Source organism: Tenrec ecaudatus, chromosome 17 (assembly GCF_050624435.1).
Source record: "Tenrec ecaudatus isolate mTenEca1 chromosome 17, mTenEca1.hap1, whole genome shotgun sequence".
Lineage (NCBI taxonomy): Eukaryota > Metazoa > Chordata > Mammalia > Afrosoricida > Tenrecidae > Tenrec > Tenrec ecaudatus.
Genome location: NC_134546.1, coordinates 49,228,112 through 49,777,099, shown reverse-complemented (window position 1 = coordinate 49,777,099; position 548,988 = coordinate 49,228,112). Strand labels below are relative to the sequence as shown.

The 548,988-nt window shown below is 40.9% G+C and overlaps 5 protein-coding genes, 2 non-coding genes and 2 pseudogenes across 13 annotated transcripts; 4 read left to right on the top strand and 5 right to left on the bottom strand.

Moving 5' to 3' along the window:
* Nucleotides 1-1,339: 1,339 nt before the first annotated feature.
* On the bottom strand, nt 1,340-30,005 carry NIPA2 (NIPA magnesium transporter 2). Of its 4 annotated transcripts, none has more exons than XM_075535399.1 (6): nt 29,600-30,005; nt 19,345-19,575; nt 17,434-17,490; nt 6,259-6,349; nt 4,898-5,058; nt 1,340-2,768 (listed from the first exon to the last, which is right to left on the bottom strand). In XM_075535399.1, the coding sequence occupies exons 2-6, from the start codon at nt 19,481-19,483 to the stop codon at nt 2,134-2,136; spliced, it is 1,083 nt and encodes a 360-aa protein (XP_075391514.1). In that variant the 5' UTR covers nt 19,484-19,575; nt 29,600-30,005; the 3' UTR covers nt 1,340-2,133. The 4 variants fall into 4 exon arrangements, with proteins under 4 accessions (XP_075391514.1, XP_075391516.1, XP_075391517.1 ...); XM_075535401.1 differs by having other exon boundaries at nt 29,812-30,005; XM_075535402.1 differs by lacking the exon at nt 29,600-30,005 and adding an exon at nt 7,046-7,118 and having other exon boundaries at nt 19,345-19,484.
* On the bottom strand, nt 22,384-22,524 carry LOC142431290 (U4 spliceosomal RNA). Its single transcript, XR_012780817.1, has one exon. It is a non-coding gene; the product is annotated as a U4 spliceosomal RNA (small nuclear RNA).
* Nucleotides 30,006-39,709: 9,704 nt separating the features above from the next.
* NIPA1 (NIPA magnesium transporter 1) lies at nt 39,710-103,697 on the bottom strand. Its single transcript, XM_075535394.1, has 5 exons — nt 103,488-103,697; nt 89,947-89,994; nt 88,362-88,452; nt 47,429-47,589; nt 39,710-40,644 (listed from the first exon to the last, which is right to left on the bottom strand). The coding sequence occupies exons 1-5, from the start codon at nt 103,645-103,647 to the stop codon at nt 40,133-40,135; spliced, it is 972 nt and encodes a 323-aa protein (XP_075391509.1). The 5' UTR covers nt 103,648-103,697; the 3' UTR covers nt 39,710-40,132.
* Nucleotides 55,331-55,653, top strand: LOC142430981 (mitochondrial import inner membrane translocase subunit Tim9-like). The gene is made up of 2 exons (XM_075536036.1): nt 55,331-55,517; nt 55,601-55,653. Exons 1-2 carry the CDS (start codon nt 55,331-55,333, stop codon nt 55,651-55,653), a joined length of 240 nt encoding a protein of 79 aa, XP_075392151.1.
* LOC142430980 (large ribosomal subunit protein uL15 pseudogene) lies at nt 73,884-74,603 on the top strand (annotated as a pseudogene).
* A 16,653-nt stretch (nt 103,698-120,350) lies between the features above and the next one.
* Nucleotides 120,351-364,942, top strand: HERC2 (HECT and RLD domain containing E3 ubiquitin protein ligase 2). Of its 4 annotated transcripts, none has more exons than XM_075535640.1 (94): nt 120,351-120,487; nt 120,652-120,864; nt 121,073-121,175; nt 133,994-134,108; nt 139,990-140,127; nt 156,176-156,395; nt 161,692-161,792; nt 162,260-162,416; nt 163,510-163,620; nt 164,152-164,323; nt 166,017-166,190; nt 167,113-167,301; nt 167,481-167,632; nt 169,266-169,423; nt 169,516-169,629; nt 174,308-174,559; nt 178,971-179,164; nt 182,127-182,327; nt 183,529-183,757; nt 183,842-183,960; nt 199,745-199,923; nt 203,272-203,456; nt 208,561-208,716; nt 209,371-209,556; nt 213,845-214,015; nt 218,289-218,392; nt 218,976-219,126; nt 221,300-221,514; nt 221,832-221,964; nt 222,066-222,193; nt 222,283-222,478; nt 224,745-224,878; nt 225,794-225,967; nt 226,047-226,183; nt 226,295-226,446; nt 227,810-228,001; nt 229,925-230,112; nt 231,394-231,586; nt 232,994-233,176; nt 236,273-236,454; nt 236,923-237,070; nt 237,157-237,353; nt 237,584-237,814; nt 239,476-239,614; nt 241,033-241,176; nt 244,047-244,189; nt 245,615-245,882; nt 246,086-246,222; nt 246,741-246,839; nt 247,248-247,416; nt 247,519-247,644; nt 254,052-254,160; nt 254,274-254,413; nt 268,259-268,449; nt 269,079-269,184; nt 269,272-269,363; nt 272,389-272,564; nt 280,615-280,726; nt 285,719-285,800; nt 285,893-286,036; nt 287,649-287,739; nt 288,351-288,528; nt 288,693-288,774; nt 288,869-289,040; nt 289,830-289,974; nt 291,097-291,322; nt 299,164-299,335; nt 300,103-300,292; nt 301,465-301,605; nt 308,651-308,842; nt 311,731-311,884; nt 325,399-325,506; nt 326,837-326,968; nt 327,399-327,557; nt 327,640-327,758; nt 329,880-330,005; nt 330,413-330,568; nt 330,891-331,006; nt 331,105-331,303; nt 336,362-336,576; nt 341,127-341,304; nt 343,245-343,406; nt 345,536-345,627; nt 345,825-345,964; nt 347,241-347,428; nt 348,152-348,349; nt 356,849-356,932; nt 358,830-358,971; nt 359,132-359,326; nt 360,549-360,661; nt 361,453-361,643; nt 362,148-362,253; nt 362,664-362,876; nt 363,971-364,942. In XM_075535640.1, the coding sequence occupies exons 3-94, from the start codon at nt 121,104-121,106 to the stop codon at nt 364,241-364,243; spliced, it is 14,508 nt and encodes a 4,835-aa protein (XP_075391755.1). In that variant the 5' UTR covers nt 120,351-120,487; nt 120,652-120,864; nt 121,073-121,103; the 3' UTR covers nt 364,244-364,942. The 4 variants fall into 4 exon arrangements, with proteins under 4 accessions (XP_075391755.1, XP_075391756.1, XP_075391752.1 ...); XM_075535641.1 differs by having other exon boundaries at nt 183,836-183,960; nt 327,640-327,746; XM_075535637.1 differs by having other exon boundaries at nt 183,836-183,960.
* On the bottom strand, nt 215,848-217,882 carry LOC142430979 (RNA-binding motif, single-stranded-interacting protein 1-like; annotated as a pseudogene).
* LOC142431126 (U6 spliceosomal RNA) lies at nt 363,043-363,149 on the bottom strand. Its single transcript, XR_012780693.1, has one exon. It is a non-coding gene; the product is annotated as a U6 spliceosomal RNA (small nuclear RNA).
* Nucleotides 364,943-394,048: 29,106 nt separating the features above from the next.
* OCA2 (OCA2 melanosomal transmembrane protein) lies at nt 394,049-548,599 on the top strand. The gene is made up of 23 exons (XM_075535554.1): nt 394,049-394,060; nt 395,702-395,907; nt 410,401-410,469; nt 444,382-444,406; nt 446,842-446,914; nt 449,441-449,601; nt 451,442-451,524; nt 452,678-452,831; nt 474,990-475,061; nt 475,813-475,878; nt 478,198-478,254; nt 482,463-482,587; nt 484,842-484,980; nt 497,979-498,111; nt 513,518-513,665; nt 515,353-515,410; nt 517,407-517,515; nt 523,915-524,042; nt 526,671-526,730; nt 527,346-527,450; nt 534,566-534,659; nt 541,399-541,492; nt 548,515-548,599. Exons 1-23 carry the CDS (start codon nt 394,049-394,051, stop codon nt 548,597-548,599), a joined length of 2,256 nt encoding a protein of 751 aa, XP_075391669.1.
* The last annotated feature ends 389 nt before the right edge of the window (nt 548,600-548,988 follow it).

Sequence of the window (548,988 nt, the reverse complement as noted above, 5' to 3'; positions counted from 1 at the left end):
TGCCCTAATCATTTTCAATGCATTTTTTTTCTACTTGAGCCCTTGGTGTCTGCTTTTTCCATGCCACCAACCCCACCCTCGTGACCCCATGATAATTTATAAATTATTCCTTCCCCCTACCCTCATGGTATGGCTATTCCCATTATTGTTCCTCAGGGATTTATCTGCCCTGGATTCTGTATGTCAAGAGCTCTTAACTGTACCCGCAGTTTAGCCGGATTTGTAAGGTAGAACTGGGGACCTGATAGTGTATGTGGGGGAACCCATGGGGGGGGGGGGTGGCAAGCATTAAAGAATTACAGGAATGTTGTATGGCAAAACCAGTCCATCATCTGCCACAAATAAGGCCTTTTTTGTTGCACACTGGATCTCTTCAGAACCTTTACATTGAAAGCTTGATTAACAGTCTGACCTGGTGGAACCAACTCCAAGTGCACTATCCCTCTCACAGCAAAACCAAACAAGCATTGTATTGATAATTGATTTCACTTGATGGGTGAGATGCTGATGGAGTCTTCCACTAGCCTGACTGATGTCTGCTTTTGGGGACTTAATAGCACCATGTCTCCTCACCAGTAATGACCTTGGAAAAAAGTCTGGTCACATCAGAGCTGTTCTTTCAAAGCACAGCATATTACCATCGTCTGCCTTTTTTTCCTGGTCAGTCAATCCGAGGTATTAATTTTGCAGCAACCCTTCTCATTCCCAGATCTTCCATTAAAATTTGCAGATAACTTCCCCATCTCAATGGTCTCTCATCAGTTTTTGAGCACAAGTGCATGAATTTTGCCCATTTTGACATTTTTGTCCATTGAAGTTCACGAACATACAGAATGAGGTTTGTCATCAATCGACATTTCACCTTTTTTGAAACGAGAAAGTCACTCGTACACCTGAGTTTTTCCCATAGCACTGTCCTTGCAAGCTGTGTTCAACATCACAACAGTTTCTGCAGCATTTTTCCCAAGCAGGAAACAAAATTTCACAGCTGAACACTGTTCTCCTAAATCAGTCATCACAAAAAACATAAAGCTAAACTGCTTTTACAAAAAAATTCAGTGTGAGAACCTTCCCAGGCAACGCCACTGGGTGCACTAACTCAGAGTGAATTGCCCATGTACTACGGAAGCTCTGCACAGCTGAGCTTTTATCAGTTTTGGGGGGAGTAACCCCCTAATATGCTTGACATTTTCCATATACGCTTTAAAAGACTAAAATATATAGTGGTACAAAGAAACCAACAAAAAACAAAAGTGAAATTTTGGTGCAAAGAAACCATGGTTGTTTTTTTTAACAAACAAACACTGCTTGTTCTCAGCATGTAGACGTACAAAAGAACTTTGTTTCAATTTCTTTTTATTATAAACTAAATTTAAGAAATATGTAGTTTTAGTCTTCTGACTTCATTTCCCAGAGCTGTTAAAAGGCATAAATGACATAAAACTCATTATGAAAATACACAGAAAAGAATGTAAAACAATAAACTTTCAGGCAACACAATCCAGCTCCAACCGACATAAGACACAGCTGGTGTAAGACACAGCTGGTGTAACCAAATGTACATGGGAAATCTCATACAACAACCTTATAAAGATTTTATTTGAGGTGATTTCCTACATTTCTGTGGTCTAGTGTTCCCTCTGTTAGTAATAGAATTCCTTTATACTAACAGTTCAAAATTAAAGAATTCATCCAACAGTAGTTTTTATAAGTAATGTAAGCCAGAGGGTAATGCATTGGAATAACACCTTATAAATCAAAAAGCCTAAAATGGTCAGGACTTGAGGGATGGGTTTGACAGATGTACAATTCAGACTGTTATCACCAATGAAAAAATAAAGCATTTTTATACTCTTGAAATAGTCATTAGTGTATTCAATTTTTGGTAAAGGAATCAAAGTTTAAAATGTCTCTACAATAATACAATGTTAATAGAAATAGAAATTGGCTATGTAATGAGGTCATTATAGTGAGCTACCAATATTACCTAGCTAAGTAATTTCCAAATCAGTGAAATCTTAAAAAAAGATTGTCTTTAGAGAACATTATTTGAGGACAGTACTTTTTCAGACACATTCTGATACTTAAATTTGTTTTATAACAGAATTATAATTTTTTTTAATGATATATTTCCTAAAATGCTGACAGGCTCCCATTTCTTCGGGAAATATTTTCACCAGTGTGTTGTTCAATTACACAGGACAAGGTTTCTTCACTATTATTAAGAATTTCATACATACTAGAGAGACTGCCATTCATTGCTTTTTCATCTTTCCGAAAAGACACAGGCAGACTTGCCAGACTAAAACTGACATCTTTAAAGGCATGCAACAAGAATATTCCCACAATGATTGTAAAGAAGCCACTCAGAGTACCAATGACATCATCAACAGGCATATCTTGCCACTCCTTGAAGAGGATAGCTGAACACATTAAAACGGATGTTGTGAAGAACACGTAATATATTGGTGTCACGATGGAAGTGTTGAATATATCCAGGGCCCTATTTAAATAATTGATCTGAGTGCTCACACAGACGGTCAGGCTGAGCAGCAGAATCCAGGTGAGAGGATGCTGCAGCACGGGCTTTCCCGCAAACAGTTCTTTGATGGCGATGCCCAAGCCTTTCACGCAGGAGACAGAAAACGCTCCAATCACAGAACAGATCGCTATATACACAAGGATGTTTGTCTGTCCGTGGCGAGGTCCCACCACAAAGATTAATATCAAGGACACAATGACTATAAGTGTTGCAAAGACCACAAAACCTAAAGGAAACAAAGAAAAGTTATTTTAGTCAAAAGTTTTAAGTTCTAAAGAAAGAGTGTTGACACTGAAAAAATCGGCTTTCCTTATATTTATTTACCCTGGAAAGAAGCACACCCATATACTGTAAAATTAAAAGATGCTTTCATGTTCACAAATTGTGATACCACAATGTTCTCAGTGGTATCCTATGTGTCATGCCTGTATGGGATTAAATTGATTTGTGCTGATTTCTGTTGGGGCTACTTTGCAGCTCACCACCTCTCGCTCACTGGAATGCTCAGTTCCTACAGCAAGGGGACATGTGCAATCAAGCTAGGCTGGGGCTAACTTGTCCTAATATTGGAGGAGAACTATTCATGAATTTATAGGTACTTTTTAACAAAAAAACAAGGAGCTGTGGGGAGCACTGGAGAGAGAATTGGACTGCTAATTGCAAGGTAAGTGGTTCAAACCCACCAGCTGCTCTACAGGATAATGATGTTTTCGGTGCCGCCTAGAAATCCTACGAGTTGGAATCAACTTGATGGTGGTGTGGTTAACATAAAACCATTTAAGAAAGGGTGTTTGATTTAATCAGATCCCTTTTCTACAGAGATGACCATGTGGATATTTTCCTTTGCTCTACTGATGTAATGCATTACATTGATTTTTCTCATGTGAATCCATCTCTGTATTAGTGGAATAAATCCCACCTGGTCATGGTAGATGACTCTGATAAAATCCAACACTTTTTCACTGAAGAAAACTGGATAGAAATTACATGTCCTAGATTCAAGATTTATAAGAAAAGCCAACAGTCAAAATTATACACTGGAGAAAGACTGGGAGCTTTCTGGGAAGACAAGTGTGTGCCTGTTTTCGCCATTTCTGTTTAATATTGTATTAGAAGTCCTAGCAGGGCAAAAAGACAACTAAAAGAAGTAAAAGGCTAAAAAAAAAGTAACAGGCATCCAGTCTGGGATAGAAGTAGTAAAATCTTAGTTTGCAGGAGATATAATGTTACATATAAAAAAATCCCAGAGAGTCCACTGAAGTATTTTTCTAAAGCTAACAGATGGATGTACAAGAGGTGCAGGGTATACGGTTAACAAAAACCAATTGATTCTCTATATACCAGCAATGAGAAACCTGAGAGGGAAGTTAGGACAACATTTAATTTACAATAGTACATGAGAGGATAAAATACCTAAGAATAAACCAAACTAGGACACGAAGGACTTCTATAATGAGCATTATTATTTTTTAAATAAAAGAATAAAGCTAATTTGCCATCAGGGTGATTCTGACTCATGGCATCCTGATAGAGGACTTCTTTGGCTGTCAATCTTCACAGGGGCAGATAGCCTATCTTTCTCTATGGAGCAACTAGTGGTTTTGAACCATCAACCCTGTCATTAGCATTCCAATGTTTTACTCCACAGATCCACTACGGCTCCTCTGAAAAACATTACCAAAAAATACCAAATCCACTGCTATTGAGTAGATTCCAACTAAGAGCAACCCTGCACAGGGTTTCCATGGCTTTATAGGAACAGAACGCCCCATCCTTGGAGTGGCTGGTAGCTTCAAATGACCTGGTTCCCAGCCCAATGGGCACCATGAAAGAAGTTAGAATAGATAAATGTTCCCTATTTATGGACTGGAAGACATAATATTAAAAAGATGTCAATATTAAACAAAACAATCTACAGATTAAATGAAATCTCAATCAAAATTCCAACAGACTTCACAGAAACAGATAAATCAATGTGTAAAGTTGATATGGAAAGGTAATAGGCCCCAAATAGCTAAAGCAATGATGGCAGAATAACTAAGTGGGGTTCCTGCGTCTTTGTTTTAAGTTATCCTATAAAAAAAACCCCAAAAACTCAGTGCCATTGAATTGTGATTTGTAGCAACCTCTAAAGGTACAGTCATCAAGTCATTCTGGTACCGCTGGTGTATCAGGCACAGACCAACTGGAGAAAATGAGTTCAAAAGCCAACCCACGCACCCATGCTTGACTGAACTGTGACAGGAGTCCATCCCATGGGGAAAGAAGAGCCTCTTGAAGAAATGGTGCTAGAAAGGCAGATTTCCACAAGCAGAAAAAAAGGATCCATGATAGAGGAAGCTTTAGTTTTCTCACCTGGGTCCCCCAGCTTGTGAGACATTTCATTTAGGGTCTCTATCTCTTCTTCTTTTGGAGCATGAATGACCATAACTGTAGATCCTAAAATACTCAGCAGACACCCAATTTTCCCATGAAGATTAAGTCTTTCATTTAGAAAATATGATGAAAGAATAGCACTAAAATGATTTAAAAAAAAGCGAAGAGATATCAAAACACAACTAATTTTCCCATTTTAAAACATTAACATAACTTGTCCTTTAAAACACTGACAGTGCAAGGTTCTGGTTTTCAGCCATGGCAAAGAAAATGCACGTACAGCTGTAAAAGTTTCTAGGGAAACACCTGCTTCATTATACACAAAATCAATTCTTTTTATCATCTACAAAGTCAATATATGAAAGAATCCATACTTTATACAATCTTAGACTTTTATTAGGAACTTGTATTTAAACCAAGGCTGAATAGTGATGTCAACATTATCACTGGTGGATGCAGCCTTCGTATTTGTTCCTTTACTCCTACAGAGTTTGCCAACTAGTCATCAAATCACAGTATCTTAAGGGACATTTTTTCTGTATCTAAAAAGAAAATAAAGATGTTATTTTTGTATACAAAATCACTGACAACAGTGTTTCATTTACTGCAATTCATATTTAAAAGTCAAATAGAAAAAGCAAATAGAAAATAGAAATATATTTTATATTATCCAATAAAGCTGGAGGTGGAAGAGAAGTTTGAATAGAGTTCTTTTTGTTTGTTTCAAATTTTGATTAATGTATATAAAGTAAAAATGCCGTACTAAATGGGAATGTAGAGGGAGAAAATACAGTATGAGCCTATAAACACAATGATACAAAATACAGAAAGAAGGCATGCCCCGTAGTTATATATAATACCCTTTCCAAAAACATTAAAAATATCCATCAATTTTAGGAATAGCAACTAAACAAACTTCTATTGTATTTAGATGTTTGGGCCAATCATTAACAAAAATAAAACAAATCTTATCCAAACAAACACAAAAGGCCAGACCTTCAGAAGCACACATGACTCCCAGGCTATTCTTCACCAATCACCACCTCACCTGTCAAACAGTACATGTTGTGACAAGTGCAACTCAGCACTTTAAAAACTTAAAATCGAACTAGAACCAAGCATAAACAAGATAAAGCATAGGAGCATGTTCTTCCACATCAGTAGACTGCAGTGTGCACAAAGGCTACTGTTTTAAAAACATACAGTGCTTTTACACAGTGTAAAAAGAACTCAACGGTGTTTAAAAGCAAATTATGTTAGAAATGTGATAGACGGCACTATAAAGTTTACAGGTTAAAATACTCTCCACCATTCTGGCATATGACACATAGTGTCCTTACCTTACGAGGACGCTGAGAGCCCCTAAAGGAGTCACTAATGTGGCTGGTGCAAACGCATACGCAGCGAAGTTGGCCACCTCACCAGCTCCCACTAGGAGACGAGAAACAAAAGAAAAACTCTCAAGTAGGAATATGCATGCTCAATTGAAAATATCTGTGTTTTATGCAGTTTTATATTATTTCAAGAGTAACTAGCAATTTATTTTCACCCACATATTTAAAAGGCCGACCTATAAATTATTAGAAAACATTAAAATCCATTAGAACAAATGTTTAATTTTAACTGAAGTAATCCAATTTATGCTTATGTTTAGGTTTTTAAATATTATTTCATACTTCTATGCTTTGTCAATAAACCCTTGTGAATGAAAATAAGACAAAGCTGAGACATGTCTTTTCCACTCTTTTTTTCTTAAGTCCCAATTTAGGTGTGAGGAAAAAAAAGACCCAATGTAATGTTCCAAATGCACCCCAGATTACCTACTGTGGATCATGCCCTGTTCTAGGACCGGGGAAAAGGCGGGAGGCAAAACAAACTGCTCTCGTTATGCTTGAGGCTGGCTGCCAGATGTTTCTTCCACAGAGAGGGCTTAAACACTTAACTATTGCCCCACTGTTGTTGTTAGGTGCCATGGAGTCTGCTCCTATCCATAAGGACCCCATGCACAACAGAATGAAACACTGCAAGGGCCTCCGCCATCCTCACAAAGGCTCCTGTGCCTGAGCAACCGCTGTGTGCGTCCATCCCGTTGAGGGATTCCTCTTCATAGCCGCCCCTCCACTTTACCAAGCATGACGTCCTTCTCCAGGGACTGGCCTCTCTTGACATGGTCCAAGTTCTTGAGGTGATGTCTCGCCACCTATGGAGGATTTTGGCTGTACTTCTTCCGAGACAGGTTTGTTTGTTCTTTCGGCAGCCCATGGTGCTGTCTGGTGACCCTTATGAATATTTTCTCATCACGTCTGATGCAGTGCCAAACCTTGCCCCCGAGTCTGAAGTCTATTTTCAAAATTCCTCGGGGATGTTGTTGCTGTGCTCCCTTTGCTGCTCTGACGCGCCCCCTTCATGTTGTGCCCTGGTGTGTGGGGTCAGACCGGGCACAACACATTCTTCCTTATGGATCAGTTTCACCACAAGTTTCATTGTTCGGATCACATTAAAGTGTTGCCTCTAGTAATTTTCTATTTAATTATTTTAGCTATTCCCTTTGTGTCCTTCTATAGTTATGGGATTTTTTTCCTAAAAAATTTTGCCATTATCTTTCTAAATTTACTTTTATCTTAGGTACCTAATCTTATTGTCAATTACATATATTTAAAACTACACACTTTAAACTTAAATACTTCAAGTTATGATATGTTGCACTTTGCATCAACATATTTTCTAATTTCTATTCAAACTACTTACAACCAAGGGTTATATAAAAGTCTATTTCTTCATTTCCACACATGGATTTTCACATGACCTTCTAGCACACTCATAGTAATCAAGAATAAATACTTGTTAAATCCTATGAAAACCACTAGGCTGGTTTTCATACACTACACAGTTACAGAGTCCTGGTGCCACGGTGGTTCAATGCTCCCTTGCTGACTGGCAGGTTGGCAGTTTGAGCCCACCGTCCGCCCTGTGGAGAAATGTGGCGGCCTGTCTCATACAGCTGACAGCCTCGGACCCCCAGAGGGCACGTACGTCACTGAGCACTAGCATCGACTCGACAGCAACAGGTTCAGGTGTGGGTTGGGGCTTGTCAAGGAGCTGAGGTGGTAAGTGTGGTTAAGAGTTTATAGCAAAGTAGGAAATACGTTTATTTTCACATGAAGTGAGATGTAAACATGTTTGCAATTTAATGGTTTTAGCAAAAAAATAAGGCATTGATTTGAAAAGATAACGAATAATAGCACATTTAAGGGAAATGGTAGTTGCACATGTAGAAAATTGGTTGGGTACTCATGTACGATCTCTGTCATTATAATTAATTTCCTTTCCCCACCCCACTTTTTCAAAGAATATTTGAAATATTTCATTATTAACATTAAGAATTAAAAATAAAAACATTTTACATGATATTGTATTTAAAGCCAGATATATCATTAACATGAGATGCATGCCCCAGTAAAAAGTACAAATTATCAGACTAGAATTCAAAAAGAAACCAGGCTTTCTATAAGCAATAATATAAACTATAAAACCATAAGGCATTTGAAATAAAAGCATGGAAGTACTATTATCATAAAAACAATGTATCACCACTGCCATTATTATTTGGTGAACTTTACTTCAAAGCAAAAAATCAATAAAGATTAGTTCATAAACAAAGGCTCAATTTATCTGTAAGCAATGACTATAAATAAAGCTATAACTTTATTAAGGAATATGACCTTAGAATGTAAAAATCCTAAATTCACACAATAAAATTAGATAAATGCTAGCTAAAACAATAAAATTACATAAATGCTGGATAAAAGATAAACACATAAAATAAATGCTAAGGATACAGAAAATTTAAATAGCAAATCGAGTATGACAGATAAATGTCACTGAAGTGAACATTAGCTTTACTATGTATTGGGTGTTTCTACATCTTGGCCAGTTATATTTCAAGGCGTTTCGGTGCAGTGTTTCGCCTTTTCATGTAGGACAGTCCCCTCATCCTTTCTGTCAAAGGTACTGACTTAAAAAACAAACCAAAAAGCCTTGGAGAAAGTTAAAATTCTACTTTCTTATATGTTATCTGTCCCACTTATTCTATAAATTCTTTCTTGCTTAAGTTTTTTTCCCATTCTTTTCTTCAACTAACTAGGACATTATTCTTTTATACCCAATATAAACCACATATTCTTAATCTGTCATATATAATGTTAATATTGATCTATAATTCCCTTATATATTTACAATTTTCTTGGTTTCTTCCCATCCTCCATCTCCGAACCTTCTTTGTGAATACTGTACATACTCGAGGATAAGCTGACCCAATTATCAGCCAAGGCACCTAATTTTACCACAAAAACTGCATTAAAAATGTGCTGAAAAACTCGGCTTATACACAAGTATATGTGGTAAATTTATTTCCACTTACAGAATACCCTTCAATCTGTTTTACCTGGGGGTGGAGGGTCAGCAAGACGTTACACCTTGCTGGGGTACCACTGACCCATGTATAAGCCGAACCCCAGTTTTTCAGCACTCAGCTTTTACACGAGTATATACAGTATTACAAGGAAATTAGCCTGAGGCAGTTATGGAGTTGTAACTGAAGGTCAGATGTGGCTGGATAAGTAAAACTCACTCTACTGACATCAGGTCAGGATCCTGTTTGTTTTTGTTGTTGTTTCTGAAGCTGTACACCCTTATGGAAGGAGAGATGCTCGTCTTTCTCCATGGAGCGGCTGATGGGTTTGCCAAACAATACTGAAGACGAATTAAATTGGGAGGCCTCACACTGCTCAACTATGAGACAACCACAGTTCAGATAGGAACCACGGTAGTCAAAATAGCCTGCTACAGACAAACGGAACAGAACTAAGAACTCAGAAGTAAACTTAGTTATTTATGAATAACTGATCTTTGAAAAAGTGAACTTCCATTTGCAGTAAAATGGAATAGAATTAATATCTTTCACTATATACAAAAATTAGCTCAATATAGATTAAAAATCTACATGTAAAATCCAGAGTTGTAAGGATCATCAATGAAAACATAAGGACACACTTAGGGGTCCTAATACATGGCACATGTATACTATCAAACATAACTAAAAACACTAAACTAGATTAGGACCTTCTAAAAAGTAGACAAATATACAGTTAAAGAGTTCACCACAATAATGTAAAGAGAAGCCACAGAGTGGGAAAACCTTTTGACAATGATATATTTGGCTGAATAATCTCCAAAGTTTATTAATGGCAACAAATGTAAATACTACTATATATAATACATAATTATATCTAGTTATGAAATAATAATAATGTATGAGTAGATACAGAGACACTCATGGATCAAATGGTACTATACTTCAATGTATATATGTGGCAGAGGATATATCTACATAAGTATTTAAATGTGCTAAAAGTTAAATAAACTTCTTAGTCACATGGGCACACCTTGAAGGAATGCCTTATTCTGCAAGGGATCACACTAGAGGAATCTCCGGGTAGAACTGGAGAAAAATATAAAATAAAACTCAAAATTATAAAGCACATCAGGCTTGCGGATCAAGGAATGAATCGTTGGTCCTGGGAGTTCAAGATAGACTCCAGGAACACTAAGGCCAATTGGCATAACAGTCAACAAAGACAATGTTTTACATCCTACTTTTGGGAGCAGCAACAGGGGTCTTACAAGCTTTGGAATGACCCATATAAGGGGTAAGTGCTGGTCTCTTCTTTTTGGGAGCCAGAACGAGTGAAGAAATCAAAGACAGAAGGAAACAATTAGTCCATATGACCCGTGGAGCACTTGAACACCAGCCTCCATGGCCCTGAGAGCAGAAAAACTAGAAGATATCAAACTACCATGCTGACCACTCTGAAAGGGTGGGACAAAATTCAAACTCGTAAGACTGGGCTTACTGACCTGACACTTGCAGAACCCCTGAAAATATGGCCTGGATATGCCTTATGTACCTATCCAGCAAGAACTCAAGCTCAACTTTCAGTCAAAATATACACAGGTTTACAAGTGAACAGTAACTTAAGGAAGGTATATACTCATCAGAACAATCAACCAGGGGGAGGCATATTAAGAAGAATAAAGAATAATGGTAACCACAGGGAGGAAGCGAGAAATGTTCTATTGTTGAGGTTGTAACCAATATCTAAAACAACATGTGTATAAATTGCTGAATGGAAAACCAATTTGCTGTCTTTCACCATAGTTATAAAAAATTTTTTTAAACACCTATATACATTTACCATTTATCTAGAAGGTTCTTTGCTTCACCATACTTTACTTATGGTATTCAAATTTTCAGCAATGGTCTCATAAGAACAAGTACTAGGCATGGTCATGTCACAGATCTAATTTTCTAATATTAGGGCTACAATCAAGTGAGAGTTCAATCCATTCATTTAACTATGGTTTCTCTGTTTCCTGGTTCATTTTGAGATGCCTTTCTCATTTTACTGTAGCATACAGCAGATCATGCCCCCATGAGACTTAATGTCATTCTATTGTCAGTAACATAATTATACTAGATGGTAAAACACTATTGTGAGAGTACAGTGGAACAGCAAGGGAATGGAGTGGCAAGGTCCCCAGGGAATGCTGAAAGTGGACTTTGGGCCAGGGCGTGGTGCCCCAACAGACTGGACTGGAAAACGCTCCTAAGGGCCAGCAAACGACCCTTGAACGAACTACAAGCCTTTTCTTTGTGAAGTGTTTTGTTTTGTTCTTTGTCAGTAGTTTGTTTTTGTTGTTTTGTTGTCTGGTTGTATACTGTTGCTTTGTTTTCCTCTGTCTTGTTTTCGTGCATGTTAGTGTCTCCACAGGTCTGTCTGAATAGGACAGGCTGGATGAACTATCTGGAGGAAAAACAATGGGACAGACAGTTCTGGGGGGACAGACAGTTCCAGGTGGGGGAGGGGGAGGAGGGTAAGGAAGTGGTGTTAACACAGGGACAAGGGAACAACATGGGACCCAAAATGGTAGTGAGGAGGGAGTGGCAGGCCTGATGGGGAACAATCAAGGGTAAGGTTGCGTAGAGAAGAGGTATAGCTGTAGCCCATGTGGGGACGGAGCATGGTAGTGGGGCAGGAGGAAATTCAAGGGAGATGGAGGAAGGAGCTGGGAGTCAAGGGGCATTTATGGAGGTCTAGACAAAGACATGTACATGCAAACATATATATGAGGATGGGGAAATAGATCTAAGTGTCTACATTTATAGGTTTAATATTAAGGTGGCTGAAGGACCTTGGGCCTCTACTCAAGCACTCCCTCAATGCATGAATACTTTCGTTTATTAAATTGGCACTCTATGATGCTCACTCTCCCGACACAACTGCTGATGCCAAAGTGGGTGAACCAGTAAATGTGGTGAAGAAAACTGATGGCGCCCGGCTATCAAAAGAGATAGTGACTGGGGTCTTAAAGGCTTGAAGATAAACAAGCGGCCATCTAGCTCAGAAGCAACAAAGCCCACATGGAAGAACACACCAGCCTGGGTGATCAAGTGGTCCCAAAGGGATCAGTTACCAGGCATCAAAGAACAAAAAATCATATCATTGACTGCACACCTCCATGATAGGATCGCTGAAGACAAATGGGTGCACAAGCAAATGTGGCGAAGAAAGCTGATGGTGGCCGGCTATCAAAAGAGATAGTGTCTGGGGTCTTAAAGGCTTGAAGATAAACAAGCGGCCATCTAGCTCAGAAGCAACAAAGCCCACATGGAAGAAGCACACCAGCCAGTGCGATCACGAGGTGCCAAAGGGACCAGGTATAAGGCATCATGCAAAAAAAAAAAAAAAAAAAAGAATATATGTATGTGTATATATATGTGTGTGTGTATATATATACATATATGTATATATATATTGAATGAAGGGGGAAGTGCAGAGTGGAGACCCAAGGCCCAAGTGTCGGCCACTGGAGATCCCCTCATAGAGGGGTTTAGGAGAGGAGATGGGTCAGTCAGGGTGCGAGGTAGTACCAATGAAGAACACAGCTTTCCCCCAGATCCTGGATGCTTCCTCCCCCCAACTACCATGATCCGAATTCTACCTTGCAGGGCTGGATAGGGCAGAGGCTGTACACTGGTACATATGAGGGATGGAGGTACAGAGAATCCAGGGTGGATGATACCTTCAGGACCAAGGGTGTGAGGGACGATGCTGGGAGACTGGAGGGTGAGTGGGTTGGAAAGGGGAAACTGATTACAAGGATCCACATGTGACCTCCTCCCTGGGAGACGAACGACAGAGAAGGGGGGGAAGGGAGACTCCAGATAGGGCAAGATATGACAAAATAATGATGTATAAATTACCAAGGGCACATGAGGAAAGGGGTGCGGGAGGGAGGGGGAAAAAAAAGAGGACCTGATGCAAAGGGCTTGAGTGGAGAGCAAATGCTTTGAGAATGATTGGGGCAGGGAATGTATGGATGTGCTTTATACAATTGATGTATGTATATGTATGGATTGTGATAAGAGTTGTATGAGTCCCTAATAAAATGTAAAAAAAAGAAAAGAAAATGATTAGGGCAAAGAATGTGCGGATGTGCTTTATACAATTGATGGATGTATATGTATGGACTGTGATAAGAGTTGTATGAGCCCCTAATAAAACGTTTAAAAACAAAAAACACTATTGTGCAAAGGATTTTATACATGTGCAGAACTTCTAAGTTGAGGAATCACCTAAGTCCACACAGAAGCACACCACCTTGTGTGATTCAAGGACTGTAAACAGAGGCGGGCAGGGTCTAGTTCCTTGATTCTAAACACAGTTTATGGACTGCTATGGATGACACTGGAAGCCCCAGATCCGTTTTTAGGGTCCCTATGTTGACTGAGTGCTTAGTGAACCCCACTGTCCACAGAATCTGGACAGCCGACTATCGGGACAGGAGCTTTGGTAAAGTGCTTCTTAGAAGTTGGACTTAGACTGGAATGTAACAACTTGTCAGCAGATCTCCCTGTCAATCTGTCCTAAATTTTTTCCAAATAGTTTTATTGACATATAATTCACAAATTATACAATTCGATAGTTAAATCACATCAAGAAAAGTTGTACAATCATCACCACAATCAGTTTTAAACCATTTTCTTCAACCTTGTGCTCCTTGCTATTAGCTCCCCATTCTGCTGGCATCCCACCCCCACCTCCCATGCTATTTCCCCTAGGGAGCATTAATCCAGTTACTGCTTCTATAGACTGTAACTGTTCACCTGTCCTGGATTTCATATGCAGAAACATATTTTAAAAAACAACAAGGTAAAAGATAAAAACCTCACTGGAAAAGAAAGCAGAACATATTAAAACTAGAACAAATTTAAATGGATCATAAATTAGATAAAATGTTAAGGTGCAATTTTAACTGCATCTGCAACCATCCACTTTCCAGGGCAGTCTACATATCAACAGGGCTGTTCACATCACTGGTTCATGGTCAGAGAAGATTCTCCAGGGGCTTATTCCATGTGTTTACTTTTTTTTTCTTCAATTCAAATAGCTTTAAAATGGGTCAAAGAGGAGATCAAATGCTATTTCATTCAGACCTAAGTACATCTGCCATAACTGACTTTAGAATGCTGTGTTAACAAGGCGATTCACCCCTCACCTGTGACTGCACAGGGTTGACTGGCGGCTAAATCCATGGACTCTGGGTGTCCACTGTCAGCACAGCCTTCTGCAAACTAGGTATTTACAATGTAAGCTCTGACGCCATTCCCTCCCTCCTTTCCGTTTGGATGATATTATTTACAATCCTAGGATCACACAAGCTAAAGTGCTTTTTCCATGTGGACTTAGTGGACATCTCACTTAGATAGCTGCTTGTTTGAAAAGAAGCCTTTAAAACCTCAGACACTATTGTGATAGCCAAGTGCCAACTAGTTTCTTTACCACTTCACTATAGCATTCATATCTTCGGTGATTTCTTCATGAGGTCAAGCATCATGCAGGGCCATGTCTTAAGAATTGGCAAGAACTAATTAAGGGCTAGAATTAAGTGCAAGCCCAAAATCCATTCATGCATCTCAGGCTCACTTTAGAGATTATTAGCATTTTATGTTAGAGAACGTTATCAGTCTTCCCCCTGGGCATCACTTCCATGGCCATCGAGTCAATGTTGACTTACAGAAAACTGATCGGGCACGATAGAACTGCCCCTGTGAGTCTATGAGCTGCAAATCTTCACAGGAGTAGAAAGCCTCCTTACCATGCAGAACGTGCTGGTGGTTTCAAGCTGCCGACCTTGCAGTTAGCAGCCCAATATGTAATCATTACAGGATAGTGTCATTTAGTTTAGCCAATGGTATAGAATTTAAAACTGTTGAGAAAAGGAAATCCTACCAAGTAAAGGCCAGGTATGAACTGTAATACATGAATTGTTGACTTGTACAGATCCAACTCTTAAGTAACTGGTCAATAATTAAACAAACAATGGAGGTTGGTGATAGGGAAAATCTTCCAATATTCATTCACAAAGCAGAGCCATGCCTGAAAGATCAACATGTCACAATGAAGCAAGGAAGACATTAAAATCGTGTGTGGCAGTTCTAGGCCACCACTCATTGGGCAACCAGAAAGCAAAAGATTCAAGCCAAAATCCAACATCCACCAGTTCTGTGTCCCTGGGCTCATAAAGTCATCTGCTTCTTACTCTGGGGAGTTCAGTTTTTAAGTCCAATAGGTAAACATGGATTTAGGGTAAAGACCAGTTCATTTAGTGGGGATTACCTACCCCTCAGGTCCTTCTGGTGTGGCCTATGAAGGATGCTGTACATCTCAGAAGGATGGAGTCTACAGTTCTGATAGTCTATAGAGCACAGAATAGGTCACTAACAGAACTACAAACAGAAACAGAATAGAAACTACAAAAGTATCAAACCAGGAACCTATCAGGTTATTCTCCCTTTGGGTTCCATGTAAATGTTAAGTGCTTTTTTCTCTCTTTGGGAGGGTGCTGCTCCTCGTTTTCCTACCAAGAGAAATCATTGCCTTCTCTGAGACATATATGCCTCCTCCTCCATCCTGACCTGAAGTTCCAGTGAAGCTTCCTAATCACTCTGGTGGGAATGTGACCTTAACACAATTCTGTGTGGCAGCAACTGAATATCATCTCTCTCTCCCCAGACTTTGAAAAAATGACCCCAGATGAGGTGGCCTTCTCTATGAGAGTGGTTTTTAAGATGCACACTTAGAAGGGGTAAGATATGTTTCATAGACAATAGGCAGACTCTACTTCATTACTTAAGGGCCTGGATTAAAAGAATCCATGCCCTGGGAACAGTGACGTTGGTGTTTATATGCTAAAACTTTAATCGCCTCTGCTTTTTCTTAGATTGAGGTCTTTCGCTGTTTTATATGACCATTGTTGCTAGGATCCTTTGGGCAGGGGGATAGAGGCGGCATTCTTTGTACTTATTTTGTATGTTTTTCTGTATATTGTAGCCTGGATGGGTAGCCTTATGAAGAGAGTAACTGAAGTAATACTCACCTGGGGCACAAAAAAGGAGAATAGAGGAAAGAGGGGTCAACACCAATGAGTCCAAGGAGGAAGAAAATGGTACAAACTTTATTGTGGTGATGATTGTACAACCCTCCGAATATGATGGAACTACTGAATTGTATGTGTTCATTATAGTTCGAAAATACTAATTTTAAAAAATAGACTCAAAAAAGAAATATTCACTTACCAATACCTATATAGCAAGCTCTCTTTCTTTCAGCTCTTACACTCAAATACCGGTTTTTCAGATGCCTCTCTTTGGTCCCTACCTAAGAATTAAGTTAGCTATGCTTTCATTTCATACCTCCCTTTGTCCTTAGCATTCATCAATAATATAATACATTTCAAATGGAAGCCCCTATCAGTAGGGAGGTAGGAACTTTTCAGTTATGTTTGACTTGCTTTTTCCACTAGTACCTAGGGCAATTTCCGGTATATAAGAGGTGATCAATAAATAAATGTTTGAATGAAAAGTCAAAAATAAAAGCCTGTTAACTTTTTTGATTGTTCTTAACTTAGAAATTTGGGTCCGCAGTCTGCCTCACTTCTCTTTCAGTTTACCATAGAACATTTATATAACTGCATGATCCTGAATATTTGTGAAAACTCAGTAGCTTTAAGGATGTCTTCGATGCAGCCTTTAAAAGGAGATGATCAAAATAAGCCTGAAGAGCTTTACCAATTACACAGCCCCCTGCAATCTGGGATGGGACTCAGTGGAGGGAGCACGGAGAACAAGATGTTTTCTAGGACCTTTCACTTTCAAATTCCCTTCTGAAACTAAGAAAAGTCGAGAAAACATGCATCAGACATATTTTAATTAAAGTAAGTCTTTTAATAAGATATGCTATAAAGCAACCGAATGAATTTGTAAGCTTATATTTTAAATATTTTAGTGTTCTTTAATTTTAGTCAATTATCAGTTTTAAATTGTAGACTGTTCTTATATATCAAATATTCTAGTGTATAGCTATAAGATGTTCTCAAAATATTTTAATACATACTTGATAAGAGTCCAGCCCACCACAACCATTCCTTAAGATATGCATGGCCGCCTTGACCTGTGAATGAAGAAATACTTTGTTTTGAAGGATTATATGACTCATATAAATTATAACAACGATTAGTACTGATAATTCGTACAGTCTCTTTTGTTGCCCCTTTACGTAAAGGTTTCTGTATACATGGATAAATAAGTTCTTAAACAATTTTTATGGCTATCTTAGGTAAAGTGTATATGAGAACAAAAATGTTAAAAATGTCAGAACTATACATAAGTGAAGGAATTAAACCAATAATTATATTCGGGTTGTTTACTGTAAACTCAACTGCCATTAGTAAAGTGAAATCCCATGACATAATAGTCCCAACTTCTAATGAATTAGTCTGAATTTAAGTAACCTCACTTATGATAGTCACCTTGGATAGTCCTGTGGTGGTCAGGCACAGATTGAGCACTGCTCAGCCTGGGGCCACCATGGTAATCATCCCAGGCTTGTCTTTCACTCAGACTAATAAGTCACGTCACTGATTCTGAACACCAAGCTTATGAACATTGCTTATATACCCATCTCTACAGACACAGATGTGTGTCAAATTGACACATGAATGAAACCACACATTTTCTTTAAAAAACAACTTATTTTATTTACATCAACATAACTATATACTATTAACATAGGTGGAACTATGTGATACTATATATTGGTATGAAATTCATAATATTGAACAGTATACAACCTTGGAGATATTCAGTTCAACATATCCCAAGTGTAACCTGGGTTGGTCAGCATGATAATCTCCACTGAACTATTTGTCTTTACATTTGATGTTTACTTTTGAAGAACTTTTTGACTACATTTATATTTATTACTGAAGTAATGCTTTCATGAATGAAATATATTTACTGGGATTAACACTGAGTTTATGTTTGCATCAAATTGATGCACATTCAGAGATAAGTATTTTGAGCTTAGAGGGCTTAGAATTAATTTAGATATATTTTTCTCATTAAATGGATAAAAGTCAGAAAAATGGTAGGCGGCAAATGAAAACCATTTTTGTAATTTTCATCAAGGAAATGAAAATGCATCAAAAACAATGAGATTGAGGAAACTAGTAGATGTCAATATTTTTTCCTTTGTCCACTATAAACCAATAAATGATACTGATTTAAGATCGCTGAATTAGGTTTGTCAACAGAGGTAGCACAGAAGAAAGTGATATTTTCATTGTCAAAGTTATGTCTTCTCCGGTTTGAAACAGATCTAAAAGTGAAGCACAGGCAGGATGAATCACAGTCGTGATGCAATACTGGGACAGTAGAAGCTGTCAAAAAGAGGCAAATTATGGAGTAAAAGTGGGGTTCAATTATGTCCAGTCTTCCCAAAGAACATTCTGATTTTGTCAGTAATTTTTGGATAAAAAACCTACACCACCTGGAGGTTTACTTCTGAACCTTAAGTCAGGGAAGCTCTTTCTTTCCTGATACACTGAAATTATCTAAGAAATCTAAGAGAAAAGGCAGAATTCCCCTTAAAGTTGTTCAACTATCACAAATCCTTGTCTTAATTTTTTAAATTTTTTTGTATTTTCCTTCTCTGCAGGCCTATCAAAATCTAAAGAAAAGGCTAGATGCTAATTAGACATTGGTCCCTATTCCCACTTTGGTTAAAAAAAAAACCAACAACAAGCGGAACTAAAGGAGTGGGTACCTGGCTTATTTTAACGTCTCAATTTTTTAGTTTCCTAGCGAAAAAAACTGATCTAATTTCTGTAGAATCAGGAGTTCTTCCACAGTTCAAAGTTTTGAGCATACTCACTAGGAATAAAGTCAAGGGTGACTTCAGTTAACAAATCTCAGTATATACTCATATACTGATGTCTTATCAGACGCCACGTAAGACACAACTTACCTGCTCTCATAGAGCCTTTTTTGGCAAGCCGCAGGAGGCCCTTTTTCTTCAAAATGAAACTCCCTCCAATGAAAATGCTGGAGCTCATAGCCAATCCCAGACCAATATAAAAGTCATATTTTCCACGCCCTTGGTTCATGTCGTTTGCTACTTAAGAAGTTCCTGTGAACTACATTGATCACACCACAGAGAAATTGCTGATTCTGGAGCAGGAAGGGGCAGTCTTCAATTCTAAGCAAAAAAAATTAGAATGCGGTTTTTACAGAATGATCTGAAGAAGTCTCATGTAAGTCGGAATGGCACTCCTCTTATCTCCTCAGAGAAACATTTTATTGCTATTACTGATGACACACATACTCACTAAATTTAATGCCAATCTATTCCTTCATATGGCAATACTTAATGTGATAAAATTGTTAGAAATGATTTATAAACTCAAGTTTACTATAGAAAAAAATATCTAGTCCTAGATAACTGTCCACAGTAATAAAACTTTGCTGATTAAATTTTTACAGAAAAATCCAACCATAACAATATACAAATCTAACTTAAATATATAAATTTCACAATTGTGCTTTTTGAATCGATAGAAACTAAACATTAGTTTACTCTTAAGTTTTCATTACTTATTAGAAATATATATGGATTTAAGAATATGAAAATATACTCATTAAGGAGAATAGAAAAATGGCAAGAAGTTCTAGTGGCACAGTGGATCAAGCATCTGACTGCAAAGTACAAGGTTGACAGCCAGTTCAAACCCTGCAGGCGCCCCAAGAGAGGGAAATGTCTACTCCCACAAAGATTTACAGTCTCAGAATGGATAAGGAACAATTCTACTATGTCCTATAGAGTCACTTTAATTAGAATCAACTCAATGCCAGTGGGTTTATTGAGAAGGCAGATTTCAGTTATTTTGTTAGTACAGCCTGACAAAAGTGCCGATGAATGCTTACCAGAGGTGTGGGGCGTGGCACTAGAGCAGAGCACTCTGCAGGACGGCAGCACCAGAAGGCTCAATGAGTAAGGCAGTACGACTAGAACGGGAAGTACAGGACCACAGGAGCCTACAAAAACCTTTCTATCGGAAACCCATGGGGAAAAAATCTTTCTAAATACCCAGTTCATAAGCTCTGAGAAATGTAGCAAGCAGAGAAAACACAGTATGTAAGCTGATGATGATTAATAACTAACTGCCTACAATTTCCTGGTTTTAGGATCTTTAGTCCTCAAACTAATTTGTAATTCAGTTATGATCACTTTGACTTCATTAACCTAATTTTCCTTTCTCCGAGTGATGAGACCTTGCCCCATTAACAATGTCTTTGATCCGCCCTGCCTCTTACTTTATCCAACCCTACATATTCTGTATGTGTTTATGTTCATTCACTGACTGCCCGAAGACCGCTTTTGACCTTCAAGGGAGACATAAAACAAGGGCTAGGAAAAACTATGCTCGTAAACACAGCATCACCGGACTGTGTAGATACCACTCCAGGCATTAAAGTGGCAGCATTTTAATTTGTATGTTGTGTAGAAGATTGTGGTTCCCACATATTTCTTTTTCCTTTCTTTAAATTTTTGTGGTTGATAATGTATTTAGTAAAACAAATATTTCAACAGTTTTTACTTATACAATTCACATTAATTACATTCTTCAAGTTGTCCACCCATTCACAACTTTCCTTCCTGAGTTGTTCGTCCCAAATCAACTTAAAGTTCCTATCTAAGCTTTCAATTTATAGGTAGTTCTTTAAAAAGAACTATGCTCAATGCAGACCTTTTTACTACTTAACTAATTTTTTTCTTGTGAATTAGGTGCGGGCTTACACTTCACAGCATTTTTGTATTTAACAATTTAAACAACTTATCAGACCTTCCAAGAACTTGCTCACCTTTTTCTTTTTCTTCTCTTGTAGCCTTATCACTTTCTCTTTCAACTTAGCTAACAACATTCTACAATGTAGTCCTTGCTTTCCCTTCTCTCCTACCCCTACGTTAAAAATCTGGTTTTTTGTTATCAAAAATTTTTATCTTGAATTTGTCTTTTATAACAATGGCCTCACACAATTTTTTCCTGTCATTTTTATTTATTAAATACTTTTATTAGTGGTCTTACATCTCTTATCACAATCCATACATTCATCCATTGTGTCAAGCACATTTGCACATACGCTGTCATCATTTACAAAGCATTTTCTTTCTACTTGAGCCCTTGCTATCAGCTCATTTCCCCCTCCCTCACCCGCCCTTGATAAGTTATAGTTATTTTCATCTTATTACCATCCTCTGTCACCCTTCACCCACTTTTCCCTTGTGCATCCCCCTGGGAAGGGGTTATATGTTGATCCTTGTGGTCAATGCCCCTTTCTCCCTCCAACTTCTCCTAATCTTCCCGGTATCTCTATTCTCATTGTTGGTCCTGAGGGGTTTATCTATCCTGGATTCCCTGTGTAGTGGGCCCTTTTCTGTAGCAGTGTGCATGTTCTGGTCCGATTCAATTTGTAAGGTAAAACTGAGGTCATGATAGTGGGGGGAAGGAAGCCTTAAAAAACTAGAGGTAACTTGTGTGTTTCATCAATGCTATACTGCACCCTGAATGGCTCATCTCTACCTTACCTTATGACCCTTCTGTGAGGGGATGTCCAATTGTCTACAGATGGGCTTTGGGTCTACACTCCACGCCCCCCCTAATCCCCCACAGCCTCACACAATATTTGCCCCTTTGTAATTAACTAACTTCACAGAGCCTAATGTCCTCCAAATTCATCTATGTCATGATGTGTTTTACAGCTTCATCACCATTCTTTAATGATGTGTAACATTCCATTGAGCGTGTGTACCAACATCTGTTTATAGATGGCCTACTGGTTGGCATTTAGCTTGTTTCTATCTTTTTGCAATTATGAGCAGTGCTCACAAAAATACCTATTTGTGCTACTTCTGTAGGGTATATAACAAGTAAGGGATTGCTGGGACATAATAGTATTTCTATTCCCAGTTGTTTAGGATATGGTCATACCAGTTTGTTTGTTTTTTTCTCTGTAGAGACTGTCAAAAATTGCCAATGCCGACTATATTTCAAGTCGTCACGGCGGGGTATTGGGAAAAGTTTTCAATTAGCAATAATCGCGCCTTGGATAAACCTCACTGGCTACGATATTGCCACTGCGCAAAGCTACAGTCATACCAGTTTTGTGAGCAAGTTAAGAGCAATTGAAAGCTCAGTTTTGACAGACATATAATCCCATATCAGTCACCACATAATCTGATGCCTAATGTGAAGTATAAAACATAAATGAACAATTCTGCATCATCAGAGAAGTCTCAACTCCACATTGCTTAGCAGTGGCCATTTTGCTAAGTGTGCACGCATTAAAAAAGTCAGTAGAGTGTCCTGGGTGAAGGGCAGGGAAAAAGGGAGACAGGATTATCTCAAGGGCTTTCATTTCAAGTACATTCTGCTCGTGAGGTCCTCACAGGATGGCACTGTCACCCTATGGTCACAGGTTTACAATCCCAACAGACTATAAAGGCTCCAATCTCAACACAACCCCCTTGTTTTTGTTTTGTTTTGCCTTGACTCTGCTTGGTGATGTGGAGGATGAAGGAAAAAGACGACCCAATTGTGAGGATGGACAAGTCTAGGCAGTTATACAGTCACTATTACTTGGAACTGACCTGGTGGCACCTAGCAATAACAAAAGCAATTTGAAAATTCAGAAGCCCTGGTGGCTCTGTAAGTCGTGTTGGGCTGCTAACCATAAAAGGTTGATTGTTCAAAACCATCAACTGCTCTGTTGGGTAAAAATGAAGCAGTCTGCTTCCATAAAAAGTTAGTCTCGGAAACCGTGTGGAGTAATTCTACTCTATTCATAGAGCTCTTTAAAACCCTTTTTTCTTTTCCATTTTATCTACTTATTATGGGAAGTTTCAAAGACAAAAGTATAAAGAGCTCTTTTCTTTTTTTTAACTGATTTTCTAATGTTCCCAGTTGGATCAATCACACATATAGAGCTTTCTAGAGTATAAAGAAGTCAGGCCAGATCTTTCCTTCACTTCATCTACTTCATTTCCCGACAAAGATTATTGGCTCTCATCAAATGACCTTCCTTCCAATCTCGTGGACTGTTAAAACAGTAGCTTCCCCTTAGGGAATTCAGATGATTAAGCACTGAGTCACTAAACAAAAGGTTCAAAGGAAGGACTGGCCGGCTGCTTCTGAACGCTGCCAGCTTTCTGATCCCTATGGAGAACTTCTACTCTGCACACGCGGAGATCACCCTTTCTTTCCGATCCCTATGGAGAACTTCTACTCTGCACACGCGGAGATCACCCTTTCTTTCCGATCCCTATGGAGAACTTCTACTCTGCACACGTGGAGATCACCCTTTCTTTCCGACCCCTATGGAGAACTTCTACTCTGCCTCAAAGGCAAGTAACCACTGCCTCTACTGAGAGCCCACTCTCAGCTCAAGGTCAGGCACATGTCAGGCTGTTACAAAAGCATTTTCAACCACTCCCAAATCCCATTATCTTTTACTCTATTTTTTCTACATATTTTTGAAGCCTTCTTAAACATCAAAATGTAACTATCAATTTATCCAAGCTTATCCTAAAATAAACTACTGAGTATCCAGGAAAAAAATTCCACACAAAAAGCACTCATTTCAAAAACTTTTGGAAATGGACAGAGGTGATACTATATGAATTGTACACTTAAAAATGGTTAAAATGGCAAACATCTGCTACGTGCCTTTTACTACAACAGAATCTTAAAAACAAAGCAAACACCCAGAGATGAGGAGGAGGGTAGGTGGGAAGGTACTTATTTATACTGGTAAACTTGATTCATAAAAGCCTTTTAAAATTAGATTGGATTTTTTTGTTTCAATTTGGTCCTATTTGTTCACTGGTGGAACTATATACCAGTTGTGGGGTATATGAGTGTGGCGGGGGAGGACGACAAGCAACATACACTTTGTAAGGCTTTAAATAATAAAGCAGTTTACAGGTACTAAGCTAAGTAAATGAATTATCTCATTCGACCTTTAACCTAGGATATCAACCTGAGGGCCCTAAAGAAATGCATTGATTCCTTATTCTGAAACCTAGTAATGTTCTGCTTCCATTTGGTGACCCAAACTAGTGGCAGTTCAGAAAGCTGTCACAAACATATTTTTTACTCTTTAATTAGCCATAAAGCAGGACCAGGCTTAAAGACAACTAAACAAGTAAACTTGCTAAATTTCACTTCAATTAGGTTCCCAAAGCAGACATTATGAGCTGCAGTAAGCAATTTATCCTTTTTTACTTTGTCGAAACAGTGGAAAGCCCACCCCAACTCCTATTGTTGCTTATGGGAGACAATCTGTTCAATAAACAGACTCCCTACATCCTACGTGCCAGACAATAAAGTTACAAAGATGACCAAAAGGTCCTTCCCTCAAGGATTCAACAGATAGATTCTAAAATTAACGTATTTAAATTTTAAACTCTTAAGATTTCCATTGTTTATTTTATAAACATTTATAACTTAATTTACTAATATTTACAAATACCTATGTGGACTACAGGATGAAATAAATATATCTCAAAGAAAATAAGATGAGATTAATTCACCTACGTCTACAATGTGGAGAACATGTAATATAACTAAATGGATTGGCCTTCTGAAGTCTACAGGGAAATCGTAAGTTAACTCTGGCTTTGTAAAATGGCTTAGAGTAAGAAACACAACCACCAAAGTTCGTAAACTTTAAAAATCATACATTAATTGTATGTATATTTGTCAAAGAGGGTAACTAACTTGTCACACGGCTGGTATCACCTCATTCTCAGCCTTCTGCCCTCCCTACTTCGTCAAGCACCAGCTCACTCCAGTCTCTCAGTCTCTGTTCAATCTACTCCTTGGTGTGTTCAGCAACCATCAGCAACCTAATCATGCCTGAGTGTCATGCGTGCCACGAGTGTCAGATGGACTTCACTTCTAAATACAGCCTCACATGTGCTCAAACTAAACCCTGCATCTCTGCTTCTCTCTACCCAAATGGACACAGATGAAGTCAATGCTAACTTACCATACACTGTATGTGTCATTCTCCTGCTTAAAATTTAGAGTGGCGGCCCATTCTAAACACAGCCCAAAGTAAAAATTTTGTAACCCGGTAATTAAAATCTTTCCTTATGTGGTCCAACTTGTCTCTTAAATGTTACTTTCCAATAATCATATACTTTATTATACAAAAGGCCAACACACTAATCTATTTCTACTTTCCCCCTTCCATGTTTCTGTTCACACTATGTGTTTCAACTGAAAAGTGCCCCGTTCAAAAGGCGCCTTCTCAATGAGCCTCAGCTGAAACCTACACCCCTCAGATGTACCTGTGGCTCTCTTGGGATACTTATATTTCAGCCTGTATGACAGCTATTTATGTACATAACTCATAAACCCTTCATTGAGCTCCCTGTAGACAAGTGTTTATCTGAGTTACACAATCCAAAGACATTACTGGGCATTTACTATATTCTAGAACAGGGGATAAAACAGTGCATAAAGGACAAGATCCCTGCCTGGTGAGATTTACCTTCCATTAGAGGTAGTGCGTGGCAAGGCAAAGCAAAACAAGTGAGATCTTCATATGGCATTAGGGGTTCCTAAAGTTCATGTTTCACTATATTTCAATTGCCCTTTTCAAAACCTTTCTGAAGTCTTCTCAGCTATTGGAAGATGGTCAACACTACTATAAAATGTGAAGTATGTAAAGGGGTTTTGGGGAAGGAGGACTTTAGTCTTTTTTAATTACAGTGCTTAACAGACCTCACTGAGGAGGTAACACAGACTAAAGGCTTAAAAGACTTGGGAGAAAAGCAGTCTTAAAAGAGAAAAAGCAAGTGCCAAGGCTTTGAGTTGTGAGTTCATCTGCAGTTTTTCTGGAAAAAGTCACTGTGGCAGACAGTGCTTCAGTAAAGGTCAGTAGGATGCTACTGAAGGGTAAGATGGTGGGACCATAAGCAGCCCATTGGCTCCATAAAAATCTAAAGAACTTGAAACAATTCATTTATTTTACCAAATTCTAATGTATTTTAATCTAGGGCTCTTGTAAAAAAAATGATATAGCTGTTCTACTTCAAGCTTATTTACACAAATACAATTAGGCACGCACAAATGCTTACGGCTGGGTATGAGAATGAGGTTCTACAACAGGCAAGTCTATCCTGTTCAATTATCAAAACATAGACCAATCAAAAATCCCCATCTTGATGTTTATTATCTTCTAATGAAAAGGGAAAAAATGTCATAAAGTCAAATGTTTTTAATACAAGTGAACTATGTTTTATACTGTGTATCTTAAAAACAAGTCTAACTCATTCTTAATACTAGGTGCCTACCTAGGGACTGCTGAGTGGTTTGCATGCACTCTTTCTAAGGTACACAATAATAAAATGTCACTGCAGCACTGTACAGAGAGCAAACCAAGAGGTTACAGCGTGTAAGTAAACTGTGAACACCAGGACTGCAAAAGGCTACGGATGAAAGAAGCTCAAAATCCACGTGCAGGGTCCACAAGTAAATCAAGCCTCCTGTGAATTCCCTCTGACCAGTTGAGGGGCGTAAAGAGCCTTGTTATCAGACAGAGCATTTGAAAGTTGATTATGGTGCCACAGTTAGATTAAAATATAATTATCTTAGTTGATGTCCATCTTGACCCAATAAAAAGTTGTTTCAGTTAAAAAAAAAAAAAGTGAAGAGGCAAAACAAGTAGAGGAAGCCTCCAGTGAGTCCCCTCTGACCAGACTAGGAAGTGAATAGTCTTGCTATCATGCTGGAAGGCAGATTACTGAAGATTCAGTTAGGTTCAAATTTGGTACTTTATCGTTTGAGTTCCCTTTGACCCATTTTAAATTTGTTTTACTTTGTAATATTTTCTGCTTTTCTGATTTTTTGTTTTGTTGGTCATTTTTTTTGTTATTGTATGTTTTTCTGTATATAAAATCCAGGATAGGTAAGCCTATTGAAACAGTAACTAGATTAACAGTTTCTTGGGGTATGGCAAGGAAGATTGGAGGGAAATGGAGAGCTAATAACAATGAGTACAAGAAAAAAGAAAATGTTCTAAAATTACGTGTGGTAATGATTGCACAGCTCTTCTTGATGTGAATAAACTACTGAACTGTATGGTATGTGGATTATATAACAATAAAACTGTTTGTAAAAAGAGCACGTACTAATAACACCTCAGAATCCTGTTCTAAAAAAATAACACAACTATTGGAAAACTTAAACTTCCAAACCTAATTTTGGATTCTTTATTTCCACATGCAATTATCAAGTGTTTATTACTCCAGTCACAAGCATTGAGCACTTATTTAAATGAAAGTCCCAATGCTAGGTTCTCTGAAGGATATAGTAATGAATGACAGTTATGACAACATTTAATCCTTACATTTAGAAAGTGCTTCACTCTTCATAGAGAACTCCAGCATAGATTGTTGCTGTAATCCTCATATACCGAGCAAAACAACTGCCATCGAGCTAACTTTGATTCTTAGAAAACCTGGAGGACAGAGTATACCTGCCCCATAAGGTTTCTAAAGCTACGGTAGTTTTAAAAACAAAACATTTTATTGTGAATTTGGTGAAGGTTTTCATGGCACAAGTTTTTTCATGTAACAGTTCATACAGTGTTGCACAAGGATTGCAATCCTCACAATGTAACATCACTTAAACCACTTCCTGTGCTTTCTATTTTTATTGCTCCCTCTTTCTGACCCCTTTCTGCCTTTTGAATTTTGTCCTCCGGCAAATGCTGCCCTTTCGATGTCAATGGATTGTTATTCTACAGAGTATGTGCAATCTTACTTACAGATTTCTGTATTGTTTGGCTGAACATGAACCAGAAGGGTGAATTCATTTCCAGACCGAAAGAGTGACTAAGGCCTGTAATCCACAAAACTAGTAAACCTGGTTTGGTTTTTTTTTAAAATGATTTTGAGCTTTGTTCTACATTTTTCTCCCACTCTATCCAGATTCCTTTATTGTGATCCCTTTCGGATTAAGATTCCTTTGTTTATAAATTTAAAACTTTTAACTTACATGTAAGTTTAGTAAGGTCTTATGAAAACAAGCCTGGAGGGAAGGAGGGGAATAAAAAAAAAAGCCTGGAAGAATATGACTTATTCATTCCTATCTTCTTCAAAACTACCCCTTTTCCCATCTAAAAAGTTTTTAAACCCTGGCAGAACAGCTCCAGCCTGAAATAAGAAATGCAAAAATAGGCAAAAAGGCTGAGTTACTGGCTATCACACTCATTATTTTTACAAACTGTCTGAAACCTAACCAAATGTAGCATGTGCACAATACTACGTTAATAGCTGACAAGAATAAAACAACGATCTGTTCTCATATTCTATTTTTTAAAAGACATATAAGACGTCTAGAAACACAGCAATATATAGTCCCTTATTAAATGAAATAAAAACCTAGAAAAAGCATGAATGAAATCAAAACCAAAGGCAAGTATATGAAGGTAAGCCACAAGGTATAGAATTCATACATACACAAGTTTATTTCTAAGAAAATGTGGTTAAACAAGTCTCTTCATTTAGTGTGTCTACTAACAAGTGCTTTCAGTAATAACATGTCCTAGCTCCGAAAACAGAATTTTGTGTGCCAAGAGAAAACACAATTGAGGTCAAGGCTAACACCAAAATTTTAACAAAACTCAGTGGGCAGCTATTTGAATCAGTGAAGCTTTGCAACCAGTTTAAAGAATGCTTCCTCTTGTGGCTGCCCAAACTGCCATTTTGATATGGTGTCCATGAAAGGCAGCAGAAGTCTTCAGGGAAGGGTTAAAAGATGGTAACTCACCTTTCAGGTGTGTATAAACATAGAAGAGGCTACGTCAAAAAATAATATCTTCATATTTTGATAGTTTTGCTCAGTAAAGGTGTTATGATGTTGTAGCAATGCTTTTTTAAAATTACCCTGCTATATTTAGATGTGTGTAGTTGTATGGAGACAGATACAAGGATTCGGTGGTTTTATGAAAGTTGGAAAATTAAATAATTAGTTCAAAACTTTGCCTTGTAGCAGCCTGACATGGCTTGTTGACCTGTCAGATAATACCTACACCGTAGCTGGCACCGTTTTCTGAAAGCCCTCGCGAGAAGAGGTGGCTGTTCAATGCACTAAGTATGTGGCACGGGCATGGCCCACGCCGGGTTATTGGGAATCTGAGAGAATTTAACTCACGGCGGGGTTCCTCGGAACACGCGCAGCTCATTGTTCCCGAGGAAGGAAACAAAGCCAGTCGCTCCTGAGGGACCCTCCACCGGCCCTAGGCAGGCGGGCCGGCCCACAGGTTGGCCCTCCGAGCTCGCCCGAGGAGAGGTGCGTCTTCGCCGCGTGGGCAGGCGGGCCCCGCACTGCCACTCGCGATCAGGCCGGGTCACCGCGGGCCGCACCTCCGCACAGAGCCCCTGGGTCGCCTACTCCTCCGCTCGCCGAGCTGCCGTCGTCCTCGCCACCCACTAGGAAGTGCAGGCATCCCCCGTGAGTGAGCGCTGCGAGAGACCTGCCCGGAAGTGCCGCTGGTCCTGCCACTGCGGAACCAAGGACCTAACCCAGCCCCGAAGAGCCTGGACGCGGCTAAGTGACGCCAGGAGCGGCGCGATGTGCGCAGGCGCAATCAGCCCGGAGAACCTGGACGCGGTAAAATGACGCCGACGGCGACGCGACGTGCGCAGGCGCAGTCAGCCCCGGAGAACCTGGACGCGGCTAAGTGACGCCAGCGGCGGCGCGACGTACGCAGGCGCAGTGGGCGCGCGGAAGGCCGACCGTGTGACCCGGCGTCCGCCAGCGGGAAGAACGGCGCGGTCGTTTGCTTCCTGCTTCCGGAAAGATTTACAGTTCTAGACCAACAGAACTTTGTACAGTGATAGCTGACCAAGTCCTAGCCTAAACTACCATGAGGAAGCAGCTTCGGTGAGCCTGCTGGAAGATGAGGCCAAGTGAGTCCGAAATGTGAACCTAACTACTCCAGTCAAGCCACAGACATGAGAACCTGGTCAAGTAGCAGATCTGCCCAGTGAACTAGATAACTGACCCATGAGTGAACCCAGCTGAAATCAGCCAAGTTCAGTCCAGATCAGTAGAACTGCCTAAGTGACCCATAGATGTATGAGAAAGGACAAATGGCTGTTATCTTAAGCTACTCATTTTAGGGTTGTTTATTTGGCAGTAATTGATAAAGAAGCCAACAGAGACCCTTGGAAGCAGAGAACAGTTGAAAGCAGTGGTTCGTTCATATGAACAGGAACACTTAGAAAAGGAAGCTTACTAATTTAGCCTAAAATGAATTTGCTTTCTGCTCATTTCCGCCAGTGTTCTAACCATTCCAGCTAAGCCTAGCCATATCTAATCAGCTTTCTCTTATCACTGTACCCACAGACTCCTCTAAATTCATTATCCAGTTCTCTCACCTGACAACTCATATCACATAGTGTGTCATCTTTGCATGTTACTATACCGTGCTAGTAAGATCCAGGCTCCTTAAACACCCAAATCACTTTAGTTATTTAAGTGCAAATTTTGTACAATATATGTGCTCAAGCCTGATCATGACATATTTATAAACTTTTAGAAATTTAAAATGGTACAACTATTGGAAAACAATTTGGTAATTGCTTAAAAATATATACCAACCATACTATCCAGACAATCTACCTCAGTAAAATTTCGTTTCTTGTAATAAATTTCATTTCTTGAAAGCAAAAGACTTGTAAACATTCAACAACAGCTTTATTGTAATAATAAAACATTAGAAACCCAAATGTTATCAACAGGTGAATGGATTTTAGAAACTATGGTATATTCATACAGAAAATATTACTCCACAATAAAAAGGAAGGATATATAGATGTCATTATATAGGTGCCATAGGGTTAGTCCCAACTCTTAGTGACCCATTGTAAAACAGAACAAAACACTGGCTGATCTTGCGCCATTCTCACAATTGTTAAGTCTGAGCCCATTGTTGCAGCCACTGTGTCATCAAGGATCTTCCTCTACCAAACATATCCTTGTCCAGAGACTGGTCTCTCAGGAGAACATGTCCAAAGTACGCGAGATGAAGTCTTGCTATCCTTGCATCCAAGGAGTATCTTTGCCAGCACCACAGTTCAATTGCATCAGTTCTTCTTCAGACTACCCTATTCAATCGCCAACTTTTACATGCATATTAGGTGATTAAAAATCCCATGATGTGAATCAAGAGCACCTTAGTCCTCAAAGTGACATCCTTGCTGTTCAACACTTTAAATAGGACTATTCAGCAGATTTGCCCGATGCAGTCTGTCTTTTGATTTCTTGACTATTGCTTCCATGAGCATGATTGTGGGTCCGACAAAAATGAAGTCACTGGCAACTTTGAGCTTGTCTTTCTCATGATGTCTATAGGCCAGTGGCAAGGATCATGGTTTTCTTTGCATTGCGTTGCAATCCATATTGAAGGCAGCAGTCATTAATCATCAGCAAGTCTTTCAAGTCCTCACTCTCAGCAAGCTAAGTTGTGGAACCTACATATCACATTGTTCCTGAGCCTCCCTCCAGACCTGATGCCATGTTCTTCATGCAGCCCAGCTTCGCTGACTCTGCCCAGCATCTAGATTGATGAGGTATCGGGAAACAACCCTGATGTACACATCTCCTGATTTTAAATTATGTGCTATTCTCTTGCTCTGTTCACACAGCTGCCTCTTGGTCTATGTACAGTTTCTGCGTGAGTACAATGAAGTGTTCTGGAATTCCCAGTCTTCTCTATGTTACATATAGTTTGTTATGGTCCACACAGTAAAATCCTTTGCATAGTCAATAAAACATGGATAAGCATCTGATGATTAAATTTTATGTCAAATTGATGGACCTGTGTGGAGTGTGGAGGTATATCAATCTCAATCAGGACATAGTCTTTAATAAAAGATGCTATGGATGGCTTGCTGTCCTGTCTTTAAGGACTTTCCTGCGTGATTAGGTCTTATGTTTCACATCTAGGAACTGTTGGTGCCTACCATGTTCCTGGGCCTTGGATCCCCAGAACTATGCATTCCCTGCCCTGTGTTCTAACTTCCCACTTCATCTGCTACACACAGCTGCATATGGCTAAGGGCCTCCAGCTAGCATGTGAGCCATGGATTTGAGTTGAATGGGGCTATCTTGCTATAAGAAATTCATTTTTTATATAAAGTTCTTTATTACACATATGAGTGTCACTCGTTTTGTTTCTCTATAAAACTCAGCCTAGCACATCTCTGGTATTATTTGGGTTCAGCCAAGAGCCATGTAATGTCAGCAATGATATCCCTTGTTCCACATTCTATTTTGAATTCAGCCTAAATTTGGGTGCAGTGCTGCAACCAGTTTATAATTAGCTCTATCAAAATTTGCTTCCATGTGATATTAATGATATTGTTTGATAATGTCCTCATTTTTTGAATGACCACACATATGGGCCTCTTCCAGTCACTTGTGATATAGATGAGTACTTCAGTGTTTCAACAGCTTGCTTAAACATTGGACTTGGTATTCTGTCAATTCCTGGAGCCTTATTTTTTGCTAATGCCTTTAGTGTAGATTGGACGTCTTTCTTTGGTCCATTGGTTCTTGATCATGTTTCCTCTTGAAATGGTGAAATGTCACCCAAATCTTTTTTGTACAGTGGTGTTGTGTATTCCTTCCATCTTCTTTTGATGTTTCCTGCATCATTCAATATTTTTTCCCATGGAACTCTTCATAGCAAACCTATAGAGCAGGGGATTTTCCAAATGGAGCCAAATTAGTCACAAGCTTCCTTGTAAGAAGGGCAGAAGTTTCAGAGTCAGAGAATGAGACTTGAGGATGGAAGACTGGTTAGAGAGATGCGACATCATCACCTTTGAAGTTGGAGGAAAGGACCTACCAACTAAGAATAAGGACAGCCTCATGGTGCTGAAAATGACAGGGAGAGACTCCTCTAGAGCCTGCAAAAGGAATGTCATCCTATCAGCCCTTTTTGATTGTAATCAAGTGACCTTCAGACTTTTAAGTGAATAATTGTATTGTGTTAAACCACCACGTCTGTGATAATTTGCCATAGCAATTATAGAAAACTATTAAAGTGATTAAGTAAATCAAATTAAAGGGAAGGAGCAGATCATGAGATTTCAAACAGCTTCACTGATTTATCGTGTCTGTTTCCTGACTGGTAGCTCTACTATCCTGTTTACCAAGGTCTAGTTCCAATACCAATTCCTTCAAATTTCTTGAGCTAGAATTAATTTCTCTCTTCTCTAAACTGAAAATATAGACCAAGGTAACTAAATATTTTATTTCTATTTTTTCTTGGCTTCAGGTCTCACCTCTACAACTCAAACCTTTGAGATTATTGTGTGAGGTTCAAAATATACAATTAAATGTGATGGATATTCCAGCAAATATGCTGACAACACTAACAACATGGGGTAGGGAGTTGTGCTCAACAGAGAACAGAGCAGAAGTTCCTTTAAGGGCAGGGTATTTAGGTATACAGCTAACACTCAACAGTCACTGTCCTTGGCCAGCAGGTAAGCAAACAATCTGGTGGTATCCAACCAGGGAATTTTTTGTAAACAATTTTACATTGTGGCAAAAATGTGTATGGTAAAGGTTATCTATATAAATATTTTGTGGTTTCTGAAAATGTTTGTTTCTGATTTCTGTGTATATACTTAATCAAACTGAGGAATTAAGTCTATCTGGATATAGCTCAGGAAAAATATTTTTGCTCAAATGAACACAATCCTCAGTTAATAAAAAGATTACCAGAACACTAAGAAAATAAAGAGGAGCCCTGGTAGTGTAGTGGTTATGTGTTGGGCTGCTCACTTTGAGGCCAGAAGATCTAAACCACCAGAAGCACCTTGGGAAAAAGATGAGACTCTACTCCTATGAACAGGCTGTCTTGGAAATCCACAGGAGGTAATTATACCCTGCCTCTAGGCTCACTATGCATTCACATAGACTCAATTGTAGTGAGTGAGTGAGAAAGAAAATAGAGCATTAGAAAGTGTTATGAACCTCTAGTTTCCCAGGGGTTTAAAATATTTATATAAGATATTATATATATCATACAACTAAAAATCATGTAAAGAGTTATATTAAATGAATCAGAAAATTAAACACAATCATTTCATTGTATCAGGAGGTAATCATATGCTAGAGAAGAAAGACTATGCTTTCTCCAGACAACATAGATGTGCCCATAAGATATAAACATATAGTTTTCTATATCACTATGGAAATGTACAAAGAAAACTGGAAATTTTTATTGCTGGATTGGATAGGGAACCTGAAACTATAAAATCATGTCAAGTAGGGGGGTAAAGAGGTGAGCAACATGTTCAGCTAGTAATGTTATTTTATTTAAAAATACATACAGATTAATAAATATTACTGGAAAACTTAATATCCTCTTTATTCACGTAAGGCAATTACAACATGCTATAACTACTTCTATAAAGCAAAATATAAGTAACTCTTACCCATTAACAAATATGTATGTATGCTAATAGGAAGCTCCCCTGATACATTTACATGAACAATCTTTTATGCAGTTAATCAATGTTTAAATTTTTTTATCTAGTTTTCTTCTTCTTTCATGATTACAGTCAACCCTTAGTATCTACAGGGGATTAGTTCAGGACCCTCAGGGATATCAATGTCTGTAGATGCTCAAGTCCCATATATAAAATGGTGTAGTGTTTGCATATAATCTACATACATTCTCCCATATACTTACATCATTTCTAGCTTACGTATAATATCCAGTACAATGTAAAAGCTATGTAAATAGCATTTTGTGCTCCCTCTTAGCCAATGAGGAATTTATTTGACCACTTAATTGCTTTTTTCCCCTGAATATTTTTAATTGAGGTTGTTTGTGTCCACTGATATGGAAGCCAAGGATACAAAGGGCTGTCGTCATACTCCATTTAACAAGAAAATAATACCCATCATTTAAAAAGACAAAAGCTCAGAAGTGCTACTGAAAAGCAGTACCTTTTAACTTTTCCAAAATGCCAAAAATATTGGGGGGGTGGCATCAAATTATTTTATTCTGACAAATAAAAGAGATATTCTGAACTTTTCAATTCAATATGATCCTTTGGCACTAGTGGTTTGGCACTTTCTGACATTAATATGCTGTCTGATAGTTCATCGAGATCAATCTGCTTGAAAACAGGAAGTTCAGCATCATTCATTGTAAATTCAATACAACAAAATAGATCCATTTCCCAGGTTATTATAGTTTCTGAATAAGTCAGGTCAGATGTCACACCATCAAATTGACCTTTCGATGTAGATTTTTAAAATCCTTATTTAATTTCCATAACTTACAATAGAATATATAAAATCTTTTTAAAGCAAAAAGGAAAACTTAACACTTTGCAGTGCTCTCTTTGTTTCCTCACACACAGTATTGTGAGTTCCGGGCACCATCCTTGGTGGATCTGTCAGTTCACACCATGTCAGCTCCAAAGACATTCTGAACTCGGAGATGACCAAAACAGTGGCCAAAATGCTAACATTCAAAACAATCAACACGGAGAATCTACTGTTTTGGAGGTAGAAAAACTGAGGCACAGAAAGGTTAAGTGATAGCTGTATTTGCGCAATTCAGGGGAAAATAACAAATCCTGTATTTGGTTCATGCTCAATCCTAGACTATGCTTCTTTCCCACACTGGGTACATTTGAAATCGATTTTTACTTATACAATCATTGTTCCACTGAATATCAACTTTTTATAGGAAGCATACTTTGGATTTAACAAAGTTAATTTTCTTAAAATAGAATTTTTGTTGCACTTAATAGCATGTGAGTAACATGCATAAAAAGAAATGAATATTGATATTAGGCCAAATTCTCATTCCTGTTCTTAAATTTCTTAATCACTTTAAACGACAATGGAGGGAAGAGAATCTGCGTTGACATAAAAACCATAATTTATAAGGTAAAAGATTCCTGTTTGCATCGAGTTATTCTGACTCACAGTGACCCTGTAAAAAATGTAAAACTTTATGGAAGCAGACTACCTCCCACCTCCTCCCACCCACAGAGCAGCTGGTGGGTTCAAACTACCAACCATTCAGTTAGAAACCAAGTGCTTTGACTTCTGTGCTACCAGAGTCCCTAAGGTAAAGGATACATAAAGCAAAACTTGCTGCTGTTGAGGCAGAATAGAACTGCCCGAAAGGGTTTTTAAGGCTAACAACCAGATCCCTTGCCATCAAGGCAATTCCAGTGGCTCTATGTAGGGCTTCTGACACAATGAAACTTTACAGCAGCATTTTTCTCCCCAAAGGAGGCTGGTTGCTTTGAACCACCAACTTTGGGGTTGGTAATCCAAAGACTAACCCATAATGCCACAAAGGACAACCCCTTAAAATTCGTCATCAGTACAATTGTAATGTGGAAATAAGTAATACAGAAAATTGAGGTATTTTATATGAATAAACTCTTCTGATATGACTGGTATGCAGATTGATCTTTTCCCAATTCAAGCTAACATACCTCTAGCTATGGATATGAGGAAAGCATACTAAAATTAACATGGACATTTCCTTGGGAGGAAGATCAATATTAAGGAGTTAATGTTACAGTGTTTGTCCCTGAGATAGCCAGCTTGATGTATGCACATTGAAGACGACTCCCTCAGATCACTGAAGTTAGTCGGAGATTAACTACACGAACTACATACTACAGTGAAGCCTGTGCTTACCAAACCATGTTTTAGTCGATTGAAGAGCTCGTCCACACTTAGGAAGCACTACATCTTCAGTGATTTCCAGGAGTCAAGGAACAAAAAAGAAAATGGAAGCAGAATACTGCTCACTTCTATCAGAAACACATATGAAACCAATGAGAAAAACCCAAGATGAATACATTGCTGCTGGAATGTATTTCTGGAAATAAAAATGAGTATAACAAGTTACGTTGACAGTAGGCATTGAAAGAGTATTTCTTATTGCTATACAGAGCACGATTTCACTAACATTTTATATAAAAAAGACCACCATAATTGCAATCTAAGTGATAAACGACAACACTCTAGTGGGCCTTCCTACAAGGAGCCCTCTCCCAGAGACGGAGGGTCACGCATGATAACAGTATGTCCCAGGTGATCTCTCAAATAGGCCCAAGAGTATAGTACAGTGACAAGGGCCCCTGGTTCTTAAATAGGCCCAACGCTTGAACTGCTCAGGAAGCAATTTTTTTAATGCAAAGATTCAGATGAGGAAACAAGATGTTGCTCAAGTTAGAAGAGAGAAATGCACATTTACGGTAAATATTTAGGGTAAATCTGCAAATTGCAATACATTGCATTATAGTGTTAGAGGAAGATTATACAGTAGATATTTTGTTCTTAGGTTTACAGAGATTGGTTTTTTAAATATATTGCAAATGTTTCACTAGTATTTATTTTAAAAGACCAGTAGGAGACCCACTCCTATTCTAGACCCGTTCCCAAAGGCCTCACTTGGAAGAGTTTTAGTATTGTATATCCTATAATCCTTCATCTTTTTATCTTATGTTCCCAAATAAATTATTAAAACATGAATTTATAAATAACCTTAAAATCAGAAATCACTCGAGCTACTTTAAGTTTGATTTTCTGAATCATAGCAACCCTATAGGCCAGGGGAGAACTGCTCCTGTGGATTTCCAAGAAGGCAACTGTTTGTGGGACTAGAAAACCCTGTCTTTTCCCCAGAGAGCAAGCAGCCGGTGGTTTCAAACTGCTGACCTCGCAGATCATATCCCTATCGGTAAGCACTATGCCACCATGTAACAGATGATACAAGCTTTGTTCCTCTGGACGAATAGATCTGATGCAATGTGCTGAACAGGTTAAGCCTATAGAAGTCTAACTGTTGGGACCAGTCACCCTTAATAAGAGCTACTAATACTTTGAGATTTTTTTTACTCTAAAAAAAATCATAGAGAAGATCATCCAGAGAAATATCACCCCTTATTATCCAGGGCATAATTGTACATTAAAATATGATCATTTACACTGATCAATGCATTAACATTAAACCACATGTAAATTCTATCAAAATTAAAATGATAAGTTCCATAAGGAGACACGCATGCTTTCTTCTGTTGCCTGAATAACCGTATGTCTTCTCTGAATACCTCAAAATTACCTAGAAAAATGCCGTTATTCCTAAATGCACATTGTTACTGCTGCACTGCATTTGTAGAAAGTTCAGTTCAATAAATAAAAATCTACTGATGCTTCTAAAATATTAATAATTAAGAGCAGGACTTCAGTAACTAATAAAGATGTTTAGGCATTTATTAACTTTCAGTTAACACAAGATTTAAAATTCTTAAAAAATAATTTCGCGGTTAACATTAGTCACAAATGACTGACAACCTGGGACCCACGGTTATTATTCCATGTCGTTCTCATTTATAAAGGTATTTTTTGCTCTATGTTAAACTATTCTCATTTAGTTTCGTTTCTTTCTTCAACGGATTAGAGAATTATTTCTTAGGTCTTTACTTTAGAAATGTTTTTTCACCTCCCCTAAAAATACATTCTTTTCCTTTGCAAGTAATTTAGTAAGGTTTTATTCAATTTTATGTTCTACTTAATTGTAATCTAATTTACCCAATTTTCACTTTCTCATAGTTGCCCATTTGCATAACATAAGACACAAAGTCCATGAAATAGTTGCATTGCTTTGTGCAACCAATAGAAAAATGATCTCTTTGATCAAAATACTGGCATGATAAGTGGTTATTTAGGAAGTTTAATGAGAGCTTGGATAAAAAAAAACTGTGAGATGATCTGAAATCTCAAACAAAGAAATAGCTAAAGCAATTGTTTTCATTTATGCTAGAAACTCTTTGGAAAAACCACTGTCAAAGAAGTTATGTGTGTTCTGATTTGTAGAAACTAGACAAAGCCTACACATGTCCTTTAACTAGTTTCTGTATTGACTTGTTCTCCTGAAAGAGAAGTCAATATATGTGCTACTTAACAGTTATTCTCTCATTAACAGCCTTATTCTCAAGTTAAAATTTTACTTCTTCCGAGGGGTCAGAACCCTAATCAAAAGCCTCAATTTTCGCTGAAACAGAATGTGGCAAAAACAAAACAAAGCCTCACTGCTGATTCTAACTCATCGTGACCTGCAAGACAGCATAGACCTGCCCTTTTGGGTTTCCAAGACTTTCAATCTCACAGCACTTTTCTTACACAGAGTAACTGGTGGATTTGAACAGCTGACTAGATAACTAAGGCAGTACCTAAATGTTGTACATGCTTAATGCAAAATAACACACCAACCAAAGAGTTTATTCCACAGTCAAATTCAAAACACTGCTCATTTCCAAAGTACTTTAAGTAAGAAGATCTGCTCCTTTATGAAAAAAAAAAACTAATCAAAAGACACCATCTTTATTTTCTGTTTAAATTGTTTTAAAAAGAAAGAGTGTTCAGGAAAGCTTCCAGGTTAGTGACAGTGAAAATGAGATTCCTCTCTTCAGTGCGAAGACACTCGGGCAACCTTGGCAATTTCAGCCTCCAGAGGGTCGGGACTCGACTGCAAGGGGTTGTAAGGGGTGGTCGCGTGTCTGCCAGGTCATCCATTACAGGCAATTCTAATACCAGTCATTTAGATTTCTTCCACTTCACATTGCATTGAAACCAGAAACTAGATCCATTCTTGCTCCTCAAACCACCCAACACTGTTCCATCCTAGTCGGTTTTCATGTTAGATTTGTTCATCTCCCCAATGTTGAAATTGAACTCCTTGAAGACCTGTATAAGGACAATCCCGACAGAGACCGTCGTAAACCCACAGGCCATACCCAAGAAGTCCACCAGGCCCACGTTGCTCCACTCCCGGAATAGAATGGCCGAGGCCAGCAGGACCAGCGTGGTGAACACAACGTAGTAGATGGCCCCAAACACGGAGGAATCAAAGCACTCCAGTGCCTTGTTGATGTACCTGAACTGGATGATGATGCTGCAGCCCAGCACAGCCAGGAGCACCAGGCACAGGCAGAGGGCTCGCTGACTAGATGGGTTGTTGTAGAAGATGTCTTGGGCTGCCAGCCCAATTCCCTTCGTGGAAGGCACGGTGAAACTCCCCAGCAAGGAACAAATGCTGATATAGACCATGATGTTGGTGGGCCCATGGGCTGGTGCGATCCAGAAGATGAGGAGCAGCAGCATGAGGAGCACGATGCACAGGTAGCCCACAAACACTGGAACACAGATGGAAGATGGTGACCCTGGGCAACAATCCAGACTCTGTGGCCCGGGGACTCCCACCAGTCTTTCTAGGGTGACTGCATACGAGAGGGCGGGGTCTGGGCTCAGGGCAAGCAGGTACCATAGTATTCTGGGTTCAGTTTCTCAGATTTGCTGGTTTCATTCTATAAAAATTACTTACACAAAATATTCAAACCTCTTAAATATTTACATATAAGTAAGTTCTCTACTTGTTATGTACCATCAAGTTGACCTCCCACCAGTGAGCACATATAATATGGCAGAAATGTCCCATCGGGCTTCCTAGGCTAGACTCTTTGTCGAAGCAGACTGCCCCATCTTTCCTCTGGCAGAGCTGAAAGCACTAACCAAAGGGGTTAGTAGCCAAGGCCTTAGCCCCTATACCCCCTAGGGGACCTGACATTCTCTATTAATAAAAATAAAAGTCAACAGAGGTACTCTAAGGTTTTTTTTAAAAAGCCATTCACAAAAAAAGGAAAACGAGCTGATTCCAGGAACCCAAGTGGAAGGTGAATTTTGAGAATGACGAGTGCAACAAATGTATAAGGGTGCTTTACTCAATTGATGTATGTATGGATTGTGATAAGAGTTGTATGAGCCCCTAATAAAAAGATTTATTAAAAAATTAAAAGCCATTCACAGATTTTTTTTTTTTAGTTTAGAAAGTCCATTTCAAAAGCTTTTACTGAATAACTAGCATAGACTGGCAGGGCAGGAGGATAATTGGGAAAGCTGGGGAGGGGAGCAGTGTCTGTGACTGTGTGACTGTGGTAATAATTGGGGGCTGCATACACTGAGCAGAGGCAAGAACGGGTGCGTTATGTAGAATCCCACCAAAGGAAAAATCATTCTTTTCTAACAACTTGTAAATGTCTCTTTGGACTTTTAAGTGAAAAAAAAAAAAGTTGTTAGTACTCAGAACCTAGAACCTATGACTTTAGCCATGTTACCAGGAGAGTACAGTCGCTGGAAAAAGACATTAAGGTTGGTAAAGTAGCGGGGTAGTGAAAAAGAGGAAGACCCTCAATGAGATGGATTGACACTGTGGCAGCAACAATGGGCTCCAACCTGGGAATAATTGGGGATGGACTAGACTGTGCAGCGTTTTCTTCTAGGTTACACGGAGTCCCTAAGAGTTGGAGCCAACTGCATGGCACCTAACAATAATACCAATAGAACCTATTTTATGTATTAAGAAAGTAATTTCTCAGAAGAGTAACTTCCATGAAAAGTAATTGGGATTATTCTTTCTTTAATCAGAATTTCATCAAGAAAAAAATTCTTCATTTTGGAGGATCAAACTGCTGTGTGTTTGAATCAGTAACCTCAGGCCCATCAGTCTGCCAGATTTCCGTCCATTCCTTGTGTGGGGTCAGGTCTGCCTGCTTCAAGATGTGTCTTCGTGTAGTTGTGTTTGAACATTTATGGAAAGGGGCTTCAAAAAGTTCATGGACAAAAAGAATTAAAAGACAACAAAATTGTCCATGAACTTTAAAAATGTCCCTTGTATACTGAGAGGCATGTTTTGTTTATAAAGTGCATTCCTGCTGTTTCTCTTTCATATTACATTTAGGGCATTAAAATGGTTGCTTTGAAACTGTGTAGGAGGATGTATTTCCCACAAGGCCTGGCAAACTCAATGGGGTGCAGTTATGTAAACTGGCAAGGAGGCCATGGGGCAGGGGATGGGGGCGGGTGTTGTAGAGAGGTACTCTAGAGATTCTGATGCTGGGCACCTGGTGGTGTGGAGGGTACACATCCAGGAAGTCTTTCCTGGGGAAGGGGTTACGGAATGACAGTTGAAAGATGTCTGGGAGCCCAACCTACAAACTTGAGAGAAGGCAATAGAGGACATAAAGGTCAGGACACACGGACGATAAGTATGGGAGAAGAGCTGAGATTGAGAAGCAGTTTGTATGGAAGGAAGTATGCAGTTGGTCAGCGGGACAGTGAGAACTGGGGATACCAGTTCAAAAATCCAGAGCCAAAAAAACCTGTTTTCAAGGAGCAACCTTAATTTCTTATTTTTTTCATAAGTAAAAGCAGCCAGATACCCATCAAGTTGTGCGACTCTTACTTTACACCAGTATTTCTCAACCTTTTCTTTTTCCAATATTCTTCTCCTCCTGAACCATTTTAGCCACTATTTCCTAACCACCCACTCTTATACAATGCTGACATTAAAGATTTACTGTATATCTGCTTAAAAAACCAAGATTGTTTACTCTCAACACCAACTTTTGCTCTCTTGGAATGACATTTTCCCTACTGATAAACAGTTCATAAGAATTCATTCTATGAAGATAAACAAGCGGCCATCTAGCTCAGAAGCAACAAAGTCCACATGGAAGAACACACCAGCCTGGGTGATCGAGTGGTCCCAAAGGGATCAGTTACCAGGCATCAAAGAACAAAAAATCATATCATTGACTGCACACCTCCATGATAGGATCGCTGAAGACAAATGGGTGCATAAGCAAATGTGGTGAAGAAAGCTGATGGTGCCCGGCTATCAAAAGAGATAGTGTCTGGGGTCTTAAAGGCTTGAAGGTGAACAAGCGGCCATCTAGCTCAGAAGCAAATAAGCCCACATGGAAGAAGCACACCGGCCAGTGCGATCACGAGGTGCCCAAGGGACCAGGTATAAGGCATCATGCAAAAAATATATATATAAGTGTGTGTATGTATGTGTATATATGTGTATATGTATATATGTATGTATATATATGTATATATATATATATCATATTGAATGAAGGGGGAAGTGCAGAGTGGAGACCCAAGGCCCAAGTGTCGACCAATGGAGATCCCCTCATAGAGGGGTTTAGGAGAGGAGATGGGTTAATTAGGGTGTGAGGTAGTATCGATGAAGAACACAGCTTTCCCCCGGATCCTGGATGCTTCCTCCCCCCAACTACCATGATCCGAATTCTACCTTGCAGGGCTGGATAGGACAGAGTCTGTACACTGGTACATATGAGGGCTGGAGACACAGGGAATCCAGGGTGGATGATACCTTCAGGACCAAGGGTGTGAGGGGCGATGCTGGGAGGGTGGAGGGTGAGTGGGTTGGAAAGGGGGAACTGATTACAAGGATCCACATGTGACCTCTTCCCTGGGAGAGGGACAGCAGAGAAGGGGGGAAGGGAGACTCCGGATAGGGCAAGATATGACAAAACAACGATGTATAAATTACCAAGGGCACATGAGGGAGGGGGGAGTGGGGAGGGAGGGGGGAAAAAAAGAAGACCTGATGCAAAGGGCTTAAGTGGAGAGCAAATGCCTTGAGAATGATTGGGGCAGGGAATGTATGGATGTGCTTTATACAATTGATGTATGTATATGTATGAACTGTGAAAAGAATTGTATCAGTCCAAATAAATTGTTAAAATAAAAAATTTAAAAAATCATAAAGTGAAAAAAAAAGAATTCATTCTAGTGCTTTCAACTTTTTAAAAAATAAGGGGGAAACCCATTTTTAATCTAATAGAAAAAGTGACCATAATAATACACTCTTCCATTCTGGGAAGGAAATGTTTACATTTTTCATGTTAAAAAGCAGCTTTTGCTGCTACTATATCTACAAGGAATGCCTCTGGTGTTATTCCAATGATACATGTCTGTATATAAATAATACGTTAGTGCAGCTAGTTTTGCCATAGTTAAAGAGTGTTATGGACCTTTCTTTGTGGCTTATGTCTACCCCTAATTGTTTCCTTAACAACCGTGATTTAATCACTTAAGTTCTTTAATATGTATAAGTGAATCTCCCATGTATTTTAATCTAAAATGCTTTCCTATATATGAATGAGCCCCTTATCTTAACAATATTTCAAATACTGTACCATTGGCTAGATTAATGATACTGTTATTAGAATTACCAAAACCCCCCATAGAGGTTACTTCTATAATCTCTCAAATAGCTGACAATACTGCTACTAAAGTAGAACATGGATATATGTAAACTTTAGATATATAAATGGATTTTGAGCTTGCACTTAACTGTAAACCCAAACCTAAGAACAATTACTTCTCATGATGCAGTCCTGCTTGTTGATTACCCTGATCATCTTCATGGGCTCATGGAAGATGTGAGTGTAATAGCAAAGGGTGGTAAAGAAAGCAGGCAGTGCCTGATGAACTGAAAGAACAGCATCTGCGGTCTTAAAGCTTGTCTCAAAACAAGCAGTCATCTAACTGAGCTGTCAGTTAAGTTCACATGAAGCACACCAGCCTCTGTGATTCAAGCACTGTAAATAATAAAATCGAAGATCAGAGGAGGGAATTGTAGTAGAGCTTAAATCCTGAGCATCTGGTTTACAGAAGGCTATGAAGGACAGTGAAAGCCCAAAATCCACTTGCAGAATTCCTACGGGGATTCAGCTGCCATTGACTTTCTTTGGACCATTGTCCAGGGATGGGACTAGCTTTGCCCTCAGACTGAGGACATCAGAAGTGAATTAATGTGGACATAGTTACCAGTAAGTTGAAATTTTACATAATGTATTTTCCTTTTGACATATTATTAATTTGTTTGTTTTAATGTTTTATTATTTTCTGCTTTCTTTTGTACTGAGTTTTTTTCTGTGTTTTATTTTATTATTATTGTTGGAGGCCACTTTGGGTACTATTCTGTTTATATGAAATCCAGGATAGAGGCAATAACTACACTAGTATTTTTTTAGGGTTATGGCAGAGGGGACTAGGGTAAATAGAGAGCTAATAACAATTAGTAGAAAATGAAGGAAATATGTTTGTGGTAATGATTAAATGACTGTTATTAATATATTCAAATTATTGAATGGTGTGGTGCATGAATTTTATGTCAATTATACTTTTTTAATAGGATTGAATATATTGATTGGAAGCCACCCTCATTCACCAAAAAAGTGTTTGGCTCTACATTTAACAATTTTCAGTGCTTCATATTGGTGAAATCACACTCTATCTGTCCTTCCGTGCCTGGTTATTTCATGCAGTGTGTTTTTAAAGGTTTATTATGTTGTCAGATTATCAGGACTTCATTTCTCTTTATGACCTATGTCCATTTAGTACTAAGGTTTTTATTCCTAGAGATGGAACAGATGGCAGTGGGTATTGATGATGGTTGAGCAACATAACTGGGGTACCTGCTTTCATTAAATTGTCAAATAACATGTTGAACTGGCAAAAACTGTGTAATTTAGTGGTTCTCAACCTTCCTAATGCCGCGATCCTTTAATACAGTTCCTCATGTTGTGGTGACCCCCAACCATAAAATTATTTTCGTCGCTACTTTATCATTGTAATTTTGCTACTGCTATGAATCGGGCAACCCCTGTGAAAGGGTCATGCGACACCCCCAAAAGGGGTTGCGACCCACAGGTTGAGAACTGCTGGTGTAATCTATACTTTTTATGACAAAATGAAACAAAAAGGAAGCATTTGTTAAGTTCTTCTAAACCTTAAAGTATAATCATATCTAGTTCTCTGATCTTTATTCATGTCTTTATACTTTTTCAGTTCTCACAGTATTGGAGATATTTGGGCTTTTATGGGAGCAAGTAAATATAACTTTTTGAATAAAAAGTTATGAGGAAATATATGCTTGGGTAGTTTCACTATGAATGCTTTCTAAAGTCAATCACTGTTTCTTGTCTGCTACAAAATAATGGTCAATTTTTGTGTAATGGAAATACCTTCTTTGGATACCAATAAGCATATAGTTGTATGCCAGTACCCATCTATGATTGTTGGTGGTCTGTTATTGTCTGTCCTTAAGGGAGATTCCCACTCACAGAACTCCATATGAGAGAGTAGATCTACCTCCTAGAGTGCTCTAGGCAGGGATCTTTCCAGAAGCAGGTCATCAGATCTTGTCTCCCGCATCTTTTCACCTGAGAAGCTATTGCTGAGTTCCAACTGGGAGCCGTTTGGTTAGCAGTCCAATTTAATTCTTGCACCTTGTTGGTGCTCTACAGTGTTTTAAAGGGAGCCTATGCTTTAAGTCCATTGTAAGTATGGAGATATTATTTTTCATTGTATGTGCCAAGTAAATTAATATAGGTAAATATATATATATCCATCACCCTATGGAGAATAAAAAGATAAGTGAAATTCAGTCTATGATCTCAAAGAGGTTCAAATGCGAGCGAAACACTGTGTGTAGACACACAAATATCACAGAGGGTAGCAATGAAGCCAAGAGGTGGACCTAAGTCCATAAAGGCAGGCCCCCGGGAAACCACTACAGACAGACTCTGCCACAGATAGAGTGTGGACAACTAAGCAGGCAACCGTAAAGGGCAGCAAGGACAAGGCTGGCAGAAGAGGGTACAGTCACACGTAGGCCAGTCAGCTTGTTCACAAACTGGCCCTATCTGCAGTGCACATGTTCCCAGCCTGGATGGATGGCGCTTGCAGGGGGGTTGGGGTTCCCTGTGGGGCAGACCACTTTCTGACTGGGAAAGAAGCTCAGGCTAGAAAGGGCCCCAAATGAGCCAGGATGGTAGAAAGGTTGAGAATGTGAATAAGCGAACATGGGGACCTTTGAAGAATCCAGAGCCTCAAGAGGCTGTAGACGCTGTAGTAGAGAGGAACCTACGCAGGGAGGAAGGTTTGGGAGGAAAGATGACAGCTTTCTACTGGCTCCTGAGGCACCTTAAGAGAGCGCCCAGAAGGTGCAGCATCAGCCATGTATGATGAACAGAGGTGTGATCATAGACCCAGGGAGAGATCAAATGGTACTTCTGGTACCTGTTGCTACAAAGGAGTTACCTGGATTGGTCAGTTTCTCCTCCAGCTCCGCCTGAGTTGTCACACTCTCAGACTTGGGGGAATGAATAATCAGCACAACCGAGCCAGCGCAGCTTAGCAGACACCCCAACTTTCCCAAAATGTTGAGCTTTTCCTTCAGAAGATAAGAAGCTAAAATGGACCTTAAACGATAAAAAGAAATGGTTACATTTATCTTAAGTGATTAAAAAAGACATTTTTTACTTACTGTAAATAAGTCATATATTTTTTTAATTTTTATGAATAAAAAATTTGAGAAATGCTTAAGAGGTGATTTCAACACAAATAGGATTCCACATCAAATTCCTTGCATGACAGTACAGTTAATAACACTCTTAACTCATACAATTCCGCACTTATGAAATATAAGCAAATAGAAAAAGATTTATAATTGGCAAAAAATAAAAGTATTGGGAATATTGGATACAAAGATTAAGATAATTACATGGAATGTATGATCAGAACACTGCCAAAAATGCACTAAAAGGAGAAAATATGCTGATAGTAATTGCACTGTGTTGGTAGGATTATGGGGAATTATTTCTTTCTTCTCTAAACCTGAATCATTAAAATTATTATCATGTTATATTTTCTCTCTCAATTTTATTGTGTATTTTTTGTTGAGAATATGCGCAACAAAATCAATTCAACAATTTCTATGTGTGTAATTTAGTGACATTAAACATATTTTCCAAGTTGTGATAGCGTTCTCAATTTTCTGCTCTTGAGTTGTTCGTCACCCCTCCCTAAGATTCCTACCTAATCTTTTGACCGGCTGTTTTCAATTTTATCTCCTATGGTATCTAAAAATGCATAATGTTCAAGACTGATCGCATCTACTAGCTATGTTAAACTATTCTCTCACATTAACATGAAGATATTTTTGGTTTAGGGTTTAAAGATTATCTTTGCAACCTCTTAAGAGTCCATTCACATTCCATTGCCCCAGAAATTTGGGAGTTCCTGAGAATTTGAAATTCGGTCAAAATTTCCCCCCCTTTTGATTAGATCCTTCTATAGACTCTTTGACCGAAATGCTCAGAAATAAGAGGTGGGCACCATTTAGTTCTTCTGATGTCCTGACAAAGGAGGCAGTTGTGCGTTGAGGCAATTAGCCACATACTCCACATCCTCCTCTGATTCCCGATGCTCTTCCTTCCTCTGTAGCTCCAGTTCAACAGAGAGCAACGTTGGACCTTGACTAAGTATTTGCAAGCTATGAGCACCTCAGGCTCTACTGAAGGACTAGGAGGCAGAAGGGAAGCATTAACCACATGAATAGGCCAATTAACTTGGATGTCCTAGGACACCTTGTCCATACACCTCCAAACTAATCTCAGGAGGTTTGGGGTTAGGCAAACATATCCTCAACAGCTACTCTTTTTGTTACTGTAACTTTATCAGTTCAACCTTTACCCCCCTTTCCCCACTCTCCCATTCCTTATTACTGCTACTTAAGATTGGACCCTATACCTTTGTTCTTTCTTCTCTTTCTAATATTTGTTATTTTGTTCAAGATATTATCTTCAACTATAGTGTAGGATGTATCAAGATTTAACTCCTGCTGACTGGTAGTATTCCATTGTACGTATTTTGTTTGTACATTTAGTTTATCCATTCATCTATTGTTATTTCCACTTTTTAGCTATCGTTAATAGTATGACAGTGTGCAGGTCTCTTTTTGAATCTCTGCTTTAAAGTCGTTTGGCAAGCCTAGAGGTGAACCTGCTGGCCATGTAGTAGTTCTGTTTTTAATTTTGTTGGAGAAACCACCACCCTGTTTTCCACAAGGGTAGCACCATTGTGAACTCCCACCAGCACGAGTGTCAATTTCACCACATCTTCACCAATATTTGTTATTCCTGCTTCTTTTTTTATCTTAGTCATCTTGATGGAGTATATTGGTATCTTGTGGGAATTTTCTGCATCTCCACTCTGGTTAACAAAACTGAGCACTGAATTATTTCATACTACTGACAGGCTATGCAAAAAACTTTGCCCCACGTAACAGGTGTATGCTCCTACTAGGCTGGCCAGCCTAGGGAGTAGCAGTCTCCCAGTCTTATGGGTGGCATAAAAACTGTGAGCCATGTCCAACCAAGTTGATCAGAGAGTCCCTAGAACAGGGGTTCTCCACCTTCCTCATGCCACGATCCTTTAATACAGTTCCTCATGTTGTGGTGACCCCCAAACATAAAATTACTTTCATTGCTACTTCATAACTGTAATTTTGCTACTATTATGAGTCATAGTGTAATTATCTGAGATGCAGGATGCATTTTTCATTGTTATAAATTGAACATAATTAAAGCATAGTGATTAATCACAAAACAATATGGAATTATTATTGTGAAATATTTATTTCTAATTACAAATAAATGAAATTTCATCTTGAAGCATGGTGTAGCATGGGTAACAGTCTTACTATAACAACTGTAAACTACATTGCTACATTTTGTGACAGTATGTGTAAAAAGCCAGTGGCAGCCAAGGTTGAGGTAGCTTCTTTTTCACCAGATTAGAAATTCTCAGGGCAGTCTTTGCAAGAGCACAATGAAGATCATCTTCCACAGTCTACTTCTGTATTTAGACTTGATAACCTACAGAGTGGAAAATCCTGTTTCACAAAGATATGTTGTTGGAAATGGAAGAAGGCGCAACACAGTCTCAGAGAGATATGACTTCAAACACTTGATCCAGAATTTTGTAAGTGGCAGTGCAGAGAAATCAGTTCTCACTGTTAATAAGTTCAATGAACTCCTCTTGTGCTGTCTCAGGAACATCTTCAACTTTGTGCATGGGCTTCTGGCCAGTGCAAGTGGGGGGTCAGGTAGATTTGGAAAGTATGATGACATTTCGTCTGCAAGCATGTGCAAGTGTTCTTTCACAGAAATTATCATCGTAATCCTTTTGTCTGGTTCAATGTCATGTTCCTCAAAGAAAGCAGATAGGTAAACAACATGTAAATTTTATTTTCTTTTTTTTTGTTTTTTTTTTTTTTGTTTGTTTTTCTATTTTCTTCTTTTACATTTTATTAGGGACTCATACAACTCTTACCACAATCCATACATATACATACATCAATTGTATAAAGCACATCCATACATTCCCTGCCCCAATCATTCTCAAGGCATTTGCTCTCCACTTAAGCCCCTTGCATCAGGTCCTCTTTTTTTTCCCCCCCTCCCTCCCCATTCCCCCCTCCCTCATATGCCCTTGGTAATTTATACATCATTGTTTTGTCATATCTTGTCCTATCCGGAGTCTCCCTTCCCCCCTTCTCTGCTGTCCCTCTCCCAGGGAAGAGGTCACATGTGGATCCTTGTAATCAGTTCCCCCTTTCCAACCCACTCACCCTCCACTCTCCCAGCATCGTCCCCCACACCCCTGGTCCCGAAGGCATCATCCACTCTGGATTCCCTGTACCTCCAACCCTCATATGCACCAGTGTACAGCCTCCGTCCTATCCAGCCCTGCAAGGTAGAATTCGGATCATGGTAGTTGGGGGGAGGAAGCATCCAGGATCCGGGGGAAAGCTGTGTTCTTCATCAATACTACCTCACACCCTAATTAACCCATCTCCTCTCCTAAACCCCTCTATGAGGGGATCTCCATTGGTCGACACTTGGGCCATGGGTCTCCACTCTGCACTTCCCCCTTCATTTAATATATCTATATATACATATATATACATACATATATACATATACACATATATACACATGCATACACACACTTATATCTTTTTTTTTTTTGGCATGGTGCCTTATACCTGGTCCCTTGGGCACCTCGTGATCGCACTGGCCGGTGCGCTTCTTCCATGTGGGCTTATTTGCTTCTGAGCTAGATGGCCGCTTGTTCACCTTCAAGCCTTTAAGACCCCAGACACTATCTCTTTTGATAGCCGGGCACCATCAGCTTTCTTCACCACATTTGCTTATGCACCCATTTGTCTTCAGCGATCCTATCATGGAGGTGTGCAGTCAAAGGTAAATTTTATTTTCATCGATTTTTTTTCCAAAGCTGAAGTTTCATTTAGAATGATCAGATCTTTTCAGAAAAATCAAGGCATGATATCCTTGCAGTGATAAATTTATCCTTGCAGTGATAAATTTAACTGATTCAAAAAGGCAAAGATGTCAACCAAGTAAACTATTTTCCAAAGTTCACTTTTATCTCTGAAAAGTGTTTCGAACTGCGGTCTTGCTTTCTGATTAAAAAACGTTTGAGTTCATCACGAAGATCAAAAACACGTTTTAAAACTTTTCCTCTCGACAACCATCTCCCTTCAGTGTGAAATAGCAGAGCATTATTCGGTGCATCCAACTTGTTGCAGTTGTGAAAATAGTCGACTGTTTAAAGTACTCACCTTCACAAAATTGAAAAAACTTATGACGCTTTTCATTACTTCTTGTAACTCTTGTGGCAGCGTCTTCATTGCTTATATTTGCTGATGAATCATACAGTGAATTCTGATGACTTTTGCTGACTTATTCAGTACCAAATATTGAAATCCAGATCAATATCCTGGCATAGCTGGAGCACCATCTGTGCAAATACCACCAACTTTTCCCAAGAGATCTTATGCTCTTTCAGAAATGAACCAACTGTGTCAAATATATCACACGCAGTAGTTGTCGTTTCAAAAGTTTGCAAAAAAGAAACTCATCTTTAAAGTCGCCATCATTAATAGACCTCACGTAAACCAGTCACTGTGAACAGTTTGCAATGTCTGCAGATTCATCAAGCTGGATGCTAAATATTGGAAGTGGAGCATATTTAATTTTCTGGATTACTTTATCAAGAATATCAGCGGTCATGTCATCTCTTCTTCTGCGGACAGCGTCATTAGATAAGGAAATTGCACTCAATTTCATAACAAATTCGTCTCTGATCGTAACTCAAACAATGTCTTTGACTGCTGGCAACAGTGAATCCTCAGCAATGGTGTGAGGTTTCAGAGCTCGGGCGATTCTGAGCGCCACCAAATATGAAACTTCAATGGCTGTGATGTTTTGTTTGCGGTACTTGCCACCAGTGTCAAGTCTGGCTTCCTTGAGTCCACCAGCTTTGCTTCTAAAATAGTTGGTATCCTTGCTGGAAAAGCTAGGATGCTTGGTATCAAAATGGCATTTTAATTTGTTTGGCTTCATAGATTCAGCCAATAGAACTTCACAGCAAATAACGCATTACGGTTTCTCAATTCCTGCTGTAATTATTGAGGTAAAACAACACTGTAAAAATCCTCGCTATATTTTCTTTTCTTAACGTTGTTCTCTACATGATTCATTGTCATGGGATGTTTTGCTAATGAAAATATATAACAATAGCTTTAATAATACAAAAGATGATACATGGCACAGTTCAGTCAATACAGTTCATTGAAGTTTCCTATGATTTACCATTCTGTTTTGTTTTTTTTACATACCTGTTACTATCACAAGGGGGGCAGTATTCACATCAACCAGAGCTGAATATAAAAAGGCCCATCAGCATCCAGATTAAGTTCCCATGGTACAGATACTTTTTGGACTAGTTGATGATTTTACAGTGCATGATTTTACATTTACCCAGTAATTGCAATTCACAAAGTCATTTACCTCCAATACTGCTGCTTTCAACACAGCAGCTACTTTTAACAGAATAGCTGCTTTCTACACAGCAGCTGCTCTCTACACATGTGTGACTGGTCTGCATAAGTACATTATGGTGCCAACCCTGTCACATACACCTATATTTGTAGGGGGTGTCTGTGATGGGGTTGGAGTGATGATGTCATCACACCGGTACTCATATGTGGGCGGACCTGCCTGGAGATGGATAGAGGAGCGTTGTCTCCGTTCCTAAGACTTTGGAATGATTTGTTTTCCAAAGGTCTTAAGCACCCCTTGTGAAAGGGTCATTGGACCCTCAAAGGGGCCATAACCCACAGGCTGAGAACCACTGTCCTAGTACCAACTCTGTAAACTTTTCTAAAATGCAATCGTGTTTGTATCACATCATGTTCCCTTTCCCACTTCCACCGACCCACCTTTGACTGTGATGATCTACTGCCAGTTGTGAGTTGGTGGTGATTTCCTTTGTTTTCTGTAGTCAATATAAGTTAGCTCCATGGCTTTGAATTCTTTGGTTACCATATGGCCTCAGGTTGATCACCTCTCTCATTTAGATGGTTTCTTTTTGTCTGTGTCTTATCTTTGTCCTGTTCTAGACTTCATAAGAGAGGTCTCTTTCCTTGGCTCCAGACCACTCCTCCCCATCCCACCCCACCCCAACAGAAGGGTCTCCCAGACCAAAGCCGTGACCATGTGGGCTCAGGAGGCCAGGACTACTGGCCAGCGGTCGCTTTCTGCCCTTGCTTCACCCCTGACCCCTGCCTATTTATTTAAGTCCCCATGGTGCCCTTCTCTAACCCCCAAAAGCCAGCTGTACAGAACCTCCCATACAGAGCAATTTGCTGAGGGGGCTGGCAGAGCCGGGGATCAGCACCTGACCTCTCATTTCCAGAGGGCACCCCCCAGCCGAGCTCTGAACACTGTCGCTACTGCCCGCCAGAATGGACTCCTGGCTGCTCCCTGGACCCCTGCTCCCTTCAGCTCCAGCCTCTCAGGTTAGACTCACGAGGGTCCTGGGGTACCACCACCTCTTCCCCTAATGCTTGGAGGCAGCTGCAGCTCCCCCAGCAAGAAAATAAAAATCGGCACTTTTGAAAAAAAAGAAAAGAGAGAGAGGTCTCTTTAAAATATATTTGAACTTGGAGTCTTTCCCCCCCTAGAACCTGGGTTAGTTGTAATGTCTCTTCTTTCATTTAAAATTTTTGTTTATTTTCATATTTTCTTGGCCATTCTATCTAAAGTTTGTCAATTTTATGGATTTTCTTTCAAATAATCAACTTCTAATTTTATTGATTAAATAATAGAAATTAAAAAAAAATAATAGAAATTTAGGTGAAGGGAGACAAGAGATGGTGTAAGATACAAAATAACAATAATAATATATAATTAATCAAGGATTCATGAGGGACGGCAGGGGTAGGAGGGAGGGGAAAAAAGAGGAGTTGAAAGAAATGTTTTGGAAATGATGATGGCAACATATGTACAAGTGTGCTTAATGCAGTTGAATTATGGATTGTTATAAGATTTGTAAGAGCTTCTAATAAAATGATTAATTAAAATTTTTAACATTTATTTCTGTTCTGATCTTTGTCATTTCCATTCTATGAAATGGTTCATACTTAGTTTGCTCTCCTCTGTCTGGTTTTTGGAGTTATCAAGTTAGGTTATTAATTTGAGATTTTTCCCTTTTTTCCCCCTGCTTCCCTATGAGTACTGGCTTTGCTGTAGCCCATGTTATGATGTGCTTTCATTTTCATTTGACTCTAAGAAATTTATTTTCCTTAGCTAATTGCTAGTTCAATAGTATGTTGCTTATTTTCCATGTTTGTATTTTCCAGATTTCTTTCCTGTTATTGATACTTCTTTCACTCCACAGTGATCAGAGAAGTTACTTTGCATAATCTCTTTTTAAAATTTTTTGCATAATCTATATTAAAAATGTATCATGACTTGTTTCATGAACAAGTGAATGGTCTATTTTGAAGAATGATTCATGAGCACAAGAGTGAGTCTCTATTGTGGTGTTCTCAGGTGGAGTACTCTGCTCTTAAGTCTAGTTGATTTATAGTCTCATTCAGTTCCCCTGTTTCCTTATTGATAGTATTATCTAGATAATTTATCCAATACTGGTGCTCCCGTTTCCTGTGACCCTCTGCCCATAAACTCTACTGGCAGTGAAGCGCCTCCAGACTCTACTGGTATCATCGGATGAAGGAACCTGTGCGTAAGAACCCACGCTTGCTGGGGGAACTCAAGGGAGGGTTGAACAATGGTTATTCCAGAGCAGAAACGAGAATCAGGCATCAGAAAAGGAGACTCTAACACACCCAAGAAGGTGGCTGCACAAATACAGATAAAACAGTTTAAGGAATGTCTTGGAACCTACAATAAACTTAAAGAAACCTGCTTTTTGGACTGTGTTAAAGAATTCACAACAAGAGAAGTAAAACTTCAAGAGATTACATGTTCAGAGCATTGCTTACCGAAATATTTTTAAATGGCGCTAAGAATACCATGAGATGGCAGGAATAGCATATTCAGCAGAATGAAACTCTAGCAGCCAAAGCAGGACTCCTTGGCCAACCCTGCTAGAGGTGGCTGGACTGGGGATGTGATGTTGCCCTGGAATGAGGATTCATTTGATAGAGTGCCTCAAGGGAACAGTCACCATGCCAAACTGGCTGGCAAATGGGAACCACTGGAGAATCAACTGTTATGCACCAGGAATAATCAAATGCAAGGTCTTGTTGAATGGAAATATTAAGATGCAACACTTGGGGCCTTAGGATTCCGCAGCTTGGTCAATTGAGTAAAAAATAAAATAAACTATTGTTTCTTTTTTAAAATTATCCAATGCTAAAAGTGGTATACATGAAGTCTCCAAGTATTATTCTGTTACTTTCTCTTTCTCCTATCAATATTTATATATTTAGGTGACCTCATTTTGGAATTGGGAGGACGGAACTTTCTATTCCCACAAAGTCATCGAGGGAGTTCTACCCTGTCCTATAGGGTTGCCATGAGTCAGCATCAACTAGATGGCAGTGAGTTTGCTTTGGGGGCAATTGTTGGAATCAGAGCCCTAATAGTTTAGTGGTTAATCATTGGGCTACTAACCACAGGGTCAGTAGTTCAAAACTACCAGCCCAAACTACTACTACTCCTTGGGGGAGTCAGAACTTACTGGATGGCATTGGCTGAATAATGGATACATACAAAGTGGTACCACTCCCAAATCTGAAATCCCCTCCCAAAAGCTATATATTTACTTAAAAACATTTTCTTTTACAAAACAACCTTATCACCATCAAATTACTCTCCATTGCACTTAATACATTTGTCAAATCTGGAATTCCATTCTTGGAAACATTTTTCAAACTCATCTGTCAATAGATGGCTGAAAGCAGCTCCATCGTTTTTTCCTTCACCTCTTCTACATTGTCAAATCACTGTCCTTTCAGATCCCCCTGTATTCGCAGACACAAAAGAAGTTGCATGGAACCAGGTCAAGTGAGTAAGGTGTGTGAGGCAAGAGAAACATGCGGTTTTTGCCACAAACTGGTGCACTGAGATGGCTACGTGAGCAGGTGCATTGTCATGGTGGCAAAACCAGCCCCTGTCTGCCACAAATCAGGCCCTTTTTTGTCCCACACTGTTAAGGAATCTTTCCAGAACCTGCAAATAAAAAGCTTAACAGTCTGACTTTGTGGAACCAACTCCACATGCACTATCCCCCTCACATCACATCTGGTTTTTATGAGGGTACCCCCTTGTATATTTGATTATTATTATTATTATGTCTTAATTAATTGAACCTCTTATCACTATTAATACTCATCTTTATCTATTATAAAAATTTTATCTTAAAGTCTACTGTAAGATAAAATATTAAGATTGACATTCAACTTTCCCTAGGTTATTACTTGAATGGAATATTTTTTCTATCCTTTTATTTACAACCTATTTGTATCTTTGGGATTGATGCGTGCCTCTTGTAAACAGCATATACAAGGATCATGTATTTTTATCCATTCTGCTTTTTTTTATCCCTCCAGATTTTGATTGGAGCATTTAATAAGTTTTCAGTCATTGTAATTACTGAATAATAAGCGACTATTTCTGCCATTTTGTTATGTATTGCTGTGAGTCTTAAGCCTTCTTCGTTCTTTACTAATGGTTCTTTTTATTGTTGGTTTATTGCACGGAACTTTTTGGCTCACTTTATCGGTTTTTAAATTTGTAAAATATGTTGTCTTGGTGGTTCTCATGAAGATAACACTTAACAGCTTATAGTTGTAACATTCTAGGATAAGTTGGTAACTTCAGTAACATACAATGCATTTTACATGTATTGCATTCCTTCCCTCTTTCCTGTGTTGTTGTCATTACTAGGTACATCTTTACATGTAGGCCCCATAATATAATTTTATTCTTGCCTTTGACATGTTTGTTATTAAAAATTATGAAAGGCAAAATTGAAAAGCAGGAGGGAATAAAACATTTTGAATTGTCAAGGATAAACACCTTATCACTAGCACTTAGACTTCTCCACGCATTTTTCCTTATTGTTACTGTTGTTACGTGCCGTCAAATTCATTCTGACTCTGAGTGACCCATGTACAGCATAATGAAGCACTGTCTGGCCTTATGCCATCCTCACAATTGTCGCTGTGTTTAAGCCCATTGTCACAGCCACGATATCAATACATCTCATTGAGAGCCTGCCTCCTTTTTCTGTGCCTACACTTTATCAAGCATGATGTCTTTCTCCAGAGACAAGTCCAGTGCTGGAATTCAAACAATTTAACAACCAGTTTGCTGCTCTAAGACCTGTTTTAAGTATTAAATATATATATCAAAAGGTAATTTATTATTTATGCATTTATTCTTAAAGAAGAGCAATAAAAAAGGTACACAAAACTAAATTATAAGAAAGAGTTAAAATTTTTAAATCATTTTATTGGGGTTCATACAACTCCTATCATAATCCATACATACATCCATTGTGTCAAGCACATTTGTACGTTTGTTGCCATCATCATTCTCAAAACATCTCTCTACTTGAACTATCTTAATGAAAAAATATTAATACTTTACCAAAAAAACCATAAAACTGTTATTTAAGGTGTTGCCAAAAGAAAAAGAGAGAGAGAGATCTTTCCATGTTACTTCTTGATTGTGGTCCTCACTTGAAATTTTCTTCACTTTTCTCCAAGCATTGCCAGCTGTGTGGTTTGTACATAACCATCTTTTCACTGCAGGAAAGGATCCCATTCCTTTAGAGGTAGACCAGTTAGAAAACAGTCACAGTGGCTGATATATTAGAAACAGGTAATTCCTCTTCTCTGAACATATTATATTCATCTTTGAAAAACCCCTTTCGGAGGGAAACGATTACAAGGATTTACATATAACCTCCTCCCTGGGGGACGGAAAAAAGAAAAGCGGGTGAAGGGAAACGTCCAATAGTGCAAGATATGACAAATTATAATTTATAAATTATCAAGGGTTCATAAGGGAGGGGAATCAGGGAGGGAGGGGAAAAATGAGGAGCTGATGCCAGGGCCTTGGGTGGAGAGCAAATGTTTTGAGAATGATGAGGGCAATGAATGCACAAATGTGCTTTACACAATTGATATATGTATGGATTGTGATAAGAGTTGTATGCGCCCCTAATAAAATGAAAATGAAAACCCCCTTTCCACTGCTTCTAAACTAAGAGCAATGGTTCTGACAATATTTTTAGCTCTTTGAACACTTTCAGGAATTCCATAATTCACACATAATATGCCGTGGAAATTTGGGGTGTGACACAAAGCTGAAACGAATGACAGTGTGTCACCCTCTGGTTGTTTGGCACTTTGTCTCTTTATGTTACATGTTTGTTTACTGAGGTAAGTAATAATACTTCATTAAAAGTACAATGTGTTTTATAAAATTAATAAGTGTCACAAGCATTGTTCCAACTAATTTTTTTCTATGGATGGAATGAACAATAGTACAGTTGCTTGGGATACACTGCTGCACAGATGAATGTACCTGGTTTTAAACCATGGAGTATTCCCTTGTGATGGCCCCACCGCTGCCTCTCAATCCCTGGAAACTCTGGGTAGCACAGGCTGCTGACTACAAGGTCAGGAGTCTGAAGCCACTAGCTGGCTTCTTTATTCCCAAAAGAGTTGTCCTTGAACACCCACAGTGGCAGTTCTGTTTTTCATGGATCCGTATTTACTTATTTTAACATCAGTTTCTATTTATTTGTAATGGGCATAAACTGAAATTCAATCATTTAACATAGGATAAAAATAACAGTGGCAATAAAAGGACAATATGACTTATTCAGAAGCATTGCATTTTAAAAATTTATCTTATGCTGGTCCCAATAACCTGGTGTATTTTCCTCCTAAGAAATTTCTTTCCAATGGAACAATCATCTTCAGGGTAAAAATGTTCATCAGGATCTACTTCTAGCGGGCATATTTTATTAATTTTTATACCCACATTCCTAGGTAGTCTATGATTGACAAGTCATTTATCAGAATCTTCCATATGGCCTTGAGTTTTATTTACAGCTAAGAACTTGCATAAGGCACAGATTGCACTCAGCTATTCTCAGCGAATGTCACATAATCCTCATTATACTGAAATCCTTTTTTCCAGTTTTGGGGAAACAATATGTTAAGCACACAATATATTAATTTAAACACATGCAGAATATTTCTTAGACAAACATACTCAAGGTTCATGTAGTCAAGACAAATCCCTTTGTGTTTTCAAAGCACAATGAAATATATCTTCCTGCTTTTTAATGGGTGGGGCAGGTTGGTATTCACATGATATATTTTTCCATCCTTTGATTGTTTTGTCTATTTTTGTCTTTGTATTTAAGGCGTGTTTCTTATAGGCAGCATATAAATCAAAAGATGGAAAAAATATATCAAGTGAGTGCCAACCCTATCCCCCACCCCCCCCAAAAAAGCAGGAATAGCAATAGTATTCGCTGACAAAATCAACTTCAAGGCAAAAGAAGGGCATTACATAATGATTAAAGGAACAACAGAACAAGAGTACACACCATAGTAAATATTTAGTTATCCGAGGAAAGGCCCTTGAAATGCACAAGTATTTGTAGAACTAGTTAGAACTCTATAGTCCACTTATAGAACTAAATAGAAATAGGCAATACAACAATGACAGTAGAAAACTAAGACACTACTCTCCAGAAAGAACAGATCGTTGGGAAAGAAACTCAGTAAAGATACCAAAGAACTAAACAACACAATCAAATTGACCTCTAGTTAGATACAGAGCATTCTGTCCAATGACAACATAGTATAAATTCTCTCCAGTGCAGACACGTTCTCTAGAATAGACTATGTGCTAGGACACAAACTAGGCCTTAGAACATTAAAAAATATTAAGATCTACTTTCTCAGACCAAAATGCTATAAATTAGAACACAACACTAGGAAGTGTGTTGGAGTGAAATGTCTGAATATGGCTCATCTACTCAAGTCTATGTAACGTCGCCCAACAGACTGAATGGGACTGGGCAGGTGTCACACTACTGGAGGTCCGTGTTCATTGTCACTCCCTGCCTCTAAGGATGAGCCATATTTGAAGGAACAGCAGAGAAATCCCAGGGCCATGTTGGAAGATCATTCCCAAGACCTTTGTGTGAAGTGACCATGGATGCCAAGCCCTGAGAATGCAGCTCACTCACAGGAGCAGCACTGAGACTACAGAGGCACTCTGGTTCAAGATGATGGAACGATGGGACAGAGTGACAGATGGACTGGTTTCCTGGACCATAAAAACCAAGGCTGAGGGGCCACATGGTTGAGATACAGGGCAGAAGAGACACTTGGCTACCATGTGGCTGAGAGGCTGAGAACTGGAGAGAAACAGTTGACTGCTGGCTGAGGAAACCAAGGGCTGACACTTACTATCCTGACTTGTGGTAACCTATTTGAGCCAGGGCCGGACCGGGTAGCCCCACCACCTCCTCTCCAGCTCCTCAGGAAGATGAACCTTCACAGCCCCCATTCCCAGCCTCTTGGGAGGGTGGATGACCTATTGAACTACGCAACTCATGCCCCAATACCCTAAAAAGCTTTTCTCTCCAGGCCAGGTTTGTGTAGCCCCTTCCCCAGCACCCTAGGAAGCAATTTATCTTCCCAGGCCAGTTCATATATAGCCCCTTTCCCAGCACTCCAGAGAGCAGTTTGAGAACAACAAGATGACTTCCCATGGGTCGCATCCTGACTCAAGGGCCTGCAGCTGCAAGCAATAAAAATTCTCCCTTCTGTCAACGTATACTTCCTTAGCTCGAGCCCTATATATCTCCCACAGCCTCACCGACAAGCTGAGACTTCCCGGACCTAACTCGGGTTGTGGAACTCGTCCGGGGGTTTTCCCTCGCCTTAATAAAGCCTCCCTATACTTCTCATTCCTGATGGAGCCTCATCTCCTTCTGCGCCTCCGTCTCCAACCTCTCTCTATTGCCTTCCCTAATCACTCACACTCACACACTGCCATCAAGCCTTCCCGAATAAGCAACCTTCATAGTGAATATTGTCTGGGACTTCTGTGTGGCCACTGCACCAGATTATCCAACCCAGTGTACGCGTGGAGTGGCAAGAGAAGAACAGTGAGTGTCTGAACAGGTAGCAAAGAATCAAGTGTGAAAGCAAATCTCACTCTTGCCTTGTGTCAACAGGGAAGCTAGAAGAGGTTAGATATGGCAACTTCTCTTGCCATTTATTGCAGGAAGAGCAAGAACAGAAAATCAAATTCATGGAAACCGAAGACACACTGATTAAACAATACTGAGTAACTGATGAAATCATGAACAAAAATTTTAAATTCCTTGAGACAAGTGAGAATGAAATCACAACATACCCAAACCTTTGGAACACAGCAAAAGCGGCATTCAGAGGGCAATTCATAACAGTAAACACACATATAAAAAAAGAACATAGAACCAAAATCAACACCTTCCCTCAGCATCATCAACAACTAGAACAAGAGTAATGAAATAAAATTTAAATGACCAAGAGAAAAGAGGTCATAAAGAGGAAAGCAGAAATAAGTTGGAAAAGAGAAAAACAATAGGAAAAATCAATATGACAAAAAGAGTATTTGAAAGAATTAGCAAAATTGGCAAACTGAAGAAAGAGAAGATGCAAGAATAAGAGATTAAAGGGGTGACATCAAAACAGAACCCCCCCAACATAAAATATTACAACCAAAAACTTTACTGAGGTATAACATCTCACTGCCCCCCACCACCAGGTAACGGGGCGAGCGCCTGTTATCTCGTGGGTGATTGCCATTCCTCCTCTGTTCATTCAAAGCCCGCTGACACTGCAGGGCTTTGAATATTTGTTTACTCACATTTAACCAATCAGAGCTGCCCTATGACGTGGACGGCTCCAATTCGCAGAAGCACCAGTAGTGATTCACTAACGCATGCAGCTGAACTGGTAAGGATGTGTCTGTGGCTGTGCTCTGTCTCTCCCCTCTGGTCTCTGTGTTAATTCACATCCTGCATTTCCTACCCTAGGCTTATACTCGAGTCAATCAGTTTTTCTGGTTTCCCAGGTAATAATTAGGTACCTCGGCTTATACTCTGTCGGCTTATATTCGAGTATATACGGTAGTCTCTTTAAGAAATGGTGCTGCTAAAAATTGGATCTTCATCTGCAGAAGAATAAAACAGACCCATACCTCATCCAATATACAAAAATGAACTCAAGATGGATCAAAGACATAAATGTAAATCCTAGAGCTATAAAGACCCAAATTCTAAAACCAAACTCACTGCCATCGTGTCAATTCTGACTCATAGGAGCAGGGTAGAACTATCCCTGTGGGTTTCCAAGCCACTCTAAGGAAGTAGAAAGCCAAGTAAGTCTTTCTCCTCTGGAGTGACTAGTGGTTTTGAGCTGCTTGCCTTCTGGTTAGTAGTCTAATCCATAATCAATACACCTCCAGGGGGTCCTACCTAGAAAGACCAACAATGAGAAGATAGAGCCACATTACAGGGCCCTGGTGCAGAGCAAAGACACATTATCAAATACAGTGAAAGAGACACACACAGTAGAAGACAAAATAGATGAGTGGGACCTACTAAAAATAAGACACTGTGTGCAACAAAAGACTTCGTTGAGAGTAAAAAGAGAACCCACAGAATAGGGGAGGACATCATGACAATGGCTTAAAATCTAATGAAAAGTTAGTAAGAAAAAGATGAATAACACAATGGGAAAAGGATATGGACAGTTCATCAAACATGACATCAAATGACTACCAATCATGTGGGAAAAAATGCTCAAGATCACTAGCCTTTTGAGAGTTGCAAATCAAAACAACAATGGGACACCACCTTACACCAACATTGACAGCCATTAAAAAAGAAGAAGAAGCAGCAGAAATGAGAACAAGGAGAGACAGAGCAGAGACCCCAAACCCATCTGTAGACAATGGGACATCCCCTCACAAAAGGGTCACAAGGAAGGGATGAGTCAACCAGGGCACAGTATAGCTCCAATGAAACACACAATATTCCTCTGGTTCCTTGAGGTTTCCTCACCCCCCTCTTTCATGACCCCAGTCCAGCCTTTCACTTTGAGCTAGACCAGAGCATGTACAATGTCACAGATAAGAGCTCCGGACACATGGAATCCAAGTGAGATAAACCCCTCAGGGACAGAAATGGGAGTAGCGGTACCAAGGAGAAGGTCAAGGGAGGAAGGGAGGAAGGGAGAACCAATCACAATCAATCATCAAGCCACAACCACATACCTCTTCACCCCTAGGGGGAGGAACAACAGAAACCATAGGGGAAGGGAGACAGCAGTCAGTGTAAGATATGAAAATAATAATAATTTATCATTTATCAAGGGATCACGAGGGTGGGAGGAGGGAGGGAGGGATAAAAGAGGAGCTGATACCAAGGACTCAAATAGGTAGAAAATAATGATGGCAACATATAGACAAATATGTTTGATACGATTGATGTATGGATTATTATAAGAGCGGTAGGAGTCCCCAATATAATGATCTTTAAAAATAATTTTTAATAAAAAACAGAAAACAACAAATGCTAGGGAGGATGTGGAGAGATTAGAACCCTCATACACTGCTAGTGTGACTATAATATGCACAGCCACTGTGGAAAGTGACATTGTGTCACCTCAAACAACTGAGAATAGAAATTCCATACATCTCAGCAATTCCTTTGCTGGGTATACACCCTAGAGAAGCAAGAGTCATGGCATGAACAGACATATGTACACCCAGGTTCATTACACTATTGTTCACAATAGAAAGAAGATGGATACAATTTAAATGCCCATCAACAGGAAAACGGGTAAAGAAACTGTGATACATATACACAATGGAATATTATGCATCACTAAAAAAAACAATGATGAAATCACAAAGCACCTCATGGCATGGATGGACCTGGAATATATCATGTTGAGTGAAATTAGTTTATTACAAATAGATAAATATTATATGAGACCACGATTGGTGGGAAAAAACAAAACAAGACAAAAATTTCATACCAAAGGGAACAGAATTTAGAGGTTATCACAGTCATCCAAAATGGTTGAATCAGTGCATTGACGGACAGGCAAGATTCAGAAGAGGATATGGAACAAGGGATATCACTGTTGGATCAAAGCAGAGAATACCAGAAAGGTGTTACTAGGAAAGACCGGTCTTTAGAGGAACTAATGCTTGATAATGCACAGCAGTAGTGAAAACGAGGAAGGCCATCCAGCAGATGGATGGAGACAGTGCCTGAAACAATGGGCTCAAGCACAGGAACAATTGTGAGGCCGGCACAGAACCAGGCAGTGCTTCATTCTGTTGTGCATAGGGTCTCAATGGGTCAGAACTGACTCGATAGCACCGAACAACAACAACAGGAGGGCAAGGGCAATATGGGAAAGGCAAATAAAACAACAGGCTAGAAGGTTGACAGGTATTAACTTAGGTGAAGGAGAAGATAATTTATAAGAGAGAAAAAAAGAATTCAAAGGAAAGGTGTCGGGTAAGGTAATGGGAGGACTGATAAGTAGTTTTAATTGTTGAATTCAAAATCGATGATCTGAAAGGTAAACCTCCAGCTAATTCACATTTTTCAAAATGTTTTCCACAAAGAACACATGGCCGGATATTAAAGTGAGGTACTAAAATAGTCTCCGTTTAGCTGTCCATAAAAGTGGAAACACTGAGGGGTGAGAAGTTCACAGAGCACGAATTAAGCTTGGAATAAGCCTGGGACAATGGGTGAGTTCTGTAATGTTGGAATGGGGCCACATAAGCAGAAGAAAAGAGAGGAATGAGCCAGGACCATAATGCTGAACTGTGGAATTCCACCATTAAAACTCCCATTATAAAACGCAAAATTTACACAGTACTGTGTCACTTGTCTTATTTTAACTTTCAAATAACAACTTTACTATAAATATTATAACTGGATGGGGCTCAAAGACAATATTTGACAAGGATATGTTATACAGGTAAGCTAAGTGCAATATCAGCAGTTCAAATTCACCAGTCATTTCTCAGAAGAAAGGTGAGACTATTTGTTCCCATAGGGTTTTCCAAAAGCTCAAAATCAAACTCACTGTCATCACGTCTATTCAAATTCCTAGTGACTCTATTGGCCAGAGTAGAACTGCGCCTCTGAGTTTCTGAGGCTGCACGTCTCTGCAGGAACAGGAAAAGCCTCAGCATTCTCCAAAGGAGCTGCTGGTGGGTTCAAACTACTGACCATATGGTTAACAGTCCCCAAAGCCACGAGGGCTCTGGCTCTGAATCCTATATAAGGTGAGGTGAAAGTCATTCAGGCTATCCATCTAGGCAAGGCTGCTCCAGGATTGGCGGGAATCATCATATTTTCAACTCATACACCGAAGTCACTCTCACTGCCCTTGAGTCCATGTTGACTCATATTGACCCTATAGAACAGGGGAGAATTTCCCCTGTGAGTTCTGAGACGGTAACGGTTTAAGGGACTTTCCGTCACAGTCCAACTCATAACCACTATGTCACCAGCGCTCCTGACACACCAAATATCCCCCCAAAAGAAATTTCTCATCTGCTGATACTGTCTCTCATCTAGAATTGGCCATGTCGTCCCTTCTTTTGAAGGAGTCCTGGTGGTGTAGTGATTACACATTGGGCTATAATCTGCACGGTCGGCAGTTTGAAGCCACCAGCAGCGCCGTGGGAGAAATACTGGGCTTTCTACTCTTGTAACCAGTTATAGCCTCGGAAACCCATAGGAGGTGTCACTACGAGTCAGTATTGACTTGGTGGCAGTGAATTTGGCTTGGGTTTTTGGTTCCTTCTTTTGCTTATCAATAGTGGATCCTGCAGCCCTTAGATGAGACACACAATCTCGCTCAGACGGACGGATTTCATCAGGAAGTAGCCAATTACCTAGGTTCAAAGGTCTTGCTCATGCTGATGAGCAATTCTTTTGCTCTTGATTATGCTCGTCTCAGGCTGCAGCCTGCTGCTTTCCGAGCTGAGATGAAAGGAGACATGCAAAAGCTCCACGACTTCCCAGAAGGTAACAAAGTACGGCTTTCAGGCACACTCTGGCCTTCTGCCTGTTTTTGTAACAAGAGGATATATTATTAGAAAATTGCTTTAAAAAATGGAAGGGATGTGAAAGTCTTTCAAAGAATTGCTATCTTCCTTTTCTAGACAGTTTCTTATGATGTAGTGAATGAATACAAAAACATCAAAAAAAGTCTTTCCATGTGCCATCCAAAAAACCTCCTTGCATTCTAACACTGCGGCACAATGGACTCCCTTGTGTGGCTTCACAGGCTCGGAGTTCACAATCCAAGTAGGAGGGCTGATGGGGCTGCCATGGCGCCAAGAAAGTCCTGCCTTGAAATAGACACATTTTCCAATATTTGGGTTTTGGAGTCTCTTGATCAAAAAAGAAGTGGAAGGTAAGCATGTCTTTGAGAAATGAGGCATTGCTCTCAGAACCTCCTAGACCTGTAAAGAGCTGTCCTTGGGCAAAGGGCTGTCACACTGAGAACATCGACAGCAAGAGCCAAGTGGCAAGGTCAAGGCAGAGCAGCGTATGTGGCATGATGTCCAAAAGCAGAAATGGCCAAACCCAGCACAGGGATGGCTGATACTGCAACTCTGTTCCTAGAGCCGTGTGAGGCACAGCGCTTGGTGACAACTGATGCCAGACTTAACCCAAAGGTCTCAACCAACAACCTTGGGAACAGCCCTGGACCAGCCTGAACTCTAGACTACGCAACACAACAGCTTTGAGGGTACCTGTGATAACTGAGTGGGAGGGTTGGTGGCATAGTGATTATTCATTAAGTTGCTGACCACAGGTCAGTAGTTCGAACCCACCAGCTGCTCCACAGGAGGAAGACTTGGCTTTCTGCTTCTTTAAAGAGTGACAGTCTCAGAAAACACAGGGCAGTCCTACTGTCTCATAGGGTCGGTATGAGTCGGAATTGAGTTTGAGTTTCTTGAGATGAAAACTGAGCCATAACATGGCCCTCACATCAAGTGACATTTGCTTTTAGAAAGGGTACACAGGCTCCCTTAGCAGATCCATTTCTTGTGATGTAAAGTGAGGTCAATACAGTTGAGTCTACATTCTCTATGAACAGTTTTCTGAATTCAGAGTGGAACTGGATCATCATAAATCTGCTCCTGTTGCTTACTGATTGTTTTCTGTGAGCAAGAATAACACATTTCACTATGCCGACACTGTGTGTGTCTTATAAGTACAACTCAAACGAACCAGACAAATATACCACCACTCACGGAGTGAAATCCACATTTTAGGAGTTTTATGACTGCTTTGAGTTTTTCAACAACCCATTTGCGCGATACACATTTTCCTTGGTTCCTTTTAGATGCACGAATTTTTCGCTTGTACGTACTGCTTTATGTTGTGTTTGTATCCTCATCAGTTTTGCACTGCGCATTTCTTACTTGAGAATAAATTATGCATTAAGAAATGCATTATTTACTTGAGAGCAATTGTTACAGTTCTTGAGATGTGAAGTTCAATGCATGCAGGGTGGTGTTTTTTTTTTCACTTAATAAACCATCCAGAAGATTTCCATGTTATCATCTGCTTGATTTTAATGTTTGCTATTTTGTTTATATGCTATGGAGCTATTTTTAACTGAATTCTTTTGTCTGATATTTCTTTGTTTCCTTGATATTTTGACATTGAGATTTCTACATATAGCTATTACAGATATTTGCCCCCTAATTATGCTCTAAGGTTAAGTTCTTTTTTTTTTAAGATGAAGTTCTTTAGAACAAAACTTTTGGATTCAATATCAAGAATATTTGGAAATTTTAATGTATCTACTGCCATTTTGCCTTTTGGAAGATTTTAACAGTATCAAGTGAATATTCTTTCTTAACAGCTTTATTGAGATATGATTCATATACCATAAAATTCACCATTTAAAGGATACATTTATTGGCTTCTATTTTATTCAAAGAGTTGTACATTTGCTCTACAACCAATTTTAGGACATTTACATTATTTAATTTTTAGAATAAATTCCTTGCCACTCCTTACCTATCACCTACCAATCTCCCTACTCTCCACTCTATCCCTGGTCCCTGGTAACCACTAATTACTTTGTCTCTATAGATTTGCCTACTATGGACATTTCCTATAAATAGAATAGTACATTGTGTACTTTGTGATTGGCTCCTTTCACTTAGAATAATGCTTTCAATGTTCATCAATGTTGCAGCATGTGTCAATAATTTGTAAAATAAGATTCCATTATATGAATGTACATTTTATTTATCAGTTCATCTTTGATGAACACTTGGGCTGTTTCCATGTTCTACTATGAACATTATGCACCATGTGGATATATGTTTTAATTTCTGTCCCATATATAGCTAGGGTTGCCATGAGTCACAATTGACTAAACGGCCATGGGTTTTGGGTTTCTATGTCTAGGAATATAATTGGTAGTTATGTTCAACTGTTTTAGAAATAGGCTGTTTCCCACAATTCCTGGCCCATCGTAGATTCCTATGAGTATACCAAGTGCTGGGAGTCTTACTGAAATTTCTCTGATAGTAATGCTATTGTGAAGCCCTTGGGTGGTACAAACAATGCACTCCGCTGTTAACCTAGAGGTGGAAGAAAAAAAGTCTTGTTTATCTACTTCCAAAAATTCAGTCTTTTAAAATTCTATGGAGCGCAGTTCTATTCGTTACATATAGGGTGGTTACTGTGAATTGGAATTGACTCATTAATGGGTGGTGTGATTGTTTATTGTCCACTTGTTTATATTTCTTGTAGAACAGTCTATTCAAATATCTTGCTAATTTTTCATGGAATGGTTTGGTTTTTTATTATTAAAAACTTTCATATTAGACACAAGTCTCATATCAGATTTATGATCGAAAAATTTTCTCCCATTCTCTTAACTTTTATAATGGCATTCTCTTTAAGCACAAAAAACTTTAATTTTGATAACTTATCTATTTTTAATTTGGCCAGGAGTCCTTTGCATAGCATATCTGAGAAGCTGATACACAGATTGTGGTTCCACAAATTTGTAGGTATTTCCTTCTAAGTGTTTTACACTTTTAGTCCTTGTATCTAGCTCTCTGATACATACTGAGCTCATTTCATATAGGGTATGAAGGGTTCAACTTCATTTTTATATGGATATCCAGTTGTCTTGATACCATACACTGAAATTATTATTCTTTCCGCCACTCTTGGCACTATTGGCCAGAACAAACTGAATACAATTGTGAGAGTTTATTTCTGGAAACATTATCTTGACTTGAGATATCTCTCAATCACACACCTTTTTGCTACCTGCTCAGATCTATTGTTGAATTCCTTTCTTACATTTTCCACTTTACCTCGTCAGTTATTTTTAAAACTTACCTCTATTTTTTCCTGCTATTAATCACACGCGCCTCTGATCAGTAGGCATAGAGTATTTCTGCCACCTTGAAGTACGTCTCTTTTATAGTATATATGGATGGGTCCTGATTTTTATTAAAGTATATTTCATTTATTTTGAAAGTAATTTCTGATAAGGAGGAAAGTACCTCCGCCATTTTGATGTGTGTCTCGGTGTGTCTTATACCTTTTATGTCCCCCATATCCTCCAATACTGCCTCCTGTATTTATTTATTTATTTATTTACTTGTGGAGGGAGCCTTTATTTGCACAATTACAACATGCGACATCCATTGGAAGAGGGGGCATCTGGAGCACCCAAGTCCACCCTCAAGGGACTCAGCTGCGCCCCTGTGAGCAAGGCCATTGGATTGGCCTGCCTCTGCAGATGGCAGGGCCGCTGGAGGCTGCGGAGTCCCTCTCCAGCAGGTAGACCAGGAAGCAGGCGTCGGTAGGGACTCTTGGGGTCAAGGGGATGACCCAGTTCCACCATCTCAAAGGCCAGAAAGCTGAAGGTATGGAACAAGGAGTCTCTTTCATCTCTGTTCTTGTGGAGGCAAGTGAAGACGTGGTCCACGCGAGCTGCTCCCCTGCAACCTGGAGGAGCACTGCGAGACTGTCTTTGCTCCCGTCGCCCAGGGAACCACCTGGCAGGCATCTCGGTGCAGCTGCCGCAGCTCAACACAGCCCTCCAGGTGACTATCCGCTGGCCCACCTGGTATCTACATGGGTGGGTGAGGGGCATCAGGAACGCCACGGAGGCGCTGGACCCAGGTTACCAACAGCAATTGAGGGGGAGCCTGGAACCCCCACTGCAGCAGCCGCAGACTAAGGAGCAGCCTGGGTAGCTGGGTGGGATCGTGGCGGTGGGTTATCCCTTCTTGTCTAGACTCTTCTCTCAATGGCTGTTGGGGATCCGCTGGCTGCAGGTAGGATTTCAGCACAGGGCCGCTGGGGTTCGAATCCTGGAAAACCTCCTCTGCTCGCCTTTCGCCTGCCTTCTTCATTTAGATGAATTTTTATACGCAATTATCTTGAGTTTTTTGTCTCTTTTTCTGTCATTATTTTTATGTGGTCTTTGTAGAGTTACATATAACATTCTAACACGATCACACCCTAACACCTTAAATCGATACCAAATTAACTTCAATAACAAAAAATCTTCCTATACCACTCATCCACATTTATGTTAACGCAAAGTATATCTTTATAAATGACTAACCTACCAAGATACACTTATAATTCTGTTTATATATTTGCTATTTTAAATATCAGGCAAATAAGCTACAGCTGCAAATGAAAAATTCCTTTCAAACTGGCCATCAAAGTTACCTTTCGAAGACACCGTGTTTGCTTCATTATGCCTTCAAGACATTATTGCGTCTTTTCCTTTCAATCTGAAAAATTAGTATTTTAATAGAATTATTCTAGTCATAATGAATGTTGCAGTTTTTTAAAATCTGTGAATTTCTGATTTTCACCACCCTTCTGTAGGGCAACTTTGTTGGATGTAGAATTCTTGGTGAGCAGTTCTTTTCTTTCAACACTTTCAATGTACCATTCTATTGATTTCTTGCCTCCAAGGTTTCTGAGATGAAACTGGAACATAATATTATTTTAGGATCTTATGTATATTGACAATTCACTTCTCTTGCACTGCTTTTAGGATTTGCTCTAAAGTTTGGTTTTCAAGAGTTTGATTCTAATGCATCTCATTGTGGTTCTTTTTGTGTTTCTTGAAATTCTTACAACTGTAGAATCGAGCCCTACATTCAATGTGGAATATTTTCTACCATTATTTAATTCAATTATTCTTTTTAAAAAATCATTTTATTGGGGGCTCGTACAACTCATCACAATCCATACATCCATCCAGTGTGTCAAGCACATTTGTTGCCATCACCATTTTCAAAACATTTGCTTTCTACTTGAGCCCTTGGTATCAGCTCATTTTTCCCCTCCCTTCCACTCCTCCTTCCCCATAAACCCTTGATAATTTATAAACTATTATCACTTTGTCATATCTTACGCCATCTGACATCTCCTTTCACCCACTTCTCCGCTGTCCTCCCCCCAGGGAGGAGGTTATATGTAGATCCTTGTAATCTGTTCCCCTTCTCCCTCACCTTCCCTCTGCCCTCCCGGTTCAATTATTCTTTATTTCCCTTTTACTGTATCTTATTTTTCTGAAATTCCTAGGCTGCATCCTTTGGTTCTCACAACTCAATTAGGTTTTAATCTGTTTTCTTTGTTCTTTTCTTTTATGGCTATTTGGACGTGATAGTTTCATTGACTTTATATTCTACTTCACTCATTCTTTCTTAGGCCACATTAAATCTTCTGTTGCCTTTCCCTGTTGAAGTTTTCATTTCAGTTGCATTTTTCAGCTCAAATGCTCTATGTTTGTGCAAAAAAAAACAAACTTCCATATTTATTTGACAACTGCCCCCTCCAGATGGAAAGGAGTTTTGTAAATTTTCTGTACTGTGTTTTCAAAAAATAGGTAAAAACAAAAAACAAATTGCATAGCAGCATTTACAGAGTGCCTAACTCTATTTTTAAAGATTGTCCCCCCAAAATTCATGAACACCAAGGACTGTTCATAAGATCATCACTCAGAAGTACTTTTTAATTATTGTTTTTGGTTAAGGTAAAAACAAAGTACCTAAATCTCCTACTTCTCGGATACTGCTGCTCTTACTAATGAAATCTGCAGAGAACTCTGTGAAGTAACTTTATAAGTTAATTTCGAAAAGCACGTACTCTAAGTCTATTGTATTTGTAGTCGGTCAGTAGCCTGACAAATAACACACCAAAAGAAAAAGGTGTGTGGGGATTTTGCGTTTCTCCTTTGAGGAGAAACTTCGGCTCCTAAAGGGACAAAATTGCTGCAATCAAACAACCCTTGGCTCAAAGCTGAGAACCCCAGAAAGATGCTTCCGGGGAGACCACTCTGCAGGACACCATGCGTGGGAGAGGAGCAGTGAAAAGGGAGACCCCATGGACTGACATAACGGCTGCAAGAAGGGGCTCAAGTGCAGGAACTGTAGGAAAAGGCAGGACTGAGCCGTGTTTTCTTCCTTGTGCACAGGGCGTTATGGTTCGAAACGGACTCCATGGCACTCTGCAACAACAAATGGCTTCAATTAAGTGTCAGCCGGGCTCCACAGTGTCAAAAAAGGTTTACTCCACTTATTCTGTGCGGTTCAATTTTTGTTTCGGTGTAAGGAGTAACCTCCCGAACTTTAACACTCCAGCATATTTGTATGATGCTATCTGTTCTAATCATTTCTTAGCGAGTCTTTAAAATTTTTCTATATGCAAGATCATAGTGTATTTTCTTTCCAACTTGGAAGCCGTTTCATGCCTAATTACTTTCAGTGTCATGAGGAACAGAAGCAGCCACACCAAGCATTTTGTCCTATTCCTGATCTTAGGGGGTAAAGCATTCAATCTTTCACTATTATGTTTGAGGTTAACTTTATTTCTTCAATTACTCAGTGTTTTTTAAGGAAAATTTTGTTCAATTTCTATGTAATTGATTTTTTATGGTAGATGGCTCTATGGTTGATTCCTAATTTTATAGTACTGTAATCTGAAAAAAAGTGGTTTATACAACAGTGACTAAAGGCAAATCTTTAGACAATAGAAGATGGTGTGACTTCAAATGGAGCTGACTTTCCCTGCAATAGAAATGACAAACCTTCATAATGTTTCCCAATACATTTCCCCAAAGAAATCTGTTTTTTGCTATTCTTTCTACCTTAGAAACTACAGTTTGTCTTCTTTGATTCTTGTTGCTGTACTTGCCCAGGCATTTTTTAAAGGGGCCTTTGAGGGTAAGATGATCGCAATGAATGAAAATAAAAATGATTTAGCGAGGTGAGGAGGCGATGATGTCAAGAGGCTCACACAGAAAAAGAATGTTTGGAAACTGTGGTAGCTAATGTATAATTCTGCTGGGTGTGATTGAATGATGGAATGTATCTCAATTAATAAATCAGAACCTCAATAAAAATTTTAGTTGTTGCAAAAACATGATATAGCTTAGGATAAGCTAACTGCCTTCAGAATAGTTCAGGGGCCACTCTTCCGTCTCGGCCACCTACGTGCATTCCAGACTGAGGAAGACCCGAAAATTTAGGGGCCACATGAGCCAAGGACACGGCCACGACCACACGGGGAAGCACCCAGGAGGCCGGGGAAATGCTGGTGGCTTCCATCATCACAGGATCAACTTGGACAAATCCCATCCAGGTGACTTGGGGAAAGTCAGTGTGCAGCATTACCCCTTGAAGAGGAACCAGAATTTCTCCCCAACTGTCAACCTCCATAAATCATGGACCTTGGTCAGTGAGCAGACCAGGGTCAATGCTGCCAAAAATAAGACTGGAGCTGCTCCCAGCATGGATGCGGTGCCGTTGGGCTACTACACAGTTCTGGGGAAGGGAAACTTCCACAGCAGCTTGTCATTGTGAAGGCCACCTTCTTCAGCAAAAGAGTTGAGGAGAAGATTATGGGGGTTGGAGGGGGTGGGGGGGGCCTTGGAGTGTGGGGGGGGGCTTTGTCCTGATGGCTTGAAGCTACCTGGAGGCTTAATTAAAAGTTACAAATGGCTTTTTAAAAAGAAACAGAATAGTTTAGGGATGACATTTTCTTCTAACTATTGGACTATTTTTTTTTAATGATTTGGAGAGCGAAGTATTTCCAGAAATTCCCTATGAGTGATATAATTTCTTGCTCTCACCGATTTTATTAATAAAGTGGCCTATTCTGGCTAGGTCATATTTTTAAATTTCTTTCAGGGTAAAATGGAGCTACTCTAATTTTGAAAGTCAGATTTTAGTATATTTTCCGTGTTCCTAATTTTTAGAAATTATTGTTAACATTTGCACCTGGAAAACAATTTTGTAAAATCACCAAAATAATTACGTGCCTTGTTTTATAAGTAGTGGTTGTTAGTGTTATAGTACCACCACCACCTCCTTTCTAGACGAAGATGCAAACTAATGGTTAGAACATGCTGAAATTTGTTCCCAAATACAGTAACTCAAATGATAGTAACCTAAAAGTACTCCTGAAGAAGAAAAACCTTTCTTGTACATTTTAAACATCTGTAAACTGGAAATCAGAAAATCATTCACTATGAAAGTGGGAGATCTGACTTATATAAATAGCTCTTTTGTCATGTGTATTAATAAGGATCCTTAGTGGGACTTGTCATAAATTTGGTATGCACAGAATCTTAGAAAAATATTGTCTAGCCTGAAAAAAAACTTTTTAAATGCCTACTTGATTTACAGCTACAAAAAGAATGTCAAAGAATTATATTTGGAAAATACTTAACGTACTTACCATAAATTTAAAATTCAGGTGGGAAAACATATGAAAGACCGCTGCTTTATAATTATAACTTTGGGCCAATGTCTAATTGAAAACATTTACCTATATAAAATGTATGTTTGAAATGTCTATCTATATATATATATACATACATAAAGACTCTAAAAAGCATTTGAGTGAAATATTTGGTTCCCTTTAAAGTTTCTATAATTACCTTTAAAATCCTTATAGCTATATTTGATTTTCTGTGTTCTTATGGTACATATATTGGTCCCTTGAGTGTTCAGATTTTGTTCCCCGTGTCTCACTTTGCCACCAGCTATATTTGTGCCATTTTTAGAGTACCTGTTGCAGACCTGTTAGGTCTGCAGTTGAAGTTGCCATGTAGCTAGTTGTGCTTTCTGTTTCCAGCTGCTAATTTCCTAGAAAAAGTAGTAGCTCTCTGGTAACATCACAGAATTTCAGTGGAACCAAATTTTGCCATTAAAAAACCAGCATCATATTGAAGTTGTACACTGAGAAATCAATGAAAATAATTTTTTTTTACCTTCAAAAAATGACTTACAGTGTGTTGATGTTTTAAATTTTATTGGTGCTTGTTTTATGGGCTAACCTCTATCTGGAAGTACATTCCATGTACACTAGAAAAATGTATACTGTACTGTTGTGTAAAGAGTTCTCTGTATGTCTAACAGACAAGTTGCTTAATCATGTAGGTTAGTTATTTCCTGTGTCTGTATTTCCTTTCTGGTGGATCTGTCTGCTTGAGTACATGCTTATTATGGCTATGGCTTCTTGTTCAATTGTGGCTCTCATCATTGTTACATAAAGATCCTCTTTGTCTCTCTTGCTGGCTTTTAATCTGCTGACTCGTATAACAAATATTAATATTGCTACTCCAGCTTTCTTTTGACCTCCATCTGTTTGATATATTTTTCTACCTTTCGGTTTTTAGTCATTTTTACTTTACTAAAGTGAGTTCTTGTAAGCAGCAAAATAATGGCTTGTGTTTTCGTATCCATTCTGTCTCTTCATCAATTCATTTACATTCAGTGTTGGTACTGATAGGTATGGATTTATTGCTGTCATTTATTATATTTTTCATGTTTCTCGATTCTATGTTCATAATTTACTGTATGACTTTCCTTTTGCTTAGGGATTTTCGTTTCAATATTTTTCTTTGATTTTTTTGTTTTTACCTTACTGTTGAATGGCATAGAGTTTTCTTCTGTTATTTTATTGGTTTTAATATTTTTTGAAGTTTGATTGTTATTTATAGTTCTTGTTCCATGTTTAAGACAGTTTGTTGTCTTCTGCAAATAACTCAGTATCTTCTCCCAGCATCTATCAACAATCTTTTTTGGTGGTCTTCAGTGTGGAAATGTTATCTGTGGTTCTTTACTTTGCTGCATATGGTTTTCACTTTATGTATCACAAAAACATAAGGATTTCTCAATACAAATGTCTTGCACAAAGATGTAATGTTGCTGGTCTGTAGTTTAGTCCAAAGAACTCTCTTTGGTATTTTTTTGTAAGGTTGGCCTTGGTTTTTATAAATTCCTTTAGTTTTCCTTGACTGAAAATTACATTCTATGACATATTTAAGTGATAATGTTGCTGAATATAGGGTTCTTGTCAGTATTTCTTTCAAGACCATGAAAACCTTGATCCCTTACTTTCTTCCTTGCGTGATTTCTACGGAAAAGTGTCCGTTTATTCTATTGTGTTCACCTTTATATGTATTCTCTTTTCCCCCAGGTTGTTCTTAGGATTCTTTCCTTTTTAATGTTAGAGAATTTGAGTGTGAATTGTCATGGTGACTTTCTTTGGGGATCAATTCTGTTTGAAGTTTTCTGAGCTTCTGGGATAGATATTTCTTTTTCGGTCATAATCTCAGGGAAATGATTTTTTTTATACTAATTCAGCTATTTTCTCCATAGTTAATTTTTCTTCTTTCTGTACTGGGATGTTTATCAAACATAAGTTGTTTGTTGTTTTTTTATTATAGTGCCAATACACTTCTTAGATTTCCTTCAGCTTTTTTGTTTTTTCTTTTTCACACTTTGATCTAGTATTTTGATCTTGAGATATTTGTCTTTGCTATCACTGATTTGCATTTCCATTGTTTCAATTCAAATGTCTTGTTCTTTCAAAGTGTTAGACCATTCTAATACCTTATTGTTGGCATTTGAATTCCTATTTGCTGGTTTTTCTAGGTGTCATTAAGTCCATTCAGACCCTTAGCGTCCTTATGCACAATAAAAAACCACTATCCAGTCCTGGTAGACTCTCACAATCTTTCCCATGCCTGAGCCCATTTTTGCAGCCACTGTGTCAATTTATCTTGTTGAGAGCTTTCGTTCCTCTTTACACTACCCCAACTTTACCAAATACAACGTCCTTCTCCAGGAATGGGTCTCTCCTGACAACAATATCTACATGTGGGAGACAAATGTTTGCCATCTCTCCCTCTAAGGAGTACTCTGGTCACGTCTTCCAAAAGAGATGAGTTTATTTTTTGAGCAGTTCATGATAGTTATAATATTCTTCTCCAGCAGAACAACTCAAATGTATCAATTCTTCAGTCTTCTTTATTCAATGTCCAACCTTCACATGCATATAAAGCAACTGAAATAACCATGGTTTGGGTCAAGCACACCTTAGTCCTCAGAGTAACCTCCTTGCTTTTCAGTACGCTAGAGGTCATGTGGAACAGATTTACCTAATGCAACATGTCTTTTGATTGATCTCTTGACTGTTGCTTCCATGACCACTGATAGTGGATCCAAGCAAGGCAAAATCCTTGACAACTTTAAATTTGTCTTCATTTATCACGATGTTGCCTATTGTCCCAGTTGTGAGGTATTTGATCTTCTCCGGATTGAGTTGTCATCCACACTGAAGGCTGCAATCTTGGATCTTCATCAGCAAGAGCTTCAAGGCCTTCTCACTTCCAGCAAGCAAGGGGTGTCATCTGCATATGGCAGGTTGCTATTAAGCCTTCATCCTATCTGGATGCTGCATTCCCCCACCTTTTTTTTTTTAACATAATCTAGTTTCTCTGATTATTTGCTTAACCTCCAGATCAAGTAAGTATGGTGAGAGGATACAACCATGTTATGCACCTTTCCTGATTTCAAACCACGCAGTATTGCCTTCTTCTGTTTGGACAACTGCCTCTTGATCCACGTACAGGTTTCAAATGAACACAATAGAGTTTTCTGGGATTCCCATTCTCCTTTAGACTATCCGAAATTTTTTGTGATCCACACAGCTGAGTGCCTTTGTATCGCCAATAAACCACAAGTTATCATCTTTCTGGCATTCTCTGCTGTAAGCCAAGGTCCTTCTGACATCAGCAGTGATATGCCTTGTTCCACGTCCTCTTTGAAGCTGACCCTTACCTCGGACAGTTCACTGTCAATGTAATGTCGCAACCAATGTTGGATGATCTTCAGCAAAATCTTACTTGTCTCTGCTATGGCTCTATAGTCTGAGCATTCTGTTGGGTCGTCTTTGTTTGGAAAGGGTACAAATATGGATCACTTCCAGCTAGGTGGTAAAGTAGCTGTTTCCCAAATTGCCTGGCACAGATGAGTATTCAATTCCTGGAGCCTTTTGCTAATGCTTTCAGTGCAGCTTGAACTTGTTCCTTCAGCACCTTCGGTTCTTGCTCAGATGCTACCTCCTGTAATGGAGTAATCTCAGTCAGTTATTTTTCATACTCACTCGTGTAGGCTTTCCATCTTCTCTTCACGCTCCCTGCATCATTCAATATTTAGACCATAGACTCTTTCAATATTTCAACTCAAGCCTTGAATTTTTTCTTGAGTTCTTTCAGTTTAAGATCTCCTGAGCATGTTCTTCCTTTTTGGTTTCTAACTCTAGGTCTTTGCACCATTCATTACAATATTTTGCTTTGTCTTCTTGACCTGCCCTTTGAAATTTTCTTCTCAGCTCTTTGACTTCGCCATTTCTTCCATGTGGTTTAGCTACTACACAATTAAGAGCTAATTTCAGAGTCTCTTCTGACATCCATTTTGATCCTTTCTTTCCTGTCTTTTTAATGACCTTTACTTTCTCCATGAATGAGGTTCTTGATGTCATCCCTTCTGTCACTAGTGTGCAATGTGACACATCTGTTGGGATGGACTCCAGGTCACACACTCATTCTCACAAATTGCTTCAGTTTTATCCGGAACTTCCATAGGAGCAATTGATGGCCTGTTGCACAGTCAGCCCTGGACTGGTTGTAGCTGTTGTGCTGAGCTTCTTTGAAGGCTCTTCCCCAAGATGCAATCAATTTCATTTCTGTGTATTCCATCTGAGGAAGACCGTGTATGTAGTCACATTTTGTGTTGGTGGGAAAAAAAAGTATTTGCTATAAACAAGTCATTGTTCTTACAAAATTCAATCCTGAGAACTGCAGCATAATTTTACCACCAAGGTTATATTTTCCTTCCTGTTTTGTCCCAACATTTACATGCATGCTTAATTCATTTCTGAGTGAAGATGTTGGCAGAATTCTTCATCTCTACTTTTTGGTTGGTACATACATTTGAATTGTTGATTGGTAGGATTTTTCTTGAAGTGAATAGATTTAATCCTGTCACAGATTAATTTAATCCTGTCAGATTGTATTTCATGACTGATTTTGCAATGTCCTTTTGGACAATGAGTGCTTTATCATTCTTGTTGATTGTGTTTTTCCACCAGAGTAAATCATGATTTTCTGATTCAAAATGACCAGTATCAGTCCATTTCAGCCCACTCATGTCTCCAACATCGATCTTTATGTGTTCCATTTCATTTGTGACCACTTCCAATTTTCCTAGGTTCATACTTCATTATAAGTTCTAATCATTAGCAGATCTATCTGTTTTTTCTTGCCTTGAGCCATACCCCATCAGCAAATGAAGATCCTAAAGGTTCCCCTCATCCAGTCTTTACCCTACTCACATAACCATGGTCAAGTCCACTCCAAGAAAGCAGCTCCTCCTCAGTCACATTGCAAGTGCCTTCCAAGCCACGGACCTCATCCTCTGGCACCGTCTCTGACAATGTTCTGTTTCCACCCAATGTCTGCTTTCAGTATCTGACAATACTTCAAAACTATGCATGAGTGGCTACTTTCTCCAAAGAGGGTAACCCATTCCTTCTTCATTGTCTGTTCTTTGTAAGCTCCACTTAAACCTGTTCCCTTGGGGTGACCCTGTTGGCGTTGGAAATACCAGTGACATAGCTTCCGGCTTCACAGCAACATACAAGCCACCGCAGTATGACAAACTGATAGAAAATTGGTGAATTTCTATTTCTAATTCTAAACTAGAATTATTCCTAGTTTTCCATATATTTTACCAGATTGGTCTTTTAGTGTTTCCCTGAATTCTTCTATCTTCTTTTCTGTTTGTCCTCCCCATCCCCCCCGTGGATTTCTGATTTTTTCCTCCATCCTTTGAAAGCCGTTAAAGAACATTCCTAAACTCCCTCATTGGGTGATCTATAGCTCTATGCTCTCCTCATACTTTCTATCAGTATCTGTATGTATTCCACTTATTTGAGCTACGTTATCTTGTTTTTCTATTTGCACGTGGATTTACTGCTGACTCCAAGACATGGTGCTGTTTTTATATCTGTCTCTGGATGAACAGCAACCCTTTCACGCCTCTCGTAGATTTGGAATAGACATGACTGGCCACCTTGTTCTGCACCAGGCTATTTTGAGCAGGGATCAATGGCAGGAAACAACAATGCCCCTGCCAAGATCCTGTTTCCAAGGTCAGCTCCTGAGTTTTCAGGAAGTGTAAATCAATGATCAATACAATCGACCTGAAGGAGGGAAAAAAAGAGAAAATGCAAGACACTGCCTGTTCACTCAACCCAGCTGTATTCACTGCCTCTGTACAGAGCAGAACCTAGGGTTTCTTTTATATTAGTCTCCTCTGGACATGAGATGACAGACCAGCAGGCAACAGCTCTTTAAATCCTGGGCCCATAGAGAGATGAAGGGCACACTCTACTGTACTGATTTTCTCCCACCACAGGCTCACTGAATTCTGCACTCCCCCAGACCTGGCTCATCCCACTGGTATTCTAGGGAAGTATTGCAATAGTCTAGTCCCAAGAGTTGACTCAGACATTGAGAGCTTCTCTTATCTGCCCAGAATGCAGGTAGTGTACTGTGGCCCTCTGAACCCTAGGGTGAGGGAACCTGTGAATCTTCCTGAGTTCCCCATAACCCAGCAAAGACTTGACTCTCCCCATTAAGTGTTTTGGGAACACAGCTAGTGTCCACGGTGGTGTGAGTTAGGGGCAGGTGCGGAAATGGTGTGGCAGCTCACATTTTCCCCTCTTCTCCACTGAGTTTCAGAGTCCCTGGGGAAAGGGCAGCTTCATAGGTGAGTCTGTGACTTTTGGGGGGATTCTTTGTAGTGATTCTTCCCTCTGAAATACCAGGGTGTAATTGGTATAATTTTTGTTCTGGGGAAGTCCAGAACTCATGTTCTTGAGTCTCCTTTGCTTTTTTAAAAAAGCTTTCTTTGAAGAGGGTTTCACAGAGACTCTGAGTATGTGGCCACTTTGGAACAGAATGCTTTCTATTTTTTAATATAGAACTTTATAACTAAAATTTTCCACTGAGCAATGTTTCAGATTCATCTCATAAAGCTTCAATGTGTTGTATTTTCACTTTTATTCAAAGCATTTTCTATTTCTTTGTGATTTCTTTATTTAGCAGCCAACAGTCTAACTTTTCTATAAATATGAATTTCCTATGTTCCTCTCTGTTATTAATTTCAAATTCCAATCCACTGTAATCTGAAGACAAACTTTGTATGATTCTGGTCCTTTCTCATTTGTTCTTGTTTTTCAATTCAATACTCATTCTAAGAATGCACAGGTCTATTCTGGAGAATATTCCATATGCACCTGGTAAGATAGTTAATGTTTATTGTGCCAACCTGGCCGATAAACACATGTGGGATTAATTGAAGGGCAGAGATAAATGGCTCGGTGAGCCTTGCCTTCCTGGTTCTCTAGTCTCTTGCTCTCTGATGGTCGAACCTGTGTGCGGCTGCCTTAGCTGGCAAGGCTCACTTCCTGTGAGACACCCTGAGGAGAAGCCACATGGACTTATCCTGATGCAGCTCTGGATGTTGGAGAAGCCGCATGGAGAACCCTGCCAGCCCTGAGATACTTACACAACCACTTGATTCAAAGACTTTCTACCCACTGGCCTGACCTCCTGCAATCGGCGTCATTGTGTGTGTTTTGTGAGTTTGAGGAGTGTTTGGACTAAACTGAAGCAGGTCATGGCCCTGCACTTGGTTCCCTGCACGTCTCTAAGGTCAGCAGCAGATGGCCCAAGATAAGATAACCAGTGAAACCAGATGCTCTGGGTTCAAAGAAAGTAACAAGAAGTCAACAAGTAATTCTAGGAGTTTCCAGACCTTATATGCTAATTGCCATACATACATTCCTCACTACCCCTTTGAAAACCTGAGCCCCCAGCTGCTGAGCACCACTTCCCTGACCTGTTGGCCTAGGTCATGGAACCTCATCTGGAAGCTCCCCCTAATAAAGCTATTTCTGTTTCTGCTCTCTCTTGTCCTGTCAGTTATGTCTGTCTGTCTCCCTGTACCTGTTTCGCCTTTACGAGGAGGACTTTGTAGATCAGTGTCAGACACAGGGGCTATGTTGTACTTATGGGCTTGAACTGGACTGAGTTGGGCTGCTTTCTGAATGTACACTTACCCTATATATGAAACTCTTTCTTATACATATATGAATTTCTGTGGCTTTGTTTCTCTAGTTTATCCAGACTAACAAACCTGGGAACAACATGTTTTCTGCTATTGTTGGTAGAATATTGTGTAGCTGTTTGTTCTACTTAATTGGATTATAGTTGAAAGAAACAATTTCACTCTGTTGTAACACTAATGTAAACACAATTCTACTTATCCTGATTCTGCCCACATGATCTAGGTCAGATTTCACAAGTTCAAGGGCACACCCTACAATTACCAAATCTGGTGAAGATATCAGATGCCAGCCACAAACTTGGGATCCAGAACACCTTCCCATCTGATGTACTGGCATAAATTCAGAGTTTCTTACTATCCCATCAGGATGTTAGACCTAAGTTCAGGAGTGTCCTTGACCGTTCCCTTATAATCTGCTGGGTTCTATTACTCCCTTGTGCTCAATAATTTGCTACAATGACGCTCAGAACTCAGGTAATTTCTAAATTTAGGATTACAATTATCGAATAGCAAATGATACATGGGAATAGATATAAGATGAAGAAGTCTGGGAAAGTTCCTAATGCAAACTTCCATGTTCCCAAAATATGTTACCTGTGGGAAACTGACGACCTGGAAAAAAAAAAGTGTACGTGGTCTGATCCTGACACTCCTGACCACAGGGCTGACTCACTAGCACTTGTGTGAGGCACACCTCCCAAGACAATGAATAGTGTCCAAATAAGTACCCCTCATTAAAGTGCTAATCTAAAGCTGTGTCCTACAGGTGCCTGGTTTCTCACTTAATCAGTTAGAGCAGTGGTTCTCCACCTTCCCAATGCCATGACCCTTTAATACCCCCAACCATAAAATTATTTTCATTGCTACTTCATAACTATAATTTTGCTGCTGTTATGTATCAGGTGACCCCTGTGAAAGGGTCATTCGACTCCCAAAGGGGTCACGACCCGCAGATTGAGAACCACTGAGTTAGAGGATGCTTACCTTTATGAGCAGTCAGCTTCCTTTGTCCCTTCTTCTCTAAGGAGTGATTCACACCTTTTGTCTCTTAAATACCTTATAAGTTCTATAAAGTGTTCCCCTAGAGAGCTCAGGATCTCCAAGGTTAACACAAGGCCAGTTCATTGTGTATGTATTAACAAGGGGCTTTAAGGCCTCATGACTATAAAATTCTATTGTTGAATAAACTTGAGACTTCTCTGAACAATAGAGAAGGGTCCCCAGTGCTCCACTTTCTTCACCAGGGCCCCTTCAAATGTGGGGCTGGACCCCACAGTTACCTTCCTTCCTTCATAGTTAATCCCAGTGTTATATAGAAATGTCTATCATTAACCAGGAGGCTTTTCAAACTTCATTGCCGCAAGTTCTTACATTGAAGTTCTATTAAGTAGACGTCATATACTTGATAGAACTCAACCTCTAAGCCCATGAAATCAGGTTAGCATCACATGGAAGGGCTCCTGGTCACCCACCACATGTACATAAACCCTCAGGTCTGAAGTCCTTGTGCATACCAAGATTCCCATCATTGGGATATATCAAGGTTTTGGAGGTTACCTTTCAGGAATCAGGGGCAAAGACAAAATTATTTGGATAAAGATAATTGAGAACCCAACAATAATGTTCTAGTATTATATTTCTATTATCTGCTGACTAGTTGGTGTCTCCATTAATGAAGCCTCTGACTACAATTGTTGAATTATTTATTCCCTTCTGCATCCTGTTAGTTCTTGCTTCAGCTTTGTTTTTCATACACATTTGTTTACAATTGTTATATTTCCCTGATTCACACTTTGTCATTACTAAAATGCTTCCCTTTGTCTCTAGTAATATTTTTTGTTTTAAAAGTGTTTGTGTTATTTTTAGCTTTTCTCTGTGATTTGAGTGAAGAATCATAGAATGAATTAGATTTCCATTCAGTAATTTATATATATATTTTGTTTCATTACATTGATTGCAATTCCCACAATGTAACAGTATTATTCCTACTTCTATCTGTTTATCACTTCCTTTTTTTCTATTCTAATGGTTTTATTGACATATAAAAGGAGCCCTGGCAGTGTAGTGATTTTGAGTTGAACTGCTAACTACAAAGTCGGCAGTTCTAAACCACTAGCTGCTCCAAAGGAGAAAGTAGAGGCTCTCTACTTCCAGAAAGAGTTATAGTCTTAGAAACCCACAGTGGCAGTTTGACCCTGTCCAATAAGGGTGCTATGATTGGAAATTGAAGCAATGGCAGTGAGTTTGGTTTGGTTTTTATTGACATATGCAAGTCAATGGCTTAACTGTGTTTTTCAAAGTTGTACAAACATTACCACCATCAATTTTAGAATATTTTTGTATTCCTGTATTCATTTATTATTAGCTTTATTCCCCCCAACTTCTCTGCCATAACTCTAAAAAAACATTAACCCAGTAACTGTCTCTATAGAGTTACCTATTTTGGAATTCATATACAGAAAAACATACAAATGAAAACAACCAAAGTGTTCCAGTGGCCATACAATAATACTATAAAAGAAAAAAAACTTAATTGAAAAGAAAGCAAAAAATGACAATCAATTTAAAGTGGGTCAATAGGGAGAACAAATGATAAGGTGTTACATTTTGACCTAACTCCATTTGCATTAATCCCTTTTTCTAATGCGCTTTGTTTGACAGTAAACCTATTCACGTGCCTGGCCCGTGGTCAGAGGGAAGTCACTGGAGGCTTCATCCATGTGGAGATCCTGCAGATGGATTTTGGGCTTTCACTGTCCTCCTTAGCCTTCTGAAAACGGAGTGCTCAGAATTTAAGCTCCAATACCCTTCTCTCCTCTGGTCTTGGGTTTTATTATTCACAATCCTTGGGTTACACCGGCTAGCACGTTTCTTCCATGTGGACCTGGCTAACATCACACTCAGATGGTTGCTTGCTTGAAGACAAGCCTTTAAGACCTTAGATGCTGTTCTTTCTGATAACCAGAACCATCTGATTTCTCTATCACACACCCATATCTTCAGCGTCTCTTCATGAGGATGGCAATCAAGTAGGTCCACGTTATAAGCACTAATTGCTCTTAGATTGGGCTAGAATCACGAGCGAGCTGAAAATCCCCTTATATATCTATGGCTTGCATATGTCCTTGGTTCACTTTAGAGACATCTTCATCATTTTATTGGTCACATTATAAATCATTTCCATAAGGCATATGGTAATTCTGTTGCTATTCTTATTAATTTTATCAATGATATAAAAGTTTAAATACTGTTGAGAAAAGGAAAGTATGCATCTATAAGACAGCTTTTTTAGTTTAAAATACATAAATTATTGACTTGTACAGCTTTAAAACTTATTTGGCTAAAACTGATGCAAACAATGAGAGTTGGAGATAGGGCAGAGCACATTCCTTAAGGCAGAACTATGCTTCCTGGACTGGCATGCTATAAAAAAACAAAGACAGTATGAAAATAGAAAATATATGGTAGTCCTGAGATGTCATTTATTAGGTATCCTCAAAGCAAGAAAACTGATGGACTTGTTCAATCTGTTGATATTTAATATTGTTGATATATCTGAATTTACATCCATCATTAATTTTGTTTTCTACGTGCTGTGTTTCTTTCATTGGCTTTTAAATCTTGTTAATAACTTTTTTGCCATTGGGCAAATATTTTCTTTTTCTTTGGGCAAATATTTTCTTGTTTAACATTTTAATTCCTTTAGTGATTTTTTTTCTACCATAGTTTTTGTGTCATTTTCTTCCAGTGGTTGCTCTACGGCTTACCATATACAGCTTCACTTCCCAGAATCAACTTTGGATCCATACTAACTCAATTCTAGTGATTTATAGAAATGTTACTCCTTTCTACCTATCTCGTTTTATGCCTTATTGTGCTATTATACATATCACATCTCTATTATAAACTAAACAGTGCACTGCTATGATTATCACTTTCTATAATTTTCTGTCTATATAATAAGTTGAGGAAAAAAGGAGAGGAAGTTTATATTTATAGAATTTTTATACTTATTGCATTATTTGCCACTCTTTCTAAAGTTCTTACTATATTTTAATATATTATTGTTCACATGCAATTTGTTACGTCTGGTTGCTTAGAGAGGCATTTTATTGAGAATGAGTTGACATTATTTTAATAAATATTCTTTCCTGTGAGTGAATTGACCATTTTTGCCCTTTGACATTTTATATTTTTCTTTTAATCAATTTGAAAAAATTCTTTGTACCTTATACCTTTAATAATTGTCATATATGCACAAAATTAGCCTTTGTAACTTGTATTGCTAAAAACTTTAGAAATTCTTATCTTTTTAAAAAGTTTCTCAATAGATAAAGCAAACTAAACTTGTTCTTGGGTCAATTCCTGCTCATAGTAACCTTACAGGGCAGAGTGGAAAGGCTCCCTGGGGTTTCCCAGGTATAACTCATTACAGAAGTGGACTGACCCATCTTTCTCCCACACAGTGGCTAATGGGTTTGAAGACAAAAATCATTTGTGCATTTAACCCAAAGATAAATATATTTTAAATTTCATGGGTGAAAATCTTCAAGTCTCACTGCTCCCCTTCCCCCTTTGCTCTATCCTTCACTGACACTCTTCTAACCCGGCACCCTGCAGCCTTCATGTCTCTACTCCCGCAGCCCCAGGCCATGAGGAAACTTCCACCTGGATCCAAGCCCTAACCTTTTACAAGAAAGACCTGAAGTTCCTCTCACTCTTGTTTCCCTGCAAACCAAACCAGAGCCCTACCCCTGGGAAACGCATGTGCTGTTTACTGTGCGATTCTCTATTTCACACCCCCTTGGTGCCCGCGGGTCATTTGTCCCGGTTAGCATAACTTTCTAGGGCAAGATGGAGTTTCAAGGAACCCAAACAAAATATCAATTAGCAAGTTCTTATGAATGATACTTCAGAATAACTTTCCAAGGGGCCAGGAAGACTAGATCTAATGTCTAGAAAGTCTTACAAAGAGAAGACCACACGAGTAACTCATTGGTGAGTAAATTATGATTTGAAATACACTAAATTGAATTCCTTAAGGGTTAATAATGCACAGACCTACATTTGAAAGGATTAAATTAAGTGATGTGGACTGAAAACGGAAAAGCTTTATATTCCGCTACAATTTCACTTTTATTGTTATTTTATTTTAAATAACAAATATTTTAAAAATTCAATGTATGAACTATACAGCAAATACCAAAACACAAAATCCCAGCTCTCACCCAAACGGTACTCCAAGGGCCCCTAGAGGCGTCACCAGGACCGTGGGGACCGCCGTGTAAGCCAAGAAGTTCCCAATCTGGCCAACAGCCACTGTTAAGAAAATCACAGTCATAAATTCAGCTTTCAGTATTGGTCCTAGGATTTAGTTTTGTTAAGTCTCTGCTTTTACAATTCTAATTCTTCACCACTAATTGTGAGGAAATAAGTCATGGGCATCACTGACATGCTTAAAGGTTGAGAAGATGGCACAAGGCAATAGGCCCAGTAGTCTCACGAGCCAAAGCAGCAGAGTAGCTTCCAGCTCCCTGTGGAAATCCCCAGTCTAACCAACCGTGCTGCAACATAGGAGTATATTGCGACTTTCTCTTTACAGAGCTTTGGATTTGGGATCAGTTATGCAAAGCTTCCCATATACCTTCACAAAGGGTTTCCTCCATCTAGAGAGGGATCCATTTCGGGATACGAGTCGCAGTGACATTAGTAAAACGGGACACCAGTGGCACACCACTGATAAAACTCATGTCCTGGCGAAATAGCCACACGGCAGCCTAAAACTGTATACCCTAGCTTGGCGTGCATTCTTTCCAAAAATCAGGACTTTTAAAAAACGCCGCGGGATGCAGGAAAAATTGTCAAAAATCGGGACTGTCCCACCAAAAGCGGGATGCCTGGTCACCTTATGCTACACAGCCAATGAAAGTATTTCTTCCTGCACTGGACTGTACCCGGAACTTCAAAGAGTGGAGAACTTAAAGACAAGCACTTCCATGAAATAATTTAACTTTTACTAAGACATTTTATTGCCAAAAAATCATTTTGTGGTATTAAAAAGCTCATGATATTTCTGAAATTTAACATCCTTTTCTTTTAGATCTTTAAAGGTGAGTAGGTATTTTTATGCTGGTTTGTTCTCTTGGGTTCAGCTGAGCTGATTCTGCCTCACAGCGACCCTACGTCACCAGAAGAACATAACTTGCAGGCTCTGTGTTGTCCTCACAACTGTTGTGATAGTGGATTCCACACTTGCAGTCCCTGTGTTAACCCACCTCATCGAAGGTCTTCCTCTTCCTTTTACATTTACTTCAGCTGAATCAAGGAACTATCCTTTATAAAATCATTTTGCTGAGCAAAACTAAGTAGTTTGGAATGTCACCAAGTAACAAAGCACCCAACTTCAAACAAGAATGCCACACCTATTTCTTTCTGCTCCTTTGAAGAAACTCTTTGAATATTTTCATCCCGGGACAGTAGTATCTAGACTAAAATCAGAGCTTATTCCGGGCAGTAAGAGCCTCTGCATCCTCCATCTACTACATCTCACCCTCTTTGTCCTCATCCTAAATTATTCTATTCCATTCTTTTCTAACTAAGAGAAGGCCGTTTCAAGGAGACAGAGCTAAGAGAGTTTCTCGGTAGGAGGAGGTAAGAGGGAGCAACAGGGGTGACATATCCGACCCGGGGAAGCTGTAGAATCATTCCACCTTTCAAAGACTCAGGCAAGTTCATCCTCCCACCTCCCGTACTGCGCAGACAGAATGACCATCATAAGAAAGCAACAAACTCCTCAACCTACAGGGTACTTACTTGCAATTGTACCAGCCCACCACACAATGTCTGTTAAATATGAAGTACCTATGAGAGAGCGAGAAGAAAATTAGACAGACTGTTAGCAAGTACAAAGTAAGATATTTACAAACTATAAGCTTTAAAGAGGATTTTTACACAAAAACTAAAATTGAGAGACTAATGAAGGGTCTACTGTTTATTTACACTATGAGGAATCTTTAATTCAGTCTAAATAGCACCAGAAGAAGCCATGAACAGTGATCAAGGTCTTTTTTGCAACTAACCAAGCCAGCCAAACAAACACCTAAAATCATTGATAAATTAATTTTCTTTAGCTCAATATCTCCTTCAGAGAAACAACTCTTTAAACGTCAAATGAGAGTTGGTCTTTAAGGTCCAACTGCCATGCATGCACTGGATCAACTTATAGGATAGGCTCAGTGCACGAGGTTCAATAACTTAGTTTCAGAGATTATTCCCCTTTCACAATTTAGAAGCCCTCTGACATGCCTGCCTTCTTTTTCAACTACTTGGATGCAAAAAGATTACATTCACCCGATGCTTTCCGCTATATTCTCTCAGGGTATCCTCTACCCTCCCTGGGCAGGAGGCAAACAGAGATACCAGGAGCGGCCCAAGCTTTCCTATCACACTGGTCCCTCTTATAAAACCTCACGAATGTAGCACAATGTACAGCCTGTTTAAAGAAAGAACAGAGAGACGGGTATTATAATACATGCTTAAAAATAAAATGAGGCAAATAAATATATGTAGAGAAATTCTAAAGTTAGATTTTTCTTCTTTGGTAAAAGCACATAAAAATGGATGTAAGAAACAATCATCAATGGATATTAAAACAACTGAATGGAAGCTTCTTGAAAAATACGATTGCTGCCTAACTGAACAAAGTCCTGCCATACACTATTTATGAATTATTAAGGGGTAAACCTGGCAGATAGAGCCTTAACCAAGGAGTCAAAGTTAACATCATCAGCAATGACACAAACTGAAATCATGCGCCTCCTGAGAGAATACATGATGTGATACCTGCAATACTAACCAAAATACAACCCACTGCCAATGAGTCGGTTCCAACTCACAGTGACCCCACACAGAGTTTCCCAGGCTGCAAATCTTTACGGGATCCGTTAGCAACAAGCTTCTCCCATAGGAAGACTAGTTAGTACCTGTGAACCACCAACCCATCGGTTAACAGCCTGACACTTACCCAAGAGCACCACCAGGGCACACAGACAAACCCCAGGTGTAAAATATGATCTAACTGGTTGGTACTCTTCCGAAAGAGCGAGATCATGAAAGACAAAGAAAGGCTAAAGAACTACTCTATAGTAAAGGAATTTAAAGAGACACGATGCCTAACTGAAACACAAGACATAAGATTGGAAAAAATATTGCTATGAAGGACAGTAGTGGGGCAAGTGATAAAATTTGAATATGGACTGTCATAAATAAAAGATGAACAAAATCTATTCCAACTCGTAGCGACTTTATAGGACAGGATTAAATTGCCCCTGTGGATTTCCAAAACGATAGCTTTTTCCTGGAGTGGAAAGCCTCATCTTTCTCCTGAAGGGTGGCTTCCACTGTTGAACCTCGCAGGTAGCAGTCCAACGCACACCCACTACCCCACCAGGGCTCGTTAGCGTGCAACTTACAGAAGTCTGTTAACGTGATACGAACAGCCCAAAGGGCGTGGATGGAAGCAACACTTTAATTGGCAAAGGAAATGACTTCAGGAACAGATAAAGGGAACAAGAAATAGCAAGTGTGGTTAATTTTAAAACACTATACATATACACATACTCCAGTATTCTCTCAGTTGCACTGAGACATAAAACTAGTAGAGTAATAATTATTATAATGTTGTTTGGCTTATAAAATAAATATAGCAAATACAAGAATAGCAAGAGATGATAATGTTGCTATATAAAATTAATGTACTTTTTGCTCAATGGAATTAAGTTAAAGTTTGAAAGCTATGTGGGAGTTAAAATGAATATGGTTAATCCTAGAGCACCATTCAGAAAATAAGCTAAAATATACCGTGGAAAAGCATTAAAAGGATTAGCATATTACAATAGAAAATATTACCCTAATGGCAAAGAAAGTAGCTACCAAGGAGTAGAGAACTCTGTTCTTCTGGGTAGACTACAGAAACAAATTCATAGACAGTCATATGTGCATAAGAGAAAGCTTTATGTACAAGGGGAATTGTATATTAAGAAAACAACCCAGCCCAGTCCAGAGCGAGTCCATAAGTCTGAAATTAACCCATATGTCCGGTACCAATCTATAAATTCCTTTTCAGACTCATGCAACAAAAGCAACGGTGCCAAATGGGTGGAAAGTCTTGTGGATCCAGTAATGGTGGAAGCATCTTAGCACTGGTGTGGGTCTCCATGTGGACGCTCAGCTGCAAGGCTCTGGCTGCCATCAGTGTAGCTCTAAGTGACTTGTCAACAGCAATGTCTCGCAGGGAATGAGTTTGTGTGCCGGCTCCAGGAAGCTATTTATCTCCTTAGCACCTCCAAATGAGGTGATGAAGCTGCGACTTGATTGGCAGGCTAAACTCCACCCCTTCACTCTTAATAGTCTCAAGTTGACAACAGATCATGTAACTACCACAAGAACAAAACAAAAAACACCTGAGACATTGAAAAGAAAAAAGACGGAGTACCCCCACCAAAAAAACCCAAACATTTTGTTTAGTTTGGTTTTGTTGGTCTATCTATCTATCTATCTATTAACAAAACAACTTTATCATTCAAAATACTCTCCATTAGACTTAATACATTTGTCAAATCTATTATGTTCTTGGAAACAGTTTTCACACTCATCTGTTTCAATGGCTGACAGCACGCCCCTCATTTTTTCCCTTCACTTCTGCTGCATCATCACATCATTGTCCTTCATTTGAGGAAACAAAAAGACGTCACATGAAGTGAGGTCAGGTGGGTCAGGTGCATGGGGCAAGAGAAGCATGCTGGTTTTTGCAAAAAACTGGCTCAATAGGATGGCTGCATGAGCAGGAGCATATCATGGTGGTAAAACCAGTCCCGTCAGCAACAAATCTGGCCTTTTTGTCACACACTGTTACACTATCTTTTCAGAACCTCTAAATAGAAAGCTTGATTAACATCTAACCTGATGAAACGGACTACAAATGCACTACAAGTCAACATTTTTGTCCATTTAGGAAGTTGACAGATGTCCAGAACGAAGTTTGTCATCAATCAACATTTCACTTTTTTTGAAATAAGAAAACCACTTGTACACCTGAGTTTTTCTAGTAGCGTTGTCCTTGTCAGCTGTGTTCAACATCACAACAATTTCTGCAATATTTTTCCTGAGCAGGAAACAAAATTTCACAGCCACGTGCCGTTCCCTTAAGTCGGCCATCACAAAAAAAACGAGGTTTGAGCAAATCTGCTTAAAAAAAAAAATCACTGCGACCAGAATGAACCTTCCCAGGTGACGCTACTGGATACACTAACTCAGAGCCAGATGCTCAATGCTCGCCTACCAGGGAAAAAATGCATACTATGAAAGCTCTGCTCCACCCAGTGCAATTCCGGGTTTTCAGGGGGGGGTGACGTACCCCCTCATATATTCAAATATATAAATGATAATGTTAAAGGAAACAATTCAATCCAAAGGCAGAGACTATTAGGCAATAAAAGAAGTAGCGCTCCCTAGAGGAAGTTCAGGAGCCCTGATGGAAAAAGGGTTATGCACTGAGCTAACTCCAAGGTTAGCCGTTGGAAACCATAGTCCCTCTGAGGGGACTATAAGGCTTCCTACTCCCCTGCAGAGTTGCAGTCACTGCCTTGTCCTGTAGGGTTGCTATGAGTCAGAAGCAACTAGCAGGTAGTCAAGTACAGGAAGGGCAATTTACAACCAAAGACATTAACAGATTTAAAGTAAAGAGGGAAAGAAATCATGCCAACAGCAATCTAAAGAAAGCTGGAATCTATTAAAATCAGATAATATAAAACTTAAAAAAGTTACTACAGCTAAAGATGGATCAAGGGCCAGCTGTTCTAACAGAACAAGAGAACTCCTGCGTGGCTTGAAATAAGGACAGGTGCTCTCCGGGGTTGCATCCTATCACCATATTTATTCAGTTGGCATGCTCAGCAAATTATCAGAGAAGTGATATGAGGAACGTGGCATCAGGATTGAAGGAAGGCCTACCGTGTAAAATGTAGACGACACAACCTGCTCACTGAAAGTAAGGAGGACTTGAAGCACTTGCTGATGAAGATTAGGACTGCAGCCTTCAGCACGGAAGACAACTTAATGTCAAGAAAGAAAAACTCTAGCGACTGGACCAATCCCATGATAAATACAGAAAAGTGTCAAGTTCTCACAGATTTCATCTTGCATGAAGTCACAATCAATGCTCATGGAAGCAGCAGCCAAGAGATAGATGACCCATTGCACTGGCCAAGTCTTCTGTAAAGGGTTGAAGAGCAAGAATGTTACTTTGACGACTGAGGTGGGCCTGACCCAAACCATGGCATTTTCAATCGTCTCATGAGCATGTGAAAGGTGGACACTGTTGTGCATGGAGTCGCTGTGTGTGGGAACCAACTCGGTGGCACCTAATGACAACACAAGTGTCCACAAATGAAGCGAGCCTTCCGACTATATCTTCTCTCCTCTCCAGTCACTCTTTATTTCTTGTGAAAAAATTGTATCTAACAAAAAAATGCCACTTTCGCCATTGTAAAATGTACAATTCAGTGACATGAATTACATTTACGATATTGTCCAAATATAACCAGGCCAGTATGCATTTTCAAATGTTTTTTCATTCCCCTAAACAGAAACTCAGAATCCTGCAAGAACAAGGTGACCATTTCAGTCTCGCATTATCTGATAACCACTGATAAACGTTTGTTTCTTTATCTATTTTTAGATACTTCATATAAGTGGGACCATCCTTCTATGACATATTCATCCTCTTGTGTCTTATACAGCTCAGCCTACTTTCAAGGTTTATTCACATGGTACCATGTATAAAATGTTCATTTCTCTTTAGGATGGAATATTCCACTGTTGGGATCTATCACACTTTGTTAATCCACTATTCTGTTGATAAAAAGCTTGAGATGTTTCCAACCTCTAGCAAACCGCTGCACTGAACATTGGGACACAAGTATCTGACTCCCTGGTTTTCTTAGGTCTATACATAAGCATTCCTAGGCAGATACCCCAAATAACAGAAATCAGTATTTCTGGGATAGCTAATCTAATCAGTATATGTTTAAATTCTGAGGAACTACCAAGCAATCTTCCATAGAAGTTGTACAGCTTTACAGTCCCATCATCAGTTAATGACTGTTTTTAATTTCTCCATACCTGGGCGTGGGTTGTGCAGGGGCAGGCAATGCAATTGTTTTTTATATTTTGCTTTGTTTTTAACCAATTCATTTTTTAGAGTACTGTTACACAGTCAGATTGTCCGTTTCTTTTCTGTCAGTCTCATTAGTTTATACCTTTCTAGGAATTTATCATTTCATCTAGGTTATCTAATATTTTATTTGTGGCATTCCCTTATACTCTTGTGGAATACTGCTAGCAGTAGCTCCTTTGTCATTATTTATTTTAGTAACTGAGCTCTCTTTTTTTCTAGAGCTTTGTCAGTTTCATTAAGGATCAATCTTTGGTTTTATTTCCCCTATTGCAATAATTTTTTCTTTCTGATGTATTTTCACTCTAAACCAAATAAAGCCACTATAATCCAATCAATCTGAACTCTAGGGTTTGCTGTTTCCTTCTTTCTGCTTATTTTGGATAAGTTTTCATCTTTTTTTCTTACCTCAAGTTGGGACCTTTGGGTGTTGAGTTGAGGGTTTTTTTAATATAAGCATTTATAACTGTAAGTCCTCTCTCTGAACACTGCATTAGCTGCATCCCTTGAGTTTTAGTAGTTTGCTGTTTTCATGTACTTGAAATGGTTTTCTAATTTCTATTGTGATCTCTTGTTGGAGCCATTGGTTACTTGTTAATGAATTGTTGTGGTGGTTAATGCAATGTCATGCTTAGTGCTTAAGTCAGAGCTTAATTCTGAGCACTAGGATTCCAGAAAGCTAAGCTCACAGAAGTCCTACACACAGAAACAGCCTCCAGTAAGCTTTCTATTGGCTGTAAATATGAAGAGCGAGGTCCTCAAGCAGAGTGTTTGTAAGTGGATTACTACCGCTCCCTAGCCATTACAGAGTCAGCCTAGTGCTCAAGGACTTGCTTGGGTGTGCCCTTGGTGGAAAATGAAGTACTAGGATTACATAGGCCTAGTGGGCTACACATTTGGCTGCTAGTCACAAGATTGGAGGTTCAAACCCACCAGCTATTTCTTGAGAGAAAGCTGAGGTTTTCTGCTCCTGTAAAGATTTATAGCCTTGGAAACCCATAGGGACAATTCTACACTATCCTACAGGGTTAACTGGAAGGCAATACAGTGAGGGTTGCATAGTCATGAGGCAGACCCTGACTACTTTGGTCAGAGTCCTGAACCAATCTTGTAAACTTTTAAAATCTACAATAATATATGTACCCCGATTATGATCCCCAGTCCCACCTACAGCCGTGATGAATTGATATGGCACCAATCATGATCTTGTGAGAGGTTCCTTGCAGCCTATCTGGCTGAGAATCCTTGGACCGAATCCAGGATGCGCTCATGTTGATAGTCTCCCTTATTTGGATGATTTACCTTCCTCTTGTCTTGGTCTTATTTAAGATTTAATAAATCGATCTCTATCAATTATATTTTAATTTGGGTTCTTATTTTCCTCTAGAAGTCCTGGTGGTGATGTCAGGTAAGCATTGGGCTATTAACCAAAAGGACAATGGTGGAAACCCACCAGTCACTCCATGGGAGAAAGGTAAGGCTACCTGTTCCCGTAAAGATTCATACCTAAGAAACACTATAGGATCTCTCGGAATCGACTCGACTGCAGTGAGTTGTTGGTGTGTTTTCCCTAGAACACAACTTAGCTAGACCACAATTCCCAGTGTTTTGTTTGGCTGTTCTCTTATCCTGTTTCGTGATCTGATGTAATTACCCTCTATTGTTTGTGTTATAAAACCAAACCTCTACCCATTAATAAATGTGGACTGCATCTTCAGTGTCACAGGAGAGCGTGACTCAACTCCTACCCTTACTCAAATAAAGCAGTACTCTGATGTAATGGGAGTTTCCTTGGGATTGTGACCTACAGCCTATGGATTAAGTGGCAAGGTTCTTCTGTGCTCTAGATGCTACACCCAGTTTGTCACCATCCAACCTTGGGACTTGACCTATCATCCTGTTGTCTGACCTGACAGAGGTTTCTTTTCCCCTTTCTTCATCAAAAAGACTTGAGGCCCATCCACCCAGAGGATATGTGAGAAAATTAAAGAACTGCTGTTTATTTTCAGATACAAAAGGGCACTGTGGTTATGCTTAATCAAGCTGTAGGAGGGTAAGTCATAAAGTACTGCTACAAAACCATAGCCACGTGTATTAAATAAAAATATCAAAATGTGGCGCTCTTCTTTCTCTACATAAGCTCCTCCGAGGTCTATCTCGCTCTGAAGGCAGTGAGTGTCTCCATCTCTCTATCCTTCCCAGAATAATGCTGTCCTCTTCAGTTTATATCAAGCCAATATTGCAGTTTTAGCGTCCTCACGGAAATCATAACATGTACCCTTGAATTCTGGGAATAAAAAGAACTCTGAAGGGACAAGATCAGACCTATAAGGTGACTAGGGTAAGAAATTCTCATGGGACACCCTTGGCGTATTGTAGAATGAGCAGGCGCAATGTTGTAATGGCGGGAAAGTTCCTTGAGACAACTTCCCGTCTTTTTTCTCATTTTCTGAAAACATCTTCCTAGTAAGCCCCCATGATGTTCCTGGTGTCCTTTGAGAAGATGTATATAGATTATCCCTCTGGAGTCCAAAGAAACAGTCTCCAATAACCTAGCAGATCTCTCTAGGTTTGAATGTAACTCACCCATCAGATCTCCTTGGAAACTACTGTTCTGATTAGACCTTTCTTTTGAAGGCACTCTATCTCTTGATAACCTTAAAAATTTGGATTACTTCACTCGAAACCAACAAGCCTCTTACTGAGAGAACTTGTCCGCAGCCATCTACTAATCATAGAGACATGCTTAAATATATTTTGCTTGGAAGGAATCTGTGTATGTATGAACTTGGACTCTAGTAGTAATACTTTTTTATTTACCCCCCACTACTCACTGAAATACACAGATGAGATCATATTTTGCCTAGACTATGTTTCAAAACAGCCACTGGCATCAAGAGGGTGGGGATGGTACCAGGACATGGGAAACAAGAGTAACAAAGAACAGGTGCTTGCTATAGCTGCATGGTAGGCACATAGGAATATGTTACACTATTTCCTCTGCTTTGTTTTAAAATTTCCCATAATAAAAAGTTTTAAAGTATTATATATATATATATATATATGACTACTTGGTGGATGATGCTTATTTTATTATATATTACATATATACATGGATATATGTGTGTGTACATAAAATTTCTTGAAAAATATGTTTTAAAGTACTGAAAAGGAGAGGAGATACTGACAGTGAGGAAATGGCATGGAGGTCACATCTGACCACTTCTAGATTCAGTAGGAAAAAGAATCCAGCTCGACACCAGCCCAAGACCCACAGCCTGAGTCCGAGGTCAGACATGCCTCCAGCCTGCAGCCTCTTTTTACCCTATTCTGGCACCACCTGTTTCTCCATCGCACTCTACTTCTTTCCTTTATCTGGGTTTGATAATCCATTGCAATGGTCACACAGAACTCTCCAGTAACACAATTATGGTTGTTTATTAGGGAAGTTAACCGGTTACTACAAATCAAGATAAAATAAATAAATAAAACATTGTCTCTCCTTTCCCTCTCGCTCCAGGCAACTTCTTTTATACTTGATTTCTTCAGTTTCCTTACAACCTGAGAGTCTCGGAGAAACTCAACTCGCGGTGGGAATTGTTTAAAGTCTGGCAAGTACAGAAAGCTATGAATAGAAAGAGTCATTCATCTGCCCATGTGAAGATCAGTAGCACTGCAGTAGCTCTTCTCAGGCAGCAGCCGCATCTCTCTCTAGGCCCCAGCCTCTCAATCACTTGGCCTTGGCTTCTGCCTTCATGGGCCCGGGAGCCCATCCTGCTGGTTCACTGCCTCATGGTCTCAGAGGCACTGCTGCTCTCCTCTCTCTGTGGCTCCTCTGCTGATCCCACCACGTCAGCTAGAGGCCCCGCGAGTGATTCACTGTGGCTTTCCTTTCTTGATAGTCACGGGCATCTCTCTTCCTGCTTCTTAAAGGGCTTTCTTCTTCCTTGAGTAATGGCGTAACTGGCCTCTTAGTATTTCACACACCCTATTTGAATGGTCTTATCCAATCACGCAAGCCAACCATACAAATAAGGTGTCTGGAATTCTAAGTACTAACAGAGGCCAGTTTTGCCATTTCTCAAGGAATAAGAGGGCCATTTCAGAAGCATATCGTAGGAGTCCTGGCGGCACAGTGGTGATGCATTGGGCTGAAATCCGCACGGTCGGTAGTTCGGAACCACCAGCATCTTGGACTCAGAAACACTGGGCTTTCTCCACCCATAAACAGTCACAGTCCTGGAGACCTATGGGGTCGCTATTCATGGACTCGATGGCAGTGAGCTAGAGTGCGATGAGGAATTTGTACGGCAGCTTTCTGGCCAACCGACTGAAACGTGCCCATTCCCAAAAATAGGTGACCCAAGGGAATTTGAAATTATCACACAAAATAAACAACAACAAAAAGACCCTAGATAAGTATCAAACAAAATAAACAAAAACTGTTTGCTTGTCCAATCATTTATTTGATGAATTAATAGAACAATGGATACACGAGCCATAATCTTATTTTATACTTATTTGGCAAATACTTACGTCCACTTCACCACAGATAAAGGAAGGAAGAGAGAAAATGGGAAATGGAGGGAAAGAGAGATGCTCACACATTCCAATTGTTTCAGCTACCCTAGAGCAGAATGAGGCTTTGTAAGTGAAGGGACTATTGTGAGTGGCCGCTGCAGTCCCTCAGAAAAGTCAGCCCTCATCTGAAGCTGACGGCTACTGCCAGATACCTCAAGTCAGAAATGCCACATTTGGCCCACACAGCCATGATAAACACATGCGTCTGGGACACCATGAATCTTCTGTAAATAGCAGCCCTTTTACTCTGGTAGCATAGTGGTTAAGCACCTGACTGCTACCTGAAAGGTCGGTAGTTCGGACACATGGTTGCTACAGAAATCTGAATCCTTAAAAATCCTATTTTTGAAGTTAGCAGCCCAGTGTTCTACCAACAGCCCCACCTGGACTTCTTAGTAATCTTACAGAGTTGTTGATCAAAACTGCAGTGACCTATCACTTCACTCCATTAGAACGGCAATAATGAAAAGAAAAACAAAAAATAGAAGACAAGTATTGACAAGGTTATAGAGAAATGAGAACCTCCACTACTGTATGTAAAATTGTACAGCTACTTGGGGAAAGTTTGGCAGATCCTCCAAAAATTGACCATAGAATTACCCTTTGATCCAGTAATTCCACTCCGGTTAGCAGTGGCTTGGGTCTTAAAAGCTTGCAAGTGATTATGATACTATATTATTGGCCTCTTCCCTAGATCAGAAAAGTGAGAAGAAAATCAGAGACTCATGGAACCACGTACCACAGAGCCTCCACTAGCCCGGAACCAGAACTAGTTGGTGCCCTGGTACACTATCAACCACACTGATCAGGATCACGATCACAGGACTTCAAAATGCAGAACAAAAGTCACGATCATAAAAAGACCAGATTTACTGGTCTGATTAAAACTGGTGTATCTCCAACCCACCCACTCACCCCAAGACTCACCCCTTCAAACCTGGAACTGAACACATTGCTCAAGATTACCTTGCTGTCTGAAATGAACAACCACACCTCTAAAGAGCAAGGCATGCAGGACCAAAGGGGCAGTGTCTGACCCAAAACAAAGTTCAGATGGCAAGTATAGGGCAGAAAAAGGGCGAATGGAAACAGGGACCCTAGGGAGGAAAGAGGAATAGATTAGACTGTTATACTGAGGGGATTACAATTAAGGCTATGAAACAAAATGTGTTCAAATTAAATGGAAACTAATGTGCTCTGTAAACTTTCACCCAAACCACAAAAAAAATCCCAATGATGGCCAAAGATCTGTCTTCCATCACCATATGTTATTTAGGCCAGCTTACATCAAGTGGCAGTGGGTGGGAATTTTAGCACTACATTTTCATTTAAGTTAAAGACCTAGAATGTTATATAAATAACAGCATCAATATTTCTTTTTTTAAAGTTGATCTGCGTTTCGTTTTCTTATTCATCAGTTCAGTTTCCTCGAATACATAGGCTGGATGGAAACACATTTAGTTTTACTCAATATATTTTTAGTTAACTCAACTCTGCATTCACGTTTCCTTAGCGTTACGCTGATTAGTTTATCTTACTCTGTCCCAGGACCTCTTCCAGGACACAGTGAACATTGTCATCATGTCTCCTTCGGCTTTCTAGGGCTATGACCACTTGCTTGGGGTGATCCTGACGGTTCTGAAGAGTAATGGTGAGGGATTTGGTAGAAGGCCTCTCAGTTCAGGATTGTGTCATGACTACACTGAAGTTCTGAATTTGGGGGAGGAAGACTCCAATGCTATTCTCATATCAAGGGAACATAAGCAGTTTACTTTTCAGTCATAGCAAACTGCCCCTGAAAGTCAATGACACAGGAATTACCTGAGGGAGGTACCCCTCCTAGATGTATGTTTCTTACCCTAAAGACACTGGGAAGTCACATCGGTTTTATTAGATACATATACACCAAGTCTTGTAATGGGAAATTCTTGAATGCAGATCCATGACTGTACACTTTCACTCAGAATTATAGGACCCTGTTTATCTCTTTGGGGATAGCACTTCTGGCTCAAGATTCAGAGCATTCCAAGAATTTCACCTGTGTCCTGGAATCTGAATTTACTTCCTTTTACAGCTCATAAAGCTAGCAGTTACCCAGTTCCCAAAAGGGTTCTTAATACAATTCCTGTAAGAAGATAGCTAATAAATCAAATACTTCCTCAGTCCCCCTAGAACTGGCCTCTCTTTTCAGGTTGAGCGCACACTACATCAGGAGTTCAGTAAACTTCTGTCCCGGGACTCTGCACAATGATCCTGGCAGAAAAAAACTCCACAATGTCCCTGACTTTCCGTATCACTCAGGTGTAATGTTAGCAACCCAGGGGAATATTAGTGTGCCCATTTTTGTTTAGGTTTTCAATTAGCTAGAGTTTTGTTCAAACGGAAGATCAATTGCATTCAGATGGCTCAAATTAAACTAGAGATGCTCTAAGTAGAACGTCCAGGAACCTAAGACATTGGAAAAACACAAACCTTTTGCTGTAACCTGAGAGAGTCACGGGCCTCCTTAAATGTTGATTCCAGTTCTGGATCTGGCCCAGTCAGCTCAAAGTACTGTTGTTAAATTACATAAACTATGTTCTAGTGTGGTCACTCAGGGGCGCATGAAAAAATCAGCAGGGCTGTGTATCCATGCAAAGGCAGGATGCCCATCAGTCTCACGCGGTATGTTCAGGCCATTTTGGAGGGATCATAAAACTCGGATCAAAAGAACACAGTTTGCTCTCCTACAAGACTGCAAAAGGGCTGGAAAGATGGGGAAATTAGGAACTCACCTAACCAGTCCATGGCCCACCCACCAGTTGATTCTGAATCAGAGTGACCTTATAGTTGAAAACAGAACTAAGAACCACTCCTTAGCATTTCTGATTTCTCATCTAGCTTCCTGGGAGTCTGATGCTTAAAAGACACGAAGACCTTGCGGCTAGCAATGTTAACTCAGTGTGCTCCCAGGGCTGCTTGGAAATGAAGTGAGAAGAATCCAGTTGGGAGGGAGGAGAGAAACCCTATACAATCAAACAAGGCTCTGGGAAGAGAGAGACGGTGGCAGGAACGCAGCTACCACTGCTCAGAGGGCACCCCGTGATTCCTAGACTGCCTCTGAAGCAAAAGGTGTGGGGCCACCGTGTAGGTTGTGGGCCCCAAAGGAACAACTCTGCGGCTGATGGATGGCTGGCCACCCTAGGGCACGGACCACCGGGGCTGCACACAGGCGGCCAGGGCAGCCAGGTGCTGCTCCTGCCCAGAGTGACACAGCATCCGAGGGAATCTGGTCACCAACGGGCCTGGGGAAATGCGGCCTGGTGTAGACACCTCCCTGCGCGAATCGAATGCAGCGTGGAGGGCGTGAGGATCGGATCCGAACCCCAGGCCGGCAGAGCAGCTTCACCGCCCTGCCCACCGCGGGCTCCGCGCGACAGCACAAGCGCACTAAGCCCCGTCTGCCCCGCAGAGCCCGCTTCCGTGCCCCGGGGCGAGCGCGGGAGGGGTCGGGGGCGTTGGGGGACACGGGGGGGGGGCATGCTCAGAGGACCAGCCCTACCTCGCCGCTTGGCGCGCACGATGCCCTTCTTCTGCAGCACGAACGTGGACCCGTTCACCAAGCTGGACACGACGGCCACGCCCAGGCCCAGAGAGACGGCGGCGGTGCTGGGGCTCCGCGCCCCCGGCCCGGCCGCGGCCGCGGTCTCCGTGGTCCCCATGGCGCTCGTTCCCCCCGCACCGCGCCAGCGCCTGCGCGCACGCCGGCCCGCACCCACCCCGCCCCCGCTGCTCTCCCCGCGCTGCGCGCGCAGGGCCAGGACCTGGTGCGGGGCCCGGGGTGCCGGCCAGGACCTGGTGCGGGGCATGGGCGCGGGCAGGACTGGGGGCTCAGTGGGGCGGGGACGAGGGGTGCCGGGTCGCGCCAGGCCTGGTTGGGCGCACGGGGACATGTCGGGGGCTCTGCGGGGGCCCTGGTGGACTTGACCGAGGTTGCGCTGAGAGGTAGCCAGCCAGGCCCCCGGACGACCACCGAGGCAGGAATCCTGGACGTGGGGATTTATCTCAGATTTGAATCATCCAAGTAGAGACTATCCAAAGTGTAGAAAACGAAAACACACACACTACCGTGGAGTCCAGGGGTCCTCAAAATACGGCCCGCGGGCCACATGTGGCCCGCCGAAGACATTAATCCAGTCCACCGGGTGTTTTATAGGAAAGTCCTGGCCCTCCAACCGTCTGAGGGACAGTGAACCGGCCCCCAGTTTAAAAAGCTTGAGGACCCCTGATGGAGTCGCTGAGAAAGAACCAATGGATTTTGGAGATTGTAACTCATTACCGGAGTACAGAGATCCCTGTCCCGAGTCTAGAAAAAAAAGCAAATCATTTGGAAGGCTCTCAGATTCTGAGGCTGGGCTGGGATTCTGGAGCAAAAGGTCTTGAGCGACGGGTTTGATTTGAGGAAGGTAGACAAGGACATTGAGGCTGCTGGGCTAAGTGGAAACCAAGGGAGAGGCCTGGATGGGATGGGGATAGGGGTAGATGCGTGAGGAAGGTAAGAAGGTCACCTGGAGGCTTAGATAAAAGGCCAAGAAGGAATGGTCAACTTGCCCTCCTGAAGGAGCCAAGCAAAGGTGAAGGAGGAGTGAGGATGAGTCTTTGGTGTGTGTGTAAAGGAAGAGGAGGAGTCTCAGGATTAAATAAAAATATAAGCTTACCAATTAAGTTTAAATTTCAGATAACTTTTTTAAAAAATCTATAAATAAGTCTCATGAAATTCTGGGAACTGGAGGAGCTCCAATCACCAGGTGGAACTGCTGCCCTACAAGGCATCTGGCCTGACACTGAAGGCCACTGGCTAAGCCAGGTGCTTGTGGGAGGTGTAGCGCTCAAATAGGAACCCAGACTAGGAGGATATGGGAATTGTTTCCTCAGGCTGTCTGTCCCCCATTAAGTTCACTGTCTTCACACTCGGAGCTGTGAGCTGGTGGTCAGAGCATCTAATGTCCTCATTTAAACATTTTTTAATCTGTTACGAATTAGGTGACTGTTTATAGAGAAGATCACAGTATTAAATTCAATATACATTCTGTGGATCTGTTTCTCTAAAGTACCTAGACTAACACATTATGTTACCAGTGAGGCCCCGGGTTCGATCCCCAGCATCTCCACTAGACTTCCTACGAGACATCCCTGAGGAGAAGCCACATGGACCTACCCCGATGCAGCCCTAGGTGCTGGAGCAGCCATGTGGAGACCCCTGCCAGTGCTGAGATGTTTACACATTTACTGACTCGGCTTTCCTCCGGCAGTTGGCATCATTGTGTCTGTTTTGTGAGATGGAGGAGGACTTTGTGAATTGGTGTTGGACATAGGGGTTAATGTTGGACTTGTGGTCTTGGGCAGCACTGGGTTGGGATGTTTTCTTGAAGCACACTTAATCTTTATATAAAACTCTCTCTTATACATGAGTTTCTGTGGATATTTTTCTCTAAATTACCTAGACTAACACACTAGACATGTTCCTAAAATTTCAATACAGAAGCATATACACAAAAAAGATGTGCAAGAGAGTTTGTAGCTCTATTTTACTTATTAGCCACAGCCTGGCTATAATCTAAATATGATGTGGTTGTCATGACTTTTGTTGAGGTAGCATGGAATAATACACAAATATGCACAATGGTGTATTGGACAGGGTTCTCTAGAGAGACAAACCAGATTGCTAGTAATTATATATAAATATATTTATAAAGATAGATATATAATTCAAGAAATAAACCATTAAATAATATACAGATAGATAATACAAGAAATTAAGAGTTAAATTATAAAGCAGTGAGACACTAGCAGTCCTTCAAGTTTTGAGAGCTGCCAGTTGCCAGTCCCCTTCTGTAGAGAGAGCTGGGCTATATATACCCAGGCAGCAAACAGCAAGGCAGGTCCCCAACTGTCATCAACTGTCAGTCCCCAGCTCCAGAGATGAACATTCCAATCGTGTGGGCTTAAAGGGACCTCAACTTACAGTGACAGAGTCCACAGGCTAGGCATCCCACAGGTAGTGTACCCCTTTAAACTGAGGCACAGAACAACCAAGGTGAGGCTCACCGAGCCATTTATCCCTCTGCCCTTCAGTTAATCCTACTTGTGTTTATCGGCCAGGCTGGCACAATAAACTATAGCAATGGGAATTTGTAATCCTCCCTTGTATTGCTTCTTGAAGTGAATCTGTCACCACTCCCTCACATAGCAATGAAGAAAAGCTGTAGTCTCATATTTGTGACTATCATTTCTATGTTAGGAAATTAGAAACCAATACTCCAACCTCAAACTATATATTTATTCAAATAAACTTTGATAATATGATGGATTGGAAAAAGGCAAATCACTTATTTTTAATTTCCCATATTTTACCAATTATCAGCTTTAGGTAATTATTCCTGGATATAGTAATTATAATGAAAATATTAGAATTTATCATTTTTCAGTATTTTCAAAATTGAAGTCTCCCATAATAAAATGTGACTAAGAATTGAAACACACACCCAAACCAACCAAAGAAAAATAGCAAATTTGGGAGAGGAGGAGATGAAATTATCATTATTTGCAGGCAACATGATTCTGTGCACTGAAAATCCCAAAAGCTTCATAGCCGCAGTACTGACAGCGATTGAGGAATACGGAAGAGTGGCAGATACCAGATTAACAAACAGAAGTCGATTGGTTTGCTGTATACATTGGACAAGACCATGGAAGAGGAGATCAAGAAGGCAATACCAGTTATTGAAAAAACAAAACAAAAGTCTTATACAAGACCCTACTACAGGAAACCAAAAGCGACCTCCACAAATGGAGGAATATCCTACGCTCATGGATTGGAAGACTCAATATAATAAACATGTCTATCCTACCCAGGGCACTTTATAAGTTTAATACTGTTCCAATTCAAATACCAACAACCTTCTTCAAAGAATTGGAAAAACTCACCACCAATTTCATATGGAGAGAGAAGTCCAGAGTTAGCAGAGAACTCCTCAAGAAGGACAAAGTCAGAGGGCTCACTTTACCTGAGTTTCACACCTACTACACAGCCACAGTGGTCAAAACAGTGTGGTACCAGCATAATAACAAATAAACAGACCAATGGAAAAGAATAGAAATCCCGGAAAAAAAAACATCAGCATACAGACAACTGATCTTTGACAAGGGCCCCAAAAGCATCAAGTGGGATGGCGACACCCTATTTAATAAGTGGTGCTGGAAACACAGGAAATCCACATGTAGAAAAACGAAACAAGATGTCTACCTCACCCCATGCACAAGAACAAACTCAAGCTGAGTCACAGACCTAGAAGTGAAACCCCAAATCATCAGGACCATTAGCGAAGGAATCAGGACAAACCTAAGAACCTTGGCCCAGGGACTACAAAGGCTAACTGCAATAGGGCAGGGTACACATGCAGGGGAATCTGAAGTTGACAAATGGGATTTACTAAGGATAAAGCCCTGTGGGCATCAAAAGACTTTACCAAAAGGGTAACAAGGCAACCCACAGATTGGAAGAGGATTTTTGGCAATGACACAACAGATAAAGGGCTTATTATAAAAATCTATAATACCCTCCTTGCCTGCAAAAAGAGGAAAACAGTTAACCCTTTGAAGAAGTGGGCAAAAGAACTGAAAAGTAGTTTCACCAAGGAAGAGACTCATATGGCCAATAAACATATGAGAAAATGTTCCCAATCATTGGCCATCAGAGATATGCAAATCAAAACAACCATGAGATACCATCTAACACCTTTGAGGCTAGCCCAAATCAGAAAACCAGAGAGCAACAATTGTTGGAGGGGATGTGATGAGATAGGAACTCTCCTACATTGCTGGTGGTTTTGTAAATATTTACAACACTATGGAAAGCAACCTGGCAATACTTGAAAAAGATGGAAATTGATCTACCTTATGACCCAGCCATACCTCTACTGAGCATATACTCAGAAGAGGTAAGAAATAAACCACGAGCAGTTATATGCGCTCCAATGTTTACTGCAGCTCAATTCACAATTGCAAAGAGTTGGAAACAACCAAAATTTCCATCAGTAGATGAGTGGATCAGTAAACGCTGGCACATACACACAATGGAGTACTATGCATCACTAAAAAGCACTGATGAGAACATGAAACACGTCTTTTCATGGGAAGAGTTGGAGGAAATTATGTTAAGTAAAGTCAGCCAATCACAAAAGGAGAAGTACAGCATGAGTCCCCTGAGGTAAGTGTAATCAGCCCCTTAGGTATAGAACAGAAGGCACCTATAGCCTAACAGTTGGGTTGAGATACAGGGAGTCGGGAGGATGTTGGACCAAACCCAGGGAGGTACATGTTGGTCCAAACAAAAATGGGAAAAGGAGGGAAGTGGAAGGGAGAATAGGGGGTGGGGGCTGTTAAAGTGAAATGATAATGGAGGGAGCAGGGCATTAATCTACCCAGGGGGAGAGTACTGGTCTTGTCTTCACAGAACCTGGAAGGGGCATGCAAACCCTACCATGAAGCACCAAACCATGAGGACAGCGTGGCCACATGTCAGGAAGCATGAAAAGAGAGAGCTACAGGGCTGGCCCCAGCCAGAGCCAAACTGACCCCTCCTTGGAAGTGGGTGTGGCTGGGGAGAGGGGCCAGTCACACCCACATGGAGGCAAACTGGAAGGAAGAGGAGAGAGCCGGCCTGGACCCCATGGAGCCACACCAGGCCCTGAAGATGAGTCCCTGCAGGGAGCTAATGGGACACAGAGGGGACTGGGCAACAGACAACAGCGTGTGTCATGCTGTCCTCTTACTGGCACAGCCTGCCACAGAGGACATTTCTGGGGTCACATGGTGGGGAGGCAGTATGGTCTGAACCCCACAAAAGGGAGCGAACCAAGAAGGGAGCACAGCAGACCAGCAGCTGGAGTGAGGCAGAGCTATGAAGGCCCTGAGGAGCCCCAAGGGGCACTCTAGGCCAGGAGGGGCAGCTCCTGGACAGTCTTGAAGGCCAGTGAACAGACCCAGGATTTTTGTACACTTCTCTCTTTTTAATTTTTATTTTATCTTATTTATTATTTTTTAAATCAATTGGGGGTATGTCAAAATCGGTGAACCTACCAGCCATGTTTCCCCAAAAATAAGACACAGTTTTATATTTATTTTTTCCTCAAGAAGACACACTATGGCTTATTTTCAGGAGATGTCTTAGTTTTATTAAGTGTAGTACCACAATCTACATTTATTCAAATATAGTTAAGTCGTCTTCTTCTGGAACATCGACCCAGAGTGCTGAGTCACATGGCAGCCACAGCTTTCCTTCTCCCCCCTAAAGCAGAGCGTCCTGCTCCTCACTTCACCAGGGAGACCTTGACTCTCACTGTCCATGTCTCCCTCTAGGCCTCAACTTGCAGCAGCACAGAAGGACCAGGACCTGACAGGGGGCTGACCTTGTGGATGAGGCTGCCGCACCTCTCCAGCCACCTCCGAGATAGCAGCTGTCGCCGTGGGGCAGAAGAGAAGGACTGGGTGTCCTCATGACGGCTAAACCCTGTACGCCGCAGAGGCACGCCTATAACTGTCTTATTTTCGGGGGAAGGCTTATATTGCGCAAATGCTTATAAATCCTGCTATTGCTTATTTTATGGGTATGTCTTATTTTTGTTGAGGCATGGTATGTAGGATAGGCACGGGAGGCATACATACCCCAGGCACGAGCAGCGGGATCAATGGTCCTGGGGAGACCTGGGAGGTGGGAAAAGGGATGGTGAGCAGGCTGCACCATGGACAGGAGGAACAACTGGGGTGTTGGGGTCAATAACAAGGAAGAGACAGGGATTTGAGGAGGGTGTGTGTCTGGACAACTGCCAACTAGCCAAGAGGAGGTACCAAGAAATAAGGGGAAAGTGGCAGTGGGGCAGGAGGAAGGTAAAAGGAAACAGATGATGGACCAAGAAAGCAACGCAGTGGATAGAGGTATAAATATAGCAGTGTACATATGTAAATACATTAATCCACAAAAATAGAGGTATTGGCCCATGTACATATATTCATACGGCAATACATTGAGGTACGGGATGGACTTGGGGCCTCTGCTCATACCTCCCTCAATACAAGAACACTTTGTTCTAACCAATCAGCAGTCTGAGATGTTCACCATCCTGACACAATTGCTGAAGACAAAATGGGTGCATAAGAAAATGTGGTGAAGAAGGTGGATGATTCCCAGCTATTAAAAAATATAGTATCTGGGGTCTTAAAGGCTTGAAGTTACACAAGCCGCCATTCAGCAGTGAAGCCACACATCCACATGGACAAAGCATAACGCCAGTGCAATCATGAGGAGTCATAGGGACTGGGTAATAGGCATCAGCAGACACATAACAAACAAAAACATATTGTTGAGAACTGAAGGGGACTGGAGCAGAGATTCAAAGCCCATCTGTAGACAATGGAACAATCTCCCCACAGAGGGACAACAGGGAAGAGATGAGTCAACCAGGGTGCAGTAAAGCATTGATTCAACACACTATATTCCTCTGGTTCCCTGAGGCTTCCTCAACCCCCACTACCATGACCCCAGTGCTGCTTCTCAATTCAGACTAGATCGGATCATGTACACAGGTATATATAAGAGACGGGAGCTCATGACACACAGAGTCCAGGAACAGGAGTGGGAATAGTGATACCAGAAGGGTAGGGAGAAGGGGGAGAGGAAGGAGGAAGGGAGAAAGAGGGAACCAATCACAGTGATGGACACATAACCATGCACCCCTCTACAGGGGGAAGAACAACAGAAACCATGGGGGAAGGGAGGCATCGGTCGGTGTGAGACATGAAAATAATAACAATGTATAATCTGTCAGAGGGTTATGAGGTGACAGGAGCTGATACCAAGGGCTCAATAGGAAGTAAATGTTTAGAAAAGAATGAAGGTGACAATGTGATAAGAGTTGTAGGAGCCCCCAATAAAATGATTTAAAAAAAAATATGTACTATAAGGGGGTGATATATGGACACTCGGCAGGCTATTTATTTCTCTGCTTGGGGGACCGGATTAGAAGATTACATGACCTGAGAAGCCTGCCTTCTTCTTGGTGTTTGTTTTCTTAGTAGTGAATTCATACAATATTTGTGATTGAATAACTTCACTCAGCATAATAGTTTCCAGGTTCATCCATGCCATAAAATGATTCATGGTTTCATCACCATTTATTTTAGGAAGGCAAAGTATTCCATATTGTATTCCAAAATACATTCCAAAGTATTGTCAATGTCTCTTTGATGTCTTTTTGGGCACTTTCTTCATTGGTATATAGGCATCTGATTGGTTTATGATTGCTAATCTTGTATTCTGCTATTTCCCCAAATCCATTAATTGCTCGGACTTTTTGTGGACTTCTGTGTGTTCTCTCTGAAGGAGCCCTGCTGGTGTAGTGGTTATGTGTTGGGCTACAATCCACATGGTCAGCAGTTCGAAACCACTGGAGTTCCGTGGGAAAAAGCCAGAGCGTTCTACTCCTGTAAACAGTTACAGTCTCAGACACTCACAGGGGGTCCTATGAGTCAGCATTGCTTCAATGGCAGTGAATTTCATTTTTTGATTTGGAGTTCTCTCCATATAAACAATATCTTCAAATGGCAAGAGGTTCCATTATTGGTGCCCAGTTGTATTCCCTTGATTCCTTTCTGTTGTCGAATGGTTCTGGCTAAGATGGAAAGCACAGTATTGAATAAAGTGGTGATAATAAGCACCCTTTTCTAGTTTCTGTCTTCAGGGGAAATATTGTCAGTTTTTCCAAATTGAGGGTGATATTGGCCATTGGATTTTCATATATGGCTTGTATTAAGTTGAGGATTTTCCCTTCTATTCCTATTTTGATTGTTTTTATTAGAAATTGATGTTGGACATTGTGAAACACCTTTGCTACGTCTATTGATATGATCATGCAGTTCTTCTTTGTCTTATTTATGTGGTGCATTTCATTAATTGTTTTTAAAATGTTCAACTATCCTTGTATCCCTGCATCCCTAGTATGAATCCCACTTGGTCATGAAGGATTAAATATGTATGTGACATATTTAATACATATGTAATTGAATTCCATTGGCTAGAATTTTCATGAGAATTTTTGCTTCTATGTTCATGAGAAATTTTCTGTCTTGGTGGGCTCTTTCCCTTATTTTGGTTTCAGTGTTACGCTGATTTCAGAGAGTTATTTTGGGAGTTTGCTGTCCCTTTCTATATTCTGGAATAGTCTGGGTAGAATTGGTGACAACTCTTCCCTGAATACTTTGTAGAATTGCTCAATGAAGCTATCTGGTCCTGGGTTTTCTTGGTTAGACGTTTCTTGATGACCATCTCTATTTCCTCTTTTGTGTGTCTGTTCAGGCACATGGTGTATTTCTAGGTACTTGTCCATTTCTTCTACATTATTAAACTTGCTTGATTACAGTCTTTCTTTGTACTGTGTTATTATTCTTTTTATTTCATTTGGACCTGTTGTGATGTCACCCTTTTAACTTCTATTTCTTGATATTTGCATCTTCTCTTTACTTTGTTAAGATTGCCGGTGGTTTGTCAATTTTGTAATCCTTTCAAAAAACCAGCTTCTTGCTTGCTGATTTTCTCCATTGTTTTTCAGTTCACTTATTTCTGCTCTAATCTTATGATTTCTTTTCTGTTGTTGGAAGGTTGATGCTGTTGTCCTTGTTCAAGCTGTCGGAGGTATGATGTAAAGGTGTTGATTTTTGATTTCCCCCTTTTCCCCTCCATGTATGTGTTGATTACTATAAATTGCCCTCTGGGAACTGCTTTTGCTGTGTCCAAAGAAATTTTCTTTTATAACAGTGGTCTCATCCAGTATTTGTCTTTATGAGATTTACTAGATTCACTAAGTATAATATTTGCCAAATCCATCCATGTCATGAGGTGTTTGACCATTTTATCTTTATCCGTTAGGGATGCATAGTATTCCATTGTGTATATGTAGCAAGGTTTATTTATCCATTCCTCCATTGATGGGCATTTGGTTGTCTCCATTGTTTTGCTATTGGGAATAATAGTGTAATAAACATGGATGTACAGATATCTGTACTTTGCCTATTTTGGGGGCTGGGGTAGAGATATTTTTGTCATATGGTATTTCTATTACCATTTAAGAAAATGCCATACCACTTGCCACAGTGGTTGCACATTTTTTTACAATCTCACCAAAAGTGTATGAGCATCCCAACCTCTCCATATCCACCCCAGCATTTGTTATTTTCTCTTTTTAAAACTATGTTATCATGAGCCCTAAAAAAACCCCAAAAAACTATGTTATCAGGGCTGGTGTCTTGTTATTTTAATTTAATTTTCTCATATAACTAGTGCTCATAGGAATTTATTCATTTGTTTGTTTCCCACCATCTTTAATAATCTGTCTATTCATGTCTACTACCCATTTTTAAATTGAATAGTTTGTTTTTCATTAAGGTGTTGTAGTTTTCTATAGATTTTAGAGGTTAGCTCTTTTGTGATGTTTCCTTGTCAAAAAATTTCACAGTGTAGGCTCTGCTTTTACTTTTTTCCATTAAGTCTTTTGGTGCATATATATGAGTTTCTTTTGAGGAAGTACAGTCATCTATTTTGTCTTCTATTGTATGGATATTTTAAATTATTCTTGGTAGTGTATTTATACTTGTATTAGGGCCTTTAAGCTTGTTCCTATTTTATTATTAATGATTCATACAGTTTCAGGGCTTATATTCAGGTGCTTAATCCATCTTGATTTCAATTTTGTAAATGGTGTGAGGTATGGGTCCTACTTTATTTTTCTGCCAATGGAGATTCAATTTTGCCGGTACCTGTTGAAGATATTCTCTCTTCCCTCATTTAATATGTTTCAGCCTTTTTATAAAAATTGGGTATATTTCAGGGTTCTCTATACTGCTCCATTGGTCTTCATGTCTGTGATTGTACCAATGCCAAGCTGTTTTGGCTATTTTGATTATGTAATAGGATTTGAAATCAGGGAGTAAGCATCTTCCTAGTTTGTTCTTCTTATTTTGAATAAGAAATCAATATTTTATTTAACTGAACAATGATGATTAAAGTGTTATTTTCACATTTTGGAGGAACAGAAATATAACCAGGCTTTGAAATGGTATTTAAATCAATGACCACCTCCCTCCCCAAAGTATTAAATAATTTGGTACAGCCATTCAGACAAATGTAACATTTAATAATTATCCCTGTAAGCAAATTGTCTATTTGTTGTAATTCCAGGAAAAAATGCAGATAATTGAGTAGTGTTTCAGGAAAAAAATACCAGTTGATTTTAAAAATATATCTCATAATCTTTCAAACACACACACTCACACACACACAGACAGAAGCATAAGTAATACTTAACTTCTTAGAACAAGCTCAGGAATCTAACTTATATTAGTCTTTCAACTTGAAATAAGATAACTTAAAAATAAATAAAACTACAAAATCTGGGCATGGCTCTTCAACCCATGCAGTTGGAATTAAGGGTACACTGAGATTCTGAGGATGTGCCCTCCCTCCCTTCATACTCCACATCCCTTCTCTCAGACAAGGTCAACATGTCCCCTTTGTCACCCCTTCCCCAGATCAAATGCCTGTTTAAGAGAAAAGGAGTTTCTCTTAGGCAAATTGGTGGAGAGATGTATCATATACTTGTGGTTTACAAAATATACACCTGTTAATTAGTGCTCTCCATCAGATCTTATTTATTCTGTGTAAACACTTCCTCATATAACTTTCTATTTTCAATAATTTTATCGGCATACAAGTCAATAGTTCAATCACATCATGAAGAGTTGTACAATCATCACCACAATCTGCTTCTGTATGTTTTCTTTTTTTCTTGTATTCATCATTATTGGCTCATTTCCCCCAACTTTCCCTTGTGTACCCCCAAGGAACCATTCATCCAGTTACTGTATCTATAGATTCACCTACCCTCCATTTCATATGCAGAAAAACATGAAAACAAAACAAAACTAACAACAACAAAATAAAACAGATAAAAGCCTCAAGTGAAAAGAAAGCAGAAAATATTAAATACTGAACGATAGGGTGGCAGGTCTGGGGAAGGGGCGGCAGGCGCCATGTCGGGTCGCAAAGGTGGCAAGAAGGCCCTGAAACAACCCAAGATGCAGACCAAGGAGGTGGACGAGGAAGAGAAGGCTTTCAAGCAGAAACAGAAGGAAGAACGAAAGAAACCGGAGGAGTTCAAGGCGAAGGCCGCGGGGAAGGGCACCCTGGCCATGGGTGGAATGAGGAAATCTGGCCAAAAGTCCTGTGTAAACATCTGGAGTCCCTGCTAGAACATTTGTTGCCACCTGTAGTTGGACCGAAGTGTTGTCTTGGAGACTGCTGTACATTTAAGAAGCTTTTGTAAAAAAGAAGAAAAACCATACAATGTTTAGTTCTTCTCACTCAGCCATTTCTATCTCAGCTGTGAGGTCAGAGTGAACCCAGTCCCGAACCTGCCAGTGCTGCTCTTCAGTCTTTGTTGTGCCCAGAATTCTGGACCATCTGGAATTCAAGCAATTCATTGGAAATAAAAACAAAAAACCTCACAGTTAAACGGGTCATGAGAGAGATCAAACGATGCCAAATTTTAACCTAATTGCAGCTGCAACAATCCAATGCATTCTGCATGACACCAAGGTTCACTTCTCTAATACATGGTCAGAGGGGATGCCTCAGGGGCTTAATCCATGTGTATTTACCCTTCACTTTTTCAAAAAACTGAAATAGGTTTAAAATGAGTCAAAAGGGAGATAAATGATATACATTTTAACCTAAGCACACCTACCATAATCAGCTTTACAATGCTCTCTGTCTGATAACAGGTGAATTCACATCTATCCACCATGATCAGAGGGGATTCACCAGAAGCTTATTCCATGTGTGAACACTGCAAATGGATTTTGGGCTTCCCCTTTCATCCAGAGCCTTCTGCAAACCAGGTGTTCACAAGCTCTCATAACATCCCTTCCTTTGGATTTGGCTTTTATTATTTACAATTCTTGGATCACACTGGCTGGTGTGCATCTTCCGGGTTGACTTAATTGACATGTCCTTTTTACTTGTGCTTTGCTTTATGAGGATTGTCTTTTCTTGTCCTACAAAGTCGGTGATTAGTTTTTCCATTTCTTTGAAGAGTGATTCTGGGATCTGGACGGGAATTCCATTATATTCATAGATTGCTCCAGGTAATGTTGACGTTGTAGCAGTATGAATCTTCTTTTCCACAAAGATGGAACATTTTTACACTTATGCAGATATATTTTAGTTTCTTAAATATTTTGCAGTTTCATTTGTACACATATTTTGTTTTTCTGGTTAAGTTTATTCCTAAATTGTGAATCTTTTGGGTAGTGATCACAAATTACATTGTTTTCTGAATTTCCTTTTAAGAGTTTTTTCCTTAGTATTCAGGAATCTAATTGATTTTTCAATGTTTATCCTGTATCCTGCCACGTGGTCAAATTATTTAATCAGTTACAGCAACTTTCTTATAAATAATTTGAAGGTTTCTAGACATAGTATCCTATCATCTGCAAACCAGTTCTTCTTTTCCAACCTGGATACCTTTGGTTTCTTTCTTTTTTTTTAAACGTTTTTTTAAAAACATTTTATTAGGGGCTCATACAACTCTTATCACAATCCATACATATACATACATCAATTGTATAAAGCACATCTGTACATTCTTTGCCATAATCATTTTATTTTTTTCCCCTTTTCTTTTTTTGCATTTTATTAGGGGCTCATACACCTTTGGTTTCTTTTTGATGTCTAATAGCTCTGGCTAATACTTTCTGGATTATATTAACAGTGATAATAAAGGACATCCTTGACTGGTTCTTATTTACAGGTCAAGGCCCTGAGAGAAGAAAACTCTGGATGGCTGGTGTACTATGGATTAGCACCAGTTATGGATTAGCACCAGCCCAGGAGTTCATGGGGTCACAGGAAATTGGTGAGAGGATGGAAAGGTCATTGTAGTTGGATTAAATCTAGATTTTGAGAGTCACAATACAACCTTGAGTATATTCCACCTGAATTACAGACCATTTGAAGAACAGATTTGACACAATCACTAAGGGCTGAAAACGAGACAATTTGTCGGGTGACTTCAAGAGCATCATATATGGGAAAACTGTCCAAGGCTGGGTTCTCTGGAGAAACAAAGCTAGTGAAGAGTATATAATGAAAAACTCACTGCCACTGAGTTGAAGCTGACTTATAACCATGTAAGACAGGGCCAAACTACTTCTGGGAGTTTCTGAGAGTGACCTCTCTCTAGGGGAGCAGAAAGCCCTGTCTTTCTCCTGCAAAATGACTGGTGGTTTCAAATAATTGACCTATGGTTAGCAGCTCAACACATAATCGTTAGTGAAATGATATGTCTATAAAAAGTCAACTACCATTGAGTTGATTCCAACTTTATAGCAACCTTACATAGTGTTTTCAAGGTTGTAATTCTTTTTTTGGGGGGGGGGGGCTGAGTACAGTATACTTTATTGATCACCTTTTTCAGGGGGTCTGGATGGAAACTTAAAATGATGGGATATTCTGTGTGTTGGGGAATCAAATTGGGGCAAAGACTCCCAGCAGCTGAGGGACTCGCTCTTCCTCTAGTGCTGGTGCTGTCTGTCCATGGGGCACGTATTCCTTGGAAGCAATGTGGACCCTGAAGTCCACCATTTCGTCTCTGTAGCCCTACTCATTGTTATACCAGAAAATGAGCTTGACAAAGTGGTCGTTGAGGGCCATGCCAGCTCTAGTATCAAAGGTGGACGAGTGGGTGTCACTGTTGAAGTCACAGGAGACAACCTGGTCCTCAGTGTAGCCCAGGATGCCCTTTAGGGAACCATCTGACACCTGCTTCACTACTTCTTTCTTTTTTTAAAAAAAATCATTATATTGGGGGCTCGTACAACTCATTAATGCCTAGGATATAAATCTTTAAGTGTCTTATTTCATTTTTGACAACTCCCAATTTTTCTTGATTCATATATTCCAAGTTATGAAGGGATGTTTGTAGTTCTTTCTCTCATTTTGAGCCATGCTATATCAGGAAAAGAAGACCCCCAAAACTTTACATTAATTACGTTGACTATACTTTGAGTTATCAACTTTTCCCTAGTCTAATTTTGTGTGACTTCAAAATGAGGAGCTAATTTTCCATCACTGTGTTCACTGCTATACGATGGCTAAACATTTTTCTCCAGCAATAGGTCTTCAGGCCCTTCCTGGGTGTCTCAATCTGTCCATTATAGATGACCCACTTATGAAATACTGTTTATATAGCTTCCAGCATCACAGGACATGCAAACTACCTCATTAGGACAAACTAAGATGAAAACTGGAAGCAACATACTTGAAGTACATGAGTAATGAATAACATCAGTATTTTTGTCAAATGATAGATGTTCATTAGTTAAACAACTCAATAAATTAATAAAAGGCCAAACATAAAAAATATCACCCCTAATTCCATCAATTCCAAGTAATTATTATTACCATTAAAAATTCAACCCCAACTAATGGAAATGGAGTTAAGTTGAACATTTTATCATTTGTTATCCCTTTTGACCCATTTTAAATTTGCTCTAGCTTAACAATTTGTGCTGTCTTTTCAATTGAGATTTTTGTTTTATTTTGCTGGATTTCTTGGTTTGTTTTTCTTGATATGAAATCCAGGACAGGTAAATCTATAGAGACAAACTACAGAGATAGTAACCGGATTAATAGTTTCTTAGGGGTAATGGCAGAGAAGTTTGGGGAGAAACCGGTAGTTAGAGTATAGAAGACAGAAATGTTCTGAAATTGAGTGCTGTGATGATTGCACAACTCTTTTTAATATGCTTAAACTACTGAGTTGCATGTTATGTATATGTTGTATGTTTATATATGTTGTATGTTACAGTATGTCGATAAAACTGTTACAAAAATTTTAAAATCTCTTGATATTTCCCAAATGATTATATGTGAAAATATATGGGCAGACATATATATGCTTATATATTTAATAGTTCCCCCCTCCAACTTCCCTGCCCTGCCCCTAGTATCGTGGACTTCATATATAGAAAATCATACAAAACAAAAACAAGAAATAACAGAAAACCAACAATGACAAAAACAACAACAAACCAGGAAAATCTTAAAAGAAAACAGAAAATATGAAAAACTAAAACAACTTTAAAATGTCAAAACTGAGATCAAATGATAAAAACAGTTACATTTTAACCTAACTACATCTGCTATCATCAACTTTGCACTGTGGTCTGAGGAGATGAAGGGATTCTCTGGAGGCTTAATCCACGTGGGGGATTCTGCAAATGAATTTTGGGTGTCCACTGTCATCCATAGCCTTCTGTAAACTAGGTGTTCACAATTTAAGCTCTGAGATCACTCACGTGCTTGGATTTTATTATTTACAATCCTTGGATCACACAGGCTTGTGTGCTTTTCCATGGGACTCAGTTGACATACTTAAATGGTTGTTTGTTGTAAGACAAGTCTTTGGGATTCCAGATGCCGTTCTTTCTGATAGCTGGGCACCATCTGATTTCTTCCCCCTTTGTTACAGCACTTATATCCTCAGGGATCTATTATGAGGGCGAGTAGGGCCATGTCTTAAGAACTAATTGCTCTTAGATTGGGGCTAGAAAGAAGTACGAACCCAAGACCGATTTAGATATCTAGGATTTATAGATGTCTCTGATCATTTCAGAGACATCATCATTTTATTGGATAACATTAAAAATCGTTAAAAATGAGGGAGGGAGAGCGGGAAAATGAGCTGATGCCAGGTGCTTAGGTGGAGAGCAAATGTTTTGAGAATGATGAGGGCCATCAATGTACTAATGTGCTTTACACAATTGAAGTATGGATTGTGAGAAGAGTTGTATGAGCCCCTAATAAAATGATTTAAAAAAAAGAAGAAAAATTAACAAAAAATCATACTCCTAGGGCATGAGGTAATTCAAGTGACAATGTAATTCATTTCTCCTCGGGAGAAAGACTGGGTTTTCTACTCCCATAAACAGTTCCAGGCCCACGAACCCACCCGGACTCGCTGAGTCAGCACTGACCGATGGTTTGGCTCTCCGCATCAGCGCACACCTGGCCGGCGGCCCACGGACTGACTCGCTCTAGCGGACCGGAGGTCCAGGCATCCGCGCATGCGCGCGTACACCGGTCCCTGAGTGGGGCGCAGTCTCCGTTCGCGCGTTTGGGTGACGGCGGAAGTCCCGCCTCCTGGCGCCGGTAGTTGGCTGGGCTGCAGAGGTGGAACGACCCGGAGAGCCGGAGGAGCGTCGGGAGAGCCGGAAGAGGGGAACCGGAACTGCCTCGCTGCGATTGGCTGGGTGACTGGGGCGGGGCGTCGCGTCGTGGGTCGCACCGCGCCTCGAGCGGCGCCGGGATCGCGGACGCCGGCCAGCAGCCCGGCAGCTCGGAGGCCGCGCTCGCAGCCCGCGGTCGGCAGGCGGGAGGCCGCGGCGCGCCAGGTCTCCAGGCCCCGGGTGGCCGCGGCGGCGGCGGCGGCGGGCAGGGGTGGAGGGCGGCTGGCGGTCGATGGGCGTTAGCTTGGCTGCAGGACTCGGTCCTGCGCAGACCGTTCTCGCGCGTCTTCTCCTGTTTGTCCATTTCTAATAAATAATTTTCTTTCCAGACGTGAATCTTGGTTATTTTATTTCACGTATTTGCCGATCCTGGCTTAAAGCAGCCGATACTCGAAGGTGTAAATGGTCATTGAGATGAGGTGTTCCCCGTCGCCTATGGATACTTTTGGATTAAGGGAAGGGGAATGACATTGTCATTTGCTCTCCTGTGACCATCGGCCCTGAAAGACTCCGCGTTGTACTGAAGAAGTCCGGAGAATTCAGTGTGTAACTCTTACCTATCCTGGAATTAGGTAGTTTTTCTGTCTTCCTCCCTTTCCATTCTTTTTATTTCCTTCCTCTTTCACTCCCCCACCCTCACTTCTTCCCCATCGTCACCTGTTTTTGTCTCCGTTTTACTACAGGAAACCTCGCGGGAGGGCCTCTTGAAATGAAGAAAAACTGTTTTCAGCCCTTCTGTTTTACTTGCAGGTCTGACAGTTGGGAAGATACTGGAGGGAAGATGCCCTCTGATTCTTTCTGCTTGGTTGCCCAGGCAAGACTCGACTCCAAATGGTTGAAAACAGACATACAGGTGCGCTTTTGACTTGCATGTTTCTTGGTGTGTTCCTGCTTCCATCTTTAAAGTTCTGGTTAAGGCTTTCTTAAGGATACACGTAATGGAATGTAAATGGGATCTTATGTTAGAGAAGCAGACTTATTTCTTAAAACAGGAAATCTTTTATTATATCCATTTTCTTTGTTTTAAACGTTTTATTAGGGGCACATACAACTCTTAATCACAATCCATACATACATCAATTGTGTAAAGCACATCTGTACATTTATTGCCCTCATCATTTTCAAAGCATTTGCTCTCCAATTAAATGCTTTTTCACGGCTAATTTTGTAGAGTGATTATGGCTCTATTTTAATGACAGTTATTTATACATGCCAGTAACTTCAACTGTAGTTTTGCAAAAAAAAATTTCCATATAGCATAGTATTGTTCTAAAAGATGTCTGCATTATTCTTAAGCATTTCTAGTGATTGTTTAGTAATTGTTTTTGAGATGTTAAAAAAAACTAGGAGGAAAAAAAATTGAAAAAACGATACTCAGTAATTTATTATGCCCTCAGGCACTGACTCATTTTATGAGACCTTTTGTTTTTCTTTGCTTCTGGAGATGGAAGGGTTCTTTCCGTTGAACTCTTAGTTTTGGATATGTGACTAGCCTCAGTAATAAAGAGTGCTCAGCGTTTCACATCAGTAACACAAGGGAACAGAATGTTAGCTTTAGAAACTACTGTTCTGATGAATAAAGTAATTGTAACCCTGTGTAAATAATTAAAAACAATATCAGTAATATGTCTATAAATTTAGCCCGAATTTTGCCTGGAAAAGGTTTGGAAAAACTTTTTAGAACTCTATCATTAGAAGAAAGAGATATCTGAAATATTTTTTGGTGTTATTTTCTAAGTCTTGAAGTTAATCATTTTAAGTATTTTTACCTTAAATTTTTTTTTTGTTAATTGGGTGAAGGCTACAAAACTGATCAGTTTTCCATATAATCCATATACATCCTGTTTCATGTCATTGAGTGCAAGCCTAACCAAGTGGTAGTCACTTATCTCGAGTTCTCCTTGTGTTCTGTTTACATTCCTGCTCCTTTCTTATTTAACCATTTGGAATTTTGTCTTTGGGTAAATATTGTCTCTTGGTCTCAATTGGTTGATTAATCTACAGTACACATGTCTCTCTAATCTCCTCTTCCTCTTGTAGACCTCTCTGTTGTTTGGCTGAAAACTGAGCCATGAGGGTGTTTGTGTTTCCAGGCCTGAAGGGTGGGTGACTAAGGGCTGTAATCTTGAGGGCTCCACCAATCTGTTGAACAGTAAGCCTGGTCTTTTTGAGTGTTGTTCAACGTTTTCCTCCCATTCTGTTTAGGATCTCTTAAGGTTATTTATTTCAGAGCCATTGGTGGTGATCATTGGCAACATTTAGTTCTTCTGGGCCATGGAGATTATGGCTGTGGCGTCCATTGGTCCAGTTGTTTCTATAGGTCTGCTATTTTCATCAGTCTTTCCAAGTGGGAGGGATCAACAGTTGCACCTTTCATGGCTGCTTATGAGCTATTAAGTCCCCAGTTAGTAGTCATGGAAATAGGATATAGAGCATAGGTTCCCAAACTTTATTTTGCCCTACTGCCCTCTTTTTAGAAAAAAAAAAAAATCTTTGACTTATTTACCCCTGGCAATCAAGAATTTTTGTGTTGTCACCATATTCTAGGATAAAATGCAGTTGTCGCTTTTGCAGTGCCCTCTGGTTTGTTCCAGCACCTCGCAGGCGGTGGTAGTTCCCCAGAGAAACACTGATGTAGAGCATTGCTTTTGTAGACCCTGTTAGGCCTTGGTGTCCCCTGAGACCTGAGTTCCCAGGCCTAGCAGCTCTTTACCCTAAAGTGTCTAGAAGTTTTCATAGCTTCATCTCTATGCTCTTTATAGCATTTATAGACATATTTGTACTTCTGTCCTCTGTCTAACATTTTCATGAGTATGTTCTGATTCCGTCTTACACTCATTCAGCAGGTGTGTGTGCCCATGGACATCCCATAAAAAACTCACTGCTTATAGTCGATGCCTGTGAGTTTCCGAGATTGTAAATCTTTACGGGAGTAGACAGGCTCGTCTTTCTCCCAATACACATCCCATAAATTATTGTTATTGGGGGATTCTGGGGGGTATACGACAGTATTTACCTCTGTTGCCTTAAACTCTTGCACTCCTTCCCAGTTTCTTCCTCTGTCTCCTTCATTTTTTGCTGACCTCCTCTTACTGTATACTGACTCCCTTCACCCATGCTATTACACGCCTACTCTCTAACCAGCAGTTTTCCTTCCTGGAGGGCTCCCAACTCTTGGCAGCCATCCAAGAATGATTCTTTTTTTTTTTCCTTTTAAAGAATGATTCTTTATGTCTTTTTATAATACTCATACACTGTCTTTTTGTAATTGACTAGTTTCAGTCAGCTTAATGTCCTCTAGGTTCAGCCATGTTACGAGATTTTTCCTCATATTCATTATTATTTAATGTTGCGTAGTATTCCATGTGTGTACGTATCACAATTCACCCGTTCTTCCACTGGTGGACATTTAGGTTCTCATCAGTTTGTTGTGCACAGTGCTATGATGAACCTGTGTGTGTGTGTGCATTTTTGTAGCGCAGCTCTTAATTCTTTAGGATCTGCCAGATTGAAGGGTTGCTAAGCCATAGGGTATTTCCGTTCCCAGCTTTTAAGGCTCTGCCCCTGTTTCCCATAGTAGTTGTGCCATTTACACTCCACCAGCAGTGTGAGTGCCGTCTTTCTACACCCTCACCAGCACTTTTTAAATTTCAACTTTGTTATTAAACTGTGATGAGGTGATATCTTGTTGATTTGCATCTCCCTAGTGGCTAATTATCACAAACATTTCATGTATTTGTTGGGTGCCACAATGTCTTCTTTGTGAATTATTTGTTTTTATGTCCTTTGCTTGTTTTTCATTTTTGGTTATTTGAATTTTTCTTGTTGAGATACTAACGTTTTCAATAACTTTTAGAGATTCTTCTTCTCTCTATGTCATTACCCAAGTATTTCCCCCCAGGCTGCGAGTTATCTTTTTACTCTTGGTGAAATGTCCCCCTCCCCCCCAGCGTGAAAGCAGTTACTGTTTTATTACCTGACCAGATTACAGAAGTAATCAAGGTAGACACCTTAGTTCATCCTTCTAATAAGCTTGTTGTCCGCATGTCCACCTTCTATGAAACGGGTAGTCTTTTTCTTCATTTCACCTCATGCAGAAGATAATTTGAAGGCCACAAGAAGTTACTTGCTTCTTTGAAGTGTTTTCCAACAGTATAGATTTCATGAATCAGATCCTCCATGGAGCTGATGCCATATTTCTCAGGAGATTGTGCAAAGTGTTATGTGTCAGGACAATTTGCTTCTTAATGATTTTGCTATAACCAGGCTTGTAGATCAGTTCTTTTACTGATGTCAGGATTGGGGACCCCCATGCAGTGTATGGTTCCATAGTTCTCGTCATGTTAATCCAAGCCTTGTTAAGCCTAACAATGATGCCATTGAAGGAAGATCTGTTGAAGGCAAAGAAGCTGCAACATTTTTTGAACCATGGGCTTACACCAATTGACACCTGTGATCTTGAGCATATATGCCAGCGTGAGTTCTCTATGTATGTGGAAGTTACCGGCCTTTCTTGTCATCCCAGCCATTCGAATTCCAGTTCTGGATACCTGCCTGTATTCCTTGTGGCAGTGCTGTGCTTTTCATAGTAAGTTTCCTTTGTGCCGTTTGAAACATCTTTTGGACAAACTTCTTTCTTAGGTGCTTGATTTTCAGTTCTGCGAAATTCTTCTTTTTCTTACACGTCTCTGGAACAGCAGGAGCCTTCTTTTTCTCTCTGCGACACCCTCCGTGATTTCAGCCCCATAAAACAAACAAACAGAATCTCCCAGAGAGCTTTGCGAAATCTTTTGATGCACAAAATGTCTCGTTTTAAGGAGGTCCCAATCTTGTAGTTTGTCTTGCGCTGTTTGTATGTTTTTTATTATGCTTGATAGTATACTTATGTCATATATTAGGGTACCTAAGTTTGTCCCTGTATTTTCGTTGATGAACTATATAATTCATTTTATATTTAGGTCTTTATCTTTAGTTAGTTTTTGAATTTAGTGTGAGGATTCGGGTTTTGTTTGTAATTTTTTTGGCAAAGGCATATTTAATTTTGTCAGCACCATTTGTTAAGGAGAAATTGTTTCCTCATTTATTGCATTTCTTCCCTTTAAAGTAATCTACATTTATATAATACCCTTCATGCTCTTCATGATTGTCCATTAAAAGCCACATAGTATTATTAGGAAATTGTAAAAAATCCTAGTAGTGAAGTGTAATTGCCTCTCAAACTTTTCTTTTAAACAAGTGTTGAGTATTTGTAGATATGAGACCCTATTATTTAGAACTTACTATGTTGTGCAGAATGAGGTTGTTATTAATGATGTTACATTAGATAGGACAGAGCTCCAGAACTTTAAGAATTGGCAGAATGAGTTCTCAGCAGTAGTCATGGAAGTCAAGCTGTGCAATTGCCTTGGGTACAAGATCTACCCTGGATGTGGAAGGTTTCCAGTTTCTTAATACAAAATACGAATCAGTATTTCTTTTGAAGGGGAAACCTCATCAAATAAAATGGACTATCCTCTACAGAAGGAAGCAAAAAAGGTTAATATAGAAGAAATTCAAAAGAAAAGAGCCGATGGCTCATCAAATCCAGAGGGCCATTACTGGTGCATCTCTTGCTGATAAAATGGCCAAGAGGAGTTAGAAGCCAAAAGTTAGAAAGACCCAATGAAAATTCTCTGTTGGGGCTCCCAGAGAAGCAGACACCTGAAAAGAAAGCAACGCTTGCTGTTGCTACTAAGGCTCTCCCAAAGGAAGCGTCTAAGTAAACGGTGGGGATGCCGGTTTCTGCTCCTTGGGTAGGAGGGAAATGCTACATTGGCAGGTGAGACTTTTCAATAAAGATACAATGCTTAGGAAAAAAATTGGCAAAGGAGAGATCAGTGATTTCTTATTTCTTTAAACTTTAAATCCAGGAAAACTGGTTTTAGAATTTTTTTTATATTAATATTTATGTGCTTTGAGAAACAAAGTAAATAACTACTTACTGAAGGTTTTTCAGCAATCATAATTGATAAACTTCTAAACACGAGTTTTAGCACTTTGATCTAAAACCATTTCAGTGCTGAATTGAGTGGCTACAAGGAATGAGGCAGCTACATATAAAGAAAAGGACAATATGTACCTTAGAGAGTTGGTCATTTCCCTTTTGATTGTCCAGGATAAATCCAGAGGTTGGTCCTTAATCTTTCAAATCTTCAAAGGGCTTTCTAATATCCTAGGAACAAATGAAGAGATCTTAAATATACTATACTTTTGTTGTGGTTGTTGGGAATATACATAATAGAATATACATCGGTTCAACAGTTTATATATGCACAGTGACATTGATTACATTATTCAAGTTGTGTAACCATTCTCACCTCTTCAGTTGAAATTTTCCTCCCTTCTTAACATAAATATAATTTTTCTGTTTAATAATTCAAGTTGCTGTTGTCAGTTTGATTTTGTATAGATAGATCTTAAGAGAGTACCATTCTGAAAAACATCATTTTACTAGTGAAGCTATAATATTGTTTGATTTTAAGAATACTTAAGATGATGTTTTTGTATTAAGGTTTAAAGATTATATCAGAGCAATAATCTTGAGAGTTTATACAGCCTCTGTGGCTTCAGAAAGTCTGTCTTCCATGAGAATTTGAAACTTTGTTTTGTACTTTCTATCTTCAATCAGGATTTTTCTATAGAATCTTTGATCAGAGTAATGGTAGGTTAGTACTATTCAATTCTTCTGGAGTCATGACCAAGGGGGCAATTAGCCACATACTCCATTTCCTCCTGTTTCTGAGCTGACCATGGTATTTTTAATCATCCCATTTGCATGTGAAGGCAGGACAGTGAATAAGGAATACAGAAGAAGAATTGATGCATTTCAATTATAGTGTTGCAAAGAACATTGAATATATAATGAACTGCCAGATGACCAAACAAATCTGTCTTGGGAAAACTGAGAATGATGAGACTTCATCTGAAATCTTAAGTTATCAGGAGGGACCACTCCCTTGAAAAGGGCATATTGTTTGTCAAATTGGAGGGTCTTAGAGAAAAGTGGAAGCTCCTCAGTGCGATGTACACATTGACTACAATGATAGGATCAAGCATGTTTCTGTTTACGTGGGCCGCTGTAAGCTGGAATCAAGCCATGGCACCTAACAATAACATGACTGGCTTGCTAAAAGAAGGTGGGAAGAATACGCAGAGACACTTTACCAAAAAATAGTTAATCAGCATTTGACCATTTCAAGAAATAGCATATGATCAAGAGCTGATAATACTAAAGAACGAAATCCAAGCTGCACTGATGGCATTGGTGAAAAACAAGTTTGCAAGATATGATGGAGCACCAAGAGCAATATTTCAACAAAACCTTGAAGCACGTGTTTCAGTCAACTGACTGAAACATCTACATTTATACCCATTCAAAAGAAACTGACCCAACAGAATGTGGAATTATTAAACCATATCATAAATATTATATGTAAGTAAAATTTTGCTGAAGATCATTCAACAACAGTTGCAGCAGTACATTGACAGAACCGCTAGAGATTCAGATGGATTCAGAAGAGGACATGGAAGAAGGCTTAGCATTGATGATGTCAGATGGATCTTTGCTCAAAGCAGAGAATACCAAAAAGATGCTTGCTTAAGCAATGAAGCCTGAAGATTTGATACATTTGAATTATGGTGCTGGTGAAGAATACAGAAAGTACCATCGATAGCTAAAAGAACAACCATTTCTGATTTGGAAGAAGTACAGCCAGAATTTTGCTTAGAAGTGAGCATGGTGAGACTTCATCTCATGTACTTTCGACCTGTTCTGCGGGGAGACCGGTCCCTGGAAAAGGGCACTGTGGTTGGCAAAGTAGAGGGGCCGTGGAAAGAGGAAAGCTGTTGCTGAGATGGAACAACACAGTGGTTGTAACATCCATCGCAACTGTGAGGGTGGTGCCCGAGTGGGTGGTACATTTTGTTCCGTTGTCCCTGAGGTCACTGTGCTTCAAAACTGATTCTTACCAACCTAACAAGAAAACTAGGTCTTTAAACCTCCCAACTAAGACAAAATTCCCATGAGCTGCTTGTACATCATCTGTGTTATACTGCGCCGATTGGCTCGTCTCCTCCCCGCGACCCTTCCGTAAGGGGATGTACCCACTTTGTCTTCAACGATCTTGTTGGGAAGGTGAGCAACATGGAATGCCAGGTTAGCAGGACAAAGTGTTCTTGTGTTGAGGGACATCTACTTTAATACTAACCCTGTAAATATATGTACATAAATCTATTTACCCATCATCATATATAAATATATTTACATGTGTACATGACTGTTTAGACCTGTAAATGCCCTTTGCCTCCTAGTTCTTTCCTCTATTTCCTTTTACTTTCCTCTTGTCCCATTATCATGTTGAGCATTCATTTGGGTTTCAGTAATTCTTCTTGGTTATATTGCCTTTGATCAAGCCCTAACAGGCCTCTTACACCCTCCTTGTCATCAATTTTAGGTCTCTTGTTCCCTTGTCCCTGGGTTTGGTCACACCCACTTCCTGTTTTCTCCTCTAGATTGTTTATCCAGCCTATCTTCTCTAGATAGACATGCAGAGTTAATATGCACAAAAATAGGACTGAGCAAAACAAAGCAACAAGGGGAAACAAACCGAACAACAACAACAAACCAAGGACAAAAAAAGAAAAGCCTATAAATAGTTCTGGGTCTGTTGACCTTTAGGGGTTTTTCCAGTTGAGTTTAATGGGATGCCATGCCCTGGCCACAAAGTCTGTTTTTGGTATTCCCTGGGGACTTCGTTGCCCTGCTCCCCGTGCTATTGTTTTGCATGCCCTTAGTATTTTGCCTTGGTTTGGTGGGGTCAGATCAGGCACAATTCCTGCATTCTGTCTCCAGTGTTGTCCCCTGTAGTGCAATGGGTCAATGAGGGACGTTGTGTCTTGTGGTGGGGCTGACCCTATGGTCCTCTCTGTGCATTGGCTGCTCTGAGCAGGAATATTGTTCTTGGGGCTTGTTGGGCCAGGATGTGCTCCACTCTCTCGTTTCTCCCTTTATTTGCTCCTGTGTGCTCTGGTCAGACATGTCCCTCTCCCTGAACTGTAGCTTCAGTGATGTCCTCTGAAGTAAATTCTTTGGGGGGTGGGGGGGAGTCTTCACATAGTTGGGATTGGGCCTGGCCCCTCAGACGGCTCTATTGGTTCCTTGCTTCACGCCGGTATATTGCATTCACGTCTTGTAGTATCAGGTTGAAATCTGGTCCCTTTGTCCCTGTGGAGATATAAACAGTACTCTCCCCTTGGGCGGGTTAGTGCCCTGTCCCCTGCTACCCATGTCTTTTTTCTTTTTCCCTCCTTTCTATTCCTGGATTTGGTCTGGCCCTTGCCCAGACCTCACCCCAGGAATGTATGTGTACGGGAGCTTTTTCCCTATGCCATGTTTGCATTTTTAAGCTTACCTCAGGGGACTCATGTTGTACTTGTCCTTTTGTGCTTGGCTTACTTCGCTTAGCATAATTTCCACCAGTTCATTTTTTCCACCACCACTTCTTGAAGAAGGCATCTGCTTTCCATTGGATATTTTGGAGGCCCTTATCAAAGATCAATTGTCTGTAGGCTGATTTTATTTCTGGGTCTTCAGCTCTTTTCCATTGTTCTGATTATCTGTCATTATACCAATACCATGCAGTATTGACAACTGACTGTGTAATATGTGCTAGTCAGGTAAAGCAAGGTAAAGCAAGCCCTTCCACTGTGTCCTTGATGAGTTCTCTGCTAATTCTGGGCTTCTTCCCTCTCCATGTAAAGTTGGCAATCAGCTTTTCCATTTCTTTGAAGAAGATGAAGGTCATTGTATTGGGATTGCATTAAACTTATATAGTGCCTTGGGCAGACCTGACATCTTGACTATTTTGAGTCTTCTAATCCTCGAGCATGGGATACTATTCCATTTGTTGAGGTTGCTCTTGGGTTTTTGTAAGAGTGGTCTGTAGTTTTCCCCATAGAGATCTTTCGTTCTTTCAGTCAGGTATATCCCTAGATATTTCAATTTGTGTTAGGCTATTGTGAAGGGTACCACCTTTTTGATCTCCTCTTCTGTGATCTTATCCAATGTGTATAACAGTCCTATGGACTTCTGTTTGTTGATCTTGTATCCTGCCCCTCTGCCAAACTCCTCTATTGCTTACAGTACTCCCTTTGTGGAACTTTTGGGATTTGCCATATATAAAATTATACCATCTGCGAATAACGATAGTTTCACCTCTTCCTTCCCCAAATACCTTTGATGTCTTTTATTTGCATTATGCTGTTAGCTAAAACCTCCAGTACAATATTAATTGTGAGTCCAAGGGGCATCCAGGTCTGGTCCCCTTTGTGCCGCATACAGATTGAATCACTATGGTGAGAGCATGCAACCCTAGTGCCCACCTTTCTTGATGTTAAACTATGCAGTAGGCCCTTGTTTTGAGATTTTGTACAACTGCCTCTTGATCCACATACAAGTTGTGCATGAGCACAATTAAATGTTCTGGAATTTTCAGTATTCTCAAGGCTACCCATAGTTTATTATGATCCATACAGTTGAATGCCTTGACATTGTCAGTAAAACACAAGTAAACATCTTTATGATATTCTCTGATTTCAGCCATGAGTCATCTATAATCAGTAATGATAATCCTTGTTCCATGACCTTTATGTCCGTCTTGAACCTCTGGAAGCTCCCTTTGAATATACTGAAAGATTGTTCTACAATTTGCGAATTCTTTTGGAACATCTTTCTCTGATACACATGTTTGGGTATAAATATGGATCTCTTCCAGGCAGTTAGCCAAGAAGCTGTCTTCCAAATTTCCTGGCATAGGTGTGCGACTTGAAACATTTTAGTTGGGTGATACTCTCAATGCACCGTGGACTTCTTCCTTCCTTACCACGGGCTCTTGATCATATCCTGCCTCTGGAATACGTGGACGTCGACTAGTTCTTTTTGGAATATATCGTCAGTCTTCTTTCCATCTTCTTTAGATGCTTTCTGTATCATTCAGTATTTTGCCCATGGAGATTTTCAGTATTTTAACTGTAGTTTCAGTTTTTTTTCTTGAGTTCTTGGAATTTAGTATCTACTTAGTATATTCCTGCTTCTTGGTTTTCTCACGGTAGGCCTTTGCACATTTTACTTTGACTTCTTTGACTTCACCATTTATTCCGTTTGCAAGACTTCCCCTTCCATTAAAGCGAGTTTCAGAGTTTCCTCTCACTTCCACATTGATCTTTCTTTTCTGGCTCTTTAGAGACCTCTTGCTGTCTTTATGTGCGATGTTCTCTAGGTGGGACTATCTCACAGCTCTTCAGGCCTTCAGTTATTGGATTGGTGTTCATTGCATCAACTCTGCTCTTGAGATGTTTTTGAAATTCAGGTGGAATATCCTCAAGGTTGTGTTTTGACTCCTGTGGACTGTACATTTTCTTCAGGGATCGATTCAACCCCAGCTTACATACAGAGCTTGATGGTCTGTCCCACAGTTGGCCCCTGGCCTGGTTTCAGCTGCTGATATTGAGCTTCTTTCTTGCTCCTATCTTCCCACAGATGGAGTCAGTTCAATTTCTGTCTGTTCTATCTGGAGAAACCTTTGCATCTTTTGTGTTATTAGGAAAACGTATTTCTAATGAAGTCATTCCTCTTTGTTTCCAACTTTTGCATTCCAATTGTCAATAGTTATTAATACATCTTGATTGCCTATTTGATCAATTTCATACTGAAAACATTGCTAGAGTTCTTCAATCTCTTCATCACTACTTTAGTGGTTGGTGCATAAATTGGAAAAATTGTTTTCACTCAGTTTCTTTGTATGCCGATAGATATTATCCTATCACAGACAGCATGGAATTTCAAGATAGATCCTGAAATGCCCTTTTTGACAATGAATGCAACACCATTTCTCCTGAGTCTGTCATTCCTATCATAGTAAAACATGACCTCCCAATTCACAAGGACAAATGAACGCCCTCTCCCTGCAGGCATCTCAGCGTGCCAGTTTTGGGCAAAAAACAGCATGCTTCCCTTGCCCCATGCACCTGACTCACCTGACCTCCCTCTGTGTGACTTCTTTTTGTTTCCACAAATGAAGAGGAACCTGAAAGGACAGCGATTTGATGTAGAAGAGGTGAAGAAAAAAATGAGGGAGGTGCTATCAGCCCCATCCAAGCAGATGTGTTTAAAAATGTTTCCAAGAATGGAATCACAGATTTAACAAAATGTTTAATTGTAATGGAGAATACTTTGAAAGGTGATAAGGTTGTTTTGTAAAATAAATTAAATACATAGCTTTGAGGAAAAAATTCCAGGGTTTTGGGGGTGTACCTCCGCATATGTACATTTCAAATTTAAAAAAATTTAAAAGTGTCTTAAATATCTTTATCACTTTGTACTTAAAATCTTTGTATCTAGTAATTTTTGGCTTTCGCATGCAAAGTATATTAAGTAATTATATTAATACTGTAATTATTAAGACCAATGAATAAAGATGATTATTTTTACTTCCTTAGGGCATTTCCCATGAAATAATTCCTTGAAATATTTTTCTCTTTGATATGTCTTTAGGATAATTTCTTGTTTCTAATAGATTTAGATAAAAGGTTTAAGTTTTTGAAAATGAAGGCCATTTATGTGCTTAGAAGTAAAAATTGAAATTCTGTACAGAGACTTACCTTCATTCTTCTCTAGTATCTTTCATTTGTTTCCCCTCTTGTATCTGTTATATTGGCATTTCTATTCATTTTGGTTTATTTTTTTGTGTGTACCCTATATACTCCAGTATAACCCGAACCGAATATCTGCTGAGGCACCTAATTTTACCACAAAAACTACATTAAAAATGTGCTGAAAAACTCAGCTTATACTCGAGTTTATACGATATCTTCTTTTTTTTTACATCTTACACAAAATTTGGTATAATATATGCACTATTCCTTACTATACTTTATTCACTTACATGTATTTCTGGGTGTTTTTTCTATTAAATGATGAATGATTGAATAAGAGGAGATGTGAGTTTCAAAAATAGATCATTCTTCATAAAGAAGGGATAAGTCAGGAAGGGTGCAAAAACCACAACATTCCTCTGGTTCTTCAATGGTTTCTCTTCCTCACTATCAAGACTCCAGTCCTACCTTGCAAACCCTCTTAGACCAGAGCATGTACACTGGTACAGATAAGAGCTCTCGACACACAGAATCCAGGCCTGATAAACCCCTTGGGAACAGAAATGGAAGTATCATGAGGGTAGGGGGAGAAGGGGTGACGAAGGGGGAGAAAAAGGGGAACCCAATTGCAATGATTGATGTATAACCACCCCGCTTCCAGGGGGCCAAACAGCAGAAAAGTGGATACAGGGAAACAGTGAATGGTATAAGATATGAAAATAATAATAATTTATAATTTATCAAGGCTTCATGAGGGTGAGGATGGGGGAGGGAGGAAAAAGAGCTGATTCTAAGGGCTCAAGTAGAAAGAAAATGTTTTGAAAATGATGATGGCAACATATGTATAAATGTGCTTGATACAATTGATGTATGGATTGTTATAAAAGCTGCAATAGCCCCCAGTAAAATGATTTATTTAAAAAATGTGTATTCTTTAAAAAAGTCAATGTGTGTGATTATTTTGCAATTTCTTATTGCTAGCTTGCATTCACAAGAGATGGGCTCTGTGGTCTATGGAACGAGATGGTTAAAGATGGAGAAATTGTATATAATGGAACTGAGGTGACACTGAATGGAGAGCTCACTCCCAGAAAAGGTAAGGGCCTTCAGTTAGTGGTTTTCAACTTGCAAAAGTTTCATTAAAGAACAAACAAACAATTGGAGTGTTTTATTGAAACAGGAATGCTTGATCGTAATTATTAACTAAAATTCTAGGTAATATTATACACTAGATTTGTTCTTTGTGACTTGAAACCCTTTTGATTGCAAAACCATTTCTCTGTAATTGTAATGTCCTTTTAAAATCTTATTTGAAGCTTCTAGGACCTCTATTTAATGTTTTTTTTAAGTTTTGAAATATGTCCTACCTTGACTAAATATAAATATTTGTTATTATATAGTAAAACTCGGTGGACAATCATTTCTGAGGTTTCTCTTTCTTTGAGCGTATAAAACACTTTTGAAAGCCTTTGTCTTATGTACTGAACTGGTTTTTGTTTTGTTGTTTCTTATCCTCTTAAGTATCAGTGAGTATGTGTGGCACTGTGTTATCAATTCTCTGACTTCCCTAAGGATAAGAACCAGGATCAGCAAGAAGATAGATACTTCCTGTGAGGTGAAGGTCAGGCATATTGGATCTTTTCATCCTATCTGATAGCCTTTTCCTTGTAGTGCCCTGCTCTGTGGGGTGTGAGAATTCATTGCCGTGGCTGCACAGAGCAACACCATACTCACTGTTACCTTGATTCAGGCAAGTAAAGGCCCACAGTTTTGAATCACAATCAACTTGGAGATGACAGGAACAACTTAGAATCTGGAAGCACATATGGGAGGTCTGGGTGGCTCTCCTGAAGTAGAGCACATACCCCTCTCATCCAGTGCCAGACAGCTCTCTTAGCTGCCTGTCGCCTTGAAAAGGGGGAGTCCTGCTGTCTGGACTCTTCTGGGGCCCTTTAGGATAGACAGGCCTCCTTTCCCTCCATTTTCGGGTTTTTAGCTTTCCGCACTGTCAGAGCTGTGGGAAGTCGCCCTGAGGACTGCTCGCATTGCCTTTGGCCGTGTGCTGTTGCTGGCCAGCCCAGGTCATGGAGGCTGTGGCAACTGCTCACCTCCCTTGGCTGCGTTCTTTTTGGCAGCTCTGTGAAACGGGCCCCTTCTGAGCTGTCCTCGCCAGCTGTGCAACAAGGTTTGAAGGGGCGTCTTTCTTCAGTGTTACAGCCCTTTGCAAGTGTGTCAGCCGTCTTAGGAAGCTCCCGACCTCATCCCTCTCTGCTTTGTGGAAAAATTCCATTTCCACGAAATTTTGGAAAGCCCTCTTAAATAGGTGGATTTGTCATTTTCAAGACCTGGACCTCTGAGTAGGTCCTACCTAGGTGGACTATAAATATCTCAATTTGCACAGTAAAAAGCCAAAATCCCTCATTGAAGTGCATACAATAGATCAATCACAGAGCACAATGTAATCCAAAGGTAGACAGAAAAACCATCAAATCAAGTTGCTTACAGTTTATCCAGCAAATGTAACTCCTCAGAGTTTAGGGAAAAAATTTTGTTAAGCAGCTATTCAAAAGAATCCAAAAAGCTGCTTACAGGGAATCATTTTACCACAGCATGTTATTTAGGTGTGTAATTATGAAAATTCAGTGAAATCCTCTGATATTTTTATTATAGCTAATTTTATATGATATGTCTGCATTTTATTGTTAAAAATAAATTATTTACAGATACATTTTAATGTATACAGTTTTTAAGACTATGGGTTGGGTTTAGTATTATTAATTTCTTTCTAAATATTGCCATCACTGCATCCCCAAAATTCTTTCACTTTTTGATTTTTTTATTGTAGTGTTAACATATTTGTATTTTTTTCAGTTTTAAAATGTTATTTCTAGCTTTATTCCAATTTGATTGGGAAAGATATTTTGTATAATTTTAGTTTTTTGAAAAACTTACTGGGATTTGCCTTGCGTCCTTAGATTGGTTTATTCTGGAAAATGTTTGCATGTGTACAACTGCATAAGAATATAAGTTGTGCTATTGTTGGATAGAGTGTTCTCTAGCTTTCTGATAGTTGTAGTAATTTAGTAGTTTTGTGTAAGTCTTCTAATCCTTTCATTGATCTAATTATTGTATCCTCCAACAAAACGTTGACTGTACATTTATACCTACATCTGGCATTATTCATTGAGCACTACGCTACATGGCAGACATTGTTATAGACAGGATATCTCAGTGAACAAACCCAAAGTAAAGAAAAGAAATCCTGCCTCAGATTAGGTTTATCTTTCTAATTAGGCCGGAAAACAATTTCCTGAGATCTTGCTATGATGGATATGCTTCAAATTTAAGGTTAAGGTTCTTAGCTCTTTCTCTTAACTGTGTAAGGAGTTTCATTACATTTGTTCATAGGAAATTTAAAATTGTCAGTGACTAAAAGTCACAATTTTTCTTTTTAGGTGTATAATTTTTTTAATTTAAATTTTATTTTATTGAGGGCTCTTACAGCTCTTATCATAATCCATATGTATATCCATTATGTCAAACACATCTTTACATATGTTGTCATCATCTTTTTCAAAACATTTTCCTTCTACTTGAGCCCCTGGCATTAGCTCCTCATTTTTCTCCCTCCCCCAACCTGCCTCCCTCCCTCATGCCCCCTTGATAATTTATAAATTACTCTTTTTTTGTTTTACATGTCTTACACTGACTGCTGTCTCATTTCACCCACTTTTCTGCTGTCTGTCCTCCTGGGATGGAGGCCATATGTCGATCATTGTGATTGGTTCCTTCTTACTCCCTCTCACCCCCCTTACCCTCCTGGCATCACTGCTCCCCTTATTGGTTCTGAGGGTTTATCTGTTCTGGATTCCCTATATTTCGAGCTCTTATCTGTACCAGAATACATGTTCTGGTTTGCCAGATTGGTAAGATAGAATTGGGGTCATGGTAGTTGGGTGGGGGGTGAAGCATTAAAGCATTAAAGAACTAGAGCCCTGGTTCTCAGCCTTCCTAGTGCTGTGGCCCTTTCATACAGTTCCTCATGTTGTGGTGACCCAACCATAAAATGATTTTCGTTGCTATTGCATAGCTTTAACTTTGCTACTGTTATGAATTGAGCGACCCCTGTGAAATGGTCATTTGACCCACACGGGTCCCAACCTACAGGTTGATTACTGCTTGAACTAGAAGGTTGGTTGAGTGTTTCCTTGTTGCTATACTGCACCCTGACTGGTTCTTTTCTTCCTTGTGGCTCTTCTGACATGTAGGTGTCCAATTAACTACTGATTGGCATTGGGTCTGCACTCTGCTCTCCCCCTCATTCCCACTGATATGTTTTGTTTTGGGTCTTTGATGCCTTATACCTGATCCCGTCTATACCTCATGATCACACAAGCAGGTGTGATTCTTTCATGTGGACTTTGTTGCTTCTCAGCTAGATGGTCGTTTGTTTATCTTCAAGCCTTTAAGACCCCAGACACTGTATCTTTGGCACCATCAGCTTTCTTCACCACGCTTGCTTATGTACCCATTTTGTGTTCAGCGATGTGTCAGGGAAGGTGAACATCACAGAGTGCCATGTTAGTATAACAAAGTGTTCTTGTGTTGAGGGAGTACTTGAGTGGAGGCCCATTGTCCATCTGCTGCCATAATATTTTATGGATAAATACACATACTCAGATCTATTCCCCTATCATTATATATAAATGTATTTGCATATATACATGCCTGTATCTAGACCTCTATAAATGTCCTTTGCATCCCAGTTCTTTCCTCTATTTCACTTTTCTCCTGTCCCACTATCATGCTTGACCTTCATTTGGGTTTTGGTAATTCTTCTTGCCCTTGATCAAGCCCCCCCAAGTATTTTATGCCCTACTTTGCCATCAATTTTAGATCACTTATTCTTCCCTTGTCCCTGGGTTTGTTGGCACCTCCTCCTTACCCTCCCTCTCCGACAGGCCCACTGTTCTCTCCTCTGAATTGTTCATCCTCCTATCCTGTCCAGATAGACGTGTATAGACAATAATACATGCAAAAACAAAGCAGAGCAAAACATAACCAAAAAAGGAGATAAAAATAAATCAACAACAGCTAATACAACAAAACAAATAAATAAATCAAGAGAAAAAGAAAGCCCAACAGTACAAACTGAAAAGCCCTCACACAGTTCCAGGTCTGTCCATTGACCTTTATGAGTGTTTTCCAGTCGAGTCTGCTGGGCTGCCACACCCTGGCCCCCAAGTCCACCTCTGGCATTCCTTGGGGACATGGTTGCTTTGCTCCCCTTGCTGGTCCGCTGTACAGCCTTAGTGTTCACCTCGGTGCGGTGGGGTCAGATCAGGAACATCTCCCACAGTCCCCAGTGCTTTTCCCCCCTCAGTGCTATGTGTCAGTGAGGGACATGTCAACCTGCCTAGTGATGGTGTCGGCCCTTGATCCTCTGTGTGCACTGGCTGCTCTGAGCCAGAATATTGCCCTCAGGGACTGGTGGGCCGGGGTGTGTTCCACTCTCTCCTTCCCTCTTCAGACACACCCCAATTCCTGAGCTGAAGTTTCAGTGTTGTTCTCTGAAGTGCATTCCTCTGGTGTGGGGGGTGGGGTGTGCTCACGTGAATGGAATTGGGGGCTGGCCCCGCTGACCTTTGTTCCCCGGTTCATGCCTGTATGTTGCATTCACCTCTTGGTGAGCCAGGTTGACGTCTGGTCCCTCTCTCCCTCCTGAGGAGATACAGACAGCATCCTCCCCTTGGATGGGTTAGTACCCTGTTCCCCTGTCACCTCTGTCTCTGTTATTTTTTCTCTTTTTCTCCCTCCTCATATATTCCTGGGTTGGATTTGACACCTGTATTAGTACCTGGACCTCACCCTGGCCATGTATGTATTTAGTAGCTTCTGCCCATATGTCCCTTTTTGCATATTTTGTTTTGTTTTGCTTACCTCGTGCTGTACTTGCCCTTTTGTGCTTGGCTTACTTTGTTTAGCATTATTTCTTCCAGTTCTTTTCATGCAGCAGTGTGTTTCATGTGTTCATCACTGCTTTTTAGGGATGTGTAGTACTCCATTGTATGTATGACTAGTTTTTTAATCCAGTCGTCAGTTGATGGGGTTTCCTGGATCATATGGTAGTTCAATTTCCATCTGTTTTAGATATTGCCAAATCGATTTCCATAGTGGCTGTACATACCTACAGGTTCACCAGCAGTGGCAAAGTCATAAGTGTTGTTTCTTTTTTGTCCCCATGTTCCTGAGTTATACTTTGTATTCGTGTTAGTAGCAGTGCCCCGTGTAACAGGGATTCTCATTTGTTAGTGGAGTATATTACCAGGGATGGCGTGGCATTAAATAGAGTTAAAATTTTTTTAAAAATTATTACTGTGTATTTCCTTTCTCTGGCTTTATATAAGCTAGGTGTCCTCAAACTACGGCCCCGGGCCACATGCGGCCCACCGGGTGTTTTTGCCCTATTTTGTTTTTCACTTCAAAATAAGATATGTGCAGTGTGCATAGGAAGTTGTTCATAGTTTTTTTTTTTTTAAACTATAGTCCGGCCCTCCAACGGGTCTGAGGGACAGTGAACTAACTGGCCCCCTGTTTACAAAGTTTGAGGACCCCTGCCTGATATGAGCATTAGGAAGCACCAGTAAAGGAAATCTTGTATAATCCAACTAATTAAGTTTAAAGCCTAAGGTTTTGAGTTGTGAACCATATTAGGAAGTCTGTAGAATATTATTTTGAAAGACGTGTTTCAAAGGAGAATTTCAGTGATAGGTTGATTTCCCTGTGAAAAAGGTCCCATCATGCCTGTCTATGTAAATTACAATGTACATATCATAGCTATGGTTCGTATACTCATGTCTTTATAATTGCACATTCAATTGCATAGTATATTGGTTTCTGGGATGGACATTTGCCAAGAGAATGAGTGAATGCTGTGTCTGGGAAAGTATTTACAGATCTAATTTTCAATTCTCTAGATGATGGTGCTGATAGCCAAAGTGGGACAAAGAAAGAAGACCTGAATGGTAAAGAGAAAAGAGATGAAGAAGAGACTTCTGTGCCCGCCTATGAGGCCAAAACCATTCTTGAGAGCTGGGTCTGGGGCAAGCAGCCAGGTACTGTGCCAGCCTGACATGTCCTTAGTCTGTAAAGCTCGATCTGGACATTCCTTAATTGTAATGCATTTCTCTCTATATGCAAGTAAAATTCCTCTGTTCACTCTTTGATACTAAGTGTAATTCAGTTTTTTATATGGATGCATTTTTGTTTCAGATCATTTTAATGTCGGGGGAATAAGTGAATGTTTTCTTATGAAATGGACAAATTTAAAGTGGAAATCTTGCAAGACTACCTACCCTAATTCTAGTTTTCTCTCAAGACTTAACTGCTATTATAAATTTGGTGTGTGTATTTGCCAGGGGAAACCAGCCCCTAATACATCATTACGGGTCCAATAGGCGCAATTGTACAGTGATAATAAGTAAAGATCATAGTAAAGTTACAGAGAGCATGAGAGATAGAAGAGAAGTATTGAAATAAATGGAGTCAGGCACAATTCATGGTAGCATGCTCACCTCAGCCCCACTTGATGGTCCACATGGAGGGAGCGAGAGATCTTTAAGACTATCCCAGGCTTTTATCTTCTCTGGGGACATGCAAGCCCCCTAATTACAGGTGAGGACATTCGTCACAGGAAGAGGTTGTGCTATAGGTAATACACTAATGAGAGGAGGTGGTTTAGGGAAATACATGCAATAGGAAGAGGAGGGATTGGGGGTATACATGTGACAAGATGGGAGGATCCTAGATTCATGTTGGCAGCCTAACCTTGGTCACCCTTGGGCGGGCTTGACCTCTCTGGGGTCTCCTACAAGGAAACAGTCAACTACTATCCTTATCAGAAGGCAGTGGGCCCTATTTGTTGTGGGGTAAACAGTGGAGTCTGCTTGCTCTAGATGGCTGATAGCTCTTAGGAAGAACAACCCCTGACCTACTTCTGATGACCTTCAAGTGTATGGTCATTCGCAAACAGTTATGTTTGCCATATATTTGGGGGAGACAGCTTGGGAGAAACCCTTCTGTATCCCACATGTATTCAGACTTTTTTTCTTGCTAGAAATAGCACCTGTTTCTTAAGATTATTGTAGTCAATGAATTCTCACAGGAAAGTGCTTTCAGAATTGCCTGGCATGTTCAAAGTGCTAGTGTTAGCAGTTTTCTAGATACTTTCGGAATTGTATCATCTACTGGTTAGTTGCTAAGAAGTGTCATTTTCATAGATTACTGTTAGAAGTTTTATTAATGTAAATTTTTTTAGAAACAATTTATAATGGCCAAGGAATGCAGCCTACAATAATAGTGAGCCTCACAAAGATTACTTTTAGTCTGTCAAAGTTCCATAAAATTCACTACTTAATGAGATGGCTGTTACCTTGTGGAGGTTTTGTCTCTGTAATGTGTGACTCTTAGAGTCAGACTGTGAGTTTTGTTAGGTCATGTCTTTTTATTCTTTATATTGATAATTTGTATCTTCTATTTATTTGATCATTATAGCTGGAAAATTATCCATATAATTGATTTTTCAACCCTCTTTTAGAGCCAGTTTTGGGATTGTTTTCTTTTTTTCTCATTTTTGTTGCTTCTTTATTTTTTCTTTGTCTTTTATTATTTCTTTTCTACTGCTCACCTTAGATTTTATTTGCTGTTCTGTTTCTGATTCTATAAGACAAGCTTAGAGCATTGATATTTAGATCTTCTTTTCTAATACAAGTCTTCAAAGTTATAAATTATCCTTTAAACACTGTTTTACTTATTTTTATAACTTTTTATTGTGGATTAGGTGGGGGTATATTTATCAGATCATCATTTTTGCATTAAACAATTTAAACCTCTTACTGGCTTACCCTGTCCCTGCCCCACCCTTTCTCTTCAATTTCCCATGTGATAGGATGTTCTCTAGGGTCTCTCAGTTGTCATTGACTAGAGGGCAGTTAGTTTTCAAGTCTGTTTATCCTTTATCCTATTATTTCCCCTTCCCTCCTTTATCTCCCACCCCTTGTTGTCATGAGTGTGTTTCTTTTGATATGAAAACCTTTGATTTTTAAAAATATAGTAGTGGTCTCTTAACACATTGAAGACGATTTTTTTTTTTTACTAACTTACCCAAGTGGCCAGGTATTTTTTCAGCTGGTTTTTTTTTTTTTGCATTAAACTATAAATGGGTTTAAATCTCATCAACTTTTTATCATTTATTTATAGCTTTCAGTTTTTGAATATAAAAGTCTTACATTATGAAACAATATTTTGCAATGTATGCAGAATGTTATTTCTTTTATGAACTATAATCCTCATGAAATTATAAACTTGTAAAAATAATCAACCTAGTCCATATTACTTTGAAAAATTAGAAGAATTAGGGTTAAGAATTTTCATGTCTTTTTGTGTAACGGGAGACCACTTGAGGGATTTAGGCGATGCTTTACATTCACTGAGGTTTGATCATGGTAAGTGCACAACTCCTTGCAAAACAATTCAAACAAATAGTAACTGTTCGATTTAACCAAAATACACTAAAATGCTAAATAAACAAAAAGAACATGAAGACAATCGAGTTTGATACATTTACTACTGATGCAAATATAAGGTTTATTGGGGCGCAAAACAGAACCAAAGATCCAATTGGCAAAGTTTTAGAAGCAGGCTTCATTGGGGACAAGTGGACGGGTTCAGCAGCCCACAGTAAAGTGGAGTGCTTGAGGTGTTTTTTATACCCCGTCTGTTGAAGCTTCTGGATTGTTGACATAAGGTGCGGTTTTGCTCACTGGGGCTTACGTGACTGTTTGCTCGTTGTACAAGGTCAGCCTGTTCTGGTTCTAGAAACAATGAAATGGGTGGTCTGTGCTTTTAGAGGGTACAGTTGTTCGCAGAACTAGCCCATTTCTGGGAAACTCAGTCTGGGGGAAGGGTGTCCATGCTTTTACCAGACAGTAAATACCTAAGTAGACGAAGTAGTTAAAATATATCCAAGCACATGGCATCTGAAGACAACGTCTAGAAATCATGAGTTATCTCATGTTCTGTCCGTAACAGATGGCACGCAAAGCACGAGTAAACTGGATTCGTCCGCAATGTGTTAAAATATTTGTCCACTTGTGATCGACTAACTTCACTTAGCATATGTCCATCTGATCCATTCATGTCATGAAGTGTTTCACATCATTATTCTTTGGTGATGCATCGTATTCCCTTGTGTGTATGTACCCGTTTATCCTGTCTTCCCTTGATGGCCTTTCAAGTTGTTTCCATCTTCTTGCTACTGTGAGCCTTGCTGGGATAAACGTGAGTGCGCAGACGGCTGTTTGTCCTGTGTTCCTTTTTCTTGTAGGATATATGCTGAGGATAGACGAGGATATCTTAGTCCTATGGTGTTTCTGTTCCTGATAGTTTGAGGAAGCACGCTTTCCAGAGTGGATGTACTGGTTTACAAGGAGAATTCACTGTTGTTTTAGTTGTCTAGTTCTGATGTGCAGGAAATACCTTTTAACAACAGATGTATTTTATCCCCGTTTAGGAGGGTAACCACTCCCACACCATTTGAGTAGATTCAGACCTATGGTGACCTTAATTGAGTTTCTGAGGACGCAGATCTTTATGTGTGAAGATAGCCTCATCTTTGCCCTTTGGAACACCTAGTGCTTTTGAACTTCCAGTCTAATGCTTATCAGATAGCCCCAGCAGAGGCTACAAAGTTGAATTAAGAGAATTGGCTTGAGGGTGGTCCTTGTCTCTGTTTCTATAGCAAGGTACTTGTTTTTACAGCTTCTGCTTTCTGGCTTCTTGGAGATCCCCAAGTGTGTTGGCATTTGTTTTATTCCACCTCTATCTTAACACATGTCTATTTGGTGTCTCAAAAACATTGGTTTATGACAGCTCTACAGTAATCTTGCCAAACTTCTGAGAACCATGGCCCAGACAAATTGACATTGAATGCAACCTTAACCATCACAGTACTGCTGACATCAAACGTTCAAAATGGACAAATCTGTAGAAATCGAAATAGATCCCAGAACTGGGAGTTGGGGGAGAACTTGGAAGGGCAATCCAGAGAAACTGCTTATGTGGCATTTGTCACCGGCTTGTTGTTCCTGGGGGACTAGCACGATGCTTCGTCTCATTTGTAAGGAGGCAGCATTAAGCAGTGCTCACACACTCATATCCACACTGCAGCGAAGACGCAAGTCAAAGTTTTATTGAAGCATAGAGTCACTCCAAAAATAAAGGAAGCCGTGCTTCTCTCGAGGTGACATGGGGACCTTAAGTATAAACAAGATACGCCACTGGAGCAAAGAGTTCCCCATAGGAACTGAGAATGGATCTTATTTACCGGAATATTTCTCGTTTGTAAAGGCATAATCAAAGGGGATGGAGTCCCAGCTCTTTAGATGGTCAGACTGCCTTCTAATTAGTTACTCAGTTTGTCCTTGGGTCTCTGGCAGTTTCTGTCAGATTCATTTCAGCTCTTGCTCAGAGTCAGCATGTTTGATATTTATCTCAAATTACAGTTCTGTGTCAGGATGCTTCAGATGTTCATCAGAGCCTGGTTTCAAGGTTACAGTGTTTACCAAGCTTGTTCTCACAGATCCTTTGTGTATTCCCCTAGCAGGTAGAAAGTCCTTGCTCTGTCCTTGTTATGTATGACGTGTTTCTTTTTCTTTTTTAAACGTTTTATTAGGGGCTCATACAACTCTTATCACAGTCCATACATACACATACATCAATTGTATAAAGCACTTCTGTACATTCTTTGCCCTAATCATTTTCTTTTCTTTCTTTTTTTTTTCCCTTTTCTTTTATTACATATTATTAGGGACTCATACAACTCTTATCACAATCCATACATATACATACATCAATTGCATAAAGCACATCCATACATTCCCTGCCCCAATCATTCTCAAAGCATTTGCTCTCCACTTAAGCCCTTTGCATCAGGTCCTCTTTTTTTTTTCCCCCTCCCTCCCCGCTCCCCCCTCCCTCATGTGCCCTTTGCAATTCATACATCGTTATTTTGTCATATCTTGCTCTATCCGGAGTCTCCCTTCCCCCCCTTCTCTGCCATCCCTCTCCCAGGGAGGAGGTGTATGACGTTTCTTTTTGGAAAAATGGGAATGTTATAACGTGGATGTGTAAGGTCTCTCTCCGGGACTAGATTTCAGCCTCGGTCCTTGGCTCCACACGAGAAAGATTTTACGCCGAAGCCGGGCTCGTGATCCAAGTGAATTTAATGAAAGTTCAAAGAAGCATCAGGTTTTACGCGGCACCCATAGGATTCCTTTGACCATGCGGCCTGCAGAGACTGCTAGGTCACGCAAGGATCTCCCCCCTCCCACGAAGACGACCAGACCACCCAAGCAAGACAAGACCAAGAGACCAAGAGCCTCTTCCTTCCGGTCCCTGCCTTTTCAAGGGTTCCCGGGGGAGGTGTGGTGAACGACCCCAGGTCGATCACATTGGCTGAATTGCAATCACCTGGCCCAGGTAGGCTGATCCAGGTGTAACGCCCATCCCAGCCCACCGGCTGGAAAATCCAGCTTTGTCCTTTGCTGACTCTCCTAGGCATGCGTAAATGGACTTCCCAATTCCCTAGGCTAAGCTGCCTAACAGATGGTTGCACCCTCTGGGACTGTACAACAAACAAGTCACTCTACAGTTTAAGTGTGTGACTTACATGGTACACCAAGTATGTCTCAGAGGCGTTTCCTGCTTTTTTTCTTGACGGAGGTTTTTCCCTGTGGTTTATTTTAATCTTGTTATGGGTCTTTTCTTTCTTTTTCAGCGTATTTGCTGTGTTAATTTTTTACTCGTTATGTTTCCTATTATATGAAGCTTAGGGTGGGACAGATGTGTGAACCTCACAACTGTTGGTAGTGGCTTCTTGGATTTACAGGGGTGCTGGTGACATAGGCTGAAGGAAATGGGGAGCAAATAATGAGTCCCGGAAGGTGGAGGAAGTTCTGGAACTGATTGTGGTGATATATGCACAACTCTTTAAGTATGACTGGACTATGGAAGTGTCTGATATGTGAATTACATATCAAAAGGTTGGAGGAAATAAAGCAAAAACAAACAAAAAACTAATAATCTTACTTACAATTTGTCTGACCATGTTAAAGAAATAGTGTTTTGTGCATTTTCCCCCTGTTCTAACCAGGATCATCTGTTAGGCCCTTGGTTTGATTGGTTTATGGTTGTAGGTAGCCAGGCACTATCTTGTTGTAGTTTCAGGGTAAGTAAGTTATGACTGGGTAGGTCTTTAGTCTTGCAGACTTGTTTTCATCTGTGATTTTAGTTACTTTCATACTCTTTAATTGCTGACATCAGGAGGCCAGTCCTTTTATCTTAGATGGCTGCTCACAGGCCTTTATATCTCAGATATTCCTCATGTCAATAGAATGTAGAACATGAACTTTGTAAGCTATATTTTTTGATTGCGTTAAAGCCTTTTTGTTGTCAAATTATAAGTTTTCTATATACTTTCAGTATTAGACCCTTATTTGTTATATTCCTGATGATAATTTCCTAGCTTATAGGTTGCCTCATTTCTTCTTTTGATAAAGTCTTTTGATGAATATATTATTTAAATTTTAAGAAGTTTCAGATGCAAATTTTATTTTCTGGTGCATTGAGCACTACCCTTGCTTGTTCATTTTGCGTGGATACAGAAATATCCACATGTTTGATTGTAACTGATCCATGAGCTGTGGCCAATGTGGTTGGATGATCAAGGCCTTGGATAGAATGTGATTAGGAAATTGGTGATAAGGAAGTTTTGGAAATATGTAGAGAAACCTCTCTGAATGGACCAAAAAGTGAAGTTCCTCACCAAAGGGTGACGTTGGCAGAGGAGACTTTTAACAAGCAAGTGGATCGGATGAAACATTTTATAGCAACTCCTCATCCATCCATTGCAGTCGTTGCTTAATGGACTCCAGAACATGGTGATGCTGGGGGCAGGCATGGAGGTTATGCATGGGTTTAGCAACATTGACTTCCTCTTAAGGCCTGTTTGGCTACCACCACTGTTAAGTGCCCAGTGTGCTCGCCACCGAGAACAACACTAAGTCTGTGATGGGGAACCATTCTTCCCAGTAAACAGCCAGCAACTTGGTGACAGGTTGATTATATGTGACCACTTCCATCATAGAAAAGAGGGTGTTTTTAAAAAAAAATCATTTTATTGGGGGCTCGTACAAATCTTATCACAATCCATTCATCTATCCATTGTTTCAAGCACTTTTGTACATTTGTTACCCTCATCATTCTCAAAACATTTGCTTTCTACTTGAGCCCTTGGTATCAGCTCCTCATTTTCCCTCTCCCTCCCCCCTCCCCATGAACCCTTGATAATTTATAAATTATTATTATTTGATCAGAAAAGAGGGTTTTCTTATTGGAATATTCATTTATGCTGGTTATGAATTTTCTTCTCTGCATGAAAAACTTCTGCCCAAACTACCATACAGGATGCCTATTGACTTGTCATTGTATTCCATGCAATATTGCCTTGGATTAAGAGATTCATTCAAGGCAAATGGAATATTTCCATGGGCCTGTGCGTATAGAAATCACGAGTTTTACCATGTTTTTCGTTGTACTGATGAAGTGAAATTGATAGAACTGTACAGTGGCCTTCAGAAGACCCAACCAGGATGTTAGCTAAGTGGAACTAACCCTCAAGGAAGGATTGGGGTAATATTTTATGCATGCTCTAAGCCAGATACTATAGTTTCTATTATAATCAGGATTTACAAATCTAAAAACCAAGGAGTAGATATGGAAGTGACACCATTCACTATTACGTCTAGTGACCCACTTGGAAATTTTTGCTTTTTGTTGCTGCAACTGTGTACTTTGCAAATTTGTTGGTTTTGGGAGAAATACTCTCACCTGGAGACAAAATAGTGATGCATTGAACTGGATGTTAAGAATGTCACCTGCTCACCTTGGGCTCCTCATATCTCTGGGGAAAAAAGAGAGTTAATGTATTAGCTAGTGTGATTGATTGAGCCTGATTGCCAAGAGGAAATTGCATTGATGCTACATAATCTTGGTTAAAAAAAAAGAATTCCTGGAATGCAGGAGCTTCTGTAGGATATCTTTTAGTACTACTGTGCCTTGTGACTAAATTCAGTGGAAAATTCAGCATTCCATTTCTGACATGACTGCTTTCACAATGAAAGTGGGTCATCAGGTCCCTGACCAGCTGATGTGCCTGCTGAGACCAAAGGGAATACGGAATGCATGGAGGAAGAAGCCAGTTTTAATGACCACCGTGACCATGCGACTGTCAGCAGTAACAGGGAAGATGATTGTTATGAACATGTTTTCCTTGTATGTACTCATTAAATTTTTTTGTTTTTTGCTACTTACAAAATATAAGATGTAAATGAAGCTAGAATGTTTTTGGTTGTGCCTGTGTGTGTATTGGGCCGGTTGTCTATAGAAACATATCCAGTGACACTAATTATATGTGTAAGAAATAGCTTTATATTAAATAAGTAGTTTTTTTTTTAATCAAGAAGGCATTGCAACCTAGTCCAACTCAAGTCCTTAAATCCGATGCAAGCCAGGACCATGTTCAGATTTCCATAGCTGCAGACGGATTGGTGATGCAGAAAGGTGAACCATGAAATAGGAAGCTCACAGGCTATTCAGTGCAGAGTCTCACGGAGCCAAAGTCAGTGGAAACACGGCAGGGTGCTGACAGCTCTCAGGGTTGGGTGTCCCAGGTGGGGCAAAGTCCCAGCAAGCAGGAAGGTGAAGGATCAGAGAGAGTCATTTCCCAGTGTTTCTCACTCACTATACAAAGAGGCTTAGGACATGAAGGAAGTATCATCAGGGTGTGACCCAATAGGTTGGGCCCTACCCCTACCTTATCCAGGAGTGTCTGGTTGACACAGTCCGCAACCATCACAGTGTGTTTGTTGAATTGTGTTAGGTGCCAGTTTGACTTTATAATAGTCTTCATTTAGAGATTATATAGGATTTTGGGAGGTGTGTACATGTACAAAATTGACAAGCAGTTGACTGTCATTGTTAAAATTGAGCGTCCACTTCTTAACCATGATTCTCAGTGATTTGGCTGTTTTGATGTAGTCATTCCCTATGTTTAGAACTGATACACCCCCTCCCAGGGGGACGGACAACAGAGAATCCGGTTCAGACAGCAGTAGGTGTAAGACATGATACAGTTTAGTGGCTTTGTGAGGAGATCTGCTCTCCAGTTGAAAGGGAGATGTCTTGCGTAGCTCTGCTCCTTTTCACACTAGGACTTTTCAGCCTTTAGTCCGTGGGAATATGCTGGTCCCTTAAATCTGCCTCAGGTGAGTTTGAGGAAAAGCCCAGTTCATTTAGTGGGGTTTCACGTGGAATCTTTCTGGTGTGGTTTCTGAAGGAGGTTGAAAGGACACTGTCTGAAGTCCTAGTAATCTATAGGGCTCGGCCAGGGCCACGAGGGCCTGAATAGAATCTGTGTCAATGTTGTCCAGTTAGGAACATAGTGTGGGGTGTGTTCTCCCCTGGGCTTCGATGTAGGTATTACTAAGCATTTTGTCTTGATGGGAGGTTGCTCTTTCCATTTTGCTCACTATCCGAAATGTAATTGCTTTCTTGAGATGTACATGCTCCCTTCCACCTCGACTTGGATTCCAGCCCCTCCCACGTCATGGGGCGATTCACGGATTTAACACCTTAATGGGTGCATAGTATTCTATTGTGTGTATGTATCAGGGTCCCTTTAGCCATTCGTTTACCGATGGGAATTTGGGTTGTTTACAGCTTCTTACTACTGCGGACTTTGCTGCTGTAAACACGAGAGAAGCATGTCTGTTCCTGTTCTTTTTCCTGCTTCCTTGAGGTTTATGCCCAACCAGAGGTATTGCTGGGTCATGTGGTCTTTCTAGTCTCTGTAGGTTCAGTGTAGCTTTCCATAATGGTTATACATGTTTGCAAGACCACTCGTGGTCTGTATGACAGTTCCAATCTCTCCACATCCTCTCCGGCATTTGTTGTTTGCTTTGCATTTTGCTATTGTGTGGGTGTAAGGTGCTATCTCATCGATGTCTTCATGAACATCGCCCAAATGTAGCTTTTTCTTATGTGTTAACCATTTGAGTGTCTTTTCTGGTGTTGTTCTCTCTTCATATCTTTTGCTTACCTTTTAATTGGATCTCTTGTTTCTTGTTGAAATGTTGCAGAATTTATTTATTTTTTAAATAAATCTTTTTATTGGGGCTCATACAACTCTTACCACAATCTATAATACATCAATTGAGCAAAGCACCCTTATACATTCATTGCCCTCGTCATTCTCTAAATTCGCCTTCCACTTGGGTTCCTGGAATCAGCTCGGTTTCCCTTTTTCCCCCTCTCCCTCCCTCCCCACTCCCCCCTTCAGGGGGGGGGCTCCCTAATAGTTTATAAATAATTATCTTACACTGCGCGGCATCTCCCCTCACCCACCTTCCCATTGCCCATCTCCCAGAGAGGAGGTTACACATAGTTCTCCGAGATCGTTTCTCCCTTTCTACACCCCTTCCCTCCTGGTGTCGCCACTCCCACCACTGATGTTGAGGGGTTCGTCCGTCCTAGATTTCCTGTGTTTCCAGATCCCTATTGTACCACTGTACATCCTCTGGTCTAACCAGGTCCGCAAGGTAGAATTGGGGTCATGATAATTGGGAGGGGAGGAAGCGTTCAAGAACTAGAGGAAGGTTTTGAGTTTCATTGTTGCTACACTGAACCCTGAGTGACTCATCTCCTCCCCACTACGCCTCTGTAGGGATGTCCAGCTGTCTACAGATGGGCATTGGGTCCCCATCACACCCCCCCCCTCATTCACGGTGATGTGATTCCCCCCCACCCCCTGCCTTTGTTGTTTGAGACCTGGTCTCCTCTGCCCTTCACGGTCACCCATGTTGGTGTGCTGCTTCCGTGTGGGCTTTGTTGCTTCTGGGAGAAATGTTGCAGAATTTTATATATTTTAGTGATTAATCCCTTTTCTGTTGTGTCATTGCTAAGGAATTTTTTCCTAGTTTGTGGGCTCTTGTTTTATTCTTTTGATATGTATAAGTGTTTTATTTTTACTAGGTCCCAGTCATCTGTGTTTTTCTTCTGTGTGTGATACCTTCATCATGCCTAGTAGTCTGTCTGTGCCCTGCAATATGCCCTTAAATGTGTCCCAATTTTCTCGTTGATGATCATTATAGCTTTGAGGTTTACATTTAGGCCTGCAATCCATCTTGAAATCTTTTTCTTTTCCGTTTTTCATGGGTGAAGTGTGGATCTTATTTCATTCTTCTGCAGATGTAGATCTAATTTTTCAGCATCCATTGTTGAAGATTTGTCCGTTACTCATTTAATGTTTTTTGGTCTTTTCTTGACCATTGTCTGTAGGTGGATGGTTTTATTTCTTGATTTTCTACACTGTTCCATTGGTCTGCGTATCTGCCATGGTACCAGATTGGGCTATGCTGTGTGATAGGCTTTGCAGTCAGGTGGTGCTGGGCTCTACCTATGTTCTTCTAAAGTTCTTTGCTTAGTCTGGGTTTCTTCCTTCCTCATATCACATTGGACATTAGCTTTTTCCATTTCTTAAAAGAAGGCAGTGGGGATTTGGAGTGTAATTTCATTGTATTTATAGATTGCTTTAGGTAGTGTTGACATTTTCACTATTTTGAGTCTACTTGTTCATGAACATGGGATAGTTTTTGTATAGATCTCTTGGTTTCTTGTAGTAATGTTCTGTAGTTTTCTTTGTATAGGTATTTTGTTATGTTTTTCTAAGTAGTTCATTGTTTGTGTGGCTATTGTAAATGGGATTGTTTTCTTCGTGTCTTTTTTGGAATCTGGTGGTAATCGGGAATCCAATTGAATTCTGTTTGTTAATCTTGTTACCTGCCACTGTACCCAATTCCTAAATTGTCACCAACTATATTTTTTCATTTTTATTGGCACATAATCCAATTCCTAAATTGTCACCAACTATATTTTTTGATTTTAATTGGCACCAACTATATTCCTAAATTGTCACCAATTATAAATTGTCACCAACTATATTTTTTCATTTTTATTGGCACATAATTCACGTCATACAATTCAACCGTTCAATCATGTGAAGACTTGTACAATCATTACCACAATCAATTTCAGAACATTTTCTCCCCCCCATGACTAAGTCACCTTTAAAATGAGCTGTTTAATCACATTCAGTTCTAGTGCCCCTTCTCCATCCCACCTTCACTATTGACTCCCCAAATCTCACCCTCTACCCCCCCAACATACATCTCCTAAAATCCTTGCATCAGTTTTTATCGCTATGCATCCACTCCTCTGTCCTTTATAAACTGTTAAACCCAACATAAACAATAAGGAACAAAAACTAAATGAAGTGGTAAGGATAAACAATAGTAATATCAAGATAAAAATACCACAGTGATATTTTAAGCAATACCAGGCAAGAGATTCTTGCACCTAGAACTCCAGCAGTCTTTGTATGGAGTCCTTGGGGTTCTCTAAATATAGAATTGTGTTATCTGCAGATGAGAGGTTCACTCTTCTTTCGCTGTTTGTGTTCCTTTGATTCTTTCTGATATCTGATGGTTCTGGCTAAAACTTGTAACAGTGTTGAATAAGAGTGGTGATAAGGGCCATCTTTGTCTAGTTCCCATTCTCAGGGGGAATGTTTTGAGGTTTTCCCCATTTAGCATGGTCCATGTGTGAGCCCTGCAAATGAAGTTGGGCTTTCATAGCTTTCTGCAAGCCAGGTGGAACTGTCGTGTTTTGATGATTTCTGTCTCACTTAGAATTTAAGGCAGTGAACCATGAGTGAGGACCATTTGTTCTATTCTATTACCCAAAGCACAATTTTACTTTATTTTTTAATTTAAAGACTTTTATTGGCGTATAATTCACATGTCAGACAATTCAATAGTTCAGTCATATTAAGAAGAGTTGTACAATCATCGTCATCATCAGTTTTACAACATCTTCTTCGTCCTTGTACTCCTTCTTATTAGCTCCCCGTTTCCCCACAGCCTCCCCTGCCCCAATCCCAAGGAACCATTCATGCAACTACTGTCTCTGTAGAGCTCCCTATCCTGGATTTCACATACAGAAAATAATTAAAAACCCCTAACAACAATAAAAAAATAAAATAGATAAAAACCTCAACAAAAAGAAAGCAGAAAATATTAAAAACTGGAACAAATTTAAAATGGATTAAAAGGTAGCTCAAATGACAGGGTGTTAAATTTTAACCTAACTGCATCTGCAATAACCTACTTTCCAATGTATTCTGTATAATAGCCAGCAAACTTGTAATGGAACAATATGTCTTCAATCTGATTAAACACTTTAAACAAAAATATTAAATATTGTTATAGATCTTTGTTCATTGGAATGGGAATGCGATAACCCTACAAACTTAAGTGAAAGTTAAAATGCATTATGCAGTTTTGAGTATATATAGACATAGAGGCTATTTGGAAGGACACCTTCCAAAATATTATTAATGTTTATTTCTGGGTTATATATTGTTCATATTTTCTTAAGTTTTTCATATCTGCTTTTGAACATTTAAAATTAAATACTTATTATTTATGTTATTTTAGACACCAAAGATGCCGTTATACTCATTGTATTATATAAAATAAGTATGAAGAAATAGTATTAATTTTCAGCTTTGTCTTAAGAATCTCATTTTTCTTTTTTTTTTTAAAATCATTTTATTAGGGGAATATACGGCCCTTATTACAAATCAATTGTGTACAGCACATTTGTACATTCATTTCCCTCATCATTCTCAAAACATTTGCTCTCCACTTAAGGCCCTGGCATCAGCTTCTCATTTTCCCCCTCCCTCTTCGCTCCCCCCTCCCTGATGAACACTTGATAATTTATAAATTATTATTATTTTGTTATATCTTACACTGTCTGATGTCTTCCTTCACTTACTTTTCTGTTTTCTGTCCCCCAGGTAGGAGGTTACATGTAGATCCTTGTAATCGGTTCCCCCTTTCCACCCCACCCTCCCTCCATCCTCCTGGTATCGCCTCTCTCACCACTGGTCCTGAAGGGATCATCCATTTTTGTTACCCACCATGAAGTCACCCCCAACTCATCACAACCTTCATTTGTGATTAAAGTAACGATGGGTCATTGTTTGTCTTACCCAGTATTGTTACAGTAGAATACCACAAGTGTATGGCTTTAACAAACAACTTTATTCTCACAGCTTCGGAAGCTAGAAGACTGAATTCAGGGCACTGGGTTTAGGGAAGGTTTTCTCTTACTGTGAGCTCTGGGAAAAGATATTTGACTTGTCTTAGCATTTGTGGGCCTGGTATTCCTTGAAGATCTCCTTACGTCTTGGGTGTCAATCTCCCCTGGATCTTAGAAGTTGTTAATGCAAGGACTGTTGGTCCAAAGGAGACACTCTGCTCCCGGGTCTTCTTTTTTGATGTTGAGGACGTGTCTCTCTCTCTCTTTTTTAAAACATTTTATTAGGGACTCATACAACTCTTATCACAATCCATGCATATACATACATCAATTGTAAAAAGCACATCTGTACGTTCTTTGCCCTAATCATTTTCAAAGCATTTGCTCTCCACTTAAGCCCTTTGCATCAGGTCCTCTTTTTTCCCCTCCCTCCCCACTTCCCCGTTCCTCATTATTTTGTCATATCTTTCCCTATCTGGCGTCTCCCTTCACCCCCTTCTGTGTTGTTCATCCCCAGGGAGGAGGTCACATGTAGATCCTTGTAATTGGTTCCCTCTTTCCAACCCACTCACCCTCTACCCTCCCAGTATCACCCCTCACACTCCTGGTCCTGAAGGTATCATCCACCCTGGATTCCCTGTGCCTCCAGCTCCTATCTGCACCAGTGTACAACCTCTGCTCTATCCAGACTTGCAAGGTAGAATTCAGATCATGGTAGTTGGGGGTGAGGATGCATTTAGAATCTGGGGGAAAGCTGTGTTCTTCCTCGGTGCTACATCGCACCCTGACTGACTCATCTCCTCCCCTAGGCCCCTCTGTAAGGGGCTCTCCAGTGGCCGACAAATGGGCTTTGGGCCTCCACTCTGCACTTCCCCCCTCATTCACTACGTGTCTCTCTCTTTGCTTCGCTCTCCTTTGCCTTTTGTAAGATAAAAGTGAAAGTGTTGCACACCATCTTGCTCTCCCTACACTGACTGATTGATTATATTATAGGAGGTGAACACATTATTATATATCTGCCAACTTATATCAGTACATGAACATAATGGCCAAACCACTGAGAATCATGCCCAGTTGATTTGATGTAGTTTATAGTGCTACAGGACATGAAGATCTATAATTTAACAGCTATTCCTGTGAGCAATCCTGAAAGTGAGTTACAGGGTGTGCTATTTGTAGCATTTGGTAAAGAATAGATTACTCCCATTCTTTATGTATTTTTTGGTTTGTTTTTCCATTTCAAGTTTTAAAACAAGCAAAACTATAGTTATTGAAAGTTAAGAAAATGGTGATCTAGAGCCACCATTTATTGGGCACCCTCAAATAAGAAATCGGGACCAAAATCTAACTGTCTTCAAATCCATAATCTTGGGATATCAGTTATCTACTGTGGGTTTATAACATGAAAATGATGGCTAGAGTTTTCTGTCTGTCTAGAAAATGGGCTTTGCGTCTGTTTGCAGACTCTGATGCTTGCAGAGAAGCGTGCAACCTGGTAGCTCGGAGTAGTCTGTTCTGCCATACTACTCTAGCACTTGGGAAGTTCTGTGTCTCAGTTTCCTCATCCAAAAAATGGAGACATAATACCATTCCTGTGATGGTGAATGTGAGGATTACTGAGCTGATAATGTAAAAAGCATAAAATGGGTTTTGACTCATACTAAGCATTTACTTTTTGTTTTTTTTTAAAAAAATCATTTTATTATTGGGGGCTTGTACAATTCTTATCACAATCCGTACAACGTTTACTTTATTTTGAGTCCTTGGATCAGCTCTTCTTTTACCCTCCCTCTCCCTCACCCCTCGAGATCCTTTGATAAATTATAAATTATTATTATTATTTCTTGCTAGTTATTGTTTTTTTTTCCCCCTGTTGCCTTTTAGATGTGAGTGAACTGAAGGAATGTCTTACTGTGCTGGTCAAAGAACAGCAAACTCTGGCTTTTCAATCAGCTACCACTACCCTCTCCGCCCTGAGACTCAAGCAGAGGCTGGTGGTCTTAGAACGCTACTTCATTGCCTTGAATAGAACTGTTTTTCAGGAGAATGTCAAGGTTAAATGGAAAAGCAACAATATTTCTTTGCCTCCAGTGGACAAAAAAAGGTAATGATATAATGCAGGCAAAAGCCATAATGCCAATAAATATAAAATTCAGTGCAGTCAGCTTGTTTCAGGTACTTGAAGTACACATAGCCTTTAGTAGAACTGTTAAATAAGGTTTTCACTGTGATTCTTTTTTCTCCTGAATTGATTTATCTTTTCTTTGCCCTTTCATGTATATGCTTTGTAATTTAGAGAGAATGGCTTTGCCAATTTGTGTATAAATAACAGGCCACACTATAATCTTTGTTTTACAAAGCATTTTATGCAATTAACTATGAAAATTAGCCAGACATTTAGATGAATGTTTCTGGTGTGATCTGAGCTCTATATTATTTTTGTTCTACTTTGTTTTGATCGTGGATAGGAGCGAGGTCATGATACTAATAATTATAATTAGTAGGCTAGCTGCCTCATTTTTCCTTCATATTGAATTCTCTTATGGTAAGACAGTGTTTTTAAACAATTTTTGGTATGGTGGCATAAATCAGCAGGTTTTCTCTGCATAACGAGCTGAAGTTCCCTCAAAGTTCCCTCAAAGTTCCCTGGGTTTCCTAAAACGTTAGCTGTGTACCAAACTTTAGTCCTTAGAAGGGTAGGCTGATCGATTGCTAAGTGGAACTTTTAATTTCTGTATTTAAATTAGTATCTTTTACTGTTGGTGGAGCACATGGAAAGTACAGGAGATAGAAAGAAGCAAGAAACAAAACCAGATCTAGCATCTAGCCATGCAAAGATGAGAACTGTTAAATATAGTTTATTGTCTTGGTCTTTAGTTCCAATCTAGCTAATGCCACATAATATATTTCTGATTCATACTTTTAAAAAGCAAACCGCATGGGCAATAAAGACTTCATTGTTTAACAGCCAGTGGACATGGCTGTGTCTTTGCTCTTTGCCCGGCGGCTGTCATGGACAATAAAGGAGAATCTGTAGAAGTGGGCAATAGATTCTAAGATGCAGAGTCCCTCAGAGTCCTATCGAAATTTTTATGTATTTTTTTGCGATGGAATTACCATAAAGTTTATCTTTCATTTAATGGAAGAATTTACTAATATTTAAAAACCCACTTTGTTATTAAGAGATTATCATAAATTCATATGGAGTCGTAAGAAATACTAGAGAGAGAGTTCATAAGACAAACATTCCCCTTTGTGACAACACCTTGCATAATGATAGTATACAACGTTGGTACAATCTAGCCTTTTCCAGATTTCTCCAGTTGTAATTTGTGTGTGTCCACATATCTGTGCAGTTTTATTATGTATGCAGACTGGTCACCATCACAGCCAGCACACAGAACTAAGAACCACACAGAACTAAGAACCATTACTCTGCCCTTTTTTTTGGCTTCATCATTTTCTTTTCTTTAAAATCATTCTATTGGGGGCTCATACAATTCTTATCACAATCCATCCATCCATCCTTTGTGTCGAGCACATTTGTACATTTGTTGCCGTCATCATTCCCAAAACATTTGCCTTCTACTTGAGACCTTAATATTTGCTCCTCATTTTTCCCCTTCCCTCCACACTCCCCTCTCCCTCATGAACCCTTCATGATTCATAAATCACTATTATTTTGTCGTATGTTACACTGTCTGACGTCTCCCCTCGCCCACTTCTCTGTTGTCCATCCCCCAGGGAGGAAGTTTTATGTAGATTGTTGTAATCGGATCCCCCTCTCCACCCCACATTCCTTCTACCCTCCAGGCATCGCCACTCTCACCACTGGTCCTGAAGGGGTCATCTATCCTGGATTCCCTGTGTTTCCACTTGCTATCTGTACCAATGTGCATTCTCTGGTTTAGCCAGATTTGTAAGGTAGAATTGGGATCATGATAGTTAGGGGGAGGAAGCATTTAAGAACTAGAGGAACGTTATATGTTTCATCGTTGCTACTCTGCATCCTGACTGGCTCATCTCCTCCCCACAACCCTTCAGTAAGGGGGTGGGGGTGCCCAGTTGCCTACTGATGGTCTTTGAGTCTCCACTCTGCACTCACCCTCATTTACAATGATATGTTTTTTTTTGTTCTTTGATGCTTGATACGTGATCCCTTCTGTACCTCGTGGTCATACAGGCTGGTGTGCTTCTCTGTGGGCTTTGTTGCTTTTGAGATAGGTGGCCGCTTGTTTATCTTCAAGCCTTTAAGATGCCAGATGCTCTATCTTTTGATAGGCGGGCACCATCAGCTTTCTTCACCACATTTGGTTATGCACCCGCTTTGTCTTCAGCAATTATATTGGGGAGGTGAGCACACAATGATATGATTTTTTGTTTTTTGATGCCAGATAACTGATCCCTTCTACACCTCGTGGTCAGACAGGCTGGTGTGTTTCTTCCATGTGGACTTTGATGCTTCTCAGATAGATGGCCGCTTGTTTATCTGCAAGCCTTTAAAACCCCTTTAAGACGCTATATCTTTTGATAGCCAGGCTCCATCAACTTTCTTCATCACATTTGCTTATGCACATGTTTGTCTTCAGCTATCGGGTCGGGAAGGTGTGCATCATGGAATGCCAATTTAATAGAACAACGTTTTCTTGTATCGAGTAAGTACTTGAGTGGAGGTCCAATGTCCATCTGCTGCCTTAATACTAAACCTATAAATATATGCATGTAGATATATTTCCCCACCATCTTATATAAATATATTTACATATATACATGCCTGTATTTAGACCTAGTTCTTTCCTCTGTTTTCTTTTACTTTTCTCTTGTCCCACTATCATGCTCAGCCTTCATTTGAGTTTCAGTAATTTCTCAAGCTTACATTGCCCTTGCTGAATCCCTACCAGGCCTATCACACCCTCCTTGCCACTAATTTTGTATCAATTGTTGCTTCCCTGTCCCTTGGTTTGTCAACGCCATCTTCTTACTCCCGCCTCCCTCTCTCCCATGACCCCCGAAACCATTGATCCGGTTGTTTTCTCTTCCAGACTGTTCATCCAACCTATATTATCTTGATAGATTTGTAGAGATAATAATATGCACCAAATAAGAAGGCATAGCAAGACAGGTGACAAATGAGAATACAGCGATAACAACAAAAACAAAAACCAATGACCCATAAAAGAATAAATTAAGAGAAAAAAAATTTAAAAAGCAAGAAAAACCTGTAAATAGATAAAGGTCTAATTTTTAATCTCTAGGTGTGTCCTTCAGTCAGGTCCAATGGGTGCCACGCTCTTGCCCCAGGGCCTATCCTTTGTACTCCCTCGGGGGGGGGGGGGCTCTGTGCTCTGCTCCCCCCAGCCCCCCAGTCGCTCTACCGCACGCCTTTAGTGGTTTGCCTCAGTGTCGCGGGGTCAGTCTGGGCCAGTTCCGACACTGAGTCTCCAGTGTTGTCTCCCAGAGGGCCCTGGGTCAGCGAGGGACGGCGTGTCTCATAGTGGATCAGCCATATGGTCTACTCCGTGCATTGGCTGTTGAGAGCGAGGATATTGTCCTGCAGGCCTGGTGGGCCAGGATGTGCTCCGCTCTCCCCTCTCCCCATTCATTTGCTCCCGTGTGCTCAGATCAGACATGTCCATTACCCCTAGCTGCAGCTTCAGTGCTTGCCTCTAAAGTAAATTCTTCTGGGGGAGAGTATATAAATTTTTAATCAGGGAGCACTGAGTGCATTTTTTCCCCCTGAAATAAAAATAAGTTTGGCAACCTGCGATTTGGACAGGGCTTTTTCTTGCTTCAACCCCTGTACTTTGGAGAGCACTCCTTCAGTTTAGTAGATCTTATGTCTCACAGGCTTAATGGAAGGGCTCTTTCCTGAGACAAAGAAGGTCTCCTTAATGCTGGGAGCCAGAGCTTCGAGTGTCTCTTGGGGGAGCTTTCTCAGGACACCCAGTGCAGAGAGAATGAATGAACTCTGCAAACGAACTTCCTCTGTTTAAGTTTGATGCCCTGCATCTTTTTTTTTGTTTCACCCCCACAATCAACCATGCAAGGTCAAAAGGGCTGCATTTATCTTGGGATCTCTAGCTCAGAAGGCAGGAAGGGATAGGAAAAGAAAGTTTAAAGGAAACGGTAAACAGGGAGCAAGTGGAAACCCTACTGTTACATTGTGGGGATTAAAAGCAGTGTCACAAAAGACTATGAATTGATGAGTTACAAACCAATTAACTCTGTAAACTCTCACTCAAATCACAATTTAGGATAAAACAAGGAAATTTAATTCTTTGAAGTTTGTCTCCTAACCATCAAGAAGCAGCCCCTTGTGGCAATTTTTAGTGTCTCTTCTAGAACTCTTGCATACACTGTGATGTGTTTACAGAAATGTGTGTAGTAGCTGCCTTTGTAGGGACTCCGTGGCCTTCATTTTTAATTTCACTTGACATTATATTTTGGGGAGGTTATCTCATATTATTACCTATTTACATAGCACTTTTCCTTGAGATCATAGAAATGTAAATTATAATACATTTGTCAAATATAGTTAAAATAAGTTGCTTGTCTAGCAGGATTAAATTTATATATTTTAAACATTCTCATTTGTTCATTTTGTCAGGATGATTTTTATGGTTTCATTTCTTTAACTTTTGAAAATACACAAAATGAAACCAAGTCCTATTAAGTAGTATATATGTGCTAAAACTTGAAAAGACACGCGAGGCTGATCAAACACTTGATTAAGATGACCTTGCGTGGTGAGAGGGAAAGAATGGGATAAGCAGGTGGGCCTTGACCCTCCTTTCCTGCAGCTGGAGGATGTGCACATCTAGGACAGCAGTGCTCCACCTTCCTCATGCCGCGGCCCTTTCAGACAGCTCCTCATGTGGTGGTGACCCCCAGCCAGAACATGATTTTCGTTGCTTCTTCATTACTGTAATTTTGCTACTGGGCAAGCCCTGTGAAAGGGTCGTTTGACCCCCAAAGGGGTCCCTACCCACAGGTTGAGAACTGCTGATCTAGGATCTGAATGACTGGCGGCAGTATCCTCAGTGACTTCCAACTGTGTCTTCATAAGGTTCACCTGCCTCTTTCCACAGACAGTACAGTATCTCCTTCTCCTTTATGTTTTTATCTGTGTATTGCCGTCATCATCCACCCTACCCTGAGTAGAATGTCACCTCTCAGAGTTTATTCGAGGAGTATTTTCTCATTTAAAATTCCCTATAAATGTTACCTTTACAAGGGAAAAAACTTCATTTATGAAAGACATTTACTATGAACTTGTAAAAACATTTCAAACTTCCAGCAGCATTTGGCATAAATTCTTCCATATTGTATATCTCTTTTCATACTTGCATATTCCTTTGATTGACCAGTTCTCCCGATCCTCCTGCTTGTATTGTCCACAGCTCCCGACCCACAGGCAAAGGGGTTGAAGGACTTGCAAGAGTTGGATCCCGAGCGGCCCTTTCTTTTGCATTTGCCTTCTTACGCAGAGCCTGGAGGTCAGGTAACTTGAGTTCCCAGCAGGGTCCTGTTTCTTTAATGCATCAGGAAATTGTGAGCTCCTCTCAGTTCTGTAGCCCCACCCCACACTCTGTGCCGTATCCCCCCCCCAAAAAAAAAATCAACTAAGAGAAGCTTCAGGGCCATTTTGGCCTTTTAATGTGTGCTGCTTTAGTGAAGTGTAAGTGCAAACACCCATCCCTCAGTCAAGCAGCACAGTGGTGGGGCCTTCGGCACTGACTGACTTTCTAGAAGAATACGAGTTCGTACTGCACATGTAAGAGCCACACCATAAAGAGTTGAGTTTGGAGCGGTTTTATTCAGTCTCAGTCCTTGGAGTGAATCATGGAGAGGAAAAGCGAGGAAGGGAAAATGTGACAGTGGTGTGTGTCCTGTTGAGTGAGGCTGTGGGAGCGGGGCTGGGTGTTCATGCTACTGAGTGGTACCTGGTCTCTGGATGTGTTTGCTCAGGAGAGGACGCAGACCTGTGCAGTGAGCTGTTGCAGGAGTCCCTGGACGCCCTGAGAGCGCTTCCGGAGGCCTCTCTCTTTGATGAGGGCACAGTGTCCTCCGTGTGGCTAGAGGTCGTGGAAAGAGCGACTAGATTCCTCCGCTCCGTCGTGACAGGGTAGGTTCTTGTCAAGCCAAGACATGTGGAGGAGGATTTCCTAATTTGTGTTTGAAGCACATCCTCATTTAGAAGATTCCATATCTTGGTGGTTAGCTTTTCAAAGCAATTTAATAAAACATTCTGATTTGACCCAGAAAGCCATCATATCCAATGAGATGGAAAAACAATGAAACTTTCTATAATTTTTTCAGATGTTTTCTGATTTGGTCAATCAATCATTTAAAACATGTTTGTACTTATTGTGTGCCTGCTGATAAAAATGAAAATGCCACCATTCTGATATATTTAAGGGAAAATGTGTACTTCTACCTTGAATGGTGCTCATTTTTCTTTCTTTTTAAATAAAGAAAAGTGCATGCTGAATACAGTTTTAAAGGCCTGGCTACCTGTAGACAATTGTGGCTCATGTGTACTCACCTGACTGGAGGTCACTGTGGCTTCTTCCACAGCTGGTGGTCTTTGTGCTAGCTTATCTGAGGACCTCTTCTGGGAAGGCTACTTAGAGTAGATGTGTAAGGCTGATAAATAGGCTTATAAATGAATTTGGAAAATTTAGCTATAATGGTGATGTTAGGAGATTCTTCCTCTTTTATCTGAGGTCAGTAATGTTTGTTTTTATTATGTAATGAAAAACGTTAATTTTTTTCTTTGATCAGAGACAAAAATAAGCACAGATATTTTATCTATACATTTTCACGTACTTTGAGAAATTGGTTTTTCTTCTGTGCTAGAGAATCCTGTTGGTACTCTAAAAGCCGTATACTTTATTGAAACTAGAAAAAAATATTTAAATATTTTTCTAATTATGCCTTGACTAAGATATGAATTATTTTGTGCTTTTGTAACGGCGTATATCTTAAGTAAATTACATCTTATGTGAACTAGTACCATTTAAAATATTTGTTTACAAATTAATTATATATTTTTAAGTCTGAGTAATTTCGAGTAGCAAGTTTCAGAAACGTGATTCTGAATATTAAAAGTGATTATATTTTCTGTGGAAAGAGACTATAACTTAATATTTAAGTTTTATTTTAAGCATGATGTCTTTCTCTGATGCTGCTTGGTCTTGCATCTACTCCTGTTTCAGGGATGTCCATGGAGCACCTGGCACCAAAGGACCAGGGAGCATCCCCCTGCAGGACCAGCACTTGGCCCTGGCCATCCTCTTGGAGCTGGCTGTGCAGAGGGGCACTCTGAGGTGAGAATCCCACAGCACACCAGTCCTTTCAAGAGGGCCGCTGTGTCCATAGAGCCATGATACTGTACAAACTTGCATTTAATTGTCAGTGACTATAGCAGATGCATGGTGGTCTCTATTTAAAGGCGTACTCTTAATACCAGGTACAATTAGATTTTCTACACTTCCCTTTTTTATGCCTAGTGTTAAGGTATTTTAGAAATTGTTCTTTTGTCCTTACAATTTTCTAAAATAATTTTATTCTGTTTGTTTAAGGCATTACAAATTTCTTATAGAAAGATCTTTTTGAACTTCCTATTAGACACTTTGGTAATTTTTGTGTTTTTGATAAACAACAAGCTGAATTCTTGGACTAGAATCTTGGTTCTGTGTCAGTGATTTTTATTATGGGTATTGTTTCCATGGCATTATTTTAGCTTCCTTTAAGTCTTGTGTATCTCCTTGATCTTGTGCAGCTGTTTGCTCTTATTTTTCATGGACTTGGACAAAATGTTAATCTGTTTTTACTAGAGAATATGTTTTCTCTTTTAGCCAAATGTTATCAGCCATCATGTTGTTGCTTCAGTTGTGGGAGAGCGGGGCCCAGGAAACTGACAATGAGAGGTCTGCACAGGGCACCAGTGCCCCTCTGCTGCCCTTGCTGCAGCGGTTCCAGGGCATCCTCGGCAGTAAGGACGTGTTGCATCCAGAGGCTGATGTTCATGTAAGCATCCTAGGGTGTTCTAGATCCAAGTGGTTTGCGTCATTTTAAAAAGTAAGGAGAATTCTGTAAAATAGAGCAGGGTCCATGTTGTGGCAGTGATTGACTCTTGGGGTGTCTGCACATGGTCAAGTAAGACAGGCGTGGCAGGCTGGTATAGTTCATCCAGTGCTCTAGAACATTCCATGAGCAGATGAGGGGTGGCCAGGGCCACAGGGTTCTGCATTTTGTTTTTGGGAGGTATGTGTTTGTAGAAGGAGTTACTAGTAGATTTAAAGAGTCCTGTTTGCTGCATGTTGACTGTGCATGTCTTGCTTCTGCAGTTGAGCAGCATGGCTCTCACGTGCATGGCTTTTACAGCTTGGGTGATTCTCGGTATAGTGCACACGCTATCTGGGCATGGTGAGCTTTTGATACTGCGGAAGCTGTAAAAGGCATGCTCACTTCCCTGCCGGAATTGTTAGTGGAGGAATACAGATTGGTGTGTATTTCAAGTAAAAAAGGCGAGGTTTAAGTAGCCCATCATTCATACTTGCAGCAAATAAGTAGCACACGGTGGTCATGCATTGAGAAGGGCTATTAGCACATTGAGGATCAGCAATTGTGATACGGCTCAAAAGAGTGATCTAACATGAAATGTTACTGTTACTCTTTCATTTGGGAATATGCATAGGAGAACCAGTTTGGTCTTCAGCCCCATTTCCCAATCATGTTGTGGGTGGGGAAGACCTCGCCCTGGTGAGCACCAGCATTACCTGTTAGCACAGAATCAAGTCCGAAGCACACACACTTTGAATATGGATCAGAAAAGAGTGTTTAAAGTGGCTGCTGAGAAAGCCTATGCTCCTCATGGGCTGGCCCTGTTGCCAGAGAGACTTGGCTGAGCCTGCAGCTGCCCTAGCGGACCCTAAAGCCGCGTTAGCTCACTCTCATGGGTGGCTTCAATCCTAAGACTGCTTCTCTTTGGGAGTAGATGCGTAGTTGTTCTGTGACTGCTGGGTCCCACACTGTCTTCACGATTGTTAGGCTTGAGCCCATGTTGCAGCCACTGTCATTTCTTCTTGCTGAAGGTCTTCCTCTGTTTTTCCTGACATTCTACTTTACCAAGTGTGATGTCTCTTTTCCAGGGACGAATCCCTCCTTATTGTATGTACAAAGTACATGAGACAAAGTGTTGTACATTCTGGTGTTCAGTTATTTAGGTCTTTTTCTGGAAGGATGTAGCCTTTCTATCATAATTTTTCAGCCTAATTTATCATGTTGGAAAATTGAACTATGAATTAGTTTGCAAATCACACTAGATTTTTCTCAAGAGTAGGCAATATTTAAGTTAAAATGAGTTTTGCCTTTAGTTTTCAAAGTCAAGTTGGGGTGCTGTTTGTTTCATTTCAAGGCTTATTTACAATGATCCTGGGAGGAGGCAGGATGGTTGGGCTGTGGAGTCTGTTCCTAGCATTCATCTAAGGTGTATAACTGTACTGTATAAATTTATAGCCAGCATTTGTCATTTAATAGCTAAAAGGAACATTGAATTACTTATCTTGCAATTCCACTGTTTTATGAACTTTTTGAAGGTGTCCCCTCTCCCCCCTCCCCTCCCCTCCCCTCCCCTCCCATTTAAAGAGTGGTTACAGGCTAGTGGTTTCCCTGGAATGTTTTTCTGTCATTTCTTAAGATGTTTGCCTCTCTGACCCAGCTCTTGTCTGGCCCTCTGAGCCCCAATGAGAGTTTCCTGAGGTACCTTACCCTGCCACAAGAGAACGAGCTGGCCATTGACTTAAGGCAGACGGCGGTCGTCGTCACAGCCCACCTGGACCGCCTGGCAACGCCCTGCATGCCTCCTCTGTGTAGCTCGCCAACGTCTCACAAGGTATTGACTGTGCTAGTCTTTTCTATATGGCTTGTAATTAGAAGTCCACAGGAATCTCATTCTGTACTTGGATGATTCTTGCTTTCTGGGCTATTTTGGATTGGAGCTGACCTATATAAATTTTTTAAAAACTATGCATAGTTGTCAGACTGAATGACTGCTCCGCACCCTTGACACGTTGGAGCTCCCCTGCTGTCCAGTGTGTGGATTTTTTTTCATTGTACATTGGAGATCTTACTGTATCAATGGAGAGAGCATCTCTATTCCCCCCACCCCCAGTAGTTTAATAGTCTTTATGTGGCTGTATCATAAGTTTCGTTTTTAATTAACCTATTGCTGTTCACAAAGGTGGTTACCAGTGTTTTGCCACTGAAGTTGTCTTACAGTACAACGACTAATCTGATACGGACACATGCTCCCCTCCCTGTGCGCGCGCAGACGTGTGTGCACACAGGTAGTGAAGTTCACAGCAAGGTGGGTGGGCAAATGTGAATACATTTGATGAAAACCGTCAAGTTATATGATACAGCTGTCCTCACTGGTCACATCCATAGGGGACACTTCTCCCTCCTACTCCTCGCATCATGGGAGCTCACTTAGGCTTCTGCAGTGTTGCCTTTCACGGTGAACCTGGTTCAGTTTTTGTTTTAATATGTTGAAGATCCACACGAACTAGTTTTTACTGGGCTCTCTTAAAATGAAGTGCTGTGGAAAAAGAACCTATCAGTCTCTTTGTCTACATGTGAATTGGACCCTTTGTTTTAATTCGGAATGCTATGAGTTATTTGTTGGATTGAATCACAGCTCCAGTATTGACTTGCTTTGTTACTGCTTTGTAGTATTTTATTGTTATTATTAGAATGAGTTCATTTTGACTAAAAAATATTTTTCATGCTGCTATAAAGTATTTATTATCTTACAGGGATCATTGCAAGAGGTCATTGGTTGGGGATTAATAGGATGGAAATACTATGCCAATGTGATTGGTCCTATTCAGTGTGATGGCCTTGCCAGTCTGGGGGTCACACAGATTGCCTGTGCAGAGAAGCGCTTCCTCATCTTGTCTCGGAGTGGCCGTGTGTACACGCAGGCCTACAACAGTGACACACTGGTAGGTGCTTTCACCTGGGCTCACTGTTCTGTAAGGGGGGGCAGACCTTCCTTCCTGCAAAAATGGCAAGGCCGTAATGGGTGTGGTGTATTAAAATGAGCTTTAGCAAGTGAAGAGATTTACGCTGTTTTTATAACTTATGTACTGATGATTTATTTTCCTCCCCCCCCCCCTTCTAGGCCCCACAGCTGGTCCAGGGTCTTGCCTCTAGAAACATTGTAAAAATTGCTGCGCATTCTGATGGTCATCATTACCTGGCCTTGGCAGCCACTGGAGAAGTTTACTCCTGGGGCTGCGGAGACGGGGGGCGACTAGGTCACGGGGACACTGTGTATGTATGGTGTTATTACTTTAACTGGCACGATTGTTTGTTTTGTACCTAAAGTAGAGTGGCAAAATAAAAGAGTGGCTGGGTTTTTTGAAGCGACTTTGGCTTATATACTGGGTTATGTCTGCCCCTGGCGATGCTTGGGGAGCTTTCCACAGTACAGAGTAAAAGAAATTAGCCTCATGTTCTACGCCAACTTCTCCAGCCATAGTGATCTACTCCTGTTTTTCCTATTTACACAGCAGCCCCCGCGATGGAGTATTCCAAAGTGAATTTCACTCTGCCGTTTCATTAGAATATGTCCCAACATTCTATAACAGATAAGGTCCCCTGATTGTGAACCATAATATTATTTCAAATACTAAAATGATCAGTTTAAGGAACATTATTTTATCTGGTGGAAGCTCTTTTGCTACTCTAAGAGACCAGTCTAAATGGCTGGAGTTACAAACTTTTGGGGGAATTGAGATGAGCTGAAGAAAATGGAGAAAGCTACCGATGTGGCGTTGTTAAGATATGCGAGTACGCTGAGTCCATGTTCACTTATTGTCTAGACAGGGAGTCACAAGCAGAGTCTACCATGTCTTTGAAGAGGCTGGAGTGGACTCGTACCAATGTGATCAATAAGAAAAACATCTGATCATAAACAGAACATTTTGTATATTTTGGAAGTTTCTTCAGCCAATCAAACTTTCTCCCCAAATTCTTCCTGTGTCATACAAAAAACCCCCAAACTCAGTGACTCATAGTGACCGTGTAGGACAGGCAGAACTGCCTCTGTGAGTTTCCAGGAGTGCCACTCTGCCGCCCTGTGGAGGAGCTGTTGGTTCCAGACACTGACCTGGTGGTTAGCAGCCCAGTGGGGGACCATTGTGCCTCTACTGCTCTCTTACAGGTCACAGGGAAGGTCAAAATTGGGCATGATTTAGTAGCCCTTGCTTGCTTTATTTTTTTCCCTATTTATTTAGTTACATGTAAAACCTTTTACCAGTGTTATGGAGGTTTATATGTTAATAAAGTTAGTTTAATGCATGTTGGCAAAAACGCATACTGTTCTGTGACTACCACCATTAAACTATTGAACATTTCCATCGCATCTAAAGTTTAATTTAATTCCTTTTCAGTCAGTCTCTTCTCTGCATTCATACCCCTGACAATCATTGATATGTTCTCACTTTAATGTTGCCTTTTCCAGAATCGAAAATAAATGGCATCTAAGATCCTATAGTATCATGTATTTGTTTCTGATTGCTCAGTTAGCACAGTGCCTTTGAGCGTCAGCCATGCTGTTGCGTGTGTCTGTAGCTCCCTCCTTTTTTTAACTGAGTAGTGTTCCATTATGTAGCTGTACCACTATTGTGCCTGAGTTTCCCAAAGGACTATTGTGACAGAGTTGCTGTGAACTTTGATGCACATATTATTAACAGTTACTTTGAAATCCTGCATCAGATACCTGTGTAACAAAGTTTTTTTTCTTGAATACCTGTGGTTTTTGAATGGTACATTGCCTTATTCATAAGACAGTTTAAAGTAAAAATCTAGACACTGATTACTTCTGATAGTAAAATTTCTTTGTCATCAACGATAGAAATGCCTTAGAAGGGCATTCACATGGGCCTTTTTTTCCTCTCCACAGGCCACTGGAGGAGCCAAAGGTGATCTCTGCTTTTTCTGGGAAGCAGGCTGGGAAGCACGTGGTGCACATTGCTTGTGGAAGCACGTACAGCGCAGCTATCACTGCTGAGGGAGAGCTCTACACGTGGGGCCGGGGGAACTACGGCCGACTGGGCCATGGTATGTTTGCTTGGCGAGGATGGAGTGTGTGCTGGGAAGTGATCTATTTCTCCTGAGGGTCGTGTAGTAATAACAGTCCTCTCTGTCTGAAGGCTCCAGTGAGGACGAAGTCATTCCAGTGCTGGTGGCTGGGCTGAAAGGACTGAAGGTGATTGATGTGGCGTGTGGAAGTGGGGATGCTCAGACCCTGGCTGTGACTGAGAATGGTACGTAGGACACAAGCTGCCCCGGGCAGGCTCTTGATGCCTTGATGATGTCAAATGAAATGTTTTAGGACAGTGATCCCTCAAGATGTCATCCTGCTGAAGAGGTCATTGACTCTACATGGGGGTGAGCCCTGGCGTCCTTTGTGAAGGGGCTTCTCAAAGAAGTGATATGGTGTAAGCGTGCCTACAGCCAGGTAGCTAGTTAGTGGTTACCACCCTGCCTATTGGAGCATTTTCCCACCAAAAATAAAACTTAAAATAGAATGTGTGACATTCTTTGGTTATTTTTACATTTCCTATGTTCAGATGCCTTGATTTCCTGTAGTAGATCCTGCAAAGTCCTGGATATTATGTAGTATGTGGTGTCATTTGCTTGTTTTAAGTTTTAGTTTTGTGTTTGATTCATTATTCAGATTGTACTGCGTTTCCTGAGGATACATTTATCAGGTTTGTGATTAGAATCCTATTTAAGAAAAAAAAATGTTTTTTTTGAATATTACAGAGTTTTGCCCATTGACATTGTGGGAGTCTGCCCTCAGCATCTTGGGGTTCTCTCTCTGGGCATCTTGGTAGGGGAATCTGTACTCTGAATCAAGGGTCGAATATTGATTCGCATTTTGTGTGTGAGTGTGTCCTCTTGCATTTGGGATGTGTAAGTGTGGTCAAGGGGGGGTCAGTCATCGTAATTGAGGGGGGTGTTCTTTGGTATTGTGAGGGGAAGGTGTTTGTTGACTTTTTATAGGGATGTATGGTGGTGTGGTGCGTTTTCTTCTATTCATCATCGCAGGGTGTATCCATCCCCATTGTGAAAGTCTGTCCTCAGCATTGTAGGGACAATGTTTCAGCATTCTGGGTGTCCGTTTAACACCATTGTGGGTGTGTTGATGTTGGTATCCTTAGGGGTCAGTCAGCACCATGGTGGGAACCTCTATTAGCAAAGTGGGGTCTGGTGTCTGTCTGTAGGCATTGTGGGATCACATACAGGCTTCTTCTTTTCACCAAGTAAAAAGAAGATGTTTTGAAAATAATGATGGCAAAATATGAACAAATGTACTTGACACAATAGATGTTGTGAAAAGAATTGTAAGAGTCCTCAATAAAATGATTAAAAAAAAACTTTAAAGGAATTCAAAGATAGAAACAAAGAAAGAACGGAGACCATGCAGCCTCACACGATTGTTTCTTTGACGTATGTGCTGAGGGAAGTGTACCTGTCTCAAGTACTATTGTTTCAGACTAATAGTACCAAGTGGTGGCGGTGGTTAGTTGGTCAGAACCTATGGCGCCTCTCTGCACAGCAGGAAGAAACTACACAGTCCCATGCTGTTCGCACAATTATTCCTGTGCTCCAGACCATTGGTACAGTCAGTGTGGCACTCCATCTTCTTGAGGGCCTTCCTCTTTATACTGCCTCTCTACTGTACGAAACGTGATGTCATTTGCTCTACTGTACCAGACATGATGTCATTTGCTCTACTGTACCAAACGTGATGTCATTTGCCAGAGACTGGTTTCTCTGAACAATACGTGCAAAGGAAGTAAGATGAAGTCTTGCCATCTTTGTTTCTAAGGAGCATTCTGGCTTATTTCTTTCAGGACAGGTGTCTGTCTTTTTAGCAGTCCATGGTACTTTCAGCATTCTTCTCCAGCACCACAAGTCAAGCGCATCAGTTCTTCTGCCTGCCTTTTTCAGTGTCCCACTTTCACATGCATATGAGGCCAGGGGAAATACCATGGCTTGGGTCAGCCACACCTTAGTCCTCAAAGTAATATCCTTACATTTCAAGCTCTAATGAAGTAGCAGCAGATTTACCTAATGCAAAGCAGCTTTTGATCTCTTGATTGCTGCTTCCCTGAGCATTGTTATGGATCCCAGTATGGCCAGATTCTTGACAACTTCAACCTTTTCTTCATCTATCATATTAACGATTGGTCCAGTTTTGAGGATTTTAGTCTTTTTTACATCGCGTTTCAATCCATACTGAAGGCTCTAATCCTTGATCTTAATAAAGCAAGTACTTCATGTCCTCCTTACGTTCAGCAGGCAATGTTGTGTCATCTGCATATTGATGATTGTTAATAAGCCTTTCTCCAATTCTGATGCCACATTCTTCTCATACAGATTTAATTAGTACAAGGGGGTACCCCAAAAAAACTGATGCTCACTTGTTTTTTTGATGTGAGGGGGATAGTCTAATTGGAGTTTGTTCCACCAGGTCCGACTGCTAATCAAGCTTTCTATTTAGAGGTTCTGAATAGATTGTGGAACAGTGTATGACAAAAAAGGCCTGATTTATGGCAGAAAGGGGACTTGTTTTTCCACTCTGACAGTGCACCTACTCCTGTAGTCATCTCTGTGCGCCAGTCTTTTGCAAAAAAACAGCATGCTTCTCCTGCCTCATGCACCTCACTCATCTGACCTCGCTCCATCCAACAGTTTTTTGTTTACATGAATGAAGAGGGACCTGAAAGGATAGTGATTTGACGATGTAGAAGAGGTGGGGGGAAAAAAAACCACAAAACGAGGGAGGTACTTCAGCCCCATCCAAACAGATGCATTTGAAAAATGTTTTTAAGAATGGGATTGCGAAAGAAAAAAAAAAGAATGAGATAGCAGTTTTGACAAATGTATTCTATGTAATGGAGGGTGTCAAGGTAATAAGGAGTTGTTTTGTAAAGAAAATTGAATACATAGCTTTGGGGGAGGCATGGATTCAGTTTTTTTGGAGTTTTTGGGGTACCCCCTCGTACGGTGAGGAAGCAATACTGCACACACCTGATTTAAACCATGCAGCATCCCCTCATTCTGGTATATACGACATGTTCCTTAGGAGCACGATGAAATGTTCTGGAATTCCCAATTCTCTCAAACCATTCATTGTTTATTATGATCCCTACAGTCAAATGTATTGGGATTGTCAATAAAAAAAACCCAGGTAAACGTCTTTCTGGTATTCTTTGCTTTCAGCCAAGATCCATCTGACATCAGCAATGCTATCCCTTGTTCCACATCTTCTGAATACGGCCTTAACCTCTGGCAGTTCCCTGTCAGTGTATTGCTGTAATTGTTGGGTGATCTTCAGCAAAATTTTACTAGCCTGGACTATCACTGATGTAGTTCTATAGTTTGAGCATTCTCTTGGGTCACTTTTCTTTGGAATTATACAAATGTGCATCTCTTCAAGTCAATTGGCCAAGTAGCTTTCCTGTCCAAATGACTTGCCATTACTGCTGGCTCTCATTGATTTGGACGCCCCATCTGAGCATCTGTGTCCAAGGCTTTTTATAAGTCAGTTGGTACTTTTTTGTCTATTTATGGGGACACTCTCAGTTACTGACGGAGACCAGGCAAAAGTCATGTTTCTTGCCTATAACTGTGCGGGGAGGGTTTGGAAGGGGAGTAGCATGCCTAGAGAGATTGTATTTTTAAAAATGACCTAAAGTGGATCAGTTATCAGGCATCAAAGAACAAAAAATCACATCGTTGTGTACTTACCTTCCTGATAAAATTGCTGAAGAAGACAAATGGGTGCATAAGCAAATATGGTGAAGAAAGCTGATGGTGCCCGGCTATCAAAGGACATAGTGTCTGGGGGTTCTTAAAGGTTTGAAGGTAAACAAGCGGCCATCTAGCTCAGAAGCAACAAAGCCCACAGGGAAGAAGTACACAAGCCTGTGTGATCACAAGATGTCGAAGGGATCACGTATCAGGCATCAAAAGACAAAAAGTCAAATCATTGTGAATGAGGGGGAGTGTAGACTGGGGACCCAAAACCCATCTGTAGGCAACTGGACATCCCCTTATAGAAGGGTGGCGGGGAGGAGGCGAGCCAGTCAGGGTGCAGTGTAGCAGCGATGAAAGATACAACTTTCCTCAAGTTCCTAAATGATTCCTCCCCTCCCACTATCATGATCCCAATTCTACCTTACAAATCTGGCTAGACCAGAGGATGTACACTGGTACAGAGAGGAACTGGAAACACAGGGAATCCAGGACAGATGATCCCTTCAGGACCAGTGGTGAGAGTGGCGATACCGGGAGGGTAAGATGGAGGGTATGGTGGTAAGGGGGAACCGATTACAAGGATCTATATATAACCTCCTCCTCGGCAGAAAAGTGGGTGAAGGGAGACGCCAGACAACGTAAGACATGACAATATAATAATAATTTATAAATTAACATGGATTCATGAGGGAGCAAGGAGTGAGGAGAGGGAAAAAAAGCTGATACCAAGGGCTCAAGCGAAAGCATATGTTTTGAGAATGTTCATGGCAACAAATGTACAAATGTGCTTGACACAATGGATGTCTATGTATGGATTGTGATAAGAGTTGTACAAGCCCCCATAAAATGATTTTGAAAAAAAGATGACCTAAAGTAACAACCCCCAGGGGCAGTTAACAATTTGAGAAATTCCCAACAGTCAGTTTCCAAAGGATGAGGGCAAAAAGCACACATGAGAACTCATTGCACCACATTCAGTTTTATAATTACTAGAAAAATGCAGATTCTACAGTTCTCTCTTGAATCCCACCTAGTATGATAGTCTGCATAGAAAGTAGATCTGTTTGGCCTAAGTTTGTGTACTTTATTGAATGTAATGGATTATTTTCAATTATGTAAAAAATTCCATTAAATGTGCTGGTTTGTAAATAAAATCCATTTGTATGCGTTTAGGTCAAGTGTGGTCTTGGGGAGATGGCGACTATGGGAAATTGGGCAGAGGTGGCAGTGATGGTTGTAAAACGCCAAAGCTGATTGAAAAACTCCAAGACCTGGATGTTGTCAAAGTCCGTTGTGGAAGCCAGTTTTCTATTGCTTTGACAAAAGATGGCCAAGTCTACTCCTGGGGGAAAGGTGACAACCAGAGACTTGGGCATGGAACAGAGGAACATGTTCGTTATCCAAAACTATTGGAAGGCTTGCAAGGTGAGTAGGAAATATATTCTGCTCTTTTTTACACCCCTTAAGGCAATTTCTATAGTCATCTAGTCTAGTTGGCAGATTTTGATTTTCTTTAGTGGATATCTTATGAATGGACTTATATTAAAATTTTTCATTCATACTGTGCTAGGTATAGATAATAACTGAAAATTGATTTTTATGTATTTTTAAATGTACTACAATAATTCCTAACTTAAATAAAAATTCATTCTATTTGACTAGTGTTTTACAGTTCTCTTTTTGTGAAAGGCATTCATTTATCAGTGAAATGGATGTGGTGACATCAATTATTGTTTCGGTAGCCATATACTGTTATACTTGTGGACATTACTAAGACCGCAGTTGTTCATGGTGGGATTAGAATATTGTGGGAGATAGCATTGGCTTTGATGTGTGAATTGACATTGTGGTATTCAGTATGCATTAAGTTCAAGCAAAGACATAAATGAGTGAATTCATATGCTTCCTGCAGCGATGAGCTACCCATTATGCGTAAGACAGGGTGAGAACATCTGTGGGAGAAGAGACTGGAGCTATGCTTCGGATGAAGGCTCTCACTTGTTTTTGTGGCATTCTTATTGTGGATGATAAGTTGTAGCACATAGTAGTCATCAAAACTATGGTAGTTGGACTGTAGGACTTAGTAATTTTTTAGGTGGTTGTAGATATTTTCAAACAAGTTGACCTGGTCCTATGATAATTTGTGAAGAGCCCATTGAGTACAAAGAAAGCAGATGTTACTAATCGATACACCTGACGGGGCTTTCCTGGGTCTAGTGTTAGTGGTGGAGAAATGTCTGTTAACTGAGATAGTCAGTGTTGTAGATTTGAAGGCTGTGCTCTGTCCTAACTGCTCCACTCTGCGGTGGCTGCTCACAAGCAGGCATGGATAATAAGTACGCAGACAGGTGGGCAGAGTTCCTCAGACTCACTGCTCTGGAGGCATTCAGATTCATAGTGAATCTATAGGACGGAGTAGCACTGCCCTGTGGGTTTCCACATTGTAAATCATCACAGGGGTTGAAACCTGACCTTTCTGCCTTGAAGCAGTTGATGGTTTTGAACTGTTGCCCTTGGGGAAACCCAGTACACCACCAGGACTAGGTTCCAGTAAAGCTTTACACATAGAAATGGACCTCACTCTGCATTTGGCTGAGGACTATGGTTTGCTGAATACTTGCTCACATCCAAACCACCCTCGTTCCCTTGACCTCTAGTTCTTGGTTTATCCATCTGTGAGGAGTGCAGGCGGTGCAGTGGTTGAACTGCATTATTGAAACCACTCTTTATGGCTTTCCACTGCCACAAGCAGTCACCCTCTTGGCAGCCCACAGGGCTAGTTCTGCCTTGTCCGAGGGGCACTGGCACTATGAACTGCAATCGGCTCAACGGCAGGGAGCTTTTTTTGTGTCTATATATGTATGCTTTTAGCCTTTTATTGTGAATCAGATGAGGGTTTACATTTCAGGTAATCTTTTTTTAATTGATAATTTTTTATTCAGGTAATCATTTTTGTATTCATCAATTTAAACAACTCATCAAACCTCCAGTAGTTTGCTTTGTTCTCTTGTAAAATATTATCTCCCTTCTTTTAAGCTAAAGCTATCCACCCTTTAGCCCAGCAGTTCTCAAACTGGGTCACGACCCCTTTAGGGGTTGAATGACCCTTTCACTGGGGTCGCCTAAGACCATCCGAAAACACATATTTCTCATGGTCCTAGGAACCGATTCACCGCTCCTCTGTCCATCTGTAGGTGGGTCCTCCCTCATGCAGATACGCCCACATACGAGTACCCGGCGTGAAGACTGTTACCCATGCTACACCATGCTTCAAGACAACATTTAATTTATTTGTTATTAGAAATGAATATTTCACAATATATAACTACATATTGTTTTGTGATGAATCACTGTGCTTTAACTATGTTAATGTTTTCACAATGAAAATACATCCTGCCTAACAGTAGCAAATGTACTGTTATGAAATAGCAACAAAAATAATTTTATGGTTGGGAATCACCACAACATGAGGAACAGTATGAAAGGGCCGCGGCATTAGGAAGGTTGAGAATCACTGGTTTAACCTATTGCTTTTCCTCTCTCTTTTTCAGTCCTATCTCTGGTCTCCTACCTCTCTTAACCATCAAACTATTTCTTTTGACATGTAAAACCTTTATCTTTTTAAAAATTTCTTTAATAGCAAAGATATCATACAGTATGTATTTTTAGTGATTGATTGACTTCACCTAGCATAATATCCCAGTACATTTTTTAATTTTTGTTTTATCAAGGGGATCAAGAAGTGGGTGTCTAAAGTGGGACTTACATGCCTCCAACTCATGGCATCTGGTTTGGGTTTTATGTTGACATGCTCTTTTCTCATCTTATGTTTTTTAACGACTCAATATTGTAACTGCTAATTGTTGCATATGCTCAAAGGATGATGGTTAGGTTCCAAGCTTCTAAGTTGTGCAGGAATAGCATTTGCCTAGTATGGTAGGAAACTATTTTAAATTTATTTGCCTTCTTGTTTATGTTTTTCTCCATTAGACTAGCTCCCTAAGTTGCATTTACAGATGTACCTTACCTTGATAGCATTTCAAGTATTGTTGATACTTAAAAAAACACTCTTAGGGGCGAATCAATCCATTTACCTGCACTGCTAACAGCAAAGTCAATGGCTCAAAGGGTCCTCAAATGTTTTAAACAGGGGCCCAGTTCACTGTCCCTCAGACCCGTTGGAGGGCGGGAGTATAGTTTCAAAAAAAAAAAAAAACTATGAACAAATTCCTGTGCACACTGCACATGTCTTATTTTGAAGTAAAAAACAAAACGGGGCAAAAACACTCGGCGGCCTGGATAAATATCCTCGGTGGGCCGCATGTGGCCCGCGGGCCGCAGTCTGAGGACCCTGGTTAAACCCACCAGCTTCTCTGCAAGAGAAAGTGGAGACTGTCTCCTCCTGTAAAGACTTGAAGCTTTGTGAACCCTGGGTAGAGTTGAAGTTAATGTAATGGCAGTGGGTTTGATTTTAGGTTTAGTTTTTTAATTGAATTCTTTTAATATATTTTATGATAAATACTTTTTTTATGATAAATATTTTTTATGATATATACTGAGAAATAGTTTTATGTTGATGGTATTATTCCATATTACGGCAGTGATTTTTTTAGCCAAATAAGTTTTTTATGAATATTTTGGAGAAATACCACTTGGTGATGTTAAACCTAAAATATAATTTGCAAATATATACCTCAACCTCAAGTTGATGCCACTCATGGTGCCCCTACAGGGCAGGGTTTCTAAGGCTGTATGCTTTACAGGAGTAGAAAACCCCATCCTTCTTCTGAGGACTTGCGACTTTGAGCTACTGGCCTGGTGGATTGCAGTCTACTGTGGACCCACTCCCCTACCAGGGCTCCTCTAGCAAACAACTCACTGCAGGTTTGCAGAACATGCAGTGCTTGCTAACATTGTTTACATTGAAAAATATGTCATCTTTTTATTTTCTGACTGATGAAAAAGAATAAAAAAAAAGCGAATTGAGAGATTACTTTTCATGGTAATACTTTGGAGTAACAGAATGTGATCTCAGTTAAATATAAATATCCCTGTATCATTATTAATGAGAATCTACATAAGGAGGAGATAAAAATGTACAGCTAGTTCTTATGCCTTGATTATTTTAAGTCTTAGCACATTGTACTAGGTACAATATAATTGGATTAAAGAAAGTTTTACTGGCATGCAATTCACATGCACACAATTAAATCATTCGATCATTTTAAGAAGAGTTGTGCAATCCCCACCACCACAACTGATTTCAGAACATTTTCTTCTCATCCTCATTATTGTTAGCTCCCCATTGCCATCCAGTCTCCCCTGCTGTGTCCCTAGGTAATTATTAATCCAGTTACTGTCTATAGAGTTACCTATACTGAGTTTCAGTACAGAAAATTATACAAGGCATACAAAAGAAAACATAAACAGGAAGTAAACTAAAAAACCAACAATGACCAAAAAAAAATAGAAAAACATCAATTGAAAAAGAGGAGAAAGTATTAAAATTGAAACAACCTTAAGATGCTTCACCCCACCCCCAGCTAGTCCTGGGGTTGGGGCTCGGCTCAAGGGGAGTCCTCTGGGGCGTGGGGTACAGTGAATGGTGTGACCTTGCCTGGGCGTGCCTACACAGTAGGGTGTGAAAAGAAAAGGTGGCTCAAGAGGGAGACCATTTGATGCACTGGAGCAGACGAGTTTGGCTTGATTTACATCAACCAGTTGTCCTTTAGATGTTGACATTAACTAGCGACTGGCAGAATGACTTTGCGAGAATGTTTTATTGTAACAGGAGAGATAGGATTGCAACTGACCATGCATCATTCTTTCTTTTCAGGGAAAAAAGTAGTAGACGTGGCTGCAGGCTCCACACACTGCCTTGCTCTGACCGAGGACAGCGAGGTCCACAGCTGGGGAAGCAACGACCAGTGCCAGCACTTCGACACTTTGCGTGTAACTAAGCCGGAGCCCGCTGCGCTGCCCGGCCTGGATACGAAGCACATGGTGGGGATTGCATGTGGGCCTGCCCAGGTACTGGAAACAGTTTGCTTTGGTAGTTTTTAACATAATGATTTCTACTTGTTTGTCATTAATGTATAGAAATACAATTGATTTATTGCATGTTGACTTTATCCTACAGTCATATTAAAATTACTTATTACTTTTAGAAGCTTCATTACTGATTCTTTGAGATTCCTTCTTGTTCGGCTAGGTTGACTGGAGAAACAACTCCAGTAACACTCATCTGTGTGTGCTTTACTTCTTCCAACAAAGATTTCTTAGTTCTTTGGACAGATGGAGGTATACTCAATATTTGTTGTCAACACTGTAATTCAGATGCATCAATTCTTCTATGACCTTTCATATTCATTGTTACGTAGTACTTGCATGTGAAGTAATTGAAAATACCATCACTTTATTCTTAAAAAGATCCTTTGTAACAGATTGCAGTATGCCATTTAATTTCTTGACAGCTGCTTCCACGCATGGCGATTGTGAATCTTCAAGTCGAATGAATTTCCTAAAACTCCCGTTATTTCTGTTTACTATGATGCTCATTACTGGTCTGTTGGTGAGGATGCTTGTTTCCTTTGGATTGCGATATAATCTATACTGAAGGCTATGTTCTTTGATTTTCAGCAGTCGATGCCTAAAATCCGCCCCTCTTGAGAATCATTGTTATGTTATCGGCATGTCATAGGTGAAAGGCTACAGCCTTGGCACACACCCTTCCTGATGTTAAATCACTCAGTATCTTCTTGTTCTGTTCTGCCTAATGACTGCCTCTTGCTCTAGATACAGGTTTCCCATGAGCATAATTAAGTGTCCTGAAATTTCCAGTCTTTGCCATGATATCCTTAGCTTCTTATGATCCACACTGCCACATGCCTTTTTATGTCAATCAAAGACAAGTACACATCTCTCTGGTATTCTCTGCTTTCAGCCATGCTCCATCTGTTAAGTCATCAGTAGTATACTTTCTTTCACGTCCTCTTCTTAATCTGGCTTGAGTTTTTGGCCCCTCCCTGCTTTTTTTGCAACTATCTTTGAATTACTTTTACCAACACTTTATGTACATGTGATATTAATGATATTTTACTTGATACCTTCTGCACTGTGTTCAATCACCTTTCGTTGAAATGGGCCCATCTATGGATTGCTTTCATTCAGTCTGCCAAGTATTCTGAATGTTGTGGCATAGCTACACGAGTGCCGTCAGCACTGCACTGGTAGGTTGAAGCATTTCTAGTGGCTTTTGTAAATTCCCAGAGCCTTATTCGTGAATGCCGTCCATTCAGTGTGGATTTCTTCCCTCAGCATCACCAGTTCTTGTTCATGTGCTACCTCTGGAGATGGTTGAATGTGGACCAGTTCTTTTTGTTACTCTTGGTATTCTTTCCATCTTCTTTTGAAGCTGCTCGCGTTGTTCAGTACAGGGAACTCAGGTGGCACAATTTTTACGCATAGAGCTGCCATCTACAAGATCAGTTTGAAACCACCAGGAAGATGGGGCTTTCTACTCAAATAAAGAGTTGCAGTCTGCAGCTACTTATCCATTTTTTCCAGCACCATAAGTTAAAGAGGGCATCCGCTTCCCATGTGATATTTTTGGGGTCCTTATTGAAGATCAGTTGTCTGTATGCTGATGATTTTATGTCTGAGTTTCAGTCCTTTTCAATTGGTCTGAATATCCTTCCTTATACCAATACCATGCTGTTTTGACCACTGGCTATATAGTAGGTGCTAAAGTTGGGTAAAGCAAGCCCTCCGCCTTTGTCCTTCTTCTTGAGGAGTTCTCTGCTAATTCTCGGTTTCTTCCCTCTCCATATGAAGTTGGTAATCTGTTTTTCTAACTCTTTGAAGAAAGATGCCGGGATTTGGTTCGGGATAGCATCGAACTTATATAGTACCTTGGGTAGAACTGACATCTTTACAAATGAGCATGGCTAATTTACAAAGTTTTAAGACCCTGCTGCTGCTCACCCATAGTAAGATGTAGAATACTGTCTTTGTGAACTGTAGGATGTTATTTGACCCTGATGTCTCTTGCTACTGTGGTCCTGAGCCCTTACTCTCAGTGATTTATGCCTTCAAGGTGTTTGGTTATGTCTAAGAAGTTTTCATACCTTTGCACCCACCTCGTTCTTTTTTTATTTCTGAATACTATATCATGGTGTGAATGTACCAGTTTCTCTAACCATTCATTGAAGGACATCTGGATTGTTTGTAGATACTGACAATTATGAGTAAAGTAGCTATGAATATTTTCATATTAAGTTTTTATAGAAACATTAATTTTGATGGAGTAAATGCCAAGGAGTTCACTTGCTGTGCATTGTGGCAACTAATGTATTTAGTTTTTGTTTCTTTTACTTGCCAACTTTTTTTTATGACCATACCATTCTACATGCTCACTAGCAATGTGTGGGTGATTCAGTTCCCTTGCCAACATTTGGTGGTATGTCACCAGCTTTGATTTTAGTCATTCTTGTAAATATGTGCTTATAGCAATGAGGTTTTCATTTGTAGTTCTCTGTAGTTAATGGTTGGAGCCCTCGTAGTGTACTGATTATCCGTTAGGCTTCAATCTGAATGGTTGGCAGTTCAAAACCAGCAGCAGCTCCAAGGGAGGAAGACAGCTTTCTACTCTTGTAAAAAGTTATACTCTCAAAACTGTAGTAGGGTTACTGTGAATCAGCATTGACCTGATGGCACTGAGTTTGCTTTCTGGTTTATAGTTAATGGGAGTAAAATGGGGGGGATTTTGAGAGTGATAACACAATAAAGAACTTGTTTCTGGGAGGTATTTGAATGTGAGCAGATACTGTAAATAGGTTGTGACCTAGCCAAAAATTACATACGTATTTGGGAAATTCTGTGGGACGAATGAGCCATAATTCAAGGCACTTTCATCATAACATTCTCAGTGTTCTGTGGGACAGATGCAAATGGAATTTCGTGGGTTCACTGTAGATGTCTGTCCTTTCCGTAGAGCTTTGCGTGGTCATCATGTTCTGAGTGGTCCATTGGCCTCCGTGTCCCATTCGTGGTGGACATCTGCTCAATGACGTTTGAGCAGCTGGATCTCCTGCTGCGTCAAGTGAGTGAGGGGATGGACGGCACTGCCGACTGGCCCCCGCCCCAAGAGAAAGAGTGCATGGCTGTCGCAGTGCTGAATCTTCTCCGACTTCAGGTAGTGATGGCTCCCTCCTCTTCCTTTCGTGTCCGGGGACATTCACCGGTCAGGCCGGCAGCTGCGCCGGAAACACGACTTCAAATTAGCTTGACAACCACTTGGTTTGGGGATCCCTATGTGGTGCAAATGGTGACTGTACTTGGCTGCCAGATCTGTTTTATGTCCTCATTGTGCACTGATTAAACCAGTTTCTACCGGCAGCAGTGCCTCAACACAATCACCTCCACTTGATGCACGTGATGCTTTTTAAGTCAATGAAAATGTTTCACACCTGTCCTTGCACTCAAGCCTAGGTTCTCAGTTGGCTGATCATTCAATCACTGGGGAGATGGTAAAACTATGTATTCATGCCCCCCTCCCCCCAAATTCTGATTTATTAGGTTGCAAATGGAGCCCAGGCTTATCTATTTTTGCCAGATCCTCAGGCGATTCCAGTGATAGCCAGTTTGAGAACCTAGGTATTTTAAAATAAGGCTAAATAAGAACCATATACATGTGTTCTAACAGACATATAAATTCTTAAAGGTATCCCCTCTGGTAACCATACTACTTAGGTCTCTGTGAATTTGTTTATTCTCAGTATTCCATGGGAACTTCTATTTTACAGAGTAAGCACAGAGACGGGGACTCTTGTGGCTGCTAACCACATGGTCAGCAGTTTAAACCCCCCACCCATTCTGCAAGAAAAAGCTGAAGCTCTCTGCTCCTAAAAACATTTGCAGCCTCTGAAACCCACATGAATCTTTGTTACTCTTTCCATAGGCTTGCTGTGAATCAGTTGATGGCAGCACACTAGGCCTGGAAGCACAGAGACATTACATGCTTCCAAGTTAATGCTCCCTGTACATTAGAATGAGTTAGAGATGTAAACTGCAGTTCAGGTTCTTCCTGTGGTTGTTTGGAAGCTTTTATTGCCATACCGTTGCTTGTTGTGTAGCTCCTCCGCCACTACACCATGGCAGCTCCTTGGAATGCCCCAGGGGCCTGCAGCAGCAGCTATCTCTACTTTATCGTGAATTGTGGGCTAGCTATAGTTCACAGAGGTCTTGATTGCCAGGGAAGTGCTGAGTTCTTTTTTCTGAAAAGTAGATGGTAGGCCCAATAAGTTTGGGAACTGATGTTTTATTCAATCTTTAAGGTTTTAAAATGCACTCAGAATTAATAGTTTCTAAGTGAAAATTGTTTTTCTCTTTTTCAGTTGCATGCTGCCATTAGTCACCAGGTTGACCCAGAATTCCTTGGCCTAGGACTGGGCAGTGTTCTCCTTAACAGCCTGAAGCAGACTGTGGTGACCTTGGCTAGCAGCGCAGGCGTCCTGACCACAGTGCAAGCGGCGGCCCAGGCGGTGCTACAGAGTGGGTGGTCGGTGTTGTTGCCTACGGCTGAGGAGCGAGCCCGGGCGCTCTCAGCACTGTTGCCCTGTGCAGGTGAATGTGAGGAGGAGTGGGTGTGTACTTGTGGGGGTCGTGCTTAATTAAAATTGTCATAACATTTTCCATGGTCAGTTTCAGGTAATGAAGTAAACGTAAGTCCAGGTCGTCGATTCATGATTGATCTCCTGGTGGGCAGCTTAATGGCTGACGGCGGGTTGGAATCTGCTCTAAATGCAGCCATTACAGCCGAGGTCCAGGTATGTTCTTGGGAATGCTTGTTGCCTGTCTGCTCCCGTTTACATAGCAGTGAGTCGAGATTTCCAACCGTATTTCGAACACTTATAAGTGAACAAGTAAAAGGTTTGCCAGATTAAAAAAAAAAGCTAAAACGAAACTTTAATATTTAAGTATAGTTTTACATTACGAGTTTTAGTTGTTTAAAAAAATTATTGATAGAATTTACCTACTTTAAGTGTCTATTTCAGTGAATCTGAAAATACCTGGTTTGTTAGATGGGACATTTCAGTCACCCCTCAGAGTTCCCATTGCTTAGTTGTTGTTAGAGGCTCTCCCTATTGCCCAAAGCTGTAAATGCATTTTTCCTGTTTTAGAATTTAATGTAAATGGAATCACACACGCACATACTCTTTTTATGCCTGCTTTTCTGTTTCATCAATGTATTATTGCTTTGTTTTTATTGCTAAGAAATGTCTTCTTTGTGATTATAGAATAAGTATTGGTTCTCATTTTGATGGACATAGAGGTTCTTTCTCCTTTGTGGCCATTTAAAGCTGCTATGACTACTCAGTGTATAATTCCTTTATTAAATGTCTGCTTTTCTCTTGCCTAAATCCTGATGAGTGCCCGTATGGAATTGCGCTCAACTTTGTGTATAAGTTTATTTACATCTTTTCACTCATTGACCATCCTCTCTTCAGTATTGTGCTGGGGTCGTTTTGTTCTATTGCTTTGTGGAACTCTGTCACGGAAAGGGGTTCTTTAAACAAAACAAAAACACCTAATGTTATCATTTAGGTGTTGATTGATTATGGGTGTGTGTGTGTTTGATCCTTTTACTGCTATACATTTTAAATTCCTTTTTGTTGATATGTAAGGTATTGAGTAGAAGAGCTCCACCCACACTGTCATATAAGCACTACACGCTAGCTGCTTGTGTACGAGAGCAAGTATAATATCTATTATTAGGCACAAAATTCTAGAAATGGAATTTCTTGGTTGAAAGTGCACATTTTAAGTGTTCTGATATGTGTTGATTTGTCATCCTTAAGAAAGGTTGTGCTGAATGGATTTGAGGGGTTAGTTCAGAATGGCTAGCTAGGCAGATACAGCACCTAGATACTCTAGAGCAGTGGTTCTCAACCTTCCCAGTGTTGTGGCCCTTTCACACACTTGCTCATGTTGTGGTAACCCCTCAGCCATAACACTATTTTTGTTGCTACTTCATCACTGTAATTTTGCTTCTGTAATGAATCAGTCGAGCCCCATGAAAGGGTTGTTCTAACCCAAAGGGGTCATGACCCACAGACTGAGAACCACTGCTCTACAACAAGAAAGCAAGTAAAGTGTACATGGATGCCAATCTTAGAACCTCGTGTTTCAGGGAAAGGATAAAGCAGTAGACGATATACTTACTGTGACTCACTCAGTGGCCAGTGACACCCCAGTTACCCAATTACCAGTGCTGTGCCGCTTTTGCACCCCTCATTTTCTGTTAGTTTTCTCCTTCCCCTACTGTAAGTTTTTTCTTTTTATGATTTTTTTTCTGTCCCCGCTGTGCTTTTTTTGGTCCCACGAGGTGTTTCCCTTGCTTCTGCCATCTCTTGGTTAGTAGTGCCTGCTGGCGGTGCGTGTCCCTGCAGACTGCCATTTCTGTCATTGTTGCTTTGGGTTGGCATTTAGCCTTTCTTCTCCTCTTCTCTTATCATAATTTGTCACTCTATTCCCCTTCTAGATTTTTATTTTCCTCATCTCATTTTATCTTGCTCCCAGTTTTGTTGCTGCATAGATTGTCTGTTCCCGCAGCCTCCAGGGTTAGGAGTGCTGCCTCTGGTGGTGGCAGGTGACCACACAGACCAGGCAACCTGTTCCTGACACGTCTGTGGTCACCAGTAATTTTTCCAGAGTGTGGTGTTTCCCCTGCTGCTGTGTTTGGTAGCTAGTACTTGTGTCAGCTCTGTGCTACCTTTTCCCTCTTTTCTTCTTATTCCCCCACCTCTTCCTTTTGGTCTCCCCCCCTTTTTAAATCCATACCTCCTTTGAGCCCACATTGTGACCACACTCCTTTGTGGTCAGCAGCTCGCATTCCTGCACCTCCGTGGCATCCTCTGTACAGCGAGTGCCATATGGTTTGCTACTGTGTTTGTGTCTACATGGGCACCAGTACTGAGCCCCTATTTTCTCCTCAGTTTACTTTTACATTTGAGGAGTCCTGGTGTAATGGTTATGTGTTGGGCTGCTAACCGCAAGGTCAGCACTTTGAAACTACCAGCCACTCTCCAGGAGAAAGACGGGGCCTTATAACCCATGAAAAGTTACAGTCTCTCACACTGATAGGGGAGTTCAACCCTGCCCTATAGGGTTGCTGTGAGCAGATGGAAACTCAATGCTTTGTTTTTTTAGTTAATTTTATTTTTAGCTTTTTCTTTTCCTCTGTCACCCCATTTCTCTTTTCTTCTTTTTCTCTGACTTTATACCTCTTCCGCCCTGTCCATCACTTTGGAGCTAGCCACTCTACTCAATCATTCTGACCAAACCTGCCACCCTTCCCACAGACCAGGTGCCACCATCACTCCACATCACCGCTTGATGAAAATCTGAGGCCAATACCTAAGCAGCTTACTGTCAGCTATTCCAAATGACCGGCCATTAGAGAATGTGCTTATCCTCTTGTGTGCTACCTAGGTGCCTGTGGTGAACACTTAAGAGCTGCTAAATTAGCTTTCAGAGGGGCGTGTTATGTAGTTTCCTTGCCCAGGTATGTTCAAGAAAAAGAAAAAAAAATATAAAGAAAAACATCAGGATAAAGCAAAGAAACATATAATTAACAAGTTGATAGCCCCACAAATCTAGGACACAATAGATTTTTAATTACGTAAAAAACAGAATAAAATGGGCCAAACTAATGACTACATAAAGGTCCAGAACTCATTTCAGAAGGAAAAAATATGACACTGGAACTACCTAATGAGGAATGAATACAAATTATGCTTAAATTCCTCCAACACATTAAAAAATTATCAAAGAAAATAAAGACAAAATTCAGGTTAAGAATTAAAAGAACAAATTAACAAAATAAATGAAATGTTGGAAATCATACAAAAACAGCATGTAGTAATCCCGATTATCAGAATTTTATATTCATAATCACATATATGATTATGAATATATATATATATATATATATATATATATATATATATATATATATATATATGAGAGAGAGAGCATGCAAGAAAGAAAGAGATGAGCTGCTCCCTTGCTCCCTACATCTGCGGGGCCCTAAGCCTCACTCTAACCAATGGAGGAACTTTCTCCTCCATGCCTTGGAGGTGAAATCATAACCCGGAGGGCAAACCTGGGAGATGGGGAATTAACATCAGAGAGGCTAAAGCTCGCACTCCTAGGGTTCAGAAAGACACAGTTCGCACGTTGGTTGGCTCCCAGCCAGCTCAAGTTAGATGTTCGCTCCCTTCCCTACATTGGGTCAGAAGTGTGCTCACAGTGGGCAGGCTGAAAATTTTAGACATTGTTTTCTCCCACTTTCTTGGAGATTTGATCTTAGAAAGTGGCTGTTGTTTCCCTCATTGACCTCTGGCAAGTCCAAAAGCTGAATTCCGGACTGGGTCCATGACAGATTAGTAGCCATCTTGTGTTCATCACCAAACTTGTCTTAGAATGCACTATTGCCACACGAACTAGCTACCTTAGACTCCTCAACAGCCACAACTAGTGCACTGGTAATGTCATGCACTAAAGCACCACCTGGTAAACAGGGACACATGTAAAAACAGCACCATGTGAGAAACAACAGGCCATTTCAATGCGAATGAGGAAACAAGAAACGGTGGCACAAATGAGTAGCCAAAATATGGGTTTGTTAATTTCCAAACTAGAAAAAGGCCTTAAAATATCCCCTGATGGAGTCCAAAAGAACGATCTTCATCTGTTTTCAATGAATGGAGGAAAAATTTTAAGAGTTACAGGAAAAACAAAAGAATAACAACAGGGTCAGTCGAATAACAACTCATGAAAACAATATAAAAAAGAAAAAAAGGGAAAATTAGGAATACTCCACCAACTTCAAATAGAAATCCAGAAGTTAAACACTAAGATATTTGCAAAACAGTAGATTTGAGCAACTTTGGCTCAAATCATTGAGCTCAAAGACAGAAAATGCATAAACAAAATGAACTCAGAGAACAAAAATGTGTACTTGGAACAAAACTCACCAGCATTACACAAACACACAAAACCACAAACTACAATAAAGTGCCAGCAATCATTACCCTGAATATAAATGGTCTGAGTGCAGTAGTCAAGAGAGAGAGTAACGAAATGGCTAAGAAAACCTAGCTCATCATCATTCTGTTAGCAAGAAGCACACCATAAACACAAAGACAAAACTAAAAACTCAAAGGGTAAAAATTATCAAGCAATTGGCATCCAGAAAGAAACAGGAGTGGCAATAGTAATTTCTGATAAATAGACACTAGAGTGAAAAGCTAAAGAAGAAAAATGAAGAATATTGTATACTAATTAAAGGGGGAATCCAGCAACAGGACATAACCATGATAAATACCTATCCAACCAATAGAAGAGCCCTAAAATATACAAGTAAAACTGTTAACAGTATTCATAAGGAAAAAGACAACCCCAGTAGGAGACACTTTCAATGAAGGGCAGAACTACTGAAAAGAAACCAAAGATCTAAACATACTCAACCAACATGACCACATAGATGTATACAGAACACTCACCCAACAACACTGTGATATGAGTTCTTAAATTGTTTAAAAACACCAAAATACTCCGCACCATCTTCTGAGGTCCCAATAGTATAAAATTGGAAACAAAACCCAGGAAAATCAAGGGCAAGAAATCATACATGGGAATGGAATAAAATGCTTATTAAAAATGAAATTGAGAAAATCCTTGAATCAAATGAGAATGAAAACAAAACAATCAAATTTTGGGGGATATAACAAAAAAAGTGCTTAGACAATAATTTAAAGTAAAAACTGTATTAGAGAAAAGTAGAAAAAAAAAAGAAAAGTAGAAAGATATTAACTAAACAACACCAACAATTAGAAAAATAGCTGCCAAAACCTATTGTCAGCAGAAGAAGGGAAATGAAAGATACCAGCAGAAATACATGAAATAGGAAATGCAAAAATAATGAGAGAACAAATAAAATTTTAAAATTGCTTAGGAAATGAGTGATCAATCAATCATAGCAAATTTAACAAGGGAAAATGAAAAATGCAAATATCTGTCAAAGGGTTTAGGTATCAGGCATCAAAGAAAAAAAATCACAAACCTTCCTGATATGATTGCTGAAGATAAAATGGGTACATGAGCAATTGTGGTGAAGAAAGCTGATGGTTCCCAGCTATCAAAAGATATAGCGTCTGGGGTCTTAAATGCTTGAAGGTAAACAGGCATCCAGCTAGCTCAGAAGCAACAAAGCCCAACCCACATGGAAGAAGCACACCAGCCTGTGTGACCATGAGGTGTCGAAGGTATCAGGTATCAGGCATCAGAGAACAAAAAATAATGTCATTTTGAAAGAGGGAGAATGTAGATTGGGGACCCAAAACCCATCTGTAGGCAACTGGACATCCCCTTACGGAAGGGTAGCAGGGAGTAGATGAGCCAGTCAGGGTTTACTGTAGCAACGATGAAACATACAACTTTCCTTTAGTTCTTAAAAGCTTCCTCCCCACCCACTATCATGATCCCAATTCTACCTTACAAATCCAGCTAGTCCAGAGAATGTACACTGGTACAGATAGTTACCTCAAACGGAATCCAGGGCAGATGATCCTTCAGGACCAGTGGTTAGAATGGCGATACGGGGAGGGTGGGGTGGGAAGGGGGAATAGATTGCAAGGATCTACATATAACCTCCTCCCTGGGGGGTGGACAACAGTAAAGAGGGTGAAGTGAGGCATTGGGCAGTATAAGATATGACAAAATAATAATTTATAAATCAAGGGCTCATGAGGGAGAGGAGGGCAGGGAGGGGAAAATGAGCTGGTACCAAGGGCTCAAGTAGAAAGCAAATGTTTTGGGAATGATGAGGGCAACAAATGTACAAATGTGCTTGATATACAATGGCTGTATGTATGGATTAAGATGAGTTGTATGAGCCACCAATAAAATGATTTTAAAAAATACAAATATCACAAGACATAAAATGGCATTGCCAAAACTGGTCCAACAGAAAATATTGAGTATAAAGAATAAGGATTTGTATTAGGTAGAACTTTCTAGAGAAACAAAACCAAATATACTCGTATATATAAGAAATAACTATCAAAAAATAACTATATCAAGAAAAATTTATATAACAGAAGCGGCCCAACCCAGTCCAATTCAAGTCCGTTGTTCAGAAGCTAGCTGGAGCCCCTTTGCAGACTCTTGAAGCAGCCAGCCAATGAAGCAGGAAGGCATTGTGGGGAGCTGGGTGATCACAGGTGTTGAGTGCAGAGCTGTATGGACCCAAGGCCAGCAGGAACATGGCAGTGTGCTGTAGCTTACAGTGTATGTTAACACCAGTGGGAAAATGTCGGGGTGGAGTCCAACCTCAGTCATGTCACAGCCTGATGGTGCCTCTTTGGCCTTTTCATCAGAGAGACAGTGGTAAATTATCTTTTTTTGCCTCTTTGCCTTCCTTCTCAGTGGGACTCTTGTGTTTACCTGTTGGGGTGCCCTCTTGTGGGCTGCCAGACTTGACAGCTGTTGTCCTGCTCTCTTCCATCACTCTTAGATCCACATGACTGCACCCACCAGCCTGTGATCTCTCTGCTTCCCACGTCACCTTTCTGTGTCATTAGCATGCAGCTAGATGAGTTTGAAGAGAGTGGTACTTTATTTGTCCTGGACTGGGATGCCTTCTGGATAGAAAAATTATTACTTGATATAAAGTTCTATTTTATAGAAACACGAGTGTCACTGGATTTGTTTCTCTAGACAACCCAGCTTAATACAGCCAGCAATGCCAACCCGGACTCAGGATCCAGGCAAGCAAGAGGCAAAGAAGGCCAAGAGAAAGGGAAGTTGTTAGCATCTCTTATAAATCTGCCCTACTTCTAAGAAGACATCCTTAGGCTGTGTCCTGATAGAGAGGTTGAACTCTCATCACATGCCTGAATGTACCCTAGCAAGTTAAAAAAAAAAAGAAGAAGAAATAGCCAGTTTTCTGGAACGAAAACTACTTATCCAAACTGATATAATCTGAGGTAGAAAATTTGGAATAGACTCACCACAAGAGAAGAACACAAACAGTTTTTTTTCATAGCAAAAATAATAGTTCTGATCCAGGGGGCTTCACTGGCAAACTCTAACAAATATTTAGAGAAGAACTGATACCATTTCTACTCAAACTATTCTAGTACATAGAAAAGGATGGACTACTCCCAAATTTATTTTGTGAAGCTTGTATAACCCTGGTACCAAAGGCATAGAAACCACTTTCAATTGAAATTGTAGACCATTATTCCTTTCAATTGGTTGATGTAAAAATTCTCAGCAAAATTCTAGTCAATAGACTCCTATACCATTTTAAAAACATAATGTATTTTGAACAAGATGGATTTATACCAGGTATGCAAGGATGGTTCCACAGTAGTAATTCAATCAGTTACCCATCACATAAAAGAAAGGAACAGAACTATGGATTAATTGATTCAGAAAAGATAATTTGATAAAATCCAACACTCATTCTTGTTGAGAACATTTAGTAAACTAGGAAAGAAGTGATATTCATTCTGCAACATAATTAAAGGCTTATATACCAAACCAGTGGCTAAAATTATCCTCACTGGAGAGAGACCAAAAACATCCCCTTTTTATGTGAGAACTGGACAAGGATGCCTTCTGTTACCCAACTCACTTAACTCAGTGCCATGGAGTCAATTCCAATTCACAGTGACTGTATAGGACAGGGTTTCATAGTGACCATAGAAGGCAGTGTAGAAGTGCCTCTGGGTATCTGAGACTGTAACTCCTTTTTAAAAAAAATCATTTTATTGGGGGCTCGTTCAACTCTTATCACAACAGACATATACATCCAATGTGTCAAGCACATTTGTACATTTGTTAGCATCACCATTCTCAAAACATTTTCTTTCTACTTGAGCCCTTGGTATCAGCTCCTCATTTTCCCCCTCCCTCCCCAATCTCCCTCTCTCATGAACCCTTGATTATTTATCAGTTGTTATTCTTTTGTCTTGTGTTACACTGTCCGATGTCTCCCTTCACCCACTTTTCTGTTGTCTGTTCTCCAGGGAGGAGGTTATATGTAGATCATTGTGATCGGTTCCCCATATCTTCCCCACCTTCCCCTTCTTGGTATCGCTAATCTCATGATTGGTCCAGAGGGGTTTATCTCCTGCATTCCCTGTGTTTCCAGCTCTTATCTTTGACTGTAATTGTGAACAGATAGGAAATGCCATCCCTCTCATGGAATGGCCGGTACAGTTGAACTAATGACTTTGTGGTCGGCAGCCCATCGCATAGCCGCTGTGCCACTAAGACTGCCATCGAATCGCTTCCAATTTATAGGACCTCAGTAGGGCAGGGGAGAACTTCTGAGGTGGATTTCTGAAACTGTAATTATATATTGGAGTTAAGCTTTGTCTTTCTCCCATGGAACATCTTGGTGGTTTTGAACTCCTGACCTGGCTCTCTGCAGCCCAACACTTAACCATTCAGCCACTAAATGAAGAATAAAGCAGGAGTGTAACCACTTTGATCTTCATTCTTACTATACAGCTATGGTACTCAAAACAGGCTGGTCCTGGTAAATGACAGTCACTTAGACTGCTGGAAAAGAATTACAACCCAGAAACTAAACTCCCCTCCAGGCATGAACAGCATATCTTTGACTAAAGGCCGAATCCAATTATATGTGTAAGGATAGCCTCTTTAACAAATGGTTCTGCCAAAGCTAAATGTTCATTTGCATATTTTTATCTTATTGTATATATTTAAAAAAATCTAAATGTAAAACTTGCAACTATGGTATAACAAAAGTAAAACTAGGAGAAATCTTAGGACCCCTAATCCATGGCATAAATACACTATGAAACAGAAGTAAAACTGTACAAAATGTAAAAACACACTAGATTACTGGGACCTCCTAAAAAGTAAATGCTCATGTACATCAAAATACCACCAAAAATTTAAAAGAACTTACAATCTAGGAAAACTTTTTTTGGTAATGACATTGGAGAAGGTTCTAATCTCTACAATTTCTAGCAAAGTTTTGTTCTAGTTAGGGAACCAAAAAGGCTCAGCAATAAAAAGAGATCCAATTAAAAGATGTGCAGGAGAAATGAACAGATACTTTACCATAGAAAATACCTAGGCCTCCAGCCTGCCCACTTACCACATGAGGACAAGCCATTTCTCCCCACCATTAACAGCAAAGTGAAATGGACAAAAGCATGCCAGCAAGCAACGTATGTTTGTGAGGGTATGGAAAGATCTGGAACTGTCATATCCCACTGGTGGGAATGTAAAATGGTGAAACTATTGTGGAAAATTCCTTGACACTTCTTAAAAAAAATTGGAAATAAAAATATCATGTGATTTAGCAATCCCACTACTAGGTATACTAGGGAAATACAAACCATGATACAAACAGATCAGATGCACTCCTGTGCTCATTGCCCCTTTTTCATAATAACAAAAAGATGGAAACCAGTAAACGCCCATCAATGGATGAGTGTATAAGCAAACCAAATGGAATGCTGTGCAGCTTTAAAGAATAACAATGAATCTATGAAACCGTTCATAGCATGGATGAACCTGAAAGACACTATGTTGTGTGACATTAGTCAATCGCAGAATGGCAAATATTGTGAGGCAACTGTAAAAACTTCAAATCTTTACATGTAGAAACAAATGTTCTTTAAAAGTTACTAAGAATGAGAGGGGAAGGAAGATTAAGTTTAGGAATCAGTGTTCCTGAGCGTGAGTGAAGGGAAAGGCAGTGTCCAGTAAGGTGGAGACCTGAATAACATGATCAAGTCACAGGAAGACACTGGGAGTCACATTAGATTTGCAAGCAACCATTGTCTGTAGTAGTACTATTTTGATGGGAGTAAAAAGTATTGCTCCAAGACTAGAAACCTTTATTAAACAATAATATCGAAATGTGAAGCTATTGTGTTTTTTTTACATATCCTCGCATCTTTGTCTGTATACTTCTTAAGACAGTTTTTCCTTCTGTCTAATCTTTCCTGAAGAATTCTGCTCCTCTTTGATTTATGCTATTTGAAAACAACAGTTTTAGCATCCTCAAGGGACAGAAGTCTCATTTCTTTAAATATCCTTTGTGCTTAGAGAACAAAAATAAGTGTGAAGGGGTAAGAAGAACAGAGCTGTAGGGCCAAAGGGTTAAGGTTTCCCAATGGCATTCTGGTAAGACAGCCCTTAAACCTTCGAAGAAAAAGAAAAATGCATTGTCTTGATGGACAAAAATACTTCTGTGAAATTTTACTTCCTTTGTCTCATGAATACACTGTAGGGAATTTGGGTCCAGAGGATGTGCTCCATTCTTTGCTCTGGTTGGTAAGGAGAGCCCTTCTGGTTTCCTGAGGGCTCATTTTACGCATGTCAGGATGACACCCCAGGAAGTCCTGTTGTCATTTATTCACAGATGAATCCTGTCAGTATCTTGCCCCTACCTTCTTACCTAACCCATGCAGGGAAAGGCCACTTGGTGAGAGTTAGGGACTTTGGCTAGAAGAGCCACATTCAATCATTCACTGCCCCTGCAGGCCACCCCATGGCTCGTCTAGCCATTGTGCCTTTCTTAATAACGGATTGACTTCCCTCCTCTTTTTCCTTTTTGTGAACCACATGTGTGAGCGTTGTTAAGCTAGCCACTTCGTGTCTTTATTTTCCCCTATTTTAAATGTGCGATTTCTAAGTTGCCTGTCCACAACATACCGTACCACTGAGGCTGATATGATGATGAGTCTTCATGTGTGGTTGGACCTTTGGGCATCTGCTTGCATAAGCAAAGTTAGTCCACAGCAGGCCAGTCATCAGAACTGCAGCCATGGACGCCAGCACAGCGGCCGGCATCTTTCTCTTCATCTGGTTGGGTTCTGCTCCTCTCCGTTGCTGCCATGGAAGCTAGGTTGGTGGGGACCAGCTGCAACGTTGGGCGTTGACCCATACTCCCTGCACTTCACACTAGGTGACCTTTCAGAACACAGCTTTTTACGCTTTAGGACTTGCCTCTTCTCTCTCAACTTTAGCCTCTCTGAACCGCATCACCAGACACCAATGGAACGTGTCCAAATCAGCCCATCTTTCTTTGCTGAAATTTCCCCTACTTTCACCTCGTAAGTGGCTCCAGGTGGTTGCCATAATGAACACACCAAACTCACCAGCTTCCTTGAACTTTTAGTCCTAGAAGGCAGCTTTTTCTGCTGTGCACAGAAGTGAGAGGGGACTTAAAAAAGTTTGTGAGAAGGGACCAGATATAAGGCATCATGCAAAAAAAAAAAAAGATATAAGTGTGTGTATGTATGTGTATTTATGTGTATATGTATATATGTATGTGTATATATATATTATATTAAATGAAGGGGGAAGTTCAGAGTGGAGACCCAAGGCCCAAGTGTCAGCCAATGGAGATCCCCTCATAGAGGGGCTTAGGCGAGGAGATGGGTTAATTAGGGTGTGAGGTGGTATCGATGAAGAACACAGCTTTCCCCCAGATCCTGGATGCTTCCTCCCCCCAACTACCATGATCCGAATTCTACCTCGCAGGGCTGGATAGGACAGAGGCTGTACACTGGTACATATGAGGGTTGGAGATACAGGGAATCCAGGGTGGATGATACCTCCAGGACCAAGGGCGTGAGGGACAATGCTGGGAGAGTGGAGGGTGAGTGGGTTGGAAAGGGGGAACTGATTACAAGGAGCCACATGTGACCTCTTCCCTGGGAGAGGGACAGCAGAGAAGGGGGGAAGGGAGACCCCGAATAGGGCAAGATATGACAAAATAACGAGGTATAAATTACCAAGGGCATATGAGGGAGGGGGGAAAAGGGAGGGAGGGGGGGAAAAAAGGAGGACCTGATGCAAGGGGCTTAGGTGAAGAGCAAATGCCTTGAGAGTGATTGGGACAGGGAGTCTATGGGTGTGCTTTGTACAATTGATGTATGTATATGTATGGATTGTGGTAGGAGTTGTTGGAGTCCCTAATAAAATGTAAAAGAAGAAAAAAAAATACATTAGATGGATCAAAAAAAAAATTAAGCACACATTTATGTTTAAAAAAAAAAGATAAACAATAAAGGTCTAAGAAAGAAAATATAAGCTATAAAAAAAAAGTTTGTGAGAAAATGGAATTAAAAGATTATATAATTTTTTCTATGAATTTTTGAAGTCCACTCTCATATTTCCACATATACATATATATATGCTATACAAACACATCCTTCTATATGTACCTGTATATGAGCTTTTATACCTTTTGGTGGTTTTTGCTGTCAATTCAAAATAATATATGCTGTAGCACAGTGATTACCAACAGGTCCTTTTTGCTTGCCTAAGATTTGACTGTGTTTACCTCCATCAGACTATTTACACTTAACAGTCATTTGGTGTTCTTTTTCATAAACAAAAATAACAACTTACCTAGGGAGGGACTTCTCTTCCCCAACCTCCATTCATGGCAACCACTGATGAACAATAGGTTTTATATATTTTTTAAAGTTCTTGTTGCTTTATTAAAATGAAAATATTTGTTTTGTGTACAACCAACTTGGTTTCATCAAATTAAAAAAAATCATTTTATTGGGGTTCATACAACTCTTATCAGTCCATACATACATCAGTTGAGTAAAGCACCCTAATACATTCGTTGTGTCAAATGTTTTAAGATGTTTGGGGAAAGCTTTTTTTTTCTAATTGCTGAGTAGTATTTCATTTCATATATGCACTACATTTTATTTATCAATTCTTTGATGGGTACTTAGAAAGTGTCCTCTTTTTATTACTGTAAATAGTGTTACAGTGAACATAGGTGTATCTGGTTTTGGCCTTCCAGTAGTTTTCCAAGGGTGTATATGACTGGCCTTGGAATGCTGGGTTATTATATTGCAGTTCCACTTGTAAATTTTTGAGATACCAGACTGTTTCCGACAAGGACAGTTTTGCTTTCCCACCAGTATTGTGTGAGAGTTTAATCTCTCTATTACCACCTCAAACCCTTCGCGTATTTTTTGTGTGCATATTTTCATCTTTGCCATTCTAGTAGCAAGGAAATGGTATATCATTGTGGTTTTGATTTGCATTTCTCCGGTGGCTACTTGTTTTGCATTTTCTTTTCTGTTGTTAAATTGTAGGTGTTCTCTATATATTTAGGTATGTAGACCACTGTCAGTGTTACAATTTTTGACCACTTCCCATCTATTAAATACTTATTCCTTTGATAAAATCTTTCAGTGACCACAGTAGTTAACTTTCACGGGGCCCCGTTACCTATTTTGTTTTCTGCTGCTTGTACGTTCATTATGTTGTTGCTTCTGCTAGGTGCTGTCACGTTGGGTCTGGCTCACAGCGATCCTTTGTCCCATAGAACAACACAGGTGGGCCCTGTTTGTGCCGCCCTTACAGTTGCTCCTGTGTTGGACCTCATGTGGCAGCCCCCGTGTTAGTCCATTTTCGATGGCCTTGCCCTTTTTCTCTGCGGCTCTACCTTACTTCACTTACATTGCTTCCTAATAACATGTCTGAAGCAGATGAGAGTGTCTTGCCATCCTTGTGCAGAAGAGCATTCTGGTTGTACTTCTTCCAAGATAGATCTACTTGTTCTTTTTGTTGTTTGTGGCACTTTCATTATTCTTTACCAGAACCGAAGTCAAATGCATGGATTCTTCTGTCTTTCAAATTCATTGTCCAACTTTCACGTGCGTCTGAGGCAATTGAGCACACCGTGGCTTGGGTCAGTTGGGCTGTAGTCCTCAAAGTAACATCCTTGCTTTTCAGTATTCAAAGGAGTACTGTGCATCAGACATAACCAATGAAACGTGTCATTTGATTTCTTGACTGCTGTTTCCACGAGCATTGATTGTGGATCCACGGTAGACAAACTCTTTGACTACTTCTCAAAGAAGACAGAATCCTTGACTACATCAATATTTTCTCCATTTATCATGATGTACTGGTCCAGTTGTGAGGATTAGGTTTTCTGTACATTGAATTGTAATACATACGGAAGGCTGCACTTTGTTCTTCATCAGCGAATGCCTCAAGTCCTCCTTCCAGCAAGCAGGGCTGTGTCACCTGCATATTGCACATTGTTAGTAAGCCTTTCAGCAATCTTAATGCCACATTTTTCTGCATATAAGCCAGCTTCTCTGATGTTTTGCTCAGCATGCAAATTAAGTAAGTATGGTGAAAGACTATAGCCCTAACACTTACTTTCCTCATTTTAAACTGTGCCCTTGTTCTGTTCACACAATTGCCTCTTGATCCATGAGCACATTAGGTGTTCTGGAATTCCCCTTCTTCTCTCAGATATCCATAGTTTGTTATGATCCACATAGTCCAATGCCTTCACATTGTCAGTGATACAGAAGTAAACATCTTTCTAGTATTCTTTGCTTTCAGCCAACATCCATCGGAATCAGCAGTGATATCCCTTGTTCCAGTTTCTCTTCTGAATCCAGCTTGAATCGCTGGAAAGTTCCTGTCAGTGTACAACTGCAACCATTGTTGGATGATCTTCAACAAAATTTTCCTTTTTTATGTGTTATTAGTGATATTGTATAATTTGGGAGTTATGGGGGGGTTACCCTTTTTTGGAATGTACACAGATATGTATCTCTTCTAGTCAGTTTGCCAAGTAGCTGTCTTCCAAATCCCTTGGCATAGATAAGTGAGTGCTTCCAGTGAGTGCTTCATCAGCTTATTGAAGCATTTCTTTTTTTTTTTAAAACGTTTTATTAGGGGCTCATACAACTATATCACAATGCATACATACATCAATTGTGTAAAGTATTAAAACATTTCTATTGGTATTCCATCAATTCCTAGAGCCACTGTTTCTTCCTTATGCGTTCAGTGCTCCTTTGACTTCTTTCTTCAGTACCACTGGTTCTTCTTCCTCATGTGCTACTTCTTGAGATGGTGGAGTGTTGACTAAATCTTGGTTGTTATAGTGATTCTGAGTTTTCTTTCCATCTTCTTTTGATGCTTCCTGCGTCATTCAATATTGAGATTTTTCTTGAGATTTTTTCAATTTAAGATTGCTGACTGTTCTTTTTGGTTTTATAAGTCTATGTCTTTGCACATTTTAATATAGTATTTTCTTTGTCTTGTGGGAGCCCTGGTTGGATAGTGGTTATATTTTGGGTTATGTATTTGATAGCACTGGGTGAAGGAGTTTGAATTGCAACCTTGAGATTAATTTGAGCTCAACCTTTTTAGGTGAGTGCGAAGTTTGTGCCACCTAGGCACTGTTTCATTGTACATATATTAATTGACATTTTAAGAAAGAATTATCCTATCACCTCAGTTTATTTACTTATTCAACCATTTATATCATCATCTAGTCATTGATATTTTATTCTTTGGGTTATAATATAATACTGTTACTATTTGGTAATCAAAATAACTGACCAGTAGCGTTTCTGACACAGTGTCAGCAGATGTAATTTGAGGGATAGATGCAAGGATATTAAGGCAATGAGACTGAGGATTTATCTAAGAGTTGGGTTCATAGCTTCCTAGAAAGATAATTGCTAATCAATTTGTTTCAATGTGTTATAGGACATTGAAGCCAAAAAGGAAGCTCAGAAGGAAAAAGAAATTGATGAACAAGAAGCGAATGCCTCCTCATTCCATAGAAGTAGGACGCCGTTGGATAAAGACCTTATTAATACAGGGATCTACGAATCTTGTGGAAAACAGTGCTTGCCTCTCGTTCAGCTCATTCAACAGCTTCTTAGGTAAATCGTAGCTGTTATTAATATTTATGAATTAAATTGTAAAAGTTGATAGTTCAGCAATTGGGAAACTTTAAGTACATTGGGACTTAAATATGTGAATCTCTTTTATCAACTGTACATTTTATGAATATAAATACAAGTTCAGTTAATTGTTACAGTTGAAATGTGCTCTAAGCACAGTGACTTCTGAAGATTTAGTAGGAAAAAATTAATGAAATATTTCCAAATTTCTTTAATTTTTTAAAAGAATTTCTATTTTTTTTGTGACATCATCACTGTGATGTAGGAGTATTCATTTCTCTATTTCAGAAAAATAACATTTTCTTTCCCCATTAGTTTTGTTGGCACATAATTCACATATCATACATTTGAATGGTTCAGTCATTCAGTCACATTAAGGTAGTTGTACAATCGCTACCACGTCTAAGAGCCTCCCGCCTCCCTCCATGGTTATATTGCCTTTAAACTGTGCTGTGCAATCATGCTCAGTTTTAGTGTGCTCTCCCCTCTCCCACCTTCATTGTTCACTCCTGAAATTCCCTTTCCCTCCCTATCGCCACCCCGACCCCTGAATTCCCTATCACACCTTGTCTCAGTTATTACCATTATACATCCATTCCTCCCAGCTGAGAAACCTAGCAGAAAACAATGAAAGACAAATCGCACTAAGGTGGTAAGATAAGATCAGATTAGTATAAAGGAAAAAAAATACAAATGATGCATAAGACCCCCATCAACGTTCAAAAAGTTAGGGAAGGAATTTCTGTCATAGGACAATTAAGAGATACTTGCACCCAATATGAATTTAGGTCGTGACTATAGGGAGGGCAACTGGCCTGGTACCGAGCTCAATCCAGCATAATCAAGATCACAATGGTCTTTGCCAGAGAGTAAGGCTGTTCGGAACTTTCGCCTGTGGGTAGAGTGGATCTGCCAGTGACTTGGTCTGACTAGATACTCTGTAGATGGGTTTTGGGCTCCCACGGCCCTCCACAGCCTTCTACAAATTGGGTGTTCATAGTTTTAGCTCTGATACTTTTCTCTTAACTATTCAAATTTTGTAATTGTCACCTTTGGATGACAAGCTGGTATCCTTCTTCTGTGTGGACTTAGTTGACTTCTTGCTTAGATGGCTGCTTGTTTGAAGACTTGGCTTACCCCACACACTATTCCAATCGATAGCTGGGCATCATCTTTTTTCACCACACTTTGCTGTGGTACTATTGTCTACGGTGATTATTTCATGAAGGTGAGTATCGAGAAGGCCCATGATGTAAGAAGTAAATGTTCTTAAGTTGGAGCTAGGATTTAGTGCGAGCCCAGAACTTACTTTTTATTTTTTAAATTTGCTGTAACTTGGGAATTAATACATATGTCATTTCATTCCATAGTTCAACCATGTCAAACATAATTGTAAAATTTCTTCCATAAGCAGCCTCTAGACATACTTTTCCTTCCTGGGCTTTTTTTTTATGTATTATCATATTACTTTGAAAATATTGGTACGAATGATATAAAGTATTAAAATTTATTTTCGGTCAATCTTTTTGCCTTTTGTAATATGACCTAATAGTTTTGACTTCTCTGTGACTCATGCATGTTGTACTTTTGTTGGTAGCACTCCCTGTCTTGTCTTTTTGGCCCACTTTTATCCCTCATCCTAACGTAAGGTGATTTTAGTTTTTGGTTTTTGATTCCTGTGGTGTTTAAGGTCAAGTTGGTTCTATGGCAAGTTTAAAATAAGCACATAACTATTTTAAAAAATACAGAAGAAACACGTAAGCATGGAAATATTACCTTATAGAACACTATTAGACTGCTTATGATCTGATCCAAGCTGTTTTCAGAGACTAGGTCATGTGTCTCTCCATATGAGGAGATAAGTGTTAACATTTTAATTTCTTATTTATGTGTTAGTGATCAAAAGATTCTTGATCTGTTGCGTTAACTGATCAGTTGTTTTTTAAAAATCCCAAAGATTTAAATGAGTTTGGAGACATTTTATGTACTTTACATACTATTATGTACTTTATGTATGGTAAAACTTAAATTAACTAAATTCCTCTGTGCTAAAAATACATTGTGGAACAGATTTGAGAGGAACTCTTTAGTCTTATGCTGGCAGAGAGCCATCAAATTCCATTTGGATATGAAAATACAGAGCTATGTAATGTCTACACTTAGTGAATCTTATCAGAATTATACATTTTGGGTATAGATGTAAATTTTATTCTATGGAGATAAAATTGTCATTGTGTTTTATGACTATATTTTTCCAGAAGTAGAAGCAGAAAGCATATCTTTGCTTTGTTGTAGTGTAAGGAGACCTGGTACTTTAGTGATTTTGCATTGGGCTGCTCAATGCAAGGTTAGCAGTTGGAAGCTGTCAACTGCTCTGAGTGAGAAAGGGCTTTCTACTCCGATAAAGAATTACAGTCTTGGAAACCCTGAGGGACTGACTACCTTGTTCTGTAAGGTTGCCATAATCGAAATGGACTGGATGCCAGTGAGTTGTTGTTTTTCCTGGAGTGACTGATTTTGCCTGGTCCGGTTTGTGTCTCCTGGGTCAAGTGCCACTGTGTGACAGTCAGCGGTAGCCTTGGCAATGACTCTCTTCTCTTTCCACCTCTAATAATTCACTCCTCAGTTTTGTTCTTCATACCAGTCACCAGGCCTTGTCCACCTTGGGATTAAACTACTGTGTAGGCAAGGTTTATCATACCGGCTTTTCTTTTATTCCTTCTACTCAAGTAGACCGTTGTCCTCTTCAAACAGGTCGATAATGGAACTCAAGCAGCTTGCTGCTTCCTCCCGGGTCATGGTGACACCCCCCCACCCCCTCTCGCCACTTTTATCTTTTTGAACTTGTATCCTATGTTTTGATGGGACGAGAAATATACACTAATTTTCTAACTATGGTATCCAGGACTTACTCTTTTACTTCTACATCTACTGATTGCTACTCTTGTAGGTGTGGAGACAGATTTGTAAGGTAGATGCAGGTATGTGACTGGTAGGCTTATATTTGAAGTGTAGCTTTGTACAAAATCATGTTTTTCCTTTCGTAAGTTCACTTTTTGGTTCAGTTTGTGTAGCTCTGTTGGAGCACATTTTGGAAAGCAGGGAGGCAGCAGTTCTCGTTCGAGTCGTAACAGCTCTTCAGAGCAGTGCTGACTGAGGTAGCGCCGGTGCAGACATGTGTGATACACATCTGGGTAGGGAATTGAGCCATAGCCATTGTCGGTATGAGCAGTGTTTCTATCTAAGTTTTAATACTTTTAAAAAAACACCTCTCTCTCTGTAATAGAGATGACTTGTTAAATTTTTTAACTTTATTTTTGCTCACAGAAACATTGCATCTCAAACTGTGGCCAGATTGAAGGATGCTGCTCGCAGGCTCTCATCTTGTCTGGACTTCGAGCAGCCTACTCGTGGAAGATCAGCCTCCTTGGACTTGTTACTTCGCTTTCAACGGTTACTTATCAGTAAACTTTACCCAGGAGAGAGTTTCGGTCAGATCGCAGATATTTCCAGTAAGTTGCTTAAAATGTGGAAATGTCCTTAGTTTTAGTGCATTTTTTGTAATGTCAAGTTTTGCTGGCATATACTTCACATATCATACAATATAATTGTTGAGTCATTTAGGAAGATTTGTGCAGTCATCACCAGTCAAATTCTGAACATTTTCTTCTCATAGTCATTGTTATGAACTTCCCATTTCTTCTTATCCTCTGCAGCCATTCCCGTAGGAAATTATCAATCTAGTCTATATATCCGTCTAACCTGGATTTCATGTACAGAAAATTAAAACAGACAGGAAGCAAACAAATATAAAAACCAACAACAGTGATGAGAAAATATAGAAAACCTCTATCAAAAAGGAGAAAATATTAAAAAAATGAAACAACTTTAAAATGGGTCAAAAGGGAGATCAAATGTACTACATTTTAACCTAATTCCATCTGTCATAATCCATTTTCTAATGTTCTCTGTCTGATTGCAAGACTTTTCACTTCCTTGGGCTGTAATCAGAGGGTACTCACTGGAGGCAAGTAGATTGTGGGCTTCCGCTGTCATGCACAGCCCTCTGCGAACCGGTGATCATGATTTAAGCTCTGATATCATTCCCGGCCTTGGATTTGGATTTTAATCCTTCCGTCACATAGGCTGGTATGTGCTGCATCCATGTTGACTTTGTTGAAGCCTCTCTTAGATCACTGCTTGTTTGAAGACAACCTTGATTACCCAGGTATGACTGTTTCTGGTACCTGAGCACCATCTGACTTTGTTACCACACTTTTTTATCCGTCTCATGTCTTCAGTGATCTCTTCATGTGGGTGAGCATCAAACAGAGCCGTGCCGAGAGGGAGAATGAATTATTTATAGATTGGACCTAAGTGCGGGCACAGAATCCATTCATATATCAATAGCTTATATGTCTCCTGTTCACTTTTGAGACATCATTATCATTTTATGATAGAGAATATTGTACGTCACCCCTTTGAGGCATAAAGTAATTCTATTGGTAGTGTATTCAATTTAGCCATGGTCTAGAGTTTTCAATGAAAATTAAAGGAAATTATCCAAGATAGGCCAGCTTCAGACCCCAATGCATGGATTGTTGACTTGAACAGGTTAAACTCTTAAGTGACTGGACACTATTTCCAGAAACAATGGGTATTGGTTGTTTAAAATTTTACTCACAAAGACAGAAGCAGGCTAACACCAGACTAATGCATGTCATAAGAAAGCCAGGAGGGCATTGAAATCATAAATATATGGTAGTCTTGGATCCCCGTTCATTGGGCATCCTCAAAGCATGAGACCCACACCAAAGTCCAGTGCTTGCCAATTCAATAACGGTGGGATAGCAGCCACCTGCTTTTTCTGACATTAGGGGTTTTAGTACAAGGGAGTGTGTAGGTTCCTTAAATTTGCTGCAGGTGGTTTGAGGGAAAGCCTAGTTCACTTAGGGTCCACATGGGATCCTTTTGTTGTGCTCTCTGATGGCTATTGTATACCCTGAAAAGAGTCCAAAGGCCCAGTAGTCTATAGCCCAGGGCCTGGGTCAGGAAGAGCTGGATAGAATCTGGTTCACAGTGTCCAATTAGGGACATAGTATCAAGCTTATTACTCACCTTGGGGTCTATCTAAGTAGTGTGAAGCACCACCACCCCAGCCCGTTTAGAGGTTGCTCCTCATGGTTTACCTACCCCGACCCACAGGAATGTAAATATAATTTCCTTCTCTGAGACATACTTGTCCCCATTCCCCAATTTTGACTTGAATTTCCAGTAAGGATTGATTATCACTCTTGTTAGGAGTGTCTACTGATTTGGGGTAACCTTAGCACAATGTTGTGTGGCAGACTTTTCCTCCATTTTGAACAACTGACCCTAGCTGATAGGAGATCTCCTTTGTTGCAGTGGCTTTGAGATGTAATGTAATGGGGTGCTGTGTGGTTCATGGGCAGGCATCAAGCCCTCTACATCATTGCTTAGAAAACTATTAGAATGTTACACGACCCGAGGGCAGAAGCCTGCCTTGCTTTTTGTGTTTATCCTTATAGAAGTTGACTCGTACACTATTTGTGCTTTTGTGATAGACCAGCTCATGCAGCATGATGCTTTCCAGGCCCCATCTATGTCATGAGGGGTTTCATGCTTTCTTCACGGTTTTTTAGGGATGTGTAGTATTTTATTGTGTGTATGTACTAAAGTTTATCCATTCTTCTATTGCCAGCTTTTTGCTATTGTGAACTGGACTACAATGAACATAGGAGAGCATGTGACTGTTCATGTTCTGTCTCTTATTTGTTTGAAATATATACCCAGACAACGATTTGCTTGATCACTGTATCTTATTGCTAATTCTTTTAGTTTGTGCTGCATTGCTTTCCACAAGGATTGCATAAGCTCACAAGCCTACCAGCAGCCTGAAGAATGCCAAACTCTTGGTGCTTTCTCTAGCATTTGTTGTTCTGTTATTTTTTGCATTTGGCTATTTTTGTGGGTGTAGAGTGATATTTCATGTAATTTTGATTTGCATTTCCCAGATTAATGATCATAAGAATTTCCTTATACATTTATTGGTCATTCCAGTGTTGTCCATTGCAAATAGTTTGTTCATGTCCTTTGCCTACTTTTTATAATTTGATACTAGTGTTTTCTTTTTTTAATTGAGCTGTCATGAGTGTAAGGCGATATCTCATGGTTATTTAGATTTGCATTTCTGAATGGCTAGTGATAGTGAACATTTTCTCATGTGTTAGTCTTTGAATGTCATTTTCATATCTTTCCCTTACTTTTAAATTGGATTATTTTTTTTATTAACGAGGTTTTGCAGAATTCTATATATGTGTCATTAAACCATTTTTTGTTGTGCCTTTCCTAAAAAATTTCCCCCTCCCCAAATTGTTGACTTTTATTTTACTATTTTGATGAAGTATTTTGATGTGCATAAGTGTTTTATTTTTCGTAGGTCCCAGTCATCTCGTTTGTCTTCCACTGTATGTGGTTCCTTTATTATGTTTGGTACTCTGCATGTGTCCTGCAATAGGGCCCTTTTTTTGATGATCCATATAACTCTGGCCTTTACCTTTAGGTCTGTCATGCATCTTTAGTTTGTTTTTGTACGTGGGGTGAGATGTGAGTCCTGTTTCATTCTTCTGCAGACAGCAGTTTTTCCAGTACCATTTGTTTTTCATGTAGTGTTTTTTGTCTTTTGTAAAAAATTACTTGTCTGTGTTTTACTGAGTTTTCGTACCTGTTCCATTGGTCTATGTATCATTGTGCCAATACAAACATTTGTTGATTACTGTGGCTGTGTAGTAGGTTTTGAGATTGGTAATACAAGACCTCCTACTTTGTTCTCTTTTTTTTGAGCAGTTGTTTGTATATCTTGGGCCTCTTTCCTTTATAAGAAATTAGTTATTTTAATTTCTTTAAATAATTAAGTTGGGATTCAGATCAGAATTGAGATATTTGTAGATAGCTTTAAATAGTATTGATATTTTCACAATAATTAAGACTTTCTAACCAGAAGCACACCAATCTGTGCGATCACAAGGTGCCAAAGGGATCAGTTATCAGGCATCAAAGAACAAATAATCATAATGTGTGCTCACCTCCATGATACGATCTGGGCATCATCAGGACAAAAAAGTCCCCGTCTCTCTTCGAGTGGAGTCTCTGGCAGTTGCGAGGAATCCTTGGGGTCTTTATCCGGTGGCCGCACACTCTCCTCTCCCTTTTAGTTGTCTTGTTTTAGGTATGTTCTGGCGCCCTTTCTGTGTTCCCAGATGCATAGGTCTTATATTTCTTTGTGCATTTTCCTCAGGGGACTTAAAAGACTTCATTTTGCATTCTATTTGCCTGATTGCTTACTTTTATATTTGACTCAGTAAAGTTTTTCATTTTATTCCCTAGAGATTTAAATTTTCGACATCAGATAGAGCATCCTTTACATTTGTTTTATTTTTATAGAACATTTATCACATTTTATGTAGAGTGCTGGAGATAGATATAATGTAGGAGGTACACAGTGATGCACTTTATATTTCATATGGAAAGTCATTTGAGTGCAGTGGGAAGATTTGCTCTGGGAAGAAGACTGGGTTTCATTTATAAAACTATGATTTGTTAGTTGTTTGAATAAGTAAATCTCCTGTGGTCACATGTGTTTTATCTACCAAATGGACAACATACTTTATTGTGCCTGTGAAGATTGAGATTGGATATATGATTCCAACACTGTATATACCACATGGTTACTGGTGTTTCTCACATGTTTTTAAGGTTATTTCTGTTTACACACATGTAGGTTTGTCTGCCAAGAGTAGAAAGAAAGACTTGGTGCCTATATACATTTTTGTAGGTATTTATTTTTTATAGGCGTATATTTTTAATATAATTTTATTATTTTCTAAAAAAAAAGGGCACTTGATAAATGTTCAGGTTTAATAGGTGAATCTGTAGTCTGTGGAGGAGGTAGACATTAGACAGTTAAGGAGCCAAACATGACGGAAAGGTTGTCAAGGACTAACCGTATATACTCATTTTTAAGCCGAGTACTCCAGCACATTGTACATGCAGTGTTTGTGGTAAAATTAGGTGCCTTGGCAGATGTTCGGGTTGGCTTATACGCAAGTATATTCAGTAACTAGGAAGAGAGGTGAGTGATTTGATAAGAACTGAGAAATGCCTGGTTTTGTTTCTTGGAAGTAGTTTACAAAGTTTAAACTTGAACTTTGAAACAATTGTTTGTGGATTAGATATAAAGATTCAAGGTATATTAAATTATGACTATATTTATTTACTCATTTTCTAGGTTGCATGTAGTGCAGTGTATAAAATTTGATGTAGTCAAATTGACTCTTTGCTGTTAGGTGATATAAAAAGAACCAAGGACTAAGAGTTAATATGCTGCTGTTTTACAGGTAAAAAGATCTGTGGAGGAAAGGACAGTTTATTTATAAAACTAATAAAGAAAACGAACATTCCTCCCGAGTTGATTTCAACTCATGGCAACCTTATAGGCTAGGAACAGACAGCTTCACTTTTTTGTTGAGAATAAGTTGGGCTGTACCACTGATCTTGCAGTTCTGTGACAATGAGATCTTCTAAATCTTTTTTAAGGTCCTGAGCTAATGGGTGTTGGTTCCTTGCTGAAAAAGTACACAGCCCTTCTGTGCACACACATTGGAGATATACTGCCCGTGGCAGCTAACATCGGTTCTACTAGTTGGCAGCACTTTGCAGAAGTGGCTTGCATCTTGGAAGGGGACTTCACTGGTATTGTACCTATTTTATCTATCCTGAGCACAAGTATTTATTTTAGCAGAGTGATGAAAGTTAAAATGTGTTTTTTTCACATAATACTGTATGTGTATACTCTTTAAATTTAAAAATTTTTCTTGTTTTGCTGCCCTGTGTCCTTTTATTTATTGTTACTAACAATTAGCTATTAAGCCACCTACTTACTGTTAAAACCTTATCACCAGAAATATAACTGGTGATTTAGGTTTGTAGAACCAATGTTAGTACTTCATTATGAAGTGGATGATAGTTGTCTGATTTTATTTTAGTCATATAAAAATTAGTTGCCCCTTTCCGAAGCTTAGTAAATTCTAATAATAGTATTTATATAGGTTCATTTTGTGACATCACAGCACATGACTGAGTGACTTTTTATGATCCCATATATAATGATAAACGTTTTGAATAAACAACTCAGAGGTAATTGTTCTGTGCTGAAACAGTATTTAAACAACAGTATTTTTGTAAACCAAGGAAGGGCTCTTTTTCAAAATAGCTATAAAACTGTGATCATGGACACAATTTTCCTTATTTTCTGATTAATTAGAAGTTAACGATAAAGAGTGCATTTATAAATAACCACATATTGTAAGTGATAATGCTTCTCATCATTTTTCATTTTCTATATAGGTGTGCTCCTCCCAGAACTAGTCGTGTCTGTAACACTTTTACTCAGTAAGAATGCTGGTCTCATGCAAGAGGCTGGAGCTATTCCTCTCTTGGGCGGCCTCTTAGACCATCTGGACCGATTCAACCACTTAGCACCAGGAAAGGAAAGAGACGACCATGAAGATTTAGCCTGGCCTGCCATAATGGGTATAGCATTTTAATATTGCTTTCTAAATTTAACCTCTTCTTGACTTTCCAGGTGTAAGACAACAACGAAAAACCAATTTTCCATTTTCATTGATGGGTGTGGAAAAAAGATGATAAAAAGTAAAAAAAAACCCCTGGAAATTAAAGATAATCCAATTTAGAAGTTGTTAGGTGCCTTTAGTTCAGCTTCACTCATAGCAAGCCTTTGTATAACTAAATGAAGCACTGCTCAGTCTGGCATCAGCTTCCAATTGTTAGGTTTGAGCCCATTGTTGAAGCCATTAAGTCAATCCATTTTATTGAAGGTCTTCCTCAGTACCTCTGTACTTCGCCAAGCACGAGGTCCTTTCCCAGGGACTGGCCTCTCCTGATATGTCCAAATGACACGAGGTGAAGTCTTGCTACCCTTACTTTTTAGAAGCATTCTGGCGAGAGATGTTCTGGTTCTGCACGGTGCTTTGCATATTCTTTGCTAACACGGCTAAGCCCGTGTATCAGTTCTGTTTTATTTATCCTCGTTTGTTGTCCAGCTTTCCCACGCATGTGAGGGTTTTGAGAATACCATGATTGGGTCAGGTGCACCCTGCTTCTCAGAATGACACTTTTGCTCTTTAATAATTTAAACAGAGTTGCCCATTGCAGTACATTGCTTGGTGTCTTGATTGGTACTTTCTTTAACATTGGTTGTGGGCCAAGTATAATGAAATCCTTCACAACTTTGATCATTTCTCCGTTTTACATGCTGTCTGTTGGTTCACTTGTGAGGCTTTTTTTTTTTTTTTTTTACACATTAGGTTGTAATCCATTTTGAAGTCTACATTCTTTGGCTTTTAATCGGGTGCTTCAAGATTGTGTCATTTGTACGTTACAGGTTGTTAATGAACCTTCCTTCAATTCTGACTGCATTCTTCTAAATAGAATCCGGTCTCTTGTATTATTTGCTCAGCATACATAAGTATGGTAAAAGTATATATACCTCACTGACACGCACCTTTTCTGATGTTGAGCCTTGTGGTATTTCTGGTTCCGTTTGCACAACTGCCTCTCCATGTGTACGTAGGTTCCACACGAGCACAGTGAAGTGTTCTGCAATCCCCACTCTTCGCAGTGTTATCCATGGTTTGCTGTGATCCCCACAGTCAAATGTCTTTACATAGCCAATAAAGCGCAAGTAAACATCTTTCTGGTACTCTCTGTTTTCACCCAAGTTCCATGTGACACTAGCAATCATGTTCCGCATTCCATGTTGTCTTGTGAATTCAGCTTGAATTGCTGGCAACTCCTTTATTGATGCATTACTGCAACTGTTTTTGAATGATCTTCAGCAAAATTTTACTTGCATATGATATAATGATATTGCTTGCTAATATCAGAATTCCGTTGGCTCACTTTTCTTTGGTATAAATATGGGTTTCTTTCAGTTAGTTGGCCAGGTAGCTGTCTTCCACATGTGTGGCATAGATGAGTGAGTGCTTCTCGTGCCTCATTAGTTTGTTGAATATCATTAGCTATTTCATCAATTCCTGGAGCCTTCATTTTAGATAATGGCTTCAGTTTGGGTTTGACTTCTTCCTTAAATACAATTTATTCTTTTAAAAATAGTTTTATTAGCATATAGTTCCCAAATTATACACTTTAATTGTTCAGTCACATTAAGAAGAGTTACATAATAATCATTATGGCAGTCAATTTCAGAGCATTTTTTTCTCATACTCAGGTTGGTAGGTCCTCTATTCCCCGACTTCCCCTGCCATGTCCCTATGTAATTATGAACCCAGTTGTTGTTTCTATATAGATTAACCTAACCTGCATGTCTTATACAAAAATCATACCAAAAAATAAATAAACAAGCAAAAACCCAACTTCAATGACAAAACAAAACCAAGAAAAATTTTAATGAAAAAAGCAGAAAACCTTAAAACTGAAACAACTTCAAAATGTAGATAAAATGATATAATATTGCATTTTAACCTAACTACCTCTGCCATAATTGCTTTTAACATGTTCTCTGATAACAAGGCTTTTCAAATCCCGGACTTATGGTCTGAGGGTCCACTGGAGGTTTACTGCGAGTGTGGAGCCCTGCAAGTGGATTTGGGGCTTCCGCAGTTACCTGTAGCCATCGCCTCTGCACGCTGGCTGTTGAGAATTTAAACTCGGAGACTGTTCCGTCCTTTGGGTTTGGATTTGATTAGTTATAATCCCTGCCTTCTTCCATGTGGACTCTTGACTCCTCATTAGCCTTTAAGACCCCAGATGCTATTCTTTCTGATAACCAGGTGTAGTATCAGTTTCTTTACCACACTTTACTCTAGCACCCATATCTCCAGTGATCTTTTTATGAGAGCAAGCATTGAATAGGACCATGTTGTAAAAAATAATTATTCTTAGATTGGGCTTGAATTAAGTGTAAACCCTAAATCCATTCATATAGCTGTAGTTTTTATATGCCATTGAGTAGTATTGATTCCTGATCCTATATGTTGATCATTTCTCTTTGGTACAAAGACTCTGTTTTCTTCCCATCTTCATTTGTTGCTTTTTATTACTCAAAATGTTCCCATAAGATTGCAACTTGAACTTGATTTTTTTTCTTTATTTCTCTAAGCTTGAGAAATGCTAATCCTCTCTCCCTTTTGATTGGTCTTACGAATTCTATCATGTGATCTCCAGCTTTGTTTCTTTCACAAGGCCCTATTTTCCTACCATTGACCTCACGCAGATCTTTGCACATTTCATTATAATACTGAACTTTGTCTCCTTAAACTGCCCTTTGAAATTTTCTGTTCTGCCCTTACTTCATCGTTTCTTCCATTTGCTTTAGCTGTTCTTATATTCAAGACAAAGTTCCAGAGTCTCTTCTGAACCCACTTTTTACCTCGGCCTTGCTTCAGTGTTTGAATTGTGAATGAATATTTTTATCAAATATTTTCTGAATCTCGATTAGCTTAAAGTCTTTTAAATTTATCTGAAAATTATTTTTTTTCCTGTTAAATAGACTGACCATTTCTGAAATAAAACTTTCTTAGTATATTGGTTATAATAATATGTCTTGGAGATTTTGGTTTATTGTTTATTATATAAGTAAGATTTGCTTGTTTTTTACTTTTATTGCCCCACAAGTTATTGATAATTACTATTCCCCTACTCAAAAAAAAGTTATGTATCAGGAAGAGGCCAGTTTTCATGCAATTCTTTTTAATTTGTTTACAATTTTAATTATCTTAAAATATTAGCCAGGGAAGAAACTAAGTGATGAATATGAGTCAGTTATGGAAGAAACTATTTGCGTTTAATATGAAAGCAATCCATAATCAGGCTTAAGTACCAAATATTGTGATATTGTCTATGAGTGAGCTGGAGAATTTTCTTTTCTTAGAAAAATGTTTGTACGATTGGCAGACTTTGCCGTCATGATCTGAGCCATCTTTGTGAATGTTTGCTTTCTTTGGCAGCAGCAGCGCCTTGTCAAATGGGATACCAACTCTCTTGAAAAAAAAATTCAAACCTTCAGAGAAGTCTCGGGGGTGCAAAGTCCATTCATATATCTTTCACGAGGGTTCTGTGCTTCTTTAATATTTTGCCGTGTTTGCTGTCTTTTTGTACATGTATACCTCATAATCTACTGTCTGCCAAACACTACAACTTCTTTCTACTGCAAACAAGCACATTTTGTATTCTTGCCACACAGAATAGAGTAGCCTTCAGTTGTAAGGGCGCGCTGGTGGCACAGTGGTCATGCAGTAGGCTGTTCCCTGCAAGACGTGCAGCTTGAACGCTTCCTGGGAGAAAGACAAGGCTTTCTTCTCCCACAAGGAAGCACAGAGGAGCAGCTCCACCTGGTTTCCTCGGATCACTCTGAGTAGGAATCAGTGACAGTGAGTTTTAGTCCGGTATAGTTGGATAGCCCCGTGAATTAGCACATGCATGGACCACGCGACCCAGATCAAGAACTGTTTGGTTGCCACCTTCAGATGCCTTCAGTGCCCCTCCAGCTATTGTTCCCCCAGAGCCTGCTCCTAGAAAAGACAGTTCCGATTTCTTCACACTGAAATTTGTGTTTCTGACGTAGCATCAAAATAGGCATTTATGCTGTTCAAGTGGGTTTATTCTTTATTAATTTGTCACTTTGGCTTGAAATGTGGTTTGTTATGCAAAGATGCCAGTCTTTCACCGCGATTGTGGATTTATTTCTTCTTGTAGTACTTTCATATAGTTTAGTTTTCTTCTTGCTTATTCTATGTAAAGCTGTGTTTTTACTGATTGATGTTGTTTTCTGTCTGTACAGAGTCATTTTTTACAGGTCAGAATTGTAAAAATAATGAAGAGGTGACCCTAATCCGCAAGGCTGATTTGGAAAACCACAATAAAGATGGAGGCTTCTGGACAGTCATCAGTGGGAAAGTTTATGACATCAAGGATTTTCAGACTCAGTCATTAACAGGAAATAGCATTCTTGGTAAGACCCTGTTTTTTCCTCTGCACGTGTCACTTTAAGCATTTGTTTTATAAATGCTCTCTTTAATACTGCATACCTTCCTGCACATTTTAGTATGTCTGTGACTTTGGTGACTGTATTTTAGGTGTATTTGAAGAAGTTTTTATTGTTTAGACTTTTTGTTGATACAAGTAGTTCTTAGTTGGCTCTAGAGGGGTGAAAGGCCATCATATCAAGGTGGCCCTTTGTTTTGTGTTAATCAGCCTTAAAAAAAAAGGGGGCTGAAATAGTGGCAACTTTTATTGACTACCTGTTAAAAGTACTATACGGCTGTTCTACCAAGCATAATAGGCCAGCTCATTTGGTCAAAGCATTCTGTGTGGCTAGTTGAACTAAGTGTACTGAAGTAGCTGGAGCATCAAAAGATTTAAGGCGAATTGCAATTCATAGACAAGGGTAACACATTTCACCCTATGTTGAAAGAAAAAACATGGACAGCTAAGGAAAAAGACACTGCTGGCAATACTGAATTACAATAATTCTCACACTGCCAACACAAAACAGCATTGGTGAAGTTAGATTACATAAAAAAATCCATTTCAAAATAAACCAATATTAACAAGCCCATAAAAATCTTGTTATATATTTGGATGATTTCATTGTCTTTGTGCCTGCACAGAAAATTGAAGTTCTTTTTGGTATCATAACATTTGATAAAAATCTTTTAAAAATCATTTTATTGGGGGCTCATACAACGCCTATCACAATCCATACATCCATCCATTGTATCGAGCACATTTGTACCTATGTTGCCATCATTATTCTCAGAACATATGCTTTCTACTTGAGCCCTTGGCATCAGTTCCTCATTTTCCCCCTCCCTCCCTGCTCCCTCCTCCTTCATGAACCCTTGATAATTTATAAATCATTATTATTTTGTCCTCTCTTACACTGTCCTATGTCTCCCTTCACCCACTTTTCTGTTGTCCGTCCCCCAGGGAGAAGTTTATATGTAGATCCCTGTAATAGGTTCCCCCTTTCAACCCCACCCTCCCTCTACCCTCCCGGTATCGCCACTCACACCACTGGTCCTGAGGGATCATCTGTCCTGGATTCCCTGTGTTTCCAGTTCCTATTTGTACCAGTGTACATCCTCTGGTCTAGCCAGATTTGTAAGGTAGAATTGGGATCATTATAGTGGGTGGGAAGGAAGCATTTAGGAACTAGAGGAAAGCTGAATGTTTCTTCGTTGCTACATTGTACCCTGACTGGCTCATTTCCTCCCCGCGACCCTTCCATAAGGGGATGTCCAGTTTTCTACAGATGGGCTTTGGGGCCCCAGTCTACACTCCTCCTCATTCACAATGATAAGACTTTTTGTTCTGATGATGCCTGATACCTGATCCCTTTTACACTTTCTGATCGCATAAGCTGGTGTGCTTCTTCCACTTGGGCTTGATTTCTTCTGAGCTAGATGGCCGCTTGTTTACCTTCAAGCCTTTAAGACCCCAGATGCTATATCTTTTGATAACTGGGCACTGTCAGCTTTTGGTTGTTCTTTACTAAGACAAAACCTGTTAAGGGGAATAGCTACTAGCTGAATCTAAGGGTTTCATGCACCTTATAAAACTTAGCGCACGGGGAGTTTTAGTTGATTTCATTATAAATAATGAAAAGCTGTCCATTTCGTAAAACACAATTGATTAAGAAAATCCTTGATCATTCCATCTTCACACTTTTTTTCATGTAAGAATGCTTTCTGCATATCCCACAATTACATATTGGGTTGAAAGATATATGTATAATGGTCATTAGTCATCTCTGTAGCCACCTGCTGCTGACCACTTGCCTCCTCAGCAGGGACAGCTGGTGTGTCTATGTGTGCATGCTGCGGCAAGTAGGAGCCTTGCATAGCTGATGATGTAGGCATGAATGTTGTGGTGCTGCCTCGCGGCACATGACTCAATTGCTGGGCCAGAGATGTACAGATTACAATTGCAGATTACAGATGTATGCTGTAGTAATAGGGTGTACTTCATTGAGGGGCTTAGCATGATACTAGGGCGCTGTATTTGTTCAGATTCTGCCTCTTCTGCTCTGGGTCCACAAACATGCAACAAAGCTATATGAGCAGAAACTTCTGGTGGTGTCTTAGTGAAGTTTCCATCAAAATGACCAATAGCAGCGTCACATTTTTCTGTCACCGCTACTTGTACCACTGGAAGCATGCAGTACATTTGAAGAAATTACTCACCGGAATGGTGTGAACATGTTTTCGTGTTCTTTCTCATCAATTAGAAACATACAGGTTGGTAAGAAAGATCTTGTTCCTGTTGCTTTATCATTGGAGCTTCGACTCCATTACCCTTCAGGACAGGCATAGCTTTCTGGGCTGCTGCAGGACTGTCGCAGTCAACAAACCATAACCTTTGCATTTGTTTGTGGTTTTATCCAAAATTCCCTTTGTGTAAACTGTTTTTCCCTACAGCTGACACAACTTCACTAGGCCCTGGTCTGGGGTGTTGGAAGGCAGTCTTCATATAGAAAAGTTCCTTTTCAGGGTTTTCTGTTCCTGTAAAGAGTCACAGTCTCAGAAACTCACAAGGGCAGTTTTTCCCTGTCCTGTAGGGTCACTGTGCGTTGCCATTGACTTGACAGCAGTGAGTTTATTTTACTCAACTGATCCCATCCCGAGTTGCTGCTACTGTTACTGTTGTTATTACCGCTGTTGGTGCTGAGGCTCAGAGGGGCTGTGGAGGGCGCCGGGACTAGAGACTGCTGCTTGTGGTAGGCGGCTGCTGCTGCTGGGGAAGATCATGTCTGCTGACTCCTGGGCAGCCTCCCTAAGAGGGCGAGGGCACGCTGAGGGGACCCTCTAGGCCAGTGACTCCCTTTTGTGGCAGACTTCTCCTCTGCCCTGGACTTGCTGACTTCCCTCAAAGTGCAGTGGTCTAGGGTGTGAACCGTTAGCTGCTCTGCATACGATGCAGAAGCGTTTGTGCTCTGAACCGGCAGTGCCGCCTCCTCTTTAGGCAGCAGCAAAGGAGCCTATACTGACTCCTGCCTCCCTGCCTGCCCTCAGGGGTGCCACACCTATTGGCCTTCTGCCTACACTTCCTGGGGCACAGGCTCCTTCCAGAACTGAGGATGAAGTCCTGGCCTCAGTTCTACAAGACCAGTGGAGGGATTCGAATACTGTGTATACTCGTGTATAAGCCGAGTCTTTTCAGCACATTTTAAATGCCGTTTTTGTGGCAAAATTAGGTGCCTTGGCTGAAATTTGGGTTGGCTTATACTCGAGTATATACAGTAATTTAACAACTGGTTTACTGCCCCAGTGACCGTTTTAAGTATAAAAAATGATGTTTCAAAGGTAATTTATTATTTCATACACTTCATACTTAAATAATAACAATAAGAGGTATACAAAATTAGATTGTAAGTTTTCAGGAATTGCATAAATATGGAAAATTTTAAGAACATTTTCCATGAAATCTTAATAGAAATTTGATAATTAATAATGTTAAATATGAACAATTGCTCTTCACCTATTTTCCATGGAACTTGTACTTCATCAATATTCCAATAATATGGCTCCAAAAATTGAGAAATTGTAATTTATTCCTATCTTGAGATTGGCTACAACTTAATAAGTTCATACCAACGTTTTTTATCGTATGGACCCTTACCTGTCTGTTGGCTCACAGTGTCGTAGCTTCCTATTGATTTTACCAATCTGGGCACACCAGTGCCCTCATTATTACCTTGTGGGAATTTGGCGTGCAACACAAACTGAAATGACTGACGGGGGTCACCCTTTGATTCTTTGGCACCTTTTCTCTTTGTATATACTTGTTTAATGCAAGGGAATAAAAATGTATATGCCATCAAAAGTATAATCAGTTTTATGAAATGAATAAACGTAAGCATAATTCTGTCTAAATTTTTATGCATATGGACAGAGTAATCTTTCTACGGGAGTTAGAATGCACTTTTACACAGATGGAAATGAAAACAGAGTCAAGAATGTGAACTTGTGATTTCCCCAAGGCAGCTGCCCAGCTTAGAGAAAACCCTGATTATAAGTGCCATTTAAAAACTGGTTTGCCAGACTCAACAAAAAATTAGGTGTTGGTTCTGCCTAACTAGTGCAAACTGGCTGAATCCCACCACTGCACAAGACCCTGCAACACTTCTCCGGCATAGTGGTTGAGCTGTTTTTGTAATAAAAATATTTAGGCAAATTGTGTTGAAACCATATTGCTTTGTAATTATTACTTTTTTCTTTTCCCAGCTCAGTTTGCAGGAGAAGACCCAGTGGTTGCTCTGGAAGCTGCTTTGCAGTTTGAAGACACACGTGAATCAATGCACGCATTCTGCGTGGGCCAGTACTTGGAGGTGAGGTGGTGTGCAGGATTGGCTTCTGTCTGGTGGGTAGGATGGCTTTGCCTTAAAGGATGGATAATAAAAGAGCCCGGTGACATTCTGGTAAGAATTAGACTACCAAGCGCAAGGTTTGTGGTTCAAATCTGCCAACTACTTCTTGGAAGATAGATGGGGCTATCTGTTCTCCTTGATGAGAAGGTTTGCTTAAGGATGTAAATTACTGCATTTCTTGGTTTTGTTTCTTTAAGTTTCTAATGAATTTCAGCATATTTTAATTAAAGTTAAAATATTAAGGCCTATAATTTCTGAAATCTTTTTTTATATCATTTTATCAGTGGCTTGTACAACTCTTATCACAATCCAAACATACTTCCATTGTGTCAGGCACATTTGTACATTTGTTGCCATCATCATTCTCAAAACGTTTGCTTTCTATTTGAGCCCTTGTTATCAGCTTCTCATTTTTCCGTCTCTCTCCCCACTCCCCCATCCCTCATGAACCCTTGACAATTTATAAATTATTATTTTGTCATATCTTGGGTTTTTGTTTCTTAACCCTATTTTATCAACTGATAATGAAATTTGTTTTCCCTAGCCTGACCAAGAAATCGTTACCATCCCAGACCTGGGAAGTCTGTCTTCACCGCTTATAGACACAGAGAGGAATCTGGGCCTTCTTCTCGGGTTACACGCATCCTATTTAGCAGTGAGCACACCGCTCTCTCCTGTTGAGCTCGAATGCGCCAGTAAGAGCATTTTTATTTTCTGTGAACTGATGAGCAGATTTTGGTTGAGCTGTAAGTTGATTAAGAGTCAGAGAAAATAAGTGTTCCCCAGCTGGAATGAGAAGATGTAACAAAGTAAACCGATCTTATTATCATGGTGCGTGGTGAGAGAGAGCTTCCTGGTGCGTTGGCGTCCTATGACCTTCCTATGTGAGAGTTTACTGGGGGCCCATCTTGTCACCTAGTACTTAGACATTGCACATGATGTGGGCTCTCTGTTCTTTTGGGGAGAAACACTGAGAATTGGGTTTCTGCCAGATTTGGAGACAGATATTGTAGATATGACAATATTTATAACCACCTGAGGTAATTTATATTTTTTCCCTGGCTCATAAAGTGGGTTGATTGTGTATGTTTCTCCATTTTTCTGCCCTTTATTCATCTAAGAAGCACCTGCTGAACAGTTGTTTGTGTGCAGGCCTCCAGGCAAGGCTTTAGGTGTGTAACGATGGCTAAAGCCTGCTTCTGCCTTGAGGCTCCTCTCTGTGTGGTGGATCGAGACCATATCAGCAGATAAGGGTACAGTTTGATTTAGGTTCACATAGAGACATTGGTACATTGTTCTTGGGAGAAAACAGCTTCATAGGGAGCATAGGAATTGACTGAGATTTGAAATGAAATGAGATTCCCTGCAAGCTGGTGTGGGCGCATCTGGGTAGAAACACAGAGTGTGAGGGCGTCGTCGAGTAGAGCAGGGTTTCAAACTGTATATTATGGTGCGTGTGTTGTGTCAGGTACAGAATGGAGCAGGTAAGAGTGGTCGGACTCTTGAGTGTGTGTGTCTGCTCCCTGCAGATTTCTCCAGTTGCGGCAGAACTATCCTCGTCTTTAAAGATGTGAGGCACAGTGAGGAGAACTGTCTTCATTTAGTTGGGAGGTTGAGGAGACAAATTCAGGAAATAGTGTTAGGATGCGGACAGTGAGCACCCACTGAGTGGTGGCTTGGCCCTTTCCCTGGAGACACCACTGCGTAAACTGTGCTTATTCGATGAGGGGAGGCCCCAGGTGTTTAAGTAGAGACGGCGAAGGGAGGGGAGGACACGGAGTAAGGGCAGAGGTGCGGGTAAGGTTGGGGTGTAGAATCATGATTAGATTTGACTTGTGAAAATTAATAATGGTAGTTTACAGGACACAAATTGAAATTATCTGGGGACATCCCAGTCTAATTGCTTGAGTTTTAGGAAAGTATTTTGATAACACAGTCATTAAGAAAAACCTCATGGTTCACATTGATTTCTTAATTTGGGGGGAATTTTCCATTAGTTATTACAAACAGTTGAAGTTTGCATTCCCATTGAGTCTGATGGGTACATGTTCCTGTCTGACCTGATTTATCCTGCTTTCAGCATTTGTTGGATCGTCGTATCTCTGATGAGCCACCCCTTAGTATTGTTATCCTTACTTTGCACACGCCCTGGGTGGATGTATCGTGCCTTTATGCTACTTCCCTTCGTAATCCCCCAAGTGTCCCTCCTCTGCTGGATGCGCTCTTCGCTTGTATCTTGTTCTGTAGTTTTGCTGGGTTTTCATGTCCGCAGGTATCATTTTTACATACCCTTTAAAGCCTTCTGATCTTTCTCCTTCACATTTTCTTACCACCTTTAGTATTTGATTGCATACAGTCATTTCAGTAGAGATTTACTGAATAGTTATGTAAATGGTGCTGGGTGCCAGCCTCCTTGTTAGAATTCAGAGGCCCCATCCTCACGTGGTGTATATGAAACCAGGACAGCCTCATGCAAGGTTAGAGTCAGTGTTGGACTGAAGGCACAGCAAAACCTATGAAAGTTGTAAGTTAGGTAAAGCAGAAATCTGTCAGAGAAGGAGAACTTAAATATTTGCTACTAAAATGAGCGATAAAAAGTGGTGAGTGCACCCTGTCAAAAATAGAATATTTATAAGGCCTGAAAAACAAGGTAGTGCTCTTGACTCTGGCCCTCAAAGTCCTAAGGCATTTTTAATAACCAGAAAGTATTACCTGACTTCACTTAATGTACGTCAACAGAGGTAATTATATTTGCTACAACTCTCATGTAAATGATGCTGTTCATCTCTTCAGAGTATTCATTCAGCATCTTTTTCTTTAATATTTACACGTGATGAGTGCAGTCATTCTCTGTCCTGTGTTGTCCAGAGTGGCTCCAGTCCTCCATCTTCTCTGGAGGCCTGCAGACAAGCCAGATCCACTACAGCTACAATGAGGAGAAGGATGAGGACCATTGCAGCTCCCCGGGTGGCACTCCTGCCAGAAAGTCCCGACTCTGTGCCCACCGATGGGCCCTGGGGGACCACACCCAGGCCTTCCTGCAAGCCATCGCTGACAACAACATGCAGGACCACACTGTTAAGGTAAGCTTGCTTCTGAGGATCAGTCACAGAAATATTTTAACTTCCGACAGAATCCAGCACTGAGTCACCCTACTGCATGTCCTTGTGTGAACCTTCAGACTTAGCATGTATATAACACCACTTGTCTTTTGTCAACTTATTCCATACCTGGTTTCAGCTGTCACTTGCAAGCTTGCTTTTGAGACGGCTACTTTGATGCATTTTCTAGGAAGCATGAGAAATTGCTGATTACAAGTACATCAGAAGCTGTGGCATGTCGAGGGCTACTGTGCGCCTATGAAGATGATTCTGAACTGCCCTCTTGCTCTCTGTTGCAGGACTTTCTGTGTCAGGTAGAAAGATACTGTAAGCAGTGCCACTTGACCACACCGATCACCTTTCCTCCTGAGCATCCCGTGGAAGAAGTTGGCCGCTTGCTGCTCTGTTGCCTCTTAAAACATGAGGATTTAGGTATGCAGTCAGGTGTCAATGTATATTATCTGTGATGTAGTGTCTCTCACTCACATGTGCTATGCATTTATTCTTTCTCTTTTAATGTGTTTTACATACAGGTCACGTGGCATTATCTTTAGTTCACACAGGTACACTTAGCATTGAACAAGTAAAACACAGAACACTGCCTAAATCAGTGGTAGATGTGTGTAGAGTTGTCTACCAAGCGAAATGCTCACTAATAAAGGTAAATAGATTTTAATTTTCTTTTTTCCATGTTTTGCAGACACTGTTAAACTATCCGTTATTAAGTTGTCTTTTCATTTAATTCTGCAGACACACCAAGAACAGGGCCGTTCATACAAGGAGGTCTGTGCACCTGTCATTGAACGTTTGAGATTCCTTTTTAATGAACTGAGGCCTGCAGTTTGTAATGACCTTTCTGTGATATCTAAGTTTAAGCTGCTAAGTTCTTTGCCCCGTTGGAGGAGGATAGCTCAGAAGATAATTAGAGAACGAAGGAAAAAAAGAGGTAAGCTCATGAAAGTTAGGAAAATACTGTCCATTTCCCTTGTAGTTGTCTGTGTTTTCAGAATTAAGCCATTCACTGCTATTTGTAATTTGTGGCATTGTCATATACTTGTTATATGTGTTTATTTTCAAATATAAAAATTTGATATTTTTCAAGATATTAGATGATGAAATTTTGGAATAGAATGTTTCATGTTCTAATACATAGTAAGTTGCTACTGAAAATGATCTGTACTGCAAATTTTACTAAATTAGGACATTTTTAGTGTCTATTAATTGATCCGAGAGTAATAATTTTATCTTTATAGTAATTAATCTTAAAATTAATTTTTTTCCTTGTTAGTACTGAGTATTCTGATACACAGGGAGTTTTTCTAGAAGGGAATTTAAAGAGTTATTGATAGTTTTAAGGAAACACCTTACAAGGGGTAGAGAAAGAAAAATGTTTTTTATTAATGCCCATACTTGGTTAGGAATACATCAAACAATTTGCACGTTGGGTGGTTTTAAACCTGTCTTGAGACATTTCTTATTATACTCTTAAGAAATATGAATTATTCACAGATCATCTTTTTAGACAATGCTAATCATTGAGTTTTTTTGATGGTCATTTTGAACAATAATGGCATGAAACCCCAACATGTTCGAGAACCCATACGAAATGGATTTTTTCTGTACAAAGTCTTAAGCCACAACACTTTGTCTAAATCCTAGAAATGCTCTGGATCAGAAAGACATGGCCTGAGCACCTCTGCGATCCCTTTAGCCCAGGGAGCCAGAAACCCGTAGCAGAAGGCAGGATTAGGAGACAGGCCTGTCTCAATTCTGAGAGAGAATAATCTCCCTTTACCACTTGGCTATTTCACACCCATGGCTTCTGAACCCTCATTGCCGCCTCTTCAAGTTTCTTTTTATGGGCTTTTATATTTTTATTATGATGGAACTTAAGTTATAAACTATTAATAATTAATATACCCATGTTGTGTTGGTGTCCCAAGACCAACTGTAGGCTCATTGAATTACTATAAGGACTCAGAGCACACAGGAGGGCTGTTACAGTCATAGACACGATTTAAATTGACAAGGGCTAACGATGCATAGGAGAAGCCCAGGAGAAACCAGAGCACAGGCTTCCAGGTATCCTCTAAATCTGGAGTCACATAGGGGCTTAGGTTTCCATCATCTGTATTGTGAGAGTCCATGAGCAATATTGGGAAATTTACCAACACCTTGCTATCCTGGGTTTTACTGAGCATCATTCATCTAGGAAGGCAGTCTCCATGTGACTAACTTCAGCTAACTAACTCAGACTGTAGCTCTTCTCTCCCCTACCCCTACCAAAATAAAAACCAGTAAACAAAAAACTCAGGCATTCACCAGGACTCATAATGTTTGATAAACTTAAAATTGGTGCAGCATGGTCTAAGAACTTAAAGCGTACAAAAACACTTTTACCAGGGGCTTAGCGGTTATTTTAACCATAGACTAGTTTTATAGGGATGCCTTTCTTTGTGATATGCAGCATTGAGAAACTCAAGCCTGCTGAGCTAACTGTATTCTGCACAGGTGTATTATATGTTGCATATACTTTCAACATATTCCGAGTAGAACTTGACTCGAAGCCTTGAAAGAGACAAAAATGTACAAGAAATATGTATTATCACTTTTCAAATTCAATAAAACTTTCCTATTTAAAGAGGATTACATTGAAAAAAGATATACGGTTGATTTTGTTGGTAGAGCTATGGGGAAAGATAGATTGGCCAAGTATGGTTTATGGTCCAAATCAGATCCTGACAGCCTTTGTGTACTGTTCATGAGCTGGAAATAGCTTCTACATTTTTGAGTGGTTATATAAAAATTATTTGAAATTTCAATTGCAATAAAGTTTTTTTGTTTTATTTTTAGCACAGCCATTTCTATTTGTTTCCAATGTAGTTCGTGGCTACTTTCATGCTACTTTAGCAGACTGAGTACTTGCGCAAAAGCCAAAAACCCACACAGCCCACCTAGCCCTTTAAGACAATGTTTACAGATCCTAAAATCGGCAGTTTTGGCTTTTCCCTGTTGCAGTCTTCCTAACTTACTGTCTTTCTGTCCCTCGAGCTCAGCTAGATTTCAGATCATGTGAAACTCTGTGATGTATTTTACTTTTGTAATTGACATTGTAATTTTGATATAGCAATATTCTGTAATACAAATGGTAAATTTTCATAATTAAAATTATACTTGAGATTAATTTTAAACTATTGACTTTTAAAACATAGTTCCTAAAAAAGCAGAATCTATTGGTGATGAAGAAAAAATTGGAAATGAAGAGAGTGATTTAGAAGAAGCTTGCATTTTGCCTCATAGTCCTCTGAGTATGGATAAAAGACCCATTACAATGAAATCGCCCAAGGTAAAGTATCTTTTGGATTTTTGAAACTGTTTGTATATAAACATATTACACAGCAACATAATCTACAAGGCTCGTTGCTTTGTCATTTAGCTTCTGTAGGATCGTGAATGTAGTGAAAGTGTCTGTATCTATGCCCCAGTGATGCTCAGTAACCTTAATTTATGGTACTGAGATCAGACTCGTGAGGAACCCTGGTGGTATAGTGGTTATGTATTGGGCTGCTAACCACAAGGTCAGCAGTTTGAAAGCACCACCCACTCCTCGGGAGAAAGCTAAGAGTTTCGATACCTCTGAAGAAATAGTCTCAGAAATCAACAGGGCCAGTTTTACCCTGTCTTTACAGGGTTGCTATGAGTCAAAATCAACTCAATGGCATTGAGTTTGAGTTTTCTGGTCAGACACATATATGAAGAGATGTTTTATTTTTAGGAGTCTATTATATCATTATTCACCAGTCTTTTGTTGACTATATTTTTTGCTTTAGAAACTGTACCAGTCTCTCAGTCTACCGCTATGAATGATAATTTACCGTAAGCTTGATAATTTAAACTTGTGTGCCAGTTAACACATTGCAAATCCAAAGTACAGAGGCGTCAGAATCAAACAAACATTGCTGTGGAGTTGATTCTGACTCACCTTGTGGTACGTAGTAGCAGCGCCCCTTGGGTTTCCAAGCTGTAAGTACTTATGGAAGGAGACTGCCACACCTTTCTCTTGTGAATTCACTGTTGGGTTTGAACTGTCAACCTTTTGATTAGTAGTTGGTTACTATACATTCATTAATATGCACATTTGTGACATAGAAATATAATTTGGCCATGGCAGTAAATATATAATATCTTGCCATTTAAGACTTGTTGGCATGCTTTCTGTTTTACTGAGGTAAACAGTGTTTAAGTTCTTCTCCTTTGTTAGGATAAATGGCAACCCCTGCTGAGCACAGTGACAGGCGTCCACAAGTACAAATGGCTGAAGCAGAATGTCCAGGGTCTCTACCCACAGTCCTCCCTTCTTAGTACAATAGCTGAATTTGCTCTTAAAGAAGAACCAGTGGATGTGGAAAAAATGAGGAAGTGCTTGCTAAAACAGGTACCCTTTGTTGAGAGCGTGTTTCTGTGGCTAATATGATAATACTCAGCACTTAGGAATATGTGTTGCTATTTTGCAGCTGGAGAGAGCGGAGGTTCGTCTGGAAGGGATAGATACAATTTTAAAACTGGCGACCAAAAATTTCTTACTTCCATCTGTGCAATATGCGATGTTTTGTGGATGGCAAAGACTTATTCCCGAAGGAATCAATATAGGGTAAATGTTATTAACATATATTTTCCTGAGGAAAACTCAGCAAACGTTGTTCCATTAAAGTTCAAAATGTGACAGTGTTCTAAGTAGCAATTATTTATCTTTGTTTCCAAGGGAACCCCTTACAGATTGTTTAAAGGATGTTGATCTGATTCCACCTTTTAACCGAATGCTGCTGGAGGTCACTTTTGGCAAGCTGTATGCTTGGGCTGTTCATAATATTCGAAATGTTTTGATGGATGCAAGTGTCAAGTTTAAAGAGCTTGGTGAGTTTTAAAACTATATCTGGTTATTCAAATACTGTTTTCAAACTGACCTTCATATTAACATTATTTCATAGTGTGCCTCTTATACGCTATGGAGACTGTGTTTATGAAGACATTAATAACATCGCAGTAGGTATGTCCGCTGCACAAGCCTTCTATAAGGTGCTGAAAAGCAAGGATGTTACTTTGAAGACTAGGGTGCACCTCAACCAAATGGGGGTAGTCACCTCAGTTGTTTGTGAAAATTGGATATTGAATAAGAAAAACAGAAATAATTGACACATTTAAATTATGGTGCTGGTGAAGAATATTGGAAGTATCAAGGTCTGCCAACAGAACTAAACAAATCGATCTTAGAAGAAGTACAACCAGAGTGCTCCTTGGAGGCAAAGAGGGTGAAGTTCCTTCTTTGGATATGGTAACAGTAGACACCAGTCCTTGGAAAAGGACCACATGCTTGTTAAGTGGAGGGGCAGCAGAAGAGAGGCAGCCTCCTGACAAGAAGAAGTGACGCAGACTGCTGCAGCAGTGCACACCAACAGAACAACCGTGGGACGGTGCAGGCCTGGCCATGAATTGCTCTGTTATGCGTTTGGTCACTATGACTTAGAACTGACTCAGTGGTACCTAACGACATGAGAATAATAATCAGAGCTACTTTTTGTTCTCTCAAGCTCCAAACAAAATTTGGCAGAAGACATAATCTTAAAAATATTATAGACTAATAAAGTTTTACAAGTTTGGCTTATTTTCATGTGTCTAAATGATATTGATGAGCCCTAGGTCGCACAGTGGACTATGCATAGGGCTACTAGCCACTTAATACACAGTTCAAAACCACCATTCGCTCTGTGGGAAAAAGATAAGGCTTTCTACTCCTGAAGAAAAGAGTTAAGGTCTCAGAAACTCACAGGGGACTGCTCTACTCTGTACTATGAGGTTTCTATGTGTTGGAATTGATTTTGTAGTCATGAGTTTGATTGTTTTTAATTTTTTAAATTTATACTATAAACTCTAAAATGCCTGTATCCTTTGTTAATACTTCTGGAGGTAGACATCTACAGAAAAATCTTATGTTTGGTTTTGTGGAAGGAATTTAAACATACACTTGAAATTAATTGAAAAAAGAATTAAGTATATTTAGAGGATTCTTAAAGCAGTGTGGTGAATTTTATAGACAGATGGACATAGACAGGTGCAATGAATGTGACAGGATCATTATATATTAATGCCAAGCTGCCTGACACTAGCCCTTATCCTGTGGACTGTATTGAAAAATGATATTTTAGAAATTAATTCTTTCTGCGTCATATGCTATTAAATTCACATGCAAGGAATTGACGTGGGTATTCATGCTTATTAGGTATCCAGCCAGTTCCCCTGCAAACCATTACCAATGAAAACCCATCAGGACCAAGCCTGGGGACGATCCCACAAGCTCGCTTTCTCCTGGTGATGCTTAGCATGCTGACACTGCAGCATGGGGCAAACAACCTGAACCTCTTGCTGAACTCGGGAATGCTTGCCCTCACTCAGACTGCACTACGACTGATAGGTAGGTTGACACTGTTTTTTTAATAAAGAAAATATGAGTTTGAAAATGACAGGTTTGAAAATAACAAAATTTGCCTCCGTCTGTCTTTTTTAAAAAAAGTTGTGGTCCTCTACATATAATCCACAATTTATCATTTGAACACGCACAGTTCATTGACACTGAGTAGAATCACAATAGTACTTGCAATCATCACCATGATCTATTTCCAGAACTTTTTTATTACCCTTTTACTTACTCATTAAGCCGCCATTACCAGGAGCCCTGTTGGCATAGCGGGCTATGTGCTGGACACGAGTCATGGGGTAATTTCTGGGTTATATGGTAATTTTGTGTTTAACTTGCTGAGGATCTGACAAATTAGTTTCTATGAGTCTGAATTGACTGGATGACGCCAAACACCCCTCCCCCTTACAAGAACTGCTGATCAAGACCCTCACTCAGATGTCTGGTGACGAAGCTTAAGAAAGGCTGCATTGTTTTTACCCCCTCCCCCTTTAAAATTTTACTGCAACCCTGGTTTTACCAATACCCATCGACTCCCAAATATACACACACGAGGAGAGAGAAACAAAAACTTAATACCTTTTTGGCAAGTGAAAGCATTCCTTTAGGGAGATCTGGATCTTACTCCCACCTGGAAGAGCGAACAGAAGCCAAAGGTGTACTGTACTTTACGTCCTCTCACTCTGATCCTGCTCCGCTCCTGAGTCCGCTTAAAGCAGCCAGAGATTTCAACAAGTCGATTTGTTTTTTTGCGGGGGGGTATGATTTATCATATTCAAATTCATCAGTAAATTTTACTCTTCTGACCACACCTCAGCTGCACTTTTATGTTATAGATGTTTCCATAGCAACCCAGGTGTCAAACAATTGTCAAACTGTGCCATTTTAACCTGTCTTTCCCAGACAGTGCTATTACCTGTTTCAGTTTGCCAGGGTTGTCTGGTCTAGTTCATTGCTGCCTGCTTCAGCTGGGTAAGACGCTCGTGCAGTTCTGTGATTCTCTAGGGAGACTCATACGGCTCTCATCCAGTCATATTTCTGCTGGTTGTTTATGACAGTCAGGGTGGCAGAGGAAAGCCAGCAAGGCTGCATATGCTTTACAACGATGCTCAGTGACTTGAGACAGTGTGTGAAATGTCTGCCAGGGAAGCTTATCAGAAGAGGGAGGGTGGGTTAGAAAGAGGGAACTGATTACAAGGATCTACATGTGACCTCCTCCCTGGGGGACGGACAGCAGAAACGTGGGTGAAGGGAGACGTCGGACAGGGCAAGATATGACAAAATAATAGTTTATAAATTATCAAGGGCTCATGAGGGAGGGGGGAGCGAGGACAGAGGGGACAAAATGAGGACCTGATGCCAGGGGCTTAAGTGGAAAGCAAATATTTTGAGAATGATGAGGGCAGTGAATGTACAGATGTGCTTTACACAATATTGATGTATATATGGATTGTGATAAGAGTTATGTGAGCCCCTAATAAAATGATTTTTAAAAATCCATGAAACACACACACACAAACCCTCAGGAAAAAAAAAAAAGAGTCACTCTCCCAGGATGTTTATAGGAGATGCTTTTCTGCCTGACAAGTATCAAAACTATGTAGTACCATAATTAAAGTCTATAAGTTTTCATTGTTAAGCATTTAGGTGGTTCTTTTTTTTTCCTATGGTAAAAAAAGGTTGAGTATCTTTTACTTCTAAAGAGTTTTTCCAATTATGCTTGTATTTAATTTGTTTTTTCTTTTTAAAAAATCCTAGAGCTAATCAGTACAGTTTTAATGATTTTCATTTTATAAATAAAGGATACATTATAGATTTTTAAAATATAATCTTTATCAGTACCCGTCGATTGTGTGTGTGTTTTAAGATTAGGAAATCCAAAAAAATTATGGCTCGACTACTGTTTTGATTCTGTAATAGGGCCTAGTTTTGATAATGTAGAAGACGACATGAATGCTTCATCCCGAGGAGCATCAGCCACTGTCCTGGAAGAAACAAGAAAGGAGCCGACTCCTGTACAGCTTCCTGTGTCCGGTCCAGAGCTGGCGGCCATGATGAAGATTGGAACCAGGGTCATGAGAGGCGTGGACTGGAAGTGGGGAGATCAGGTATGCCGAGGTTTCGTTACTACACTAGTCACAGGTTAATCACATCTTAAGATATTCTGCTATATATGTTATTAGTGTGAATATTGGAAATAAAATGTCCCATAACTCAGGAAACACGCAGTTGATAGATAACATATGATGCACGAGTTGGTGATATTTGAGCACAGAGAAATGTGGCTTACTTTGTACACAGAAGTGAAGTTTCTTTTTGGTGCACTGTTGCCAGTAGCTCACGTCTACCGCAGCAACAGTGACGTGAGCAGTGAAAAGGAAAAGGCACTCCTTTAGTACAGGCTCTAAGGCAGAGAGCGCCACCGCAGCCCATGGGTCCACACTGCGGGCGGTGTCACACACATGCTGGTGGCTGGGCAGTCAATTTTCATCCCTTTGTGCAGGTCTCTTCCAAATCTTTGTCAGTTCCTCGTAGATCAGTGGTTCTCAACCTTCCTAACGCTGTGATCCTTTCACAGTTCCTCATGATGTGGTGACCCCCAACCATAACATTATTTTCATTACTACTTCATCACTGTCATTTTGCTAATGTTATGAATTGGACGACCCCTGTGAATGGGTCGTTTGATCCCCAATGCGGTCGAAACCTAAAGGTTGAGAACCGCTGTCCTAGAGAGGGGAAGATGATTCCCAGGTGTGGCTGTGCTTAGGTGTGGTTCAACATTCCTGCCATGTCTAGGTTTCTAACCACAGTTTTAAGCATGAGCATATCCAGTATTCTCTTAGAATTGAAAGATGGCTTTTTTGTTTGTTTGTAAAAGAAAGGTAGCAAAGACTTTGAGTCTTTAAGTGGTACAAACTACTAGTTCAAATAATAATAGCCCAAAGATTGCCAGTTGAAATCACCAATAGTACCTTAGCAGACGTGGTGATCTGCTGCTAGGAGACCTGAGACTTGAAAGTTCTCTGGGATGCAGCTCAACGCTGATGCACATGGGTAACATTACCATGTGTCGGAGTCAACGTCATAGCCACTAAAATCCCCCAAATTTTTACCATTTTTTAAAATAGAAAAGTATGTATGTCAGTACAGAAGAATACAGCATGGGGAAGCTATTTTCATGGCATTTAATATGAAGTGATGATCCTAGGTGTATATTTTTTAATACTGAGTTTGGAATTAGTCATGTTAATAGTTCAAGCCTGTCACTGTTCTGCAGTGGTGTACCCCCTATCCAGAGTTGGTGGCCAATTGGACACCGTGTGATGCTGGAGAAGATTGAACAACAGAGGTACTGTCTCTACTGATCTTTATTTTGGCTTTCCTAGGATGGACCTCCTCCTGGCCTGGGTCGTGTGATTGGTGAGTTGGGAGAAGATGGCTGGATAAGAGTCCAGTGGGACACAGGCAGCACCAATTCATACAGAATGGGGAAGGAAGGAAAGTATGACCTCAAGTTAGCAGAACTACCAGCTTCTGCCCAGCCGTCAGCAGATGATTCGGACACCGAGGATGACTCTGGTGGGTGGCTCAAGGTGACCTGGACACACTGTTTCCAAATACCGAGGAGCTATCATTTTCACCTGGAATGGCAAAGAAAGATACCAGGGCTCCCCCTCAGACAGGGATTTTGTCAATCTGGGCCTGTCTTTTGATCTGTGCTTTAATTTAAGTCAGTTCACAATAGCCCGAAACAGGTGTACACACTCGCCTTGGAAACCAGTGATCTAACTGGAATAGACCTTTGGTATCTGAGATGACTCTGGTAAGACCAGGTGATGCAGACGCTTGCTCTTCCTCCTCTGTAGTGTCTGTCATTAGCTGGGAGCCTGGATCTTTAGTAGCAGTGGTACTTGCTGAATTTGGCATCACACTGTGGATGCTTGCTTGTCAGCTTTGTTCACCCACACTAGTCCCCCCTTTCTTACGCTTTCCTGTTGTCCCAGACTCAGAAGGCATCACAGAGTGACAAAGTGTGAATTAATTAAAGTAGAGCTGAGAATGTGTGAGTCACTCTGGAAAGGACACATAAAGGTGAAAGAAGAGGTCCTTATGACCTTACCCTGGGAATGGAATAACAGGCTGAGTTCCTCTGGCTCTCTGGAAGTTTCTTGATGCACATGATTGTCAAATAGCATGTTTGGCTCCAGATGGAATTTTTTTTAAATGAGTTGAGTCCCTTTGTACAGGATTTTACCACAGAATGCCAGTGTGTACTTAGTGCTGCCTCAGCACCCGAGACCCACAAGGAATCATTCTGAGAATTGTGTCCCTTTATGTTTAAACAGGGCCGATATTCGCCCTATCAGGCGGTCAAAATAATGTGTGTAGAGTGTGCAATTTGAATAGTGTCCAGTGGTAGGTTTAACAGCATCATCACAATATGTACAGCCTAAATCAATTCTTGTCACTCTTCCTCTCCTCTGTTGGGAGAAGGAGAGTAGAGCTAGCTTTCCGCTTGGTCCCGGGGCTCCTGGGGAAATTCAGAGCTTTGCAGAGTGGCCGTGAGAGTGGGGGCCCTTGTTGCAGCGTCTCCCCATCTGAGAGCCAGCCGGCCTCCGGTCTGAGACCCTGGGCCCTCATTCTCATGAGTGTGTTAAGTTTTGTCCTCCACCAGACTACAAGGTGAGTTCATCCAAAATCAGCTTTTGACATGTGATTAATCTTGTGCATTGACTTTCTGAAGGAATACATTCCTGAAATCATTTTACTTTTGATAATTTTCTTTAAAAAACTCCAACGTAGTTTACAAGGAAGGTGGGGACTGATGAATAGGCAGGCATTTAGGGTTCTTTGATTCTACTCTTGGAAAGATGTGCTTCCCTCTCCAGTGTAATACAGAATAAAGAATGTAGTGTCCAATCCATACAAATAGGTGTTTGACCACTCTCCGATTTACTTCAAAATATTTCTTCTTTTGATTTTCAGAAGTTGAGCAGACAGAAAGGAACATGCATCCTACTTCGATGATGCTTACAAGCACTATTAATTTGCTACAGACTCTTTGTCTCTCCGCTGGAGTCCATGCTGAAGTCATGCAAAGTGAGGCCACTAAGACTCTTTGTGGACTGCTCCGCATGCTAGTGGAAAGTGGGACCACAGACAAGACAGGCACGTAATGAGTCATTATTTGTGAAATTATGATTTTGTTGTGTGAGTGGATATGTTAGTGTGTGTGTTGGTGGGGGTTAACTTTCATCTATATGTATCTGAGTGTGCCAAAGAGTGTGTGGCTGCTCATGATCTTATTTAAGTGTGAGTTTGCGTGAGTGTGATAGCATACATGAATGTGCCAGTGTAATGCATGTGGCATCGTGTGTGTGAGTGTGTTGTGTGTGAATGAGTATGGTATGTGTATACTGGAGTGAGAAATGTTTGAATGTGAATCTGTTGTATGTTGTGCATGCCTCTGTGAATGACTGTGTCAGTCAGTCAGTGTGGTTATTGTACTCAGAGGAGGGAGTCATTGCAATCGCTTGGAACAGGAGCAGGGCTGAGGCAGGTGGGAATGTATAACGCACTGGCAGTTCCACACCTCAGCTGACGGGTGAGGTGACCATGAGTGGAAGCGGGGAAGCTGGTCCGCATGGTCCTCTGGTGTTTCATAGCCATGCAGAATGGATGATCAAATTGTATAGGCAGCTATAGCCCTATTTTGTTAATGCAGACTTTCAAAACTGGAGTTGGACGTTTATTGTTGAGATATATACAAAGGGGTACTGTACTAGGCAAAACTTTGTAGTTTGCATTTTTTCCACCAGGTGAACATCAAGCAACTCACTCTGAGTTAATGCACCCAGTGGTGTCACCTGGGAAGGTTCTTGCTAGTCACAGTGAATTTTTTGGTAAAAGAAGTTACGCTTGAACCTTGCTTTTTTAAAAATTATTTTTTTTATTGGCTTCTCTTTATTCGGAGGGGAGTAGCATAGTGAAAATCAAAGACTCAAGGACATAGTCCAAGGAACGAATGGACTGCCTGAACGGAAGCTCCCATTGCCCGGAGAGCAGAAGACATCGATGGTGCTCACACCCAGGATCCACAGATACTGCTCGGTCCCACAGAAGGTCTGGGAAGGGGCGGCTCCGGATAACCAACCAGACCGGGAGACCAAAGGGCAGCAGGACACCAAAAGCCCGGCTCAGAAGGCAAGAAGGGACAGGAAGGGACAAATGAAACCAGGGAAGAAGCAGAGAGAGTGCCGCTGTGTGGAGGAAAGCACAGTGGATTTAGTTCCATGAGTAAATAGATTCAATGGAAGCGGATGGGAAGTTTGCTCCGGAACTTTCACCCGAACCACAAGAAGAAAGGAGGGAAGGAGACGTGGAGGGAAGGAGAAAGAGGAGCGAACCTCGCTTGTTGTGATGATTGATTTAAAAGAACAGCGTGCAGATGTGAAATTTTGCTTCCTGCTCGGGAAAAATGCTGCAGAAACTGTTGTGATGTTGAGCACACCTTTCAAGGAGAGCGCTGTGTGACAAATTCAAGTGTATCAGTGCTTTTCTCATTGCAAACAAGGTGAAATGTCGATTGGTGACAACCCTCGTTCTAGACCGTCCATCAGCTTCCTGCATGGAAGACAATGTTGACGACATTTGTGCGCTGGTGCTTGAACACTGGAGACGGACCAGTTAAGGCAGCGGGAGTGTCTGGGCTGTCTTGGAGCTCAGTTCAGTGAATTTTAATGGAAGATTTGGGAATGGAAAGGGTTGCTCTGAAATTTGTGACTTGGAAAAAAGAGTGCTGAATGAAAACATGCTGTTTTTTGATAAGCGACCCAGACTTTTTTTAAGTGACAGGACATGGTGCTATTCTTCTTTTTTTTTCCAAACTGATACAAAACATTTATTCCAATTTAGTTATTTTATGGTTTTCCCCATCATAACAGCCTTGTGATAGCCACATCTTTTACATCTATAAATAATGTTATCAAAATAATCTCAATCTTTGAAATCTCACAAAAATTTTATATTTTACAATCCACCCTGAATATCAAGGCTGCAAGAATAACACAACATTTCATATATCCAAATATTTTACAACTGTACCCAAAAAGAAAAAAGGAGAAGAAAACCACATTTACTTGGTTAATGGGCTAAAGTACCTGAGCAGCCAAAAATGAAATATCCAAATTACTAGCATTAAATGTAATTACAACTTTAATAGTCACTTTGTCATTGACAGTGATTACTGGAGCACAGTGCTGAGAGCCCCAGGGGCAGACCAGTAGCAGCACGGTGCTGTTCTTATGATCCTGAAAGCAAACATCTATTGAGCCAGTGGAAGACGCCATCATCACCTCACCCCAAAAAGCCTGTGCAGTGAAATCAAAGATCAAGACAATCCTCGTTTGTTTTTTTGATGTGAGGGGGATAGGGAGTTTGGCGTTCATTCCACCAGGTCAGACAGATAATAAAGCTTTCTATTTAGAGGTTCTGAAAAGATTGTGTAGTAGTGTGTGGCAAAAAAGGCCTGCTTGTGCAGAGGGTGGGCTGGTTTTGCCACCTTGACAATGCATTGTTCATGTAGCCATCTCAGTGCGCCAGTTTTTGGCAAAAGCCAGCATGCCTCTCTTTCCCCACGCACTGTTCTCACCAGACCTCTCTCTGCACAGCTTCTTTTTGTTTCCTCGAATGAAGGGAAACATGAAGGGACAGCGATTTGATGACACAGAAGAGATGAAGAACAAAACGAGGGAGGTGCTGTAAGCCATCCAAACAGAGGAGTGTGAAAAATATTTCCAAGAATGAAATTACAAATTTAACAAATGTATTAAATATAGTGGAGAGTACTTTAAAGGTGATAAGGTAGTTTTGTAAAAAAAAATTAAATATATAGCTTGGGATCCAGGGGGCCTAGGTTTGTTTTTTTTTGGGGGGGAGTCAGTGCCCCATGTAGATCATAGAAAAGTCTTGAAATGCATGGTCTTTTTAAATATGATAAATGTACCAAAAAAGTAACTGCTATTTGAACTTGAATAAGTTATTTTCCTATTGCCTGGAGACTTTAATTTGATGAAATGTATACACTACTTTGAGTCAGTACATGCACTTTAAATGTGTTTAAAACATTCTTTGATCTAGCAACTTTTCCGACTTTTAGTTAGCTTATTGTTGAAAATAAAATAGTAAGTATACGAAGAGTGAAGAGCTTGCTGATTGTTTGTTTTCAGATACTCGGTGCTGAGTGCTTTGTTTTTCTTTTCACAGCTCTACCAAACAACCAGGTTTGTAGGGAGCAGCACAGGAGCTGGTGCACGCTTGGGTTTGTGCGGAGTATTGCTCTCACACCGCAGATGTGTGGTGCCCTGAGCTGCCCTTCCTGGATCACCTTGCTGATGCAGATTGTAGAAGGGCACACGCCTTTCACAGCTACCTCACTGCAGAGGCAGGTAATTGCACTCCAGGGGCCCTCTTGCTGTGTGGCTGTGGGGAACACTGTCAGAACAGTAGACCTGCTGCAGCTAGGTACCTGGCTCAGTAACACGCCTCAGGAAGAAGAGAAGGAGGGGAGTTCAAAGTAGATCTTTTAGAGACATTGCTGGGCATTGGGTAAGTGATAAATTTTACCCTCTGCTTTCATCCACTTCACTGGAGTTGTGGTGTGATTGTCTGAAAAGGATTAATTTTTAACTAATTAAATGAACACCTGAATCTCTTATTGCATAGCTTGGTTTTCTAACCACTGATTATCCATATCAATTGTCAACTTGGGTATAATTATTTGGTTGTAAAATAATAACCACATTTTTCACATGATTAATTGCATTGTTGTAACAAAATATAACACCAAGAATAAAACACATAATCCCTTCATCTATCTAATTTATTTCTTATAATTTTTTATTGTGTTTAATTAGATCTTAGCTGTACATTTACTGCAAGCAGTACTTCCATCGTGGGACAAGATCGAGAGGTCCAGGGACATGAAATGTCTTGTGGAAAAGCTGTTTGGTTTCTTGGGCAGTTTGCTTACTACCTGCTCTTCAGATATTCCCTTGCTCAGAGGTTGGTTGGCTCCTCTCCTGCTTGGTGTCCTTTTCACCGGTCGGTCAGTGAGTTGTACAGCTCCTTCTGTGTGTGTTTGTTTGAAGAATCCACTCTGAGGAGGAGGCGAGCTCGCCCACAGGCCTCCCTGACGGCCACCCACAGCAGCACCCTGGCGGAAGAAGTGGTGGTGCTGCTCCGGACGCTGCACTCTCTGAGTCAGTGGAATGGACTCATAAACAAGTACATCAACTCTCAGCTCCGCTCCATCACCTTCGGCGTGGCAGGGAAGCACTCAGAAGGGGTAGTTTCTGCGTTTTAAAATAAGCGCATTTTTCTTGATGGACTATTCCTTTCACCTTTAGCTTATCTTTCTAAATGCTGTATTTTATTTCTAGTGTTAAATGTGTCTTACAGAAATAGCTGTTAGAGAAGCGAGTTTAAAATAATTGAGCCTAGCTGTAAGTACTTCTTTAAAGATTAGGCAGCTTCGCCAGTGTCCTCCTCCAGCTTGATGTCTGCTGTGTGCTCTAGGCTCTGCTGGAGGACCGGCTCCTCAACCCTGACAACCCTGAGGTGGGCAGCCTCATGGCTGTGCTGGCTGTGATAGGTGGCATCGACAGTCGCCTGCGCCTTGGGGGCCAGGTCACCCATGACGAGTTTGGAGAAGGCACTGTCACTCGTATCACCCCGAAGGGCAGAATCACTGTGCAGTTCTCAGAGATGCGGGCACGTCGTGTGTGCCCACTGAGCCAGCTAAAGGCGGTAGGTGGTCTATGTCTATTAGCTTCAGGTGATAAAGTAAATAGGCTTCATGCTAGAGCTGCATTCTCTGTCAGCATGTGAGAAGAATCTGATTCTTGTACATCTTGTTTCCCTTCTAAGAAGCTCTGATTTTAGGAAGACCATTCCATGATTTCCTGTGATCCTTTTTTGTTCATACTGTAAATGAACTGATAGCACACACATTTACTGAATCCATACGCCTTACTTTAACTGGGAGACTTCAAAAGGGCATATGCAACTTTAATGTGTAATTTTGCCTGCCTACTGCCCCTTGGGTTTCTTAAGTTTTAAATATTTAAGAAAGCAGAAAGTCTTACCCTTTTCCCAAGGAGAAGATGGGGGTTTTGAACTGCTGACCTTGTCGTTAGAAGGCCAACACATAACTCACTGTGCCACCAGGATTCCGTTATAAGCCCCCAAATGAAACTCACTATCATCAAGATGATTCCAGCGCATAGTGACCCTGCTGTATCCTATGGGGCCACTGTGAGTCAGAATTGACTCGATGGCAGTGAGCGTGAGAATTGGAATCAGATCACTTTACAGATAATCTTAGATATTACTAGTTTAATAACTTCAAGATGTGAATTTATGAAATTTATTTTCTTACTGAGCAGCTCAACTTTAAAAAAAACTGTAAAAATGATTCTTTTAAAAATTCGCTTTTCTTAATTGGCTACATGTTGGGCTGCTAACCAGAAGGTCACCAGTTCAAAACGGCCAGCTGCTCTGCACAGGGGCCATTGTATTGTGTCCTATAGGGTCACTCTGAGTTGACTCAATGGTATGAGCTTTCACCCCCCACTCCCCCAATGTAGAGAGTGTTTCTTAATTGTACTGTGTTAGATGACTTATGTAGAAAAGGCTGTTGTCACTTTGAAACCTTGAATTAGCAGTACCTAAGGAAAATCAGTGAGTTACCTGATTTTGATGTCACTCAAAGTGCAGTCTGTTGGGTTACACGTTGGGCTAAGCCCAGGGACAATAATTCCATACTACTAACCCGTCTTCGAGAGCAAGATGAGGTAGCCACAGTCTAGGAAACCCACACTGGCCCTTCTACTGTATCCTATGGGGCCACTGTGAGTCAGAATTGACTCGATGGCAGTGAGCGTGAGAAATGGAATCAGATCACTTTACAAAGAATCTTAGATAGTACCAGAAATCTTTACAATTGTAAAGTATTTGAAGCGTACAGGAAGTACCTAAGAATAACTGGCACTCTGTTAGAGTAATTATTAAGTTAGTGAAAAACAATGGTCGTATATACTATACATAGAATTCTGCAAGGTGCCTTCTCTCCCTGCTGTGGAGTCAGTTTTGCCTCCTAGAGAGAGACCCTGTAGGACAGAGTAGAACTTCCAAGTCTCCAGTTTCTGAGACTGACTGCTGGACAAGAGTAGAAAGCCCCATCTTTTTCCCTTGGAGCAGCTGGTGATGAGGCTGCCGGCTCCAGTGAATATGCCTTAGATGTCATCTTTAAGTTAATTTCAAATGTGAAAAAAACTGTAGATACACAACTATGTGGAATTTCAGAATCCACTCTTATAGTTTTATAATTTTTGAATTATTTCATTTGTTAATTTTATTGGCAACATTTTAACATTTTTATGTAACTATCCTGTGTCTTCTCTCCTCAGCTCCCAGCTATGGCATTCAGTGTGACCAATCTGCCATTCACGGAGCCCATGCTCTTGGTCTGGGCTCAGCTTGTGAACCTTGCAGGAAGCAAATTGGAAAAGCACAAAATAAAGAAATCACCTAAACAGGCCTTTGCAGGTCAGTATGTAGTGAAAACCTTTGATGCAACAGCTGCAGTCTTAGTGAGTGCTGCTTGTAAATGCTCGTCATTTTATCAGAGCAGGTTCACACCGTTGCCCAAGTCTTTGGCTCAGACGGATTTGCTTTCTGTTGAGTTAGGTTTGGAATGTAACCCTGTGCTTGGGTCTCGTAAAGAATCACAGGACTCAGCGTCTGGTGCCATCTTCAGAGTGACTCTGGAGAGCTCTTCCTCAGCATTCTCGTCTCAGTGCCAGGCTTCTTCTGAGCAGCTTTAAGGAGGTGCCTGTGCTCTTTTCTCTCTTTCCCCTTCCCCTTCAGCCCAGGCCCTGACCCCAGTCGCTGCTGGTGCTGTGCTCACGACCTTCTGACTGCCGGACTGCAGTCCAGTAATTGCTGGGGCCTTATGAGGCTGAGATGGCCACCCCTGGATGTCTTGCTCCCCTGGGTCATCAGCATTGTTCCCTTGATTTGGACTTTGCCTAAGCATTGTCCTTGAATGTGCTTTGAGAATTTCTTCTCTCGGGCAATTTTTATTTATTGATATTTTAATAAATCATTTTATTGGGGACTCTTAGAGCTCTATACATTATACCAGCCATACACCAGTTATATCAAGCACATTTGTACATATGTTGTCTCTGGCAATGTTTAGACCTTAGAAATCCTAATGGTTTCATCTTTAACATTTGGCTTCTTGTACCCATTCTTCTTGAATTTTGTCATTCCCACTCATGAAGGCCGTTAAAGCTTTTTGGATGGTGACTGTCAACCCTGACTCTCCAATTCACTTCTCTCATTGCGCTTTAGACATACATCTGTCTTCTGTGCATCTCTGACCGGAAAGCTTACATGCATGTAAACTGTAGCGTGTCTCAAATTCCCCTGTCTTCTTCACTGACCAGCTAGGACTTCCAGTTTCCTGATGTGGTGAATAAACTTGTCTGCTGTTAGTGACAGTATATCTCCACCCACCTTAAACCTTCAGGCGTTTTCCCATTGCCATGCTCCCCTCTCAGTGCAGCCTTCATGGCCTCAGACTGTGCCTGTCTCGGCTCTGCTCCCTTTGTAGAATTTAGGTCTTTCCTGCTGTCTGCTGTCTGGTTGGATGGCTTCCTTAGTCTGTCCCTCTTCTGTTCATAGTTATTAGCATCCTATTTGACTCTGTAGCTTATAGGAGATGGCCATGATTTTCATAACTTAAACGAGCTGTATGTTTTGAGTAACTCAGAAAATTCAATAGTCTTGGAAGAAAGGTTAAATTGTGTGTGACTTGGGCATTTTGTTAAAATTTTATTTTTGGGGAATCTATGATTAAATCAATAACATGCAGCACAGTGCAGTGAGCCCTGAGCAGCGTGGCATCCTCAGGTTAGACAGCAGCACTCTTAGCATTTATGGACTCTATTCTTCTGTAGGACAAGTGGACCTGGACCTGTTACGATGCCAGCAGCTGAAACTATACATACTGAAAGCAGGCCGAGCGCTACTTTGCCACCAAGATAAATTGCGGCAAATCTTGTCCCAACCCGCTGTTCAGGATATGGGAACTGTTCAATCAGGTATCATTTTAAAATGCTTACTGTATTTTTTTACAGTAGAGAGAAAAACAAAGCTTTCCACTCCTATGAGCTCAGTGTTGGAAACCCTTGGGGACAATTCTACCCTGTCTGAAAGGTTGCTTTGAATTGAAATCAACTCGATGGCAGTGAGTTATAGATGTGTAAGTAAGTCAGAAACTCCAATACAAAAGAGGCAAAAGACTTGAACAAGCAGTTGGTAAAAGGGGAAATGTTGATGTTTATAAATTTATAAATTTAAACAGCATGCTGTTTAAATGGGGTCTGTGAGTTGGCTGCTTTGATGGCACCCAGAAGCATGCTAGAAGTGGTGGGATTGAAATTGGTGTACCTGCCTTTGGGGTGCTTGAGGAAGCATGTTTTTATCTTGGGGAACTTATCATAGAAACTATATGAAGACCCATGTGTACAACTGCTCATGGTAGCGTTTTGTTGGTATTGTTTTTATGTAGAAAACCGGGGACAACCTAGGTGTTCACTATTTTATGGTACACCTAAGCAGTGGGATACCATGGAGCCAATTAAGGTGAAATATGAAATGACAAAATAAATAAGTAACCAAAGCATGTTGCTCAGTATATTTGTTTTGCAGTGTGCAGGTATTCATCTGTTTTTCAAAATATTGATAGTTTATCTAAGCTAATTGACTTTAATTTCTTTGTATTTTTCTAAATTGCATCAGTTTTGCATAATGAGCTCAAATAAACAGATAGCCGTGAAATGCTGATGATCTGATACTGAACCACATTATGTTAAGCATTGTGGTGAATGTAAAGAGAACAAAATAATCCTTGTTTGTGGTCATTATTCACTCGGGTCAGAGGAATAGAGAAAATGAGTACTGGCTTTGTGTCCAGATTATGGCGGAGCTACTTGGCCGGTGAGGTATATGAACACAGTTCTGTTATGAGCTGCCCTGAGGAGACAGAGCTGGGAACATGAAAGAGCAGCTGTTAGGGTAGATACGAAGGATGAGAGGGTGTCTCATTCCTGAGGGCAGAAGCCACGGGGCATAAGGAAGCAGCAAGTCTGTGGGAGAATGATAGAGCATTCTGCTATTCCCTATGGTCATTCAAGACTTGTAACTTAAAAGCTTGAGTTACTGCTTGCGGGGCCATGGAGGCTGTAGGTTATAACAGTGTGGATTAGGCTGGGTCAGCTTGGGAAACCATGGCCGGAGAAGTACATGACAAGGATTGAGGTTCAGGATCAATTTCTAATGTGATTTATGAATTTTGAAACCAAGATAACATAGATGGGGGATTTTCTTTTGTGTCGAGTGGTGAGAGAAGTTCCAATAGACAGGCGTTGTGGTAGCTTGTAGAGTACCGTGTGTACTTGTGTAAAGCCGTGTTTTTCAGCACAAAAACTGTGCTGAAGGACTGGGGTTCGGCTTATACACAGGCCCGTGGTACCCCAGCGAAGTGTAACATCACGTGGGTGATTGCCGTTCCTCTGCTGTTCATTCAAAGCCCCGCTGACACTGCAGGGCTTTGAATGTTTGTTTACTCACATCTAACCAATCAGAGCCGCCCTATGACGTGGACGGCTCCAATTCGCAGAAGCACCCGTAGTGATTCACTTAGGCTGGCAGCTGAACTGGTAAGGATGTGTCTGTGGCTGCGCTCCGTCTCTCCCCTCTGGTCTCTGGGTTAATCCACATCCTGCATTTCCCACTCGAGGCTTATACTCGAGTCAATCAGTTTTTCTGGTTTCCCAGGTAATAATTAGGTACCTTGGCTTATACTCGGGTTGGCTTATATTCGAGTATATATGGTATTTTATGATAATTTTACAGGAATCTGTGAAAACCTATAGATGGTTGATGCTTCAACCTTGTGTTGCTAGAAAGAGTAATGAGTACTTTACTTGACAAAAACAAAAATTCCAGTGTTTTGTTTGATTTGTTTATTAATTTTAAGAGGAGAAAATGTGAATTTAATTTTAAACAGGTTGAGTTTAAGGTAAACTGATTGTAACTGTAGATTCATTCAGTATTAAAGGTGCTAGAGACCTCAAAGATTATGCATACTTGTAGAGTATTAGGAATTTCCCTAGATGCCCAGAGAACTGTTAATGTTTGCTGTGGTGACCGCGACGAGTCATTATTGGATAGCCCAATCAGGATGACTGTCCTGTGCAGGATAGCCACACCCACTTCTGCAGCTGTGTTGACAAATATGGAAGCCATTTGTGGTATCAATAAAGTTTTATGGTAACAGCCACATACATTCATTTATATTTTATCTTTTGGCTATTCCTGTTCTAAAGTAGTAGAAGCTGTGTGGCTCTTAGGCAAAAAATGCTTACTATTTGGTAAAAAAAGTTTGTTGATCCCTGGCCTAGAGAATTAGGTAGAATTGTCACCAAATATTAATGTGCTTTGAAGCACTCAGAATCTCATGTGAATTGTGTGAAATGGGCTGAGGGTGTAGTAGATGGAAAGACCAGCAGACAGCAACCGTTCACATTGAAACAAGCAGACACCTGACCAGGTGACTTGTCTTTGAATTGGTGTCACTTTAAAAATCTCTGAACAATAGTTAGCTAGGACTATCATATGGGGATGTGTCGATAGAAGGAGTTACTAATGCTAAGAATAGATACCAAAAAGTGGAAGAATGAACTTTTGTTGACATTCAGGTACAGGTGACTTGAAGAACAGAGAACAGAAAGCAAGAAATGGAAGGCTGATTCTTACTTGCTGTTTGAGTCTCAAGAGTTTTTGATATCTAGGCACTTTATTTGGAGATACTACACCTGATTACCAGTGTTTCCTAAGCATACTCCTGTGGTAAAGAAGCATTTTAGGCTGAACATGTACAGTTTTGCATGTTTTGTTGTACTTCCAGATGATGGAGCGGCTCTATCTCCTGACACTGGGGACTTGTCTCCTGAAGGGCCCCCGCCGCCCACAACCCTCCTGCAGCAGTTACTGTCGGCAGCCACCCAGCCATCCCCAGTAAAGGCCATATTTGATGAACAGGAACTAGAGGTGCACTTGTACAAAGTTGATGGTTTTAACTAATTCTTGACATGGCAATTAAAAATGTACTTAAATGGCATATGTATTCTGAATTTTAAGTGTTGTACCAAAATAATTCTTGTGTTTAGGTAGGATTTAATCATGCTCATGCTTGATGAATAAACATTATATTACTCGTTAGAAAATCAGAGAGTGTTTTATGTTTAATCTTATTTGGATTTTCTGTGAATTATTTCAAAAGTTAACGTTTCAACATATGTTAAACCATTTTCATGAAGGAATCTTTTCCACACAATATTGTTCTTGAAAGAGCCTCTTTAGATCTAAGATTATCATTGTTTTGCAAATGTTTTATTCATTTAGAGCACTCCTTTGAACATGCTGAAGCATATTTTGTCTTGCACTTAGGGCCTGTTTTAGCTGGTGCACTTCCATGCATTAAGCTGTGCTGCATGGTACAATTTGGACTGCAGGGAGTATTGGATGCGGCAAAAAGTGACATAGTGGTGTGGTTTGTTGGGCTGCTAACCGCAAGGTTAGCAGTTTGAACCCATCAGCCACTGTTTGGGAGAAAATGTGGCTTTCTGCTCCCTTAAAAGATTTACAGCCTCCTAATCCTTATAAAGGGTTGTTATGAATTAGAATGCATCAAACTGCAATGGATTAGGTTTTATTTTTAGGTTTAATATGCTGGTACTTTCCTAGTGTGCAATTTAGAGGTTTTTTAAAAAGTCCCTTTTGATAACATAGTCTTCAAGACAACCCAACTAATTACTATAAATTTGATTTCAACTCATAACAACCCTGGAGGCCAGAACAGAACCACCCCTTTGGGTTTTTGAGGGTGTAAATCTTTATGGGAGCAGAGAACCTCAGCTTTCTCCTGTAGAGCAGCTGGTGGATTCGGATTACTGATCTTGCAGTTAACAGCCCAACACGTAACCTACTTCACCACCAGGGCTCCTTTCTTGTGTCTGTTTAGATATATAAAATACATGAAAAAATGTGCATAAATATTAAAAAATAAACAAGATTACATGATCCGTTTGATACACTAAAAGAACCCTAGTGGAGTTCTTCAAAGACTAAGACTCAGGGGAGTAGAGGATTCCAGGAAATCTCACAGCCGCCTTAAGACCATAAGGGCTTCAGGGGTTTGTAAGGGTGGGTTTGCTGCACTTTGAGTGCTCTGGAAGATGGCAGGCTGACCTTTGATTTCTGAGAGCTTGTAATGTCAGTGAAATGGCTTGAACTCAAACTACTTTAGTCTTTTCTCTGCATTAAACTTTTGAAGCTTGTCTTATATAACTTGCCTTACCAATTGAGTTTAAACTATATATATAAGTCTGTGTTTTCTATGCTGTTCTACTGTAGCGCATAGTAGGTGACCATGCATTTCGTAAGTTAACTGGCCGCCTTTTACACACCCTGTAGGCAGCAGCTTTGGCTGTGTGCCAGTGTTTAGCTGTGGAGGCTGCTCATCCTTCAAGCCCCATATGTGAGGACTGCAGCTCTAGTGAGGCCACAACACCTGTCACGATGCAGCACACGCGTCCCATCAGAGTGAGGAAACGCAAGCAGTCGCCCATCCCAGCTCTCCCCATCATTGTTCAGCTCATGGAAATGGGATTTCCTAGAAGAAACATTGAGTTTGCTCTGAAGTCGCTCACTGGAACTTCTGGAAATACTTCAGGGTTGCCTGGTATTGTGCTTTCTTTATTGATGTCACATTTAATGGGTTTGCTGTTAATTACTTTAGGTTGGTACTATTATTTTGCTATTATCATTATTAATTCTAATTTGCTATTATTTACTTTAGGTTGGTCTTACAGTAATGTAAGAAAGCCTGCCCACCCTATTCATCCTTACTGTATCAATGACGCACCTGTGTGCATTTACTTCTAGGTGTTGAGGCCTTGGTTGGGTGGCTGCTGGACCACTCTGACATCCAGATCACAGATCTCTCAGATGCAGAAACAGTGTCTGACGACTACTCAGATGAGGAGATAGTGGAGGACGTGGATGATGTAGCTTTCCCTGTGGTCAGTGTCTTCCCAGCTTACTAGCTGCACATCTGTTGTCTCCTTTCTTGGCTTTTGCATTGACTCTTGTGCTCTCAGTGGCTTGAAAGAAGTAGCCCTATCTACTGGGCACTCTTCATCATCTTTTCTAATATGAATGTGGGTACATAACAAATAGCCCTTCGTTTCACTTCTGAAGGGATTATACCTTAAGTACATTTAGTTTCAAAATAGAGATGCTGGCTCAAAGAACAATTTCAGATGGCCTTAAGAAAATTTATTTTTAAATTCTACATTGACTTCTGATTAAAGTTCTATTGAGTAAGTTACTTCATCGAATTAGAGTTCAAAAACACTTTGGAAATTGTTTATTCTTGTCACTTATAAGATTCATTTTTGTATTCTGTTACTGTTGTTAATTCTTTCTCAATGAAAACATAAAGTAGTCTATAATTTTTTTCATATAATTGATTGCACATGCTTTTTCCTTTTTAAGTAGGCTTTTCAAGTTTACCATTTTTAAAATGTGTCTTTTGTAGTCCACTGGTGCTGTTGTAACTGAGAGCCAGACTTACAAAAGACGAGCAGATTTCTTAAGTAATGATGATTACGCTGTGTATGTGAGAGAAAATATTCAGGTGAGTAACTACATTTAGGAAATACATATTGGTGCTGAATAACAGTGAAATGAGAACAGGGTGTAGAGTGGTCAGACTGGAGTATTTTTTCTTTTGTTTACTGAGTATATTTCAACTATTGTAATCATAATTTCTTTTGATGATCAAACTGTCATTTTGGGTGAACTCATTAGCCCTTGAAAACTCTCTTGCTTTATGACACCAATCGATACATGCTTCTTTATTTTCTTCCCTGGCCACAGAGCCAGCTACTTCTAGGACCACTGGCTTAGTATAAAATAACATTAAAAGCTCATTCTGGAGCTAGAGGAAATCTTTTCTAAAGAATAGACTAGTATTATTTGTAATTGTTCATTTTATCTACATACATACACAGGACTGACTTTTTAATTTAAATTTTTAATTTAGGTAGGAATGATGGTTAGATGCTGTCGAACATATGAAGAAGTATGTGAAGGTGATGTTGGCAAAGTTATCAAGCTAGATAGAGATGGATTACATGACCTCAATGTGCAGTGTGATTGGCAGCAGAAAGGAGGCACCTACTGGGTTAGGTATATTCATGTTGAACTTATAGGTAAGTATATATTTTTTTAAGTTCTCCTACTTTTTATTAATTAAAGACATACTTCCTAGAAATTATTGATCATTGTTGTATATTTATTGTTTAAATCTCTAGGCTATCCTCCACCAAGTTCTCCTTCTCACATCAAGATCGGTGATAAAGTGCGGGTCAGAACTTCAGTCACCACACCAAAATATAAATGGGGATCTGTAACTCACCAAAGCATGGGAGTTGTGAAAGGTAGTATTATCTAAGGGAAATTTTTTTTTCAAATATTACCTTTTCACGGATTAAATTAAAATTGCTTTGCATATAGGAACAAGAAAAACACAGGTGCAAAGAAAGTTCTATAATACAGGTATTTTTGTTCTTTTTTTTTTTAACAATTTATTAGGGGCTCTAAAAAGAAAGAAAAAAAACAAACAAAAAAACCAATTTATTGGGGCTCATACAACTCTTATCACAGTTCATACATATACATACATCAATTGTATAAAGCACATCTGTACATTCTTTGTCCTAATCATTTTTTTCTCCTCTTTTCTTTTTTTACATTTTGTTAGGGACTCATACAACTCTTATCACCATCCATACATATACATACATCAATTGTATAAAGCACATCCATACATTCCCTGCCCCAATCATTCTCAAGGCATTTGCTCTCCACTTAAGCCCTTTGCATCAGGTCCTTTTTTTTTTCCCCCTCCCTCCCCTCTCCCCCACTCCCTCATGTGCCCTTGGTAATTTATACATCGTTATTTTGTCATATCTTGCCCTATCCGAGGTCTCCCTTCCCCCCCTTCTCTGCTGTCCCTCTCCCATGGAGGAGGTCACATGTGGATCCTTGTAATCAGTTCCCCATTTCCAACCCACTCACCCTCCACTCTCCCAGCATCACCCCTCACACTCTTGGTCCTGAAGGTATCATCCACCCTGGATTCCCTGTGCCTCCAGCCCTCATATGTACCAGTGTACAGCCTCTGCCCTATCCAGCCCTGCAAGGTAGAATTCGGATCATGGTAGTTGGGGGGAGGAAGCATCCAGGATCTGGGGGAAAGCTGTGTTCTTCATTGGTACTACCTTGCACCCTAATTAACCCATCTACTCTCCTAAACCCCTCTATGAGGGGATCTCCATTGGCCGACACTTGGTCCTTGGGTCTCCACTCTGCACTTCCCCCTTCATTTAATATAGTATATATATATATATATATACACACACACATATATACACATACATACACACACATAGCTTTTTTTTTTTTTTTTTGCATGATGCCTTATACCTGGTCCCTTGGCACCTCGTGATCGCACTGGCCAGTGTGCTTCTTCCATGTGGGCTTTTCTGCTTCTGAGCTAGAAGGCTGCTTGTTCACCTTCAAGCCTTTAAGACCCCAGACACTATCTCTTTTAATAGCCGGGCACCATCAGCTTTCTTCACCACATTTGCTTATGCACCCATTTGTCTTCAGCGATCCTATCATGGAGGTGTGCAGTCAATGATATGATTTTTTGTTCTTTGATGCCTGGTAACTGATCCCTTCGGGACCACTCGATCACACAGGGTGGTGTTTTCTTCCTTGTGGACTTTGTTGCTTCTGAGCTAGATGGCCGCTTGTTTATCTTCAAGCCTTTAAGACCCCAGTCACTATCTTTTTTGATAGCCGGGCACCATCAGCTTTCTTCACCACATTTACTTGTTTACCCACTTTTGGTTCAGCCATTGTGTCGGGAGAGTGAGCATCATAGAGTTCCAATTTAATAAAAGAAAGTATTCATGCATTGAGGGAGTGTTTGAGTAGAGGCCCAAGGTCCTTCTGCCACCTTAATACTTGACCTATAAATATAGACATAGATCTATTTCCCCATCCTCCTATATATATTTACATGTACATGTCTTTGTCTAGGCATCCATAAATGACCTTTGACTCCTAGCTCCTTCCTCCATCTCCCTTGACTTTCCTCCTGCCCTACTACGTCGCCACCTGGGCTAGAGTATACCTCTTCCCTAAGCAACCTTACCCTTGATCTTTTTCCACCAGGTATTTTTGTTTGTTTGCTTGTCAATATCTTTTAGGCAAAGGCCACCAGGAATACACGTATTGTTGAGCAAGGTCAAGTTTAGTAGCTCATGGCTATGCAGGAGGAGACATAGCCTGGGAAATTTGGGCATTTCCAAGAGAGTATATGAGAAAAAACCATTTGGGCTTCTGCTAGCTGATTTTATGGAAGGTTTAAGGAAGTAGGTGGGGCCAATTCTAAAACTGGGTATATTAATAACTTATCTAGAAGTAAAAATGGCTGGTGACTAATGTTAACGATTGTTATAATTGGTAAAGAAGCAGAGATTATTCAGGGGCACCAGGAGAACTTTGTGGTTAGAACTAGGTTTGAACTTTATCAGACATATGTAAGAAGTGGTCTTGATTTTGTCTTAATCTCTCACAGTCGCCACATAGCCTTATTTCTCGTATTCTTTGAATTTTTCTATAAAATGATCTATTTTAACAATATAGAGGTATAACTGAGTGTGAGATCAGCTCATTTTGTCAGGAATGGCTTCTCTAGTTTTCTTGCTATATAAAAATATGATGTAAGTAGGAACTGGAAGTGTCATTTCCAAGCACTGGAAATTGAAAAATTTTCCTCAGGCTATTCTTTAAAATATATTTTTAAGTTTATTTATTTATTATTATTTTTAAACGTTTTATTAGGCGCTCATACAACTCTTATCACAATCCATATATATATATACATCAATTGTGTAAAGCATATCTGTACATTTTTTGCCCTAATCATTTTCAAAGCATTTGCTCTCCACTTAATCCCTTTGCATCAGGTCCTCTTTTTTCCCCCTCCCTCCCAACCCTCTCCTCCCTCATGAGCCCTTGATAATTTGTAAATTATTATTTTTTCATATCTTGCCCCGTCCGACGTCTCCCTTCACTCCCTTTTCTGTTGTCCATCCCCCAGGAAGGAGGTCACATGTAGATCCTTGTAATCGGTTCCCTCTTCCAACCCCATCTCCCTCTACCCTCCCATTATTGCCACTCACACCCCTGGTCCTGAAGGGATCGTCCGCCCTGGATTCCCTGTGCCTCAGGCTATTCTTAATGCAATATTATTGGGAGTTCAAATATAAACACACTTTAGAAGGTATAAGTCCACTGAAAAAGTCACATGAATATATATATATATATATATATAATGATAGTGAAATAAACCTATGTAAATATATTTATAGGTTTAGTATTAAGGAAGCAGACAGACATTGGGCTTCTACTCAAGTACTCCCTCAATGCAAGAACATTTTGTTCTCATAACCTGGCATGCTCACCTTCCCAACATGATCGCTTAAGACAAAATGGGTGCATAAACAATTGTGGTTAAGAAAGCTTATGGTGCCTGGCTATCAAAAGATATAGCATCTGAGATCTTAAAGGCTTGACGATAAACAAGTGGCCATTTAGCTGAGAAACAACAAAGCCTACACGAAAGCAGCACACCAGCCTCTGTGATCATAAGTTGTTGATGGGATCAGTTATTAGGCATCAAAGACCCAGAACAAAAAATCATATCATTGTGAATTAGGGGTGTGTGTGGAGTGGAGACCCAAAGCCCATCTGTAGAGAATTGGACATCCCCTTACAGAGGGTCACAAGGAAGAGACAAGCCGGTCATGGTGCAGTATAGTACTGTTGAAACATACAACTTTCCTCTAGTTCTTTAATGCTTCCTCCCCTCCACTATCGTGAACCCAGTTCTACCTTACAAATCCGGCTAGACTAGAGAGCATGTACACAGGTACAGATAAGAGCTGGAAACACAGGGAATCCAGATAAGAGCTGGAAACACGGAATCCAGCACAGAAAAAAAAAAAATCCTCCAGACCAATACTGAAAGTAGTGATACCAGGAGGGTAAGGGAAAGGTGGGGGGAACCAATCACAATGATCTGCATATAACACCCCCCCCCCAGGGGGATGGACAACAGAAAAATGGGAGAAGGGAGACATCAGTTAGTGTAAGACATGAAATAAAATTTTTAAATAAATTACGAAGGGTTCATTAGGGAGGAAAGGGAGGGGAAGGAGGGAAAAATGGGCTGATACCAATGGGTCAAGTAGAAAGAAAATGATGATGGCAACAAATGTACAAATGTGCTTGACACAATGCATGAATGTATGGATTGTGATAAGAGTTGTGTGAGCCCCCAATAAAATGATTTTTTTAAAAAGCAAAAAACACAGGTCACATGAGTAATTATTAAATATGTATTTAATAATTTTCTGTAATGAGATCCGTTTTCGATCTGCTGGAAAGCTCCTATTTCCAACAACTTAGAGAAGAGCCGTGACAACATTTCCCAAAAAGCTGCGGGAAATTAACGTTTCCAAGTTGCATAGAAGCAATTAACTTACTTAAAAAGTTTTATTTTATGTTAACATTTCGTTTAAGAGAGTCTTAAAATCTTTACATCAAAATGAAGACAAATTAAAAAAAATAGTTTGATTTAGAAATTAATGTTTTGACAGATAGATCTTATCAAAGGGTAAAAGAAATCTTAACCTTGACCTTATTATTAATGTGCTTTTTATTCCTTGAGATACTGAATGTACTTATTAAGTGGAGTTTTTGACTTGGTGTAAATTTTGTGGACACTTTCAAACATGCAAGGGAAAGTGAAATCACGTTGTTCAAAAATCGTAGAGAACTCTGTTGAACAAAATTATCAAAATGTGAAGCTGTTGATTTTGACAATACCTTCGTATCTAAGATGACAAGATTATGAAGGTGGTATTTCCATCTCGCTAACATTTTCTAAAGGAACCCTTGTGGCCTAGTGGCTTGCACTCACTGAAGGCCAGCAGTTCAGACCTAGCAGGTGCTCCGAAAGGTGAGACTTTCTCGCACCTGTTAAAGTGGTTGCCCCGGAAACCCAGATGTGCATTTTTATTTTTAAATAGGGTCACTCTAAGGCACAGTCAGCTCATTGCCGGTGAATTTGGTGTTAAATCTTCACCTGAAAAATTCTGTACTCTGATTTCCATCCTGGTGGTGTTGCCATCCTTAAGGGCCTCAAATCATGTTCCTTTTAAATGCTCTTTGAGCGAGGGGAACACAAAGAAACCTGAAGGGGTCAGATCAGGGCTGGGAGTAGATAGGGCAAGGTTTCGCAGTAGACTCCATATAGTCCACCCTTCCGCTCCTCAGAGAATGAGCAGGTGCATGGTTATCGTGGGCAGAGAAGCACGTTGGCACGACTGGGAAGGAGTACCCAAAATAACAACTGGAGAAAAGTTCTGCTCGCCTGAGCTCTTGTAGTACACATCTTTCCTGCTCGTTGATCATCGAGCAACTCGCTCTGAGTTAGTGCACCCAGTGGTGTTGCCTGGAAAGCTTCCTTCTGGTTACAGCCGACTTTTTCGTGAAAGCAGTTTTGCTTGAACCTCGATTTTTGTGATGGCAAATTTAAGAGAGCAGCATGAGGCTATGAAATTTTGTTTCCTGCTCGGGAAGAATGCTGCAGGAACTGTTGTGATGTTGAACACACTTTACAAGGACAGTGGCATGGGAAAAACTCAAGTTCTCTTGTTTCAAAAAACTCAAAGTTTTCTTATTTCAAAAAAGGTGAAATGTTGATTGACATACCTTGTTGTTGACATCTGTCACCTTCCTGAACAGACGAAAATATCAAGCCATAGTGCATTTGGAGTTTATTCTACCAGGTCAAACCTTTAATCAAGCTTATTTTCTATTTAGAAGTTCTCAAAAGATAGTCTAACTGTGCAACAAAAAAGGCCTGATTTGTGGCAGACAGGGGCCTAGTTTTGCCACCATGATGACAATGCATCTGCTCAAGCAGCCATCTCAGTGCACCAGTTTTTGGCAAAACACAGCATGCCTCTCTTGCCCCACACAGCTTACTTACCTGACCTCCCTCTGTGTAAGACTTCTTTTTGTTTCCGTAAATGAAGAGGGACATGAAAGGACAGCAAATTGACAACCTAGAAGAGGTGAAGAACAAAACAAGAGGTGCTATTAGCCTTCAAAACAGACGACTTTGAGAAATGTTTCCAAGGTGGAATTGGAGAGCTAACAAATGTATTAAGTGTAATGGAGAGTACTTAGAATGTGATAAGCTTGTTTTGTAAAAAAAAAAAATGGATTTTGAGTTGGCATTGGTTCAATGGTAGTGATTGCTTGATGAATGAGACTAAGACAAATATTACTTAGAAAACTTGTTTGTGGCAATCAGATGATCACAGAGACACACTTAAATGCATTTTCTGTGGAATAAATTGGTACATGTATGAACTCAAGTTGCAGTGCTTTTTGGCTTACCTTAGTATATCTATAGAAGTAGAGAAAATACTAAAATGAGCCTCCATTTCCACATCACCCAACTTCAGTATTTGTCAACTCAAGGCTAAAACTGTTTATCATCCCTTCTTTTAATTAAAAAGAAAAACCCTGAGACCATCCTCTTTCAACCATTACTATTTGTAGCACACAGGGTTAAAAGCTGAGTCTGCTCTATACAATGAACTCAATATAGTAGGATGTGTCTAGGTATTGTTTAAATTTAACTTTAGGATGCTATTACTGGTCTACAGTACATTACGCAATTTCTCTTTGCCTCTAGCTTTCAGTGCCAATGGGAAAGATGTCATTGTTGACTTTCCCCAGCAGTCCCACTGGACCGGGTTGCTATCAGAAATGGAGTTGGTGCCTAGTGTCCATCCTGGTGTTACGTAAGTTTTGGCTTTAAGATTGCTAGCTCGGTTTTAGTGGGGAATTGCTCTTTTTAATTAAGTGTAATAAATGACTGTTGTTGTTTTAACTCAATGGATGTTTTAATTATTAGATGTGATGGATGTCAGATGTTTCCTATCAATGGACCTAGATTCAAATGCAGAAACTGTGATGACTTTGATTTTTGTGAAACATGTTTCAAGACCAAAAAACACAACATCAGACATACATTTGGCAGAATAAATGAACCAGGTATGTAGTATAATATCGTTATACTCTAGCCTGTGAAATATTATTAATGAGATCATTTGTGGACACAAACCTAAATTTTGTTTTGTTGGATTAGGGTTAATATTTATATAGTAAGTGCAGTATAGTGAAACAGAAATGAGAGGTCCTTATCCACTGTGGTTTGTAATCTTTTTTTAATTGGAAAACTTTTGTAGGATTCCTTTTATTTTTATAGATATTAGAACTGGAGTGCTAGAAGGGGTTGTCAAAAACTCTTTGGAGCATTTCATCATCTTGTGATTCTGCCTTTTCCACAATCTTTTTGAAGCCCCATCCAATATAATTTTTCAAAATTTTATGTGCCATGTCAAAATAGAACATATACATAAGAATGTATTTAATAATATTCATGGGGAAAATTATTAATATCACCTGTTATATGATTAATTTTTTGTTTCAGGATTGAGTGTGATGGAACAGGGGCACAAATTTTTAGAATTGTCTTTTTTTGAAATTGCAGAATACAACATATCTAAGATACACATGAATACACAAGTATACTGCTCCTGGTTACATTGTAACCTCTTGGAAAACCAGCACTCATGTGTAGGAACAGGACACGGACAGCTCCTCAGAAGCCTTCTCATTAGTCTTTCCACACACTATTCTTTCCCTAGCTCACAAAGGTTCCTACTGTCCTGAACTTAGAACAGTTGTCTTCTTGTCTTTACTACCTTGCTCAGTCTTTAATTTGGCATAGTTTATTGAAAAAGTTTTATATATGGATGCATATAGTATCTTTTCTTTTGTATCTGTCCAAGTTGCTTAAAATTTGGCTTACGAAATTCCTTTGTTTTTTGTAGCTGTAGTTACTTCATTTAGTGTTGTAAGGCATATTATATTATAGTTATGCAGTTGTGTATAACTGATATCACCATATTTAATTGGTAGACATTTGGTTAGTTTTGAACTTTTTCTGGCAGTGTATCCTCTTACTCCATTCGTTTTTAGGGTATGTACTTATATCTTCAACTTCAGCAGATGTTATCAATTTATTTTCCAAGGTGGTTTCATCTATTAGAGTGTATTTCAGAGGTGTCATGTTATTGGAGGTCACCCTCTTGAAGTTGTGTTATGTTTTCCCATTTCTCGATATATGAAACCCAGGATTTGTGAATCTATAGAAACAGCAAGTGGAATAAAGGTTGGGGTGGGGGTGGGAGGTGGGGCTGGTGGTTAAGGGATGACGATGTCAAAGTCTGTGTAGAAAAATAACGTTTGGAACCTGATTTTGGAAGCAGTTGTACAATTCTGCTTGATGTGATTAAACTATGGAATGATACATAAATTAGAATAAACATTTTGAAAAAGGTAGAAGAGCCCAAGTCAGGCACAGTCTGAAGCCATGAAAGCGACACTGAGAGCTGAGTAAGGCATATGTCTACTAACCATCTGAGTGTCATTTTTGTGAACTATGTTGATGTCTTTTGCCCACTTTTTAATGGAATCATTTGTTTGTCTCTTATTGAAGTGCTGTAGAGTTCTATGGATTTTGGTAATTAGATGCTTGTCTGTTGTGTCATTACAAAAACTTCTTTCCAATCTGTGGATTCTCATTTTAATGTTTTGATGAATTCCTTAATGTGCATAAATGTTTTATTTTTAGTAGGTCCCAATTTATTTTGCCTTCCCTCTGTGTAAGCTTCTTTTATTATACTTGATAGCCCTGCAAAAGGGTCCTTAAGTGTGTCCCAGTTTTCTCATTGATAATTCTTATAGCTCTAGGGTTTAAATTTAGGTCTTTCATCCATCTTCAGTTCATTTTTTTGCATGGGGGAGAGATATGGGACCTGTTTCATTCTTCTGCAGATGGAGATCCAATTTTTCCAATACTATTTGTAGAAGGAGCTTTCCCTATTCCATTTCTCCCAAGTTGTCTCCCTCAAATATTTGCCAAACTTAGCTGCTTGCGAATGACTATGTACTTGGAGGTCATCAGGAGTAGATCAGGGGTCATTCTCCCTAAGAGCTATCAGCCATCTTGAGCAAGCTGTCACCACTGTTTATCCCACAACAAGAAGGGCCCACTCCCTTCTGATAAGGATAATAGTTGTCTCTTTCTTGTAGGAGACCCCAGAGAGGTCTAACCTGCCCAAGGATGACCAAGATTAGGCTGCCATCATGAATCTAGGGTCTGCCCATCTTGTCACATGTATACTCCTAGATCTTCCCTTTCCTATAGACATACCCCTAGCTCATCCCCTTCCTGTCACACTTAATGCCTATCATACATCCCCTTCCTACGATGTGTATGTCTATTGTACTGCCCCTTTCTGTGATGTGTAGTTACCTGTAATGATGCTTCCTGAAGGAGATATAACCTTGGGTTAGCTATAAAGTTGAGGCTCCCTCCTGCTCTCAGACCCGGGGGCTCTCCTGCTCTTGCTCCCGACTTTCTCTCCTGCTCTCGTGGCTGGGCTCCCACAATGAGGGCCACCAAGCGGGGCTGAGGTGAGCATACTACCATGAATTGTGTCTGACTCCATTATTTTAATCTCTCCTCTACCTCTCATGCGCTCTATGACTTTACTATAATCTTTACTTATTATCACTGTAATTGCTCCTACCAGACCTGTGATGATTTGTGGGGGAACCTCTTCACCCCACATTCCATTTGACAGATTTTGATCCTTTATTGAAGATCAGTTGCTGTTGGTGGATGCATTTACTTCTGAGTCTTCTATTTTATTCCATTAGTCTGTGTATCTGTGATTATACCAATACCAGGCTGCTTTAACTAATGTGGCTTTGTGGTAGGTTTTGAAGTCACGTATTGTGAGGTCTCCTATCTGATTTTTCTTTTTAAGATGTTTTTTTTACTTATTCTGGGTCTCTTCTCTCTCCATATGAAGTTGGTAATTAGTTTTTTTCCCCATTCTTTAAAGGATGAGGTTGAGCTTTGGATCAGAATGACATTTTCAACTTAATGAGACTGCCCATGAACATGGGATATTCTCCCATTTATTTATGTCCTTTTTGATTTCTTGTAATGTTCTATAATTTTATTTGTACTGGTATTTTCTTTCTTTGGTTAGGTTTATTCCTAAGTATTTCATTTTTTGTTGTTGTTGGGCTATTGTAAATGGTATTGTGTTCTTAATGTGTTTTCAGGTGTCTTTCCTGGTATATAGAAATCCAGTTGACTTTCTGCTTGTTAATCTTTTATTCTGCTATTTTGCTGAGTCCCTTGGTTGTTTCCAACAATTTTTTTGTGAAATCTTTTCTTTCCTTTTTTATAGAATCATATCATTTGCAAATAGGAGTGTTTCCCTTCTTTGCCCAATTTCATTCCCTTGATTAAAAAAATTTTTTTTTTTTTAGTTCTCTGAAGGTTCAGGTTAAGACTTCCATTAAGAAGTTGAATAAGAGTGGTGGTAGACTGTATCATTGCCGGGTTCCCATGGTAGAGAAAATGTTTCCAGTTTTTTCCTACTTAGTGTGATATTTACTGTTGGGTTTTCATATATGGTCTTTGTTATGTAGAGGAATTTCCCTTCTATTCCTTTTTATTAAGCATTTGTATTGGAAATGGGTGTTGGATATAGTCAGACTTCTTTTCTGCCATCTACTGATACGATGTAGTTCTTGTTTTTTGTCTTGTTTATGTGGTAGATTGCAATGGTTGTGTTTTCTAATGTTGAACCATCCTTGCATCCCCAGTCTGAATCCTGCTTGGTCATAGTGAATGTTTTAGACGTTGTTGGGTTCTTCAGGTCAGAATTTTGTGGAGGCTTTTAGCACCTTGGTCTGTAGTTTATAGCATTGTGATCTGAGGAAATGGATGGGAGAATCTGAGTTTGTTTTGAGGTTTTATGGCTTGTCTTGTGTCCTGGCATGTGATTTGTTCTTTGGAATGTTCGCTGTGCATAGGAGAAGAAAGTCTACTGTGTTTTTGTTGTTTGGAGAGTTATGCATATGTCTAGAAGGTCAAGTTGATTGTGTTGTTTCACAAATTGAATCTCTCTGCTGATGATCTGATTACCTTAGTGGTGTATTGTAGTCTCCTACCATTGTTGCCAAGCTATAATTACCTTTTAAATTCTGTGTGTGTTTGGATAATATATTTCAAGTGTCTTTTATAGGGTGCATATACATTTATTATGGTTATATCTTCTTGGGCTATTGTTTTGTTCTGCTTTTCAATTGTAGCAGGAAAAAATATACATGACAAAACATCTCCAGTTCCACAACCTTTCCATGTATCAGTCATTGCTATTGATTATATTCATTGTGTTGTACAACTATTATTGATATCCATTTCCCAATTATTCCACCACCACTAACATAAACTCAAAGCTCCCTAAGCAAAACTTCACCCATAGTAACATAGGTCAAGTTTTTTTTTTAAGTAGTTTTCTTAATATACGATTCACATATGGGGGTACCTCCCCCAAATGGAAAAAAGGTCTGCTGGGTGGAGCTTTCATAGTACGCATGTTTCCTGCTAGGTGAGCATCAAGCAGCTGACTCTGAGTTAGGGCACCCAGTGGGTATCGCCTGGGAGGGTTCTTTTCTGGTCACAGGGAATTTTTACATAAAAGTAGTTTTGCTCAAGCCTTATTTTTTTCTGATGGCTGATTTAAGAGAATAGCATGTGCCTATGAAATTTTGTTTCCTACTCAGGAAAAATGTCACAGAAACTATTGTGATGTTGAACACAGCTTACAAGGACAATGCTGTGGAGAAAATGCAAGTGTATGAGTGATTTTCTCATTTCAAAAACTGAACTGTCAGTTGATGACAAACCTCATTCTGGATGTCTGTCAATTTTGTGAACAGACAAAAATATTGTCTCGTAGTGCCTTCGGATTTTCTATTTAAAGGTTCTGAAAAGATAGCCTAACAGTGTGCAACTAACAAGGCCCGATTTGTGGCAGACAGGGCACTGATTTTGCCACCAGAGCAATGCATCTGCTCATGCAGCCATCTCAGTGTGCCATTTGTTTTTGGCTAAAAACAGCGTGCTTCTCTTGCCCCACACACCTTGCTCACCTGGCTTCTCTCCGTGTGCCTCTTTGGTTTCTGCACTTTAAGAGGGACATGAAAGCACAGCGATGATGCAGAGGCGGTGAGGAAAATAACGAGGGAGGTGCTGTCAGCTGTCCAAACATATGCGTCTGAAAAGTGCTTCTAAGAATAGAATCACAGATTTGACAAATGTATTAAGTGTAATGGAGAGCACTTTATTTATTTTTTTTTGAAAGACTAGTTTTATTATGTACAAAAACCAGCCATGCGCAAGCTAGCCCAGCTTGGTGGCGAGTTCTTTGGCCTTGGCCTTTTGTAGCTTGGCGATTTGGGCCACTGACTTGGGGCCCAGCACATTGCCACCCCAGTGGCGGCGGATCTTGTCAAACCTGTCATTATAGTTGGTCCTGATGGCCTCCACCAGCTTAGCCAAGGCTCCTTTGTCTTCCGAGTTCACCTGTGTGAAGGCGACGGTGGTGCAGGTCTTCCTGTGCACCAGACGCCCCAGCCGGGCCTTGCTCATAGTTAAATCGCTTTTAAAGAGTTGTGTGTACATCATCACAATCATTTCCAATGCTCCCTCCCTTCTCCTGCATTTATTGTTTGCTTCTCAAATCTCCTCACCCTTCCCACATCGCTCTCCTCAACCCCAACATCCCCAATCAACCATTACATCAGTTTATTGTCTGTATGCATCTAGTCTTTCTGTGCTTCACAAACTGGGAAACACAACAGAAGTAACAAAACAAAATAAAACATGAAGAAAATAATAATAATTAAAAGATTAAAATAAAGAGTCAGAAAGAAAGACCACCAGCAATATTTAAGAAGTCAGAGAAGAAATTTCTCTCATGGAACAAGTGAGAAATATTTGAGCCAAGAGCAAATTCAGGCTGGGTCAAGAGGGAGCACAGCTGACCAAGTATCATATTATACCATGGTTTGAGCCACCATAATCTAGTTTACAATAATCTCTCTCTTAAAGCTGCAGGAGCCCTGTACCTGTAGCTAAAGGGAATCTGCCAGAGGCTTAGTCTGACTCGATACTCTGCAGATGGATTTTGGGCTCCCACTGTCCTCCATAGCCTTCTACAAATTGAGTGTTCACAATTTAAGATCTGGTACTTTTTCCTTTTTCATATTTGGATTTTGTTACCGTCATCTTTGGATCACACAGCCTGTTGTGCTTCTTCGATGTGTATTTAGTTGACACCTCACTTAGATGGCTGCCTGTTTGAATACAAGCCTTTACGACCCCAGACACTCTTGCAATTGATAGCCGGGCACCCTCTGCTTTCTTCACCACACTTTCTCTAGCACCCTTATCTTTAGTGATCTCTTCATGAAGGTGCATATCTAGTAGGACTTTGTTATAAGAGCTAACTCTTCTTGGATTGGGGCTAGAATTAAGTGAGCTGGACCATTCTTTCTTTTATTGCTGTTGTTTGCCTTGACGTCTGTTTCTTCAAAGATTAATATTGCCATACCCAGTTTTTTTGTTGTTGCCATTCCTTTGATATTATTTTCTCTTTAGTTCATGTTAGTCTTTGTGTCAGAAGTGTGTTTCCTATAAATCGCATATTAATAGCTCTTAGTCTCTTGCCTGGTATATTTGTCCATTAACATTTAGTGAGATTATTGATATGTATAAGCTTGTTGCTTAATTTTGATGAGTATGCTTGTGATTAATTTCCTTTTTTCTTCATATATTTTGGTGTGGTTTTAGATACTGCTTGATTGTGTTTGTGGGGAATTGTCTTGTGTGTCCTAGGAGACTGTATAGTGGTTACATAGGCTGCTAGTGGCAGATCAGCAGTTTGGATCTACCAGCCTCTCATTTACCAAGAGTGTCAGATTCTCTTCTTGGCTTGTCATTGATTTTTATTAGATTTAAAGTATTTACTTCGAGAGCCGTGATGGGGTCGTGGTTGTATGTTGGGCTGTGATCCCCAAGGTCAGGAGTTTAAAACCACCAGCTGCTCCTTGGGATAAAGTGGGACTTTCTACTCCTGTAAAGAGTTACAGTCTCAGAAACTTAAAGGCACACCTACCCTTTTCTCTCAGGTTGCTGTGAGTAGGCATGCACTTGATGACTGTGAGCTTGGTTGGCTTTTTCGTTCCACTGTCTTACAACCTAGTGGCAGTGTGGGATAAAAGTTGGGCTACTCACTGCAATGTTGGCTGTTTGAAACTATCAGCTAATTTGTGGGAGAGAGATGAGGTTTTCCGTTCCTTGAAGATGTATATAGCCTTGGGAAAGCCACAGGGACGGTTTGGCTGTGTTCTAAACGAGCCCCGGTGGCATCATGCGGCAAGATCAGCCGTTAGAAACCACTAGCCACTTGTTGAGAAGAACATGTTTTCTTCTCCTGCTGAAAGTTAGTCTCAGAAAACCCACAGTGGCAGTGCCGTCAGCTTTATAGCCGTGAATATGGTCTGTGCTTTACTTTATGTATTTTCTGGCATGCATTTTTCCAGCCGAAAAGTCAATCATAACTTTGTGTGCAACTAGAGAAACAAATCGCAGAAACTCATATGCGTATAAGAGAGAGGTTTATATAAAGGGTAATTGTACATTAAAAAAGCATCCCAACCCAGTTCAGTCCAAGTCCATAAGTACAATATTAGCCCATATGTGTGATTCCAATCTATAAAGTCATCTTCAGACTCATGAAACGCATGCAGTGATGCCGAATGCAGGATGATCACAGGTCAGAGGGTAGAAAGTCCTGGATCCAGTGGCGTTGGAAGCATCTCAGAGCTGGTAGGGGTCTCCACATGGCCTCTCCAGGTCCAGGGTTCTGGCTGCAACAGGGTAGGTCCATGTGACTTCTCCTCAGGGATGTCTGGCAAGGAGTCAGCTTTGTCAGTAGAGAGTCTCCAAGGAAGTGAAGGGGTGAGAGCGAGTCTCTCCTGCCTCCAAGGAGGAAAAAAAATAAAGGATTTCCCAGAATTCTCAGGAGAAGGCCAGGCCCACACAGAGGCCTCATTCATTGCCTATAATCCAATTGATAGGCCAGACTCCACCCCTTCACTCATCATCCTCTCAAATTGACACCAGGTTATATAAGTATCACACTGTCATTGAGAATTCCTTGCATGTGACCTTGCTCTGCTCCTGTTGCTAATCTGTTATGTTCCCTTCTTGGTTCGTCCTGCTTTGGAGAGTTCAGACTGGACTCCCTTCCCCCTGTGTGTTCCCAGTTACTGTCCTCTTGCAGTATGCTCTAGAGAAGGCTCATCATACTTCGAGCTGTGGTCAGCCCTACAGTCCTCTCTGTTCCATAGCAGCGCCATGCAGGGATATCCTCCTCAGGGCTTGGGGTGCTGATATGGGGTCTAGAAACTCACTTGCTTGATTTCCTTCTTGGTTTGTTTCTATGTGGGGTGGGCTTGGCAGGCTGGCCCCTCTCCCAACCTATAGGTGTAGTGGTGTCCTCTGCAGCACATATTGCTAGGGAGGGGTCGGTTTCTCTCTGATTGGGTCGTGCCCTGTAACCCTCTGTTCATGCGTTGATCCTTGTGGTTACGTTGCCCTCAAGGTTTGGTGTGCCATGTGGGGGTCTGCATGGACACTCCCGATTGTGTGGAGATATAACCAGTACTCTCCCCCAGGGTGGGTTATTGCCTTGTCCCCCTTTGCCATCGTCTCCCTCCACGCCCTTTCTCCCTCATCCTTTCCCCTTCTTTATGTTGGAATGACATGTACATCCTTGGGTTTGGCTGGCCCACCACCTGACTGCCTATACTTATAGTGTGAGATCAGTGGTTTTTCTTCTATACCTACTGTGCTGATTGTACTTACCTCAGTGGACTCATGTTGTACTTGTCCTTTTGTCATCGGCTAACATTACTTAGCATAATTTCCTGCAACTCTTTAAGCGAGGCGATGTGCTTCATGTGAGTATCTGTTTTTTAGTGATGTGTAGAACTCCATTGTGCGCATGTGCCAGTGTTTTCTAATCCACTCGTCTATTGATGGAAATTTAGGTTGTTTCCAGTTCTTTGTGATTGTGAATTGCGTAGCAGTAAACATTGGGACACAGATGATTGGTCATGGTCTACTTCTTACCTCTTCTGGGTATATGCCCAGGAGAAGGATAGCTGGTTCATAAGTCGGCTCAGTTTCCATGCTTTAAATATCACCAGATGGCTTTCCACAGAGGCTGTACATATCTACACAACTACCAGCAGTGGAGGAGAGTGCCTATCTCACCACATCCCCTCCAGCATTTGTTGCTGTCAGATTTTCTGATTTGGGCTCTCCTCAAGGATGTTAGATGGTGTCTCATGGTTGTTTTGATTTGCATTTCTCTGATAGCTAATCATCAGAAGCATTTTCTCATATGTCTATTGGCCATTGGAGTCTCGTCCCTAGTGAAACTTCTGTTCAAGCCTTTTGCCCACTGCTTCTTTTTGCTGCCTAGGAGGGGATTGTAGAGTTTAGTAATAAGCCCTTTGTGTGTTGTGCCATTGCTAAGAATCCTCTCCCAGTCTGGGTTCTCTTGTTACTCTCTTGGTGAAGTCTTTCGACGCACACAGGCGTTTTATCCTTGGTTTATCCCACTTGTCGATTTCAGGTTCCCCTGTGTGTGCACCCTTCCCCTATTGCAGTTAGCCTATGCATTCCCTGAGCCAAGGTGCTTGTCTTCCTTCCTTGATGGTCCCGATTCCATCTTCTCTTGATGCTTTCTGTGTCAAGAATATTTAATATTGCAACTCAAGGTTTGATTTTTTCCTTCAGTTCTTTTAAGATACGTTGAGCATGTTTTTCCTTTTTGGCTTTTCAGTTCTATGTCTTCATACATTTCACTATGTTTGTCTTTGTCTTTTCGAACTGCCCTTTAAAATTTTCTTTTCAGCTCTCTGACCTCTTCCTTGATTTCATTTGTTTTAGTTCCTCTGTGAGTCAGAGTCTCTTCTGGCATCCACTTTAATATTTTCTTTCTTTCTTGTCGTTTTAATGACCTTTTACTTTTTTCATGAATGATGATCTTAATGTCTTCCCACAGCTACTGACAGGACTTCTGTCATTAATGTTCACTGCCTCAAACCTGTTCTCCACATGTTATTGAAAAACCGAAGGTTGTATTTTGACACTTGTGGACTTGTTTCAGTTTTCTTCAGCCTTATCCTGAACTTCCTTATTTGTAGTTCATGGTCTGTTCTGTAGTCAATCCCTGGCCTGCTTTTTGCTGCTGATATTGAGCTTCTCCATAATCCCTTCCTACATGTGTAGTCAGTTTGATTCGTCTGTATTTCAGCTGGAGAAGGCAGTGTATAGTGGCTTTCTGTGAGGTTGAGAAATGGTATTTGCTATGAATAACCTATGCACCTGTGCTTAGCTTGAACCTGTACTAGGTTTTTGATCTTGCAAAATTCTGTGACGTGATCTCGAGCTGATCTTCAGTGTGATAGTCATTTCTGTCACCAAGTCCATAGTTTCCAAGTACTGTTCCTTCCTTTTTATTTCCAACTTTTGCATTCCAGTTGCCAGTGGTTATCCTTGCATCTGCATTGCATGTTTGATCAATTTCTAGCAGAAGTTAGAATTCTTCAGTTTCTTCATGACTAGTTTTTGTGGTTGGGGCATAAATTTGAATTATAGTTGTACTGATTGAATTTCATTGACGGTGTTAGATATAATCCTATTATAGACAGCATTATACTTCAGGATTGATTTTTCAGTATACTTTCTCACAGTGAATGCCAATGCCATTCCTTTGATTGTGTTATTCCTGGCATACTAACTTACATAATTTTTTTCTGATTTAAAATGGCTACTTCCAGTTTATTTCAGCGCACTAATGCCTACAATATTGATCTTTAGGTATTGCCTTTTATTTTTGACCACTTCCAGTTTTCCTATATTTATACTTCACATATTCCAAGTACCTATTATTAGCCGATTTTTGCAGGTGTTTCTCCTTACCTTGAGCCCCATCAGTAAATGAAGGGCATGAGGGCACCTTTCCCACAGGCTCCTGTCACCACGGTCAACTCCACTTCGAGAAATCAGTGCTGCATTAATCACTTTTCCAATGCCCTCTGGCCCAAGGAGCCCATCCTCTGACACTTGTCTCCAACACTGTTTGGCTTCCATTCATTAGGTTGTCGGTGTCTGACAGTGCTTCTGAGCTGTGCCTACGGTTTCCCGCAGCTACTTTCTCTGAAGTGGGGGACGGAAACCTCCCTGAAGCTAGTTCACTTTGGGTGACCCTGTTGTTATTTGAAATACCAGCGACATAACAACACACAAGCCACCACAGTATGACACACAAGTGGTGGACAGTCCACTATATGTTGCTGTTCTCCAGTAGCCAGGACCATGGTTCAAGGAACAACTAAACGGTGGAACTAGGAGTGACACCCTATTACTTATAGTGAGTGGCACACTCACATTTTTGCTTCCTCTACCTGTGACAATATGCTCTTTAGGTCTGGACATCTTAGTTCCAAAGAAAGGAATAGCTCCAAAGAAAGGAATATTCCTACCTTGAGATACTATACTAAAGCCATAAAACTGGAAGAAATTCACCTATCCAACTTGTCTTCCTAAGTCTTTAGATGAACTTGTGAAAAAGAGAGTTACGGTATTTGCTAGTGTCATTGGTCCTGATTAGCAAGGGAAATCTGGATTGCTATTACGTAAGTGAGGCAAAGAGGAGTGTACCTAGAATACAGGAGGTTCCTTAGACTGTCTCCTGGTCCCACCACAACTTGCGATTAAGATCAAGGTAAAACTGTTGCAGTTAAATGCCAGCTTTACTCATGGCCCAGACCCTTGAGAAATTTACTCATGGCCCAGACCCTTGAGAAATTCAGGGTCTGGGGTTACCTATCAGGCAAAGAACCATAACCAACTGATGTATTTGCTCAAGGCAAAGAAATATGCAATGAGTCATGGAAGAAGAGAAATACTAACGTTGGCCATGTGACCAGTTTCAGGAAAAGCCTGCCCAGAAGAAGGCAGGATGGAGAAGTTGATTTGAGGTCTACCCAGGGGAGTGCTTGTTACTATTCAGAGGGTGTCTCTCGCCCCACTGGAAGAGTGCAGCTGTTGATCTGCAATCACCCCTCCCCTTCCCTATGCTTCTCAGGATCCTTGATTCTCTCCTCACCTGCCCTTTGTTTATATAGCTTTGCTTCTCTGCAGATAAGTACTCCTTCCTCCATCTGTTCCTCCTATGGAGGCTCTCACAAGTCTGACTGCCATACTAGGTTTTTGTGGCATTTTCCAGTGTTCTCATTTCAAAGTTATGGGCTCCTATGAGTGACACTTTTGGTCTTGATCAGACTCTAGATGCATTCTGTTTCCTTCCAAGTTTGTTATTTGATATCAGCTTTGCTTCTGGCTGTGTTTTCTTTGAAGTTGCCTTCTTGGGCTTTTCACCTGGGGATGGTGCTTCCTCATGCTCCCAAATGGTTATGTTGTACCAGGCTTTCAGGCAGCTCACTCACAGAAGATCCACCAATGCCTACTTTGAGGCTCATTTAGAGTTTCAAGCTCCCCTGTCGATGCTCTGGGATCTGAGGTCATTGTTTTTATAAGTTTTATTTAGTTTATCAAGTTTTGGGGGTGATATCACTCCTAATATTAATCTTTTGTTTTTATTTGTTTCTTTTTTTAAACATTTTATTAGGGACTCATACAACTCTTACCACAATCCATACATACATCAATTGTATAAAGCACATCTGTACATTCTTTGTCCTCATCATTTTCAAATCATTTGCTCTCCACTTAAGCCCTTTACATCCGGTCCTCTTTACTCCTCCTTCCCTGATCCCCCTCCCTCGTTTACTCGTTTCTTTAATAGTTTTATTGGCATATAATTTACATAGCATACAACTCAGTAGTTTGAAAGTATATTAAAAAGAGTTGTGCAAGCATCACAGTTAATTTCAGAACATTTTTTTCTTTCTTGTACTCATTGGCTCTCCATTTCTCTCAGCTTCCTTGCCATAACCCCAAGAAACTTTTAATCCAATTACTGTCTCCATCGATTTACATATTCTAGATTTTACATAAAGAAAAATATACAAAAACTAGAAGCACGAAAACTCAACAAGAAAATAAAACATAGAAAATCACAGTTGAAAAGATAACAGAAAGTAATAGAAACTAGATCAAAGTTAAAATTGATCAAACGGAGGGTACTGAATTTTAACCCAATCACATCTGCACTAGTCCACTCCACTGCCCTCTGTCTGACAGAAAGGTTGTTGACATCCCTGGTCAATGGTCAGAGGGGATTTCTGGAGTCTAATCCATGTGTTGACCTTGCCAGTAGATTTTAGGCTTTCACTGTCATCCATAGCCTTCTGTGAAGCAAGGACTCAGAATTGAAGCTCTGCTACCATTTCTTTCTCTGGTCTTGGACTTACAATCTGTGGATTACATTGGCTCGTGTGCTTATTCCATTTAGACTTAATGTTCACGTCACTTTGATGACTACTTGGTTTACATGCCTTTAGGACCCCACATGCTCTTCTTTCTGGTAGCCACTTTGATGGTGTGTCTGAGAAGTCATTTTAACCTGAAATGTTCAATAGTGTTTTGAGTAATCATTGCTTTTGAAGTTTCTTTCCAATCCATGTCGCCTTTTGTCGAGAATTCCATGATTTTATCTGATGTTCCTTAAGAGAGTTAGTGAAATATACCATAAGAATTTCAGCGTACAAGTTGCTTAAGTTGCTTATCTTAAGTTTTCTGAAGCTATTGCCAGATACATTTTAATTTGGAAGCTGTCTATTTTTGTAGAGGTACAGCACTCATGGTTCTTCCCAGCTCATGAAGTATTAATGCTTTTTTTTCTTTTTACTAACTTGAAATAGGTCAATCTGCAATATTTTGTGGTCGTTCTGGGAAACAGCTGAAGCGATGTCACAGCAGTCAGCCAGGAACACTACTGGACAGTTGGTCCCGCATGGTTAAGAGTTTGAATGTGTCGTCCTCTGTGAACCAAGCAGCTCATCTGATTGACGGCAGTGAGCCCTGCTGGCAGTCCTCTGGGTCACAAGGAAAGGTAGCTTGCAGCAGGCACACATCAGAACATTTTCATTTAGAATTTCAACATGAACTTGAAAATTGCATGAAGGTGTACAGATGGAATCTGTCAGCACTCGTTTTATATTTTAATTTTTAAAGTAGGAACACGAATAGTGTAACATTCATTTTGTATTTTCAGAGGTTTTAAATAATTCAGCCTACATATTGTATTTAACTGACCAATACATAGAGGGTTAGTAGGACCTTTTACTTCCCCCCTCTAAAATGTAATAAATCCAGATTTAGCTTCTGGCTAGAGTTTTCTCTAGCACATCATAGCAAATATGTCTTGAGTTTTGGAATGCTATCATTTACGAGTGGTGTAGACACACACAGGTTTGCCTGGCTGGAAAGTGCTTTCTCTGTGTCGAGATTCCAGTGTTTTCTATAGCCTATTCCCTAGATTGTCTATAAATAGATCTTTTCCAGGGCTTTGGGTAGGATGTTCCTTTAATGAGGGAGTAATAGGGTAGAATAACCTTGTTTCTATCAGCTAAAGATAGAAATTTATTAATCATTCTACTATATATATATTTAATTGAACTTCAGGGATACTGCTTATTGGCTAGTCAAATTTTGCTGAGAATACCTTCTTTTTTTTTAAAGCATTGGATTCGTTTGGAGATTTTCCCAGATGTCCTTGTTCATAGATTAAAAATGATTGTAGATCCTGCTGACAGCAGCTACATGCCTTCCTTGGTTGTAGTGTCAGGTAATTGAATGTTTATTAAAAAATAAATACCTTCTGTCGCATAATTAAGAGTTCTTTTGCCTGATTATCTTTTTTCCCTTCCCGTAGGTGGTAATTCCCTAAATAACCTAATTGAACTGAAGACCATCAACATTAACCCCACTGACACCACTGTGCCCCTTCTGAGTGACCGCACAGAAGTAAGTGGTGCAGAGACTGTTCCTTCGGATGACTAGCAAACGCTTAGATGGGCTCTTTTAGGCACATAACCAAAGTTGAGACCATTATTTTTCCATTTAATTAATTGGTTGTATTGGTTTTTGCAACTTATTCTATTAGCTTGAAAAAAAACCAAAATAAATTTTCTTTAATATTTGTTAATGAGTGAGGGTGAACAATAATAGTAGATATTGACTTTCAGTTTACTGTTTATACATAGCACACCACACCTGCTTCCATATGTTGTTTTCATTAAGAATCTATGAAATTACATTTTCTGATCTTAAATGTGGCAGTGAACTTACTCCTTTTTATCAAACTTGTTAGGTCAATTGCTGAACTCTTTCGTTGTCTTGGCTGATAATATAACTTTCAAACAAATTCAGGTTTATTGTATTGCTTACAGTTTTGTGTGACAGAAATGAGGCCTTAACAAAATGCATGCTGTAGATGAGTGTAACTCACTGAAATCTTCCAGTGTCTCTTTCTACTTAGTAATTCAGTGCTACTTTAATAAATCAAATATACTTCAGATAATACAAATTAAGACTTTCATGTACTACGTATATTGTTATGAGGACAAATCAGTTGATAAATTACTAAATGTAGTTGACCAATATTTTATATCATTTAATTATTGTGTGGCATGTTTATTGATTTAAAAACGAATGGGTAAAATAAAAATGAAATATGAAAAACCTACTACGTAATTTTACTGTGAACTTGTTGGTAGGTAAGACTGCAGCTTGTAAAATGTGTTAGTCATATTTTGAGTGTATTTAAATTTTAATCAAATTAAGTACAAGAGGAGGCTTTTTACTCCCATGATTCACTGTCTTGGGAACCCGCCAGGGGCCATTCTCCCTGTCGTGTCGGCTGCTGTGAGCTGGCACCAAATTGATGGCGGCGAGTGAGTCACTGAGCTGCTTCCGAAAGGAGCTTTGGTGGCACATTGGTTAAGCCATTAGCTGCCGACAAAGAGCTGCAGGTAGAACTCACTAGGTGCTGTGCAGGAAAAGGATGTGGCACTGTTTGTGTAAATAGTTAAACCTTGGAAACCCCATGGGGCAGTTCTGCTCCGTCTTACACGGTTGCTGTGAGTTAACATAGATTTAATCACCATGGGTTTGGTTTTTTGGCCTTTGCATCCAAAGAGAGTATATTAACCTTAATCCAAGAAATTTTCAATTTCAAGTAATCTTGCTTTTTAATATGTACAAAACTCTATATACATGATGTATATGAAAAGCGTGATGCATTATATGTAAACAACAAACTCTTGGCTTGCCCTCTAACTCCCTATTAACTTAAGAATTAGAATACTGTATGTACTCATTTAAGCTGAGTTTTCAGCACATTTTTAATGCATTTTTTGGTGGTAAAATTAGGTGCCTCGATTGATACTAGGATCGGGTTATACTCGACTGTACACGGTATTTTAATTCATTCCTGAGCATCTACTTGTCTCTTTTGTGTTGCTTTTTCTGTTGTGCTCATTTTCTGTGGGAGTTTCCCTTCATAACTCAAGGCGGAATATACTGCAGCCCTCAGGAGCGCACCACGCACCCGCCACCCTTCGTGGTCATCGTGTTGGACTTCCTCACTGGGCTCTCCTCCGCATCTCCCTCCCCTAGCCCCTGTGCTTAGAAGGAAGGCTTAGGATGATTTAGTTCAATAGTAAATATTCATCTCTAATAAAAAATAAAATACAACCATAGTACTAGTATCACACTTAACCAAAACAACAGAGTCACTTGACGGTGAGCCAGTTTACTCATGGTATAAAACTTCGGTGTGGTTTTCAATGGCTGATATTTTAGAATTAGAATGAAAGTCCTGATTGTAGTTCTTGCATGTTGCCTTCTGGGTGGAACTGAACTACTACTTTTTTGGATAGCTGCTGAGTACTAACCATTTACATTTCAATAATTTTTTAAACCTAAGTAATATCTATTTAGTGTTCAAGTTTTCCCATTTGCCCTATAATTGTGCTTTTGCACATAATTTTTCTTTGCTAAAGGAAAAAAAGAAACTCATTCCATGGTTTTGTTCACATATATCTCCTCTGAAGTCACAGACAGATCATACAGTCTTGTAAGGTCCAATTTGGGCATGAAAATGTACTGGGTTGTGCCAAATGCTTTATGCTTTGTGCTATGTTCCTGTTCACATGAGACAACAGCAGTGTGATCTGCCAAATCTACGGTCTGGGGCACCCCACAGGCCAAATGAACCAGCTTCCCACAGGAACGGCAGTGGGGTAATGGAGGAGCTGGACCTTGTTTGCATTCTGATTTGAACAACTATTAGTAAAAAACAGGCAATCAGAGCACTTGAATCGTTGGTAGTACATTAGGTGATAGAGGTAAATAATATTAAAACTGTGCAATAACATTGACGAATTGATTAGAAAATTGTCCTCTTTATGACATTTTTTAAAAAGATAATCCATATGTAAACCAGGGTTGCCATATGTTGATAATTGTTGAATCAAATGCTAGATTCATGGGACTCAGGGTTTTCTGTGTGTATTCCCGTATTTTTGGTTTAAATTGTATGAAGGCTCAGTGAAAACCTAGCATCTAAATACTTGCATAGTTAATACAAAAAAGTCTTCAAAGAGTTTGTGTAAACATTCTGTATCCTTTAATTCCTTTGTGCCATGAAATTTTAAGCTGAATCCTACATCTTGGTTTAAGAATGCTCTGAGATAGAAAGGTTTGAAGCCATTCTACATGGCTATATGCAATTTAATTTTAGTAAGAAAACCAGTATAAGCCCCAGGCCTTGTATAGACATATTTTATGATTTTAAGCTTAACTGATTTAAGCAAAGCCTGATAGATCCAGCTGTACTCTACTTACTCTTGTAGGCCCGATACCTAAATAAAGGTGCTCTGACATCTCCGACCTCCCAACAGATGTGGTTTAAGTATCTTCCTCTCCAGTTAAAGTATTGAATGTGGTTGTTCCTACAAAGCCTGTGACTCATTGTCTTGTTGCCTAGTATCATAGGTATATTGAAATTGCTATAAAGCAGTGCAGGAGCTCAGGAATCGACTGTAAAATCCATGGTCTAATCATATTGGGGCGGATTCGTGCAGAGGAAGAAGACTTGGCTGCGGTTCCTTTCTTAGCTTCAGACAATGAGGAAGAAGAGGATGAAAAAGGCAGTAGTGGGAGGTAAGAGCTATTTGTTACTCACCCTGACATCCACAAGCTCTGACTTCCACAGTGCACATCTAATGAGAGAAAATGTAGCTCATACGGGTAGCAGTTTTAAAGGGGCCACAAAATGTTTGGCAAATTCTCATTGAACTTACAAATGTTATAATTTGATGACTGTTTTTGGAAAATGTTTAATATATTAACACATCACATCTAGAGAAATGAGAGAAATAGAAATGTTTTGGATTATACTTGAAGTGTCACTGTAAAGATGTGGTACATACATCCTTGTTTTGTTTCCCACGGCAACTTCACGTCTCTTCTAGGTTCTGTAGCTATTGCAGTAACCACACAGAACTCACCGACGGCGCTCATAATAGGTTATGTAATTCAGCGGAGAAATACTCAGGATACAGTTGTCCAGTTAGGACATGCGTAAAGTTTTTTCAGGCCCCATGGCCCTTGTGTTAAATGACCAAAGGGCATGCCACTCTGCTGTGAGCTTCATCCTGTAGGCGCTCAGCTCCAGTTCCAGTTCCATCTCTGTGGGTCCGCAAACCCAGCTTGCCTGAATTCAGTAACCAGGGGCCCTCTGCTTCACAGACCAAACTCCTGCTACAAAGCACTTAATTACTCTAGGGCAGCGGTTCTCCACCGGTGAGTCGCGACCCATTTGGGGGTCGAGTGTCCTTTTCACAGGGGTTGCCTGATTCATAACTAGCAAAATTATAGTTATGAAGTAGCAACAAAAATTTTATGTTTGGGGGGGGTCCCCACAACATGAGGAACTGTGCTAAAGGGTTGTGGCATTCGGAAGGTTGCGAACCACTGCTCTAGGGGCTGGGACTCTACAATTCCTGTGTAATGCCCTGCTGCTCCCCTGTCACAGTGTGGGACAGTCAAAGCTGGATTGAGGAGATTTACTGCACAGGGAGAGGACAAGCTCCACTCCTGGCGCTTGTTGTTAGTGGATCCTTTCCTCCTGCTTCTGCATTGGTTCCTTTTATACCAAGCAGGATGCCGGTCACAATCACTCGCCCTAACAAGCACTCACAACTGTATCTTATCCATAGATTTCCCCACCGTCTCATACCCAGACTCATCAGGAAATAATTCACTGCCTTGCAGTCCTCTTTCCCCCTTCTCTAGATATACTTTCCTATGGAAATGGTGCGGTATAGCCTTGTCACTAGAATTTTATTATGCACGTTCATCCACATTAATAGTCTTGTGATGTGATTTTTATGAATTTCACCATTTTCTAAATTTCTTATATTTTATGAGTACTGTGGCAGTGAACATTACTGCATTTCTTCATTCAGTACATATCTACTGAGTACCTACTGTGGTACCTGTTCTCTGTTTTCTACTATGGTACTATAGTGAAGAAGCAAAATCCACCTATGGGTAGGAGCCAGATAGTAATCCAATGACCACACATGTAAATGTGACACGATAGCTGTGGTTAGTAGCACAAGAGAAGTGTGGTACTCAGGAGTCTCCAGGGGGCGCATTGCTCTGTTAGGGAGAAAAAGGGAACTTCCCCCAAAGGTAGAATCACAGGAAGAGTGAGAGATAGCTATGTAAAGTGGGCAGGAGGACTGGCCTACGACAAAGGGAGACAAAGCTAGTGACTACCTCTGTGCACATTTGTGTGTATGTTTTAAAGATGCGTATCAAAGGCGCACTGTGGGTGCTATCTTAGGTCCCTGTTTGCAGTTAGAGAACTATACAAAATAGACCTTTACTGCTTTTACATAAATTACAGCTTTTGCATAAATTTCTAGAAGTGTAAGTGATAAGTAAAAAATGTATGTAAAATAAACGGATAGGTTGTCAGTATAAAGATACAGTTGCTAAGAGCAAGTTCCAGTTGCTGTTGCAATACAGCTGATGGAAATGTTCTCTGTACTAGGACTCCCTGCGTTTCCTGTGAATAGCCTTAGGTAACTCTGCATCGGGCTGCTGTGAGTGAAGCGGCTTCTCCCAGTCGTGCATGCATGTCACGCGTGATAGTCCATCCGGTCGTTCCAGGGGTCTGTTAGTTAGGCTTCGGAAACCTCTCTCGTTCATTTTGCTACCTGGCATAGAAGGTAGAAGTACATAGTATGTATAACACTTTCTTATCTGGAATGTATATTCTAGTTATAGTTCAAACCAATTATTATATCTTTATCCATAGATCTGTATGTGCAAATTTATATAAGCCAAGTGCCAGGTCTTTAAAATAAGGAAATCATTCAGATTTTTAAGAGAAATGATTGATGATTGGCATTTTCTTACTCAGTCATTAAAATGGACATTTGTAGAAAAATGGAATTATAAGATAATGGAATTTTTTTTACAAACTTTTTGAAACTGAAATAACAAAAAGGGCTTGGGGCTTTGTTTATTGATCTTAAGTGATAAGACAGTGAAAAAGAGGGAGGTCCTCAAGGTGATTTAACACTGTAACAGTGGGCTGCTTCATAACAATTGATGTCACAGGACTATGCTGGCAGCTTTTCATTCTCCTGTATGTAGAGTTGTTCTGAGTCAAAACTAACTTGATGGCACCTAACAACAACATGCTTTCACATAATTGCGTATATTACATGTAAGCTGTCATTAGCGTGTTAATTTTGGTGATTCAGGAATCCAATCTGTGCATTCTCTGTGCAGTCTTGTTAGGCTGTTCTGGCAGATGATTACTTAAATTATGCCACTTGTTAAATACGTAGAATAGCTCCTAGTTTCTTGTACATATTTTTGAGCAAAAAAATTTCTTGCAAAGTATTTCAAATGATTACAATATATGAATGGTTCAAAACCAGTGGCAGGGAGGGGGTGGGAGGACTGGTAGGGAGTGACCAAGGGCAGGGTAACAGAGAAATTACTGAAACCAGAATGAAGGCTGAACAAGGTAGTGGGACAGGAGGAAAGCGTAGGAAATAGAGGAAAGGAGTAGGAGGCAAAGGGCATACAGAGAAGCCTAAATACAGACATGTACATATGTAAATATATTTCTGATTAGGGGAAAATAGACCTACCTATGTGCATATATTTATAAGTTTAGTAATAGGGTAGCAGGTGGACATTGGGCCTCCTTGCACGCATTCTCTTAATTCAAAAGCACCTTGCTCAGCTAAATGGTCATTTCATGATACCCACTTTCCCAATGTGATTGCTGAAGACAGATGTGTGCATAAGCAAACGTAGTGAAGAAAGCTGATGTGCCTGGCTACCAAATGATACAGCGTCTGGGGTCTTAAAGGCTTGAAGGCAAACAAGCAGTCATCTAGCTCGGAAGCAACAAAGCCCACAGAGAAGAAGCACACAAGCCTGTGTGAACATGAGGTGTTGAAGGGATCAGGTAGCAGACACCAAAGGACAAAAACCATCATTGATCACCTTCCCCACATAAACGCCGAAGACGAATGTGTGCATAAACAAGTGTGGTGAGAAAGGCTGATGGTGCCCGGCTATAGAGAAATACAGCATCTTAGGTCTTAAAGGCTTGAAAGTAAATAAGCGGTCATCTAGCCCAGAAGGAACAAAGCCCACATGGAAGCAGTACACCAACATGTGTGCTCATGAAGGGCCGAGGGGACCAGGTTTCAAGCACCAAAGGCGGAGGGGGGGAGCTTGGTGGGGGTGGGGGAATCATATCATGGTGAATGAGGGCAGCGCGTGATGGGGACCCGATGCCCATCTGTAGAGAACTAGACATCCCTTGCAGAAGGGTAGTGAGGAGGAGATGAGTCACTGAGGGTTCAGTATAGCAATAGGGAAACTCACAACCTTACTCTAGTTCTTAAACGCTTCCTCCCCCCAACTAGCATGGTCCCAATTCTACCTTGCAAACCTGATTAGACCAGAGGATGCACAGTGGTACAGATGGGAACTGGAAACACAGGGAATCCAGGACAGATCAACCCCTGAGGACCAGCGGTGAGAGTGGTGATACCAGGAGGAAAGGGGGAGTAGACAGTGGGAACCGATCTCAAGGATCTACATATAACCTCCTCTCTGAGAGATGGGCAACAGAAAAGTGGGTGAAGGGAGACGCCGGGCGGTGTAAGATAAAATAATAATTTATAAATTATTAAGAGTTCATGAAGGAGGGGGTAGCGAGGAGGGCGGGAGAGGGGAAAAAGGAAAATGAGCTGATTCCATGAGCCCAAGCAGAAAGTGAATTTTGAGAATGGTGAGGGCAACGAATGTATAAGTGTGCTTTACACAATTGATGTGTGTATGGATTGTGATAAGAGTTGTATGAGCCCCAATAAAATGATTAAAAATAAAATCAAGCTTCGAGAATGGGGGGCTCCTACATAACAGTGGTTCTCAACCTTCCTAATGCTGCGACCCTTTAATACAGTTCCTCAGGTTGTGGTGACCACCCCCTCCTCCCAAACATAAGACATTTTCGTTGCTACTTCATAACTGTAATTTGCTACTGTTATGAAGGGGCGATTTCTGTGAAAGGGACATTTGAAGCCCCCAAAGGGGACGTGACTCACAGGTTCAGAACCACTGGATAAGGTTTCTGAGACTTTACATCTTTCCTGCATAAACTGCCTCATTTTCTCTCCAGATCAGCAGGTGGAGTTGAACTCCCCACCCTTGCAGTTAGCAGCCCAATGGCAATCTTGCAATGTCATTAGGACTATCTAAACCTTTAGAGAGATGCAAATAAAAACTACAATAAAATGATAATCTTTATTTTGGCATTTTATTGGGGGTTCATACAACTCATCACAATCCATACAAACATCAATTGTGTAAAGCACATTTGTTCTTTCATTACCCTCATCATTCTCAAATCATTTCCTCTCCACTTAAGCCCTTGGTATCAGTTCCTCGTTTTTCCCCTCCCTCCCCACTCCCTCTTCCCTCATGAACCCTTGATAATTTATAAATTATTATTTTGTCATATCTTACACTGTCCGATGTCTCCCTTCACCCACTTTTCTTTTGTCCATCCCCCAGGGAGGTTATATGTAGATTCCTGTAATCGGGTCCCCCTTTCTACCCCAGCCTCCCTGGGCCCTCCTGTTATCACCACTCTCACCACTGGTCCTGAAGGAATCATCTGACCTGGATTCCCTGTGTTCCCAGTCGCTATCTGTACCACTGTACATCTTTTGGTCTAGCCAGATTTGTAAGGTAGAATTGGGATCATGATAGTGGGGGGTGGGGAGGAAGCATTTAGGAACTAGAGTAAAGTATGTTTCATCGTTGCTACCCTGCACCCTGACTGGCTCATCTCCTTCCCATGACCCCTCTGTAAGGGGATGTCCAGTTGCCTACAGATGGGTCTTGGGTCCCCACTCTGCACTCCCCTTCATTCACAATGATATGATTTTTGTTCTTTGATGTCTGATACCCCATCCCATTGACACCTTGTGATCACACAGACTGATGTGATTCCTCCATGTGGGCTTTGTTGCTTCTCAGCAAGGTTTATCTTCAAGTCTATATCTTTTGATAGCCAGGCACCATCAGCTTTCTTCACCACATTTGCTTATTAACTCGCTTTTTTTGTCTTCAGCGATTGTGTTGGGAAGGTAAGCGTCATGGAATGCCAGTTGAAAAGAACAAAGTGTCCTTGCATTTAGGGAGTACTTGAACAGAGGCTCAATGTCCATCTGCTGCTACCTTAATACTAAACCTACAATTATATGCACATAGATTTGTTTCCTCATCGTCATATATAAAAATATTTATATTTGTACATACTTGTAGTCAGATCTATATAAATCCCCTTTGCCTCCTAGTTCTTTCCTCTATTTCCTTTTAATTTCTTCTTGTCCCACTATCGTGCTCAGCCTTCATTTAGGTTTCTGTAATTCTTCTCGGTTACGTTGCCCTTGATCAAGCCCTACCAGGCCTCCTACACCCTCTTCGTCATTAATTTTGGGTCACTTGTTGTTCCCTCGTCCTTGTAGAATTGTGACTGATAACCACGGGTTTCTTGGCAGAACTGTATGCATGCTGTAACACCTTTGGTCTTGGTTTCCAGTTTTCCTGATATCTTTGTTATCTTTTGTGAAGGGTTTGAGTGTGTAGTATGTGTGACATTAATTTGTGAGTCACTGGTTACTTAACAACATTTGAGGATAATGGTACTTGATAACCTCTTTTAAAAATTGGCTCCACATTTAAACCTGGAAAATCAATGAGCTTAGAAAAGAGTTGTAACTACATGCCATTTTAGAATTTGGTACATGCATTAAGAATTGTGTACAAATTGTTCACAATGTTTCTGTACTAATCTCAAAACAATAAGATGCCAGTTGTGGAATGGGGAAAGGAATGCCATCCGATTCAGCAGTACTCCCCAATAGAAGCAAACTGGGGGCCGTAAATTGGTGAGTGTATAAGAGAACTGTGGTTGCTATATAATGGAGTACTGCCCATTGATCAACAACAATGATTGATCCATAAAGCATCTTGCAACATGAATGAATCTGGAGGACATTGTGCTCTGTGAAATAATCACAAAAGGGAAATATTTTTTAAGACCCTGATGATAAAGTATTAAGAATAGACTTACACATAAACATACTGTGTTGTTTATCAGGCATGAGAAAGTGGAAGGGAGATTCACTCACTTGGTGGTAGACACATGTCAGTTTTGGTAAGGCAGTACAAAGTGTTAAGAGAAATCAGCGTAGAGTGAGCAAGGCAAATGAAGATACTGAGAGGTACCCCAAAATAAAAGACTTCTATGATGAATGCTTTACATTTTCAATTCTGCTACAATAATAATACCCAACTATAACTTGTTAGTGCATACAGAGTAGATATATATGCTAAATAGGTGCATGAGGTGGTCCTGCAAACATACATTGAAATGATTATAGATTATTCTACCTAGACATTCGTATGAACTCTATGTATCCAGGTAGATATATATGCCTATATATATTCATATGCATCGTATATATTTACATGAAGACATAGGGACCACAACTATGGAAGCTGCACATACCCAAACACCGTAAGAGTGACTGAGCTACTAGGTTTGAAAGCAAAGGACCGTAGTTTGGGGACATCTAGATCAATTGATAGAACATAGTATGTAGAGACAGTGTTCTATATTCTGGTTTGGTGTGGGTAGCATCTGGGGTCTTAAAGCTTGCAAGGGGCCAGATGAAATGAAAATACTGGTCTTTTCCTATCCAATGCAAAGGATAGTGAAGAAAATGAAAGACTTGAGGAAACTATTATTTTGCAGGCTTAATGATTCACATAAATCAAAACTGCTTGTAGCCTGAGACAGAAGAACTGTAGGGTACCGGGCTACCACTTCCAGCTATTGTGACCAGAAACAAAATTAGCTCACCTTTAGAATGAGAGAAAAATATAGAACAAAATAAAAATTCATTGGAAGAAAAAAAAAGGCAAACTGCTGCTTTTGGTAGGACCTGATAAGACCGAAGGATTCGGAAACTATTGCCTAAGTGACCCTTCTAACATGGTCACTCCAGGAGGCCACAATTCTCAACCCAATAAAAGTAAAATTTTTAAAAAAGTTTAAAAATTGCTATGAGCTTTGTACTCCTTACAACTGTCAACAAATGAGACCAAAAAGGCAACATTTGCCCCCAAAAAGGTAAGTCATAAGGGCCAGGAGAGTTGGACAAATGGAAAAGGGGGAACCCAGCATGGAAATAGGGAGAGTGCTGACACATTTTGGAGATTGCAACTAATGTTATGGAATAGTTTGTATATGAATTGAATTGTATATGCATTAAATAGAATGTATTTGCTGAGTGGGCTTTTACCTAAAGTGCAGTACAATGTGTTTTAGAATTTTTTTAAGTTGTACTTGATATTTAAGAAGAAATAGAAATACACTCTTATGAACAAAATAAATAGCTAAAATACAATTCTAATCCAGTTTAGAAATTTTGACCCACTGGAACACTTACCACTACACATACTTGGGGTTTTATTTTAGAGTAAAAATTAGAATAAATCTTTTGATAGTGATCAGCGAGCTTTCAGTGCTTGAAGTTGCTTTCCTAGTTCTCTTCCCCATGTGGATTAACTTGTGTTTTTGTTATCCTTTGGTTAGCCTTATGAGAAAGAAGCCTTCAGGACTGGAATCAGCAGCTACAATCAGAACCAAAGTGTTTGTGTGGGGCTTGAATGACAAGGACCAGCTGGGTGGACTGAAAGGCTCTAAGGTATCGTCCCTTCAGCTACATGCTTCCCTTCTGTGAGGGATGGCATGTACGGTACCCTGGTCTGGGACATTGTTTCCCAAGGTGGGTGATAGTGTCCTGTGGGGGCAGGGGGCCGGTCAGCCATGGTGGTGGCACTGAAACAATTCAGGGGACCTACAAAAGCAAATACCTACACTTTATCCCAGATTATGGGCTATAGTATAACAGCTTTTAATTGCCAAGGGGCCGCTAAGTTATACTGTTTTTGAAAAGAGTGACAGGGACCTCGAAGACGTTTGGAACCTATATTTTATGAGAAGTTCAACAGCAGTAACAATATCTCTCAACATTTTTTATAGTGTTTTATTTTTCCAAATCATTTTATTGGGGGCTCGTACAACCCTTATCATAATCCATGTCTACATCGTGTCCAGCACATTTGTTCATGTGCTGCCATCATCATTCTCAAAACATTTTCTTCCTGCTCGAGCCCTTGAATCAGCTCCTCATTTTTTTAAAAACATATTATTAGGGGCTCATACAACTCTTTTCACAATCCATACATATACATACATCAATTGTACAAAGCACATCCGTACATTCTTTGCCCTAATCATTTTTTTTACATTTTATTAGGGGCTCATACAACTCTTATCACAATCCACACATATACATACATCAATTGTATAAAGCACATCCGTACATTCTTTGCCCTAATCATTTTCAAAGCATTTGCTCTCCACTTAAGACCTCTGCATCAGGTCCTCTTTTTTTTTCCCCTCCTCCCTCCCTGCTCCCCGCTCCCTCATGAGCCGTTGCTCAGCTCCTCATTTTTTAACCCTTCCATACCCGCCTCCCTTCCCTCACAAGGCCTTGATAATTTATAAATTATTATTATTTGGACATGTCTTGCACTGTCCAACATCTCCCTTCACCCACTTTTCTGTAAAATGCCTTTTTCTCAAGTAATTCGTGGCATAAACAAGTAGATATTATTAAATTCACACTCTGATATATAAACTAGAAAGAATATATATAAACCCTGATATGTAAACTAGAAAGTATATATATAAACGCCCTGATATATAAACTAGATATATAAACTCTGACACATAAACTAGAAAGTATACTTTGGAGAAGATCTGACAAATGTAGATGAAAATATTAGGTTATAAATACATTTCTTTTGTCTTAGACATTTTTCCTTATCATGAATGTGATACTCTGAATACTTTGGCTGCACAAAGATCAGCAAGATGTAACATTTACTCTCTAGGCTCTGGGTGTGTGAGATACTCAGGAATAAGAGGATCTCTGTTTAGAAAGAACGTTCAGAACGTAATGTATGTGCATGCTCACCCACTCCCATTTTGTAGTTATTCAGCTTGATTTCTCGAATCTCATAGGTCCTTGAATGAAAGATTAATTTGTAAAGTATTTTAAATTGCTTAGGTAGAAAAGTGGCCTGACTATTTTAGGACCGAATATAAGAAATGATGCATAAAACAAATTCATGGACATGTTTGTTCCAGTGTCTGCTTCCTGTGAATTTCACATTCACGACTTCTCTTATTGCTTGCCTTCGCTGTTGAGGTGCTAACAACGAAACTTAGAACTAAGCAGCTCATAGCTGGTACAGTGTGGCCTATAGAGCAGTGTCTCACTGGGAAAGTGCTGGGTGTCTTAGTTTTGCAGATGTAAGTTCTTCTTTGGAGCTCTGCGTGATCACTGTGGAGTTGTCACATGAAAGTACATAGACTTGACAATCTACATTATGATGGGAATTTTGGTTTGCATTGTAGAAGAGTGGCTAAGGCAATGAAAGGAATGAAGCCAGAGTCGGATAGAACATTTCAAGGGGAGGCTTCAGAAGATAAAGTAAACCATAAGGAAATGTGCACAACCCTAGAGCTAGAAAACGAAAAGGAAGAACATGCTGAGCACACGTTAAACTGAAAGAGCTCGAGAAACTGAAGCCTCGAATTGCATTCTTGAAAGATTCTATGCGCACATTATTGCATGATGGAGGAAGCATCAAGAAGAAGCTGGAGAGAATACAGGGTCCCCATACCAAGAGAACTAACTAGGTGACATGCCACCATTTTAAGAGGTTGCATCTGAGCAAGAACCAATGGTGCTGAAGGAAGACATTCAAGCCGCATGAAGGCATGAGCCAAAAACAAAGCTCCAGGAGCTGATGCTTCAACAAACTGATGAAGCACTAGAAGTACTCCTTCGTCTGAGCCAGGACATTTGGAAGACAGCTACTTGGCCAACTGACTGGAAGAGGTCCATATTTGTACCCATTCCAAATTAAGGTGACCCAACAGAATTCACAAAGTACAGAACAGTGTCATTAACATCATATGCAAATAAGTTTGGTTGAAGATTGGGTGAGTCTGGGGACTTTAGAGAAACAAATCCACAGAAACTCATATGTATAAGAGAGAGTTTTATATAAAGGGTAAGTGCACATCAAGAAAACATCCCAATCCAGTGCTGACCAAGCCCACAAGTCCAACATTAGCCCATATGTCCAACATCAATCCACAAAGTCCTCCTCCATCTCACAAAACACACACTATGACGCCGACTGCAGGAAGAAAGCTGAATCAGTGAGCATGTAAGCATCTCAGCAGTGGCAGGGGTCTCCACACGGTTGCTCCAGCACCCAGGGCTGCTTCGGGGTAAGTCCTTGTGGCTTCTCCTTAGGGATGACTTGCAGGAGGTGAACCTTGCCAGCAGAAGCAGGGAAGTGGCTAAGGCAGCTGCACCCTGTTCCGACCGTCACAAAGCAAGAGACCTGAGAACTTGAAAGGCCGGGCTCACTGAGCCATTTATCTCTCTGCCCTTCAATTAACTCTACATGTGTTTGTCAGCCAGGTTGGCACAATAAACTAACTCAAATGTTATCCAATAATGATTGGAGCATTACATTGACATAGCTACCAGAGATTCAGGCTGGATTCAGAAGTAGACTTGAAGCGAGGGATATCATTGCTGACTTGATGGATTTGGGCTGAAAGCAGAGAATACCCTCAAACATGTTTACTTGTGTTTTATTTTATTGATTATGCCAAGGCATTCGACTGGGGCTCATAACAAACTAAGCATAACCTTGAGAGGATTGGGAATCTTCAGACACTTCATTGTGCTCCTGCAGAGCTGGTCCGTAGATCAAGAGGCAGCCGAGTTGTGTCAACAGAACCAGGGAAGACTGCCTCGTTTAAAATTAGGAAAGATGTGGGACAGGGTTGTATGCTCTCACCATACAAAGCACATCATCAGAGAAGCTAGATTACATGAGTTATTTGCCATCAAGATTGGAGGAAGGCTTATTAACAACTTGTGATATGTGAATTATAGAACCTGGTTTGCTGAAAGTGAGAGCTTGAAGCACTTACTGATGCCCATCATAATGGCAGCTTCCAGTGTGAATTACAACTCACTGTGAAGAAAGCCAGAGAGCTCACACGACCCTATGGGTAGCATTGTGAGAAATGGAAAAAAGATTTAAGGATATTTTTCTTGCTTGGATAGATACACAATCAATGCTCATGGAAGCAGCAGTCAAGAGATCAAAAGAGTTCATGAGGAAGGGGGGAGTGTGGCGGGAGAGGAAAAAAATGAGCTGATACCAAGGGTTCAAGTAGAAAAAAAATGTTTTGAGAATGATGGCAACAAATGTGCTTGACACGATGTATGTATGGATTGTGATGAGTTGTACCAGCCCCCAATAAAATGATTTTTAAATTAATAATAAAAGTCATAAATTATAAGTGGAAAAGAAAGATCAAAAGAAGCATTGCATTGGATAAATCTGTGTAAGACTTCTTTTTTAAAAAATAACTTTTATAAGACCATTTTAGAGTGTTGAAAATTTAGGATGTTTCTTTGAGGACTAAGGTCTGCTTTACCCAAGGCACGGTGTTTTCCATTGCTTCATGTGCGTGTGAAAGTTGCATACTGAATAAGGAAGACCGTAGAAGAATAGATGCATTTGAATCATGGTGCTGGAGAAGAATACTGAAAGTCCCACGGACTGCCAAAAGAACCAACAAATATGTACGGCTAGAATGCTCCTTGGTGGTTTGCATACCAAGACTTCAAATAAACATGTGCTTTGGATTGTCAGAAGAGACCGATCTGTGAAGGACACCATGCTTAGTAAAGTAGAGGGCCAGCAACAAAGAGGAAGGCCCTCAAGATGGACGGACCCAGGGGCTGCAACACTGGAGCAGTAGTGAGGGTGGCACAGGGCCGTGCAGTGTTTTCTGTTGTGCATAGGGTCGTTGTGGGTTGGAACAGACTCAGTGGCACCTAACAATTGTGGTAGTGACTAATGTATAAGGGTTTTAAGAATTTTGGAGCATATACATTTATAATGGGAAATTTTATGTGTATAATTTCCTGGAGATGTCATAGCCAAAGAAAAGGAATAGGGCATAACTTGAAAGAAAGTATCACTAACCAGATACTTATTTACATCTTTATTTTAGCCTTTTACTATAGAAATCTTCAAATGTTTTCAAGTAGAAAGGACAGAGTTGTGAATCCTCGCGTGGCTGCTATCAGCCTCAGTAGCTCTCACTTAGGCTACTTCCACTCTGTCTATTTTAAAGTAGATTTCAGTATATAATTTCCATCCTTAAATTCTGTAATGTGTGTAAGATAAGATATTATTTTATTAGTATAATCATACTGTGTTAATTTTATTCATATAAGCAAATGAACAGTGACTCCTTTTATATTAGGATTTCTGAAAGCTGGATCCTGTGTCAGGTGAAAACCTGTCCACGAAAGAGAAATCAAACATTCTTTTGTTAAACTGAGGGATAAAAAGTGGTACAGTTATGCCATATCAGAAGTGAAAAAGCTTTAGGACTGAGAAAAACAAGGCAGCCCTTCAAGTGATGTTTCTCATACGTATCATCTAATGAGGCTGATTGTAATTTTTAAAATGCTAATGAAATTGTTACTTTTTTCCTCCACTTGCTTTGCAAACTCTTCTAGATAAAAGTTCCCTCGTTCTCTGAAACCCTTTCTGCTTTGAATGTAGTACAGGTGGCTGGAGGCTCTAAAAGCTTGTTTGCAGGTATGATTATTTTAACATTTTAAAAATTCTTAATTTAGCTGTTTAGATCGTTGTTGTGATCTAAAAGTGAGTCCTTTGTTTGTTCCTTGCAGTGACTGTGGAAGGGAAGGTCTACGCTTGTGGAGAAGCCACCAATGGCCGACTAGGGCTGGGCCTCTCCAGTGGGACGGTGCCCATTCCAAGGCAGATCACAGCCCTCAGCAGCTATGTGGTGAAGAAAGTGGCAGTGCACTCAGGTACGAGGCCAGCATCTGTGCTATGTAAGGGTATGCTTAAAGCTCCTACTTAGCATGTAACTAAACGCCTGAAATAACTTCCCTGATGGGTGCTTGGGTTCTTTTTCAAATTTTTCTTTATAGATAGGAATAAAAACTGGAGAATATGAATCGACGAGTGATATAAAATTTAACTATCATTATTAAACTTGACTTTTTGAAGCCAACAATTGATATAATTTCAAATATGTAGGTGTATACTTCTAAGGGTCCAGGGCTCATAGAATTTTTGAACTCCCCAAACCAAAAATTGGTGCTGTCTAGTCATCTCTGCTTCAGAGTGGCTTTCTAAGACTGAGAACTACCCCTGTGGATGCTTATGGAAGTAGAAAGCCTTATCTTTTTCCTGGACAGCAACTAATGGTTTTGAACTGCAAACCTTGTGGTTAGCACCAGGTTTCAGACATTTTCTCCAAAAGTGTCCATGTGCCTTAAGGATGAAAATGATTTCTATAAAAATGACACTCCTTCAATTTTGTAAGCCTTCTTGGAAGATCCTATTTAAATCTCTGGGCAACAGCCGTGAGTGACATATTGAATTTAGTTCCTGCCTATACTGAGTGGAATTACGTTTAACCACATGTAAACTCCAAAGAGCCCTGGCTTAAGCAAGATATAATTTCATCTTTCTCCTGATTAAAAGTATAGAGTTAAGTGTCTATGATGAGTAAGCACGTTTGTGCATCATGAGTAACCATGCTTGTGAGGATTCTGGATTCTTCTTTCTGCCTATCTGTATTGCAAGGATTTCTAGCTTTCACCTGTAGCCTTCGCATCCAAGGTCCTCCAAGGATGAGAAAGAGGCAAGCGCAAGGCAGGTGTTCCTTCCAGCCAGTTCACCCTCCTTTAAGCACTTTTCTGGGAGCCTCACCACAGTTGCCTTCCTTTCCCCATTCCCTACTGGCATGGGAGGCAGGGAAGTGCAGCTTTTAACAGAGCGTACTCTTGCCACGGTAACAGAGGGATATATATATATATATATATATATATATATATATATATATATATATATATGAGAGGGGATATGGGATTGGGAGCACTGTTCGCTGTAGACATATGAAGAGAGGTCATACCAGTCAAGACAGTGTTCTGCAGTCCTGGTTTGAGGAGAGCAATATTGTAGGAACATATTTGATGCTTAGGCAGATATGAGCACATGGTTTATAACAAGAATGTAGAATTCCTTAACTTCAAATGATGATACTCTTTCTTAAATGATTCCTCTGTCAAGCTTTTAATTTGCCAGTATATTTGATAATTTGTCTAATCACAAATGTACTTATTTTTTATATTTTATATGTTCAGCATAATTGGAACCACATTAAGAACCAGCATTATGGTTCTCCTTTGCAGGGAAATTTCTCTATCAGGAGTTAAATTTCGCAATTTAATAAAGTTCACTTAATTTGAATGTTTGCCATCCAGAGTACTTTTCATAGTAACTCCAGTGTTGATTCTCATTACTCTTGTCGACATGTATTCATTGAATACACACTGGATGCCACTTAAAAGAAGCAGTAACCTGTGAGTTTTTGTCCTGATTTGTGGGAGTCCATTCTGTGTGATGTTGCAGGTGGCCGGCATGCTACTGCTTTAACTGTTGATGGCAAGGTATTTTCGTGGGGTGAAGGTGACGATGGAAAACTTGGACACTTCAGCAGAATGTAAGAATATTTTCCTCACTCTTACCCACTAATTATAAGCTGTTCTTAATAAGATGAGTGTATTTTAAATTATTTTTCAGAAAATGAAAATAGGAAAGATTATACAAGTAGATGTTTAATTTTTTTTAAGTTTCAATAGATAAAAATTGGTCTTATGTTGTGCCCAAAGGATTCATAGTTGAGTTACTCTGTAGATGTTATTTTGACTTAATGTGAATCAATGTAGCTCCTCCCTGTGTCCACCACCACACAAAATTTTTTTAGTCAAACAATAGACAAATCTATAACAGGAAAAAAACACTAGGAAGCTGTACACACCTTAGAATAATCAACCATCTGAGATCAAAAGGCTAGTGCTTACGGAAGGACAAATGTCAGAAGGGTTAGGAAAGATAGGGGACTGGAAATGGAAAATGTAGAGAACGAGTAAGATAGGTGATGTTCTCTTTTAAGGATTTCAAGCTGTTGACCTGAATCAAATGTGTATGGATTTATTTAGTAGAAAACTGATTTGCTTTGTAAACTTTCACCAATTTCACAAAAAGTTAACATTTTTTTTTATTTAAAAAGTATGAGTTGGTTTAGGAACAGGCTCATTCATTTTGTCTTAGGAACTGTGACAAACCAAGGCTGATAGAGGCCCTGAAAACCAAGCGCATTCGAGATATCGCCTGTGGCAGCTCTCACAGTGCAGCCATCACCTCCAGTGGGGAATTGTATACCTGGGGCCTGGGAGAGTATGGCCGGTTGGGACATGGGGACAACACCACACAGCTAAAGCCCAAAATGGTAAGGATGCACATTTTCTTTGCTTACTGAAAGCCTTACCATTTGGTCATTTCCAGCTTTGCGTTTAGGGAGCGTATATGCAATGCTGCTTTCCGTCTGCAGAAAGCAATTTCTCTTGGTTTCTAAGTGCCTGTGCTTGACTCTGTGTAACTTTGTGATTGAAGGTGAAAGTCCTTCTTGGCCACAGAGTAATCCAGGTTGCGTGTGGCAGTAGAGATGCACAGACTCTGGCTCTGACTGATGAAGGTGAGCTCGGATTTTATGCTTCTGGGTTGATAGGAACGTTATGAAGCACTAGCCTGAAATATATATACGTATATATGTATATTTTTTAATCTAGGATTGGTCTTTTCCTGGGGTGATGGCGACTTTGGAAAATTGGGCCGAGGAGGAAGTGAAGGCTGTAACATTCCCCAGAACATTGAACGACTGAATGGACAGGGAGTTTGCCAGATTGAGTGTGGCGCTCAGTTTTCTTTGGCTCTTACCAAGTCGGGCGTTGTGTGGACGTGGTAGGTAAAATTCCCCACTATCCCAGAAGGATCTATCGCTATAGGGTGTCATGTGCAGGGAACATTTTGTTTGCTGTGGGCATCAGCCTCAGCATACCTCCTTCCTTAGCCCTCTATCTTGCTGGAGTGTAAAATCTATCATTTTCTTATTTACCAAACAGCTGTAGCCTTTTAATGTATGATCTCAATTGAGATTAGTGACACTATTATGGGAAGAGATTTACACTTAAAGCTATATCATTTTGAAAAAAACATGAAAAAAATTATAGCCCACTATTCTTTTTTGTTTGAATGAATTTTTTAAGGGTTTCTTTCTTTGTATTATCATGTAAGAAGCGTACCTCGCACCCCCCCCCCCCCAAAATAAGGCACACACATTTGTATTTCATGTGAGTGTTTGTTAAAGTTTAAGAGAGTGGAACAACCAAAACTGAACTTGGACAGCATGAGAAAAATTGCTTTTGACTAATATAGAGGCAACTTTTGGCAGAACTACATCATATAGGATTTTTTAAGATGCATTTGAGGTTGTTTTGTCATCCTTTTAGATGGTTTATGAATGTAGAACAGAAACTTTAATATTTTAAATGGATATAAAGTATCTAGAGAGCAGAATTAAGGAATTAACTGGAATTGATGGTATATGATTATATAATAACTCCAAAATCCTTATAGCCTGTAAGTGATGTTATCCTTGATTTTGCTCAAAAATCTGCAGAATAATGAATGAGTTGTTGTATAGCGTTGGCAAACTATAATACATTGCAATGTGTTTTGTTGACTTTGTAGGGGCAAGGGGGATTACTTTAGGCTGGGTCATGGCTCTGATGTCCATGTGCGGAAACCACAGGCGGTGGAAGGCCTGAGAGGAAAGAAGATTGTGCATGTGGCTGTTGGTGCACTGCATTGCCTAGCGGTTACTGACTCAGGGCAGGTAACTGTAGCCACCTGTAGTCATGTGGGTTCTTGGACTGGGGATGGTCATTCTCACTGAAATAAAGGCAGTGGTTGGTATCTGCGGAACCACGAGTGTGGGACTTGATATACTATGTTTACGAGTATTTCCTTTGCCACTTGTCAACACAGGTCAGGAACGTAATAGGGATATGCTAGCATATCCACTTACTGCCATATGTTAGGAAATATGACATTTCCCACTCAAAGCAATTGAAGGAAAATCTACATCAAAATATTGTTCAAAGTCCTCCTATTAGTAAGATAAAAGCAGTAATTTTTATTAGAGGATGGAGGACTAGCGAGGAGTTGAACTTGAGTGGTGAATGACAGACCCATAAGTTGTTTTTTGAAAACTTATGACGAAATTAACAATGAACATTTTCTAAAGAAAATGAAATTTTAAATGTATACATATAATTACCTGAAGGCAAATTACTTGAACTATGAGCATATTGTTTTATCATTTTCCTTGTAAACTAAATTACTGTTGCACTTAGATGAAGACAGACCTTTCTTGGTATCCACTGCCAAAAGAACAAAGAAATCTGTTAGGAAGGTGGATAGCCAGAATTCTTGTAGGCCAGGATGTGAGCCTTTGTTTCACTCACTTTATACATGTTATCAGGAGAGACCCGTTCTTGGACAATGACATCAGGTTTGGTAGAGAGGCAGGCTTTGAGGAGGATGCTCCTCCACAAGATTGATGAACACAGTGGCAACGACGGTGGGCTCCAACCTACCAGTTAGAAAATGGGACAGGATCCATCAGGGTGTTCCCGTGTCATATATAAGGTCTCTGTGGGTCGGAACCAACTTGGAGGGACCCAGCAGCAGCAAGAACAGGGCCTTCCAAAGGTGGAGACTGCCTGCATACAGATGACTTAAAAATGTGCAGTGTTTTCCTCTTTGCCTTTAAGAATTATATTCATACATAATTGATGTATGTATGAATTATGATAAGAGTTGTATGAGCCCCCAATAAAATGATTTTTTTAATTATATTCTTTCACCTGTAAATAAACTTGAAGCACTTTGAAGCAGATTTAGAGAAAATGTCTGGAAGATCAAAAAATTCTGATTTTTTTTTCTTTTTAAACAGGTATATGCTTGGGGGGATAACGACCATGGACAGCAGGGCAATGGCACAACCACAGTCAACAGAAAGCCCACCCTTGTACAAGGCTTGGAGGGGCAGAAAATCACACGCGTGGCCTGTGGGTCATCTCACAGTGTGGCCTGGACCACTGCCGACGTGGCAGCGCTCTCGGTCCATGAGCCAGTCCTCTTCCAAACCGCAAGAGACGCTTTAGGTGCTTGCTATTTAGGTAAGAGTTACGTTTCAATAGACTCTCCTCCGCATTTCAACATTGCATTTGCTGAACAGCACTCTCTGGTGAGACATTCGCTTTACATTAACTCTCCATGTGAAAATCATACATGGGGTTTGTGGGTGCTGTGTGAGAATTTTATAAGAAAGTGTGATGTTAATTTTTCTCAGGTCTTCACTCTTGTGGTATTGTTTATGTATGCAAATGGGGAAGATTCTTTATAATCGTTGCTCGTTAGGTGCAGACACTAGTACCTTTCAATTTTTAAACACCTTTGCTTAGGCAAAACTTACATACAAAATACTGTATGTATTAAAAAATGAACACTTTGATCTATTTTAATATATGTATGCACTGTGACTGCACACATTTCCCTGCTCTACCACAACTACTAGCATGTTCTCTCTCAATTAAGATCTTCTTGCATTTTTATATATTTATATAAATGGAGTCAAATAGTATATATTTTTTTAAACTGACATTTTTATTAGTATAAAACTTTGAGATTTGTCTATAGTTTGCGAATCAATAGTTTACTCTTCTATTCCTGTTGAATAGTATTTCATTTATGGATATACCATAATGTATTAACCTCTTGAACTGATGATAGATCCTTGATTTGTTTTCAGATTTGGCATTACAAATACAGTTGCTGTGAACACTCATGTACAAGTCTTTAAAAAAAACTATTTTAAACAGTTTTGTTGACATAATTTACATACCATACAATGCAAGTACTGAAGCATATTTCAGGAAGTTTTGTACTCTTCAGCACAATCAATCTGATAACATTTTTTTTGTTCTGAGTACTTACTAATATTAGTTCCCTTCTTTCCCCCAATTTCCCAGGCACATTCCATAGGAAATTATTCATCTACTTACTGTGTAGATTTACCAATCTTGGATTTCATATAAAGAAAATACACAAACCCCTTGCCACCCCGACAATAACAAAATGTAGAAAAACCTTGGGCTAAAAGAGAGCAGAAAATAAAAACTAAAATACAGTGAGTCAGAGAGAGAATTGATGATATTAGCCTAACAACATCTGCATTAACCCCTGTAGAATGTACTCTGATATTAGCCTAACAACATCTGCATTAACCCCTCTAGAATGTACTCTGATGTTAGCCTAACAACATCTGCATTAACCCTCCAGGGTGTACTCTGATATTAGCCTAGCAACATCTGCATTAACCCCTCTAGAATGTACTCTGATGTTAGCCTAACAACATCTGCATTAACCCTCCAGGGTGTACTCTGATATTAGCCTAGCAACATCTGCATTAACCCCTCTAGAATGTACTCTGATGTTAGCCTAACAACATCTGCATTAACCCTCCAGGGTGTACTCTGATATTGGCCTAACAACATGTGCATTAACCCCTCTAGAATGTACTCTGATGTTAGCCTAACAACATCTGCATTAACCCTCCAGGGTGTACTCTGATATTAGCCTAGCAACATCTGCATTAACCCCTCTAGAATGTACTCTGATGTTAGCCTAACAACATCTGCATTAATCCTCCAGGGTGTACTCTGATATTAGCCTAACAACATCTGCATTAACACTCCAGGGTGTACTCTGATATTAGCCTAGCAACATCTGCATTAACCCCCTAGAGTGTACTCTGATATTAGCCTAACAACATCTGCATTAACCCTCCAGAGTGTACTCTGATATTAGCCTAACAACATCTGCATTAACCCTCCAGGGTGTACTCTGATATTAGCCTAACAACATCTGCATTAACCCCCTAGAGTGTACTCTGATATTAGCCTAACAACATCTGCATTAACCCTCCAGAGTGTACTCTGATATTAGCCTAGCAACATCTGCATTAACCCCTCTAGAATGTACTCTGATATTAGCCTAACCACGTCTGCATTAACCCCCTAGAATGTACTCTGATATTAGCCTAACAACATCTGCATTAACCCCTCCAGAGTGTACTCTGATATTAGCCTAGTAACATCTGCATTAACCCTCCAGAGTGTACTCTGATATTAGCCTAACAACATCTGCATTAACCCCCTAGAGTGTACTCGGAGGACGAGGCTACTCACATCTCTGGGCAGTGGTCAGAGAGAGGCATCCAGGGGCTTAGTTCTGCGGAGACACTGCAAATTGGTTTAGGCTTTCACTACCATCCATGGCCTTCTGTAAACTGGGTCCTCAGGATTTAAACTCTAATTCCATTCCCTCCTCTAGGCTTGGATTTTTTAATTTATAATCCTTGGGTTACACGGGCTGGTGTGGTTCTTCCTTATGGATTTAGCTGACACCTCATTTAGCTAAAACCTCACATACTCTTCTCTTTGCTGGCTGGCACCATCTGGTTTCTTTACCACACTGCTCTGGCACATGTGTCTTCAGTGATTTGTTCAAGTAAGTGTCAAGTAAGGCTATGTCATAAGAAGTAATTTTTCCTAGATTAAGCCATATAGTTAAGTGCAAGATCAAAAAACATGTCTATTTCAGAGATATCATCTTCATTTTATTTGGTAGTATAAATCATCCCCCTAGGGCATATGGTAATTCTTTTGATAATAGAATTAATTAATGGTCTATCATTTAACCTACTGTTTAGAAAAGGAGAGTCGTGTAGAAGTCTTTGTATTTCTTTTAGTTGAAATAGGAGTAAAATAGTTGGATGGTTAATTTAAGTTGATAGTAAACTCTGTTGCTAATTGGAAACCACTAGAAGTCACTGAGAATTCCAGAGTTCTGCGTCCTTGCGAATGCTTAATACGGTTAGTCTTTGTCATTTTAGCTGTTCGCATATGTGTGTAGTGACAGTTTGAATTTCCTTAATGAATCAAGGCACAGAAAAATAGAAAAACAACCACCTGACCATGGATGAGATCCAAATTTGTGCCCATTCCAAAGAAAGATGATCAAAGGAAATACTGAACCATATTATTAATATCTCAAACTAGCAGTATTTTGCTAAAGATAATTTAAAAATGACTAAAGGCAAACACTAGCAGAGAATTGCCCAGAATTTCAAGCTGCTTTCGGAAGAGGTGGTAGAATGAGGGATATCACTGCTGGTGTCAGTTGGATACCAGAATGATGTTCACCTAAGTTTTATAGATTATACAGATAGCCAACTGTGGATCATACCAAATTACAGATACATTGATATGCTGACATATATAGCTTTTGTTTTCTAAAAGAAATCAGAGGCTTCGTTCCTTAAAAACATGGATCCAAGGTCTTATCAATTTGTTGCTAAGTTAGTTGGAAACATTACATATAGATGAAATTTTAATGCTTACCTACATACTAAAATCAAAGATGTGAAATCTATGTGAAATTGTTTACTACATATTAGCAAGTAAGTACAAGAATGCCTGTGTTTACCTTACTTATTGGGTAATCTGTCCCTAGCAATATATAACCCTGCTGGTATTTGAAATACTGATCATGTAGCTTCCATCATACCACAGAATGACAAACACACATGGGTCGTGGAGACCTTTAGTTATCGGCAAAACAGACAAGCTGACATTAGGTTGATTCTCAGTGGTAGCAACCTGTAGGATGGAATAGAATTGCCCTGTGGGTCTCTGAGACTATAACCTTTACAAGAGCAGAAAGTCCCATCATTCTCCTGGATTGCTGTGCTGGTTTTAACTGTTAACCTTCGGGCTAGCAGCCCAGTTCATAACCCACGACACCACCTGGGCTCCTGGGAGAGCAATTTATTCTGATTATTTTCTACCATGGAGGCAAGCCCTCAGTCTCCCAAGGCCCTGTGAAATAGGGGTTTAGGCTTTCCCTGTTGAAACAGGCAATATTCTGGACTGTCTATGAATATGTGTGTTACCAATGTCTTTAATGCTTTATGCGCTCCATTCCTTGTCTATGTAAAGTTTCTTATTTCCTTGCCCATCACTCTGTTGAAACCTTATTAGAGGTGGAATTGACATAGGACTGAGGGTGGCCATTTGTCGATCTCCAAAGCTCTTTTCTGGGGAACATTCTACTTTCCGGCAGTGTCTTGTGGATTCTTGACACCTTTCTCTCCCTTACCGTCAGCTTTCTTCAAATTAGAGGGCTTGTCAGATTCCACCCAATTATATATGTTGTACACAGACCTAGAGTTAGAAAATCCAAAAGGAAGGACAGGCTCAGTGTATTTTTTTTGTCATTTAGATGTTTTTAATATTTTCTTTTTCTTAAAGTGAACTTTTTTCCCCCAGTCATTTTATTGAGGGCTTGTGTAACTCTTTATCACAATCCATCCATCCATTGTGTCAAGTATTTTTGTACTTTTGTTTCGCTCATTCTCAAAACATTTGATTTGTACTTGAGCCCTTGGTATCAGTTCCTCATTTTTCCCCTCCCTCGCAGCTCCCTCTGCCCCCATGAACCCTTGATAATTTATAAATTATTATTTTGTTATATCTTACACCCTCTGACATCTCTCTTCACCCACTTCTCTGCTGTGCATCCCCCAGGGAGGAGGTTTTATGTAAATCTGTAATCGGTTACTCCTTTTCACCCCACCCTGCCTCCATTCTCTCGGTATCACCACTCTCACCACTGGTCCTGAGGGGTTCATCTGTCCTGGATTTCCTGTGTTTTCAGTTTCTATCTGTACCAATGTACATCCTTCTGGTCCAGCCAGATTTGTAAGGTAGAATTGGGATCAATATAGTGGGAGGGGAGGAAGCATTCAAGAACTAGAGGAAAATTGTATGTTTTATCATTACTACATTGCACCCTGACTGACTCATCTCCTCCCCATGGCCCTTCTTCAAGGGGATGTCCAATTGCCCACGGATGGGGCCTGGATCCCCACTCTGCACTCCCCCTCATTCACAATGCTATGGGGTTTTTTTGTTTGTTTGTTTGTTCTTTGATGTCTGATACTTGATCCCTTTGACGCCTCGTGATTTCACAGGCTGGTGTGCCTCTTCCATGTGGGCTTTGTTGTCTCTCACTTAGATGGCTTCTTGTTTATCTTCAAGCTTGTAGGACCCCAGACTCTATATCTTTTGATTGGCTACATCAGATTTCTTCACCACATTTGCTTATGCACACTCTTGGTCTTCAGCGATCGTGTCGGGATACACTGGTGTAACTTCTTCCATGCGGGCTTTGTTGTTTCTCAGCTAGATAATAGGGTTTTTTTGTTGTTGTTGTGGTAGCTATTGTTTTATTTTCTATTGTTGCTTCGTTGTCCTTAGTTTCTGATGGTGCATATTGTTGCCACTGCATGTCTATCTGGAAGGGTTAGGTGGGATAAACAAGCTGGAAGACGGTTCCGGGGGTCAAGGGAGAGTGGGAGGGCAGGAAAAGGAAGTGGGTGCTAAGAAACCCAGGGAGAAGGGAACAACAAATGATCTAAAATCAGTGGCAAAGAGGGTGTAGGAGTTCTGGCAGAGCTGGATCAAGGACAATGCAACCGAGAGGAATTCCTGAAACCCAAACGAAGGCAGAACATGATAGTGGGACAAGAGGAAAGAACTAGGAGGCAAAGGGCATTTATAGAGATCTAAATACAGGCATATACAGATGTAAATATATTTATATGCGATGAAGGAGAAATAGATCTATGTATATATATTTATAGCTTTAGTATTAAGGAAGCAGATGGACCTTGGTCCCCTACTCAAGTAGTCCCTCAACATAAGAACACTTTGTTCTAACAATTCGGCATTCTGAGATGCTTACCTTCCTGGCACAATCCTTAAAGTCAATGGGTGCACAAGTAAATGTGGTGAAGAAAGCTGATGGTGCCTGGCTATCAAAAGATATAACATATAGGGTCTTAAAGGCCTGAAGATGAACAAGTGGCCATCTAGCTGAGAAACATCAAAACCCACATGGAAGAAGCACACTAGCCTACCCCGAAACGATTGCTGAAGACAAAGTGGGTGCATAAGCAAATGTGGTGAAGAAAGCTGATGGTGCCCAGCTATCAAAAGCTATAGTGTCTGGCCTCTTAAAGGCGCAGCATATATTAAACTGAGAGAGCTAAAGAAAAAATGCATGCCTTGAGTCGCAGTATTGTAAGATTTCATGGGTAAAGTATTTGAGTGATTCAGAAAGCATCGAAATAAAATGGGAAGAAGGCACAGAGTCATGGTATCAAAAAGAACTAGCTGACATTCCACCATTTCAGGAGCTAGTATATGAGCAAGAATCGATGGTACTGAAAGAAGTTCAAGTTGCACTGAAAGCAGTAGCCAAAAACAAGGCTCTGGAATTTGATGGAGTACCCATTGAAACGTTTCAAGAAGCTGAAGAAGCACATGAAACACTCACTCATCTCTGCCAAGAACATTAAAAGACAGCCACCTGTCCAGCTGACTGGAAAAGATCCATATTTGTACTCATTTCAAAGAAAGGCAACCCAACAAATTATATATCAATATCTTTGATAACACATTCCAGTGAACTTTCGCTGAAGATCAGCAATTGTCACAACAGTACATTGACAGCGAATTGCCAGAAATTCAGGCCAAATTCCAAAGAGGACATGGATTTAAGGCTATTATTGCTGATATGAAATGGAGCTTGGCTGAAAGCAGAGAATACCAGAAAGATGGTTACTTGTGTTTCATTGACTCTGTCAAGCTACTTGGAAACTGGATAACTTTGAGAAAACTGGGAATTCCAGAGCACTGCCGTGTGCTCCTGCGGAACTTGTGCCTGGACCAAGAGACAGTAGGTCAGCAAGAACAAGGGAGTACCGCATGATTTAAGATCAGCAAAGGCGTGTGTCAGGGTTGTATCCCTCTTACCATACTTATTCAGTCTGTATGCTGAGCAAATCATCTGAGAAGCTGACTTACATGAAAAAAACCTGTATCATCAAGATTGGAGTAAGGCTTATTAACAATTTACGATATGCAGACAACACAATCTTGTTTGCTGAAAGTGAGGAAGTCTTGAAACACTTGCTGATGAAGATCAAGGAGTACAGCTTTCAGTGTGCGTCACCACTCAACGTAAAGAAGACCAGAATCCTCACAACTGCTCCAACACGTAACAGCGTGATGAATGGAGAAAAGTTTCAAGTTGTCAGAAGATTTTGGCTTGCTTGGGTCCATGATCAATGCTCATGGAAGCAGCAGTCAAGAGTTCAGATGATGTATTACATTAGGTAAAACTGTTTCATAAAACTTCCTTAAAATGTACAAAAGCAAAGATGTTACTTTGAGGACCGAGGCGCGCCTGACCCAAGCCATGGTATTTTCAGTAGCTTTATGAGAGTGTGAGAGTGGGAGACTGAGTAAGAAAGACAGATGAAGAATCATGGTGTTTGAATTACAGTGCTGAAGAATATTGAAACTCCCATAGACTTGCAAAGGAAGCAGCAGTTCTGTCTTGGAAGAAGCATAGCCAGAATGCTCCTTGGAAGCAAGGAGAGTGAGATGCTGTGCATGTCAGGGGAGACTAGTCCCTGGAGGACAACATTGCACTTGGTAAATTAGAAGAACAGCGGCAAAGAAGGCCCTTGACAGAGGGGGTGACATAGACAGCAGTGACATGCTTACTGTGTGGCCGATTTGAGCACGCGGTACAGAGGGTTGTTATGAGTCAGAACTGACTCGACGTCACCTAGCAACAACCTTATAAATGTATTTTGTGAAGTATCTTCATTTTTTTATAATTGAAGGTAAACTTTGCTGGAAATAGTTTCTGTATAGATGAACAAAGAAGCTAAAGGGTTGTTACTATGAAAGGTCATTGATGTGTAATCTCTATTCCATAATACAACAAAGTGCAGATTACTTTTTATTTTAGGAGTACGCTGAGGCTGTAGAGATAAGGAAATTTTTGATTTCTAAAATAGAACCAAATTAATTCCCTCTTTTAGGTGTGCCTTCAGATGCCGATTCTCCTGCTTCCAGTAACAAAATCAGTGGTGCAAATAATTCTAAGACAAACCGCCCTTCTCTTGCCAAGATTCTATTATCATTGGATGGAAATCTGGCCAAGCAGCAAGCCCTATCTCATATACTCACAGCATTGCAAATCATGTATGCCAGGTAGGCTCGTTTGCTACTTGTTAAATGCCGTAATCGTGTAAACTCTGGATTTTATTACATTGTTATTGTCTGTACGTCTCTTAATGTGTTATTCTCTTTAAGTACCATGAGTTGTAGTAAATATATCCTTTTATGGAGAATGCTGGTATCAACCCACCTCCTCTCATGAGCATGGAAATAAGAGTTCATAAACCAAATTAATTTTTAAATTATTCTTTTTGTGAAAGATGAAAAAAGCCTTGATAATTATTTAAAGTAATCTACAGGCCTCCCTGTCATCCTTTTCACTTGAACAGTTAATTAGGCGGCTTTTTGGTGGTAGTACCTTTCTGAATATTTTGCTGCTAGTTTCTTATAAGTTGTTTATCAGTGTATCCTGGTTATGGGCCTGGAAGACAGAAGTAAACCATGATATAAGAATCTTACTATATTATAGAACTAGAATGAAATGTCAGGACGGTGAAGTAACTGGTCTTCAGGCTTCAGTCACACCTGAGGAATTTTCTGTTATTCTAGTCTATATTTTGTTTGGCAGCTTCCACCTGTCCTCACTATCGTACTCAAAATAAATGGCATCTTGAGTAGCTGTTTAAATATTTGACTAATGACTACTTGTAAACACATCTGCTTTTTCCCAAACTCTCTTTTACATGTATCATTATAAAATTGAGGCAATCCATCAACGCGAAATAATCCCAGCTTCTAATGCCCATGTTGTGTAGCATGAAATGATAGTTCACTAAAGGCTTATCTTTCTGTTTGGATAGAGATGCAGCAGTCGGTGCCTTGATGCCAGCAGGCATGATGAGTCCAGTAGAGTGCCCCTCATACTCGTCCCCAGCACCTCCTTCTGATGGACCTGCTATGGCCAGTCCCTTGAGTGGAGAAGATTGTATGTTGGGTATTGATATTGAAGACAGATTGAGCCCAAATCCATGGCAAGAAAAGAGAGGAGAGGTAAAGAGGAAACTTTAACATACACCAGAAGAAATTCTCATTGCCTTGGAGTTCATTCAGACTCATAGGAACCCTATAGGATGGAGTAGCACTGCTCTTGTTGTTTCTGCCGCTGTACATTCTTATGAGAGTAGAAAGCTTCATCTTTCTCCTGAGGAGCTGCTGGCAATTTTGAACTGTTGACCTTCTGGTTAGCAGCCCCCCACGTAAATCACTATGCCACCAGGGCTCCTAAGATAAAAATAAAGCAATATTATATTAGAATGTAAAAAGGTAGTAATTTTTTCTTGGGGAAAATACCATTTTTTCATTGAGAGTTTTTCTGGCTACTACGAATTTTGGGCTTGAACTAGAAAATTTAGATTATTAAAAAATATTTTTAGTATTGCAATGGGAAAAGATTTTATGTTTTATAAAGTCCATTATATTAAGCCATTTAGCTATGTGTCTCATTTAAAAGATTGTTTCTGGCTTAGAGTCATCATTACATTTTATGATAGAACATTATAAATCATCCCATTATTTTTTTTTAAGTTGCCACATAATCCACCTATCACAATTCATTAATTTGGTCATATCAAGAAAAGTTATATTGTCCTCACCATAGTCAGTTTTAGAACATTTATTTTGGGTACTCCTGGTTATTAGCTCCCCATTTCCCTCGACCTCCCCTGTCATGCCATAAGAAGCCATTAATCCAGGTACCATCTCTATAGATTTACCTGTACTGGATTTCATATATAGGAAAGTGAACAAAATAAAACAAAAAATACTAACAATAATAAAGCAAAACAAAGAAACCTTAATTGAAGATAATGTAGAAAATAATAAAAACCAGAACAAATTAAAAAAGGGTCAAAGGGGAGATCAAATGATAAGGTGTTAAATTGTAATCTAACATTTCTCAGATAGGAAGAGTTGTGCAACTCAGTTTAGTTTGGTTCATGGCAGTATCAGTAGGTTTTACTACAATTGTGAAAGTAATTTGACTTTGTCGGATTGTCCCCAATCCGACTCTAGGTGGTTGCTGATGTGTATAAGGACTGTTACCACTGTAAAGCTTAGAACATTTTGAATGATCCAAAGTGGTTTGCATAAGAAATTTCACACCTGTGTAGGAAGTGTACCATGTTGTTGAGTTGTTTCCTTTCTTGTGTACTTTTAAAATTTAGATACTTTCTTCTGAAGATGCTGTGACTCCCCCTGCAGTGACCCCCTCTGCCGCGTCAGCTTCTTCAAGGCCGTTCATTCCTGTGACAGATGATCCAGGAGCTGCCAGCATCATTGCAGAAACCATGACCAAAACCAAAGAAGTAAGAGTCTGCCTTCTTTAACCTTTGAAATGATTTACGTTTTATACACACCTTATAGAAGTGTGCCTTTCACTTGGATGCTCTACCTGTTTAACATTTCTCAACCATTTGGGGAAAATTTTCTGGATAAAATCCTAGCATGTATTTTCTGAGAGCAAGTCTAATCACTACATAAACAGTGTGACTGCCAGAGTCAGACAGAGCATGTAGATTGATCCAGCATTACTTTAGAATCTGTTAATCTGTTCATATTTTTCCCATTGTCCCACTATTCTCTATAAGTCTAAGGATCCAACTCAGGATTATGTCTTGTCTCTTTTTAAATTCTTTAATTTGTATACCGTATATACTCGAATATAAGCCGACGAGTATAAGCCGAGGTACCTAATTATTACCTGGGAAACCAGAAAAATTGGTTTGATTATCACTCCCACTCATCTGCTGAAGTAAGAGCTTTTAAGTTGTACCGTTAAAGGGAGTGATGTATAATTCATGGGCACTAGGCATGCTCCTCTACTTCATTGCTCAGGAGACCGGAATCGAACATTATATGATCTGAGAGCAGAAGCCTGCTTTCATCTTGGAGTTTATCCTTATAGTAGTGGACTTACACAATATTCGTTTTTTTTGTGTGTGATTGATGAACTTCACTCAGCATACTGGTATTGAATTTCATCAATGTCAGGGGATGGTTCATGGTTTCATTGCAGTTTACTCTGGATGCATAGTGTTCCATTGTGTGTATACACCAGAATTCCTCTATCTGTTCCTCTAGTGATGGGCATTTGGATGTTTCCAACCTCTTGTTATTGTGAATTGTGCGTCTATGAACCATGTGAGAGTATACATCTGTTCCGTTCCGTCTCTTATTTGGGGTATATGCCCTGCTGAGATGTTGCTGAGTATTTATTATGCTATTTCTGTTCTCCCTAGGTTTAGGTGGTGCCGTTAGCAAATATGGACAACTACAAGTGGTTGTACATATTTCCAAGCTCACTAGAAATTTATGAAAGTTCCAATCTCTCCGTACCTTTTCCAGCATTTGTTCTTTGTTTTTATGAATTGGACTGTTGCGTGGGTGTATGATGAAATCTCATCATTGGTTTGATATGCATAGCCATGATGTCTAGTAATCATGAACATTTCCTCATGTTTGTTAACCATTTGAGTGTAATCTTTTGTGAATTGTACATTTGTGTCCTTTTTTTATCCTAACCCTAACCCTATATTTGTGTCCCTTTTTGGACATGATTTTTTTAATTGGATTATTTGGTTTTTTTCTTATTGAGAATTCTATAGATTTTAGTAATTAATCCCTTTTCCATTGTCTGGTTAGTAATGATGTTTCTCAATCTTTGGGTTCTCGTTTTAGTATTTTGATGATTTTTTTTTGAATAAGTGTTTTCATTTTAAAAGGTTCCAGTCATCTATGTTGTCACCCAATGTGTGTGTTTCCTTTATTATATTTGGTAGTCTGTGAATGCCCTGCAGTATCTATGCCGCAGGTGTTAATCTGGGTTGACTAGAGAAACAAATTCATGGAGACTCATGTGTATAGGAAGGAGCTTTGTATACACGAGTAGTTGAATATTGGGAAAACATCCCCAGTCCAGATCAAGTCCATTAAGTCCGATATTAGCCCATATATATCTCATACCAATCCATAAAGTCCTCTTCAGATTCACAAAACACATGCACTGATGCCAAGTGCAGGAAGATCACAGGCCAGTGAGTTGGATGTCTTCTGGATCAAATGGCATTGTAAGCATCTCAGTGCTGGCAGGTGTCTTTACATGGCTTCTCCAGCTCCAGAGGTTTTGTTGCATCAGGGTAGGTCCAGGTGACTTCTCCAGCTCCCAGGGCACATGCCATGTGTCTTGTCAGTAGAGTTTCTCCAGGGAGTGAGAAGTGAGAGAGAGTCTCTCCTGCCTCCCAGGAGCAGATACTGCAGTTTCCAGAATCCTCAGGAGAAGGCCATGCCCACATAAAAGGCCTCATGGGCTATATCCTGATTGTTGATAGACTCCACCCCTACAGTTAATCCTCAAATTGACACCAGATCATACAGCTGCCACACCCCAGAAGTGTGTCCCTATTTTCTCATTGATGATTCTGATAGCTATGGGGCTTATATTTAGGGTTCTAATCCATCTTGAACTCATTTTGTGCATAGGATGAGGCAGGTCCTATTTCATTTTTCTGCAGATGCAGATCCCCTTTTTCCAGCACCACTGCTTGAAGAAAGTATGCCTTTCCCATTTAATGGTTTTTTGTTCTTTGTCAAGAATAAGCTGTCTACAGGTAGATGCTTTTATTTTGTGTTTTCTGTTCCTTTAGTCTATGTATCTATCCTTGTACTAGGATCAGACTGTTTTGTAGCTATGTTGTCAGTTTTGAGGTTGGGGATTGCAATGTGTCCTACTTTGCGCTTCTTTTTGAGGAGTTCTTGGCTCACCCTGGCCTTTTTCCCTCTCTATAAGAAGACAGTAACTAGTTCTTTTTCCATTTCTTAAAGAATGAAGTTCAGATTTGGATTGGTATTTTTCTGTACTTGTAGAATGTTTACATTTAACATTTTCACAATACTAAATCTTACCATGATGAGTTAGTCTGGGTAGACTAGAGAAACAAATCCATTGACATGCATATGTGTATAAGAAAGTGATGTTTATACCAGAGGTATTGAAAATTGAGAAAACATCCCAACTCAGTCCAGTCCAAGGCCATAAGTCTGATATTAGGCCATATGTCCAATACCAATCTATAGAGTCCTCTTTAGACTCACGAAACACATGCAATGAAGCCAAATGCAGGACGATCACAGTCCAGTGGGTAGAAAGTCTTTGGGCCCAGCGGTGTTGTAAGCATCTCAGCACCGGCAGGGGTCTCTCTGTGGCTTCTCTGGCTTCAGAGGTCTGGTTGCATCCATGTGGCTTGCCTTCTGCAATATCTCCCAGAGAGTGGCAGAGAGAGAGAAGTGTCTTCCGCCTCCAAGGAGGAAGTACCAGATTTCCAAGAATTCTCAGGAGAAGGCCATGCCCACACAGACGTCTCATTGGCTGTCTCCAGACTGACAGCCTAGACTTCACCCCTACACTCCTAATCCTTAAATTGACACCAGATTAGGCGACTACCACACATGAACACGTTTTTCTTCCATTTATAGAAGACTTGTTTTTTTGTAATAGTATTCTTTAGTTTTCTTTCTGCATGTCTTTTTGTTGGGTTTATTCCTAGGTATTTTACTTTTGTGTGGCTATTGTGAATGATACTGTGTTTTGCTCTCTTTTTTCGGAGCTCTCTCTACTGGTTTGTAGGAATCCCATTGGTTTCTGCTTGCTCTTTTATCCTGCTACTTTACCAAGACACTCAGTTATTTCCTAGACTCACTTTGTGGTGTACTTAGGTTTCTTTCTCTATAAAAATAAATTACATAAATAGCAAGTTTCACTTCTTTTCTGTCCTACTGTATTCTCTGGGTGTCTTGTCTGATGGTTCTGCCTAAGACTTCAGTACGATGTTGAATACGTGTCATGATAAAGAACACCCTGTCTCGCTCCCAGTTTCAGGGGTAATGTTTTTGGTTTCCCCTGTTGAGTTTGATATAGGCTGTTGGATTTCTGTTATATGACCTGTATTATGTTGAATAATTTCCCTTCTATTCCTATTTTACTGAGTGCCTTTATTAGAAATTAGTGTTGTATATTGTCAAATGGTTTTTCTGCATCTACTGATATGATCATGTTATTCTTATTCTTTGTCTTGTTTATGTGGTGGATTACATTGTTTTTTGAATATTGAACCATCTTTTCATCCCATGTATGAATCCTTGCTCATGATGAATTATTGTTTTGGTTTGTTGTTGGATTTCATTGGCCAGAATTTTGAGACTTTTGCATCTAAGTTCATGAGGAATATTGGTCTTTAGTTTTCTGCCATTGTCGAGTCTTTGCCTGGCTTTGGTGTCAAGGTGTTATGTTCACTTAATAGGATCAGTTTGGGACTTTTCTGTTCCTTTCTGTATCTTGAAGTAGTCTGTAAAAAATTAGTGACCGCTCTTCCCTAGATACTTGGTAGACTTTCTCTGTGAAGCTATTTGGTCCTGGGAATTTCTTGCTTGGGAATTTCTTGATGACCTTCTCTGTGCTTTTGTTATGGGTCTGTTCAGGTTTTCTGTAGTCATCAGTGTGTATTCAGGGTAGATGACAGTTCTAGATATTTCTGTATTTCTTCTAGAGTATAAAATTTGTTGGAGTGCAGTTCTTCATAGAGTCTGTTAACTATTTTTATTTCATTTGGATCTGTTGTGATGCCGCCCTTTCATCTCTAATTCCAGGTGTTTGCATCTGGATTTAAGTTTTACAGTGATTTGTCGATTTTGTTCATTTCAAAAGACTAATTTCTTGTCTTTTCCTCCCCATTTTTCTATTTTCCAGTTTGTTTATTTTTGGTCTAATCTGTATGATTTCTTTGTTCTTCGTGGTATTATTTGAAGATACTGATTTTTTATTTTTCCTCTTTTTTCGTGTATCATTGATTGCTTTAAATTGCCCTCTGTTACCCGCTTTTGCTGTGTCCCAATGGTTGCGGTATGCTGTCTACTTATTTATTTCAAGGAATTTCTTAGTTTCATCCCTTATTTGATCTATCGCCCAGTCATTTTTAAATAGTATGTTGTTCAGTCTCCATGCATTTGTCTTTATGTTCTGTTCTTTCTGTTATTGATTTCCATTTTTTTCTCTTGTCAAATTTGTTGGGGCTACTATATTGTAGACTATGTTCTGTGTGTGCTGGAGAAGAATGTATATTGTGTTCCTGTGGGGTGGAGTGCTCTGTATATGTTTGGTTGATTGTGTTGTTTAGCTCTTCTTTCTTCCTGAGTATTTTTCCCCAGTGATCTTCCTTGCAGAGTGATACTTTGACATCTCCTGTTTTTGTCCAGCTATTTATTTTTATTTTTAACTCTGAGCATTTTGTTGATGTCTTTGAGGTTTTCTTTATTCACTGTGTATATATTTATTAAGTTTATTTGTTCCTGGTCTGTTGTTCCTTTAACCATTGTGTAGTGTCCTGCTTTTTATTGCTGTCATTTTCTTGGCAGGTGCTTTGCCATCATTTGACTGTTAGTCTATTTATGTCTTTGGATTTAGGTCTGTCGCTCTCTGTCTTTAGATTGAGCATTAAATCTGTGTGATGGATGTGGGTGGTTGCTTTCATTTTTCTGTGCTTGCTGTTGGCTTCTAGGCCCCGTCCTCTTTTGTCATCTTATTAGTGTCTTTGTTCTCCTTCCATGTTTCTGGTTTTTTAGTGTTGTTTCCTTGTATTGGTTTTGTGGTGGTGATGTCCTGCCTGAGGCTCGCAGCTTTGTTTACTATTATTCTTTATTCTCTGTCCATAGTCATCTCTGACCTTGTCTGAAAATAATGTACTGTGGTTGACTGCTGCTTCCTCAGCTTTGTATTACAACTGTTAGTGATGCATGATCTGCTGAGTCATGTAGAGGAAATTGGCTCTATCTGATGATGTGGGAGAGGCCTGAGAGAAGCTGGCAGACATATGGTGGTGATAAAGAGAAAAGGAGAGTGAGATCAGTGTATGAGGAAAGTGGGGGAGAAAACAACAAATATAACAAAAGTCATGATAACAATAGGTGGCTCTCTGGATAAACCAAGAGGTTTGTAAAATTTTGGGAAAATGCATTGTAAGAGAGGTAATCAAGTAATAAGTTTATGAAAATATATTTTATCAGGAAAAAGATGGCAGGAAAATATGTGCAAGGATATGGAGGAATCAGCAGTGATTCTCAACCTGTGAGTCATGACCCATTTGGGGGTCAAATGACACTTTCATAGGGATCACCACTGCATAACAGTAGCAAAGTTAATTTTATGGTTGGTGTGGGTGGGTCACCACAATCAGACGAACTGTATTAAAGGGTCGAGGCATTAGGAAGGTTGAGAACCACTAAATTAAAGAGACAAAAAAACGGAGGTGTGAGTGCTGAGGTCTTGCTGCTATCCTAGCATGAATTTGCATGTGACTGTGCCCTGGGTGGTGGAGGCCTTGTGTGGGTGGGTGTCTTCTGGCCTCTGTTTTTATTTGGGGAGTGGTGGTGCATATTCCCTGGTGGTTGAGTTTGCACTTGAAGAGGACATCTGAAGAGGGAGTTGAGAGAAGTAGAAAAAAATTAGTGAATGTATTATAATAGAACCAAAGTACAAAAATCAAAGAAAATTAAGTAAATACTAAAACTGCCTTGTGGTTGAAGATTTTTGCTTCTTTTTTAATGTATGTACATGTATGTTATATGGCGGAGGTGGAGTGGGAGGGCACTGGAGGACAAAGCAGTAAAGGAAGAAGGGGGCATTATAAGTGAATCTTGGATAATGATTATGTCTGCATAAAGCTGCCTTCGAAATCTGTCCAACTGCGCCCCCAGAAGCGATTGAGGTTCAGAGAGTTGGCTGACTGGATTGCCTCAGGGTCCAGCACAAAGCCCCAGTGCTGGCAAGATGTGGGGCTAGTACTAATGGCCATTAATAAAGGGAATTTTGTCAGTGGGCCTGGTTGCTCTCCCACTTTAAGAAACTTTGGTCTCTTAGCTTTTAAAATTCATTCCTTGCTTCCAGGAAGTGCAGGATATCCTTCCTGGTATGAACTATCCAGTAGGTGATGAGAGATCGTCCCATGCTTGATGTCTGGCCCTATATTCTCCTATCGCCTCTAATGTATATCTTAAGGGGGGTTATAGATTACACATTTAACTTCATTTTGGTATCCTCTTGTAACAAATACATATGATAAGAATGTGGTCTCAGTAGTCAATTACCATTTTAAAAAATAGTTAAGGCATTTATTTTTGATAGATGGCTTTGGTGATTTCAACTTAATGTTGAAAATACAATACATGGCTAAGTAGAGATTTAGGGGGCATGGTATTTTTTAATTCATATGGTGCTTAGTGGGATGTAATATCTACTAAAGCCTGGTAAATTGATGACTATCTCATACTATTCATTATTTATTTATTTATTTAACATTTTAGGATGTTGAAAACCAAAACAAAACATCAGGCCTGGAACCTCAGTACTTGGATGAGTTTACAAGCTTGTTAATAGCAGATGACACCCGGGTTTTGGTGGACCTGCTCAAATTGTCCGTCTGTAGCCGGGCTGGGGAGAGGGGCAAGGAGGTCCTCTCAGCTGTTTTGTCTGGCATGGGCACTGCTTACCCCCAGGTAAGTTATGGTGGGGTTCTCTCCTTGGCTCTGGATTTTACTTCTTTTAGGGAAATTGCTCTCAGCAATACACATCACTTTCTATATGTTTTTACTTATTCTAGTAGAGGATAGTGTCGAAGGACTTCTTCTAAAACACATTTGATTAAAATCCTAGTTACATCCATCACTTAATAAGAAAACAGTGTGAGGCTTTTTTTTCCTTATTAATTTCTTTGTTTTATTTAAGTAAAACTTTTTATTGTTATGTGCTGTAATTTTTGCCAGTTTGCATTTTGAAATTATTTAGATACTTATACCAATGTAGAACATGCTAATTTTCATGTAGTGAGATCTAGTTTTTTATTTACTGCGCTTGATTTTTGGTTTATGCTGGGGAGGAAATACAGTTATGTATATAACTTTTTTAAAGAAATTCTCCCAAAGTTTCATCTAATTATTTTCATAGTTTTATTTATTACCGTTATATTTTATTCTACCTAAGATTTATCTTTGATGTAAGGAATAAGGTAGAATACAACTTTTAATAAGGTAGAATGCAACAAGTCCTTTTCCTAGCATTATTCATTTGATTATCCATCTTTCACCAATGATTTGAGAAACTACTTTATCATATTCTAAATTTTGGGGGGTGTTTGGTCTGTTAATGAGCTCTTTTTTATTCCATTGATCTAATTCTTTATGCAGCAGGACTAGTGTTTTAATGATGATAACTTTAAAACATGTTTTATTTTTTGGTGAAATTGAATCTAATAGCATTTAGTGCTATGGCGAAAATGTTCCATATATGAACTATCCAGGACATGGGGCCTTTAAGTACTTGAAATGTGACAATTCTACCTTAGGAACGAAACTTTTCATTTTATTTACATTTACCATTTTAATTTAAATAGCTGCAGCTGCCAACCTGTCTAGTCTACAGCTCTAGCCTATAAAGTATTAAATATCACTTCAGTATATCTTCAGGATTGAGCAGAGCTGTAACAGTTTTTGGGGCTCCTACAGGAGACCCAACTCTCATGGATGAAAGCCGTGCTCTGCTTTGGCATTCTGGCTGTATTAGGTTTCTAACTCAAATTTTTATCTCCTACCTGGCTGGCTGATACTTGATCCATGTGTCTGTAGACCCAGTGGTACAGCCATCAAATTAACAAGACAGTAAATGGCTTATGGATGTTTTAGGCACTTGCCATTTCCTAATTAACATAGTATTGAGGAAGTAATGAACTTCCTGGACATAATTCTGATTAAGCAACTGTATTGCATATATGAGAAGTAAAGACATAAAGGAGAGCTTTGTTGAAAGGACCGTGTCTGGTCTTTGCATTACACACGACAGCCCAATTCTGAGCATGTTCTCAGTGTAGCCATCTCTACTTTGATGGGAGGTAGAATCTTTACTTACAGATGTCAGGAAGTGAGTCTTGAATAGGTTGTTCTGGCTCAAGGATCCAGCCTGTCAGAAGGTGGCAGAAATGGCGTTTACAGTCTGAGCACTGTGTCTGGCCCTGTTTTACACACTTTCCTCAGAAGCTTTTTGGCCACAGCTCTGTCCAGATTGTGAGGCCTGGATGAGCTCTTACTCCAAAAGACCCCAGTTAACCCCTGGAGAGGAGCTGGAGGATGCAAGATTTGATTTTCAGTTACTCAAATCAGATTGGGGACGGGGGTGGGAGAGAGAAATAAGTATTTGACTTGTAGCCAGATGTCTGCTCTGTCTACTCTGCCTTAACATGTGGTGCTGTGAATTTAAAGAGACACATTTGAATTCATAATAAGTATTTGACTTGTAGCCAGATGTCTACTCTACCTTAACATGTGGTGCTGTGAATTTAAAGAGACACATTTGAATTCGTGAGGATAGCATCTGTGGGGTAGAAAATGTAACTTTGTGAGTGTTACACTAGCTAAGCAATTAGTGCCCAATTGCTGTGTGCAGTGGAGGGGTTTTGACGCTCAGTCCTCATCGTGTTTTTCAGGCTGAAATTTTTATGAGTAAATTGTCAGCCCTTTCTCTTTCTGAGCAGATTCCATCTGCTGCCTTTTTACTGATCAGCTGAGTGCACAATCATTGCACTACCAGGACTCCTTTAATTTGTTAAGCAGTCATAAGGAAACAATAGAGAATAGTTGTTCCCCTGAAATAAGTATTTGGTTTAATATGTTCTTTTGTTATAACATAATGTCAGTTATTTTTTAAAATAACAGAGTTTCTAATCATTACGATGAGCCCCTTAAACAATGCAAATCACTAAACTTTTAAAATCATGGGATAATAAAGATTGTTCAGATTGTGGAATGGAACTTGACCCAGTTGTTTCCCTGTCTGTAGCCTCGCTTATCTATCCTCAGTTATTCTGACTGCCGATACTCGTTTTTTGCCTGGTTGACTTCCTTTGATCTAGCTCTTCATGTTATAGAACCAGTGTCTTAACTACTATAGCTTTAAAATATGTTCCTGTGCCCTCCTACTTGACCCACGCCTTATTGGAGCTTGGTAATTTTTAACACTGTCATGTTCTTTCTAGTCTTGCCCCCTACCTGACCTCCACCCCATGGGGCATCATCTTCAGTAGGAAGTAAATTTGGCCTGGTATAAAAAGGAGCTTGTCATCAAAGGCGTTTTATCTTGTCACTTGACAGATATTCCGTGGCCTCTGTCCCAGGGCCCTCCTGACTGTTTATATCTAGGTCATCTCCGTTTCATGGCACCTTTGTAAACACCACTAGATTTCTCAGATTCTTCCAGTCGACCTCACTGTCCCTTGTGGAAAGGTCTACAGTAGGTAAAGCAAAGTTAGTGTCTTTATGGTGAGATCACAAGTGTTCTTTTACCCAGGTGTGATGGCCAGTTGCTGTCCTCATGTGATCCCTGCTTCCTCTCACAGGTGGCAGATATGTTGTTGGAGCTGTGTGTAACCGAGTTGGAGGATGTGGCAACAGACTCACAGAGTGGCCGCCTTTCCTCCCAACCAGTGGTGGTGGAGAGCAGCCACCCCTACACTGATGACACATCCACGAGTGGCACCGTGAAAATACCAGGTATTCGTGGCTGAGCAGTGGGCAGGGATGGAAAGACATAGTGCCTTTTGAGACTGAATTTCACTTATGTAATTGCATTGATAGAAATAAACATTGTTTTTATAGAGGAGAAATTAAGGAAGTTTTCTTCCTTTGCAAAAAATAATTTATTTTTTGTTTTGCAAATAAGTATGATCCATATAGTCAAACAAAATAGGTATTGGCTTAATGCTTATTAGGTGGATGCCCTTATAAGCAAACCCCGTGTCTAAAAAATAGTTTCGTGGCAGCACTCAGAAGCCTTCTGTGTGTCCAAAGCTCGCTGGGTCCCGTGAAAGTCACACTTTCTAGACTGCACCATCGCTCCCATAGGTTTTGGACAATATCACCTAAGTGTGCATCCACTTTTAAGTCTCTTTACTCTGTAAGTTCCATCTTTTATTTTTAACTTTCTTCTAATCTCCTGCTGCTTTTGCTGTTATTGTTAATTGTGGTAAAATATATAATAAACTATTGCCATTTCAACATATTTTACATGTACAATTCATGAAATAAATTAGATTCTCTATTTTGTGCAAAGTCACCAGTGTTCATTAACAACTTTTTCTATCACCTTTAAGTGAAACTCAGGGCCTCTAAGCAATGATTTTTTTTTTTTATCATCCATCTATGTCTTTCTTTTCCAAAATTACCTTGTCTCTCTTTTTTACAACTTTTCCTCATGAATTGAGAAAAGGTTTATAGAAAAAAAACACTCAATTTCACATTCAATAATTCACACACATTTTGTTTCCGCTCATCCGTGTGTTCTTCACGATGTACCATCACTTACCCATTTCCTCTGTTGCTAACCCTCCTTCTTAATCTTCTGAACTTGGTCAGTGGGTAAATACTGGGTTTTTTAAATCTTAAATAGTTGATTATTTTAACACTGGGGTGAGTTTAGTTCCAGACATGAAGGGTTACTAAGAGCCATAGTCTTGGGGTACCACAAGTGTATATCTGATCAGTAAGTCTTGCATTTTGTTCCACATTTTCCTCCCTCTCCACCTAATACTTTCTAAAGCCGTGGTTCACAACCTGTGGGTCGTAACCCCTTTGGGGTTTGAATCACCATTTTACAGGGGTCGCCCAGTTAATAACTGTAGCAAAATGACAGTGATGAAGTAGCAATGAAAATAATGTTGTGGTTGGGGACACCACCCCATGAGGAGCTGTATGAAAGGGGCGTGGCCTGAGGAAGGCTGAGGATCCCTGTTTTAAAGTGATCCTTTTCCTAGCACTTGGTAGTAGTTAGCCGTCATCTAGTTCTTCTGGTCTCAGGTTTGTTGAAGCTGTTAACATGACCCATAGTTCAATGCTTTCATATGTCTCTCAGTTTTCATTCTTCTTTGTTTTGGTTGGGGAGAGACCAATAGTTGCCCCTTAGATGATTGCTCATGAGTTTTTAAGACCCTAGCAGCTACACACCACTATAGGATGTAGACCATTGTCTTTGTGAACTGTTATGCTAATTGACCTTGAGGTCTCCCAAACTAGGATTCTAATCCCTCAGATCTAGCAGTTCACTCTCTCAAGATGTTGGGGCTGATCTCAGAAGCCTTCCTAACTTTGCCTGCAATATGCTCAAACACATCCATCTGTACATTTGCAGCAAAGGTGTGTTAGGTGGGGTTCTCTAGAGAAGAAAAACACACAAAAGAAACTTTTATATCAAGTAAATGACTCACACAGTTCTAGAAGCACCTACATCCAGCCTGATTCAAGTCTGTTGCTCGTATGTTGAACTTGGAAGCTTTTCCTAACTCGAATAGCTGCCAGGGCTGGCAAGCCAAGAAGCAGAAGACCACAGACTGGTGCAGGATGAAGCAGATGTATCCATGGCTTACAAGTCAGGCTTTTGGCTTTTCTTTATTCACATAAACACCAGTGCTGGTGAATCATGAAGCAAAGAGATAAGCCGGGCAGTAAGTGGCCCAGAGTCAAATGAATCCAAGATTAAGAGGCAATATGGCAGGCCAATGCTAGCTCCCAGGATTAGAGGCGACATGGCAGGACTATGAACTTGTATTTAACAAGATCCAGACCAGCAAGAAGAGAGAGATGCCTTCACAAGGGGTCTACTTACAATAGAAATAGACCACACCTTTAAGTAAACTTACTAGTTGGACTGGGCAGTGACCAGAAAAGGGAGATTGTGCTCAATTCTCTGGGGGACCAGCCTCCACAACCAAATGGGTCCAAAGGGATGGTTCTATAATTAAGGGGTAAATTAAAGAGACATCAGACAAGATAAAGCATGCAGGGGTTCACCTTAACAATTACTTCAGGAACCAGGTCCGAACAGAGTGAGCAGAGAGAGAGACTATAATGTAATCTCACCAAGATGGTGGGCTTTAGAATCAAGAGAACAGCCTAACCTTGACTCTCTCTGAGCGTGTTTGACCTTCGGTGTCTGAGCTCTTCCCCAGGAGAACACGCCAATTTCCTTATCAGGTGGACGTGGGCTGCACTTAGGGAGGGACAGATTGCCTCTTTAAGCAGTTGACCTTCAAGAGTGTAGTGAGTGACCATGTGTTTGCAAACAGCACCTTAAATTTGGCATTATTATGGGGGACATTCAGGGAAATAATTTTTACTTAAGAGAATGGGAGTGGGATGCCTCTCCAACCCAGGAACGCAAAGGTTACCTCCACTGGAACCCTAGCCTCACAGACGTGTCTACCTTTTAGCCAGTAACTGCCCCTTCCTCCCTTCCTCTTCCATCACTGATAACCAGCCCCTTCCCCCCCCAAAAAAGTTTCTTTTAATGTGAAAACCCTTTCTTGATTTTATAATAGTGGTTTCATACAACCCCTTTATTTTGGTTTCTGGAGTTGGTAACACCTCTGTTCTTTGCTTTGCACAATGAAAGAATTCACACCAACGTCCATTTTGCAATCCAAGTGGGTTTTTATAAAAGATAGGACAGTGTCAGGTTTTATGGTCTTAAAGGGGTTCTTAAGGGGTTCACAACTGGTCCCGGACAACCATGTGGAAAAGAGCACCCACATGTGAAGTTCTTGAGTTGGATCCTAGGAGACCAGACCCCAGTACCCTAGTGACTGAGAGTATGTGGGTCAAGAGGCTGTGGGCCCTAAGTAGGCCCTAAGGGAGCACATGTGCACCCATGTGGGGAAGGGAGACCCTCCCCCTCTTACCTGTCTCTGCCCAGAAGCAGGGTAAGAAAGCATTCCACAGCATGCTCCCTGCTTTTAAACTAGCCCACCCCCTGACTGGGGGAAGGCGTAGTTGGTGGTATTAGTTGACTGAATTAGTCCCACCTGGGTGATGTCATAATGAGCCTGGGCCTACTTTGGCCTGCCCAGGTGTACCTCCTCCTGGCTTGGGGGCCTTGATTCCGAGCATGCTCAGTTTGGGGTCTTCATAGGTGTCTAATGGTTGCCTGATTTCTTGCCAGCTTCCTCTAAGGGGCCTGGTGAGTGTAAAGTGTTATCTTAATGTGGTTTTGGTTTGTCTTTCCCTATAACTAGTTGTGCACCTCTGAAAGGACTCACTTGTCTACACCAACAAATATGAAAGACTGATACCAGGCTACTGGAAGAGATCTATATTTGTGCTCACTCCAAAGACAGGTGATTCAATAAAGTGCTCTGCATAAATTAAGCGAACCAAGAACAAAGCAAAGAGGCATAGGCTGTGTTCTTAATTCTCATCTACCCACTATTGTGGGCACATCCTGCCCTTTTAACTGGCAGAGCTTCCCAGAGGAAACTGAGCCAGTGAGATTTAGGAACGCTACCATATCTGGAGTAGTGGGATTTAAAAAGCAATAAACAGATTTGCCAAAAAGTAAATAACACAGTTAAGATGTCATTTAAGTTGTAAACTACCTGTATAGTCAGAACAGGAAGTTGGAACAGAGGGAGAAAATGAAGAAAATTGAAGACATGTGAAACAATTAGTCCAGCTATTACAAGATATAGCATCTGGAGTCTTAAAGGCGTGAAGTTAAGCAAGCAGCCACCTAGCAGGGAAGCAACACAGCCCACATGGAAGAAGCACACAAACCTGTGTGATCACGAGGTGTCAACAGGATCAGTTATCAGGCATCAGAAGACCCCAAACAAACAACACTTCGATGTGAACGAGGGAGTCGAAATGGAGACCCAAAGCCCATCTGTAGACAGTTGGACATCCCCTCACAGAAAGATCTGCAGGAAGAAACAAGCCAGCCAGGATGTGGTACAGCACCAACAAAACTCACACCATTCTTCTAATTCTTTAATGCTCCTCCCTCCCCTCACTGTCATGACCCAGCTCTACCTTACAAATCTGGGTAGACCACAGCATGTGCACTGGTACAGGTAAGCGCTGTTAACACACAGAATCCAGGACAGATAAACCCCTCAGGACTAATAATAAGAGTAGCAAAACCATGAGGGTAGGGGATGGATGGGGGAGAAAGGGTTAACCAATCACAACGATAACGTACAACACCTCTAGAGGGAGGTGGGGTAGCAGAAATGAACAACAGAAACATGGGTAAAGGGAGACAGCAGAGTGGATAGTGTAAAATATGAAACTATAATATAATTAAAAAAGTTATCAAGGGTGCATGAGAGTGGGAGGGAGGGGAAAGAAGAGCTGATACCAAGCTCTCAAGTGAAAAAGTATTTTTAAAATGATGATGGCAGCATATATACAAATGTGCTTGATATAATTGAATGGATTATTGTAAGAGCTGTAAGTGCCCTAATGATTTATTAAAATTTTTAAAAAGAGTGGGGGGGGGGAGAAACAATTAGTCCAAAGGACTAAAGGATCATATGAACCACAGTTTCTATAACCTTGAGACACAGGATAAACTAGATGGTGCCGGGATTCTATTGCTGACCACTTTGAAATGGATCACAGTAGATGGTCTTAGATGGAGTGGGAGAAAAATGTGGGGAAAAACTCAAAGTCACATGCAAAAAGAACTGCTTACTGGCTGGTGAGGATTAGAGGGACTTCCGAACATAAAGTCCATAGATACACTTCTGCCAGAAACCAAGCCCACTCAGAACGCTAGCGTTCAGCCAAATGGCAAACAGCCTATACGGTGAACAAGGAGGGAGGGACTCACTCTTTATTGAAAGACGAGCTAAAAGTGGTAGTTTCCCCCAAGCATACAGCTCAGAAGGGCAGGAAGGGATAGGACAGAGGATGAATGGAAGTGGTAAACACAAGGGTGAAATAGAACGAATGCTTTCATATCCTGGAGATGGTAATGAATGTCACGAGTTACTGAATAATATGATTTCACATGCAAGATAAATATTTCTGAATATAACATGAAATATCTTACAGTAATACATTGAAACAGGTAGAAATTCATGCTGCATTTAGAAGAAGAAATTAGGGATATTATAGCTGAGGTCATATGGATCTTAAATGAAGGCAGAGTTTACCAGAAAGTTATTTACTCGTATTAACTATGCAAAGGTATTTGATTATGTGGATCATAAAAACTGTGGACAACATTGTGAAGAATGGGAATTCCAGACGATTTCATTGCTTCTGCCAGAACCTGTACACAGACCAACAGGCAGTTTTAAAAACGGAACAGTGGCATACTAACTCAAGAAGAGTTTGTAAGTGAAGAAGTATATAACTGAAGGAGAAGACAGCATCAGAATTAGAGGAAGCTTTATTAACAAACTGTGAAGCAGATGACAGAACTGTGATTGCTGAAAATGAAAAGGACTTGAAGTACTTATTGTTGAAGGTGAAACAGTATACCCTTCAATATAGATAATAGTTCTGAGGGGCCGGCCCCAATCCCAACTACATGGACACCTGACACACACACACACACACACACACACACACACATACCCCACCACCTCACCTGAAGAATTTATTTCAGAGATAAACACTGAATCTGCAGCGCTGGGAGAGGGACATGTCAGATCAGAGCACATGGGAGCAAATGAAATGGGGAGGAAGAGAGAGTGGAGCACATCCTGACCCATCAATCCTTGAGGATGATATTCCCACTCACAGCAGCCAATCCACAGAGAAGACCACATGGCCAGTCCCACTATGAGACACGACATCCCCCACTGACCCACAGCCCTACAGGGGCCAACACTGAAGACAGTGTGGGAATTCCACCTGATCTGATCCCACCACACCGGGGGAAAACACTAAGGGCATGGAACAGAACAGCAAGGGGAGTAGAGCAAGGAAGTCCCCAGGGAATACCAAAAATGGACTTTGGGGCCAGGGCTTGGTGCCTCAACAGACTCGACTGGCAAACATTCCTAAACAGCAACAAACAGTCTTTGAACTAACTACAAACTTTTCTTTCTTGTGTTTTTTTTTTTTTTGTCATTGGCTTATTATTTTGTTTTCTATTGTTGCTTGGTTTTGCTCTGTCTTGTTTTAGTGCATGTTATTATCTCTGCAGATCTGTCTAAGATAGGCTGGATAAACAATGTGGAGGAGAAAACAACAGGACTGACCGTTCCAGGGGGCAATGGGAAAGGGGGAGGTGTGGGGAATGGCAGTGGTGTTAACAAACTGAGGGACAAGGGAACAACAAGTGATCCAAATAGGTGGTAAGGAGGGTGTAGGAAGCCTGGTAGGTCTTGACCAAGAGGAATTACTGAAACCCTAACAAAGGCTGAACATGATAGTTGGACAAGAGGAAAGTAAAAGGAAATAGAGGAAAGAGCTAGGAGGTAAAGGGCATTTATGGAGGTCTATATAAAGTTATGTACATATGTAAATATATGAGGATGTGAAAATAGATCTGTGTGCATATACGTATAGATTTAATGTTAAGGTAGCAGTTGCACATTGGGTCTCCACTCAAGTACTCTCTCAATGCAATAATACTTTATTCTATTAAACTGGCATTCCATGATGCTCACCTTCCCGACAAAATCAGGTGCATAAGCAAAGGTGGTGAAGAAAGCTGATGGTGACCACCTATCAAAAGATACAGCGTATGGGGTCTTAAAGGCTTGAAGGTAAACAAGCAGCCATCTAGCTCAAGCAAAAAAGGCCACAGGGAAGAAGCACGCAGCCTGCGTGCTCATGAGGTGCCAAAGGGACCAGTTATCAGGCATCAAAGAACAAAAAAATCATCATTGTGAATGAGGGGGAGTGCATAGTGGAGACCCAAAGCCCATATGTAGGCAATTGGACATCCCCTTACAGAAGGGTCGTGGGGAGGAGACGAGCCAATCAGAGTGCAGTGTAGCAACGATGAAACATACAACTTTCCTCTAGTTCCTAAATGCTCCACCCATCCCCCCACCTCCGCCCCCAACTGTCATGATCACAATTCTACCGTACTAATCTGGCTAGACCAGAGGATGTACACTGGTACAGATAGCTGTACTGAAAGCAGTAGCAAAAACCAAGGCTCCTGAAATTGATGGAATACCAATTGAAATATTCCAGTGTGCTGAAGTAAGAATGAGGCACTTACTCAAGCCAAGAAATTTGAAAGACACTTACTTGGCTAACTGAGTGGAAGAGATCTATATTTATACCCACAGAATGCAGAATTTACAGAACAATATTATCACATTAAGTAAAATGTTACAGAGGATCATTTGACAAATGAGTTATTATTTAGCTGACATGGACTTGGTATTGGCCATTTTGAATCAGAAAATCATATGATTTACTATGCCAGGTGTAACATAATCCAAAGGAATGGCATGGCATTCATTGTCTTAAAGGGTCTCCCTAAATCTATCATGAAGTACAGTGCTATCTGTGATCGGATTATATATATTCACCTTCAAGGCAATCCATTTAATACAACCATAAGTCAACTGTGTACCAATTACAAAAGTTAATGATGAAGAAATTGAAGAAATTTATCAACAACTTTAGTTGGAAATTGATCAAACATGCAATCAACATAAAAGTTTTGTTATTGGTTATTGGAATACACAAGTTGGAAAAACAAAAAGGAAGGAACAGTGGTTGGAAAATATGGACTTGGTGATAGAAATGAAGCTGCAGATAAATCACTTGATAGAATTTTGCAAGACCAACAGCTTGTTCATTGAAAATACCTTTTTTGTAACAACACATAAAACAACTGTACACATTGGACTTCCCTAGATGGGAATGCACAGAAATCAAATTGGCTGTATATGTGGGAACACACAATAGAGAAACTCAGTTATCAGCAGCTAAAAGCAGACCAGGAGCCAACTCTGGAACAGACCATCGATTACGCTTACGTAAGTGCAGGTTGAAGCTGACGAAAAGTAAAATAAATGCACAGCCAAAATATAACCTTGAGTCTATCCACCTGAATTTCCAGAACATCTTAAGAACAGACCGGCTGCGTTGAACACTAATGACAGAAGCCCCGATGAGCTATGGGAGGACATGAATAACATCATTCGTGAAGAGCGTGAAAGGTCATTAAAAAGACAAGAAGGAAAGAAAGAAAAATCAAAGTGGACGTCAGAAGAGATTCAGAAACTTGCTCTCAGTCATAGAGTAGCTAAGGCACGTGAAGTAAAGGAGCTGAATCAAAATTTTCAAAGGGCAGCTTGAGGAGACCAAACTAAATAGTATAAAACAAAAAGAAAATTCAACTCAATTTTTGAGTTGCAATTTTGAAAGACCCACAAGGAAAAATGTTGAATGATGCTGGAAGCGTCACCAGAGGATGGAAAGAATACAGAGAGTCACTGTACCAGAAAGAACTAGTCAGCTTTCCACAATTTCAGGAGTAAACACATGAACAAGAACCAATGATGCTGTAGGAAGAAGTTCAAAGCGCACCGAAGGCATTAGCCAAAAATATGGCTCCAGGAATCGGTGGAATACCCATTGAAATGTTTCAACAAGCTGATAATATACTGGAAGCATTCACTCATCTATGTGAGGAAATTTGGAAAACAGCTAGTTGGCCAACTGAAGGATAAAATCCTTGATTTTCATCATGAAGTGCTTCAAGTCCTTAAGTTTCATCAGGCCAAGCTGTGTCATCTGCATATTGAAGGTTGTTAATAAGCCTTCCCCCAATCTTGATTCCACATTCTTCTTCATATCATCCAGCTTCTCTGATTGAATACGTATGGTTAGAAGATACAACCCTGTCCCACACCTTTCCCTATTTTAAACCACGAGTCTTCCCACAACTGCCTCTTGACCATGTACAAGTTTCCATGAGCTCAATGAAATGTTCTGGAATGCTCTTTCTGTATGTTATCCATAGTGTGCTATGATCCACACAGTCAAATGCTTGGGCACAGTCAATGAAACACACATAAACATCTTTCTGGTGTTCCGCTTTGAGCCATGATCCTTCTGACATCTGCAATGATATCCTTGTTCCATGTCCTCTTCTGAATCCATTTTGATCCTCTGGGACTTCCCTGTCAGTGTACTGCTTGCAACTATTGTTGGATGATCTTTAGCAATATTTTACTTGAATGTGATATCAATTCTATTGTTACATAGTTTCAGCATTCCATTGGATCACTTTTTTAAAAAATATGGAGGATGATACCTTCAGGACCAAGGGCGTGAGGGACGATGCTGGGAGAGTGGAGGGTGAGTGGGTTGGAAAGGGGGAACTGATTACAAGGAGCCACATGTGACCTCTTCCCTGGGAGAGGGACAGCAGAGAAGGGGGGAAGGGAGACCCCGAATAGGGCAAGATATGACAAAATAACGAGGTATAAATTACCAAGGGCTTATGAGGGAGGGGGGAAAGGGGAGGGAGGGGGGGGAAAAAAAAGAGGACCTGATGCAAGGGGCTTAAGTGGAGAGCAAATGCCTTGAGAATGATTGGGGCAGGGAATGTATGGATGTGCTTTATACAATTGATGTATGTATATGTATGGATTGTGGTAAGAGTTGTTGGAGTCCCTAATAAAATGTAAAAGAAGAAAAGAGAAAAAAATGATTAGGGCAAAGACTGTACAGATGTGCTTTATACAATTGATGTATGTATATGTATGAACTGTGAAAAGAATTGTATCAGCCCCAATAAATTGTTTAAAAAAAAAGTACACCATCTAGAAACCTATTTTAAAAAGCAAAAAAATAAAAATAAAAATATGGATCTCTTCCAGTGCGTTGTCTAACTAGTTACATTCCAGATTTCCTGGCATAGCTGAGTGAGTGCTTCATCAGTTTGTTGAAACATTTCAATAGGCATTCCATCAATTCCTGGAGCCCTGGTTTTGGCCTACTGCCTTTAGTACAGCTTGAAGTTCTTCATTCAGCACCATTATTTCTTGCTCACATGCTCCCTCCAGAAATGGTTCAATGTCATCTTGTTCTTTCTGGTACAATGACTATATTCTTTCCGTTTCTTTTGATGCTCTCTGCATCATTCATTATTTTACCTATAGACTCCTTCAAAGTTGCAGTTAGAGGCGTCAATTTTCCCCTTGAGTTCTTCCAGTTTCCGATATGCTGAAATGTTCAGCAGGTGTTCTACTATCTTGGTTTTCTAATTCCTAAGTCTTAGCACATTTCATTATAATATTTGACTTTTTCTTCTCAAGCTCCCCATTTAAATGTTTTACTCTGCTCTTTGACTTCATCATGTCTTCGATTTGCTTTAGTTACTCTGCAATTAAGAACAACGCTCAGATTTTCTTCTGACATCCACTTTGAACTTTTCTTTTTTCCTTTTTAATGATCTTGTACTTTCTTCACGAATAATGTTCGTGATGTTCTCCCACAGCTCATCACGTCTTCAGTCTTTAGGGTTCGTGCATCGAATCTGTTTGTGTTAGAACGGAGTTACTAGAGAAACAAATCCAATGGCACTCGTGTAAGAGAGAGCTTTATAAGAAGTAATCTCGCATCTGTAAAACATCCCGGCGCAGTCCAACTCAAGCCCATCAGTTCAAAACTAGTCCATAGTCTTTCTTCAGACTTGCGAAGCCACATACAATGATGCAGGAACATCACCGCGGGCTGGTGGGTGCAAAGTCTTGTGGATTCAATGGCAGTGGACGCAGCCCCAGGGCTTGTACAGATCTCAGTGTGGCGCCTCAAAAGCAATATGAAGGCAGAGAGAGAAGAGGAGGTTCCTAGGACCTTCTTTATGAAAAGGCCACGCCCATAAGGAGATACCATCAGGGTCTGACCTGATTAATGACAGGCTAGACTCCCTACTCTTTAATGTCTTCAGTTGGCACGAAATTATGTAAGTATCGCCCTGTTGTTAACACATTCTCCAAGTTCAGCTGGGATAGACTCAGAATCATAGTTTGGCTCTCGTTGGTGCGGTTTCATTTTCTTCAGTTCTATCCTGAACTCACGTATGAGCAACTGTTGGCCTGTTTCACATTAGCTCCTGGCCTGGTTCTAGTTCCTGATATTGAGCTTCTTCATTGTCTCTTACCACAGATATAGTCAACTGTATTTTCGTGTATGTTATCTGGAGAAGTTCATGTGTACAATCAAAAGTTGTTGATTTTGCAAAATTCTATCATGAGATCTCTAACTTCATTTCTATCACCAAATCTATATTTTCCAACAACTGTTCCTTCTTCTTTTTTCCCAACTCTTGCCTTTCAATAGCCAATAACTGTCACTGCATCTTGATTGCATCTTTGATCAATCTCCTACTGAAGTACTTGTTTGATTCTTTAATTTATTCATTATTAAATTTTTGTGGTTTGTGCATAAATTTGAATAATAATTAAATAGGTTATATTCCTCTTGCTGGTAGTTAACTACTGTTGTACTTGGTGCCTAGAACCATCAATCTATTGGTATTGCAAAATGCAATCTTTCTTATTTATTCGATAGAATGCTTGTAAAGAAACATTGCCATTCTTGAATTACTCAGAGGTACTGTTTTTCATAAGAATAGCAGATTAAAAGCTCGATTCTTCCTTTGTGTTTGCTAGTGTTCGAGAGAATGAATCCATTCCCTAATACGCTCTAAAAGTGACTAGTTATTTGTTTTTACTTTTTATTACCCATCTATATGGATTTGAACATATGTAATGGGTTTAAATTCATTATGATCTTTATCCTTATTAAAATTCAAGTTATGCCATTTCTGCTATGGAAGCTCTTCAGTCTGGCTCCTACAGTTACTAATGGCTTCTTGATTAACTGCTTTGCAATCTAATAGGACGTAATGCTTGAGGCTTATGGTACATTCGACTATTCTAATCCTCGGAACCCTGGTAGTGTGGTAGATTACAAGTTGGTATGCTAATGGCAAGGTCAGCAGTTCAAACCCAGCAGCCTCTCTGAGGGAGAAGAATGATGCTCTGGTGAAGATTTACAGCCTCAGAAACCCTAGGACAGTTCTAATATGCCCTGTAGGGTTACTATGAGTCAGAATCTTCTTGGGTAGCGGACAGTTTCTTTGGGATGTGGGTCTGTTTTTGGAATATGCCTCGATTTTTGTAATTGGAATGCATTTTAAGAACACAAGCTGGATGGTTGGCAATTCATTCCTGCTGGGTTACTTTTACATAGAAAGATAGGATCAGTAGATGAATGGATAGATGGACAGACAAATAGGCTGATTGATAGATACAGTGGCAGATAGACTGATTTTTCCCCCCCCTTGGGCTCATACTGATACTTTCTATTTATATTCAGAACTAGAGAATTTCTACCTGAACTCTTTTATCACTTTTATCTCTTCCACACCAAAATTCCTATTTCAAAGGCAGGAATTTATAAGACAGCTCATATACATAACAGACTGCCATCATTACCAATATAGTTGCTGGACAGTTCATTTTTTACATGTGCTGTTTCATTCTTCCAAATAACTGCTGTTTACTAGAGCATACTATTATATATTCTACTTAATTCTTTTTAATCTTTGTTTAGACTTTTTTACAATTAACTATTTTTAATGCTTATTTCTTTGTTTTCATATTTATCATTCTAGTGATAGTCTCAAACATGAGTGTGTGTGCATTTTTATTATGTGATTCCCAGTTTTTTCTTTTCTTTCATAAACATTTTCTTAGCGCTTATAGAATTTGTTTCATCCCTTTATTCCAGTTTTCTTCTTTAGCAGCACTTGGCCCTAATTTTCCTTGTCTTGTCTATCTTTTATTTTCTTTGTTGGTTACTTCTTTACTCAAATACTTCAAATGTCTTTGTTGGGTTTGTTTTAACTTTATTTTGTTTTTGAGCATACATGCAGCAAGACATACACCGATGAACTTTTCGACATGTATAGTTTGGTGGCACTGCATCTCTAGATCCGCGCACTGTTCTTGCCCGTGTATTAGCAGATCATTGGCGCGGCAGCAAGGACAGTTGCCCACAGAGGAAAGCACAAAGCGAACTGTCCCTACCCTTCGTAGGAATAAGTCTGTGTTTGTGATGGCGGAGGGTCACTTAGAGTCTTAGGTTATTGTTCTTTAGTTCAATTCTACCTGTCTGCTTTTCATTAGTTGTCAACATAGTTTGAGGGCCATGTCTCCCCCTTGATGGGAGATGATTTTTACGTTGTTAAGTAGTGGTTTGGTAGATGCAGTCACGGTGTTGTGTGCTCATTTGTACTGCAGGTGCAGAAGGACTCAGAGTGGAATTTGATCGACAGTGTTCCACAGAACGGCGCCACGACCCTCTCACTGTTATGGATGGTGTCAACAGGATTGTCTCAGTGCGATCAGGTGATGGGAAACAGACAAGCATAGTCTGCTGGCCATCAGAAATTAGGCCATGAGCACTCCTGAGTTTCAGTATAACAGCTCATTCTTAATCAGCTTAAAGGAGGATAGATCAGTTGCTTAGCTTTCAAGCACCTTATGTTGTATTTGCCACTTTCCAATACATTCCATAAGAGAATTCTCTGAGTGGTGTCAGTATCACAGGAAGGAAGGGTTAGATGAGTGTCCAAAGTGACTAGCGTGGGGACAGGGTCAAATTGGGAGCATAGCTAGCTTGGGAAGACCAGCCTCCGTCAGAAAGCCGTGGAGGTGCAGCCAGGCTTTGTGGCTACACAAGCACTTGCGCAGTGTTAAAGCGGTTCCAATGAGGATTGAGTTCCACACAAAGCTCTTAGTCTGTGTGGTAAAGAAAGCTTTACAATAATTTGGAGAGATCATTTCCACCACTTAAGTAGTGGTTGTCAAATTCATTTTGAAAATGGCCAGATAATAAATATTCTAGGCTCTGTTCCTTATGGTCTCTGTGCCAACTACTTACCTAGACCTTGTGTAAATGAACTGGCATGGCTGTATGCCAATAAAACATTTATTCCAAGTTTTCTAAACCCCTGTTTTAAAGCTCTGGGTAAAGTACCTATGGTCACATATGAACAGAGTTTTTTAATGGCAAGCCACAAAATGTCTGTTGATATACTTTTCAGTAAATGTTAGATAAAAGTTTCTCTACTTCCAGCAGGAAATTCTTCCAGTCCATTTCCAGATCCTCAGCCAGATGGGTCTTTGCAGGAACTTCAAAAAGTCCATGGGAAAAATGGACTTAAAAGATAATGGGATTTTTCCACACCCTTTTTGAAGCCCCTGTATTCCTCAAAGAAGCTGTCATGTAGCCCACTCTCTGCCGTAGCATGGTAGCCCTGGGTTCTCTGCTCTCCTCTTCCCTCGGGATGGCCTCTTTCTGGCTATGCTGAATGACCCATATCCTTGGGCACTCCATGTTGGGAGACAGCGACTCCTACCCTTTCAGAATTTCTTCAGAAGACTATTCTTGTAGCTCTTAGCCTGGGGATTAACAGCTCTGCTGCTGTGGGCACTCAGGTAACACAGTTCTCACTGGTGGTGGGTCTGGTGGATGGGGACTGCTGTCAGGTTGGTGACCACTTTTTCCGTCCCCAGTGCTTGCTCCAAGGCTGAAGAATGGACTGCTTGTGGAAGGGGTGCAAGTGTTAGGGTGTGATTCACATCACGAGAGGGCTGTCATGGTGAACTCAGACAGAGGAGTTGGGCTATCTCGAGATCAGAGGGCTCTAACACAAGACACATTTTTCTACACCAGGCCGTGAGTGGTCTGACTGGTCCAGTGAGCTGCGTATCCCAGGAGATGAGTTGAAATGGAAGTTCATCAGTGATGGGTCTGTGAATGGATGGGGCTGGCGCTTCACTGTCTACCCCATCATGCCTGCTGCAGGTAAAATGGGTAGAGAGCCATTAGCATAGCAACAGAGACACACATAGAATTTTACATTTAGTACTTTCTTGTCCATGTTCTCGTTTTATTGGGCATCCTGCCAAAGGGCCTGCTGAGGCAAAATGAGGGTCAAAATTACAGAGGTGTCTGAATTGTCTAGTTGTTATGATAGCATTTCTGTCTTCACCAATGTGGAAAGGGGTGATTATTCCAGACCACAACTCTAGCCATTTGATTTAAAATTTAAATTAATTTAAAGTGTGTCGTTAATGTGAATTAGAAATGACAATCCTGTGAGGCACACTTTGATTGACCACATTCCATATGGGATGAAGGAGCCACTAATATATTAGTGGAATTTTTAGTTTGCATTAAAGTTGTAGTCCTCATTGTATCTATCATGAAGAAACTAATATGGATTTATCCACAGGCCCAAAAGACCTTCTTTCTGACCGCTGCATCCTCTCCTGTCCCTCCATGGACCTGGTGACATGTTTGCTTGACTTTCGGCTCAACCTTGCCTCTCATAGGAGTATTGTCCCTCGCCTGGCAGCCTCCCTTGCAGCCTGTGCACAGTTGAGTGCCTTAGGTAAATGACACCTTATCGTTACACCTGTCTTACTTGTTAGAAAAACGTTCAAGCTTCTGATTCTTTTGTCTGCTCATCTCAGCTGCCAGTCATCGGATGTGGGCTCTTCAAAGATTGAGGAAGCTGCTTACCACAGAATTTGGACAGTCCATTAACATAAACAGGCTACTTGGTGATAACGATGGAGAAGTAAGAACTTTGGTATGGAGCTGTATATTTAACTTTCTAGGCTTGACCCTGGGAATAAAATGTTGCTTTAATAACTTACATCTCTAAATCCCTGAGGAAAACCGGGAAATTTCATAAAAGTGTATGAATTTTTCAGATTTCTTCAGATTTTCTTTGTCTCAATATGCCCTATATTGAGTTCAGGCTTTATGAAGACATTAATTTTGTACTTTTCTATTGGAAACAGTTTTGTATTAGAAACTATTGTTTTTTAATCATTTTATTAGGGGCTCATACAGCTCTTATCACAATCCTTACATATATCAATTGTGTAAGGCACATTTGTATATTCATTGCCCTCATCAATCTCAAAACATTTGCTCTCTACCTAAGCCCCTGGCATCAGCTCCTCATTTTTTTCCCCTTCCTCCCCGTTTCCCCCTCCCTCATGAACCCTTGATAATTTATAAATTATTATTTTGTCATATCTTGCCCTGTCCAACGTTCCAACGTTTCCCTTCACCCACCACTTTTCTGTTGTCTGTCCCCCAGGGACGAGGTCACATGTACATCCTTGTAATCGGTTCCCCCATTCCAACCCACCCTCCCCCCTACCCTCCCAGTATCGCCACTCACACCACTGGTCCTGAAGGGATAATCTGCCCTGGATTCCCTGTGTTTCCAGTTCCTATCTGCACCAGTGTACATCCTCTGGTCTAGTCATATTTGTAAGGTAGAATTGGGATCATGATAGTGTGGGGGGAGGAAGCAATTAGGAACTAAAGGAAAGTAGTATGTTTCATCGTTGCTACTTCACACCTTGTCTCCTCCCTGAGACCCTTCTGTTAGGGGATGTCCAGTGACCTACATATGGGCTTTGGGTCTCCCCTCACTCCCCAGCTCCCCCTCATTCACAATGATAGGATTTTTTTTTGTCCTGATGACTCCTGATCCCTTTTACACCTCATGATTGTACAGGCTTCTGAGCTAGGTGGCTGCTTGTTAACCTTCAAGCCTTTAAGTCCCCAGACACTATCTCTTTTGATAGCCGGGCATCATCAGCTTTCTTCACCACATTTGCTTATTCACTCGCTTTGGCTTCAGCGATTGTATCGGGAAGGTGAGCATCATAGAATGCCAATTTAATAGAAGAAAGTATTCTTAAATTGAGGGAGTACTTGAGTGGAAGCCCAATGTCCTTCTACCTTAATACTAAACCTATAAATATATACACATAGATTTATTTCTCCATCCTCATGTAAATATATGAGGATGAATATATGAACATATAAATATTTTCACATGTGTACATGCCTTTATTTAGACCTCTATAAATGCCTTTGCCTCCTAGCTCTTTCCTCTATTTCCTTTTACTTTCCTTCTGTCCCACTATCATGCTCAGTCTTCATTTGGGTTTCAGTAATTCCTCTTGGTTACATTACCTTTGATCACGCCCCACCTGGCCTCCCACACCCTTCTCACCACCGATTTTGATCACTTGTTGTTCCCTTGTCCTTGGGTTTTTTAACACCAGTACTTTTCCCCCCTCCTCCCCCTTGCCCAGGAAACGATTTTTATGCTAGATTAAAAAAAAATTAATGTAGGTGACTGTGAGTATAGGACTGCCTTTATTAGTCTTTTCCAATATGTCTGATCTCCCTTGTCATCTTAATTTTGCATGATAAGGTAGTTGCTATTAAGAGAATACTGGAGCCTAACCCAAGTAGGAGACCAGGTGATATAAGTCAGAAAGGAACTTTTACTAGTTACCCAGAATAGCTGTACTGAAGTCAAAACCAAGCATTCTGAAATTAGTTTCAGACTCTTTTTACTTTACTGCTCATTGTATCTTCTTAGCTTTTGCTATTTGACAGTCATTTCATAGGAGAATGGTTACATACATGCAAAACAATTCAAACTCCTTAGCCATTCCATGGTAGAAGGAAGAGGCTTTCTGCTTCCATAAAGATTTACAGCCTCAGAAACTCAAAGGGGCAGTTCCACTTTGTCTGTGATTCAGGGTTGACTCCAGGGCAATGAGAATTGGATTCAGAGAGATACAAACAGAAGAGCACGTGTATGCTGTCACAAAATCTCACCTGCCATGCATTGCATTTGAATTCCTGGAACAGAATCTTCTGGTTTTTTTGTTAGAGTTTCACAGGGAGTGCTCTAGCTGCTTTGGTGAAAGGCCTTCCAGAAGCTTTGCAGAGGCAGTTTGAATATGAAGATCCCATTGTGAGAGGTGGAAAACAGCTGCTGCACAGCCCGTTCTTTAAGGTACTGCTTGAATTGTGTTTGAAGTAGTGCTTGAGCCACTGACAGGGAGCTCCACAAAAGCTGGGCATTAGACTTCAGACTGCCTGGATGGCACCTGTAGGCCCTGCTGCAGTTGAATAGAAAAGTTTCAAGATATTGTATTGTGAACTCTAAGCCCTATGCTTTAACGAAAGGTTCGTATCCTTTGTGAGGCACAGTTCTTGTTAGTTGATAGAGAACAAATGCAGGGTCAGATCTGAAGCCCTATGTGTTGGATCCCGCATCGTGTAGGGTAATCCCGTCACTGATGATAGCACCTGACTGTGTAGAATAAGGACTCCCCCCTTTGATAGCTCTAGTAATGATTACCTTGGTTTACACGTGAGTTGGATGAAGTGGCATTAAGTGTTTTTAATTGTCGGCTGTAGGTCCTTGTTGCTCTTGCTTGCGACGTGGAGCTGGACACTCTCCCCTGCTGTGCTGAGACGCACAAATGGGCTTGGTTCAGAAGGTACTGTGTGGCCTCTAGAGTTGCCGTGGCCCTGGAAAAAAGAACACCATTGCCCCGCCTCTTTCTGGAGGAGGTAGTACACATTACTTTGTAATTTTTCACTGTTTTGGAATATAATAGTTTCTTTAGCTACCCCAAAATGCCAGTGTTATGAAGCAGATATTTTTCTATGAACTAAACTATATGACTAAAAATGGGTAAACTGACACTGAGTACATTTAAAAAATGCCTATACTATCTTAGATTTAAAATTAATCATTGGTTTTGCCTACCATAAAATCATGATATTGAAGTTGCCATTCCCTCATTTTAGGCAGAGTTTTTCTTTGTCTTCGTATTATTTGTTTTATTCTTGTATGATGAGTGATTTATAATCTCATAATTTTGTTGTCTAGGTGGCTAAGAAAATTCATGAGTTAATGGCAGACATTGAAAACCTGGATGTTCTCCATGAGAGCCATGATGTTTTTAAAAGAGAGCAGGATGAACAGCTTGTACAGTGGATGAACAGGTTGTTAATTAGAAACAAACCTTGCGGTGTATACAAGACACTGGTATTTCACTTGCAGTTATTGTGCATGTCAAATGTTCTCCCAATGTTTGTTGTAGGCGGCCAGATGACTGGACTCTCTCTGCTGGTGGCAGTGGCACCATTTATGGATGGGGCCATAACCATAGGGGGCAGCTTGGCGGCATTGAAGGTGCCAAAGTGAAAGTCCCCACGCCATGTGAGGCCCTTGCAACCCTCCGACCAGTGCAGCTAATCGGAGGGGAGCAGACTCTTTTTGCTGTGACGGCTGATGGAAAGGTGATGGTATATTTTTCATATTCTAGTGTCATTAAAGTTGAGGGGCTATTGTGATTCGAGCACATTCCCTCAGTTGATAAAGTATGAAAAATTCTGTCTTAGAAAAAAATGTATAGAATTACAGCCTGCTTGATTTATAAAATATTTCGATGTGATTTTTAGATGTGTTTTACAACTTTTTTTTTTAAGTACAGCACTATATACAAATTTTATTTGCATATAATCTTACATGTATTCCTTTTTGTTGGCGATTGTCAATTTTATCTTTTTAAAGATTTTGTGTGCAGAATTCTGACTTTTTCTAAGGTATTGAAAGAGTTTTTAGATGGTCATTGGTAAATGAATTTTGTTTCTCTTTACAATGCTCCTGTCCCTTTAACATCTCTGGTGCTGAGTCACGCATGAAGCATCGGCTTGAGTAGAGGGGCTGGGAGTGGGCATGCTCTTTGCCCTGGGCCCGTGAAGGAAACATTTGGAATATTTCAACAGATTTGTCCTGGGATTTTAGTACATGCACTTTGTTAAAATAAGGAAGTTCCTTTTTATTGCTTTTCAAGAATAGATTTTTACGTTTGTCACGCTTCAATTGAAATTGAAGTATGAGGGGGTACCTCCCGAAACCCAGAATTATGCTGGCAGAGCTTTCATAGTACACATTTCCCCACTAGTTGAGCATCAAGCAACTCGCTCTGGTGTTGGAGCTTTCTGTATTCTGAGTCTCACAGGTTCCTAGTGCAGGGGCGCTGGTCCTAAAGGATGCGCTTCAGGGAGATCATGTGATTCCCCCTTTCTGCCTAAACAATGGTTCATTTTGAGCCTTGCAAGGTTGCAAAACTGACCAGTTCCCACATTAGTTTTCCACACTTCATTTTCATAGTCTGACCCCAACCTGAGCGCCATGTAGTATTTATTTACACTCTTAGGAGTGGGCCCAAAGCACTTCCTTTGCGTCATCCCTCCCCGTCATTTGATGGGAGTTCCAGAAACTTTGTAAATTAGACCTAGTAAAGTATTTCACTGCACCATCCTGACATTGATTACATTCTTCAAGTTTTACAACCGTATTTCCCTTCTCTTCCAAATTGTTCTTCCCCCATTACAGTAAGTTAACTGCCCCTCAAGATGACTGTCCGAGTGTTTGAGTTGCTGTTGTGAGTTTGATCCCATATGGGTATTACTTACAAATATAGAATCTTCAAGGCAGACATTCTTTACTAGTTAGCTAAACCGCTGTTTGGATTTTAGACATCAGGGCTAGGGGTTATGTTTGATTTAATTTTAAATGCGACTTTAGCAATAGTTTCAAGTTTCATTTCTCTTTTATGGATCCTGGAAATCTGGATTTTATGGGAAATTGAAACTTGTCTGCATTTCCCCTCTTTTGATCAGAATTCTATTTAGAATCTTTCATCAAAATGCTCGGATGATATCCAGGCACCCTCCAGTTCTTCTGGTCTCAGGGCAAAGTGGAAAGTTAAATAATCCAGGATCTTATTTATGTAAAGAGACAAGTATTGGCAAATATATTGAGCCCAAAATTTACTAATGGTAACCAGGAGTGGGAGAGAGGCAGAGTCTGGAGAATATTGCTTACAGAGCTGTCAGTTTGGGTGCCCGGTTATGTAGAAGTCATTGAGAGTAGGGTACACAACTGATGAATGTACTTCTTTTCAGTAAGTTGTACACCTTTAAAAAGTTCAGTTGGCAAAAGGCATGCTATATTTATAACAGCAACATCACATACATAAAGAGTAACTACTGGAGCTGTTTATGTACAACCAAATACCTCAGGGAACTTGATTCCTGGGTTTGGAGGTTTGGGGCCATGGTTTCAGGACATCCCATTAATTGGCCTAATGACATATTTCGTGCTTCTGCTCTACCTCCTAATTGCTCGTGGGTGCCTTGAGTCTTAAAAGGTTATCGTTGTTGATGATGCTAGATGACTTTGAATTGATCAAGACTCATAGCAACTCGATGCACAACAAAATGAAATATCACTTGGTCCTGCACTATCCTTAGAATTGTTATATTTTAGCTCATTGTTACAGCCACTGTGTCATTCCATCTCAGGAAGAGACTTCTTTGGGAGGTGGGCCACATTTCACATGTAAACTGTAATTTGCCACCCCTGTTGTAGTGTGTACAGTTTTCAATGTACCTCTTTTCAGTCTGCGTGTTAAAAGTGTTTCTTTCAGTGGGGAGCTCTCATTGTTAGTACTAGGATGTCATTTGTCCAACTAATTTTTACCCAAATGAAGTTAATCAATCTCTTGTTTATGTGTTTGAGACTAGCTCATATGTGATAAAAGAATTGAAATCCATTTCAGTTCTGCTTTTCCTCTATGTATAACCACTCAGACCAGTGTTATGTCTGACAGGCGAGGAAACTCAAGGATAAAAGGATATCTCTATTTGTATTTTATTTTAAGTGTGTTTAGAATGTTTCCCTTTTAGTTGTGGAATCAATTAGCGTAAAGGAAAACGTATACAGAGTCACACAGCCCATCACATAGAAGAGCAACACTATTATGGTAAAACCACCGCTTATTTGTGGTTCTTACTGTTTTCAGCCCAACCTCCTTCCTTTCCTGCCCCTCCCTTCTCCCTTCCCACCACCCTGCCCTTATCATAGCCCTCAAAGTCTTTCCCTGCGGTGGGAAGCCATGTTTTTCTTCCTTATAGTAATGATGTCATGAAATATTTGTCTTTGTAAGATTGACTAACTGCTGAGCATAATGTCTTTTAATTTTGACAATATCCTGAAGTGTTTGACCGCCTTGTCATTGTTTTTCAGTATGTGTGACATTCCATTGTGTGCATGTACCAAAGTCCTTTATCTATTCCTCCATAGATGGGGTGTGGGCTGTTAGCATTAGAGAAATTTCAGCGATAAATATGGGCGTGTATATATATGTCCATGTTTTGTCCTTATTTTTTGAAGGTATATACTGAGTGGAGAGATTGCAGGATCTTATTGTATTTTTATTTGTATTTATTCAAGGAAGTACCATACTGTTTATAATAGTGGCTGCACAATTATGCAATCCCATATGCAGTGTATGAGTGCTCCACATTTATTACTTTGTTTTTTGTTTTGTTTTTTTAATTTTGCTAAGAGTGTTGGTGTGAGGTGCGGTATCTTGTTTTTGTTTTAATTTGCATTTGTTTTGTAGCTAATGGTCTCAAGCATTTCTTCATGTGATTTTTGGCCACCTGGATGTCATCTTTAGTAAATTGTGCCTTGTGTCTGTTTTTTAATTGGGTTATTTATGTTTTCCTTAGTAAGGTATAGTTTTCTGTGGAATTTTGAAATTAGCCCTTTAACTGATATATCATTGACAAATATTTTTTCCTAATCTGTGGGTTCTCTTGCTACTCTTTTGATAAAGTCTAAAGTTAATAATCTTTTCAGTGTGAATACGTTTGAGAATTTGTATGTATTTGGGTTTCATAGTTTAAGTATAATAATTTAGATGTTCTCCCAACCCCCTTTCTGCCCCCCGGACTCTTTTTTTTGCCAGTGATGATGATTGGTATTTAAATATATCTGATAAATTCTTCAATATCATTTCCCCCCCCAAAATATTGCTCCCTTATTTTCTGTATGTTCTCTACCTGGAATTCTGATTGATTATATTAGAGTGAAAAGATCTATTGTTTATATCTCTTAAGGCCTCTGGCATGCTTCCTGTTAGTTCTTTCTTTCTGTGTAGTATTTTGGGTACGTCCTTCAATTGGTATTCCAGTCACTAATTTTCTTTCCAGCTGTGGTATAATGTTCTACTTTAAAACATCTGGGTTTTTAAATTTAAAAAATCCTACTCCGTGGGCATATTTTCGAGCTTTTTCTCCTTTGAACTTAGTGAGAGCCTTTTTCCTGCTGACTTTCACTTACGATGCCTTCTTTGTGTGATGTTTTACAAATTATGAGCTGATCATCTGCAATGGATAATTATTTATAGGACTTCCTTGAAGTCAAGTTGGAAATTACTCATCCAAAGAGAATTTATGTACCCGCTGCTACTATTCTCATACATTTTAAGTTACATTCTCTATCTGAGGATTTTAGGCTCTACGTAGCAAATCAGATAGAAAACCAACATGTTATACTTTTAATGCGGGGCTTTTTTAAAAGGACCATCCTCCCTATGCATGCAGTGCAACGTTGAGAAGATAACTTTCTGTATTACTATATTCCTATTTTTCATTAACACTATATACTGAGATGCTGCCTTCAAAGCCTCATCGTTATATAGAGTCAATCTCCCTTTCCCTCCATACTCTGCTCAAACATCACAACAGATAGATGCTCGACATCTTACAAACATCCAAGAAGAGACTGGGCTTTCAGGCCCATTTATCTATCTGAGTGGTTTCAGTTTCAGCTCTAGCTCTTATTTCTTACTAGTCTCAGTGCAGATGTGTGTGTGTGTGTGTGTGTGTGTATTAAAGTGTTTAAAATAACACGTAAATATTATTATTAGGAAGAATGTTTACCATATTACTAGAAGTGGGCTTATAATTTGCCGTGGTTTTGGAAATAGCCATCTAAGCTGCTTGTTAAAGCACCAATCATAAAGATTCCTGGTATAAAGCAACCACCTACATAGAATGAAGAGATTAATGTATTCCATATAGTCTGTGTGTTTGTATATTGCCTTACTGAAATACATAAGTATATTCATAATTTTTCTATAGATATGGTTCTATGACTTTCAAGTGACAGGGATTTACATATAATAGATAGTTTACACTTACTTGGTATTAATTGTACGTGGCATTCTCGACAGAAATGAATAATTTTTCAGAGTGAAGGCTTTATTCTCTGGGTACATTTTGTGACTCAGAGGTTTCTGATAGTCATTTAGTTTTATTTCATTTTTAGAACATTCATGCAGCGCGTCTAAGGTCTTAATTAGTCCTGTGGTTTTTAACCTAAATTTTTAATTTCCCTCCGATTAAAAAAATGCTTGCGCATTGATCAGGTTTATTAATATCAAAAATAGGTGTCGTTAAATGGAAAGCTGATGTGTATGTTGCCTTTTCATATTTTAGCTCTATGCCACCGGTTATGGTGCAGGAGGCCGGCTAGGAATTGGAGGGACAGAGTCTGTTTCGACCCCAACATTGCTTGAATCCATTCAACATGTGTTTATCAAGAAAGTGGCTGTAAATTCAGGAGGAAAACACTGTCTGGCCCTCTCTTCAGAAGGAGAAGTTTATTCTTGGGGCGAGGCAGAAGACGGAAAGTTGGGACATGGCAACAGAAGGTATTATACGAAAGCAGTCATTTCAGTGTTCCTTCCCTTTGAGTTTGTTTATCTATGACACTTAATTGTATTAATATTAATACCTCATTAGAGAGAAACAAGTCCATATTTCAGTATGTAGCATATCTACATAGTCTCTCTATTGAAAGAAATAGAGAGGCTTCAAAGGCTTTGTGGGTAAATTCTATTCTATTTTAATTCCATTTTCCCATGGACTCTCTGAAGTTGCTTCACATTTCAGTTAATTCATATTTGATTTACTGCTACCAAATACAGTAAAATTATCTTCTTCCCTAAGTCCTCTTTTTTAACGAAATTCATATAGTGGGTCACATTTGACGTTTTGTGCAATACTAAAACTAAACCTATGGGGAAATTAACAGAAATAATGATACGTAGTCACACAGTAGGTTTTTTAAAAACAAAATAACTCAACCCACTAGTTTTTTTAATATTAAAATTTCACACCAGTTGTCTGCCATGTTGGAGTAACAGAGACCCTCCTATCTGAAATAACTTATAACACGCACACACACGCACATACACTGTATGGAACAAGGATCCTAAAGACATTGGACATCAGGCAACAAAAGACGGTGAACCCTGAGTAATAGAAAACTTAAAAGTCTAAAAAATTACCTCAATGTAATTCCTGTGTAGAGTTTCCAGACTCTGAAACAGGAAAAAGAAATATAAGCGGTTTAGATTCTCTTTGTAGCAGAGGCAGAACTAGAAGTCCAAGGATGCCACGAAGCTTCAGTATCCGGAGCAGCATACCAGTGAAGAGGAAGCTGGACCAAGAGGGAGTCCCTTTTAATTGTATACTGAACTTCACCTATGTTTGAGGAGCATGAATCTAAAGAACAAACCTCCAAAAAGGATTAGGGATTCTTTCTAGTACAGGGCAGAGGATATAGTGCATGTTCCCAAAGGCAGAATAAAAAGCCTCAAGACTCATAGAGCATTGCTTAGAGTGATTTTGCCTTTTATTGAAGAATAGCTCTGATTTTACCAACAAAGTTTACTCATATGCAAAATAATGAAGCACCTTGTCTCAGATCATAGCTCAATAGTCCCTTAACGACTATAATACAATGATAATTGTGAGAGCTGTACCTTAACAGGATTGTGTTGCTTTTCTGGGTCCACCTTCGACAGGGTGCAGTCTCACTTCTGTTTGTTTCAAGCCCTTTTATTGTCGCATATGAGGAGCCCTGGTGGTGCAGAGGCTTTGCTGTAGGCCGCTAACTGCTCGGTCAGTGCCCTTCAAAACCACAAAGGCCGGGTTTTCTGCTTCCCAAAGGAGTTAGTCTCAGAAACCCTCAAGGGTGGTTCTTACAGTTCTTGTCTCACAGGGTCCTCACCGATAATTCACACGGCATACCTTTCACTGGTCCAGTCATATTCAAGAGTTGGGTAATCATCACCACTGTCATTTTTTAGGAAAATTTACCTTTGTACTTTTTTGCATCATCACTTTTTCTTTTTCACTATTACGTTTTCCTTTTCTGAAAAGCTCCTGCCTTATGAAGGTTTCACCTTTCATAGGTTTTACTGTGTATCAAACACTTTGCAATGTGAGCTACATTAAATCAAAATTTACCAGACCTGGGAAATATAATAATTTTGGGAAAACGTCAAATCTATTATTAAACTGACTTAGAAATGACACAGGTCATTCACAAACTATGTACTAAAAAGAATTACTAGGTAAGAATAATAAAAGTTATTAAAACTATGTGCCATATCTTTAGAAAGTTGGTGGTAAGCTTGAACCTGCTTAAGGAGAGACTGAAAGATTGAAGAGAGAAATCAGAATAGTAAAAATAAAGAGTAAATTATTTGAGATGAGAAATAAATTGAGTGGAATTAATGATAGATTAGGTCTTAGAAAATAAGTTAGTGAACTTGAAGACGTAATTATAGAAAGTATTCACAATGAGAGGTGCCATGGGACAGCAATGGTTAAGTGTCAGGCTGCTAATCAAAGTCACGGGTTTGACTCCAGCAGCAGCTCTGTGAGAAGAAAGAGCGCTGACCTGCTGCCGCGTCCAGCCGGGGCCACCTGTGAGCGTTTTGTTCTTCCCTAATGGGGCTCTGTGACAATACGTCAAATTTAGACCAAAAAAAGTAAAAACAGGCAGAAGGACTGTGAACTGGGAGACATTGAAAGAGGGGGAGGATAAGGGAATTTGAAGAAATAAAGGCCCAAATGTGTCCATAATTGTTGAGAACTAAAACCAGATCCAAGAAGCGTATTAAACTTTGAAGTGTAAGAAACATGGTGAAAATACACCAAGGCACATCATAATCAGATTACTCAAAACTAGGATGAAAGAGATTTTAAAAGCAGCTGCTAGAAAAGACATGATACAGACAGAAGAAAAATCATGCCAGCCTGACTTTAAATACTCCCAAAGTTCTATCTATATATACATTTATATCTATATTATAAATATATATAGATATGAATTTTTAAACAAAAAGATGCAGTCTCGACACATGTATATACTCATGCAATCACCACCACATTCAAAACACAGAACATTTTCATTTTCTTTACACCCCAATAAGTTGCTCTTTGGGGACAATTTCCCTGTATATACTCTTGACGATAGGCAGCCACTGGTCTTTTATCTGTCACTAAAAATGGTAGGTGCGTTTTCTCTGTTGAGTCTGGCTTCCTTCACTTTGCAAACAATGTTGATCTCATGTTGTCATGTGTTTCGATAATACATTTTATTTTATTTAGTAGGACAACCCTCGCTACCTGGAAGAATGAGCAGGTGCATTGTTAATAATGGGGGGAAACCTTCACAACCATCCTGTCTCCAGTCCTCCACTAATCGCAAAGACCTATTTAAAGAGGTTTTATTTAGAGCAAATCTGTATGTGTATGAACTAGAACCCGAGCAGCAGTACTTTTTGACTTATCCTAACTTTCCTAAACTTTTTGCCAGAGTAAATGTTTTGCATTCTCATCAATAATGTATGAGAATTAAAGATACTTACATCTTCACTATGCTTTCTTTTGACATTCTTTCCCCATTTTAGCCATTCCAGGGGAGTGTAGTGATATCTTCAAAATCATGTTAATCTATATTCCTGATGAGTAATAAGATTTTATGTGCTGCTTGATTTTCTGTATGTGTTTCCCTTTTGGAAGTATCTGCTAAACAACTTATGACTGGTTTTTCATTTTTAAAATTGGGTTGACTTATGATTTGTATGAGTTCTTATATGTTTTGGTTAGAAATTTTATTTATTTATATATATCTATAATTTTTTCACCAACCCCTGGAAATGTAGTGGTCATGTTTTGGCCTAACAGCAAGGTCAGCCATTCGAAACCACTAGCCACTACTTGAGAGAAAGATAGGGCTTTTTACTCCCTTAAGGAGTTGCAGCCCTAGAAACCCACAGAGACAGTTCTACCCTGCCGTGTAGGGTTGCTATGAGTTGGCGTCAGTAGCAGTGAGGTTTGCTTTTTTTTTTTTTTCAGTATTGCATGCATTTTCCCCAGATAAGACTTAATCATATTTAGAGACAAACAGCTTTAATTGGATAAACCCTATTTATCAGTTTATCTTTTATAATTTTTTTTTGTATTTTCTAAATAATTGTTGTTTATCTAATGGTTGTGACTTAAATGTTAACTAAGGAACATGGCCCTCAATATATATGAGCATGTAAATTTGGAAAACTTTCATGTATAACATTATTATACAGAAACTACATTAAATTTACATTACTCAGTTCCCTCTAATTCAATTTATTACAGAGATGTCAAAATAATGTTGCCCCTTATATTAAGCTAGTTAAATTTAACTGACTACATTTCTTAAAAGGAATATTAATTATTAAAAGTAATATTAAATATTATTTATCATTTTCTGTAAAGGGTCGAATTACAAGTATTTTAGCCTGTGTGGGCCACATTTGATCCCTGATTGATATATTTTTTGCTTTGTTGTGTCTTCAACCCTTTAAAGATCTATACACTATCCTTAGCTCACAGGCATTTCAAAAACATCATGGGTTGGTTTTGCCCAAGAGGCTGTAGATTTCCACCCCCTGGTTTCTACCTGTGAAAGTCTATTCTCTAGCCATGGCATCGCTACTTTTAAGATGAGTAGGAAACTACAGCATTTATTTTGAGTTCTGGCCCAAATGAGTTTTTGTAATTGTTGCTGATTTAACTTAGCAGATTTACAGGATGTATATTGGAAAGCTTAGGATCCTTGGAGGTGTAGCAGGTTACGGGCTATGTGTTGTACTGTGAACTTCCAGGTCAGCAGTTTCTATACTAGCCATTCTGCAAGCGCAGGAGACTTTCTATGGTAAAGATTCACAACCTGAGAAACTCACAGGGACAGTTCTATTCTGCCATACAGGGATGCATTGAGTCAGGCTCGACTTACTGGAAGTGAGTATATTGAAAAGTCTGATTGCATAAATGAACAGGAAACTCAGAACCCTAATATTTATTCAGCTTAATATTATTTTTAAGTATAGCTGTGTTTCAATGATATGTGGTGACTTTTTTGCAGTCCGTGTGACCGTCCTCGTGTGATTGAGTCTCTGAGAGGAATTGAAGTGGTTGATATTGCTGCAGGCGGAGCCCACAGTGCATGCGTGACAACAGCCGGGGACCTCTACACATGGGGTAAAGGCCGATATGGTCGCTTGGGGCACAGTGACAGTGAAGACCAGCTGAAGCCAAAGTTGGTGAGCAAGCCTTGTGCTCAGAAAGATGAAGCAGCCACCCTTCCCTTTACTATTGAAATGGTTTATGATTGTGTGTTCATGTGTGATTGTGTTTATGCACACCGTGTGTAGGGGATTTTATTAAAAATTTCTAAAAGTGTTAAACAATTCCTTTGATGAATTAACATTGTAGCAAAAAATAAAATAAATAAATGAGACCTTCTAAACATTTTTGAAAAATTTGTTTATCAAAGATTTTATCAAAAAAGTAAAAAGACAAGCTAATGACTGCAAGACTATTTTTAGAAACCATATATCCAATAAAAATCTAATATATATGTGAAACTTTTACACTTTAGCAACAAAAAGGCAATCACCAGTGATAAACTAAACAATGACCTTGAATTGGAATTTCACTAAAGACGACCTCCAAACGTCTACTGAGCGTATTAAACAGGAAGACCCTTGACAAGATGGATTGACATAGTGACTGCAACAATAGGCCCAAAGAAAACAACCATTTTGAGGATGGCACTGGATTCTGGTGGTGGTTCATCCTGTGGTACACAGTTCCCTATGAGTCGTAACCGACTCAACAGCTATCCACCGTGTGAAAAGTTGCTCAGGGCCGTTAGCCATCAGAGCTAGAAATTAAACCACAGCGTGAGGTGTCATTTCATTTTTGCAAGGATGGCTTACCCTCTGCCTTGAGTAAATTCTAACTCATGGCAACTTATAAAGCAGCGTTGAACTCCCTAGCGTTTCCAAGGCTGTACATTTTTACAAGTACAGAAAGCCTCATTTTTCTTCCATGGGGGCAACTGGTGAATTCAAATTGCTCATCTTGTGGTTAGTTGACCAATGTGGGCCCAATTAGACAACCAGGGCTTTTGAAAATAACCAATATTGGAAAGGATAAGGGGAAATTGGAACACAACATTTTGCTAGTTAGAAGGCAAAATGGTACAACTGTCATGGAAAATTGTGATTTTTCACTTGCCCAAAACAGCAGGAAAAGGAAGGAAATCAACAATAGGAGGAAGATCTGACCTGTGTGGCTACTGGCTCCCATGGACAACTGTCCCCTTAGCCAGAAGACTTGAAGAACTGGGTTGTGTCCAGCTGCCACTGTTGAGCATTCTGATCAAAGAGTGTGTGGAAGAATCCCAATCAAAAGAAGACGGACACAGAACAGAATATGAAATCCCAGTGGATTCCAGATTTCTTGGCGCCATGGCAGTTGGATCATCCCCTGAAACTACTCTCTGAATACCTGGGCATTTTTAGGGCCAATGTATTTAAGTTAGTGGGGGAAGAACAAGTAAGAAAAGGATGCGAATGGCCGCAGCGCGTAGAGATCGTAGTTAAAGTCACGAGGTGCACACAGCCACTCGAGCTGGCGTGTGTCTTGCTGTGCGTACGAGGGGTTTCACAAGTGCCTGGCAGTTCTCCTGGCCGTTTGAAGCTCTCCCTTGTGTTTGCTACAACAGCAAAACAGACAGTTTCTCTTTAGGTGCTTTGGGTTTAAGGTTGATTTGTGCCTCGCTATTTATAAATAAGTTTACTTTGGGTAGAAGTACCATGTTGGCATGCTTTCCATAGGTCATTTAAGCAGGATAGAGCTTTAAGGATCCATTTATTTATAAAAGTCAATATTATTTGCAATGAACTTGATACTAGGTGAGACTGGATTGAATAAGCCAACTTTTATAATACTTTGATCTAGAAAGAATGCTAAAGCTTTCTTCCTGAAAGTTTTGATTAGTGTCAATCAAACAGATGAAAAATTTGGTTTGTTTTAGAAGTTTACAAATACTTCTTTCTTTTTTTGGCAAAGGCTTAAAATAGGCACCCTCATTTAAAAGAAAAGTTGTAGAATGTTACCGTCTTTCCTTCGTTAAACAGATATGCTTCCATCTCTCCATTGTATGGGATAACCAGGATGCTCCTCTTCCCTGCAGGTGGAAGCCCTGCAAGGCCACCGAGTGGTGGACATAGCCTGTGGCAGTGGTGATGCCCAGACTCTCTGCCTAACTGACGATGATACTGTCTGGTCCTGGGGGGATGGAGACTATGGCAAGCTCGGTCGAGGAGGCAGTGATGGCTGTAAAGTACCAATGAAGGTATTTCCTGTGTACACTGTATCCTGCTTCCTGTGTAGGCCAGGGGATGGCCAGACCTTTATGGATTTCTCTGAGGACTAGCTGATGTGCAACTAGGCATCACGTTGGCCCTTGCTCTGCCCACATGTTGTCATAGATGCCCCCAAGCACCCCTACTGTGCAGAAAATACAGCGTGTACTCATATAATAAGTGAGTGAGAAGCCCTTAAGCCAGTGGTTCTCAACCTTCCTAATGCCACGGCCCTTTAATACAGTTCCTCATGTTGTGGTGACCCCCAGCCATAACATTATTTTCGTTGCTACTTCATAACTGTAATTTTGCTACTGTTATGAATCGGGCAAGCCCTGTGAAAGGGTCGTTCGATCCCCAAAGGGATCGTGACCCACAGGTTGAGAACCACTGCCATAAGCATTAAGATATTTTAAGTGATGTTTGTACTCTCTTGAGTAATTTATGGGGCTCTCTTCAATTTGTGGACCTGTTTTTTGGGGGGGCGGGGAGTAACAGTTCTTCACTCTGGTCAGTTTGCAGTGGAACGCACAGCATGCTACAAAGTTATGGAATGTGGCAGTATTTGCTAACAAGATTATAGCTAGATTAGTGGGGAGATTGCCTCATGAAGATCATGTGAAGAGCCAGGCTGAGGGCTTGCTTATTCATCTGGGGATCCAATCAGCTTTGTGCTGCTTGATGTGGGGAAAGGTCTTAACTTCTGCCAAGCCTTTTGTTGTTAAAAAGGGGGGAGTCATACCTGCTGCATAGGATTGAGTGAGTGGGTGTGTTTTGGTCACTTCCTGCTCAGCACCTTCATGAAGTGAGCACTAGTTGGTGTGCTTTGCCATGGGCTTGGAAGTGCGGGTGTTGTTAGATGCCATCGAGTCAATTCCAACTCATAGTGACTCCATGACCCAACTGAAACCACTCTGTAGACTTTTCTAGGCTGTCATCTAGGCAAGGAGATCACTAGGTCTATCCCCCAGGAAATGGGTTTGAGCCATTGGCCTTTTGGTCAGTAGCTGAATGATTAACCATTTGTGCCACATGGACTCCATTTTTGAATCACTAGGGAGATATGGGACTGCTAATAATATCATAATAAAAAACCAGGTGGCCCACGTTTAGGCACTCGTGACAAGTCTGTGCGGGGCAAGGACATATCAAACCGGGGAGTGGAAATCGGGCCTAAGCTTTTCCTCTTAAAACCTGAGCCACCCAATGTGGTAGCCACTGGTCATATGTAGCTTCTTAAATTTAAGTTTAAATGAATCAAGTGAGCTAAAATTCAGTTCCTCAGCCACACCTACCAAGTGCTTGGGACTACATGTAGCTCATGGCAAATGTTTCATCTGTGTAGACATAGATCATTCTATTACTGCTGAGTGGTTTGGGCAGGCACTGCATATGTGCAGCACCTGATGGAAGATGCTTGGCTCTAGATCATGCTGCATTTATTTATGGGCCCCATGACCATGCCACAAGGAAGCGCCCTACTTCCTGCAGTCTCCTGTCTGGTAGCTGCTTTGAAACCTCACTTCATTTTACATTGCAGATGTGTAGTATTTTAACCACATTTGGGCTACCAAGGGTTTCTGTATTTTTGGACCCTGTTATGTTATGAAAGACTTTATACAAAGGCATTGAACTTTTAATGATTATGATGATTGCCATCACAAAGGCATAGAGGGTAGGTACCATTGCAGTCCCAGCAGGGTGGAGGTACGGAGAGTGCAAGTTAAGTTTGAGTTCATTTATACCTAAATATGGGAAAACCAGTCTAAGAAAGTCTAAGACGCATCACAGAAGAGATGAGCATGTGTGCTGTATCAGAATGATGATTGGCTGGGGCTAGCTTCATCTGAGACCCTGGTGCTAGACCTGAAGGACCTATGCCCATGAACCTGGACAGATGGGCAGGGGGCATCTGTAAGTCAAAGACTGGTGGCTCTAACTTGAGGAAGAGCAGGAAGGAGGACAAGTTGGAGCATAGTGGTGCTGGAGGACAGTTATCGTCAGCAGTTGAGAGATGATTGCAATGAAATACATTTTCAGTGCCCTATGCTGGGCTACGTCACACACAGGCCCCCAGCTCCTGGTGTTGTATTAAGACTAACAATCTCTCCCTTTCTAGATCGACTCACTCACAGGCCTTGGTGTGGTCAAAGTGGAATGTGGATCCCAGTTCTCAGTCGCACTTACCAAATCGGGAGTGGTTTACACTTGGTAAGAAGGATTTTGTTTGTTTAATTCTATGAAGAACATTAATTTGAAGTACCCTTAGTCATAATTCAGTAAATTAGAACACAACTGTTAGGACAGGCTGTGATTTGTGTATCGAACCAGTTTCTGTACGACATGGCTGGGCAGGATAGTGCACAGAGGAGTTTGCACTTCTGAAAAGGCCCTCTCCTATTTGTTAGGGGCAAAGGTGACTACCACCGGCTGGGCCATGGATCTGACGACCATGTTAGAAGACCTCGGCAGGTCCAAGGGCTGCAAGGAAAGAAGGTCATTGCCATTGCCACAGGCTCCCTGCACTGTGTGTGCTGCACAGAGGAAGGTAGGTGGAGAGTCCAGTGTTGCAGAGGAGCACCGCTTTGAGATCTGGTGCAGTTACAAAAAGAATGAGTTTGTAATATGTTCTGAGATTCCATCTGTCATAGGCAGGGTGTAGGCCCCCGTGGCTCTCACTCCTGGTGGCATCCCTGTGAATATAGTTCCTTACATGACAATGGCAGAAAAGAGTTAACGTATCCTTGCTGTCCCTAGGGAGGCCTGCTGGCAAGATGCCCCCTGGCTAGAAGGGTTCCCTGAGCTTCCTAATAGTTAGACGGACTGGCTCGTGCTCCTAGAGTGTTTATACAGAATTGTGGTTTATGCCGATGCCTGCTTGAACTGGGGAGTCTAAGCTCTTGGTGCATGCCTATGTGACCAGCCCCAGTAAACACCGGATGAGTTCCCAAGGTAGACAACACTTCAAAGTCATTCTCACAATTTCTTGCTAGGGGCATTAAGCATATCTCATATGACCCCACTGGGAGAGGACTCTGGAAAGCTACCCCTGGTCTTCTCCAGACTTCATCCCAAGTGACTTTTTAACTTTGCTGATTTTGCTTTGCATCCTTTCTCTGGCATCATAGCTTTGAGCGTGACCACATGCTGAGTTTTTTTTTTTTACTTCTAGAAAATCCTCAAAATTGAGAAGCTTGTTCCCTTCCTCAGTTCACTAGCAAAGAGGGCTTTGCAGACAGGATTAAGGTTGCTAATCAGCGGACTTTAAAATAAAGATTTTATCTTGGCTTATTGAGGTGAACCCGGTGTTACCACATGGATTCTCCAAAGCAGGAAAGCAGGAATCTGCGAGATGCAGCAAAAGAAATAGCAGGGAAGATCACCTAGATCTCGTCTTCCAAATTCTATTCTCCTTTCATCATTACACATTTGAGCATTAAAGAATGACAGTAACAGATTCCAGCCTTTGGAACAAATGAGGAAATTATGATTCCCTAGATATCAACAATAAATAAAAGTGTATGCTTTCCCACATAGTACATACTAATTACAAAGGGAGAGATGATGTGGAGGTGGAGAAGCGATCACATTCAGTAATGGGAAAGGAAGAATTGATGTCACTTTGCTGAGAAGCTGTTGAGAGCCCCAGGGAGGACATTTGCCCCTTGAATGCTGTGATGAGAGTGTGTCCATAACTAGGTCACCTTCAAAATGGGCACTCAGATCATTTATATCAAACAAAATTGAAGTGCAGGGAATGATGATTACTTTGCAGGCTGTGCATTTATGGTCCTAGTGGATTGAGCTTCTGTCGCTTTATTTAGGTGAAGTTTATACATGGGGTGACAATGATGAGGGGCAACTGGGTGATGGGACCACAAATGCTATCCAGAGGCCACGGTTGGTAGCCGCTCTTCAGGGTAAGAAGGTCAACCGCGTGGCCTGCGGCTCAGCACACACCCTTGCCTGGTCAACCAGCAAACCTGCCAGCGCTGGGAAACTCCCTGCACAGGTGGGTCTGACTAACCCATTTCCGGGTAATTAATGCTCTCTATACTTTTATTGCTTTCATTCTTTTTAATAAGGTATTTATCTTTTCTTTGCTCATATATTATTCTATGCTGAGTTTCTTTTGTTCGCAGATTTTCTTTTCATTTTCTTCACTGCTGATTTTGTGTTGACTGTCTTTATGATTTTCTGATTAGTTTTGTTAGAAGATTTATCTAATTTCTTTGTGGTTATGCTGTAATTTTTGTTTTACTAAGGTCAAAACTGTTTAATATGTCTGTTCTGTTTGCCATTCCCAATAGTGTTTAATCAACTCTTTACCTTCCTAGTTGATGCACAGAGTTCCAGGTGTAGTGTCACTAAGCTTTTCTTGTTTCTGTTGAAAAAGGATTGTCACCAGGGTACCTTCTTGTCTCCAACCGGCTAGTCTCAATCTTATAAAATACACAGAACTATTCTGGAAGTGCATACTTTACATGATCCTTTGTAAGATATTTTTCTAGGCAATGTTTTTTTTCCACATTCTTCTAGGTTCTAGATTATTTGGCTTAAGTAATTCAACCACCCAGAATACTATTCCCAAAAGCACAACATAAAGCTTGCAAACCGAATTATAGAGTATCTCTGTTTTTTGAAAAAAAAATGTTTTCAGTATCCATTTAGAAATTGTAGCTTATCTGTCTGTGCATTCAGCACCTAAATTGTAAAACGTACTTTCTGACTTCAGGTCCCCATGGAGTACAATCACTTACAGGAAATTCCGATAGTCGCACTGCGGAACCGGTTGTTGCTGCTGCACCACATCTCGGAGCTCTTCTGCCCTTGCATCCCTATGTTTGACCTCGATGGGTGTCTGCACGAGACTGGGCTCGGACCGTCAGTTGGGTTTGACACGCTACGAGGAATTCTCATCTCTCAGGGAAAGGTATTGTTATAGCAATCCGTGCTCAATGAAATAATGCTGTCTTCAGTAGATTTTTAATACGACTCAAATTCCTAAGCGGGAATGCATAGAATTTCGTGTGTTGAGTAGCTACGGCTCCAGGACCTGTTCTGCGTGCTTAGAAGACTTCATTCTGGGTGAGGAAGGTGGGTAGAGGGAGACATGAAAATCCCTTCTCTTTTGGTTTTATATGAAAAAAATGTTGTTTCCTTTATAATATTTTCCTTCCACTTCCCCATACATTTCTGGCCCAAAAGGCAGGGGTAAAACAAAGGCTTCTTGTTCACCTATTACTTCTCTCCTTGCCTGACAGTGAAACATGAAAGAAGAAGAAAATTAGATTTTCTCAAGAATGTTGAGCAGGTGTGTCAGAAGTTTTGCGTCTTGGAGCAGGTAGACAGGAGGCTCCTCGTCACAGTATAGTTTGGACGGTGGCGAGTGCGTGGGGCATTACAGAGCTGTCACGTGAGGGAGGGCATCTGCAAGCCACCGGACAGGTTGCGACCCACGGAACTTTTTAGTAGCTAGAGCTCCTTAGAAATTGGATTCCCTACTGTAGGCATTTGGACTTTTCCATCACTAGAAATGATCACGTTTCTGGCAGGTAGCTTAGCAGGACATTGTAGAACAGGGGTTCTCAGTTTTCCTCATGCTGCGACCCTTTCCTACAGTTCCTCATGCTGTGGTGACCCCCCCCCCCCAACCATACAGTTATTTTCATTGCTACTTCATCACTGTCATTTTGTGACAGTTTTGAATCGGGCGACCCTGTGAAAGGGTCGTTCAACCCCCAAAGGGGTCCTGACCCACAGGTTGAGAACTGCTGCTCTAAAAGGAGCTCAAGTGTTATGTAGTAGCGGGAGCGTGCGTATCAGGAAAAAATGCGGAAGTTGAATGAGAAGTAATTCTGAATGAAGGCTGTTCTAGGATTTTTTTTTTCATTAAAGGTTAGTCTCATTTAACTGATAAAATAAAATTTGGAAAATTTTGAGTTTTTTCCAGTAGCACTTACTTTCACATGGTAGAGGGACAAGTATATTCTGGCCAAAAGAATTCCAACCACAAATCAAAAGATAGTTCATCATGACCAGATGGGAAGACTTAATATTGCAGGGATGCAAAGATAGTTCTGCATTAGAAAAACAGTTTATGTAATCCACCACATAAACAGGACAAAGAATATGAATTATGTGATCATATCAGTAACCACACCTGACAATATATAAAACCACTCAGTAGATCAGAATAGAAGAAACTGATTGACGAGGAGCTGATGCCAGGGGCTTATGTGGAGAGCAAATGTTTTGAGAATGATGAGGGAAACGGATGTACAAATGTGCTCGATACAATTGATGTCTGTATGGACTGTGATAAGAGTTGTATGAACTCCCAGTAAAATGATTAAAAAAGAAGAAAAAGAAAATGAACAGCAACAACAAAAAAGAAACTGCTTGACATAATAAAGGCCATATACAAAAACATCAACATCATACCCAGTAGGGAAAACTGAAAACATTTCTCCTAAGGTCAGAAACTAGGATGCCCTCTCTATCACCCCTCTTACTCAATACCTTGCTGGTAGTCTTAGCCAGAGCCCTCAGACAATAGAAAGGAAGCAAGGGAGTGCAGTTGGGAAAAAAAAAAATGAGACTCCCACTGTTGGCAGACAACATTTTATAGAGAGAGATTCAACTAAAAAAAAGTATTCAGAACAATTGAGTTATTGGTAAAGTGGCAGGATATAAGATTAACAAAAATCAATTGGTCTCCTGGTTAACAGGGAAAAGAACTCTGAAAAAGACATGAAGGAAACAATACTATTTATTGTAGCTGCACAGAAGGTGAAATCCTTAGGAATAAACCTAACAAAAGACTTGTACAAAGGAAACTACAGAACACATTCCAAGAAACCAAATGAGACCTACACAGATGGAAGACTTTCCCATGTTAATGGATAGGAAGACTTAATATTGTGAAAGAGTCAGTACTACCTAAATCAATCTATAAACACACTGCAATTCCAATCCAAACTCCAACTCATTCATTAAAGAAATGGAGGAAACTTATTACCCACCCTGAATAAACAAAGCACTTCTCAAAAAGAAGAGCAAAGTAGGAGGGCTTACATTTCCTGTATTCAAACGTATTGCACAGACAGTATTCAAAACAGTCTGGTACTGATGTAATGACAGATACATAGACCATTGGAAAGCCCATAAATAAAAGCATCCACCCACAGAATACCGATTTTCAACAAAGGACAGAAAAACATTAAATAAGAAAGAGACAAGTTCTTCAAAAAGTAGTGCAGGAAATACTGAGTATACATCTGCAGAAGAATGAAACATGTCCCACACCTCACATCATGCACAAAAATGAACTCAAAATGGAATAAAGACCTAAATGTAAACCCCAGAGTTACAAGGATCATCAGGATGAACTTAAAAGGCCCAGTTGCAGGGGAGACAGATCACTATGCATAATAAAGGAAGCACACAAAAGGAAGACAAAATAGATGACGAACTTACTAAAAAGAAGACACTTGTGCACATCAAAAGAGTAAAATGAGAACCCACACATTTGCGGGGGCGGGGGTAATGTTAGCAATAATACAAGAGACAAGGGACTAATCACTAAAATAAATAGAATTCTTCATCATCTCAACAAGAAGAAAACAATTCAGTTAAAAGGTGGCACAGGTCATGAACAGAGAATTCACCAGAGAAGACACTCAAACAGCAAACATACACATGAAATGCTCATGATCACTAGCCATCTAGGGTATGCAAATCAGAGCAGCTATGAGATACCACCTTAACACCCACAACAATAGCCCAATACAAAAAAAGAAAAAGCCGTTAACAGCAAATGCTATAGAGAGTGTGGAGGGATTGGAACTTTCATACACTTCTGGTGGAATTATAAGTATGTACAACCATTATGGAAAATGATACAGTACTTCCTGAGCCAACTGGGAATAGAAATACCATAGGATCCAGCAATACCTCTGCTTGGCATGTATCCCCCAAATTAGAAAGAACACGAACAAACATCTGAGGAAAAAAAAAAACAAAACAAAAAATGGAATTGTGCTGTCAGAGCGGTAGCATCAAGCAACTCCGAATGAGTGCACCCAGTGCGCTGCCTGGCGAGATTCTCTCGTCACAGTGAATTTTTTCATAAAAGCCATTTCACTCAAACCTCATTTTTTTTGTGGTGGCTGATTTAAGAGAACAGTGTGCAACTGTAAAATTTTGTTTCCTGCTTGGGAAAAACGCCACAGAAACTGTTGTGATGTTGAACACAGCTTCCAAGGACAGCACTATGGGAAACATTCATGTGTACGAATGATTTCACTAAAGGTGAGATGTTGATTGATGACAAACCTCATTCTGGACATCCATCAACTTCCCAAACAGATGAAAATGTCAATTTGTAGTGCATTTGGAGTTTGTTCCACCAGGTCAGACTGTTAATCCAGCTTTCTGTTCAGAGGTTCTGCAAAGCTAGCCCAACAGTGTGCGACAAAGAAGGCCTGAGTTGTGGCAGACGGGACTGGTTTTGTCACCAGTGCTCACACACCCAACTCTGTTCCAGTTTGGTCAAAAACAGCAGGCCTCTCTTGCCCCACGCACCTTACTTGCCTGACCTCGCTCCATCGGACTTCTTTTTGTTTCAACAAATGAACAGGGACCTGAAAGGGCAGCTCTTTGACAGGGCGGAAGAGGTGAGGGAAAAAAACAAGGGAGGTGCTGGCAGCCATGCAAACAAATGAATCTGAAAATTGTTTCCAAGAATGGAATCGTAGATTTGACAAATGTGTTAAGTGGAGAGTACTTTGAAGTTCACAATAGCAAACAGCTGGAGACAGTCCAAGTGCTTGTCTGTAGAAGAGTGTATAAAGAAACTGTCGTACATACACAAAATGAAATACACCGGATCCCTGTAAATGGTCATGAAGCACTGCATGGCATGGTGGGACCTGGAAACCGTTACGCTGAGACTATCACAAAGTGGCAAATCTATGAGTTCACCTCTAAGGAAAAACACAGACCAAGACTGGCTCTGGTTCCTAGGTCTTATAACCTGGTCCCCTAAGAATTTAAAGCAATGTGCCTATTAGCTTCTATTAATAAATGTATCACCCCTGTGAGAACAGCTTAAAAATCACTTCAGGAGAAGCGGTTAGTGTCCCATAGTGCCTGGTTATTGTGAAAAATAGCATCCGAAGTCTTAAAGGCTTGTCTCAAAACAAGCAGTCATCTAAGTGAGGATTCAGCTAAGTCCAGTTGGAAGAAGCACACCAGCCTGGGTGATCCATAGACTGTAAATAATACGATCCAAACCTGGAGGTGGGAATGGGACCAGTGCCTAAATTCTGAACATCTGGTGTGTGAAAAGCTATGGATGACAGTGAAAACCCAAAATCCATTTGCAGAGTTCCAATGTGGATTGAGTCGCCCAGTGAATATGAACAGTCTTAATATCAAACAAAAAGCAATGTAAAGTGAATTTTAACTGAATTGTACCCAGGCTAGAATTAACACCTTGTAATTTTTTAAAACCATTTTATTGGGGGCTCGTACAACTCTTATCACAATTCGTACATACATCCATTGTGTCAAGCACATTTGTACATTTGTTGCCATCATCATTCACAAAACACTTTCTTTCTACTTGAGCCCTTGATATCAGCTCCTCATTTCCCCCCACCGTCTTTCCCTGCTCCCCCTCCCTCAAGAACTCTTGATAATTTATAAATTATTATGTCATCATATCTTACACTGTCCAACATATCCCTTCACCTACATTTCTGTTGTCCATCCTCCAGGGAGGAGGCTATATGTAGCTCCTTGTAATCTGTTCTCCCTTCCCATCCAGCCTATCTTATTTAAACAGACCTGCGAAGATAATAACATGCACAAAAACATGACAGAGCAAAACAAAGCAACAAAAGAACAAAACAATGAAAAGCCAGTGACAAAAACAACAACATTCCACACATCAGTTGTATCAAGAATACCTGTACACATGTTCCCATCATGATTTTCTAAACATTTACTTGCTATTTGAGCCCTTGGTGTCAGCTCCTCATTTTTTCCCTTTCTCCCCCCATTACCACCCTCGTGACCCCTTAAAAAATTATAAATTATTGTTTCCATCTCTTATACCATCCGCTGTCTTCCTTCCCCCATGTTTCTGTCTTTCATCCCCCCCCGTGTGTGTGTGTGGGGGGGTTAATGTATTGATCATTTCAGTCGGTTCCCTCTTCTTCCCCTCCTTCCCCACCTTCCCCCTGGTATCACTACTCCTCTTTCTGTTCCTGAGAGGTTTATCTGACGTGGATTCCATGTGTCCTGAGCTCTTACCCGTACCAGTGCACATTCTTTGGTCTAGCCAGAACTGAAAGGCAGGACTGGGGTAGTGATAGTGGAAGGTGAGGAAGCCTTGAAGAACCAGAGAAATATTTTGTGTTTCATCGGTGCTATACCACGCCCTGGTTGACTCATCCCTAGATTGAGGTCTTTACCTGTTTTATATGGCTACTGTGGCTGGGCCCTTGTTTTAGTTTGCCATGAGTTTATCTGTTTATCTCTGTAGGGAACCAGGATGAGGGGAAGTATATTAATCATTGCTGCATTAATGATTGCTTGTGACATAGCGATTATGTGGGAAAAAGATTCCATTATCTTTCAGGATTTTTTTTTTAAGCTTTCTGAAGTCCCCTCATAATTTTGTCTCCTACATGTCTTTGGCTTCAGTGTTGTTGTTGTTTTCTTTATGTTAGGTAATTCAGTGTAGACCGGACTCTAGCTTTTCTCCAATGATTAATTTTCATTAGAATCTTCAAATCTGCCCCTGCTGGACAGTGGTCCCACCTGTTTGCCTCTGTCCTCTCTTGGAAAGCATGTGCGTTTCTAAGGTTGTGTTCCTGCTGCCTCCCACAGCCCATGGCAGGTGGGAGGGGTGCAGTCTGTGTAGCTTCTTCACCAGATGCCCAGTGTAAGTTGATATCACTTCGCCTCTGTGCCAACCTAAGCTGACAGCCGAGAAAGGAGCTCCTTGTGCTTGCATTTTTTCAGTCCTATCTAAACAGCTTCAGCCTCAGTCCTCCCCGAGCCATCTCTTAGCTCCTGAACACATTTGCCACAGGAGCCTAAAAAAGAAAAAGGTGATCAGGTGGAACAACCTAGCATGCAGCATAATCAGTTATATAGCCTTATCCCCCACAGCAAATCCGGAAGAAAACAAGCAAAAATTGGTAAAAATGACAATCTCAGAACTTTAGACAGCAGACCAAAATGAATGCTGGATCAAGCAGCGGTCCCATATAGATAGTAGGAGAAAGTTCTCCACATAATCATACCCAACCCCTTCCTTGGCTTAGTCCAGCATCTTGGGGCAGCAGCAGCCACAACCAGCACACCGACAGGAAGTCCGTGTCAGAATAACATGGTGTGAACCAGCGTTCCCTGGCAGAGAATCCCAGGCCTACGCAGCCCAGTGAACACAGCATGCCCAGTGCTCTCCGGCAGAGCTCCACGTTAGAGTGGCAAAGCCTGCCTCCCAGGCAGCACAGTCAGCGCCTTTTACGCAAGGAGCCATGAAGTGGAGCAGTGATAGGTGGCCCCGCAAAGCAGGGAAGCCAGCAGTAAATTGACAACAGCATATGCACCCAAGTGAGGACCCTGGCGTCGAAGCAGAAAGCTACTACTTTCAGTACGTTAATGCAGTAATAACAAGGGAGGAAGAGGAGCGCCGGTGGTGTGGTGACTCATTGGGCTGCCATCTGCAGCTACACCATTCTAGACCTCGAGCCATCCCACAGGAGAACGACAGTCCCAGTCTCGGAAATCCGCAGGCTCAGTTCTCGTACTGTAGGGTCCCTGTGCGTCAGCATTGACTCGATGGCACTGGCGTGTGTGTGTGTTTGGTGTTGTTTTTCGGTTGGTGACTAGTGTCATTGGGGGGATGGTTTACTGAGAGACAAAACCATTCCTCTGTATAAGAACCATCTTGGAGAGAGAGAAAGTCCAGAACCATTGGGAAAAGGACATATTCAACATCTCTGAAGTGGCCTAGGCTGAAACCAGAGGTACCAGAGACTGGCACGGAGACTATGGGACAGAACTGAGGGTCCAGACAGAAACCAGAGCCAAAGTAAGGCAACCATGAGACAGAACAGGAGCAGCACTGAAACTGGGACTCTGAAGTGAAGTGACAGGTGGGCTTTCAGGCCTTTGGAGGCAGAGACCAAGGAGCCACATGGAGAGGCCGACTGGAAGCCAGAGGAGATCAGATATGGCTCTCCATACTGTTCACACAGTGGCCCATGCAGAAGACCAAAATGTGACAGAAGCTATACCTGAGAAAAATCAGAAAATGAACGTATTAGGCAAAGACTTTTATTTTTATTGCAATACTTTGTTGATGTTTTTGGTGAACGCTTACACAGTAAATTAGGTTGTCGTTGAACAATTTAAATACATAATCTGTGGCATTGGTGCTATTTTTCAGAGTGTGTCAGCATCTCATTAGTTATGTTCTGGCTGCGCCTTTTCCATTACGTACAGCTCTCCTCCCCTCCCTCTCTCCCTCCTTCCCTTACCTTTTCATTTTTGTTGTAAATATGAAATGTTTGATCGCATAGAGATGATTTTTAAAGGCGTACAATGCTCATAGTTGGTAGGGCCTATTGTAGGGGCCAATGTCTTATTTAGCTGACAAGAGACCTCCAAGCAGGGTTTTAGTAAAAAGCTCTAAGGTCGCTCAGACCAGCAGTCTCAGAGGGGGTTTCTAGTGTCCTCTGGTCCAGTGAGTTTGGCCTTTCTAAAGAGTTTGAGTTTTGTTCTGCACTTGCCCCTTCGTCGAGCCGGAACCATCCATTATGTGCCTGCTGAGTACAATTGACAGTGGTAGCTGGGCACCATCTAGTTCTACCTCTTCCTCACAGTCTGCCTGCCATCTCTGGGCTCCTCGATATACAACCAAGGTCACATTTTCTCCCAAGATTTTGATTCGTACTCTCCTTGCCTTTCTCCTGCCCTGAGACTGGCCATCCCAGGATCCCTGATCCATCTTACATCTTTCTCCTCAGATACACAGAGATTGGGGCATGCTAGCTACTCATTATGTCTTTAGTTGGCAGGGAAGACCGTGTCCTAGTGTGTGCTTGACACATAGCACTCATCTGCTGCTACCAGGCCCTTGTCACCCAGCAAGTGCTGGAGACGCTGAGACAGCTCTCAGGAAATACAACTCAGCTCCCTCATTTGCCCTGCATGCCGTCACTCCCGAGTTCTTATCATGACACATCTGTATGTGTCATGAATCGACAAAGAATTTGTAGCTATTGAATCACATACGCTCAACCAAATGTGACTTCCAGGGAACAGGTGATTTTCAGCAAAGACGTGTCGTGATTGGTTTATGAATGACGCTGTCTATGTTGGAGTCTGAACTCTGTTTGATATGTTTTAGGAAGCAGCTTTCCGAAAAGTTGTGCAAGCAACCATGGTGCGAGACCGTCAGCATGGCCCTGTTGTGGAGCTGAACCGGATCCAGGTAATGGCAGAGACTCCGCCACTGAGACCCACGCATATTCTTGACTTATGGGATGCTTCTGTGGCTTGCACCTAGTGTGGCCCCAGCCACAGGTTGAACAGAGTACTTCGGGAGGAATTTTCAGGTGCTGCTGCTTTAAAGAATTGGTGCCTCCTTTTTTCTAGCTTGGTTGGTGGGTTTGTGTTTTCTTTTTTTTTTCTTTAAACAGAAGTGAAAAAAAAATTGTTTTAAAAACCAGAAGTGATATTTATTTCATATAACCCTGAAGTACAAATACAGATTAGCTCCAAAGAGGAAACAGAAATCACTCCCCTTTGTACAGTGTAGCAATAACAACTGTTGGATCTTGCAGGATATGTATGTGTTTATTGTAACCAAAACTGTATATACTTTTTGCTACTTGCTTTCCCCCCCCCCCCCCCCCAAGGAATACATTATGAATACTTCTTTATACATGCCATTAAGTATGATTCTGGGGCATCGAACACTGACTGCCTTGGTGCTGTTAGAGGACTGTACCCGTTCTTAGTTGTCAGACTCCGCTGGCGGGCCTTCAAAGACTGTCTCATTTACTTAGCTGTAGACGAGGCTGATTGGGGCCACATGGGGTTATAATCTTCATGTTATCTCTTTGGTTGAAGCTGAGGTGACTCATTGGTTTGACAGCCTTCAAGGTCTACCTTTCATAGAAGTCTAGCAATCACCTTCCCACCAGCAGTGTTTTCTGTGCTGTCCCATACCCTCCCCTGCTTAAGTGGTTTTCTTTGCCAATTTTTAAATATTGTTAGTATCATGACAGTACTCAAAGAAATAAAAAGTAGACCATTTCTGAATGTAAACTTCTACAGCTTACAGCTTAATTTAAACAACAATAAAAGAAGCCCTTCTAGATTAGACTCCTGTGAGGCACTTGACATCTATGCACAAGTACGATTGGCTCAGCCTCTTGGATTAGAGACAGAACTGCAAAGAAAAAATTCTTTGTTCCTTCACCTTTTGTATGAACACATGATTTTTACTCTGATGTTGGTTACATGACTGGATATTTTCTCAGATCTGTACTTGCGGGCATTTTCAATGAAGAGATCAAACTGTGCCTTTTGTTAGATATCACATGTGACCACATTGATGGTCATGGTCACTGGCCACTTCCCCTCTTCCCTGACGTCAGTGTTCACTGCAGGCTGTAGGTCACTAAGCTCATGTTGCCAATATCAGTGGGTTGCTTAATTAAGGTCATAAAAGAGCTTTTATTTCCCCACCTTGGATGATCCTTCTGCTTTGCTGTACACTATTATGTCAGAAAGAGTCTCTTAAGTCAGCACTGCTGAAGGCTTACAGGTCATCTGCTGCCAATTGTTGGGCATTTCAGACTCCTGACCCTGTCCCAGAGGCGCATGGTGCTGTGGTGGGAGAGCCTCGAGCAGGGAAAGCCTGGGTGACTAGGGCCCAGCTTAGTCTGGCCTTCACTCGCCTCACCTTCTTCAGGCCCCGCACAGTTCTTTGCACTATGAAAAAGTCAGTACATGGTAGAGGGACAGGGTGGAGAAATGGCAAATGATTTTACATCAGGAGTAGTTTTTCAGTGCAAACAAGTGAAATTTGACACATCGTATGATCTTGCCTGGTGTTTGGGTGTCCCTGGCACATTTCACAGCTCGCAGGCTTCAGAGCAGTTCCTTTTACTCAAGACATTGTTCCATTCTGAAGCTAAAGCAAGATTTCAACAAAGGTGGAACAGGAATTGTTTTATGAAAAAAATTTGACATATGATGAAACACTCAGTGAATCCAGTTTGAACTCACGATAACAGTAGGAGTCTCACTGTACATGTTGACAGGCGATGGGCTGTATGCTCCTGGGTAGTGTAGCTGGTTCATAACCTCTCTGTCTCTAGGTCAAACGCTCAAGGAGCAAAGGCGGGCTCGCGGGTCCTGATGGTACAAAGTCCGTCTTTGGGCAGATGTGTGCTAAAATGAGCGCCTTCAGTCCAGACAGCCTCCTCCTTCCACACCGAGTCTGGAAGGTCAAGTTTGTTGGTAAGAATTTCCTTGTGTACTGAAGAGCCCATGAAATTTGGAGATAAATGGGTGGGATGTGAATGTGTCTTTTGGGGATGCCTGGGAATCCACCCATATGCCTTCACACAGGTTTATTGTCATCCCAGCCAATCAGTAGCTCATTTCCTTTTCCCTCCAGGTGAGTCTGTGGATGACTGTGGTGGTGGCTACAGTGAGTCCATAGCCGAGATCTGTGAGGAGCTCCAGAACGGACTCACTCCTCTTCTGATTGTGACGCCCAACGGCAGAGATGAGTCGGGGGCCAACCGAGACTGCTACTTGCTCAGCCCTGCAGCCCGGGCATCTGTGCACACGAGCATGTTCCGCTTCCTGGGTAGGCATTTGCTGGGCTGGGTTTTGGTGCCATATGTGTTCCATTTGTAATTGTCTTTTTTTTTAATAAGTATAGTTTATTTTTGTTGTTGTTGACACTATAGCAATAGAACATAAACCAGTTCAACAGTTTCTACATAAACAATTCAGTGCCATTGATTACATTGTTCAAGGGTGCTCACACTCCTTTTATCAGTGGGCCTCTCCCATTAACACAAACCCACTCTTCCCTAAACTTCCTGCCGAATCTTCCAAGTTGCTGTTGTCAATTGGATCCCGTAGAAGTAGATGTATGAAGAACACAATCCTTAGGACAAATATTCTTTACTAGTTAAGCTAAATTACTGTTTCATTTTAAGAAGACTTCAGAGACTAATTTTGGTTTGAGATTTAGAGTTATCTCAGGGCATTAGTTTCAGGGATGGATCCATCCTCTATGGCTTCAAAAGCTCTGGATTCTTCTGGCTGTGTTTTATCTGGGCATGTTACCTATTCTCTGCCTTGTTGGAAATAGGATAGTTGTATTATCTACTGCTAGCTCTTTAATTATTTATAACTTTCATAAATGTTTCCCCAAAATTTTAGAAATTAAGATTTTTTGTTGTTGTTGACTTTCTACAGGCTCAGTTCTTGATGGATGATACATGTTGTGCATTATATACATCCTTGCTCTGCTGCCCAGTCTGGTTTATTAATCTGGTAGTGAGGATTTTTTAATATGGAAGGTACTATAACAACCAGCCTGTCCAAAATCTGGTGTTCCTGTATTCTTGTTGTATGACCTTTGAGATCTACCTGCGAGAGGTGGAGCTTGGCTATTACCATCCTCAATGACTGTTGTACCTCAAAAGTTCTGGTTGGAGCAGCCCTGGTTAGCACTTGCTAACCACAGGCCACTACTACAGTAGTTCTGCCTTTGTGGGTATTAACTGGGTTTTTCGCAGCTAAACCTTATTGATGGAAAGAGACTGAAGCATTTCTACCTTGAGAAAGCACTTTGGTAGCATTTAGAAACTGGGCCTATAGGAAGGAACATAAAGAAATAATTAATTTATAGGATAGTATAATTTATAGTAATAGATTAATTTGAGTGACCATTAGGTGGGTTTGAGTACTGTTACTTAGAGGCACTGAGACCCCACTGTAGGGCTAAGTCTGCATTGGTTTTCATAGTTTCATAATTGATCATAAATTTCTGTGTCCCTTGTGTTTTGGATGACCAGGTGTGTTACTAGGCATTGCCATCCGCACTGGAAGTCCACTTAGCCTCAGCCTTGCAGAACCTGTCTGGAAGCAGCTGGCTGGGATGAGCCTCACCATCGCTGATCTCAGTGAGGTAACTTGCATGGGATTGGCCTGCACAATGCTTCCATGGGTCTGTGCAGCGCCCACTTCTGGAGAGACAGGAAGTGTGGGATGTGGGAGCCCCCAGAGTCTGTGTAGGAGGCCCCTGGCAGATGCCAGGCTTCAGGCCCCAGTCTATCTAATGTTCCAGGTGATGCACACATGGCTGTCAGTTTATGTAGCAGAGGGTCCTGTTAATAGTAGACCAGATACTTCTAGAATTTGTTAAATGACCTGCTTTGTGGTGCTTTGCAGCTCATCCCATCTTGTCAGATGAAGCAGGTGGCTGTTTTCCTTTAAGGACAGTGAATTTAGGGAGGTTTCTAGGGTAGAGGAGGGAATCCCTCCTTCCTGCACCTTACTTTTCACCATGCCACATTTGTAGAGGATTTCATCATTGACAACGTGCTAATGGTTTCTTAAAGAACCCTGGGGAAGCGCTAGGTTCGGCCCTGGGTTGCTAACAAGGTCAGTGTTTCAAAGCATCAGCCATCAGACTATCTGCTCTCAGAAAGATTTAGTCTCGGAAATGCTATGTCATCCCAGACATTTTATTAGGGTTACTATTAGTTGGATTGACTTGATAACAGTGGGTTTTGCTTTTTTTTCGTTCATTCATTCATTTATTTGGGATTTTTTTCTCAAGGGTTAGTTGTAAGGTTCCTTCTTGAACCACAGGTTGTCACTTAGGCCCTTCTAAGGAGGAACAAGCACTTGGCATGTGCTTGTCCTGGGGTTTGGGTCACCTTCTGCCTCACCAAAAGTGTGCTATCTCCTTCAAAGGTGGACAAAGATTTCATCCCTGGGCTCATGTACATCCGAGATAATGAGGCGACCTCAGAGGAGTTTGAGGCTATGAGTTTGCCCTTCACAGTGCCCAGTGCAAGTGGCCAGGACATCCAGTTGAGTTCCAAGTACACTCACATCACATTGGACAACCGGGCCGAGTATGTCCGCTTGGCCATAAACTACAGGTGTGTGGGCTATTCCCTCAGAGTGCATGATGCTTTCTTAAGGGCATCAAGCCTGATGTGCAGGTGGTGGGTTGCCTGGGTGGTGGTGGATTGTGTTCCTGGTGCCTGGCTGAAGATTGTCTACAGTGGCTGTGCGATGTGGTCTCGTGCAGTGCCGTGTCTGACTGCATGCCACAGCATCAGCAGGCCTGAGGACGTGCTGTTAGTATGGGGTGGCACAGGTGCTACTCCGCACTCCTTCTTGGGTACTTATCGTCGGTACTGAGAGTTGAATCTTAGACTGTATGTTCTGTAGCTGGATCTTTAAGAGTGTGTGATACCTGCCAGTCCAGTGGACAGTGTCCTAGGAGAAGCGCAGTTGAACATGAACAAGGCATTGAAGTTTTCAGCAGAGTCACATTCGCAGCCCGCTCTGATGGTGAAGTGTGCTTTCTATTCTGCCTTGATATAAGCAGGTGAAAGACTGTGTCCCTAGCAGAGATACGAAATAAGTGTTTCTTTCAGACTCCATGAGTTTGACGAGCAGGTGGCTGCTGTGCGAGAAGGGATGGCTCGTGTGGTGCCTGTACCCCTCCTCTCTCTATTCACCGGATACGAACTGGAGACGATGGTATGCTAACTTCTTACTGTGTTTGTGGGACCTGCCCATTGCATTGCATGTAGAACTGCTGTATCCCTATCACTCGCTCGTGACATCTTACACTTACAAATCCAAGGCGATCCATGCATGTGAATGAAGGGCAATCACATTTACAGTGTCTATGCGCTTACTACCTAACTCCCATTCTCCTCACTCTTCACCCTAGCCACATAAAGGGCAGGTCAAAGTGCACTTCCATTCTGAATGTCCAAGAGCAGGTCACACAAAGAAAGACTCATCTCACCAGCCCTCTCCAGTACATTGAAATAATGTCCTTCTAAGTACTGGCCTCAGTAGGAAAAAAATGTGCGATGGATTTTCTGCTGAAAATGAAAAGATTTGACAATGTCATCTAGTCCTGATAGCATGTTCCTCTATAGGTCTGTGGCAGCCCGGATATCCCTCTGCATCTTTTAAAGTCAGTGGCAACGTATAAAGGGGTTGAGCCCTCCGCGCCTCTGATCCAGTGGTTCTGGGAGGTGATGGAGTCCTTTTCCAACACGGAGCGCTCCCTCTTCCTTCGCTTTGTGTGGGGCCGAACGAGGCTCCCCAGGACCATTGCTGACTTCCGGGGCAGAGACTTTGTCATCCAGGTAATCCTTCTCTGTCCTGCTGTCCATGTCTGATGCTCATGGTGCCTGAGTGTACACGAGGTGAGGAGAAAGATGCTGAGTCCTGAAGGTTTATGGCTACTTTTTTTCCTGAAATGGAATGAAAATTTGTATTCATCAAAATTTGATGAGTACGGACTCTTTTTTTTTTTATATGGAACGCTTCACGAATTTGCGTGTCATCCTTGCGCAGGGGCCATGCTAATCTTCTCTGTATCGTTCCAATTTTAGTATATGTGCTGCCGAAGCAAGCACGAGTACGAACTCTTAAGGACCATTACTTAGTTATAAAAAGATCTCTCTTCAGAAAGCTTATCAGACTGAGAACAAGGATTTTTCTCTGACCCTCATGTAATTCTCTCTTGAAACAAGCTCTGTTTACCAGAAGGGTCCTTTAAGTTAAGTAACATGCCCTCCCCTCCCCACTACCTGCTCGTTCCTGCAGCCCTCGATTGCACTGCTCTGTGGGAGTTCCATGGAGATGGCGAGGCTCCTCCAGAGGACTGACTGGAGTGCATTGCCGACTGCGCCCTGAGTACACTATCAAGATTCGAATGGGCTTTCTGCCAAGCTCAGTTTGGCCTGAGTTTTGACTGGGCTAGGAAAGCATTAGACTTTTGGGGAGATGTTTGACAGTGTGTATAGTTTTTGTCTTAAAATATAGGTAACTGCTAACTTTTGACCACAATTCTTGGTGGCTTCTTAACATATTAATTTGTAGTGACCGAAGGTGAACCCTGTGTGGGCCAGAACCCATTGCCTCCACCCACCACCCCTGCCTCTGCTCGCAAGGAGGATCTCATCTCTGTCATCAAGGGATGAATGAAACCATTGGTTCCTCTTCTCAGTGTTGATTAGTAAAATGTAATCATAATCGATATGTCTTTAATCTTACGAATTAATGTTTTGCTCCTTTATATTTCTAATATTGGTGAAATGATGTTATCTTACATTTGGTTATTTTTAGCCCCACCCCCTTCTTTTTCTGACACTTATTGTACATAATAAGATGTGTCTGAAGTTTGACCTGTCCTTGTCTCTATATTTCTGACTCTTTACACCTGTTTTCTCAACAGGTATTGGACAAATACAACCCTCCTGACCATTTTCTTCCTGAATCATACACGTGTTTCTTTTTGCTGAAGTTGCCCAGGTATTCCTGCAAACAGGTGCTGGAGGAAAAACTAAAATATGCGATCCACTTTTGCAAATCGATTGACACAGATGATTATGCTCGAATAGCCCTCACAGGAGAGCCAGCTGCCAATGACAGCAGTGATGGCTCAGATAATGAGGATGTTGATTCTTTCGCCTCCGACTCCACACAGGATTACCTCACAGGACACTAGGATAAGGAATTGCACCGTGAGGTGGACGGCAAGAGACCGAGCACTACCCGACCCAGACTCCAGAATGTCTGTGTGTGGTGGGAAATGTTTGTCTTTATCTGTGGGGAGGGAAGGCAGGGAGACTGGGCTGATCCGTGAGCAGAATGATGGCTGGAAATGAACTTTGGACATTTAACATTTATGTTAGAGATTTTAAATGGTCATCTTGCCCCTAATGCTGCATTACTTTTAGGACTTCTGTGTTTACTAAAATATGTAAATGTTTATATAAAGATTGAATTGCAGCGTTCCAAAAATGAATGAAGCCTTTTTACTTGTGGGTGCAATCAATATTTTTCCTCTTCATTTCAAGTATGTGAATCATCTTGATTGTATATTGAAAATACTGTGTAACAGTTCAAGCATAACATGAATATTTCAACTAATTTTACTAGGAATTTGTTTATTAAGACCTTTTTAAACAGTAAATGATCAGTATTACTTTAAATAAATCCAGAAGTTATTTAAGCGTGGGAGAGGGGGAGTGTGTTGGAGACTTTGAATTCTCCATTTCCACCCTGGTGTGCATTTTAGCATATGCATTATGTAATTTGAGGCCTTTCTGTGAGCAGTACTATACTTTTTATCATGGAAAGTATATTGTATGTAGTCTTTGTGTCATGTATATGCATAAATTCAAATTCCTATAAATAAAATATCTGCCACAAAATCAGTGACTGAATGTATCTTCTGGTTTGAGTAGCACTGATGGATGTGCTAGACTCACCACATAGTGGATTAGTTTCCAACACAGTCTTCGAGCCACTTTAGTTGTTTTGTTTTTTAAACAAAGACCAAACTCCATCCTTTCACAAAGGAGGAGCGGACTTGGAATGGAGTGATTCAAGGCAAACACTGCTGTATGTTGGGCAGATGGAAACTATAGACATCAAAGGTCCGAGGGTGCCCTGCTTCACTTTTGACTTCTAGCCCTGATTGGTTAGTTCGTACATTCTTGTTTCAACATGAGTCTTGAGTTGGGTGGTCTTTTCACTCTTTGACGAGAGGGTAAGATTTGAGTTGATTATGTGCTGCCAGGCACTACGAAGGGAACAGTACAACCTGAGAATGGGACAGAGAAATTGACTGCCATATCTAGTACACTCTTGAGGGAGGGGTAAGTGCATTTCATGCTGGGAGATACTTTCTTACTCAGTAACATAATATTTAGCACTGATATACTTTTCTTGGAACTTTACATGGGCACATTGGTGAGTGCCCATGTAGTCTTTGTTTTGACTTTGTTCCAGATTCTCTTAAGTTGTGATTTTTGTCACCATCCTTTTACGTTAATCAGCATTTATGAGCCAATGGCCTATAAGAAGTATTTACTACTCATTTGCATCCGAAGGTTAGCCCTGCTTGTCTTCTGCTTAACCTGGGTACACTTTAGTGGGGTGATGACAAAGGAACAAGTGAGCAAGTGGCACATACTAGGGTGCATGAACTGCCCTGCCACCTCCGCCTATGTTTTCTTGGAAAAAAGCAATCAATTTAATAGTCCCAAAGGCAAAGGACAAGGAAATTCTGCTCATGAACAGGGTTCTCAAAACTGTCTAAAGACCTCTGGGTTCCCAAGTCCTTGTTACATATCTGTGTGTGGCTAGGTTTTCTTCCTATATTTCATCCAAAGTTACACAGTGCAATCGGCAGAGTATCAGAAGATGATAGAGAGGATCAAGCTGTTTTTTTTGTTACACACAAAAAAATGTACTGTATATACTCGTGTATAAGCCGAGTTTTTCAGCACAACAAATGTGCTGAAAAACAGGTTTGGCTTATACACGGGTCAGTGGTACCCCAGCGAGGTGTAACATCTCGCTGCCCCCCCACAAGGTAATGGGATGACGAACGCCCATTATCTCCCCGGTGATTGCCGTTTCTCCACTGTTAATTCAAAGCCCCGCTGACACTACAGAGCTTTGAATGTTTGTTTACTCACATCTAACTAATCAGAGCCATCCTATGCCATGGATGGCTCCAATTCACAGAAGCACCCTTAGTGATTCACTTATGCTGGCAGCTGAACTGGTAAGGATGTGTCTGTGGCTATACTCTGTGTCTCCCCTCTGGTTTCTGTATTAATTCACATCCTGTATCCCCCGCCTGCACAGATTCCACCCCCACTCCCCCAACTGCCATCCTCCCGGCTAACACATCATTTGGGATGGGGGGGTGGTGAGGGGTGGAGAGCATTACCATGAAAGTTCTTTTTCAAAGTCTTGTTTTGTTATCCTATTAGAAATGGATACTCTTGAACCAAAACAAAAACGCCAGTCATGAGGCTGGTTTCAAAATGAAGGTTGTATCAAGAGCAGAAGAGAGCAATAACAGTATTGCAAGTAGGGAATTCTGTGTTGACGAAAAGCAAGTGAGGGAGTAGTGGAAAATGAAGGCTGATTTGGAACAGATTCCAAAAGCTGAAAAAGCTCGTCATGGTTTAACGTCTTTTTATGGGGCTCGAGAGAGAGAATTGCATAAATGGGTTATGGAGTGTCGTCAAAATGGTTACTGCATAACACGCATGGGAATCCGTATACATGCTCCACAAATGGCTAAGGATGACAACTATAAAGCACCAGACATTGAAAAATTTGCTGCATCAGCAGGATAGTATACCCGCTTCATGAATAGGTTTGGCCTACTATGTTTGAGACAAAGAACAAAGATTTCCCAGAAATTGCCACAAGACCTTGAAAAAATTATGTCATTCCAGTCATTATAAAACAAAGAAGGATTTATACTTATGACCTGGCAGACATTGGGAATATGGATGAAACTACCATGACTTTTGATCTTCCAAGCAACAGGCAAGTTTAGGAGAAAAAAACAACCACTTTACGGTTGTTCTATCATGCTTGGCTAATGGAACTAAGCTGCATCCTGTCATTATTTTTAAAAGAAAGACCTTGCCTCAAAAGATCAATTTCCAACCAAGAATTACTGTGCATGCACATGTTAAAGGCTGGATGGATGAAGACGGAATAAAAAAAATGGCTGGAAGAAATTTGGAACGGACAACCAGGAGCAGCCTTAAAGAAAAAGCCATCATTACTTGTTTGGGATATGTTCAGAGCCCACCTATCGGATGACATAATAAAATTGGCAAAATCTAGTAAAGTTACTTTAGCCTTTATTCCAGATGAGCTTACATCTGTACTGTAGCCTCTGGATGTATCTTTGAATGAGCCTTTTAAAGACAGTGTGCGAAGGATGTGCCATGAATGGATGTCATCTGGTCAAGCCCGACTAACAAAAAGAGGAAATTTCATGAAGCCTAACATAAGAGTTAATAGCAAAGGTTTGAGATGAATGAGAAGACATTCCAGAAGACATGGTGTGACGTACCTTCCAGAAATGTAGTAGTAGTAATGCTATGGATGGCAGTGAAGACTGCGCTTTGTGTGAAAATGACAGTAGTGATGGTGATGACGGTGATCTCAAAGGACAGCGTCTATGATGACCTCATACCAGCTGAAGCTCTGCATTGGGATACGGATGATGATGAGTTCAGTGTTGAAGGATTTTAACTCTTTATATTTCAGCTTGGTTGCTGATTGAGCTCAGGGAATAATACTCTTTAGGTATCATTGTGGATGCCTTATTTTTGTTGAACCTATTTTCCACTTACTGTGCTGGTGTATTAATGTTAAATGACTTGTTTGTCCTTTTATGTTTTTTATTTAAAATAAATATTTAACTACATTACCCCACTGATGTCTCAATTTTTAATAATTTTATTTTCATTTGTTTTGATTATTGAAACTCACCAATAGCTTCTGCAGTTTCCACCCTAGGCTTATACTCGAGTCAATCATTTTTTCTGGTTTCCGAGGCAATAATTAGGTACCTCGGCTTATACTTGGGTTGGCTTATATTTGAGTATATACGGTAGACTAATTTTTTAAGGCCCAGTGAGATACTTTTTAGGCTACAAGTTTGATATTCCCCCGTCCCGCGGGACATCAATAACGTGGGTACCTGAAAAACGGACTGGGAATGAAGATGGGCAAGGGTGTGGAGAGATGGAGGCAAGACAGGAATCTGATCAAGCCTCGTTTATTGAGCTGAGAGCAGAGGTTTAAATAGCCAGCGAAGGGCGGGCACCATTACGTCACATGTAAAATAAGGTACAACTGAGGTAGCCAATAGTCGTGCATCTCCAAATAAGGCAAACAAGTAAGTATGCTAACGAATCATACCTGGTGCAGGGGGTGAGGGGGAGAATCCATCAGTCATGTATTGACCAATGAACATAGCAGCTGCTGGTGAAAGAGCACCAATCCTAGCAAGGGTCAAGGCAAGCCACCCTCTGGCGGGAAAGGAACAAAGGGCAGTAAAATCTCAGAGCAGTTTGTATGGCAGGAAACAGTAAATTCATAACGGTCGTACATGGCTTAAATCCAGGGTGGGGGGACACGCAGTTCCCTACATGTCTCCCTTCTTTACCAAGACAATAACAGGCAAGAGTATGATTTTAATATGGAATATCCCTTCGGGGACTGCGCCTGGCTTAGATCATAGGGCCACTGACTCATCCTTACCCGTCATTGGTCTCAAGGAATGCGCCTTTTTCAAAAGCAAACCTTGGCCTGGCTTAGGTTGGTATGAGTCATGCCCAATCTTACCCGTCATTGGCTGTCCAGCCCAGCACACAAGGGAAGGGGGTCTTATCACTCGAATGAGTCCAAGAGTGGGCCACCCCTGTCCATCATCTCTAGCCAATGATCATGCACCTGGATAGGTTTAGCCTGGATTGCCTCAATTTGTTGTTTTCAGGGCCCAGGGAAATAATCAGAATTACAATGAAAGGTCCAAGAAAGGGGACAATTGCGGAAAAAAGGGGGGAAGTATGCTTAGTGAACATACAATTGCTGCAGTAATAGCAGTAGCAACTAAGCAATATAGTTAAAATACTTGCTGTAAGCAAACCTACAAAATGCTTAGGTCTGGTTAATGCTTTCTCAAATCTCTCTCAATACCTGGCAACATAACAAAAGAAGATTGACACAAAATAGCAATGACAATACCTTCAGGGGTCTAGGTAAAACAATTAGGCAAATTACAATTATTATAAAACATGTCAAACTTACAATCATCATGATCTATAATAATATTCCCTGCCAAAATACATAAGATGATGTGACACAGGCAGTAACGTTCCCTTGCAGTTTGTAGGAAGTGTCCATAAGCTTAACATTCCAAAGTAATCTCTTTATTTTCCATTCGGCAAAATATTTTTATTATTGTCCTGGTTGCCAGACCAATCGATGATGTATCTCTCTTTTGTGATGTTATACTGATGGGCTTGTCCCCATGAGATACGATCTCCACAATATGGTTTTATTATTCTTTCACGTCTCTAGTCCACAAAAAGAGAAAGGACTGCGCAGTAGATGATAATACATTTCCTTCACCTTGTACAGGGAAGACGTGAGTCATGAACTCACACCATGATTGCCAGACTTCCCAGACAGCAGGATGTAAGAGTGGCGGATTAGGAACTTAAGCCTAGTACTGCTCACTGTGCGAAGTTTCCAGAAGCACTTGCTGGCAAATTACCATCTGCATGGTTTGCAAACTGCACCAAAGGTTCAGGCAGTCACCTTGCTCCATCAGCATCCTGTGGGAAAAAAACACAAACATGCCCTCGCCCCCAAATTAGGAGGGGAGCTGGCTCTTGCCATTAAGTGGATCTTTCCATTTTTACATGTGCTTTATCTTTATATTTGGCGATCCTTTTCCAAAGGCAGTCAGCAGCAGACTGACCGTGTACATCCAAATTCCAAAATGTTAAAGTATGATTAATTAAATTGTGAGGAGTGGAAGGGTATATCTCCCCCTTTTTATTTTATCTGAATGTCGCCTAATAGTCCCATTAGCAGGTTCCACAATACCTTCTCCTTGAGGATTATAAGAGATTCCAGTTATGTGTTTAGTTCGAAAAGGGACACAAAATTGAGTAAATGATTTACTAATATAAGCAGATCCATGATCTGTTTTTAAGCATTTAAGTACACCAATTACAGCAAAACAATGTAACGTGTTGAATAACTAAAGACGTTTTTTCACTAGTCATGGGAGTGGCCACAATAAATCCAGAGTAAGTGTCCACTGTAACATGCAAACAACTCAGTTTACCAAATGAAGGAATGTGACATCCATCTGCCAAAGATGTCCCAGGAGCAGTTCCCTGGGACTGACACCTGAATGAGAAACTGGTAAATGGGTTCCACAATGGGGACAAGATTTTGCTATGTCCCTTGCTGCTTCTTTAGATATGTTAAAGTGATGCTCTAAAGCTTGGCTATTTTGGTGATGTAGTTGATGAGAACACAGGGCTAAACTAATTTGATCTTCAGATAAATTGACAAATGGTTCTGCAGCTTGAGTTGCACAATCAGCTAAATTGTTGCCTTTTGCCAAAGCCCCAGGTAGGGAAGAATGAGCTCTGATATGTGCTGCAAAGTAAGGATATCTGCGGTTCCAAATTAATTGTTGCAATTCACCAAATAAAGCCAAAATAGGTTTATTTTGTGACTGAATACAAGCAACAGTTTCTAAATTATTTAATACAAAAACAACATATAGGCTGTCTGAATTAATGTTAATGTAGATTGGGCTGTAAATTTTTTAACCATAGTATGTGTTGCAGTTCCATTGGAGGAACTATCAGTAATTATTGTAAGGGCATGAGGTATGGGTTTATTTTTACAAATACTGGGGAAAATAAATTTTTTTTTTAGCAAATTCTAACAATTTATCTGGAGGATAAACATTGTTCATCATCCACAAAATTTAGCAAATGCTAATTTCCCTGCATCACAACTTTCCCATAACCAAGAAGTTTGGAGTCTGTCATAAGGTATGACTATAGAATTAGGGTGTTTTCCAAAATATTTTACAGACTCGGATCTACCTTTAATCACCAACTCGGCTATTTCTTCAAAATAAGGTTTTAGAGCTCTTTTTCTTGAAGAAGCTAAATATACCCACAATAATGGTCTTTTCTGCCATAACACACCAGATGTAAAAGTATCAAGGTTTACCATAATTAATGTACATAATTTGTTGTTTTAGAATACGTAAATTTACTAAATTTAAGATTTGTTCTGCGAAAGGGGAAATTTCCCAAGTTGAATTTGGATTAGGATCTCCTTTTAAATTATCAAATAAAGGCTTAAGTTCTCCAGTACTTATTTTTAGATATGGTCTAAGCCAATTAATATCTACTAATAATTTTGAAAATCATTTAAAGTTTGTAAGTGATCTTTTCTTATTTCTATCATCTGGGGTTTAACAAAACCTTTCTGTAAAATATGTCCTAAATATTTGTAAGGTTTAATAACTTGTACTTTTTCTTCTGCTATAATTAACTCATGCCTTTTTAATGCTTCTCGTATTAAGTCAAAAATAAAGAGAATCACCTTTTGGTTCCTATGAGCCATCAAAATATCATCCATGTAGTGAATGTTATACACCAATGTTTCAGAAGTTCTTACTGACTTTATAGCTGCAGTTATAAACTTTTGACATAAGGTCACGCTATTAGACATTCCCTGACGTAAGACTTTCCACTGATAATGCTCCATAGATTCTTTAAAATTAACACTAGGAACACTAAAAGCAAATCTTTTATAATCTTTGGAATCTAAGGGAATGGTATAAAAACAATCTTTTAAATCTAGAATGATTTTATATGTATTGGCTGGAATAGCAGAGGGGGAAGGGAGGCCAGGCTGCAGGGCTTCCATAAATTCCACAGTATCATTAATCCTCCTTTACTGTTTCCTTGCAAAGCAACTGCTATAGCAAGCCCTGAGTAAAGGAAGGTTTAATATTTAAACATAGTTTGATATAATTTGACAGGTGAGGTTGAAAGGTCTTAGCAATACCTGGCATTTTTAAAAGCTAATTGTTTATTTTTTAAATACAATTTCTGATTTGAATTAGACAAAGGGACAAAAAAATTAGCACATACTTGAAGGTTACCTATTCTATAAATGATGGCAATATTTTCCTTGAGAGTAGTTCCATTGGTATAATTATTTTTTTAATATTCAAAAAAGACTCAACTTCAAGCAATAATAAACACAAGCAAAAGTGATTTTATTATTATTTTTTTTGCTGCCTCCCCCGCCCCCCCCCCGTGATTTTATTTTTAAACATTCAGAGAAAACCTTTTTGTATATACAAAGTGAAAGAGTATGTAATACACACACACAAACACACGTGCACGCGTGCACACACACACACATTGTTCACACAAACAGCTTATATCTGCTGTATTTTGAAAACTCAAGAAATTTCGATTTCCACAAGCTAATGACTCATACTCTTGCTCCCAGGCTACTGCCTTTGCCATTCTTTCATCCCAGCAGGACTGAGTCTCCGGCACCAGGTTTCAAAGTCCTAGATCCTTATCATGATAATGTATTGACCCACCCTCTAACTGCTTTTGCCCGCTTTTAAAGCCCAGAGCGGCTTCAGTAGCAGAGGGAACTTTTCTTAGCCACAAAATCTGAAAACTTCTCTAATCTTTGGTAACTTATTTTTGTTCCTTTAGCTTATATTTTGAAGTATATTTACATAAATAAATTTATTTACTAGAAATCTGTCCCATTATTTATTACTTCCAACTTTTCACCACTTACTCTTAATTTTCTCTCTAAATATTCACGGCCGTGCTATACTGTTATGAGATTCTGTTTTTAATCACAACTTTTAACTTTTACTCCCCATGCCTTGAACGCATCACCGTAATTTGTCCTACGAATAATTGATGCTGACTAATTTCTTGACCCATCGACAGATAAAGATTCACCCAGTTATTCATCGTCGCAGGTTACAACAATGGTGTAGTGGGCTTGATAAGTCGATCGGCCGATCCTTGCTGACTTGTCTGCTTTCTCAGTGGGGTCCCTCGCTTCCAAGCGACAAAGGCACAGCGGCTGGATGTTGCAGAGTATCACTGCAAATAGGCGCTTTTGGAGCCCGGCTTTTGGAGCCAAGCGGCAGCAGGCACGGTGCAGCGCAGCGAGGCAGGACCCGCGGCAGCCACGCGCTTTACGGCAGCGTCGGCGGGCTTTACGGCAGCGTCGGCGCGCTTTACGGCAGCGTTGCGCTCGCGCCTAGTGCTCAGCGACTGCGAGCCTTTCGCTGGGTGTCCGTGCTAGCAGCTCTGCAGGCGTTAACAGCTCAGCGCGGCTTTAGCAGCTCAGCGATAGAGCCAGCTCAGTGTCAGCAGCTCAGAGTGTCAGCTCAGTTGCGGCGCTGCGTTAGCGGGGCGCCAGTGGCACCATTTTGTTTCAGTGTTTCACCTCAGTGATACAGCTTAGAAATATGGACAGATGCCAGCGTCACAGGAGCTGAGGCTTCTCTCGTTCTTGCGGCACGTTGGGGCGCCAAAATGTCCCTTCCCGTGGGACATCAACAACGTGGGTACCTGAAAGAGGGACTGGGAATGAAGATGGGCAAGGGCACGGAGAGATGGAGGTAAGACAGGAATCTGATCAAGACTCATTTATTGAGCTGAGAGCAGAGGTTTAAATAGCCAGCGAAGAGCGGGCACCATTACGTCACATGTAAAATAAGGTACAACTGAGGTAGCCAATAGTCGTGCATCTCCAAATAAGGCAAACAGGTACGTATGCTAATGAAGAGTACTTGGTGCCTGGGGGGGAGATGCCATCAGTCATGTATTGACCAATGAACATAGCAGCTGCTGGTGAAAGAGCACCAATCCTAGCAAGGGTCAAGGCAGCCACCCTCTGGCGGGAAACGAACAAAGGGCAGTAAAATCTCAGGGCGGTTTGTATGGCAGGAAACAATAAATTCATAACGGTCGTACATGGCTTAAATCCAGGGTGGGGGGGACACGCAGTTCCCTACAGATTATGTAAATTTTTTCAAAATGATGGTCAAGTCATCAAACATATACAGAAGAATTCAAGGATAGCTAAACTTCAGTATCTGCTGACTTATTCCATTAACTGTTGTTAGTGCTAATACTATAGTCACTCAGTGTGATAGTTAGGTTTTGTGTCATTTGAGCTGGGCCAGGATTATCAGTGGTTTGGCCTAATAGTCCCTGATGTTGCCTAGTTTTTCCCAAAGTGGGCAGTACCACCTCTTAGAGAGCACTGGAACGAATCAGAAAAGCTACAAAAGCAGATACCTACACTTTATCCCAGATTATGGGTAGACATTTTTCATTGCCAGATGGGCACTGAGTTATTTTTCTGAAAAGGGAGCAGTAGCCAAATAAGTTTGAGAACTTTTGATGTAACCTAACAATGTAACCAATGGAATCTGCAGTGAGCAGCTAAGCATTTATGGAGGATTTACATGGAAGGCAACCCTTTTACTCAAGCCACAGCCCTCTTGTTACTGAAACCCCTTTACTCAAGCCACAGCCCTTTTGTTTCCTCAGAGTATGGCCTAATGCCTATATAAACAAACACTGTGGAGAGCTTGTTTGCTATTTGCTCCACCGAATCCTGCATTGTCAATCTCTGGTTCTTTGGACTTGAGCCAATGGCTCGCCACATTGTTGACCCACATCATGACTTGCTGACCTTGTATTCATCTGCCTTTACATCCAGCAACCTATGGTCTTCCTACTTCATCCTTCCTGCTTCATCTTCCTGCTCCCTGGCTCATCAGTCCCCATGGTTATGCAAGTCAGGAGAAGCCCCCAACCTAACATCTGACCTGTGGACTTGTACTGAATTAGACATGCCCACATCTAGAGAACCCAGTCTGCTACAGTAAGTTAAAACTGAATTATCTACTATATAAAAGGTATATTTATTCCTAATAGCAAAAATACTTGAACTTCTGGCAAGATGACTGCTCAGGAGACAAAATTTGTGTATAGCTATATTTAGAAGAGAAGTGTGGTTATAGCTAGGAAGAGAAAGGATAGGAAAGCGGGGAAGGTAAGACTGAGAAGGAAGGTGAATCCGGAGGGAAAAAAGATGGGAAGTTGAGGGTGAAGAAGAAAAAAATACAGAATGGAGAAAAAGGGAGGAGGGGCCCAAGGAGAGAATGTGCTTACAAGGTTCTGTTTTCATAGGCGCAGGGTTACATGGGAGAGTCTGTGCTCATGGAGGCTGGGTTTGCTGATGTCTAGTTTAATGGACATGGGGGAGGGGAGTGGGCCTGTGTTGACTGTGGTCTTCTAAGAGTTTTTTAAAAACTCAGTGGTAGTAGTGAGAGCCACTACCACCAGATCCCCTGTTTGTTTCTTTCCTGCATTGTTGGGGTCCTGGAGAAAGGAATGTGCTGGGAGGGCCAGGCCTGCCCACTCCTTTCTGTGGGAGATGGTGTGCAGCTGTAGGTTTGTGGGGACACATCTAAGGTTCTCAAAGTGTTCACAGATGAGTCTAAGTCTATGATAGGATGAAAGCCAAAGAAAGAATAATGCACAACTGAGGGGCAAAAGTGACAAATTTGTGTCTGTTTTGGCTGGAGGGTCCTGAGAGCTAAGAATCTTTAGTTGATTGTCCAAGGGCACTCTTTCCAGATGCCCTCTGAGTATCTTCCCTCAGGAGCTAGGGGTGATGCTCCTAGTTGGGCTCCTGGAGAAAGGCATGTGGGAGGGTCTGGCCTGCAAGGGCACTTGGCCGGGGGAGGGAAGGTTTATGCATGAGATCTGGGAATAGGGGCCAAGGGAAAGGGGTTCAAGTGGAGCTGGCAATTTAAAAAGTGGGGGGATTATGCTATTTGTATTATGAAGGATTCCACACCAAACTGGCCGCACAATCTGTCCCCCACATAGAGATCATCAAGGTTAAGGTGAGGGACCCTGTGGGTGAGTTGGGATAGGGCCGTGGTCAGCAGGACAAGAGCACAGCACTCTGGTTCTGTGGTGGCAGGGAGTTAGAGATGTGGGGAGTTATTTTCCCCAAGAAGAAAAGGAGGAGAGGAGGCAGGAAGTAAGCAAACAGAAAAAACAAAACACCTTAGTGTACTTATTTTTCAGGTCAGGTGCTTTGGTTCCGGAAGCAAAGACTTACCTGGTAAGTTCTCTCAGGGATTCGCACAGGCTCCTACATTTGTTGCTTGGTGGCCATTACCTTACATTTACCAATATTAATTTCTGAGTAAACAGACTTTAAGGAAAAAAGTAGTAAGAAACACCCCCCAACACACACACACACACACACACACACACAATAAGCCAAACTCCCTGTCATTGAGTCAATGCCAACTCATAGAGACACTGTAGGACAGGTAGAACTGCCCCTGTGAATTGTCCAGGCTATACTCTTAATGGGAGAAGAAAGCCCTGTTTTTCACTCACTGAGTGGCTGGTGGCTTTGAACTGATGACCTTGAATTAGCACACCAATGTATAATCTCTATACCACCAGGGTTCTTCATAAGAAATAAATAGGGGTATTATATAATGATGAAAGGGTCAAAGGAACAAGAGATCATAACCATAATAAATATGAGGAAAGAGTCTTAAAATACATTTTTCAAACTTACAGAACCGGAAAAAGAAATCGATAGTTCTACAACATAGTAAGAGACTTTAATATACTACCTTCTGTGAGAGAAAACAATTAGAAAGAAACTCAGCAAAGATCAAGAAGAACTAAACACAATCCGCCAATTTGATTTCATAGACATACACAGAATATTTCATCCAACAACAAGATTATATAATCTTTTCCAGTGAATGTAGAGCATCCTCCAGAAGAGAACATATAGAAAACAGTGAGACACGTTCCAGGGGAACACGGGAGAGGGGGAAATGGGGAAAGGGAGAGGCTACCAACAAACCCAGGGACTAGGGAACAACAAGTGATCTAAAATCAATGGTGAGGGCGTAGGATGTCTGGTGGGGTTTGATCAAGGGCAGTGGTAGCCAAGAGGAGTTACCAAAACTCAAATGAAGGCTGAACATGATAGTGGAATGAGGAAAGAACTAGGAGAAAACCGACACTTATAGAGGTCTACATACAGGAATCTACATGTAAATATATTTACATATAATGATAGGGAAATAGATCTGTGTATATATTTATAAGTAACATATTAAGGCAGTAGACAGACATTGGGCCTCTACTCAAGTACTCACTCAATGCAAGAACATTTTGTTCTAATAACCTGGCATTCTGTGATGCTCACCTTCCCTGACACGAATGCTGAGGACAATATGGGTGCATAAACAAATGTGAAGAAAGCTGATGGCGACCAGTTATCAAAAGATTAACATATGGGGTCTTAAGGTTTGAAGATAAGCAAGCGGCTATCTAGCTGAGAAGCAACAAAGCCCACGTGGATAAAGCACACTAACCTGTGTGATCATGAGGTGTCGATGAGATCAGGTATTAGGCACCAAAGACCCGGAACTAAAAATCATATCAATGTGAATGAGAATGAGGGCAGAGTGGAGACCCATAGCCCATCTGTACACAATTAGACATCCTTTTGCAGAAGGGTCACAAGGAAGAGATGAGCTAGTCAGGTTGCAGTGTAGCACTGACAAAACATTCAAATTTCCTCTAGTTCTTTAGTGCTTCCTCCCCAACACTACCGTGACCCAAAACCTACCTTACAACACTGGTACAGCTAAAAGCTCACAACACAGAGAATCACGGACAGATAAACTCCTCAGGACCAATAATGAGAGTAGTGATACCAGGACGGTAAGGGGAAGGGGGGGGGGAAGGTCACAATGATTGACACATAACCCCCTCCCAGGGGGACGGACTAGAGACAAGTGGGTAAAGGGAGACAGCGGTTGGTATAAAACATGAAAAAATAATTTCTAAATTATCAAGGGTTGATTAAGGAAGGAGGGTAGTGGAGGGAAGGAGAGAGGGAGGGAAAAATGAGCTGATACCAAAGGCTCAAGTAGAAAGAAAATGTTTTGAAAGTGATGGCAACATATGTACACAGGTGCTTGACACAATGAATGGATGGATGGATTTTGATAAGAGCTATATGAGCCCCCAATAAAAAATAAAAATGGATTTATTTAAAGAATGAAAAATTGAGAACATGAAATGTCACATAGCATCTTCTCAGATCACAATGCTATAAAATGATAAATCAGGAAAATCAAGTGAGAAACAGAAACTGAAATGTACTTTAAAACTGTAATAAAAGTAATGTTAAACATGTAAAATTCCTTGAATCAAATGAGAATGAAAACATCTTTTAGAACCCAGAAAAAGTAGTATTCAAAGGGGAATCATAGTAATAATTGTACAAATCAAAATAGAAGGAACTAAAAACTTAACCTAACATCTCCCCAAATCAGGAAAAGAGCAGCAAAATAAGCTAACAGTTACCAGAAGAAAACAACGAAGATGAGAGCAATAGAGCATCCAGAGAATCAACAAGAAGTTCCTTCCTTGGAAGGATCAACAAAATAGACAATCCACTGCAAATCAGAGCAAAAGAACAATAAAAAATGGGCAGGGGATATGAACAAACACGTCACCAAGAAGACATTCAGATGACCAACAAAAATATGAATATTTGCGATCATCAGCATTTAGTGGGATACAAACAAATTTCACCACCACTAATAGGAAACTTGAAACACCACCCTCCAAATAAAAAAAAAAACCAACCCAAAACAACAAATACTGGTAATGGTGCAGTATGAGTCTTGAATCCATATACTTATTAGTGGGAATGGAAAATAGTGCAATCATTATAGAAAGAAGTAAGCCAGATCCTCAAAAAATTGATATTAGATAAATGCCATTTGATTTAGCAGTCCATGGTACTTTCAATATTCTTCTCCAGCACCACAACTCAAACTCAAATGCATCAATTCTTCTACAGTATTCCTTATTGAATGTCCAATTTTCACATGCATATGATGCAATGGAAAATACTATGGCTTGGGTCAGTTACCTCAAAGAAACATCCTTGTTCTTCAATGCTCTAAAGAGGTCTTATGCAGCAAATTCATCGAATACATCTTTTCACCTCTTGACTGCTGCTTCCGTGAGCATTGATTGTAGATCCAAGTAAGAAAAATTCTTGCCAACTTTAATCTTTTCTCTATCATGATGTTACCTATTGGTCCATTGTGAGAATTTTTGATCTTCCCTACATTAAGTTGTCATGCAAACCTTGATGCTCATCAGTAAGTGCTCAAGACCTCCTCAACTTCAGCAAGCAAGGTTGTGTCATCTGCAGGCCACAGGCTAATAAACCTTCTTCCACCTTCTCTGGTGATTTGCTTAGCATATAGATTGAATTAGTTTGGTAAGAGGATAAAAGCCTGACACAAACCTTTTTAAAAATTTAAACCGTACATTATTCCTTTGTGTTTGCACAACTGCTTCTTGATCCACATACAAGTTCTGAATGAACATAATGAGTGTGGCAGAATTCCCAATCTCAAGGTTGTCCAAAGTTTGTTCTGGTCCACACCATAATAAAGTCGAACGCCTTTGCGCAGTCAATCAAACACAAGTAAACATCTTTCTGGTGTTCTCTGCTTTGAGCCAAGATCCATCTGACAACAGCTGTGATAACCCTGGTTCTACAGCTTCTTCTGAATCCACCCTGAACTTCTGGAAGTTCCCTATCATTAAGAAGGACATTAATCTGAGTGGAATCCATCAGTCACAATCCAGAGGGTTTTCACACTAAAAGACCCTCACAGTTATGAGATATAAATAAATCTTAATACACATTCTCCTGACTGAACACAGTCCCTCCAATACCCCCCATAAATGAGTTGCTGTAAAAGATGTCTCATAGCTGTTTCTGGCTACTCACTATGCCTGAAGGTTATCTGTAGATAAGAGCAATCAAGTTTTATAGACCAAACCACCGAAAAATGTAGCAAACTCTTCTGAAGTCTCTTGCTGATACTGAGCACAGATTACTCTCCTGGGGAGGGCTCAGGGTGTTTGAGGTCAATCAGCACTAGGTTGTTGCTTGCTTCTTATATTACCAGTTTATGGTATTACTCATTGACTATGTCATGTTCACTGTATGATGTATATGCCTTTTGAAAGATCTGTAAACTCCATTATCTATACCTATTGGAAAATACATTCACTCTCTTCGATCCTGACATAGGGACAAGGAGCCCCTGTGCCTCGCTGTCTATTTTTCTGTCTACAACTTTCCACAATCACAAAGTCATTCCTGAGTACTTGTTTGAGTGTTGGGGACCCATACCCTGACAACCAGAAGCTCTACAGGAGAAAGATGAGTCTTTCTAATCCCGAAAACAGTTGGGCTCAGAAACCCTCGGGGGCAGTTCTACACTGTCCATTTGGGTAGTCATGAATCAGAATCGACTCCAGGTCAGTGAGTTGTCAGTGAGAGAGTAAGGAGGGAGAAGTCACTGCCTAGAAGGTAGACAAGTGTTATCTTGGCAGTATAAGAAGGCAGTATTAGAAAAGGCAGTATAAGAAGGAGGCTGGGGGGGGGGAATATATATATATATATATCAAACACTGGAAAGTTTTCAAGAAAGGCAACAGCTGTAAATACTTCTATGTACACAACCTTGCAACAGTGATTTTGTTAGGCAATTTAGCCTAGGGATTGGGAAGTCCATTTACGCATGCCCAGGAGAGCCAGCATAGGACAAAGCTGCATTTTCCCGCCGGTGGGCACGGATTGGCGTTAACCTGAATCAGCCCACCTGGGCCAGGTTAACATAATTCAGCCAATGGGACCGACCTGGGGTCGTTCACCACGCCTCCCCCAGTAATCCTTAAAAAGGCAGGAACCGAGAGGGAAAGGGGTTTGGGCTTGTCTGGTCATCTTGTTTCGGAGGAAAACTTGGGAGAGAAATGCTTGCGTGACCCTGAGCAGTCTCTGCCAGGCCACATGGTCAAAAGGAATCCTATGGGTGCCGCATAAAACCTGAAGCTTCTTTGAACTCTCATTAAATTCACTTGGATCACGAGCCAGGCGTCGGCGTGAATGCTTTCTCGAGCGGAGCCAAGGACTGAGGTTGGAATCTAGCCAGGAGAGAGAGAGACCTTACAATTTCTATGACTAGATGCTTGGATAGACACACAGGCCGAACAGGTGTGGGAGGAAGAGTGGTATGCCTAAGAATATTTTCATATTTCACAGAGGATGTTATATATGCTTATTTACCTTTGCTGCAAATATATTTATGAAAGTGGTGGAGCATATAGGGGGCAAAGCTATTAAACTTAGACGTAGTTAAACACCTTGAGGCAATGAGTCACTGGGTTTGGGATCAGAACTGTAATCTTGAGGGACTCTCAAATCAGTTGGCCTAATATAATTCAAAAACAAATTCCTTGACCCCAAGGCTCCTCTTTAATTTTTCAAGTTGCTGTTGTCAATTGATTTCATAGAGATAGTTTTTTAAAAGTATACTGCTCATAGCAAATATTTTTTTACTAAAGTTTGGCTTAAGAAGCCTTTAGGGTCTTTTTGGTTTAAGGTTTATAGATGATTTCAGGGAATCACTCAACTTTCATGATGCTGGGAAAGCTGGACTCTACAAGAATTGAAAGTCTGTTTTGCATTTACCCCCCTTTATTCCAGATTTTTCTATGAAATCTCTTATCACAATGTTTGTAATGTTAGTCAGGCATCGTTTAATTCTTCTGGTATTGTAGCAACGAGACAGTTGTTCATGGAGGCAATTGATCACACAGTCCCTATTTCCAGCTTATCCATCTTCCTCTATGGTTCCAGGTGAATAGAGACCTGGCTGATTATAAGCATTTAAGAAAGCGTTCTTACACAAAGAACTAGAAGGTAGAACAGAAACACTAAGCATGTTATTATGTCAATTAATTGGAATGTAACAGACAACTGACAGGAAACTTCCAAACCAAAAAACCTCAATCTCATGAGGTTTTTGGTGGACATGAGTAGCCTAATAGCTACTGTGTTCGTTGAGGTAGACTAGAGAAACAAAATTATAAACACATATGTGTATAGGAAATAACTTTATATACAAGAGCAATTGAATATTGAGAAAACATCCTAGTCCAGTCCAGGTCAAGTCCATAATCCTATATTAGCCCATATCCCTGTTACCAATCTATAAATTCCTCTTCAGACTCATGTAACACACGCAATGATGCCGAATGCAGGAAGATCACAGGCCAGTGGGTGGAAAGTCTTGTGGGTCCAGTGGTGGTGGAAGCATCTCAGTGCTGGCATGGGACTCCTATGACTCCTCAGCTCCAGGGCCCTGGCTCCATCAGCCTCTCCCCACGTGTCTTGTCTCACAGGGAGTGTGTATGTGTCCCGCCTACAGTGAGCTATTTATCTTCTTAGCACCTCTAAATGAGGTCATCAAGCTGTGACTTGATTGACAGGCTAAACTCCACCCCTTCACTCTTAAGTCTCAGATTGACAACAGATAATGTAACTACCACAGCTACTCTTTTTGTTTTTATTTTTAATTTAATTCGACATTTTAAATGTTTTAATTTGCAGCATGATAATTACTGACAGATATGATGCAAATAAAAATTAATTGAAAACCCCACTGAAGTTTTCAGCATGTACCTGGCCCTAAAAACTAACCTTTACCCTCTAGATAGGGGTTTGAAGTGTCACTTGGCAAGTGGAGGGGTTGAAAGGCTACCTACCATGCCTACTCTGTCTCTGCTTTTCTGCATGTTCAGAAGCAATTGCCCAAGATGTACTTATTTTGAGGTTTGCTTTTTGTTAATTTGGTAATACTGAAGGCATTTGTCTGCCTCCTCTTGTCTTTCACTTCCACTACAAAGGAGAGGCTATGATTTTCTTAGGAAAGTTCTTCCCTTGTGATGTGGACTTCTTGAAAAGGGAACTGCAGGACAGGGAGAGCTGTAACTTAGGACCCACCTTTCCTCTGTGAGTGGGCAGGTCCCAGCAATCCATATTTTGATGGTAGACTCACCTCTCTGGAGGAATTGGCAAGTGTGTGTGGTGTGTGCGTCTTCCAACAATGTGATGATGGATATGCACTTCTAATATTTTGAAACTGTCTGTTTTGAGTCTTAAGATCCTCATAAGGTACTGACACAAGGCTTCCTTCTTAAAATCCCAACAAAACCTGGTTTTCTCCAAGGAGCTCGTTTCCTCACCTTCAGGTTCATGCTTAGGTGTCTTCTCCCAAAGAACCACTCTGACTCTCTATCTCACCTGACCATTTTGTAGAGTTTGCCCATCCTTAGGATTGAGGTACAGGTTTCTGAAGGACGTCTTTGTTTTCTTCACCCCGTGTTTAGTTTCAGGAACAGAGAAAGGACAAAGAACATGCTGGGTGCCCCCCTTGCAGGCTGTCTATTTAGACCTCAGAATGGCAGTAACTCCCAGTTCCTGCTGATAACTCAAGGATGGAGGAGCCTTGTGCTTTTTCCCCATTACCAGCCCTCAGGTTCCTTCTTGAAAAAGCATCCCCTATTTTCCAGGCTGTGTGACACCTCACAGTATTCTGTGGAGCTATGAACTCCTGCAACTCGCCCCATCCGCACTGCCGTCGCCCGATGCCTAGAGTCTGCTGTGGGTGTAACTGGATAGGAACGCGCTTGTGCACTCTGCTCTTCCCTGATTGCACACTACTCAGAGAGCGAACACTCTTTCTGAAGAGATCAGCTTTGATTGCTCTGAACTCGGTCTGTGCAGTGGTAGCCTCACTGTTGGCACACTGCCCAGTAACCCTGGGACTCAGCCTCCTGCTTTGACAGTCATTTAATCCCCCAGGGCAGCCGCACAGCGTGTGAAGTAAGAGATTGCTCAGTTTCTCGGCCTCTGCTTCTCTGGCCTTACAGTGCCTTACCGTTTTTGCTCTTGGGGCAGCTTGTGCTTTGCATTAACACCCACCTGAGCAGTCACTAACTTTGTGTAGGGAAGTCATTTCGGCAAGGGTCACTGGAATTCTCTATCTTCCTGGGGAGTCCCTGGTGGGCACTGGGGACACGAGTGTAGAAGAGGCCAGGGGCTGTGAGGTACAGAGTAGGGATGTGTGTGCACCCACTAGTGTAGCATCCTTGCCCTTGTCATGCCAGTTTCTTGGAGTCCCCTTTCATTCCCTAAGTGACATCTAGTCCCTTAACCCTGAATTAGAGCCACGTCCTTTTGAGGGCAGAGCCATCTTCCCACAAATTATTTTTGGCACTGCAAGCCAAAAATACTTCCCTGCTTCTGGCGGACCCTGTTTAGCAGGCCCTCATGTGTGGGTTGTGTGGCCCTGCCGGCACCCAAGTCATCCACAGTATGCGGGCATACGGGTATGATGCCTGAGGTGACTCTCCACCCCGGGTGAGGGGATAAAGGGAGCCAGCTCTTTATCTTGTCTCTTCCCAGGATTTGTGGCTAGACTCTGAGACAGTCCACCAGGATCAGTACACAGTTCCTGAGGGACACCGAGAACTGTGACAATCCCAGAGACTCGACAGGAGGTGTTCATAGGGCCCAAGGAGGGACAGGGAGGACAGTTGAGGACAGATCTCCAAAGGTGCTACAGGGCAGTGGTCAGGGCTGAGGGTGTGGCTGTGGTTCTTGCCTCCCAATAGGCTTGCCCAGTGGAGACTTCTACCTCCTCCCCTGACTACCGCACCCGTAGTAGCCAAACGGCACAACCTGGCCTGCATGTGAGCTTTGTCTTCGGAATACATGTTGATACCCAGGAAAGCTGCTGTTTGCCAAGAACATTTAGGAAGCCCCAGCGTTAGACTTTCTCTGAGGACCAGAGCCATGCAAGAAAAGTAAGATTCCAGGTCCTGTCTTGTCTCTGTCCCAAATCTGCATGCCTGACTTTTCCTCCAAGTCATCCACAAGAGCCAGCTCCCTGCGTGCTTGTTCCCCTTTGGAATTCGACTCAAACACCCTGGGAGCTCAGGCTTCCAAGACACTTCCACCTTCTGTAAGTGCCCTGCGGGCTACGGTGGTGCTCACCTCCAAGCAATTCGCTCCCTGTGGATTTCTCACCACAAGACGGTGTGCATGCCAGGAAGGGGAGTGGCTTGTTGCACAGACATGCTTCCCTACTAGTGTCCTGGGGCCAATGTGCATGTGCAACTTTGAGATGATCTGCATTCCTGAGCCCTGAGCTGACCCTGAGGCCAGGCTTGCCGGCCTTGGGGCCAGGCTGTGTGCCTCCTCAAGTGCATCAGGAAGCTGACATGTACCTGGCACAGCTATCACAGATGGGTCTGCTTTCCAGTACTCTGCACTTGCTGAGCTTAACCACCCTAATCCCTAATCGCAGCTATAAACCTGTGCCTCGTGACAACCAATGTCCCTTCAAAGCATGGGGCTCTCGTGGTGTTGTGGGCTAGATGCTGGGCTAATCACATGGTTAGCGTTTCAAAACCACTCATCGATCGCTCCATGGGAGAAAGACGAGGTGATCTGTCCTTTGCAGATTTACAGTCTCAGAACCCAGTACTGGGTTACTATGCGTTGGAATTGACTTGAGGGTAGTGTGGCTTGTTTTGTTGTTGGTTTACTTTTTCAGGTTGCCAAGGCTTCTAATTAATTAATTTTCCTAATAATTTTTATATATAATTCACATATCATATACTTCCATAGTTCAGTCATAATTAAAAAGAATTGTGTAAGGGGGGGTTGGCGGGGAAGAGGAGCTGACCCCGAGGACCCAATAGAAAGTAAATGTCTTGAAAATAATGATGGCAACATATGGACAACTATGCTCATTAAAATTGATGTATGGATTTTTCAAGAGCTGGAAGAGTCCTCAAAAAAACGATTTAAGAAAAACAAAAACTACTGTATACACATCACGATAATCAGTTCTAGTGCATCTTACCTGCTCCCATATTCATTATTTGTTCCCCAATGTCCCTCAGGGTTTGGGTCTGGTTTGTAAATAGATCTAATAAACTTCCTGCCAAACCCTGGGCAGAGCCAATGGGACAAAGGTCTCAATGGGGCTGCCTGCCCTCAGCTGGAGTGTGTGTGTGCGCGTGCAGGTGCATGCATGTATATGTGTTTGTATGCTTTTGTGTCTTTGTGTGTGCACGTGTGCATGCTTTGTGTGTGTGTGCATGTGCACACGCTAATGTGTATAGAGGGCGGGGGGGAGAAAAATTGCCAGTATGTGGTCTTGGCTGCAGCCTCCAAGGAGCAGATAGTCAGTGGGAAATAATAGGTGAAGGTCAAGTTCATTGGCTCTAGCGGAGAAATCTTAGAAGGCAAAGCAGAAAAATGTCAGCAGATATGTACTTGACTTTACAATTCCCAGTTCTTTTTCATGAGTAAAACCCGTACAAACCCTCACTGCTCCCTTTGATCATGCAAAGCTCAGGTCGGGCATTCTCCTGCTGGGCAGTTTGTGCTAGTTGGCTGCAATCAGGGAACCGTTTTTCACAGCTTCCCGCAGGCTGTACTGTGACCAGCGCACCGCCATCCTGCTGACTTCGGCCTGGTGGGCGGGCCCTGTGCCCCATGGGGAGGCTGGGCGGCAGCAGGTCTCCCGGACTCAGAGGGCGTCAGGAGGATGCCAACGCACGATTTCACACTGCAAGAAAACCCGGCTACCCTTCAGGTAAAAGGCAATGCTTTGAGCAGAAAAGTTATTTTATGCTGGGTGACAGTCGAGCTGTAAAAGGAAGGTGGGCAGATGTGTGTGGGAGGGAACTGGTGCTTGCCGCTCCCCGCTGCTTCTGAGGGTTTGCTGCTTGGGGAGCCAGCCTGGCCCAGCACAGACTCAGACAGGCTCTCAGCGGAGGTCAAGTGCCTCCCGGAGGATGAGCTCTGAAGCTGCAGCAGGGGTACCAGCGTGGATCTGCTGTGCATTTTAAGGGTTTTACTTGAGATCTGACCTGTCTTTTCCATGACTTGATGCATGAATGTAGGCAGGCAGGTCACCGCAGCCCCTTCAAAGCCCATCTTGACTCCTACGGTGAAGTGAGGCAAGTTCCTGTCATCAGCTCTCTTTCTGGAATGTCACTGAGACACCCTTGTGCATGGAGCTTGCCCAAGCTGTGTCAGACCCGTGGACTTGCCTCCCCCAGAGCCCAGGCTGGGGTGAGTCTGACCCTAGTACCTTCAGGAAAGGCCCCCTCAGCCTCCCAGGTTGCACGTTCCCTAGAAAGAAGCTTGTGGTGTCTTCAGGAAAAGGAAGCCACTGTCAGCAAGAGCTGCCTCCTGAAAAATTGCTAGTGTGTTGGGATTGCCCACCAGTCACAGGGTGGAATGCCCTGTGCTGGGGCCTTGGGAGCGTGACTCTGCAGGAATAGCTGCTTTCTTTTGGGTGCTAATGAGATGGTGTTCTGAAGTCCGATGGGCTGCTTGTTCTTATGGGTTTCCTTCAGAAAGCCTGGGTGCTGGTGTCCGTATCAGGGGCAAAATAGGGCTAGGTGATTGTGTGAAGACTCTCCACCCTGATGAAAGGGAAACACTGGCTGAGTCTAGTGAGCCAAGAAAACACGCTTTGAGTTTGTAGCCCGGGTGTGAGGGCAGCAGAACAGACGGGGCAGATCTAACTGTGGAGACGTTTCAAGGAGGCAGCTGGGCATAGTGTGCAATTTAACCATCACCGTGTCTGTGGGCTTGGGGGGTGCAGGGAGGGAGACTTGACGGAGGGGCTGACTGCCTGTGGGGGCTCCTGAAACTCCTGAACATAGCAAGAAGAATGGAAAGCCTAGGCCACGGGTGAGGGCTGAAGTCTTACTCTGTCCATGAGGTGATCTCCAAGAGGCAAAGCCTGGTGGGCCAGGTGCCGAGAGGTGATGGACAGAAGCTTGGGAGTGTCTGCTGGCAGATGGACAGGTGAGACTTAGTAGGGGGTCCCCAACTTTTCATACATGGGAACTTCCAGGAAAAACTCCCACTGCTGGATCACTCCTGACTGCTCTCAGAGGCAGGCTCCATCTCGCTCACTGACCATGCAGCTTCAGGGTTAAAATGCTTATCCTGACATACAAACGCAGGCACACAATATAAACACACACCTGGAGGTGGTTAGTAATGTCACCTAGGTGCAAAAAAACTTTAAAACGGCATTGAACTGACGGCATTGGGAGAGCTTTTACATTCAGTCTTGGCCTTTGCGGTACAAATATGCTACAACTCATTTGCCATTTCAACATTAGTGACAGTATCTTCATCACCATTTCTAAATGTTTCTATCTCTCAAGAAGATCAGTGTTCCCTAAGCAATGAATCCCTTTCCCTCACTCCCTCCCATTCACCCCTAGAGACCACTAATAAGCATTGGTCTCTAAATTCTTACCTGTTCTATTTCATGTAAGTGGGATCATACAATATTTGTACTTTAAAAAGAACCATTTTTGTGAATTAGGTGAAGGCTTATAGGAGCAGATCATAGTATTCCATTCAATAATTCATACACATTCCGATTAAACTCATCCATTGCAATCCCCTTAAAGTACAATCGCTTATCCTACTTCCTCCATGATTCCTGTTCCCATTCACCTTCTTTACTGACCATCCAAACTTTGTTCTTGGGTAACAGCTGCCACTTTGATCTTAAATGACTAATCGTCGAACATGAGCATTGTATTTCTGCATCCATTGATATGCCGTTCATGTAATTAAGTTTTTTTTTCTTTGTGATAGATTATATTGATTGTTTTTTGAAATATTTTCTAATATCTGATATGAATTGCAGTTGGTCATGATGTCTTCTTTCTTTGGTATATTGACTAAAATTTATTGAGAAGTTTTGCATATGTATTTATGAGGGATATTGCTCTATAATTTTATTTTTTAGTGATAACTCTGCCTGTTGGGGCATCAGTGTCATTTTCACTTTATAAAAAGAATTTGGGTCTATCTTCTTGGTTCATTATATTCTGGAATCGTTTGAACAGGATTAGTGTCCACTGTTCCTGAATGTCTGGTAGAATTTGACTAGTGAAGGCAAGTGGACCCAGAATTTTTGGTTGGGATTTTTTTCTATGTCCTGATGAATTTCTTCTTTTGTTATGGGTCTGTTTAGATTTTTCTGCTTCAGTCTGGGTTAGTTTAGATAGATGGTATGCTTCTAGAAAGTTGTTCATTTCTTCCCGGCTTTTAAATTTGTTGGAGTATATGTCTCATAGTATTCTGTTATTATCCTTTTTATTTCCGTTAGTTCCGTTTTGGCTGTCCATTTTATTTCTCTTGTTAGTTGCATTTTCTTCTTTTCTGCTGTGAGATTTGCCACTGATTTATGTGTTGTTATTATTTTTTAATACTTTTCAAAGACCAATGTCTTGTTTTGTTGATTCTTTCTTTTGTTTTTCTGTATCACTTACTTCTGCTCTGTTCTTTACTAGCTATTTCTTTTTTTCTTATTGTAGGCTAATTTTGCTGTTCTTTTTTGAACTGTTGGAGATGTTAGGTTAAAGTGTTGATTTTTGGTCTTCTTTTTTGATATGTGCATTTATCATGATGGATTGTCATCTGAGTGTAGCTGATACCAAAAGCAGGTCAAGATCCCATAAAGACAGACAATTATAGACCAGATATCCCTCGTGAACATAAGTGCAAATATTCTCAACAAAATTTAGGCCAATAGAATACGACAACACATCAAAAGTACCATTCGACATGACCAAAGGGAATTCATACCAGGGATGCAAAGATGATTCATCATTCAAAAAACAGTCGATCCAATCCACTACATAAACAATACAAAGAATAAAAACCACATAGCTATCATATCAACAGACGTAGAAAAAGCATTTGACAATATCTCACAATCATTTGTGATAAAAATACTCAATAAAATAATAGAAAGGGAATTTCCTAATATAATAAGGCCACAAATAAAAATCCAATGGCCAATATCACGTTCAACAGGGAAATATTGGAATAATTTCCTCAGAACACAGTAAGTAGACAAAGGTGTCCCTGACTACCACTTGTATTCAACACCACACTAGAAATTTTAGCCAGAATCATTAGGCAACAACAAACAGGGAACAGAATACAATTGGGGAAAGAGGAAGTAAAGGTCTTATTATTTGCAGATGATATGATTTTATATAGAGAAAACCCCCAAAACTGCACAAACGACTGTTGGAATTAATTGAGGGTTTGGAAAATAAGCAAGATACAATATTAAAAAGCAGAAATCAACTAGCTTCTTATATAACAGAGAAGAGCGCTTCAAACAGACATGAAGAAAAAAAGAACAACAACAATTTACAGCAGCCACAGAAAAGGGGAAACACTCAGGACAAAATCTAACCAAAGAAACAAAGGATCCGAACAGAGGAAAGTAAAGAACATTATTACATCAAATCAACAGAGATCTCAAAACCTGAAGAAAATCTCATGTTTGTGCATAAGACTTCATATTGTGAAAATGTCAATACAACCCAAAGCAATCTACAAATACAACACGATTCTAATGCAAATTCCAACTTCATTCTTTTTTTTTCTTTTTCTTTTTTAAACATTTTATTAGGGGCTCATACAACTCATTACAATCCATACATATACATACTTCAATTGTATAAAGCACATCTGTACATTCTTTGCCCTAATCATTTTCTTTTTTTTTCTTCTCTTCTTTTCTTTTTTTACATTTTATTAGGGGCTCATACAACTCTTATCACCATCCATACATATACATACATCAATTGTATAAAGTACATCCGCACATTCCCTGCCCCAATCATTCTCAAAGCATTTGCTCTCCACTTAAGCCCTTTGCATCAGGTCCTCTTTTTTTCCCCCTCCCTCCCCACTCCCCCCTCCCTCATGTGCCCTTGGTAATTTATACATTGTTATTTTGTCATATCTTGCCCTATCCGGAGTCTCCCTTCCCCTCACTCTCTGCCATCCATCTCCCAGGGAGGAGGTCACATGTGGATCCTTGTAATCAGTTCCCCCTTTCCAACCCACTCACCCTCCACTCTCCCAGCACTGCTACTCACACCCCTGGTCCTGAAGGTATAATCCACCCTGGATTCCCTGTGCCTCCAGCCCCCACATGCACCAGTGTACAACCTCTGCCCTATCCAGTCCTGCAAGGTAGAATTTGGATCATGGTAGTTGGGGGGAGGAAGCATCCAGGATCTGGGGGAAAGCTGTGTTCTTCATCGGTACTACCTCGCACCCTAATTAACCCAGCTCCTCTCCTAAACCCCTCTATGAGGGGATCTCCATTGGCCAACACTTGGGCCTTGGGTCTCCACTCTGCACTTCCCCCTTCATTCAATATGGTACACACACACACACACACACACACACACACACACACACACATATATATATATATACATATACCAACTTCATTCTTTAAAGAAATGGAAAGACGAATGACCAATTTCACATAGAGAGTGAAGAGGCCCAGAATATGCAAAGAACTTCTCAAAGAGAAGAGCAAAGCAGAAAGCCTTGCATTACCGGACTTCAAACCCAATACACAGTTAGAGTGCTCGGAGCAGCCTGCTGCTTGTATAAGGACAGATATACAGACCAAGGAAACAGACTGGAACTACCAGTGATGAAAGCATTCACCTACAGACAACTGATTTTCTCCAAATGAACAAAAGACAGTAAATTAGAAAAGGCCACCCTCTTCAAAAATGACGCTGGAAAAATAGGCTCTCCATCTGGGAAAAATGAAATAGGACCCATAGGTTACCCCCCGCACAAAAATAAACTTTACATAGAAACCCCAGAGCTGTAAGGATCTTCAGTAAGTAAATTGGGACATGCTTATGGGCCCTCTTTCAGAACACCTACAGACAATCAAATATAATAAAAGAAGCCCACACAACAGAAGACAAAAGAGATGCCTGAAACCTATGAAAAATAAAACACTTGAGCACATCAAAAGATTACTTCAAAAGAGTAAAAATAGAGCCCATGGATAGGGAAAAATATATGACTTCCAAAGATACTCTCTCAGTCAGTAGAAGGTTATTTTTCTTCTTTTAAAAAAAATCATTTTATTGAAGGCTCTTAGACAGCTCTTATCATAATCCATCCATCCATCCATTGTGTCAAGCACTTTTGTACATTTGTTGCCATCATCATTTTCAAATGTTTTCTTTCTATGTCAACCCTTGGTATCAGCTCTTCATTTCTCCCCCTCCTCTCTCTCTCCCTCCCTCCCTCTCTCCCTCCCTCCCTCCCTCCCTCCCTCCCTCATGAACCCTTGATAATTTATAAATTATTATTATTTTTCATGTCTTGTACTGTCCGATGTCTCCCTTTACCTCCTTCTCTGCTGTCCATCCCCCTGGAAGGAGGTTACAGGTAGGTCATTGGGATCAGTCCCCACTTTCTACCCTCACCTTTCCCTTCCCCTCCTGGTATGACTACTCTCAATATTGGTCCCGAGGAGTTTATCTGTCCTATATTCCCTGTGTCTTCAGCTCTTATTTGTACCCATGTGCATGTCTGGTCTAGCCAGATTTGTAAGGTAGAATTAGGGTCATGATAGTGGTGGGGAGGAAGCATTAAAGAACCAGAGGAAAGCTGTATGTTTCATCAGTGCTATACTGCACCCTGACTGGCCTGTCTTCTCCCCATGACCCTTCTTTAAGGGAATGTCCAATTGCTTACAGATTGGCTTTGGGCCTCCACTCCACACTCTCCCCCCTCATTCACATTATGATTTTTTTGCTCTGGGTCTTTGACGCCTGATATCTGATCCTATCATCACCTCATGATCACATAGGCTGGTATGCTTCTTTCTTGTGGGCGTTGTTGTTTCTCAGCTAGATGGCCACATATTTATCTTCAAGCCTTTAAGACCCCAGACGCTATATCTTTTGCTAGCAGGGCACCATCACCTTTCTTCACCACATTTGCTTATTCACCTGCTTTGTCTTTAGCGATTGCATGGGGACATCTGTGATTTTCTTGATTCTCTCTGAACTTCACTTGATTTTCTTCTCAATCCATTAAAGTACTTGAAAATCATTCTTTTGGATGCAGTCTCTTCTCAGAAAGGTTTTCTGGCCCTCTACTTTGTTCATTTGTTTTAATCACTTGATCATGTCTCTTACTGTGAAATGAAATTGTCTCCTATCCATTGTGGTTGTGTTTTATTTGCATTTAAGTGATGGTTTTGTATTTGTGTGGTCCTAGAGATTATGACCTGTCTCCAGTTGGGCATAATAGAAAACAGTTTGTGTTCCCAGTTCTTCTCTTAGTCCTGCTGGTGGAACTGCAGGAGGGACTATTGTGGTTTGGTCATGCGGGGGCAGTTGCTGTCTTTCAGTTGGCGGCAGCGCGCGCGCACACACACACACACACACACACACACACAAATTAAAAATAGAAGAGGGAGATAAAAAGAGTCCAATAAGAAAGTAAAGGTAAAAAACAACCGTGAGGAAGCAAGCAAACAACAAGAAAAGATAATGGATCACAAAAATAGGGAGAGATGCAAAAGGAGCATCAACACCCAGGAAGGAAAAAAAAAAAGAAAACATTACATGTATAGGAAAAGAGGATAACAAAAGAACTGGGGGTGGGGGGTGGGAATTAAAGACAAAGAGCAGATGTAAATAAATAAAAGAGGAACAAGAAAATAAGAACTGAACAAGGCAAGTGAAAGTAAAGGAAAAGAGAAGGGAGAAAAGCGTTTGGGGTGGGGCTGGGCTGGGCGGGGTGTGGGGTGTGTCAGGGACAGGAAAAGAGTGGGAGGCTAGGCAGGTGGTCTTATGTGCCACCCTTTGTCAGCCACGGGGTTCATTGGACAGAAGCGTCAGAGGGGTTGCGATACCAGGTCCTAAATGGAATTCTTGTCAGCCAAGAAGACATCTGATCCCAGAAGCATTTCATGCCAGCTCAGAGTTGCCTGGGTTTGGGATTTCTGAATCTGAAAGGAGCTCTCATGGGCCCTGAGAGCATGGAGAACAGGGTATCCTGATTGGAAGGAGTTCCTGACCACACAAGGGTGGCTGTGGGCAGGCTGCCCACTTGGCACTGCCTGCTCTATCGTATGAGGAGGCACAGGGTTGGCATTCATCTGCCATCTGATCCACAAGTGTGTGCCTCCAAACTCAGATTGTGAATGGGCTACTGGGCATGGGAGATGTCACTAGCAACGAGGTGGGGAGGGTAGGGCTAGCCAACCTTCAGGACACTGGGAGTGTTGGAGAACAAAGCAGGATCAAACCTTTCTGGTAGCCAGTCACTGTCGTCAGCACTTCTGTGGTCTTGAGCAAACATTGCTTGCAAAAGTTCAAAATAGCAATGTTATGTCAGGACAGATGACACTTCATCTGCTCCATCTGTCACCTCCCCCTCTGCTTTTGTTCAGCTGAGGGGCTGCTCATTCCACTTCCTCTCTTCTGAGGCTTACGTTTCTGGGATCTCATCCTTGTCTCATTGGTCTCTGGTGTCTTGGTTGTTGAGGGTTTGTAGAGCTTGCCTGGTTAGTTCACCATCTTGCTGGAAATCCTAAACTTTTTTCTTTTTTTTTTTTGGTACTTGGATCTTGTACTCTTCAACTTTGATGAATCCTTCTGTAAGTTCCAGTAGTTTTCTTTCTTTCTCCACCCGCCCCCCCAGTAGTTTTCTTGTTAAGTATTTTTTTATGTGTAGGATCATATCATCTACAAATAGAAATAGTTTTACTTCTTTGCCAATATTGGTGCTTTTTAGCTTCTCTTCTTGCCTACTGTCTTGGATAGAACTTGGAGTTTTGAATAGGGATGATGACAAAGGAGATCCTTATCTGGTTCTTATGTATAGGGGAATGCTTTCAGTCTCTCGCCATTGAGAATAGTATTGGCCATTGGCTTTTTTGTGTGCATGCACCTATTTATGTTGACAAAATTTCCTTCTATTTCTAGTCTGATGCATTTTATTTGATCAAGAATGAATGTTAGATTTGTCAAATGTCTTTTCTCCATCAATTAATATGTTTACTGGTTATTTTTCTTTATTCCTTTTATGTGATAGGTAATGTTAATTCTTTCTCTAATGTTGAACCATCTTTGCATACTTTGTATATTTTGTGATGACAAATTTTCTACCATATGATTGTGTTAGGTTGTATATGTAGTGTGTTCGCTAGGAATATGTGCATTTAATCTAGACTTTCAAGTTAGTTGGAACAATTTTCTTCATAGCTAACAGTTAATGTCTAGTTAATATTTTAATTGGTTCTATTTTGACATAACCTATTTAATTTATGATCTGCATATTCTCTCTCATTGAAAAAATATTTGGTTAATTTTGCTAATGGTTTGTCATCTTAAAAATTCTTTCAAAGAACCCACTCTAGTGTTTTGATCATACTCCAGGAAGCCAACAGAGAATTCAGTTGTTGGTGTTTTGCCCTCTGGCTGTGGGTGCTATCCTGCCACGCCTTGCCTGCCACTGTGTAATCGGTTCATTTGTCTAGCTTTTCCTCAGAAATTCAAGACTCCGTGTTTTTCTTACACATCGGTTCTCTCATGTCTTTGCTATTGAGGGTCTCTGTGGCGCTGTCTAGATTACCGTCTTGCCATCTATCTGAGTTTCATAAACAGCATTTCTTTCTGTCTGATTGCAGTACCGAGATGGGAGCATGCACTTAGAGAGCACAGATGCCAGCCTGTCCTCTACGATGCTGGAGATGGAGTCCCCGTGGAAGACTGCTATCCCGCCCGGGGGCACAGAGGCCCAGGGCTCAGCAGGACCCCTGGCAGGCAGTATGGCCAGGTGGAATGGCTGGGCTGCTGTGGGCCAAGGTTTTTGTTCCTTCCTCATGGAAGGCAGGTGAGTTACAGATCTTTTTATCTAGTGAATATAGAATTTACAAATGTTGGGTTTACATGAAGTGACCACCTACATTTTTTAGGGAGAAATTTCCAGGTACTCTTTCTATTATTAGATCACTTTTATGATGTGTTTTAGACAAAAGATGTTTCTAAAATGTTGCTGCGTAGTTCCAAAAGGTAATATAAAAACAGAAAGGAGACATTTGGCATGAAGACTTGGCATTTAGCATTTTATTTCTATTTCTGCCTCTTACAGTATGTTTTAATTCATTGTTATTTGACTTACATATCAAATAAATCAATTTAATATTGTTGTTCATATCAGAAAATTCTTGATTAGCAAAAAAATCTTTTGATAAATGCTTTGATATTTACAGATATAAAAACAGTAAGTTGATTTTTCACATTATTTTTTATCCCCAATTCATAATTTACAAAGCACAAGTGTACTTAAAAATTATAAGCAGCAGATCCTATCATGAAATGTTTTCAGGTTTGGACATAGGTCATTTTGCTGACATAGAAATCCTCGTGAACCCTGACCAGCAGAGCCTCAGCAGTTGCTGGACTGATTGCCACCCTCTCATTTAGGAAAGACAAGCCTCACAAAACACCTGTGCTCTGATAATGCCAGGGGACAGTTCTGTTCTGTCCTACGCAGCCCTTCTCCAGGGAAAGGCCTTGCCAGCTCACAAACATGGGTCTCCTCCGCCAGGCTCATGTTTCACAATGCCCTTGCATCACTGAGTAGCCTGTCCTTCTATTTTACAAATGGAAAAACTTTGAATTGTTCTTTTTGTCTATCCTATTTTTGACACTTCTTTAAATGCATATCCCTCCTTTGAACGATGTATAACATTTCATTCTACAAATATACTAGAATCTATACATGTTCATCTGGCCTTTGTGAAAAACAAGCCTCCAGGAATTGATGGAATAGCAATTGAGGGATTCCAAGAAACGACTGCCACACTGGAAGTACTAAATTGCCACTGCTAAGACACTTGGAAGACAGTTACCTGGACAACCAATAAGAAGAGATTCACATTTGTGCCTATTTGTCAAAGCCATTAAAGAACGCAGAGAGAAAAGAAAAAGAGCACAGAAATGATCAAACACTGTCATTAAAACCGCATGCTCGTCAAATGCTGCTGAAGATAATTTCATGACTACACTCCTACGTATTATCAAAGTGGATGTCAAAAGAGGCTCTGAAATGTGCTCTGAAGATTAGGGTAGCTGAGGTAAAAGGAAGATATTATGAAGCAAAAAAGCTGAACGGAACATTTCAAAGGGTAGTTCCCGAAGGCAAAATGAAATATTTGTGATGAAATGTGCGAAGCCCTAGAGTTAGAAGCCTCAAAGCAGAACACACTCAGCATATCATAAACTGAGAGAGCTCAAGAGAACGTTCCCGCTGCGTAATGCAATCTTGAAAGGTTCTATGGGCAAAATATTGAATGATGTAGGAAGCATCAGCAGACCATAGAAGGGATACCCAGTCACTGTACCAAAAAGAATAGCTAATATTGAATCATTTTAAGATGTAGTATATATCAAGACCCAATGATGCTGAAGGTTTAGCCAAAAAGAAACTCCAGGAATTGATGTAATACTAATTGAAATGTTTCAACATGCTGATAAGTCACTGAAAACACTCCCTAGTCTATGCCAAGACATTTGGAAGCTACCTGGCCAACCAACTGGAAGAGATCCATAATTGTGCCCATTGCAACGAAAGGTGATCCAACTGCATGTGAAAATTCTAGAGCAGTGTTATGAATATCACATGGAAGTGAATTTTTGCTGAAGCTCATTTAGCGCGGATCGCGGCAGCACAGTTACACGGAGCTTCCAGAAATTCAAGCTTGACACAGAGGAGGGTGTGCGCGGACAAGGGACCTCTTTACTGAGGTCAGTTAGATTGGGGCTCAAAGCAGAAAGTACCAGAAGCGTCATCATGGGCGCGCCCATCTTGACTATGCAAAGGCATTTGGCTGTGTGGAGCATGGGAAACTACGGACAGTGCAAAGAAGACTGGGAGTTCCACTTCATTGTGCTCATGTGACACTTGTACAGGATCAGGAGGGAGCTGTGTGGGCAGAACAAAGGAATACCGCATGGTTTAACATCAGAAAGGTTGTGTCAGGGCTGTATCCTCTCACCATGCTTATTAAATCTGTAGGCTGAGCAAATAATCAGGGAAACTCAATTATATGAAGAAGAATGGCTTCCAGAGTGGAGGGAAGGTTATTAACAACTTGTGATATGCAGATGATACAGCCTTGCTTGCTGAGAGTGAGGAGGACTTGAAGCACTTGAAGGTCAAGGATTGTAGCCTTCAGAATGGTTTTCAATTCAATATAAAGAAACAAAAGTCCTCACAACTCGGCCAAGGAATAAATTCCATCATGATAAATGGAAAAGAGATTGAAATTGGCAAGGATTTTGTCTTGTTTAGATCCATCACAATCAATGCTTATGGAAGCAGCAGTCAAGAAATCAAATGACACATTGCATTTGGTAAATCTGCTGCACAAGACCTCTTTAAAGTGTTGAAGAGCAAGGATGTTACTTTGAGGACCAAGGTGCACCTGGTCGAAGGCAAAGCATTTTCAATTGTCTCATAAGAATGTGAAAGTTGGACCTTGAAAAAAGAGTACTGGAGAAGAATAAATACATTTTAATTGTGGTGCTGGCCAAGAATATTTAAATTACTATGGACTGCCAAAAGAACAAAAAACCTGTCTTGGATGAAGTATAGCCAGAATGCTCCTTGGAAGCAAGGAATTAATTGATCACAAGGATCAACTAGAACCCCCTCCCAGGGGCACGAATAACAGAAAACTAGATGCAGGGCAATGGAGGACGATGTAAGATATGGAAATAATAATCTATAACTTATCAAGGGTTCGTGAGGGAGGGTGGGGGAGAGGGAGGGGGAAATGGGGAGCTGATCTCAGGGGCTCAAGTGGGTAGAGAGTGCTTTGAAAATGAGGAAGGCGGCATATGTGCAAATGTGCTTGACACACCAGATTGTGATAAAAGCTGTAAGAGCGCCCAGTAAGAGGATTTTTTTTAAAAAAAAGTGTTCAAAAGCAAAGATGTCACTTTGATGACTAATATGTGTTTGACTGACACCAAGGTCCTTTCAAATGCCTCTTACGCCTATGAAACCAGGACAACTGAAAAGGAAGACCGACGAGGAATTGCCACAGTTTAGTCACGTTGTTGGTAACCAAAAACTACTGTGCACTGTCAAGAGAGCTCTGTCTTGGAGGAAGTTCAAGCAGAATACTCCTTAGAGGTGATACTAGGGAGATCTCACCTCCCGTACTTTGGATACGTCATCAAGAGGGACTAAGACTGGAGGCCAGCATGCTTGGTAAAATAGAGGGTCAGCAAAAAAGAGGAAGACACTAAGTGAGATGGAGTCACACAGTGGTTGCAACAATGGTAAAAAGAATCGCAATGATTGTGAGGATGGCACAAGAGTAGGCATTTTATTTTTCTGTTTTATTTAGATCACTGAGTCAGAATCCACATAAGGCCACAGAACCCCGTGACGGAGCCTGTTGAGGAGTTTGCTAGTCTGTGGCTATTAGAAACTGCCCACAATGAACACTCTCATAGTGATTTCTAAGGCACCTCTGGGTCAATTTCTCTACAGTGTATGATTTCAGGAATGAAACTGCTGGCCCCCAACGTGGCATCTCACTGCATTGGGTTAATTCTGACCCTATATGACACACTAGACTGCCCCTATGGATTTCGGAGCCTGTACATCTTTACAGCAGCAGAAAGCCTCCTCTTTTTACTTGAGGTGGCTGGGGGTGCAGACTGCTACATTGGGATACCAATTGAAATGTTTAAACAAGCTGATGAAGCACTGGGAGGACTCAGCCATCTGTGCCCAGACATTTGGATGACTTGGCCAACTGACTGGAAGAGATCCATATTTGTACCCATTTCAACAAAAGGTGGCCCAACAGAGGTGAAAATTGTAGAATAAAATCATCAATATCATATGCATGTAAAATTTTGTTGAAGATAATTCAGCACTGGTTGCAGCAGAAAATTGAAAAGGAGTTGCCCGAAACACAAGCTGGATACAGGAGAGGGTGTGGAACAAGGAATATTTTTACTGATGTCAGATGTATCTTGTGTTTTATTAACTGTGCCAAGACATTTGGCGATGCAGATTATAATACGTTATGGGTAATATTAAGAGGAATGGGAATTCCAGAACACTTCTTGTGCTCATGTGGAACCTATACATGGATCTAGAGACAGTTGTGTGAACAGAACAAGGAAATGCTGCTTTGTTTAAAATTAGGAAAGGTGGACACCAGGGTTGTATCCTGTCCCCATACATATGCTATTTGTCTGCTGAGCAAATTATCCAAGAAGCTAGATAGATGGTGAAGGGGAAGAACACGCTCAGAATATCTTAAACCGACAGAACTTAAGAAAAAATTCAAGCCTCAAGTTGCAGTCTCGAAACGTTCTATGGCAAAATATTGAATGATGCAGGAAGCATGGAGTGAAGATAGAAAGAGTACTGAGTCACTGTACCACAAAGAACTATTTGACAGTCCACCATTCCAGGAGGGAGCATATGAGCAGGAACAAATGGGGCTGGAGGAAGAAGGTCAAGCTGCACTGAACGTATGAGCCATTGAAATGTGTTATCAAGCTGAAGAAGCATCGAGCACTCACTCTCTGCCAGGACTTTTGGAATATGGCTACTTTGCCAGATGACTGAAAGAGAGCCCTGTTTGTGCCCATTCCAAAGAAAGGTGACCAAAATGCATGCTCAAACTCCAGCACATTGACCTCCTGGCCTGGTGCGCCAGGCTGTGCTCCACTCTCTCCTCATTCCCCTCATCTGCTCCCATGTCCTCCGATCAGGTGTGTCCCTCTTCCGGAGCTGTAGATTCAGTGCCGTCCTTTGAAATAAATTCTTCTGAGGGGAGGGGCAGGTGTCCACTTAGTAGTTGGTGTTGGGGCCGGCCCCCCAGACTGGTTCCCTACTCCACGCCGGCATGTTGCATTCACATCTTCGAGCACCGGGTTGAAGTCTGGTCCCTCTTTCCCTGTGGAGACACAAACAATACCCTCCCCTTGGGTGGGTTAGTGCCCTGTGCCCCCAATACCCTTTTCTTTTTCATTATTAGTTTTTCCTTTCCCTAACCCTATTTGAACTGTTTGATTTCTTCATGTTTCTTCACCACCTATATCTTTAGTGATCTCTTCACGAGGGCAAGTATCAAGCAGGGCCGGATTTTAAGAATTAATTGTTCGTTGATTAGGGTTTATGATTTAGTGAGAGCTCCAGATCCTTTCATATATTTGCAGTTTATATATATCCTTAGTTTCCTTAAGGGACAGCATTATCTGTTTCTTGAGAACTAATATAAATAGTCTCCATGGGGCTTTTGATAGGTATAACTATATTATCACTAATCTATCCAATGAGATAGCATTTAGAATACTATCAGGAAAAGGAAAATATACATATATAGGAAAATTTTTTAGACTAAAATACATGGATTTTTTTATTGTGATGAAAAATTTATGTACTGAATACTGTTTAAAAAAACAACGAGGGTTTGACACAGGCAAAAATTACTATAATGCTCTTTCACGAAGACTGGTCTGCTGAACTAGATCATGTCATAAAAGCAAAGGCAGCATGAAAATAGCAAATATACGATAGCCTGAAGTTTCCAATTATTGTGCAATTTGAAAAGCAAGCGATTTAAACAAAAATACAATGACTTCCAAATCTACAACCTTGGGATAACAATCTTCTGGTTTTTCTCACCCTGGGGCAGTGGTTCTCAACCTTCCTAATGCCACAACCTTTTAATACAGTTCCTCACGTTGTGGTGACCTCCAACCATAAAATTATTTTCGTTGCCACTTCATAACTGTAAACTTTGATATTGTTCTGAATCGGCCAACCCCTGTGAAAGGGTTGTTTGACCCCCAAAGGGGTCACGACCCACAGGTTGAGACCTGTTGGCCTAAAGTTCTCACTTACTGAGAACTCCATCTCTGTAAGTACACATAAGCCTGTCACTACTTATACGAGGGCACTGTTAATCCATGGCAAAATATGGCAAAGCTAACACTCAAAATAGCACCACTGATAGGTGACGTGTTGCTGAGAAGTGAGACACCAAGTAATTGTGTGTTTGATAACTTCCTACAGTTCTGCCAGGATGAGAAACATAGGGTAGCTGGTTGGTTGGTTGCTGATCCTTGCAATGAACAAATTGTTAAAGGAAATAGATGAACTGAGAGCTACAGAAACCCAGCTCAAATGCTGTATAAATAATCTCAAAGTTTCTACTAGTGCCATGAAAGAAAGCCTTATCTTTTCCAGCAATAGAACCGATATTGCTGAAAAAGAAATCCAGAGTCAACTTATATGAGTAGCTGGTTTACAATGTCAGCTAGTTCTCCATCTAGAAAAGTATCTGACATTAAAGTAAGAACACTGATTAGAAAGAAACGGAGTCCAGAAACAGGATGGTGAGATACGAACCAAAAATCCAGAAAAAGGAAACATTGAGTGCTGAGATTCCATTGACCACTGCAGCCATCAGCCACTTCCCCTCCCATCTGAGTCCTTCTTTCTTTTCTGTTCTTAGTCTGTTCACTAAGGGTGACCCTGTTGGCATTTGAAATTCCAGTGACTTCCAGCATCACATCAGCACACAAGCTACCACAGTGTCACACACTGACAGACCAGTGGTGATGAATTGGTGTTGGCACCACATCGGACCTTCTTTGGCTGTATAAGGGAGAAGGAGAATCCAACACTGCACCAACCCAAGACTGATCACCATAAGGCAGAGGTTGGATATGCCTCCATCCTCCATCCTTAATATTTGGTTCTCTGGAACCCCACTCCTGGTACTATATGTGTTAAGCTGGGTTCTCTAGAGAGGCAAAACCAGCAATATTTATATGTGTACAACAAATGAATTTTTATCAAAAGATAGTAGTCCACAAAGCATCAGAAGAGGGCAAGTTCCATCTGGATCAGATGCTAAATTGGAGACACGCCTGCACTCACATAGTTTCTGGAGCTGATGAACCAGGACGGTGAATCAAGCTGCAGGTTGGTGGAGGCCAGGTTGAGTGAATGCAATATCATCAGGTAATTTGGTAGTCCAATGATAGCTCCCAAGGTTGACCGACAATATGATGGGCCACTGGCCCGTCCCAAGAAGTCAGATGCAGGATTCAAGCCAGCAGGAAGAAAGGAACAAAATTCTCCACAGTGTCTATTCATGTATCTCACATAGGCTACACGCCAAGAAAATTTAATCATGCTGTTTCCTGAGTTAAGGGTTTCATTCCACCCTAATCTTCCCACAACTTCTTGACTGCTCAGAGCAATCCTATCATAAAGTTGCTTACATTACCTTAGATTGCATTACAGGGAAGGCCTCAACAGCCTAGTCACTGAGAATTCTGGCCAAGTCAACACAAAACCCAACTCGTATTTCAATAGATAGATAGATAGATATAGATTTTGACCCATTCTCTCTTCTATTTCTTGGACTTCAACTATTTCTCACTGTATCCTTTGCATCTCTCATCCATTCATTTTTCCTTTTCAATTATTTTGTCATTCTGCGTGTGCACTCCCACCCCCCAGACTTATTAAATAGAGAGTGTCTGCATTCGCTTTTCCAGGAACTGGGTGGAAGAGGGTGTTACCATGTGGAACTACTTTGGTTGCTCTTAAAGGTCTCTTGCTTTGTCTGAAGTCTCTAGGTCATTGGCCTATCACACCAACTCCCCATCATGGGTTCATGGCTGGACCTCACTAAAGCATTCTAGGAAAGAACATTTTCTCTCAGGAAACTCCAAATCTTACCCTGTTTCCTTTACCTGCTTCCTATGCTTGACATCCTGCATATTTTTGGATTTTGGATATTTTTCCCTCAGTAATCAGGACGCCTGGTAATTCATAAATAGGTTTGCTATAATTTATTTGAATTCTAGCTGCATCTTGGTGATGGAGCCTTTGAAGTCTCAACTTGCTACATGTGTCTGGAACCCTCCTATCGTGATGGCACAGTAGCCCCATTCATCCTTTCAGGGGTACGTCCCCTGCCTTCAGCTGCCTACTCAGCGCTGTACTAAGAGAATGCAGGAATGGAGCCCACCGGGCACCCCTAGCCCTTGTTTCTGGGAACACCAAATAGGTTCTACTACTCTACTACTTTGAGTCCACTCACTTCCCAAGAATGTAAAATTTTCTTCTAGGCTTAACATTGATTTTCATTACATTTAAAGTACTTATTACCAGAGTCCTGGTGGCTAGTGGTTATCCATTAGGCTGAGATTCGCAAAGTCATCATCTCAAAACCACCAGCCGCTCGGTGGGAGAAAAGATGGCGCTTTCTACTCCTGTAAATATTTACAGCATCAGAAGCTCAAAGGGGCAGTTCTACTCTGTCCTATAAAGTTGGTATGAGTCAGCATTGAAATGATGGCAGTGAGTTTGGTTTTGATTTAGTTTAAAGTGCTTACCATAGCACATATTATATTCATGGATGCCTTAAACTCTCCATTTATTGAGTTCAAAAGCTACAGTGCTTCCCAATTTAAAGAGTTTCTTGAACTGGCAAATTAGCTGTTTATTTTCCCATGGTAGGCACATAGAATGACTGTGCGGTGGCTCACAGTACTGGGTTTCATGTCATTTGATGTATGAGAGCATGTTCTTTGCACCACGTCACTTACAGGTGCAGTAAATGCAGAGCGCTTCTGATCCTGGTCCTCAAATGGGAGCAGGGCATTCCCAGAAATACTGTTACTCCAGACGATGGTCTTTGAATCTCTGTAGACATGGCCAAAGCCATAGCTCTTTCTCCAGGCTATCACCTCTATGTCATCTATGCCTCTTTTAGACTCTGTAAATGAGGGAATAATGTTTTCCTTCAGGTATTTGTACGGTAGGTGAATAATACACGAGAATATTCACTCTGGTTTATATGGCTCCAGATCAGCGGTTCTCAACCTGTGGTTTCACAGGGGCCACCTGAAACCATCAGGAAACTCATAATTCCTATGGTCTTAGGATCTGAGACATCGCTCCTCTATCATTTTCAGGTGGGTCTGTCCACATGCAGATACGCCCACCTGTGTGGGGAGGTCAGATGCTTACAGACATCCTCCCTGAGAGCAGTTAGTCACCAGACTACAGGGTAGGCCCTGCTCCCTGCTGCTGGGGACAATGAACTATTCCTCCCTGAGGCTCTTGACCAAGCATTCACACCCTATCAATAATGGTCTCTATCAGATGAGCCAGGAAACAAGTCAAACCAACTCTGTGACATCTAAAGTTAAGTTGTCATCCCAAATCTAGGATCTGCGCATCTTGCCACATATATACCCCCAATCCCTCCCCTTCCTATTGCGTGGATACCCCTAGATCACCCCCTCCTATTACTGTATTCCCAATAGCACAGCTCCTTCCTGTGACGTGGGTCCTCACCTGCAATTAGGGGGCTTGCATGTCCCCAGAGAATAGAAAAGCCTGGGCTACCATTAAATCTCCTTCTCTCTCTCTCTCCATGTGGACCACCAAGTTGGACTGAGGTGAGCATGCTACCATGAAATGTGTCTGACTCCATTTATTTCAATATTTTTCTTCTACCTCTCATGCTCTCTATAACTTCACTATAATCTTGGCTTTTTATGGCTGTATAATTGCACCTACCGGACCCGTAATGCTGTGCTAGGGGATGGCTTCCCCTGGCACCCACCTACGAGTACCCGGCGTGAAGACTGTTACCCATGCTACACCATGCTTCAAGACAACATTTCATTTATTTGTAATTAGAAATAAATATTTCACAATATCTAATTGCATATTGTTTTTGTGATGAATCACTATGCTTTAATTACATTCAATTTGTAACAATGAAAATACATCCTGCATATCAGATATTTACATTATGATTCATAACATTAGCAAAATGACAGTGATGAAGTAGCAACAAAAATAATTTTATGGTTGGGATCACCACAACATGAGGAACTGTATTAAAGGGTCGTGGCATTAGGAAGGTTGAGAACCACTGCTCTAGGTTATTGAAACAAGATTTTATTATATCGCCTAAAATCTTTTTTTTCCAGTACATTTTAGAGATGCCTTCAAGTACTTGAGACAAAAGGATCAAGGAATCCCATGAGGCCGGCATGACCTCTGTCCTGCATTTGGTTCTGTGTCTCAAAGCCTTTGAGCCGCCTCTGCCTGGATTCCTGCCAACATGCCATATTCCTCGGTGTGAGCGCTCTGGGACCCAGGGGGTAACAGGCACAAAGGAACTCTTTAATCCTATAATTCTACATTCTGGGAATTTTAGGAATTCATTCTAAGGAAATAACCAAAGGCACACACAAAGAGTCATCCAGATCTTTATAGAGTTTATAGTTTATCTTAGTAAAAACCTAGAAATTCTTTAAATTCCTACAAACAAAAGCTTGATATGGCAACTCATCGAGTGAATGACTGATTCAACAACACGTTGGAGACAATTTTCTTAAAACACAGGAAACTGCTAGTGGCACACCTAAGTTGAAAAATCAGATGACAAAGAACTTTGTACGCATGAATGTATATCTATGTACACATGTACTGAAACCCAATTTAAATATATTAATTTTTATATGTCCCAATCTATGATATGGATCTGAAAAATTGAAAGGAAGTTCTCCAAATGTTAACCGTGAATAGCTCCAAATTAGAGAAATATATACAATTGTGATTTTATTTATTTTCTGGTTATTCAAATTATGTGTTGCCTATAGGTTCAGGGCTGATTCTCACTCACTTATTTATCAGAGCAAAGCACCATCAAACAGCTGTGTTCTGCTAAGCCCACGTGGACAGCCCTCTCTGCCCCTTACAGCCCTTCTCCAGGGGAAAGACCTTGTCCTTTCACAAGCAGGGGTCTCCTCGCTGCCATGCTTATATTCTCACTACGCTTTTGCATCACTGAGCGTGCAGAGTTACAGCGTGATACATGGGGAAACAGATAACTTTGAAAATTTATGAATATAGAAAATACCCAGGCTTAGGTATGAAGGAGTAAGGTCAGAAAATACTGTGTACCTTAATTAAGTCAAAAAGGAAAACAAAAAGAAAAGCAAACAACCCACTAGGATTTACATTCTGTGGGTTGCTATATTTATATTTGAAGTTTGGAATGAATGCTGTTTGGTGAGCCTGAATCTTTTCCACATGCTGGCTTGAAAGCCCTTTCTTCCCAGGACTTTTGTGGGGGACCTTGTCAGCGGAATGGCCCTTTTCTACAACATTTAAGGCTCAGAGAGAAGAATAGATTAGGGGAAAATGAATAGTGGTAGAGGAAAAATGTTAAATTTAGTTTAAATTTGGAATGGTCTGAGGTCTCATGTTTCCTAGTGAAACTCATTTAAAAATAGAAACCATTTCCTACAATTATAAAATACTTTGTGAGCATCCACTAGATGATATAGACATGCTGAATTATAACTAGACCAACCAGAGACCACCGCAGAGAAATTAAAATGGACTTCTGACTTTTTTCTAGTTCTGATTTTCCTTTTTAGTGCCAGTAAGGCACAGCCTGTTGGTGGGTGGCACTCTAATGAGCTGTTATCAGCTCACAGCGATGTTCCTAAAGTGTGACAGCACCTTGGCTCCTATGTGCTGCCTTGAAAGCCAGTGATGATTCTAAGAACACGATTGAGTTAGAGTTTTAGCTGTCCTATTTGGGTCAAAAGGGAGCTTTGGTTGTGTCGTGGTTATGCACTGGGCTGCTAATCAGAAGGTCAGCAGTTCTGTGGGAGAAATGTGAGGCAGCAGTCTCAGAAACCCACTGGGGCTTCCTACCCTGCACTATAGGGTTGCTATGAGTTGGAATCAACTTGAGGGCAGTACGTTTGGTTAGTTGAGTCAAAAAACCAATCTACTGAAAATAAGCTCTGAGTATACCAGTATTTGAGCTTTCCACCTTTAAGGGTTGTTTAGAATGTCCATTGAATTTGGTCCCATTTAGAGTACCAGATAAAATAAAATGAAAGCCACATGGCAGTTATTCTCAAGATGTTCACGGTTTAATGGAAGTACCGTAACCAATTACCAAACCATTTCAGGCAATAACATCTAGTGTTGGTGTTAGTCTGGGTATCTAAGAGAAACAAATCCACAGAAACCCATGTATAGGAGAGAGTTTTATATAAAGGTTAAGTGCGCATCAAGAAAACATTCCTACCCAGTGGTGCCCAAGCCCACAAGTCCAACATTAACCCATATGCCCAACACCAATCCGCAAAGTCCTCCTCCATCTCACAAAACAGACGCAATGATGCCGACTTCAGGGGGAAAGCCGAGTCAGTGAGCGTGTAAGCATCTCAGTGCTGGCAGGGGTCTCCACACAGTTGCTCCAGCACCCAGGGCTGCATCAGGGTAGGTCCATGGGGCTTCTCCACAGGGATGTCTTGCAGAAAGTGAGCCTTGCCAGCTGAATCAGGGAACTGACTAAGACAGCTGTACCCTGGTCCGACCATCACAAAGCAAGAGACCCCAGAACTAGAAAGGCGAGGCTCACCGACATATTTCTCTCCACCCTTCAATTAACCCCACCTGTGTTTATTGGCCAGGTTCACACAATAAACTTTTAACTAACTCAGTGTTTTAAAAGATTGTTCTTCATCTGTGTACTGCACAGCTGATACAATATAACCACACGATGGTGGTATAGCATGTACCAGGTCATCTCTTAAAAGTAGTGCTACGTAACAACTACCTGGGGACAAGATGAATATACCTGAACGTGTGTTGACCAGTACCTGAAGCCCCGCTATATTAATAGTTGTTGTTCAGTGCCATCAAATTGACTCTAACTCATAGTAACCCCACAAATACATACAACAAAACAAGACACTACCCGGTCCTGTGCCCTCCTTCTCATTGTTCCTATGTTTGAACGCGTTGTAGCAGCCACGGTGTCTAACCATTTCCTTGAGGGACTTCCTCTTCTGTGCTGGACTGAATTCAGAGAAGAAGAAGCGACCACCAATTGTTTCACTGTTCAGGTGGAATTATCCTGCACCGCCGCTCTGCCTGCATCCCTGAAAGCTGACTTATGTACTCCATTCCTCATCCCCTGCCGGGCATCCTTCCTCTTTTTACTCTAAGAAGTCGCCTGGGGTTAACTGGAAATGATGTCCTACGACTCTCAATGAACCTTCCTCTCCATGATATTTATGATTATGGTTGAACATAGCTCAAGATCCTAGATTTTAGTCATCTGCAAGATCAGCGACTTATTTGTGTCACAAGTACAAGCTAAGATGAAAAAAACAACCCAATCAGGTGGGAATAATCTTTTAAAAATTCACTCTTTGCTGTGCACTTAGGGTCTGAAAGAATGACTTCTTTTCCTCGGGTGAGTATTGAATTCCACTCAAAGTACCTCTATAAGTCCCGAGGCACTTCTAAGAAAGGGAATCTAGTAGGAGATAGATTGAGGTAGCCCCCAAATTTGGGAATGGCATGTGTCTGCCGCTTTTCATAAGATATTGATTTTCAGTGTCCTTTGATTAAGATGGCCAAGTATTCTGGTGGGCTCTATCGTATCTATATGGATTTCCCCTCTTTCAAAAGGTCTAGGCTTGGGTAATAAGCCTGTGGATGGGGACCCCTCAGCCTGGCCCTTTGTTTTATTTCAAATGTGATTATTTTGCCGAGAATCCTTCCATGTAGTCTGGCAACCCTCTGATTATGGACTCATGGTCAATTTCTGCTACATGGTCTCTCAAGAAAGCTACTAGACAAAAAATAAAACCCATTGCTCTCACCTTGATTTTGACCCTGCAGGACACTTTATAACTGCCCCCATAGAGTTTCCAAGACTAATCTTGTTGGAGGCAGCCCCTCTCCACCCACCTCATCCTTCTGTGGAGTGGCTGTAAGTTTAAACTGCCAACGTTTGGGCTGGAAGCTGAGCGCTAACCGAGTCTAACCAAGAGGACTCCTAAGGAAAGTAGTAAAATGTAAAAATTACAACTCTATTGAGATATTAGGAATTTGACTTTTCTGAGCATCAGAGGACCCACCACACTCAGACTGCTTTCTAGTGTGTAACAGCAGAGGCAGTCAGACCGACTGTTCTCTCTAGAAGCCTGACAACATCCTCAGCAGCATGAGATTCGGAGGCACGCATTGTTTTGCAGATCCACACTGGTTCTTGCTGGAGAACATGGTTTCTGCTGGGAAGAAGAGCGTTTCTGTGTTTCTCTTACAACTCCGGTGTCTCATAGTTTGGTAGGAAAGCCATTGCTGAATCTTGGGCACAAAGCAAGAGGCAAAACTAGAGGGGGAAGTTGTGGTTTTGCCTCGATGGCTCCTGCTCCTTTAATATCTTCCTCTAGACCTCACTCTGCTTTACCCTGTTTGTTTTTTTCCCTTCAGCTTCAAGTCTAAAGACTCCAGCATTTCAGAAAAGACACCTTTGCTGAGGAATCCTTCACGAGAGAAAAGGTGAGATTTTCCTTTCTATGAATGATGTAATTTCTTGGCATTGCCATAGGCTTTTATGCTGGGGAATTTCTTCTGAGATAAGAATATTTACTTGATGTGTTTGGTCTCTTAAATATCAATGTAAAACGTGGTGTATGGTTCTATTCTTGTGGCTATGTTCTATGGCCATTAGGCTGCTCAGAAGACCTATGCTCACAAGCCTAGGTCATTTCACTGACCCAGTGCTTCTCACCGTGACAAGGCCGGCCCTGTCTGAAGACTTGGTGGAGCTCCCGGCATCTAAGGCTAGAGGTCAGGGCTGCTGTTGAACATGCTAAATGCCCAGGGCCGCCGCGACTATAGGGAATGATCTATATGAGTTTGGGGTGTTCTGCTTTCCCTTGTATGATGTGTCAGAAAACCCCCATTTCTACGCGGTAACAAATCTGGGTCTTTATGGCAGGCTCTGCATGACACCGGCCTAGAGGACATGGGCAGGACTCTTTCTGAGATGGTAGCACGTGCCTCCCTAGTTGCTTCCCCCTTCTTCCAAGGACTGTCTTGCTCTAGGCCATCACCTGAATTGTGTCCCTTTTTAAGGGTTAAGCAACAAGATTGACACAATGCTCAGTCATATGAGGCAGAAGTCAGGTGTGTTGTCATCTTCCCACTTCTGCTCCTTCCTTGGCCACCATCTCTCTGCTGGGTTCGGGAATTCCCTGCAATAGCCACACTGAACTCTCAGACCTTACTCACAGTTAACGTGGATTATTAGGGAAGTAAGAGGCGCCACCTTGGGATAAGGATAAACTTGGAAATAAAAGGAACAGTTTGAAAGAAGGTCAGGAAACCCAGAGGCAAGGTCAGGAAGGGTCCTTGCTATAGAGAACACATCTCTCCTTTCTTCAATGTAGGACAGGTTCCAAGCAAGAAAGCGTTCTCAGCTTCTGCCCCTTGTCAGGCCCCTTCACCCTCAGGCATCTCCTTCTCCAGCCTCTTGGGTTGCTAGCTGGCTTACATCATAGCCAGTGCAGAAGCTTGCTCAGATCTGTCATCTGCCGCTCTCCCAAGAGATCCCTCTGCTCTGCCTCTCTCTGGTAAAAGGCCCATCTCATATCCAGGGTAGCTCTGCCTCCACATGGCTGTTTCTCTGTGCCAGCCCAGGCCTCTTTGCAGCTCTCTTAGCTGTAACTTTTGCTGACCAGCCCAGGGAGGAAATTCACGTCTCAAGTGACACACTTTTCTCCAGACTCCTGTCATCTAGGAGGCCTACAAGCATCTGTATTTCAGTCCCGTGTGTGTGTGTGTGTGTGTGTGTGTGTGGTGTGTAATCTGCTACAAGGTGGGGCCTTCTTCATCAAATCAGAGTGCAAAATCCTAAAGTATCAATGAGATGTCCATCAACTCGGGTTGCAGAAAAGTACCACTTTCTGCCAGCTCTTCCCTGGGGCAAAAGCAGCAACGTTCTAGGGAAGATGTAACTGAGTGGTCCACATCAGAGGAGCAATACTGTTTCGATGCTTACAGAACATTCATCCTTTCTCTGCTTCATGGTGTGTATAATATGCCTGTGAATGAAGCTAATTGAGATGGAGGTGGTGTGGTCATTTGGATCCTTTGTCATCGCCTACTTTATTTCATTGCAGTGCTTTTTGATTCAATCGCATATTAGGATGCTGTTAATTGAGTTATCTTTTCAGAGAGACTATCTCTCTTGTTATGAAGGTAGGTGTGCATAGCTAGAATCTGCACTATATGACTTAATCGCCATTTGACTCCTCTGCCTATTTAAGTTTAGATTAATTACAAAACAAAACAACAGCAACAACACGCATTTTCTTAGCTGCTCTGGTGACATGACTGCCATAGAAGACAGGGCAGACAACTTCTACAGCACTGCTCCGCTTCCCACCTGTCAGGAGACCCCGGTGCCTGACAGGGCTAGTTTGTGTGTTTGGGGCAGTTATGGGGTGCTTACTTCTCACACACCTGAGCATTCCCCAAGACCATGACGTTGCATGAAAGGTGAGTGGTTATTTTCAAGGTTGTGCACGGCCAGTGTCACTATTGCTTGGTCACATTCTGGGTTTGCATGCCCTACCTCTCCCTTATGGGATTCTTTTTATGAATATGACTATTTTTTAATTGTTGTGAACCAGTGCAAAATCAATGATAAATGTTTGAAAAATCATAGCATCCTATGGAACTGGTCTCAGGGTAGACTGAGCTAGTGGGTTCACTCATTTCTACAGATTGTTAGTTGGTCGCAGTGGAAAGACTTTATGCAACACGTGGATATCTTGGGCCTTTGTACAATCCTGAGTGTGACTGTGTAGAGGAATTGTTCAGAAGCCCAGGACTGTGACTTTGCTAAGGTTTGATTTTGCTCCTGGTCCACCCTTCTAGTTACAGAGCTGTCCCCTGCCACAGCCGTGTCCCAGCCCCACAGCTAGGTAAGTGTGATTGGGAAAGCTCCACGACACCATCTTCCTGACAGGCTTGCCTCCAGTGCTACCGGAGGAGAAAGGTTCACAACACCCCTTGAGTTACAGGACAAGTAACATAGAACTAGGTATTGATAACTGACTGACTAATCTTCAAAAGAGAGCAAATATTGAGACAATCAGGTGCAGATGTGAACCAGAAAGACCAAAATTCAGGACAGACTTTTGTTTCGCAAAAGTCCACAACCTATTTTTTTTAATGGGAGCTCAATAAAAAGACTTTATTCCTTTTCAGGTAAATGGAAACATCACAGTGTTGCTCCTAATAAATATATTTAAAATTTCAAAATGGGATTTGAGTTAACTCCACATGACAATCTATGCACATTTCATTTGTGACATTGACTGAATCTCTGCAACGTAACGGCACTCTGTACTTCCTCCTTGTGTTTTCTTCTTCTATTTAGCTTCTTTTTGTACTACTTCCTGCTGTCTGAGCTTTATCCCTTGGCAAAAGCTGCTTGTTGGACCTTGCATGGCTGGTGTGTACCTTCCTATATGTTGCTTGACTTAGAGCTGAGCCACAGGGAGTGAGCTCGGCTATAGACCTGAGTAATGGCTAAATTGTCCCAGAGTCTTAGAGGGAACATTAGTCTCTATCAGATGCATAAGCCTTGTCTTTTAAAAGATTTTGTGTTCTGTTCCATTTCTCCACTCTATCTGGAATGTTGTATTGTGATCCTTTTTTGAGTAGTTTATCATGGAACCTGGGAACCATCTAGTTCTTCTGATCTCCAGGTTGAGAAGGCTGAAGTTTACATGATTCATTAGTCCACTGGATTATTTAATTCCATACATCATTCGATTTTCTTCATTCTTCTTTGCTTTGGACAGGGAGAGACTAATAGTTTCACCTATAGATTTTTAGTAACTGCTATTGTAAATAATCTGACCCAATGAGTACATAGACCACTTCCTAATTTTTAAGACTCCAGTCACTACAATATGATATAGAAAATTATCTTTGTGAACTATGTTACACCAATTGATTTAACTATACCTGGAGACTGTAGTCCTAAGCCCCCAAGTTCAGTGAATTATTACCTGAAGGTGTTTAGTTATAGTCAATGTTTTCATAATTTTGCCCCTAGTTGTTTTACTATGTACACCAATATATTTGCAGCACATACAAATATATATGTAGAAATATTTTTGTCAAACCTATAAATGGTTCTGGGTATTGTCCCATTCACTTATCCATACCTGTTCAACTTTTTTATCTATATAAGTTATCTACTTATTAATTATTATTTGCTATTGCAGGAATCTGTACGTAATTGTATTTTCCTTTGCTGTCTGTACCTCTTGTGCATTTCTCAGTGTCTCAGTGATATTGTGCCTATCATGCTCTTATTGCATATTTCCTTTCCTTTAACTCAAATTAATATGTGTCTATTAATTGGTTAGTGAGTTTCCTTCCCTTGCCATCCCTGGTAGACATCACATAATATTTCTGTGTATACATCTTTGCTTTTCATAATAGTAGACTCACACAACATTTTTCCTTTTCTGATGAACTTATTTCACGTATTTCACTCAAACATCCACATTATGAGTCGTATTACAGATTCTAATGTTGCCTAGTATTCAAGTTTGTGTATTCATCATAGTTTATCTATTCATCCTTTGAGGGACACTTAGATTTATTTCCGTCTATTTGCTATTGCAAATAATGCTGCTTGCACATGGGTATGCATGTATCTAGTTGTGTCTTGGATACTATTTCTCTAGGGCATATGCCTAATAATGAGATTGCCGGATTAAACAGTATTATTTTCAATCTACTAAGGAAATGTCATGCAATTTTATTCTGGGGTTGTTCCATTTTATAGTCACAGTTTCAAGCTCTCTCCACCCTTGCTCACATTTGTTTTTTTCTTCTTATTGAACTTTGCTATTATTGCCATGATAAGATGATATCTCATTATTATTTTGATTTTCATCTCTCTGATAGCTAATGATCAGAAGTATTTCTTCATGTATTTTATTGAATGCCTTTTTTTGGCGACATATTTATTCAGTTAAATTAGGCTGTTTGATTCTTACCGTTGAGTTTTTCCTTGTTTTCTTTTTCTTGTTTTAAACTATACATTGTGAATTGTGTGAAGTTTACATAGAAGATCCCCAGCTTTATATTCAACAATGCATACACGTTTGTTTCAGCTCATTCATCACATTCTCCTCAATTTACCACCACTTATCCCACTTCCTCCTGTGTTTGCTGTTTCTGTTCTTCTCATATCTTTTAGGATTTGGGGTTTTATCTCACATTTTTCTTTCACTCCATATATTGCAATTCCTTTCAGAGAAGTTGCAGCTGGTAACCTGTTATCACCTACTGTATATACTCATGTATAAGCCGAGTTTTTCAGCATAAAAAGTGTGCTGAAAAACTGAAGTTCATTTTATACATGGGTCAGTGGTAACGCAGAGAGGTGTAACATCTCAAGGGTGATTGCCGTTCCTCCGCTGTTCATTCAAAGCCCCGCTGACACTGCAAGGCTTTGAATGTTTGTTTACTCACATCTAACCAATCAGAGCTGTCCTATGACGTGGATGGCTCCAATTCGCAGAAGCACCTGTAGTGATTCACTTAGGCCGGCAGCTGAACTGGTAAGGATGTGTCTGTGGCTGCGCTCCGTCTCTCCCCTCTGGTCTCTGTGTTAATTCACATCCTGCATTTCCCACCCTAGGCTTATACTCGAGTCAATCAGTTTTTCTGGTTTCCCAGGTAATAATTAGGTACCTCAGCTTATACTCGGATCGGCTTATATTCGAGTGTATACGGTAGTTCTTCTGAACTTTATTCTTAAATAAAGGCTGCCCCATTGATCTCAACGGTTGATTATTTTAAGATGTATGTACCTCACTAGTGTTATTGTTCCACTGAGATTACGTGACTGCAATTTGAGCCTCGAAGGTGAATTAGGTCTGGATCTGAAGAGTGACTGAGGGCCACAGTCACGGGGCTCCTCTATTCTTTCTTCCAACTAGTGAGTCTGGTATCGTTTATGATTTTGAGTTTTTGTTGTACATTTTTCTCCCATTCCATGTGGACTTTCTAACATAATCCCTTTCAAGAAGTTTCTCCTGGTGGCAGATAGCAGCCAGTTCTTCTGATTTCATGGTTGGGGAGACTTCTGTTTGAGTGGTCCATTAGTCCATTGGATTAAATGTTACCATATGTTTTTGGGTTGTCATGATTCTTCTTTCCACCAGTTGGGGAGAGGCCAATAGTTTCAACTTAGATGGCTGCTCTCAAGCAATGAAAACCCCAGTGGCGCCACCCCACATTAGGACGTAGAACATTGTCATTGTGAACTATGCTATGCCAGTTGACCTTTATGTCCCCAAGACGATGGTCTTGATGTCCCAGGACCAGAATCTCATTCTCTCAAGGCATTTGGTTATGCTTAAGAAGTTTTATTATGGGTCTGTTTAGGTTACCAGCCCATATTTGTTTATGACAGTAGTGTGTTTCTATAGATTTGTTTGTTTCTTTTGAGTTTCCAAATTTGTTGTAGTACAGGCCTGTGTTACTGTCTTTTTTATTTCAGTTGGTTTTGTTGTGATGGAGTCAAGTTCACTTTCATCTTCTCCTTTATTAGAATTGTCATTTGTCTGTAATTGTTGCTAATGCTTTCAAAGAGCTATCTTCTTGTCTTGTTGCTTCTATTGTTTTTCCGCTTAACTTATTTCTGCTCTACTTTTTAAAATTTCTTTTCTTCCAGTGGCTAGAGGCCTGTTTTGCTGTTTTTTTTCTAACTTTTAAAACTGGAGATGTTGGGCTAGGGTGTTGATTCTTGGTCTTTTTGGTGTGTGTTTCCGTGTTATAACTTGCCCTCTGGGGCTGCTCTAGCTGTGTCACAAAGATGTCAGTATGTTATATCATCATTCTCAATTGTCTAGAGGCATTCTAAAATTTCATTCGGTTTTCTTCTGTTAACCAGTAATTTTTAAGCAAGGGGTTGTTCAGTTGTCATGTATTTTATTTTTTATCACTGCCCCTGCTCAGTTATGTATTTTACCTTTCCTCTCAAATTTCCTATTGCTGATTTGTAATTTTATAATGTTTTGACCCGAGAATATGGTCTGTAAAATTTCAGTGGCTTAACATTTATTTAAGTTTTATTTGTGGTCTAATTTGAGGGGGATATCCCCCAAAACCCGGAACTGCACTGGGCAGAGTAGAGCTTTTGTAGTGTGCATTTTTCCCACTAAGCAAGCATCGAGCAACTTACTCTGAGTTAGTGCACCCAGTGGCATTGCTTGGGAAGATTCTCTCTAGTCACAGTGAATTTTTTCTTAAAACAGTTTCTCTTGAACCTCTTTTTTTTTGTGATGGCCAATTTAAGAGAACAGTGTGCAGCTGTGAGATTTGTTTCCTGCTCGGGAAAAATGCTGCAGAAACTGTTGTGATGTTGAACACAGCTTACAAGGTCAGCACTATAGGGAAAACCTCAAGGGTATGAGTGTTTTTGTCATTTCAAAACAGGTGAAATGCTGATTGATGACAAACCTCTTTCTGGATGTCCCTCAACTTCCTGAATGGATGAAAATGCCAATTTGTAGTGCATTTGGAGTTCGTTCCACCAGGCCAGACTGTTAATCAAGGTTTCTTTATAGAGGTTCTGAAAAGATACCATAAGAGTGTGCAACAGAAAAAGGCCTGATTTGTGGCCGAGGGGCTGGTTTTGCCACCACGATAATACATCTGTTCACGCAGCCATCCCAGTTTTTGACAAAAACAGCATCCCTCTCTTGCCCCACACACCTTACTCACCTGACCTCACTCTTTGTGACTTCTTTTTGTTTCCGTAAATAAAGAGGGACATGAAAGGCCAGCTATTGGAGGCTATAGGAGAGGTGAGGAAAGAAAACGAGGGAGGTGCTGTCTGCCATCCAAACAGATGAGTTTGAAAAATGATTTCAAGAATGGAATCACAGATTTGACAAATGTATTAAGTGTAATGGGGAGTACTTTGAAGGTCATAAGGGTGCGTTGTAAAAAATTAAGTACATATCTTTGGGGAAAAAGATCCATATTTTTGGTAATCCCTTATATATGGTCTATTCTGGAAAACGTTCCATGTGACTAAAAAGAATATATATTGTGTTGTTGTTGGGTGGATTACTCTATATATTTTTATGGAGGTCAAGTTGGTTAATTGTGTTGTTTAGTTCAGTGTCTTTGTTGAGTTTATTTTTAGTGTTCTGGCCTTAATTGAGAGTGGTGTATTGAAGTCTCCTATTTTTGTTGTATCTATAGCGCTCGTAAACTCTGTAAGACTTTCATTAATGTATTTGAAGTCTTTCTTTGGGGCCATATATACTTATGATGGTTATGTCCTCTCATTCAATTGAATCAATAACGTTTTATAATGTCCTTGGTTGTCTCTTAAAACCATGTCAATATTGGAAATCCTGCTCCTAAAAAAACAAAAGACATTTAAATGGTGACTTAGGTGACAGTTTACACAACAGATAATCAGATTTATATTCAAAATGCAAACTTATCTTCTTTCCACGATTCCATTTCATTCTTCTGAGTGGTCCATCACTTATCCTACATCTTCCCCTGTTTCCTGCTCTTTCCTAATCTGTCCTCAGGTGAATGCTGCCCTTTATTTATGTATTAAATGTTTTTTTAAATTGTGAATTCGGTGGTGGTTTACATTTCAGATAATCAATTTTAGATTCAACAATTTAAGCTTCTTATTAACTCCCTAATAGTTTCCCCTATCCCCTCGTATTTCTTTTCTTTTCTCCCTCTTGTTAATTACTGTCTTCCCCTTCACCGAAGTTAACACATTTCTACCATCTAGCCCAGGAGTTGGTAAACTTTTGAGAAACAAGAGCCAATCCTATCCCTCACAATGATTGAAAAATTATTCATGGATCATAAATATATTTTTACAAATGAAAGCACCATTATCTGTATAAGATAATGTATAAGAGCTGCATAGACCCACCAAAACAACTGCAGATGAGTCTAGAGCCGCAGTTTGCTGGCCCTAGATCTAGCCTATTGCTCCGTCTTCTCTCCCTTACCTTCTCCCCCTGGCAACCTGCAAAGTCTGGTTCTCTGGTTTGAAAATCTTTGTTGTGTTTCCCACCCCTCCTCTTCTTATAACAATGGTTTCATCGAACATTTTCCCTTTTGTGGTTGACTAATTGCATTCAGCATAATGTTCTCCTGGTCTACTCACACCATGAATTTCTTCTTGGTTTAGTTGTTGTTTTGAAATGATGTGTAGTAGTCAATTGTGTGTACATACAAAAGATTATCCATTCTTCTACTGATGGACATTTATGTGGTTTCCAGCTTCCTGATCTTGTGATTAATTCTACAACGAACATAGATGTGCATATGTGTGTTTGTATTATGGATATTATTATTATTTTTAAAAAAAACATTTTATTAGGGGCTCATACAACTCTTATCACAATCCATACATATACATACATCAATTGTATAAAGCACATCTGTACATTCTTTGCCCTAATCATTTTCTTTTTTTTCCTCTTCTTTTCTTTTTTTACATTTTATTAGGGGCTCATACAACTCTTACCACAATCCATACATACACATACATCAATTGTATAAAGCACATCCACACATTCCCTGCCCCAATCATTCTCAAAGCATTTGCTCTCCACTTAAGTCCTTTGCATCAGGTCCTCTTTTTTTCCCCTCCCTCCCCACTCCCCACTCCTTCATGTGCCCTTGGTAATTTATACATTGTTATTTTGTCATATCTTGCCCTATCCGGAGTCTCCCTTCCCTCCCTTCTCTGCCGCCAATCTCCCAGGGAGGAGGAGGTCACATGTGGATCCTTGTAATCAGTTCCTCCTTTCCAACCCACTCACCCTCCACTCTCCCAGTATCACCCCTCACACCCTTGATCCCTGTGCCTCCAGCCCCCACATGCACCAGTGTACAACCTCTGCCCTATCCAGTCCTGCAAGGTAGAATTCGGATCATGGTAGTTGGGGGGAGGAAGCATCCAGGATCTGGGGGAAAGCTGTGTTCTTCATCGGTACTACGTCGCACTCTGACTGACTCATCTCCTCTCCTAAACCCCTCTATGAGGGGATCTCCAGTGGCCGACACTTGGGCCTTGGGTCTCCACTCTGCACTTCCCCCTTCATTCAATATGGTATATATATATATATATATATATATATATATACATATATATATATACACACACATACACACACATATATACATATATATATCTTTTTTTTTGCATGAGGCCTTATACCTGGTCCCTTGGGCACCTCGTGATCGCACTGGCTGGTGTGCTTCTTCCATGTGGGCTTTATTGCTTCTGAGCTAGATGGCCGCTTGTTCACCTTCAAGCCTTTAAGACCCCAGACACTATCTCTTTTGATAACCGGGCACCATCAGCTTTCTTCACCACATTTGCTTATGCACCCATTTGTCTTCAGCGATCCTATCATGGAGGTGTGCAGTCAATGATATGATTTTTTGTTCTTTGATGCCTGATAACTGATCCCTTTGGGACCACTCGCTCACACAGGCTGGTGTGTTCTTCCATGTGGGCTTTGTTGCTTCTGAGCTAGATGGCTGCTTGTTTATTATTTGTTTTAAAGACATATCCTAAGCAGAAGGATTGCAGGGTTGTGTGGAATTTATATTCCCACTTGTTTGATGTAATGCCATGTCACTTTCCACAGTGGGTGCACATTTTACAGTCCCGACAGCAGTGGATAAGAGTTCCAGTCTCACCATGCCTTCTCCAACATTTGTCATTTTTTAAAAACTTTGCTGTTGATGTTGATTTGAGATGATATTTCATTGTTTTGATTTGCATCTCTCAAATGCCTAGTGATCATGTAAATTTCTTCATATGTATTTGGCCATTTGAATACCATCTTTGATGAACTGTCTGTTTATGCCTTTTGCCTAATTTTAATTGGATTATTTGTCTTTCTCTTGTGAAGTGTTGGGTTTTTCTATAGACTCTAGAGGCTAGTCTCTTGTCCACTGGATCATTGTCAAAATTGTTTCTACTTTGTGGGTTTTCTTTTTACTTAATTGATTAAATCTTTTGATGTACATGGGTGTCTTGTTTTTCTTAGGTCTCTGCCACTTATTTATCATATACTTTAATATTTTGCCTACTTTCCCATTGATGGTCTGCATAGTATTGTGGTTCACATTTAGGTTTTTTATTTAACTTGAGTTTGTTTCTGAACACGGGATAGGTTCTGTTTTATTTTTCTGCTGATGTGATACAATATTCCAACATCACTTCTTAAAGAGTCTATCTCTTCTCCATTTAATATTTAGTGGCCCTTTGTCAGAACCTTAGTGGCACAGGTTTTCCACATCAGTTGCTAACCACAAAGTCAGCAGTTCAAAATCACCAGCCACCCTTCAGGAGAATGTTGAGACTTTCTACCCCTGGAAAGAATTACCCTCTTGGAAGCCCACAGAATCACTTCTACTCTGTTATAAAGGTTTGGCATGAGTCGAAATCAATGCAGTGGTAGTAAGTTTGGGTTCTTTGTTGGAAATCAGTTGTCTGTAGGTGGATGGATTTATTTCTGGACATTATGTTCTATGCCATTGGTCTTTGCACCTATCACTGTACCAGTATCAAGAGAGTAAGAACAAAAAAGAGCAGATGGGGGCTAGAGGAGATTAAACTTCCATGCAGGTAAGTGCCACTAAGGTGAAGTGAACGCCCCTGGGGCTAGGGCATGCTATCTGGGCCAGTGCAGTGTTGTTGGGACTGGTGTTCCATGGAAGGGTGAGTGCCTCGAAGGCTGGTTGCTGATGGTGCACGCACCAGGATGGCATGTACAGGAATAGGCCTGTGAGTGGGTGGGTGGGGCCAGGTGTATGCCTTCTGATCAGATGCCTCCTGGGGCAGTGCCCAGTGCCAGGCCTCTGTGGATAGATTTACTGGTGGTCATGGTTGGAGTCTCTGCCCTGGAATGGGAGTGTCTCTATGCTGGGTGGCAGGAGTTGCTATATAACTAAGAAATGACAAGAGTGGCAATTTGGTGGGGATTGTCTGGGATGGAGAGAGTGGTAGCAGCATAAGAGGAAGGTCTCTACCTAGGCTGGGAGTCAGTGCAGGGTGGAGGGTGCAGGAGCATTCAAGGTGGGCCAATCAGTGATGAAGGAAAGATACAGGAGTGCAGGTAGCTTCCGATGGGGCCATGTGCCAGATCTGCCGATAGCAGCCTGCACAAATCCCTAATCTCCCTGTTTGGCTGCACTCCCTTCCCCTCTTGCTCTACACATTCCTCCAGGCTCTGGGCTGGAGAAACCTAGGTCTCCTTAGCTTTGATACTGTGTTCTTGGTTTTCAGAAAGACTAATTTCTTTCCTCATGGGAGAAAGATGGGACTTTCTACTCCTGTAAAGAGTTACAGGCTCAGAAACCCACGTGGGCACATCTATAGGATCACTCGGAATCAGTAATGGCTCGGTGGCAGTGAGGTTTTAAGAAATTATTTCTTTTAGTTGTTTGTTTATTTGTTTTGTTTTTTCTGGTCTCTGTTGAGGCAATCCCTCCAAACGTAGATGATGACCATCTTCCCAGAAGTTTTACGAGCTTATTCGTATTAGGTTTTTTGTTGTTTTGTTTTATCTCTTGCTGCTTTCAGGATCATTTCCATTTTCTTGGTATTGTGGAGTTTGACAAGGGTATGTCATAATGTTTTTCTTTGGGAGTGTATCTTGTTCGGAGCTCTTTTAACTTCTCTCTTCCCTCCTCTCTTATGGTGTCAGGGAAGTGCTCTTCCATGATTTCTTTCCATGATTTGTTTGTAGATTATTTTGGTTTCTTACTGCTTCAAAATCCCAATGCGAGGTACATTGTTCTTGAGAGTGTCCCACGTGATTGTTAGGCTTTCTTCAGACTCCTTTGTTCTTTTTGTTGAATGTTTACCTCGTTGGTTGTGGTTAAGGGACTTGTCTTCAATCTCACTAATTCAGCTTTCTATTTCTTTGATTCTATTGCTCGCCTCTTTCCCATTTTGTTATCATATAACTTATCTTTTGGAATTCTATTTGGTGTAGACTTTTCAATTCTCTCCATTGTTCCCACAAACATTTACTCCATCTGTTTGTAGGACTGGAACATCATTTTTCTAGCTTCTATTTCTGGTAGTTCCAGGGCTCTTTATTCAGAATATTACTTTGAATGTGTGTTTTTTGGTTGTTTGTACATGTTTTTTCTTTCTTTCTTAAAAATTTTTTAATCACTTTATTAGGGTCTCATACAATGCTTATCACCACCCATACACCCATCCATCATGTCACATTTGTACATTTGTTGCCATCATCATTCTCAAAGCATTTTATTTCTACTTGAGCCCTTGGTATCAGCTTCTCATTTTTGCCCCTCTCTTCCCACCCTGCCTCCCTCATAAACTCTTGATGAATTATAAATTATTATTTTCATATCTTACATCATCCACTGTCTCCTTTCACCTACTTTTCTGTTGTTCCTCCCCCGGGAAGGGGTTTTATGTCGATCCTTGTGATCGATTTCCCCTTTCTTCCCCAACTTTCCCCTTATCCTCCTGGTATCTCTATTCTCATTACTGGTCTTGAGGGGTTTATCTGTCCTGGATTCCCTGTGTTATGGGCTCTTATCTGTAGCAGTGTGTATGTTCTGGTCTAATCTGATTTGTAAGGTATAAATGAGGTCATGATAGTGAGAGGGGAGGAAGTATTAAACAACTAGAGGAAAGTTGTATGTTTCATAGGTGCTATCCTGCACCCTGACTGGTTTGTCTCTTCCTTATATGACTCTTCTGTAAAGGGATGTCCAATTATCTACAGATTGGCCTTGGGTCTCTACTCCGCGCCCCCCCACACCCTCCATTCACATTGGTATAATTTTATTCTGGGTCTTAGATGCCTGATATCTGGTTCCAATGACACCTCATGATCACACAGGCTAGTGTGCTTCTTCCATGTGGACTTTGTTGCTTCTCAGCTAGAAGAGCCTTTAAGACTCCAGATGCTATATCTTTTGATACAATGGCATCATCAGCTTTCTTCATTACATTTGCTTATGTACCTGCTTTGTCTTTGTCAGCGATTGTTGGGAAGGTGAGCATCATGGAATGCCAGTTTAATAGAATAAAGTGTTCTTGCATCGAGGGAGTACTTGAGTGGAGGCCTAATGTCCATCTGCTACCTTAATACTAAACCTTTAAGTATATGCACATACTTCTATTTTCCCATTGTCATATATAAATATATTTACATATGCACATGCCTGTATTGAGACCTCTATAAGTGTCCTTGGCCTCCTAGTTCTTTCCTCTATTTCATTTTACTTTCCTCTTGTCCCACTATCACGTTTGGTCTTCATTTGGGTTTCAGTAATTCCTTGCTGTTACGTTGCCCTTGATTAAGCCCCACTAGGCATTCTACGCCCTTCTCTCCAATGATTTTTGTTCACTTGTTGTTCCCTTGTCTCTGGGTTGGTTGACACCCCTCCCCTTCCTTTCTCCCACCTCCCTTTCTCCAGAGTCCCCCCCCTGTAACTGTCGGTCCCATTGGTTTCTTCTCAAAATTGTTTATCCCGCGTATCTTATCTAGATCGACATGCAGAGACATTAATAAATGCAAAAACAAGGCAAAGCCAAACAAAACAATAAAGGAAGACAAAACCAACAAAAAACAAAATCAAAGCCATTGACAAGAAATGAAAAGCCTAGTTCCAGGTCTGTTTTTTTTACCTTTAGGGGTATTTTCCAGTTGAGTCTGATGGGTGCCACACTCAGACCCCAAAGTCTATTTTTTGTATTCCCTGGGGACTTCATTGCTTTGCTACCCTTGCTGCTCTGTTGCATGCCCTTAGTGTTTTGCCCCAGTGTGATGGGGTCAGATCCAGCAGAATTCCCACACTGTGTCTCCAGTGTTGTCCCCCATAACATTACAGTATAGTGAGGGGCATCATGTCTCATGGTGGGGCCAGCCTGATGGTCCTCTCTGTTCTTTGCTGCTCTGAGCAGGTATATCGTTCTCAGGACTTGGTGGGCTAGGATGTGTTCCACTCGCTCTCCTTCCTTTTTCTTTTCTTCTATGCGCTCTGATCAGGTGCCCCTCTCTCCAAGTTGTATCTCCAGTGCTGTGCTCTGAAGTGCGTTCTTCTGTGGGGAAGACCCACATAGTTGGGATTGGGGGCCGGCCTGTAGACCTCTCTGTGGGTTCCCTGCTACATGACAGCATATTGTATTTACATCTTGGCATGCCGCATTGACGTCTGGTCTCTCCCTCTCCTGTGACAGCTCCTCTTTTTTGCCCCCTCCCTCCTCTACCCCGCCACCCCTGTGAACCCTTAATATATGATGTATTGTAATTATTATTTGTACATATCTTACACAGTCCATTCTATCTCTTCACCAACCATCCTGGTATTCTGCTGTTATTGCTATCCGTCCCCCCTTCCCTCCCTTCCTCACCCTTCCCTTCCCCTATCCTCCTGGAATCATTGCTCCCATTACTGATTCTGAGGGAGGTTGTGTTTCCCTAATTCTGTATATTGAAAGCTCTCGCCTGTGCCACTATCTGTACACTGGTGTAGCAGGAATTGCGAGATTGGACCGAGATCATATTAGTGGGGGGAGGAAGGATTAAAGAACTAGAGGAATGTTGTGTATTTTGTCAGTGTTAAACTGCCCCTGGATGCATTTTCTCCATGCAGCCCCTCTGTGTGAGGATGTCCACTCATCCATGCATGGACTCTGGGCCTCTAGTTTGACCCCTCTCCATCACCTCAATGAGGTTGTTTATTTTTGGAATTCTGATATCTCTTCCTGTCAACACCTCATGAGCACACATGCTGGTGAGCTTCTTCCATGTGGGCTTTGTTGCTTCCCTGCTAGATGGCCACTTGTTTACCTTCAAGTCTTTAAAACCCCAGGTGCTATATCTTTTAATAGCCAAGTACTGTCTGCTTTCTTCACCACGTTTGTTTATACACCCAGCTTGTCTCCAGCAATTGTGTCAGCTTGGTGGGCATCGCCCAATGCCACATTATTATAACAGTGCTCTTGTGTTGAGGGAATACTTTAGCAGAGGCCCAGAGTCCATCCACTGCCTCAATATATTCCCATATAAATATATGTACATAGGCCAATACCCCCCATTTTTATGCATTGGTATATTTACATATGTACATCTCTGTGTTTGTACCTCTATAAATAATTTTACTTCCTAGTTCTTGCCTTTATTTCCTTTTACCTTCCTCCTGTCCCACTATCATATTCATCCCTCGTTTGCCTCTCAGTAATTCGTCTGGCTAGATTATGGCTACTCTACCATTACCAGGATTTATGCTCCCCACTCACCCTCAATATTAGATCCCCAGTTGTTCCCCTGTCTGTGATATTGTCCACTTGTTTGATCCACTTTTAAAAGGATCAAAAGGGATATCAAATGATAAGATATGACATTTTAACCTAAATACATCTGCCACGACTGAGTTTACAATGCTCTCTGATAGCAAGGCTGTTCACAGCTGTTGTCTATGGTCAGAGGGAATTCAACGGAGGCTTAGTCCATACAGTGATACTGTAGATGGATTTTGGGCTTCTGCTGTTATCCACAGCATGATTTAAGCTCTGACACCATTCCATTCTTTGGATTAGGATTTTATTATTTATCATGCTGGGATTGCACAGACTGGTATATTTCAATGTGTACTTAGCTGACACCTCACTTATGTGGCTGCTTTTTAAGAAGACACATCTTTAAGTCCTCAGATGCTATTCTTTTTTATAGCAGGGCACAGGTCTACTTTCTGCACCACATGTTGCTGTAGCACCCATATCTTCAGTGATCTCTTCTTGAGAGTGAGTGTCAAACAGGGCCATGTCATAAGAACTAATTGTTCTTAGAATGAGGCTAGAATTAAGTGTCAGCCTCCAAATGATTTTACATATCTATGGTTTACATACATCTCTGGTTCACTTTAGAGGCTTTATTATCATTCTATGATAGAGCGTATTATCAATTATCTCCTTGGGGCATAAAGTAATTATATTGATAGTGTCACTAATTTATCCATTGGTATGGAATTTATTTCACTGTTGAGAAAAAGGAAATTATACAAGCATGGGCCAGCTCCAAACAGCATTACACGAATTGTTAATTTGTACAGATTAAACTCTTATATGACTGGGTCCTGTTGACACTAACAGTGGAGGTTGGTGAGAGAGCAACTTTCCAATAATATTAATTCACAAAGGTATAACCATGCTTAACATATTACTACATGTCAGTAAAGCAAGATGGGCTTTAAATTAGTAAATTGATGATGGGCTTGGGCCACCTTTCATTGGCACCCTCTAAGCCGGGGCTTCAAACCAAAGTTCAAGGCTGCCAATTCCATAACTTTGGGATGGCAGTCATCTATTTCTTCTCACGCCAGGGACTTTGGCCCAGTTCAATTAGTGGGGTTTCTACATTGAGCCTGGTGTGGCCAATACAGGATATTATCCTCCTCGAAAGGACAGAGTCTAAAGTCCCAATAGTTTACATCACACAGCCGATTCATCAAAGGCTGGGTAGAAACTATGCCAAAAGTATGTAATTAGGAACACAGTTCTCTATAAAAGTATTGTTAAAACATTTTTCCCCCAATGGGAGGTTACTCCTCCTCATTTACCCACCAACAGAAATATAAATGTCTTTTATGAAATATACCTGATTTCCTGACCCCCATCTTGCTTTGACTTTCAGTAAGGTTTGCCTATCACTCTTCAGGAGTGTCTGCTGACTTGGGGTGGCCTTATCACAATGTTCTATGGCAGCAAATGAATGACCTTCTCCCTTTCCCTTCTTCTTGAAGAAGTGACCACAGCTAAGGTGAGCTCTCCTTTCTCAAAGTGGTATTTAAGATGTATGTACAGGAGGAGTGATATATGATTCATGGATACCAAGCAGGGTCTCAATCTCTTTATTTGGGATACTCGATTAGACGTTTATGTAACTTCAAAGCAGAAGCAGCCCTGGTGTTTATGCTAGTAGTAGTAAACTCATATAATATTTGTCCTTTTGTGATTTACTGACTTCACTCAGCATAATGATTCCCACCCATGTCATGAGAGATAGTTCATGAATTTATCATGGGTTTTCAGGGATGAATAGTATTATATTGTGCACAGGTAGCAGAGTTTCTTTATCCATTCTTCCATCGATGGACATTAGGGTTGTTTCCAGCTTCTTGCTCTTACTTCTTTGGGGCATAGGCCCCATAGCGGTATTGCTGTATTGGATGGGCTCTCTATTCACGGGTGTTTAAGGTAGTACCACATCACTTTCTATAGTGGTTGTACATGTTTACAAGTGCACCAACAGTGTATAAGAGTTCCAATTTATGTATATCCTCTTTACAATGTATTGTTTTCTGTGTTTTTTTTAAGTGGTCTACTATTGTGGGTGGAATGTGATATCTCATTTTAGTTTTAACTTGTATCTCCAGATGGCTAGTGGTTGTGATCATTTTTTATATGTTTGTTAGTCATTTCAAAGTCATTTTTGGTTAACTCTCTTTCATGTCTTTTGCCTGCTTTTTAATTGGGTCATTTGCAATTCTCTTATTGAGGCATTGTAGAGTTCTGTAGACTTCAGTAATTACACCTTTTTCTCTTGAGTCATTGCTAAAAATTTTCTTCCCAATCTGTGGGTACTTATTTTATCTTTTTTCTCTCTCAATAGTTTTATTGAGATATAATTCCCATATCATACACTGCCATAGTTTAGTCATATTTTGAAATATGATTATGTATCACCATAATCAGTTCTAGAACATCCTCCCCCCTCCTATATTCACTATTTGCTCCCATTTCTCTCCAATCTTCCATCACGTGCCCACTAAGCCATGACACCAATTATGGTCTGTATAATTGGTTCTTTATGAACAAGCAGAAAAACCCACCCAAAACAGTAAATATATTTTAAAAAGAAAGAAAGAGAAGATCACAGGCAACAATAAAAAGAGAAAAACAAAAAACTCTGTCGAGAAAAAAGCAAGAAGTATTTAGAATTAAAAAAAATCCAAAATGGGTCCAGAAGGAGATCAAATGACCTGGTATTACATAATAACCTAGTTCCCTCCTCTATAATCAAGTTTACAAAGTTTTTGTCTGATAGCAAAGTTATTTGAGTCCTTTGACTGTGGTCAGAAGGGATCCATCAGAGGCTTAATCCATGTAGGGATCCTGCAGATGGATTTTGGCTCCTACTGTCATCCATAACCTTCTGCAAATTGAGTGTTCACAGTTTAAACTCTGATGCCTTTTCTTCCTTCATATATGGATTTTGTTATTATCATCCTTGGATCACACAGGCTGGTGCGCATTTTCCATATGGACTTTGTTGATGCCTTACATTAATAGCTGCTGTTTTAAGACAAGCCTTTAAGACCTCATATGTTATTCCTTTTCATAGCTAGGCACCATCTGGTTTCTTCACCACCCTTTGCTGGAGCACCCATGTGTCCAGTGATCTCTTTATGAGGGTGAGCATCAGGGGCCATGTCATAAGAATTAAATGTTCTTAGATTGGTGCTAGAATTAAGTGGTCACTCAGGATCTATTCACTTTTCCACTGATTATATTTGACTGTGGTTCACTTTATAGGCCTCATTGTCATTTTATGACCAAGAAAACAATCAGTCATCCCCTTGGGGCATGAAGCAACTTTATTGATAGCATCATAAATTTATCTATCACAGTTCCAGAGAATTTACTGTTGAATAAAAGAAGTTACGCAAGTATAGCCCAGCTCCAAATTGCAATCCATGAGATGCTGATTTTTGCAGTTTGGACTCTTAAGTGATTGAACTCTTTTTACATTGACAATAGGGACCATTGCTACCAGAAATTTCCTAATAACATTTATTTACAAGGGCAGAACCTTGTCTATCAGATTAATAAACATAATAAAGCAAGCAGGGCATTACAATAGTAAATATATGTGGGTTCTGGGCCACCTTTAATTGGGTGTCTGTAAAGCCAGGGATACTCAGCAAGGTCCAACAACCACCGATTCCATAGCCTTGAACTGCCATCATTTGTTTCTCTCACACCAGGAAATTTCATCTTGGTCTTGAGTCCAAAGGCAACACACAATTTTGAGGTAAATCCCAATGAATTCAGTGGGGTTTCTATGTCAAGTCCTTCTGGCGTAGCCTATGGGGGATCCCATGTACCTCGAAAGGACAGTTTAAGGAAGTACATGACACAGACATGGGGCACTGAGGGTTGTAGAGAAACAAGTTCAGAAGTGTCTAACCAGGAACATAGTACCAGGATGATTCTCCCCCTGAGTTTGCTTTGTAATTGTTATTGGACATCTCTTCCCAATGTGTAGGTGCTCCTCCCCATTTACCCGCCAACAGAAGAGTAAATGCCTGCTCCATCATCTAGGTACTCTCCACCTCGGCTCTTGACTTCACTTCCCTAGTAAGGCTCCCTTCTGACTCCTCTGTTGACTTGGCATGACCATACCTCCTGGTTGCATGGCATCAATGCATGGTCTTCTCCATTTCCCGCCTTCTTGAAGGAGTGCTCCCTAGGTCTCCTCTTTCAAGGTGGTTCTTAAGATGTGCATATAAGGGAGGTGATGTGTGGTCCATGGGCACTAGGTAGGCTGTCCATCTTTTTGTGAGACGGAATCAGAGGTTTACGTGTTCCGAGAGCAGAAGCCTGCCTGTGTTTTGGTGTTTTTCTTTGTAGTGGTGGACTGATTCAGTACTTGTCATTTTGTGATTCACTAACTTCACTGAGCATAATGGTCTCCAGGTCCTTGCATGCCATGCAGTGTCCGATGCTTTCCGTCACTCTTTTTTAGGGATGCACTCTATTCCATTGTGCATGTGTACCAGAGATTTTTGTCCATTCTTCCACTGTGGGTACTTGGACTGCCTCCAGTTTCTTGCTATTGTGAATTGTGCTGAAATAAATGGGGGTTGCAGACATCTGTTAATGCTCTGTCTCTTATTTCTTTAGGGGTATGTGCCGAATAGCATTATTGCTGGGCCGTACGGGATTACATTCCAAGTTGTTTTGGGTAGTGCCATATCACTTTCAATAGTGATATGGTTGTAGGTCGTTACAAATCCACCAACAGTGTATGTAAGTTCCATTCTCTCCACACACTCTCCAATATTGATTGTTTTGGGTTTTTTTTTATTGGCCTATCATTGTGGGTGTAAGCTGGTGTCTCACTGTAGTTTGAATTTGCATTTCTCAAATGGCTAGTGATCATGAGCATTTTTTTCATATGTTTGTCAACCATTTGAGAGCCATTTTTGGTCAGCTGTCTGTTGGTATCTTTTACCTACTTTTTAATTGGGTCATTAGTTCTTTTCTTATTGAGTTGTTGGAGAGTTCCATAGATTTTGGTAATTAGACCCTTGTCCATTGTGCTGTTGCTAAATATTTACATCCCCCACCCCCAATCTGTGGGCTCTCATTTTACTCTTTTGATGTGCATAATTGATTTATTTTTATTATGTCTCAGTCATCTATTTTGTCTTCCGTGTGTGCTTCGTTTATCGTACTTGGCAGTCTATGCATCCCCTGCAATAATACCCTTAAGTGTGTCCCAGTTTCTCACCGATGGTCTTTATCCCTTGGGGGTTCATGGTAAGTCTTTCACCCCTCTTTAGTTCATGTTCATGTGTGCAGAGAAGTGGGTCCTGTTTAATGTTCCCGTCTGTGGAGATCTGATTCTTCCGCCACACTGTTGATGAGGCTATTGCTATTGTCTTTGAGCTTCGGGTTCTTTGTGCAAGATCAGATCCTTGTAGGCGGATGCATTGTCTGTTGTTTCCAAGACATTGTGGTGATCTTATGTTTGTGTGACATTGAGAATTGCATGCTGGCATGATATTGTCCCCCACACCTCTCTCTCGGACGATGCAATAAAGAAGGTGAGTATATGTACAGTTCTCTATTCATTGTGTGTGTAACACTGTGGAGGATGGATTTGACTGGCATTGGCTTCTCTCTGTCAATGACGAAGCGCTTCTCCAGCGCTTGCTCCTGTAGAAGGCACACGTGTAGCTGCACTGCTGTCTTCTCTTAGATTGGACAAGAAATGAAAGAAACAACAAACAGCAGGGAAAAGCAAAGCAAACAAAATACAGGCAGGTTCAAGCAGACGAATAGCAGCAAGAAAAATAATTTAATAACTAAAAAGAAGCAAAAGAAAAGGGAAATAAAAGCAAGGGCTTAGAAAAAGAAATAGACGAAAGGAGAAAACAATAAAATGTGCACAAATGTGGATAGGGGAAAAGCAAAGAAAATAGTAAAGAAGCAAATTAAAAGAAAAAAGATAAAAAAAGAAAACTAGAAGAAATAGAAAAGGAAAAGAGAGATAGAAAATATTAGAAACAAGAGAAGGGAAAGACAAGAAAACAAGTAATGGAGAGATCTGGGCCAGGAACACAGCCAAAGGGGAAACATCCCCAAGGGCAGTGCAGAGTTCTCCGGCCAAGGGGTTCCTTGAGTTTATGGCAAATGTCTAGTTTATGTCCTCATGTTTGTGAGTGTTTGGTTTTCATTGCTCGTCTATTTGAGCCAGAAGCTGGTTTGAAGGCCAGCTACTTTGAGGGCAGAATTCTGGTTTTTCAGTCCCAGCAAGGAAGAGCCGGGATGATGCTATCTTCGGTCCTCTCGCGAACAACGGTTGACTCGAGGGAAATTCCCGCGTCACTGCTGAGAGGGAGCTGAGTTTGGAGGATGGTACCGTTTTGTAAGAGTGACCCCAGACTGTGTTTTCCAGGTTACCGTGCACGTCTACCTGCCCTCCCGATTCTACAGTGGCAGAAGGATTGTGGGGACACAGCTGTACAGACTGGGAGCAGCATAATTTGCTGGACAGTGGTGGAGCCAGCCTCTCTGGATCCCCTTCTACAGAGGAGGGCGACCTTCCTGATGGTGGTCCTGGCACGTTTCACTTACTGACACTAAGGTAGTCCGATTTCAGTGCCACCTGTACAGGTGACACCACACACAAGTCTCCTGTCCTGGAAACTGGCCTTAGTGCATTCTCCCATCTGCTTTGGGAAGATGGTTTCTCCTGATGGCAGGTCACCCCACTTCCTTTCAGGGAAGGGATAATTTCACCGAATCCCAGAGGACATTTGGATATAAGTGCATGAGACAGCTACTGCTAGTTCTTCACTACTCCAGCCACTTGTGCGTCTCCATGCCCGAGGACCCTGGGTGTGCAAGGAGACTCAGTTCTTGTCAAAAATACACATGAATCTCAGAGGTTGGCACTGTTATTGGAACCTATGGACGCTTGTCAAAATGGGGTAGCCTTGCTGTCCAACCTTCCCTGACGACACAGGTGGAAGGAAGAGGAGAATCATCATCAGCATTATCAACAAGTCCCATGAGGCAGCGGTCAGACACGCCGCTGGCTTTCAACATTCTCTATCAATTCTGACACTTACCACACCGCGCTCCTTCTCTGCTGCCTTTGATATGACATTGCAATCGCCACCCAAAACTCTCAGACGATAGTCACAGCTACAGATTTATTAGGAAAGTGATTAAGTTACAATTCAGGATCAAAAATGCAGCTGTACTCGCAGGCCAACCTCTCTCTCACCCTCACCCCCTCGATTCCAGAGCCCCTTGGCCACTGTCCGGGTTGGGCAAGGGTACAAAGCTCCTTAGCACTACCAATAAATGGCCCCATGCACACTACTTTGCTGGAAGCCTCAACCCAAGGGTCCGTGGCTCTATCTCCATGGGACAGCAAGTCTCGTCTGTTCCCTTGCTCAGGCAAGTGTTAGACAGCAACTTTACTAGTATGATAAATGCATCATGGACATATTATTCCGTCGTGAACCTCAACCCAAAGGTGCTTGCCTCTAATTCCTTGGGTTGGCAACTCTGGTTCCCTAGATTCTGTGCTCAGAAGAAACTGTGCCAATGAGCCTCTTGCCTTAAGCCACTCAGTTTTCTTGCTCCACAAGCCAGGATGTCTGTCACCCTGCTCTGCTTTTAGTGCTGCTGCCTTGGCTGCTGCTGCTTCATGCCCACGACTTCTCTGTCTTTTGGTTTCTCTACTATCACACGTCTGTCTTTCGGGTCAAGCAGGCTCTGCCCACAGGAACCTCAGGGTGCAGACGATATGCTGCCATCCTAGCTGTTCTTTCTTGTTGGCAGCGAGACCCCTCATGTCTGCTTCTGGCGTGGCTCATTGCAGTCCTAGCAGGGGAGCAGAACTGGCCAGTTCCCACATCAAACGTAAACGATTTGGAAGTTCCCTCCACTCGCCACCTGGATCCTTTGGTCCATCCTGTCCTCTTACACCTGATGGCTCGTTGCACCTCCTCTCCCATCCTTCTTGTCTTTTCACCTTCTCACATCCCTTCACTCCGGTCTCTTCACCACCTAGAGTACCCGGAGATCTTCACGCTGCCTGGCCAATCCTCTGTAGGCACACTAGTGTCTGGCAGGTCAATTGACTAAGAAATTGTGTGATGTATGTGAGTTGGGTGAGTGGAGAATATGATGTATCAGTCACTCGAATGGCTATCTGACACTCTTAATGTCTTTCTTAGCTGCTGAGCCCAGCTACCGAGGACACAGTGTTCCCAAATGTGTCACGACATGGGTCACATGGGTCCTTCGGCGGTTATTATACCTTCTTGTGGTTAATGGAATGATTGTCGTGAGATCGCCAGAGAGCTATCAGATTAAATACCATTTTATATCTAGAAAGTACCATGCACTATAGAGGAAGATGTTTAATTTTGAGTTGTCACCTCAGCTGATCTGTTTAGGACAGCTGCTGAAAGCTTGATGCTTTAAACATTAGTATGATTCCCATTTAAAATATCATTTAAATAGAATAATAAACTGGAAGTGTGAAATGATTATTATTTCCATTGATTTCATTAAATCTTGGAAAATGGGAAACAAGATTTAACATTTTCAAAGGGCCAGAACGAACATTTTGAAGGAAGAATAAAACTTAAAATAAAAATGCTACCTCGACATAGACTTTCATGCTTCCGCTACTAATGAGTACCTGCACCGTGGGGTGATTGTGGAGAGGGTGCAGTGCCCTGTCCACCCTTCCAAGGAAATGCCAATATGGGGAACAGACGGGTCAGGAGAGGGAGGTGTGTGTATGTCTTTGTGTGTGTGTATGGTGGGGGTGGAGGGAGTGTGTGTGGTGTGTGTGTGTGTGTGTATGTGTGGAGGGGGTGGAGTATGTGTGGAGGGGGTGGAGGGAATGTGTGGGGTGTTGCCTGGTCCATTGTTGAGTGGAGAGCAGGGAAGAGAGGAGGACCCACTGGGAACAGGAGTGGGAGGTGGTTGGCAGAGAAACAGTGAATTCAGGGCTAAAAGGCAGGGCCTTGAGCACCACAGTGAGGTGAGGCGGCAGTTGCTGGGGGAGACATGAGGGAACCTTTCTTTCACAGTATCTCCTGACGAGCTCTGAAAGGACTCTGAGATAACAACCAGCCGCAGATTAGCAATTACCTTTGAAAAGTACGATTTTTTTTCCCTGGAACAGTCTGTGCTTTTGTATTTGAAGTTTAAATGGATTTTGCCAGAAAACTATGGGGAAAATAATTGAATCTGAAAACCAAGATTAAAAAACAACATTCGATTCATTTGTAAGTAGTGGGATCGTAAGGCCTCTTCAGACTGGCGTTGGAACCACATTTTGAAACGAATAGCCCCTGTAAGAGAATGCTGCCACCATCTGAACGCGCCCTCTCTAATGGTGCCTTTCCAGGAGACCGTGGGTTTACAGGCAAACAGGTCAAAGGTGCCAGGTTCATTTCACCAGAGACAGACTCTTCTGGTGACCAAGGGAACGTTCTTTTGCAGGAGCTGTGTGCGTGGGTTGACCATTGTGAGCCTCTTCATCTTCACTGTGTTGTGCTCCGTAAGTATTGTAGCTCTGTAGGGGACCTCTGACCCACACTCATGCTTTTCTTTGTAGGAGATGTGGGGGTGTCTGGAAGTTGGGGGGAAGGAGGAGGAAGCAGGGCCCCAGAAGAGCCCATCTGTGTCCTCACTTAGCGGTCACAGTTTTGTAGGAGTTTTCAACCATGCCCGTTACGTGCTCTTATGTGCACTGTGATCCTTCCCGCCATGTGGGGCCCCTTCATGGGGCCCTGGGTCTTTGCCTTACGTCAGCCTACTTAGGAGGTGGAAGTTACTGTAACCTCCCCCAGGGACTGCTGTTCTACGATACAAAAGAGGCTCAAGATCTCAAACATAATTTAAGGAGATAATTTATTGTTTTAAATGGGAAAAGACAAGATAAAGAAAAAGACACATTATATGAATGAAGGAGCTGTTCTTTAGAGAAACAAACTCAGGACACACACACACACATGGCTAGGTTTATATAGTGAGAAAGAATACAACAGCTAATTAGTCCACACAGCAGTACAGGAGTCTCAGTCCAACTCACTTTCATGAACAGCGAATATACTAAAGGTCTTTCCAACTCATGCCAGCTGCTGGCCCAAGGTCAAGGAAGCAGATGAGAAGAATTGGCCCTGCAGGTAGCAGATGTGGCAAGGAAGATGAGATGTCAAGGCATAGCAGATGCCAGGAGCATAGCAGCTTAGCGAAGAAAGCAAATCATGATGGAGCCTTAAGGTGTAGTCATGCCTAGCACAGTGATGTAATCCACCACTACCCATGGGTTGGCTCGGCCCACCGGTAGCGCAGAACAGCTCGCTCAGGCAGCAGTATGTGCATCCAATCACCAGGGAGAAAGAGGAAAAGGTCACACTCCATTCAAGCTGTGACCTGATTGACAGGCTAAACTACACCCACAAGTTCCTAAGGGAGCCACGTTGGCACAAAAGGTCTAACTATCACATGGACCATTAGTATGAGGCTGTGATGGCTACCAAGAATTTTCAGAGAACTAGAGACTTAAAAGGACTTGAGAGGGTGAAGAAAACCCACATAATGAAGATTGGCAGCAGATAAATTAATCATTGTGGTAGATGGGATTTCAGAAATGGGAGAGGGACCATAATCAGTCCAAGTACACTATAGCAGGTTAGAAAATCTTACCACTTGGTTCAGGGCCTTCTGCCCACCTTGTGGTATGCGTCATGATTATGAGGCTCCAATAAACTAATTTCCATCATAGAAATGCCCAAGCAAGTTCCTGATGGCAATATTGGCAAGTCCTGGCCTGGTCAAGGGAGTCACAGCAAACATTCTGTCTAAAGGCAATGCTTGTTTTTCACGTTGCCGGTCAATGGTCAGAAGGCACTCACCGGAGGCCGAGTCTATGTGGACACTCAAAATAATTTAGGGCTCCCACTGTAAACCGCAGTCTTCTATATACCTACTACTCAGATTTTAAACTCTAATCCAACCGTTTAGGCAGATATGTATTATTATTTTTAAATTCCTGTAATTAGTTAACAACAACAAAAACATATTTGTAAGTCAAGGTTTCATGTATCAATATATGTGCAAGGTATATTGGTATCAATATACTTAATGTATATTGTTTTCATGTATCAATATTCTTAGTGCTCCATGGCCATCTTTGTGCTCTGTCAAGGAAGGCTCCAGCTATCTCTGTGACCCAGCAAGGAATTTCCTGGCTGTACCCGTGACTCAGTAAGAAAAGTGTCCCGGTGTCCTGACACAGAAAGCTCCAGCTGTCCCTGTGACCTGGAAAGACAGCCAATTGTTTCCTTTCTTCTTTCTTCCAGTGTTTTACTTTCAAACCACTTCTCCCGCCCCACATTTTCTCTTTCCCTCCTCTCTTTTCCTTTTTCTCGTTATTCCTCCCCCGCTCCCTCACCCTCCTCATCACTTTCCCTTATTTCTCCTTGCATCTTGGGGACTTTATTATTCCTTTCCAGCATCGCCTGACAGAGTCAACGACCTCTGCTCGACACAGCAGCCCTCCCCACCCTCAAGGCTGCACTAAAATGCTGTGGAGATGCAGCCAGTCTCAGCTCACATGGGGGAAGCGAGGCCGGAAGAAAGAAAAAACAGGCACAAACATGTGAACAACATCCAGATCCAAAGGAATTTTTTGATGAAGAAAAGTCCCTAGAGCTACCAGAAGAAGAATTCAGGAGACTGAGGTTCAGATAACTTCCACAGATTAAGAAAGAAGCAGAGAGAACGATTGAAAGAATAGAAAACTAAAAACCTTACACCAAATAGAAATCCAGAATCTGAATAATAAGACTACAGAATTAGACAGCATCACAAAGCCTAGAGTAGTAGAGTTGAGGAAATGGAAGGCTAAATCCGTGAACTTGAAACCAACCCTCTTGACATCAATACATGAGAGGGACAACCAACAAAAAGAGCAAAGAAGTCTGAAGGAAGTCTAATAATCACATGGGGCACTATCCAGAGGAACAATTTACATCTCAGTAGGATTCCCAAACAGGAGGAAACAAACAAACCAAAAGACCCACAGAGAAAATAGTACAAGAAATATTGGAAGAAAACACCTGCCAAAGTATAAAGTGGAAGAAAGAACTATGTAAGAATCTGGAAGAACCCCAAACAGGATACACTCCAGAGGGGAGGGGGGCTGGAGGGACATTTCAACATATCATAGTCACAGCTTATCATGTGAAGGAACAGGAGGGCATCCTGGGGGGAAACTCAGTCTCCTGCAAGATGAAACCAATAGGATGAAACACAGATTCTTTCAGCAGGAACCGTGCAGGCGAAGAAGACAATAGAACGACACAGAGAGAGCTCTGAAGGAAAATAAAGCAAAACACCCTGCTAACCAGCTATCTCGATACATTCACCAGAATGACCAGACAGGCAGGATGAAAGGGGTTTGTAAGATAATAAGAGGAGTGCTAGGGGCAGACCGCGACAACAGCAGACAACCCTAAAATCAGCATAAAAGACAGCACCACCCCAAACTCAAGACACTTAAAGTAGTATTCAAAACAGCACAAAAAATTCAGGAAGACCAAAGAAACCAATAACAACTCAGAAAAAAAAAAAGCAAAATGACTTCAATGCAATGAATGGTGGCCCAGGACTACCATGTACTTACTATTTCCTTGCTTATGATATGCATTAATCTGATAGGCATTGCTTTGCCATGGTGAATGAATATTATTATAATGCCCTGTCACCAACCCCCATTGTTTATATAAATAGCGTCCAGTCACTTAAGAGTTTAATCTGTACACGTCAACAGTTTATGTAATGTGGCTCACAACCAGTCTTTACTTGTGTTATTTCTTTTCTCAACAATGTTTTAAATCCTAGACTATTGGTTAAATTATGGGTTGGCAAGCTGTTTTGAGAACTCTTGCAGCTCTGCCAGTATGTACATGACTCTAAAGTAAAATAGGAACATTTAAAAGATATTACTCAGATAATGGTGATTTCATTTGTTTGTAAAAATATATTTATGGCTATCAAATAATTTTTAACTTGTGAGGGATAGGATAGACTCTTCTGTCCCAATAGTTTTCAGACTTCTGGGTTAAATTATTGACACTATCAATATAATTACCTTATACCCCAGGGGGATGATTGATAATGTTCTCTGACATAAAATAACAATGATGTCTCTAAGGCGAATAAAAGGCATATATTAATATAGATATATAAATGGACTTGGGGCTTGCACTGAATTCTAGCCCTAATTTAAAAACAGTTATTGTGACATGGCCTAAGATACCAGTGCTTTAGTGGTGGCACAGGGTGGTGAAGAAACTAGATGGTGCCCATCTATCAGAAGGAATAATGTCTGAGGTCTTAAAGTCTTGTCTTCAAACAAAGCACCATCTAAGCAAAGTGTCAACTAATCGTCATGGAAAAAGCACACCATCCACTGTGATACAAGAATTGTAAATAATCAAAATTGAAAATAATCAAAACCGAAAGAGGGAATGGTATCAGAGCTTAAATTGTGAGCACCTGGTTACAGAAGGCTATGGATGACAGTGGAAGCCCAAAATCAATTTCCAGGGTCCCCATGTGGCTTACACGTTCAGTGAATCTCCTCTGATTGTAGTTGAGCCATGTGAATAGCCTTCTTTCCAGACAGAGAGCATTGCAAAGTTGATTGTGGCAGATGTAGTTCAGTTAAACTGGGTATCTTATCACTTAATCTCCCTTTTGATCTTTTAAAAAGTTGTTTCTTTTTTTTTAACATGAAGGGAAATACACGTGGATTAAGCCTTCCATTAATACACTTTGGCCATAGACCAGACATGTGAGTACCCTTGCTATCATGTAGAGGGCATTGGAAAGTAGATGATCGCAGATGCAGTTAGGTTAAAATTTATCACCTTATCATTTTATTCCCCTTTGATTCATTTTTAATTTGTTCCAGATTTTAATAGTTTCCACTTCCTTTTTCAATTAAGATTTGCTCTGTTTTACCTTTTATTGTTAGCTTTTGTTTGTTTTGTATGTTTTTCTGCATATGAAATCAAAGATAGGTCCATTTATAGAGACAGTCACTGGATTAGTGGTTCTTGGGGCATGACAGTAGTGGCTAATGGGAAATGGGGGGGGATGACAATGAGTACAAGAAAGAAGAAAATATTCTAAAATTGAGAGTGGTGATTATTATACAAATCTTTTTAATATAATTTGATTATTGAATTATATGATATGTGAATTATATGTCAATAAAACTTATAATGACAGTAACAAACCCACACATATCAATAAAGACACCAAATGTTAATGGATTAAAGATATCAGTAAAGAGGCAGAGAGTAGCAGATTTGGGTAAGATAACAAAAATATCAAGATGCTGCTTATACGACACAAAGATAAAAATAGATTGGACAAACATATCAAGCTAATGGCAACCAATATAGTAAAAACAAAAAGAATGACAGTATTAATCTCCAATAACACAGACTTCAAGGCAGAATGCATCATGACCAAAAAGGGGACCACACAATGATTAAAAGACAATAGAAATTTAAGACATAGCAGTAATAAACATATATGAACCAACAAGACTGTCAAAATATGTTCAGCAAACTCTTATAGAGCCAAAGAGAGAAATAGACAATATAAAAATAATAGTAGGAAACTTCAATATACTACTCTCAAGGAAGGAGAAATCATTAGGCTATAAAATCAATAAAGACACAGAACTAAATGACACAATGAATTAATTCGATTTCCTTTCTACAGAGCATTCTACCCAACAAAAGTACGGTGTACATGGAACATTCTCTTTCAGGGCACATTATCTCAAATAGACCGTATGTTAGTACACAAAGCAAGGCTTTATAAAACTTTCAAAACATCAGGATTTTACAATCCATCTATAATACAATGAAATGACAAATCAAAATAGAAAGATCAAGGGAAAAATTCAAAGACATGAAATGAACAACATATTGCTTAGAAAAAAGACTGGAAATTTGATGAAATGAGGAATTAACTAAAAATATACATATTTGAAACAAATGAGAACAAAAGCACAACATATCCAAACCTTTGGGACATAGCCGAAGTAGTACTCAGAAGGCCATTTAGTGTAGTAGAAACCCACCTGGGTAAAATCCCTTGCTTGCTGAAAGTGAGGAGGGCTAGAAGAGTTGCTGATAAAAATCGGAGGTTGTAGCCAGCTGCATGGATTACAAGTCAATGGAAAGAAAAAAAAAATCCTCACAACTGGACCAATTGTAACATCATGATAAACGGAGAAAAGATTGAAGTTGTCAGGATTTTGTCTTGCTTGGATCCATAATCAATGTTCATGGAAGCAACAGTCAAGAGATAAAATTACATCCTGCATCGGTCTAATCTGCTGCACCAGACCTCTCTATAATGTTGAAAAACAAGGATGTTACTTTGAGGACTAGGGACTAATGGCCTGCCCCAAGCCATTGTATTTTTAATCACATCCTATGCGTGTGAAAGCTGGACAATGAATAAGGAAGGATAAATCAGTGCATTTGAATTTTGGCGCTGGTGAAGAAAATGGAAAGTCCCTTGGACTGCCAAAAGAACAAACGCATCTGTCCTGGAAGAAGTACAACCAGAATGCTCCTTAGATAGTGAGAGAGGTCTAACATACTTTGGACTTGCTGTCGGAAGAGATCACTCTCTGGAGAAGGGCACCATGCTTGTTCGCATGGAGGGGCAGTGAGAAAAAAGGCCCTTGAAAAGGTGGGTTGTCACAATGGCTGCAACTATAGGCTTCAGCATATACTCAATTGAGAGGACAGCGCAGGGCTGGGCTGTGTCTCATTCTGCTGAACGTGGGGCTGGAATAAGTAGCTATCAAGGGGAAGGAACTTAACAACAACTATATGAGACCATTGCAAAAGAAAATTGAAAATCTAGGAGAAATGAACATATTTTTAGAAATGTACTACCTACCCATATTAACATGTACTGAGGTAGAAAATCTCAACAAACCCATAACCAAATAAATAGAGCAGCCATTAAACAACTTCTAACAAAAAATAAAAAAGCCCATGGCCAGATGGCTTCATCAGAGAATTAAACCCACATTCACAAATGAATGGACACTAAACTCCTCACAAACTAGTCCTGGATGTAGAAAAGGACAGCAAGCCCCCAAACGTATTTTAGGAAGTGAGCAGATGGCTGATAGCAAAACCTGGCAAAAACTCTACCAAGATAGAGAACGCAGGCCAATATCCCTCATTAATAGAAATGCAAAAATTCTCAACAAAATCTTGGCCACTAGACCCCAACAATATATCAAGAACCTTGCACCATGTTTAAATGGGATTCATACTAGGCACACAGAATTATTCAGTTTTAGAAACATAATCCATGTAATTCACCACATAAAATATGAACCACATAATGTCATTGATTCAAAGAATCATTTGGCAATATCCAATACCGATTTATTTTATTTTGTTTTTAAATTTTAAGTTATTGGCATATAGCTAACACACGCTACATCAATAGTACAATCAGATCAAGAAGGATTGTTCAATCATCACCACAATGACTTTTAGAACATTTTTTTTCATTCTTGTACCCATTGTTATTAGCTCCTCATTATCCCCAACCTCTCTTGCCATACTCTCAATGAAACATGAGTCCATTTACTGTCTCTAGAAATTTACTTAACTTCGATTTCACATACATATTATCATTAAAAAAATAACACTCTCAAACTAATAACAATAGAAAAGTAAAACAGATAAAAACAGAAATTAAAACAAAAGCAGCAAATATTAAAAATTAGAGCAAATTTAAAATGAATCAAAAGGGAGATCAAATAAGTCAAAACCCATTTTTGATAAAACATTCAGCAAAATAGATGTGTAAGGGAAATATCTCAACACAATAAAGATCATATCCACAAAAGCAATGTCAACATCTTGCTCAATGGGGAGAATTTGAAAGCATTCTTGCAAATGAGAGCCAGACAAGTACATCCCTTAAACCACTCTTATTCAGCATTGCGCTCACAGCGGGCGTTATCAGACACCAAAGGAATCCAGATCGGCAAAGAAGTGGAACTCTCATTATTCACAGAAAATGTGATTTTATACATAGAAAATACCAAAGATTTGACAAAAAATGTTGGAAAGAATAGAAAGTTTTGGCAGTATAGCAGTATACAAGAGTAACATCTAAAAATCAATGGAGTCCTATATGGTATTGAAGAAAGCTCTGAAAAAGAAGTCAAGAAAACAGTACCATTTAAGATAGCTAAACAAAAAGTGAAATCATGTGGAATTATGACCTAGCCAGAGATGCAAAAGACTTGTACAAAGAAAACTGCAGAACACCTTACAGAACGAAACAAGAAACCTACTGAAAGGGAAGAACCTCTATAAACGGAGACACAAATGTCTGTATTTTTGGATAGAACAGCTAATATTGTGAAAATGTCAATACTAACCAAAACAATGCAATTTTGATCCAGATCCCAAATTCATTCTTTAAAGAAATGGAAAAACGAATTATTAACTTTGTGTGGAGAGGGAAAAGACTTAGGATAAGCATTTCTTTTCTTTTTTTCTGTCAAAACCTCTTTACTGGGAGTTAATACAGATATATCCTTCCATAGTTCAAATCACATCAAGCAGTGTTGTTCAATTGCTAACACAATCGGTTTCAAAACACTCTTGTCCTTCTTGAACTCCGTGCTATTAGCTCCCTTTTACACACACCACTGTTACCCCCAGAAATCCTTCTTTACTCGCGGTCCCCAGGTTCATCAATCGTGGGTTTCAGATACTGAAAACTAGAAACACATAGGACAAAAATTCAAGAGTCACCCACCCCAATGACAAAACAAATCTGAGATAAACCCCAATATGAACAGACAAAAAAATATACAGAAAATGCTGAAAACCAGATCAGGTCTAACGTGGATCAGATGGGAGACCAACTGACTAGATTTTAACTGCTCAGGTCAGGTTTATCACTTTGATCTTCTATAGGTATCTCTCCACCGCACTCTATTTGGTAACTGCTTTCTTCCCCTCCCTCTATGATGGATAGAGGGAAATCAGCTGAGGCTTATTTCCTATACAGACTCCATGAATATATCTTGCACTCCCAAGCCTTTGAAAACAAGTTTCTCACAATTTAGCTTCTGATATTATTGCCTCCTTTGGCTTCAGATTATATGATTTAAAATCTTTGGTTACTGATGGCATGCTTCTTCCATGTGGACTTAGTTGACATTTCACTTAGATGCCTGCTTGTTTGGAAACAAATCTTTAAGACCCCAACTATATATATATCTATCCCCCCCAGACACTTTTATCTGAGAGCTGGGTACCATCTAATTTCTCCACCATGTTTTTAAAAAAATCATTTTATTGGGGGCTCATACAACTCTTAACATAATCCATCCATCCATCCATGTGTCAAGCACATTTGTACATTTGTGGCCATCATTATTCTCAAAATATTGTCTTTCTACTAGGCCATTGGTATCAGCTCCTCATCCTCTCTCCATTACAAACCCAGGATAATTAATAAATTATTATTTTTTCATGTTTTACACTGTCCAGTATCTCCTTTTACCCATTTTTCTGTTGTCTGTCCCCCAGGAGGGGTTTACATGTAGATCATTGTGATTGGTTCCCCCTTTCCCCCCAACCTTCCTCTTACCCGCTTGGTATTGTACTCTCGCTACTGGTCCTGCGGGGTTTGTCTGTCCTGGATTCCCTGTGTTTCTAGTTCCTAGGTGTACCAGTGAACATGCTCTAGACTAGCCAGATTTGTAAGATAGAATTGGGATCATGAAAGAGTAAACAAACAAACAAAAATGCATTGGTGAGAATCGAGGGGGGTTGGAGAGGAGACCTAAAGCCCATCTATGGACAATGGAACATCCCCCCACAGAAGGGTTTCAGGGAGGGGGGTGAGTCCATCAGGGTGCAGTAGAGCACTAATGGGTCACACCATATACCTCTTTTCCCTGGAGTCCTCCTCATGCCCCCCCCTCCCCCCGCCGCTATTACGACCTCAGTGCCGCCTCCCAATCTAGACTAGACAGGAGCACGTACATAGGTATATGCAAGAGATAAAACTCACAACACATGGAACTCAGGAACAGGGATGGCAATAGAAATACCAACAGGGTAGAGGGAAGGAGGGGAGAAGCAGGAGGAGCGGGGCACTGATGGCAATGAAGGGCACATAATCACATGCCCCTCTCCAGGGGGAAGAACAACAGAAACCAGAGTGGGAGGGAGACAGCAGCTGGTGTGAGATTTGAAAATAATTAACAATCTACAATCTATCAGGGGGCCGCGAGGGTTGGGGGGGAGGAGGGAGGGGAAAAAGAGGAGCTGATCCCAAGAGCTCAGTGGAAAGTAAATGTCTAGAAGAGAACGATGGACTATATGTATGAATATGTCAGATACAATTGATGTATGGTTGTAACAAGTGTTGTAAGAGCCCCCAATAAAATGATTTTAAAAAAAAGAGTTGGGATCATGATAGTGGGGTGGGGGAAGCATTGAAGAAACAGAGGAAAGTTTTATGTTTCAACGGTGCCATACTACACCCCGACTGGCTCATCTCCTCCCTGTCAGTCACAAGTTTGCCAGAACTATGTATCTTAATACAGCACACAGGGCATTGATGTAGCAAGATCACAATTGTCTGCCAACCAACCATTCAACAATATTGGTACAGCTGTCTTCTGTTTCCTCAGACAGCATGTGTTTTCAGTCCCAAGTCCGCAGCTTCCAAGTGGGTCTGAGGTAGTCCAGTTCACCCGGTGGATTTTCTGGACCGGATCTCACTGATGCAGCCTCTGGAGCATGCCATGTGCCCTGAAGACCCAGGATTCAATGGCCCAGCTTGGCACTGGGCCTAGGTTCTCAGGATGTGCCCAGAAGCCCAGGCCAATGTAGCCCATTCAGTGCATGTCAAGCCATGGTATTTTCAATCACCCATATGCACTTGAAAGTTGGATATCTAATAAGGAAAAATGAGGAAAATCAATGCATTTGAATTATGGTGTTGGAATTGTATGGATAGTACCATTAATTTAGCCAATGGCATTGGATTTAAAACACTGTTGAGAAAAGGAAAGTAAACATATATATGGATTATTGAGTACATGGATTAGTGAGTTGTACAGATTCAAACTTAGTGACTAGCTACTGTTTACACAGCCAACAAGAGGACAAGTGAACTTTAAAGACTGGGTATTTTCTTCTTAAAAAGCGACAATATCAATAATCAAGTTCCTTTGTATCTGGCAATAGTATAATAAGTCAGATTTTTTTATATTGAGGAAAACATATTCATAATCAGCTGGTGAATTTTTAATACATAATGAACAGCATTTAAAGATTCCTATTTTTAACTGCTGTCAACATTATTTAAATATTATTCTTTTCTTACCATTTATAATCGAATGTTTCTGTTTGTTACAGGTTTTATTTAGCATGTACCCGGATCACGGAAGGTCCTGGCAGTTGTTTGCTCTGTCCCCACTGGAAAGCTACTGTATCCACAATATCACTGAGCTACTCATCACCGTGGATGTGGGTCACAAAGCTGGGGAGGTTGAGGAACTCCACAAATGTAGTTCGGACCTGAGGTTGGGGCACAATGATCACTGTTCTTAGGCACACATTTTGTTTGTTCAGGACATTTGTAGACACGGGCCAGAGCTCTGAACTCTTGGAAAACTGCTAGGCCAAAGCAAATGCTCTGCGGAATTGATGAGAAGGTGGTTGTTTTTTAGCAAGGCACCTAGTTCTGCTTATCTTTCTCATTCATTTCCTTTTGAGGTTCAGTCTGAGTGCTTCCAATTTACCTTCACTCATTCATTCCTGGCCTGACAGAGTGTCCCAATGGGCCTATCCAAGCCATCTTCCTTCCTGTTACTGTATTTAAAATTGATCTGGTTTTTGAGTAGTGTCCCGAGTAGCCATCTCTCAGCTGATACTGCTTATCTACTCGTGCATGTCGTGTCTCTCTTCTGTTAGAACCATGCCATAGGGATCATTTGTGTCTAGATGTGATCATTGCTTTGTAGTTTAAAACTGTTTTCTAGTATATTTTTATATGCCTTGTAGTTTTGTATCGAAAGAGGCTGCATACAATAGTAAGCACTGAAGTAAATATGTTAGTTGGGGAGGCTTGCTTAAATGTAATCTCCATGCTTGACTATCCCTGGTGTTTTTCTTCAGGGAGTGCGTAGCTCTTGTGCCGATTGATCAGCAGGTGAGCTCGGGGAACGAGGAAGAGCGTCCCTCCCTTGCTGCTAGCTAGCCCCACGGTGACTGCTGTTGCCTAAAGGGAACACTGGTGGAAAAGTTCAAGATGGGTGTGTGGGACAGGCAGAACAAGCAATTCACCTGTCTCCTTTCTGGCTGCCTCTGCCCAGCTTCTTCTCCTACACAGGGTGTTATCCACTTCGCCATCCTCTTCGCTGAAGCTCATGGTTCCAGGATCATCACCTGTGTCTGTTTAAGTGGGTCTCTGGTGTCTTTGGTGTAGCGGGTCTGTGTAGTATGTCTCTCTAGTTTGCTATCTTGCTGGAAGCCCTGAGGGGGGACCTTTTTTCTTAATACCTCTTACCTGATAAGGAACCACTCTTACTGCATGTGGAAGGATTTCCTCTCTTCTCAGTATGTTCACTGCTTAAAACCCAGGGCCATCGAATTGATTCCAACTCATAGTGCCTATAAAAACTCATTGCTTTCAAGTCAATTCCAACCCATAGTGAGCCTTTAGGACAGGGTAGAACTGCTCATGTGGATTTCTGAGACTACAATTCTTTATAGGAGTAGAAAATCTCTTCTTTCTCCTGTAGAGTGGCTGGTGTCTTTGAACTGCTGACCTTTTGGGTAGCATGCCACTGTGTGATTACCATACCACCAGGGCTCCTGGTAGTGACATTGTAGTTAAACTCAACGTTCTTGCTTCCAATTTTCTGTGAGTTATCATCTCAGACTGGTGATCATACCATATATATATATTATATATATAGTACTTTTGTTTAGTGCTTACTATGAGCCTAGGGACCCGGGTAGGAATTCTACATGGGCTACAGGAAGTGGAAACATATATGAATATTATCTTCACTACGGGGTATGTCACAGAAGCTCAAAAAACTCAAATGTATAGAGCTTAAAAGTGGGTGGAATTTAATTGAGCCATTAATCTCTCTCTCTAGAGAGATGCCTCTGTTTAGGAAGGCACAGCTGAGGTCAGTTAAATGAGTTTTTAAGGAGAAAGGAAGAAGCTTGGGATAGAAAATGAAACATTGGTTTTGAGAATGAGGATGGCAACAAATGTACATATGCACTTGACACAATGGATGGATGTGTGGATAGTGATGAGAATTGTACGAACCCCCAGTAAAATGATTAAAAATAAGAAAGTTAAACATTGGCTAATTTTGGTTGACATCATGTCCGTCTTCCTCAGTTTAGCAGACACCAGGCTGTCAGTTGGTTTTTGTGGCTTGGCTAGCCTCTTATTCATTTGTACAAATTCCCAGATACTGTCTAGAGGCCATAAAGAATGTGCACCTCGGATACTCAGGAAGTTATAAAGTTTTAGAATGACTTATCAGCAAGAGAAATTAACTGCTTTGCATAAGGTAACTTCTGGGCTAGTTGATGGTTAGCAGATGTCTTTATCACCAAAGGGCACTTGTACAACCTAATGGTCACTACATCTTCATAACAACCTAATGGTCACTACATCTTCATATTACTTTTAAAAACCTGCTTTTGAAGGGTACATTCTACAAGGGTCAGTGACCTTGTGAATTTTCTGTTCACTCAGAAGGATCTGCCAGGTTAGCCCTTGGCTTCTCTCTTTAATAGCTGGGAGCCACCAATGAGATGTTATGGCAGAGGATGCTGGACGTGAGGTGTCAGGGGACAAAGAAATGGGCGTGGTCAAGGGTGATGGGCCTGCAGATACTTTTGTCATGGACCCGTGAGAGAGGTGCTACTGCAGTCAAAGCAGCTGTGGGGACTTGGCTTCTCTGCATTTCACCTTGACATGCCGCAGCTGTGAACTTCACTGGCGCGGTGGACTTCACATTGCTGCAGGTGGACCTGGCAGGGGCTCTGATGGCTGACAGGCTGAGTGATTCCGAGAGAGAAGAGCACATCGTGATCCAAGTCAGCCAGGAAGATGCGCTGGGCACCAGACGGAGACAGCGACAGCAGGTCATGCTTACCAGTTATTTAAAGGAGAACTGTAAAAATTCAGTTGATCTCATCGTAAATTGAGTTTCCTTTGGAATGGAGGTGATGGGGAGCTACGGGGCAATAGCACTATTTAAAGTTGAGCATTTCTGTCATCTTTTGCTTTGTCTTTGAAATGTTCTGTTCTTTTTTCCCCTTTAAATCAATTGTAAATTCAGAGGAGCAGCCTGCAGTTGAAAGCTCTTTTGTGACTATTGGTAAAATTGCAATTACTTCAGGGATACACAACACCCCATTTTGATTGTGATGGTGGGCGACTGTAGGAGTGTGCATGTTGTCCATCGACTTGGGCTTCTGTGCCTATGAGCTAAAGCCTTCTGCTCAAGTCCCACGAAGTGCAGTAGTGGCAGGGAAAGCCAACCCAGAGTCAGAAAGAATTTCTTCTGTTCCTGCTGCAAAGGAAGGACCCATATATGCAGCCAACTAGCCCCAGAACATGACTTCTGTGACCCACTGAACTGGAATGTCAAATGGTCAATGGAAGTCCAATCTGTGGTCCTGTGGTAGGAAGACTTGCTTCTGTAGTGGACCAGGTGCAGGGTAGAGGTCTGCTCTAGGCAAGGTGTGGAGCAATCATGGGCTGAAGAGGTTGCCCAGGTGATTCCCTCCAGACAGAATTGTGGCACCTTTTCTGGCTGTGTCCACCCTGGCAACCTGTGAAGAGCTAGGAGGGCATTCTGCCTGCCCATGAAAGTAACTCTGGCATGGGGTGAGCCTGCCCTCTAGCCTTTGTGTATTCGCAGCCTGTTTCTAGCAGGCTACAATGATAATGGGGGCACTTCTAAAGTAGACCCCCTCCCTGCTGCCCCCCCCCCAAATGTAGCTCAGAGCTGTTTATGGAAGGAATTTTCCAAATATAGTTCAATTCAAACTCCAAAGTATTTCATGAGTATGTGTGTTCTGGGGTGCAATGTGCTGCTGGGACCAGATTTAGAGGGGCTAGTTTTAGTTTCTAGAGCCCTAGTGGGGTATGGGTTAGGCATTCCACTGTTGACCACAATGTTGGCAGTTCAAATCCACTAGCTTCTCTGGCAGGAGAAAGACAGGCTTTCTACTCCTATAGAAGTGCCCATCTTGGAAACCCACAGGGGCAGTCTACCCTGCCCTATAGGGTTGCTAGGAGTCCGAATCGACTCAATGGCAGTGAGTGAGAACTTCTCTGGGGAAGAAGACAAGCCCTTTCTGCTCTTGTCAAGATGTTCAGTCTCAGAAACTCTAAGGAGCCATTCTCTGTGTTTAGGGTCAGAGTTGGTTCTGCTCCATGTACCACCTCTGTGGGCAGATTTGGATTAGCCAGCAGCAAATGAAGTCTAATCTCCAGACGGCTCTGTGAGCTCACAGAAGTCTGTGGTGCACTTTCTGCAGATGTGCAGGGGTTTTTAGGGGGAGGGGGTGCGATCAGCCCGCCAATAGGAAGCAGTTTTCAGTAGTTGTTCCTGTAAGTTTCCTAAAGAAGGTTCAGAACACCGTTCTAAGTCTTCAGTAATTGTAGCAATTTATTTTCTCATAACAAACCAGTATTTACTTTTATACGGCTTGCACTTTTGTCTACTAACCCGTCTTTTTTCTTTTGCATTTCTTTTCTTGGATAAAGTCCTCTAAATGATGTCTGTTTCAGGCTCCGCAGACCTTGCCGCCGTCCTTAATGCCATGGGCGAGGGACCCACCATGACACCGCTGTGCCTTTCTCTGTATCATTTTCTCATCCTAGTAACGAAGTTCCTAAGCAGCATAGCCCAGAGCTCAGAGGCAATTTCAACCCCAAATGCCTTATTGTCATTTTCAACCTTCTCTTTTGTAGATCTCCTATGATTGGACAGTATTTTTAAATCCAAGAAGAAACGAGCATTTTGTCATAAGCAGGACATTTGCAATACGGAGCAGGTGAGTTTTCAAATGAGCCAGGCCTTGCGAATCCATGCTCTTGGACATGCTAACCCATAGTGCTTTGAGCTCCAGGACACACATATGGCACCAAAATACCTGGTCTGGTGGCCTGGCTGTGTGAAAATGCTCAATCGACTGAGAGTGCAGACGAGTCTGAGGGTAGCATTTATCTGAGTTGTGTAGTGCTTCTATAGTAGAAATGCCATTAGTAGGTGATTTTAACAAAGATTAACTTATTTTCTCCTAGTGTGGGCTAGACGTTTCAATTTAGGGTGCCAGCTCTCGGTGAAAGTCCTTGTCTCTTTCCATCTATTGTTTCTTGGTCATCTTTATGTGACATTGCAACCCCGTTTATGTTTTGCTCAATTTGCTTGTTTTTATATCTCAAAAGAGATTTTACTCAAGGCATACCTTAACAACACCTCATTAACATAACAAGGAACCCCATTCCCAAATGGGATTATAACTATGAGTTTTGGAGTTAGAATTTACAATACATACTTTTGGAGACTCAATTTAATCCATAACTGTATTCTAACCACAAGTATCAAGAAATAAGATACATTCTAAGAAGGACTGACTTCGAAGCAAATGTGATTTTAAATTTAAGTTCTAATTATATTGGGAAGTTGTTCAATGGAAGAATTACAGGAATTTTTAAGATTTCTTTTTATTTTCTTTATCTGATCCCACTTTGTGTTCCCTCTTTCTGGGTTACTGGTCGGACGGTAACAAGAGTACTCCAGGTTCAGTATGCTGTACACTTGTTTATCTCAGTTATTTCCAGGCATTTTATTGCCCAGTTAGTGACTGGAGCTTAAATATTTGGCGTTACTTTTTATCAGTAGGTAAAATTGGTAAGTGGTGAGAAAGGGAGAAGTAGAACAGGTAGAATCACATGTGAGCTTTCCTGCCTCCTCGTAGTTTTTAGGCGCTTCCAGTGAGGTGGGCACTGCTGGCTTGGGTGGAAAAGTTAGGGTACCTAGATCTGTCATAGGGAATCTCTGAGGCCTGAGCAGAGGCCTGCTCAGGTCATTGGCCTGAGTGGGTATAAAGTTCTGACCTGTTTCGACTGGCGACAGTTGACAATAACTGGTGACAAAAGGTTTGCTTCCATTACTAGCTGGGAACTCTTTCTTTCATTCCACAGAGAAGTCATTTTGATCACTATCCGAGCATCCTTCCTGGAGAATCAGGCAGTTCCTCTCTTGATGGCTCATCACTACCTCCGTGCGGATGTGGAGACACAAGTTGCAATTGCTGCAGTCATCCTGGTGGGGGTCTACCTGCTGATTATATTTGAGGTGTGTTTATGTCTGCTTTGCCCACAAGTAAGAACACTTTAGTGTATTAGACTTGGGTAGAGCTCAGTCTCTGCTACTTAATCCAAGTGGAAAATATTATTGCGCATAGTGAGCGTTCCCACTGTAAGCAAATATTGAACTGTGTTGAAGTTGGTTTTCTGTATCTTAGCAAGATGAGTTTCCAAGAAACAAGGACGTTTTCATGAGCACATTGAGCATGCACATTATTGCCATCCTCACTTCGCCCCTCACTGGAAATGAAACCTCGATGGGACAAGATTAAAAAAAACACACAGACATTTTAATGGATTTATTGACATATAACTCACATCTCATACAATTCAATGGTTTAAACATGTTGAAAGAGTTGTGTAATCACCACCACATTTAATTTTCAAACATTTTCTCCTTTCATGGTCTCATTATTATTAGCTCTCCATTTCTCCCTAACCTCTTCTGACTAGGCAACTATTAAGTCACTTACTATTCCTGTAGATTTACCTACTTTGGATTCCATTTAAAGGAAAACATGTAAAAACAAACAAACAAAAACCAACAGCAGTAATAAAAATAAAACAGAAACATCAACCAGAGAGAAAGTATAAGATAATAAAAACTAGAACAAATTTAAAATGGGTCAAAAGGAAGAGCAAATGATAAAGTGTTTAATTTTAACCTAACTCTGTCTGCATTTTAGCAAGGCCACTCTCATACCTGGAATGTGGTCACAGGGGATTCCCCGAGGCTTAATCTATGTGGGAACCCTGCACGTGGGTGTCCGGCTTTCACTGTCATCCGTAGCCTTCTGCAAACTGGGTACTAAGAATTTAAGCTCTAATACTCCTTGCTCCTCTGGTCTTGGATATTATTATCTACAATCCTTGGATCACAGAGACTGGATTCTTCTGTGGATGTAGTTTGTTTATTTTTAACAATTTCACAGACACGGAATTTGCATACCATACATTTCAATGTTGTTGTTGTTAGGTGCCATCGAGTTGGCGCTGACCTCTAGCGACCCCACACACCACAGAACGAAACACCCCATGGTCTGGTGCCATCCTCACCATTGTTCCATTGTTGCAGTCATGGTATCAATCCATCTTGTTGAGGGCCTTCTTCTTTTTCACGGCCCCTCCCCTTTACCAAGCATGAGCTCCTTCTCCTGGGACTGAGCTCTCTCTTCTGACAATATGTCCAAAGTACTGCATGTATGACTAAGTCTTTCCACCCTTGCCTACAAGGAGCACTCTGGCTGTACTTCTTCCAAGACAGATCTGTTTGTCCTCTTTGTAGTCTATGGGACTTTCGACATTTCTCTCCAGCACAAAAATTCAAATACATCAATTCTTCTTCTGTCTTCCTTATGCCATGTCCAACTTCCACATGCTTGTGAGGCAATGGGAAATACCATGGTTTGGGTCAGGAGCACCTTAATCCTCAAAGCAACATCCTTGCCTTTCAATATCCTAAAGAGCCTTGTGCTGCAGATTTACCTAATGCAACTCTTCTTTTGATCTCTTGACTGCTGCTGCCATGAGAATTGATTGTGGATCCAAGCAAGTCAAAATCCTCGACAACTTCAATTTTCTCTCTCTCGTGATGTCACCTTTGGGTCTAGTTATGAGACCCTTGGTCTTCTTGCCATTGCGCTGTAATCCGTCGCAAAGGCTGCCATTCCTTGACTTTGGGCAGCAAACACTTTGAGCCCTCCTCCCCTTCAGCAAGCAAGGTGTGCCATCTGCATATCACAGATTGTATTCAGCCTTCCTCCAATCCCGATGCCACATTCTTCTTTTTTGTTTTTTTACAGTTTTATTAGCTGTTCGTCTACGTCATACAATTCAAAAATTCAATCATATGAAGAAGAGTTGTAAAATTGTCATGAAATTCAATTCTAGAACATTCTCTTCTTCCTTGTAGTCATTGTTATTCATGTAATTATTATATTTTCTAATCATGGCAAAATCACACACAATAGAACATTCTCCAATTCCACAACTTCTACTTACATCATTCACTGTCATAGATTATACTCTTCATGTTGTACAACCATTCTTGATGTCCTTTTCCAAATGATTCCACCACCATTGACATCAACTCAATGTCCCCTAGGCAACAACTCTTTCTCCTCCACCTATGGTGACCACTGGTCAAGTCTGGTCTCTTTCTGCGTGGTCCTCTTGAGACAGGATTTCACATGTCATACAGTTCCTTGGTTAAACTGAGTCGTATACACATAATCACAATCAGTTGTAGCACTCCCTCCCATTCCCACAATCATTGCTCACCTTCCATATCTCCCATCCACACACTCAGATAATTGCATTGGTTATTATTTCTATCCGTCTACTCCTTCTTTGCTTCACAAACTGGGAATCCCAACAGAAACCATAAAAAAACAAAACAAAATAAAATGGCATGGATAAAATAATAATAATATAAAGAGAAAAATACAAATAATGAGTAAGAAAGAAAAGACCACCATCAATATTTTAAAAGGCAGGGAAGAAATTTTTTTAATGGATCATCAAGAAATACTTGAGCCTAGAACAAATTCAGGTTGGGTAAAGAGGGAGGTCATCTGGCCAAGGATCAAGTTTGATCCAGAATAATCAAGTTTACAATGATCTTTGTTTGATTGGGCCTCTACTCAAGTACTCCCTCAACTCAAGAACACTTTGTTCTAATAATCCGGCACTCTGAGATGCTCACCTTCTCGACACGATCACTGAAGACAAAATGGGTGCATAGGCAAATGTGGTGAAGAAAGCTGATGATGCCTGATTATCAAAAGATATAGCGTCTGGGGTCTTAAAGGCTTGAAGATAAACAAGCGGCCATCTGACTTAGAAGCAACAAAGCCCACATGGAAGAAACACACCAGCCTGTGTGATTATGAGGTGGCGATGGGATCAGGTATCAGGCATCAAAAACCCAGAGCAAAAAATCATAATGTGAATGAGGCTGGGTGTGTGAAGTGGAGGCCCAAAGCTGCTTACAGAAGCAATTGGACATTCCCTTACAGAAGGGTCATGGGAAGAAAATGAGCCAATCAGGATGCAGTATAGCACTGATACAGCTTTCCCACTACCACAACCCTAATTCTACCTTACAAATCTGGCTAGTCCAGAGCATGTACATGGGCACAGATAAGAGCTGGAAACATAGAGAATACAGTACAGATAAACTCCTTGGAACCAATATTGAGAGTAGCCTTACCATGAGGGGAAGGGGAAGGTGGGGGGAGAAAGGGGGAACCGATCACAATGATCTATAACCCCCTCCCAGGGGGATGGACAACAGACTAGGTAGTAAAGGGAGACATTGGACAGTGCAAGACGTGAAAAATGTGTGTTAAGGTGTGAAATTTCCAGGACTGTCAGTGCCTTCAGTTAAAACCAAACAGAAAAGGAAAGATGTGTCCTAGACCTCCCTTGGCATATAACACAATGGTGGTGGAATAAGTGTGGTGGATTGAGGTCCAAGTGCCGGCCACACCAGAGGCTCCCAGCCAGGATGGGATTGGTGGTTTCAGGACTCATATCTTCTGCCAATGTCTCCTTATTTGCAAAATATGAAGACCAAATTCTTTGATATTTTCTTTCTTTAATCTTTTGGAAGTCAATGTTTTTCTGAACATCTACTGGAAATTTGTCACAACATCACCTAATACAAGTATTAGTTAGAACTTTTGGCGAGGTCGCTTCTTCACCTCTAAAGTGTTCTTCCATGGCATCCCTCCTGGTTTATAGATACAAAAATAGTTAAGACCTCCCCCCAACCACAAAAAAGACCAACCCCCCAAAATCATAAAGGAATCAAGGAATATTAAAACTTAGGATACATTTACAATGGGTCAGAATGGAGATCAAGTGATAAGACACTGCATTTTCATGTCATTATGCCTGCCATCATCAAGTTTACAATGCTCTCAGTTTGACAGCAAGTCTATTTTCATCCCTTGACCATGGTCAGAAGGGATGAAATCTAAGACAGGTAAATCTGTAACAGTTGGATTAATGGCTTATTGGGGTTATGGGAGGGGAGGTTGGAGGGAAAAGGTGAGCTAATAACAGTGACTACAAGAAGAAGGATAATATTCTAGAACTGGTTGTAGTGATGATTATATCGCTTTTTAATGTGACTGAACTATTTAAGTGTATGATATGTGAATTATGCCAAAAAACCTATTTTTTAAAGGAAAAAAATAGTTAAGACCTTGATACATCTTTCCTTCAGGTTTTCAAGTCTTCTGTGGATCTTTAGAACCCAAACTTTCAGGCAGTTGCATTTTAACTCTGTTGTCAGATCACACAGGACCCAGTAAGGCAGGACTGGTGGGAATGAACTGATTCAATTTTGAAGTAACGCCTCGTTGTTCTTGACACTGTGTTACACTATGACCTCATCGTGATGACCCGTGAAAAGACGCATAGGTAAACATGCAGGTTGAATGGGCACGAGAGGGAGAAAGGACTGTACCCACACATGTGTATACATTTGACAGAATATTAGTGCTTATGCATTTACCTCTGCTGCAAATATGCCTCTGAATGTGCTCAAGCATGCAGAGCACAACGCAATGAAAACTTGTAAGACACAGCCAACACTTTGAGGAGATAAGTCAGGGGGCCTTGGATGACCAGGATCATGTTTTTGGAATTGACACAGGGCACAAAATTCAATAACGCTCATTTGCTATGGAAGAACTCAGATGTATCTTTAAAAGCTAAGAAAATATGAAAGTGACAAATATACGACAGTCTTAAATTGAAAGGCTTAGTCTTAAAATAAGCAGCCATCTAAGTGAGGGGTCAGCTAAGCCCACACAGAAGAAGCATGCCATCCTGTGTGATCCAAGGATTGAAATAATGAGTTGTATAACATGTGACTTATATGTCAATAAAACTGTTTAAAACATAAATAAATAAATAAGCAAGGACAATTTTACTGGCTTTATAAAGACTTGATATCCCTGAAATTGTGGCCCCTCATCAATCACCCTTCAAACCTGGAATGAATTTAGCCCTTGGCTTAACATTCAGCCAAAAGATAGACAGGTCTGCAAGGTCAACAAAACATCGGGGCGATATACGCTCTGTGGATCAATAAACCATATGAAACACAAGGGCAGCATTTGTCATTATCAATATGAATAAACTCAGAATGCAGGGAGGATGTGCTATTACACTGTGGAGATTTTAAACAATGTTTTGGAAATGGGTATGAATGTTTAAATGGGAAACCAATTTGCTCTGTAAATTTTTGTTTTTTAATACATAATTTTATTCATGTTGGTGTTGCAAATATGTACAACAAAGCATACACTAACTTTTTCTCCATGCACCATTTAGTGACATTGATTATATTTTTCAAGTAGTTTAACCATACTTTCCTCCTGTTTGGAATTGTTCCTCTTTCATTAAAAAATTCACTGCTCCTAGAAGTGAGCTTTCCTCTTTTTAAAAAATCATTTTATTAGGGTCTCATACAACTCATATCACAACCCATACATACATCAATTGTGTCAAGCATATTTGTACATTTGTTGCCCTCATCACTGGAAAAAAAATTGCTCTCCACCTAAACCCCTGGCATCAGCTCCTCATTTTTCCCCTCCCTCCCCACTCCCACTCCTTAATGAACCCTTGATAATTTATTATTTTGTCATATCGTACACTGTCTGATGTTTCCCTTCACCCACCCTTCAGTTATCCCCCACCCCCAGGGAGGAGGTTATATGTAGATCCCTGTAATTGGTTCCCCCTTTCCACCCCAACCCCTCTCCCCACACTCCTGGTATCGCCACTCTCAGCACTGGTCCTGAAGGGATCATCTGTCCTGGATACCCTGTGTTTCCAGTTCCTATCTGTACTAGTGTACATCCTCTGATCTAGCCAGATTTGTAAGGTAGAGTTGGGATCATGATAGTGAGTGGGGAGGAAGCATTTAGGAACTAGAGGAAAGTTGTATGTTTCATCGTTGCTACACTGGACCCTGACTGACTCATCTCCTCCCCATGACCCTTCTGTAAGGGAGTGTCCAGTTGCCTAGAGATGGGCTTTGGGTCTTCACCCTGCACTCCCCCTCATTCACAATGATATGATTCTTTTGTTCCTTGATGCCTGATACCTGATCCCTTTGACACCTCATGATCACACAGGCTGGTGTGCTTCTTCCATGTGGGCTTTGTTGCTTCTGAGCTAGATGGCCGCATATTTATCTTCAAGCCCTTAAGATCCCAGATGCTATATCTTTTGTTAGCCGGGCACCATCAGCTTTCTTTGCCACATTTGCTATGCACCTATTTGTCTTCAGCGATTGTATCACGGAGGTGAGTATAGAATGATAATGATTTTTTGTTCTTTCATGCCTGATAACTGATCCCTTTAGCACCTTGTGAGCACGCAGGCTGGTGTGCTTCTTCCATGTGGGCTTTGTTGCTTCTGAGCTAGATGGCTGCTTGTTTATCTTCAAGCCTTTAAGACCCCAGACGCTATATCTTTTGATAGCCGGGCACCATCAGCTTTCTTCACCACATTTGCTTATGCACCAGCCTTGTCTACAGCGATTGTGTCGGGATGATGAGCATCATGGAATGCCAGTTTAATAGAACCAAGTATTCTTGCATTGAGGGAGTACTTGAGTGGAGGCCCAACATCCATCTGCTACTTTAATACTTCACTTATAAATATATATATACATAGATCTATTTTCACAACCTCATATATAAATATATTTACATATGTAAGTGCCTGTATTTAGACCTCTATAAATGCCCTTTACCTCCTACCTCTTTCCTCTATTTCCTTTTACTTTCCTTTTGTCCCACTATCCATGCTCAGTCTTCATTTGGGTTACAGTAATTCCTCTCCATTACATTGCCCTTGATCGTGCCCTACCCGGCTTCCTACACCCTCCTCACCACCGATTTGGATCACTTGTTGTTACCTGTCCCTGGGTTTGTTACCACTAATTTTTCCTCCCCTCCCCCTCTCCAATGTCCCCCAAGAACTGTCAGTCCCATTGTTTTCTCCTCCAGATTGTTCATCCAGCCTATCTTATTTAGACAGACCTACGGTTATAATAACATGCACAAAAACAAGAAAGAGCAAAACCAAGCAACAAAACAACAACAAGCCAATGACATAAAAACAAAACAAAACAACAAGAAAGAAAAGCTTGTAGTTAGTTCATAGACTGTTGGCCTTTAGGCATGTTTTCCAGTCAAGTTTGTTGGGTGGCCAAGCCCTGCCCAAAAGTCTATATTTGGTATTCCCTGGGGACTTCATTGCTCTGTTCTCCTTGCTGTTCCGTTTCATGCCCTTAGTGTTTATCCTCGCTGTGGTGGGATCAGATTGGGCAGAATTCCCACACTGTATCTCTAGTGTTGTCCTCTGTAGGGCTATGGCACAGTGAGGGATGTCATGTCTCATAGTGGGGCCGGCTATGTGGTCCTCTGTGTATTTTCAGTGCTATGAGGGGGAATATAATCCTCAATGGTTGGTGGGCCAGGATGTGCTCCGCTCTCTTCCTTCCCCTTCATTTGTTCCCTTTTGCTCTGGTCAGACATGTCCCTCTCCCAGAGCTATAGATTCAATGCTGTCCTCTGAAGTAAATCCTTCTGAGGGGGAAGGCATGTGTCCACATAGTTGGGATTGGGGCCACCCCCCCTCAGATCTCTCCACTGGTTCCCTACTCAATGCTGGCATGTTGCATTCACATCTTGGAGCACCGGGTTGAAGTCTGTTCCCTCTTTTCCTGTGGAGATATAAACAATACCCTCACCTTGGGTGGGTTAGTGCCCTGTGCCCCCGCTACCCATTTCTTTTTAATATTTTTTTCCTTTTCTACTTCCTTTTTAGTTGGCTACCATATGTATCCCTGGAGTTGGTTTGGCCCCTGCCATACTACCTGGACCTCACCCTAGGAATGTTTGTACACAGTCGCCTTTTCCCCATGCCACTTTTGCATTTAAAAAAAAAAAAAAAGCTTACCTCCATGGACTCATGTTGTACTCAACCTTTTGTGCTTGGCTTACTTCGCTTAGCATGACTTCTTCCAGTTTTTCCCATGTGACGATATGCCTCATGCATTCATCACTGCTTTTTAGCAATGCATAGTACCCCATTGTATGTATGTACCACAATTTTTAATCCATTCGTCAGTTGATGGAAATTTGGGTTGCTTCTAGCTCCTTGCAATTGTGAACTGTGCCGCAATGAACATTGGAGCACAGATGTCTGTCCTTGGTTTGTTTTTGTCTCTTCTGGGTATATGCCCAGTAAGGGGATTGCTGGGTTGTATGGTAACACAAATTCCATCTGTTTTAGATATCGCCAGATCGATTTCCATAATGGCTGTACATACTTACAGGTCCACCAGCAGTGGATGAGAGTTCCTGTCTCCCCACAGCCCCTCCAATACTTGTCACTCTCTGATTTTTTGAATTGGACTATCTTTAAAGGTGTTAGGTGGTACCTCATTGTTGTTTTAATTTGCATTTCTCTTATGACTGAAGATAGGGAACATTTCCTCATTTTTATTGACAATTCAGATTTCTGCCCCTGTTAAACTTCTGTTCAGGTCCTTTCCCCACCTCCTCAGTGGGCAATTAGTTTTTTTTCTTTTTGGAACCTAGTAGAGTATTATAGCTTTTAGTAATAAGGCCTTGTCTGATGTGTCATTGCTAAAGATGTCTTCCCAGTCTGTGGGCTCTCTTATTATTCTCTTGGTGAATTCTTTCGATGTACACAAGTATTTTATCTTCAGTATATCCCATCTGTCAATTTGTGCCTCCTCTGTGTTTGTGTCCTTCCCTATTTCTGATAGTCTATGTATTCCCTGTGCCAAAGTTCTCAAGTTGGTCCCAATTCCCTCATTGATGGCCCTAATAGTTTGGGGTTTAACTTTAAGGTCTGTGATCCACCTTGTGTTTATTCTTGTGCATGGAGTGAGATAAGGGTCTTGCTTCATTTTTCTGCAGGTAGATATCCATTTTTTTCCAGCACCACTTGTTAAAGAGGGCATCTGCTTGCCATTGGATATTTTTGGGGCCCTTATCAAAGATCAGTTGTCTGTATGCTGATGATTTTATTTCTGGGTTTTCAGTTCTTTTCCATTGGTCTGAGTATCTGTCATTGTACCAACACCGTGTGGTTTTGACAATTGTGGCTGCATAATATGTGCTAACGTCAGGTAAAGCAAGCCTTCCCACTGTGTCCTTCTTGAGGAGTTCTCTGCTAATTCTGGGCTTCTCCCCTCTCCATATGAAGTTGGTAAACAGTTTTTCCATTTATTTGCAGAAGGATGAGGGTAATTGTATTGGGATTGCATTAAATTTATATAGAGCCTTAGGTAGAACTGACATCTTTACTATATGGAGTCTTCCAATCCACGAGCATGGGATATGCTTCCATTTGTTAAGGTCACTCTTGGTTTCTTGTAATAGTGTTTTGTTGTTTTTTTCATATAGATATTTTGTCCTTTTAGTCAGACATATCCCTAGATATTTCAATTTGTGTTTGCTATTGTGAAGGGTACCACCTTTTTGATCTCTTCTTCTGTGGTCTTATCCGATGTGTATAGCAGTCTGATTACTTCTGTTTGTTGATCTTGTATCCTGCCACTCTGCCAAACTCCTCTATTGCTTCTAGTACTCCCCTGTGGAGCTTTTGGGATTTTCCATATATAAAATCATATCATCTGCAAAAAATGATGGTTTAACCTCTTCCTTCCCCAGATGAATACCTTTGATGTTTTTTCTTTGCCTTATGCTGTTATCTAAAACTTCCAATACGATGTTAAATAAGAGTGGGGGCAAGGGGCATCCTTGTCTGGTCCCCTTTGTCAGTGGGATTCTGTTAGTCTTTACTCCATTGACTACCACGTTGGCTGTTAGTTTTTCATATATAGCTTGTATTGTCTTGAGGAATTTCCTTCCATTCCTATCTTCTCAGGTGTCTTAAACAGGAATTGGTGTTAGATGTTGCTGAATGGCTTTTTTTGGGCATCTATCAATACTATCATGTGGTTCTTAGAGTTATTCATGTTAATGTGGCAAATGATACTAATGGTCTGTCATATGTTGAATCATCCCTGAATTCTTGGTATGAATCCCACTTAGTCATGGTACATTATTTGCTTTATATACTTTTGTATTCTATTGGCCAGTATTTTGTTAAGGATTTTTGCATCGATGTTCATTAGAGATATGGTTGATAGTTCTCAATTATTGTGGGATCCTTGCCTTGTTGTGGTATCAGGGTTATACTAGCTTCATAGAAAGAGTTCCAAAGTTGGCCGTCTTTTTCTATGTTCTGGAAGAGTTTGTGTAGGATTGATGTTATTTCTTCCCTAAATGCTTGATGGAATTCTCCAGTGAAGCCATCTGGTCCAGGGGATTTTTTTGTTGGTAATCGCTTGATAACCTTGTCTATTTGTTCTATTGCTATGGGACTGTTGAGATTTTTGACCTCCTTTGGGGATAGTCTAGGGAGGAATTGGTTTTCTAAGAATTTGTCCATGTCTTTACGTTGTTGAATTCATTGGAATACAATCCTTCATAGTACTATGTAATTATCCTTTTGACTTCATTAGGGTCTGTTGTAATGTCCCCTCTTTCATCCCTCATTCTTGCTGTTGAAATTTGTTCCCTCCTTCCTTTAGTTAAGTTTGCCAGTGGTCTGTCGATTCTGTTTATCCTTTCAAAGAACCAACTTTTAGCAGCATTAATTTTTCCATAGTTTTCTTATTTTCCCTCTCCTGAATCTCAGTCCTGATTTTTATTATTTCTTTTCTTTTGCTATTAGTAGGATTGTTCTGCTGACTCTGCTCTAGTTGTTGTAACTTTTGTGCCAGCATATCAGTCATGAGTCTCTTCCTTTTTCAAGTGTGTGTATATTGCTATGAAACTTCCTCTGATAACTGCCTTTGCTGTGTCCCATAAGTTTTGGTATGTCATATTCTCATTTTCATTGGTTTCTAGAAATTTCCTAATTTCATTTCTGATCTGTGCCAGTACACACTTCTTTTGCAATAGAGAGTTATTCATCCTCCAATTGTTTACTCTTATTTTCTTGGCTTCTTTTTGTTGATTTCCAGCTTTATGTCAGAGTGGTCAGAGAGAGGTCTGTATGATATCAATGTGCTTAAATTGATGTAGATTCACCTTATGTCCCAGCATGTGGTCTATATTTGAATATGTGCCCTGTGGACTTGAATAGGATGTGAAATTTTTTTGTATTTGGATGAAAAGTTCTGTAAATATATATCAGGTCAAACTGTCTAATTGTCGTGTTTAGATCTCTCGCCTCCTTGATGAGTTTCTTTCCCTGTGATCTGGCTTTCTCAGAGAGCAGTGAATTGAAGTCACCCACCATAATTATTGAGGCTGTGATTATTTTTCTCCATCTTTTGGAGTGTTTGGTTGATGTATTCAGCAGGTCTCTCATTCAGGGTATATATGTTTAAAGTGCTTAGTGGTTCTTTGTCTACCATTCCCTTGAGCATTGTATAGTGTCCCTCCTTATCTCTTTTTATGGTTTTCACTTTGAGGTCAATTTTATCCAAGATTAGGATTGCTTGAAGATTATATGACTAAAATCTCTATGCAGAAATTTCTAAGCTTAAGTTATCCATAGAAGAATTGATGCACTTGAATTATGGTGCTGGTAAAGAATATTGAAAGTACCTGGGGACTGACAGAAGAACAAACAAATTTGTATGGCGCAAGTACAGCCAGAATGCATCTTCAATGTGAGGGTGGTCAGTGTTCATCTTATATCCTTTGGCCATGCTATTTGGAGAGACTGGTCCCTGTGAAAGGTCATCATGCTTGGTAAAGTGGGAGGTCAGTAAAGCACAGGAAGACCCTCAATGAACCTGAGTGGCACAGTTGTTGCAGCAAAGGGTTCAAACATAGCAACTGTTGTAGGGCTAGCACAGGAGTGGCTAGGGTTTCATCCTGTTGTGCAATTAGTCACAATCAACTGGATGGTAACTAACCGCACAAGTACAAAAACATAAGCAAGTACAGCGAAGTTGCAAGATTCAATATAAAAATGAAAAATTATAATGTGTTTTATATGTAAGTTCTGAGAAATCAGAAATTAAAATTAATTTCATGATAGACCAAAATAATAAGATCTTTAATAATGAAAATAGTGTCAGAAGTGAAAGATTTTTTTTTTTCATGTATAAGAGAGAGTTTTATTTTTTTTTTATTTTTTTTTTTTAACAATTTATTGGGGCTGATACAATTCTTTTCACAGTTCATACATATACATACATCAACTGTATAAAGCACATCTGTACAGTCTTTGCCCTAATCATTTTTTTCTCTTTTCTTCTTTTACATTTTATTAGGGACTCCAACAACTCTTACCACAATCCATACATATACATACATCAATTGTATAAAGCACATCCATACATTCCCTGCCCCAATCATTCTCAAGGCATTTGCTCTCCACTTAAGCCCCTTGCATCAGGTCCTCTTTTTTTTCCCCCCCTCCCTCCCCTTTCCCCCCTCCCTCATATGCCCTTGGTAATTTATACCTCGTTATTTTGTCATATCTTGCCCTATTCGGGGTCTCCCTTCCCCCCTTCTCTGCTGTCCCTCTCCCAGGGAAGAGGTCACATGTGGCTCCTTGTAATCAGTTCCCCCTTTCCAACCCACTCACCCTCCACTCTCCCAGCATCGTCCCTCACGCCCTTGGTCCTGAAGGTATCATCCACCCTGGATTCCCTGTACCTCCAACCCTCATATGTACCAGTGTACAGCCTCTGTCCTATCCAGCCCTGCAAGGTAGAATTCGGATCATGGTAGTTGGGGGGAGGAAGCATCCAGGATCTGGGGGAAAGCTGTGTTCTTCATCGATACTACCTCACACCCTAATTAACCCATCTCCTCTCCTAGGCCCCTCTATGAGGGGATCTCCATTGGCCGACACTTGGGCCTTGGGTCTCCACTCTGCACTTCCCCCTTCATTTAATATAATATATATATACACATACATATATACATATACACATATATACACATACATACACACACTTATATCTTTTTTTTTTTTTTTGCATGATGCCTTATATCTGGTCCCTTGGGCACCTCGTGATCGCACTGGCCGGTGTGCTTCTTCCATGTGGGCTTATTTGTTTCTGAGCGAGATGGCCGCTTGTTCACCTTCAAGCCTTTAAGACCCCAGACACTATCTCTTTTGATAGCCGGGCACCATCAGCTTTCTTCACCACATTTGCTTGTGCACCCATTTGTCTTCAGCGATCCTATCATGGAGGTGTGCAGTCACTGATATGATTTTTTGTTCTGTGATGCCTGGTAACTGATCCCTTTGGGACCACTCGATCACACAGGCTGGTGTGTTCTTCCATGTGGACTTTGTTGCTTCTGAGCTAGATGGCCGCTTGTTTATCTTCAAGCCTTTAAGACCCCAGTCACTGTCTCTTTTGATAGCCGGGCACCATCAGCTTTCTTCACCACATTTACTTGTTCACCCACTTTGGCTCCAGCCGTTGTGTCGGGAGAGTGAGCATCATAGAGTTCCAATTTAATAAAAGAAGGTATTCATGCATTGAGGGAGTGTTTGAGTAGAGGCCCAAGGTCCTTCCGCCACCTTAATACTTGACCTATAAATATCGACACAAAGATCTATTTCCCCAACCTCCTATATATATTTGCATGTACATGTCTTTGTCTAGACCTCCATGAATGCCCTTGGACTCCTAGCTCTTTCCTCCATCTCCCTTGACCTTCCTCCTGCCCTACTACCATGCTTCATCGCCACCTGGGCTAGAGTATACCTCTTCTCTAAGCAACCTTACCCTCGATCATTTCCCATCAGGCCTGCCACTGCCCCTTCTCTACCCTTTGGGGTCCCATGTTTTTCCCTTGTCCCTGGGTTTGTTAACACCACTTCCTTACCCCCCCTACCCCCCACCCCAAGTCCCCCCGGAACTGTCGGTCCCGTTGTTTTTCATCCAGATAGTTCATCCAGCCTGTCCTATTCAGACAGACCTGTGGAGTCACTAACATGCACGAAAACTATACAGAGGAACACAAAGCAACAGTATACAACCAGACAACAAAACAACCAAAACAAACCACTGAAAAAAGAACAGAACAAAACAGTTCATAAGAGAAAAGCTTGTAGTTAGTTCAGGGATCTTTGCTGGCCCTTAGGAGCGTTTTCCAGTCCAGTCTGTTGGGGCACCACGCCCTGGCCCCAAAGTCCACTTTCAGCATTCCCTGGGGACCTTGCCACTCCATTCCCTTGCTGTTCCGCTGCACTCCCCCAGTGATTTGCCTCGGTGTGGTGGGATCAGGTCAGGTGCAATTCCCACACTGTGTCTCCGGTGCTGTCCCCTGTATCGCCCTTAGTCACTGAGGGGCATCATGTCTCATAGTAGGGCCAGCCATGTTGTTCTCTCTGTGGACTGGCTGCTCTACTCAGGAACATCATCATCACGGCCTGGTGGGCCAGGCTGTGCTCCACTCTCTCCTCCTGCCCCTTCATCTGCTCCCGTGTGCTCTGATCAAATATGTCCATCTCCCATAGCTGCAGGGTCAATGTCGTCCTTTGGAACAAGTTCTTTTCGGGGGAGGGGCAGGAATCCACTTAATTTATGGTGCTGGGGCCAGCCTCCCAGACCTCTCCACCGGTTCCGTCCTCCACGCCGGGATATTGCATTCACACCTTGCGACACTGGGTTGAAGTCTGGTCCCACTTTCCCTGTGGCGATATAAACCATACCCTCCCCTTGGGTGGATTAATGCCCCATTTCTGTCATGCTGATTGTACTTACCTCAGGGGACTCATGTTGTACCTGTCCCTTTGGGTCTGGCTTACCTCGCTTAACATAATTCCTTCCAGCTCTTCCCATGAAATAACGTGTTTCATGTGCTCATCGGTGCTTTTTAGTGCTGCATAATACTCCATTGTGTGTATGTGCCAAAGTTTGCTAATCCACTCGTCTATCGATGGAAACAGGCTGTTTCCAAGTCTTTGCTATTGTGAATTGTGCCGCAATAAACATTGGAGCGCATATGACTGGTCGTGTTTTATTTGCTGCTTCAACCGGGTATATGCCCAGTAGAGGGATGGCTGGGTCGTAAGGTAGATCAATTTCCATTTTCTTTAGGTATCGCCAGATTGCTTTCCACAGTGTCTGTACAAATCTGCACGACCACCAGCAGTGGAGGAGGGTTCCTATTTCACCACAGCCCCTCCAACACTTGTTGCTCTCTGATTTACTGATCTGAGCTAGCCTGAGGGGTGTTAGGTGGTATCTCATGGTTGTTTTGATTTGCATTTCTCTTATGGCAAGGGACTTCGAGCACTTTCTCATATATTTATTGGCCATATTGATCTCCTCTCTAGTGAAAGTTCTTCTCATTTCTTTTGCCCACTTCCTTAGGGGGTTAACTGTTTTCCTCTTTTTGCAGGTCATGATGGTGTTGTAGATTTTAGTAATGAGCCCTTTGTCTGACGTGTCATTACTAAAAATCTTCTCCCAGTCTGTGGGTTGCCTTGTCACCCTCTTGGCAAAGTCTTTCGAGGTGCACAGGTGTTTTATTCTTATTAGATCCCATTTGTCGATTTCCAGATCACCTGTGTGTGTCCCCTTCCCTGTTGCAGTGAGCCTATGTGCTCCCTGGGCCAGTGCTCTGAGATTAGTCCCGATTCCCTCCTTAATGGTCCTGATGGTTTGGGGTTTGACTTCTAGATCTGTGATCCACCTTGAGTGTATTCTTGTGCATGGGGTGAGGTAGACGTCTTGTTTCAACTTTCTACATGTGGATATCCATTGTTTCCAGCACCACTTATTAAAGAGGGCATCTGCTTCCCACTTGACGTTTTTGGGACCCTTGTCGAAGATCAGTTGTCTATATGCTGATGATTTTACTCCTGGGCTTTCTATTCTTTTCCACTGGTCTGAGTGTCTATCATTGTGCCAGTACCATGCTGTTTTGACCACTGTAGCTGTGTAGTAGGCATTAAAATCAGGTAGGGCGAGTCCTCCAATTGTGTCCTTCTTCTTGAGGAGTTCTCTGCTAATTCTGGGTTTCTTCCCTCTCCATATGAAGCTGATGGTCAGTTTTTCCAATTCTTTGAAGAAGGTTGATGGTAATTGGATTGGTATAGCATTGAACTTGTAGAGTGCTTTAGGAAGAACTGTCATCTTTACTATGTTCAGCCTACCTAACCATGAGCAGGGGAGCTTCATCCATTTGTGAAGGTCACTTTTGGTTTCCTGTAATAGGGTTTTATAATTATGCTTATATAGGTCTTTAGTATTTTTTGTTAAGTATATTCCTAGGTATTTCAGTTTGTTCTTGGCTACTGTGAAGGGTACTTCCCTCTTAATCGCCTCTTCCATGGCCCTGTCCGATGTGTATAGAAACCCTACCGACTTCTGTTTATTGACCTTGTATCCTGCTACTCTTCCGTATTCCTCTATTGCTGTAAGTATTCCAACTGTGGAGTTTTGGGGGTCTTCAATGTATAGGATCATGTCATCTGCAAATAACGATAGTTTCACCTCCTCCTCTCCCAACTGGATCCCTTTGATGTCCTTCCGCTGTCTTATGTTGTTAGCCAGAACCTCCAAAACGATATTGAATAGAAGAGGGGACAGGGGGCATCCTTGTCTTGTACCCTTTTTCAGTGGTATTGTTCTTGTCTTTTCTCCATTGACTATGATGTTGGCTGTTGGTCTTTCATAGATAGCTTGTATGAGCTTGAGGAACTTACCTTCCAATCCTATCTTCATGAGTGTTTTGATTAGGAATGGATGCTGGATGTTGTCAAATGCTTTTTCTGCATCTATGGATATTATCATATGGTTTTTATCCTTTTTCTTCTCGATGTGGTGTATGATATTGATGGATTTTCGGATGTTAAACCATCCCTGCATCGCTGGGATGAATCCTACTTGGTCGTGGTGAATGATATGTTTGATGTTCCTTTGTATTCTATTGGCCAATATTTTGTTAAGGATTTTTACATCTATGTTCATTAGAGATATTGGTCTATAATTCTCTACACCTGTGGGGTCTTTTCCCTGTTTGGGTATCAAAGTAATGCTGGCTTCGTAAAATGAGTTTGGGAGCTTGCCGTTCTTTTCTATGTTATGGAATACTTTGTGGAGGATCGGTGTCAGCTCTTCCCTGAATGTTTGGTAAAATTCTGCTGTGTAGCCATCTGGCCCTGGGGCCTTTTTCCTTGGTAGGTTTTTGATGACACTCTCTATTTCTTCCTTCGCTATGGGTTTGTTGAGGTTCTTGATCTCTGTCTCAGATAATCTAGGGATAGATTGTTTTTCTAAATATTTATCCATGTCTTCCAGGTTTCTGAATTCATTAGAGTACAAACCTTCATAGTATTTTGTGATTATCCTTTTTATCTCATTGGGGTCTGTTGTTATTGCCCCCGATTCATCCCTCATCCTGGCTATTGATGATTGTTCCTTTCTATCTTTGGTAAGCTTTGCCAGGGGAGTGTCAATTTTATTAATTCGTTCATAAAACCAGCTTCTAGTTGCGTTAATCCTTTGCATTGTTCTTTTGTCTTCCCACTGGTTTAACTCCGCCCTGATTTTTATTATTTCTTTTCTCTTGCTATTGGAGGGGTAGTTCTGTTGACTCTGTTCTAGTTGTTGGAGGTTTTGTGTTAACATATCTGTCATACGCCTTTCTTCTTTTTTCATGTATGCATTCAGTGATATCAAGCTACCTCTGATAACTGCCTTTGCAGTGTCCCATAAGTTTTGATATGTTGTATGCTCGTTCTCATTAGTTTCTAGAAATTTCCTGATATCCTCTCTGATCTGGACCTTAACCCATTCATGTCGCAGGAGATCGTTGTTTATTCTCCAATTGGTGGCCCTTGCTTTTCTGGGTGCCCTTCTATTAATCTCCAGCTTTATGGCATGGTGGTCTGAGAAAGACGTCTGGATAATATCTATGTGTTTGAATTTACTCAGGCTGGCCTTGTGCCCCAGCATGTGATCTATTCTTGAGAAAGATCCGTGTGGAATGGAAAAGAATGTGAAACCTTTTGCTTTTGGATGAAAGGCTCTATAGATGTCTATCAGGCCCTGTTGCCTAATTACATTGTTTAGCTCTCTGGCCTCTTTGCTGAGCTTCTTTCCCTGTGACCTGTCTTTCTCTGATAGTGGAGTGTTGAAGTCCCCCACTATTATTGTTGTTTCCGTGATTTCTTCTGTCATTTTTTTAATAGTTTGTTTGACGAAATTTGCCGCACCATTATTAGGTGCGTAAATATTCAGTATGCTTATTGCTTCCTGGTTTACTGAGCCTTTGAGCATTATGTAATGTCCCTCTTTGTCTCTTTTTATGTTTTGGATCTTGAGATCCATTTTGTCGGAGATTAAGATAGCCACTCCTGCCTTCTTGGAGTTACCATTTGCTTGGTAAACTTTCTGCCAGCCCTTTATTCTCAGCATATGCTTGTCTGCTTGCTTAAGGTGTGTCTCTTGCAGGCAGCAGATTGATGGGTTATGTTTTCTAATCCAATCCTCCAGCCTCTTTCTTTTAACATATGAATTGAGCCCATTTGTATTCAAAGTGATTATTACAATCTCTGGCTTCATGTTTGCCATATTCTGTTTTGTGTTTTGGGTCTTTGCCTATCTTCCTTCATATCAGTGTACTGCGTTTGAGTGGAGGGTTTCTATCCTGTCCTCTTTTCCATCTGAGACCGTGTTGTCCTGGTACGTGTTGCTGGCATGTTGGCTTCTAGATGGAGATGGGCTATATGGTGGTCTCCTGGTGGTTCTAGTTGGAGCTTGATCTTCTGGCCATAGTGAGTCAGCCAGTATGTTCTGCAGGGTCGGGTGACTTGCAGTATATTTTTTGAGTTCTTCCTTGTCCTGGAAGACCCTTATCTTACCCTCTATCTTAATGGATAACTTGGCAGGGTATAGGATTCTGGGGGAGGCATTTTCATCTTTCAGTTTTTGGAAGATGTTGCTCCATTCTCTCCTCCTCTTCATGGTTTCTGCTGATAAGTCTGCGCATAACCTTACCTGCGCTCCTTTGTATGTGACTGTCTTCCTTTCTCTTGATGCTCGTAGAATTTTCTCTTTTTCCTCTAAGTTGGATAATTTTACAATTATATGCCTTGGCGTGTTCTTCTTGGTGTTTAGCTTAGCCGGCGTCCTCTCTGCTTCCTGTATGAGAGTCGGATTCTCCTTTGTTAGGTTGGGGAAATTTTCTTCCAGGAATTCCTTTGCTATCTTGGCGGTCGATTTGTGTGTTATGTTGTGTTCCGGTAGACCGATTATTCGAATATTATTCCTCTTCATAGCATCTGTCATTGATCTCAGGCTGTCTTCTGTTTCTTTAATTTTCCTATCTGATTGTTTTTCTCGCTTGCTTCGTTTGGTTTGAGCGTCCTCGAGTTCACTTATACGGTTCTCAGCCTCCTCAAGCCTAGATATAGCTTCTGTGACCTTTTGTGTGGCCTCTGCTACCTCCTCTGTTAGTTTCTGCAGTTCCTTTTGGTGGATAGTATTCATCCCCTCTATTGTGGACTTCATCCCCTCTATTGTGCATTTCATCCCTTCTATCGTTGCATCCTTATTTTGGTTTGCTTCTCTTAGCTCCTGTATTACTGCAAGCAGAGTTCTGAAGATTTCCTTTTGTGGCTGATCTATATCTGTTTCTTCTATGAGTGACGTTAGGTCTGTTAAAGTGCCTCGTTTTTCTGATTTTTTTGTTGGGAGTGATGTGGTCTGTTGATTTTTCCTTGATCCTTTAATAGGCCCCATGCTTCTGGGAGACAGGAGTAACCTTATTGTGTGGAGGCTCAGGCCACTGTGCCGTCTCCTGGGGTGGCTGGGGCGGGCTGCGGCAGGCTTAGGGCTGGCACTGGGGACCCAACAGGGCCCCAGGTGGTGAGAGCTGGCTGGAGCTCACTGACGGCTCCTCAGGGACTGCAAAGCCGAGACCCAGGCTCCACTGCAGGTGGAGTGTTTGATCTGCCCGGGCTGTGAGCGGGTGCGGGGAGGCCCCTTGGATAGCTGCGCAGGCAGCTGCGGGACACTGCAGGGAACAATGGTGTTCGCTCTCCGCCCTTTTGGCGCGAAACCGCAGGGGGTAATGGCGCCGGCAAAGGAGGCTTGGCGCGAAACCGCAGGGGGCAATGGCACCCTTCCTCTGCTCAGGCTCAGAGTCGCGGCCGCCGGGGTCCCCGCAGCACCCTGGGGAGGGCACCTACTCTTGTGCCTTGTGCAGGGGGGGGCCCTTGGTGGGCAGACTCAGCAGCGCGGGGCGCGGCGCTCCGCGGAAGCTCAGGGTCCGGGACAGGCACGGGTTGGGCTATGGCTCCTGTTGGCGGGAAGTGCTCAGCGCAGGGTCCCCGCCAGGAGTGGAGCTGGCGCTAGGCTGCCAGGGGCTGGCGGGGGCGGGCGGGGGTGGGAGGCCGGCGCACGGAGGGCAGGTGGAGAGGTCCGCGGCAGCGGTGCGGGTGGATGGTCCCCCGTGGGGGTCGCCAGACAACCCGCGGGTCCGCTCCCCTGAGCTTGGATGAATGGAGGGAGGGACGTGGGCCCGAGGGCAGATCGCTGCCCTGTGGGGAGAGGGGAACTGCGGGAGAGGAAAGCTTCTCTCCCAGTGGGGATCCGCGATAGGGAGTGGGGAGTGGGCCGCTGGAGTAGGCAGGGCAGGCAAGCGGCTCTGGGCTGGCGTCGGGTTTGGGGATGGAGCCTAAGCCGGTCGCCAGTGAGCTCATGGCAGCTTACTGGCCAGAGATGTCCCACTAGTCCGGTCCTCTTTCACCTAGACCCCTGCTCTGGACAAATACGTGGGGTAGGACTGGGGTGCTGTCCCAGGGGGATATTTCACTCACCAGACTCTTACTATTCAGCTACCTGGTCGCCAATCCCGCTTTGTTTGGAGGAGCTCTCAGAGTATGCGGGTGTCCCTGTCGGCCATCTTCCCCCTCCTCCAGAAGTGAAAGATTTTTAAACTGAGCATTATAAAATATTGCTGAGGAAAATTAAAGAAAATTTGAAAAATCCTTCTTCATGGATTGAAGCTGTTAAGAAGATGGGAACAAGAAGTTAGTCTTTAATGGGCATAAAGATGTCTTCTTGGGTGGACAAAATGTTACAAATTGTTTTGTGTTGATATTTGCATAATTTGGTAAGTTATTGAAAACAATACTCTGCCAGTATTAGAAGGTGGAAAGGCTAACCTAAGTATTTCTTTGTGTGACTCCCTGTATGGATGGACATCGTTGACTTATACATTCACGGCAGGTTTGCCCTGGAGACACAAGTAGCAAATAAGAGTTGGTGTCAATGCTTCCCTTTCTTCAGAATTTGTCTTTAAAACTTCACCTCTATTTGAATAAATACAAACATATGTTCATGAGTCCATGATGCATTCAACTCCTAATTAGATTAAGCATTTAATGTATACATTTAAAAATAGTTTTATTGACATATACTTCACATATCATGCAATTCAAGGGTTTAAGCATATGAAAAAGACTTGTGCAATCATGACCACAATCAGTAGTGGAGATTTTAGGCATTTTCTTGTTTCTTGTACTCATTATTATTAGTTCCCCTTTTCTCCCAACTTCCCATGCCATAACCCTGAGAAACTATTGATGCCGTTACAGTCTCTACAGATTGACTTGTTCTGGATTTCATGTACAGAAAAAACATGCAAAACAAAAAACCATCAGGAATAATGAAAGAGAAAGCTAAATAAAAAAGAAATCAGAAAATATTACACACAAGAACAAATTTAAATTAGATCAGGACAGAGAAAAATGAGCTGTTAAATTTTAATCTAACTACATCGGCATTAATCCACCTTGTAATGCACTGTATCTGACTGCATGGTTCTTCGGAGAGCACACTTCATGCACCCTTCTACAGAAGGTAGGTAATTCAGTTGCTTAGAAAATAAAAGTGAATTTCTTTAAAAGGCAGATTTGTGGTGGGTGGGTAGTGTAGACCCTGAAATTAACCCTTGATGTATTGATTTTGTTAATATACATGCTATAGAGTCCAGAGAGAGACAGATATCCCTATAGGCACAGGCTACTGTTTAAATCCCTTGTGAACCCAGTGCATAATTTTCTCCCAATTTCTTTCTAGATCATTCACAGAACACTGGCGGCTATGTTAGGCTCCCTTGCAGCATTAGCAGCATTGGCTGTGATTGGTGATGTAAGTTTTAAATTATGTCACATTCAGAGATATCCTAGAAATTAAACTTAATCTGATATTTCTCACCCTTAATAAGCACTTTGCACATTTTCCTCCAGGAACCATGCTGGAGGTTTGAGCATTTTATCCTGAAAATATTTTTCATCTAATTTACTTACCTTGCACCCATATGATCTCCCATTTTTCGTATACCTGAGGAAAGGTTCATGATATAAGAAGATGCCCTCGCCTGGACCCTTTCTCCCCAGCCATCTTTAAGACAGTACAGTTTCAGCGCTCTCTATCCTCCCTATCAGAATGGGGCAATGATTCTTTCCTTATTCCACAAAGCATAGAGGGAGAAATGAGAGTGGGGAGGCAGAGTGCATTGAAATCCAGGGGGAAAAAGGGCTTTCCTTCAAGTTATTGTTCATTTGAAGGCCACTGTGCCAACGATGAAAGCAGAGTTGACACCACTCCGGCTGTACTAACAAGGTCGGTCCTGTGTCTGGGTGACGGGATTCCATGAACTCATCAGAAACAGGGTCTTTGAAAAAGCAGTCAATACTCTTGTGCAGGCTTTTCATGAGGAATGACTCAGCCACCGGTATTTTGGAGGGGTGTTTTAATCATGCCTCCGTGGCAAATAAGCGGTGCGGTTCTAGCTGAGGGCTAATGATTTGTCTGCAGTAAGAGGCAGAATGTCTTTACAGCTTGTTATGAGTGTAGGAATGAGCATCTAACTAAGTGACACATTTATATTTTATTACAGAGACCTAGCCTCAGCCATGTGGTGGAGTGGATTGATTTTGAGACCCTGGCCCTCCTGTTCGGCATGGTAATTGCTGACTAATGTAACAACGACTATGTCTTTTGCTGCTGCTCTGTCACTCTGTTAAAGACATCTTACTGATTCACAACTGGGGCTTGCCTGACATGTGTTAGCATGTGCCTAGCTAACTTCTTCTGGGAAGGAATCAAACGGTTGTTCATACTCTAAACTCTCTGCCATCGAGTAGATGCCGACCCATAGCGACCCTGTAGGACAGGGTAAAGCTCCCCCTGTGAAACAGTTTATGGGAGTAGGAAGCCCCAGTTAGTCAGGTATAGAAGTTATGTCTAAAACCTGTTTGCTGGTGAAAAAATTTGCCATCTAGAAAACTTAAAGTTATTGCGAGTTTCTGTCTTTAAAATATAAAATGAAATAACTCATAAAATCAATATAAAAAGTTTGGTGATTAGGAAAGAATGCTTAACTTAAAAAAATCATTTTATTAAGGGCTCATACAACGCATCACAATCCATACGTACATCAATTGTATAAAGCACATTTGTACATTTGCTACCCTCATCATTCTCAAAACATTTTCTCTGCACGTAAGCCCCTGGCATCCGCTCCTCATCCCCCCCTCCCCCCGAACACTTAGCATTTAAGGAAGAAATAATCCCTTGGTGTGTGTGTGTTACTGACGTTATCAAGTGGTCATTCTGTACACAGCAGCTGTGCGTTGTGAGAAATGTGACCAAGATGGTGTGCTATGAGGGAAAATTTTTTGGTATTTATTTTTTATTAAAAAATCATTTTATTGGGGGCTCTTACAGTTCTTATCACAATCCATACACCTATCCATTGTGGCAAGCACATTTGTACATATGTTGCCATCATCATTTTCAAAATATTTTCTTTCTACATGAACCCTTGACATCAGCTCATTTCCCCACCCTTCTCTCATGAACCCTTGATAATTTATAAAAATCCCCCCCCCCATGTCTTACACCGACCGCTGTCTCCCTTCATCCACTTTTCTGTTGTCCATACCCCTAGGAAGGGGGGGGTTATATGTAGATCATTGTGATTGGGTACCCCCTTTGCCTCCCCCACCTTCCCATTCCCCTCCTGGTATCTTAATTCTCGTAGTTGGTCCTGAGGGGCTTATCTGTCCTGGATTCCCTGTGTTGCAAGCTCTTATCTGTAGCAGTGTACATGCTCTGGTCTAGTCAGATTTGTAAGGTAGAATTGAGGTCATGATAGTGGGGGGGTGGGCATTAAAAACTAGAGGACAGTTGTATGTGCTGTACTGCACCCTGACGGGCTCTTCCCTTCCTTGTAGAACATGCAGGCTAAAGTGGGGACAGTCACAGCTCAGTGTGCTGATGCCCTGTAGCGTTTGCCAAGGGTCTAGACGGTAGCTAATTTGAAGGAGATGGGTAGAGTGCAAGGCCTGCTATCCTATCCTAGGCTTCAATCGCCCAACCTAGCCCTGCACTGTTTTGGGGATGAAGTATGGCAGAATGGAGGGAAGTATGAAGTGTTTGTTGTTTTTTAAAGGAACAAATTAAAAGAACAATTTCATGAGCCTCTTTCTTAATTGAATAACTTCAGTCAATCCTTGGGAGTTTCGATACTCTAGCACTGTGAGGATGCAGATCCGGTCTTCTGTCTTCCCGTGGTTTTGTGGGTGCTTCTGGAAGCACTGCCTCATTACCCGCAGAACCACATGGGCTCTGCTTGTCACTCAACATTGGCCTGGGACTTTTAGTGTTAGCAGAAACACCAAGTTCTATGGACACCATCCATATAGTATTAGAATGGACATAAAGACCAGCTTAGGTAAGATAGGCGGTTCACAGGGTTTAAATGTTTTATATAGTCTACTTTAAATTAAAAAAATCTATAATCTATCACGTACTCTAATTTATATTTTTATTGACTTATCACAATAACTTTACAAGATGCAGAAAATTAAAAACCCACTGCTGTTGAGTCAGTTCTGATTCAGTGACCTTATAGGACTGAATAGAATTGTTCTAAAGGATATAAATCTTTCCAGGCGCATAAAGCCTCATCTCGCGCCAGTGGAGTGGGTTGTGGTTTTGAACCACTGACCTTCTGGTTAGTTGCCAAAGGCTTAATCCATTGTGCCGCCAGTGCTACTGAGAGAAAATTGAAAGGTGTTAAAATTGAAGTACAGGCATTGATGAAATGAGGAAATGATGACCTGTCAGCAAGAGATACACAGCTTATTGGTTGGAGGATTCTCCTGGCATGGTTCAAATTTGCAATGTCACCCTGACCCGCTGTGGCACACTGCTCGGCTCAAATATTCTTCTTATCTTCTGTTTTGGTTTTTATTTTTTAATCTCTTTTCTCTTATAGATGATCTTAGTAGCCATATTTTCAGAAACCGGATTTTTTGATTATTGTGCTTTAAAGGTAGGTTTAATGTAGTATTTAATAAGTAATATTATTTAATTAATATACATTTTCTACTGAAATTGCATATTTAATAAATAACTACCATTGAAGAAGATATTTTAAAATCTTGCCTTCTCCTTAGTCAGAATTGACTCAGTGGTAGTGAGTGAGCCCTTCTTTTCAAAATCATATCTGCATATCTGGATATAGTTGCTGTGGTAATAAATACTATGACACAGAAACACTTTCAGATTCTTGAAAACTTTCAACTTCTGGAGATGGAGATCAAGGAGAAGAATACTGAGATTGAGTGTTTGTGTAATATTTAAATTGTCAAGTTGAAAGCTACACATCAAAATTGTTTTACATTTTACAATAGGTAAATATATCAAGGCATCAACTTGTGATTACATGTTGGTAAAGTAACTTTTGTTATAGCTTTCTAAACACCGAGCATATTAATTTTCATAATTAAAGCTCACCCGCATGTTCTGGGCTCCAGAAGGACCAAAGGCTCATGCATGGTTCTATCGTTCAGGGTCCACCACTTCTCTGTCAGTCGGCTGTACTGTGGAGGCTTATGTGATGCTATGATGCTGGAAGCGATGTCACCAGTATTGATACTAGAAGTTATGCTACTGGTGTTTCAAATGCCAGCATGGTCACTCACAGGGAACAGATTTCATCAGAGTTTCCAAACTAGGAACAGACTAGGAAGAAGAACCTGGCTGCCCACTTGGGAGGAAGTAGCCATTGAAAACGTATGCATAGTTTTGAAACACTGTCAGGCACTAAAGGCCGAACGAAGCATAGCACTATCAGAGATACTGCCAGAGGATAGATCCTGTGAGTTGGAAGGCATTCAAAGTGTGACTGAGGAGGAGCTACATTCTCAAACGAGAGTCGACCATGGTGACATGAAGGGAGTCTTCATTTGCTGTTGGGGCACACACTGCTCAAGGTGAGAAGAAATGATTAGAACTTGGAATGTGTGACATCTCAGTCAAAGAAAATTGTAAGTGGTCAAAAATGAAATGGAATGCATAACAATCGACATTCCAGGCACTTGTGAACTGAAATGGACTGGATTGGCCATTCTGAGTCAGAAAATATCTGGTTTGCTCAGCTGGGAATGACGCATTCCAGAGGAATGGCATTGCAGTCGTTCTCACGGAGGAAACGTCAAGATCTGTTTTGAAGTACAATGCAGTCTGTGGTTGTATTATATTTATCTGCTTTCAAGGAGATCCAATCAATCCTATGATCATTCAAATTTATGCACCAACCACAAAAGCTAGTGATGAAGGAATTGAAGAATTCTACTAAAGTCTTCAGCTTGAAATTGGTCAAACATGCAATCAAGATGCATTGATCAACTTGAGCAATTAGAATGCAAATGTTTCAAAAAGGAGGAAAACCACAGTTGGAAAATATGGTCTTGGCGATAGGAATGAAGCTGGAGATTGCACGCTAGAATTTTTCAAGACCAATGACTTACTCATAGTAAGTACCATTTTACAACAACACAAAAGGTAACTATACACATGGACTTCTCCAGATGGAATACACAGATGTCAAATTGACTGCATCTGTGGGAAGAGATCGAGAAATTTAATATTAGCAGCTAAAATGAGGCCAGGAGCTGACTGTGGAACAGACCATCAGTGACTCATATGTAAGTTTTCAGGTTAAAGCTGAAGAAAGTTAAAACAAGTTGAAGAGAGCCAAAATACGAACTTGAGTCCATCCCACCTGAATTTTGAGAACATCTCAAGGACAGATTTGCTACATTGCACACTAATGACAGGAGGCATGATGAGTTGTGGGAGGGCATTAAGAACATCATTCATGAAGAAAACAAAAGGTCATTAAGAAGCAAGAAAGAAAAGATCAAAGTAGATATCAGAAGAGATCCTGAAACTTGCTCTTCATAATAGAGTAGCTAAGGCAAACAGAAAAAACTATGAAGTCATAGAGCTGAACAGAACTTTTCAAGGGACAGAAGATAAAGTAAAATGTATTATTATATTATATAATAATATATTATATATTAATATTATATAATACTATAACATTAAAATATTATAATAAAATGTGCACAGCCCTAGAGTTAGAAAACCAAAAAGGAAGAACACAATCAGCATATTTTAACCCGAAGTTGCTGTTGTTGAGTGACATAGAATTGGTTGTGACCTCAGCAGCCCTCTTCACAACAGAAAAAGACAACGTCTGCTCTGTGCCACCTCACAATTGTTCTTATGGTTGATTCCATTGTTGCAGCCACTGTGTCAATCCATCTTGTTGAGAGTCTTCCTCTTTTTGGCTGCGCTTCTACTTCACCATGATCTCCTTCTCCAGGGACAGGTCTCTCCGGATAACATGTCCAAAGTATGTAAGTAGAAGTCTCACCATGGTTGCCTCTGAGAAGCACACAAATCTTACTTAAACAGAAAGAATTCAAGAAAAAATTCAAGTGTCAAGTTACAATATTGACAACTTATATCTGCAAAAATATCGAAAGATATAGGAAGTAACAAAAGAAAATAGAATACACCGTCACCGAGCCATTTGGCATTCCGCTGTTTCAGGAGGGAGCATATGAGCAAGATGCAGCGGTGCTGAAGGAAGAAGTGCAAGCTGCCCTGAAAGCACTAGCCAAAAACAAGGCTCCAGAAATTGATGGAGTACCAATGGAAATGTTTCAACAAGCTGAGGAAGCATTGGAAACACTGACTTATCTATGCCAGGAGATTTGGAAGACAGCTAGTTGGCCAACTGACTCGAAGAGATCCATATTTATGCCCAGTTCAAAGAAAGGCAACCTAACAGAATGCTCAAACTATAGCACACTACAACTGATAGCACATGCAAGTAAAATCTTGAAGACCATCCAACAGTTGCAGCAGTACATTGACAGGGAGTTGCCAGAGCTTCAGGCTGGATTCAGAAGAATACATGGAACAAAGAGTGTCATTGGTGATATCAGATGAATCTTGACTGAAAGCCGTCAGTACCAGAAAGATGCTTACTTGTGTTTTATTGACTATGCAAAGGCATTTGACTGCGTTGACTATAATGAACTATAGATAACCTTGAGAAAAATGGGAATTCCAGAACACTTTGCTCGTGAGCAACCTGTATGTAGATCAAGACACAATTGTGTAAACAGAATAGGGACATTCCGAATGGTTTAAAATCAGAAAAGGTGTGTGTGTGTTAGAGTTGTATCCTCTCACCACTACTTATTCGATCAATATGCTGAGAAAATCATCCGAGAAGCTGTGTGAAGAAGAATGTTGCATCAGGATTGGAGGAAAGCTTATTAACAACCTTCAATATGCAGATGACACAACTGCGCCAGTTAAAAGTGAAGAGATCTCGAAGCACTTGCTATTGAAAATCAAGGATTGCAATCTTCACTGTAGATTCCAACTTAATGTTAAGAAGACCCCAATTTTCACAACTGAAAAAATAGGGAACATCAAAAGTGGACAAAAGGTTGAAGTTGCTGATGGAAGCAGCAATCAAGAGAGCAAACATGTGTTGCATTGGTAAATCTGCTGTACATGACCTGCTGAGAGTCTTAGAGTGCTGAAAAGCAAGAATCTTACTTTGAGAACTAGGGTGCACTTGGCCAAAGCCATGGTATTTTCAATTGCCTCATATGCATCTGGAAGTGGGACATGGAATAAAAAGACTGAAGAAGATGCATTTGAATTGTGGTGCTGGAGAATATTGAAAGTGCCATGGACAGCCCAAAGGCCAAGCATCTGTTTTGGAGGAAGTATGACCAGAGGGCACCTTAGAATCAAGGACAGTGAGCCTTTTTACATACTTAGACTTGTCAAGAGAGACTAGTCCCTGGAATGGACATCATGCTTGGTAGAAGGGAAGCGAAAGGAAGGCCCTTGAGAAGATGGATTGACAGGGTGGCTACAACAATTGGACCAGACATAGGAACAATCGTGAGGATGGCGCAGGAACAAACACTGCTTTGTTCTGCTGTGCGAGGGTTGTCGTGGGTGTGGCACCTAATGACCACATCATCATTCAGATGGCGAGAGGAGAGCAAAATGAGCATACAATTTAACGACGGGTGTGGGTTTTTGTTTGTTGCTTTCTTGTTTTAGAACCGAAGTGTTATTTTTAGAAATGAATCATCTTTAGCCTAACTAATGATGTAGAGAGCCACATAGCCATGACCGTGTGTGGTGTGTCTGCTGCAGGCCTACCAGTTCTCCAGGGGAAGAGTGTGGGCCATGATCATCATGCTGTGTCTCATTGCTGCTGTCCTCTCAGCCTTCTTAGACAACGTGACCACCATGCTGCTTTTCACTCCTGTGACCATCAGGTATGCAGCATGCTTCTGCCACATGTGTTCTGACTGGCCTCATGGTAGGACAGCCCTGTTCACGACTTCTTCTTTATACCCGCGATAAGAGACATCTTTTCACCTCACAGGTCCACCAAGTGTCAGTTCAGCTGTTATGTTGGCAGGTGTTTTGTCTGAGCCGTGTCGCATTATTCCAACGTCACATGGTCACAGCACTGTAATAGCTTTCAGGTTGGTCAACACTGCTGCAGAAATGCCTGCAAGACAAAGGAAGACGCAAGCCTTGCTTTCATGAAAATTAAACTTTAATCCTGACCATTAACCAAAGATGCTATGAGTTATTGTTCTATGACCTCAAATCAATTAGATGGCAGAAAGATCATCATTTCCTCATCTCATCAATGGCTCCTGCTCCAGTCTACCCAGGAATGCCCAGTATGAGGATTAGAGAGCCTTTCATGAGGACCAGAGGGCTGCTAAACAGACTAGGCTAAATGGAGCCAGGGCCAGCCTGCCACATCTCTACAAGGCCTTTTAGGAGGTGAGAAAAGAGGCTTCTTTTAATTCCAAACACTTCAATTACTCAACATTCAATGAGTGCCAGAAGCTATTTCTCAGAATCTCCTGCAACCGGAACCTTCTTGGGCAAAGGTTAGATTTTACCTCCGTACTCCATATTCTTTCAGTCCTGTGAGCTTTGGGCCCCAGGCCTGGGTACTTGCTACTTAGTTCTGTCACGTGCAGCACTTTTCTTAATCTAGAGTTACAAAGGGACAGGGTAGGCATTCCCTCAGTGACGCCTGTGATGAACGGATGGATCCTCCGGCCACACTGTGCTGTTTGTGCCATTAAAGTGGTGACATGCTTGGGAACTAGATAACGTGTGGAGACTGCTTGGGTCCTGAGACTTATCGCTCAGTATTTCCAAAATTACCCTAGGGAGGTACTTCTGGCTCCAAAGAATCCTGGGAAGAACACATTTGGCCTCTGGAAATTGAAGCCACGGAGAAAGTAGAAGTTGGAGTGTGGGGAAGGGAAGAGGAAGGATCTGAGCCCCTATGCAGACACCCTTCAAATCCAGAAGGGAACCCATCCCTGAGGGTAAATTTTCAGCCAAACAAAAGATAGACCTATAAAGTCATGAATAACATCAGGGAGCAATGTACTCCTCAGTGCAATCAACTATATAAGATCAAAGGGGTGGGATTGGCCCCCAAACTAAGCTCAAAGGGCAGGAAGAGGCAAAATAGAAGGGCAATTAAAGATGGAAATGCAGGGAGGAAGTGGGAAGAGTGCTATTACTTTGAGGTGACTGCAACCTATGTCACAAGAAATTGTGTACAAATTGTTGACTGAAAAACTAATTTACTCTGTAAACTGTCACCTAAACTACAAGAGGAATTTAATAGAACCCCTTCCCAGGGGGGACGAATAATGGAAAAGTTGGGGGAGGGGTGATGGAGGACAATGTAAGATATGGAAAAAATAATCTATAACTTATCAAGGGTTTGTGAGGGATGGCAGGTGGGGGAGGAAAGGGGAACAAATGGGGAGCTGATGTCAGGGACTAAAGTGGGAAGAGAATGCTTTGAAAATGATGATGGCAGCATATGTGCAAATGTGCTTGACACACTGGAGGAATGTATGGATTGTGATAAGAGATGTAAGAGCCCCCCATAAAAGTACTTTAAAAAATAATTTAAAAATAGATAAAAGCTCCCAGAAGACTCTAGTAAGAACAACTGCAGAACTATTTGTTGTAGGGTGTGTGCTCCTTTAGATGAAAGAAGCACTTTGCATCTAAAGAGAGGAGTTGTGCAGGAGCTGAGTGACTGACTGCTGGGGGGGGGGGGAACAGATTCTGCGTCAGCGAAGGGAAAGCTCAGGAGAGGACAGGAAGGTTTAGATGTGTGCCATTAGGCAGGGTGCTTCTGTTGCCCCCCAGCGCTCAGAGTCTAGCTGTTAGTGGGCATTCACCTGGGCCAAGGCCTGTCCTTCTCGAGAGACCTACCCACAGGGAATTCCCTCCAGAACCTGGAAGCCAAAAGTGTCAAACTGGTTAACTTTGGGAAGAAATGCCATTCTCCGAGTCAGCTTTCACTCAAGTTCTAATAATCTCTTAGGGCATTGTTCATCTTCTAGTCTTGCCCATCTTGTAGATGTATTTGTGCATCTTCTTGGTTACGCAAGAAATGCAAACATTTGGGTTGTTCACAGACCTCTTAAAATGTGAACGCAAGAGATTACTGTCCTTTTGTTTGCTTTGTGACAGATTATGTGACGTCCTGAATCTGGATCCTAGACAAGTCCTGATTGCAGAAGTTATCTTCACAAACATCGGAGGCGCTGCCACTGCCATTGGAGATCCCCCAAATGTCATGATTGTTTCCAACCAGGAGTTGAGAAAAATGGTATGAACCCGCATAAAGGGTTGCGTCTAATATATGCCGACTAACATTTCTCACTTAGTACTCTATCCAAAATACCGTATATACTCGAGTATAACCTGACCCGAATATCAGCTGAGGCACCTAATTTTACCATAAAATCTACATGAAAAAGGTGCTTAAAATCTTGTCTTATACATGAGTATCTACAGGAAGTAACTTTACTAGAAACCAAGCACATCTATGTCACCTTTTCTTTGTAAGCACTGTGCACCATATCAAGAGTGGGATATTAGTTGATATTCCTTCCAATGTAAACCTAACTGATCCAAATTGGCTTCTTTCATTCAAATAACCTTTAAAAGAAATTATTGCAATAGATGATCTAGTTAGTAAGTTTATTGTGTCATATTAATTAAATTAGTAGGCCTGAGATGTCTTCAATTTAGTGTTATGAACAACAATAGAGGATTGTTTCTCTAGATGAGATCGTCACTGATGGTGGTTCTTCACTGTTGGAGGACTGAGAATTAAAAAAAGAAAAGGTCAGAAAAAGAAGGGGTTTAAACATTCTTAAAAGCCCTTATAACTTAAAAAATATAATTTATTTGTACACTAAACCAAAGGCAAAGTTTTAGTGAAAAGACTACAATTTTTATTTTACAGTTTTAAAGGGTTAAAATTGGAACTATGTGGCTAGGTGCCATTTATCATTCTGGGTCATCAAGAGTTTTAACGTCTCCTATCTCTGAGGCATCAGTAAAAATGCTCCAGAATTAGTTGCATTTATTATAAATAATATGTTTTTGTGTCTATCTACTTAGTATGCCTGGGTGTTTATGTGTGCAAGCCATCTTCAATAAAAGTATTTAAACATCAGAAAATTTCAAGTTCTAAGATCCTTATGGCCACTTTATGAGCCATACCATAGACATTCAGGCACAACTTAGGTCAGTTGGTTAAACTTTATACTCCGGAGTACCCTGGAAAACCACCTGTTCCATCTCTCAGCCTTGCTGGTACACTGAGTTGTTGCACATAGCTCTGCCCATAGTCATGTCATCCAGTGTGCTTCAAAGGGTAGCAGAGCCTGTCATTTGTTCTAGGCCCTCTGTCACCCAGGATACATCTCATACACGTGAGAGAATCATTTCTAGAAAAATGTTATATTAATATTTTTATTGTACATTACACTGTAGGAAATAAAAATCACATGAATGCACAAATAAAATATTTGCCTTAATCTTACCATTTGGAGAAAAATCCCCTAATAATTTGGCACAGAGCTTCACAGAATGTTGTGTGTGGTTATGTGTGCATAGAAGAGCACAACTTTTGCAGCTCAAGGGTCTGAATTTGCTATCTTGTTTGAAATAATAATAATTTAAAATTATGGAAAAATAATTATCAAGACAAAAGACATCTGACAACAAAAGACCCACTTGTTTCCTGAGGATAGAAACCGAATGATGTGAGTCCTATGATTGCCCAGGGTCTAAGATGTCTTACCAGGAGATAAATCTAGGTGAGCCCGGTGAAGTCCCTGAGTTGAGGAGGTGCATTTTAGAATATGGGAGACCATGGTGGCTAGATGTTGTATGACAGACTACTAAAAAAGAGATAGCTACACACAGAGAGAAATACAAAAAATAGAAAGTTATTCATTACTGTACTCAGATCAGCGCATGCAGGTAAACATGCTTTCTTCTATTAAATTGGCATTCTATGATGCTCACCTTCCCAACACAACCACTGAAGATAAAGCAGGTAAATAAGCAAATGTGGTGAGGAAAGCTGATGGTTCCCGGCTATCAAAAGGTATAGTGTCTGGGGTCTTAAAGACTTGAAGGTAAACAACTGGCCATCTAGCTCAGAAGCAACAAAGCCCACATGGAAGAAGCACACCAGCCTATGTGATCACGAGGTGCCAAAGGGATCAGTTATCAGGCATCAAAGAACAAAAAATCATATCATTGTGTGCTCACCTCCATGATGTGATCGCTGAAAACAAATGGGTGCATAAGCAAATGTGGTGAAGAAAGCTGATGGTGCCCGGCTATCAAAAGATATAGTGTCTGGGATCTTTAAGGTTTGAAGGTAAACAAGCAGCCATCTAGCTAAGAACCAACAAAACCCACATGGAAAAAGCACACAAGCCTGTGCGATCACAAGGTGTCGAAGGGGTCAGGTATCAGGCATCATCAGAACAAAAAATCTTACCATAATGAATGAGGGTGTGTGTGGAGTAGAGACTCAAAGCCCATTTGTAGGCCACTGGATATCCCCTTACAGAAGGGTCTCAGGGAGGGGAGGAGCCAGTCAGGGTGCAATATAGCAACGATGAAAAATACAACTTTCCTCTAGTTCCTAAATGCTTCCTTACCCCCTCCCCGCCAACTATCATGGTCCAAGTTCTACCTTGTAAATCTAGTTAGACCAGAGGATGTACACTGGTATAGATAGGAACTGGAAACACAAGGAATTCATGATGGATGATCCCTTCATGACCAATGGTGTAAGTGGCGATACTGGGAGGGTAGAGGGAGGGTGGGTTGGAAAGAGGACCTGATTTCCAGGATCTACATATGACCTCCTCCCTGGGATATGGACAACAGAAAATGGGGTGAAGGGAGATGTTGGACAGGGCAAGAGATGACAAAATAATAATTTATAAATTATCAAGGGTTCATGAGGGTGGGGGAATGGGGAAGGAGGGGAAAAATGAGGAGTTGATGCCAGGGGGTTAAGTGGAGAGCAAATGTTTTGAGAATGATGAGGGTAATGAATGTACAAATGTGCTTTACACAATTGATGTATGTATGGATTGTGATAAGAGTTGTATGAGTCCCTAATTAAATGATTTAAAAAATCGCAAATAGAAAATACTGGGAACTGAATGCTAAGCAAAAGAGAGTATTATACAAACATGTGAGATTCTTCTTAAATCAGGAGTCATCAAACTTTTTCTTAAATGGACAAATAGTTAATATTGTAGGCCTGGGAACCACACAATCTCTTTCAAACTACTGTATTCTACTATTGTGGCATGCAAGCAGTAATACACTGATGAATGAGTATGTACATTTTCTAATGTATTTATGAAAAACTGTATACCTAGTATATAATCTAGGTTTGCTGTTCTCTGATCTAAAGTAGTATGTGGAATGAAATTTTTACCACCATTTACCAATATTAAGTAGTGCTAGGGGCTAAGTGGATTAAACATTGAGCTACTAGTCATACTGTGTGTTGTTCTGTGGGTGAAGATGACATTGTTACAGTCTCACGAGCCCTAAGGAGAAGTTCTGTTCTGTCCATAGAGTCCCTATGAGTCAGAAATGACACAACTGTCAATGGAATTCACCTAAATTAAATGTCATTAAATTTGTTCCAATACAGAGTGAGTCTATGTTAGAAAAGAAGAAATATCTCAAAGCAGCAATCTCAGCTTCCATCCTAAGGCACCAGACTAGAGAAATGTAAAGTAAAATTATGCAGAAAAAAAATGAAGACCAGAGTGGAGAAACAGTAGGAGCAATTAATGTAAACAAAACAATTTCTTTGACAAGATTAATAACACATTGATAAATCTCTGGTTTAATTGATAAGGAAAATAATAACAAGTGTTATATCATTTACAATAGCATCAGTATAAAATATTCCTGGCTGAATCTGATAAAATGCATTTAAGACCTATACACAGAAATAATTAAATTCAATAATTAAAGAATACAGAGATACTTTTCTCAAGGACCAGAGGGTTAAATTTTTTTGACACAATGATTCTCCCCAATGGCAATCCCCATAAAAATCAGAGCAAGCACGAGGGACAACACTGGAGACACAGTATGGGAATTGAGCCCCATCTGACCCCATCACACTGGGGCAAAACACTAAGGGTGTGCAACAGAGCAGCAAGGGGAGCAAAGCAATGAAGTCCCTGGGGAATACCAAAAATAGACTTTGGGGCTAGAGCGTGACACCCCATCAAACTCTAAATGAAAACACTCCTAAAAGTCAACAGATCGACCTGGAGCTATTTATAGGCTTGTTTTTTTGTTGTTATTTTCTTTTTTTGTTGTTGTTTTGTTTTCTTTTGTTGTTCTGTTTGGCTTTGTCTTGTTTTTGTGCTTGTTATTGTCTTTACATGTCTATCTAGATAAGATAGGCAGGAGAAACATTCTGGAGGGAAAAACAATGAGACTGATGGTTCTAGGGGGACACAGGAGGGGAAAGGAAGTGGGTGTTAATAAACCCAGGGACAAGGGAACAAAAAGTGATCTAAAATAGATGGCAAGGAGGGCTTAGGATGCCTGGTGGGGCTTAATCAAGGGTAATGTAACTGAGAGGAATTATGGAAACCCGATTGAAGGCTGAACATGATAATGGGACAAGAGGAAAGTCAAAGTCAATAGAGGAAAGAACTTGGAGGCCAAGGACATTTATAGAGGTCTAAATACAGGCATGTACTGCAGCCAAACATGTTTAACCTTGATAAAAATGAGAATTCCAGAACACTTTATTGTGCTCATGCAGAACATGCATGTAGATCAAGAGGTCATATTGTGAACAGCACAAGGGAATACTAAATGGTTTAAAAGTAGAAAAAGTGTGCAGCGGGGTTGTATCTTCTCAGCATACTTATTCACTCTGTATTCTGAGCCAATCATCAGAGACGCTGGGTTAGATGAAGAAGCATGTGGCATCAGGATGGGAGGAAGTCTTATTAACAGCTTGCAATATGCTGATGACACAACCTTGCTTTCTGAGAGTGAGGAGGACTCGAAGCACTTGCTGATGACAATCAAGGGTTGCAGCCTTCAGGGTGGATTACAACTCAATGTCAATAAAACCCAAATCCTCACAACTGGATCAGTAGGTGACATCATGATAGACGGAGAAAAGGTTGGAGCAGTCAAGGATTTTGTCTTGCTTGGGTCCACACTCAAGCTCAAGGAAGCCACATCTACCCAGGACCTCTTGAGAGCGTTGAAAAACAATGGTGTTACTTTGAGGATGAAGGCCTGTCCCACGGCATGGGATTTTCAGTTGCCTATTATGCAGGTGGAAAGTTAGGCGCTGATGAGTAAGGAAGATGGAAGAAAAATCAATGTGTCTGAACTATGGTGTTGGCGAATATTATTGACTTCGTCTCAAGTACTTTGACAGGTTGTCAGGAGAGGCGAGTCCCTTGAGAAGAACAGCATGTTGGGTAGAGGGGCAACAAAAAAGACCAGGGCCCTCAAAAGATGGATCGACACAGTGGCTGCAGCAGTGGGCTCAAGTATAAGAACAATTGTGAGGATGGTGCAGGACCTGGCAGTGATTTATTCTGTTCTGTTGTATATAGTTTTGCTATGAGTAGGAATGGACTCAATGTCACCTAATAACAATTTCACTCAGCATAATATTCTCCAGGTCAATACTTGCTTTGTGGCTTCAGCCGTGTTGTTGTTTCTAGCGATGCACAGTGTGTGATTTGCATAATGTATTTCATAATGTGCAAGAATCAGTTTCTTTATCCATTCTTCTATTGATGAGCAATCATGTTGTTTGCAACTTCTTGTTATAATGAATAGTGCTGTGATGGGCATGGTTATGCAAACATCTATTCGTGCTACAACTCTTACTTCTATAGGGTATGTACCCATAAGAGATACTGCTGGGTCTTAGGGAATTCCCTCTCCCAGTTGTGTGAGGTAGTGCTATGTAATTTTCCACAGTAGTTGTACATATTTACAGTCCCACCAGCAGTGTATGAGTGTTCCAAACTCTCACACCCTCTACAGCAATTGCTCTTTTTTATTTGGTTATCATTGAAAGTTAAAGGGATATCTCATTGTTGTTGATTTGTGTCTCTGGGATGACTAATGATCCTGAGATGGCTTCATATATTTGTTAATCATTTAGATGTCATTGGGGAGTTGTCTGTTCATATATTTTGTCCACTTTTAGATAGTTAATTTTCTTATTACTGATGTATTGAAGATCTCTATAGAGTTTAGTGATTAGTCCCTTGCTCATTGCACTGTTGTCAAAATCCACCTTCTACTCTGTGTTCTTTTTGAACTTTTTTTTTTCTTTCTGAACTTTTGATGAAGTCTTCTGCCACAGGGGTCCCAGTCATCTAGCTTGTCATATATTATATGTGTTCCTTTATATTAAGGGTCCTATAAAAGGGCCCTTCATTTTTGTCCCTATTTTCTCTTTATAATTCTGAGAGTTACATTTAGATATTTGATTCATCTTGAGTTCATTTTTATACAAAGGTGATGTATGGGCCCTGTGTCATGCTTCTGCAGATAAAGATATAATTTAGCCATCAATATTTTTTGAAAAGCTATCTTTCCCCATTTAATATTTATTGGCTCTTGGTTGGATATCAGTTGTCTGTAGGTGGATGAATTTATTTCTGTGTTCTTTATTCGATTCCATTAATCTATTTATCTCTCATTGTACCAGTACCATGCTGTTTTAGCTACTGTGGCTGTGTAATAGGATTTTACATCAGGAAGTGGGAGGCTTCCTATTTTGTTCTTCTTCTTCTTAAAAAGTCTTTGCTAATCTTGGGCCTCTTCCCTCTTCATAAAAAGCTAATAATTTGTTTTTTCCTTTCTTTAAAGAATGAATTTGGTATCTAGATTGGAATTGCATGTGTGGATAGTTTGCTTTGGTTAGTCGTGACATTTTTAAGCCTGTCTGCCATGAACATGGTTGTTCTTCCATGTATATATGTCTCTGGGATTTTTGTAGTCGTGTTCTGTAGTTTTCCTTATACAATTCTTCTGTTTCTCATTTTAGATTTATTATTAAATATTTCATGTTTGTGTTGCTATTATAAGCGATATGTTTTCTTGATTTATTTTTCAGAGCTCTCTTCACTAGTTTACAGGAATACAGTTGATGTTCATATATCAGTCCTGTATGTTGCCGAATCTTTGATTTTCTTCAGCTTCATCTTGAACTTCTATAGATTCCCTTCAGACTTTTCTTTTGTTACTGTTGAACTGATCCATCATCTCTCTCTCTCTTTTTTTATATAACAAATATAGCTTATTTTCTTCCTGTGTAATTAATCCAGAAAGTTCTGCTTGTACAAATGTTAATTATGCTGTTGAAGCAGTTTTTCTGATGAATACCTTATTTACTGATGGAATATCAACAAAGTTGATATTCTTTTTAATGATGATGTAATGGCCTTCCTCTCCTATTTGTTGTGCCTGGCATAGTTGAACATATCACATTCAGATTAAAATGGCTGATACCAGTCCATGTCAGCTCACTGAAGCCCAAGATGTTGATCTTCCATTTCATCTGAGGGCTTCCTATTTTCCTTGTTTCATATTTTGTACATCTCATGTGCCAGTTAAGGAGCCCTTGGGGCAGAGTTTTGTGCCTTGAGCGACTAACCAGAAGGTCAGAAACTCTCAGCTGCCAGCTCTTCTTTGAGAGAAAGAGTTTCTACTCCCATAAAGAGTGACAGTCTTGGAACCCACGAGGGCATTTCTACTCAGTCCTTTAGGGTCGCTATGGGTCGGAATGGACTCTATGGCAGTGAGCTTGCTTGGAGTTTTGGTAATGTTCAGGTTACTAGTGGATGTTTTCAGAATTCACTTTTCATTTTGAGTCATGCCACATCAGCAAATGAAGGTCTTAAAGGTTTTCCTTCAAGTTTAATTCTGCTCTGAGAAAGCAATCCTTCTTCAGTCTTCTTTTGAGTAACTTCCCATCCAGGGGCTCATAATTAAAACACATTGGATGTTCAGTGACAAATTTTCACTAGCAGATCACCAAGCCTTTCCCCCCTTGTCTGTCTTAGTTACGAAGCCCTGCTGAAACCTGTCCACCATGGGTGACCCTGCCAGTATGTGAAATATTGGTGATAAAGCTTCCAATCCCATAGAAATACATAAGTACACTTGTGTTGGTCTGGGTACATTAGAGAAACAAATCCACAGACTCATATGTATAAGAGAGACTTTTATATAAAGGGCAAGTGCACATCAAGAAAACATCCCAACCCAGTGCTGCCCAAGCTCACAAGTCCAACATTAGCCCATATGTCTGACACCAACACACAAAGTCCTCCTCCAGATCACAAAACACATGCAATGACGCCGACTGCAGGAGGAAAGCTGAATCAGTGAGCATGCAAGCATTTCTTGCACTATCAGGGGTCTCTACATTGCTGCTCCAGCACCCAGGGCTGCATCGGGTTAGGTCCATGTGGCTTCTTCTCAGGGATGTCTTGCAAGAAGTGAGCCTTGCCAACTGAAGCAGGGAACTGGCTAAGGCAGCTGCGCCCTGGTCCGACCATCACAAAGAAAGAGACCCAAAGCTAGAAAGTCAAGGCTCACCGAGCCATTTATCTCTCTGCCCTTCAGTCAACCCCACATGGGTTTATCGGCCAGATTGACACAATAAACTTTAACTACCTCAAATCTTAAGTGGAACAATTGAGAGATGAGGTGTGATAGGATATATAAATCTTAAAATTAGGTAGTATGAAGTTTAGCTCCTGGGCTGCCATCCCAGGGAACTAGAAAGCTCCATTCCAGTGTGGTTTGTTAGGGTCCAGAGATAAGCTGTGGTCACACACATGCGCACAGCAGCCAAAAATTAAGTCACAGTTTTATTAACATATAGAATCACCTCAAAAGACATGAAGTGGGCCCCTCTTTAGAGTTGAGAAGGAATACCTTACGCATCGATAAGACACACTTTATTCTGGGATGAATGGGTCCTCCCTCTTGAGTTGAGAAGAAACAGTGTCTAAGGGAACCCTTCTAATTTTAAATGGCACTTTCAAAGGGGAGGGGCCTGTCACTCTACACATGGTTAAGTCACTTTCTAATCAGTTATCCAGCTCATCCTTAAGTCTCATGCATCTTTTCTTTCAGATGTGTCTAAGCAGTGGCTCTGGGCTAGCATGTCTCAGAATTATTTTTGAGTAGAGTCATGTGTCATAAGTTTCACCAGGGCCTGACTTCAAGGTTAAGGTGTTACCAAGCCAGTTCTCAGAGTCCTTTGTTCGTTACTTGTCTCACAAAGTTCTTTCTTAATTCCCTTAGCAGGCAGGGCAAAAGCTCCTGTTCTGTCCCTTCAGGCAGTATGAGAGAACTAAAAAAATTCACTGCCACGGAGTCCGGGCAGACACACAGAACCTATAGGACAGGTACAACTGCCTCTGTGGTTTTCAAGACTGTAACTCTTTACTGGGACCAGAAAAGCTCCTCTTGCCCCCTGGTGACATCAATCTGCCCACCTTGTGTTTGTCAGTCCAAATGTAACAAACACAGGTGAGCTAATCCTCTGTCTCACATTCCTTTTAGCAGTGTGCTGGAAAATCTGGAGTCCCATGGACAACTCTCCTTGCAGACTGTAAATGATACTTGAGCCTGGAAGGTCCAATATTAATGCACTGTCATTTCTTACTACCTTCCCCCAGCCCCCACTCCCCTATCTGGAGTTGTGATCCTCTCCAGAGCAGGTTTCCACATATAATTGTATTCTCAAATTAGACCTTGAATATTTTACTAAAATCTCTAATATTTTCAGGTAAGCACTCCATACACATGTTTTTGAGTTCTCCACAGAGAAGAATTTAAGAAGTGAATGTTACTTGAGTTTTGTTTTGACTAGCCTGTGTTATCCTTCCTAGAAAATGGTGTTGCTGGTCCAGGTGTTCACAGCTGCAACTTCATAAATATATGGGGCTCACATGACCATGAATGTCCCACGTTAACTCCAGTGGGTTCTCTTTCTCACTCTCTCTTTTAGGTAATTAAATGCCTTATTATTTTCCTAATTACACCATCAAATGAGGGCAATACCGAAGCTTAAGGAGAAATGTCTGGAGCAGTTGAAAAAACAAGGACTTATCTGTAATATTACCAAATTCAACAGGCTCACCATTTGCCCTCTAAAATGACATGGAATCATGTGAGATTGGAGATTAGCATAGTTTATAACTCATAAGAGTATAGAGACAGAGAAATTATTCTCAAAATCATGTTTCAATGAACAAAGGACCGGGGCAGATTTCTAAGCAAAAAGGGGGAGGAGAAGCCACACATACTTGGGGTTTTACTGGGAGGAGGTTATACCTTTTCCCAAAGGGGTAAAGTTTAATTTGGAATGGAAGTAGTGATGAGTACCCCACTTCAAAAATGCATCTACATGGCACAAATGATGTGATTCTGGAGAATTTTGGTCCTTGACATGATTCTTAGCATTTCAAGGACAAAGGACAGAGTTAAGACTCTTGCATATACCCTTGAATCTTGTTGGCATTTTAATGGAACAGGGGTCTGTTGGGGGCTTGTTGGGGTCTGTTGGCTGAAAAATACATCTTCATGCAAGAGTAGCTTAGTGATGGGGAGATTAGCAAGAAGTGGGGAGTAGTATTTCTCTTAACGTGCTTAGGCCCATCTGGTGACATCTTTATTACCGGCGTATTTCTGTTCCAGTGCCCTTAATTCTCACTGGAAAAAGCCTCAACCTAGCTGCCTACAGTCTAATAGAAAGAACTATGACAGCCTGGGAAGAAAAGGCAGACTGCTGGTATAGAGCTAGAATCCACACTGAAGTCTGCAGTCTCTGATCTTCATCACTAAGTGCTCCCGTGCTCTTTGCTTTCATATGCAAGATTGTGTGTCATCTGTATACGAGTCTTCCTTCAATCCCGATGCTGTGTTTTCTTCAGTTTATTCTCTTAGCATACAAAGTGACTAAATCTGGTGAAAGGCTACACCCTTGACACATGCCTTCTCCTGATTTTAAAACCATCTAGTATCTTGTTCTATTCGTGCAACTGCCTTTTGGTCTGTGTGTAAGTTCTGCATGAATATAGTTGTTTTAGAATTCTCATTATTTGCAGTGTTACCTGCAGTTATGGTTCACACAAGGCTTTTGTGTGTTCTCTGCTTTCAGCCAAAATTTATCTCTCATAAACAATGATATCCCTTGTGTTAAGTCCTCTTCTGAATCTGGCTTGAATGTCTTGCAGTTCTCCATCAATAACTGCTACAGATGTTTCTGAATTATCTTCAGCAAAATTTTATTTGCATGTGATATTAAATATATTGTTGGATAATTTCCATATTCTGTTGAACCATCTTTCTTTGGAATGTACTCAAATATGATTTTCTTCCAGGATATTGGCCAGGTAGCTATCTTCTAAATTTTGGGGGACAAACCCACCCAGATGCACCTTCAGAGACAAATTCTACCAGCCAGTCACCTTTACAGGGGCAAGCACAAGAGGAAGGAGAGAATATGGATTCATCCTGACCTAGCAATCTAACCTAAAACCCATAGGCAGGCTGGAAATGGATACAGGAGTGTGGGGGTTGGAGCAGAAGGGCCTTCCTAGAGGTCAGAGTCAAGCCCAGGATCCGTTGGCACTCCAGCTGGCTACCCCAGTAGAGGATAACTTTTACACATCCAAGGCACGGATCTAGGCAGACTGTTTCCACATGTCTTCCTCTCAGGTCACAGCTATGAAAACTATACGCAGTTCTAGTCTGCACACAAGTCACATGACGTGGAACTGCCTCAAGAGCAACTAACAATAACAGCAGCAGAGTGCATTTGCCTAGTTCCTTCTTAAAGTTGTAAGTTTGAATTTTCTTACAACTGTTTCTTACTTCATAAATCTGCCCATTGCCACACTGGTACAAACTATAAACTTTAGCTCAGTGCTGCATTATTTAGTTGGGAATATGCACCCGGGACCCCGTTAGTCCTCTTTCCCCCCTTTAATATGCTTGTCATTGTTTTCTTCATGTGCTCCACCATACCACATAGCTGTATCCTCATGGGCTGTCTGAAAACCAGTAACAGTTATATTTCAAACCATTTGACTCAACCTAAGACTTCATTTTTTTGGTGGGGGATCTGATTTTAGAAAGCAAAGAAAGAAAGAAAGAAAATTTAAACATTTTTTTGGACCCTAGTTTGAACCCTTTTAAACCAGATATTTGGGGTATGAGTTCTTTATATAACTACAAAGTTCAAGGTACGACCTATGCAAAAAACTACCAAAAATTCTTATACAATTGAAAATATTCTTCCGATCCCTATCTCTAACTTTTCACGCTCTCTACCTGTAAATGCACGCTCAACTATGGTTTCTTAATGTGGTTTTCAAGAATAATCATGTGATGTACCGTGCTTACTCGATGAAAATGTCCAAGTTATCATTGGAAAGCCCTAAAACCTGATACAAGTTTATTGTTTATGAATTATAGCTGTGTTATAGCATCATAACTGTTAAAGTGATATATTTTTTCTAGAAATCGAGTGCAGAAATAACTCGTTTCATAAACAGTCACGTAGTTTAAAGAGCTTCTTGTAGTCAAGGCCTTTGCAGCGGTGTTTCCGACTCCCATCTAGAATACTGCGTGGAGTCCTCCATCACAACCCCTCTGAGACCACATAGCTCCTTCTCTCCACGTGTGCCCCATGCCCAGCTGATGATGCAGTGTTTGCCACCATGTCTGATCCCCGTCTGTGGCACCTGGGTGCTGGGATGCTGCAGGAAAGAGTCAGATCCTACCAGGCAGTCACCTTTACCAGGGCAGGGTCAAAAGGAATGAGAAAATGGGTATTCATCCTGACACATTAACCTAACCTGATCTAACTTAGTCCCGGAGGCAGGCTGGATTGAAATGGGCATGAGAATATGGGAAAATGACAAAAGGGCCTGGCCAGGGACTGGGGTCTGCCCAGGAGCCCTTGTAACCCTGGATGGCTGCCCAAGTGGAAAACAACCTTTCCGCATTTCAAGCAGGTGTCTGGGTGGGGTGTTTTCCCATGTATTTCCCTCATCATGTAAGAATTAGTTTCTTAACATGAAACAAAAACCAAACAAATATTATGAAGCCTTTTCAAAATCCTAGCAAAGAGCCCATTCCTTTCCTCAGCCTGAATGTAGGCATCTTCCTCACCGGACACCACCGGACTCACTCTGTTGGTTCTGGGTTCCTGCCGTGCCATCTGATTCCTATTTGCTCTCGCAGGGTCTGGACTTTGCCGAGTTCACGGCACACATGTCCGTGGGGATCTGCTTCGTCCTCCTCATCTCCTGTCCCTTCCTCCGCCTCCTGTACTGGAACAAAAAGTTGTACAATAAGGAGCCTGGTGAGATCGTGGGTGAGTATGGTTCCCTCTTCACGCCTCCTCAGAGTTCACAGTGACAACCTTCTGTTTCCAAGGAGAGTTTTCACAAAAAGGCCAGAGAACCTTTGGGAATGTAAGTTGTGGGGCTGCTGCACACCCAGCCCCACATGGTTCACTGTGCTCAGGGAGTTCAAATTCACGAGCCGTGTCTCTGAAGCTCTCTGTCCAGTGAGATGGGGAAGGTAATGCCCACTCTTAGCCAGTGAAATGTCATGACATCCCAAAACAGTCTACAATGCAAATAACTTAACACTTCCACTGTAGTAAGTAGCCTAGTATAATGCAGTATCTTAGACATTAAATGTGACTATAAAATTAGTAAGATAATCTGGTCCAAGATCATTTTTGGAAGGACAGCAAGAGGAATTTAAACCTTCTTCTTGACTTGCACTTTCCTCAGATACACATTTTTGTAGACATCTTACTGAACAGAGTATGGTTTCAGATGTGCTAAAATAACTGGATTATGTGGGAAACAGTAACTACTCTCATCGAGGTCCGGGTCTGGGTGTTGTAGGGGATGCCGAGTAGTAGCTGCCTAATTGGCTGGGGAAGGTGATAGTAATGCTTTTTCATCCTTCTGGGACTTTGCATGATATGGCCAACTAGCGATCTCAGCGATCCTGAGCTTCATAGATTTTATTTTTAATCTCGCTAATCTTTATAAAATAATCATAAAGAATTTTATTATGATTTTCAAAAAAATAAAAACATTTTGTTAAAAAAACTGCTCCCAGGAAATGGAATTTTCCTTCTCTTGACTGATTTTTCACATCTCATTATCTTTCACTTTTTGAACTGAAAATAAAAGTTGAGGATTCTAACAGACCACCAAACAGGCGCACACAGCTCTGACATTAAATTCACAATCAAGTCAGCTTATTGTTGGTGATTCATTTTTAAAATTTTAAGTTTTATTGACATATATTCACATGTCATATAGCTCAACAGTTTAAGCACATTAAAAAGAATTATACAATCTTAACTTCAATCAACTTGAGAACATTTTCTTCTTTCTTGTATTCATTATTGTTCGCTCCCCATTTTCTTCTACCCGCTCCCCCCCCCCACCACAAGCGCAAGAAACTACTAATCCAGTTATTTTCTCTATAGATTTCCCAATCCTGGATTTCATATACAGAAAAATATACAAAACAAAACCCAACTATGATAACAAAATAAAACAGAGACACTTCAGTTGAAAAGATAACCACCCCCCCATAAAACAAAAGCTAAAACAAGTTTAAAATAAGACAAAAGGGAATCTCTCTTATGTTTTCTTCTACCTGAACATTTTACACCCTTTCATTTTTTGCTTTATCTTTAATAGGATAATCAAATTCCATTCAAGTGTGAATTACTGGAGATTTTGGTGTGATCTTGCCAAGACTCATATATATGAGATTTCTCTTCATGTGTGGGTTTCATGTTATTCAGGATTTGGTGGTTTTGCTTTAGTTATGAAAACATTATTTAATCAATTCTACCAGAAATATGTGAGGATGAATGGAAGCCGTTGTTTTTGGTTTCATTTAATGACCAAATTCACAAAGAATTCGCCACCCTTTGTGGCCATAAAGAGTCCCTGTGTAGCTCTATGAACACACGGAATAAAATGTTGGTGGGGAAGGTGTGCGTTTTGAGTTCACTAAAGTTTGAGTCCACCCAGGTTTCAGTAATTATCCAGTGATTATCAGTGCTAAATCCTGATTACAGCTCACCTAGGTGTGAAGAGTCACCCATAGGTGACTGAAGAACGGCAGGGCAATCGATTTCTGACATCGGTTGGAAGCCGCAGACACCTGCTCTTACTGAGGGAATTTGGTTTGCTTTTCCCAGTTTTTAAAAATGTCAATGTGCTTGTGTACAAAAAAAATATTGTACTTTAAAGAAATCAATCTAGAAGAAATTCCTGGATGGCTTGCTGGCTTCCTCCTGACCTGGGGGGGTGGGGGCGGGTGTGAGGGGCGGAGAGACAGCAGGAGTGGTGGGGGTGGTATGTAGAACTACAAAGGTTTAATAATCCTGCTTTATGTTCCCTCCTGGTAGTTTATAAAGCAGGAAATACATCTTTTTTTTTCTCAAAAAGAAGAAGAAGAAAAAGTCTCAATATATGCCACACCTTTGCAGCTTGGTAATGAAAGGGAAAAATATATTTCTTTGCTTCTCTTAGTTGAAGAAAAATTTAATCTTTTTATGATAAATTAAATATTCCTAGCAATAAGATGCCTTGGTCAAATTTCAGAATGTTTTATTATCAACTTCAAAGAAACCAAACTCAATGCTACTGAGTCAGTTTTGACTCATAGCAATCCAATTGGGCTGAGTAGAAGAGCCCCTTTGGCTCAACTAAAAACTACCACTACCAACAACAACAAAACTCACTGCCATCAGGGCCATTCTGACTCATAGTTACTCTGTAGGACGGGGTAAAACTTCCCCTGTGAGTTTCCAAATAACTCTTTTGGGGAGTAGAAAGCCTGGTCTTGCCCTGCAGAGTGGCTGGTCGTTTGAACTGCCGACCTGGTGGTTAGAAGGCCAATGCATAATCACTATGCCCATGAAATAAATGTGGGGCATGTGCCCATGAAACAAGGGTATATAAGAAAGTATTGTTATTAGGGGTTGAATGTATACATACATATAAGCCTATTTCAAGCAAAACACGTTTGAACATATCTCTGACATCAGTAGATGGCTGCAAACTAGTTGTCTCTTAGCCACCTCTGCAATCCATCCAGTCGTGCCAGCTCCCAGTGACCCATAGGACAGGGTAGAACAGCCTCTCGGAGTGTCCGAGATTTTAACTCTTTATAGGAGTAGACAGCCCCAGCTGTCTCTGGTGAGCAATGCTGGTTTGTTAGAACTATTGACTGATCAACTGGCAGCCCAATGTGTAACCACTACACCCCCAGGGCTCTTAAAAAAGAGTCAAAATTGACTCGATGGCAGTTTGGTTTTGATTTGGAAATGCAAAATGCACCAACAGGTCTCCAGTTTTAAAGTGCATATGAATCACTTGGACTGCTTATTAAAAATGAAAATTTTCAAATACTGCCTCAGTTGTTGGATTCAGCAGGTCTGTACTTGTAACCAGAATAACTTCAGGCTGGGAATAATTACACTGGCCGGAACAGGGAAAATCACACTGGCCCTTAGGCATCTCACCCACAGGTAACATGTAGTACATGTGCTCACCGCTCACTGACATGACTGTACTGAGGGCCCCATTCAGTCATGAGAGGCCAATGTCCAACAAAGAGGAAAGCAACACATATGTAATGAAAGGCATAAACAACCACCAGAGCCTGTTTCTCTGTGAGCAATACAAAGTTCATGGTGCTGCCTGCTCCCAAAATACCCTCATCTAGAAGCCAGGAAATGGTCCCAAACTGATGGATCCGGAGATCTTTACCGGCTAGTTCTTTATCAGAGAGAAGCACAGTTATAGTTGTTTGATCCAAAAAGAATTAATAATCTTCACATATGAATACAAACCAACCAAACCAGACACTATGAAGTCTATTCCAATTCATACAAACCCAACTGTGTTAGTCTGGGTATTTTGGAGAAACAAATCCACTGAAACTCATGTATAAGAGTTTTATATAAAAGTTAAGTGTGCATCAAGCAAACATCTCAACCCAGTACTGCCCAAGCCCACAAGCCCAACATTAACCCATATGTTGAACAACAATCCATAAAGTTCTCCTCCATCTCACAAAACAGACACAATGATGCCAACTGCAGGAGGAAAGCCGAGTCAGTGAATGTATCTCCACACGGCTGCTCCAGCACCCAGGGCTGCATCGGGGTAGGTCCATGTGGCTTCTCCTCAGGAATGTCTTGCAGGTAGTGAGCCTTGCCAGCTAAAGCAGGGAACTGGCTAAGGCAGCCGCACCGTGGTCCAACCATCAGAAAGCAAGAGACCCGAAAACTAGAAAGGCGAGGTTCACCTAGCCATTTATCCCTCCGCCCTTCAATTAACCCCACATATGTTTATCGGCCAGGTTGGCACAATAAACTAACTACCTCAATCCACCCCTTGCCAACCTGGCACCTGTACATAATTCTTTAGCGTTGCGATTAAAATTAAGTAACACCTACACCTTAATCCTATAATCCTGTGAATATGTTCCTCCACCTATGAAAGTTTGTAAGCCAACCACTTCATGCCTTTATCCCCCAATTCTGAGTACCCAATTTATATACTGCCCACTTACATCAGCCCAGTTCTCTGAGAAGACAGTCAATTTTTTCGACATGAAGAGTCTTCATTTCAGAGGGAACCTTGTGAAGTCTGCATTCATAAGCAAAGTCAAATCAGGACAGGCCATCCATAAAGTCAGCAACAATATGTACCAGTTCCCAGTCTCAAAAATTTCTGTCTGGTCGGGTTCTGGTCAACTCAATGTTGGCTGCCTCACTCAGCCTCCTCAGAGTTCCGATTAGTCACCATGCCTTTAGACCATGGGCTGTCGCCAATACTCAACAAGCCTAGCTCCCTGGTGCTAGGTCATGAAGTTTAGACCAGTCAACCCGCTCTCCTCTCTTTTCCCCCCCTGTAAACCAAGTCCACAGGTGTCAGTGGCCAAACTCAACCCGTCTCTTTGTTGCTGCATTTCTCCCACTTCCACTCAACAACTAGATCCAGGTGGTCACCTAGCAAGCATTTCAGCCTGCTCTCAGGCTCCCTTTAACATTCAGTCCCAGAGAGGTGTTTTCTTATGGTTCCAGATTTTTCCAGCTTCTGACAAAGACTACTGGTTCCTGAGTACTCCAAAGCACTAGTTTTCTTTGCAGATGTGGCCTAGACCCATCTAAAGATCACATTTTAATGGCTGAAAGCAAGTGTGTTTACAAACTTTCTATTTTCTTAATTCCTATATTTTCCCCAGAAAACAACCGAGTAAATAGTGTGGCTTCATCTGACCTCTGGCTAGACTAGAAAAACTACCATGAGGGAGAGGGCAAAAAACATCTACTCTCCATCTTATGATTTGTTTTTCCAGTACCCCACTCCCAAGGTGCCATAATGTGTTAGTCTGGGTACTTCAGAGAAACAAATCCACAGAAACTCATGTGTAAGAGAGAGTTTTATATAAAGGTTAAGTGTGCATCAAGAAAGCATCCCAACCCAGTGCTGCCCAAGCCCACAAGTCCACAAGCCCATTAACCCATATGTCCAACACCAATCCACAAAGTCCTCTCCATCTCACAAAACACATGCAATGATGCTGACTGCAGCTGGGAAGCCGAGTCAGTGAACGTGTAAGCATCTCAGTGTTGGCAGGGGTCTCCACACGGCTGCTCCAGCACCCAGGGCTGCATCGGGGTAGGTCCATGTGGCTTCTCCTCAGGGATGTCTTGCAGGAAGTCAGCCTTGCCAGCTGAAGCAGGGAACTGGCTAAGGCAGCTGCACCTTGGTCCGACCATTAGAAAGCAAGAGACCTGAGAACTAGAAAGGCGGGGCTCACTGAGTCATTTATCCCTCCGCCCTTCAATTAACCCCACATGTGTTTATCGGCCAGGTTGGCACAATAAACTAACTACCTCACCAAGTGTTGCAGAGTAGAACCTCCGTGGAAGCAGCCCACCAGGACTTTCTCCAGGGCATGTCGGAGTGGCTTGGGACCACTGATTTATTGTTAGTATCAGAGTGCTTCACCATCCGCTTCTTCACCTAGGAACAACTCTATCAAAACAAATAATAAAGTAAACTGCTCACTTTACACATTAACTGATATAAATATCCAACTGTGGAGCAGGGTGGATGTGTACTATCGGATCCCATTTGGAAAAGGTAAAAATAGGACACATGCTGGGGCCACCGGTAGGTAGTAGCTTTGATCTTGGACAAAAACCTGTTCCTGGGATTTGCCTCCATTTAGTTCCTTGGAAGTATTGCAAGTTCATTGTGCATTGGGCCCTAGTGGCGCTCATGAAGGTGTCCCTTAGATAGAGTTCATTCACAGTCAGACTGCACAGGGATACTTCACTGAGGAGTTGAGCAGTGTACTAGCTGCCACCTTCTTCTAGAAGATTGCAACCCACGGTGGTATAAGGCTTGAATAGTCACAGTCTCATGAGTTCTGTGGCAGCGCCGTACTCTCAAAAATGTAATGGTGATTTTAGCTATATGATTACAGTAGCAGCAGTTGTCAATGTACGTCCAAAGCTATTGCCAAGAGATATTTCTCTTTCATTTTAATTGTCTGCCTTCTCAGTCTATCATTTATTGGTGGGAGTGCCACACCCACACCCTCTAACCAAGAGCTTTTGGGTGCTGTAGTGATCTGGTCAGATGTCTTAACAAGGGGTACCTGCCATCTTCTCATTTTAAAATGGAAATTTTCACTTTTTATTATGAATTGGGTGAAGGTTTATGGAAAAGTACTTTCCATTAAACAATTTACACACATTTTGGTTCATATTATTGATTGCAATCCTCACAATGTAACATCGCTTATCCTATGTCCTCCCTGTGTTTCTCATTCCATATCTCCTTCTTTCCTAAATCTTCCTGCCTCCTGAACTTTATCTTTGAACAAAGGGTGTCCTTTGGATCGCCAACGATTGATTATTCTAAGGAGTGCATAACTCCCTATTTTTATTGCTTACCTAATCCTGTTAGTGCCAACATAAATTAATCCTATGTACAACAGAATGATACACTGCATGTGGTTGCCCCATCCTCACAATCATTGTTTTACTTGAACTCCTTGTTCCAGCCACCATGTCAATCCATCTCATTGAAAGTCTTTCTCTTTTTTGCTGACATGTTCTTTACCAAGTCTGATAGTCAGGTTGTAAGTCAACTTGGGTGGACCAAGATTCTCCCATGATAGGATGTAACATATTGTGGTAAATCCAATGACAGCATCTTCTGGGAGGCAGATAAGCAGTTGTGAGAAAATAACTCGTGCACTGCCTTCCAGTTGATGCCAACTCATACCGAACCTAATAGGACAGGCCCTATTGGTTTGCAGCCCAATGTGTAACCACCACATCGCATTCCTGTGTGGAAAACAGACCTTAATTTAGTCTCCAGAGCCTCTGGTGGTATAGTGCTTATGCATTGGGCTGTGATCTACAAGGTTGGCAGTTTGAAACCACCAGAAGCTCCATGGGAGGAAGACAGTTACAGTCTCAGACAACCCACAAAGAGTCACTATGAGTCAGCACTGGCTTGACGGCAGCGAATTTGGGTTTGGTTTAATTTAGTCCTCACCACTTGTCTGTCAGTTTGTCGTACTGTGGTGGCTTGTGTATTGCCGTGATGCTGGAAGCTCTCAGTGGTATTTCCAAAGCCAGCAGGGTCTCCTAAGGTGAACAGATTTCGTCAGAGCGTACAGTCTAAGAACAGACTACAAAGAAAGGAGCTACTGCGCCCTTTGGAAGATGTAGCCATGGAAATCTTATGCATAGCATTGGGACATTGTCAAACGCAGAAGGCCTAATGAACGGAAATAAAATATTGTCTGTGATATTGCCAAAGGCTGGGCCACTCTGGTCAGAAGGTACTTGAAATGTGACTGGGGAGGAGAGTCTTTCTCCAAGTGGAGGCGACCATAATGGTGTGAATGGCGTGAGTCTGTGGGAACAACGCTTTCTGGATCGTCATTCATTTGGGCACAAATCAAGGAAAGAGGAAGTAACTACAAAAGTCCAGGAATTGGAACTTGAAAAATATGACCTATGGATCTAGGAAAGTGGAAAGTAGACCCAAAAGATAGGGAATGCATAAAGATCAATGTGCTAGGTGTTGTGAGCCATTTTGAATCAGAAAATCATAGTTTATTATGCTGGAAATGATGCAATAAAGGGAATGTCTTTGCCTCCATATTAAAAAAGGACATTTCAAGACCTCTCTTGCATGCAATGCTGTCTGGAAGAGGGTTATATCTATCCACACCAAGGAAATCAAATCAAACATTACTCAAATGTATGCACTGAACATGAAAGCAAGTGATGAAGAAATTGTTAGAATGGGGATACAAGGGAAGCGGACCCAGAGCGTGGGTTTTAATTAACAGGTTTTATTAGATTTAAGACCTGCCTAGGTGTTTAGAATGGAATGAGAGTAAAAGGGGGCAGGTTGAGGGGAGATTGGAAGACAGAATGGCTGAAGGTAAGAAAGGGAGAGCTAGAGAGAGGCAGAGGCAGAGGGATGGAAGTTCAGCCACATGAGAAGCTGAAGAAAGTCAGAGAGCGCGCGCAAACAAAGGAATCCCATGTTAATAAACTTTTGGGACAGAAATAAATTACCATGTCTAAAAGGAGCCTGTACTCTCTCCCCTCCCCACACCCCCCGATTGGCTGTGGCACCAGCAGAACAGTGAAGAGGAGGGGGAAAGTTTCTGTGGGACCTTTTGAGAAAGCGAGGTGCCCCGTAATGCTAGGTGGGGATGGAGAAGGGGTTAGAGATTCTGGCTGTGGTTGAGAACCATCGTGTTACTGCTGGGCCCTTTAGAAATTGAAGAATTCTATTGATGTCTTCAGTCAGAAATTGACCAAACATGAAACCAAGATGCATGGATATTTATTGGGGGTTGGAATGCAAAAGTTGGAAACAAAGAGGAAGGAACGGCAATTAGAAAATATGACCCCAATGAAGTTGGAGATAAAACAATGGAATTATGCAAGACCAATGACTTCTTTATTAGAAATACCTTTTATAAGAATATAAAAGGCAACTATATCCATGGGATTCTCCAGATATAATACACAGGAATCAAATTGAGTACATTTGTGGGATGAGATGACAGAGAAGCTCAATATCAGCAGCTAACATGAGGCTAGGGGCTGACAGTAGGACAGAAAACCATTTCTCATGTGTAATTTATAGTTGAAGCTGAAGAAAGTGAAAAAAAAAAACAGTCCACAAGAGCCAAATATGACCCTGAGTCTATCCCAAGTGAATTTGGAGACATCTCAAGAACACATTTGACACAGAGAACACTCATGATGGAAGACATGATGAACTGTGGGATGACATCACGAACATCATTCATGAAGAAGGAAAGGGTCATTAAAAAGACAAGAAGGAAAGAAAAGAGCAAAGTGGATGTCAGAAGAGATTGTGAAACTTGTTCTGAATCATGAATTATCTAAGGCACATGAAAGAAATGAGGACGTCAAAGAGCTGAACAGAAAATTTCAAAGGGCAGCTTAAGAAGACAAGATAAGATATTATAATGACATGTGTACCGTCTTAGGGTTAGAGAACCAAAAAGGAAGAATAGAATGTGCTCAGCATATCTTAAACTGAAAGAACTCAAGAAACAATTTAAGCCTTGAGTTGCAATCTTGGAAGATTCTAGGGGAAAATAATGAATGATGCAGGAAGCATCCAAAGAAGATGGAAAGAATACGGAGAGTCACTGTGCCAGAAAGAACTAGTCAATATCCAGCCATTGCAAGACGTAGCATATGAGCAAGAATCCATGGTGCTGAAGGAAGAAATCAAGCCTGCATCGGAAGCCGTAGCCAACCCCCCCCCCCAAATAAAAACAAAAACAAACCCAAAACCAACAGACCAAGGCTCCAGGAATTAATGGAATACCAGCTGAGTCTTTCAATAAGGTGATGAACTGTTACAGATAGAAGCTGGAGGCACAGGGAAGCCAGGGCGGATGATCCCTCCAGGACCAGAGGTGAGAGTGGCGATACTGGGAGGGTGGAGGGAGAGTGGGTTGGAAAGGGGGAACTGATTACAAGGATCTACATGTGACCTCCTCCCTGGGGGATGGACAACAGAAAAGGGGGTGAAGGGAGATGCTGGACTGGGAAAGATGACAAAATAATAATTTATAAATTATCAAGGGCTCATGAGGGAGGATTAGCGGGGAAGGAGGGGAAAAATGAGGAGCTGATGCCAGGGGCTTAAGTGGAAAGCAAATGTTTTGAGAATGATGAGGGCAAAGAATGTACAGATGTGCTTTATACAATTGATGTATGTATAGATTGTGATAAGAGTTGTATGAGCCCCTAATAAAATGTTTTCAAGAAATTATCAAGGACTCATGAGGGACGGGGGAGTGGGGAGGAAGGGGCAAAATGAGGACCTGATGCCAAGGGCTTAAGTGGAGAGCAAATATTTGGAGAATGATGAGGGCAATGAATGTACTTCACACAATTGATGTATTATGGATTGTGATAAGAGTTGTTTGAGCCCCTAATAAAATGTTTTTTAAAGAGAGGGTGATGAAGCATTGGACGCCCTCATTCATCTATGCCAGGAAATCTGGAAGACAGCTCGTTGACCAATTGACTGGAAGAGATGCCTAGTTGTGGCCATTCCAAAGAAAGATGACCCGACAGATGCTTAAATTACAGAACCATATCGTTGATATTACATGCAAGTGAATTTTTTCCAAATGAAAATCACCCAACAGTGGCTGCAGTGGTACACTGACCAGGAGCTTCCGGAGGTTCAGGCCGGATTCCGAAGAGAACATGGAACAAGGATGCGGACCATTCAGATGGATTGTGGCTAAAAGCAGAGAATACCAGAAAGATATTTACGTGTGTTTCATTGAAACGACTGCGTGTCTCATAAGAAACTATGGATAACCTTGAGAAGAATGGGAATTCCAGGACATTTAATTGTGCCCATGTGCCACATGGATCAAGATCATTGATTCATTGTGCCCATGTGCCACATGGATCAAGAAGCAGTTGTGTGAACAGACATGGTTTAAAGTCAGGAAAGATGCATGTCAGGGCTGAATCCTCTCACTACACTTATTCAATCTGTGTGCTGAGTGAATAATCCACCAAGCTGGATTATGTGAAGAAGAATGCAGCATCAGGATTGGAGGAAAGCTTATTAACAACTTGTGATATTCAGGTGACACAATCTTGCTTGCTGTTATTGAGAAGGACTTAAAGCACTTGCCGATGAAGATCAAGGACTGCAGCCTTCAGTGTGGATTAATACTCATTGCAAACAAGGCCAAAATCATCACAATTGGACCAATAGGGAACGTCAGGATAAATGGAGAAAAGATTGTGTATGGCCGGATCAATACCAGGCTGGCTTCTAGCAGCAAGTGACCTTGCATCTCCCCCATTTGTGCGGAGCTGCCCAGAGCTGGCTGAAACAACTAGCAGCGAGTGGCCTTGAATGTCCCACACACACCTGCGGAGCTGACCAGAGCTGGCCATGTAACCTGTCAGTCGCTTTGCAAGTTTTTTCTTTCGTTTACTCACGGCCCGTTTTGCTCAGGGCCCGTTGTGTTCATGGCCCGTTTGCCTCAGTGCCCGCTTTGTTCTCAGCCTGCCACTCTGCACCCGGCACGAATACACCTGGAACCAGGAAAACACCTACATTCCAGAAACCCGGACATACCTGTAAATCCTAATCCCTGACTACTTTACCTTATATGGACTCAAAGCAGCCCAGTCACATGTTCCCTGGCCATATAAGCATCACCCCTGTAACCTGGGGTGCGACTCCCTCTGCCTGGACACTGTGGACCGTGGGACTTCACTCAGGCTGGGTTTTTCTCCCTAATAAAAGCCTGTTTGCTCAAATTCAATTTATTTGGTCTCTGGTGCCTCTCGACTACAGTACAGATGGAAAGTGTCAATGATTCTATCTTCCTTGAATCTTCAAAGTTCATGGAAGCAGCAGTCAAGAGCTCAAGAAAGCATTTCATTGGGTATATCTGCTGCATGAAACCTCTATAGAGTGTTGAGAAAACAGGAAGGTTACTCTGAGAAGTAAGGTGGGCCAGACACAAACCATGGTATTCAATCACCTCATATGCAGGTGAATGTGAGATATTGAATAAGGAAGATGGAGGAAGAATTAATGTGTTAAACTTATGCTGCTGGAGAAGAATGCTGAAAGTAAAATGAACTTCAAAAGGCACAAACAAACCATTCTGGGAAGAATACAACCGGAGAGCTCCTTAGAGACAAGGATGGTGAAACGTCTTCTCACACACTTTGGATGTGCTGTCAGGAGAGACCAGTCCCTGGAGAAGGACATCATGCTTGGTAAAATAGAGGGGCAATGACAAAGAGGAGGTCACAGTGGCTGCAGCAATGGGCAAAGGAACAATTGTGAAGATGGTGCAGTACAATTCTGTTTTGTATAGGGTCATTATTAGTCAGACTGACTCTATGGCACCTAGCAACAACTTTATTTATTCTTTATCCTTTTTCTAGTCATTTTATTGGGGGTTTGTACAACTCATCACAATCCATCGATCCATGGTGTCAAGCATATTTGTACATTTGTTGCCATCATCATTTTCAAAACATTTTCTTCCTGTTTGAGCCCTTGATATCCCCCCTCCCTCTTCCACCCTTCCTCTTACATGAACCCTTAATAATTTATAATTTGTTTTCATGTCTTACACTGACCGATGTCTCCCTTCACCTTTCTGTTGTCTATCCCCCTGGGAGGGGGTTATATATAGATTATTGTGATCAGCTCCCTTTTCTCCTCCCACTTTCCCCTTCCCCTCCTTGTATCACTACTCTCAATATCGGTCCTGAGGGGTTTATCTGTCCTGGATTCCCTGTGTTTCCAACTCTTATTTGTGCCTATGTACATGCTCTGATCTAGCCAGGTTTGTAAAGTAGAATTGGGGCCACAATAGTGGAGGGGGGAAGTAAGCATTAAAGAATCAAAGGAAAGGTGTGTGTTTCAATGGTGCTACACTGCACCCTGACTGGCCCATCTCCTCCCCGCGACCCTTCTGTAAGGGGATGTCCAATTGCCTACAAAAGGGCTTTGGGCCTCCACTCTGCATTCCCCCTCATTCACAATGGTATGTTTTTTTGTTCTGAGTCTTTGTGCCTGATACCTGATCCAACACAATAGAGCTCTTAAATGTGTCCCAATTTTGTCATTGATTATCCCTATATCTCTGGGGTTTATATTTAGGTTTTCAATCCACCGTGAGCTCATTTCTAGTTCATGGGGAGAGATATGGTTCCTGTTTTATTCTTCTGCAGACAGAGATTCAATATTCCCAACACCATTTGATGAAGGGGCTATTCTTTTTCCACTTAATAGTGTTCGGTTCTTTGTCAAAGTTCTGTTGTCCATAGGGGGATGCATTTATTTATGGGTTTTGTCTTTTCCATTGGTCTATGTATCTATAATTGCCCCAGTGTCAGACTGTTTCGACTATGGTGGCTATGTAGTTGGTAGTGCAAGGCCTCATACCTGGTCCTTTTAAAGAAGTTCTTTCTTTTTTTAAAAATTTTATTTATTTACATTTTATTAGGGGCTCATACAACTCTTATCACAATCCATACATAAACATATATATACATCAATTGTATAAAGCACATCCGTACATGCTTTGCCCTAATAATTTTCTTTCTTTTTTTTTTAATCTTTTTATTGGGGCTCATAAGGCTCTTATCACAATCTGTACATACATCACATGAGCAAAGCACCCTTATACATTCGTTGCACTCGTCACTCTCATAATTCACCTTCCACTTGGGTTCCTGGAATCAGCTCGTTTTCCCTTTTTTTCCCCCCATCCCCCTCCCTCCCCGATCCCACCCCTGGTCCCTTGATAGTTTATAAATAATTATTATATCTTATCTTACACTCCCCGGCGTCTCCCCTCACCCACCTCCCCCTTGACAATCTCCCAGAGAGGGGGTTACACATAGATCTCCGAGATCGGTTCTCCCTTTCTACATGCTCTTCCCTCCTGGTGTTGCCACTCCCACCGCTGGTGTTGAAGGGTTCGTCTGTCCTAGATTCCCTGTGCCTCCAGATCCCCACTGCACCGCTGTACATCCTCTGGTACAACCAGGTCCGCAAGGCAAGGTAGGATTGGGGTCATGATGGTTGGGAGGGGAGGAAGCGTTCAGGAACTAGAGGAAGGTTTTGAGTTTCATTGTTGTTACACTGAACCCTGTGTGGCCCATCTCCTCCTCACTACCCCTCTGGAAGGGGTGTTCAGCTCTCTACAGGTGGGCATTGAGTCCCCATCATGCACTCCCCCTCTTTCACGGTGACGTGATTCTCACCACCACCCCATCTTTGATGTTGGAGACCTGGTCTCCTCTGTCCTTCATGGTCACCTATGTTGGTGTGCTGCTTCCGTGTGGGCTCAAAAGAAGTTCTTTTTTATCATGGGTCCCTTACCTCACGTAGTTCATAAATATTTCCATCTTTTTACATAATAAAGTTGGAATTGGGCTCAGTATTGTGCTGTATGTATGGATTATTTGAGGTGTTTTCAGTTGCTACTGGGTATAGTGACCCTACTGGGCATAGTGACCCTACTGGGCATAGAGACTCTACTGGGCATAGTGACCCTACTGGGCATAGTGACCCTATGCAGCACAGAGTGCAACACTACATAGTCCTGCACAATCCTCACAATTGTTGCTATGTCTTAGCTCAACTTTGTAGCCACTGTGTCACTCCATCTTATTGAGGCCTTTCCTCCTTTTCTGCTGCCACTCCACTTCACCGAGCTTGATGTCCTTCTCCAGGGACTGCTCTCTTGACAACACATATAAAGTGTGTAAGATGAAGCCTTGCTGTCCTTACCTCTAAAGAGCACTCTGGTCATATTTCTTCCAAGACAGGTCAGTCTGTCATTTTAATAGTCCGTGGTATTTCCAATATTCTTCTCCAGTACCACAACTCAAATGTCCAACTTCCACATGCATAAGAAACATTTGAAAATATCACGACTTGGGTCAGGCGCATCTTAGTCCTCAAAGCAACATCCTTGCCTTTCAGTATTCTAAAAAGACCTTGCGCAGCAGATCTAATGTAACATGTCTTTTGATCACTTGACTACAGCCCTAGGGTTGCTATGAGGCAGAATCAACTCAATGGCAGTGCGTGAGATGATTGACTTGCTAAGAAGCTGCCCGAAACAAATAAAACATGGCTGTACCAGTTTATATCCCTGCCACCTGTGTTTCCAAGTCCAAATCCCTCACTGTTGTCAATATTTGGTAATATCTGTCTACTTAGGCTTAGCCATTCAAATTGTGATATAGTGACATTTCACTGTGACTGTACTATGCATCACCTTGAAGGCTAATGATTTTGAACACGTTTTCTTGGGCTTACTTGACATCCATATATTTTCTTTGGTGAATTATGTAGTAAAATGTTATGCTCATTTATAAGTGTTTAATTATTATTGAATTTTTATAGTTATTTATGTATTCTAGATGCCACCCTTTAGAAAGGACGGGTTTACAAATTATTTCTTTTATTCTGTGGCCTGTCTTTTAACAATGTTAAAAATGGTTTTTGAAGAGCAAACTTTTAAATTTTGATAATCCTTGGTCCATCATTATTTTCCTTTTATGAAGTTGTTTTTGGACGGTATTTAAGAAGTCTTGGTCAAAGCCAAGCTTTCTTTCTCCACAGAGCTGAAGCATGAGATCTACGTGTGGCGTCTGACTGCACAGCGCATCAGTCCAGCCAGTCGAGAGGAGACTATGGTTCGCCACATGCTCTTGGGCAAGGTGAAAGAATTGGAGCAGCTACTGGCTTGGAGGTTGCACACCTTCCAAATGTGAGTTAAAATAAGTAACTTTTAGAGTATCCTATGATATATATAGTTGTAACCCTTGTCTATATTGATCAGTGAAGGGGTTTAAGACACCAGCCACTTTCCTCAGACGTCGAAAGCACTTGATTTTACTAATACTCACACTAGCTCTGTGTGGTGAACACTGGTATTATCGCTAATGTGAAACAGAGAAAGCAGAGCTTCAATGAGATTAAGCACCTTGCCCATTTTTTTCAGCCAGGAGAGAGACACGCGGGAGGCAAATACCTACTCTCACCTACTCCACAATTCCAGCTTAACACAGAACTGTTGTATAATAAGAATTTTAAAAACCATGCAACAAACTAATCTAATAAATCAGAGTCCCAGTAATTTATTTTCATCTTCAAGCTGGTGCAATGGTTAAGCATTCAGCTCCTAACCAATAGGTCAGCAGTTTGAATCTTCAAGGGACTCCATAGGAAAAATATTACTACAGGTTAGGAAACCGTCTGGGTCCGTTCTATTCTGTCTTATAGGGTAGCTGAGTCAGAATAGACACGCAAAGCTTATCTTTAGAGGTATATAACCCATTGCCATTGATCCGATTCTGACTCTTAATGACCCTTTAGACACAATAGAACGGTCCTGTAGTGTTGCCAAGGTTACGAATTTTCCCCCTGCCAGTTATGCATCTTTATAAAGAAGCAGACAACCACACCTTTCTTCCAGAGGCCATGGTGGGTTCAAACTGCCAACCTTTTGTTTAGCAGCTGAACACTTTAACCAGCAGAACTCAAAAGAATACATAACCCAAACACACTGCCACTGAGTCAATTCCAACCTATAGCAACCCTATAGGACAGGGTAGAACTGCCCCTGGGGGGTTTCTGTGACTATTTAAGGGAGTAGAAAGCCTTTCTCTAATTTCTCTAAAAAGTAAAACAAAAAAGATCATTGATAAATTGTTGTTTGTTTTTCCCACCAGTACAAGGTTTTGTTTCTCCTGCTAGGTCAAGGTGCTGAGCTGTTTGGTCCAGAAGCTCTGGTGGATAAAAATAGAACAGTTTTGTTTCATGTGTCTGAAGGATGCTGGGGCATTGCGCTTCTGACGGAGCTAGAAGCTGAGTGGCAATGAGCAGTCAGTCGGGGGTGGATCTTTGTGAAGGAGAACAGGGTTGGTCTTGCTGAACTCATCCTTCCTTCAGGAAAGGAGGGGAAAATAGATGGAAAGAATGTTGACGTATGCTGCGCCTACACAAGACATGGGATTGGCAGGTCAGTTAGGTAGCTGCCTTTTGACCCTTGCTGTTCAGAAAAGGCACAGACCTCTAGAGCTTGCACAAATGGTACAGCTCTGCCCAGACCAGGCTCACTCCATCATGTTCCTTCATCCTTGGGAGCCAAAGAAGTACAACAGCTTTATTCAAGCTAAGTGAAGGCTAGGTGCAGGCTGGGGACAGGCAGCTGGCTTCGACAGGTAGCTTAAGTCTGCAAAGGAGAAACCTGTTAACTAAAGGGATTGAGGAGACTTGCCTCAAATGTAATTAATACCCTTTATGTTTTAGCACTATTTTAACCAGCACAGGGCATGGAGGATCTCTGGGCAATGGACCTCACTGGGATGTGCTGGGTCTGGTCAGGGTGGGAAATGCAATCTTACTGCTTGAAGTAACTGGGGAAATAATGAGTCTACCTGTTTTTCTTTTAGACAAATTTCACAAGAAGATAAAAACTGGGAAGCCAACATCCAGGAGCTGCAAAAGAAGGTCCTGCCTGTTCTCTCTTCAGGGATTTCTGATCCAGCTCGTGGAGAAGAGGATAAATCCCTCTCTTTCCCTCACGGGATGTTTTAACGGAATGCCATTTCCCTTGTTATTCTTTAGTTGAACAAAACACAGAGTCTATTTTCCTGAGTTGATGGAAAAAAAAACCATTTTCAATGCATAGTGGGGCCATTTTGTTAAGAAATAGGTAGTTAAAATGTTTATGCTCAAGATGTGTTTAGGCAGGCATTCAAAAACTATTATAGGTTGTGTGAGAGGTGACCCTTATTCAATCCTCCCATCACCCAGGAAACATTCGGCCCTGGGTGGGGAACACCCACAGGGCTTTCTCTCACATTGACCTGGCCCACTTTGCTAGACCAGAATATTTGGGTCGTGAGTGAGAGAACAGACGGGTAACTTTCTGTGTTCTTTAAGATACGGGTCTGGGGAGAGGTAAGAAGGAGAAGAAGCTAAGAATTTAACTTCAGTCAAAGGTAGCCAATTTGATAGATGCTTCGAAGAACAAAATAATCACAGACTTTGGGTCACTGACCCTTAAACAAGTTGAATGATACTGGAATGTTCTTTGATATGCCTGACCCTTCATTGCCCATCCTATAAATGACAGTGCCTTTAGGTGGCCGGTAGAAATGCAGGGAACCCTTGCAGTGTCTCCCCCCAAACCTAGGCACCCCATCCCCTTGCTTAGGGCGCTTTCCTTTTTCTCTACCACGGCCTCTTAGGTGGTAATTCCCTGTTTCAGAATAAACTACCAAGTAGCCCTGCTATGAAGGAAAGCTGAGTGGGAACTGACTGAGCCACAAGCCCTTCCCGTGGACAGAAAAGGAAGGTCAGATGTTTAGGCATGACCCAAAAGGGGGGTGGGCCCATAGCCTGTGCCCAGGGCATGAGACATTGTAGTCAGAGCTGCCAGGACAGGAAAGAGGAACACATGGCTGTAGTTTTAGCTCTTTGAACAAAGAAACTAGAAAACCATATAGTGATATTAAGGTTGGGCTGGTGTAACTTTATGTAATGAAGGGCCCAGCACAGTTGTCATTTTCATGGGATATAGGTGCTACAGAGACCTGGTGAAGGCCACTGAAGCCTTGCCTCTACCCCAGTCTCTGGAGACCTCCATTGGAGCGGGATTAACTCTTGTCCCACCTATGATTCAGACTCACTAGAAGAGGGTTCAGTAACTCTAAGGCCAGTCAAGATCCTGCAAAGAACTGTTGGACTCTTAGCACCATTTCTGTTCACTGAATGACTTTGACAGAGTCTACACGTGTCATCCATTTGACGGGGTGTGATTTTCCATATCATTAGGATCTTTCACAAAGTAACGTAAGCGGCTTCTATCGAGACCACGTGTACTGTTAGGAAAGTAAACCAGGTTCTTCACCACAGTGAGTGCTGCTTGTGCGATAGGCATGGGTGAAAAAAAGCAAAACATCCAAATTCACTGCCATTGAGTTGATTCCACCTAAGAGTGACACTGTAGCGGACAGAGTACAACCACCCCTTAGGATTTCTGAGACTTTAAAGCCTTTATAGGACTAGACAACATCATGCAGAGGGAGAAGGTGGTGAGTTTGAATGGCTGACCTTGTGGTTAGCAGGTCAGGGTGTGGCCCGCTGCACTCTGTAGACTGAAGTGTGTGACTCACAGAGATGTCGCTTGAAGCTGTAGGGAGGGATGAACCACTGAAGATTGCTGACAGGCTGCAATGGTTTTCTCAATATCTATCCTGATGCCTGCGTGTGTATGTGAGTTGGAATAATAATTTAATCAGGTATTTTATAAAGGGATTACATTGCATTTAAGTTTAAGGTGTTAACTTTCCCCCTCTAATACTAAATCTGTATATTTTAAACGTATTTGCATTATCTTTCAAACTCTATATTATTCATCACCAGGAGAAATTCAATCATGTAGGATAACGGCAGGAATTAGAGGTGTCCCAAGTAAACCCACTACTTTTCTCTCTTACAGCACAGGATAACAAACAGAACTCTGCTCATCAAGTGCTCGATGGTGCTGGGAATGGTTATCTTTATGTTCTTTCTCAATTCATTTGTCCCTGGCATTCATCTTGATCTTGGTGAGTATATATTTTTGCTAGCAGTCACTATTAGAGACTGGAAGGGGATGTCTCAAAGCAGTGCCCTTGGTACTGACTTACCTGGTATCAGCAATACTTGCCAAGAGGCTTGTGAGAAGAAAGGCTTTTGATGGAAAAGAGCTTGAGAGACGGGGGGAGGGGGGGGGAGAACAATAGATAAAGACAGAGAAGAGTGACAGGCTCAGTGCAGACGTCCCCAGCTCCACAGGGTGTGGCTCTAGAAAATGTGGCATCCTTATCATCTATGTTGTACCCAGGGACCAAATCTTTAAAGTACTCTCTGAGAATCACCCCTGCAAGAGCCAGTTACTTTGGTAAGGTTAGTTTTTCCTTCTGCACAACCGGCGTGGCAACTAAATGAGAACACAGCTGATCTTAACCCTTGCCTTGAATACTGCTCAGACACCTGTATGAGCTCACTCTCACTTCACCTCCTGCCACGTTTTACCTTCTCTACCTCGCTGCCCTCCAGCCTTGTTCTAAGGTGTGGGTGAGGCGGAGGGATTGGGCAGGTAAGTGGTCAGACAGTCAGACACAGCTGTTTCCTCAACTTCCTTCCAGACTACATACAACCTTGGCCTCTTCAAGATTCTGACACAGTCATATTAAGCTCTCCATACCCCAATTTTTTTCTTTTTAATTTAACAGTTATTTGTTGCAATCAGTATCTAAAACAAAATCAATCCCACTTCCAAGTGTTTTTAACTAAATCTTTACTGGTGATTTTCCTTCAAAAGTGACCTCTGGATACCACTAAAGCTTGCTCAACAAGAAAAATGTAGTTAATGTTATTGCATGTTAACCACGGCCACTCTGCTTACATAGGTTTCGGTGTGCATATTTTCACCAAAATTCAAAAAACAATGAGATTTACTAAGATATTTTAAAGGACCTTTAATTAAAACTTCATTTGCTGCAAAATTTGAAGAATATAACTGCTATAGAAAGCAAACTATGTGAACTCTGCAAAGCAGATGGGTATGGAAGGCAAAGTTGTTGCGTCCTTGCTTCTTAGCCACATCCAATAACTTTAGATTTTAAGTCAAGGTTGTCTTAGTCAGCTGAAGTAGAAGGTGCCTCATAGAACATGGTATGTACTTTTCACAGGGGGTTCAGTTTATGTCATGTGTTCACAGCCTCTCAGAGTTTCTTTCACTAAACGGTGTTAAGATCTCACTTGTCCAGTGCCCTACACTTGGTTCTGAATGTCTAGTCCAGCCGCTCAGAGTTTCTTTCACTACACGATGTTAAGATCTCACTTGTCCAGTGCCCTGTGCTGGGGTCTGAATGTCGGGGTGCTCTTTCTACGCAACTGGAACCCTAACGAAGGTGAAGAATGCATAAGCTATGCGACCAATACCATTGACCAAGTCGTACAGAAACTGTTCAATGAAAACCTAATCTGTTACATAAACTTTCACTGAAAATATAATTAAAAAGCATCCAAAAACCAATGTCAAAAGCATAATCAATTTTAATTATATTTGGTGAGTTACATCTAGAAATTAATGTTGCAGTAGAATTATGTTAATTATATCCATACATTGCATACTGTTAATATTACAAACTAATACTATAAGAATGTTAAGTGGTTAGCATTGTTAATTTAACAGATAAAATAAAACTGGTGTTTTGTTGACATAGGATTTGGTTCCGTTTGGGATATTGTCAAAGTTTTCCCAGATTATTTTGTTCCTAATTTTATTTTTTTGTTTTGCTTTGTTTTAATATATTTAATATATTGTGTTTGGGCGAGAGTTTACATAGCAAATTAGGATCCAATTAAAAATTTTCTATACATATTGTTCAATGACATTGTCTACACTTTTCACATATCAACATTCTTTTTATTTTTTTTACAGTGGTTTTCTTGATACAGTATTCACAAATCATACATCTCCATGGTTAAATCATTTTTAAAATGAGTTGTATATACAAAATCACAATCAGCTCCAGTGCTTGCTTCCCAGTCCTGGGTTTCTTGTTTGCTCCTCAAAGCCCCTCACTTTCCCTATCTCTCCACACACACCCTCATTCCAGCTAAACCATTGCATTAGTTATCTCTACGTATCTACTCCTTCTGTGCTTCCCAAACTGGGAAACCCAGCAGTAACAATAAAAAACAAAAGCAAGAAAAGTGTGTGTATAAGCAAATGTGGTAAAGAAAGCTGACGGGGCACACCTATGAAAAGATATAGCACCTGGGATATTAAAGGCTCAAAGATAAACAAGCGGTTATCTAGCTGAGAAGCATCAAAGCCCACATGGAAGAAACACACCAGCCTGTTTGACCACGAAGTGTAGAAGGGACCAGTTATCAGACATCAAAAAACTAAAAATCATATCAGTGGGTGCCCACCTTCCTGATATGATCACTGAAGACAAACGTGTGCATAAGCAAATGTGGTGAAGAAAGCTAATGGTGCCTGGCTATCAAAAGATATAGCATCTGGGGTCTTAAAAGTTTGAAGATAAACAAGTGGCCATCTTCATGGAAGAAGCACACCAGCCGGTCTGACCACAAGGTGTGGAAGGGACCAGTTATCAGACATCAAAGAACTAAAAATCATATCAATGGGTACCCACCTCCCTGATATGATCAATGAAGATTAGCGTGTGCATAAGTAAATGTGGTGAAGAAAGCTGATGGTGCCCAGATATCAAAAGATATAGTGTCTGGGGTCTTAAAGGCTCAAAGATAAACAAGTGTCCATCTAGTTCAGAAGCAACAAAGCCCACATGGAAGAAACACACCAGCCCGTGTGACCATGAGCTGTAGAAGGGACCAGGTATCAAGCATCAAGGAACAAAAAATCATATCATTGTAAATGTGAGTGGGTGCAGGGTGGAGACTCAAAGCCCATTGGTAGCTAACTGGACACCCCCTTACTGATGGGTTGTGGGGAGGAGATGAGCCAGTCAGGGTGCAGGGTAGCAACGATGAAACATATAACTTTCCTCTAGTTCTTAAATGATTCTTGCCCCGCACTATCATAATCCCAATTCTACCTTCCAAATCTGGCTAGACCAGAGGATGTACACTGGTACAGATAGCAACTGGAAACTCAGGGAATCCAGGACAGACGACTCCTTCAGGACCAGTGGTGAGAGTGGCGATGTCTGGAGGGTGGAGAGATGCGGGGTAGAAAGGAGGAACTAATTACAAGAATCTACATATAGTTTCCTCCCTGGGGGATGGACAGCAGAGAAGAAGGCGGGGGGAGACATCGGACAGTGTAAAATAGGACTAAATAATAATAATTTATGAATGATGAAGGGTGCATGAGGCAGGGGGACTGGGGTGGGAGGGTCAAATGAGCAGCAGATACTAAGGGCTCAAGTAGAAGGCAAGTGTTTTGAGAATGGTGATGGCAACAAATGTACATATGTTCTTGACACAATGGATGTATGTATGGATTGTGATCAGAATTGTACGAGCCCCCAGTAAAATGATTAAAAAATACTATCTTAAAAAACAAAAAGGAGCTGATTACAAGGGCTTAAGTAGAAAGAAAATGTTTTGGAAATGTTAATGACAATATATGTACAAGTGTGCTTAATATAACTGAATGATGTATTACTATAACATTTGTAAGATCCTCCCCCCAATAAAATGATTACTAAAAATTTTTAAATAATAAAAATTATAAAAACTAGCCACTCTAAAAAATCAAGATAAAATGGCAAGAGTAAAATAATAATAATATACAAGTACAAATAAAGAGTAAGAAAGAAAGATTGACTTCAATATTTATAAAGCCAGGGAAGAAATTCTTTGCGTGGAACAAGCAAGAAATACTTGAGCCTAGATCAAATTCAGATTGGGCCAAGATGGAGGTCAGCTGACCCAAGTATCAAATTGTACCAGGTTTGATCCATCATGACCAAGTGGAATTAGACTGATTTAGGAAAATTTCAGTTAACATATTTATCAATTAGCTTTTCTCTGGTAAATGGGGTGAAGGTTTTACAGAGCAAATCCATTTTCTATTCAAACAGTTTATCTGCATTTGATATCATGTCATTGACTGTAATCCTCCCAATATAACGGCCCTTATTCTACTTCCTCTTTCTGCTTTCTGCTTCCATTTCGTCTAATACTCCTGAATGGTATCATTGGGTAAGTGCTACACTTTTGGTCTCAAATGATTGATTATTCCAAGTTGTGCAGACCTCCCTACTATTACTGCTGCTTTTTAGACCTATTGTTTGGCTGAAAATATCACCAAAGGGGTGAGTCCTGGGGATTCCACTAGTTTCTACCTGGCCAATCAGCCTAGATCTTGATTATTTTGAGGTATAGCCCACACTTTCCTCTCACTCTCTCTAGGACCTTCTCGTGCGCTTCTTCTCAGGGCAATTGTGGTGACAGGTGGACAACACCCAGACGTGGGCTTCAAATAATTTCACAACTGTACCCCTGCCCTGATGGCTGTTTTAAGTATAAAAAAGACATTACTTAAGTATACAAAAAAGATATATTGAAAGATAGTTTATAATTTCATATTTAATGTAATACTTAAGTTAGTACTTAAGTAATAACAATAAAAGAAGTACAACCAATTAGATTACAAGCTAGTTTAAAAATATTAAGTAAACAATATTAAATAATACTGGACACACAAAAATAAAACTATTACGATATTTCCATATTGCTTCTTGATTGGAATCTTCCCTTGTAATGTTCTTCACTTTTTCAGAGCACCATCTGCTGGTCGCTGGGTGGGTGACGTTGGGGGCTTTCTGTTCACCCCGAGGGTGTGGGGAACAAGGGCAGATTCCACTTTTCTTGTCAGCAGCCACTCACTTGTGTACGAGGCCTCCCTAGAAGTCTGCTCAGAAAAGCTCAAAATGGCCATATTGTATCAGGCCAGCCCCCCAACAATTCACCTGGCGTCTCTTCTCTCAGTCCTCCTGTTCAGTTTTTCCTAGTATCTAGTCTACTTCTGTATGGTTTCCTCTGCAGCTCAGGAGTGCAGCATTGTCCTCTGTATCTTTTCCACTGCTCTCCTGTGCCTTTGTCATCAAGTCTGTGCAGTGCGTCTGCTTCGTTATCTTGTGGAAGTTTCCCCAAGTAGCTCTCTGGGGCCTCGAAGGTAGCTGGGGGCGAGGTGCTAGTGGTGGCTGGACTCCCTGCCTGCACGGGGCAGGCTGGGGACAGGCCATTTGTCCAGCACAACATGTTCTGTTGGTCTGATGAGGCAGGGTTCAAGTACTTCCAGATTTGAAGGTGGTATGCACCTGGCAAGTGATTCACGAAGGAGCTCCCCTGAGCTCAGCCAGAACAGAGGCTGTGCAGGAGGGTGGGGGTTGGTGACACTTCTGGTCACTAGGAGGATATGGTGAAAACAGGGGAGCATTGCTCTTTCTGGTCACCAGCCACTCCCCACGTTCATGCTTGTGCTACCCTGGTGCTCAGAGAAGATTATCAGATCCTTGTCCTGATGAGAAGCTTCTGTCAAAGTTCAAAATGACCCCTGCGTATCAGGTCAGCTGACAATTTAGTTCTTTCTTCTGTGTCCCCTCTCACCACTTTCATCCAGCTTGTTCTGTTAGGTGACATTAAATTCGCTTCTATCTCCCTTCCTGTGAAGAAGCACAGGGTTGCAGTGTTATCATCCAGGAGTGTATATATCTGTGTCATTTGTTGAGGATCCGTTTAGTGTGTCTGGCTGATCTACATCTTGCTAGACATCACACTAATACACATTCTGTGTCCCCTAAGCCTGGAGTCATATCATTGATCTTATTCAATGATATTATATTGATAATTCTGGTCTTCTCATTGTTGCCCTTTATAGTAACTAAAGGATTATCAATTTTATCTCTTTTCTTAAAGAACCAAGTTTTATTACTTTTTTATTTGTTTGCTTTATTACTTTTATCTATTATGTTTCTTGATTCCTGATCCAAAATTTTAAATTGCTTTCCTTCTATGTATTTTAAATTTCATTTGCTTTCAAGATAATAAAAACAAAAAGGAAAGGCACAGATTTTTTAACATTAGTTTCACTGCAAAAGATATCTGGTTGGAAAATAAGCACGTGAAGAAAGGTTGAGCATCATTAGTTATTAGCGAAATGCATGTTGCAACCACAGTGAAACCCACTACTTCTACTTATAAATGGTGACAAGAACTGGATTCGGTTGTAATGTCACAGGCATCCGTACAATTTGAGTCTAGTCAATATGTTCATTATCTTGTGCAGTGATCATTTCATGGGTGAATTCTAAGTCCAAATTTAAATTGTACATTTTAATATGTCCAGTTTACTCTACATGGATTGTACTAAATAAAAGGCAACTAGAAGATAATAATTTAATTGTTTTATATTAAAAATAGAATTACATCTGTATATCCATTTACTTCTTTTCCAGGCTGGATTGCTATTATAGGTGCCCTATGGCTGCTAATTTTAGCTGATATACATGATTTTGAGATAATTCTACATAGAGTGGAATGGGCAACACTTCTGTTCTTTGCTGCACTCTTTGTTCTGATGGAGGTAAGACTAAAGCTTTTCAGCATAACCTGGTCTTGGCATTTCACAATATAATGGTAAGTAAAATAGTATTTTTACTACCAATTCATACATAGCTTTAGTCCATCCAAAGCATATTTAAACATGTCTCTGTAGTCAGTGGAGAGCTTCAGATCTGTTCTATCAGTAATACACTTGTCTTAATTTTGTTAGATCTCCCCCCTCCCCCACTCCCCATCCCAAAGGATACTTTTTGTGCCATGGTATAAAGGATTTTGAAGTCGTTTTAAGCAAAATGCAAATAGTCACCTTCCCAAATCATTGAAACTTTGAAAAGAATTTACTGGAATGCTGCTCCATGTTAAGCAAATACATACACACACATATACATACATACATACACATGCATACACTCACACACATACACATACATACACATACATACACATACATATACACGTACATAAATATCAATCAAGTGATTTAAGAATTTAAGGATGTTATGAAGATCTCAAAGATGAATTCCAGGCAAAGGTGTTAACTAAGTTACGAAGGTTCTTTCTTTGGATTGAAGGATATAGGTCAACCACAAAGGTTTATTATGAAGAATTGTTTTAAAAAGAAAAACTTCATTGTTTAAAAAAAAGGCCCAAGAATTTTTGCCAGAGTTTTTTTTTTCTATCATAACCATGTACCTGCTCAGTATCTAATGGTAGAGGGGTTGTCCTATAAGAATTTCATGGGAAAAGTTGACCTCCTCCACCACACACCACTTCAGTCTTTTTGAGATCCAAATTCAAAGGCTATTTAAAAGGAACACAAATTGAGTTCCTCAAGAATACACAAACTGGAAAGTTTCCGTCTGTGCTACAAAGGAGAGCCTTCTCTCCTCTAGTTAATCGAGGTGATGTTGCTGAGAACCAGGTACAAAGTCTCATTATGTGAGGGGCTGAGTGACAATGTCAGCTGAGTTGCAGATCTAGAGCAGTGTCTGATACCAAAGTGAGGGCATTGATTGGGATAAGTTGGGACCCTGAAAAATGGGATGGGAAAATATGGGTTGATGATCCAGAAGAGGAGCATATTGAGCACCTAGAAACAATTGACCTACTTCAGTCACTAGATCCACCCCTCCCAGCTGAAGGTATGAGCACACTATCAATAAAACAATCCACCCCTGAGCAGATTAGCCAAACTGCTCAAGCTGAAATGCCCGATGGGGCTGCATTGGTAGTATAGCGTGAGGGAGATGCCTTACAAGATATTGCTGGGAGCACCTAGGAAACACCCTCACCACCCATTATTTCCGCTAGACCTGTAATGAAAATTAAGTCTCCGAAAGCTCCTAAAGGTGAGGTTGAGATGATTACCCAAGAAGAAGCGCACTAAAAAAACCCCCAAAAAACATAAACTCTCATTTTGCGACCATGTAAATTAGAGAGCACAGAATGCTTTAGGGGAGAGTTAGAGAGATGGAAACATTGTATAGTCCAGAATACATGACAAGAAACAATAGGTTCATATTTTGATATCTTTGTTGAGTAAAGGTTTCTTTAATTCCATAGCACTACTTTTTTACTTACTCTCATAAAACAAAAGACATGGCTACAATATGTTTTTTTCAAGGTTAGAATTTTTCTTTTTTTTAAAAATAAGTATTAGATTCCTCTAAATGAGTTATTCTAAAAAAGGGGTGATTTTGTCCTTTAGGGATCACTGACTGATGGAAGGAGGTTCCTCAGGCTTTCAGTGGTAGCACTAAGGATGTTGCTAAACATGCTGTAGGTACAGAAAACTCCCTGCCACCACAAGGAATTACTTTAGAATCACTGGTGCTGAGGTTGAAATGCTGCTCGAAATAGAAACCATCTACATGATGTAGTTGATATAGTAGAGTGATTATGGTGGATTGGGAAATATGATAACAGCCCTAGGATTTGAGTGCCATCGTTTTTCAACAAAGGCAAGCTAATAACCATGCATAAATTTGGGGATTTGAAAACTCGAGCATGCTTAAACTGATGCTTCAATATTGAGACCCATTCAGCCAAATCAAATCATAGTGAAGAATTCAAATTTGGAAGCTGCCGGACAGCTGCAATATTGCTGTGCGATTCTTACAATTTCCCCCCGCCCGTGCTCCTATCTCAGGCCTCTGTTCCAGAGGCTCCCTGCTGACGCCGAGGAAGGTGACAGGCTTCGCAGAGTGGTTCCTGTGCTGTCATTTTCCTTCTTTTATTTCTCCTAGTTTCCCACGATACAGTGTCCTAAAACTGTCTCGTATTGTGAAGCTAACAACTATTTTTAAAAGTTCTCTCTTTGAATGCTAAAATCGCAAACATTTTCTTTCTGGTATTGAAGCTCCAGCTCTGACGCGTAATTTGAATTTAATTTTAAAGTGAGCATTAAATGCAAATCAAGAAGGGATCGCTTGTCTTTGCTATTGCGCTATTTTCCTTGATGAATCCTCGGTGTACACATGTGGTGATAAATTATTTATAGACTGTGTTTTTGAGTCTGATATTTTATAAAAAGCAAGAGTCTGAGTCTTCCTTCTGTACAATTATTTTTATTTTAAAGGCATAGCTTTGTAATTTGCATATAAATCATGGCTGAACTGTTTCTTACCATATATGCACATATTTTTTTTAGGCGCTGGCACATCTCCACTTAATAGAATATGTTGGAGAACAAACTGCTTTCCTAATAAAGGTATATTAAATGTGGTAATAGAATACATTCCAGGTATTGTCCTTTCGATTTCCTAGAAACATATTGCAATATGACATGTTAGTTCTGTAAATAAATAACTTCAGTAAATCAATTTTATCCTGCATAGCCTAGAGCTAAAGGGAGATGTGTTCTCCAATATAGAATTTCAGGTTCCTATAAGTTTTTGATTAGGTTTTAATTAACAATGTCTGAAGAGAGGAATTCAGCCCCTAATCTGAGCAAATGAGTGCTGCAGATCCCCTTTCCGGGTGGTCCTGGGGTGCAGGTCCGGGTGACAATGTGTATTGCCCCCAGGCCCTAGAGAAGGAAGAGGTACCGATGGTTTCTTCTTTAGTGGAATAACAGGATGGAGCGTTTTCTTGAAATTGATCTCTCTCCTCATTTAACCATAGATGCCCAGAGGATCCTGTAAAGAATCAGGACAGCCTGAGTGTTGCCTCTGTTTGGACACTCCTGACCACTGGATCTATGTCTGCCATGGTCTCTTGTGGGGTTTTCTAAATTTCACAGGCCCATAGACTGTGCTATAACACTGCAGTCCCTTTACATAGTGAACGCCTAGGACTGAGCATTGCTGTTGTTTACTCCTTCCAGATGGTCCCCCAGGACCAACGCCTTGCGACAGCTATTGTGCTGGTGGTATGGGTCTCTGCCATAGCCTCTTCCTTGATTGACAACATCCCATTCACCACCACTATGGTGAGTTGCACGTTCCTGGTGTTCAGCCCTTCCCTGGCAGCCAGCATGACTTCTGGACTTTCTCTTCCTCTGAGGAAGCAGACAGTGAGACGTTCTCCAGTCATGGAGAACATCTGTGCAGGGAGCACAGATGACAGAGTGAGAATGCTGAGAGCACAAACACGCTGGAGAGGGAGAAGTCCTCAACGACTGGTTGCTTTGGGGTCAGCTGGTGGAGAGCTGCTGCTTTCCCTGCAAAGAATGTTCTTCCGCTCCTCCCCTCCCCTCTCCTCCCCTCCCCTCCCCTCTCCTCTCCTCCCCTCCCCTCCCCTCCCCTCTCCTCCCCTCCCCTCCCCTCCCCTCTCCTCCCCTCCCCTCCCCTCCCCTCTCCTCCCCTCCCCTCTCTTCTCCTCCCCTCCCTCTCCTCTACTCCCCTCCCCTCTCCTCTCCTCTCTTCCCCTCTCCTTTCCTCTCCTCCCCTCCCCTCCCCTCTCCTCCCCTCCCCTCCCCTCCCCTTCCCTTCCCTCCCCTCTCCTCCCCTCCCCTCTCCTCCCCTTCCCTTCCCTCCCCTCTCCTCCCCTCCCCTCCTCTCCCCTTCCCTCTCCTCTCCTCTCCCCTCCCCTCCCCTCCTCTTCCCTCCCCTCCCCTTCTCTCCCCTTCCCTCTCCTCTCCCCTCCCCTCTCCTCCCCTCCCCTCTCCTCTCCTCCCCTGCCTTCCCCTCCCCTCCTCTCCCCTTCCCTCTCCTCTCCTCTCCTCTTCCCTCCCCTCCCCTTCTCTCCCCTTCCCTCTCCTCTCCCCTCCCCTCCTCTCCCCTTCCCTTTCCTCTCCCCTCCCTTCCCCTCCCCTCCCCTCTCCTCTCCTCTCCTCTCCTCTCTTCCCCTCTCCTTTCCTCCCCTCCCCTCTCCTCCCCTCCCCTCCCCTTCCCTTCCCTCCCGTCTCCTCCCCTCCCCTCTCCTATCCTCTCCTACCCTCCCCTTCCCTTCCCTCCCCTCTCCTCCCCTCCCCTCCTCTCCCCTTCCCTCTCCTCTCCTCTCCCCTCCCCTCCCCTCCTCTTCCCTCCCCTCCCCTTCTCTCCCCTTCCCTCTCCTCTCCCCTCCCCTCTCCTCCCCTCCCCTCTCCTCTCCTCCCCTGCCTTCCCCTCCCCTCCTCTCCCCTTCCCTCTCCTCTCCTCTCCCCTCCTCTTCCCTCCCCTCCCCTTCTCTCCCCTTCCCTCTCCTCTCCCCTCCCCTCCTCTCCCCTTCCCTCTCCTCTCCCCTCCCTTCCCCTCCCCTCCCCTCTCCTCTCCTCTCCTCTCTTCCCCTCTCTTCCCCTCCCCTCTCCTCTCCTCCCCTCTCCTCCCCTCTCTTCTCCTCTTCTCCTCTCCTCCCCTCCCCTCTCCTCTCCTCTCCTCCCCTCCCCTCTCCTCTCCTCACCTCTCCTCCCCTCCCCTCCCCTCCCTTCTCCTCCCCTCCCCTCCCCTCCCCTCCCCTTCCCTCTCCTCTCCCCTCCCTTCCCCTCCCCTCCCCTCCCCTCTCCTCTCCTCCCCTCTCCTCTCCTCTCTTCCCCTCCCCTCCCCTCTCCTCTCCTCTCCTCTCTTCCCCTCCCCTCCCTTCCCCTCCCCTCCTCTCCCTTATCCTCTCCACTCCTCTCCTCCCCTCTCCCCCCCTCCTCTCCCCTATCCTCTCCTCTCCCCTCCCTTCCCCTCCCTTCCCCTCCCCTCCCCTCCCCTCTCCTCTCCTCCCCTCCCCTCCCCTCTCCTCCCCTTTCCTCTCCTCTCCTCTCCTCCCCTGCCTTCCCCTCCCCTCCTCTCCCCTTCCCTCTCCTCCCCTCCCCTCCTCTTCCCTCCCCTCCCCTTCTCTCCCCTTCCCTCTCCTCTCCCCTCCCTTCCCCTCCCCTCCCCTCTCCTCTCCTCTCCTCTCCTCTCTTCCCTTCCCCTCCCCTCCCCTCTCCTCTCCTCTCTTCCCCTCCCCTCCCTTCCCCTCCCCTCCCCTCCTCTCCCTTATCCTCTCCACTCCTCTCCTCTCCCCTCCCCCCTCCTCTCCCCTATCCTCTCCTCTCCCCTCCCTTCCCCTCCCTTCCCCTCCCCTCCCCTCTCCTCTCCTCTCCTCTCCTCTCTTCCCCTCCCCTCCCCTCTCCTCTCCTCTCCTCTCTTCCCCTCCCCTCCCTTCCCCTCCCCTCCTCTCCCTTATCCTCTCCACTCCTCTCCTCTCCCCCCCTCCTCTCCCCTATCCTCTCCTCTCCCCTCCCTTCCCCTCCCTTCCCCTCCCCTCCCCTCTCCTCTCCTCCCCTCCCCTCCCCTCCCCTCCCCTCTCCTCCCCTTTCCTCTCCTCTCCTCTCCTCCCCTGCCTTCCCCTCCCCTCCTCTCCCCTTCCCTCTCCTCCCCTCCCCTCCTCTTCCCTCCCCTCCCCTTCTCTCCCCTTCCCTCTCCTCTCCCCTCCCTTCCCCTCCCCTCCCCTCTCATCTCCTCTCCTCTCTTCCCCTCCCCTCCCCTCCCCTCTCCTCTCCTCTCTTCCCCTCCCCTCCCTTCCCCTCCCCTCCCCTCCTCTCCCTTATCCTCTCCACTCCTCTCCTCTCTCTCCCCTCCCCCCTCCTCTCCCCTATCCTCTCCTCTGCCTTTTTTCCCTTTCTCCTTTTTTCCTTTCCTTTTCTTCAACAAATGGGGAAACATCAAAAACAGATATAGACTTAAGAATTTTTATTTTCTATAAAAGCAAAAGCAGGTGACATTTCAAATGTCTGCTCTTCTGTGTTGGTTGTTAGGTGCCATCGAATTGGTTCTACTCATAGTGGACCGTGATGAGGCACCACCCATCCTCTAGGCCGTGTGTCCAGGTGTTCCTCAGTGTGAAGGCATTGCTAACGTGTCTCAGTCCGTCTCGCAGAGGGTCTTCCTCTTTCGGCTGCCTCTCTGCTGTATCAATCATAAGGTCCTTTCCCAGGAACTGGCCTCTCCTGATCACATGTCCAGAGTATGTGAGAAGAAGTGTTGCTGTTCTTGCTTCTCAGGAGAATTCTGGCGGTACCTGTTGAAGATGGATTTGTTTGTTCTTTTGGCATCCGTGATGCTTTCAATGCTCTTCGCCAGCACCATAATTAACATGCATTTATTCTTCTCTGGTCTTCATTCTGGAACGTCCAGCTTTCACATTCATTCGAGGCAATTGAAAACACCATGGCTTGTGTCCGGCATACCTTAGGCTTTCAACACTTTTAAGATACAATACTATGTGTCATTTGATCTCTTGACCGCTGCTTCTGTCAACATTGACTGTGGATATAAGGAAGACAGAAATCCTTGACAACTTCAATCTTTTCCCATTTATCACAGTGTTCCCTACTGGTCCGTTTGTCAGGATTTTGGTCATCTTTACTTTGAATCATAATCCACACTTAAGGATACAATCCTTTATCTTCACCAGCAGGTATTTTAAGTCTCCTTCACTTTCAGCAAACAAGGTTGTGTTAAAGGTTGTTAATAAACCTTCCTACGATCCTGCCTGACACCAAGATTATTCATTTTAATATAATCCAGTCTCTCTGTTTGCTCAGCATACAGTCTGAATATGTTGGGTGAGAGGATATTACTGTAGCGTACACATTTCTTGATTTTTAACCATGCGTTATTCCCTTGTTCTGTTCACACCACCATCTCTTGATGCATAAGCATGTTTCACATGAGGATAATTAAGTATTCTATCATCCCCATTCTATTCAAGGCTATCCATATTTTGTTATCGTCTACACAGTCAAATGTAGAATGTGAATAAGAATAAGAATGTCGCTACAGGATTGGCGGAAGGCTTATGATCTCTCCTTTCTCAAGCATGATGTCTTGAAGTCTCCTAATATTATTGTTTATTTCTTTGTTTTATTGTCTCTTTCTTCCCTACTATAAGCATCCCATTAGCATATTTCAAAGGTGATTAATTAGGTATATTATATTTAGTTTGTTTATGTCCAGTTTTATTGGTACTTTAATAATTATATAATGTTTTTATCTCTCAAGATGGATTTTGCCTTAAAGGAAATTACTATTGTCAGACTTTTTTTTGTTCTTGTTGCCTTGATATAACTGATTTGCTTGATATATTTTTTCTACCTTTCCATTTTTTTAAACAGTTTTATTGGGATTTCATCAACATACCATTCAATTCACTACTTCAGTCATATCAAGAATGGTTGTACAATCATTACCCCAATCAATTTTATAACATTTTCTATTTCTGGGTACCCATTGTTATATGTTCAATATTTTTTTCAATTTTGGCAAAAATATACACACACTATTCTCCAATTTAACAAATTCTACGTGTAAATTCAGAGCCATTGATTATACTTTTCATGTTGTACAATAATTACTGATATCCCGTTCCAAATCATTCCACCACTATTAACATGGACTCAGTGCCACCTGAGCAAAGCTCTTAATGCTTCACCTGTGGTAACCATTGGTAAAATGTGGTTTCTTTTTTGTTTAGTAGTTTTCTTGATATAATATTCACATATCATATACTTCTAATATTCACAAATAATATACTTTCCTTTTTTGATGGATTTTTAAGAGTTGTGTGTATATATCATCACAATAAGTTCCCACTCCTGCATTCATTATTTGCTGCCCAATTCCCCTCAGCAGCCTCCTCCCCCAAAACCATGACATCAGTTACTGGTTCTATGTAGCCACTCCTTCTGTCCTTCATAAACTTGGAAACTTAATGAAAACAGTAAGAAACCAAAGCAAAATGAAGCAGAACAAAGAAAATAATAGCAATATAAAAATAACAAATAAGGAAAAAAGATCACCAATAATACTTAAAAAGCCAGAGAAGAACATTCTGTCGTGGAACAATTGAGAAATATTTGCGCCTTGAGCAAACTCAGGTTGGGTAAAGAAGGAGGCCAACTGACCAGGTTTCATATTTTACCTCGGTTCAATTCACCATAATCAAGTTTACAATAATCCCTGTTTGCCAGGAAAGCTGTTCAATGGATTTTGGCCTCCACTGTCCTCCACGGCCGTCTACAAATTGGGTGTACACATTTACACTCTGATTCTTTTCCCTTCATCACATTTGGATTTTATTGTCATCATCTTTGCTGGTGTGCATGTGGACTTAATTGTTGCTTCAATCAGATGGTTGCTTATTTGAATACAAGCCTTTAAAACCCCAGACATTGGTGGGGTATTCCAATTGATAGCCAGGCACGATCTGCTTTCTTCACCACACTTTACCATAGCACCCTTACCTTCAGTGATCTCTTCATGAAGGCGAGTATGAAGCAAGGCCAAGTTACAAGAACTAACCGTTCTTAGATTGGGGCTAGAATTAAATTGAAGCCCAGGATCCATCTGCTTGTCCATGGGTTGTGAATGACTCTGGTTTACTTTGGCAGTCATATTATGAGAAAAACAAAAATAAAAACAAAATCAATAAACAAACAATAAAAACAAACAACAGCAGCAACAACAAAAAAGAAAAACATTGTTATCCACCCCTCTAGAATATAAGGTGATTTCATCGATAACATCAATAATTTAACTAATGGCATAGAATTTAAGATATTGTTCATATGCAGAGTTTATGCAGATATAGTCCATGCTGTAGTCCATGAGTTATTGCTTTACACAGATTGGTTTCTTAATTGATTGAGTTCTGTTTACATTGAGCATAAGAATTGGTACTAGGGGAAAATTCCCTGTACAAAGGCAGATGTCTGCCTATCAGGTAATAACCTGTTATCTTATGTAATTGGATAATTGAGGCATTAAATATATGGTGGTTCTGGGTCCTCGTTCATTGGACACCCAGTAAGCCAGTGGTCCCACTCAAGGGCCAATGATCACAGATTTCCACACTCTTGGGATGGCCATCCCTTGCTTCTTCTCCCATCAGGATATTTCAGTCCTAAGTCCAAAGCTACAGATAATTTTGAGCTAGGGCCCAGTTCACTCAGTGGGGCTTCCATGTTGAGTCCTTCTGGTGTGACCCTTGGGGGAGGCCCTGTTCCCAGAAGGCCAGCGTCTAAGGCCATCATAGTGCTCAGTCCTTGGCATGGTTCACTGAGGGTTGGGGAGAACACCCTTTGCATTTTAGTTTATGTTTGTCTTTTTATATGAGGTATGTTTTCTGTAAGCAGAATATTGATGGGTCCTTTTTCTCAGCTGGTCTTCTATTCCATCTCTTTTTGGCTGGTGCATTTAATCAATTAATAGTCAATGTTGTTATTGATATGTGTTCATTTGTTGCTGTCATTTTGCTATATGTATGCTTTGTGGGGTTATTGATTTTATTGTCTTTCCTGTATTTCTGTATTGAATTTCTTTTGTTTATTGATTTTTTTGGAGTTATATATTCCTTTGCTGATAGTTTATTTTGTACTACTGTTCGTGATTTTTTGGCTTCTATTTAGTGAGATATTCCCTCCCTACCACCATTGTCTTCATGGTGACCCTGCTTTTGTTTTTTCTTTCCATATTTAAAATTGTCTGTTTTCTCTTGGGAACTGTTTGTCTTTCTCTCCATTCCACTATTTTTTCCAACAATTCCCCTCTCATTTTAATATTTGTCTTCATGGTGGAATGATATCGCTAGTTCGAAATTGGGTCTTGTCCCTTTATTTTCTTTTGACTACTGTTTTAGTGTGCTGCTTTCTGGGTGGTATTTTCTTATTTGTCGATCAATGGTTACATACCTGTTTTTATGTTTCTACATTCCTACACACAATGCTGATATTTATCTGGCATTGCTTCATTGAAGGAAAAGTCACAGCGACACCATCAGGTGAGGAAATGAGGGCCTGGGAAACATACACTGGAGTCAAAGGCTGTGAACCTGGATGAGACTTGAGTGTCAGTGAACCTCAGAGTTGGTTCCCATCTATATTTCTATGCTTTTTACAGCAACTGCTGAAAAATTGCTTTGGGTTTCATGAATTCCAATGTGGGCTATGATTGACGTCTAATTCCTTCCAATGGATGGAGAAAGAGTTAAAGAGAGCTTAAAAATAGAAAAACTTGAAAACTTAAACCAACAACCCCAAAATACGAATCCAGAAGATGAATATTAAGATGACCCATAGGGCATGCTCCTTGAAGGAAATCGGAACGTTTTAAGGAATGCTCCCATGAAATCCAATGCAATGTTTTTCCTCCACAGATTCCAGTGCTTCTGAACTTGAGCCGAGACCCAGAGGTCAGCCTTCCCGTGCAGCCTCTCATGTATTCACTCGCCCTTGGAGCCTGCCTAGGAGGTAAGGATGTTGACTGCATGTGTGGGAAAAGGCACGAGGATATTGGGATCAACTCCAAAATGAAGCTAACTGGGACAGTTTTGGGAGTAAATTAAGGAGCATCCTTGCGGTTACCCTGGTGGAGACCACACCATCATCTTTGCCTGGCCCAATTTGAGAGTTACCTCAGTTCCTGATACCTGCTGGGTTCCACTCCTGGTCGACCTGCATGTGTCCATGTTCTGAGTTCAGTCAATAGAACTTCCATGTGGACTGTGATGGTGTTCCCTGAGACCAAATCCAAGTATAAGACCTTGGGGATGGATCCGTCTGTAGGACCCTGATTGCGTTGAGTGGTCCAACAGGATTGGGCAGTCTGAGCTAAAGCAGGAGATACACTTGAAGTTTTCATTCTTTTAAAAATTTTTCATTTATTTTGTTGCCGCTGTTGTTGAGATTATACATTGCAAGCCGTACACCAGTGTAACAGTTTCTGCCTGTATAATTCAGTATTATTTATCACATTCTTGTAGCTATGCAATTATTTTAACATCCTTTTATGAGTTGTTCCTCCCCCATTAACAAAAACTCATTGCCTTTAATGTTTTCATTTAATTTTTTTTCCAGCTGGTGTTCTCAATTTGACCCCATTTAGATAAATCCTGAAGCGACAAAGGGTCAGGGAAGACATTTTTTACTAATAGATTTAGGAAGGCTCCAGTCAATAATTTTGCTTTAAGACAAAGATTATCTGAAGGCAAAAATAATCTCAAGGGTTCAACCAGCCTGCATGCTTTAGAAAGTCTAGAGTTATGATAAGTTTAAATCCTGTTCCACATTTTCTTCGTTGGATCAAGACCCTACAGTTTTCATTTTTATATGCAGGTATACTTAGATAAACCAACTTTCTTTACTCTAGAATTGACCTGAATCAATCATTGTAAGTTTAGCTTACTTTCTTATTTATAGAGGGTGGTTTAATATCATCTAGTGAAGTTATAATTTCTGGAAGATAATAATTTACCTAGTTTGGTGCTTGAGGTCTTAAGTGCTTACCAAAGTACACCTTTTAAAATTGTTTCTCTCAAAGAGCCAGCCCTAGGAGATACTGTAACTCTGTTCATAGTTTCATTTACTTAATAAAAAGTGGCCATACAGTTCACTCGCTCAATCACACTAAGAAGAGGTGCGCAATCATAACCAGACCAACTTAAAGCATTCTCCTCTTTCCTGTGCTCATGGATATTTGTTCCCCGGTTCCCCAACCTCCCCAGGCAATCCCCCCGGACACCGCCAAACCAGTCACTGACTTTATGGATGGACTCATCCTAGATTTCATATACAGAAAAACATCCAAAAACTAAAACACGGAAAACACTAACAACAATAACAAAGTAAAACAGAGGAACACTTCAATAAAGCAGACTATATTAAGAACTAGAACACATTTAAAATGTGTCAAAGGGAGATCAAATGATAAGGTATTAGATTTTAACCTAACAGCTTCTGCAATAATACACTTTCTAGTACATGCTGCATGGCGGAAAAAGTATTTACACACATGTTATATGGTCAGAGGCTTAATACACATCGATATACTCTTTACTTTGTTTTTGTTTTGTTCTGTTTAAACAGAAGCACATGTTTTCCTTTATTATCAGAAATAAAACTTAAAAATAAGTCTTCCTTGTTGGATGTTGTTCAGTTAGCTTTATTGAATGAATGTTATTAATGTGATATTGGGCTTGAGACAATATCTCCAGCTATTGAATTGGAAAGATAATCTCCCAAGCTAATGTTAAAACACAAGTAGGTCGATCCTTATAGTGTCAAGTGTACTCTCAGCGGGCAGTGGAGAATGGATAGGCAAACGATCCAAAAGATTTTCTTCAGTGGGTGGTTTTTAGCTGATACTAAAAGGAGACTAAACCTTCTGGGTAGTTTGCTTCACCAAGAACATTTAGAGAAAATGTGGAGATTCTCTCAGGGATAGAAATTAACATGGACCATTTATGTGTCTCATAATGTAAAATGATGGACAAACACTGGCGGTCTGAACTGATTTTGGAAGCAGGGAGATAGCTGTCATGAATAATAAAATTTTAAGTGAATAAGTTTTTAGCCTAGTAACTCTGGTTGTGAATAGTGCTTCTTCCTACTACAACAGGTACTCAGTTATTAACCCTACACTTAATGCACCGGAGATTTCCTTCCATGATTTTTCATTATTTGGCTGGTATGAATAAAGCTATCAGTAGCACAGGTATCTTGAAGACAGCTTTAATTAGAAGTTTCAGTCAGGTTTAGAGACGTCATTCTCTGTATAAATTGAGCGACATTCATTAGTTAGCTCAAAACAAAAAAATCTTTCCTGATTAGATCCCCAAACTTATAAATTATGAGCAAAGAGCAATTGAAATACATCCTGGCTTGGGTTTTCAGGAAATCTTTTTCGTGGGGCTTTATTGGGGGGTACAGAAAGAGCGTGGGTGAAAGTGAAGTGAGGAAGAGGAGAAGATGAAGCCAAGCATGATAAATCATCAAGCCAGCGATAGATTCTCATTGAGTTAAAGTCAGTTTTCAGGAAGTGGGGCATTTTGTAGGTGGGACCTATGGAACTGTTACAATTTGTAACAGAATGCAGTGAGGAGAGACTTATTACTTCGATGCTGTTTTCTATCAGTAGTCAAATTTTGCCTCAGAAGATTTCTGAATACAAGAAATCATTGCTCTTAACCCAACATAGTACAAACTACACAAGCTACAAAATAACAGTAAAAAAAAAAAACCCATCAGAATGCTGAAGTAGCAAAGAAACCTAAAAGAAATAAGCTCTAGAACTAACCAAGCCTAAGAGAGGAACGGATGAAATGTGACAGGTGAAAGTTAAACTTTGTAAGAGATTGCAATAGCTATTGTCCTATTTTTGCATTTTCACCAGCAATGCTCCACAACCTTGAAAAAATTTTAGCATGACCATTCTCTTATATTTCAGCTATTCTAAATAAGTGTGTTTAGTGCTATATCTTTATGCTTTTAATTTGCATTTCTCTAGTAACTTTAAGATCCCAAACACTATTATTTCTGATAACCAGATTCCATCTAATTTCTTAACCACATTTTGCTATTAGCACCTATATTTTCTGTATTTCCATCATGAACACAAGTATTGAGCAAGGCCATGTCATAAGAATTAATTATATTTAGATCGGAGCTAGGAGTAGGTGTGATCCACAAACCCATTACTGAATCTGTTTTTTATCCGCCTTTGGTTCAGCTTAGAAACATCCTTATTATTTTATGGTAGAGAATTTTATCAATCATCTCTTTGGATGATTATTATGAAAGAGATTGAAATAGAGATTATAGGTTAACTACAAATCACAATATATGGATTATTGACTTGTACGGAATCAATGCATACATGCCCGGATGCAATTTGCACAAACAATTGGAATTGGTGGTCAGGCAAAACTTACAATAATATTCGCTGACAATGGCAGGGCGGTCACAATCATATATATCTTAGTATATTGAAGACGTAAGTAAATGTGAGTCCACCGACTGACAGTTCAATACTCTTATTATAGCTGTTTTCTGCTCTGGTTACAGGTGTGTTTGAGTTAGAAGCTAGTTCATCTAGTTGGGTTTCCACATTACATCCCTGTGGTATGGTTTGGAGTGGGTTGTGTGCCTTGAAATCCAGGTTCAATGTTGCAGTGTTCTCTAGCAGTTGACTTGGGTCCCCAGGTGGTATACAGAAACTCAGACAAACGTGGCCTATTAGGGTCATAGCACCAGGCATCATCCCCCCTTAAAATCCTTGAACGTAATGTTAGTCATTTTTTCTCCTAGTTAACAAGTTGGTATTCCCATTTCTCTACCAACTAAAATAAAATTATCTTCTCCAAGATGTGTATGCTTCCCTCCCACGCCCCTTCCCAATTTGATTTCGCCATCAGTATCCCTCCCTCATCACTCTGGTAGGAATGTCTGCCAGTCTGGGAGGACCTCATCACGCCTTGGCATGGCAGCCACTAAGTGGTCATCCACTCCTCCTGCTCTTTCAAAACTCACATCACAGTGGACCTGAAGACCCTTCTACCAGAGTGGCCTTTAAGAGACACATATAAGAGGATTTTGCATGGTTCATGGGTTCTGGGTAGGCTCTCTATAGAGCTGCCTGGCAAACCTGGACAGCGGAATGACTCGCCTGAAAGCTGGGCCTGCTGCCATCCTGGTGTTCTTCCCTACAGCAGTGGACCCACACAGAATTTGTTCTTTGTGATTAACTTTACTCAGCGTGATGTTTTCCAGATCCCTCTTTGTCATGAGGGGTTTATCAGGAATATTGTGAGGTATTTTCAGGAATGTGTAGTATTCCATTTTGTGTTTATACCAAAGTTTGTTTAATCCATTCTTGTACTGATGGGAAGGAATTTGGGGTGTTTCCAACTTCATGCTATTGTGAACTGTGGGAGAGCAAACATCTGCTCCTGATCAGGTTCTTATTCTTTGGCATATTTGCCCAGCACTTTTATTGCTGCATCACATGGCATTTCGATTGCTCCTTGGATTAGGAATCTCCATATTGCTTTCTACAGGGGTTGCATGTGTTTACAAGCCCTTCAGCAGTGTATACAAGCTCCAGCCTCTCTACACCCTCTCCAGCACTTGTTGTTATTTTTTTAATTGGCCTATGATGTGGGTGTTAGATGATAACTCATTATTGTTTTGATTTGAGTTTCCCAGATGGCTAGTAAATGAGAGCATTTCCTCGGGTGCTTGTTAGCCTTTCAGGTATGATTCTTTGTTCGTTTTTCTCGTGGGCTTGCAGGACACTGTAAATTTTAGTAATTAGTCCTTGGTCTATAATGTCATTGGTAAATATTGGTTCCCATTCTGTGGACTCTCACTTTACTCTTTTGATGTACTCAAGTGTACGTTCTGTAGTTTTCTTTATACTTCCGCTTGTCTTTTGTCTTTGTTCAGTTTATTCCTAGGCACATCAACTTCTGTGTGGCTATTGTGAAATGTATTGTTTTTGTGATGTCTTTTTTGAACCTCTTATCACTGGTTTATAGGAGTACACTTGATTTCTGCCTGCTGATCGTGTATCCTGCTAATTCCTCAAATTTCCTCAACAATCCTATTTTGGAGACCTTGGGGTTCTCTCGGCAAATAGCAAGAGTTTAACTTTTTCTTTTCCCAATTGTACTCCATAATTTCCTTGTTGTCTCTGGTTCTGGCTAGGACTGCCAATCAATGTTGAATAAGAGTAGTGATAAAGTATATCCTTGTTGGATTTCCGGTTTCAATGGGAATCTTTTAAGCTTTCCGCCATTGAAAGTGATATTGGCCATTGGTTTTTCATATATGACCTTTACTGTGCTGAGGAATTTCCCTTCTATTTCTTCCTTATTGAGTGCTTTTATTAGGAATGGGTGGTAGATATTGTTAAATGCTTTTTTCTGAGTCAATTGATATGATTATGCAGTTCTTATTCTTTATTTGTTTATGTATTGGATTATATTAAGTATTTTTTGAATGTTTATTAAGGCAATGTGCTCTGGGTCTATTGATTCTTTGATCATTATGTAGTGTTCATTCTTGTCTTGTATTATGTCGTTTCCTTTGAAGTCTATTTTGTTTGAGATTAATATTGCCTTTTTTTAGTTGCCATTTTCTTTCTTTTTTTAAAAAATCATTTTATTGGGGGCTCGTACAATTCTTATCACAATCCATACATACATCCATTGTGTCAAGAACATATGTACCTTTGTTGCCATCATCATTCTCAAAACATTTGCCTTTTACTTGAGCCCTTAATATCTGCTGTATGTGTGTCTACATCAGCATACTTTGGGTGAGGCAGCAGATAGGCTCAATGATGCACCAGATTCTGTCCTTGGTTTTTCCGTACTCCACTCGGCTCATCCTCCCTGGGCTCCATCCGTAGGAATGCGGCTCCTGATGCCTGTGCCCTAACCTACTCCAGATTACCCCTAGGCCAGTGGTGGTGTGGTGTGCGCCAGCTTACCAATCATTGGTAGGAGGGAGTCTCATCCTTACTGGGTTACGCCCAGATAACAGCTTGAGTTAAATTGGCTGAGCCGGGGGCCATATGTCACTCTCCCAACACTGATCACTCTGGCTTGAAAGGAGCATGATGTGATTAATTCACCATGCAAATTTTTTCTTCCATTAACCAAGTGTGTGTTGGGCGGATGGGTATCTAATAACCTGAAGACAATATTGGTAATTTCCCTCATCCAGACCTCCCAGCCGGTTGATACTGCGTGTATCACTACCACTGCCATAGGCCATGCGCACAATCAGAAAGGCATTGCATGTCAAGCTCTATCATGAAAAATGCCCAGGAAATTACTTGAGCCTGGCTGTTTTGATTTTGTGCTTTCCCTCAAGAAACATTACCTCCCATAGATGTGACGCTGCTTCCATTTCCCTCTAAAAGATACTTCCACCTTCAGTCATGGGGATTTGCTGATCTTTCTATCATCTCCTTAGAGAAGACAAGCTCAGTCATAGCTGTAAATGAAGTGTGGTTTCTATCAGCAGTGAATTTATTTTCTGGTCGCTAGTGTGATTTCTGGCTTCCTCCACCCTCTTGATATTTTCAAATAAACCGTGTTCACTTAGCTGGGAGTCAAGAGCCTGTGTGATAATCCAAGTATATAGAAAAACACAGGAGAACATAAACTTGACCCCAAGACAAATTAAGATTTGATTTTAATTTCAGGTAATGGGACCTTGATCGGAGCATCTGCAAATGTCGTTTGTGCAGGAATTGCTGAACAGCATGGTTATGGATTCTCCTTCATGGAATTTTTTAGGTACTTTCAAACTCATTTAAAATTTCTGTTTAACTATATTATCTCTAATATTATATTAATTGAAACAATAATGGCACACAGTGTCAAGAACTAGGATACTCATGTTTTTAACAATCAGTGGGGTTTTGATGTAGCTCAGACAAGACACGTTATAGCTATATTGCTGAGATTAGTTTTATAATTCAGACATCTGTGAGAATGAATGCTTCAAAATAATCCAGGAATCCGGAAATGGTTGTAAGCTTGCCTGGCATATAACTTTCATGTGGCTGCTCTAAAGGAAATTCCCAGGGAAATTTATAAGGCATGGCACATGCGAAAACTCCACACTCACAAGGACTGAGGCATGGCATACTGACGAAGCATTAGTTGTGTATATGTAGGGTGGAGAAGACACAGTTGCCAGCACAAGGCAGCCTGCTGCCCTGGAGCTGTGATGGCAGGGGTCCTGTTTCTCTCCACGTCTATTTCCCCCTTCGTGCCCATTGTCATGGGCATAACTGCATGTTTGGCTTTCCTCCTTCTCCGAATCCATGTCTTCACATGTTCACTGTGCAGGCACCAGTTTGCACCATTCTCAGAGCCTACTTTTCTCATTCAACTCAGGAGCGTGACCTTTCTCGGAATACAAAGTTGTGTGCTGCAGCTGTTAGGTGTCCTTGATTCAACTTTTGACTCAGAGAGATTCCATGTGACTGAGTAGAACTGGCCCACAGAGTTGCTAGACTGCAAACTTTGGAGCAGATTTCCAGTTCTCTGAGTGGGGGTGTGCGCATACTGCAAGCCTATTGATTAGCAGATGGCAACTTAACCAAGCACCACCAGGTACCCTGGAGTGAGATTGTGACATTGATGGTAAATCGAATGTAGGACGTTACATTTGAAAACTGCCGTCTGCAGTCGTGCTTTGTTATTTCCTATATCAGGTGGCATGCCAGGTAAACAGCACGGTAGGCACAATGGATGTTGGTTGTCTCATGAAATGGTGCAGCCAGCATATATTTACATTACTTTGTTGTTGACCAAAGCTCGTTGAAGATCCTTGGGAGTAAACTCAGAGATGGCATGTATGTGCAGAACTGGTTATCAGAACCTACCTCTGTCTAAAAGTTTGGCATTACACTGTGACTGCACAGTAGCCTCCAGGGCTGTGCTCTGGTACTGGGCACTAGACCTACGTGGGAACTGCCTGCTGGAAAGCAACACATGGGTAATCGGTCACACTCAGTAAAAGACCCCCGACACAAGTCTCTGTGGCTATTGGAACTTTTACTACACTGGTCATTTTCATGGTTCCAGAGAAACTAGTCATACTTACTCGCTTTGGTGGGCTGTTAATATAAAATTCACTCATGGGAGACTTGTGTCCATGCAGAAGGCCCTTGGTTGCCTTGCTGGGCAGAACACTGTAGGCAAATTGCTGGCCTTGCTGCTAAGGGACACATCCAAAATATAATCCTTGCACAAGTTCCTCTTGCTTAGACTCCTATTTGCCTTGTTTGACTATAAAAGGAGTAACCTTGTCCCTCAATCAGGACACCATTCATGATGGCAAACAGATCAGGTTACTCTGTCTCCTGCTAGTAGCTTGCCTTTGCAGGGTGGGCTCCAGGTACACAGCGAAGGGGTCAGCAGTACTAGGACCTGTAGCTTATTGAAGAGGGTTAATGTCCAGGCCAGTGGGGGCATGTGAAGCACATAGTATTCACTTAGTGAGTGGTATGTGCATGCACTGAATTGTGCCATTTGTGTGTAGTTAATGTGTTGAAAATTTAGGGTGGTTATCGAGAAATTGAGGGCCTCAAAAGCCTAGGGGGAAGATTGCTTATTCTTAGCCCCAAAAGTTCATTGACCATGGCCATATGGATTGGATCCATGTGTTTAATGGAGAACGACTCTTCCGTTGGTCAGTTATATTCAAGCACCAAGGCTTCATTTTGCACTGGTTCTTGTTAAGTGCCCCTGAGTGTATTCTAACTCACAGCAACACTGTGTAAACAGAACAAAACACCACCAGGCCCTGCATCATCCTCACTTTTTCTCTTCCTTGAGCCCACTGCCGCAGTTCGTGTCAGTTCATCTTGCTGGAGCTCTTCCTCTTATTCGCCGCTACTCCCCTCTACCAAGCACGGTGTCCTTTGCCAGAGACTGGCCTCTCCTGGTCACATGTCCCAAGTACCGTGCATGCGATGAAGTCTCACCATTTTGCTTCTAATGAGCATGCTGGCTGCACTTCTTCCCACGCAGATTTGTCTGTTCTTTTGGCAGTCCATGGTATTGTATTGGGTCAGGCAAATGTAAGCCTCAAAGTAACATCCTTGCTTTTCAATATTTTTAAGAAGTCTTGTGACTTACCAATTGTAACATGTCATTTGATCTCTTGATGGCTGATTCTCTGAGCATTGATTGTAGATCCAAGGAAAAGGAAATCGTTGACAATTCAACCTTTTCTCAATTTTTCAGGATATTCCCTATTGGTCTAGTTGTGAGGCTTTTGGTTTTCTTTACATTGAATTTTTATCCATACTGAATTCTGACCATCATCAGCAAGTGCTTCAAGTCCTCCTCACATTCAATAAGCAAGGCTATATCATCTGCTTGTGCAAGAGAATCAATAAGCTTTCAATCCTGCTACCACACTCTTCTTCACATAATCCAACTTCCCTGATTATTTGCTCAGCATACAAATTGAATTAGTAGAGAGGATACAACCGCACATTTCTTGATTCTTAACCATACATTATTCCCTGATTCTGTTCTCACCCCTTCCTCTTGATCCATGTTTAAGTTCCACATGAGCACTATTAAGTGTTCTGGAATTCCCAGTCTTCTTAAGGCCATCTATGGTTTATTATGCCATAGTTATGGTCATCTTTTTACCAGTTTGGATGATCTTTCTGTTAGGTCCTTGAGCTAGAAATTCAGTGAAGTTATCTTAGGAAATGATCATCTAATAGTTATAGGGTCCTCAGTTATAGGAAATGTATTGTTTGCAATTTCAAATGTATAATTTGTTTTTATCTATATTACTTAAAAATTGAATTCCTTAAAAGGTATCACCTATGATACACAGGAATGCAGGAAGATCACAGGCCAGTAGGTGGGAATTCTTGTAAATCCAGTGGTATTGTAAGCATCTCAGTGCTGACAGTGGTCTTTACGTGGCTTCTCCAGGTCCAGAGCTCTGGATGCATCAGGGTAGGTCCATGTGGCTTCTCAGGGGTGTCTCATCGAGAGTGAGCAAAGAGAGAAAGTGTCTCCTGCCTCCAAGGAGGAAAATCAGGATTTCCCAGAATTCTCAGCAGAAGTCCATGCCCACACAGATGCCTCATTGGCCATGATCTGCTTGACAGGCCAGACTCCACCCCTACATTCTTAATTCCTTAAATTGACAATTATATCACTATCACACTTCTTATGACATGACCTTGTTCAATATTCACCCTCATGAAGAAAATACAGAAGATATGGGTGTTATAGCAAGGTGTGGTGAAGAAACTAGATGGTGTCAGCTATCAGGAGATATAGCACCAGGATCTTAAAGGCTTGTTTTCAAATAAGCAGTCATCTAAGTGAGACATCCACATGAAGGAAGCACACCAGCCTACATGATCCAACGATGGAAAATAAGCTAATACAAATTTGAAGGGAACTATGGTCTCAGAGCTTAAATTGTGAAATTCTGGTTCGCAGAAGTCCAAAATACATTTTCAGAATCTACATAGGGAATAAACCTCCAGCGATTTCCTTCTGACCACAATCAGGAGATGAGACTAACCTGGTTATCAGATGGAGAGTATTGTAGAGATGATTATAGTAGATTAAAATGGAAAACCTGGCTGGAATGATTAAAACCTTATCATTAGATTGCCTTTTGGACACATTTTGAATTTGCACTGGTTTTAAATATTTTCTGTTTTCTCTTAAGCTGGAGTTTATCTTTGTTGTATTTTGCTATTGTTGGTAGCCTTTTTAACTTTCTGTTATGCACTTTTATATGTGTTTTGGTATATGAACCCTAGGATGGGTGAATTGATAGAGATTAAGATTTCCTGGAGGGTGGGACATCAGGGGACAGTAGGGGGTCATGGGGAGCTAATAAGGCATAAAAGAAAGAAAATGTTTTAAACTAATTGTGGTAGTGATTATACTTCTTGATACAACCAAACTATTGAATTGTATGATGTCTGGAGTATATCAGAATAAAATATTTCTTTCTCTTCTTTTAAAAAAAGAATATATTTAATATTCTTTACTAAAACCATGATTCAAAGGGGGTCAATTCTTCTTCAGACTTCCTTATTAATTTTCCAGGTTACATATGCATATCCTTGGCTGGGGTAGACCTCACCTTTTCCTTAAGGAGACATCTCTCCATTTTTACCCTTTAAATAAGCCCCCCCCCAAGTGGATTTGTCAAATGTAATAAGCCATATGAATTCTTGACTCATTCTTCCATGGATACTGATTGTGAATCCAACTAACATGAAATACTTGGCAATTTTAATCTTTCCTACTATTACCTATTGGTCCAGTTGTGAATATTTTGTTTTCCTTATATTGAGGTTCAATCCATATAGAAGATTGTAATTTTGATTACATAAGGTTCCAAACTAGAAGAGTAGTTCTAATCTGTCACATGAGGTTATGAGGTTGCTGTGGGTCAAAATAGATTCGACGGCTTCTAACATCAACAACATAGTACACATACTTTTGAATGCCAGTGTTGTCTTTTCCCCCTTAATGTATCACAGCTCAACAGAAGGGCCAGAATTAAAAATACTCAAGCTCACTGTCATTAATTGAGTTGATTTTGACGCATAGTGACCCTATAGGATAGGGTAGAACTATTCCTGTTGAGTTCCCAAACAATCTTTATGGGAGCAGAGAGTCTCACCCACCCCCCATCCCCCACAGAGTGCATGGTGATTTTTCTTCTGATTTTACGGTTAGCAGCCTGGTACCTAAGCCACTACATCACCAAAGCTCTTCCTCTCTGTCTTCTCTCGCATCCTTTCTCAACTGTCATGATTGGAATTTGTGCTCTGGGAAGAGTAAGCTACGTGCAGCCTTCAGTGAGGAGACTCGAGGTGCTTGGCCAGGCCTCGGATGATCGGTTTACTCAAAGAACATTACATTCAAGCACACCTTCTTGGATGATGGGCACTCCTTAGGAGATCCTCTGTTCTGCTGTCCTTTTAAAAAAGAGCACCGTGGCATGTCATCACCTTCCAGATAGCGAGACACAGAAGCTACCACAGCTAGCCTGCCAGAGCCACGGTGAGCCACGGTCCTCTTCATGTCTAGCCTGATCTCCAGGCTTATCTTCAGGAGAGTGCCAGTGCTCTGAGCTCAGCAGTCCCCGGCATTTGAAAGAGGCTCGTTCGCTTCCGGCAGGCCGTGGGCAGCCTCAAACTTACCCACACAGGTGTGGGTCAGCATCCTCATTTTCATTCCCACAGGTGTGCAGAGGAAAGCATGCTTACTTTCCCTGACTCCATGGGATTATGTAGGCATCTTCACCCTTTCCCTATGGGTGTGGTGGGAATACTCTTTCTCAACCCCACAGGCATGGGTGGGTGGGTGGGCATGCTCATCCTTGTGTGGATATGAGTGGACAATCTTATGTTTATCTGTGAAAAACTTGTTAGTGTAGCTAGTGTAGTTAATTAAGATCCTTGCTTGCACCACAGGCAAGCACTCGGCTGCTAATTGAAAGGTGGGTGGGTTAAACCTGCCAGTTGCTCTTAGACCATCTATGGTTGTAAAGATTCCAGCATTGGAAATCCTATGGGGAAGTTGCCATGTTTATTCTATACTTGCTATGAGTTCAAATCAACTTGATGACAATGAGTTTAGTGTTGGTTTATAGTTATCAGTGGAAACATGGGTACATTTGAAAACATGCTTGTGCATAGAGAAGCACACATGTAGGGAAGATCCTCATTTTCATAGCACATGTTTTACATTTATGCATAATATCTACACCTGTGAGGACTTTAAAAAGTCATGGGAAAATTCCATTCTTTTAAAATACTTTTAAAAGATTATATATATATATTCTAAGGAACACTCTTTCTTTAAGAGGAATATGTGTGTATATGTCTGTATGTGTGTGTGTGTGTGTGTGTGTGTATATATATATATATGATATAGAATACCCCAGTGAAATCACAGTGTGGTGAAAACAGTTTGAAGTTGACTGGCAATAGAAAAGTTGGGAGTTAAACCTCACCCAGCAGAATTATGGAATAAAAGATCAGGCAATATGTTCTATAAATATTAAAACAAAACAACACACACACATAAAATATGGAGTAATTCTACTCTGTCATTAGTTGGAACCAGTTTGTCATAAAGGTACCAACATATAATCCAAACAGTTTGTACCTCAATAATACAGAAATATTTCATTTTCCTTTTTATTTCTCTTAGGCCAATGGTGGCATTTGTTTCCTGATCCTATCTCTCAGCCTCTTTACAGGTTCACAGGTGAGGGATGCTCGGTCTTCTGGGAGCATGAGTTCTAAGAAAAGCTCTTTAAGAGGAACGGTTGAGCGCCTGCACAGTAAGTGATGCAGGCACAGCTGGCACCCAGAGATTAACAGTGACTCAGAGACTGATGTGCGAGTGACTGGCATCCCCAGATTAGCCCTCCAAGTTTATAGATGGAAAAACTGAGGCTCCACAGGGTCAATTAAAGATCTATACAAAATATTATGCTAGTTTCATATAAAATTTCATTCAACAGAAGATGCTTAATAGGAACAATTATCCTGATAACCTAGACTAACACTACATTTTTATTTCTAGTAACGAATGGTAGTTAAATTTGTAAATGTATAAAGCATAGAGTTCTAAAGGGCACATGTGCTTGGGAGACAATAATGGCTATGTCCCTCACAGGAGTCTCTGTGTCCCCCAGCCATCGGGGGAACTTAGGTAAGTGACCAACCTATTCTTACTGCTGGCACTTTGGGAGTCTGACACTGCTCTGTGATCAGCCTTTTTCTGTATTTCAGACTGGGTTTTCCACTGATGGTGGTCTCCTGCACAGTTGGGATGTGCTATCTCCTGGTTGCTCATGTTGTAATGGAATGGAATTAAATTTGAATCATCATCAACTTCAGGCTATACCTTGATGGCCTAAGAACTCTCTTTGGATGCAAGAACAGGTGCTCACTCAGAGGATGCTGCATGGTGGCGATACTGCATGATGAAGCCATTGGCACCCAGGTGGATACTGACATGTTGAATGTCTTTCCTCTCCAAATATAGAAAATACAAATACTTGAGATTTTGTTACATTAAAAGATTTACTATTTCAAAGCTTTTATTTTTTGCTCTACTATATAGGAAAAGGTACATATCAAGCATTCTACTCCTCAAAATGGCTTATGATTCATTTAAGACTATAGAGTTTTTTTTTCCATGTAATCACTTTACAGGTTAGAATAATTAGCATTCAAATCTGTGCTCTAAATAAACATTATTCC

Excerpts from the sequence above, each read along its gene's own strand:
- NIPA2 (XM_075535399.1), bottom strand. The coding sequence starts at position 19,483 with ATGAACCAAGGGCGTGGAAAATATGACTTTTATATTGGTCTGGGATTG. Across the intron at positions 5,059-6,258 it reads GCTCTCAGCGTCCTCGTAAG|TGCTATTCTTTCATCATATT; the intron begins GTAAGGACACTA and ends AAATCATTTTAG. Across the intron at positions 2,769-4,897 it reads TCACAAGCTGGGGGACCCAG|GTTTTGTGGTCTTTGCAACA; the intron begins GTGAGAAAACTA and ends TGTTTCCTTTAG.
- LOC142430981 (XM_075536036.1), top strand. The coding sequence starts at position 55,331 with ATGGTTATTCCAGAGCAGAAACGAGAATCAGGCATCAGAAAAGGAGAC. Across the intron at positions 55,518-55,600 it reads AAGAGAAGTAAAACTTCAAG|AGCAGAATGAAACTCTAGCA; the intron begins AGATTACATGTT and ends AATAGCATATTC.
- NIPA1 (XM_075535394.1), bottom strand. The coding sequence starts at position 103,647 with ATGGGGACCACGGAGACCGCGGCCGCGGCCGGGCCGGGGGCGCGGAGC. Across the intron at positions 89,995-103,487 it reads CGTGCGCGCCAAGCGGCGAG|GTACTTCATATTTAACAGAC; the intron begins GTAGGGCTGGTC and ends GCTCTCTCATAG. Across the intron at positions 40,645-47,428 it reads GGAGAAACTGACCAATCCAG|TGTTTGTGGGCTACCTGTGC; the intron begins GTAACTCCTTTG and ends TCTGTGTTCCAG.
- HERC2 (XM_075535637.1), top strand. The coding sequence starts at position 121,104 with ATGCCCTCTGATTCTTTCTGCTTGGTTGCCCAGGCAAGACTCGACTCC. Across the intron at positions 203,457-208,560 it reads TCAGATCGCAGATATTTCCA|GTCCTGAGCTAATGGGTGTT; the intron begins GTAAGTTGCTTA and ends ATCTTTTTTAAG. Across the intron at positions 254,414-268,258 it reads TGGCAGAATAAATGAACCAG|GTCAATCTGCAATATTTTGT; the intron begins GTATGTAGTATA and ends AACTTGAAATAG.
- OCA2 (XM_075535554.1), top strand. Across the intron at positions 524,043-526,670 it reads CACTCTTTGTTCTGATGGAG|GCGCTGGCACATCTCCACTT; the intron begins GTAAGACTAAAG and ends TATTTTTTTTAG. Across the intron at positions 527,451-534,565 it reads TCCCATTCACCACCACTATG|ATTCCAGTGCTTCTGAACTT; the intron begins GTGAGTTGCACG and ends TTTCCTCCACAG.